Consider the following 572,339-nt stretch of genomic DNA (forward strand, 5'->3'; position numbering starts at 1 on the left):
GTCATAAAAGGCACTGGGACTTCCTTCTTGCTTGCTTTCTCGGATCACTCACTCTGGGGAAGCCAGCTGCCATGTTGTGAGGATGCTCAACCTTGGAAGTGGATTCTCCAGCCCCAGTAAAGCCTTCTGATGATGACAGCCCTGGTTGACATCTTGATTGCACCCCGTGAAAGATGCAGAGCTGGAACCACCAGAAGCTAAGCTGATCTCCTATTCCTGACCTACAGAAACTGTGAGATCATGTGTTTGTTGTTGGATCTACTAAACTTTGAGGTAATTTTTGATGCAGTTAATAGATAACTAATGCAGGAGGTTGGAAAAGGAGAGTCTTTTTTTTTTTTGACAGAGTTTTGCTCTTGTTGCCCAGGCTGGAGGGCAGTGGCGTGATCTTGGCTCACTGCAACCTCCACCTCCCGGGTTCAAGCAATTCTCCTGCCTCAGCCTCCTGAGTAGCTGGGATTACAGGCGCACATCACCACACCCACCTAATTTTTGTATTTTTAGTAGAGGCAGGGTTTCACCATTTTGGCCAGGCTGATCTCGAACTCCTGACCTCAGGTGATCCACCCGCCCGCCTCAGCCTCCCAAAGTGCTGGGATTAGAGGCGTGAGCCACCGCACCCAGCTGTAAAAGGAGAGTCTTAAACATGCTTGTGGATTGAAAAGAAGGAGCCAGTGGAGACCAAGAGTGAAGATCACACAAGGAGAGGGGAAATCATAGTTAGGCCAAATTCTGGAGGAAGTTTCTAGGGGGTAGGATCATCAGTAAAGGGTGAAGTTATTTTTGGAAAGGAAGAGTGAGGATCAGAAAAATTTTCAGATTGGAAAAATGGAAGGTGATATCAAGTTCTTGGTTCCTTCATCAAAAGAGGAGATCACGTCTTCTGCTGAGATAAAGGAACCTCTGGGATCAAGAGCTCCGAGAGAGCAGAAAAAATTGGAAGAGCTACTGTGTGATATCACATAGACAATCAGATAAAGCAAAGAACACAATTCTCTCCAGCTAGGCTTAGCACCCTGGGAGAGTAAGCTGAGAAAGCAGACAGTGGAGCTTACCCAGGGGTGGGGATTGATAAGGCAGATATGAAAGATCAAGTGGGCAGAGGATTCTGAGATGCTAATGTAATTAAAGTGGCTGGGCATGAAGTCTAGACAGGGCACAAGGGCACCTGAAATTATAAGGAGTAATGAACTGAGAATATAAAAGGGCGGAACTTCCACAGCAACTATAATCTGTATGACACATCTCACGCTTTATTCATAAGCTCCCTTAGTATCATGAACTTTTTTAGCATGTATGCTTAGTTGCCCCAGTGAGATAATAAACTCAGGGTAATGACCTGAGTTCATACATTTTGTACCCTCTCAGAAGCTAGCAGTTTGCTTCATAAGGATTCATTTATTTGTTGAATCAATGAATAAAATCATTCTAGCATTGTGTGTGTATGTTCTACTGTTTTTTTCTTCCTTCACAATAAGCATCTGATTGAAGATAAAGATCTGCTCCTGTTAGATAGATAGTCAAAGTATTCCATCCCTGCCTCTAAGAGCCAGGGTTTCTGGATGTTTTTAAGAAGTATTATATAATTATTTAAAAAGGAAAAATACCCGATTGGCTAAAGACAATAAGCCTAATTATGCCTATGTGAAGCGACCTTGAAATAAACCTTTGGTGATTTCTTTTCAATCTGACAAAAACCAGAATAAAAGTGAAAAGGTTTAGAGGGAAATAGGAGACCAGCATTCTCCTGGAAAATCAGGGGAAGTGGAGGCCTCTATTTAGAGGAATCTTGCAGAAGCTTAGATCCACAGTGGGGGCTCTGAGAGGAGTGTCTGGTTTTTGAAGATTACTAGTACAAATGGCTCCTTAGCCTGAGTGGGCATCGATGTATCCTTTACCTGGCACACATTTTCTGTCATTCTGTAAAAAGTAGACCTGTTAAAGTCTATTAAGAAAAAATTGAAAATAAGTTTTTAAACTACTAGATAGAGTCATTGACTGTAATGATATATAGGTAGTCCTTCCAATTTTACCACCTGCTCTTCTATGTATTACACATTCACACCCCAAGCCACTTTTCACTCAGTTCAGGTTTTTCTATATCAGCTGATGAATTGATATTTTGAACTACAGTATGGTGATACAGCCAAAAGTTTCAGTTCAATTTTGGCAGTCACTAGCTTTGGTGATCAGTTTGTTTATGCAGTTATTTGAATGTTCGATTGCATTTTGCTCCTATTTTATTCATAAAATGAAGGGAAGTCAGCAGGCACAATGGCTCATGCCTGTAATCCCAGCACTTTGGTAGGCCAAGGCAGGTGGATCACCAGAGATCAGGAGTTCTAGACAAGACTGGCCAACATGGTGAAAACCTATCTCTACTAAAAATGCAAAAATTAGCCAGGTGTGGTGGCGGGCACCTGTAATCCCAGCTACTCAGCAGGCTGAGACAGGAAAATCGCTTGAACCTGAGAGGCGGAGGTTGCAGTGAGCTGAGGTCACACCACTGCATACTCCAGCCTGGGTGACAGAGGGAGACTCTGTCTAAAAAAAAAAAAAAAGAAAAAGAAAAGAAAGAAAGTAAAAACGAAAAACCGAAGGGCTGATACCAATGATGGCAAGTTTAGTTTTCATACACTTAGTATGATTGAGATAGAAATCATTTTACTATTAAAAAGAAACAGAATTCAGCTACAATCAGATGCTGATTTTCCTCATTGAAAAGGAAAAAAAAAAATCATTAGAAGAACACATACAAAGTGCTGGGATTAAATTACCAAAACCTGTACCTGAAACTGAGGTGTAATGAGAAATTTTATGCTGGGCACAGTGACTCACACCTGTAATCCCAGCACTTCGGTAGGCTGAGTCAGGAAGACCGTGTGAGCTCAGGAGTTGGAGAGCAGCCTGGGCGACATGGTGAAAACCTGTCTCTACAAAAAAAATACAAAAACTAGCTGAGCATGGTGGCGTGAGCCTGTATTCCCAGCTGCTTGAGAGACTGAGTGGGAGGATGGCTTGAGCCCTTTCGGAGGTTGCAGTGAGCCAAGATCACGTCACTGCACTCCAGCCTGGGCGACAGAGTCTCAAAAACCCATCTTAAAAAAAAAGAAATTGAACCCTCAAGGCTACTTCCAAACACAATGCCTTAATCATATTCAAGAGAATAACGATTTTTGCATGTTGGCACAACAGAGATTTCCATAATGTAACTTTAGACAGCTGTTTTCTCTTAATTAGTTTAGTAGGCCAAATATAAAAGAGTTTGTTTATGCAAACATTTTACAAGAAGTTGTGAAATCATGACACTGTGTTGTTGTGTGATTGATAAGGTCTTTATGCATTTATTTTGAAGCACAAAAGACTACATAAGTGGATGTCACAATGGGCAACTTCTTTTCTTCAGTGCCTCCATCAAATGCATAGAAAAGAGGCATGTTCAGCAAACCTGGATATTTCCATAGAGATGTAGGGCAGAAAATGCCAGGATAAATTTTACAAATCAACTAAACTGATAGTGCCATAAATAAGAACGGAGAAATGAAAATTACATATTTCTCAAGTCTCATACCAAATGCAAATGATGCTTTTTAAGTGCTTTAAAGACATCCCACTGGAAAATAGATCATGGTTTTATTTGCCTTCTTCCAATTAGAAAGATTGCTGCTTCATTCTGTATGTTGGTCCCCAGAGAGCTTACAATGGTGAGAGCATGGAAGGCAAAAGAATAGTCATCATCTGGAAAGCAGCTCAAAGTAGATGTTGTACAATGGAGCTCAGGCAAGTTCACAGCATCGTAGGTAAAGGAACAGGCTTTACTGGGAAACTTATAAGCTGGGGGTCTGCAAGAGAAGGCATGGGTGATATGCTGGTACCAGGGCTGTTACAGTAGGTAGCTAGTGAGGTATGGGCAGGGCAGGAAAGGGCTGCCCTCACACACACACCAGGAGTGTCCACGGACCATCAGGTGATGGTCAGGCAATTGTTAACTGTCTTTCTAAAGTAATAATTGGTCACAGCCCCCGCCAGGGAAAGGCAGTCTCCTAATAACTAGAAAATGCTTGGCCGGGCCTGATGACTATAATCCCAGTTACTTGGGAGGTTGAGGCAGAAGAATCACTTGAACCCAGGAGGTGGAGGTTGCAGTGAGTTGAGATGGTGCCACTACACTCCAGCCTGGGCAGCAGAGCGAGATTCCGTCTCAAAAAAAAAAAAAAAAAAAAAGAAAGAAAGAAAGAAAGAAAAGAAAAGAAAATGCCTGAAGGCTGGGCCTGGTGGCTCACGCCTATAATCCCAGCACTTTGGGAGGCTGAGGTGGATGGATCACTTGAGCCCACGAGTTCAAGACCAGCCTGGGCAACATGCCGAAATCCCGTCTCTACAAAAAATACAAAAATTAGCCGGAAATGGTGATACACACCTATAATCCCAGCTACTTGGGAGGCTGAGGTGGGAGGATTGCTTGAGCCTGGGAGGCCAAGGTTACAGTGAGCCGAGATGGCACCACTGCACTCCAGGCTGGGTGACAGAGTGAGACCCTGCCAAAAAAAAAAAAAAAAGAAAGATAAGGAAAAGGAAAGGAAAGGAAAAGAAAGAAACTGGTGATCAGCAGCTTCTCGCTAAGATCTCAGGAGTGGGAAGAAATAACATAAGACCCTGGAAGCATGCCAACACATAAAACCCCAAGTCAAGAGTTTAAACAGGCCGGGCACAGTGGCTCACGCCTGTAATCCGAGCACTTTGGGAGGCCGAGGCGGGCGGATCACGAGGTCAGGAGATCGAGACCACCCTGGCTAACACAGTGAAACCCCATCTCTACTAAAAAAATACAAAAAAAAAAAAAATTAGCCAGGCGTGGTGGCAGGCACCTGTAGTCCCAGCTACTCAGGAGGCTGAGGCAGGAGAATAGCATGAACCACGGAGGCAGAGCTTGCAGTGAGCGGAGATCACGCCACTGTACTCCAGCCTGGGTGACAGAGGGAGACTCCGTCTCAAAAAGAAAAGAGTTTAAACAGTGCACTTGGTCTCTCAAGTCGCCTGCTTGGCCCTCTTCCAAGTGTACTTTCCTTCCTTTAGTTCCTGCTCTAAAGCTTAATAAACTTTCACTCCTGCTCTAAAACTTACAACAATCTCTCCTTCGGCCTTATGACCCTCATTAGAATTCTTTTCACCTGAGAAGGCAAGAATTTCTTCTGCAAAGACAAGCAGATGTTGTACAACGGAGCTCAGGCAAAGTCACAGCACTGTAGATGCAGACCTGCAGGGAACTACCACCACTAACAGAGTGTTCTGTTGGACAGGTCATAGTGAGCATTCCAATGAAGGCACATTCCTCCCTTTTTGTTCTCTCTTTTTCAAGACCAAAACTTGAACATTCTTATCCGTGGGGTCCACATAGACAATGTGGCATCAGGCTGTCTGGATGTAGATGCCAAGAGTCAGGAGTTATCTGAGAAGGCCAGTTGCCTCTTATCTGGAAGTCTTGGGTGCCCACTGGAAGTTGCAGCCCTTCCAGCGGGGAGGGAGAAAGTCATGGGAAGCTGAGTTTGAAAGAAACAGGAAGGCACTGGGTTACAGCTCTTTCCTCATCCTGGAAGCCCAGAGTCATCTTCAGACTCTACTGTTTCACCACTGGCACTGGTCAGTGGCATCATCTTTAATATAAAAAGCCATAAAGGGTCCCAGTGTGATGGCTGATGCCTGTAATCCCAGCACTTTGGGAGAGCGAAGCAGGAGAGAATCACTGGAGCTCAGGAGCCGGAGACCAGCCTGGGCACCATGGCGAGACCTCCATCTCTATAAAAAAAAAATAAATAAAAAGTTAGCTGGGGTGCTGGAGGGCGCCTGTAATCCCAGCTACTCGGAGATTATCTTACCACTGCACCCCAGCCTAGGCAACAGAGTGAGACCCTATCTCAAAAAAAAAAAAAAGTCATAAAATTTAGGATTCTATTTCTATGAGCATTTTAAGATGCCTTCTTCTTGTTCGCAGCTCCTAGCACCTTTTATTTTATTCTAGTTTAAGCAAAATTTAAATATTTTTAAGGTTGGCGGTTAAAATAACGAGGTCAGGAGTTCCAGACCAGCCTGGCCAATATGGTGAAACCCCGTCTCTACTAAAAATACAAAAATTAGCTGGGAGTGGTGGCGGGTGCCTGTAATCCCAGCTACTCGGGAGGCTGAGGCAGAAGAATCGCTTGAACCCGGGAGGCAGAGGTTGCAGTGAGCCGAGATCATGCCACTGCACTCCAGCCTGGGCGACAGAGAGAGACTTCGTCTAAGGAAAAAAAAAAAAATGTAAATATTTGTGCCTTCTGTCCTCTTTGGAGGCTGACACTAACTCATTGCCACCTGCTGGAGAAGAGAAGACGTGCAGCCAGACACCTGCCGCCTTGTCAGGCCTGTGTCGCCGCCTCCGCAGCCCGAAATCATCCTGCCCTCCAAGGCACCGCCCTGATGCTCCAGGTGAAGGCTGAAGAATGGTATGTGCGGTGGGCTCGGGCAGAGGCGGGTCCTCGCCCTTTCCATTCGTGTGAAGTGTGGTGTGTGTGACCTGCACCCATCCCTTTACTGTTGGGGGTGGGCACCCCGGCGAGCCGCAAAACAGCAGGCGGACTCCCCTACTGGAGAGAAGCCGGGGAAGTGCAATGGTAAGAGAAGCGGCGGCCACACCTGCTGCTGTGAGGATCTGAGCAGGGTTGGTTTTCTGTTTGTGCGCGCGCGCGCGCGTGTGTGTGTGTGTGTGTGTGTGTGTGTGTGTTTTAATTATACTTTAAGTTCTGGGATACATGTGCGGAACCTGCAGGTTTGTTACATAGGTATACATGTCCCATGGTGGTTTGCTGCACCCATCAACCAGTCATCTACATTAGGTATTTGTCCTGATGCTATCCCTCCCCTAGACCCCACCCCCGGACAGGCCCCGGTGTGTGATGTTCCCCTCCCTGTGTCCATGTGTTCTTATTGTTCAACTCCTGCATATGAGTGAGAACCTGTGGTGTTTGGTTTTCTGTTCTTGTGTTAGTTTGCTGAGAATGATTGTTTCCAGCTTCATCCATGTCCCTGCAAAGGACATGAATTCATCCTTTTTTACAGCTGCTGTTTTTTTGTTTCGTTTTGTTCTGTTTTGTTTTTTGAGATGGAGTCTCGCTCTGTCGCCCAGGCTGGAGTACAGTGATGCGATCTCAGCTCACTGCAACCTCCGCCTTCAGGGTGCAAGCGATTCTCCTACCTCAGCCTCCCAAGAAGCTGGGATTACAGGCTCCCGCCACCACGCCCAGCTAATTTTTTTTTTTTTTTTTGTAGAAGCAGGGTCTTACTTTGTTGCCGAGGCTGGTCTTGAACTCCTGGCGGGGGTACTCCGCCTGCCTCAGCCTCCCAAAGTGCTGGGATTACAGGCGTGAGCCACGGTGCCCAGCCTGGAGCAGCTTTGCTGTGTTTCTATAGCGTGTGAACAGGTGAAGTTTACTTATTTAGACTAATGTCATATGACCCTAGGAATAAAAATTAGAGAAAGCAATTTGCAAGCCTGCTCTTATAGGTATAAAATTAGGCCTATAAGCAAGAGATTTGAAAACTCGTTCACCACAGACCACTGACATTTTTCATGGCTCCAAGAAAGTATTTAGATGTATTAAATACCTAAGTTGTTTGTTTCAAGAATATCACTAGGGCTGCTGGCCGTGGTGGCTCACGCCTGTAATCCCAGCACTTTGGGAGGCTAAAGTGGGTGGTTCACTCGAGGTCAGGAGTTAAGAGGCCAGCCTGGCCAATATGGCAAAACCCTGTCTCTACTAAAAACACAAAAATTACGTGGTGGCTGCGCATCTGTAATCCCAGCTACTCGGGAGGCTGAAGCAGGAGAATCACTTGAACCTGGAGTTGGAGGTTGCAGTAGGGGAACCTGCTCAGGGAAATTGTTTTTCAAATCCATCCACTTCTTTTCTTCCCAACTGAGTCCTAGTTCAGGGAACCACACTCTCTCCCATGGATCTGCCTCTCCCTACCCTGAGGGGTCTCTGCTTCCAGGCTTGCCAGCATCTGAGCCATTTGACAGCAACTAGAATGATCATTATAAAATGCAGATCTGAGTATGTCTTTGCCCTGCTTGAAAATCCTTCAATGGCTTGGTGTGGTAGTGCACACCTGTAATCCCTACTATTTGGGAGGATGAGGTGGGAGGATGGCTTGAGCCCAGGAGTTGGAGGCTGCAGTGAGCTATGATTGCCACTGCACTCCAGCCTGGGTGACAGAGTGAGGACCTGTCTAAAAGAGAAAGAAAGAGACAGAGAGCGTGAAAGAGAGGTGGGAAGGGCAGGGAGAAGAAAGAAAGGGGGAGAGAGAGACAGAAAGATGAGAGAAAGAAACAAAGAGAGGGAGGGAGGGAGAGAGGGAGAGAGGGAGGGAGGGAGGGAGGAAGGGAGGAAAGAGGGAAGGAAGGAAGAAAGAGGAAGGGAAAGAAAAGGAATAGAAGGAAGGGATCCTGTCATTGTTATGGAGTCCAAACCCTCTAATAAGTTTATGGGGTCACTCTGGGGCTGGCCCAGCCTCTTCTTTTAACCTGGTGCTTGTGCCATGCGGCCTCCCTTTCTCAAGCACTATCACTTCTGGGCCTTCATACACACCCCCTTCCCTCATGCAGTCACTTTTGGAGGAAAAGGTTTTTTTTTCCTTTTTCAGGCCTCAGCTTCCTTTTGGAAGAGGCCCCTAGTCTCCCTGAGACTGGCTGGGTTCTGCTTCACTCTCACAGCCCAGCCCAGCGTAGCCCAGTCCCACGGACCATTCACAGCCCATGAGAAGTTGGGTCCTCTCTCCATCCCCTTACACTTCAGGCTCCCTGAGGGCAGGACCGGGTCTTGTTGACTTTTGTATCCCAGTGTCTAGTGGGCCTGGTCCATAATAGGTGTTTAGAAACTAGGAACCTGTGGCCGGGCGCGGTAGCTCACGCCTGTAATCCCAGTACTTTGGGAGGCCGAGGCGGGTGGATCACCTGAGGTCAGGAGTTCGAGACCAGCCTCAACATGGAGAAACCCCATCTCTACTAAAAAAAAAAATACAAAATTAGCCAGGTGTGGTGGTGCATGCCTGTAATCCCAGCTACTCGGGAGGCTGAGGCAGGAGAATTGCTTGAACCTGGGAGGTGGAGGTTGCGGTGAGCCAAGATTGCGCCATTGCATTCCAGCCTGGGCAACAAGAGCAAAAAACTCCGTCTCAAAAAAAAAAAAAAAAAAGAAAAAAAAGAAAAAGAAACTAGGAACCTGTTCATCAGTGAGAACACATGGACACAGGGAGGGGAACAACACACACTGGGGCGTGTGGGGGGCGCTGGGAGAGGGAGGGGCTTAATACCTAGGCGATGGGTTGATGGGTGCCGCAAACCACCATGGCACACATTTACCTATGTAACAAACCTGCATGTTCTGCACATGTATCCCAGAACCTAAAATTAAATTTAAAAAAAAATATAACCCATTCATGTTGCATGAATAAGTGAAGTGGCATATTTGAAACATTTTTAATTCCCAAGAAAAAATGTGTGTGCTATCAATTTTATGGACTAAATTAGAATCAAATTCTTTAAAAGTAGGTTTTCTGATAAAGCAGAAATTCCCAATTTACTGTCATGGTTTGATTTAAAAAAAAAAAACTGATGTGAGAAATGAAATTAAAATTTCGGCCAGGTGTGGTGGCTCATGCTTGTAATCCCAGCACTTTAGGAGGGCAAGGCAGGAGGATCACTTGAGCCCAGGAATTTGAGACCAGCCAGGGCAAAATAGCGAGATCTTGTCTCTACAAAAAATAAAAAATAAAATAAAATGTTCCCCCAAATCTGTTATAAATGAGATAAGACTCATGAGAATCATTCAACTCTTTCTTTTCTTAGACCTGACTTTCTCAATAGAATATATATTACTTAACAATGAGAGTTTTTACGAGACTAAAGTACTATTCTGAAAAATAGGCTGGGCGCGGTGGCTCACGCCTGTAATCCCAGCACTTTGCGAGGCCGACGCAGGGGGATCACGAAGTCACGAGATCGAGACCATCCTGGCTAACACGGTGAAACCCCGTCTCTACTAAAAATACAAAAAAAGTTAGCCAGGCATGGTGGCGGGCGCCTGCAGTCCCAGCTACTTGGGAGGCTGAGGCAGGAGAATGGCATGAACCCGGGAGGCGGAGCTTGCAGTGAGCCGAGATCGCGCCACTGCACTCCAGCCTGGGCGACAGAGCCAGACTCCGTCTCAAAAAAAAAGAAAGAAAGAAAGAAAGAAAAATAAGTGTGACTTTGCACTGATTAAATTTGGCCATAGTTAATTAATCCATAATATTTGATATGGTTTGGCTGTGTCCCCACCGAAATCTCATCTTGAATTGTAGTTCCCATAATCCCCACGTGTGATGGGAGGGACCCAGTGGGAGATAATTGAATCACGGGGGTGGTTAGTCCATGCTGCTGTTCTTGTGATAGTGAGTGAGTTCTCATGAGATCTGATGGTTTTATAAGGGGCTTTTCCCAATTTGCTCAGCACTGCTCTTTCCTGCTGCCATGTGAAGAAGGATGTATTTGCTTCCCCTTCCACCATGATGGTAAGTTTCCTGAGGCCTCCCCAGCCATGCGGAAGTGTGAGTCAATTAAACTTCTTTCCTTTTGTAATTACCCAGTCTTGGGCAGTCCCTTATAGCAGCATGAGAATGGACTAATACAATATTCTTTCCTATTAAGGAAAACTTTATTTGAATAAAGTTGTAGAACACTTTTTTTTTTTTTTTTTAAGGAGTCTAAAAGCAGGGCAAGTTTAAATTCTGGACCTCCAAACCAGATTTCAGAAAGACTTAATTGTGCCAAAATGATCTTATTGTTAACAGGGGTTGTTTGTCCCTTCATTCTAGGGGCTCTCAAACACATCAAAGCCTGCTAAGTCTCCAATTCTCCCTGTGAAGCAAGACACCCCTGTGTTCAGTGGCATTTGGCAAGGATCCTGAGGTCACAGCCTGGTTTTGTGATGTGGTGATAATGACTCTAAGTAGTGAACGCCAAAGATTTTATATTCTGCCTGCAAATCATGATGGGTTCTAATGACACAGCATATAAAAGTTCTCAAGTATTGCTTTGCCACCTCCACTGCTCATTAACTTAACTTGGTAGGAGTTTCTTGATGGAAGACAATCAAACATTTTTATGAATGAGTCACAAATACTATCACACTGATTCTTTGGCAAATATAATTCTTATTGTTTTATAAGAAAACAGTCATCACCTGCAATAGACTGATGTTTGTGCTCTCCTCACCCCCAACCAAATTTATATGTTGAAATGTTGAAATTCTAACCCCTAGTGTGTATCAGGAGATGGGACCTTTGGAAGGAATTAAGGTCATGAGGGTGGAGCCTTCATGAATGGGATTAATGTCCTTACAAAAGGGGACCCCAGAGAGCTCTCTGGCCCTCCTTCTGCTATGCAAGAATACAGCAAGAAGATGGCTGTGTCTGAACCAGGAAGTGGACCCTCAGACACCGACTTTGCTAGAGCCTTGCTCTTAGACTCCCCATCCTCCAGAACTATGAGAAATAAATCTGTTGTTGAAGCCACTCAGTCTATGGTATTTTTGTTACAGCATTCTGAACAAACTAAGACATCATCTTTCTTAGTTTTCCAGAAATAAACATGTTTTCCAAGGACAGAAAAGGACAAAAGAAGAAAGCAAAAGATACCTCCTGGTATTCTCCTGGTAGGAATTTTCCTCCAGCTACAAAAACATTAGTGTAGTGGGCTGAACAATGATCCCCTAAGATAGCAGGTCCTAATCCCTGATATCTTTGGAACCTGAAAATGTTACCTTATTTGGAAAAGGCTCTTTGAAGATGTGATTTTTTTTTTTTTTTTTTTTCAGATTTCTTTCTAGATGGGGAGATTATCCTGGATTATCCAGGTGGGTCCTAAATGCCATCACATGCATCTTTGTAAGAGATAGGCAGAGGGAGATTTGAGACAGACATGGAAGAGGTAATGTGAAAACAAAAGCGAATATTGGAGTGATACTTCCACAAGCCAAGGAATGCCAGCAGCCATCAGAAGCCAGAAGAGGCAAAAAGAATGAATTCTCAGCTGGGTGCGGTGGCTCATGCCTGCAACGTCAGCACTTTGGGAGGCCAAGGCAGGTAAATGGCTTGAGCCCAGGAATTCAAGACCAGCCTTGGGCAATATGATGTAACCCTGTCAGGAGGTCAGGAGTTCAAGACCAGCCTGGCCAATATGGTGAAACCTTGTCTCTACTAAAAATACAAACGTTAGCTGGGCGTGGTGGCACATGCCTGTAATCCCAGCTACTGGGGAGGCTGAGACCCGAGAATTGCTTGAACCTGGGAGGCAGAGGTTGCAGTGAGCCGAGATCATGCTACTGCGCTCCAGCCTGGGTGAGAGAGTGAAACTCTGTCTCGTAAAATAAAATAAAATAAAATAAAATCAACTGGACTTCAGGGAAACAGGTCTGTAGCAAACTGCTCAAATCCTAATGCAATGTTGTAACCAGAGCACTAACAAAAACAATCATAATGCTGATAAAAAGAAAAATATATATATATATATATATATATATATATATATATATATATATGAGCCCATTCTATCTGTGCTTGCACGTGCACCCACCTTCATTGTCAGTCAGCCTTTGCAGCATCAAACCGTTGGGCTCACACTGCCTCCTCTGAGATGTAGACACGTGAGGGAATTAGAGATCATCTTCACTGGGGAAAAAAAGGCTTCTGGAATTAAATGAATGATATGTACACGTAAATTCTCCAGCTGCACTTTTACCAGATAATTTCACTTTGGGGGAAAACTCGTGGTCCTTAAAGTCACTATTTTGCCACTACTTGCACAAAAGGAAAGTATTTCTTCAGGATTCATTTTTTTCCTTTAAGATCTTCATAAATTGCTTCAAAATATTAATGTGCAATGAAAAATAGCATAGAAACCAAAGTGACTTCCATTTTATGCTGTCCTTAGTGCCCTAGTTACCAATTTACATGTGACCTATTATTACAGAAACATATGTCATAGAAGAAAGAACCGTGTTCAGGAGGTTAGTCAGGAGAAGATTTTGTGTAGCAATGATCTTGTTACTTGGTTTTATTGGAGCTGTACAAAAGGCACAAAAATGGAAATACTGAATGTATCAGTCAGCATTGCGTCTGCATGCATGTAAACAGAGACCCAATTACCATGTCTTTACCAAACAGGGATTTGTTTTCCCACATGGTCAGGATTCAAAGGTGGGCAGGCCAGGCTGCTGCAGCTGCTCTAGGGACCCAGGTTCCTCCTAGCTCCCGGTACCGTCGTTAGATTGTTGCTTTCATCTTCATGGTGGCAAGACAGCTCCTTGACCATCAAGCATCGTGTCCATGAGTCAGGCAGGAGGAAGAAGGGAAGGACAATGGGCATGTTCCTGGAAGCACCAACAAGCCACTGTTTGAGAGCTGAGAGTTGGCCAGATCATGTCATAAAGTAACCCCAACTACAAGAGAGGCTGGGCATTCAATATTTTAAGTGGGTAGACTGTGCCCGAATAAAATTGGATTCTGTGAGTAAATACAATGGGAAAATGGCTATTGGCAAGCAGCTGGCAGTGTCTGCCACATTGGCATAAAATGTGTCTTAAAGATGCTCATTATAAATCTGATATTTATTTATTTTTTTGAAATGAAGTCTCACTCTGTCACCAGGATGGGAGTGCAGTGGCGCAATCTCAGCTCACTGCACACTGTATCTCCCTGGTTCAAGTGATTCTCCTGCCTCAGCCTCCCAAGTAGCTGGGATTACAAGCGTGCACCACCACACCCAGCTAATTTTTGTGGAGACGAGGTTTCACCATGTTGGCCAGGCTGGTCTTGAACTCCTGACCTCAAATGAACTGCCTGTCTCAGCCTCCCAAAGTGCTGGGATTACAGGTGTGAGCCACCGCACTCAGCCATAAATCTGCTATTTATTGAACTCAGAAATTTCTTAGGAGGCCTTAGGGTTGATGCTCACGGGAAACAATTTTCCTCTGCAGGGAAATCTTAAAGAACACCACTTTAAAAATTACTGGATTGGCCAGGCGCAGTGGTTCATGCCTGTAATCCCAGCACTTTGGGAGGCTGAGGCGGGCGGATCATGAGGTCAGGAGTCTGAGACCAGCCTGGCCAACATAGTGAAACCCGGTCTCTACTAAAAATGCAAAAAATTAGCTGGGTGTGGTAGCAGGCGCCTGTAATCCCAGCTACTTGGAAGGCTGAGGCAGTAGAATCACTTGAATCCAAGAGGCAGAGGTTGCAGTGAGCCAAAATCATGCCACTGTAGTCCAGCCTGAGCGACAGGGAGAGGCTCCGTCTCAAAAAAAAAAAAATAGAATTACTGGATTAAGTTCTGCAGATGCTTTTGAATAATGTTTTTTGGTTTTTTTGGTTTTTTTTTTTTTTTGAGATAGAGTTTCGCTCTTGTCACCCAGGCTGGAGTGCAATCGCACGATCTCGGCTCACTGCAACCTCTTGTGTTCAAGCGATTGTCCTGCCTTAGCCTCCTGAGCAGCTGGGATTATAGACACGTGCCACCACGCCTGGCTAATTTTTGTATTTTTAGTAGAGGTGGGGTTTCACCATGTTGGCCAGGCTGGTCTCAAACTCCTGACCTCAGGTGATCCGCCTGCCTCAGCCTCCCAAAGTGCTGGGATTACAGACGTGAGCCACCGTGCCCGGCTTGAATAATGTTAATAAGGGATTTGGATAATGCTGCTAGAAGAACTCTAGGAATGTAATACAACTTTAAAAAACAAAACAAACACAAACTTCTATAATTTGCATTCTCCCACATCTCTTCATTTGTAAAATGTATTACACTGAATCAAAACACATGAGATACATAAATCAGATTTAATTTTCAATTAGAATAAAATTCCTGATCTATTCTCTGGGTAAAACTTATTAATCCCTAAAAGTTCTCTTTAAAATGAACTGTTTGTTATAGCACATTCCCTAAAAACAAAAGTACTGCATTTGACTTCAGGAGAGCTAAGTGTGAGTGTCAATTCTTCCATTTATTAGTTGGTGACCGCAGGGGACATAAGACCTACCCAGGATGTGCTCCCACTTTGTTCCTTCTCTGGAGCACCCCAATCTTGCTCAAGTATCTCCCCATCCCATACCTAGGAGAAGCTGATCTCACCTCCAGCACCATAGGTAATCCGCCCTCCCTCCAGTGATTTGGGCAGAAATGGGTGTTAGTTATTATAAGTTGAGATTCTAATTAATAATACTAACGTTGAAAAAATTACTCATCTCTTCCACATCCCCACATTCTAATCTATTAAAACAGGGATGATGCTCTTGGCTCTATTTAACATAATCACCGTAAAGTGCTTTTTTATTTTGCAAAATGGAATATATTCAGAAGATGGTATTGTGTCAAAAAGAAATAGAAGTAAGTGGACTAGCTTGGGACATTTCCTATAAACTGTTATTGTTGTATTTGCAAATTATGGAAGCTATTTTCTTTTAAAAACTGTTTCAAATGTGTATATTCAAATGAGTGTCAGTTACTTTGAATTAGTCACGTTGTGAATTTCTGCATGTATTCATTCAGTCATCCTCCTATGCACCAGGCACTATAGTTGCTACGGGTACAGTAATTCGCAAGATGGTCGTAAGAGGTAGCAGGGACTCCTCTTAGGGGCCTGCCATGCACTTTCTCCAAAGCATGGAAATAAAGGAAAAGTTTTAGTTATTGCAGGGGAAATTCCAGGCACCTAGTTAGCCCTGAGAAGTAAACCAGCAACTTGATTAGCAAGAAGGTAATAGTAGCTTAAAACAATAGCCAAGAAAGTTCGAATTCTGGGATGTTTTGTTCTCTATAGAAACTAAAGATAACTCTTCTCCTCCCTGGCTGTCTGAGGGTAGGCCACCATCATGAACTATCCTAACACATAGGATAGGACACAGTAACTATCCTAACTAGAAAGTTCATGACTACTTCAGAGGAAACAGATGCTCATTGATGTCCTTCATCCCGGGAAGGCAACAGTGCCTAAGACAGAAATTCAGAAAAAACTAGCCAAAATGTATAAGACCACACTGGATGTCATCTTTGTATTTGCATTCAGAACTCATGCTGGTGGTGGCTTTGGCATGATTTATGATTCCTTGGATTATGTAAAGTAAAATGAACCCAAACATACCAAACATAGACTTGCAAGACATGGCCTGTATGAGAAGAAAAAGACCTCAAGAAAGCAACAAAAGGAATGCAAGAACAGAATGGAGAAAGTCAGGGGTACTGCAAAGGCCAGTGTTGGTGCTGGCAAAAAGCCGAAGGAGTAAAGATATTGCAAGGATGTTATCTGCGGCCATTGAGGATTTTTCACAATAAGATTAATAAGGCCGGGCGCAGTGGCTTACGCCTGTAATCCCAGCACTTTGGGAGGCCAAGGCAGGTGGATCACAAGGTCAGGAGTTCAAGATCAGCCTGGCCAACATGGTGAAACCCCACCTCTACTAAAAATATAAAAATTAGCTGGGCATGGTGACACTTGCCTGTAATTCCAACTTCTCAGGAAGCTGAGGCAGGAGAATGGTGTGAACTCGGGACATGGAGGTTGCAGTGAGCTGAGATCGCACCATTGTACTCCAGCCTGGGCACAGAGAAAGACTCTGTCTCGAAAAAATAAATAAATAAATAAAAAGAGGCTGGGCGTGGTGGCTCATGCCTGTAATCTCAATGTTACAGGAAAGGGGTTCCCATCCAGACCCCAAGAGAGTGTTCTTAGATCTTGCCCAAGAAAGAATTCAGGGCAAGTCTACAGTGCAAAGCAAAAGCAAGTTTATTAGGAAAGTAAAGGAATAAAAGAACGGCTACTCCATAGACAGAGGAGCTCCAACGGCTGCTGGTTGCCCATTTTAATGGTTATTTCTTGATAATATTCTAAACAAGGGGTGGATTATTCATGCCTCCCCATTTTAGACCATATAGGGTAACTTCCTGACGTTGCCATGGCATTTGTAAACTGTCATGGCACTGGTGGGAGTGTAGCAGTGAGGACGGCCAGAGGTTACTCTCGTGGCCATCTTGGTTTTGGTGGGTTTTAGCCGACTTCTTTACTGCAACCTGTTTTATCAGCAAGGTCTTTATGACCTGTGTATCTTGTGCTGACCTTGTATCTCATCCTGTGACTTAGAGAATGCCTTAACCGTCTGGGAATACAGCCCAGTAGGTCTCAGCCTAATTTCTCCCAGCTCCTTTTCAAGATGGAGTTGCTCTGGTTTCACACCCCTCTGACACCAGCATGTTGGGAGGTCACGGTGGGTGGATCACCTGAGGTCAGGAGTTTGAGACCAGCCTGGTCAACACGGTGAAACCCCGTCTCTACTAAAAATACAAAATTTAGCCGAGCGTGCTGGTGTGCACCTGTAATCCCAACTACATGGGAGGCTGAGGCAGGAGAATTGTCTGAACCTGGGAGGTGGAGATTGCAGTGAGCCAACATTGCAACACTGCACTCCAGCCTGGGCGAAAGAGTGAGACTCTGCTGAAAGAGAGAAGAAAGAGAGAGAGAGAGAAAGAGAAAGAAAGAAAGAAGGAAAGAAAGAAAGGAAAAGAAAGAAAGAAAAAGAAAGAGAAAGAAAGAAAGAAAGAAAGAAAGAAAGAAAGAAAGAAAGAAAGAAAGAGAAAGAGAAAGAAAGAAGGAAGCAAGGAAGAAGGGAGGGAGGGAGGGAGCGAGAGAAACTAAAGATAACCTCCTAACAGATCCCTGAGTTGTTTTTCAGAAACATGGATGCCCAGCAAATGAATCCACTGGCACCTAGACCTCAGGTTAGGGGGAACTGAGGACTCAACTCTGACTGCCATTTTTTTTTTCTGAAGTTCTTTCTGGGGGGCCTGGAGGAAGTCACGCCCATGAGCCAGAGATAACATTCTTTTCTCCTGACCCCAAATTTTTAGACAAACCTTTTCCATCTTAACCAATTGCAAATCAGAAAATCTTTGAATCTCTGACCTGTAACCTGCCCCATGCCCCACCACCCACTTTGAGATGTCCCGCCTTTTTAGGTCAAACCAGCATATAGCCTCCATGTATTGATTTATGACTTTGCCTGTAACCTCTGCCTCTGCCTTTAAAAACTCTTGCCAAGGTGGATGTATCACCTGAGGTCAGGAGTTCGAGACGAGCCTGGCCAACATGGCAAAACCCCGTGTCTACTAAAAATACAAAATTTAGCCGGGCTTGGTGGCGGGAGCCTGTAATCCCAGCTACTCGGGAGGCTGAGGAAGGAGAATTGCTTGAACCTGGGAGACGGAGATTGCAGTGAGCCAAGATCATGCCACTGCACTCCAGCCTGGGCAGCAGACCAAGACTCCATCTCAAAAACTAAATAAATATAAAAACCCTTACTTGCAAGCCATTGGGGAGGTCAGGTCTTAAGTATGAGGTGCCTGATTCTTCTTGCTTGGTGCCCTGCAAAGATAAATACCGTTCTTCCTCCTATTGCAAACTGCAGAGTGAATGTTTGGCTTTACCGAGCCAGGTGTGCAGACCCCAGTTCAGTCCTGTACCAGGCACAGGTCCCTGCCCTCATGGAGCTGCAACTGCCAATGATCTGTTGCAGTGCCCAAAACAGACTTACCCAGAGGCAGGTTCTGGGCAATGCAAAAACACCAATCTCATTCTTTTATTGCTAGGTTTTTTTTTTCCTAAGCCAATACTATTAGTTTGGTTACATATCTTATTCACTAGGCTTGTTATCAAATTACTTATGTTACTTTTTAAAAATTAACCTGTTCTCAGCCAGATGTGGTGGCTAACACCTGTAAATCCAGCACTTTGGGAAGCCAAGGCAGGATGATCATTTTAGCTCAGGAATTCAAGACCAGTCTGGGCAACATGGCAAAACTCCATCACTACTAAAAATACAAAAATTAGCCGGGTGTGGTGGCACATGCCTGTAATTCCAGCTATTCAGGAGGCTGAGGCAGGAGAATCGCTTGAATCTAGGAGGTGGAGGATGCAGTGAGCCGAGACTGCACTACTGCACTCAAGCCTGGGCGACAGAGCAAGATCCGTGATCCGTCTCAAAAAAAAAGAAAGAAAGAAATTGCAATCTGGAAGGATGGTTAGAACCATTCTTTTGAGGGCGCCATCGCTACTTAAAAACATGCATGTTGAAGTTCTGTTTAAAAACTCACATTATTTTTTAGTCCCAGGTTAAGAGTGTGGCATTACTTTACAATGAACCGCCTTCAGATGTGGCAGTGATTGCCCTTGCCCCCTATTATTCTGTCGTTGTCATTGTGAGATATTCATTTTAAACACCTAGAGAAGGGAAAATTAATCATGTTTTAAAATCAGATAAAGCATTAATGGTCATGAAATTTTAATACTGATTCTCAGTTTTTAGTTTTCACACAGATGAAACTTTCTTATTTAGAGATAAACCTAGGGAAAGATTTAATGAGTAATTGATATTAAAAAGTTGAAATCACATGTAAGCTCTAATTTTTTCACATGAAAGCAATTTTGCTTTCCACGTCTTTTTTTTTTTTTTTTTTTTTTTTTTTTTTGAGACAGAGTCTGGCTCTGTCGCCCAGGCTGGAGTGCAGTGGCGCCATCTCGGCTCACTGCAAGCTCCGCCTCCGGGGTTCACACCATTCTCCTGCCTCAGCCTCCCGAGTAGCTGGGACTACAGGCACCTGCCACCATGCCCAGCTAATTTTTTCTATTTTTAGTAGAGACGGGGTTTCACCGTGTTAGTCATGATGGTCTTGATCTCCTGACCTCATGATCCACCTGCCTCAGCCTCCCAAAGTGCTGGGATTACAGGCGTGAGCCACCACACCCAGCTCAACATCTTTTTATTTGAAAGAATTGAGCTCACATTTGTCAGATAAATTGCTGCCTAAATTATCTAAGATGATTTTCACATTCTTGTGTGGAAATCAAATTTTGCAAGGTTGTAGAATTAACTTAGAAGAGACAAAGGTGTGTTCTTTCTTTCAGGAGGGCTTGCTAATTGAAGTTGAAGCATCAGATGTCCTGAAAGCACTCAAACTCATCAGGTAACAAAAGCCCAGACAACGGAAATGAAGCAAAGCAAGTTAGTTCTTGAAATGAAACTCTGGAAATCCCAACTTGAGCAAATAAAGAGGCAGAAAAAAAAAAACCTAGAAAAAGAATAAATCACAAAATAAAAGGCACTTAGGAAGGGAATTTTTTGTTTAAGTATTTATTTAGTTTTTTCCATTATAAGCATTGCGTAGATTGTGCTATGCTTTTGAAATTGTAAAAATATGTCTGTTTGTTGTATGTCTCTTCTCTCACTACTTGAAAATGTAAAAAAGAACATTTTCTTGCCTGTATCTTACATGTGCAGGATTACAAGCTCAGATGCTTGCTGGGCCAATCCCAAAATAGGCTCTGCAAAGTGGGGGACTTTGCAGAGCCTATTTTGGGACCCTGAAAGGGTTAGCTGCCTCTGGACTCCAGATTTTTTTTTTTTTTTTTTTTTGTTGAGACAAGGTCTTGCCCTGTCACCCAGGCTGGAGTGCAGTGGCGTGAATCATGGCTCACTGCAACCTCCACCTCCAGGGCTCAAGCATTCCTCCCACCTCAGCCTCCTGAGTAGCTGGGACTACAGGCACACAGCACCACACCTGGCTAATTTTTGTATTTTTGGTAGAGACATGGTCTCACTATGTTGTCCAGGCTGGTCTCAAACTCCAGGCCTCAAATAAACCTCCTGCCTTGGCCTCCCAAAGTTTTGGGATTCCAGATGTGAGCCACTGTGTCCAGCCAGACTCCATTTTTTGCCACACAAAGTGTGGGCCCAGTGCTGCTAGACATTTGGGTATTCCAGAGAACAGTGTCCTGGTCTGGGGTCCCCCAAAAGCTGACCCTGAGACCAGGATTGGGTACAAGGATTTATTTGGGAGGTGATGGCAGGGAGCTCAGTGATGGCGTGAGGCAGTGACATGGCCACCTGCTGTCTGCCAATCTCTGAGGGGGCAGAGATAGGAAATTGCCTTATCTTTTCAAAAGAAGTATTTTGAGGTTTCAGTTATTAACAGGAAATATAGTTAAAGTTTCATAGTAACTGCTTACAGACAGTGGGAAAGATTATTATTATTATTTTTTTTTTTTTTTTGAGATGGAGTCTTGCTCTGTCGCCCAGTCTGGAGTGCAGTGGCACGATCTCAGCTCACTGCAACCTCTGCCTCCTGGGTTCAAGCAATTCCGCTGCATCTGCCTCCCAAGTAGCTGGGGCTACAGGCGCCTGCCACCATGCCTAGCTAATTCTTTGTATTTTTAGTAGAAACTGGGTTTCACCATGTTGGCCAGGATAGTCTCGATCTCCTGGCCTTGTGATCCACCCTCCTTGGCCTCCCAAAGTGCTGGGATTACAGGCATGAGCCACCGTGCCTGGCCGGAAAAATTCTTTAATTTTGAGCTGAATCCAGAGTTTTCAGTTGGCTCTTTTTCTTTTAGGCATAGAATACAGTATTCAGGAAATTATAGCATTACTACATTCTGGAATGCCTGACAAGAATAAGTTTAGGAAGGCTTGGAGGAGAAAAGGTAAATTGCTACTCTTTGGGGAAGGGGAGGAATCAAAGCATTCTGGGTAACATAAAATGAGGCACAAATAGCGAGGCAAGATTTGGGAGGGAGTGGGGAGTGGAGAAGACCAGAAAGACCCAATCACTAGTTAATTGTAAACAAACACTGTAATGTTGACTTTTTTTTTTGAGACAGAATCTCGCTCTGTCACCAGGCTGGAGTGCAGTGGTGTGATCTCGGCTCACTGCAACCTCCCCCTCCCAGGTTCAAGCGACTGTCCTGCCTCAGCCTCCAGAGTAGCTGGGATTGCAGGCACCTGCCACCACACACAACTAATTTTTGTATTTTTAGTAGAGACGAGGTTTTGCCATGTTGGCCAGGCTGGTCTCAAATTCCTGACCTCAGGTGATCCACCCACCTCAGCCTCCCAAAGTGCTGGGATTACAGGCATGAGCCACCGCGCCCCGCCTAGTGCTTTTCTTGGAACACTCTCTCCTTGGCCCCCGGACACCACTGCTGGTGTCCTTACCTGCTGCTTCTTCTCAGCCTCCTTTGCTGGCCCCTCTTGCTCTCCCTGGCCCGTCAACACTGCAGTGGCCTGGGGCTCAGCCTTCTGACCTCTTCTTTCTACACACATTCCTTATATGCTCTTGTCCAAACTAGGACTCTCTTTGTTTACATATATTTCAATGACTCCCAAATTGAGTATCTCCAGTCCAGACCTCCCTTCTGAATTCCAGACTCATAAATCCAACTGCCAGTTCAAAGTCTCCACTTGGGTTCCTCCAGGAAGCATCTCCGTTAGCATGTCTATGGAAGAGCTTTGATTCCTACCCACCCCAGCTTAGTTTGGATTCCCCCAAAGGCAGACTCTGAGACAAGGAGATCCGTAGGGAATTTGGGGGTTGGGGGAGATGGGTAGGTTGTTTGCAAAGATGGCCTTAGCATTCTTTCCTTCTTGTATGACATTTCCTTTGCAATGTGACTTTGACTTCCCTGCCACCAAGAAGTGGAATTTGTCTCTTCACCCTTTGAATCTGGCCTAGCACCTGAGCCCTGCTTTAATGAAAAGAATGCAGTAGGAGCAGCACTGTGGACCTCATGAAGCTTCGCAGCTTCCACTTTTGTCCCTTTGGAACACTGCCCAAGACTGCCATGTGAAGAATCCCAGTCTAGCCTGGTGGAGGAGGAAAGGGTATTGGGACTACATGAGCCAACCCATCTGAGGCCTTTTAAATCAGCCAGCTGACAGCTAGTGTCTACCATCTACCATTGGAGGGCATCTTAAACCTTCCAGCCCCAGTCAAGCCACCATATTATTGTAGCCACTGAGTAAGCCCAGGCAAGACCAGCAGAAAATTTGTCACCCAGTTGAGTCCAGCCCAAATTGTTGACCCACAGAATCATGAGCAAAAATAATGGCCATTGTAAACCACTATGTTTTGGGGGTGGCTTATTATGCAGCTGAAACTAAATTATACAGGAGGTTATCCCAGGAAGCACAAGTGAGGAAATAATAGAAGTAAGACAGAGAAAGGAGGAGAGTTAATAAGGGGTGCTCTAAGGAGCAGGTTATTACTGTGGGCAGTTAAAGCTAAATCCTGCTGGATACCCTCTGAAGAGTCCTGTAGAAGCCATCTCAGAACAGTCTCTCCACGGAAAGAGAAACCAGGTTACTCACCCAATAATTCCTTACCCTACACCTCACTGGCCAATGGTTCCCTGGGGGATTTAGGTCCCCAGCACTTCCTTTTTTTTTTTTTTTTTTTTTTGAGATGGAGTCTCACTCTTGTTATCCAGGCTGGAGTGCAATGGTGTGATCTCAGCTCACAGCAACCTCTGCCTTCTGGGTTCAAGCAATTCTCCTGCCTCAGCCTCCTGAGTAGCTGGGATTACAGGCATGCATCACCACACCCGGCTAATTTTTTGTATTTTTAGTAAAGAGGGGGTTTCTCCATGTTGGTCAGGCTTGTCTCGAACTCCCGACCTCAGGTGATCCACCTGCCTCAGCCTCCCAAAGTGCTGGGATTACAGGCATGAGCCACCACACCTGCCCTGGTCCCCAGCACTTCTGATCTGCTGTGCAGCCAAGCTGAACAAGGTCCCTGGCAATGGAGAGATCTTGCAGGCAGGGAAGTAGAGGAATGAGGGTGAACTTGAGGTGGAAGCCATCAGTATTTATGGGAACTATCCACCCTGGCTGCAAGTAAACTCAGAGGTAGGCCAGGAGGATGCAGGACAGGACATCACAGCATCTGCTAACTTCCCAAACCCATTTCTTCCCCAATTCAGTAAGTGGCAATACCATCCTCCAATTGCTCCCCACAGAAACTTCATCCTTGGATGCATTAATTTCTTCTACACTCCACATTCAAATCCTTTTAGTGTTACCTTTGAAACATATCCTGAATCCAATATTTCTACCTCCTCCACTACAACTCTGGTCCAAGCCACCAGCAACTCTCACTTGGATTATTGGATTATTGCAACCATCTATTTATTATTTTTTTATGAGACAGAGTCTTACCCTGTCACCCAGACAGGAGTGCAATGATGAGATCATGGTTCACTGTAGCCTCAACTTCCTAGGCTCAAGCAATCCTCCCACCTCAGCTTCCCAAGTAGCTGGGACTACAGGTATGCGCCGCCGCACCTGGCTAATTTTTTTATTTTATTTATTTATTTATTTAGATGGAGTCTCACTCTGTTGCCCAGGCTGGAGCACAGTGGTGCAATCTCAGCTCACTGCAACCTCTGTCTCCCACATTCAAGTGATTCTCCTGTCTCAGCCTCCCAGGTAGCTGCGATTACAGGCGTGATCCACCACGCCCTGCTAATTTTCGTATTTTTAGTAGAGACTAGTTTCTCCATTTTGGCCAGGTTGGTCTCGAACTCCTGACCTCAAGTGATCTGCCTACCTCGGCCTCCCAAAGTGCTGGGATTACAGGCATGAACCACTGCGCCTGGCCTAAATTTATTTTTTGTAGAAATGTGGTCTCACTATGTTGCCCAGGCTAGTCTTGAACTCTTGGGCTCAAGCAATCCTCCTGCCTCAACCTCCCAAAGTGCTGGGATTACAGGCGTGAGCCACTGTGCCTGGCCCAGAGTGACCATTTAAAACCCAAGTCCCTGCTCAGTTTTCAACCCTCCCAAAGCTCCCTATCTCACCCAGAATAAAATGCAAAATCTTTACTGTGTCCTAGAAGGCCCCATAGAATCTGCTATTTTTCTGACTTCACATTTTGCAACTCTCTCCACGTCTCACTGCTCTGGCCTCACTGGTTTCCCTGTAATTCAAAACCCCAGGCCCAGGGTACGTTCTGTTCCTCTATCTAAGATGCCTCCCCCAGTCATCCACAGAATACAGCCCTAACTTCCTTCTGGCCTTGACTCAAATGTCCGCTTATTAGAGAGGCCTTCTTGACTCTAACTAGGCAAACTCTCCCCCAGTCACTCTTCACCCCTTTACCTTGCTTTATTTTTCTTTATTAAACAACTGACATTACTTTTATACTGCTTATCTCCAATCCTCCCCCAACTGGAATGTAAGTTTTATGAGAATAGGGGCTCTCTTTTTTGTTTGCTGATGTATTCTCAGTACCTAGATTTTTTGTTAATTTAATGAATTAGTATGTATTGTGGGACAGTCTGATGATTTTATATGGATTATTTATAAGTTAGTGCTCTGGTTAAAATGAAATAATTAAAAGCCTCCAATAAAACATTCCATACTTTAGTCCAGGCGTGGTGGCTCACGCCTGTAATCCCAGCACTTTGGGAGGCCAAGGCGGGTGGATCACCTGAGGTCAGGAGTTCGAGACCAGCCTGGCCAATATGGTGAAATCCCGTCTACACTAAAAATACAAAAATTAGCCGGGCATGGTGGTGGGTGCCTGCAATCTCAGCTACTTGGGAGGCTGAGTCAGGAGAATCACTTGAACCTGGGAGGCAGAGGTTGCAGTGAGCCAAGATTGTGCCATTACACTCTACCCTGGGCAAAAAGAGCGAGGCTTTGTCTCAAAACAAAACAAAAACAAAAACAAAACAACAACAACAAACATTCCATACTTTAAAGAAGAATACTGGCCGGGCGCGGTGGCTCACACCTGTAATCCCAGCACTTTGGGAGGCTGAGGCAGGTGGATCACGAGGTCAGGAGATCAAGACCATGCTGGCTAATACGGTGAAACCCCATCTCTACTAAAAATACAAAAAATTAGCTGGGCGTGGTGGCAGGCGCCACCAGCTACTCAGGAGGCTGAGGCAGGAGAATGGCGTGAACCCAGGAGGCAGAGCTTGCAGTGAGCCGAGATCATGCCACTGCACTCCAGCCTGGGCAACAGAGCAAGACTCCGTCTCAAAAGAAAAAAAAAATGAATGCTTAAGTGTAAATTTGGTAGTGAATAGTCTTGTGTTATGTTCTTATGAAGATTAAAGTAACAATACCAGAAAAAAGTTATTCTAGGCCATGGCTCACGCCTGTAATCCCAGCATTTTGGGAGGCTGAAGATCACTTGAGCCCAGGAGTTCAAGACCAGCCTGGGCAACATAGAGAGACCTTATCTCTACTAGTAATTTTAAAAATTAGCCAGCTGTGGCTGGGCTGAGGTGGGCAGATCACAAGGTCAGGAGTTCAAGACCAGCCTGGCCAATATGGTGACACCTCGTCTCTACTAAAAAAAAAAAATACACTAATTAGCCAGGCATGGTGATGCACGTCTGTAGTACCAGCTACTTGGGATGCTGAGGCAGAATAATTGCTTGAATCCAGGAGGCAGAGGTTGCAGTGAGCTGAGATCATGACACTGCAATCCAGCCTGGGTGACACAGCAAGACTCCACCTCAAAAAAAAAAAAAAAAAAAAAAAGAGCCAGATGTGGTGGCATGCACCTGTGGTCTCAGCTATTTGGGAGGCTGAGGTGGAAGGATCACTTGAGACCAGGAGGGTGAGGCTGCAGTCAGCTGCAATTGTGCCACTGCATTCCAACCTGCGTGACAGAGCAAGACCCTGTCTCAAAAAAAAAAAAAAAAAGAAAAAAGAAAAGAAAAAAGTCGCTCTGATAGCTATATTGTTGAGCTGTTTGCTGAAACAGTGTGCTTGATTATTATGGATTTATGTATTGGTCGTTCACTCAAAAACATGGATTAAGCCCATCCTATATACTAGGCTCTGGGCCAGGCCTGGGGATAGAAAGTTGAAAGATAAAATCTGGCCTTCAGGGATACAACATCACAACAATTATGACCGAACCCTGAGGAGTTCTGAGCTAGCAGTGTGTATGAGGTGCCAGGCAGTCAGGGCTGCCACTCTCAGAGTGAGGTTAGAGATGCCAGAAAGATGCATCCTGGAGGCAGCAATGGGAGGGAACATGCAGAAGCCCCTCAGACTCAGTCAGGGGGCAAAGGGGAGCTCCACTGAGACAAGGAGCATGAGGTTTGTGGGTGGCTGGAGTGTCACCTACCAGTGAGAAAATTATTGCCTCAGAAATGGATTGGAATTCTGTATGTAAATTCTGTTCATCCAGAACTTATCCCCATTTTCTCTGAGTTCCTAGGTTCCTGACAGTTTGCTCTTTGAACTTTTTTGCTTCTTATTAGTTTTGTTAGATCTTTTAACTGCTTTCTGCTCACTCCTGAACTACAGAATGCCTTGATCAAAGATATTGTCATATCACTGAAATGCTTGCTGTAACATGAGTTGAAATGCAGTAGTGGAAATACTGTTAATACAGTTATGCTCAGACAACTGTTAGCACAATTGTAATCTGTATCTCTGCTTCTCTTCCTTTCCTCTGCTCGAGAGGAGTTTCAGACAAGCTAGGGCAACGTGACAAAACTCCGTCTCTACAAAAAATACAAAAATTAGCCAGACTTGATGATGTGCAGCTGTAATCCCAGCTACTTGGGAGGTTGAGGTGAGAGGATCGCTTGAGCCTAGGAGGTTGAGGCTGCAGTGAGCCATGATTGCACCACTGCACTCCAGCCTGGGCAGCAGGGCAAGACAGGAAGAAATAAATGCATGTTTGTTCAATATGCATGATCAGGACCCCCTTCATGAATATTCACAGCTCCTCCTACAACCTGTTGAGTGCGTATACTTGGCCAACTTCTGTATAAATCCCTTGCCAACCTCTTCTCCTTCAAAGAGTTTGCTTTTAGTTTTTCAGCCAGAGGCTAAATCCCCTTCTTAAGAAATACAGTTATCCTTTCCAGGGCTGCCACTCTCAGAGTGAGGTTAGAGATGCCGGAATTTCTCGTGATTTTTCAGCTGACAGTCTCTATCACTCTGAAGAGTGAGTGATCAGCTCCGTTTATCCAAATCAGTCACTATCTGTGGGTGTGCAGCTATTCCTTGATGCCTAGGGGTCCACAAAGAAGGAGTTGTTCCCATCAGATGACTAGGAGCAACCTTGGGTCAATTCTTTTATATAGACCTTAAGTCCACACAGCTTCCATACAATCAAGATTTTTCCTCCTCTAGGGATACTCATGGGATTAACAAATTACAGTTATAAATTACTGTTCTCTAGTAAGTCACACCATTATCTGGGAGGATCTTTCTCAGAGATATTCCATATAATTACAAAGTTAGGTAGAAAACCTTTGTCCAAATGCCATGCCAGTATGCTGTATGATGGCGTGCTTGGAGAGCAGGAAAGAACCTGTTCGTTGAATCCGCCTCAAGGGAGGGGACAACTCGTGACTAATGTCCTGATGGCCAACTGTGTTGCCCCAGGAAAGTGCGTACAAAGGGTCAGAAGCCTCTCCAACCTGAGCAAAGTGTCTGCTGTTTACTAGAAAAATCCTCTGTGTCCACCCTGAAAGATGTGTCTTTTTTTTTTTTTTTTTTTTTTTTTTTTTTTTTGAGATGGAGTCTCGTTCTGTCACCCAGGCTGGAGTGCAGTGGCGCGGTCTCAGCTCACTGCAACCTTCGCCTCCCAGGTTAAAGCGATTCTCCTGCCTCAGCTTCCCAAATAACTGGGATTACAGGCATGTGCTACCATGCCCAGATAGTTTTTGTATTTTTAGTAGAGACTGGGTTTCACCAGGTTGGCCAGGCTGGTCTTGAATTCCTGACCTCAAGTGATCCCCGCACCTCAGCCTCCCAAAGTGCTGGGATTACAGGCGTGAGCCACCACACCTGGCCTCTCTCCCTATGTTTTGTCCCTCCTTGTCCACTGTCTACCTCCTTTTACCCAAAGCAAACCAATCCTCCCAACAAAAATAATTGAAAGCCTATCCCTTTTTTCTGTGTCTTGCAAATTTTTCATCCTTAGGCTTCTATGGAAAATCAATGTCTTTTCTTGAGCCCTAAACCAGTTACTGCTGGCTCTGCAGAGAGGCTTCCTAAGCTCAAGTCTTGCTTGCTTTCCCCACAATCCCCACTCCCTGAGAGGAGGTAAGCTTGGATCTTTGGGTGGCAGTGAGACCTCCATTGACGTTGGCTTTCTCCCATAGCATAAACTCAAACACACCTCCATACTGAGGATGCATTTGTTCTGAAACTCCACATCTGAGCTATGCATAGAAGTCTTACTCCTGTGAACACACTTTTTTCACTTTATTTATTACCTTACATTCACCCTCCCACTGCCTGGGTCACATTAGCTCTCTGACCTTGACTGACAACAAAAGCATCCCTTCAACCCTTGCCCAAATCTACAAGTATCATCTTGACACTGGGGGAAATGGTGGTTTGGGGAGTTAGGATTTATTCTCTCTCTACCCTGCCCTACTGTAAACTGAGGGTTTTTTGTTTGTTTGTTTGTTTAATTGAGACAGGGTCTTGCTCTGTCGCCCAGGCTGGAGTGTGGTGGTGCAATCTCTGCCCACTGCAGCCTTGACCTCCTGGACTCAAGCAATCCTCCGCCTCAGTCTCCTGAGTAGCTGGGACCACAGACACACACCACTAGATGTGGCTAATTTTTGTATTTTTTGTAGAGACGGCGGGGCGGGGGGGTCTTGCTATGTTGCCCAGGCTGGTCTCGAACTCCTGGACATGATCTTCCCACTTCGGCCTCCCAAAGTGCTAGGATTACAGGTGTGAGCCACGGCCCTGGCCTGTGTGTACTTTAACTTGGAGCAAATGACCCTTCATTCTCTGCCCTACTTGCCTCGGCAATCACATTCCTGCAGTCACTCTTCACTCTAGCCACACTGGCTGCATCGGCCAGAGAGGAAGCAGGGAAAGCAGCTGGGAGTCAGTTGCAGGGGCCCCAAGCAGGCATTTTCCAAGTGGAGTCACACACCCGGAGTGGGAGGGGAGAAATATGCTCCATTTGCTGCAGAAAGAAACTGCAATTCGAAACTGAAATAGGTAGAACATTTATACTAACTTTATCTAAAAAAGAAATAAAGCTTTACCAAGATTTAATATGTGGTTTGTCACTGGCTGCTCACATGATCCATTCTCGGTCAGATGGCAGACGGTCAAGTGCCACGCGGGGACAGGGCCCTTCGCTTTCTTCGCATGGAATTTGGCCATGCCCCTCAGGTTGTGTGTGCCCTGTGAGTCGCTTCACAGATCATATTAGCAGCTTTCCAAAACCAGTCCTCACAAAACAGACAAGCGGCTTTAAAAGAAAATCCTGCAGAGAAACCTCAGACTGAAGATAATACTATTAACACAGCACAAGGAAACAAGAAAATGCAAGAATGCTTCTCTGTACCTGGTACAAGCTCTTAATCAGCCATATTAGGAGGAAAAACAATGGTGATCTAACCAATTCTTACTTTGGACTAAGCCAACAAATTCAAAATTATCAAGAAGATTATTGAAATAAGGATTTACATTCACTGTAATGAAAAACAAACCTCACCATATGTGAATACTGGATCCTGAGCACAGAGCCTGGTGGAGTCTCTTTTTCGCATGACAGACATTCAAGCCCAGCATTGAGATACACTCAGCTTAGGACAAATCCTTCAAGTTGCTTCATCACAAAGTGTTAAACCAACATTTTCAAAAACAAAGAAACATAGGCCAGGTGCGGTGGCTCATGCCTGTAATCCCAACACTTTGGGAGGCCAAGGCAGGAGGATGGTTTGAGTTCAGGAGACCAAGACCAGCCTGGGCAACATAGTGAGACCCTGTCTCTACAAAAAAATTAAAAATTAGCAGGTGCGGTGGCTTGCAGGAGTGGTCCCAGCTACTCAGAAGGCTGAGGTGGGAGGATCGCTTGAACCTAGGAGGTTGAGACTGCAGTGATTCTACACTGCACTCCAGCCTGGGTGACAAAGCAAGACCCTGTCTGGAACAAACAACAAAACCAAAACCAAACCAAAACAAGAAGCATATATGTTTCCCAGACCTAGAAACAATGACACCTAGTAACAATGAGTATACCTAACATTCAGATCCTTTTTTTTTTTTTTTTGAGTTGGAGTCTCTGTTGCCCAGGCTGGAGTGCAGTGGTGCAATCTTGGCTCATTGCCTCTGCCTCCTGGGTTCAAGCAATTCTCCTGCCTCAGCCTCCTGAGTAGCTGGGATTACAGGTGCCCACCACCACGCCCGGCTAATTTTTGTATTTTCAGTAGAGATGGGATCTCACCTTGTTGGCCAGGCTGGTCTCAAACTCCTGGCCTCAAGTGATCCACCCGCCTCGGTCTCCCAAAGTGTTGGGATTACAGGTGTGAGCCACCGTCCCTGGCTGGATCCTAATTTCTGAAGACCATTTTCCATTAAAAGGCTTCAGGGTCTGTCAAATAAATGGCCAATGCCAGGGCTGGGTCAGAGAAAGTACAAGATGATCCTTGGATTTCTTCTTGTTCCAGAAAGTAAGAAAGTGCACAAAGACTGAGGGAAAGATGTAAATAAAACACACAAACCAGCTTGTAGGGGCTCCCACTGGCCAAATTTAGGACAATTTGAGCATAATTTAAAAATTTTAATGATGGTAACACATTATAACACATTGAATAAATGAAGAATTTGTGCATCATGATGATACCTCACATAAAAGAGACTGGGAAGCTCTTCTTTACAGAGACTATCAGCTAATATAGAACACATAATAGAATTAGAAAATGACCATTTTGCAACCCCCAGCATAATAACTTATTCAGGTGAAGACCATCAAGGAATACTAAAACTGTTAGGTAAAATGTGTTGGGGAACAGGATGTTCACACCGTGTCAAGTATCCCCCTGACACTACCCGGTTACTTAAGCATCAAGGGATACAGTGCCTTTACAATGGAGAGAACTGATGGATAGCCCTTTAACCAAGTGATCAAATTTAGTGTCAATAATAATGCAACAAAGTGACATTCTGTGCCTCCCCACTTAATGTCATACAAAGTACACAAATTAGTTAGGTAGTATTCATGCCCACAATGTTTAACCAGAATCCAATTAAGCAAACAATTAGAGAAATCTAAATTACATGCCAGGCTACAGATGACTGGCCTGGACTCTTACAAAGTAACAATGAAATGAAAGACAAAAAAGGCAGAGAGCTGTCTAGACAAAAAGAGACTAAAGAGCTATCAAAACTAAATGCACCCACCAATTTGGGGAGCTGATCAAATGGGTGGATCACTTGATTCCTGGAGTTCAAGACCAGCCTGGGCAACATGGCAAAACCTGTCTCTGCAAAAAGTACAAAAATTAGCCGGGCATGGTGGTGGCGCATGCCTGTAGTCCCAGCTACTCAGGAGGCTGAGGAAGGAGGATCACTGAGCCCAGGAGGCAGAGGTTACAGTGAGCCATGATCCCGCTGCTACACTCCAGCCTGGGTGACAGAGTGAGACTCTGTCTCAAAACAAAAAAGCCAATACAACAAAATCTCATTCAAGTCTGGTAGAAAGAAAAGTCCTGAAAATGTGGTGATGAGCAAGGAATAACAAAAAACAATTAATTGTACATTAATGTCATTGACATTATCTTCAGTGGACTGTTCTATATTAGTGAACATTTTTTTTAACTGCACTGACTTTGTCAGGCTTCCTCCTGTCCTATTTTGATTCTTGTTTTTGTTTCCCATGAAGTGTTGCAGTTCCTCAACCACACACTCTTGGCATGGTTTTTAGGAACATAACTTTTAGGGTTAGCAAAAGGATGCTGTGGGTTTTTTCATCCATCTGAGCATTATTATAGTGCAACAAGATAACTTATTTTCATAATGAAGTATACCATCTTCTTTTTATTAGCATTCAAGATGAATGAATATTGTTATTTGCTTGAGAAAGGCTCATTTATGATTTTTTTCTATTATACAATGTTAATGTCTTATTTTGCATTTTTTCCTCATAGAGGATATTTTTTGTCTTGGAAAAAGCATTCTTCTAAGAGAAGTAAATGATGGACCTCACTGTACATCACAGACACATGTAGCTGGTGGAAATTCAGAAATGCTACTTTATACAGTATATTTAATGATGTGTTGGGTATACCTCTTAAATTAGGAATTGTGTTCTGCTGCATTTAATAGACACCCACCTTCTGTCCGTGGCCGCCACCAGGAAGCATCATTAAAATCTCTCTTCCCACTGCTGTCATGTCTAAGTCAGTCTCCTAAACAGCCAAGCAGCTGTGGCAGCTCTTCACTGGAGGATCGAGCTTTGAAACGACTGATGAGAGGCTGAGGAGCCATTCTGAGCAATGGGGAATGCTCACAGGCTGTGTGGTCATGAGAGATCCCAACACCAAGTGCTCCAGGGGCTTTGGGTTTGTCACCTATGCCACTGTGGAGGAGGTGGATGCAGCCATGAATGCAAGGCCACACAAGGTGGATGGGAGAGCTGTGGAACCAAAGAGGGCTGTCTCAAGAGAAGGTTCTCAAAGACCAGGTGCCCACCTAACTGTGAAAAAGGTATTTGTTGCTGGCATTAAAGAAGACACTGAAGAACATCACCTAAGAGACAGTAGGATAAATGTGAACACTGCTAGGTAACTGGTATTAAGGGGTTATTCTTTTTTGTATTATTCTTTTTGTATGTGTGATGATGGTATTAGAGCTGTGTAACAAGGGAAAGTTTTTATCATTTAAAGATCTATACTGAAATATTTATACATGAAATATGTCTGTGATTTGCTTCGAAACAACTAGGGGCTAGAGAGTGGGAATATAGAAGAAATAAACTTAATTGTGAGTTGATAATTCTTGACATTAGGTGATGGGCACATCTAGAAAATATAACTACAAAATACCTTCCTACAAAGCTAAAGCCTCATTTATATTTTTCTTTAACATATGTAAGTGTTGAAAAGGAAGAAACAAAAAGAATGAAGTCTCTCTTCCATCACCTACTCCCAGGCTCTTAGAGGCAGACTCTATTAACATTTATATTTTCTGGTATATCTTTTCAGAGTTAGATATAAGCATACATTTTATGCCTTGACTTTTTTTTTCTTTTTTTTTTTTTCTTAGACAAAGTCTTGCTCTGTTGCCCAGGCTGCAGTGCAGTGGCACAATCTCAGCTCACTGCAACCTCGGCCTCCCGGGTTCAAGCGATTCTCCTGCCTCAGCCTACAGAGTAGCTGGGACTACAGGCGCCTGCCACCATGCCTGGCTGATTTTTGTACTTTTAGTAGAGATGGGGTTTCACCATATTGGCCAGGCTGGTCTCAAACTCCTGACCTTGTGATCTGCCTGCCTCGGCCTCCCAAAGTGCTGGGATTACAGGCGTGAGCCACTGCGCCCAGCTATGCCTTGACTTTTAATAGTTATATACCAATTTTTTTCCTTCTCAATTTTTTATCTCCTTCTCTTATTGACATTTATAATTTGCCAAAGACCACAGTCTTAGTTGTTACAAAAATGAAAAAATAATTAGAGTAAGTAGATATCTAAATATTAGTATATCTGATTTCTTAACTAGAAAATTTTACAAGCCATAGTTTTATTTTTCATTTATTCAGTCTATATTAGTTGTAAAATAGAATCTGAATATCTTTTTTTCTTTTTGTTTTGAGACAGGATCTCACGCTGTTGCCCAGGCTGGTCTTGAACTCCTGGACTCAAGTGATTTTCCCACCTCAGCCTTCCAAAGTGCTGAGATTACAGGTGTAGGCCACTGCATCTGTCAGAAATCTGGTCAGAATATTGGATTTTATTTTATTTTATTTATTATTATTATTTTTTTAGACAGAGTCTTGCTCTGTTGCCCGGGCTGGAGTGCAGTGGCATGATCTCAGCTCACTGAAATCTCTGCCTCTCAGGTTCAAGCGATTCTCCTGCCTCAGCCTCCTGGGTAGCTGGGATTACAGATGCCCACCACCATACCCGGCTAATTTTTGTATTTTTGTAGAGACAGGGTTTTACCATGTTGGTCAGGCTGGTCTCAAACTCCTGACCTCAAGTAATCTGCCTGCCTCAGCCTCCCAAAGTGCTGGGATTACAAGTGTGAGCCACTGTGCCTGGCAGAATGTTGGAATCTGTGACCCTGATTATTACTTCCTCCCTTAAAAACAAACAAAGTTGCTATACTATAAAGGTTATTCCTGGCCAGGCACAGTGGCTCACACCTGTAATCCTAACACTTTGAGAAGCCAAGGCAGGAGGATCACTTGAGTCCAGGAGTTTGAGACCAGCCTGGGCAACATAGCGAGACGCTGTCTCTAAATTAAATTTAAATTTAAATTAAAAATTTTAAAAAGTTATTCCTATAACTTTTCTAACAATACAGGTAAGTTAGTAAACCACAGCCACATCAGGACTACATATAAGTGACAAGAAATGAGACTACCTAAAGAATTTAGGACAAAGTAATTACTTTGACACCATAATATTATAGTCTAAATATTGTCAAATTGACAAAAACTTCATTTCACAATAACTTGCTCCCTTCTAAACAACCACTAAAACACACATATACACATATGTGATAGTTGAGAAGGGCATACATTTTTCTTTGAAGCAATGAGGTAATTTTTATAAAGTTATTTTTTATTTTTTTTGAAACGGGGTTTTCACTCTTATTGCCTAGGCTAGAGTGCAGTGGCACAATCTCGGCTCACTGCAACCTCCACCTCCCAGGTTCAAGCAATTCTCCTGCCTCAGCCTCCCAAATGGCTGGGATTATAGGCATATGCTACCACACTTGGCTAATTCTTTTTGTATTTTAAGTAGAGACGGGGTTTCACCATGTTGGCCAGGCTGGTCTCAAACTCCTGACCTCAGGTGATCCGCCTGCCTCAGCCTCCCAAAGTGCTGGGATTACAGGCATGAGCCGCTGCACCCGGCCTGAAGTTAATGATTTTGTATTGCCTAGGTCCAAATGTTGAAATCTTTGCTATTCTCAAGTGACTAGAATTAACTTGAGAAATACTGTCTAAGAGAAAAATACCAGATATCCTTAAAGGCATGCTTATTTGTTTTATTATGTAGACTAACTCAACAGAGTAAAAGAATAATTGCGGTGGCTCATGCCTGTAATCCCAGCACTTTGGGAGGCCGAGGCAGATGGATGACGAGGTCAGGAGTTCAAGACCAGCCTGGCCAAGATGGTGAAATCCCATCTCTACTAAAACTATAAAAATTAGCCAGGCGTGGTGGCAGGCACCTGTAATCCCAGCTACTCGGGAGGTGGAGGCAGGAGAATCACTTGAACCTGGGTGGCAGGGGTTGCAGTGAGCCAAGATCGCACCACTGCACTCCAGACTGGGCGACAGAGTGAGATTCCATCTCAAAAAAAAAAAAAATGCTAAATTTTCCATCATATATATATATATATATATATATTGAGTCAGGGTCTCACTTTGTTACCTAGGTTGGAGTGGTGTGATCAGGGCTCACTGCAGCCTCAACCACCTGGGCTGAACCAATCCTCCCACCTTAGCTTCCCGAGTATCTGGGACTACTTGGTGCATGACACCCCGCCTGGCTAACTTTTGTATTTTTTGTAGAGACAGGGTTTCACCATGTTGCCCAGGCTGATCTTGAACTCCTGACCTCAAGTGAGCCGCCTTCCTCTGCCTCCGAAAGTGCTGAGATTACAGGCATGAGCCACCACATCCAGACTTCCATCATATTTATAGATACATATATACGTGTGTGTTTGTGTATGTGTAAAATAACTTAATCCTCCAATAAGTCCCCAGGCCATTTTCTCTGCGGAAATAAGTATGAAGTAATAGGGTACCCAGTAATATTATGAAAGAAAAAAAGAGCATAACCTTTTTCTTGATGTTAGGTTACTCTTGTATAAAGGAAAATCCCATAAGTAAAAAGAATTCTGGAGCCAATTCAGATGATACAAATGTAAAAAATTTTCAGTTACCTAACACCTGAAAACATGTTTGATTTAACCAGTTGACTTCTAACCATCACTGTGTAATGTGACCTGCTAAAGTAATCTTTCAGCTGTCAATTTGATGTCTTTTTTTTCTTTTTTTTTTTTGAGATGGAGTCTCACTCTGTCACCCAGGCTAGAGTGCAGTGGTGCCATCTCGGCTCACTGCAAGCTCTGCCTCCCAGGTTCAGGCCATTCTCCTGCCTCAGCCTCCCGAGTAGCTGGGACTACAGGCACCCACCACCACGCCTGGCTAATTTTTTTTTTTTTTTTTTGTATTTTTAGTAGAGACGGGGTTTCACCGTGTTAGCCAGGATGGTCTCGATCTCCTGACCTCATAATCCACCCATCTCGGCCTCCCAAAGTGAACAGTGATATGCACAGAATGATTTGAAACTGTCAGTGTCTCTCTCCCTCTTTTTTTAACTTTGGTTCTGTGTTAACCAGATCATGTCTAACAAAGTGCTTCAAAAGTTATTTCTAACCAAATAATATTTAAATCACAGTGTATCTCATTTAAGTACAAGTATTTTAAGTTAACAGTTTCCTCAGGAATATTCTGTCTTCTGACACCATCATTTGAATATCACAGTTTGCAAAGACCTTTCCATATATGATTTCATCCAGTCCTTCCTACAGCCACTCAAGATAGGTAATATTCCCATTTTTTTTTTAAAGGTAAGAAAACAAGATTGGTCCTGAAGCCAAGTGTTTCATGACCAAAGCCCACACTCTCCTCATGAAATTGAGAAGGGACAGGCTGTGGAGTGAATCCTTGAAAGCAAGTAATGTTTTAAGTACTATTACAATTTGTAGATTGTGTTTCACAGGCTCCCAATGAGCTAGGAGGGAAATGTTTTTAATCCCATGTGTACTCATTCTGAAGTAGCTGTAAGTATATAAAAACCATATTCATCTACACACTCATTCAAACCTTTATTAAGTACCTACCATATGTACAATACTGTTCCAAATATTAAGGGAATACAAAGATGAATTTTTAAATGGTGCCAAATCCCAAGGAGTTTACAATATAATAATAGTAAAAAGTAATTTAACACGAACTGTAGGAAGAAAATTACAAGTAAACATTTGCCCCTGATGGAGAAAAATGACCTTATTTTTAAATTTAAAGCATAAATTGCCAGTTTGGAAACACTGCTATTACATACACCTGTATTAGTTCATCCTTTTAAAATGATGCTGATTGTTTTTAGAAAAGAAAATGTCTTATGCTATATTATCTTTATGATTGGCTTCAAATTTTAAAACAAAAATTTGCTTAAAGAAAAAAATATAGATTTATAAAATCAGATTAACACTGTACACAGAGAGATAAAGTGTGTTGGCAATAATATGTAAAAAGTTGAACACAACTGGGTCTAGCAGTGAAGAGTTAAATCTGAATTACTTTGGAGACTTGCCCTAGCCAAGTTATTATGCACAATTTCATCATATAAAAAAAGGGATACTTGCCCCTAATTTAGATTATAACTCACACATGCCATAATTACTTCCATCTGTAATAATACATAGGGTTAAAAAAACTAGTATAAAAACTTTCCTAATAATTTACAAATCAAAAATAATTTGGACTAGAACTAAGGATAAAAAGAAAAAGGGATGATGGTGTAGACAATTTAACAGTAAACTCTCAGTGCAAAAATAAATGTAAATTTGCAAGTATCCATTTTTTTCTATACTTTTTTTTTTTTTTTGGAGACGGAGTCTCGCTCTGTTGCCCAAGCTGGAGTGCAGTGGCGCGATCTCGGCTCACTGCAAGCTCTGCCTCCTGGGTTCATGCCATTCTCCTGCCTCTGCCTCCCAAGTAGCTGGGACTACAGGCGCCCACCACCACGCCTGGCTAATTTTTTGTATTTTTAGTAGAGACGGGGTTTCATCGTGTTAGCCAGGATGGTCTCGATCTCCTGACCTCGTGATCCACCCGTCTCGGCCTCCCAAAATGCTGGGATTACAGGCATGAGCCACCATACCCGGCGTTTTTTCTATACTTTTAAAAATGGCTCAGAGCAGCAAAACAAGTTAGAGGATTTATTCTGTGAAATGCACTGCAGAGAAAAAGAATGGGCAAATAGTATAATTAAAAATAGTTATTGATTCACACTTTCCAAAATTTTTAAAAAGTAAACCACCAAAGACCAATACTTCTCTCTCCTTTCAATACTAAGCCATTTTTTCCAGTAAAATTAATGAAATAATGTATATTTTTATAACTAATCAGTTTGTGACAGCTGTGGTTCTCACTTTTTAAAAATACAAAATCATAGTTGCAAACAGATAATACACAATGATTTTTAAAACTGAATAGGCAAAGCCTTACTCTAACTGATCAAATGACCAATCAGCTGGATTCAGGCTTTTCAGGCTACAGATGACTTTGATCAACAGCCCTGCACATATCAGAAGCGTCCCCACAGATGTTCTAAACACAAATGCGGCTGCTGACACCCTGACGCTGCAAACAACAGCAAGGGCATAGAGAGGAGACCTTGATGATTCAGTGTGATTCTTCAACAGATTTCTCTTCTTCACTTTCCTCATTGGCTTCATCTTTTTCCTTGTAAGAATCCTGGCTGTTGGTATCAATAAAATAATTTTCTTCCCCATTCTCTCTTTCTTCTATTTTTTCTTCTTCATTAAAGCTAGGGGAAGAAATTTATCAATCTTTCAAAGGAAAAATGAGTTGGTTTAAAGGTAAACAAACCCTCTGCAAGTATGCCACCGTGTAGCCAGTCTTCCTCAAGTGTATGAATTCCAATTTGTTACCAAGACAACTCAAAAAAAAGAAGAAAACGCTATAAAAGTGCCCATTGAGAAATTTAATATTCCTGAAAACTAATTTATTTCAAAATTTGAGTGATTGTTTCTTTAAACTTCATTTGAAAGCATGCTATTATTTTTGTTACTTATGTCTTTAAGAAATCTGTTATTCTGCTTTAAAAATAAAATACTTCATGTGAACGTTAATGTGTCAAACATGTTAAAATATCAGTGTGTTTTACAACAGTTCATATGTCTTTTACTATTGGGTAAAAGATCTTTTTAAAACAATATAGAACAAAAAATATACATAGTATAAAATTGTGCTTTTCTGCAGGTAATAATTTTTTCAAAGGTAAGCCATTCAGACATCTTATATATGTTACCTTTCTTTGTCTTCAGTGACACTTTTCGTCTCTTGATTGTTGAAGTACTCAAGTACTTTTCCACTTTGGCCTTTCTTTGAAACAAACTCATCAGATATTCCTAGTGCTTTTAGGGTATTAGAATAATGCTTTTCTGCTGCCATTCTTGCATTTTTCTATAGGAAAGACAAACCTTTTTAGACGAGAACAGAAGACTTTAAATTTTCATCAAAAATGTATAGATTAGGCCAGGCGCGGTGGCTCACGCCTGTAATCCCAGTGCTTTGGGAGGCCGAGACGGGTGGATCACGAGGTCAGGAGATCAAGACCATCCTGGCTAACACGGTGAAACCCCGTCTCTACTAAAAATACAAAAAATTAGCCGGGCGTGGTGGTGGCCGCCTGTAGTCCCAGCTACTCGGGAGGCTGAGGCAGGAGAATGGCGTGAACCTGGGAGGCGGAGCTTGCAGTGAGCCGAGATCGCGCCACTGTACTCCAGCCTGGGTGACAGAACAAGACTCTGTCTCAAAAAAAAAAAAAAAAAAAATATGGATTAAAAGTACTGGTGATAATTAAGTTCAGCAGTCACAGTTGTTTGAAAATCTGCATACCCTATGACCAACAATTACACTCCTAGGAATATAACCAGAGAAGCTCCCACATATGAGTCCCAAGGGAGGACATGTTCAAGAATGTTCAGGATAGTACTGTCCTTCAATAACCCCAAATGGGAAATCACCCAAATATCTATTAGTAGCAGAATGGATAAATAAATTGTGGTCTATTCCTATAATGGAGTGAAACAAAGCAAGGAAAATGAATGAACTACAGTTACATGCCACAACATGGATAGATCTCACAAATATAATACTGAGCAAAAGAAGCAAAGCACTGACAAGTACATATTGTATGATCTATATAAAGTTCAGAAATGGGCAAAACAACTATATTGTTTGAGGATAGGTACACACACTGTAAAATTGCAAAGAAAAACAAGGAAGTACTTATCCTGAAAGTTAGAATGGTGGTTACCTCTTGGGGAGAGGTAGAGGGCTGTGATCTGCAATGGCACATAGGGTTTTTGGGGTGCTGGCAATGGTCTATTTGTTAACATGGGTGGTGGCCACATTAGATTGATCTATAATTATTTTTTATATTGTACCTAGGTTTTATATACTTTTATGACTGTATAAAGATATCTGAAAAAAAAAAAAAGATTTCATGCAATAATTGTTGTCAGAGGATTCTTTTTCCTTTTTTTTTTGAAAAAGGGTCTTGCTCTGTCACCCAGGCTGGAGTGCAGTGGTGCAAACACAACTCACTGCAGCCTCAACCTGCTGGGCTCAAGCGATCCTCCCACCTCAGCCTCTGGAGTAGCTGGGACCATAGGCGCGTGCCACCATGCCCAGCTAATTTTTGTATTTTTTGTAGGACGGGGCGTCACTATGTTGTCCAGGATGGCCTTGAATTCCTGGGTTTAAGTGATCCACCGGCCTTGGCCTCCCAAAGTGCTGGGATTACAGGCATGAGCCATGGCACCCAGCCAATTTCTTTTATTTTATGTATCTACTGTAATTTTTACTCTTTATAAGCCATATCCCCAATCCATTAAAGATGATAAAAGCACCAGTGTTGTAATCTTTACTCTGTGGAGGAAGCAAGGGATATAACAAAAAGAATATGAATTTAGAACTGGGTTCAAATCTGTAGAATGTCACTTCCCGGCTTTAAGATCTGTTGGAATTGTGATGACCCTCTCATCACAGCTCCAGAGATGGCAGGCTTTATGGAGCCACATAGTGACTGGGTTCACACTAGTGCCTCCACTTTAGCCCATTTTAGCTCCCATGAGTGGATCTGAACTGTTAGAGGGCCAAGAATTGCCCTCTGGACCTCCAACTAAAGCTAAGACCTCCAAGTAAAGCAAGCATTCCTAATACTAGGAATGGCCCAGTTCCAATGTACCAATGGCATTCATACTGGGAAGGGTGTGGAGGAGTACCCAGTCTAACCCCCATATTTAATAAAGAAACCAAGTCTCCCCCGGCCCCCGCCTCAAAGGTGAAATTGACTAAGGTCACAAGGCTAGTGAGTGGTAGAACCAAGTCTCTTGACCATTTCCTAGGTCTTTTATATTACATCATGCTACTTTCTCTAAGTGGTAGTGGTCGTCAAGAGTTTGAAGGTGACCTAAAGCCTGACTTGAGCAACGTAGTTGTCAGATATTTGCCAAATCTAGTATAATGAGGGGCCATGGAGTCTAGTGTTACACAGGAGAACCTGAAATAGCAAGGACTGATTACAATAGATAAAACTATCACCAGGGCATTTCCTGATACTCTGGAAAACTGAAAAAGAAACACTGCTGCTAAAACGCACTCACTGTGAATAACAATAATATTTTTTAGAAAAGTAAGTAAAAACCCATCCAGAGTCTGTGAATATCAAAAGACAAGTCTTGGGGAGCTGAAAGGAAGGGCAAAATGAGAAATAAGAACTATACCCTAAAGACTGCAGAGAAGAATAAAGAAACCCCAAACCTAGCTCTGAATGCATTACCAACAGTATATTCTGACTTCAGCAAATTAAATATATAAGACATTAAAAAGACATTAGTCAAAATTTGTGCCAGTAAGCCTTCATCTGACTTTGGTTTAAAATTCAATTTAACATCTTCTCAGTTAATTAATCCTGTGATTTCCAAGAAACAGGACAACATAGTTTATTCTGTAAAGAATCACAGGCATATTGTGTTAGGGAATCACTCAGCAGCAGCGAGACCACAATTAACTCCTATAAATGGGCAAAGCAAATAGCTGCAAGCAAATTTATTAAAAACCAGCTGTTAATTAGCAGCAATAGTTCCAGCAAAATAGACTGCAGCAAAAAATGTACTAAAAAAAAAAAGCAATGGCGATTCACTGCCATGGTAACTCTGTTTATACTTTTTGAGAAGTTAATGAGAAGACCCCTTGATATCATTCATTGAAAATGAGAATAAATGGAATTGGTGAGAATGGATGATTGTCCCTGTTATAAAGGCTTATTAATTGTCTACCCAGGGTTAACATTTTAGTAGGGGAATGAAAATGGTAAGGCGAAGGTATAATGAATGGTTCTGCAAAGAGCAAGGCAGAAAAATCAATCAAACTATTATGATTCAGATAGGAAATAAAGGTTCCACCTGGCATTTCACCACCAAGGATGGTGAAGGGCAGATCCAAAAATTATTTAGGAAGAAAATTTGACAGGTCTCTCAATGACCAGCTGAATGGGGAGGAACTGGGTACACACAGATATGAAGATGAGAACAGTAGGCCAGGCACGGTGGCTCACTCCTGTAATCCCAGTACTTTGGGAGGCCGAGGCAGGTGGATCACTTGAGGTCAGGAGTTCAGGACCAGCCCGGCCAACATGGTGAAATCCCGTCTCTACTAAAAATACAAAAAAAATTAGCCGGGCATGGTGGTGTGCACCTGTAATCCCAGCTACTCAGGAGACTGAGGCAGGAGAATCACTTGAACCCAGGAGGCAGAGGTTGCAGTGAGCCGAGATCACGCCACTGCACTCCAGCCTGGGTGACAGAGTAAGACCCTGTCTCAAAAAAAAAAAAAAAAAAAAATGAGAACAGTAGACACTGGTCTCAAACTCTTGGCCTCAAATGATCCTCCCCCCCTCAGTTTCCCAAAGTGTTGGGATTACAGGGTGAGTCACTGGCCTAATTTTTCTAATATAAAGATATTTCTGGCTGGATGTGGTGGTTCACATCTGTAATCCCGGAACTTTGAGAGGCTGAGGTGGGCAGATCACAAGGTCAGGAGTTCGAGACCAGCCTGACCAACATGATGAAACTTCGTCTTGACTAAAAATACAAAAAAAATTAGCCAGGCATGGTGGCACGCGCCTGTAATCACAGATACTCAGGAGGCTAAGGCAGGAGAATCACTTGAACCCGGGAGGCGGAGGTTCCAGTGAGCTGAGATCGAGCCACTGCACTCCAGCCTGGGTGACAGAGTGAGACGCCTTCTCAAAAAAAAAAAAAAAAAAAGATATTTCTTAGACAAACAGCACTATAATAAATCATTGCTGCATATGTGTTCAATATTGGTCTTCCCAAATAATACTTCATACTTTCTTTCTTGTATTATAGTATCACCCATAATGATTCCTTTAATTTAGCATTTATTTACTTTCCTTTTTTTTTTCTAGACCTGTTGGAACAAGCCTCGCATGTCACTAACACAAATATTAGTATTCCCAGGTTATGTACCTGCTCCCTGGAATTGAGGTTAACAGAAAAAAATAACATATCAATCTGACCATTCCCCCAACCTCCAAAACAATCATATTCACAATTTTGTCTCAACACACATCTGTAATTGCTGCAATTGTGTGTCTTGAATGACTACATTTGTCTGTCTTGTTTCTATCTGACTTTAAGGGTCTCAAGGGATTTTCTGATATTCAAAAAGCATTTGTTGAGAAGGGGGCAGGAAAACAATATGATAGATAAAAGAATCACATGAAGACAGTCAGATCTGGGTTTGAATCCTGGTTCCCCTTCTTCTGGTTGTATCATCTAAGCCTCAAGATGTCCCTCATCTGTGAAATAAGAACCTCACAGGAGCAGTGTAAAGGTCAGTTAAGACAATGCATATAAAGTGCTTAGTGGAGTGCTTGTCTTTCAGCAACCTCTCAAAAAACATTATAAACCAGCTTCCAAATAGCTTTGTGCAGTCTCCCTCTTAAATGCAAACAGACAACCAAAGATAATCTGAGGAAAGCTTCTAATATGATAGACAAGAGGCTAAAAAAGAGAAAAAGGAACTTGAAGGAAACAGAGACAATATCACCAGTATGCTCAGAGATATAAAAGACAGGCTGGGTGTGGTGGCTCACACTTGGAATCCCGACACTTTGGAAGGCCGAGAAAGGAGGATTTCTTGAGCCCAGGAGCTTAAGACCAGCATGGACAACACAGTAACACCCCTGTCTTTACAAAAAATACAAAAATTAGCCTGGCATGGTAGCTTGTGCCTGTAGTCCTAACTACTTGGGAGGCTGAGGTGGGAAGATTGCCTGAGCCCAAGGGGTTAAAGTTGCAGTGAGCCGAGATCATGCCACTGCACTCCAGCCTGGGACAGAGTAAGACCCTGTCACACACACACAAAAAAAAACCAACAACAACAACAACAAAAAACCAACAACAACAAAAAAAAACGTACTGCACCCATGAAAAATACCAAAGGAATATTTAATAAATGGGAAGCATTCTGGAAATTATGTCATTTTTCATTAGGTAAGCAAAAAATGCAGATTTGGAAGATAAATTTGAGGAAATCTTCCAGAACTAGAATAAAATAACAGTGATTTTAAAAGAAATACAAGAAATGTAGATAAATCCAGGTTAATATCTAACTACTCCCCAGTATAACAGTGAAAAAGTCCTAAGATGTCGTTTATGCCAGAGGCCTAGAGCAGGGGTCCCTACCACGAACTAGGTACGGGTCTGTGGCCTGTTAGGAACCAGGCTGCACAGCAGGAAGTGAGCAGTGGGAGGGCGAGCATTATGGCCTGAGCCCTGCCTCCTACAGCGTTAGATTTTCATAGGAGGGTGACCCCTATCGTGAAGTGCTCATGCCAGGGATCTAGGTTGCATGCTCCTTATGAGAATCTAACGCCTGATGATGTGAGGTGGAACAGTTTCATCCTGAAATGATCCATTTCCCGATCCATCCACCCCACCCCACGCAACCCTGGTCTGTGGAAAAATGGTCTTCCATAAAACCAGTCTCTAGCGCCAAAAAGGTTGAGGACTGCTGGCCTAGAGAGAAACCATTCCAAAGTGGAGCAGGACACTTGTGGGCTCCAGGGGAGGAAAGGAACTGATGAATTACGAATGTGTTTAACTGTTTGAGGGGGATTTTTGAGAGCTAACAGAAAAGCCTAAGAATAATAATGATACATACATTGGTGGGGAATGAGGGAAGGTGGGGGGAGGACCAAACAAAATTAGTAATTATTAACACAAGAAAAAATTTTTTTAAAGGAAATGTGATGGGCCAGGCATGGTGGTTCACGCCTGTAATCCCAGCACTTTGGGAGGCCAATGCAGACGGATCATCAGGTCAGGAGTTCGAGACCAGCCTGACCAACATGGTGAAACCTCGTCTCTACTAAAAAATACAAAAAAATTAGCTAGGCACGGTGGCGCGCACCTGTAATCCCAGCTACTCAGGAGGCTGAGGCAGGAGAATGGCTTGAACCCAGGAGGCAGAGGTTGCAGTGAGCTGAGATTGTGACACTGTACTCCAGCCTGGGTGACAGAGTGAGACTCTGTCTCAAAAAAAAAAAAAAAAAGGAAATGTGATGATAATAATATAGGGCTCAGCTGCTAACATTGTTTACTAAGTTATAACACTGAATTCCGATCTAACTGTGATAGAGCTGACTGGGAAACAGAAAGATGGAAAGACGTTGAAAGGGTAGGTAAGTGTGCTTCCGAGAGGACGTGTTAAAACAGCTAAATCCTCACCTACCATATCAATAAGCTAGTAGATAGAGTCTGTAATGAAAAAGATAAAAGAACAGTTGAAAGAATGTTACTGAATAATAAAATACCACTTTGTACCCACTAGGAAGACTATAACAAAAAGACAGACAAAAGCTAGGTGCAGTGGCTCATGCCTGTAATCCCATCAACTTGGGAGGTGGAGGTGGGAGGATCACTTGAGGCCAGGAGTTCACGACCAGCCTGGGCCATACAGCGAGACCCAGTCTCTACAAAAAATAAAATTAGCTGGGCATGATGGTGTGGGCCTTTGTCTCAGCTACTTGGGATGCTCATACTGGGGATCATCTGAGCCCAGGAGTTCAAGGTTCCAGTGAGCTATGATTGTACTACTGCACTGGCCTGGGCAACAGAGTGAAACCCTGTCTCTAAAAATATTTTTCTAAAAAAATCAGACAGACAATAACAAGTGCTGATGCTATTCACAACAGCAAAGACATGGTAACAACCCAGCCCATCAGCAGTGGATTGGATACAGAAAATATGTTACACATACACCATGGAATACTACACAGCCATAAAAAAGAATGAAATCATGTCCTTTGCAACAATATGGATACAGCTGGAAGCCATTATCCTAAGCAAACTAAAGCAGAAACGGAAAACCAAACATCATATGTTCTCACTTACAAGTGGGAACTAAACACTGGGTACACATGGAAATAAAGATGAGAACAACAGACACTGGAGAATATAAGAGGGAGAGTGGAGGGAGGAGGGCAAGGGTTGAAAACCTACCTATTGGGTACTATGCTCATTACCTGGGTGATGAGTTCAATCATACCCCAAACCCCAGCTCACACAATATACCCTTTTTTTTTTTTTTGAGATAGAATTTTGGTCTTGTTGCTCAGGCTGGAGTGCAATGACGCAATCTCAGCTCACTACAACCTCCGCCTCCCAAGTTCAAGCAATTCTCCTGCCTCAGCCTCCCAAGTAGTTGGGACTACAGGCACGCAAAACCATGCCCGGCTAATTTTTGTATTTTTAGTAGAGACAAGGTTTCACCATGTTGGCCAGGCTGGTCTCGAACCACTGACCTTAGGTGATCCACCTGCTTCGGCCTCCCAAAATGCTGGCTGGGATTACAGGTGTGAGCCACGGCGCCTGGCATACCCTTGTAACAAACCTGCGCATATACTCCTTGAATTTAAAATAAAAGTTGAAAAAATAAATAAATAAATAAATAAGAAAAACCCAGAAGCAGTGTAAAGAGCAAAAACAAAAAACTTGCAGTTCAGAGCTGGAGATAATGTCTTTGAGCCAAAAGCCAATCACTTTATGATTATAATGTAGAACAGCTTAAAATGATTTTTCCCCCTAAAGTTGAAATAAAGATGTTAAAAAAATCCATCACTTAAAATGAAAGGCATTATATAAAATTATATCTAGATCAGTGAGCAAAAAGATTACGTAACTTTGAGAGACTGTAATGTGCAGATTCACCCACAATACATGTCCACTGTCCTCAATGAGTCACTGGCAAGTACAGTTCTGTAACTATGCTCATCTGTTACAGGTAAATTCTCCAACTGTCTATTGTCCAATTATAACAGCTTCAAATTCACAATTTAGAACCTGTAACCTCCAGTGATTTTGTCAATTGTTAAGCCATGTCACCCATACAGATGCCTCCCCTATGGGACAAAGGAGAAGATGACCTAAAATTGACAAATTTCCCTTAAGGGAAAGGTTGTAAAACCGGGCATAAACTTAGTAAAATCAGGGTCCACTGTCCGTAAGACTAGTTTGTTTTTCGTATAGAAAGGAAGTTCTTTTAGTAATTGCAGAGAAGATTGAATTACAGACTCACTTAAAAAAAAAAACTAGCAGAAATAACTCTGATTCAATTAGCCATTTTGTTTCATTTTTTTAATTCTTCAAAGACCTCCAAGTGATATCATGAAGCCTCATCTTAATATCTAACCAAGTTTGTACTGAAAAAAGACCAGCCATTAGAAAACAGCTTGCAAAATTATTTTACGAACTACTGGATTGGCATGTTATTTATCAAACTTATGTGCTTCATCAAAAAGATTCAATGTTCAGATTATTTTTTTGAGATGAGGTCTTGCTACGTTGCACAGGTTGGACCAAAACTCTTGGGCTCAAGCAATCTGCCCACCTCAGCCTCCCAAGTAGCTGGGACTACAGGTGCACACCACCACACCTGGCTAAATGCTCGGATTTAAGCAAAATTACTCATTGGCTGATATGATGAAGCCAACACAAACAACAATAATGTATCTCAACAGTTATATAACACATAAGAAAAATGGACTGTAAATTTAGGAGCTAAAGCTGTAAAAAAAAAAAAAAAAACTGACGATAGCTCTTAAATTCCAATAAACACAACCTGAGCAACTCTTTCAAATAGCAGTGGCCTCTTTTTTAATTTTTCTTCTCTTTCTTCTAGTTCTCGTTGGTATTCTCTCATCCTTTCCTTTTCGCTCTTTCTAAAATTAAAGAAAAGCAATGGAATTTTAAAAGATCATCTAAGAAATAAGAACTTACATATGTAACATTTAACTTATCAACTTGTACAAAGTCAATGAAAAAAAAGAAATAACATTTAGCTTAGCTGACAAATCAGAAATTATAAGCACAGTTCACAGTTTACCTCGATTCCTCTTCTATACCGGTTAATTCTCATGGAATGCAGAATAAAATCCTAGGTTCTGAGATCACACATATTATGCTCTAGGAATAGTCTGGACACTTTAATTTCTGAAATCCTCAAGGCATAAATATTTTAAGGGACTTCAAACTGCCCTGAAAAGATGAATGAAAGTCCTCTTGTCTCATTTATAAGTGTATAAAACCAAGAAAATTTTGGAACAAATTAGCTATCTTCTCTGTAAGGAATTTCTCCTGAAAACAAGACTTTGCTCTTATTTTTTATTATTATTTTATTGTTGTTGTTATTTACTTTTGTTTTGAGATGGAGTCTCATTCTGTTGCTCAGGCTGGTGCGGTGGCACAATCTCAGCTCACTGCAACTTCTACCTCCTGGGTTCATGCAATTCTCGTGCCTCAGCTTCCCGAATAGCTGAGATTACAGGTGTGCACCACCATGCCTGGCTAATTTTCTGTATTTTTAGTAGAGATGAGGGTTTCACCATGTTGGCCAGGCTGGTCTTGAACTCCTGACCTCAGGTGATCTGCCTGTCTTGGCCTCTCAAAGTGCTGGGATTACAGGCATGAGCCATTGCGCCTGGCCTATTAATTTTGAGACAGGTTCTCACTTTGTTGTCCAGGCTGGAGTGCAGTGGTGCAATCATGGCTGACTGCAGCTTTGACTTCCTGGGCTCAAATGATCCTCCCACCTTAGCTCTCGAGTAGGTGGAACTACAGGGGCATGCCACCACACCTGGCTAATTTTTTTAAATTTTTTGTAGAGATGGGGGTCTCATTATGTTTACCAGGCTGGTCTCAAACTCCTGGGCTCAAGCAATCTTCCTGCCTTGTACTCCTGAGGTGTTGGGATTACAGATGTGAGCCATGGCATCCAGCCTTTGCTGTTATTTTTTTCCCCTAAATAAGATCTCCTACAGGTTAGTGGCAAAGTTAATTCAATGGGAGCAAGTCAAAGGAGAAGTAAAGAGCATGGGAATACAACATAAAGAGAAACAGGAACCAAAATATATAAATTTACCGTAAGTGTTCTCACTGTTTGAGCAAGATCCTATAATAAATTAAACTACACTATTTTCTCTATGTAAGATATAATTGCTACCAAGATAAATAAGATTAATGGATTGGGGAAAATAATTATACTTTTAAATGATAATTAGGCTTAATTATACACAAGTTGGTGTTATGAAAAAGCTATTGTCCAGGCACGGTGGCTCACGCCTGTAATCCCAGCACTTTGGGAGGCCAAGGTAGGCAGATCACCTGAGGTCAGGAGTTTGAGACCAGCTTGGCCAACATGGCAAAACCTCATCTCTACCAAAAATACAAAAATTAGCTAGGCGTGGTGGTGAGCACCTGTAATCCCAGCTACTCTGTAAGCTGAGGCAGGAGAATCGCTTGAACTCGGGATCCAGCCTAGGTGACAGAGCGAGACTCTGTCTCAAAAAAATAAATAAATAAAAAATAAAAAGCTATTAATAGTTTACTTCCTAAGGGTAAGTAATCTATTTCTAAGAAACATTATGCTCACGTTCATCAAATTAAGCTCCCTTTATCAATGGATTAAAGCTAAATTATAAAAGAATACTCATTGTAATTAAAAGCACATATGCATATTTAGAAATCAGATTAAAAAGTAATAAATCACATTACTTACCTGGCTTTGAGGGAGATAGTTTCCTACTTAAACATCAACATTTTTATGTGCAACATCTGGAACACTGGTTTTCAAACTTTGTACTGCAAAATTCTAGTGAAGGGGTTCTAAGAATTCCGTGAATATTTTTATATTGAAACTAACAAAATGCAACACATACTACTAAACATTAACATATGTGCTAATGAACACATCACATAACCGATGTTTAACGTGTTAATTTGTGCTATCAGATTTCATCCAAACCTTAGAACAAAGCTCTTTGATATATCTGTTTACTGCAATCAAAAATAATATAAAGAACAAGATCAGATATTGGTATAAGATTATAACCATTAACTAAGGCCACAATAGAAAATGTCTGTATTCATCAACATAGCTTCATGGTTCTCACCATAAAGGTGAGTTTATATGTTGGTTCTCACCATGAGGTGAGTGTGTGTGCACTGAACACAAGTAACTGATGACAATTTAAATCCATAAGCTAAAACACTAATGCTATTTTCAATCTGCTCATATTTTACTATCTACTGATTAAAAAAAAAAGAGTTTGAAAACCAGTGGTCTGGAGATTCAAGATTTTTTCATGATACCTGAGACATTTTACTCTGGATTTAGATATTTGAGCTAAACTTTGATGTGAGTCATAAGCCTTAGCCCGGGTTGTCAGGAGTTTCTGCAATTCTTTCATTCTTTGCTTCTGTTTAGTTAGGATCCGATTTCTCTCTTCTTCCAACATTTTCTTTTCCTCAAGTGATCTCCTGAGGGTAACAAACTAAGGCTTAATCCACTTTAAGCCAATCAGAATGTTGTTTAGCAAAGATTTAACATGGGATAATTTGAATTTTGATAATTCAAAATTTGAAAAAAGGTAACCTTTTGAAAAGGATCTGACCTGTAAAACTAGAAATATTTATTTATTTATTTATTTATTTATTTATTTATTTATTTTTTTTGAGATGGAGTCTCGCTCTGTCGCCCAGGCTGGAGTGCCATGGCGTGATCTCGGCTCACTGCAACCTCTGCCTCCTGGATTCAAGCGATTCTCCTGCCTCAGCCTCCTGAGTAGCTGGGATTACAGGCACCCGCCACCACGCCCAGCTAATTTTTTGTATTTTTAGTAGAGATGGGGGTTTCATTATCTCGGCCAGGGTGGTCTTGAACTCCTGACCTTGTGATCCACCTGCCTCGACCTCCCAAAGCACTGGGATTACAGGTGTAAGCCACTGTGCCCAGCCAGGTAAAACTAGAAATCTTAAGACTATTATTTTCTAATCCCCCAAAATTTATAAATGAAAAATATATTCATTTCTTAGAATACCCTCTGACAAAATATCATATATTATATAGTAAAATATCTTATAGATACAATAATAATTTCTAAGTATTTTCAAATTTACCAACATAAACTCCACAGAGCTGCATACACTCATCTGGCAACCATGAGTCAGTCAGTACTGCGTCCTACTTACTTACCTTACGGCTTGTTCTCGTCCTCTGGAAGATACCGTGGGCACGGGAGGGTTGCAGTTACAAGGCACAGGGTTTACACCTGCACATCTTACTGGTGACTTACGCCTTGGAGACAAATAAGGCCAACGTGTTTCTTTTAAATTTTCTTCATCTGCTTCGATGTCTGCCAAAATTTTTTCTCTTTTAATAGATGCATGTGGAGATGCATGAAGATCAAATGGTTTACACACTGTTAAGAGTTTTGGAGACTTGTGTTCTGAGAGGTGTTTCTGGTATCTCTCAGGAAGGTCCTCAAAATCAGGAGTTGGGCACCTAACCTTGTGTTTACACTTCAACTTTACAGCCTGTTCAGGACACCTGGGGTTCCTGCATCCACAAGCTGACCTACAAGGCAGAGGAGATGAGTTCTGTAAATGCTCCTGGGCTCTCAGCTGTGTCCTAAGGTTTCGATAGAGCTCTTCTTCTTTTAACTTGTCATTGGTAGTTGAACCATAAGTAGATCGAGGAATGGGTCTGGCTTTAAATCGATTTGTTTTCTTTTTATACTTAAGAAAGTCTCTCAGCTGCTTTTCCCGGGCTGCTCGCTTCTGTTCCTCCCTTGCTATAAATTTAAATGGCTTTTGTGAGGCCAAAAGAGCTTCTTTGCTTTTCTCCTTCAGAGACCTTCTCCGTTCTTCTTTTTGCTTGACTAAATCATGGTAAAGGGGGAGAAAGACAGATGCAGGAACTGGATTGGCTCGGAATTTCTTCTTATACTCTGGATCCTCTTCTTGTTTTTTGAGCGCTTTATGTACCATTTCGATATCTGATTTAGATTTCATGGACTCTTCTTTTTTCTTCTGTTCTCTTATCATCATTTGAAAAGGCTCCGGTACTGTAATTGTGGGCACCCATTCTTTTCGTTTCTTCCTTCTTTTTTCAGCTGCATGGAAGCCAGTATCTTTACAGCGAATATAATCCTCAACACAAAAGTCTGTCCACATATTGTTGATGAGCTCCTTAGCATAGGTCATCATTCTGTTTTTCCTAGGATACTCTTTTTCTAGGTTGGGTAACTCCTCTTCAGAGGAGGACACATACAAGGAGGAAGACTGGCCTAAATCAGGCTCTGAAAATGATGTCATTAATGAGACAGGGTGATAGGAGTTCTTTTCTGATACAGATCTAAATGAGAAGAATAACTATGTTATACTTTCAGTTGTATGTGACCAAATATAAAAATTAAGAGTTACATATTTTCTTTTTTTTTCTGAGACAGAGTCTCACTCTGTTGCCCAGGTTGGAGTGCAGTGGTGTGATATCGGCTCACTGCAACCTCCACCTCCCAGGTTCAAGCAATTCTCCTGTCTCAGCCTCCCGAGTAGCTGGGACTACAGGCTTGTGCCACCATGCTCAGCTAATTTTCTGCATTTTTAGTAGAGACAGGGTTTTACCAAGTTACCCAGGATGGTCTCAATCTCCTGACCTCGTGATCTGCCTGCCTCCGCCTCCCAAAGTGCTGAGATTACAGGCATGAGCCACTGTGCCCAGCCAAGAGTTACATATTTTCTAAGATCAGGGTATAATCAGAAGCGAGGAGCTGGACAGGGCTTGTAAGAATCATCACTTTTATTTGGAATAGAGCTGGGCAATGCCCATAAATTATCCACTTTGACTCCTTCATTTTACAGGGAAGGAACCTGAGATGGCAGAGGGTCCTTGTGTCTAACCTCTATTAAATTCTCCCCACTTTCCAGAGTCACTGTCCTGAAGCATAGATCTGATCATGTCATTCCCCTGCTTGAAACTTTTTGATAATTCCTCACTGCTACGAAGTCAAGCCTAGATTACAAGCCCTTCGAGACTGGCGCCTATCTTTTCAGTCTTACCCCTCACCACTGGCTACCCCAGTCTCCATTCTGCATTCATATCCAGTCCTGTGAAGTTCCTCACACACGATATGATTTCTCATGCCATCTTGCCTTTGCATACATGGTTTCTGCTGCCTAGAAGGCCAATACTTATTCCTCCTCCAAGACTGAACTCAGATGTGACACTTTAGTGGAAAATTCTGGCCTGCATCCCTCTGAAAGCTTGGCATGACCAACTGCTTCTTCCTCTGTAACACTCTGTTACATCATGCTGTAATGCAATTTTTGGTTCTCAGCTAGTCTCTAAGCTCCTTGAGGGCATCTTGTTTTTGACTCCTCAGCGCCCAGGCATAGTCTGGCACAAAGGAGACATGCAAGCATCGCTGACTGACTAGATGTGTAAGTCTCAGAGCAGGTGAGTTCACAGCAGAAATGGGTCTTGAAATTGCAGACTATTTTGAAAACATAAATCAGATTCATGTCTCCTAGTCCTGAACTCTTTGTACTAGATCTTTAATGAGCTCATGTTAATCCACATATTATAAAGAGCTTTTAAAATTAAACTTTTATATTTACCAGTTAAAATGGCACAGACTAAGTATTTTGATACATGCCCTCAGTTCTATGGGTGGGTCAGAAAGAAAAGACCAAATGGCCACCAAATGACCCTCAAGCAAACGGTCATCCAGTAAGCTGATAAGCCATTAAACATTTTGAATAAAATCCTACCTCTGTATATCGTTGGGAGTACAAAGGGCTATTTAAGAGAAAATATTATGAAGTAACTTTGTTCTGTCCTTTTAAGGATACATTTTATTTTATACTCCACAAATAACATTGAGTTACAAGCTTACCTGGAAGAGTCACTAAGAGAGTCTTCTCTGATGACCACTGGCTGAACTTCCTTTAAATGTAATTTATCCTGGTACATTTTCTCTAATTTTGCCATAGTTTCTATGTGGGCAGCCTTCAACTCTTCTACTTTCTTGAAATACTCCTCATTAGAGTGGTGAATATCAGGAAAGTTCACAAAGTCCTCATAGCTTATCGGTGCATGTTCATCCACCCCAGAAAAGCTGGTGTTCAAATCAGCCTGGTGGGGAGAAAACACTTGATATATAGTGACTGGAGCTGAAAGACAAATTAAGCTGACACTGATCCAAAATGCTGCTTCTTAAAGAGTCCACCTAGTTAGGTTATACATTAATTATGGGCTATGCATATAGAATGAGTTATAGGTTATTTGTGGGCTATGTACATTTTCCCCAGTGATATTTTAAGAACGAGAGGGAGCAAGACCAAACTGTCAGAAAATAAATGTTATTTAATCCATTTGATAAAGGATGGTTCAATTCCCAGATCAACCAACAAAAGGTATAATAGGATAGAACCCAACAACCCTTTACAAAGTATTTCTATAAGGAGCCTCCTGAGTTGTAAGTTTTAACTGAGATGAAGAGGAACACGGTTCTACCTGCTGTAAACCAGGCAACCACAGCCCAATGCTCTCCCTCCAGCTGCGCTCCTGCAGTGTGGCTCCAAGGACTGCCAGTGGAGAGAAGGCAGGGAAATAGAGGAAATGGGGGCAGGGACAAAGTTCTCAGTGGCTTATCAAGGAGCCAGGGAGAAGCCCTCCTCACAGTGGGGCAAGACTTTGGGAGGGAGTAAGAGGACATGGGAGGGGGTAGGAGGGACTTTCAGGGTAGCTGCTTCTGTGGGCACAAAAGCAGTAGCTCCCATGGGTGACCGGGACTTTAGGATGACAACAAAGCAAAGAAGAAAAAATGCTGTAATTATTCAACATACAGATCATGTTTAGAAGGGTCTGACTGGCCTTTCTCCCTCACTCCCTTTACATACCTTTCAGTTTTTTTGTTTGTTTGTTTGTTTTTACGAGACGGAGTCTCACTCTGTCACTCAGGCTGGAGTGCAGTGGCACCATCTCAGCTCACTGCAACCTCTGCCTTCTCCTGCCTCAGACTCCCAAGTAGCTGGGATTACAGGCGCACACCACCACACCCAGCTAATTTTTGTATTTTAGTAGAGACGGGGTTTCACCATGTTGGCCAGACTGGTCTTGAATTCTTGACCTCAGGTGATCTACTCGCCTCGGCCTCTCAAAGTGCTGGGATTATGGGCATGAGCCACCGTGCCCTACCCTTTCAGTTCTTTTAATTGAAGCAACTAAAGAGATAAAACCCCATTTTCTCCATAAATATAAAATTTTTATTATGTTCTCAGTTGAGAAACAGTTGAAATTATTTATGATACTATGCATAAAAGGCTGCCAACCACAGTTTTAAATTTAGCCTACTGTCTGGAACAGATGCAAAATGAAAAAATTTGCTACAGAAAATTATAGATCCAATCTGATAAGACTCTAGAAAATAATCTGTTTAGCTTCTCTCAAAATAAAAATTCAGAAGAGTCAATTATAAATAGTAGTTATAGATGTGGTATTTTTGTTTCCCACTGGAGGCTTCTCAGAAGATATGGTATTTTTTTTAATACGCTAAAATCAGCATACAAGAGGACAATGTTGTACTACTTGGGGTAACTTAAAGAAAACAACTTTTAAAAAATCAGTCTTCAGAGGCCGGGCACGGTGGCTCACGCCTATAATCCCAGCACTTTGGGAGGCCGAGGCAGGTGGATCACGAGGTCAGGAGATTGAGACAATCCTGGCTAACATGGCAAAACCCCATCTCTACTAAAAATACAAAAAATTAGCCAGGTGTGCTGGCGGGCACCTATATTCCCAGCTACTCGGGAGGCTGCAGCAGGAGAATGGCGTGAACCTGGGAGGCAGAGCTTGCAGTGAGCTGAGATCAGGCCACTGCACTCCAGCCTAGGCGACAGAGCGAGACTCTGTCTCCAAAAAAAAAAGCAGTCTTCAATAGAACTTACGTGCAGAAATTTGCTACCAACAACTCTATGAATCAGAGAACTGCTTTAACTATGTCAAACAATTCAATTAAGAGAATTCTCTGATATCTTCTGCTGTTTCTTTATGTGCTTCTCACCATAAACTTCTTATCTGCAGGATGACTACTTTGTGAATTTCCTCATTCATTAAATATTTGGGGGCCATCCTGCAATCAGCTAGCTGCTAAAATGTACGTCAGATTTTTTTTAAACTCTACCTTTGAGGCCAGGCACAGTGGCTCACACCTATAATCCCAGCACTTTGGGAGGCCGAGGCAGCCAGATCACTTGAGGTCAGGAGTTTGAGACCAGCCTGGCCAACATGGTGAAACCCCCTCTCTACTAAAAATACAAAAATTAGCCAGGCATGGTGGCAGGTACCTGTAGTCCCAGCTACTCGGGAGGCTGAAGCGGAAGAGTCACCTGAACCCAGGAGGTGGAGGTTGCAGTCAGCCAAGATCGTACCACAGCACTCCAGCTTGGGTGACAAAGCAAGACTCTGTCTCACTTAAAACAAACAAACAAACAAAAACTCTACCTTTGAGAAGTTTCCAGCTAGCTTAGGAAAGGACATGTATATAAATAATAGACAGCTGACTTAGAATGAGACAGAACACCTGATTCCTGCCCACAAGCTACTTCCAGCTAAGCGGAGAGACAGATGTATGTCACAATGTCAGACACTAAGAGACAGAGGCACAATTCACAGAGGTGAGCCAGACTGGAGACACATGGTTGGACGAGGACAAAGTTTGCCAGATCAGGGAGGCAGTGAAAAAGGAATAAATAAATCCGAGGCATAGTGCTAGAACATCCATCGCCAGGAAACATGTGGATAAATGTCTGGAGACCTGGTGAGAAGGCTGGGCTGGAGAGCAGATACAGGAGCCACCAATCCACACAGAAGTAGCAGGTGCAGCCTTGGTTATGGACGAGGCTGCCTGGAGGGAGTGTGAGCAACAAGACATGAGAGGACCTGAGAATGGAGATGTTGGAGAACACCAACATTTAAATAAGCAGCGGAAGGAGGACTAATAGGAGGTAGAGAGTGGCATGAGAGATACAAAGACCAACTGATACGGGTCTTTGGAGCCTCTGATTGAGTATTCTGACACCACATCTGTAATTTTTCTCCTAAACCATGAGAACACTCCAAACTAAAAGTTATTTAACTCTCACCCAATGCTTTCACCTTTATAGGGTCAAAAGGGGGCTGAAACCAGGTGACCAGTGACCAGGAGCCAGTGGTAGACAGGAAATGGAGGGAGCTTTTGTTTCGTTTGAGTTTGGAAGATAGGGGAAGACTTCCTGGAGGAGGTAATATTTGAGATGAGTCATAAAGAATGGAGGCCAGGTGTGGTAGCTCATGCCTGTAATCCCAGCACTTTGGGAGGCTGCAGTGGGAGGACTGCTTGAGGCCAGGAGTTCCAGACCAGCCTGGGCAACACGGCGAGACACCATCTCTACAAATTTTTTTTAAAAAATTAGCTGGATGTGGTGGCTGAGGTGGGAGGATCACTTGAGCCCAGGAGGTTGAGGCTGCAGTGAGCCGTGAGCGCGCCACTGCACTTGAGCCTGGGCGACAGAGTGAGACCTTGTATCAAGAAAAAAGAAGGCTGGGCGCGGTAGCTCACGCCTGTAATCCCAGCACTTTGGGAGGCTGAGGTGGGTGGATCACCTGAGCTCAGTAGTTCAAGACCAGCCTGGCCAACATGGTGAAACCCCTTCTCTACTAAAAATACAAAAATTAGCCAGGCATGGTGGCGTGTACCTGTAGTCCCAGCTACTCAGGGGACAGAGGCAGGAGAATCGCTTGAACCTGGGAGGCAGAGATTGCAGTAAGCTGAGATCGAGCCATTGCACTATAGCTTCGGCGATCAAGCAAGACTCTGTCTCAAAAAAAAAAAAAAAAAAAAAAAAGAATGGAGAAATCTATAGGATCACAGAGTGTTTATGGGAAAGAAGGGGAAAGTACCCTAGGCAAAGGAAATGGCGTTAGCAAATGCGCAGGCTGGGGTTGGGGAGGCTGTGCATAGCAGAGGGCAAGGTGCACATGGCTGCCGGATAAAAGGAGAGGAAAACCCATAAAGCAGTTTTGGGAAGTAAACCTAGAAAGGGAGGTTAGGGCAAGCAAGAAGGGGTTTCCATCTCCTGCCTACCACTGGCTCCTGATTACTGGTCACGTGGTTTCAGCCCCCTTATGACCCTTCAAAGATGAAAGGGTTGGGTGGGAGTTAAATAACTTTTAGTTTGGAGTGTTCTCACAGCTTAGGAGAAAGATTTCAGATGTGACGTCAGGATACTCATACAAGCCTGGGCTCCGCACTTAGCAATGTGATGTGGGCATGAACTTCTTGAACATCAGCTTTAAGATATGTAAAGTAGGTGTGCCAGGTGTTAAACTAGTGTCTCTCAGCTCCAATGCCACCCTTCTCGACTCTGCTTTGCAATGCCAGAGCTGGAACTCTGCAAACCACACTTCTGCTTTGCCAGTGCTCCTCATCAGACTCTGCTAAAAGTGGAGTTAGAGGGAGATACAAGGCTAGAGGAGAAAGATGGGACTTACTCCTTTCTGTTAGCCCTCTGACTGCTTCCTGTCGGCTTGTGTCAGTCTAGCAACGGTTATTCATCTGGGCAGCAGCAGTTCGTTTTAGTAGCAGTGTCTGAATCCAGTATGCAGTTTTCACTCGAAAAATCAACAGAATTGGCCAGGCACAGTGGTTCATGCCTGTAATCCCAGCACTTTGGGTCACTTGAGGTCAGGAATCCGAGACCAATCTGGCCAACATGGTGAAACCCCATCTCTACTAAAAACAAAACTTAGTCGGGTGTGGTGGTGCATGCCTATAATCCCAGCTACTCGGGAGGCTGAGGCAGGAGAATCGCTTGAATCCAGGAGGCAGAGGTTGCAGTGAACCAAGATCGCACCACTGCACTCTAGCCTGGGTGACAGAGTGAGGCTCCATCTCAAAAAAAAAGAAACAAAAATCCACAGAATTACTTCAAGGCCTTTGCACTTGCTGTTCCCTCTCCCTAGGATGCCTTTTCCTCCAGATATCCACATGACCCACTTGCTCACTCCTTCAGGTCTTTATGTAAATGTTGTCTTCTCAATAAGGTCTTCCCTGACTCTCCTATTTAAAATTACAACTTCTCCCAGGACTCACTGTCAGCCCCCTTGTCTGTCTTATTTTTCCCAGAAGTACTCATCACCATTGACGTCCTACATATCTGTACTTGATTGTGTATTATATGCCTGCCCCTACCAAAAAGTAAACATTACAAAGGTAAGAATTTGCCAGGCCTGATGGCTCAGGCCTGTAATCCCAGCACTTTGGGAGGCTGGGGCAGGTGGATTGCTTGAGCCCAGGAGTTTCAGACCAGCCTGGGTAACACGTCAAGGCCTCATCTCTACAAAAAATACAAAAAATTAGCTTGGTGAGGTAGTATGCACCTATAGTCCCAGCTAGTTGGGGGACTGAGGCGGAAGGATCACCTGAGCCCAGGAGGTTGGGGCTGCAGTGAGCTATGATGGAGGCACTGCACTCCAGCCTGGGTAACAGTGTGACCCTGTCTCAAAAAAACAAAACAAAACAAAAAGAAAGGCAAGGATTTGTCTGCTTTGTTTAATGTTGTGTCCCCAGTGTCTAGAAAAGTACCTGGCTAATGGCAGATGTTCAAGGAATATTTACTGAATGAATGAATGAATGTACAGAAAAAAAAAATTCCACCTTGGGAAGAGGGCAGTTACTCCCTCCCAAAAGAATGAACCATGCAAAGAAATGCTGGCTGCTCTAAAGAGCTATATTCCACCAAGTATTAAGAAAAAGGCCTATGTTCCAAAAACTATAATTAAAACAGGGAGGGTATTTCAAAGAACTGTTTTTAAGCAAAAGAATCTATGCGCTCTCATTCATTCTTTTAGAATATCTCTTAAAAATCATGTCTTATAGCAGTCATTTACACAAGAAGGATCAAATTTATTTGGACCTGGAAGAACCGTTTGAAAACCATATAGAAGAATGAGTAGCTTCTGAAAGATGCGGCAGGTCTGATAAATTATACTTATGTACTGATTTTGCACTGGATCCATTCTGTTTTCAGCTTAATACTGTTAACGCTAGCTGAAACTTTTCAGATAAACTGATCTCACAGTGTTTAACCTAAAACAGATGAATGGCTAGTAAATGACCTCCAATTCTAATTTAATCTTTAATTGTCTCCACTGAGAAAATATTTAGTATACAAAATAACCTAGGCCATAGACATTATTTTTCCAAGAGCCTAAAATAGCATCCTCTCCCTTTAATCGGCTTTTTGTGGAATGTTGTAAATGCAGCCACCAGATTAGAGGATAATCTTCCCTAGATTGGCTTGACCCATTTAGATAATGAATCCTTCCAGTACCTGTTGCTTTATTAGTAATCAGCACCTATGAAGAATTATTTGTGCTGCAGCCTATATAGTTTCATCTGCAACCTGTAATTTTTGAAAAAATTTTTTTCGCTGAATTTGTAAAGAATGAGAGAGATCTACATGTACTAACATGGGTAAACTCCCAATAAATAAGAAAAAAAAGCAAGTTGCAGAACTATCTCCCTCTCTCTGTCTATATATATATTTATATATATATATCTATATATATTTATATATATATTTATATATATATTTATATATATATTTATATATATATTTATATATATTTATATATATATTTATATATTTATATATATTTATATATATATATTTATATATATTTATATATATATTTATATATATATATATTTATATATTTATATATATTTATATATATATTTATATATTTATATATATTTATATATATATTTATATATTTATATATATTTATATATATATAAATATATATATTTATATATATATTTAAATATATATATTTATATATATATTTAAATATTTATATACTTATATATATTTATATATTTATTTATATATTTATATAGTATGTACTGTATATTAAAATATATGGAGGAGATAGAAAAACGGCCAGAGAATAGAATACATATCAATTTTGAAACAGTGGCTACCATTAGGGAGGGAGTAGGTATTCATATTTTCTCTTCTGGGGGAGAGTTGTTAAAAGGGCCTAAGCGTCATATGTAACATTTGATATTTTAAGAGAAGAATGTCACCTGGTATGGTGGCATATACTTCTAACCCGAGCACTATGGGAGGCCGAGGAGGGCGAATTGCTTGAGCCCAGGAGTTTGAGACCACCCTGGGCAACATAGTGAGACCTTTATTTTACAAAATAAAAATAAAAATAAAAAAATTAGGCCAGGATGGTGGCTCAGGCCTGTAATCACAGCACTTTGGGAGGTCAAGGCTGGCGAATCACTTGAGGTCAGGAGTTCAAGATCATCCTGGCCAACATGGTAAAACCCCGTCTCTACTAAAAATACAAAAATTAGCTAGGTGTGGTGGTGTGCACCTGTAGTCCTAGCTACTCAGGAGGCTGAGGCAGGAGAATCACTTGAACCCAGGAGGCACAGGTCTCATTGAGCCGAGATTGTGCCACTGTACTCTAGCCTGGTGACAGAGCGAGACTCCATCACAAAAAAAAAAAAAAAAAGAGAATGAAATCATGTCCTTCACAGCCACGTGGATGGAGCTGTAGGACATAATCTTAAACAAATTAACAGAAAACCAAATATCACATGTTCTCATAAGTGGCAGGTAAAATAATGAGTACACACGAACATAAACATGGAAACCACAGACACTGCGGGCTACCACCAGGTGGGGAGGGAGGGAGGGAGGGAGGGCGGCGTAGGTTGAAAAACTATCTATTGGGTACCATGCTCACTACCTGGATGCAATATACCCATGTAACAAACCTGCACATGCACCTCTGTATCTAAAATAACAGGTGAATTTAAAAATATAGGCCAGGCATGGTAGCTCATGCCTGTAATCCCAGTACTTTGGGAGGCTGAGGCGGGCGGATCACCTGAGGTCAGGAGTTGGAGACCAGCCTGACCAACATGGAGAAACCCCGTCTCTACTAAAAATACAAAATTAGCCGGGCGTGGTGGCACACGCCTGTAATCCCAGCTACTTGGGAGGCTGAGGCAGGAGAATCGCTTGAACCTGGGAGGTGGAGGTTGTGGTGAGCCAAGATCACGCCACTGCACTCCAGCCTGGGCAACAAGAGTAAAACTCCATCTCAAAAAAATATATGTGTGTGTGCGTTCGTGTGTATGTGTGTATATGTGTATGTATGTATGTATATCGACAGTGGAGCCAGGCACAGTGGCTCACGCCTATAATCCCAGCACTTTTGGGAGGCCAAGGCAGGTGGATCACTTGAGCCCAGGAGTTCGAGACCAGCCTGGGGAACATGGTGAAACTCTGTCTCTACAAAAAATATAAAAATTAGCTGGGCGTGGTGGCATGCACCTTTAGTTCCAGCTACTTGGGAGGCTGAGGTGAGGAGATTGATTGATCCTGGGAGGTTGAGACTGCAGTGACCTGTGACTGCACCAGTGCATTCCAGCCTGGACAAGAGAGTGAAACTCTGTCTCAAAAAATAATAAATAAAAAGTGGAGTCAGAAGAAAAACAATAGGTTCTCTCCTATTTATTTTTAATCATTATAGGCTGTTCATTTCTTTCCCAACATTTCCCATCTTATAGTTATGTGTCTGTTCATTTTTTGTTTTTTGAGATGGAGTTTCGCTCTTGTTGTCCAGGCTGGAATACAATGGCGTGATCTCGGCTCACTGCAACCTCCACCTCTCGGGTTCAAGCGATCCTCCTGCCTCAGCCTCCTGAGTAGCTGAGATTACAGGCATGTGCCACCACGCCCGGCTAATTTTGTATTTTTAGTAGAGATGGGGTTTCTCTATGTTGGTCACGCTGGTCTTGAACTCCCAACCTCAGGTGATCCACCCACCTCAGCCTCCCAAAGTGATGGGATTACAGATGTGAGCCACCGCGCCCGGCCCTGTTCATTTTTAATTGTCTGATTTCCCTCACCAGACTGAAAATTCTGTGAGGATGTGAGCTATATATACACTGAATAGTTAATGACTAGCACTTAATAAATGTTCAATATTTGTTGAAAAGATAAGGTTGCCCCATTAGGAGTGAGATTTTATTTTTTCTTTTTATTTATTTATTTTTTTGAGACATAGTCTCACTCTGTTGCCCAGGCTGGAGTGCAGTTTTTGCATCTCAGCTCACTGCAACCTCCGCCTCCCGGGTTCAGGCAATTCTGCCTCAGCGCCCCCTAGTAGCTGGGATTACAGGCGCGTGCCACCACGTCCGGCTACTTTTTGTATTTTTAGTAGAGACCGGGTTTTGCCATGTTGGCCAGGCTGGCCTCAAACTCCTGACCTCAAGTGATCTACCTGCCTCAGCCTCCCAAAGTGCTGGGAGGAGTGAGATTTTAATTGCGAATTACAGAATACTGCGTTACCTGTGTCATCATCAGTCATATAACAGGATATGTGGACCAACATCTCTGACTAAGGCTAGATTCAAGGAACAGGCATCAGTGCCCAATATGGGCACTGCAAGGGGGGTGCGTGTGTATGCCAGAGCTGGGAGGGTGTATAGGGATGGTGCAGGGGTTGGGGGGTTGGGGGGCAGTGTGGGGTGGGATGAGTGGTCTGGCTTTGGCAAAACCAAAGAGCTGAAAGAGGCCTATTGTGATGGGTGGTTCTCAAATCAATCTTGTGGGTTAGGTATAATATTTGACTTTACTACATTTTATAGATAATAAGGTTAAGGCAAATTAACCTTTAAAAATCAAGATGGAGACCCAAGCCAACCAGTGAAGAAAGCAGAGCCTATTTCCTGCACTCTTCCTGCCTTCTTAATGCCTCTTCCCCCAGCCTGTGCCCCCTGGCTATCAGGCCCACTGTGGCAGCTTACCCAGCTTTACTTTTGGATCCCTCATGTGTGGTGGTCTCAGAACAGTACCAAACTCTTAAGACTTGGCTTCCTTTTTTTTTTTGTAGGATCCTGTCCTTTCCAAACTAGATTATTGTATAAACTGATCCCTCCTAAGGTAATAACAGTTTCTAACACAAATTTGCAGTTTAACAGGGCACTGTGGAAGCATATCTGCAACTTAGAAGTGACTGACTCCTTTACCACAGCAAGCCAAAGTTGAGTTTAATCTTTGGGAAGGCACACAAATGACACTCCCACTGGCAACTCATTTACATAGATTGCTCTTTAGAGGAGACACACATTCTTTCATTTGGTTCTCATAGAGCTGAGATGGGAAAAAAGAGACAATTATTATAGTTATTTTACAGATAAGGAAACTGAGGTTTAAGGAAATTATGTCCTAACACCACCTAGGAAGTGGCAGGGAATGGATCCTAATACAGAACTCTTCAATCCTTTTTCTCCATCACGTTGCCTTGTTGCCTACTGAAAATTGTGTTGAGGGGTAGCTTCATCATGAACAAAATCGGTCCTAGCACTCTGATCCTGGTTCATGTTCAGGGTCTCAGTCTGCCTTACTCTGGATAACTTCAAGTTGTTTGTCTGTTGGTGAAAGATTGGTCACAAAAGGTGTTGCTAAAGATGTTCTCATTAACAATTTTACTGTAGATTAAAGAGATCAGAATTCCAAAATATCCAGTGATTTCAGTTAGTCCTCAATCATAAGTTTGGTGTCTGAGAAGCTTTGGACACATGGTATTAGGAAATTTTTTCTATCTGCAGATTGCTAGTTTAAATTCAAGATTCCCATCTTTTTTTTTTTTTTTTTTTTTTGAGACTGGGTCTGAGATCTCAGCTCACTGCAACCCTCACCTCCCAAGTTCAAGCGATTCTCCTGCCTCAGCCTTCCGAGTAACTAGGATTACAGGGGCGCACCACCACGCCCGGCTAAATTTTGTATTTTTAGTACAGACGGGGTTTCACCATGTTGGTCAGGCTGGTCTCGAACTCCTGACCTCGTAACCCGCCCACCTCGGCCTCCCAAAGTGCTGGGATTATAGGCACGAGCCACCGCGCCCGGCCAAGATTCCCATCTTTTAAGTGAATTGAGCAGATGGCAGACCCTGCCCTCTACCTGCTGGACTGGTGTCCACAACAGATTTAACAATGAAAACTGATCAGTGAAAAGGCCGTCTCGCTGTACCCTAAAGAGCTGTTTAGGAAACACTGAAACCTCAGTGATTTGCTTATCTGTATCCGTGTCTGATTTAGCCAGTGAACACGTGATGGTTTTAAACACACATCTTTAGAGCACTATGTTGAGATCCGCTTATAACCAAGATCTTAAGGTAATAACGAAACACACCTGACAGAACAGTTTTCCTCAAATTACTATATATAGCCAGATATATCTCTATATATCCATTCCCGAGATGCTGGAGAGTAGAGAGTAAAATTCTATACTTTGCACTTGCCAGAAGCAGAGTAACATAAATGTTGTCTAGGAAGCTTTTACAACAGACTGGTGAAAATTAAAACACTTTTCAACGCCTCGATTTAGAGTAATTTTCGTGAGCGTAGAGAAGGGGCTGGGCCAGGACCACCAAGTAGGGACTATGTGCACAGGGACCCGCGTTTACCAGCCTGCCCTCAGCTGGGCGGGGAACCGGACAGCCCTCAGCCTGCACCCAGCCCATGCGAGGTCCCAGCCCAAGTCCCGCCCCAGTATTACCGATGCCCCAGCGGGCTGAGCCACTTTCTCCTCCTCTTCGTCCTCCAAGATCGCCTCCGCTGCCGCCAGGGCCTTTAAGGGGTCTTCGCGTTCGTACTGGGCGACCCGCGCTCCAGTGATGGGATTTACCGGGGTCTGGAGACTGGAGGCCACCAGCTTCGCCACTCGGTGGGAGGTGGCCATCGCCCCGCCTCCGAGGCCTGAGCGCCTGCGCTGGCCCGGGACGGGAAAGCTGGTGCGGCCCCTGGCAACCCGGGGGCGCCTAGCTAGGGAGCCGGTTGCTATGGGCGCCGTAACTGGGGACGCTACAGGAGCCGCCAGGGACCAAAAGTCACGCAAAATCCACTCAGGCTGCCAGAGACCCGAGTCGGGTGCTTACTGGATCATGGCAGTCAGTACCGAGTCTGTTGGCTGGTTCCGAAGGTTGGCAGGCTGAACAGGGCACTTATTCCACTCCTTTGCGTCTAACCGCCTGAACGCAGACTTCTCACATTATACAATGAAACAACTGCTTTTGTGAAGAAAAGAACGCTTTTTTATTAACTGCAATAACATGTTAGAAGGAGACAGTTGATGGAGGAGACGGCGGCGGCGGAGGAAAGCAGGGCGTGTTACTGGGTGGCGGTCTCAGAAGAGTGACAAGGTTGGCGTCCCGCTACCTAACATGTCTCCCGCGGGGGCCAGAGTGGGAAGGAGGGCGGTACATTCTACTCTGATTGACTTGAGGGCTAGCAGGAATCCACCAATCAGAAGGAGGCTCCCAGTTGTCCCTCTCGCTTTTTTCTTGACATGACCAATAAAAGCCCAGAGTTGGGTGGCGCCTGACCCTCCCACTAATGAGTGATAGTGCAGGTATTGTAAACCTGGCGTTTGCTTTGGGTTCTTCAGCTTGAGAGTGACAGGATTGAACGGCACAAGTGCCCAAGAGTCACCACAGACACATCCATCTCCCTCATCCGTATCTTCTCTTCCCACTCGGGATTTGGACGCATCAAATGGCGCCTTCCCTCTGCACCACGTGGCAGTAAGAGAAGCCAAACCTCAAAATAGCGGACGTGGTGCAGTCTCAGACATCTGCTCCCTGAGCCCCTGCTTACTGAGGCCGAGGCTGCCGCCCCCTATCTACTCCCTATCTACCCCCTCTCTATCCTTTGCCCTCCTCCTGCTCCCCAGCCCTACGACCGGCCCCCTCCGGTCAGTATTTTCCTCGTTATGCGCTGCACATCGTCGAGAACCCGTCTCTAAGGTCTGAGCCCTTACCAAACCTTTGTTCTCCTGTCTGGGTGTGAGCACCTACAAAGTCTCCTACGTCCCCACTTCCTTCAGGCTGCTCTTGGTTTTAGCTGAACAGTTGCTTCCCATGCTGGAACAGATGCTGACTGGGTTCTAAGCAGAAGCCAGAGCCAGAACCATGAGATATGCACCGCCAGGTGTGGCCAAGTTTCCAGGGGAGCAATTTCCAGTCAGACACGGCAGCCAGTTTTGTGGCTACAAAACTGCCTCAGCCTCCGGAGTAGCTGGGATTACAGGCGCACTCCCGGGAGGCGGAGGTTGCAGTGAGCCGGGATGGCGCCACTGCACTCCAGCCTGGGCAATAAAGCAAGACTCCGTCTCACCACCACCACCACCAACAAAAGTATTGATAAGGAATTATAGCAGATGAATTATAAATAATGAAATATCCTATTCTCTTTACTGTAAATTCCTCATAGACAATTGCTTCTCTCAGAATGCTTTCGTTGGTTTATGCTGTACTCCTGTATTTGTGGCCAACTTATGGTTGCAATTGTTTAACAACCTAGTTCCAACATGAATGTTGGTTAATATTTTTGTTTTTATTTGTGATTAAGATGAGAGTGACATATCCAAGATCTATGTCAGAATTTCACTTGTCAATGTTATGAGCAACTTCTTTGCTGAAATAGATAATCATTTTCTAACACTGGAATAATTTTTCTTAATTTTTTCTGCAAGTCACAATGTAAAGGCTACAGATAACACAAACTTTTAAGTTTACTCTGCATTAATATTTTCCACATCCGTTTCTTAAGTTTAAATGTCCAATGTTTAGCTTTTGCTGATTTCCATGATGTCAATATTCCCATCATAGCCAATTTCAAGCCACCAATGTGACATCACTTAATAAGAATTTGAGAAAAGATGTCTAGTAGCACACCATTATATAGTATTTCCACCATACAGATACAGTAGATGCAAGGAACATAAAAGAAAGTGAAGAGTTTTAAGAAATTATCTTTGTTTTTGACATAATTTATTGTAATTAACAAAACAATTTTTTTTTTTTTAAGATGGAGTCTCCTTGTCACCCAGGCTGGAGTGCAGTGACGTGATCTCGGCTCACTGCAACTTCCGCCTCCCAGGTTCAAGCGATTCTCCTGCCTCAACCTCCCGAATAGCTGGGACTACAGGTGCCTGCCAACACGCCTAGCAAATGTTGTATTTTTAGTAGAGGGCAGGGTTTCACCATGTTGACCAGGCTGGTCTTAAAATCCTGACCTCAGGTGATCCGCCTGCTTTGGCCTCCCAAAGCACTGGGATTACAGATATGAGCCACCACGCCCAGCCAAGTTAGACATTATAAAAGAAAAATAACTAGAAAAGCCTTTTTAGTTGGGAAATTTAAAACTCTTCAAAAAACAATTTGTGCATTACAGAAAAAGTCATGGCAGAAATTATCTAGAGAGTCAAATAACAACAAAAATACAATGTGTCAAAATGTCTTAAATGTAAAATGGTGCAGCCACTTTTTAAAAGTTTAGGCCTTCTTTCTCCCACCGTCCCTCATGTTCTTCCTTTCCATCTTGGGCCTGGCAGAATGGCTCCTGCAAAGAAGGGTGGCAAGAAGATGAGCTGTTCTGCCATCAACAAGGTAGTGACCCAAGAACACACTTGGGTCACTAGCTCACATCCATGGAGTGGGCTTCAAGAAGCATGCTCTGTGGGCATTCAAAGAGATTCAGAAATTTGCCATGAAGATGGGCACTCCAGATGTGTGCATTGATACCAGGCTTAACAAGGCTATCAGGGCCAAAGGAATAAGGAATGTCCCACACCATGTACATGTGCGATTGTTCAGAAAACATAACAAGGATGAAAATTCACCAAACAAGCTCAATACTGTGGTTACCTGTATACCTGTTACCACTTTCAAAAATCTAGATAGTCAGTGTGGATGAGAACTAACTGCCAATTGTCATATATGTCAAATAAAGCTATAAACCCGCTAAAAATAATTGTGACGGCTCCTCTGAAAGTTGAATATACAATTACTATATGACTCACTCCTAGGTATATACCAAAGATAATTGAAAACATGTTCACACAAAAACTTGTGCAGTGTGGAAGAAAATGAAGTAACTAAGGTGAAGGCTTTCTAAAGTGGAGTCAGGAGATTGCTAGGGGATTGCATTCACACCTGCTAAAAAGTCAAACCACCGAATAGACCTGTAGAAACAACTGAAGTCAGTAAGTATCTGCCAGCCTTCATCATCTCTCAGCGTGAGTACCCTAATTAACCAACCAATCAGAATGGGTTTGAGATTTAAGAGTTCTACCCAGCCAATGAACTGCCTCTGAAAACTTCTTGTGGGAATCCCCTATTTAAAAAACCCTCTCCTGTGCTTGCCTTATGAGACACTATTCAGGGCTGCTCTGATTCACTGTACGTGAATTGCAATTCTTTGTTTCTCAAATAAATTAAATGCTATTTCCTTTGACCTCTGTGTCTCAATCTTTTTTCTTTTTTTTTTTTTTTTTTTTTTTTTGTCGCCCATGCTGGGATGCAGTGGCATGATCTCAGCCCACAGCAACGTCTGCCTCCCGGGCTTGAAAGATCCTCCCATCTCAGCCTCCAGAGTAGCTGGGACTGTAGGCGCGGGCCACTACACCCAGCTTATTATTATTATTATTATTTTGTAGGGTTTCACTTATGTTTTCACTTATGTTGCCCAGGCTGGTCTCGGGCTCAAGCAATCCGCCCTCCTCAGCCTCTCAAAGTGCTGGGATTACTGGCATGAGCCACCATGCCCAGCCTCGATCTTTGTTGTAGTTAACACAAATGTTCAAAGCAGCATTAATAGGAGCCAAAAGATGGAAACACTTCACATGTCCTTCAGCTGTTGAATGGATAAACAAAATGTGGTGTATGCATATAATGAAATGTTACTGAGCCACTCCCCCAACAAGTGGGCTTTCCCTCTGGTCCAGGAGGTCCAGTGCACTTTGGGTTAGGCAGCAATCTCAGAGCTCAGAAGCAAAATGACCTTCCAAGAAACAAGTGCAAGACAAGATCATTGGTTCAGCAACAAATAGATGCTACTGAAGGAGCTGAAATTTGCAGGATGCCTAGAAAAAAGGCAGACATAAGCAAAGTAAATTTGGAGGCTAATAAAGACTTAGATAACAATATGAATAATGGAAATCCTTGGGTTTGAAGAAGATGCCGTGATTGAGTTTATATTCAACCAGGTGGAAGTGGAGACCTGAACCAAAATGGAAGTTATTCCTTGCATCTCAAGTATAACATCATCATTGTATTAGGTCTCAGCAAAATGAACATCCCAATGTCACACTGCACTCCCTTATGTGTTTGGAAAATCCAGACTCCAAAATGATACAAAGCAATCTGACTGGGTTTTTGAATGAAATTACTAGAGAATTATGGGAGAACTGTAGTCCCTGCTGTTAAACGCACAAGAAGACATCACTGGAATCTCTTCTGCTTTCCTAGAACTGAAGAAAGAAGAAAAAAAAAAAAAACAGAGACAGACAGAACAAGAAAAAAAAAACCTGGTGTCTATGAAAAAGCAATATAAGGAGAAAAATAAGGATAAAGAAGAAAAAAGAAAGCAGAGAAAAAGGGGAGAGGTCTTAAAGCCCAAGAAAATGTAAATTCAGATCTCCTTCTCCTAAAAGAGGATCCTACCCTGTCAGGAGCAAGAGAATGCACAGTCATTTTCAATCTCCCCATCACAGAACCAAGAGGCAGAGACCTTCCCCAGCTGCAGAAAAGGAGAAAACTCCAGCGCTACCAGAACCTTTCAAGAAAGTGAAAGAACCTAGTACAAAAGGCCACTTCTACTAGTGCCATCTGAAAGTTCCCAAACCTGCACTTGTACCAGAGCAAGTAACGAACCTTCTCCAGAAACAAACAAATCTGAAAAGTTAAAGAAGATTCAACCAAGATCTCTGTCATTTTCCAAATCATTATCACAGATGCGTCTGGCTTTCCTTATCATACTTGCTTTAGATGGCGCCATTGATCCCATCAAGATGATATTCACCTACAAGAACAGCAGAGTCAATAAAGTGGCCATCTCCTTGAAGGATTCCACCAAGCCATAGCGGGAGCAGATCTCCAGTGAGATGAAAAAGGCACTCATCAGCATCGTGTGTAGGAGTAGCTCGTTGTCCTCTTGAGAAGCTTCCCAAGACGACATCCAGCGCCCCCTGAAAAACTAGTAAGTTCTTTCCTTCAGCAAATCCTTGAAGGTGAATGTGCACTGGCTGTTGCCTCCAGCAACTCCACTGCCAAAAATGCATCATTCCCCAATACCCCAGCAGCCAACTATATAAGAAAAAGTTGTGGTTTTGCAGCTCCACGAAGAACTTAGTAAAGTGACAAAATGTGAAGGTACTTAGAAAAAGAGTCCCCTTCATCAGCACCCAAAGCCTAGAAAAGTTGTTATCCGAATCAGAAGATAAAGGTAGCAAAATGGCTGCCACAGATTCTGTGCAGCAAAGATATCAATATAGATGACAAAATTAGCAGTCTTCATCTGACTCTGCTCCTCTCCTCAGATGATGGTGAGCGACTCAAGAAGTCCCGTGTGAAAAATAGGCAGGCAGGCAGCTCCCCAGAGTGCCTCTTCATCACCGTGAAAGCACCGGAAGACATCCTCTTATGCTAGACGGAGGAGAAGTCCCTCCCCAACACCCACCAGAAGGCACATTTTCCTTCTTTCACTCCTCCTCAGCTGCAGCGCAGGTCTCTTGATACCACCACCAGGAAGGGCTGCTTTTCCTTCCCACATCAACACTCACCTTCCTCAAGAAGATACTCTCCTCCAGAACAGAGGAGATACTCTTCTTCTCCACTTCACCTTCCAAAACAAAGGGCATCACTTTCTCCACCCACAAAGCACAGGATCTCCCATTCTTCACTTCCCAAACAAAGGATTCCCCAAGTCCCCAAGAGATGTTCTCTTTCATCATCATCAAAGCACAGGAAAGGGTCTACCTGGAAGGCACAGCTACCACAACCAAATGAAGCTCCTCAGACCTCCTCAAGTCCTATCCCGTCTGTCTCACGATCTCCTGAGCCAGAAGCTGAAAAAGAAAAAACAAAACACAAACAACCCAGAATCTCCATCCTCTGTCCAGTCTTAGTCATCCTCTACTCTACAAACTGGTCACCAGTGTGACTGCTCAAACATCAAGCCCACCACAAGCAAGGAATTCCTATGAAGAAGGAGTCAGAAAGACAAAGAATGGGACAAGCAACATAAAAAGTATAAAAAATACATGAAGCACAAAAAACATGAGAAGGAAAAGGCTGTGGTGGCAGCTAGCCTTAATGGCCTAATGGCTGTAATTCCTGAAGCCATTGCTGTTCCCACAACAACTCTGGTGCTGTTCAGCACAAGAAAAGATCTCAGATCTTCCCCTGAGATCAAATGGGGAAGGCTCAAATGCTCCCAAAGTCTTAGATGGAAATGTCTGTTATTGTGTAAATTTTATTTGGTTTGTATGCAATTAATTTCAAAATTGCAAAACTGTGTTTGAGCTTCAGACTATAACATTTGTTGTAATAATTGCTATGTTTGCTGGGTGCAGTGGCTCATGCCTGTAATCCCAGCACTTTGGGGAGCCGAGGCAGGTGGATCACCTGAGGTCAGTTTGAGACCAGCCTGGCCAACATGGTGAAACCCCGTCTCTACTAAAAATGCAAACAAATTATCCGGGCGTGGTGGCGGGTGGCTGTAACCCCAGCTACTCAGGAGGCTTAGGCAGGAGAATCGCTTGAACCCGAGAGGCGGAGGTTGCAGGGAGCTGAGAACGCGCCATTGTACTCTAGCCTGGGTGACAAGAGTGGAACTCTGTCTCAAAAAAAAAAAAAAAAAAAAAAAAAAGAAAAGAAAAGAAAAGAAAAAAGAAAAATTGCTATGTTGAAGTTCACCATGTTTAAAAAAAAAAAAAGATGCAGGGGTTTACATTGAAAAAAAAAAAAAAAAAAAAAAAAGGCATGAACTTCTGATACCTGCTCCAAGGTGGATGAACCTTAAAATACAATGCAAAGTAAAAGGTGCCAGACACAAAAGGCCACATATTATATGATTCCATTTATATGAAATGTTCAGGATAGGAAAGTTCATAAAGACGGAAAGTATTTAGTGGTTGCCAGCGGCTGCAGAGAAAGGAAATGAGGTGTGATTGTTAAGGAGAATGGAGCATCTGTGTGGGAGGATGAAAATGTTCTGGAATTAGATAGTGGTGATGGTAGTTGTACCACCCTGAACATACTAAAAACCACTAAATTGCATACAAAAACAAACAAACAAACAAAACCTTAAAAAAGTGTTTTGTTGGCCAGGTGCAGCGGCCCACACCTGTAATCCCAGAACTTTGGGAGGCTGAGGCAGGCAGATCACTTGAGGTCAGGAGTTTGAGACCAGCCTGGCCAACACGGCAAAACCATTTTAGTCTCTATCAAAAATACAAAAAAAGTTAGCCGGGCATGTTGGCGTGCACCTGTAATCTCAGTTACGGGGGAGGCTGAGACAGGAGAATTGCTTGAACCCAGGAGGCAGAGGTTGCAGTGAGCTGAAATTGTGCCACTGCACTCCAGCCTGGGTGAATGAGTGAGAGTCTGTCTAAAGAAAAAAGAAAAAGTGTTCTGTCTTTTGACAATTTGACTAGGAGGATCTAAATATGGATCTCTTTAAGTTTGTTGAGCTTCTTGGATGAGCAGATTCATATTTTTCATCAAATTCAGGGAGTTTAAAGTACTCATGGCTGGGCACGGTGGCTCACACCTGTAATCCCAGCATTACGCCTATAATGCAGTGGATTTGGGAGGCCGAGGCAGGTGTATCACCCGAGGTCAGGAGTTCAAGACCAGCCTGGCCAACATGAGGAGACCCTGTCTCTACTAAAAATACAAAAATTAGTTGGGCGTGGTGGCGGGCACTTATAATACCAGCTACTTGGGAGACAGAGGCAGGATAATCACTTGAACCCAGGAGGCAGAGGTTACGGTGAGCCAAGATCGTGCCATTGCACTCCAGCCTGGGCAACGAGAGCCAAACCGTCTCGAAACAACAACAAAACAAAACAAAACAACTCATTCTGCCCCTTTTTCTCTCTCATTTCTTCTGGGACTCCCATTATGAGTATGTTGGAACACCTGATGGTGGTGGGGGGGGTCCCACAGGTCTCTGAGGCTTTGATCATTTTTCTTCATTCTTTTTCTTCCTGTTCTTTCAAACCTGGTCATCTCAGTTGACCTACCTCCAAGTGTGCTGATTCTCTTCTGCAAGTTCAAATCTGCTGAGTGCCTTCAGTGGATTTTTCATGTCAGTTATTGTACTTTTCAACTTCAGAAGTTTTGTTTTTTAAATTATAATTTCTATCTATTGATATTCTCTTTTTGCAAGACATCATTCTCATGAATAATTTGGTTAGGTCTTTAACCCTGGTTTCCTTTAGTTCTTTGAATATATTTATAGTAGCAGATTTAAAATCTCTATTATATGCACAGCATCCGGGCTTCCTCAGGGACAGTTTATATTGACTGTTCTTTCCCCCCATATATGAGCCATACTTTCTTGTTTGTGTAGCTCAAAATTTTTGCTAAAAACTAGACATCTTGAACATGCCAGCCCCAGATGTTCCCAGTTAAATGCAGCCACATACGTGATCTCAGAAGAACTGCCCATCTGTGTCCAGGTGCCCCACAAAATCATATGAAATAATGTTTAAAGCCACTAAGTTTGAGGGAGGAGTTGGTTATATATGAATTGATCACTGATACACCATTCTACTACACAGACATTGAGTTGTTTACAGCTTTTCATTATTACAAAAACAAGTTTTTAAGCTACCCCTTGCATACTGATGGGACAGCTATATGTTGTCATCCATCCTCCGGAGATCCTTATGGGATCAGGCTTAGGCCAGATTCCAGAGGAAACCTTAAGATTGCTTCACTTCTTCCCCTATCTTGTGCTGCTTCTCTCCCTTCTAAAACTCCGTTTTAGATTTATCTTGATGCCACTTACTTAATACATTAAAGAGAAAAAGTTACATGGAAAATTTGAGAAAGTAATGGCTACTTTGAAAATAGAGATCTTAGTTACACTGGGATTATGGGTGCATTGGCTCATGCCTGTAATCCCAGCACCTGGGGGACAAAGCAGGAAGAAGTATAGCTTGAGCCCAGGGGTTCAAGACCAGCCTGGGCAACATAGTGAGACATCAGCTCAAAAAAAAAAAAAATGTGGCTATGGGCCCAAGCCCATACAATTCACTGGTCTTACCATGTTCCCCATCACTCTGATATAGCTTTTTGTTGTTTTTTTTGAGATGGAGCCTCGCTCTGTTGCCAGGCTGGAGTGCAGTGGTGCAATCTTGGCTCACTGCAACCTCCGCCTCCCAGGTTCAAGTGATTCTCCTGCTTCAGCCTCCTGAGTAGCTGGGACTACAGGCACGTGCCACCACACCAAGCTAATTTTTGTATTTTTAGTAAAGACGGGGTTTCACCATCTTGGCCAGGATGGTCTCTATCTCTTGATCTCGTGATCTACCTGCCTTGGCCTCCCAAAGTGCTGGGATTACAGGCATGAGATACGCCTGGTTTTAAAGAACAGTGGAATAGCTTTTTAAGACTCAATTACAGTGCCAGCTAGGTGGCAACACTTTGCAGGGCTGGGACATTCTCCAGAAGGCTGTATACTCTGAATTAGCACCCAATATACAGTGTTGTTCTCTCATAGCCATAATTCATGGGTCTAGGAATCAAGAGGTGAAAATGGGAGTGGTACCATTCACTACTACACCCAGTGACCCACTAACACAATTTGTGCTTCCTGTTCTTGTGACTTTGTGCTCTCCTGGTCTAGAGGTCTTAGTTCCAGAGGGAGGGATGCTTCCACCAGGAGACATAACAAAGATTCCACTGAAATGAAAAGTTAAGTTGGCCAGTTGGCCATGTTTGGCTCCTTATGCACCTTTGAATCAACATGCAGAGGGACCTACAGTGCTGGCTGGGGTGATTGATACTGACTACCAAGGGGAAACTGAACTACTTCTCCACAATAGAGGAAAGGAAGAGCATGTCTGGAATACAGAAGATCCCGTAGAGTGTCTCTTAGTATTACCATGCTCTGTGATTACGGCCAATGGAAAATAACAACCGCCCAAATAAGGTAGAACTACTAATAGCCCAGGCCCTTCAGAATGATTTGGATCACCCCACTGAGGAAAGGACCACAACCAGTTGAGGTGCTTGCTGAAGACAAAGGGAAAACAGAGCATGTAATAGAAGGTAGTTATCAATAGCAGCTACAACCAAAATCACATTACAGAAACGAGTGCTGTAATTGTCATGAGTAGTTCCTCACTTGTCATGAGTATGGATGTGGATATATATACATATACTGTCCTCTCATTATTTCCTTATCCTGTAATAATGTAAGGTGTATTTTTTGTATTACAGTATTTTGGTTATGGGGCATCAAGAAGAGTAAAACTTCACTCAGTGACTTTAACTCTTCTTCTGAGGAAGGGGTTAGTGTGTTTTTGGTCCTACACAGGATAGTTGTATCATGTCAGCTGGATTTATGACCATGTTATTACCTTATTTGACGGTTTAAGTATGGTTTAAGATGTATGGCCGGGCGCGGTGGCTCATGCCTGTAATCGCAGCACTTTGGAAGGCCGAGGCGGGTGGATCACGATGTCAGGAGATTTGAGACCATCCTGGCTAACATGGTGAAACCTCGTCTCTACCACAAATACAAAAAATTAGCTGGGCATGGTGGCGGGCACCTGTAGTCCCAGCTACTCGGGAGGCTGAGGCAGGAGAATGGAGTGAGCCCGGGAGGCGGAAATTGCAGTGAGTCGAGATCGCACCACCGGATCTCAACTGGGTGACAGATCGAGACTCCGTCTCAAAAAAAAAAAAAAAAAAAAAGATGTATATGATGGCCAAGTTGACAGTGGGTAGATTTATGATGCCTAATGTGTCAACCTGGCCAAGGGATATTTGGTTAAAACATTTCTGGGAGTGTCTGTGAAGGTGTTTCTGAAGGAGATTTAACATTTGAATTGGTGGACTGAATAAAGCAGATAGCCCTCCCCAGTGCTGGTCAGCATCATCCAATCTGTTGAGAGGCTGAGTAAGAAAAAGGTGGCTGGGTGTGGGCTCAGGCTGGGCATGGTGGCTCACACCTGTAATCCCAGTATTTTGGGAGGCTGAGGCAGGTGGATCAACTGTGGTCAGGAGTTCAAGACCAGCCTAGGCAACATGGTGACACCCCGTCTCTACTGAAAAAAAAAAAACAAAAAACCAAAAATGAGCTAGATGTGGTGGCACGTGCCTGTAATCCCAGCTACTAGGGAGGCCGAAGCACGAGAATGGCTTGAACCTGGGAGGCGGAAGTTGCAGTGAGCTGAGATCACACCATTGCACTCCAGCCTGGGCGACAAGAGCAAAACTCCATCTCAAAAAAATTAAAAAAAAAAAAAAGACACTCTAGAGCAAGCTTGTCTAACCTGCAGCCCACAAGCCACAAGCAGCCCAGGACAGCTTTGAATGTGACCCAACACAAATTCGTAAATTTTCTTAAAACATTTTATATATGTATTTTTTTTTTTTTTAGCTCATTAGCTATTGTTAGTATTAGTGTATTTTATGGTTTGGCCCAAGAGAATTCTTCTTCCAACGTGGCCCAGGGAAGCCAAAAGATTGGACACCCCTGCTCTAGAGATTGTCAGAAAAATCTGAACACGGATTGGGTGTTGGACATTACAGAACTGTTTTCTTACAATTGTTTTCTTTTTTCTTGAGATGGACGTATTAATACAGTACTTCATAACCATTTAACATGGGTAAAACTTATTAGGCTTCCTTTGTGCTAAAGTTTTTGGGTGTTGTCTCCATTTTGCATACTGCAATGACTTCTGTTACCTAACTATGTAACAAAAGGTCAATTAATAGCTAAATCTAAGTGGAGGGTAATACAATGTTCATACTACTCTTGAAACCTCCCCAGTAGCTGGGATTACAGGTGCCTGCCACTATGCCCGGCTTTTTTTTTTTTCCTACCTTTAGTAGAGACGGGGTTTCACCATGTTGGCCAGGCTGGTCTCAAACTCCTGACCTTGTGATCCACCCGCCTCGGCCTCCCAAAGTGCTGGGATTACAAGCGTGAGCAACCACGTCCGGCTGGAAGAATTCGAAGAATGCTGCTATACACACTATTTGTATTATTTAGGCATAACCTATGAACAAAAAGCTTTGTGCTGTTAGGCTGGGCATGGTGGCTCATGCCTGTAATCCTAGCACTTTGGGAAGCCAAGGTAAGGATAGCTTGAGCCCAGGAATTAAACGCCAGCCTGGGTAACACAGCGAGACCTCGTCTCTGTGAAAAAAAAATACAAAAATTAGCCAGGCATGGTGGTGTGCGCCTGTAGTCCCAGCTACTAGGGAGGCTGAGGTGGAAGGACTGCTTGAGCCTTGGAAAGTTGAGGCTGTAGTGAGCCATAGTTGTGCCAATGCATTCCAGCCTGGGCGACAGAGCAAGACCCTGTGTCAAAACACATAAAACAAAAACACTTGGCTGGGCATGGTGACTCATGCCTGTAATCCCAGCACTTTGGGAAGCCGAGATGTGCGGATCACGAGGTCAGGAGTTCAAGACCAGCCTGGCCAACACGGTAAAACCCCATCTCTACTAAAAATACAAAAACTGGCCGGGTGTGGCAGCGTGCACCTATAATCCCAGCTACTCGGAAGACTGAGGCAGAACTGCTTTAAACCTGGGAGGCGGAGGTTGTGGTAAGCCAAGATGGCACCATTGCACTCCAGCCTGGGTGAGAGCGAGACTCTGTCTCAAAAAAACAAACAAAAAAAACTTTCTGCTATCTGGGTGCAGTGGCACAGGCCTGTAGTGCTAGTTACTTGGGAGGCTGTGGCAAACTTGAGCCCAGGAGTTTGAAGTTATAGTGAGCTATGATCTTCACACATGAATAGCCACCACTCCTGCCGAAGCAACATGGCAAGGCACTGCCACTGAAAAAAAAAACATCTTGTGCTGAGTAACTGACAGATGTTTAAATATGGATTAGGTATTTTGACTTATGATTTTAGGATATACCTGATTCAACTGTTTTATGGCAGCTAGAATTAACATATTTCACGTTCTTATCAAAGTGAGGAATAAATTGAAGTACTAAATTCCAGATAATACAGAAATCTTTATCTAAAAATATTAGACACTTACCAAGTTAGTTAACTATTTCAGTTTCATGATGAACACAAAAGGAGCTTCAGACTGTTTGGCTGAAATCCTTTCTCCACAATGCTAGAGGGGCCTAGTTGCTTTCATGAAACTCCTTGTGAAATACTCAAGGAGATGGTAGCTGAAATACCAGATTGTTTAGGCCAAACTTTTGATCGACCTTAAAAGGTCTAGCCTTTACTCAAAGGTATGAAAGCTTTTACAAAAAGAGTGCTTGACTAAGTGCCTTTAATCCCAGGGCTTTAGAAGACCAAGGCAGGACTGTTTAAGGCCAGGAGTTCAAAACCAGCCTGGGCAACATAGTGGGATCCCATTTCTGAAAAAAAAAAAAAAAAATATATATATATATATATATACACACACATATATATATAGGGATGGTGGCACATACCTGTAGCTGTAGCTATTCTAAAGAATAAAGCAGGATTCTTTATTCTTAGCTCAAGTCCAGGAGTTCAAGGCTGCAGTGACCTATGATCACGCCACTGCACTCCAGCCTGGGTGATGAGCTTTTCTCTAAAAAAAAAAAAATCACTAGACTTCAATATGTGCGAAATAAATAGATTGGAAGGTGGCTAAAGGGAAGAGACTAGTTACAGATTTGACACTCTTCATGGTGAGATGACACTGATGCTTAGATCAGGACAGTGGCAATCAAGATGTTTAAAATCACTGGAACAAGACATTAGTTAAGAAACCCTTTTGTTTAAGTAAGATTTGCTACATATATGTATACACTTTTATTTGCAGAAGGAATCCAACACAGCAGTCATTATTACTGGGAAAAGGAATTAGGATGATAGGATAAAAGGAGGCTTTCATTTTTCATTCTCTTTCTGTACCATTAACTTATTTTTGTTTTAACTGGGCAGCCTCCCAAGCCAAAGTAGGTTCAGAGAGGTGCCACTTGGATCATTAACTTTTAAGACAGCATATATATTATATGTTGGTAGTTTTTAAGGCCAGGGAGCATTTATCAGTGATGAGCATATTGGGCCATTTTTTTCCTCAACATGTAAACTCACTTTTTACGCTTCTTTTATTAGTTTTTATTAGTTTTTCAAAAGTATCAGAAATAACAGAATGTTGGGAGAAGATAAATCTGCCTTTTGAAACCAAATATTTAATATTTTCATTAAATTGTTTCAATACAACTTCAGGCAAATGCCAACTGGAAGACCAAGCCCAGAAATTCAGAGGAAATAATCTTCCAAACAAGGAACACCAAGGTGATCTTCTTCCATTCCAGCCACAATACTGGTGATCATAATGGTGCTAGTCAGTTATCCAGATTATCGAGTGTTTACCTGATAAGAGAAAAACTTAGATTTCAAAACCTGTAATGACAGAATTTTAAAGCTGGAAAATGTTTAAGGCAATTAATAAAAGGAAAACCTGTATTAAGAACTGCTGTCACCTTGATGACTAGCAAATATTTATCAAAAGTAAAAACTTGGCCAGGCACGGTGGCTCATGCCTGTAATCCCAGCACTTTGGGAGGCTGAGGCAGGTGGATCACAAGGTAAGAAGTTCGAGACCAGCCTGACCAACATGGTGAAACCCCGTCTCTACTAAAAATACAAAAATTAGCTGGGTGTGGTGGCACATGCCTGTAATCCCAGCTACTTGGGAGGTGGGAGACTGAGGCAAGAGAATCGCTTGAACCCAGGAGGCGGAGGTTGCAATGAGCCGAGATCATGCCACTGCACTCCAGCCTGGGCAACAGAGCAAGACTTCGTCTCAGAAAAAAAAAAAAAAAAAAAAAAGTAAAAACTTTTAAAAAAACAATGGCCAGGTGTGGTGGCTCACACCTGTAATCCCAGCTACTCAGGAGGATGAGACAGGAGAATCACTTGAACCCCAGAGGCAGAGGTTGCAGTGAGCCGAGACTGTGCTACTGTGCTCCAGCCTGGGCAACAGAGCAAAACTTTGTCTCAAAAAAACCAACCAACCAACCAAACAACAACAACAACAAAAAACCTTTAAAAAATATATGCCTTTTTGACCTCCTAAGAAAATTTGCAACCTGGAAACACTTACCACATCATCTATTTTCAGAATGCTCCGAACAGTTTCAGTTGCAAGAGTCAGAGCACTGACTGATACCAACAGAGGCTGGACAACCAGTTCCTCCAAAATGTTGGAAATACCACCCTGCAAATCAAATCAGCACAAGTTGCTTTTAGTGTCTGTGATAATACACATCAGCAGCCACGTGGTTACCAGTGTACCTCAAGACCTAAATCTAGTTTTCTTTCTGTCTAAGAAGATTAGAATATGATACTCTACTAAGCTTTTCTCTACACTGTGGGATGTTATTTCAATTAAAATTTGGAAAAACTGAATTAATGCTGTAGTCACCCAATCCTAACTACAGGCGCCCACCACCATGCCCGGCTAATTTTTTGTATTTTTAGTAGAGACAGGGTTTCACCGTGTTAGCCAGGATGGTCTCATCTCCTGATCTCATGATCTGCCCGCCTTGGCCTCCCAAAGTGCTGGGATTACAGGCGTGAGCCATGGCGCCTGGCCACTTATTTTTAAATATTGGCAAAATTAGCAAAATGATCACAGTAGTTAAAAATTATGATATCTTGGCTAGGTGCGGTGGCTCACGCCTGTAATCCCAGCACTTTGGGAGGCCAAGGCAGGCAGATCACGAGGTCAGGAGATCGAGACCATCCTGGCTAACACGGTGAAACCCTGTCTCTACTAAAAATACAATAAATTAGCCAGGCGTGGTGGCATGCACCTGTAGTCCCAGCTACTCAGGAGGCTGAGGCAGAAGAATCGCTTGAACCCAGGAGGCGGAGTGCAGTGAGCCAAGATTGTGCCACTGCACTCCAGCCTGGGTAACAGAGTGAGACTCTGTCTCAAAAAAACAAAACAAAACAAAATATTATCTCTTTAATGTTTAAATCATCTCTGAATTTTAATTCTTAATTAGATCAACCCCAGTCTACTCTACAGTCTCATATTTGCCACCTTAAATTCTTCATTGCACCATCCTACTTCCCTTTATCCCGGGATTACTCCTGATGGCCTCTTACAGGCATCCTTGCTTCCAGTCTTCCCTTCTTAAAATATTCCTGTCCTTAGCCTCTTGCTTAAAAAAATCTCATCCTACTTCCCTTTATCCCGGGATTACTCCTGATGGCCTCTAACAGGCATCCTTACTTCCAGTCTTCCCTTCTTAAAATGTTCATGTCCTTAGCCTCTTGCTTAAAAAAATCTTTAGGCCCCGCACCGTGGCTCACGCCTATAATCCTAGCACTTTGGAAGGCTGAGGCAGGTGAATTGCCTGAGCTCAGGAGTGCAAAACCAGCCTCAGCAACACAGTGAAACACCATATCTACTAAAAAATACAAAAAAATTAGCCCGGCCTGGTGGTGGGCGCCTGTAGTCCCAGCTACTCAGGAGGCTGAGGCAGAATTGCTTGAACTTGGGAGGAGGAGGTTGCAGTGAGCTGACAGTGCTACTGCACTGCAGCCTGGGCAACAGAGCAAGATTCCGTCTCCAAAGAAAAAACAAACAAACAAACAAACAAAAAACACTTCAGTGGATCCCAACTACGGGAAGGAAAAAAAAAATGGCTGGCTCAATAATCAGGGGCCTCCTCATTCTATTAATAGTTTTTTTTTTTTTTTTTTGAGACGGAGTCTCGCCCTGTCGCCCAGGCTGGAGTGCAATGGTGTGATGTTGGCTCACTGCAACCTCTGCCTCCCCAGTTCAAGCGATTCTCCTCCCTCAGCCTCCCGTGTAGCTGGGATTACAGATATCCGCCACTTCGCCTGGCTAATTTTTTTTTTTGCATTTTTAGTAGAGACGGAATTTTGCCATGTTGGCCAGGCTAGTCTCAAACTCTTGCCCTCAGGTGATCTGCCCACCTCGGCCTCCCAAACAGCTGGGATTACAGGCGTGAGCCACCACGTCAGGCCTATTAATAATAGCTTTTATCTGATCTTTCCAACCTTAAAGCCCACTATACCACTAATATATAATCCCAGCTCTACACAGGTGAAGAACTGCTTGGTCCTTCTCACCTGTAAAACCACTGCTTACCCATCTGGAATTTCCTCATCCCCTACCAACCAAAAGTGCATCTTCATAAAGCCTTCCCTAAACAGATAGTTCCATCATTTGGCGTTCTGTACCATACAGACAATATAAAGTTGGACTGTCAGTTCTTTCCCATCATGTGTTTAATTTGTCTCCTCAACAAAACATTAATAAAAAGTGATATTATTACCATATGATTACCTTACACAACTACATTAGCTCATGCTAACTAGGGCAATGATTTTTTATACAGTCTTTAGTATATGCCAAGCATCTATCTAAGAGCTTGTTAACTAGAAATGCATTTAATTCTCACAACAGGCCTATGAGGGAACTATTAATCATCCCTGTTTTTACACCTGAGGAAACTGAGGAACAGACTAAGTAACTTGCTAAAAGCTAGTCAGTAAGTGGCAGATTTAATGAACAAATAATACTTCCCCCTAAGGTGTCACCATCTTCCTTCTCACTCAATGGCATAGATTAATTAACATGCAGCAGGCCTCATATTTAAATCCAAGATTATGCTTTTCATTACAGAGCTTTCCATTCAACAGATGACTACAAAGCTTTTAATATTTTAAATTAATCAATATTTTCTACATTAGAGATTAAATGATTACCTTTCGGACATTAATGCCTGCAGTTTTTTCTCCCTGGGCATGCCGGTTTCTTAGTTCTGTTACTGTAGAAATGGGATTCAGGCCGGCATTTTCAGCTAGTGTAGATGGAATGACCTCCATAGCATCTGCAAAAGCACGAACGCAGTAGGATTCCATACCACTCAGTGTTCGTGAATATTCAGTTAATCGTAGGGCCAACTCTATTTCTGGAGCACCACCTCCTGCAATAAGAGCCCTGAAATTCACAAATATATTTTTAGCTTATTTTATCCAAAAGAAAATTATTTTTAATAATTTGCTATTTATATCTTTAAAAAATAGAATATAATAGTTTTAATGTTCAAAATGTTACTTAATAATGTAACACTGACATTACCTCTTCTTCACTAAACAACGAATAACACATAGGGCATCATGAATGGAGCGCTCAGCTTCTTCAATCACCAGTTTGTTAGAACCACGAACAACAATTGTAACTGTTTTTCCAGGGCTGGCACAGCCTGTAATCTTCAGTAAACAAATTCCAAATTAAGTATTTGAAGGGTCAAAAAAACCCCACACCCAGGCCGGGCACGGCGGCTCACGCCTGTAAACCCAACACTTTGGGAGGATGAGGCGGGTGGCTAACGAGGTGAGGAGATCGAGACCATCCTGACTAACACAGTGAAACCCCGTCTCTACTAAAAATACAAAAAATTAGCAGGGCGTGGTGGCAGGCGCCTGTAGTCCCAGCTTCCCGGGAGGCTGAGGCAGGAGAATGGCATGAACCCGGGAGGCGGAGCTTGTAGTGAGCCAAGATCATGCCACTGCACTCCAACCTGGGCGACAGAGTGAGACTCCGTCTCAAAAAAAGAAAAAAAACAACCTAAAACCCCATACCCAAACCTAAGCAAATAAAAATTTAAGTGTAATACTGTTACCTTGAGCAGTTTGCCAGAACCATTTAAATTGACCTCCTCAGCTAACTCAGCAGAACCCAGCATGTCAGCAGTAAATTGGTCAATATGAGCAACTGGCTTGGTTCCAATTGTCTGGAAAAAACAGTCAAATCCACAAATTAAGACATTTATCTAATTATCAGACATTTTCCACAAATACAGATGTTAATGTTTTACCTTACAAATGAATTCAATGTCTTCTCTTTCAATATCCTTAATCACCATGATCTTCATTTTATTCAGAAAGTGTAATGCAAGATCACTAAGAGCATCTCTAAAATACAAAATCAGTGATTATGTCAATGCTAGATTAAAAAAATTTTGCTCTTCAAATGCCTTTAAGGTTTTAATTACTGTTTCTTAAATGGCCAATCATTATTTCTGAAGAAAAATGCTTTAGTTTACTAAGTTCGTAAGGTCAAAATTAAGATTTCCAATTCTATTGGAAATTTTAGTACAATTCCAGTATTAAAATGTACTCTGTCCCCAATGACACTATAAAACACACGAAATAACTAGGTCATTATTTTTTCCCCATTTATTTATTTATTTTTATTTTTTTGAGATGGAATTTCGCTCTTGTTGCCCAGGCTTGGAGTGCAATGGCACGATCTTGGCTCACTGCAACCTCAACCTCCTGGGTTCAAGCGATTCTCCTGCCTCAGCCTCCCAAGTGGCTGAGACTACACGCTCCCGCCACCACACCTGGCTAATTTTTGTATTTTTAGTAGAGACGGGGTTTCACCATGTTGGCCACGCTGGTCTCGAACTCCTGACTTCAGGTGATCCACCCGCCTTGGCTTCCTAAAGTGCTGGGATTACAGGCATGAGCCACTGCACCCGGCTCATTTATTTATTTTTAATAGAGACAGGGTCTCCCTATGTTGCCCAGGCCGGTCTTGAACTCAGGGCTCAAGTGATCCTCCCACCTCGGCCCCACAAAGTGCTGGGATTACAGGCATGAGCCACTGTGCCTGACCTCATTTTTCTTAACAAATGAGCACATCTTGGGAAGTGAAACCTTATTAATACTTCATGAATTTAGAAGTATTAATTCAGACTCCACAAATTTACACTTCCCCATGAACTGTGAATAACAACTCTGTGATACTAGAAAGGTAGATATTACTACTATCCCTATTATACGGATAAGCAAACTGAGTTTGGGGGGCAATTTACTCAAGGTCAGTAGCTATTATATGATTGGGATTAGAACCAAGTCTTCTGAGTCTTCAAAGACTATATAAAATGAACATCCACAGTACATTCTGGCACATTAATGGAGTAAATGGGAATGCGTCTATTAGGAAAAAATACTGGCCAGGCACGGTGGCTCACATCTGTAATCCCAGCACTTTGGGAGGCCAAGGGGGGGCAGACCACGAGGTCAGGAGTGCAAGACCAGCCTGACCAACATGATAAAACCTCATTTCTACAAAAATTAGCCAGGCGTGGTGGCACGTGACTGTAATCCCAACTATTTCAGGAGGCTGAGGAAGGAAAACTGCTTGAACCTGGGAGGCAGAGGTTGCAGTGAGCTGAGACTGCGCCATTGTACTCTAGCGTGGGTGACAGAGTGAGACTGTGTCTCCAAAAAAAAAAAAAGAAGGAAAAAAGTGATCTGTCAAACTTCAGAGAATTCTTTTCATCTATGGACTATGCAGAGCATTCCCCCAAAAAGTACCTCTAAATGACAAGGCAAGCAATTGCATAGACCTTTAAATAAATTCCACTTTTAACTAGGTAATTAATTCTGCAACATGGCTTTTAAAAGAACAAGGCTTGATGTTTAGGACCTTGGTCTAGGTAAGATTATATATCCTACATTTAAAAGGGAAGATAGGGCCGGGCGTGGTGGCTCATGCCTGTAACCCCAGCACTTTGGGAGGCCAAGGCTGGCGGATCACCTGAGGTTGGGAGTTCAGGACCAGCCTGACTAACAGAGAAACCCCGTCTCTACTAAAAACACAAAATTAGCTGGGTGTGGTGGCACATGCCTGTAATCCCAACTACTCGGGAGGCTGAGGCAGGAGACTTGCGTGAACCCAGGAGGCGGGGGTTGTGGTGAACCGAGATCGCACCATTGATTCCAGCCTGGGCAACAAGAGCGAAACTCCATTTCAAAAAAAAAAGGAAGATTACGCACTTTTTATCAAAACATAATAATGCTTTTCCAGCTTGTAACTGCAAGGAAAAATAATGATACTGCTAAAAAAAAAAATGCAGATTTCTGGTGGTTTACCCAACTCAAATGTTTCTATAAAAATTGCTCTTAGAGGCTGGGTGCGGTGGCTCATGCCTGTAATCCCAGCACTTTGGGAGGCTGAGGCGGGTGGATCATGAGGTCAGGAGATCGAGACCATCCTGGCTAACATGGTAAAACCCCATCTCTACTCAAAAAATACAAAAAATTAGCCAGGTGTGGTGGCACGTGCCTGCAGTCCCAGCTACTCGGGAGGCTGAGGCAGTAGAATCACTTGTTGAACCCAGGAGGCGGAGGTTGCAGTGAGCCGAGATTGCACCACTGCACTCCAGCCTGGATGACAGAGTGAGACTCTGTCTCAAAAAAAAAAAAAAAAAAATTAAAAAAAATTGCTATTAGAAGTGTGGTTTAGACTCTAAAAACTGCATGCTTTCTTGGCCCTGTTCCTTAAGGGCTCCACCCTGAAGCCAATAATCGAAGAAATAAGTTTTTTAAAAGGCCAAAACACAACATTCTGGCAGTTAGTTGGCTATTTTAAAAAACCTACTTTTTTTTGTAAAAGAAAATTACACCTTTATTGTTTTGAATTTACAAGTCATATATTTGTTTAAAATGCTTTTCCTAGACATCTTAACTGAACTTATACCATTTTTTCCCTTGGTCTGAGCAAATGATGGTACAATATTGAGGCCTAACATTTTACCTGTGCTTTTAAAATAAAAATTCTCCATTTCGTTTCACCTAAGAGTTGTCTGTTAAGAAATACGAACTTAGAGTAAGTGCTTAAATCATATATTTTATCAGAAAAAATAAACTGCTAGTGGAGATCCAAAATTATCATTAAGGGATGAACAAAATAAATAGCCCCACACCTTAGAATAGATTTCTGTATGAGAAGGACATTACATCCTGTTTTTTTAATTTGCTTCACTAAATTTAAAATATAGGCTCTCTCTTCTCGCAGCACTCGGTCCATCTGGGCATAGTCAGAAACCACTATTTGATTATCCATCTGTTCAGAAAAAGAACATCATAATTTGCATTGTAAGATATTTTAAGTTTAAAAGTAGAATTTTAAGCGAAAATACTATGTGTTGTATAAATTCAACCAAAACTATATCAAGTAATAAATTATATAGACATGCATAGAAAAGAGTCTGGATTAAGATACACATCCCAAACTTGAGTCTTTTATTTTCAACTAAGTACACTGGTATCTTACATTTTGCAAGTAAATTTTTTATAACCAAAAAATATAAAATGGTTACCCTAGTTGTTTTCAAAAGATAGGGTCCCTCTCTAATCTGTGTGAATTTGTAAATTAACAGCAACAGTGAAAAGATGGGGTCCCACTATGTTGCCCAGGCTGGAGTGGAGTGCAGGGACTATTCACAGGTCATGGAATAGCACCCTGCAACCTCAAACTCCTAGGTTCAAGCAATTTTTCTGCTTCAATTTCCCAAGGAGCTGGGACTACAGGCATCGTTGCAAATGGCTAGCTCTCAATTTCAATATCCCAACTGAGGATACAGACTTGTCACTTGTGGCACCAACAATTACTATTTTTGTCTCAATTCTAGTAAGTCTTTTGAGATCTGCTTTAAATCACTAGTAGTATTTTCTATTTTTAATAAAGAAATGCCTGAGTTATTAAAAAGTTAAACACAGAGAACCAATTTCATTTGGATTCTACTTACGTCTGTTTTGGGAGCAGATAAGCAAAACTGAATAAGCCCAATCTTGGCCTTTTCAACTCTGGTTATGCCAGAATTTGACACTTTTTGGGTGAGAACCAGCCCTTCCACCAACTCACAGTCATCAATTGTCCCACTAAGGATAAAAGAAAACAAAGAGGGGTAGTTAAGAGGGAGTGGACATCTGTACGTTTAATAGATGAACAGATTAAAAGTCATCAGTCCAATAAAATATGATTCAGCCTCACATTTATTATTGCCCCACTCCTGGATCTCTTTGATCCACTGCTGCCTTACTATCATAAGGTAACATAAACAAAATCTCCAGATGCCCATACTAATACAAATTCTCACGAAAACAAAACCAAAAAGAGAAAAGAGAGCTTTGTGACTTTCATCTAGGTGTTTTTATTTATTTTTGGCAATCTGATGCTCATTTTCAAATTTTTATTCAAGTTGTAATTAGAGATGCTTACCCAAGCTTCTTAACTATTTTAATATCTCTAAGATCTACACTGGTGGCTGTGGCTGGGTCAATCACTTTCATCACTGCATTTACACTCATTGGAGAAAGCAGACTTGAATACTGAGAAACCACCTAGAATTATTAAAAAAAAAAAAAAGTTACCTTCACAGTAGAAAAAAGTCCTAATTTTTCAATGACAAAGATACTTAAGAAAGACTCTTATAATTTTTGCAGTGGGGTGTGGGTATGAAGAGGGAAACACTCATGAGAAGACAGTCCATAAAGTGTCTTTTCCATTCAGGTTGTCACCAGGGGCACAAAATAAAAACATGTATGCTTGCTTTTTTCTTTTATTAATATAATAGCCGGGACTGTAGAATATCAAAGTTTTACAGGAAATCCAAAAAGCATAAATTTAATTTTACGTGAGTATTTTCTATCTAAAATGAATGTGTGATGAGGCATCAATGTTATGTATGTACATTCCTGATGAGGGGTTGATAAAAATTGCTAACATTTATCAATCACTTAACATATGCCAGGCAGTGGTCTTAGAACTTTACATATTAACTCATTCAATCTTCAGATGGAGAAACTGAAGCCAAGAGGTTAAGTCATTTGGCCAAACAGCGTAGTTAAGTGGTGAAGTCAGTACTGAACAAACACAAGCAGTCTAGACTCAATGCCTAGTGCTTGTAACCATTACGCTATACTATCTGTATTAGTTCTAAGGACATCCAACAGTATCACTTAGTGTCCCTAACACTACCTAACATTCAAACAAAATGAATGTATGGACTTAATACTGATTTTTAAAAGGAAAAAGGATTAGGGGAAGGAAGGGATAAACACAGGATATTACAGAAAACAAGTGACATGAGTTCCAAAGAAATTTAAAAGCACAACACCGCTTTAAGTTTGGTAAATAAGAAAAGCAGCATAAGTATTAGTTAAGGGATGGACCACGATGGGCAGCCTGTCCTGGGTTCAAATCTCAGCTGTTTCTGTTAGCGGTCCTTGGATAAGTTACTCCTCTAGATCTACTCTTTTCATCTATAAAATGGGGATATGACTATCTGAGGGCCTTGAAGAGGACAATAAATGTAAAAAACTTATCACAATGCCCACCATATTAAATATTCAATAAAAATTAGCTATACTGCCAGTAATCTATGGCAGTCTTTCTGATTTGGTGGAGGAAAAGGTTTCTTATAGGCAAATTAAAATATCTAGCTTTATCAAAACACTGTTACAATGCATTAAACAGAAAAGTGGAAATGGATATAGTATATATTAAATATCCTAACTCCTTTGTTAGCCTTATGGCTCATTTCCTCTCTTAATCTTAAACCAATTCAATTATACAGATTATAACAGTTACCTAGCCACTCTTGAGATTTAGTATTTATGTACCGTATAGCATCAAGAATCATAGAGTAACACACTTTTAACTAATTTGACAAGTATCCGTTAGTGTTTGTCTCACCTTTGAGTTCAGTGAAGTGGTTGCACTATTTAACAAAGTTTCTCTGTCACTCAGTTCCACAGGTCGAGACATGTCAGTCAAGATTTCAATGCCCTTTTCCAGGGCCTTCTGGAATGACTCAGAAATGATGGTTGGATGAATCCCTGTAATTTGTGAAAGTCTAGTTATTTAATTGTAACAGGTAAACTACACATTTGACATGGCTTAAAAATTTTCTACTCAATGTCAAAGCAAGCACAAATTTAACTATTCTTAATTACAAACTTATGCTTCAGTTGTAATATAGTGGCTTGAATAACCTGCTAACTATGGCTAATAATTTACTTCCATCCAACTTAAAACAGATTACACACTTATTAATGGTCTTGACTAAAACCAAATTTTATACTTTTTTTTTTTTTTTTTTTTTCTGAGACAGGGTCTTACTCTGTCACCCAGGCTAGAGTGCAGCGCCCTGATCTCAGCTCACTACAGCCTCAACCTCCCAGGCTCAAGTGATCCTCCCACCTCAGCCTCCTGAGTAGCTGGGACTACAGACACACGCCACCACACCCGGCTAATTTTTTTTGTATTTTTTTTTTTTTTTTTTGGTGGAGACAGGGTTTTGCCATGTTGCCCAGTCTGGTCTCAACTCCTTGGGCTCAATTGTTCTGCCAGCCTCAGCCTCCCAAAGTGCTGGGATTACAAGTATGAGTCACCGCACCTGGCCGATACTTCTCAAAATATCACAAATCTACATTATAAGTAAAATAAGTGATTGGATAGTCACTACTATAATTAAATACCATTTACTAAAGCAAAGACAATCCTGACTTTCTCTCCCAAATCTTCTTTCTTGTATAAGAGTCCAAGATTAGTAATATTTCTACCACTCATTTCTTTTTTTTTTTTTGAGATGGAGTTTGCTCTTGTTGCCCAGGCTGGACTGCAATGGCATGATCTTGGCTCACTGCAACCTCTACCTCCCGGGTTCAAGTGATTCTCCTGCCTTAGCTGGGATTACAGGCACGCGCCACCATGCCCGGCTAATTTTTTGTATTTAGTAAAGACTGTGTTTCACTGTTGGTCAGGCTGGTCTTGAACTCCTGACCTCAGGGGATCCACCCACCTTGGCCTCTCAAAGTGCTGGAATTACAGGCATGAGCCACCACGCCCGGCCTCTACCACTCATTTTTGAACAGCAAAATTCAATTGAGTTCCATTCAAAAAGGAGCCCAGCAAATATCAGAAGCCAAGGAAAATTTCTTCTAATCTCTATTATAAATATAGCAAAATCTAACTTTAAAAATTCTTGGTAAAAAGATTAGTTATTCCAAATTAAATCTTCAATCCCATATTACTTATGAATAACTTGGCTTTTCCTAAAGTTTGTTTTTTAAACTTTTCTTTATTCAGTAATAAAGTACATCCTACCCACCTTTCTGAAGAAGCTTGGTACAAGAATCTAAGAGGGAGCCAGCAATGATGACTACTGATGTGGTGCCATCTCCTGCTTCTATATCTTGAGCCTTAGACAGCTCCACCAGCTAAGTGAACAGAAAATGCCAAGTTGCTCAATGAGAAATGACAGAACCCAGTAACACCTAATTCAAATAATCGCACCAGTGTCACAAACAGAATTTGAAGATGCAACATGATTCCTGATTTCTTCTGATTTGTTGTCTACCTTGGGTTTCATTTAAAATTAAAGACTAGTAGATGATCTCCAGTTCAGATTGTGGGTTGTCATCTCCCCCTGCCCTGCTACTCAAAAGTTCTAATTAGAAAGCAAAAATATATCGTAAGTACTCTATAGAATTGGAAGCTAAGAAAAGGGGCATTCCAGATGAGACTAGAGTATCAAACTTTTTTTTTTGAGACAGGGTCTTACTCTGTCACCCAGACTGGAGTATAGCAGTGCAATCATGGCTCACTGCAGCCTCCACCTCCTGGGCTCAAGAGATCCTCCTGTCTCAGTCTCCCGAGTAGCTGGGGCTATAGGTGCACACTAACACATCTGGCTACTTTTTTTAAAAAGTCTTTTTTGTTCGTTTGTTTTTAGAGACGGGGCCCCATTATGTTCCCTAGAATGGTCTTGAACTCCTGGGCTCAAAGGATCCTCCTGCTTCAGCCTCCCACAGTGCTGAGATTACAGGCATGAACCACCATTCCCAGCCTCAGAGTATCAACTTAAGAGTCTTTTGCCAAGTTTATTTGAGTAGACCCCTTGTAAGTATAACCTGATTCATTAAAAAGCCATCTTTTCATAACTGGTGGATGGCACAACATATGAAGCCTCAGGACTATCCAAGAAAACAGCAAAACTTCACGTAGCAGTGAAGTTTTGTTTTATTTAGCAATGCTTTCTTATTTTATGTTCCAAATAAGATGCTTATTTTCCTATAATAATCATTTTTTTCAACATTTTAATAGCAATATTATATATAGAGACTTTTGTCACTTCTGGATAACAAAATTTTTTTGTTATCCTGTCGAACTCCTGACCTCAGGTGATCCACCCGCCTCAGCCTCCCAAAGTGCTGGGATTACAGGCACGAGCCACTGCGACCAGACTGATAGAAATTTCTTTCTAATGAATTTGTTTTTGCTCATATGACTTGACACCAGGTTTATGTTTTTAATCTCCTTATTCCTCAATAGTACCACATACTATTTGTAAAATAGTATGTGGTAATTATACAAAATTTGGAAAATACAGAAAGAAATTAAAATGTGTCAACTAAATATTTTTGAAGCAAAGACCATTAATATTTGTATACAGTATGTTGGTTTATTTCCAATCATTTTCTATTTTTTAAGTAAGCTCACAGTATATACGTAATTTTATCTTTTTTCATGTAATGTTTCATTAGTGTTTTTCCTCATAAAAATCTTCATAAACAATTTTTAATGGCTGTATGATTAACATGCTGTGGTATACTGTTTAAACATTTTCTTATCATTGGATATTTTGCCTATTCCAGGTTGTTTCCATTATAAATAAATTTGATCAGTATCTTTGTAAAAAAAAAAAATTTTTTAAAAGCCATCTTTACACAACTCAGAGGGATTTTTTTGATAGAAGTTCCTTTTTTTTTTTTTTGAGACGGAGTCTTACTCTGTCACCCCAAGCTGGAGTGAAGTGGGGCAATCTCGGCTCACTGCAACCTCTGCCTCCCCGGTTCAAGCAATTCTCCTGTCTCTGCCTCCGAGTAGCTGAAATTAAAGGCATGCACCACCACGCCCAGCTGATTTTTGTATTTTTAGTAGAGATGGGGTTTCACGATGTTGGCCAGGCTGGTGTCGAACTCCTGACCTCAGGTGATCCACCCGCCTCAGCCTCCCAAAGTGCTGGGATTACAGGCACGAGCCACTGCGACCAGACTGATAGAAATTTCTTTCTAATGAATTTGTTTTTGCTCATATGACTTGACACCAGGTTTATGTTTTTAATCTCCTTATTCCTCGAGTGTATGCCAAGTTTCCATGGACTAGTATAAGGTAAAAGAAGTAAAATAATTACTGTTTCCAGTAGATTATATTTTTAGACAATGAATTTTCTTCTGTGGACACATGAACTGCTATGCACCATACCCTAATAAGAACACAATAATCATATGAAAGGAAAAATAATCATTTCTGTGGACAAGTATAAGGTGACTTGTGTTTCTTTCTTTTTTTTTTTTGAGACAGGGTCTCGCTTTGTCACCCAGGCTGGAGTGCAGTGGCGCAATCACAGCTCACTACCTCCCCTGGACTCAAACAATTCTCCCACCTCAGCCTCCTGAGTAGCTGAGACCACAGGTGCGCACCACACACCCAACTATTATTTTTTGTATTTTCAGTAGAGACAAGGTCTCGCCATGTTGGCCAAGCTGGTCTCAAACTCCTGAGCTCAAGCAATCCTCCCACCTTGGCCTCCCAAAGTGCCGGGATTACAGGTGTGAGCCACTGTGCCCAGCTTTTTTTTTTTTTTCTGGGGTTTCACTCTGTCACTCAGAATGGAGTGTTGTGGTGTGATTATAGCTCTCTGCAGCCACAAACTCTTGGGCTCAAATAATCCTCCCATGTCAGCCTATGGAGTGGCTGGGACTAAAGGCATGCACCACTATGCCTGGCTTGATTTGTGTTTTATTATCACCTCACACCAAAAAGCACAATGTTAGGCACACAATGTATCCTAAAAATATGCCTGTTCAGCACGAAAAGTGTTCATCGTGCTTAAATATCATGTGATCAAATAAATTTAACTGTTTACCAAGTATCAAACACACTTAAAAAAGAAGACTCATCTGGCCGGGCGCAGTAGCTCATGTCTGTAATCCCAGCACTTTGGGAGGCCAACGTAGGTGGATCACAAGGTCAGGAGTTTGAGAACAGCCTGACCAACATGGTGAAACCCGTCTCTACTGAAAATACAAAAATCAACCAGGCATGGTGGCACGAGCCTGTAATCCCAGCTACTCAGGAGGCTGAGGCAGGAGAAATGAATCTGGGAGGCAGAGGTTGCAGTGAGCTGAGATTGTGCCACGGCACTCTAGCCTGGATGACAGAGCAAGACTCTGTCTCAAAAAAAAAAAAAAAAAAAGACTCACCTAAAATTACACTTACCATTCTGGCTGCTGGATGTAATACTTGCATTTGTTTCAGAATGGTAGCACCATCATTTGTAATGGTTACATCACCTTTTCCATCTTGAATCTAGAAAAAAAATTTTAAAGTTATATTTCAATGTCACACCTTAATAGTTTTATTAAACTTTTACATTTCAAAATAGAGAAGTTAATTTCTGTTTGCAAAGTACTTAATTTTAAATTCTCTTCCCTTACATTAGCATAATAGTTTAAGAATACGCAATAACAGTCCAACTTTACAAAAGAAAAAAGTGGCTTTGTTGCAGGGTAATCTAAAAGTGAAGAAATGTAGACACACACACACACACACACACACACACACACACACACACACAAAAGGAAAAATATTATAAAGAAGCACTTGCTATCTTTAATGATTTCTTATTAATCAGAAACACGATTTCCACCATGGATGCCCCTAAAGCAGTACCATGCCATGCGGTGAACACAATTCTTACAGTCAACACAGTAACTTTTTTCCTTTTTTGTCCTACAAAAAGGACAATGGCATTTTTGGGAAAGATAGATTTTTGAATATCCAGAGCGGAGAATAATCTATAGTATCATCCAGATGATCCTCCATATTGTTTTATCTCACAGAGACCCACATTAAGATACAAAGTTACATCCATAAGGAACACTAAACTGAAGTCCCAACACCTGGATTTATAATAGTTTCCACTTAACTACATAATAGATATCTATATTTGGGTGTGCATTCTCATTGTTTAAGAAGCATTAAACAAAATATGAATTATAGTTTAGTCCTGTTGACTCCAAAGTAACCTCTCCTTCCTCTGAATTCCAGGTACCCAACACTTTTTACTTTTTTTTTGGTTTGAGATGGAGTCTCGCTCCATTGCCCAGGCTGGAGTGCAGCTGCGCGATCTCGGCTCACTGCAACCTCTGCCTCCTGGGTTCAAGTGATTCTCCTGCCTCAGTCTCCCACCTCCTGAGTAACTGGGATTACAGGTGCCCGCCACCATGCCTGGCTAATTTTTGTATTTTTAGTAGAGACGGGGTTTCACCATATTGGCCAGGCTGGTCTTGAACTCTTGACCTTGTGATCCACCCGTCTCGGCCTCCCAAAGTGCTGGAATTACAGGTGCGAGCCACTGTGCCCCACCCACTTTCTACTATTTTTATTTTATTTATTTTTTTTTTGAGATAGAGTTTTGCTTTTATTGCCCAGGCTAGAGTGCAATGGCACAATCTCAGCTCACCGCAACCTCTGCCTCCCAGGTTCAAGCAATTCTCCTGCCACAGCCTCTCCAGGAGCTAGGATTACAGGCATGAGCCACCATGCCTGGCTAATTTTGTATTTTTAGTAGACATAGGGTTTCTCCATGTTGGTCAGGATGGTCTCCAACTCCTGACCTCAGGTGATCCTCCCCTCACCCTCCCAAAGTGCTGGGATTATAGGTGTGAGCCACCACGCCCAGCCCCACTTTTTAAACAGCACATCTAACCCTTCAACAAGATCTTGTAGTGTGAACAGCAGTGCTCAATTAGTAGTATTCAATGACTCAACTCTTTACCATTTTATCCATTCCTTTTGGTCCAAGGCTTGTTCTAATAGCATCAGCAACCGCTGCAGATGGGGGGGAAAAAAAAGAAAACAAATTAGAACTTTTTTTTTTTTAAGAGACAGGGTCTTACTATATTGTCCAGGATGGCCTCAAACTCCTGGGCTCAAGCAACCCTCCCACCTCAGCCTCCCAGAATAGCTGGGAGTATGGGAAATCAAGACTTCTTAAAGAATAGAGTTTTTTTCCCCTCAAATGATCATTGTGTTCTTATTAGGATATAGTGCATAACAAATCACCATGTCCACAGAAGAAAATTCATTGTCTAAAAATAATCTATTGGCAACAATTATTTTTCTTTTAAATGTATGATGCTTCACTTCTGTTAGTCAACGTACACAGTATTATTATTATTATTTTTTGAGACATGGTCTCACTCTGTCACAAGGCTAGAGTGCAGTGAGGCAATCTCGGCTCACTGCAACCTCCGCCTCCTGAGTTCAAGTGATTCTTCCGCCTCAGCCTCTGGAGTAGCTGGGACTACAGGCACGTGCCACCACACCCAGCTAATTTTTTTGTATTTTTTAGTAGAGATGGGGTTTCACCATGTCGGCCAGGATGGTCTCAATCTCTTGGCCTCAAGATCCGCCTGCCTCGGCCTCCCAAAATGCTGGGATTACAGGTGTGAGCCACCACGCCTGGCCTAGTATTTGTAATCAGCTTATGGCAGAATACATTTTGAGGATTCATCTCATCTTCCTTCAGATGTCAAAATGGTACAATCTAGTTAGGAGCTCTGAGAATTGCTATTTCCTCCATTCCTAAAACAGGACAAGCAGCAACAGAACTGTCTAGATCTAAAATACTGATGGAGGAGTATCCTTTTTCCAAAATGATTAGGACCAGAAGTGTTTTGAATTTTGGAGTATTTCAAATTAGGAATGCTCAATTTACAGATAATTCACTTATTTGTTTACTCTGTCTAGTATGTAATCTCTGAGAGCAAAGACTTTTGTTCACTAATGTGAACATGGTAGATAGGTGGCCCGCCAACACCGCCAAAAGGGCAAACCACAATGGAAATGCTACAGAGCAAGATACTCTTCTAAAAAATCCAACAAGGCTGGGCGTGATGGCTCACACTTGTAATACCAGCACTTTGAGAGGCTGAGGCGGGCAGACCACCTAAGGTCAGGAGTTCGAGACCAGCCTGGACAACATGGCGAAACCCTGCCTCTACTAATACAAAAATGAGCCGGGTGTGGCGGTGCGCATCTGTAGTCCCAGCTAGCTACTCGGGAGGCTGAGGCAGGAGAACCGCTTGAACCCAGGAGGCAGAAGTTGCAATGAGCAGAGATCACACCACTGCACTCCAGCCTGGGGGACAGAGCAAGACAGACTCCATCTCAACAAACAAACCAAACCTAACAAACCAAACAAAAACCAAAACTCTCAAATCATAGCTTTTGGTCATCATCAGTATGTTATAAAACATCTCTGGGGCCGGGTGCGGTGGCTCACGCCTGTAATCCCAGCGCTTTGCGAAGCCAAGGCAGGCCGTCACTTGAGGCCAGGAGTTTAAGACATAACGGGTCATCTTCACAGATAACTTAGGTGGCCTTTCCTTCCCACATGCACACCCTCCTCTGTTGTTTCAGTTCTTTGTCTGCTTTTGTTTCAAAGGTTGCTAAATTTCCCACTTATTTTGTTTGTTGAATATCAACCATATTATAAACTCTCTTGGCCCCCAAATTTATCTTTTTTTTTTTTTGAGACGGAGTTTCGCTCGTCACCCTGGCTGGAGTGCAATGGCGCGACGTCAGTTCACGGCAACCTCCGCCTCCCAGGTTCAAGCTATTCCCCTGCCTCAGCCTCCCGAGTAGCTGGGACTACAGGCCTACGCCAACACACCCACCTAATTTTGTATTTTTAGTAGAGACGGGGTTTCTCCATGTTGGTCAGGCTGGTCTTGAACTCCTGACCTCATGTGATCCGCCAGCCTCAGCCTCCCAAATTGCTGGGATTACAGACGTGAGCCACCCTGCCCGACCCAAAATTTATCTTTCAACATTCTGTTCCTAATCTAATAAATGTAAGCTTCAACTATGGTCCCTAGACAATTATCCTACAAACCTTCGTTTCCAGGTGTATTATCTCCTAAACTTACAAATGACTCCTAAATCTGGCCATTCTGACCTTTCCAACTCATTAGGACAAGTTAGAAACTATTACTTTTTCTTACATCCAGCGTTACCTATCTTAGCGCCATCACATTCCCAGTTACTTGGGCTGATGACTGCAAACACATGTAAGGTGTACTTTATATACGTGGGTCTTTATATGCTTTCTCACTGAATCCTCACAGCAAGCCTACACGATGGCTAAAAAGAAATGATCCCATAGCTGGGGGAGATTAAGCCAAATACTTTCCAGGACACCAGGCCTTTAACATCTGCCCCAACCTAGCTTTCTAATCTCACCTCTTCTGTAAACATACTACTATTCTCCAACCCAAAAGAACTACTATACTCAATATACACTCGGGCAAGATCTCTAAACCTCTGTCCTGACTTTTCCTTCCAGATTTTTCTATTTCAACTCGATTTCTCTTAATCTTAACTCTAAAAAGCAAACATTTTCCTCCAATTTTATAAGTGAATCTTTGGCACAGAGGTTACAGGTCACTAAGACATGAAGTAACGGAAGCAGAGAATGAAACTCTGGTCTTCCTGATTTCCAACGTGTGCCACACACTTCCACAAAAAAAACAAATAATTGTTTCTTGATTTGCCTATGTTTCACTGCACATGCGGAGACGACATCAACGTAACTTTTCCGCAACTATTTCAAACACGACACGTAAGTCGGTTCCCACATCCATCCCAGTACAATGGGCCCCGCCCCAATTTAGACTCGGAGAGTTCACCCAATTCGTCTCAACAGTTGTGCCAAGTGAAGTTTATTTAATAGTTCTTTAAATAAGAATAACAAAGCTGAAAGATACTGTGCATTCTACCAGTTCCAATAAGCAATAAGCGACAGCCCTCAAGCGTCAGATCCCTAGTGAAGACTGCATGCAATCCTCGGCATTTTGAACTGCTTTCGGCTCCAATATGAATGATGCACAGTGCAGGATGAAAAACTAAGGGAGATTAAGATGCAAAATGGGGCAAGTCCAAAGGCCTCCATACTCCGGGTTGGCGATCATCGGCAGAAAAACAGAAATAAGGATCCCTCCACTGGGCTGCTTCTATAGGGAGGACAAGAGAGGATCACCCGAAGAAATGGGAAATGAGCCAAACCCGCTCAAGCCCACGATGAGAGCGCAGAGCACAACCCCGCGGCGCCGCGGGTCAGGCCATGAGAGTGATACCTTTGGCGGCGGAAATGTTGCTGAAGCGGATCTGGGCTGGCTTGTCGCGGTCCTGATAGGCGCCTTTCCCGCGGCCGCCGGCAGCCCCGGCAGTCGCCCCGCTCCGGGGTGCCACATTCTCGGGCATGGCAAACTCCGCTGTGTCTGGGTTGGCTCGGGAAGGACGGATGGACCCGGATTCTGGCCGGCCGCAGTGTAATAACGGTAAGCCCTCACTGCCTTCACGAACCTTCCAGAAAGCGGCGCCGGCGTCGGGAGGAGGCGGAGGCGGAGAAGGGGGCCTTCCTTGCCGCGCGGCGCTGGCGTGACGTAGGAGGCTGTCCGCTGCGCGCCGGGCGAGGAGGATGCGTGCGGTGGGCTCCGGGCTGGCGAGATTGTACGCCCGGGGCGCTGTGGGTGAAGAGCGCCGGGGGAACCTTTACGCGAGGCAGCAATGACAACGCGCGATTTTAAAGGCGAGTGGTGAGGACATCCGCATTTCCTCACTCCACCTTGCACGGCTATGAGGTCCCCTCCTTTTTTTTTTTTTTTTTTTCTTTTTTTGGATACAGTCTCACTCTGTTGCCCAGGCTGGAGTGCAGTGGCGCAAAATCTCGGCTCACTGCAGCCTCCGCCTCCCAGGTTCAAGCGATCCTCCTCAGCCTCCCGAGTAGCTGGGATTACAGGCGTCCGCCACCATGCCCAGCTAATTTTTGTATTTTTAGTAGAGACAGGGTTTCACCATGTTGGCCAGGCCGGTCTCGAACTCCCGACCTCAGGTGATCCACCCGCCTCGGGCTCCCAAAGTGTTGGGATTACAGGCGTCAGCCACGAAGCCCGGCCTTTTTTTTTTTTTTTTTTTTTTTTGACAGAGTCTCGCTCTGTCGTCCAGGCGGGAGTGCAGTGGGGCGATCTTGGCTCACTGCAGCCTCGACCTCCGGGGCCCAAGCGATCCTCCCGCCACAGCCTCCCAACTAGCCAGGACGACAGGTGCCCGCCACCATGCCTAGCGAATTTTTGTATTCGAAACATAGCGAGACTGGGTTTCGCTGTGTTGCCCAGGCTGGTCTGACCTCCCCGGCTCAAAGCGGTCCACCCTCCTCAGCGTTTCAAAGTACTGGGATTACAGGCGTGAGCCACCGCGCCCACCCGGAGGTGCCCTCCTTTAACTCCGGCTGGATCTATCCGCGAGGTGGGGTGGGCGCCGGAATAACTCTCTAAGGGATATGACTGAGTCTGTTTTTGCCCGGCCACATAGACCTGCATTTTATGCAGTTTTGTTCATTTTGAAAGGGAGTCAGAAAAGGGAGATTTGGAATGAGGCGAGGTTAGTTATCTCGTATTGGTTGATACTGGGTGGTGGAGGTTTGACAGACTGCCAAATCAGGTCTGTCTAGTTACCACCGCCCGCTTGTTCTACACTAGTGTCTCCTGCATGACGTAGCCACTGACTCTTAGGGAACGTAAACATTATAATAAAGATCATTTATTTCCGTTATCTGCTAAGCACAGTGCTAAACCTTTACACGTTTTATATCTCGTTTAGTCCTCACAATAATCCTTTACTTAAAAGGTGAGAGAACTGGAGCCCAAAGAAGGAACTGAAGCCCAGGGTAAACGAGTCAGTAGATAGAAGCAGTATTCCAATACAAAGCAAGGACCAGAAGCCATGAGCTAAACTGCTGGTCTCCTATGACCACTATATTTCAGTAGGGAAGTTTATGAAATGAGGTTTGTTGAATGTTCGCTCACAATTATTAAGCACCTGCAAAGTGACAGTTGCGTGTGGTAGGTTCAGAAACAAATGTTCAAAGGTACTTAATCTTGTAATTATGAGGTGGTGGTGGTGTTGTTTGTTTGTTTGTTTTTGTTTGTTTTTGAGACGGAGTTTCACTCTTGTTGCCCAGGCTGGAGCAGTGGCACCATCTCGGCTCACCGCAACCTCCGCCTCCCGGGTTCAAGCGATTCTCCTGCCTCAGCCTCCCCAGTAGCTGGGATTACGGGCATGCACCACCATGCCCGGCTAATTTTGTATTTTTAGTAGAGACGGGGTTTCTCCATGTTGGACAGGGTGGTTTCGAACTCCCGAGCTCAGGTGATAGGCCCGCCTCGGCTTCCCAAAGTGCTAGGATTGCAGGCTTGGCGAGAGCCACCTCGCCAAGTTGTTCTTTAACACACATTTAGCATATTAGCACTAGGGGCCTGGCTCAGTAGCTCACGCCTGTAATCCCAGCACTTTGGGAGGCCGAGGTGGGTGGATCGCTTTAGGTCAGGAGTTTAAGACCAGCCTAGCCAACGTGGCGAAACCCCGTCTCTACTAAAAATCAAAACATTAACCGGGGGTGTAATCCCAGCTACTCGGGAGGCTGAGGCAGGAGAATCCCTTGAAGCCAGGAAGTGGAGGTTGCAGTGAGCCGAGATTGCGCCACTGCACTCCAGCCTGGGTGATAGAGCAAGACTTTGTCTCAAAAAAAAAAAAAAAAAAAAAAGAAGGATATTAGCACTAGGAAATGAAGATCCATAAACCTCTGAGGCCGACTTCTCTTCAGAGGACCAGAATACTCCCAAGTAGCACATAAATTCTATGGTTATTTGTTTAGACAACTGATGTAATATGTTGGAAACAAGTGGGTGATGAGGAAATGCATTAATTTTGGGATGTAAAATACTGGATTTGAGTTTATTAATAGCTCTGCTACTTATTAGCTATGTGACCTAAGGAAGGCCACTTAAATCCTTTGGGTCTCATTTTCCTCATCTGTAAAATAGGAGGGTTGAACTAGATGATCTCTAGGGGCTTACTAAACTACTAGTTCTACCAGTGTAAGGAGTCGATCTGTCAGCCATAAAGGACAGAGCAGAATTTGGAAGATGCCATTATTGGCTTCTTGGGAGAGTCTTAAAGTTTTGAGACATGCTTTAAGTATCTGAAATGTTTCAAGTTACAAACATTTCTTTTTCTGTGAAATTGGAATTATTTTTGTTCGTGGGATTAGGCAGTAAATAAATGTTAAACATCGGCTTTCATCAGAGTGTTAATGTACATTATTTCTCCATTAAAATGGGATTTCAACAAATATTAAAACCTAAACATGGCCGGGCGTGGTGGCTCACACTTGTAATCCCAGCACTTTGGGAGGCCAAGGTGGGTGGATCACAGGAGTTCAAGACCAGCCTGGCCAAGATGGTGAAATCCCATCTCTACTAAAAATACAAAAATTAGCCAGGCGTGGTGTCAGATGCCTGTAATCCCAGCTGTTCGGGAGGCTGAGGCAGGAGAATCACTTGAACTCGGGAGGCAGAGGTTGTAGTGAGCCGAGATCATGCCACTGCACTCCAGCCTGGGCGACAGAGTGAGACTCCATCTCAAAACAAAACAAAAACATAAACACTTGTGTAGAGTACTTTAAGCAAAGCACTGTTGCTAATGAAGGGTAAAAATGTTTTTAAAACTTTCTGATATTTATTTTTTATTTATTTATTTATTTTTGAGATGGAGTCTCGCTCTGTCACCCAGGCTGGAGTGCAGTGGCACAATCTCGGCTCACTGCAAGCTCCGCCTCCCGGGTTCACGCCATTCTCCTGTCTCAGCCTCCTGAGTAGCTGGGACTACAGGCGCCCACCACCAAGCCCGGCTAGTTTTTTGTATTTTTAGTAGAGAGGGGGTTTCACCGTGTTAGCCAGAATGGTCTCGATCTCCTGACCCGGTGATCCGCCTGCCTTGGCCTCCCAAAGTGCTGGGATAAAAGGCATGAGCCACCATGCCCGGCCAGCTTTCCTATATTTAAAAAATACTTTCCAAAACAAAACAAAACCAAACAAACAAAAATACTTTCCTGTCAGATCCAAGCAGACGTAAGGCATATGTGGGAATGTTGGCAATAACAATACAATTTCCTTAATAATTTATGAAATAGGTTTTACAAAACAATAATACTTTGTCAGCCATCCAAATGAAGGTTCTCTTTAGAATGAATAGCCCACGATGTCCTAGACCCTCAATAATAGGACTGAGCCAGGAACTGGTTAAGGTTAGAAAAGAAGAGAGGAGGGGCCAGGTGCGGTGGCTCATGCTGTAATCCCAGCACCTTGGGAGGCGGAGGAGGGTGGATCAGCTGAGGTCAGGGGATTGAGACCATCCTGGCTAACACGGTGAAACCCTGTCTCTACTAAAAATACAAAAAATTAGCCCGGTGTTGTGGCATGCACCTGTATTCCCAGCTACTGGGGAGGCTGAGGCAGGAGGATCGCTTGAACCTGGGAGGTGGAGGTTGCGGTGAGCCGAGATCGTGCCATTTCACTCCAGCCTGGGCAACAAGAGGGAAACTCTGTCTCAAAAAAAAAAAAAAGAAAAGAAAAGAAGAGAGGGCTGTATGTATCTTATCTCTCTTAGGTTTTACTCCAATTCAAAGACAGTGTTTGTTGTTATTTTGTATTTTTCTCTGCATTAGTTTATTATCGAGACCACCATTAAGCCCCGTTTTCCTAAGCCTTACTGTTTGCATCGTTCTTTTTTTTTCCCCCCTGAAACGGAGTCTCGCTCTGTCGCCCAGCCTGGAGTGCAGTGGCGCAATCTCAGCTCACTGCAACCTCTGCTCCACGGGTTCAAGTGATTCTCCTGCCTCAACCTCCCGAGTAGCTGGGACTATAGGCATGCGCCACCGTGGTCGGCTAATTTTGTATTTTTAGTAGAGACGGGGTTTCACCATGTTGGCCAGGCTGGTTTCGAACTCCCGACCACAGGTGATCTGCCCACCTTGGCCTTTCAAAGTACTGGGATTACAGGTGTGAGCCACCATGCCTGGCCTCATTCTATGTTTTTAAGTTTAGCTTGCAATAGTAACATGAAGCAGAGGCCTTGTTTCATTAAGTATATTTTGATTTTCCTAATTTTCCTAGAAAGGTTTCTAGTTAACATTTTTGTTACTTTCTAACCTTCCCAGTTAAAATATTTGTCTGAAAATGGGAAGAGGTTGATTGTTGGCAATAGTAAAAAATAAAAATTTAAAAGTTTAAGAAAAACAAATAAAAATGAAAATGGGAAGAGGAAAAGCCAAAGGAGGGTGCTGGCAAACTTAGAAGTTTTGTGATGTGTGAGTAAACAGCCAGGTTTTCTATCGAAAAACAGGAATGAACTAAACTTTCATTATTGTAGTACTAACAAGAGTTACAGGCCGGGCGCCTTGGCTCACGCCTGTAATCCCAGCACTTTGGGAGGCTGAGGCAGGCAGATAGCTTGAGGTCAGGAGTTCGAGACCAGCCTGGCCAACGTGGTGAAACCCTGTCTCTACTAAAAATACAAAAATTAGCTGGGCATGGTGGCACATGCCTATAATCTCAGCTACTCAGGAGGGTGAGGAAGGAGAATTGCTTGAACCTGGCAGGCGGAGGTTGCAGTGAGCTGAAATCACACCATTGCACTCCAGCTTGGGCAACAAGAACCTCCATCTCAAAAAAAAAAAAAAAATTGAGAAAAATTGCAAATTTGTGGGCAAAAGACATGAGTGTTGTTTTAGGGGTCCAGGATGTGGTGGGGCACAATACAAAAAGTAAGGCAAGCTGGGCACAGTGGTGTGTGCCTGTAGTCCCACTACTCACGAAGTTCAGGTAAGAGAACAGCTTGAGCCCAGGAGTTAAAGGATGCACTCTTATGATTGTGCCTGTGACTAGCCATTGAACTCTAGTCTGGGCAACATAGCAAAACCCCATCATTGTTTTTAAAAAGTAAGACAAGCTGACTTTATTTATTTATTTTTTTGAGATGGAGTCTTGCTCTGTCACACAGGCTGGAGTGCAGTAGCACGATCTTGGCTCACTGCAACCTCTGCCTTCCAGGTTAAATGGATTCTCCTGTCTCACTCAGCCTCCCAAATAGCTGGGACTACAGTATCGTGCAACTACAACTGGCTATTGAATTTTTTTAGTAGAGATGGGTTTTTGCCATGTTGGCCAGGCTGGTCTTGAACTCCTGGTCTCAAGTGATTCACCCGCCTTGGCCTCCCAAAGTGTTGGGATTACAGGCGTGAGTCACCATTCCCAGCCTAAAAAAGTGAGGCAAGCTGACTTTATACACATCCTGCTGGAAGAATGAAAAAAAAAAAATATTAATCAAGTTCCTAGATCCAACTACCAATGTATGGGTTTACAAGAAATACAAGGATTTCTTGTATTTGTTAATGTGAAATGTGACGTAAATGTGGACTAGAAACGTTTCAAGGAAAATTAAGAAAATCAAAATATACTTAATGAAACTAGGCCTCTGCTTCATGTTACTATTGCAAGCTAAATTAAAAAAAATAGAATGATGATATATATATATTTATATATTTTTTAATTAAAAAAAAAATTTTTTTTTTTTGAGATGGAGTCTCACTCTGTAGCCCAGGCTGGAGTGCAATGGTGCGATCTTGACTCACTGCAACCTCCACCTCCCAGGTTCAAGCAGTTCTCTGCCTCAGACTCCCAAGTAGCTGGGATTACAGGCATGCACCACCACGCCCAGCTAATTTTGTATTTTTAGTAGAGGCAGGGTTTCACCACGTTGGCCAGGCTGGTCTCAAACTCCTGACCTCAGGTGATCCACCTGCCTACCAAAGTGCTGGGATTACAGGTGTCAGCCACTACACCTGGTCTAGAAGAATATATTTTTAAAATAGTACCATGAGGATGCAATCAGTAAAATGTAGAATGTGAAAAACTCTTTAGGACAAATGACCTATAAATAAATTGCAAGAAAATTAACAATAGCAACAATGAAGATGAAAGGGTAACTTATGGAATAAGAGAGATTTAAGAAAGTGAGAGATTTAAGACAGCCAGGAGAGTGACATCAGCAAAATGGGAGACCAGGAGCTGCCTCACTTGTGTCTCCCCACAGCGACAATAGTTTTTAGCTTTTCAGCTGTCCACAGATAAAAGTACCTCTGTTGGGAACTAGGTAGGAGACTGTGAAACACTTGTGGAGCCCAAGATCCAGGAAGGCTGTTTTGAGACAGCAGAACCGCACCCAGGTAGCAGACTCGTTGATCGAGGTTGCAGCTCCAGACTTGGAAATGGTGCTACCTCCCTGTGGACCTGGCTACAGCCCTCTTTGGCCTTGGTCCTGCTACTAGACCATCTGCTTAGGGATCTGGAGGAGTCATAACTACTTGTGTCTCAGGTGGCAAGGCCCACCAACATCAGTTTCATAGCAGACCCTGCAACAGCTCTAAGTCTCAGCCCCAGCCCTCCTCTGAGAGCAATCCTGCCCGCAAAGAGACCCAGGGGTGATATGCTACCCATGCCCCAGGAAGCAGGCCTGCAGATTTCACTTTTGCCTGTGGACCCTGAAGCAGCCCAATGACTTGGTTCCAGCCCCTCTTAACTACCGTTAGGGCCAGTACTGCCTGCCCAAGGACTCACCCAGTGACCTAGCAGGAAGCTTACCAGGAAACAGGAGGAAGCCACACCAGTCTGTGCATCTGGTAATAGGCGCATTGTCTGCAGACCTCCATCCCAACACCAGCCCTACTGACCAAGGTCCTAGGGGCAGTCCAGTCCACCCATGGACCAGACAGGATCCACACCCATTAGAGCCCATGGTAACAAGCTTGCCAACTGTGAACTCCACTGTGGACCCAGCTCCAACCCCATTTGAGTGCCATCCCATCAATTCAGGGACCCAATAGGAGAAGGCCTTTTCCTGCTAAAACTAGTCTATAAAGACTGGAAGAGGTGTTTGTTGCTTTAAATACATAAACACCAATGCAAAGTTACATGGATAACAAAGACTCAGGTAAACATGACACCATCAAAGGAAACTGCTATGGTTTGAATATCTTTGTCCACTCCAAAATTCATGTGTTGGAAACTTAATCTCCAATGCAACAGCGTTGGGAAGTGGGGCCTCCTCCAGTTCCTTTGCCACACTGCTACCACAGAGGGATCTTTTAAGAACTCAAATCTGGCTGGGTGAGGTGGCTCATGCCTGTAATCCCAGCACTTTGGGAGGCTGAGGCAGGAGAATAGCTTGAGCCCAGGAATTTGAGATCAGCCTGGGCAACATAGTGAGATCCTGTCTCTAAAAAAAAAAATTAGCTGGGCACAGTGATCTGCACCTGTAGTCCTAGCTACTCGAGAGGCTGAGGCAGGAGGATCCTTTTGAGCCTAGAAGTTCGAGGTTGCAGTGAGATAGGATCACACCACTGCACTGGGTGGCAGAGTGAGACCCTATCTCAGAAAAAAACAAAACCCCAAATCTGATCTTGTTATTACTCCTCTGCTTACAACTCTTCAGGGACTCCTGAAGTAGTTGAGAACACACCACCCCAAATAAGCTACTCTGGTTCTTATTGATTATTTTGAGTTAAAAGCACCTAAAAAACAGCAGATGCATAAAGGGTACTCTGACTTGACTTTTTCTTCCTGAAAGCAGAAGCAGAAGATAAAACTCACATATGAAAGGTGTTCTTTTTCCTTTTCTTTTTTTTTTTTTTTTGTTTTTTTTAGACAGTCTTGCTCTGTCGCCCAGGCTGGAGTGCAGTGGCACCATCTTGATCTCGGCTCACTGCAACCTCCGCCTCCCAGGTTCAAGTGATTCTCATGGTTCAGCCTCCCGAGTAGCTGGGATTACAGGTGCCCGCCACCACATCTGGCTAATGTTTGTGTTTTTAGTAGAGATGGGGTTTCACCATATTGGCCAGGCTGGTCTCGAACTCCTGACCTCAAGCAATCCACCCACCTCAGCCTCCCAAAGTGTTGGGATTACAGGCGTGAGCCACTGTGCCCACCTAGAGGATATTCTTAACACCAGAAATAGGGAATCAAGGCCATAAAAAATCTGTATTAAAAAACCTTGTTAAATGAATTCTTATCTTCCTGGTCACTTCTCCATGATTAACTACCCTAGACCAAGTCCATATTTTCACAATTTACTACTCTTTGTCCCACTTAGCATATAATCATATGGCTCAAACTGCTTCTTTGGGTCATTTCCTTATGAAGGCTCCTGTGTCATGTAAAACTTATATTAAACAAATTTGTATGCTTTTCTCTTGTTAAGTTGTGTTTTGTTACAGAGCTCCAGCCAAGAACCCTAAGATGGGAAGGGGAAAGATTTTTCCTTCTCTACACTTCCCAATGGTTAAGTATAAAAATTGGCATTACTTGGGAGGCCGAGGTGGGTGGATCACCTGAGTTCAGGAGTTTGACACCAGCCTGGCCAACATGATGAAATCCCGTCTGTACTAAAAATACAAAAAATTAGCTGGGCGTGGTGGTGCATGCCTGTAATCCCAGTTACTCAGGAGGCTGAGGCAGGAGAATCGCGTGAACCCAGGAGGCGGAGGTTGCAGTGAACCAAGATTGCGCCACTAGACTCCAGCCTGGGCAACAAGAGCAAAACTCTGTCTTTAAAAAAAATATATATATATTGGCCATTACATGTAAACTCTTTATCCCTATGTCCTAGGCCCTGTCTGTTTTTTCAGATTTATTACCCTAGGCTCCTGGTTCCATTCTTGCTATACTATTTACAGAGGACTCAACACCTCACTCTGTTTCATGCCTCCATATATAGGGACGAGTTATTTCATCTGCAGCATATTCTGATATTCACCATTAAGCCTCTCCTGACCTACTCCAGCTGAATTAATGGAATCTTCTTCTACCAGCAAACCTGATAGCTACTTTTAGGTACTAAGTAATAACAACTCAGTCCATTGTATTTTAATAATTTATTTACATGTAATTTTCCCTTACCAGAATGTAAGATTTTAAGGCAGAGACAGTCATTCATTTCTGTATCTCCTGGAGCCAAGAAGAATGGATTGCAAATGCTCTCAACTAATACCTGTTGCTGGGGCATGGTGGCTTACACCTGTAATCACAGCAGTTTGGGAGGTCAAGGTGGGAGGATCACTTGACCTCAGGAGGTGGAGACCAGACTGGGCAACATGGTGGGACTCTGTCTCTAAAACAAGTTTAAAAATCAGCTAGACGGGCTGGCACACATCTGTAGTCCCATCTATGCGGGAGGTTGAGGCAGAAGGATAGCTTGAGCCAGGGAGGTTGGGTTTGCAGTAAGCTGGGATCACGCCACTGCACTGCAGCCTGGATGACAGAGTGAGACCCTGTCTCAAGAAAATAAAATCTGTTGAGTGGCCAGTTGAGCGAAGGGTGAATGTTAATAACAGCAGAATTGGAGAAAGTAGAATGGAGACAGAGGGCAGGTAGAGCTCATTGTAAAACTTTGGGGCCCTTGGGTTTGCACACATTTCAGTTCACGTTTTATATAATATTTTAATGTTTTCAGAGGTGGAAAACCTCATTAAAAAAACACCTATTACTTGCCTGGGACCAGTTGCTTAATGGAACTTAGGATGAAAACCTATTTGGCCACAATAGAAAGGAAACCTGTTTACAAGGAGGGCTTAGTTAGGTATTTATAATTTCCCTTTGCATCAAGGCTTCAGGGTCTTTTTCTTACCGTTTCCTTGCCTTAGACAATTCTTTTAATAGGCCTATACCCAGCTTTGTTATCTACAAAATAGGTTGTTTTGAGAGTTAATAAAATAAAACTTTGTACTTGGATCCTTTTGCTTGAAAGCCATTCTAAAAATGCAGCTGCTACCAAGTTTCAACAGTTACATTGGCAATAGCAGCCCCTGGTGGCACAGGAATTTATGTTATTGCTCACTCTGATATTTTGGAACGTGCTGTAGGCTCAGGCAGGCAGTAATATGTCCAGTGATATGTGGCAGAATATGCTATCCCAAAATATGCCACTTTGGCATAAGGATTATTTTGAGCTAAAGACACATTAAAAAAAATAGGTGCAAGAAGGGACTCTGATTCTTCCCCTTTTCTTCTTTAAAGCAGGAGATAAAACCCCCATATGGAAGATGTCCTCCCTTTACCAGAAGGAAGGCAACATTCTTATTGTCAAGGATGGGAAGTTGAGACTGAGAAAATTCTGTACAAACAGACCTTGTTAAAATAATTTTTATCTTCCTTTAGCCTCCCCACATAGTTTAGTTACTTTTCTGCCATTGCCTGTCTTTGTTCATCCTAATATAAAAGCATTTAAGTGTTCCCACTTTTGTGGGTCTTCATTTACTTATGAGGGCTTCCATGTCATACATTATATTAAATAATATAAACTTATATTAAATAAGTCTGTATGTCTTTCTCCTGTTAACCTGTCTTAATGTTAAGTTTAATTCTCGAGTCCAGCCAAAAAACCCTAAGAGGGCAGAGGTAAAATTTTGCCTCTTCTACACATACATTTGAGTAGGAGTTAAATAATGATAGCAATGTTTTTGGTTGTTCTTGTTGTTTTGTTTGTTTGTTTTTTTGAGGCAGAGTCTTGCTCTGTCGCCCAGGCTGGAGTACAGTGGCGTGATCCCAGCTCACTGCAACCTCAACCTCCCTGGCTCAAGCTATGCTGCCTCAGCCTCCTGCATAGTTGGGACTACAGACGTGTGCCACCCCACCCAGCTAATTTTTGTATTTTTAGTAGAGACAGGGTTTTACTGTGTTGGCTAGGCTGGTCTTGAACTTCTGATCTCAAGTGATCCGCCCACCTTGGTTTCCCAAAGTGCTGGGATCACAGGTGTGAGCCACCGCGCCCAGCCTGTATTTTCACTTGCTTCTAAAAGAGTAATGTATTTCTTGTGAAGGTTAATTAGAGCTGGGAGTACTCAGGAGTTCTTAGTCATGTTAAAAGAAAAACCAAACTCTGTAAAATTTTTTAGATATTTATTCAGGGCCAATGTGACTGATCACAGCCTGGGAAAGACACAAACCCAAGGAACTTTGAGTAAGTGGTCCTGAGGTGGTCAGATTACAATTTTATGCATTTCAGGGAGGCAGGAGTTACAGGCAAAGATGTAAGTCAACACATGGAAGGTGTACATTGGTTCGGTCCAAGAAGTCAGGATATGCTGAAGTGGGGACTTACAAGTTACAGGTGGATTCAGAGATTGTTTAATTTGCAATTGGTTAAAGTCATAAGGCTCTGTCTAAAACTTGGAGTCAGAAGAAAGAAATGTTGAAGATAAGGATGCTATGTCAGAGTTAGCCACAATATTTTGCGTCAAAATGACCTATTCAGCAAGACTGATGGCCTGCAGGCATGACTTAACTCTTGCCTTGCATGGCCTTAGGTCTTTCTATAATTTGGTATCTTATTGCCACAGAGTCTTATGATCCCTATTTTAACATTAATGCCAGTCAGTTGTGTCTAAACTCTAAAAGGGAGGAAGTAGAAGGATGAATGTCTGATCTCTTCCTGTTATGGGTGGAAACACAATTTTCAGGTTTCTCTGGGGTCCCCTTGGCCAAGAGGAGGTCTGTTCACTCAGTGGGAGGCTTAGGATTTTATTTTTAGTTTACAGTCAGGACCCATGGAAAACTAGGGGGTTTATAGAAAGACTTCTGAGGGATAAAGTAGCCAATAGATATTGTAGGCTACATTTGGTGGGTGTTTATATTTTGGGGAGAAAGTGTCTGAGGCTTTTATCAGATTCTGAAAGCATCTAGTAATATCAAAAAGTTTAAGATTCATATTCAGTGGACATGGAAAATAAAAATTTTAAATTAAAACACTTTTATTTTTATTTTTATTTTTGAGACAGTCTTACTCTGTCACCCAGGCTGGAGTGCAGTGGCGTGATCTCGGCTCACTGCAACCTCCACCTCCTGGGTTCAAGCAATTCTCTTGTCTCAGTCTCCTGAGTAGCTGGGATTACAGGCACCTGCCACCGCACCCAGCTAATTTTTGTATCTTTAGTAGAGACAGGGTTTCACCATGTTGGCCATGCTGGTCTTGAACTCCTGACCTCAGGTGATCTGCCTGCCTCGGCCTCCCAAAATGCTGGAATTACAGGTGTGAGCCACTGCGCACGACCAAAACACATTTTTTTAAAAAAAGCAAGGTTCATGGCTTTTCTCTGCAATGTAGAATACACATGTCCTTTAAAGCTTTCATTGAAAGATTTTTATTGCTGGGGGCAGTGGCTCATGCCTGTAATCCCAGCACTTTGGGAGGCCGAGGTGGGTGGATCACCTGAGGCCAGGAGTTCAAGACCAGCCTGGCCAAGATGGTGAAACCTTATCTCCACTAAAAATACAAAAATTAGGTCAGCGTGGTGGTGTGCATATGTAATCCCAGTTACTAGGGAGGCTGACACATGAAAATTGCTTGAATCCAGGAGGTGGAAGTTGCAGTGAGTAGAGATCCTGCCATTGTACTCCAGCCTGGGCAACAGAGTGACACTCTGTCCCCCCACAAAAAATAATTTTATTTTAGGACCTACTACTTATTTAATTTTTTCATTAAATAACTTTTTATTACAACAGTATTACATGTACACTGTAGATATTTAGAAAAATCAGATAAGCAGAAAGCCATCCTCAGTTACTAAGAGATGTACACTATAACTATGTTGGTGAATAAACTTCCAGACTTTTTCTACGTAGGTTGATAGATTTGACTCTATTTTATTTTATTTATTGAGACGGAATCTTGCTCTGTCACCAGGCTGGAGTACAGTGGCATGATTTTGGCTCACTGCAACCTCTGCCTCCTGGGTTCAAGCGATTCTCCTGCCTCAGCCTCCCAAGTAGCTGGACTACAGGCACGCGCCATCACGCCCAGCTAATTTTTGTATTTTTAGTAGAGATGAAGTTTCACCATGTTGGCCAGGATGGTCTCGATCTCTTGACCTCGTGATCCACCCACCTTGGCCTCCCAAAGTTCTGGGATTACAGGCGTGAGCCACCGCACCCGGCCTAGATTTGACTATATAAACATGGAGAAAATATTTGCATGTAGGTAACAAGCACTAATATTTCTATGCATAAAGAGCTCTTAGAAATCACTGAAGTGTCCGGGCACGGTGGCTCACGCCTGTAATCCCAGCACTTTGGGAGGCCGAGGCAGGTGGATCACGAGGTCGGGAGTTCGAGACCAGCGTGCCCAAGATGGTGAAACCTTGTCTCTACTAAAAATACAAAAATTAGCCAGGTGTGGTGGCGCACGCCTGTAGTCCCAGCTACTTGGGAGCCTGAGGCAGGAGAATCGTTTGAACCCGGGAGGCGGAGGTTGTGGTGAGCCGAGATCATGCCATTGCACTCCATCCAGCCTGGGCGACAAGAGCGAAACTCCACCTTAAAAAAAAAGAAAAGAAATCACTGAAGTGACAGAAACCCCTATAGAAAATGGACAAGGAAATAGGAAGAAATATAAGCAGCCAATAAATATAGTAAAAAAAATTTACTCTCAAAATTTAAGAAATGCGAATTAAAACAGTGAGATAATATTTTTCATGTATCATATGGCAAAGGTTATAAAGAATAATATAGCTGGGTACGGTAGTGTGTGCTCATATTCCCAGCTACTTAGCCTGAGATCGGAGGATAACTTGGGCCTGGGAGGTCGAGACTGCAGTGAGCCAACATCGTGCCACTGCACTCCAGCCTGGGCAACAGAGTGAGACTCTGTCTCAAAAATTAAATTAAATGAAATTAAAAGAATAATATCAGTCAGTGTTACTAAGGTTTCATAGAAATAGGTGCAGCCTTTCTGGTGGGTAATTTGTAAATTACGTGTTTAATAGTGCTTTTTCTGCTTGCCACCTTTTGATTTATGCTTTTTCTTTTTCACCAACCATTCTCTGCAACTTCTGTAAGTACATGTAAAACAATCTATAGTTTGTCACTAAGTTTGGTTTACTTGGAGCCATGGAAGCAACTCTGAATTTGCCTTTTATAAAATTATTTTAGGAAAAGAAATATATTTTTTCTATTGTAAAAAATGCCTCTGGCCAGGTACAGTGGCTCACACCTGTAATCCCAGCACTTTGGGAGGCTGAGGTGGGTGGATCACCTGAGGTCAGGAGTTTGAGACCAGCCTGGCCAACATGGTGAAACCCCTTCTCTACAAAAAATACAAAAATTAGCTGGGCGTGGTGGCGCATGCCTATAATCCCAGCTACTTGGGAGGCTGAGGCAGGAGAATCACTTGAACTTGGGAGGTGGATGTTGCAGTGAACCGAGATTGTGCCACTGCACTCCAGCCTGGGCAACAGAGTAAAACTTTGTCTCAAAAAAAAAAAAAAGAATACCTCTTTACTGGATAAACATTAATTAAAGTAGTCTAGATGAGTAGATTCTCAACAATGTGGCACTGCCTTGAAAGGGGCATTTCAGTTGTCACTTTTTTTTTTTTTTGAGATGAAGTTTTGCTCTTGTCCCCAAGGCTAGAGTGCAGTGGCACCATCTCTGCTCACTGCAGCCTCTGCTTCCTGAGTTCAAGCAATTCTCCTGCCTCAGCCTCCCGAGTAGCTGGGACTACAGACATGTGCTACCATGCCTGGCTAATTTTTGTATTTTCAGTTTCACCATGTTGGCCAGGCTGGTCTCGATCTCCTGACCTCAGGTGATCCACCCACCTCAGCCTCCCAAAGTGCTGGGGTTACAGGCGTGAGCCACCATGCCCGACCTCAGTTGTCACTTTGAAGGAAGGGTAGGAATGGAATAGGTGGGAGAGAGGTCAGATATATAAGACATCTTCCCATGCAGGGTACGTTCATAAAGGTGAAAAACCTGTTTGTTATTATCTAAGCCTAAAGTCAAACTCTATTTTATATAGAAACACAATGTATTATTATTATTATTTTATTTTTTTGAGACGGAGTCTCCCTCTTTCACCCAGGCGACAGAGTGCAGTGGCGTGATCTCGGCTCACTGCAAGCTCCACCTCCCAGGTTCATGCCATTCTCCTGCCCCAGCCTCCCGAGTAGCTGGGACTACAGGCGCCCGCCACTAGGCCCGGCTAATTTTTTTGTATTTTTAGTAGAGATGGGGTTTCACCGTGTTAGCCAGGATGGTCTTGATCTCCTGACCTCGTGATCCGTCTGCCTCGGCCTTCCAAAGTGCTGGGATTAGAGGCGTGAGCCACCGTGCCCGGCAACACAATGTATTTTTAGTTTAGCATTAATATATACAGAATATTCCAGCTTTGCAATGACTGTAGAGTGAGGAAAGAGTGTTTTTTGTTGTAAACTTTACCAACTGTTGTTCACATTTCAGAACATCAGTTCTTAACATTTCAGAACATCATGTTACCAGAAGCAACTGCCCTCCCTCTGGAGTCACCAATACCACACACCTGTATCAATTTGCATTTGTAGAAGTCACAGGTGGTTCTACATAAAGATGTAAAGATGCAGACATCTGGCTACTTTGTATGTCTTTTAGTCAACTAGTATAGGTGTACCCAAACACACATATTATATTATAAATTCCTTTTCATTTTATGATAAATTACAATTAGGTCATTAAATTGATTTTTCAATTGAGATATTCACATACTGTGAAACTAATCTTTTAAAGTGTACAATTCAGTGGGTTTTAGTATATTAACAAGGTTGTGCTTCCACTTCCGGAATGTTTTCATCATGCCCCAAAGAAACTCTGTACCTATAAACAGTCACTACCCATTCGTCCCCTTCTCCAGATTCTGCCAACTATTACATTACTTTCAGTCTCCATGGATTTGTCTATCCTGGACATTTCATATAAATGGATGTCCAATATTTGGCCTTTTATATCTGGCTTCTTTTACTAATCCTGTTTTTAAGTCTCATTCACGTTGTAGCATGTATCAGTACTTTATTCCATTTTATGGCTGAATAATATATTGATTTTAAAAAATTATATGGGTGGGAAGTTATATTAGCTATGCATTTCATTTCAGGATAGTAAATAAGGTGTTAAAATATTTGTCATATAAAAGAACATTGGATCAGAGCCACTGATCTAGCTGGAAAGACAAGTGTATATAAAAAGGCAATTAACAACCCAAAGAAAAACATTATGTAATCAGGAGATAGTTAAACTTCCTGAAAAAAAGGATGACAGGTAAGGATTAGGCAGAGATTAAATCTGAGTGATCGATCCTATTCAGTTAATGGGTTGGCAAGTCCTGGAATGAGATACAGCCATCTAAAAATTAAACTGCCAAACTTATAGGCTGCTACCCCATCTCCAGTAATCTCTGCGAGCAATCTTTCTTTCCAGTAGGCTCTGCAGTGATGAAGGGGATCAGGGGAAGCAAAGTGACCCTACTGGAACCAAACGGATATTTCCGTGGAGGTATCCTAAGGGGATGGGTGTTGCAGAGCAAAGCTGTAAGCTGCCAACTCTGACCCCTGGGGAAGCCTTGCCTCCAGGTTCCCCGAGGTTCCCCGTGGTGGTTTTGCACAGGCTATTTAGGCACATCTCGGCCGCCGTGGCGGGGCACGGCTCAGCTGTTGCGGGGCGGGGCCTTCGCAGAGCATGGCGGCGGGCGAGCTTGAGGGTGGCAAACCCCTGAGCGGGCTGCTGAATGCGCTGGCCCAGGACACTTTCCACGGGTACCCCGGCATCACAGAGGAGCTGCTACGGAGCCAGCTATATCCAGAGGTGCCACCCGAGGAGTTCCGCCCCTTTCTGGCAAAGATGAGGGGGATTCTTAAGGTACTGCTCTTTTCTGTAGTCTCCGGCTTGGAGCAGAACCCCTTGGCCGCTGGCTTCAGACTCTCCCCCCCTTGCCTTCCCCTGTCCTCACAAGCCGAAAGGCTTTTCCCTCTCAGACCTCCACTCCGTGGGCTCCACATCGGGCTCCTTCAGATTTGCTCGTTCTGTCGCCCCTTCTCTCTTTCCTAAGGGGGACTTTTTCTGCTGAAGTTCCCAGTCCCCCGGTAGACTGACACCCACAGGGGTTTTTCCTTCAAGACATTTCTGTCTCTTGGTAACAGTCGCGTTTCCTCAGCAGATCTGTGGGATCTGGTGTTTTTAAAATTAAGAGTTTTAGGTCGCTAGCTTTCCCCGGTTGTGGAAGTTGGGAGCGTTAAAATGAGCCAGTGTCTGCTGGATAAGGGGTGGCTTAGCCCGAGTGACATCTGTCAAGCAGTCCACTGCGTGGTTAAAAGAGCATAATTACCAGCTTGAAGTCAAAGTATAGACTAGATCGTCCAATAGAAATATGTGAGCCAAAAAGGTGAAATTAATATTTTAGTAATATATCTTATTTAATCCAGAATAGCCAAAGTATTATCACTTCACATGTAATCAATATACAGAATATTGACAAGATTTTTTGTTACTTTTTTCACTAAATCTTCGAAATCCAGTATTTTACACTTAAAGCACATATCTCGGACTTGCCAAATTTAAGTGCTCAGTAGTCACATATGGCTAATAACCATCATATTGGACAACTCTATTTAGACCGAGAACTAGTTATAGGAATGTAGTGTCAATGTACTCTAGAGACAAACTGTAAAAAAATTACTGACTTTTATAGGTCTCCTATGTGTTAGGAACGTACTGAGATGTTTTACATGTTGTTTCATTTGTTTCTTGAAAAAAAAACCTTATATAGTGGACACCCATGGTAAAGATTTAAGAAACAGGTCCAGGGAATCTAAACAGCCTAAAATTCATTTTGATTAAAGTCAGTGTTGAAATTTAATCCACTATCCTTTTGAATTTGCTATTTTTTCAAAGCTGTTTATTCTTTAAAAGGCACTTCTGTATTTTTTTAAACTGATTTTGCCTACAGGATTTGAATCCAGAAAAAAAGCAAATGAAAACAAATATTTCACACAGTAAATGGATTGTCTCATGGAAATGTAAGGAGTAATATCTCAGGTGTGATCCTAGACATTCTAAGTAATCTTAGTTGATATCAGTCATAAATCACTAGTGAATGCTTTCTATTTCTTTTGTTTTTTCTTTTTTTGAGACGAGTTTTGCTTTGTTGCCAGGCTGGAGTGCAGTGGCCCGATCTCGGCTCACTGCAATCTCCACCTCCTGGGGTTCGAGCCATTCTCCTGCCTCAGCCTCCCGAGTAGCTGGGGTTACAGGCATGCGCCACCACACCCAGCTAATTTTTGTATTTTTAGTAGAGACTGGGTTTCACTATGTTGGCCAGGATGGTTTTGATCTCCTGACTTCGTTATCCGCCTGCCTCGGCCTCCCGGAGTGCCAGGATTACAGGCGTGAGCCACCCGGCCCGGCCAAATGCTTCCTATTTCTATCAAATTTTACTCTTTGAGCAGTCCAAGAGAGTTTCCTAGAAAATTTGACATCTGGGTTTTTGAGGTGTTTGGTCTCCTATGGGGATGAGGCCTATATCTCTTCTGCAGGCTAAGAAGAGACAACAGCACATGTGTAGGTAATGCTTTAGAATCTCCAAACATTGGGGGCTACTTCTCCTCTCTAGGTGGACGACATTTTGATTCATTTGTTTTGTTAGGAGATAAAACAGCAGGATACCCAGGGAAGAGTTTGCCTGAAAACTCTCTTATTTTATTTTTATTTTGAGATGGAATTTTGCTTTTGTTGCCCAGGCTGGAGTGCAATGGTGTGATCTCCGCTCTCTACAACCTCCGCCTCCCGGGTTCAGGTGATTCTCCTGTCTCAGCCTCCTGTGTAGCTGAGATTACAGGTGTCCACCACCACGCCTGACTAATTTTTTTATTTTTAGTAGCGACAGGGTTTCACCATGTTGGCCAGGCTAGTCTTGAACTCCTGATAGCTGATCTGCCCACCTTGGCCTCCCAAAGTGCTGGGATTACAGGTGTGAGCCACTGCATCCGGCTTTACTTTATTTTAAATACATTGCTGAATAATAATATCCAGGATACTTGAAGTTTTCAAGTGGCTCTGTGTTGTGGAGTGGCATGGCTCTCTTGGTGTTGGGAGTAGGCAACAGAAGATTTGCAGGTGCCTGGCAGCACACTGATTAGTCTGAGGAACGAAGGGATATGCCTTTGATTGTTTTACATAGGGCTGAAACCGTGGGCTCAGGATGACATTCAGTTCCAATCTTTATTGAACTCTTTTTTTTTTTTTTTTTTGAGACGGAGTCTCGTTCTGTTGCCAGACTGGAGTGCAGTGGCGCCATCTCGGCTCACTACAACCTCCACCTCCCGGGTTTAAGTGATTCTCCTGCCTCAGCCTCCCGAGTAGCTGGGACTGCAGGCATGCACTGCAGCGCCCAGCTAATTTTTGTAATTTTTGGAGAGATGGGGTTTCACCATGTTGGCCGGGATGGTTTTGATCTCTTGACCTCATGATCTGCCTGCCTCAGCCTCCCAAAGTGCTGGGATTACAGGCGTGAGCCACTGCACCCAGCCTTTATTTAACTTAAAAGCAACACTGAGGGTTAAATTTCTCTAATTATTATTTTTTGAGACGAGTCTCGCTTTGTTGCCCAGGCCAGAGTGCAGTGGCGTGATCTCAGCTCACTGCAACCTCTGCCTCCCGGATTCAAACAATTCTCTGCCTCAGCCTCCCGAGTGGCTGGGATTACAGGCACCAGCCACCACGCCCGGCTAATTTTTTTGTTTTTTTGTTTTTCAGTAGAGACGGGGTTTCACCATCTTGGCCAGGCTGGTCTTGAACTCCTGACCTCGTGAGCCACCTGCCTCCACCTCCCAAAGTGCTGGGATTACAGGCGTGAGCCACTGAGCCCTGCCAAATTTCTCTAATTCTTATGGAAACATAAAAAACAAACATGATTTTAATTTATTTTTGTTTTAATATTATTTTTTGAGACGGAGTATCGCTCTTGTTGCCCAGGCTGGAGTGTAAGTAATGGTGCAATCTCGGCTCTCCGCAACCTCTGCCTCCCAGGTTCAAGCAATTGTCCTGCCTCAGCCTCCTGAGTAGCTGGGATTACAAGCATGCACCACCACACCAGGCTAATTTTGTATTTTTAGTAGCGATGGGGTTTCTCCACGTTGGTCAGGCTGGTCCCGAGCTCCCGACCTCAGATGATCTGCCCGCCTCGGCCTCCCAAAGTGCTGATTACAGGCATGAGCCACCGCGCCTGGCACAAACATGATTTTTACACTGAAAGGTTTTGCAGATAGAACCTCTATCTGCAGTAAGAGGGAACATACACAAATAAGCATGATGCAAGGATGTGATTGTATTTGTAAATAGAATTGTGAGTAAGCACCTGAAGATAGATTAAGAGATATCAGTTCTTTCTGGCAGGCTTCTTAGATATGCCATTTTTGCTGCCCTTGAAGAAAGTATAGCATATTTTAGACTGAGATGAAGGGTAGCCGTATACAGGATTCTGAGTTAAGAACATAGCATGGGTGGGGTAGGAAAAAAGCAGGTTCAGGAAATGGTGAATAGTCCAGTTTGATCACAATATGGGGGTAACCAATGTGGAGTATTGGTGGAGGAGGCAAGAAAAAAATGAAACAACCTTTTATTCTTATAATCTTGCTAACTTCTATTGCTGCTCTTAAGCAGGATGTACATTTTTCATATAAATGACAACAGAGTTCATACTTTCAGTTATCTATGTAATATCATGGTCTGTGAAGAAAGTGAAAATGAAGGGTGACAAGAGGGTAGAAGCAAAGGAAGGAAGGAGGGGACATGTACTTCCCAGCAGGGGATACAGCGGACACACGTGTTAACAGCCTCCTTATTGCCAACTGCCTGGAAATATATTTCACAGGCCATGTTTTCAGGTTCAGGTGCTCCCTGAGCTGTAGCCCTTCCCTCTGACTTTCATGTTGTGTGCCAAGGTGTTATGTAGTGATTCCTGGCTTTTGTACTGGTTCTGTTTTCTGTTTAGAATGGAGCCCTCCTATCCTACTTGACTGGGACATTGACCCTCTCTAGCTTTGCCTGTTAATCACAAAAGGACAAACCTTTCACCTGCTTGTAGATATGCGAAGCTGGCCATTCACTTGCTCTAGTTTTTATTTTTGGGTAGACCCTAAGGAACAATGAAGTCAATGAATTGGGAATGGTGTGTTTATTTAAGGAGATAACATCCTATAGATAAATACTCTTGTATTTATATATAAAATATATAAAAGGCAGTTGCTAAACACTGCCCCCCCCTTTTTTTTTAAGACGGAGTCTCACTCTCTTGCCCAGGCTGGAGTGCGGTGGCTCGATCTTGGCTCACTGCAACCTCTACCTCCTGGGTTCAAGCAATTCTGCCTCAACCTCCTGAGTAGCTGGGATTACAGACACCCGCCACCACACCCAGCTAATTTTTGTATTTTAGTAGAGATGGGGTTTCACCACGTTGGCCAAGCTGGTCCCGAACTCCTAACTTCAAGCAGTCCACCCTCCTTGGCGTCCCATAGTGTTGGGATTACAGGTGTGAGCCACTGCGTCCGGCCCAACACTGCTATTTTAATCTACTTTTTTTGCTCACATTATAATTCAACTTCTTATAGGTATGAGTTTGCGTGATCTTTATTGCTATTGCTGTTAACCTTGTGGATATGCTCAATTCCAGTAAATCCCAGTTTACTGAAAGAGCATAATCTAACTATGAAGATCAATCACCTTTTGTATACCTTAGTCTGTATTCACTACTGCCCTCTGGTGATGATTTTGTATTTCCTCATTGGAATTTTAAACAAAAAATTTTAGGCCGGGCGCCACGGCTCACGCCTGTCATCCCAGCACTTTGGGAGGCCGGGTCAGGTGGATCACCTGAAGTCCCTGGTTCAAGATCAGCCTGACCAACGTGGAGAAACCCCGTCTCTACTAAAAATACAAAATTAGCCAGACATGGTGGTTCATGCCTGCAATCCCAGCTACTCGAGAGGCTGGGGTGGGAGAATCACTTGAACCCGGGAGGCGGAGGTCGTGGTGAGCCGAGATCGCGCCATTGCACTCCAGCCTGGGCAACAAGAGCGAAACCCCATCTAAAAAAAAAAAAAATTTTTTTTTTTAATGAAAATTCTCCTTTTGTGTTGTCTATTACTAATTCATATACTCTAGTACTCATTTATATCAATCAAATGTTAATTTATCCAGGCTGGGCTCAGTGGCTCACGCCTGTAATCCCAGCACTTTGGGGAGGCCAGGGTGGGCGGATCACCTGAGGTCAGGAGTTTGAGACCAGCCTGGCCAACATGGTGAAACCCCGTCTCTATTAAAAATACAAAAAATTAGCTGGTTGTAGCAGCAGGTGCTTATAATCCCAGCTACTTGTGAGGCTGAGGCAGGAGAATGGCTTGAACCTGGGAGGTGGAGGTTGCAGTGAGCCGGGATGGCACCATTGCACTCCAGCCTGGGCAATGAGCAAAACTCTGTTATTTATTTATTTATTTAGAGACAGGGACTCACTCTGTCACGCAGGCTGGAGCGCAGTGGTGCAGTCATAATTCACTGTAGCCCTGAACTGACCACGAGTGATCCTCCTGCCTCAGTCTCCCAAAGTGCTGAGATTACAGGCATGAGCCATCCTGCCTAGATCCTATTTTAGAAGTCTAGAAATACTTGCAACAGCATATAGTGGCCTTCCTGTTCCACTCCTGCCCTCTACAGTCTGTCCTCTGCATAGGTACCAGTGATCCTTTAAAAAAGTGCGTTATACCTCTTTACTCTCCTGCTCTCAACTATTTCATGTTCCTGGCTTCACATCAAACTTAGAATAAAATTCAGTCCTTCTGCCCTAGGCCACAGGTCCTTACATGATCTTACCCTTACTCACTTCTCTGATCTCATTTTCTCATTTCCAGCACTCTAATCTTGTCCTTATTTAATCATGTGAAGTGTTTTTCCTGTAGATATTCATGTGGCTTGTTCATTTGTTTAATTCATTCTCTACCTGAACGTCATTTCCTATGAGCTCTTCCCTGACTTATATTATAAAGACCCTCATTCTTCCTTCCTCTTACTTTTTACCTGGCTTTACTTTTTCTTCATACTTAGTATTACCTGAAATTATATTATGTATTTATCAGCTTATTTATTTGTTAACTATTCTACTAGAATGTAAGCATTAGGAGGGCAGGACTTTATTATTATTATTGTTTCTTCTTTATTCCTTATACCTAATATTGTGTCTGGCATGTAGTAGGCACTTAGTAAAAGTTTGTAGAATAAGTGAATGAATTGAGAGTGTTTAAATGTGGAGATTGCTATTAAAAAGATTGGCATAGAGAGAAAACATATACCACTTACCATATGAGGAAAGCTAGGAAATGTAGTACTCTAAACCAGGGGTCAGCAAACTATGTCCTTTGGGACTAATCTGGCCTGTTGCCTGTCTTTAGAAATAAAGTTTTATTTTAGGCCAGGTGCGGTGGCTCATGCCTGTAATCCCAGCACTTTGGGAGGCCAAGGCGGGCAGATCACGAGATCAAGAGATGGAGACCATCCTAGCCAACATGGTGAAATTCCATCTCTACTAAAAATACAAAAATTAGCTGGGTGTGGTGGCATGTGCTTGTAGTCCCAGCTACTCAGGAGGCTGAGGCAGGAGAATTGCTTGAACCTGGGAGGTGGAGGTTGCAGTGAGCCGAGATCGTGCCACTGCACTCCAGCCTGGCGACAGAGCAAGACTCCATCTCAAAAAAAAAAAAAAAACAGTTTTATTGTAACATGACTACATGCTCATTTACTTATATCTTGTCTGTAGTAGCTTTAGCCACTCTAATAACAGAATTGAATGGCTGTGATAGAGGTCATGTGACCTTCAAAGCCAAAAATATTTACCATCTGAACGTTTACAGAAAAAGTTTGCTGACCTGCGTGGTGGCACAGGCCTGCAGTAGCAGCTACTCAGGAGGCTGGAGTGAGAAGATTGCTTGAGCCCAAGAACTCAAGGCTGTAGGGCAGCATGGTTTTGCTTGTGCATAGCCACTGCACTCCAGTCTAGGCAACAGAGGGAGACTCCATCTCTAAAAATTTAAAAGAAAAAAGTGGCCAGGTGCAGTGGCTCATGCCTGTAATCCCAGCACTTTGGTAGGCCAAGGTGGGTGGATTGTGAGGCCAGGAGTTCGAGGCCACCCTGGCCAACATAATAAAACCCCATCTCTACTAAAAATACAAAAATTAGCTGGGCATGGTGGTGTGCACCTGTAGTCCCAGCTACTCGGGAAGCTGAGGCAGGAGAATCCCTTGAACCTGGGAGGCGGAGGTTGTGGTGAGCCAAGATCGCACCACTGCACTCCAGCCTGGGCAACAGAGTGAGACTCCATCTCAAAAAAAAAAAAAAAAAAAAGAGAAAAGTGGCCGGGCATGGTGGCTCATGCCTGTAATCCCAGCACTTTGGGAGGCCGAGGCAGATGGATCATGAGGTCAGGAGATCGAGACCATCCTGGCTAAAATGGTGAAAATACAAAAAATTAGCTCTACTAAAAGTTGGCTCTACTAAATTAGCTCTACTAAAAAATTAGCTCTACTAAAAATTGGCTCTACTAAAAATTAGCTCTACTAAAAATTGGCTCTACTAAAAATTGGCTCTACTAAAAATACAAAAAATTAGCTGGGCATGGTGGCGGGCTTCTATAGTCCCAGCTACTCAGGAGGCTGGGGCAGGAGAATGGCATGAACCCGGGAGGCAGAGCGTACAGTGAGCCAAGATTGCACCACTGCACTCCAGCCTGGGCAACAGAGCGAGACTCCATCTCCAAAAAAAAAAAAAAAAAAAAAGAAAAGTGTGTTAACCTCTGTTCCAAACATCTGTTCTCAAACTCATAATGTTTATTATAATATTTGGAACCCCCCTGGGTGCGGTGGCTCACGCCTGTAATCCCAGCACTTTGGGAGGCTGAAGTGGGCGGATCATGAGGTCAGGAGATCAAGACCATCCTGGCCAACATGGGGAAACCCCGTCTGTACTAAAAATACAAAAAAATTAGCCACGTGTGGTGGTGGGAGCCTGTAGTCCCAGCTACTTGGGAGGCTGAGGCAGGAGACTGGCGTGAACCCAGGAGGCGGAGCTTGCAGTGAGCGGAGATTGCGCCACTGCACTCCAGCCTGGTCAACAGAGGGAGACTCCATCTCAAATAAATAAATAAATAAAATTGGAAACAATATAATATATAAATTATGTTTTGAAGTTGGTTACTTGATAAATATCTACAAATTGGAAATGGGGACTATTTGCTCTTTGAGGAATTTCACTAGCTTGTTCTTTAGACTCCTGAGATCTGTAGTAAATTAAAAATGACCTCTAGCCTGGCCAGCATAGTGAAACCTTGTCTCTACTAAAAATACAAAAATTAGCCATGAAACCTTGTCTCTACTAAAAATACAAAAATTAGGCATGGTGGCGTGTACCTGTAGTCCCAGCTATTTGGGAGGCTGAGGCAGGAGAATTGCTTGAACCCCAGAGGTGGAGGTTGCAGTGAGCCAAAATTGCACTACTGCACTCCAGCCTGGGCGACAGACGGGACTCTGTCTCAAAACAAAAAATAGTAATAAGATGTTAAGAATGATAATAGGAAAAGATTATAAGAAATAATTGTGGTTGGGCGAGGTGGCTCATGCCTGTATTTCAGCACTTTGATTTGTTTTCTGGGGTTTTTTGTTTTGTTTTTTGAAACAGAGTCTCACTCTGTTGCCCAGGCTGGAGTGCGGTGGTGCAAACTTGGCTCACTGCAACCTCCGCATCCTGGGTTCAAGCGATTCTCGTGTCTCAGCCACCCGAGTGGCTGGGATTACAGGTGTGTGCCACCACGCCTGGCTAAATTTTGTGCTTTTGTTGAGACAGGGTTTCACCATGTTGGTCAGGCTGGTCTCAAATTCCTGGCCTCAAGTGATCCACCCACCTGGGCCTCATGTTTGGGATTACAGGCATGAGCCACTGTACCTGGCCAAATTCCTTTCTTTTCTTTCCTTTTTTTTTTTTTTTGAGATGGACTTTTGCTCTTGTTGCCTATGCTGGAGTGCAATGGCATGATCTCGGCTCACTGCAACCTCTGCCCCACCAGGTTCAAGCAATTCTCTTACTTCATCCACCCAAGTAGCTGGGATTACAGGTGTGCACCACCATGTCTGGCTAATTTTTGTATTTTTAGTAGAGATGGGGTTTCGTCATGTTGGTCAGGTTGGTCTCCAACTCCTGAGCTCAAGTGAACCGCCTGCCTTGGCCCCACTAAGTGCTAGGATTACATGCGTGAGCCACTGCACCCAGCCCGGATTATTTTATCTCTTTTTTTCTATTCTCTTTCTTGCACTCTGATTTTTCAAATGTTAGACCTCCTAGACTGATTATTCTAATTTTCTCTTATTTTCTACCCCATTTTTCATGTGTTTTTTTCCCACTTTTTGATTGACTTCCTTAACTTTATCTTCTAGCCTTCAAACACATTTAAAAATTGATTAAAAATTTCTTAAGAGACATAGTCTCACTCTGTCACCCAGGCTGGAGTGCAGTGGCATGATCATGTCTCACTTGCAGCCTTGACCTCTTGGGCTCCAATGATCCTCCCACCTCAGCCTTTTGAGTAGCTGAAACTGTAAATGCTCACCACCATGCCTGCCTAATTTTTTTATTTTTATCTTTTTTTAGAGACAGAATCTCCCCATATCGTCCAGGGTGGTCTCAAATTCCTGGGCTTAAGCAACCCTCTCTCTTTAGCCTCCCAATTGCTGGGATTACAGGTATGAGCCACCACGCTTGGCCTTTTATAGCCTTTATTTAACTTATTTATTTTATTTAGTTTTTTTGATTATTAAAAATAAAATAGAGATGGGGTCTTATGTTGTCCAGGCTGGTTTTCAACTCCTGGGCTCAAGTGATCCTCCTGCCTCAGCCTCCTAAAGTGCTGGGATTACAGGCATGAGCCACTGCGCCCAGCCTATTTATTTATTTATTTGAGACAAGGTCTCACTATGTTGCCCAGGCTGGAGTGCAGTGGTGTGCACATGGTTTACTGCAGTCTTGACCTGTCGGGCTCAAGTGATTCTCCCACCTGAACCTCGATCTACAGGTGTGTGGCACCACTCCTGGCTAAATTTTTTGTATTTCTTTGTAGAGATGGGTTTCACCATGTTGCCCAGGCCGGTCTCAAACTCCTGGACTCAAGTGATCTTCCTGCCTTGGCATCCCAAAGTGCTGGGATTACAAGCCTGAACCACCACACCTGGTCTCTTCTGGCCTTTTAATTGAATTTTTCATTTAATCATGTTTTAAATTTCCAAGAGTTATCTTCTCTTAAGAACAATATACTACTATGTTTAGCCAACAGCCTTTTCTTTCTTTCAGACACAAGGTGGAGTATACTGTACATAACTTTCTGCATTTTGCTTTTTAAATTTTATTTATTAAAGATGAGGTCAAGCTCTGTTGACCAGGCTGGAGTGCAATGGCGTGATCATAGCTCACTGCAGCCTTGACTTCTGGGGCTCAAGCGATCTTCCTACTTCAGCCCCCTGAGTGGCTGGGACTACAGGTGTGTGCCAACATGCCCGGCTAATTTAAAAAAAAAATTTTTTTTAGCGACAGGGTCTCCCTATGTTGTCCAGGCTGGTTTTGAACTCCTGGGCTCAAGTGATCTATCCACCTCGGCCTCCCAAAGTGCTGGGATTACAGGCATAAGCCACCATGTCTGACCTGTATTTAGCTTTTTAAAAATTTAATCGTCTCAACTGTGATTTTAAAATGCAGTATTTGGAATGTAGTATTAGGAATTTAGTCCATTTGTACCCAGCACTCGAAGTTCTTTTTAGAGGATTTTGACAAACATTTTATTGCTAAGACATTTTGGGGTATGATGTAAATTGTGAAGAAGTTAAATGCCTTCATTTAACCTCTTTATATTTTAAATATTCCAGTAGTTTGGTGTTTTGCATATTGTAGTATTATTTTAAAAGCATAATTTGATCCTGCTTGCTAAATACCTGGGAAATTTTTATGGAAAGCAATTGCAGTAAAAACAGAAGCTTAGAAGTGCATTTGGGGCCGGACACAAAGGCTCATGCCTGTAATCCCAGCACTTTTGGAGGCCGAGGTGGGTGGATCACTTGAGGTCAGGAGTTTGAGACCAGCCTGGCCAACATGATGAAACCCCGTCTCTGCTAAGACTACAAAAAAAATTAGCCGGGTATGGTAGCGTGCACCTGTAATCCCAGTTACTGGGGAGGCTGAGGCAGGAGAATCGCTTGAACCCGGGAGGCGGAGGTTGCAGTGAGCCGAGATTGTGCCACTGTACTCCAGCCTGGGAGACAGAGCCAGACTCCAGTTTAAAAAAAAAAAAAAAGTGCATTTGGTATCAAGTTTACAAAATGGCTGAAGTTTACTATGCGTTAGTGATGAGTTTTTTAAAATCAAAGAATGGCATTATTAATGAATGGTATTAATATTATCATGTATTACCTTTTTGATATTTTAGAGTGAATTTAAGAAGAAACTTCGCTCATACTTTTTTTTTTTTGAGACGGAGTCTCGCTGTGTCTCCCAGGTTGGACTGCAGTGCCGTGATCTCGGCTCACTGCAAGCTCTGCCTCCCTGGTTCACGCTATTCTTCCGCCTCAGCCTCCGGAGTAGCTGGGACTACAGGCTCCCACCATCACGCCCGGCTAATTTTGTTTTTGCATTTTTAGTAGAGACGGGGTTTCACCGTGTTAGCCAGGATGGTCTTGATTTCCACTCCTCGTGATCCGCCCGCCTTGGCTTCCCAAAGTGCTGGGATTACAGGCGTGAGCCACTGCGCCCGGCCTCGCTTACACATTTTGGATAACATATGTTAATAAGAAGTTAACTTGAGTATAAAATAATGGATGTAGAATATATAGTCTTAAAGTGTTTATATTAGGAAACAGAAGAGACTGGTAACTTTTGACTTCTTAGGTCATACTTTTAGGTTTCATTTGTATTCTGTCTACATCCTTAACTATAAGCAGTAATTCTGTTTTTCTACTGTAGGTGGCAGTGGAATATTGGCTTGCCAATGCACTGATAAAGTATGCTAGAAGCAACATCATGTTGAAATGTTCTTTCTCTGGAATGTTTCTAGTTCAGAAAATGCTCAAAAGTTGGCTACTCAACAATAAAAATTTATTATCCAAAAAGATGTCTAAATATTTGACTTGATATTTTTAATTTAGAAATACCATTTTCTGGAAAATTTAAAGTTCTATAAATATATTCCTTTTAGTTCTCTAGTTTTTAAGCGACTAAGTTTTGCTAATTTCACTGAACATTTTTGAGACTTTAGATGGTAATACATGAGACATATTATTCATTCTCTGAAGAATAGACAAATGACTGATGTTACTTTTTTATAACACTGGACGTCATATGATAAAGCAGCAATTGCAGATTACCCACCTGGGATTTGTAGAGTATTTTAATAGACTCAGGTGACCTGTAATGAGGCCAAATGTCCTGTAAATCTTTTTTCTTAGTTTAGGGCAAAACCCATTCAATTAATCTATTTTTGGTTTTCCTTTTCTCAAAGCAGCTATTCTGGGCCTGGAAACTTGACTTGGGTTAAAGGAGTGGCTGGGTAAGGAGATTTTAAAGGAAATGTTTATCTTTGATTTACCTATTAAATACATACTAAACCCCTAATATGCTGAACCTTGCTCTATACACAAGGTAAATGTCACTGTCCCTATCTTATATATGATAAATGCCATGAGAAAGGTATAAATGATGCAGTCTGGTGGAGTGGATCCTTAAACTGCAGAAATATGAAAAAAAATCATGATTTTTTTGTCTTAATAAAACACCCACATTTTTAGCTCTATCTTAATGTAGAATGCAGTTTTTATAAATTTGGACTTCTGTTATGTGGTTCATCTTTGACAAAAATTTATGTTTCAAGTAAATGTTTAAAACAATAATTTTAGAAATTTGGAGATGGTTTCTGTTACCTGTGCTTTATTTGTAAGATTAACTTTTTTTTTTCTTTTGAGATGGAGTTTTGCTCTTGTTGCCCAGGCTGGAGTGCAATGGTGTGATCTCGGCTCACCGAAGACTCTGCCTCTCAGGTTTAAGCGATTCTCCTGCCTCAGCCTCCCGTGTAGCTGGGATTACAGGCATGCGCCACCATGCCCAGCTAATTTTGGATTTTTAGTAGAGACAGGGTTTCTCCATGTTGCTTCAGGCTGGTCTCGAACTCCCAAGCTCAGGTGATGTGCCCGCCTCGGCCTCCCAAAGTGCTGGGATTACAGGCGGGAGCCACCGTGCCTGGGCTCGGCCTCTTTTTTTTGTTTTTGAGGCAGCGTCTTGTTCAGTCTCCCAGACTGGAGTGCAGTGGTGCCATCGCAGCTCACTGCAGCCTCTGCCGCCCGGGCTCAAGCGATCCTCCCACCTCAGCCTCTCAAGTAGCTGAGACTACAGGCATGCACTACTACACCTAACTAATTTTTGTATTTTTTTTTTTTGTAGAGACAGGGTTTTGCCATGTCGATCAGGCTTCATCGCGTTTTTTTTTTTTTTTCATTGAGTAGAGAACCAGTTTTTATCTATTCACAGACAGGTTGATTTGACAAGTTTTATATAGTTTAATTTGGCTCAGCTTTGTCTTTACAAATAGATTGTGAGGTAGGAACTGGTGCCCTGAGTTTTGCTTCTTTTAAATGCCTTTATAACAGAGAATTGTTTTGCTTTAAAGCTGCATAGCACATAACTAAATAAATTTGAATATTTTCCTCCCTAAGTTGTATACCTCTACTATTGTCTCGTCTTTTACAGCTTCTCCAATAGTTCTTTAAAGGTCTAGTACAGACTGGGTGCAATGACGCATGCCTATAATCCCAGCACTTTGGGAGGCTGAGGTGGGAGGATTGCTTGAGGCCAGGAGTTCGAGACCAGCCTGGGCAACATAGGGAGCCCCTGTCTCTACAAAAAAATAAAAAAAATCAGCCAGGCATACTAGCCCATGTCTGTGGTCCCAGCTACTCAGGAGGCAGGAGGCCAAGGATCACTTGAGCCCCAGAGGTTGAGGATGTGCAGGAGGATCACTTGAAAAAGATCTAGTACAGCTAGTGCAGTATTTTTCTGTCTTTTCTCTTTTTCTTTATTATTATGTCATTTAAATTTCCACAGGCTCAGGAATATTCTCCTGTTTAGACCTATGAATTTCAGCTGGTAGTAGGGCTATGGTTATAAGAGATGACCTCTAAGCAATTCTGATTCTTGAGCAGTAATTTTTTTTTACACAAAAATGTTAATTTTTACAATGAAGTTGGATACTATGCTAATCAAGTACTCTTTCCCAGGAGAAGGTTCAATGGACCATCAACAGTACTGCAGAGAGAGTTCTAAAAATAAAGAGGGAAAGAAAGAACATACTTTTTTTTTTTTTTAAACTTTGTAATTGCTTCTGGAGACTCTCCCACACTTACATTTCTGAGTTGGCCAAAAGTGTTCCTCTAAAAAAGGCTAAATTCTTTCCCCATGAAGTTAAAGGCTGAGGTGTTGCTTGGAGTGTTTAATAGGAAGAAATATATGTGGTGCTTCATTATGGGTAATTTTTACCCCTTGTTGATGAAGAAAGGAGTCCTATTCAAAAATGACAACTGAGATGGTAAGTTAGTTACTGGGTAAAAGTAACCTGGCAGAATAAAAGCCAGTAACAATGAGCTTCTAGTACTAAAGGGTGTAATTTAGAAGCATCTTGAACATTTAGTGCTCTGCTTGTGTCATAAATAGCCACTTGACAGTGGATCCAAATCTGTTTTGATTTTCCAGTGAGTGCAGAAGGAATCCTAACCCTTAAAGATTTTTACTAGAGAAAATCCTGGAGGTATATATGTTTATATATATATATAAATGTGTGTGTGTGTATATATATGTATGTGTATATGTATACATATACGTGTGTTTGTGTATATATATATGTGTGTATATATATATATATATTTTTTTTTTTTTTGAGACAGAGCCTTACTCTGTCACTGAGGCTGGAGTACAGAGGTGGGATCTCGGCTCACTGCAACCTTCACCTCCCGGGTTCAAATGATTCTCCTGCCTCAGCTTCCTGAGTAGCTGGTTCTACAGGTGCGTGCCTGGCCAAGTTTTGTATTTTTAGTAGAGACAAGGTTTTACCATATTGGCCAGGCTAATCTCGAACTCCTGACCTCAAGAGATCCACCCACCTTGGCTTCCCAAAATGCTGGGATTGCAGGTGTGAGCTAACATGCCTGGCCTAAAAAATATATTTTTTATCTTCAATCATAATACAATAGAAGTAAACATTTGTAACCATTTAAAATGTGTTAAATTCTTGGCTTTAGTCATTTACAGAAATATTGAATATTGAATCTGAATATATACTGTTGGTCATTGTTTCTGAGAACTAGACCAACCCAGTATTATTTTGTTTTTGTTTTTGTTTTTTTGAGACAGAGTCTTGCTCTGTTTCCCAGGCTGGAGTGCAGTGGCACGATTTCTGCTCACTGCAAGCTCAGCCTCCCTGGTTCATCCCATTCTCCTGCCTCAGCCTCCCGAGTAGCTGGGACTATAGGGGCCTGCCACCACACCCAGCTAATTTTTTGTATTTTTAGTAGAGACGGGGTTTCACCGTGTTAGCCAGGATGGTCTCGACCTCCTAATCTTGTGATCCACCCGCCTTGGCCTCCCAAAGTGCTGGGATTACAGGCGTGAGCCACCGTGCCCAGCCCAACCCAGTATTATTTTGGGGGAATGGTGATTGATAGTTTGCTTTCACCTTTCTTTAACTGCCTGTTTGCATGATTCAACAAAAAACAACCTTGATCTCTAAGAAACAGCCATTGTGTTTCTTAGAGGTGCAAACTGGAAGATTGGTTTTTTAAACTATTATTTAACTTTACAGTTATTCTTGTTCTTTATTTAAATTTTTTTTCCAGGACCACTAGTAAGAAGACTGTTTTCCTGTCGATGTATTCTGTAGAATATTTTGGATTTGAATATATTTGTTACCATTTTATTATAGTAACAGACTATACAAGAAAAATTGTAGAAAATGATCAGTTTTATAGCCCTTTTAATACAGAAAATGAGTAGGTCTTCGTTTTATAATGTTTTGTGTTATGATATTAGAAAACTTGGTGATTTTTGGCATTTAACTGTGATGTGGAATTATGTTTTGGAGAAATCTGGGCCAATGCAGGGAAGATTCTAAAGATTTACGCTAAAAGCGGACTTTTACCTTGTTAATCTGGTTTTGAAGATTGTGCTTCCATCCTATTTTTATAGGATTGTGGCAGTTTTTTTGTTTGTTTGTTTGTTTTGAGATGGAGTTTCACTTTTGTTGCCCAGGCTGGAATGCAATGGCACGATATTGGCTCACTGCAACCTCTGCCTTCTGGGTTCAAGCAATTCTCCTGCCTCAGCCTCCCAAGTAGCTGGGATTATAGGCGTGAGCTACTATGCCTGGCTAATTTTGTATTTTTAGTAGAGATGGGTTTCACCATGTTGGCCAGGCTGGTCTCAAACTCCTGACCTCAGGTGATCCACCCGCCTCGGCCTCTTAAAGTGCTGGGATTACAGGTGTGAGCCACCATGCCCGGCCTAGGATTGTGGTAGTTTTATTATAAAAATTTGCGAGGTTTATTTCTTTCCCCTTATGTAACTTTATGCAACTTGAAATTGATTAAAACAGACAAATGTGAAGTAATTTCACAGATGCTATTAGTTGTAATTACTTTAAAAGACCCCATACAGGCTTCTGGCCAAAGATTGTATATCCAGTATTTAGGAGAAAGATAAGAAAGGGGGACACACATCTGTTTGGAGGAAGACAGTTAAGTTGATTATCCATAGAACCACCATTGACTTTGCTTTACATGGTTTCTGGGTTAGCATGTAAATTTGTTCTGGAGTGACTAAAATTGTAGATCTTTTTGTTGAATAACAGTGTAATTTAATATAATCCTGATGTAATATTCTGTAATTAGACTTGGGTAATGTGGAAGGCAGCAAATTGCTTTTCAAGATATCTAGCCTCAAGAGATTTTGCTGAAGCAGATACTAAGCTGTTCTTTCAGGCATTTGGAGTATGAAGATTTTGAAGCTTACTTGATTAGTGGACTCAAAAACAGAAACTGCTACTTTTTATGGGATATCTATCAAGATTTTTAAATTATTAAATTATAAACCTTCAATATTTCATTAGATTAGGTGTAGTCATTAATTTTCTTCTGTCTAGGTGGGTAAACTAAATGATGGATGATGCAGAATTGTAATCCTTTTAGTCAGGTGATAAATAGTGCTTAATTCATTCCTATATACATTAAACTATGTGCAAAGTATTGTGCTAAGTATTGAGGGGAATATACAGATGAGGAAAACACTGTGTATTTCTCAACATCTAGCTAAATGATGAGAATTGAAAGCAAAATAAAAGCCTAATGAATGAGTTGTAATAGGATATAACAGTTACTAGAATATAACAGCTTTTAAGTTAGGAGTAGGAAATATTTCCACAAGCAGAATAAGGGGTTCTATATAGGAAGAACAACATTAAGACATGTAAGTATAGAAATGTGTGTTGAGTCCAAGGATACCAAGGTCACTGTGAACCATGTGAGATAAGATGATAAAGGGGACCTGATAGTCAAGAATGCTGACACATATGGGCTTTATTTTGTGGTGAGCAGGGAGCCAGTGAAAAAGTTTTAATTGGGCAAGTGACATAAGCTCAGATTTATATTTAGAAAGAGTTTTTTTGTTTGTTTGTTTTTTGTTTTGAGGCAAGGTCTGGCTCTATTGCCCAGGCTGGAGTGCAGTGTGGTGTGATCTGGGCTCATTGCAACTTCCTCCTCCCAGGCTGAAGCCATCCTCCCACCTCAGCCTCCTGAGTAGTTGAGAATACAGATGTGCACCAGCACACCCAGTGAATTTTTGTATTTTTTGTAGAGATGGGGTTTCGCCATGTTGCCCAGGCTGATCTTGAACTCATGTGCTCAAGCCATCCACCCGCCATGGCCTTCCAAAGTGCTGGGATTACAGGTGTGAGCCACAACGCCCAGTCTAGAAAGAGAATTTCTTTAATAGTGTGAAGCATGAACTGTTTCAGTGTAGCTGCCAAACCATGTCACTCTGCAGTGTTTCAGGTGGGTTTACTTACAGGTGAGGAGACCATATGGAGCCACCCACTCTTACCTCTGGTAAGGTTTGATTAAATTTCTGATTTCCTTAGCCAACTATACAGAATCTCTCTCTGAGGGAGAAGTGGACAGGAGAAAAATAGGAGGAAGCAAGGGAGTGGGCTGCTGGGCGTGTTGGGCTTGAGAACGAGTAAGGGGTGGTGGTAGGGAGGACTCAGAGTCGGAGGGGGGATGGTTGGAGAGGGGGGAAGAGAGAGGTAGAGTGGAGCAGAGGCATATGGTGGGGGGTCATGCTGTTCGGTGGAGGATTAGGATGTTGTCGAGGAGGGGAGAAATCAGCCAGATCAAAGGAGGAGAAGTCGTCGGCTAGGGCTGTTGGGGTGAGGGAAGCAGGAGGTGAGTCTGGTTTGGAGCGGGTGAGGAGAATTTGGAAAGTAGAACCAGACTGACAGAGGGAAGGGCAGTTACAGTGAGTGAAGAAAGCCTGAACATAAGGAATCTCAGACCATTTCCTATTGCGATGGCAAAAGTTGTAAAGTCCCGTTTCAGGCTATTGGGAGCCATTGTCCAGTTGGTATTGGGGCCATGCAGTATTGCAGTGAAAGATAAGCCTCTTAAAACAGATCTCTGAACGGAGGCCGAGAGCATTGAGATCACGGAATGGAGGAGCAGTGGGTAGAGGAAGAAGAGACTGTCGGTGACGAAGACTACAGGAGAGGGCGTCCCCTTTCCCGTGGAACTTGTCTGGAATAGAGGAGGTAACTGCTGTATCAGGCGTCCCTGAAGCAGAGGAACCAGAGGCCTGGAGGCCGGAGGAAGCCCTTGGCCGAGTGCTGGGTCTTTCAGAAATGGAGAGACAGACGGTCAAGGGTTCCGGGGGCAAGGCAACAGTCTCTTCACTCACCCTGGTGGAGGCTTTGATGCATTGATGGTGGATGAAGTCGCCAGCAATGGGAGAGTCTAGGAGATTCTCTGGGTCTTTGGCAGGTTTGGGGAAAGGGAGATTGGCAGGGAGAGGGGTGTTAGGGGAGGGAGAGAGTGGGGGAGAGAGAGAGTGAGAGTGAGTCCCGGCCAGAGTCTGTCTGCTTCCTGGGTTTTGGCACCATAATGTAAGGTTAGCAGAGAGAAAGGACGAGAGGGAGACCTGAGGTCAGGCGAGGAAGTTTACTAACCTGCCGGCTGCTCCATCACAGACAGAGGAGGCAGCACCAAGCTTATGGAATGAGGGGTTTATATTGGGGAGGGGAGTTTGAGGGAGTTCTTTGGTATGGCTGCATCCCGGGGTTGTTTGCTGGTTAATTTTGCCACATATCACCTTGTGACGTTTATTACAGGAGGGTGTAGGTAAAGTTTGTTTATGCTTCCTACGACCTCCCCCTGTGGGGTCTGGATGGTTTGTAATTGGGGTTTGCTTATCGCAGCAAGGTCTGATAAGTGAAGTCTGCTGGCTTCACCGTGGAGCCTAGACAAGGGCTTAGAAATGTAAAGAGGTTTGGGGGAAGGGTGGGCAGCACCAAGAAGCTTTCTTGGGGCAGTTTGTCCTTAACAGTAGGACTTGCCTGCTGTCTCATTTTAATGTCTCTCTGGGCCTCATAATTTAAAAGGACTCACATTCCTCAAAGTTATTTTCTTTTCTCAGTATTACTATTTTAAAATCTTGCTGTGTGGTAAAGTGTTAGTTACATTATTCTTTCAGGAAAACTATTTACATTAGGGATGTGTATTTAGATCCACTGACAATATATTACAAGAGTCCTGGATAGCTTAAAGGCAATGCCAATTGCAGAGTTAGTGTTTTTTTTTTGTTTTTTGTTTTTTGTTTTTGTTTTTGTTTTTGAGACGGACTCTTGCTCTTTTGCCCAGGCTGGAGTGCTGTGGCATGATCTCAGCTCACTGCAACCTCTGCCTCCTGGGTTCACGCCATTCTCCTGCCTCAGCCTCCCGAGTAGCTGGGACTACAGGTCCCTACCACCACGCCTGGCTAATTTTTTGTATTTTTTAGTAGAGACGGGGTTTCACTGTGTTAGCCAGAATGGTCTCCATCTCCTGACCTTGTGATCTGCCTGCCTCGGCCTCCTGAATTGTTGGGATTACAGGTGTGAGCCACTGCGTCTGGCGAGTTAGTGTTTTTTAAATTAAACATATTAATTTGCGTAAATAGTGTACAAGTAAGATTGTCCCCTTTGTGAGGTTAGATTTTAGTTATTTGTCTTTGAGAGCCATATCCAGCTACAGTGGAATATACTTTCAGACATAGTGATGATAATCTGTCAAAAGACAAAATTACAACTAATTTGGTTTAAAGATCTTAAGAAAGAAAAATAGAATCCTGGAACCCCAAACTCACTGTGCAAAGGGGAAAGTTAAACTTGGGATCTGAGGCATCATACAGTTTTCCTTTTGTTGCCAAATCAATAGCTATAATATCATAACCCCATGTCATAGCCTCATTTCTTCGACTCTCTTTTCATGTTTACTTTATCTTACGTAAAATGTCGACTTACTGAGCTTGAGACAATACAAAGTTGGCTTTTTCCTTTACTTCCTCTTTTCTCATGTAAAATATAGATTTTTCTGAGGCTAATTGGAGCTTCACAAGAACGTAACCATCTGCCTCACTGCCTACCTGTTCTTCCTTTTATTCCCCCCTCCTGCTTGCTCTTTCCTCTTTAAATACCAAAGTTCACAAAACCTCCTTTGGAAGAAGTATAGGCCACAGGTGCCTCTGTGATTTGTTTTTCCCTTGGGCACATCCTCAACCTTGGCTAAATAAACCTCTAATCTATTGAGACGTGCCTCAGTCACTTTTGGCTTAACAATCTCAATTGTGTATTTGCAACTCTAAAATTGGGCAACACTTCATTCAATAAAATAGAATAAATGTTCCCATGAATTGAGCAGAGGTGGTTGGTTTTATAGGCAGAAAGGGCTGAATAAAGCAGAAACAAAGAATAAAATGCAGATTGGTCATTTCAAAAAGTTACTTTCCTTGTAAGGCAGCGATGGGGAGATAGAACAATAGAAAAATAACTGACTACTTAACATCAGGTTACTTCAGGCTACCTTTTTTGTGTAAGGATTGAAGCAAAGGAAACCTCATTCTCATGCTAATTGAAGACTGTAACTGGCCTTTTGGGAAAATTGGCTGTTATGGCTCTGTCCTCATTCTTTGGAAGGTCAGATAACAACTTAGTTTTAGTAGTGGTGATGTGAACTTTAGCATGGGTGACTCCATTTTTTGTTTGTTTGTTTGTTTTTTAGATGGAGTCTCACTGTGCAGCCCAGGCTGGAGTGCAGTGGCGCGATGTCAGCTCACTGCACACTCCACCTCCCGGGTTCATGCCATTCTCCTGCCTCAGCCTTGCGAGTAGCTGGGACTACAGATGCCCGCCCGCCACCATGCCCGGCTAATTTTTTTTGTATTTTTAGTAGAGGCGGGATTTCACCATGTTAGCCAGGATGGTCTCGATCTCCTGACCTCGTGATCCACCTGCCTCGGCCTCCCAAAGTGCTGGGATTACAGGCGTGAGCCACCGCGCCTGGCTGGGTGACTCCATTTTGATTTGTAGCGTTGTCTGTTGAGACCTAGTGGAGTAGCTTAGTCCAAAACAGTGGCCTTCTGAAGGTTTTGTTTTGTTTTGAGACTGAGTTTCACTCTTGTTGCCCAGGCTGGAGTGCAATGGCTCACTGCAACTTCTGCCTCCTGGGTTCAAGTGATTTACCTGTCTCCGCCTCTCGAGTAGCTGGGATTACAGGCGCATGCCACCACGCCTGGCTAATTTTTATTTTTTTAGTAGAGATGGGGTTTCATCATATTGGTCAGGCTGGTTTCAAACTCCTGACCTCAGGTGATCTGCCCTCCTCAGCCTCCTGAAGTGCTTGGATTACAGGTGTTAGCCACTGTGCCTGGCCAGTTTTTTTTTTCTTAAAGACCAGTGTGATAGTAACCTTTTGTAATTTTTAATTAACAAATTATATAAAAAGTAAGCAATATAAAGCAGGGAGCTATTTATTTATTTATTTATTTTGAGACAGAGTTTCCCTCTGTTGCCTAGCCTGGAGTGCAGTGGTACAATCTCGGCACATTACGACCTCCGCCTCCTAAGTTCACAATTCTCGTGCCTCAGCCATCTGAGTAACTGGGATTACAGGCATGTGCTACCATGCCTGGCTAATTTTTGTATTTTTAGTAGAGACAGGGTTTCACTTCATTGCCCAGGCTGTTCTCAAACTCCTGGACTCAAGTGATCCGCCCACCTTAGCCTCCTAAAGTGCTGGGATTACAGGTGTGAACCACCATGCCCGGCCCAGGGAGCTATTTAATATCTATTTTCAGTATCCTAAAGAGCTAAGCGTACATTTTTCAGTTTCGGAAAAGGAATTTGTCACATATTGACATTCTCAGGAATACAACCTTTATAGGACATGCTACCCCAAAATGTTGTACCTTGACATATTTTTTTTATTTTTAAGGGTGGTCAAGTGAAGCAGTGGGAATGGAGAAGGAACAAATAAATTTGTAACTGGTTGTGATAAGCTATAAACCAGCCTTGAATATTTTTTAGGCTAAAGGCATTTGAGAAAATAGCCAAAGCAGTAAGGTCTCTCACACCTTTTCCTGCCCTAGTCCCCTGAAACAGGTCATAAAAACCTTTCAAGGATTTTCTGACCTCTTGAAGCAGGTCCCAAGATCCTCATCTGAAATGTCAATCTTAAAAAAAGGATACTAGAGAAAACTATGTCTATACATGTTGTGTTTACTCAGGAATAGAAATAAGGATTATAACCTGGAATGCAAGGAATGGCAAGCCACCAGTGCATTCCATGAGGGAAGGGTAAGGGAAGCTTTTATTAGCAAAAGAGATTTACATAAGCTGCTTAGGAGCGGAGTTCATTGGTTCCAGAGGTTCAAAGCCAGAGTTATTATCAGTTCATTGGTGGAGATGCCCTTACTGGGCAAGTGTTCTTCTGAAAACATTTTATCTGAATTACATGTCCGAGATAACTGTTTCCAGTTCAATAATTATTTGAATTACTGCAGTCCTAAAGAATGTCTAGTGATAAACCTTATCAAAGCAGGAGATGTGTGAAGGACACAGAATGACTTTCAGAAAGTCCTTGGAAACTGTTCTTATCTCACAAGCATGGGCCTCCTCTTCTTTGGGCGTTCCCGGCTCTATTTTGTCGGGGTCTAGCAAAAGTTAATTTCATCTTGCTATCTGCAACTTTCACAGAGAGGTGCCCTTCTTATACCTAGAAGAAAGGAACATCTCTCACTCTGAAGACACATAGACACCAAGAAGAGTCTCAGCAAATGGGCCTTAATACATTTCCCCTAGTTTATTACCATTATATCATACTCTTTTGCCCTATCATATTTCTCCACGACTCTCCTCTCTCCATCAAACCTAGCATAACAATATTCAGGTTCAACTGTTTCTTCAGGTCTACACTTCCTTATGAAAGCTCTTGTGTCATATACAACTTAAATTTGTAAGGCCAGGTGCACTGGCTCACACCTGTAATCCCAGCACTTTGGGAGCCCAAGGCAGGAGGATCACTTGAGCCCAGGAGTTCAAGACCAGCCTAAACAACATAATGAGACCTGGTCTTTACAAAAAATTAGTTGGGTATGGTGGTGCATGTCTGTAGTCCCAGCTTTTCTGGAGGCTAAGGTGGGAGGATCACCTGAGCCTGGGAGGACAAGGCTGTAGTGAGCTAGTGAGCTGTGATTGTACCACTGGACTCCAGCCTGGGTGACAGAGCCAGACCCTGTCTCAAAAAAAAAAAAAGTATGCTTTTCTTTTGTTCACCTGTTTTTTATCATAAGGGACTCAGCCATAAACCTAAGATGGGGGGAGGGAAAGATATTTTTCCTCCCCTACAACCTTTTCTGTGTAATTATGCCCAGATTTATGAAAAGTCCAGGTGACTGCTATTGAGGTTCAGTAAAAGGAGAAATTCTCTGAGAGGGGGAAGCCAGCTGACTGCCAGGACAGTCAGTCTTTGGTTGGCAGAACTTGTAAAGTGATCAGGATTCTGCATTGATACTTTATAAACCTCTTTTGCTCTGGCATCCAGAACTGATTAGTCTCTAAGAGAGTGATCCAAAGAGACTTCTAAGGCCGGTCATGGTGGCTCATGCCTGTAATACCAGCACTTTGGGAGGCCGAGGCAGGCGGATCATGAGGTCAGGAGTTCAAGACCAGCCTGGCCAACATGGTGAAACCCCATCTCTACTAAAAATACAAAAATTAGCCAGGCGTGGTGGCACGTGCCTGTAATCTCAGCTACTCAGGTGGCTGAGGCAGTAGAATTTCTTGAACCTGTGAGGCGGAGGTTGCAGTGAGCCGAGATAATGCCATTGCACTCTATCCTGGGTGACAGAGCAAGACTCCGTCTCGGAAAGAAAATAATAAAAAATAATGAGACTTCTAAGAGACTATTGGATAAACCACAGGGTTTTGTGTGTGTGTGTGTGTGTGTGTGTGTGTGTGTGTGTGTGAGTGAGTGTTTGAGCTCACCTATCCACCAGAATTATTTGTATCCATCATTTAAGATACCTTTTTTAGATGTTATGTCACCTGGAATACTAAGATAATAGTTGGAAGGTTGCTTGATAGGCATGGAATTGAAGCTGAGGCAACTGAGGTAGTGTGTGTCTTTGGGGCTCTTGGTGGAAGAAACAAGTTTCAGATATGATAAGTGTTAGATTAATTAGGTTCACACTGCCTAGGTATGCTAACTCAGACTGAAGCTGTGAGGTTTCTCAGTGGCTCCATAGCCAATTATATATGCTCGAACTCATGGCTTATTGTGACTGTCAAATATGTAATTAACATTCAGCTTATACACAGGCAGTAATTAAAGAAGGATAGGCTGGGTATGGGGGCTCGTGCCTGTAATCCTCGCACTTTGGGAGGCTGATGCAGGAGGATCACTTGTGGTTAGGAGTTCGAGACCAGCCTGGCCAACTTGATGAAACCCCATCTCTACAAAAAATAGAAAAATTAGCCGGGTGTGGTGGTGCGTGCCTGTAGTCCTAGCTACTCAGGAGGCTGAAGTGAGAGGGTCACTTGAACCCAGGAGGTAGAGGTTGCAGTGAGCCAAGATCATGCCACTGCACTCCAACCTGGGTAACAGAGTGAGACCTTGTCTCAAAAAAATAAATAAAAATAAAATAAGGGAGGGTAATGGACCACAGAGATGGCTTGGGAAACCAATATGCTGATAGACAAGTTGAATGGGTCTGGAAGTCCTTTGGATGCTGATCACATAGTAGCGTTGCTGCTGCTTTTTGGCAAAGCCTTCAGTGGCAGCCGCCAAAGTTGGAAGAAGACCTCAAAGTTCTCATGGGCAGAGCCTCTAAAGGTGTCTTGGACTAGCCTTATTCTTGCTGCTTTTATGATCCTCCTCAGATTGGTCTATTCTTCATTATCTCAGCCTTGTTTCACTTTTTATGAGTTCATTTCAGGTGTTGGATGGTAATGGGCAACAGCAGGTGCTATATTATTACCTTAGTCCATTACCTATATGTTTATGGCTTTGAGGGGGTGAACAGCTTTACTGTGGGCTCACTGCTACTTGACATAAGTGACTTCATTTTGAGACATTAGAATCACAAATTATGGTATATCAGTAAGGATATTGGAGACTTGGTTGACAATTGGGTAAAATTCCAGAAGGCTTAGTGAAAAATGTTAGTTTCCGTTAGGAAAGACAGCTTTGAGGAATGAGAATTTTGAGAAGATACGTACCAAAGGAACTTTGCATTTGAGGATGGTAGTTGCAGGATTTCTATCCCAGTTGTGTGCCTCTGAGACTTTGAAAGACTCCATGGTCTTTGTTGTTGTTTTTTCTGAGACAGGGTCTTGCTCTCTCACCAAGGCTGGAGTGCAGTGGCGTGATCTCAGCTCACTGCAGCCTCGATCTGCTGTCCTCAATTGACACCCCTACATTGGCCTCCCAAAGTGCTGGGATTACAGGCCTGAGCCACCGCGTCTGGCCTTTTCTTCCCTCTCTGCTTACATTCTTAATTATTCTCTAACAGTAATGTCTAAATCTGCAAAGTTCTTTGGATAAAATGTATACAAAAGGCACAAGTGGATTTATAAATCCAGTACTTCCATTCATGGCATTTCCTTGCTGTTATTTCAGTTGTCTGAATTGCCAAGAGATTCAGATACCACTTATGTTTTACAGACCCCTTGATAGTAAAACAGGCAGCTATATTCTGTGCTTGGAGCTCAAATGAGATGTGTAAATAAAAGAACCATTGGCTTTATATTCTTTTTTTGTTTTTTGTTTCTTTCATTTCTTGGTTCACCATATACATAGGAGAGGTTGACACTATGTCTAAGGAGTGAAGAAAGAAGAAGTGAATAAGTGCTATGGTTTGAGTGTGTTCTCCAGATTTCATATGTTGGAAACTTAATCCCCAGATTTATGTGTTGATTGGTGGTGGGGTCTTTGGGAGGTAATTAGGATTAGAAAAGGTCATGGTAAGATGGGATAATTCCCTTGACCCCCTTGCTGGACTTGTGACAGGGGTGTGGCTTGTTTACTTGGCTGCCGTGTGCCCAAACCCCTTGCATGAGGGAGCACATGAGCGAGTGCAGGAACGAGAGCAAATGAATGCTGGAAGCAGCCCAGTTGATCCTCTCTGGCAGGAGTAGGTTCTGTGTGGACCCCGTAGCAGCATCCAAGCGTGTTACAACCAGTGCTCTTTCAGCTCTCCTGTCCAGGGATGACCAAGTGCCAACCAGCTCAGTGGAGGGTCAGAGTGGCAGCTCCTGCCCTCTCGGCACCTGGGTTCTTGTCTGGCATCTGGGAAGAATCAGGTCACACAAACAGATTGAAGGGTAGTATATGTGGAGGATTTTACTGGGCAATGGAAGTGGCTCTCAGTGGGATGGGGAGTTGGAAAGGGGATTGTGTGGGAAGAAGGTGATGTTTCCCTGAAGCCCAGCTGTCTCTGGCTGGGCCCCTCTCCAAAGCTGCACATCTGAAATTAGCCGCATTTATCCATCGTCTCTGATGCTCAGTTTCTTCTCTGCTTGCCACTCAGCTGCTTGTATCCACAATGCTCAGCCGCTTGTATCCACATTGCTCAGCTGCTTGTATCCCCATTGCTTAGCCGCTTGTATCCCTGATGCTTAGCTGCTGGTATCCCTAACACTCAGCTGCTTGTGTTGCTCTGCCAGCTGAAGTGTTTTTTTCAGGGTGGCAGGGGTGTGGGGGGTAAGGACGTGGCAGGCCAAAAAGTCAACATTTGGGCAGAAAACTGGGTCAGCTGTTTTCACTTAGTGCAGAGGTTCCAGGCTTAAGGGTGGGGTTTAGCCGGAGCCCAGCCCTTATGTATCAATGTAGGGGTGAGCCATGATGGGCCTGGTGGCTTTATAAGAAGAGAAAGAGAGACCTGAGCTGCCATGCTTTTCCCACACGTGATACCCTCTGCCATGATATGACATAGTAGTAAGAAGGCTCTCACCAGGTACAGCCCCTCAACCTTGGACTTTGCAGCTTCCAAAACTGTGAGCTAAATACCCAGTCTCAGGTATTCAGTTATAGTAAAAGAAAATGAACAAAGACAACAAGCAACTTTTGTTTTTCTTTTTTTCTTTTTTTTGAGATGGAGTTTCGCTCTTGTTGCCAAGGCTGGAGTGCAATGGTGTGATCTTGGCTCACTGCAACTTCCACCTCCCGGGTTCAAGTGATTCTCCTGCCTCAGCCTCCTGAGTAGCTGGGATTACAGGCATGTGCCACAATACCTGGCTAATTTTTTGTATTTTTAGTAGAGATGGGGTTTCTCCATGTTGGTCAGGCTGGTCTCAAACTCCCAACCTCAGTTGATCTGCCCACCTCAGCCTCTCAAAGTGCTGGGATTACAGGTATGAGCCACTACGCCCGGCCTTTCTTTTTTGGTGTAATCCAAAATACCTAAATCCAGTTTAAACATCCAGAACTATATATGTTTAAATACAAAATGAATTTGAGATAGGGGTGTGTGTCAGGGGATGGTGGGGGAATGTGAGAGGTAGTACAGAATGAAAAATAAGTTCCAGTTATTAGTATCTCTTGAGTGGGACAGTTGGGACAGCTGTCCTGGAAGGGCCATGGGGATGGTTTTTCATAAAGAATGAACCATGGGATGTCCACAGTAAATGAATTTTGCCTTAGGCTTGAGGGAAAACTCATTTAGAGCCTTGAATGCTCATCTAGAGTATCAAAATGAAGGAAGAAACTTGTAAGTAAAACTTATTTTTGTCTTTTAAAAGGCTTAATGAGTGGCCCTGTGTGATGGCTCATACCTGTGATCCCAGCGCTTGGGGAGGCAGAGGCGAGAAGATCACCTGATCCCAAGAGTTTGAGACCAGTCTGAGCAACACAGGGAGACCCTGCCTCAAAAAAAAATTTTTTTTATAAAGGCTTAACAAGTTCAAGTTATAGAATGAAAAAATTTCAATTAATTCAATGGTAGGCTGTCATGAAAACAAAACAGATTTCAATTAAGAAAGGGATGTGAAATTGAGAGGCAAACAAAAAGGAAAAGGGGCTAGTTAGTACAGCAGTCACTGATTTGTCTGTATAGAGAGGGAAAACTGTTTTTCTCTCAACCCTCATTGGTTCTTTTCTTTTTTATTTAAATTGAGACAGGGTCTTGCTATGTTGTCCAGGCTGGTCTCATACCCCTAGGCTCAAGCAGTCCTCCTGCCTTGGCTTCCCAAATTGCTGAGATTACAGGCATGAGCTGCTGTGCCTGGCCGCCTCATAAATTCTTAATTGGAATAGATTCCTGTAACAAAAGACAGATTGACAAGAGAAGAACAAGGTTATTTCCTGGAGCAGAGCATGGAAGATGTGGGTGTTCAGTGAACTTCCCGAGTGGCCATAATGGTTGTATTAATAAGTTATTTTAGTTTATATCAAGTCATCCAGCTTCAGCTTGTAGGGCTTTGGGACAGGAGAAGCTAGAGTCTCAATAAAGATCCAGGCAGTCAGATTTTAGTTCCTAGTGACTTCAAGTCAGGAGGATGGGAGAAAAATTGGAAACATTAATTACCGACAAGATATGCAAGACAGCAGGATCCAATTTACAGAGTAGTGAAAAATAACTCAGAGACAAATAACAGAACTACAGTCTGATAACCCAGGAAGGGTAGGTTGTAGTTTTCTATTGAAACGTAAAATTTCTGGCTGGACGTGGTGGCTAACGCCTGTAATCCCAGCACTTTGGGAGGCTGAGGCGGGTGGATCACTTGAGGTTAGGAGTTCAAGACCAGCCTGGCCAACATGGTGAAACCCCATCTCTACAAAAATACAAAAATTAGCTGGGCATGATGGCAGGTGCCTGTAATCCTAGCTACTTGGGAGGCTGAGGCAAGAGAATTGCTTGAACCTGGGAGGTGGATGTTGCAGTGAGCCGACCGAGATCACACTGCTACACTTCAGCCTGGGCGACAGAGCAAGACTCTGTTTCAAAAAAAAAAAGGTAAAATTTCTCTGTACAGTCATCCTCTGTTTTCACTTAGTGCCGTGGTTCCAGTTTGATCAAAGATAAAATGAAGACCACTCTTGTTTCCAAATCTAATCTTATTAAATTTGGTCTAATCATTTATATAAGTGCAGCAAGAATGATAATTGGACATATGCTTGATCTTAGGTTATCGATTTTTTTTTTTTGAGACAGAGTCTCACTCTGTTGCCAAGGCTGGAGTGCAGTGGAGCTATCTCAGCTCACTGCAACTTCCTCCTCCAGGGTTCAAGCGATTCTCCTGCCTCAGCCTCCTAAGTAGCTGGGATTACAGGTGCATGCCACCATACCTGGCTAATTTTTTGTATTTTAGTAGAGATAGGGTTTCACCATGTTGCCCAGGCTGGTCTCAAACTCCTGAGCTTAGGGGGATTCGCCGGCCTTGGCCTCCCAAAGTGCTGAGACACCATGCCCGGCCCAGCCCAGTTTTTTTTGTTTTTTAAATTTTAATTTTCATTCCTATTTTACAGATGAGGGTTATCAGTTTTGATGCACCTATTAGCGTCTCTGGTAGGGTTCTGGAAATTCCTACCCAGTCCAGTGGTATGATTTCAAAGTTATGTAAGCAATGTCATGAGAAATCTATACCCCAGAGTACCTTTATAATTCTTTCTATGGGTCTCTGAGGCAGTCACTTATGTTGAATATGAAGCATTCCAGCTTGTAGCTGATTGTGAGCCTTCAGGGAAGCATTCGAATATAAGAGTAATTATATGTGAATGACAAAAGACCTAAAATGGCCATGGTTAAAGATTTTATTAGAGTTCATTATCAAAATAATGGAGTTGACAAGGAAATTTGGTCATTTCTGTGCCAAACAACATTTTAAGATAATAACTGGAATTATGATTGATAACATTATATCAGAATATATTATGGACAGTGAGTGCATTGACAAATTTCTAGAAACTTCATATAGTTCTTTTAAAAAGGAGACAGGGTCTTGCCTTATTGCCCAGGATGGTCTTGAACTCCTGGGCTCAAGCGATCCTCCTGCCTTGGCTGCTGAAGTGCTGGGGTTATAGACATGAGCCACCACACCTGGCCTTCCATACAGTTTTTGGAGTATTTATATTAATAACATTTTCTCATACAGATATGAACCCAAAATATGAGACTGGGTCTAAGTCAATTTGGAAAGTTTATTTTGCCAAGGTTAAGGACCTGCCCATGACATAATCTCAGGAGGTCCTGATGACATGTGCCCAGGGTAGTCTGGGTGTAGCTTGCTTTTATACAATTTAGGGAGACCTAATATATCAGTCAATACGTGTGAGATTTACATTGGTTTGATATGGAAGGGTGGGACAACTCGAAGTGGGGGCTTCCAGGTCATACGTAGATTTAAAAATATTCAGATTGGTAATTGGTTGAAAGATTTATTGTTAAAGAAAGGAATGTCTGGGTTAAGATAAGGGGTTGTAGACAGCAAGGTTTTATCCTGCAGATAAAGCCTCCAGGTAGCAGACTTTATAGAAAATAGATTATAAATGTTTCTTATCAGACTTACAGTCTGCATTAATATTAGGGCTGGAGGGGTATGATGATTACCCCCACTTCACTTTCATGGCCTGAACCAGTCTTTCTGGTTAAATTTTAGAGTGCCCCGGCCAATGAGGAAGTGCATTCAAATGGTTGTGAGAGCCTTCGAATTTTCCCCCTTTTGTCCAAGATTTGCCAGAGGCAACATCAGTGGCCACCAGATTTTAATTTTGTCCCATAGTATTGTTGGGATGGCATGGCTGGCCTGCCCCTGGTCCATCCTGTCCTTCAGTGGGACTCCGTATGGCCAAGGGACTTAGAGTAAACAAGACTTATAGCCAATTAATTATCCTAAGCCAGATAGGAATAGACATGGACAGGCATTCATTACCCCTTATAATTATTATTTATTTTGTTTTTTAAGTAGAAGATGAACAAACAAAAAGCCAAAGGTGAGGTTACAAAACTGACTTATTTTTAACTTCTATGCTACGCATTGAGCCATAGCTCAATCTTGTTTTTAGTTTTAGTATGTAATCTTGGTTTTGGTTACAGACTTATGGCAATTAGCTATACAAAACATACCCGTTCTGAAAAAATTTAAAATATGTATCTGTACAACTCATAACTGGGAGTATTATACCCAGGAGGCTTTGTCACAAGGTATCATTATTCCTGTCAGTAATTATTTTCTTCTTTTACCAGTTGTTCAGGCATCTTTGTACCCATCCTTGATTTGGAGGGTCTGACCTTGACCTAATTATATCCTTCAAAACTCGCCCTTACACTCTCATGCGACAGTCCCTGGGCTTAGAGGGAGGATGCCTGTATAGTCTTAGTAGCAAGGCATTTGCAGTGAAAAACAGATTGGGCCCAGTGGGATTGTTACAGGTAATTAGGCATGAGCTGGGCAGGAGAGAGGGCTCTCCTCTACCAACTAGAATGTCGGGTGATGGTTCAGCAATTATTGCATTGCCTGTCTAAAAATGATAATTTGGCAGCACCAGGGAGAGGCCATTTCCTGATGGTCCACACCTGTTAACATCATCAAACTGTTAATTGACTGCAGGCCCCACGGAGGAGCAGCTTCCTGGGCATGCGTATTAAGAGACCAAAAAAAAAAAAAAATGGTGAGGTATGATCTTCTGGGGGCACGCTCCACTGGAAAAGGGAAGGAAGCCTCAGATGGGCATGTTTATAACTCCCTAAATACATTGCGTGTGTTCAGTTCCAAAGGATAAGGAAAGCCCTGGGCGTGTGGAAAGTCTGCCCTAAAGGAAGAAACATGGGAAAGAGGCGAGCTTATAAAATTCCTAGGATCACGGTTAAACAAGGCACTTGACCTTTTCCCTTTAACCTTCACGTGCCCACTTGGGTCTCTTCCAAGCACACGTTCCTTGCTTTCATGTTCTAAGGCCTTTTCAGATAAACTTCTATTCCTGCTCTGGAACTTGCCTTGGTCTCTTTTTCTGCTTTATGCCCCTCAGTCAGATTCTTTCTTGTGGAGAGGCAAGGACTGAAGTTGCTGTGGACTCCTACGGATTTGCTGCCAGTAACTTGGATCTCTTCCACTGGTTAACAGGATGCCAAATGAGAGAGGTTGGCATCTCTGGTTTTAAGAATACCATAATTTTGGTTTCCTTGTAAGTAATGAGAAATAAATAACATTAATATTTTGACAATCAAAAGAGTATTTGTATGTCAGAACAGAAAAAGGAACCTCTTCCATTAGGGCACCAACTAAAGATATGAAGAAAAATTATAATCTGGTACTCTCTAGAGGATTATTGTAGCCAAGAAATAATTCATAATTCAATCTATACTCAAAAAAACAAAAGTTAGTGTCAAGTGTTACACTTTTCCTTTGAAACAATTTCTCTCTCTAGACTTCCTTTTCTATTAAAGAGAAATTATAGTAAGATCAATTTGTATGCAAATTAAGTTTTAGGCTTATTATACTTTGCCTGATTATTCACATAAAGTGCAGCAAGAATTGATTGGCTTGGCCGGGCGCGGTGGCTCACACCTGTAATCCCAGCGCTTTGGGAGGCTGAGGCGGGTGGGTCACAAGGTCAGGAGATCAAGACCACCCTGGCTAACACGGTGAAACCCAGTCTCTACTAAAAATACAAAAAAAAAAAAAAAAAAATTAGCTGGGCATGGTGGCAGGTGCCTGTGGTCCCAGCTACTCGGGAGGCTGAGGCAAGAGAATGGTGTGAACCCAGGAGGTGGAGCTTGCAGTGAGCCGAGATTGCGCCACTGCACTCCAGCCTGGGCGACAGAGCAAGACTCCGTCTCAGAAAAAAAAGAAAAAAAAAAAAGAATTGATTGGCTATGTAGGCTCCTTTCAAGTTGGCTTTGCTGGAACTTTACCTAAAAATATGCTATTTTAGTCAAAGTCTTGGTAAAATAACCAGTGTCTCCAGTTGTTTTGTTCTAAAAGACTCTTACTGAACTTATGCAAATAACTATATTGTCATAAAATCACAATTTGAATTTTGGACAACTCAGAAAGGTAAATTTGCTTACAAAAACATAGTTCACCCAAATGCTCTAAACTATAAATAACTATAAAAAAAATTTTTTGGACCGTTCTTTAACCAGAGCAGCAGCCTTCCAAACAAGGTGTTTGTTCACCTCAGAACTGCCATTCACAAGCCAAACAGGTCATGAGAGCTATCAGGCACTGTAGAATCTAGCAGCTCCTCAGATAACTAGAATCAGTCCTAGGGACAAAAAGAGGGTCCTTGCTTATGAGTATTTCCTTCTTGTATTCCCAGGTAGCAAGAGCCTGTGTAAACCATTTTAATTTTATCATGGAACTCTTTTGAACACCTTTATTTCCATTAGCATAGGGGTAGCTCAAGCCAATATTCCATAACAAGGCAGTAAATGTCCCTCAAGTAGAAATTCTCTAGTCCAGCAGTTGTTATTGGGAAGTGCTCACAGTTTTTTGTCATAAGTCCCAATACTCCACAAAAGGCTACAAAGTGGAGGATTTGTCCCATCTAGTACTCCAGCTTCTCCCCTATATTTTGTGGGCTAAGGCAATCTTTCTAGTTCCCATTTAGTAAGTTCAGTTAATATTTGTCAAAGGGCAGATTTACCTGCCTTCAGTTTTATAGTACTAGATAGGGAAAACATCCCCCAGTCACATACAGTACCCATTTTCATAAGACATTTAGGTAAAAGGAGTCACAACTACCTTACATAAAGTCTGTGTAAACATCTCAGATTTCATAATTCTGTTAAACTGTATGGTTTTATGTTCTGGTCCCAGGAACTTTTCTACCCCCAGACCATTCTACCTTTTCTGGTAAAAAAGGGTTTGGGTTCCCAGCAGGGAGTTGAGCCAAGGGACTCAGGCCTTTTCGTCAAATTTATATCTTAATTTGCCTCAGCATTGCCCCAGAAAATGTCAGCTTTCTCATGATAACCTTTGCTGCCTTAAAAAACATTTTCCAGTCTAGGGCAAATAGTGAATAACCATCCAAAAATTTCTATCACTCTTCTGGGATGAATTCTTTTTTTTTTTTTTGAGGCAGAGTCTCTGTCACCCAGGCTGGAGTGCAGTGGCGCGAACTCCTCGGCTCACTGCAAGCTCCGCCTCCTGGGTTCAGGCCATTCTCCTGCCTCAGCCTCCCGAGTAGCTAGGACTACAGGCGCCTGCCACCATGCCCGGGTAATTTTTTTTTATATATTAGTAGAGATGGGGTTTCACCGTGTTAGCCAGGATGGTCTCGATCTCCTGACCTCGTGATCCGCCCGCCTCGGCCTCCCAAAGTGCTGAGATTACAGGCGTGAGCCACTGCGCCCGGCTGGGGTGAATTCTTTCGCTCCCTTTTTCCTTTCCCTTTTTTTTGTTAATAACCCCCCCTTTTTTTTTGGGATGGAGTCTCGCCCAGGCTGGAGTGCGGTGGCGCGATCTTGGCTCACTGCAACCTCCGACTCCCGGGTTCAAGCAATTCTCCTGCCTCAGCCTCTCAAGTAGCTGGGATTACAGGCACTTGCCACCATGTCTGGCTAATTTTTGTATTTTCAGTAGAGATGGGGTTTCACCACGTTGGCCAGGCTGGTCTTGAGTTCCTGACCTTAGGTGATCCACCCGCCTCAGCCTCCCAAAGTGCTGGGATTACAGGCATAAGCCACCTTGCCTGGCCTACTCCAGTGTTTTATTAAGCATGTGTAAGACCATGAGGGACAGCAAATTTGATAAGGCTTCTCAGGCAATTATATGATTCTGTGGGAGGGGTACCCATGTAAAAGGGGCCCCTTTAGCCTTCAGATTTACCATGAACTGCGTTATGGACATATTAGGTAGGAGAATATCCTGGTCATTATAAAGCTAGTTCCATATGGCTTGCATATGAAGCATATCAACTGTTTCATCTGCGGTGCTCTACTTGGTATTTTATAGGGAGAGCAGGAAGTCCCGTTCTCAGGGCAAACCTTACAGTGGCATTTATTTGGTCCACTAGGCTGGTTGTTGTCTCAGGAATAACTTTCTGTGCATTTAGATCACATACATTCATCAGTGATTGTTTAATAGTGAGCTTTGGGTCCTGCATTAACCCAAACAAGCTCTTTCATTCTGTAGCATTTAAAATTAAGAATTTTGTCCTTAAAATGGTCATTTTTACAGTCCCTTACTATAAAAGTTTCTCCAGAATCTGATGATACCAATCTATGAAACAGAACAGTTCCTTTACATTATATCCTCTGATTTTAATAGTTACTTGGTTGTGCCCTTCCCCAACATTGACTATCTTCTTGGTAACCACAGGCCTCAGAGGTAACTTTATTTGTCCTGGCTTACTTTTTCTTTTTATCCATTTAGTTTTATTTGTACAGTTTTTCCTTTATTTTAAAGTGATGCTTAAATAGTCTCTTAACTAGGAAAAAAATTTACATTTTCTTCAGCAAAAAACACATCCTCGTGTTTGTTTATTTATTTTTGAGACAGTCTTGCTCTGTCGCCCAGGCTGGAGTGCAGTGGCATGATCTTGGCTCACTGCAACCTCCGCCTCCTAGGTTCAAGCGATTCTCCTGCCTCAGCCTCCCGAGTAGCTGGGATTACAGGCATGCGCCACCACGGCCAGCTAATTTTTGTATTTTTAGTAGAGATGGGGTTGCACCATGTTGTGCAGGCTGGTCTCGAACTCCTGACCTCAGGTGATCCACCCACCTCGGCCTCCCAAAGTGCTGGGATTATAGGCATGAGCCACCACGCCTGGCTGTTTGTTTGTTGGTTTGTTTATTTTTGAGACAGAGTCTTTCTCTGTCACCCAGGCTGGAGTGCAGTGGCACTCATGATCTGCCTGCTTTGGCCTCCCAAAGTGCTGGGATTACAGGGGTGAGCCACTGTGCCTGGCCTTTTTTTTTTTTTTTTTTTTTTGATGTCTCACTCTGTTGCCCAGGCTGAAGGGCAGTGGTGTGATCTTGGCTCATTGCAGCCTCCATCTCCCAGGTTCAAGTGATTCTCATACCTCAGCCTCCCAAGTAGTTGGGATTACAGGCACACATCATCACGCTCAGCTAACTTGTATTTTTAGTAGAGGCGGGGTTTCACCATGTTGGCCAGGCTGGTCTTGAACTTCTGACCTCAAGTGATCTGCCCGCCTCAGCCTCCCAAAGTGCTGGGATTACGGGCAGGAGCCACTGTGTCCGGCTGTTAATTTATGAGTACTCTTTACCTGTAAGTCAATCTGGTACCTTGTGGCCAAAAACACATAACAGAATATGTGTACATATACCTAAACACATATATATATATATACACTCATACAAAGTTCCTGTAGTTTATGCTTCAGAACTCTAGCCATGAGATATTAACAGAGACTTACCAGTTTGCAAACAATAGTAAAAAGAAACGGTTGGATGCAAACAGTGGATTTTATCTCAGTAGAAAAGTAACAGCAGACTTAAAGCAGGCTGAAAAGAAAGCAGAGAGATAGAGAACTTAGGAACTTTATAGTTGCAGATTGACTTTCGAGCTCTGAATTTTTCTTGATGTAATTTGCCCATCAGTTTAAAATGTGCGCAAGAACAGACCTATAATGTGTAACCAGCTGCAGTATTGGAAAACCTGGCATGCCCTTCCATTACACAACCACTTTCAAGTAGAGGGGTCATGAAACCAAACAGGGTGCCTGAGAGGGACCACTCTCCTTGTGTTTTTTCATTCCTAAATTATTTGTTTCCCACATTTTTTCTTAAAAGGAGGAACTGAGCTGTGCCTTAAGGTTTAGTGGAGTGGGTCAAAGTGTGCTGGTTGTGGGTGGGACTCCATAGTGTGTCACCAGTGAGTCATTTCTGCCCTTTTATGTGTCTCAGTTTCTCTTTCTGGAGGTCCAGCACCATGAGGAGGGCTCAAAGTGAGGAATGAGGCTGGGTGCCTTGGGTCACGCCTGTAATCTCAACACTTTGGGAGGCTGAGGCAGGTGGATCACTTGAGGTCAGGAGTTCGAGACCAACCTGGCCAATATGGTGAAAACCCGTCTCTACTAAAAATACAAAAATCAGCCGGGTGTGGTGGCACGCACCTGTAATCCCAGCTACTCGGGAGGCTTGGACAGGAGAATTGCTTGAACTCGGGAGGCAGAGCTTGCAGTGGGCCGAGATCCCGCCATTGCACTCCAGCCTTGGCGTCTCAGTGAGACTCTGTCTCAAAAAAAACAAAACAAAACAAAACAAAAAATGACCAGCTCCTGTATGCATTTCCTGGACAATAATTTTTTAAACTAATTTTCTCGAGAGTTCCCTGTAGGGCTGCTACACGTTGTAGGGGGTCAACCCTGCAGGCACTTCCACTTGGCCCCCAGTCACCCAGGGACGCCTTTTGGTTGGAAAGAGCAAAATGCCCTTTCTTTTTGGAGCTGAGGAAACTCAGCCTGTCATCTATGAAAATGATAGTTCAGTTCCTCACACAAATGTGCACATGAGCCAATCGAGATTAATTGCAGGAGGAAAGGCAATGAGAAGACTCTTTAGAATGCACCTCTGGGCCAGGTGTGGTGGCTTATGCCTATAATCCTAGCACTTTGGGAGGCCAAGGCAGGTGGATCACTTGAGCTCAGGAGTTCAAGACCAGCCTGGCCAACATAGCAAGACCCTGTCTCTACAAAAAGTACAAAAATGAGCTGGGTATGGTGGCACACATCTGTAGTCCCAACTACTCTGGAGGCTGAAGAGGAGGATTTCTGGAGCCTGGGAAGTTGAGACTGCAGTGAGCCATGATGGTGTCAGAGGACTCCAGCCTGGGTAACATAGCAAGACTCTGTCTCAAAAAAAAAGAAAAAAATATAATAATAATAGTAAGAATGCACCTCCGAACTAGAATTAGGATCCTAGACAACAACTTCCTAGGAGCTTAGCTAAACCAGCTAAGACCACTTCCTGTAAACTGTCCTCAGCCACTCTTAACTTTGTAGCTCTCATCTGCCATTACACATGCCAAGGCCAAATCCTCTCATGGTACAAGGTAATTTCTGGCATCTCCAAAAGTCAGAGTCAGGTAGTGCAATACAGGAAAGCAGAACTGTAGACCTAAAAGAATCTGCCCATCACTCGTGAAAACTCCATAAAGAAAACAGGACATCCCAAACAGTGGCAAGTGGTGCCTTTGTTCTGAGTTCTTTAAGGGGTTCGGGTCATTAGAAGGCTTCTCTAGATTTTTTTTTGGCAGCAAAGATGGGGAAGGGGAAGGGGAAGTAGGAGTAAGGTGGAAGAAAAGACAAGGAAGCAAAGACAGAAACCACGTGCATGGTTTTGTTTTGTTTTTCCTTTTTGCTGCTGCAAGGAATTTTAGCCAATTCGGAGGCCTTGTTCCCCATAATTGGAATTCTCATTCAGATTTGGCCAAGTCGGTTAGAGTTGGAGCTCGTCAAACCTGATGGGAGAAAGACCAGAACAACAACAAAAACCCAACAATATGATTACTGAGTGCTCCAATGGTAAGGTGAAATTAAGACCAGCTGATTGTTAATTGTAACTTTAGCCGAATGAAAGCCCAGTTCAGCTACTTACCTAGGAATGGGTCTCAGGTTGAAGACTGCTCTCTACTATGCTACAAGCAGGAAAAAACTCAAACTCCAGAAAGGAGTTAGCTGCCTTCCATCATTATGGAAGCAGGAAAACTTGCCTTCCTTGTTGGAGCAAGTAAAACTTCAGAAAAAGGAGTTGTACAACAAAATAAACTTTAGATCTTGACCAAATTTTGGGAGATCAGGGATTCTCTGGTGTGGGGCCTCCCAGGCCTCAGCCAATTATCCTCTTGGTTTGAGAGTAAAGATAGATCAAGCTGGTACCAAGCACCAGTAGGCGATTTGTCAAAGGTCAGGGGCACTTGCACTCAGAAGACCTTTCAGGTTGCCAAATGTAAACCCAAAATATTTGAGATAGGTTTCAGTGAATTTAGAAAGTTTATTTTGCTGGGGTTAAGGATGCAGCCACGACATAGCCTCAGGACGTCCTGATGACATGTGCCCAGGGTGGTCAGGGTACAGCTTGCTTTTATACAATTTAGGGAGACATAATACATCAATCAATATATGTAAGATTTACATTGGTTTAATGTGGAAGGGTCAGACAACTCGAAGTGGGGGCTTCCAGGTCATAGGCAGATTTAAAGACATTCTCATTGGCAGTTGGTTGAAAGTCACTGTCGGTAGAAAGGAATGTCTGGGTTAAGACAAGGGATTGTGGAGACCAAGGTTTTATGCTGCAGATTAAACTTCCAGGTAGCGGGTTTTAGAGAAAATAGATTGTAAATGTTTCTTATCAGACTTAAAGTCTGCATTAATGTTGATGCTAGAGGGGTGTGATGAGGCATGTCCTACCTCCACTTCCCTTCATGGCCTGAACCAGTCTTCCTGGTTAAATTTTAGAATGCCCTGGCCAAGGAAGGAGTGTATTCAGATGGTTGTGGGAGCCTTTGAATTTTTATTTTTGTTTTACACAGATATAACTTAAGAGAAGGTTAAGCATCACTTCTACAATGTTTCCCATGCAATTTAACATGTCAAATAAACCTAATTAAAAAAAATTAATCAGAGAGAAGTTCAGGAAAACCTAGTTATTTTTAACATCTCTCTTTTTAAAAGTTGAAAAAACAAACCCTTTGAGACTTTCAAGGGGCCCTCTGGAAAAATCTCAGTTTGAGATCAAGATTTTATTTAGGATTTGATTTTGAGAAGGCAAAATGTCAAAAGGTTCGAATGTTTGATTAAATAGGGTCCCAGGTCACTTTTTTAAAAGAAGACTTGGTTCTCTTAAATAAGGATATGATAAAGCACTGGAAATTATTCCAATAAGACACAGAATCTTTGTTTCCTAGGCAGATTACTTAAAAAGTAAAGAAAAATCTTTTACACAGTCTCTCATGAAGAGCAGACTAGTAGTCCAAGAAATTTAGTCCCTTGAGAGAGAAAATTGAACTCTAGTTTTACTACACTATTACTATTTACTACACTATTACTAGTTTTACTACACTATACATCAGTACACTATTGATATTAAAGCTTATTTTAAAACCTCGTAAATAAACCCATTCAGTCTTAGCCAGCTCGACCATATAAAATACTAGTTTTTTTCTCTTGTTTTTTTCTTCCACATTTCCTTTACAACTTCATATATTCCTTCAGGTTTTTGTCCTTTTCTCTTTCTCATTCTGGAACAACCTTTCAACAACCTCTTAAACAACTACAAAAACATATTTTGCATTCCTTGGATACTTTTCATACAGAGTTGTCTCCCTTCATGCTTATTGCTTCTAGTAGTTTTGTTTACGTATATAAATTATTTTTAACAATTAATCTTTATTTTACAGGGAAATCTAGGAAGTAGACAGTCGTGAATTGTCTGTCACATACCAGCATTTTTTTAGCAGATTAGTAAATTTTATGAATATAGCATCTCACATGTTCTAGAAATATAAACTTCTTCATAATAAAACTTCTCAATGTTGTCAAAAGTAGATGTTTACTAAGAGACCCAAATATCTTTAGTTTCTCTATAAAAATAAGTACTAAAAGCATATATAATTTAAACTTATGTTTAGTAACTGTTTCAGTATTTTATTTTACTTAGAACAATCTATATATTTAATGAATACCTGTCACTTAGTATAACTTAAGGTTTCAAATTACCAAACAGATTTTGGAAATGACTTTTTTTTTATTTTTTAAACAGCCTTTGAGCAAATAATTTTTTCTTTTAAAAAAATTTGTACTTTTAGGCCAGGCGCGGTGGCTTATGCCTGTAATCCCAGCACTTTGGGAGGCTGAGGTGGGCGGATCGCCTGATGGTCAGGAGTTTGAGACCAGCCTGGCCAACATGGTGAAACCCTGTCTCTACTAAAAATAAAAAATTAGCCTGGTGTGGTGGCGGGCGCCTGTAATCCCAGCTACTCGGGAGGCTGAGGCAGGAGAATTGCTTAAACCCAAGAGGCAGAGGTTGCAATGAGCCAAGATCGCGCCACTGCACTCCAGCATGGGCGACAGAGCGAGATTTGTCTCAAAAAACAACAAACAAAAAAAATTTTTTTTTGTACTTTTTTTTTTTTTTTTTGGAGAAGTGGGGTACTGTATGTTGCCCAGGCTGTTCTCAAAATTCCACCCTCAGGCAATCCTCCCGCCTCAGCCTCCTGAGGTAGCTGGGCTTATAGGCATGCACCAGGGCCTGTCTTATTTCTACTTTTAAGACTTATGAAACACAATTGTTGAAATAGTTTGTCAGAACAGAGACTCAATTTGATTAAAATCACATCTGTAAATTTATGATCTTAAACATCTAATAAATATATTAGCTTATTTTATCAGTAAGCCCAATAAATAAAATATGTAAATATAAATACAAATAAAATATCAATAAAGTATACATATAAAATAAATGTCTGCATTATACTTAATTTGGAAAACTCTGAAGACATTGAAGACATATCTTTTAATAAATCAACAATATTATTTTTGTTGTGTTTTTGTCACCTAGGCTGGAGTACAGTGGTGCAATCACCGCTTACTGCAGCCTTGACCTCCTGGGCTCAAGCAACCCTCCCACCTTTGCCTCCCAAGTAGCTGGGACTACAAGTGTGCACCATAACCTAGCTAATAAATCAACAATATTAAACTATTTTTTTCTTTTTTCTATGTCCTGCAGGCATTAACTCCAAAAACACATACATTTAAAAAATATTTAAGTTAGTTTTCTATATTTTTGAGAGTTTCGGGACTACTTAATTTATGTAAGTGCTTATTTTCTCTAAGCCCATTATTTAGAATGGAGCTCTTTTATTAATTGGGTAATACCATCTGGAGGTAGGAAAATATCACATGTGCATAATATATATACACATATACAGACAAAAGCAGAGAATATTATGACTTTCACTCTAAAAATTTAGTCTTTAGTCAGGCATAAATACAGTGATACAGAATTCACTAGTTTAAATATAAGAGTCTGTTCTTGTCTTTGCCTCACTTTATTTTTTTATCTGAAATATTTTTCTAGTGGATAGAACAAATTGCTCAATATGAGGGCTAAAACTTTTTACCAATATTTGCAGAGGAGACTTTTAAGACTTTGTTTTGTCTTGTTGTATTTATGGAGGATGTAGACTAAATTCTGTTCCCATTTATCATTTTTAGCCCCAGGTGGTTGCTTTCAAGGTCCCTGAGTCCCCTTCAAGATCTCCCTAGGGAAGGAGCAGAATGCCTAAAATTCCAGTGACTACAGGGACTTGAGGAGGTGGAGTCTGAAGGGATGGGTCTCAGAGGAGCCAGCTTGGGAGATATTTAGGTTTTCTCACAGAAGCCATTGAAGTGCTGGGCACGGTGTCTTTGCACCTATAATTCCAGTTACTCAGGAGGTGGAGGCAGGAGGATCACTTGAGTCCAAACCCAGAAGTTCGAGACCAGCCTGGGCAGCATAGCAAGACCCTGTCTCTTAAAGCAAAAATTTAAAAATGAAGCCATTGAAGTTCTAAATTATGCTTAGTAAAGTTATGCCAATAAGAAAGGAAGGGAAAGAGCTAGTGCTGCCGTGGCAGAGCATATAGTCAGCAGGGTTTTGACAAGGAAGGGTTTCAGTTGACTGAGAAATTCCCATGAGAAGAGCAGGGTGAAGTGTAGAGAACCGAGAAGCCTTGAAACAAAGAGCCAGGGAGAACTTCTAGCCTAAGAGGAGTACAGAGAGGCTCAAAACCAAAACTGGGAAGAAGAGTTCCAGCCCAACGAGTTCCTTCCAAACAAAGAAGCCTTAGATTCTAACCCAGCTTCAGAGAGCACAGTCATTCAAAATGTGACTGAAATAATAAGCCTTTTTATTTATGGCTTACCCATGGATGCAATAGGTGTTCCCAAAAAGTGTGTAGAAGATGGAGCCTCTGTTCCAAAGTCACTCCCAAAGATATCCAAAGAGAGAAGAAATAAAAATCTTTTTTGCTGCAGGCAATGAGAATAGTGTTTGTCAATTCCAGATCAAGGCAGATTCAGTTAAAATAAAAAAAAGAATGATGTTTGTGAAAACTTGTGTCCGTGGCCTCCAACAAAAGTGAGATACTTTTGACACTGGGTAGGTGATGCTGAAATGGGATTCCTCAGTACTAGCAAGGCGGCAAGGAAAGAGATGACGCAGGCCCTTATGGACTGAGATCTTTTATTTAGACAGACTCCCTTGAGAGCTGGCATGGTCCTTAGGAAAGTATCTCAGGCCCCCAGGCCACTGGCTGCCTGCCTGCAGACATAGACCCACTGGCAGGTAGAAAACCAATAACGAGAATGCAGTCACTGGATTCAAGCCAAGGTCTCAGGACACAAAATGAAACAAACAGGACACTATGGCTATCCCTGAGAAGGAAAGGATCTATTATAAGAGTACTTGAACCAAGAGTGACAGTACCCGAAGAACTAGTTCCTAAAGTGTTTCCTCCTATAAATCTAGATTTTGGAAAATCCCTTTTAGAAAAGGAAAGCAGAAGCTCTTAACATGCTTACTCAGCTGGACCCCGAGATTTAGGGTCTGACAGGTAATATGTTTATTTTCACTGGCTGGGTCATAGGTCCTGGGATTTCAGTTGCAGTTTCCAGAACAAGCAGGAAATCCCAGCCATCCCAACCTCACTGACAAATCTGTTGGGAGGAAAACTTTCCCTCCTCCAACCTGGGTTTAGTTGTTGGGGACCTGCACATTATCCGATAATAGGCAGGTTGATAGGAGAAAAGACAGGGTTTATTTATGTGTGTCATGGGAGTGCTCAGTGATGAGTAATTCACTCAATAGTCAGAGATAAAAGGTTTATACAGTAGTTCCCCCTAATCCCCTATGGATTAATATGGGATTCCTCTATGTTCCAAGACCCCAGTGGATGATCAAAACCATTGATAGTACTGAACCCTGGCCAAGGAATGCTAAGGTCACTTTTTCGCTTAAAGGAAGCACTTTATGGCTTCTCTTTGGCATATCCAAGTTGCCAGCATCGCTATTTTTGTGCTTTGGGAACATAACTAAGTAAAACAAAGGTTACTTTAACACAGGCACTGTGACACTGAAATAATTGACCTGATAACTGAGAAGGCTACTAAGTGACCTTGGGCAGCATATACAGCGTGGATACCCAGAACAAAGGAAGGATTCATGTCCAGGTCAGGAAGGAGTGGGAGGGTGCAAGACTTCATCACACTACTCAGATTGGCGCACAAGTTAAAACTTGTGAATTCTTTCTGGAATTCTCCAATTAATATTTTCAGTTCTTCACTGACCATGGGAAACTGAAATCAGGGAAAGCCAAACTGCAGATAAGGAGGAACTATTGTTTACCAACTTAAAATGGAGGAGAGGGGTTTAGGGCTTCAATTGGAAGGTGTAGATGGTTCTGTTGGCCTTTTTGCTGCCAATGGCAATGGGCAGACTCTCTATGGCAGCTGAATTCCAGGAAACTCCCACGGAGAGAGGGTTAATGACAGCTGGGCTTTCCAGAGGGAAGTTGGATAAGGGAAGTTCAGGTAATATGTCTTTCTGCGGCTGGGCACAGTGGCTTATATCTGTAATCCCAGCACTTCGGGAGGTGGAGGCGGGTGGATAGGTTGAGGCCAGGAGTTCAAGACCAGCCTGGCAAATGTGGCGAAACTTTGTCTCTACTAAAAATACAAAAATTAGGCATGGTGGCGCGTGCCTGTAGTCCTAGCTACTTGGGAGGCTGAGGTACGAGAATCACTTGAACCTGGGAGATAGAGATTGCAGTGAGCCGACATCGTGCCACAGCACTCCAGCCTCGGTAACAGAACGAGACTCTGTCTCAAAAAAAAAAAAAAAAATCTTTCTGCATCTTCAGTTCAAATTACTTTTATTTTAAAATAATCTTTATTCCAACTCTGTGGATCTAAGTAGGTGCCCTAATATTGAAATCTTTCTAAAATATATTAAAACTCTTACCTGGGACTTTCATTATTTTAACAGCTTTATTGCTGTATAATGGGGATATAGTAAACTGCACATATTTAAAGCATATAATTTGATAAAGGGACATATGAATGTATCCACGAAACTATCAACATGATATTCAACATGATAGCGAACATATCTATCACTCCCAAAAATTTCTCCAGTGTCCCTTTAAAAATTTCGCCCTTGATTCTCCCCAAACCATCCCTGTCAGGAAACCAGTGATCTTTTTGTCACTGTAGATTTGTTTACATATTCTAGAGTTTTATATAAATGGAATCATACAATACTCTTTTTTTGTCTAGCTACCTTCACTCAGCATAATTATTCTTGAGATTCATTCATGTTTCTTGTATCAATAGTTCATTCCTTTTTATTGCTGAGCATTAGTCCATTGTATGATATAATAAGGCTGGTATGACCATTTGCATATGTTTGTGAAACTGCCATGGCAAAATTGTGACGGTAAAAGAAGTTTGACATGGCTGACTCTGTCTTGGTTCTAACCTCAAAGCTATCTTTGCTCATTCCTGGGTATAGGCCAAGCTCATGATGGGAAGAATTTAGTTTATAGTTTAACCTGAAAGCAAGGATAATATTCCTTTCCTAAAACTTAACCCCTTCCTTGTTCAGGGACCGAAAACCACTTTTGTCAGACTAATGAAAGGCCACAAGATTAGGATTATGTGAGGGGTCTGAATTCTGCTAAAATATAGGCATAGTTTTTATAATCCTTTCCTGCTCAGGAGTCCTGTGGCCAGAGGTGACAGGATTTGTGACTTTCCCAAGTGCTCCTGTAGATGACATCACTAATGTAGAACCTAAGATTGGTCTTTTGAGATTTTTTTCAAACTTTCTGGCAACCGACTGATCCCCACCCAGAACCATGACTCTTGACTCAGCTGGTCCTGTGGCCCCACCCAGAGGCAGACTCAGCCCATAAGGAATGTTTTCCATACATATATGATTTCATCCTTAACCAGTCAGCAGCACTCATTCTCCAGCCCCCTGCCCATCAAATTTTCCAGGAAAACTCTGCCTAGCTTCTGAGTTCTTGGAGAGACTGATTTAAGTGATAACTCCAGTTTCCCTGTGTTGCTGGCCATGTATTAATTAAATTCTTTCTTTACTGGACTGCTGCAATCTCAGTGAATTGATTTTGTCTGTGCAGTGGGCAGGAAGGACCCACTGGGCGATTATGTTTCTATGGATGTATGCTTTCAGTTTTCTTAGGTAAATACCTAGGAGTGAAATGGTTGAACATAATGGAAAGTGTATGTTCAACTTTTAAAGAAACTGATAAACTGCAGGAGTGATGGTGATAACTGCACCATTTTGTGCTCCTACTAACAGTTCATAATAGTTTCAGTTCTTTGACCTCCTTGCCAACACTTGAAAAATATTGAGGTTAGTTTCTTTTTTTTGAGACGGAGTCTTGTTGTGTTGCCTAGGCTGGAGTGCAGTGGCATGATCTCAGCTCACTGAAACCTCCACCTCCTGAGTTTAAGTGATTCTCCTGCCTCAGCCTCCTGAGTAGCTGGGATTACAGGGGTGTGCCACCATGCCTAGCTAAGTTTTGTATTTTTAGTGGTGACGGGGTTTCACCTTGTGGGCCAGGCTGATCTCGAACTCCTGACCTCAGGTAATCTGCCAGCCTCGGCCTCCCAACGTGCTGCTGGGATTACAGGTGTGAGCCACCATACCCAGCCTAGTTTTTATATTTCTGAGAGTTTTAGGATTATTTATGTAAGTATTTCTTTTTCTTTTCTTTTTTTTTTTTTTTGAGACTGAGTCTCATTCTGTTGCCCAGGCTGGAGTGCAGTGGCGCAATCTCAGCTCACTGCAACCTCCACCTCCTGGGTTCAAGCAATACTCCTGCCTCAGCCTCACGAGTAGCTGGGACTACAGATGCACGCCACCATGCCACCTAATTTCTTTTGTATTTTAGTAGAGACAGGGTTTCACCATGTTCCCCAGGCTGGTCTTGAACACCTGAGCTCAGTCAATCTGCCCACCTCGGCTTCCCAAAGTGCTAGGATTACAGGTGTGAGCCACTGTGCCTGGCTGCATTTATTTTTCTTTGAGCTATTTAGAATAGAGCTCTTATTAATTGGTTAATACCATTTGGAGGTAGGAAAATACCACATATACATACTCTCTATACATACAAACCATTCAATAATTCTAATAGATGTGTAGTAGTACCTCATAGTTTTAAAATAATTTTTAATTTTTAATTTTTGTGGGTTACGTAGTAGGTGTATCATTATAGTTTTAATTTGCATTTCTCTAGCAACCTGAAATAATCAAAATCCACTTTAAAGAGTCTATTCAGGCCGGGTGCGGTGGCTCATGCCTGTAATCCCAGCACTTTGGGAGGCTAAGGTGGGCGAATAACAGGGTCAGGAGTTCGAGACCAGCCTGGCCAACATCGTGAAACCCCATCTCTACTAAAAATAAAAAAATTAGCTGGCAGATACCTGTAATCTCAGCTACTTGGGAGGCTGAGGCAGGAGAATCACTTGAACCCGGGAGGCAGAGGTTGCAATGAGCCGAGATTGCGCCACTGTACTCCACCCTGGGCGACAGAGTGAGACTCTGTCTCAAAAAAAAGAGAGTTTATTTAAGTGAAAAACTGGGAATAGCCATCCAGGAGACTCCAGAGAAATGGAGTCATTGCTCTGAAATAAGTTTTTGCTTATATAGGCAGAAAAGAAAGAAGTTTGGTAGGAGTATAACATTTTGTATACAAGGCTGGTTTATGAGTTATAGCAGATCAATTAGTTACATTTTGCATTTTTCCCTCCCATGGCTTGTTTTGTTTTCTTTATAGCTGGTTTTCATTTTCTTTCCAATTTAAAAGAATGTATTTAACATTCTGTCTTATTGTGATAGTCATGAAGTCTTTGTGTGAGAAAGGTAAGAGGGAAGTTAATCTATAATGAAGATTAACAGTGAAGAGAGGAGTCTTCCCTGGCATCTTTTAGTCATTTGCAACATTTTATAAAACTGTAGGTAAAGATAAAGGATAGTATTACTCTAGAGGGCAGGCTAAACCATTATGCTTCACTCTCTCTCTCTCTCTTTTTTTTTTTTGAGACAAAGTCTCGCTCTCTTGCCCAGGCTAGAGTGCAATGGCACGATCTTGGCTCATTGCAGCCTCCACCTTCCAGGTTAAAGCAATTCTCCTACCTCAGCCTCCTAAGTAGCTGGGATTACAAGGGTGGGATTACAATAGTTTTTCTATTTTTAGTAGAGACGGGGTTTCACCGTGTTGCCCAGGCTGGTCTCAAACTCCTGACCTCAAGCGATCCACCCGCCTCGGCCTTCCAAAGTGCTGGGATTACAGGCGTGAGCCACCATGCCCAGCCTGATAAAGGATAGTATAATCAAAGAAATAGGTTTGCAGCTGCCTAGGTTATAGCTACTTGTCATGTGACTTAAGCCCTATAAATCACGAGTTTAAGGCTCAAAATAATTTGGCGTTCCAACAGCTAAGATTTTGAATTACTTATTTCCACATCTCTAATGACTGAGTTCTGTTTATGTGCTTATTAATCATTCCCATATTTCTTTGGTGAAATGTCTATTTAAATGTTTTGCTGCTGGGTGTGGTGGCTCATGTCTGTAATCCCAGCACTTCGGAAGGCTGAGGCAGGAGGATTGCTAGAGCTGAGGTTGAGGATTGCCAGAAGTTCCTCTCTCTCTTTCTCTCTCTCTCTCTCTCTCTCTCTGTCTCTCTCGATGGATCCTCCCACCCCAGCCTCCCTGGTACCTAGTAGCTGGTACTAGAGGCATGTGCCACTGTACCTAGCTTGTCTTTGCATTTTTTAACTTCTTTTCTTTTGAACTGCGTAAGTTTTCAGTTTTGATGAAGCTCAGTTTATTAGTTTGTCCTTTTATTGGTTGTGCTTTCGGTGTTGTATCTAATAATTCTTTGCTAACCAAAGCTTTCAAAGAGTTCTCTTCTGTTTGTTTTTTTCTATAAGCTTTACAATTTTAGCTTTTACTTTTTGTCTTTGATTCATTTTGAGTTTGTGTGTGTGTGAATTACAATTTTAATGCATTCTCAATAGGGACAAGAATTGATATTTTTTTTGAGATGGAGTTTTGCTCTTGTCACCTGGGCTGGAGTGTGACGGCACGACCTCGGCTCACTGCAACCTCCGCCTCCTGGGTTCAAGTGATTCTCCTGCCTCAGCCTCCCTAGTAGCTGGGATTACAGGCGCCCACCACCACGCCAGGCTAATTTTTTGTATTTTTAGTAAAGACGGGGTTTCACCGTGTTAGCCAGGCTGGTCTTGAACTCCTGACCTCAGGTGATCTGCCCGCCTTGGCCTCCCAAAGTGCTGGGATCACAGGCATGAGCCACCATGCCTGGCCTGATTCTTAGGGAATGAAAGAATATTACTGTTTTTACATATAAAGCACGGGTATATGTAGCACATAAACAGATACACAGTTTATCTGTGGTATTACCGTTTCATGAGGGAAGGCACAATTAGGTTGAAAATGTCTAGAAAGGTTCCTTAGGGGTGCAACAATGAAAAGTTGAGAAACAAGGTCTAATTTATACTCTGAATGTTGGTACACAATTGTCCCAGTCCCATTTGTCCAAGAGACTATCCTTTCTCCCATTGAATTGCCTTATCAGCTTTGTTGAAAATCAGTTGGTTGTTTATTTCTGGACTGTGAATTCTGTTCCACAGATCTGTATCAGACAACTTGGTTATAATATCACATATAGTAGATAGAATAATTGTTCAGATGCATTAAATGTTAGCACCTCAAAATTAATTCCTTGTAAAATTTTTTTTTTTTTTGGAGATGGAGTCTCGCTCTGTTGCCCAGGCTGGAGTGCAGTGGCGTGATCTTGACTCACTGCAACCTCTGCCTCCCAGGTTCAAGCAATTTTCCTGCCTCAGCCTTGAGAGTAGCTGGGATTACAGGTGCGCACCACCACGCCTGGCTAATTTTTTGTATTTTTGGTAGAGATGGGGTTTCACCATGTTGGCCAGGCTGGTCTCAAACTCCTGACCTCGTGATCCGTCCATCTTGGCCTCCCAAAGTGCTGGGATTACAGGCATGAGCCACTGTGTTCAGCCCCATGTAACTTTTACTTGAAAGAAAGCGCATAGTTTTTTTTGTTTGTTTGTTTTGTTTTTTGCGATGGGGTCTCGCTCTGTCGCCAGGCTGGTATGCAGTGGTGCGATATCAGCTCACTGCAACCTTTGCCTCCCGAGTTCAAGCAATTTCCCTGCCTCAGCCTCCCAAGTAGCTGGGACCACAGATGCATGCCACCATGCCCAGCTAACTTTTTGTGTTTTAGTAGAGATGGGGTTTCACCAGGTTGGCCAGGATGGTCTCGAACTCCTGACCTCAAGTGATCCACCCGCCTCGGCCTCCCAAAGTGCTGGGATTATAGGCGTGAGCCACCACGCCCGGCAAGAAGGTGCATAGTTTTAATTGAAGGAAGATGGATGCGTGTGTGTGTGTGTGTGTGTGTGTGTGTGTGTGTAAAATCTTTTTAAGAGATGTGGTCTCGCTTGTTGCCCAAGAATGCAGTGGGGTGTTTATAGCTCACTGCAGCCTTGAACTCCCACCTCAGCCTTCTGAGTAGCAGGGATTACAGGTGTAGGTTTATAACCTGCTTCATAGGAGATTTTGGGGGTGGTTTGTGAGAGTGGTCTTTCTGCTTCTGTTTTCTAAAATGCCTAGATGACATATTTTGGGGTAGCACTTCCTGTACCCCATCAATTCCATGAAACTATATAGCTTTATAACTGTAAAATATTGCCATCTAATTTGAATAAAGTCCTATCTTTTCCATATAAGGATAGAATTTTCAGTCTTTTTTGTGACTGTGGTTTTCTGTTTTTTGCCAAAGATGCTTAACTCAGTTTTTGGATTGACCCCATTGCTGGTTAAGTTGGAATCTGCAGAAATTAACGTTAGCCGTAAAGTCTTTGTCTCCTTTTTTTCATTACAAAAAAAATTATGTGGCAATAGTCTATAAAATCTTTGTCTTAAAGACAAATCAACAAGAGGAAACTTATAAAGAAAGGAAAAGGACATGCCACCCGCTGGTGTTTTACTGAGTTTCTTTGACGTAAAAACACAAGCAAACTATTCTTTTTATTTTAGGAATTTGAGTTTATTGTTAAATCCATTCTCTAATAAACCAAACTCTTTTCTTCATTCCTGTTAAGAGTTGTAAATAAAGATTTGCAAAGCATTATTTGCCCTTGGAAAAGCAGAGAACTACTCATGGAATAACCCTAAGTGAGGGAAAGAGGAAAAAAAAATGTTTCTTGAGTGCCTACAGTGTGCTTAGTACTATTGCATGCTTTAGAATATTTTCTTATTTGAATCTTGTGACTGTCATTTAAGATTAGTATTATTAGCTGCTTTTGAAAACGGATGAAATGAAGGCTCATTTTAAGTTCAGGGGTACATGTGCAGGTTTGTTATATAGGTAAACTTGTGTCATGGGGGTTTGTTATACAGATTATTTCATCACCCAGGTATTAAGCCTAGTACCTTTTAGTTATTTTTCCTGATCCTCTTTCTCCTCCCACTCTCTACCCTCTGACAGGCCCCAGCATGCGTTGTTCCTTTCTTTGTGTCCACAAACCCCGTTTTCTGTATTGTGGTTTCTTTCTTTCCTTTTTTTTTTTTTTGAGATGAAGTTTTGCTCTTGTTGCCCAGGCTGGAGTGCAGGGGCGCGATCTCAGCTCACCACAACCTCTGCCTCCTGGGTTCAAGCTATTCTCCTGCCTCAGCCTCCCGAGTAGCTGGGATTACAGGCATGTGCCATCACGTCTGGCTAATTTTTGAATTTTTAGTAGAGACAAAGTTTCACCGTATTGGCCAGGCTGCTCTTGAACTCCTGACCTCAAATGATCCACCCGCCTTGGCCTCCCAAAGTGCTGGGATTACAGATGTGAGGTACCTTGCCTGGCCACAAATGTTTATTTTTATTTAATACACAGTCATAATGTATGAATTATCTGATTTTTGTACTCACATGTAGACAATTCTACCATAGATTTTCTGGGAACAGACCTTATTTTCATTATCCTGCTGTCAGAATGTGTTAGATCATAAATGTTTGGTTTTATAAATTTATATATTTTTATGTTTCTATAGTTTTAGTAGTTTTTTTAGAGAAAACTTTTTTCATAGTATTTATTTATAATGACTTTAATATTGTATAGTCATACCATATTGTTTAGTAGACAGTTGGATTGTTTCTAGACTTTCTTGTTGATAGTACTTCAGTTCGTGCTTTTGTACAGTTTTTGCATCTGTTGAGTTATTTATTCGGGCCTTTTCTCAGAGGTGGGGTTATTAGATTAAAGGCCGCGAACACTGATTTTATTTTGTCATGTTGCTTTCCATGCAGATTTTTTACTTTATACTTAACTCATTGTACTAGTTTTACTGCTCTTAGTTAGCATTGTTTGTTTATTTTTGCTCATTTAGTTATAAATAGTGACTTAAGAGTGTTTACATCTCCTTTTGTTTTATTACTGTTTACGATGGTTTCACCATGTGCTTATTATTTGTACATTCTCTCATGTGAATTGTCTTTTCGTATCATTTGCGTATGTATGCATGGAAATCTTGATATGTTATATAAAAATAATGATATTAGCCTTTTTTCAGTAACTTGTAAAGATTATCAGGAAAGGAAATAATGCTAGGACAAGGAAAGGAAGGTCCATGTTCAATGGAAACCTTAATAGTATATATAGCTATGAATACTGGAGAAAGAAAATTTTTATTTTTAGGAAATAATACGTGAGTAACAGGAATAAAAGGGGAGGCACTTAATATTTATTGAAACCCTAGTTAGTTTTAAACCTTAGGGCAGGCATTTTATAAATGTAATTTTATTTAATTTTTATAAGACTACTAGCTAGATATTTCCCCATTTTACAGATAAGTAAACTGAGACAGAAAAATTAAGCAACTTTTCCAAAGACACACATCTTGTTCATAAAAGCTCTATTACTGAATTGGCTAATTGCTTCATGGCTGTGACATATTACCCATAATCCACATATTTTGAATCTGGAAACTCATGTCCTTTAATTATGTTGGGAATGAAGTTTTTGGTGTTGCAAAAAAAGAATTAACGCCGTGACAAATGATCTCTCAGCAAGGTGAGCTTTACTTTTTGCAGAAAGGGTGCTACTCAAAGCTGTCCAGCCACGAGAGCACACCAAACAAAGGAGCCAGTTATTTATAACCTGACACGTCTACCCTACTGCTGTGTCCAGTTTCCATTGGCTGGAATAGGACCTCACATTTTACACTTTACCCGATTGGCTGTTAGTTTAAAACTTTTTTAATTGGGTAAGGGGAACAGAACAAAGAAAAGGAAGTTGCCCAGGGATAGTTAAGGAAGCTTCTCCAAATAAGGAATGGCATGGACTATGGACTGGGGCTTGTCTAGTTTTGTCCAGGCGTGCCAGAGCAAGCTAGGACAGCTGATTTGGAATATATGTGTGTGTGTGTGTGTGTGTACACACACACTGTAATAGTGGATAGCAATCTTATAGTAAGAAATTGTGACTTTTTATAATCTTTGAAGAAGAACTTTCCCATTTCTCACAATCCCTTCTCTTTTTACTTTATACTTCTTCTTCAAATTTGTTTAGCATGTTTTGACTTTGTTGTTTGGCCTGATCCTCTGGAAGGAGCAGTCTTTCTGAATACAGTGGCGGGGGAGTTGGGGATAGATTAGTAAGGGTAGTACTGACGAGTTTCTGCACTAACCTTCGAGTACAAGGTATAATACACCAACAAGAAGGAGTATACTTAATACAGTAGCTAAGGAGGTGAGAACTGAAGCGATAGTTTCCTTTCATCTGCCAAACTAACTCTTTTACCAGTTTGAAATGGGGTTACTAATGTCAGAATTTTTAGCTAATTCATCTGATAGGGCAGTAAGTCCTTGTAGAGCTTGGGTTATGCTCCCATTGGGGGCAGTGTTATTTGGAATAAATGTACAGCACTGGGTTTTAATCATTACACAGACACCTCCCTTTTTAGCTAACATCATGTCTAGGGCTTTCCTATTTTCCCAAGCCATTTGACTGGTAGACCCTAATTGCTCTGCAATTCCTTTCTTTCCCCCTCGGGAGGTAACCTTCCTCCCGTGCCTTTCCCTTCTGGAGGTTCTTTGCACTCGTTCAGCCCCGCTGCCAGAAGTAGACCACCAAGGAAGTAGTTTGTCACCCTTTGCAACATTTCCTACCTTGGCCCTCGGGCGAGGTTACCTGGTTGAGGCCCCTGATATCTGCGGCTTGGTAAGCCACTCCTTCTTTTTGGCGTTACTGAGAGTCCAGATAGATTGCTCGCACCAGGTGTGTCCTGGCTCTCTTCTCCCGGGGGCTGCCGCAAAGGGCAGTGGGGCGCCTCCCCACGAGGGAGGGCAAGAGACTGCCCTAGAGGGGAAAGGGAGCCCCACGTTGGAGCACCAAATTGTTGGAAATGAAGTTTTTGGTGTTGCCTAAAAAAGGAATTAATGTGGGAACAAATGATCTCTCAGCAAGGTGAGCTTTACTTTCTGCAGAAAAGGTGCTACTCAGTAGCTGTCCAGCCACCAAACAAAGGAGACAGAGTTATTTATAACCTGACACATCTACCCTGCTGCTGTGTCCAGTTTCCATTGGCTGGAATAGGACCTCACATTTTACACTTTACCTGATTGGCTGTTAGTTTAAAACTTTTTAAATTGGGCAAGGGGAACACAACAAAGAAAGAAAAGGAAGATGCCCAGGGATAGTTAAGGAAACATCTCCAAATACGGAATGGCATGGACTGTGGGCTGGGGCTTGTCTAGCTCTGTCCAGGCGTGCCAGAGCAAGCTAGGACAGCTGATTTGGAATATATATATACTAATAGTGGATAGCAATCTTATGGTAAAAAATTGTGACTTTTTATAATCTTTGAAAAAGAAGTTTCCCATTTCTCACAATTCTGAGAAATCTTTTTGTATAATTTATTGGATAATTTCCTCTATACCATATTTTTCCCTCTTCTAATTTTGAAACTCCTGTTATTCATGGTTGGACCTTCTTGCTTGATTTCTTTAATTTTCTTCCTTTTTTTCTTTTCTTCAATTTTTATCTTTTTGCCTTTTTGGCTATCATTATAGAAATTTTCTCAACTACCCTGCTGTGTTAATTTTTCATTTCTGCTATTTTATTTCCAGATATTAATTTCTCATTTGTCTTTAATGTTCCTTTAAACAAGTAGGGAGTTGGTACTTGTTATGTAGGTGGTCTCTTGTTTATTTCTGATAATGATAATTATAGGTCATATTTTGAATTTTAAAAAACTCCCTGAATTGTTTGTTCCTGTAAATTTCTATTTTTTTCTATTTATTTTGTTCTCTTTCACATTGGAGTTTTCTTCAAATATTTAATGCTTCTTTACTGTTATTTATATTTAAGAGTGATACACGAAGAGGTTGATTAGAGGCCTTGTGAGTATGGGCATAGCTGAAGGCCTACTGAACTTAGTCATATGATGCTGGGGTATATACCTTACAGTCAGTATCTGTTAAGTTTATTTTCCTGGTCGGATTGCTCCTCAGAGAGGAATTTTCCACTACTTCTGCTTGGAAGTCCTGCTGCCAGTGTTCTTGGAGCCTGTTGTATAATAAAGAATGTGGTTGGCCTTTGCCCCTGGTTCCTAGGACAGAGGCTTTAAATCCTGGAATTTCTTCCGTGATAGGAGTGTCTTTATTTTTGACACTAGGCCCCTCAGATCATACTTTATAGTTTTTGCCAACCAGGTGACTGATAGTGAGCCCCTAGATAGTTTATGCTAATGAATGACACAGGATGGGGATTGGTAACTCCAGAAAGACTGTGATTAAGGAGTTGGGGCTTTCACCCATGCAGTATCACCCTGACCTCCGGGGAGGATAAGGTGGGGCTGGAGATTGAGTTAAATCATGTGACCAGTTATTCAATCATTCATACCTACGTAATGCAGCCCCAGTAAGATCTCTGGACACTGAAGTTTGGGTGAGTTTCCCTGGTGAACAGTACTCTGTGGGAACCCCTGAATCCCTGGTGAACAGTACTCTGTGTATATTGTTATTGCACCTGTGTGATAGGTGGGTGATTTGTCCTGACTCCACAAGGAAAGGCTGCAGAAGCTTCACATTTGGGCCCCTCCCAGACCTTACCCCAGGTGTCTCTTATTTTCACTGGTCTTGATTTATGTCCTTTTTGCTATAATCAAACTATAATTGGGCCGGGTGTGGTAGCTCATGCCTGTGATCCCAGCACTTTGGGAGGCCAAGGCAGGTGGATTACTTGAGGTCAGGAATTTAAGACCAGCCTGGCCAACATGGTGAAACCCCATCTCTACTAAAAATACAAAATTAGCTGGGTGTGGTGGCACGCACCTATAATCTCAGCTACTCGGGAGGCTGAGGCAGGAGAATCACTTGAACCCAGGAGGCGGAGGTTACAGTGAGCCGAGATCATGCCACTGTGCTCTAGCCTGGGTGACAGAGTGAGACCCTGTCTCAAAAAAAAAAATATATATATATATATTATATACACACACACACACACACACACACACACACATATATACATATATACACACACACACACACATATATATTTGTAAGTATAGGACTTTCCTGAGTTCTATGTGTTGTTCCACCAAATTATTGAACCTGAGGGGGTAGTGGGAACCCCTGAATTTATAGCCAGTTTTTTGTTTTGTTTTGTTTTTTTGAGATGGAGTCTCACTCTGTTGTCCAGGCTGGAGTGCAATGACACCATCTCGGCTCACTGCAACCTGGGCCACCCCGGTTCAAACAATTCTCCTGTCTCAGCCTCCTGAGTGGTGCACACCACCATGCTCGGCTAATTTTTGTATTTTTAGTAGAGATGGGGTTTCACCATGTTGGTCAGGCTGGTCTTGAACTCCTGACCTCAGGTGATCTGCCCGCCTCGGCCTCCCAAAGTGCTAGGATTACAGGCGTGAGCCACCATGCCCAGCCTGGCCAGTTGTTTAGAAGTGAAGGTGGCTTGGGAACCCTCAAGCTTGTGATTAGTGTCAGAAATGGTATCCTCTTTTAGAAGGATAGTACCCTTAACTTGTAAAGTTAGGCCTAAGTCTTGGTAGTTTGTATCAGAATTGCCTTGCAGAGTCAAAGGAGAAAAGAGGCCTGGGCACCGTGCCGTCAGCATGTAGAATTGCACTTTACCTACCAGTTTTCAGAATAAGTCTCTTTCTCTCAGTTGTGCCTGAGATCCTTGAGTCCAGACCCCTCTGCTTCACTCTCCAGAATGGAAAACTACAGTCTTCCACCAGGGTTGGTGATGGGATGGTGGCTGGGCCAAGTAAGCCGATTTTCAACCTCTTCTTCGGTTTCCAACCTGTTTTCCAAAATCCAACAGATTTTTGATCTGTTTCCCTACTTTCAGTCGGAAGTAGATAGTGTTTCCCATTTCTTATTTCTCTGGAGTTATCCAGTGGGAATTGCTTGCTTCTTAGCTGCCATAGCAATCATATCACTTAAATGTTGCAAGAATTTGTTACTCTTTTCTGTTCTTTCTCTCATCTCATTCCCTATATTTTCTTTTTTCTTTTTTGAGACAGGGTCTTGCTCTGTTGCCTAGGCTGGAGTGCAATGGTGTGATCATGGCTCACTGCAGTCTTGATCTCTTGGGCTCTAGCAGTCCTCCCATCTCATACTCTCTAGTAACTGGGACTACAGGCATGGAGCCACCATGCCTAGCTAATTTTTTATAGAGATGTGGTTTCACCATGTTGCCCAGGCTAGTCTCAAATGCCTGGGCTTAAGCAATCCGCCCCATTTGGCCTCCCAAAGTGCTGGGATTATAGGCGTGAGGCACTACACCCTGGTCTTATATTTTTCATTTTTGTGTTTGTAATAAAGAATTGAGGCTGGGCGTGGTGGCTAACGCCTGTAATCCCAGCACTTTGGGAGGCCGAGGTGGGCAGATCACGAGGTTAGGAGTTCAAGACCAGCCTGACCAACATGGTGAAACCCCGTCTCTACTAAAAATACACCCCGGTCTTATATTTTTCATTTTTGTGTTTGTGATAAAGAATTGAGGCTGGGCATGGTGGCTCAGGCCTGTAATCCCAGCTACTCAGGAGGCTGAGGCAGGAGAATCGCTTGAACCTGGGAGGTGAAGGTTGCAGTAAGCTGGGATCATGCCACTGCACTCTAGCCTGGCCAACATGGTGAAACCCTGTCTCTAGTAATACAAAAATTAGCCAGGCATGGTGCTGCATGCCTGTAGTCCCAGCTGCTTGGGAGACTGAGGCGGAAGAATCGCTTGGACCTGGGAGGCGGAGGTTGCAGTGAGCCGAGATCGTGCCACTGTACTCCAGCCTGGGCAACAGAGCAAGACTCCGTCTCAAAAAAAATTAAAAAAAAAGAATTGAGGGATTGAGCACTTTTTCTGTACCCTTTGTTACCTGACTTTTATGTTTTTAGCTAGTTGACTTTAGAGTGTTTAAGATCTACATAAATATTCTGTTGATATTTAGAATAGCAGGTGGCTGAGTGCTATTCATTTTGCTATAGATGAGTTATAATTAAAAATTTTGAAATTACTGTGATCAGGTTTTAATATGGAAGCATAAACATGGAAATAAAATTTTATGTAAAATTTTTCTGAAATATTTTTTAATTTTGTAATTTCAAGATGGCAATTTCTGATAAAATATGTTATTTATTGGAGGAGACTGTTTGGATTAACAGTGTGATCTGTCTGCTAGGCCCAGATACCAAATAGGACCTTCAGAAAAACCAGAGCTAAAACTACTTCAAAAGAGAAAGTCGTAGATGTCATCTGTAGGCCTCCCACTAGACTGTAAGCACAGTAAGAGTGGGTATCCTCAGCATGGTATAGGGCTTTTTGGACACTTAGTAAAAATTCGGTGATCACGACCAACTCTTTCTAATCTGTATGAAATCTTGTACATGACCCAGAAAAACCTTAAGCAGTTAGAGTTAGGGATAAAGGTTTACAAATGTACCAGAGTGGTTACTAAATGTGCAAAAATGGTTGCTGCCAGGGGTTGAGTTATCAAGGGCAAAATAAATCTCAGGAGCAGGATTTGGAGCCTTAAAGTCCAGCTACCCTTCTCACATGGAGATTCTCCCTCAGTTGCCTTGTTTTAAGTTAATATTTTGTTAGTTCTTCGCTTTTAAGGAAAAAACTTTTTAAAGGATTTTCAGACGTACACAAAAGTATTACTGATATTGAAGTATCAAGGCTTGGTTTCATTAATGATGCAAGTTGATTCTATAAAGCTGCCTTGAATATGCTGTGAAGTTGGCTAGGTTTATAGCTAAGCATACCTCCTAGTATGCATGATTCAAATTTATGTCTGAGCACAGTCATTTTCTATACATCAGAGCTGTTCCCAATTGCTTGAGACTGTTTTGAAATTGTGAATGTTCAATCTTCAGTTGTCATAGGTGTTCTGTTACATGCTATGGATGTATTTAACCAGAGTCCACACCAAATCTAATACACTGTGTACTCTTTTTTTTCCCATTTCCACCTATCGCCAGATTTGGGGCTTGGTTTACTGTTAAACTGCCTGCCCCTCATAGGCCATTACAGCATTCAGTAAACTGGAAATTTCCTTGCATGATGATTATTACATAGTAGGTGTACATGAAGTCATTGAGCTTTGGAAGCCATCCAGAGGTGTTCTGGGTGAGTCTGTCCTTGGCCAGATTTTACTTACGAAACCAAATAAATTTCTTTTTTTTAAAATATGTAAATTTGTTAAATTAGCATGCAGAATATGGCAGTAATACCCAATTGAAACACTAGTTGGTTGTATATTAAATCTAATAATAGGAAATATGAATTTGCCTTTAAAATGTATTTCATTTCACTTCTATTTTTAGCTGTGCCAAATGAAACAAAGTTGGACTTCATGTATAAAGGCTCTAGTAATGTCCTAGGTCATCAGATAAATAGAAGCCTTATTATTTTATCACAGGTGGCAAAAAGAGGACTAATTACACAGACTTGTGAGAAATGAAGTTGCCTATCTACTCCATAACTCTTCTTTTGGCTACAGTTTCCTTCTCTTGGTATTTTCAAATTGTTAAATTGAAAATTGTTAAATGTAAGTTGGGAAATTAAAAGATTTAATTGTTAAATGTAAGTTGGGAAATTAAAAGTCTGTGTAATTAGTCCTGTTTTTGCCACCTGTGATAAAATAATAAGGCTTCTATTTATCTAAGAAGACCCGGGCATACACAACAGTGGTTTTTAAAAATTTACCGTCAACTTGAAGTATTTTCCTTTCTCTTCCATGAAGAGCAGTAACATTTTTTCTCTTTTCTTATTTTTAGTAACTTTTATCTTCCTGACTTCCATAGCCAGCATCTTATTTTCTTCTTGGTGTCCTTTTTCCCTTATCAAATGTAACCAGGATCTTTATTATAGTGGAAATGGGGCCAGTTGATGAAGTCTAATATGAAACGAATATTTTAACTTTCAAATGCAGAAGAGCTAAGTTGCAAAGATAGCAGAACTGTCCAATCTGTCTACCTTCACAGCAGTGCTTCTTACATTTAAGAAGCAGTCTGTTGAGGACCAGTTTTGTTTTTTAAAAAAATGTTCAATTCCTCACCAAAAATACATAAAAACATACAATCCGATTATTTTATTAGGTTAATTGACATAAAAATAGTCATTTTTCCATGAAAGTTTCTAAATATTTACTTTCAGTTTGTATAATTACCTCATGGTGGACTGGTAGTGAAGTTTGTGGTCTGGCACTGATATGTAGACCATACTTTGGGTAGCATTGCTCTAGATTTTCTAGCAAATCAGGAAAGCCAAGGATGTTGAGCTCTTGTTTACATAACCAGATTGAAAGCTCTTCAAAAGCAGGTCCATATGCTGTTCATCTTATTTGAAGGATTGGGACAGGGCCTGATACATAGTAGGCAGGTGGTGAAAACTATAACTTAGGCCACAGACTATAAGCTGATAATAAGTGGGATCATAAAGCTGAATGGGCTAGTACAAATTCTGCGAGTATTCCAAAATATGAATTGTGAAATATTAATAGTAATTTAGGAGGGTTTCCATATCAGAGTATCATCTTTTTCTTTGCTTTAAAAAATGTCTGATAAAGTGTATTCAGTCCTGAATGTCAATTGAGAACTGGCTCTCATCACTGGCTTTCATAATAATGTTAAACATTTTGCTCTATTTTAAGAAAATAGGCTGGGTGTGGTGGCTCATGCCTATAATCCCAGCACTTTGGAAGGCCAAGGCTGGCAGATCATCTGAGGTCAGGAGTTCGAGACCAGCCTGGCCAACACAATGAAACCCTATCTCTACTAAAAATACAAAAATTAGCCGGGCGTGGTGGCGTGTGCCTGTAATCCCAGCTACTTGGGAGGCTGAGGCAGGAGAACTGCTTGAACCCAGGAGGCAGAGGTTGCAGTGAGCCAAGATTGTGCCACTGCACTCCTGCCTGGGTGACACAGTGAGACTCCCTCTCAGAAAAAAAAAAGAAAACAAAAGCCGCTTGGTGCCAAACATAGTCTATAGGGGAAAATAAAATTTAAGAGATTTAGTAAGGTTGAACCATTTGAAATTAGCATACTTGTGAGTCCAAAACAGTTGAATACTGTTGTATTTATATGGCTCAACCTACAGATATAGCAATATGGAATGTAATTACTTGGGGGCACATGCAGCTCATATAGCAAATTCTCTTTGCTTAATTTTAGGGAAATTGAAGCCCAGAGAATACATTTGAAACAGTAAAACCATACTATAATTAATTGTACAGTAAATCACATTTCACAAATTTACTGAAGGTGAAAAGAAAGGACAAAATCAGTTTGCTTTTCTTTTTGGACTATATCTACTTAGAGTTTTGGACCATTTTCCTTTTCTTGATGGAGGGGAGGGAGGGAGGGTATCACTCTGTTGCTGGGCTGGAGTCCCATGGTATAATTTTGGCTCACTGCAGCCTTGGCCTTCTGGGCTCAAGTGATCCTCCTACCTCAGCCTTTCCAGTAGTTGTCACCACAGGTGCATGCCACCATGCCTGGCTCATTTTTTGTATTTTTTATATAGTTGAGATTTCTCCATGTTGCCCAGGCTGGTTTCAAATTCCTGAGCTCAAGCAGTCCATTTGCCTCTGCTTCACAAAGTGCTGGGATTACAGGCATGAACCACCGTGCCTGGCCTCAGTTTTTACTTAAAATAATGGCATAAACAATTTGAGATTTGATTCTCAGTAACGAAACCAGTTTCAAGGGAAATCTTTATTTAGTCTTTTTTTTTTTTTTTTTTTAAAGACAGGATCTTGCTGTGTTGCCCAGGATAGAGTGCAATGGGTATTCATAGGCACAATCATGGCACACCGTGGCCTTGAACTCCTGGGCTCAAGTGATTCTCCTGCCTCAGCCTCCTGAGCAGCTGGGACTACAGGTGCACACCACCACATCTGGCTTTTATATGTAGGTTTTTTTTGTTTGTTTGTTTTCAAACAAGAAAATGTTTAAGAGCTTTATAAAATACTTATTTACCTAAACTCTTTTGGACAGTTTCACTTGCTTTAGATCATTATGTAATTTTTATTCTGCAGGCTATAGAAATACAAGTTTTTTTGACGTGGCATTTGATCTTTAATTATATAAATTTATATTTTTCGAGGAAGAAATTCTGATGGCATAAATCAGGATTAAAAAAACATTCTCTTTAAGACTCATTACTAACAATAGTCACCAGAGGCAAATTGCTTTTACTTTCTCAAGGTCTTAATTTAATTGTGCTTTCAACTTGGCAGTGTTGTATATTTTATAAGCTCCACTAAAGAACACATCTACACATTATGACATAGCACGTTCTTGGAAACTTGACAGAACTGTTGACAAGTACAGATTTGTTTTTGGTTACTGTGAGTATTTTTTGTGGTAATTGAACTGTTGTTAGTTCTTGGTAGCTTTATGTGCTTGTCAGTCTGTTTTCTTCATAAGTGATGATTAATTTAAATCTGTGTGATGTGTTCCAGTTCACTTACTTGATGGAAATTGGAGAAGTGCATAGCTTTCTGATATTCTTAATTACTGGTTCCCATTAAGTGACTGGAGAAGCAAATATTTATGTCTCAGGTATTGTAGTATTGAATTTCCAGTCATTCTTTCTTCCTGGCTATAACTTAGTCACTGAAGAAATAACTATCCTTTATTCAAACAACTTCCTTGGTACAATCCAGCAATATGTTTTTTTTCTTGCAATATTAAAAACCTCCGATGTAAGTGGAAAAAGAGTTATTTCCAAGCAGAATGAGAATAATCATAGCGCTGGGCACAGTGGCTCACACCTGTAATCCCAGCACTCTGGGAGGCCAAGGTAGGTGGATCACCTGAGGTCAGGAGTTCGAGACCAGCCTGGCCAATATGATGAAACCCCATCTCTAGTAAAAATACAAAAAATTAGCTGGGTGTGGTGGTGGGCGCGTGTAATCTTAGCTACTTGGGAGACTGAGGCAGGGGAATCGCTTGAACCTGGGAGGTGGAGGTCTCAGTGAGCTGAGATCACACCGCTGCATTCCATCCAGCCTGGGCAACAAGAGGGAAACTCCACCTCAAAAAAAAAAAAAAAGAATAATGATAAATATATTATTTGTGGATAAGAGTTTTCTGCATTTTAAAAAATTATTAAAAAGGATATACAGTTGTCCCTTGGTGTCCATGGGGAATTAGTTCTAGGATCTCGAAAATCCTCAGATGCTCAAGTCTCTGATATAAAATAGTGTGGTATTTGCATATAACCAAAATACACTCTCCCATATACTTTAAATAATCTCTAGATTACTTATAATACGTAAAACAACAAATGCTACATAAGTACTTGTTATACTGTATTGTTTAGGGAATAATGATAAAAAAAAGTTTGGTACATGTTTATTATAGACACAGATTTTTATTTTGAATATTTGGCCCTCAGATGGTTGAATTCCTAGATGTGGAATTCACAGATGCAGAGGGCCAACTGTATATGACTTACTAGAAATACCATGATAAAGAATATTTCCTATGATTAATTTTTTTTCTTTCTTGGAAAAATTGGATTACTTAAACTCCAGGTTGTCTTGTATTTGGATCAATAAGATATTCTAGAAGTTATTTCCTTGACAATATTTTATCTAGTTTGTTAAAAAAGAGTTGCAAGTTATTAGGCTGCATTAATTTATCTGTTATATTTGGTCATAGAATTCATGTCCCCAGTATTTGTTTTTTTTGTTTGTCTGTTTCTGACAGGGTCCCTGTTGCCCAGGCTTCAGTACAGTGGTGCGATCACTGCTCACTGTGGCCCCCTGTCTCCTGGGCTCAAGCAATCCTTCCACCTCAGCCTCCGGAGTAGCTGGGACTACAAGCATGTGCCGCCATGCCCGGCTAATTTTTGCATTTTTTGTAAAGACAGAGTTTTGCTATATTGTTGTTAGGGATAGCGCTCAAAATCCTAAGGAAATTGAACACTCGAACAAAGGATTTTTAGCAAAACAATTTTACTTCTGCGCAGAGGGGTGCCTCCTTGGCTGGTTGCCGTGAGAGCACACCTGAATAAAGGGGCGTGAGAGCCTTTATTCCTGATGCAAGTCCTGCCCCTGCACCCTTTCCTCATTTGCTACGGTTGGGTTGTACAATCTAAACTAATCCCGGTTGGCTAAACGTTTGATTTTTTAAGATAAGATGGGCACGTAAAAGAAAGTGGAGAGGAATGGGAAGGGTGTCTGTAATGAGCTAGAAAGTTAGTCCTCTTTCCAAATAAGGAAAGGAATGTGAGCTGGTACTGATAATGCCTGGTACTGTGGCGTGCCTGGGCATCTAACAAAGGCAAAAAGGAAAAAAGAGAAAAAGGAGAAAAAAGGTGTGTGTGTGGGGTACTATGAATTAAAGAATAAAAGATTAATCAGATTATTTGAAGAGAAGCCTCATGATATCCCACAGTTGTCCAGGCTAGTCTTGAACTCCTGGGCTCAAGTGATCCTTTTGCCTTGGCCTCCCAAAGTGCTGGGATTACAGGCATGTGTCACTGTGCTCAGCTCCCTGCATTTATTCTTGATCTTAAGAATCAAGGTTTTTCAAAATAAGCTAAATTTATTATATTAGATTAGCAAGTTTTCTTTACTTTTTTGACATGGAGTAAAATTGGAGAGAGAGGCCAGGAGCGGTGGCTCATGCCTGTAATCCCAGCACTTTGGTTGGCCAAGCAGGGAGGATTGCTTGAGTCCAGGAGTTCGAGACCAGCCTTGGCAATATAGTGAGACTTCATCTCTACAGAAAATTTTAAAAATTTAGCCAAGTGTGGTGGCACATGTCTTTAGTTCCAGCTGCTCAGGAGGCTAAGGTAAGAAGATTGCTTGAGCCCGGGAGGCAGAGGTGGTGAACAGAGATTGTGCCACTGCACGCCAGCCTGGGTGACAGAACAAGACTCTGTTTAAAAAAACAAACAAAAAAACTGGTGAGATAAATAATTCTAAGGTTATAATAACTGTAGACATAGTTTAAACAAATCTCATTATCTAAGTAGAAAATTCTCATTAAAGAAAATTTGGGGAATGATGAAAAATGAAGAAAATAAAAATGATCTCTAATTATACTGCTGCTATTATTTTTCTTTCCCTTTTTGTGTGGAGGTGGGAAACAAGACTCAGATCACTTTTGCTTGTTTTAATATATTATAGACCTGTACAAAATAATTTCAAATAATTTATGTAGATACTTTGCCTCCAAGGAGGTGTCGCATAACTCTCTATTCTTATGGGTGAGTTGTGTGTAATGACTTCCTTCTAAGAAGTAGGGTATGGAAAGGGGAAAAAAGCAATTTTACAGCAGAGAAACCTGACAGGCACTACCTCAGCCAGGTGATCAAGATTAACATTAACAACCACAAGCCATGTTGATAGCACATACCCTTGATATGGTGGGATGAGAATGGCACTTTATCTCTGCGTTCTTTCTCCCCAAAACACATAACCTTTGTCTAACCAGGAGGCAAACATCAGGCAAATCTCAACTGAGGGACCTTCTACAAAATACCTGGTCAGCACTCCTCAAAACTGTCATGAATTAGGTGCTTATCAATCTCATGCATAATGTCACATATTTGTTATGTATGTGTTTTTAGTATTTTTCATCTTATAAAATTTCTGTTTTGTTTGTTTGTTTTTTAGTAGAGACTGGGTTTCAGCAAGTTGGCCAGGCTGGTCCCAAACTCCTAACCTCAAGTGATCCGCCCGCTTCGGCCACCCAAAGTGTTGGGATTACAGGTGTGAGCCTCCGCACCTGGCCCTTATAAAATTTCATATAAGTAGTATACTTATATGAAATACTACTTTATATATTTGTCTGCAATTTGCTTTTTTTGTTATTATTGTTCAATTTTGGTGTTTGTGCTTTATCCATGCTGATAGATACAGTTCTGATTTGTTTACCATATTCTAGTCCATTGTTTGGCTGTCACTATTCACTTTTTTATTTCAGACATTTGGGTTAATTCTAATTTGTTGCTGTTATCAACATTGCTGCAATAACCATTTTTGTACAGGAACTCCTAGTCCCTAGGTACAAGGGTTCCTGTAAGGTTTTTACGTTGCAGAGGAGTTGCTTTGGTCTAAAATACATAAATCTTAAATTTTTATAGATAATGCCAAAATTTCATAGATAATCTCCAAAATGTTACATTTCCAACAACAGTATTTGAGAGATGCTGGTGAGGATGTGGAGAAACTGTATTCACTATCGTGGGGCATTTTATTTTTGCCAGTATAATGGAAGGGAAATGGTATTAATTGTCATTGTCTTGATTATTAGGTTGAACTAATAAATATTTTCGCTTATTTATCATTTGGGTTTCCTCCTCTGTGAATTGTCTGTTCATATTTTTGGTCAGGTTTTTATGTTGTTTTTCAGTTTGAAGGAGTCGTTATATATTTTTCATACTGCTATTTTGTTAGTAGTATGCTTTGCATGTCAGTAGTATGTCAGTATGTAATAGTACGTAGTATGTCAGTAGTATTTTGCTTTTCAAAATCTCAGTCTTTGATCTGAATTTAAAGAATAGTATTTTTTTGTGTAAGAGGTTATTTTTATCTTTTGCTATTTAAAAAATCAAGTGCCATTTGTATATGATAGTACTTAAGTCTTCAGTTTGAATTCTAAAAATGTGTATACCTATATAATCCACACACCTGTCATCCCATCATCCTATCAACACCCCTGAAAATTCCCTTGTGCCTCTTCCTAGTCAACCCCACCACTGCCTCAAGTAAGTACTCTTCTGATTTCTGTTCTCATAGATTAGTTTCACTTGCTCTAGAACATCATATAATGGGGCTGGGCGCGATGGCTCACGCCAGTAATCCCAGCACTTGGGAGGCTGAGGTGGGCAGATCACTTGAGGTCAGGAGTTTGAGACCAGCCTGGCAAACATGGTGAAACCCTGTCTCTACTAAAAATGCAAAAATTAACCTGGTGTGGTGGCATGCCTTTGTAATCCCAGCTACTCAGGAGTCCAAGGCACGAGAATCGCTTGAACCTGGGAGACAGAGGTTGCACTGAGCTGCTGCACTCCAGCCTGGGCAACAGAGTGAGACTGTCTAAGAAAAAAGAAGTTTATATGATGGAATTATACAGTAAATAATCTGTATCTATTTTCATTTAGCATTGTATCTATGAAATTCATGCATGTTTTATCTATTAATATTTTTTTTGGCCGGGCTCGGTGGCTCACGCCTGTAATCCCAGCACTTTTGGAGGCTGAGGCAGGTGGATCACTAGGTCAGGAGTTCAAGACCAGCCTAGGCAAAGATGGTGAAACCCCATCTCTACTAAAAATACAAAAATTAGCTGGGCATGGTGGCAGGCGCCTGTAATCCCAGCTACTCAGGAGGCTGAGGCAGAGAATTGCTTGAACCTGGGAGGCAGAGGTTGCAGCAAGCTGAGATCGTGCCACTGCACTCCAGCCTGGGCGACAGAGCGAGACTCCATCTCAAAAAAAAAAAAAAAAAAAAGTTTGTTTTAAATAGGATATTTTTTAGAGCAATTTTAGGTTTATAGAAAAAACTGAAGGGAAAATACAGAGAGCTCCCATAAACCCTCTCACCTTCCTCCCCCTTGCAGTTTCCCCTATTAATATCTTGCATTGATGTGGTAGATTAATTGCAATTGATGACCCAATATTGATGTTATTATTAATTAAAGTCCATTGTTTACATTAGCGTTCACTCTGCTTCAGCTATTTATCTTTCTCTCCCTCCTCCTTCCTGAACCCCTGGCAATCACTGATCTCTTTACCGTCTTCACAGTTTTACCTTTTTTAGATTGTCATCTAGGTGGAATCATACAATATATAGCCTTTTTAGAATGGCTTCTTTCACTGAATTATATGTATTTAAGATTCTTTCCTGGCCTTTCATGGCTCGATAGCTCATTTCTTTCTTTTTTTTTTTTTTTTTTTTTTGTATTTTAATTATTTGACTCTAATTTTCCTCTTTGGGAACTCTTAGATAAGCTCATTTCTTTTTAGTACTAAATAATATTTCTTTGTCTAGATATACTCCGGTTTTATTTATCTGTTCACCTACTGAAGGACATTTTGGTTGCTTCTAACTTTTGGCAATTATGAATAAAACTGCTATAAAAAACCACATACGTGTTTTTGTGTGGATGTAATTTTTCAATTCATTTGGGGAGGTATCAAGGAGAGTGATTGCTGGATTTTATGCATATGGCAAGAGTATGTTTAGTTTCTTAAGAAACTGCCAAAGTTTTATCCAAAGTGGCTATTCCATTTTCCACTCCCACCAGCAGTGGATGAGAGTTCCAGTTGTTCCACATTTTTGTCAACATTTGGTGTTGCTTTTTCTGCATCTATTGATAGAATTATATGATTTTTTTATATGATCTTTCTGTAAATTTCTTTATAAGCACTGCTTTTGATGCATTTTACAATTTAGGTTGTATTTTCATTAAAATATTTCATTAAAACATTTAAATTATTTCACTAAAATATTTAAAAATTTCTCTAGACTTCTTCTTTGACCTTTATATTATTTTAAAATGTGTTGTTTAATCTCCAAGTATTGTGGGGTTTTTCAGCCATCTTTCTGTTTTTGATTTCTAGTTTAATTTCATTGAGGTCTAAGAGCATACTTCGTATAATTTCTATTCTTTTACAATTGTTAAGTTGTGTTTTATGGCCCAGAATGTGGTCTGTCTTGGTCGTTGTTCCATGTGAGTTTGAGAAGAATGCATCTTCTGCTACTGTTGGATGAAGTATTTTGTAAATATGAATTAGATCCAGGTGATTAGTAGTGGTGTTCATTTCAGCTGTGTTCTGCCTACTGGATCTGTCAGTTACTGATAGAAGGGTATTGAATTCTCCAACTATAAAAGTGGATTTGTCAATTTTACTTTGCAGTTCTATCGGTTTTTGCGTCTCATATGTTTTATACCAGTTAAAATGCATACTAGGGTAGCTTTAAAAAAAAGGAAAATCAGTCAGTTAATAGAGTAACTAAAAAAAAAAAAAGAAAAAAATACATACTGTCAGAGTGAATCAAAAGACAAATACCCAACTAACTATATGTTGTCTATAAAAAACCCATTTTAAATACAAAGAACATAAATATAAAAAAGATAAAGATACACCATGCTGACACTAACCAAGTGAAAGTGGGAGTAGCTACATTAATTTCAGACTGAACAGACTTCAGAGCAAGAAAAGTTATTAGGGATCAAAGAAGAGTATTACACAATGATAAAGAGGTCAGTTCTCCAAAAAAACATGTCTTTAATGTGTATATTCTTAACAATAAGCATCAAAATATCTGAGGAAAAAACTGATAGAACTGCAAGGAGAAATAGATGAATCCACTATTTATAGTTGAAGTCTTCAGCACTCCTATCAGTAATGGACAAATGTAGCAGGCAAAAAATCACCAAGGATATAGCTGAAGTGAACAGGATCATTAATCAACTAAATCTAAGTAACATTTATGTACTACTACAGTGGGAGAAAAAGGGAGAGATGAAGAGGTGGAACACAGAATTTTTAGTAGTAAACCATAATATAAACTATAGACTTTGGTAGATAATGATATGTCATTATTGGTTCATGCATTGTAACAAATGTACCACAGTGATGTGGGATTTTTTTTTTTTTTTGAGACGGAGTCTCACTCTGTTGTCCAGGCTGGGGTACAGTGGTGTGGTCTCGGCTCACTGGAACCTCTGCCTCCTAGGTTGAAGCAATTCTTCTGCCTCAGCCTCCGGAGTAGCTGGGATTACAGGTGCGTACCACCACCAGCTAATTTTTTGTATTTGTAGAGATGGGGTTTCACCATGTTGGCCAGGCTGGTCTCGAACTCCTGACCTCGTGATCTGCCCACCTCGGCCTCCCAAAGTGCTGGGATTACAGGCATGAGCCACCATGCCTGGCCATGATGTGGGATATTAATGGTGGGGTAAGCTTTGTTTGTGTGGGAGGGTCTTCTGGAACTCTGTAGTTTTAAGCTCAATTTTGTTATGAATCTAAAACTGCTGTAAAAAATAAAGTTTGCTTTTTTTTTTTTTTTTTTTTTTGAGACAGTTTCACTCTTGTTGCCCAGGCTGGAGTGCAGTGGCACGATCTCGGCTCACTGCAACCTCCGCCTCCTGGGTTCAAGCAATTCTCCTGCCTCAGCCTCCTGAGTAGCTGGGATTACAGGCATGTGCCACAGCACCTGGCTAATTTTGTATTTTTAGCATAGATGGGGTTTCTTCATGTTGGTTAGGCTGGTCTCGAACTCCCAACCTCAGGTGATGTGCCCGCCTCGGCCTCCCAAAGTGCTGGGATTACAGGCATGAGCTGCCGCGCCTGGCCAGTCTGCTAATTTTTAAAAATGCATTTGGAACCCAATTGTTTCTAAAGGTATTCTATGGTTTCTTTTTTGTAGAAGTATTTCCATTAGATCTGTATTATTGATGTATTACTACTAGGTAAAAATATAGAATTGTTTTGCTCTGATATTAAAGTTGACATTGGGCCCAGTGTGGTGGCTCATGCCTGTAATCCCAGCACTTTGGGAGGCCGAGACAGGCCGATCACTTGAGGCCCACAGTTTGAGACCAGCCTGGCCCATGTGGTGAAACCCCATCTCTACTAAAAATACAAAAATTAGCCCAGGGGGTGGTGGTGTGTGCCTGTAATCCCGGCTACTAAGGAGGCTGAGGCTCAAGAGTTGCTTGAACCTGGGAGGCAGAGGTTGCAGTGAGCCGAGATAGTGCTGCTGCACTCCAGTCTGGGCAACACAGGGAGATTCTGTCTGAAAAAAAAAAAAAAGTTGACATTGAGCCAGGCATGGTGGATCATTCCATATAGTCCCAGAGCTTTGAGAGGCTGACGCAGGAGGATCACTTGAGGCCAGGAGTTTGAGACCAGCCTGTGAAACATAGTGAAACCCCACCTCTAAAAAAATAAAGTTGACATTATTTGAAAGTATATTTATTGCTAGATGCCATTTATCCACGTTTGTTTGTTGTAATCACCAAGCCTTGTTTTGAAATACTACTCTAATAAACTAAAAGCTTAGTGGAAAAAGCTATGTTTTACCTACCAAAGAGTATCAGGAACTGACTTTCTGTGGTTTATTTTTAGTGCCAACTTTAAATACTCTTCAAGCAGCAAGAATAAATTAATGGTTGTACAAATGTGAAATTTTAGGGGACTTATTTGGGACTAAAAGACAGGCTTTGGGGTTGATTAATATCAAGGTTTTTTCCTTCAAATATTGAGCTCCCAATTTCAGTTACTTAATTAGCAATTTACTAAAAAATGGTATCATTATCTTGAGGTTCATTCTATTTATTTATTTTAAAATAACAGTCATTTTGCTCTTGAATCTGAACTGTAGGCAGTGCTAAGAGGAAAAGTTCCTCTCCTTAAGGTGTTTGCTTGACTAGGGGCTGAAGGATCTACTTCTAACATGTCTCATTCATCTGACTGGCAGTTTAATGCTTGCTATTGACTGGGAGCTCAGCCAAGACTGAGGGGTGAAGGACAGAGTTCTTTTGACATGGTTCTTCATAAGCTGTTTTTAGCACAGTGCCTAGGTTCTAAGAGAGACAAAGGGGAAGTTGTCAGTTTCCTAAGACTTGAGCCAGAAAATTGGCATAGCATCACTTCTGCTATAATTTTTTAAAATGTGGATGGATATTTTGATATAGGCATTCAATGTCTAATAATCATATCAGGGGAAATGGGATATCCATCACCTCAAGTATTTATCCTTTGTGTTAGAAACAATCAATTACACTCTTTTAGTTACTGTAAAATATACAATTAAATTATTACTGACTATAGCCACCCTGTCATGCTATCAAGTACTACGTCTTATTTATTCTTTCTATATTTTTGTACCCATTAGTGATCCCCACTTCCACTGCCCCCACCTCCCACTATCCTTCCCAGCCTCTGGTAACCATCTGTCTACCCTCTTTCTCCCTGAGTTCAATTGTTTTAATTTCTAGCTCCCACAAGTAAGTGAGAATAGGCCAGAATGTAATCCCAGCACTTTGGGAGGCTGAGGCGGGTGGATCACGAGGTCAGGGGTTCGAGATCAGCCTGTCCAACATGGTGAAACCCCGTCTCTACTAAAAATACAAAAATTAGCCAGGCATGGTGGCAGGTACCTGTAACCCCAGCTACTCAGGAGGCTGAGGCAGGAGAATCACTTGAACCTGGGAGGCAGAGATTGCAGTGAGCCGAGATCACGCCACTGCACTCTAGCCTGGGCAACAGAGCAAGACTCCATCTCAAAAAAACAAACTAAAAATAGAGCTAGCATATAATTCAGCAATCCCACTGCTAGGTATATTCCCAAAAGAAACAAAATCAGGATATCGAAGAGATATCTGCACTCCCATGTGAGCCACCGCGCCCGGCCTATTTTTAGTTTTTTGAGGAACTCCAAACTGTTTTCCATAGTGGTTGTACTAATTTACCTTCCCACCAACAGTGTACAAGGGTTCCCTTTTCTCTGTATCCTCACCAGAATTTGTTATTGCCTGTCTTTTGGATATAAGTCATTTTTTTTTTTTTATTATACTCTAAGTTTTAGGGTACATGTGCACATTGTGCAGGTTAGTTACATATGTATACATGTGCCATGCTGGTGCGCTGCACCCACTAATGTGTCATCTAGCATTAGGTATATCTCCCAATGCTATCCCTCCCCCCTCCCCCGACCCCACCACAGTCCCCAGAGTGTGATATTCCCCTTCCTGTGTCCATGTGATCTCATTGTTCAATTCCCACCTATGAGTGAGAATATGCGGTGTTTGGTTTTTTGTTCTTGCGATAGTTTACTGAGAATGATGGTTTCCAATTTCATCCATGTCCCTACAAAGGATATGAACTCATCATTTTTTATGGCTGCATAGTATTCCATGGTGTATATGTGCCACATTTTCTTAATCCAGTCTATCATTGTTGGACATTTGGGTTGGTTCCAAGTCTTTGCTATTGTGAATAGTGCCGCAATAAACATACGTGTGCATGTGTCTTTATAGCAGCATGATTTATACTCATTTGGGTATATACCCAGTAATGGGATGGCTGGGTCAAATGGTATTTCTAGTTCTAGATCCCTGAGGAATCGCCACACTGACTTCCACAATGGTTGAACTAGTTTACAGTCCCACCAACAGTGTAAAAGTGTTCCTATTTCTCCACATCCTCTCCAGCACCTGTTGTTTCCTGACTTTTTAATGATTGCCATTCTAACTGGTGTGAGATGATATCTCATAGTGGTTTTGATTTGCATTTCTCTGATGGCCAGTGATGATGAGCATTTCTTCATGTGTTTTTTAGCTGCATAAATGTCTTCTTTTGAGAAGTGTCTGTTCATGTCCTTCGCCCACTTTTTGATGGGGTTGTTTGTTTTTTTGTTGTAAATTTGTTTGAGTTCATTGTAGATTCTGGATATTAGCCCTTTGTCAGATGAGTAGGTTGCGAAAATTTTCTCCCATGTTGTAGGTTGCCTGTTCACTCTGATGGTAGTTTCTTTTGCTGTGCAGAAGCTCTTTAGTTTAATTAGATCCCATTTGTCAATTTTGTCTTCTGTTGCCATTGCTTTTGGTGTTTTGGACATGAAGTCCTTGCCCACGCCTATGGATATAAGTCATTTTAACTGGGGTAGGATGATGTCTCACTATAGTTTTGATTTGCATTTCTTTGATGATCAATGATGTTGAGCATCTTTTCATGTATGTTTGCCTTTTTTATTTCTTTTTTTGAGAAATGTCTGTTCAGCTTTTTTTGCCCATTTTAAAATTGGGTTATTAGATTTGTCCTGTAGAGTTGTTTGAGCCCCTTTTATCCTGGTTATTAATCTCTTGTCAGATGGATAGTTTACAAATATTTTCTCCCATTCTGTGGATTGTCTCTTCCCTTTGTTGATGGCTTCCTTTGCTGTGCAGAAGCCTTTTAACTTAATGTGATCCCATTTGTCCACTTTTGCTTTGGTTACCTGTACTTGTGGGGTATTTACTCAAGGAATCTTTGCCCAGTCCAATGGCCTGAAGAGTTTCCCCAATGTTTTCTTGTAGTTTCATAGTTTGAGGTCCTAGATTTAAGTCTCTCATCCATTTTGATTTGATTTTTGTACATGGCGAGAGATAGGGGTCTAGTTTCAGATCTTCTGCATGTTGATATCCAGTTTGCCTAGCACCACTTATTGAAGAGACTGTCTTTTCTCTGTTTTGGCACTTTTGTCGAAAATGAGTTCACTGTACATGGATGGATTTGTTTCTGGGTTCTCTATTCTGTTCCACTGGTCTGTGTGTCTGTTTTTATGCCAGTACCATGTTGTTTTGGTTACTGTATTAGTCCATTTTCACACTGCTGATAAAGACATACCCGAGACTGGAAAGAGAAAGAGGTTTTAATGAACTTACAGTTCCACGTGGCTGGGGAGGCCTCACAGTCATGGCGGAAGGTGAAAGGCACATCTCACATGAAGGTAGACAAGAGAAGAATGAGAGCTTGTGCAGGGAAACTCCTTTATAAAACCATCAGATCTTATGAGATGTATTCACTATTACGAGAACAGCATGGGAAAGACTTGCCCCCATGATTCAATTACCTGCCACTGGGTCCCTCCCACAACCCATGGGAATTCAAGATGAGATTTGGATGGGGACACAGCCAAACCATATCAGTTACTATAGCTCTGTAGTATAATTTGAAGTCAGGTAATGTGATTCCACCAGTTTTGTTCTTTTTGCTCAGGATAGCTTTGGCGATTCTGGGTCTTTTATGGTTCATTATACATTTTAGGATTGTTTTTCTGTTTCTGTGAAGAATGTCATTGGTATTTTGATAGGGATTGCATTGAATCTGTAGATTGCTTTGCATAGTATAGACATTTCAACAATATTGATTCTTCCAATCCATGAACATGGAATATCTTTTCATTTTTTTTGGTGTTACCTTCAATTTCTTTCACTATTGTTTTAAAATAGTTTTCATTATAGAGCGCTTTCACTTCTTTGGTTAAGATAATTCCTAGGTATTTAATTTTATTTGTAGCTGTTGTAAATGGGATTACTTTCTTGATTTCTTTTTCAGATTGTTCACCCTTGGCATATAGAAATACTGCTGATTTTCGTATGTTAATTTTGTATCATGCAACTTTACTGAATGTATCAGTTGTAATGGTTTTTTTGGTAGAGTAGGTTTTTCCAAATACAAGATTATATCATCTGCAAAAAAGAACAGTTTGACTTCTTCCTTTCCAATTTGGATGCCCTTTATTTCTCTCTTGTTTGATTGCTTTAGCTAAGACTTTCAGTATTATGTTGAATAATTGTGGTGTAAGTGGGCATACTTGTGGTGTTCCAGATATTAGAGGAAAGTCTTTTAGTTTTCCTCTATTCAGTACGATACTAGCTATGGATCTGTCATATATGGCTTTTATTATAGTGAGGTATGTTCTTTCTATCCTGTTTGTTTGTGTGTTTTTTCAGTTAGCACTAGCCATCTCATCCCCGGTTTTTTTTGACAGTTTTCATCATGAAGGGATGTTGAATTTTATCAAATGTCTTTTCACCATCAATTGAAATGATCGTATGGTTTTTATCTGTTGATGTGATGTTTCACATTGATTGATTTGTGTATTTTGAACCATCCTAGCATTCCTGGGATAAATCCTACTTGGTCATGATGAATGATCTTAACATATTATTGAATTCGGTTTACTGGTATTTTGTTGAGGATTTTTGCATTAATGTTCATCAGAGATATTGGCATGTAGGTTTCCTTTTTAAAAATTTTTAATGTATCTTTGGTTTTGGTGTCAGGGCAATACTGGCCTTGTAGAATAAATTTGGAAGTATTTTCACCTCCTCAATTTTTTGGAATAGTTTGAGTAGGATTGGTATTAATTCTTCTTTAAATGTTTGATAAAAGTCAGCAGCAAAGCCCTGAGGTCCTGGGCTCTTCTTTGATGGGAGACTTTTTATCATGGCATTTTTTTTTTTTTTTTTTGAGATGGAGTCTCCCTCTGTCGCCCAGGTTGGAGTGCAGTGGCGCAATCTTGGCTTACTGCAACCTCCGCATCCTGGGTTCAAGTGATTCTCCTGCCTCAGCCTCCTGAGTAGTTAGGACTACAGGCACGTGCCACCACGCCTGGCTAATTTTTTTGTATTATTAGTAGAGATGGGGTTTACCGTGTTAGCCAGGATGGTGTCAATCTCCTTGACCTCGTGATCCGACCGCCTCGGCCTCCCAAAGTGCTAGGATTACAAGCATGAGCCACTGCTCCCGGCCTATAATGGCTTTTAATGCATGTTCATCTTGTTACTTGTTATTGGTCTGTTCAGGTTTTGGATTTCTTCATTGTTCAATCTTGGTTGGTTGTATGTGTCTAGGAATTTATCCATTTCTTCTAGATTGTCCAGTTTGTTGGCATATAGTTGTTCATGGTAGCCTCTAATCCTTCAGTTTCTGCGGTATCAGTTGTAATGTTTTCTTTTTTTATCTCTAATTTTATTTATTTGAATCTTGTATTTTCTTAGTTTGGCTAAAGGCTTGTCAATTTTGTTTATCTTTTCAAAAAACCAACTGCATTTTGTTGATCTTTGGTATAGTTTTCTACATTTCAACTTCATTATTTTTGCTCTGATCTTTATTATTTCTTTGCTTCTACTGACTTTGGGTTTGGTTTGCTCTTGTTTTTCTAATTCTTTAAGATGCATCATTATGTTGTTTATTTGAAGTTTTTCCTCTTTTTGACATGGGGACTTATAGCTATAAACTTCTTCCTTAGTACTGCTTTCACTGTAGCCAGTAGGTTTTGGTTTGTTGTTGTTGCTGTTGTTTGAGACAGAGTCTCGCTCTGTCACCCAGGCTGGAGTACAGCGGCATGATCTCGGCTCAACTGCAACCTCTGCCTCCCAGGTTCAAGCGATTCTCCCACCTCAGCCTCCTGAGTGGCTGGGATTACAGGCGTGTGCCACCACACCCAGCTAATTTTTTGTGTTTTTAGTAGAGATGGGGTTTCTCAGTGTTGGCCAGGTTGGTCTCGAACTCCTGACCTCAGGTGATCCACCTGCCTTGGCATCCCAAAGTGTTGGGATTACAGGCATGAGCCACCGCGCTCAACCTGTTGTTTTTCCATTATTGTTTCAATAAATTTTTTAATTTCCTTCTTAATCTCTTTATTGACCATTCAGTAATGGTCATTACAGTACCGTATTGGTCATTCAGCAGCATATTGTTTAATTTCCATATGTTTGCATAGTTTCCAAAATTCTTCTTGTTGCCGATTTCTAGTTGTATTCCATTGTGTTTAAAGAAGATACTTAATATTATTTCAATTTTTTGAATATTTTTTAGACTTGGCTTGTAGCCTAACATATGATCTGTCCTGGAGACTGATTCATGTGCTAAGGAAAAGAGTATGTATTCTGTAGCCATTGGAGGAAATGTTCTGTAAAGTCTATTAGGTCCATTTGGTCTATAGTGCAGATGAAGTTAAATGTTTCTTTGTTGAATTTTGTCTAGATGATCTGTCTAATACTGAAAATGGGATGTTGAAGTCTCCAGCTATTATTGTATTGGGGTCTGTCTCTTTAGCTCTAATAATATTTGCTTTATATATCTGGGTGCTCTAGTGTCAGTGCATATATATTTAAAATTGTTTTATTGTTTTGCTGAATTGGCTCTTTTATCATATAATGACTTTTTTTTTTGGTCTCTTTTGTAGTTTTTATCTTGAAATCCATTTTATCTGATATAAGTATAGCTACTCCTGCTCCTTTTGGTTTCTATTTGCCTGGAATATCTTTTCCTATTCCTTTATTTTTAGTCTATGTGTGTCTTTTTTTTTTTTTTTTTAATTTTTTTTGAGACGGAGTCTCGCTCTGTCGCCCAGGCTGGAGTGCGGTGGCACGATCTCGGCTCACTGCAAGCTCCGCCTCCCAGGTTAATGCCATTCTCCTGCCTCAGCCTCCCGAGTAGCTGGGACTACAGGCGCCCACCACCACGCCTGGCTAATTTTTTGTATTTTTAGTAGAGACGGGGTTTCACCGTGTTAGCCAGGATGGTCTCGATCTCCTGACCTGGTGATCCGCCCGCCTTGGCCTCCCAAAGTGCTGGGATTACAGGCATGAGCCACCGCACCCGGCCCTATGTGTGTCTTTATAGGTGAAGTGTGTTTCTTTTAGGCTACAGATCATTGGATCTTGTTTTTTTATCCATTCAGCCACTCTGTGTCTTTTGATTGGAGAGTTTGGTTCATTTACATTCAATGTTATTATTGATAAGTAAGGACTTACTCCTGCCACTTTGTTATTTGTTTTCTGGTTGTTTTGTGGTCTTCTCTCCCTTCTTTTCTTCCTCCTTGTCTTCTTTTTAGTGCATGTGATTTTATTTGGTGGTATGTTTTAATATCTTTTTATTTTTTCTGTATCCTTTATATCACAGTTTTTAGATTTGAGGTTACCATGAGCTTGCAAATAATATATCCCATTATTTTAAACTGATGACAACTTAACATTGGTAGCATACATAAACAAACAAGCAAAAAGAAAACTAGTAAAAACTCTAACTTTGTCTCCCTGCTTTTTAACTGTTTTTTGTTTCTATTTTATATTTTATTGTACTATGTCTTGAAATGTCATTGTAGTTATTGTTTTTGATCAGTTCATCTTTTAGTCTTTCTACTCACAATATGAGTAGTTCACACACCCCAATACAGTATTAGAATATTCTGTGTTTTTTCATATATCTACTATTACCAGTGAATTTTTTACCTTCAGATGATTTCTTATTGCTCATTAACATCCTTTCCTCTCAGACTGAAGAATTCCCTTTAGCATTTCTTGTAGGACAGGTCTGGTGTTGATGAAATCCCACAGCTTTTGATTGGGAAAATCTATTTCCTCTTCATGTTTGATGGATATTTTCTCCAGATTACTATTCTGGTATAAAGTTTTTTTTTTTTTCCTTCAGCACTTTAAATATGTCATGCCAATCTCACCTGGCATGAGATTATAAGGGTTCCACTGAAAAGCCTGCTGCCAGATGAATTGGAGCTCCATTGCATGTTATTTGTTTCTTTTCTCTTGCTACTTTTAGGATCCTTTCTTTATTCTTGACTTTCAGGAGTGTAATTATTAAATGCCTTGAGACAGTCTTCTTTGCATTAAATCTGTTTGATGTTCTGTAACCTTCTTGTTCTTGAATAATGATGTCTTTCTCTAGGTTGGGGATGTTCTGTGCTGTTATCCCTTTGAATAAACTTTCTACACCTGTGTCTCTGTTTACCTTATCTTTAAGGCCAATAACTCTTAGAGAAGCCCTTTTGAGGCTGTTTTCTAAATAATCTCGTAGGCATCATTCTTTTTTTTTTTTTTTTTTTTTGGAGTCAGAGTCTTGCTCTGCTGCCCAGGCTGGAGTGCAGTGGCATGATCTCAGCTTGCTGCAACCTCTGCCTCCTGGGTTCAAGGAATTCTCATGCTTCAGCCTCCCAAATAGCTGGGACTGCAGGCAAGCGCCACCATGCCTGGCTAATTTTTGTATTTTTATTAGAGACCAGGTTTTGCCATGTTGCCCAGGCTGGTCTTGAACTCCAGAGCTCAGGCAATCTGCCTGCCTTGGCCTCCCAAAGTGCTAGGATTACAGGTATGAGCCCCTGTGCCCAGCCTCTTTTTCTTTTTTGTTTCCTTTGACTGTGTGTTTTCAAATAGCCTGTCTTCAAGCTCACTAATTCTTTCTTTTGCTTGATCAAGTCTGCTTTTAAGATACTCTGATCCATTCTTCATTATGTCAATTGCATTTTTCAGCTCCAGAATTTCCTTTTGCTTCTTCTTAATTATTTCCATTTTGTTGTTAAATTCATCTGAAAGATTCTGAATTCCTTCTCTATGTTCTCTTGAATTTCTTCAAGTTTTCCCAAAACAGCTATTTTGAATTTTCTGTCTGAAGGATCACATATCTCTGCCTTTCTTTGATTGTTCCCCGGAGCTTTATTTAGTTCATTTTGGGAGCTCACGTTTTCCTGGATGGTCTCGATGCTTGTGGATTCTCGTTAGTGTCTAGGCATTAAAGAATTAGATGCTTATTATAGTCTTCACCATCTAGTACATCTTGTTTTTACTCATCCTCTTTGGGAAGGCTTTCCAGGTATTTGAAAGGATGGGGGTGTTGTGATCTAAGTTGTATCTGCATTAAAGGGCACCCCAAGTCCAACATCATTGAAGTTCTTGCAGACTTGTAGAGGTACCACCTTGGTGGTCTTGGATAAGATCTGGAAGAATTCTTTCTATTGCCAGGCAGAGACTCTTGTTCTCTTCCCTTTTTCCCAAATAAACAGAGTCACTTTCTCTGTGCTGGACTACCTGGAGCTGAGGGACGGGTGACACAAGGACCCCTGTGGCCACTACCACTGGCACTGTGCTGGATCAGACCTGAAGTCAGCATGGTACTGGGTCTTGCCCAAGGCCCACTGTAACCACTACCTGGCTACCGCTCAAGGCCTAGGACTCTACAATCAGCAGATGGTGAAGCCAGTCAGGCTTGTGACCTTCCATTCAGGGGATTGAGTTCTCCTGAGCCCTAGTAGTTTTAGAGATGCTGTCTGGGAGCCAGGGCCTGGTTTGTAAACCTTAGGAATCTACCTGGTCCTCTGTTCTGCTGTAGCTAAGCTGGCACCGAAACCACAAGACAAAGTCTTTCCCACTCTTTCCTCCCCTTCTCCCAGGCAGGAGAGCCTCTGCCTGTATCTGCCACCATCAAAGGCCCATAGGAAGTATTGCCAATGTTCACTTAAGTCCTAAGGGCTTTTCAGTCAGCTTGTGGTGAATGCTTCCAAATCTGCAACTCACCCTTCCTGGCATTGGGCTCCTTTCTGGGCCAGGATAGGTCCAAAAATGTCATCTAAGAGCCAAGGCCTGAAATTGAGGCTCCAGAGTCTGTTTGGTGCTCTTCCCCACTGTGGTAGAGCTGGTACCTAAGCTGGAAGATAAAGTCCCCTTTATTTTTCCTTCTACTTTTTTCAAGCAGGAGTCTCTCCCCATAACCACATAGGTAGGAATGTGGTAGGTCACACCTGAAGCCAGCATGTTTCATAGTCTCACTCAAGGCCCACAGCATGTTCTACCTGGTTACCACTGCTGATTATTCAGGGCTGAAAGGCCCTTTAGTCAGGAGGTGATGAATCCCGCCAGCAGTGGATCCTTCCCTTCATAGCAACTGGTTCCCATCTGGCCCAGGGTTTGTCTAGAAATGTTGTCCAGGAGCTAGGGCCTGGAATGGGGGCCTCATGACTCTCCTTGGTGCACTGTCTTACTTTGGCTGAGCTGGTGTCCAAGTTGCATAACAAAGTCTTCTCTACTGTTTTCTCTCCTCTCAAGTTGAAGGAAGGAGTCTCTTTTGGAGCTGTGAGCTGTGCTGCCTGGGGTTGGTGGAGGGGTGATGCAGGCACTCCCTTAGCTACCCCAGCTGGTGACTCACTATGTCATGTGTCCCCTGAGTCCGCTGGCTCTGATCCTAGCACAGCTTTTAGACTTTCCTGTAAGTTTCAGTCCTTGTGGCCTAGAGTGCCTTTTGTTTATTGAGGACCCCACAGCTCTTTAGCTTTCTGTGGTGAGGCTTGCCGAACTCAAGTTCTGGCTTCTGAGATGAGCAATCCCACTTTGGCTAGAGCTGATCTAAATGTTCCCTCTGTGGACATTGGCTGAGTTCTGCCTGGTGTTGGCAGCACCAAGTTCCAATGTAAAGTCCCACAATTGCTGCACTCTCCCTCTCCCAAACACACAGATTCTCTCTACTTGGCTGCTGCTAGCGGATGGGGGAAGGGTGGTGTCGGAAATTAAAGGGCCTTTCCTACCCACTTCAGTTTGTTTTTCTGCAGTATGAAGTTAAAACCAGGTATTGTGATCACTCACCTGATTTTTGGTTCTTGTGAAAGTGCTTTTTTATGTAGGTGTCATATTTGGTGTTCTGACAGGGAGGAAGATTGGTAGAGGCTTCTGTTTGGCCATCTTGCTCTGCCTCCCAGGGCCTAGATGGTAATTTGTTAAACAATGGATGAACCAAAATTGGCACATGATTACTATCCAAAGTCTGTAATTTATCTTAGGGTTCACGCTTGATATTGTAACTTCTATGGGTTTTGACGTGTATAATGACATGCATCTGGCATATAGTATCATGCAGATTGGTTTCAATGTCCAAAAATCTCTGGGATCCACCTATTAATCCCTCCATTCCCTCGCCCCCAAACCCTGGCAAATATTGATTTTTTTTTTTTTTTTTGAGACAGAGTTTCACTCGGTCGCCCAGGCTGGAGTGCAGTTGCACAATCTGGGCTCACTGCAACCTCCACCTCCTGGGTTCAAGCAATTCTGCCTCAGCCTCCCAAGTAGCTGGGATTACAGGCATGTGCCACCATGCCTGGCTAATTTTTTGTGTGTTTTTTTAATAGAGTTGGGTTTCACCATGTTGGCCAGCAGGTCTCGAAACTCCCAACCTCAAGTGATCCGCCCACGTCGGCCTCCCAAAGTGCTGGGATTACAGGAGTGAGCCACCACACCCAGGCAACTATTGATCTTTTCACTGTATTCCATAGTTTTGCTTTCCCTTCAACATGTGTTTGTAGAGCGCCTACTGTGTTCCAGTTTTGCAGACCTTGGGGATTAAATATTAAGTAAGAAGCAGTGGCCTTTGGAGCAAGATATAGGCCTGGCAGTTACCCTGCATTTTAATAAATACCACTAGTTTACTAGGCAGTCTAGAAAGACCCCCGTCCCAGATTTGGGAGTTAAGGAAAGACTTCATGGAAAAAGTTAGATCTACATCGAAGCCTGAAGAAAGAGGTGGTATCAACAAGGTAAGGCGATAAAGGAATAGCAACTAAGATTTTCTAGGCAGAGAGAATAGCCTAGGCAAAAGCCAAGAGGATAGAGATAGAATATACACTTAAGAGCTAAAAGGAGCTCAAAAGCAATGGTAGGAAGAACAAATGATTGGAAGATTGTAAGAGGTAGGGGGATATGAAGAGAAATGAAGCTAGAGAAGGGGAGAAGTTTCCTGACTGTGATTTGCCTTGTAAGCCATATTGAAGACTTAGAATTTAAATCTAGAGGTCAGAGAAGTTCTTATAGATTTTTTTCTTTAATTAAGCTTTGTATTTAGAGATAATTATAGTTTGACATAGAGTTGCAAGAAATAATTCAGAGAGACTGGGCACACTGCCTGACACCTGTAATCCCAGCATTTTGGGAGGCTGAGGCGGAAGGACTGCTTTGAGTCCAGGAGTTCAAGACCAGCCTGGGCAACATAGTGAGCCCCTATGGATTAGTCAATTTTCATGCTGCTGATAAAGACATAGCCGAGACTGGGCAATTTACAAAAGAAAGAGGTTTATTTGACTTACAGTTCCATGTGGCCGGAGAGGCCTCACAATCATGGTGGAAGGTGAAAGTCATGTCTCACATGGTGGCAGACAAGAGAAGAGTTTGTGCAGGGAAACTCCCATTTTTAAAACCATCAAATCTTGTGAGACTTATTCACTATCGTGGCATGGGAAAGACCCGCCCCCATGAATCAGTTATCTCCTGGTGGGTCCCTCTCACAACATATGGGAATTATGGGAGCTACAAGATGAGATTTAGGTGGGGACACAAAGCCAAACCATATCACTCTGTCTTTACAAAAAAAAAAAAAAATATATATATATACACACACACACACACACACACACACACACACACACATAATGCCAGGCATGGTGGTGCATGCTTGTAGTCCCAGCTACTCAGAAGACTGAGGTGGAAGGATTGCTTGAGCCCAGGAGGACAAGGCTGTAGTGAGCCGTGATTGTGCCACTGCACTCCAGCTGGGTGAGAGAGGAAGATCCTGTCTCAAAAGAAAAAAAAAAGTGATGAATTACATTTTCATTTTTCATTCAAATTCTTTTTTTTCTTTAGTATCGTAGCCTAATTTTTAAATTTGTTTTGGCTCTGAGCCCCTTGCTAATTTGCTAGGCTAGATTAGGCAAACAGAAATCAGCACCCTGAATTATTTTCTACTCTTATCTTAAAGAAGTTTATGGTTTGTGAATGTGTGTGAGAGAATTTTATAAAGCAAGAAGTTGGTAGCTTTAAAGAATTCTGGACTTAATGTTGATCTGCAACATTTAGAATTTTTTATTTGAAATGTTATTGATACAGTATGAATGCTTGTTGGAATATGAATTCTACTTCAAGGTGTTAGATGATGTATTTGCAGAGATACATAGACCCTGCTCTCAAAGTTTAGACTCTGTTGGGTCAAATAGACTTTTTGACATAATTTCATTTCATTGAGGTAAGTGCAGGGATAGAGATATTAGGGCATTTTTGGAAGAGAAAGGGGCACTTACCTTACTAGGAGAGGAGGAGTATTGGGGAAGCCATACTTGAACTGAGTCTTGAATGGTGAATAGAAATTAATCTGTTGAAGGTGATGATAAGACATTTCAGAACATTTAGAATAGCACGAACAGAGACACATAGAAGAAGCATCATATTGGGATTGCTAGTTGGGGAATTACAAACAGGTTAGTGCTGTTTGAGTGTCAAGTGCGGGAGGCAGGAAGTTGTAAGACACTAAAAGATAAGCAGGGCCTGTTGTGTTGAGTTTGAACTTCATGCTCAGTGATTCTCAAACATATCCAGCCCAGTGTTTCTTTTTTTGTAGTAAATATTTTCTAATGCTCCTTTATGATCCTTAAAAGGAATTCTTATAATTCACATATAATAAAATTAAAACATAATTTCTAATATGATGTCATAAATGTAGTACAAAGGAAAAGTATAAGAAATCTAAACATGATTTGAAATATATATTTTAAAATATAAATGCTTAAGCATTATATCATTAGAACACATAATGAATTAATCAGATGCTTGTACCTATACATGGTATTACTGTGAATGCACAGCAACAAATGCAGGTATATAAAATGTGTTGTATTGGTAGGTAAGATATTTTAAATGGTATTGTCACTGGTAATGAGATTTTTCAAAATACTTAACATCCTATTTGTAAAGTTCTGACCAAGTCAAAGTACAAGTTGTATTAATTGCATTCCTGGAAAACTTGGTGTTTATTAAAACCGTGAAAAAATACTTTTTTATGTAAAACAAAATACTTAATTTTTAGGCTGAAGTAATTATAAACAGGTTTTTCCACACAATGTCAGATGGGACATTGCAAAGTCATGTGAGACACAGGTCTTTTTGTCCTGTGGGATGTTCTTGGTCAGGGGTCTGCAAACATCAGCCCACAGGTGGTCACACTGCCTGTATTTATATAGCCCATGAGCTAAAAATGGTTTTTACATTTTTAAAGAGTTGTACGAAAAAGGGAAGAATATGCAGCAGAGGGTTACAACTTTTACAGAAAACTTGCCAACTCCCGTTTCTTGGGTATTGAAGGATGCCGAACATCCCTAGCTCATGCTCACTTAATGCGAACAGCACTCCCTCCAATCACTGTGAAACCAAATGTAGCCTCCACCATTTCTCAGGTGCCTTTGGGAGGGCAATACTACCTGGTTGAGAACCACTGTTTTGGTTTATCAGTTTTCAAATTTTTATTCCTCTGCGACACATTTAACAGATAGTAATACATGCATAATATAGTTCTATGCAGAGTTCCTGTGTTTTTAATTTTCTTTTTTTCTTCCATTCAAGTAAACAATTAAAATGAGGGAGGTAATTGTTTAATATAAGGATACTTTGAAAACCCTCTGATTTATACTTATAAAAATCTTTACAAACATTAATACTTGTACTACTACTACTGCTAACTATATTATGTACAACTTACCTTATACCTCATAGGAGAGTGCTTCACACCATCCTGCCTGACCACCACTGAAGCAAGTAATAGTCAGCCATGGGATAACTTTAAACAAGCAAGTGCCAGCATCCTATATTTATATTATAGATAGATCACTTTGATAGTGGTATAGAAGATAGACTTGAGGGAGTCCACACTTAGTTTAGGTTCAAGATAGTGAGGGCTTCTACCAGCTAGTAGGGACAGATCAGAGGGGACATATTATTAGAGAATTATTTCAGATGTAACAATCAGTAGAACTTGACAACTGAAAGTTACAGGCATTTGTTTTTCTTTTTCTTTTCGAACTCATTTTACTGCCAGAGGCATTTGTTTTTAACACTTTGTTGCCTGCCAGAATCACTTTGGAAGCTTTTTAACAATACCAGTGCCTAGGCTTTACTCCATAATTCCTGGAAATCAGAATTTCTGGGATAATAGCTGGGCGCTGATATTTTAAAATTGTACTTCAGGATTCTAATGTGCAGCCAGTGTTGAAAACCACTGATTCAAGATGTGGAAGAGAGAGAAGAATAAAGGATGAGTACCAGGCTGTCAGCCTAGGCTGCCAGTAGATGGAAGTAGTGTGCTGTGAACAGTATCTGTTTTATGGTAGCTATTCAAATATTTCTTAAGTGAAAATTGATGACTTTGAACCTAAACCAAAATCAATTTCTCATTTAATTTTTGATTGTTCTAAATTTGGATGAATTGACCCTAGTTCAAGATATTATTGACTGGAACCCAACCAAAATAACTTTTGTCACAGATGAAATTATATCAGAATGGATATCTCTTGATATTATTTGAGAAGAAGAATGATACAAATTACCTGAGTTGTGACATAATATTGTGAAGCAAGGTGTCAGTGGAAATAATTTGACTTAATTATAGTATATTATACAAAATAATTCCTTCCTTCCTTCCTTCCTTCTTTCCTTCTTTCTTTCTTTCTTGGCGGAGTCTCGCTCTGTCACCCAGGCTGAAGTGCAGTGGCGCAATCTTGGCTCACTGCAACCTTCGCCTCCCGGGTTCAAGCGATTCTCCTGCATCGGCCTCTCGAGTAGGTGGGATTACAGGCACCTGCCACCACCCCCGGCTAATTTTTGTATTGTTAGTGGAGATGGGATTTCTCCATGTTGGTCAGTCTGGTCATGAACTCCTGACCTCAGATGACCTGCCCACCTCAGCCTCCCAAAGTGCTGGATTACAGGTGTGAGCCACCACGCCCAGCCTGTATTTGTATTGATTGGCATAGCCAGAGGTTTGGGGTCCTGCTATCTGGTAAATAGGCAGATATTCAGTAAATGTTTATTGAATTGTAATGTGAAATATCTTTAATGTACCAGAAAGTTGTAATATTTACCATATAATTTTTTATATTAATGAAGAAATGAAAGACAGCTTGTTTTTCTTTCAGCTCCAGTCTCACTTGCTCTGCCTGTGTTCTACTTGGTGTTGTTACCTTTACATTCTTCTGTTCCCACTGCCACCACCCTCTTTTAGTCAAGACTCTTGGTTCCAAATGATAGGAATACAGCTTAAATTGAATAGTTGATGGAATTTTGGGTTGTCTGTAGGAAGGATGCTGAGATAGCATTATAGAATTGCAGGAAGGCCTGCAGGAACTAGGGTCTTGGGAACTATAAAACAGGGATATCACCCCATTAAAATCCACTCTCACTTCATTCTATTTTCTTGCAGACATGCTTTTGCCAAAAGGTCCAAGAAAATGCTGTCTGTAACTCCAGCCTCATGTCCTTCTTATACTATGACCCAAAAAGACAAGATCATTTCTCCTGCCCTAAATTGGGACCAGTCAGTGCGCCCAGAGAAAGGAGGATATTGTGATCTGTCTGGTTTGGAGCTTATGCCAGTCCCCATGGCCACTAGCAGATAGGGGCATAGCAAAGAAGAGGCAAGGGGAGGCTTACCCTGGGGACTAAGTTATTAACTGCTGCTGTCCTCTCCTAGGCTCCATTGCCCTAGCCCTCTGAAAATTTTTCACTTCAGTCCAACTACTTACTGTTATCAGATTCAGCTTAAAATTTTTTTTTCATTAAAAACATTTTTAAAAGAGAGACAGGGTTTTGCTGTGTTTTCCAGGCTGGTCATTGTCAACCTCCAGGGCTTGAACAATACTCCTGCCTCAGCCTCTGGAGTAGCTGGGACTGCAGGCGTGTGACACCACACTGGCCAGATTCAGCGTTCTAAACCACACGTTGCATCATGATTTCCCAGTTACCTAGCCTTTAGTGGCCCCTCATTACGTATATATAACAATGTCTAAACTTGATGTACTTTAATCTGGCTCCAGACTGCCTTCTCAATCTTATCTCTCAGTTTTTCTATTCACTGTTAAACTGAGCTAGTTGGCCTTCTAAGTTCTGAGAACACTTACATATTCCTCACTCAGTCATCTAAACTTTAAGTAAAAAATTTGTGGTAATACTCTTCAAATCATTGTTTGATGTCTCAGGATCTCTGAAGGCCAGCAACTGAAGCATTGTAGCTACTCATTAGGGACTGGCATCTCTGTATCATTGTTGACAGAATGTACCAGTTTACATTTTTTTCAGTGGTAGTGATACCGAGTCTACTTCTCTGTGTAGTCACTTGTGACAGCTAATCAGAGGGAAACCTGGCTTAACTGTTGAGGCTTTGGCCCTGCACTTATCTCATGGTGCTTTCAGAAAAATCAGTTGACTGCTTGAAGCTTCAGTTTCCTTTTCTGTAAGTTGAGAGTGAAGAGCACTATAATACTATCATCTACCTCATTGCCTTTGAAAATTGATTATGAGGGTCAAGTGCAGTAATACAGACATACCTCGGAAATACCTTGGGTTTGGTTCCAGGTGGCCACAATAAAGTGAATAATGCAATTAAGCGAGTCACATGAATTTTTTTGTTTCCTAGTGCATTAAAGTTGTGTTTATACTATACCATACCATATCATACTACACTATATTAAGTGTGTAAGAACACTGTGTCTTTAAAAGCAGTATACATACTTTAATTAAGGGATACTTTATTACTATTCAAGAGGCTGAAGTCAGAGGATTACTTGAGCCCAGGAGTTTGAGGCTGCAGTGAGCTATGGTTGTGCTCCTGCACTCCAGCCTGAGTAACAGAGACCCCATCTCCCAAAAAAAACCTAAAAACTTTATTGCTAAAAAATGCTAATGATTACCTGAGCCTTCATCTAGTCATATTCTTTTTGCTGGTGGAGGGTCTTGCCTTGATGTCTTGTTTTTGTTTTCTAAATGTGTGTGTGTGTGTGTGTGTGTGTGTGTGTGTGTGTGTGTGTCAGAAGTGGGATTTGAATTGCCTTGATGTCAGTGGCTGCTTACTGATCAGAGTGGTGATTGCTGAAAGTTGGGGTGGCTGTGGCAATTTCTTAAATAACACAACAATGAGATTGTTGCATCCGTGGACTCTCCCTTTCATGAAAGATTTCTCTGTAGCATGTGATGCTGTTTGATAGCATTTTACCCACAGTAGAACCTCTTTCCAAATTGGAGTCAGTTCTCTCCAACCCTGCTGCTGCTTTATCAACTAAGTTTCTGTAATGTTCTAAGTCCTTTGTTGTCACTTCAACAATGTTCACAACATCTTTACTAGGACTAGATACCAAGAAACCACTTTGTTTACTCCTCCATAAGGAGTAACTTCTTATCCATTCAAGTTTGATCATAAGATTGCAGCAATTCAATCACATCTTCAGATTTCACTTCTAATTCTTGTTCTCTTGCTGTTTTCACCACATATGCAGTTACTTCCTCCACTGAAATCTTGGACTCCTCGAAGTCATCCATGAGGGATGGAATCAACTTCTTCCAAACTCCCTTTAATGTGGATATTTTGACATTCTTCTATGAATCGTGAATGTTCTTAATGGCACTTAGAATGGTGAATCCTTTCCTGAAGGTTTTCAGTTTATTCTGCCTGGATCCATTAGAGTAATCACTGTCTATGGCAGCTATAGCCTTACAAAATGTATTTCTTTCTTTTTTTTTTTTTTTCTTTTTAGACAGGGTCTTGCTGTGTCACCCAGGCAGGAGTGCAATGGTGCCATCTTGGCTTATGCAGCCTTGACCCCCTGTGTTCACAGTGATCCTCCCACCTCAGCCTTCTAAGTAGCTGGGACCACAGATGCGTACTACCCCGCTTGGCTAGTTTTTTTGTATTTTTTGTAAAAACGTGGTCTTGCCATGTTGCCCAGAATGGTCTTGAACTCCCAGGCTCAAGCAATCTGCCCACCTCGGCCTCCCAAGTGCTGAGATTATAGGCTTGAGCCACTATGCCTGGTCACAAAATGTATTTCTTAAAAAAAAAAAAGACTTTACGGTCAAAATTACTTCTTGATCCGTGGTCTGCAGAATGAATGCTGTGTTAGCAGTCATGAAAATAACATCTCCTTGTACGTCTCCATCAGAGCTCTTGAGTGACTACGTGCATTGTTAGTGAGTAGTAATATTCTGAAAGGAATCTTTTTTCTGAGCAGTAGTTTTACGTAAAATATTAAGCGCACTGTGAATATTTTAAATTCAGCTGAGTATTTTAAATTCAGCAGGCCATGCTGTAAACAGATATGCTGTTTAGGCTTTGTTGTTCCATTTATAGAGCACGGGCAGAGTAGATTTAACATCATTCTTAAGGGCCCTAGAGTTTTCTGAATGGTAAATGAGCATTGGCTTCAACTTCAAGTCACCAGCTGCGTTAGCCCCTAACAAGAGAGTCAGCCTGTCCTTTGAAGCTAGGCATTGACTTCTCTCTAGCTGTGAAAGTCCTATTTTATGAGAACTCACAAACAAAAAATAAAGTCCTAGATGGTATCTTTTTCCGATATATGGCTATTTCATCTATATTGAAAACCTTTTGTTTAGTGTAACCACGTTCATCAAATAGCTAGATTTTCTGGATAACTTGCTGCAGCTCATACGTCAGCACTTGCTGCTTCATCTTGTGCTTTTGTGTTAATGGAGACAACTTCTTTCTTTAAACCTCATGAACCAACCTTGCTTCAAACTTTTCTTCTGTAAACTTTCTCACCTCTCTCAACCTACATATAATTAAAGAAAGTTAGGGCCTTGCCCTCGATTAGGTTTTGGCTTATGGGAATGTGGTGGCTGGTTTGATCTTTTGTCCAGACCACCAAAACCTTCTCCATATCAGCAATAAGGCTGTTGTGCTTTCTTTTTTTTTTTTTTTTTTTTGTTTGAGAGAGAGTCTCACTCTGTCCTCCAGGCTGAGGCTGGAAGTGCAGTCGTACTATCTTGGCTCACTGCAACCTCTGCCTCCTGGATTCATGCATTTCTCCTGCCTCAGCCTCCTGAGTAGTTGGGATTACAGGCGTGCGCCACTACGCCCAGCTAATTTTTGTATTTTTAGTAGAGACAGGGTTTCACCATGTTGTCCAGGCTGGTCTCGAACTCCGGACCTCAAGTGATCTGCCCAATTCGGCCTCCCAAAGTGCTGGGATTACAGGCGTGAACCACTGCGCCCGGCTGTGTTTTGCTTTCTTGTCATTTGTGTGTGCACTGGAGTAGCACTTTTAATTTCTTTGAAGAACTTCTCCTTGGCGTTCACAACTTGGCTAGCTGTCTGGCACAGGAGGCCTAGCTTTCAGCCTATCTTGGCTTCCTCTCTAAGCTTAAACATTTCTAGCTTTTGATTTAAAATCAGATATGTGTGACTTTTTCACTTGAATACTTAGAGGCCATCGTAGGGTTATTAGTTGGCCTAATTTCAATATTGTGTGTCTCAGGTCATAGGGAGGCCTGCAGAGAGGGAAAGAGAAGGAATGGCCAGTGGTTGGAGCAGTCAGAACACAAGACATTTATCAATTAGTTAGTTTATCTGTCTTCTATGGGCATGTTTCATGGCGCCCTGAAAGAATTCCACTAGTAACATTGAAGATCTCTGATCACAGATCACCATAACAGATATAAATAATAGTGAAAAAGTTTGAAATATGAGAATTTTCAAAATGTGACACAGAGACACAAGGTGAGCATATGCTATTTGAAAAATGGCACCAATAGACTTGCTTAATATAGGGTTGCCACAGACCTTCAATTTGTAAAAAATGCAGTATCTGTGAATTATAATAAAGTGAAGTGCAATAAAGTGATGCACAATAAAATGAAGTATGCCTGTAGATGTGAAAATGCTATGGTATGCTAAAGATTACTGTGCAAATTTAAGGCATGTTACTATGCTTGAGCTTATATTTAGTTACTGTGTCTTCTTGGATGCTGGAATAGAGAACCCAGATTCAATGGCAATTAACTTTTGAAAATTTATGGGAAAGTATAAAGTAGTATATAATTTCACAGTAGTATTATTGTGAATGAGCTGTTTGGCTGAAGATGGGCTTCAAAGCTAAGATAAATACATTCACTTAACAATAATTTACTTAGTGCATCACATGGATAAGGCATTATACAGTTGAAGTATATCAAACCAAGCCTGGCTATAAGGCATTGTGAAATTATGTAAGATTTTATCAAACAACCAATTAATTTTATTCTTTTGTTTTATTGTTATTATTATTATTTTAGAGACAGGGTCTTGCTGTGTTGCCCAGGCTGGACTCGAACTCCTGGGCTCCAGCTGTCCTCCTGCCTCAGCTTCCCAAGTAGCTGGGACTACAGGCACACACCACCACACCTGGCTTGTTTTATTACTTCAAAAAAAATTTCATTTTATCTCCCCGCCATAGAACTGGATATTTAAAAATTATATTCTAGTTATTGATACCGAATTGAGTGACATGGAATTTTTAACAGTAGCTTTTCTGATATTTGATGTTTCCAAAGGGAGTATTTTTGTTATAAAGAGCTTATTCTCATTACTGTCTGCCCCCTCCCCCACCCACTTTTTTTTTTTTGAGTGCAGTCTTGCTCTGTCGCTCAGGCTGGAGTATAGTGGTGTGATCTGAGCTACTGCTACCTCTGCCTCCCGGGTTCAAGCGATTCTCCTGCCTCAGCCTCCCGAGTAGCTGGGACTACAGGTGTGCGCAACTACACCCGGCCAATTTTGTATTTTTAGTGGAAAAACAGGGTTTCACCATTTTGGCCAGGTTGGTCTCAAATTTCTGACCTCAAGCAATCTGCCCACCTCAGCTTTGCAAAGTGCTGGGATTACAGGTGTGAGCCACTGTACCTGGCCTCTTTACTGTCCCTTGATGACCTTTTATTAAAATTTATTTCAGTGAATTTTTTTTTTTTTTTTTTTTGAGACAGGGTCTCTCTCTGTCACCCAGGCTGGAGTGCAGTGGCGCAATTTTGGCTCACTGCAGTCCCTGCCTCCCGGTTGAAGCGATTCTTGTGTCTCAGCCTCCTGAGTAGCTGAGATTACTGAGATTGCTGTTATTGCATATATACCACGCACAACCATGCCTGGCTAATTTTTGTAGTTTTAGTAGAGACAGGGTTTCACCATGTTGGCCAGTTTGGTCTCTAACTCCTAACCTCAAGTGATCTCACCTCTGCCTCCCAAAGTGCTGAGATTACAGGTGTGAGCCATTGTGTCTGGGCTATTTCAGTGATTTAAGAGTCACTCAAAATATAATCTGTAGTTAAGAAGCTATCTTTTTCTAATTACCTATTTAATTCAAATTTTTTGCTTTTTCTGTCATCTTTATAGTCTATTGCGTCTGCAGACATGGATTTCAACCAGCTGGAGGCATTCTTGACTGCTCAAACCAAAAAGCAAGGTGGGATCACATCTGACCAAGCTGCTGTCATTTCCAAATTCTGGAAGAGCCACAAGACAAAAATCCGTGAGAGCCTCATGAACCAGAGCCGCTGGAATAGCGGGCTTCGGGGCCTGAGCTGGAGAGTTGATGGCAAGTCTCAGTCAAGGCACTCAGCTCAAATACACACACCTGTTGCCATTATAGAGCTGGAATTAGGCAAATATGGACAGGTGAGTTAAACTTAAGTCAATTTTCCTTTGTAAACTGTATTTTTCACTACATGTTAGCTTGTCTATTCAGCTTGATTTTATGCAATAACAGCAACAGGAAAAGACACTGTTTCCTAGAATCCTTTTTCAGAGGTAGAATCATCTGAAAATTTGGATACTCTCACTTGTGGACAGAGTCTGGAAACTAGCCTCAGGGTCCTGGCAGCTGTCTCAGAAGAACAGAATGGGCCAATAATGTGATTGCTCAGAAGCTGACCACTACTGCATTTGGTTAGATCTCAAAATCCTTGGCATTTGTTCAGAATTTCCAAGGCAATGATAGAGATAATAAATAAAGACCAAGAATTTGGATTAAACAACACAATCTCATCCAGTCATCTTTAATAATCAGTCAGGTATAGGAGGCAGTGTATCTTAATTTACATTAATACATTGTTCGTAAAGACCCCTAAATGTGCTATCTCTGTCCTTGAGGTCACAAATAATTCTCAGTTTAATCTTATGTACAGTGCTTCTTTTCCCAACAGTTACAGCAGTCATTATAGCAGATAATTTTAATGTCTATATGGTTTTTCTTGAAGTCATTCACTTTGTGTTCCAGATGACTGCCAGCTCAGACTTTTAATGATCTGGCTTATGTCTTTGGGGAAAAAAAAAGAAACTGGTAATTAGGAAGAGAAAACCCAGGTCAATGAATTAGCTAATCACATTTATTTTCAGATAAATAATCAAATAAGTGCTTCTATTATATCCTACAATAGAAATTTATTTCTTACTTGATGAGCTGTCAGATTTTCTTACATATTTTCTTTTATAGTTTCTTTAGATTTTTCAGTGTTTGCAGTTCTGTACTGACTTTAATTTTAATTTAAAAGATAATTCAGGGCCTGGCACAGTGGCTCATGCCTGTAATCCCAGTTTATGCCTGTAACCCCAGCACTTTGGGAGGCTGAGGTGGGCGGATCACCTGAGGTCAGGAGTTCGAGGCCAACCTGACCAACAGAGACCAGAAACCCCGCCTCTGCTAAAAATACAAAATTAGCTGGGCATGGTGGCACATGCCTGTAATCCTAGCTACTTGGGAGGCTGAGGCACGAGAATCGCTTGAACCTGGGAGGTGGAGGTTGCAGTGAGCCGAGATCATGCCATTGCACTCCAGCCTGGGCAATAAGAGCGAAACTCTGTCTCAAGAAAAAAATTTTTTTTAAATAATAAAAGATAATTCAGCCTGAGCACAGTGGCTCACACCTGTAATCCCAACACTTTGGGAGGCCAGGGTGGGTGGATCACCTGAGGTCAGGACTTTGAGACCAGCCTGGCCAACATGGTGAAACCTTGTCTCTACTAAAAACACAAAAATTAGTCAGGCATGGTGGCAGGCGCCTATAATCCCAGCTACTTGGGAGGCTGAGGCAGGAGAATCGCTTGAATCCGGGAGGTGGAGGTTGCAGTGAGCCGAGATTGAGCCACTGCACTCCAGCCTGGGTGACAAGAGCGAGATTCCACCAGAAAAAAAAAAAAAAAAAAAAAAAAAAAAAAAAAGATAATTCATTAAAAATTTTTGGCCAGGCGCAGTGGCTCATCTCTGTAATCCCAGCACTTTGGAAGGCCAAGGCAGGTGGATCACTTGAGGTCAGGAGTTCAAGACCAACCTGGCCAACATGGTAAAGCCCCATCTCTTCTACTAAAAATACAAAAACAAAACAAAACAACAACAACAACAAATTGCCGGGCATGGTGGCGGGCACCTGTAATCCCAGTTACTCAGGAGGCTGAGGCAGGAGAATTGCTTCATCCTGGGAGGTGGAGGTTGCAGTGAGCAGGGATCACATCACTGTACTCCAGGCTGGGTGGGAGACCCTGTTGCAAAAAAAAAATTTAAATATGGAATACCTTTTATTCAGTTATTATAAAGTAGTGCTACTTGTACTTGTTGACTAGTTTGTCTGATCCTAAAGTCAGTTCTCTTGCTGGGCACAGTGGCTCACGCCTGTAATCCCAGCACTTTGGGAGGCTGAGGCAGGTGTATCATCTGAGGTCAGGAGATCAAGACCAGCCTGGCCAACATGGGGAAACCCCATCTCTACTAAAAATACAAAAATTAGCTGGGCATGGTGGCAGGCACCTGTAATCCTAGCTACTTGGGAGGCTGAGGCAGGAGAATCACTTGAACCTGGGAGGCAGAGGTTGCTGTCAGCCGAGATGGTGCCACTGCACTCCAGTCTGGGCAACAGTGAGGCGCTGTCTCAAAAAAAAAAAACAAAACAAAACAAAACAGGCCGGGTGTGGTGGCTCATGCCTGTAATCTCAACACTTTGGGAGGCCAAGGCAGGTGGATCACGAGATCAGGAGATCGAGACCATCCTGGCTAACACAGTGAAACCCGTCTCTACTAAAAACACAAAAAAATTAGCCGGGCGTGGTGGCGGGCGCCTGTAATCCCAGCTACTGGGGAGTCTGAGGCAGGAGAATGGTGTGAACCCAGGAGGTGGAGCTTGCAGTGAGCCGAGATTGTGCCACCGCACTCCAGCCTGGGCGACAGAGTGAGACTCCGTCTCAAAAAAAAAAAACAAAAAAAACTTGTCTGTTCTCTTAACCATTACGTTATGTGACAGATATTTTTACACACACACACACACACACACACACACACACACACCCAACAGATTAGAAAAGTTTAATAAGTACACTTGGATATCTAAGTTTTACCAGCTATTTATATCGGCTATTTAGTTTTCATCCTGCCAGCAGTGCTTATTTCATTTTGTCTATATTTAACATTTGGTCAGGAATATGAAAACATAATCTGTTTTAAGACTCCTAGAAAGCTATGATATTATTTCGTTAATACTATCATAGGTTTCTAGGTTACAGGTTGCTCGCTTCTGTAATCTCAGTACTTTGGGAAGCTGAGGCAGGCAGATCACTTGAGGTCAGGAGTTTGAGACCAGCCTGGCCAACATGGTGAAACCCTGTCTCTACTAAAAATACAAAAATTAGCCGTGTGTGGTGGTGTGTGTCTGTAGTTCCAGCTACTCAGGAGGCTGAGGCACAAAAATCACTTGAGCCCGGAAGGCGGAGGTTGCAGCAAGCCAAGATCGGATCACTTCACTTTAGCCTTGGTGACAGAGTGAGACTGTGTCTCAGAAAAAAAGAAAAAGAAAAAGAAAAAAAGTGTGACAATGATTGTATACATATGTCAAAACTTATAAAATTGTACACTTTATTATTTACAGTTTATTGTACATCACATACTTCAAAGTAGTAAAGAAATAGTCACAATGAAAATGATTGATATTGCACTTTAGCCCATAAAATCCTTTTTATTTGTTTTTTGAGATGGAGTCTCACTCTGTCACCCAGGCTGGAGTGCAGTGGCACAATCTCGGCTCACTGCAGCCTCCACCCTCCGAGTTCAAGTGGTTCTCTTGCCTCAGCCTCCCCGAGTAGCTGGGATTACAGGTGCCTGCCACTGTGCCTGGCTTATTTTTTGTATTTTTAGTAGAGATGGGGGTTTCACCATCTTGGCCAGGCTGGTCTTGAACTCCTGACCTCGTGATCCACCCACCTCGGCCTCCCAAAGTGCTGGGATTACAGGCTTGAGCCACCGCGCCCGGCCTATAAAATCCTTTTTAATACAAATATATGAAGTCAAGAAAAGTTGTAAAGAATAAAGTAAACAATAATAGAACCTAGACTGGCAGTAAAATATATAGCCCACATCCTACAGGAAATGTTTTTGTGAGAACTGGATCCTTGGTTAGTACTTATGCCAGCTTCTAGGTTAGTGTTATTTATGAAATACTCTACTAAATCAAGTACCCAATTTTTAGAACACCTATAGGCACCCACATCAAAGTTGTTTTCACACTGCTGACATTGGATGAGCTTGTGAGAGAATTAACGATCCTAGGATATCAAGAAGTTGCTTCCAAGAAGGGTGACCAGGTTTTTGTTGAACTCTGGTGTGTGTGTTTATGTCTATCTGTGTACCCCAGGGCAACTAAAGTACTGTCTTCAGTTTATATCATTTTAAAGCAGTAGTTCTCAACCATGGTCACACATAAGAATCACATTCAGAGCTTTAAACATGTTGATGCTCAGACCTTACCCCCAGCCAATTACATAAGAATCTGTGGGGATGGAACATAGGTATCGTTATTCTTTAAAGCTGCCCAGATGATTTCAGTATCCAGGGTTGAGAACCACTGTGTTAAAGGTAGCCAAAATAATTGGATTTGATGTGTTAATAGAACTTGGTATCATATTTTTACAACAAGAATTCAATATATGTTGGCATATTGCTTGTACTTGATGTAATTTGTAGAGTGCTTGAGATTGTTTATTCAGGAACTAGTGAAGGTGGGTTTCTTTCATTTCCCTCACTCCCTATTTAAATTTCTCTCTCCTGTTCAGTTTGTCTGTATTACTTTTCTTTGGTCTAAAAAGTAACATTTGAAAATTGGAAGCCAAAGGGCTAATATCCAGAATCTACAATGAACTCAAACAAATTTACAAGAAAAAAACAACCCCATCAAAAAGTGGGCAAAGGATATGAACAGACACTTCTCAAAAGAAGACATTTATGTAGCCAAAAGACACATGAAAAAATGCTCATCATCACTGGCCATCCAGAGAAATGCAAATCAAAACCACAATGAGATACCATCTCACACCAGTTAGAATGGCAATCATTAAAAAGTCAGGAAACAACAGGTGCTGGAGAGGATGTGGAGAAATAGGAACACTTTTACACCGTTGGTGGGACTGTAAACTAGTTCAACCATTGTGGAAGTCAGTGTGGCGATTCCTCAGGGATCTAGAACTAGAAATACCATTTGACCCAGCCATCCCATTACTGGGTATATACCCAAAGGACTATAAATCATGCTGCTATAAAGACACATGCACACGTATGTTTACTGCGGCACTATTCACAATAGCAAAGACTTGGAACCAACCCAAATGTCCAACAATGATAGACTGGATTAAGAAAATGTGGCACATACACACCACGGAATACTATGCAGCCATAAAAAATGATGAGTTCATGTCCTTTGTAGGGACATGGATGAAATTGGAAATCATCATTCTCAGTAAACTATCGCAAGGACAAAAAACCAAACACCGCATGTTCTCACTCATAGGTGGGAATTGAACAATGAGAACACATGGACACAGGAAGGGGAACATCATACTCTGGGGACTGTTGTGGGGTGGGGGGAGGGGGGGAGGGATAGCATTAGGAGATATACCTAATGCTAAATGACAAGATAATGGGTGCAGCACACCAGCATGGCACGTGTATATATATGTAACTAACCTACACATTGTGCACATGTACCCTAAAACTTAAAGTATAATAATAATTAAAAAAAAAAAGAAAATTGGAAGCCAAGTACATACATAACCTTGTTTTCTAAATCACAGTATATATTGCGATATCCTTTGAGATATGAGGAAGCCAGAGTAATAGAAGGCATTATACCTTAATGGAAATCTGCAAAGCTAGAGAAAATGAGTAGGAACTACTGACCCAATTACTTTGCTTGTAGTGAATGTTTTTTCCAACAGAAGTAAAAATTTTGCAAAAATAAAACATGATTCAATTGTAAAAACATGCAGAAAGCTTTAAGGTGAATATTTTATATCCAAAAGATGAACATCAAGTGCTTTGCTTATGAGACTGAAATCCTGTCATATTTGGCCATAAATCACTGTGAGATCTGAGCCATGAGGACTGTAGGAATCTGGCATATGTCTTTAGAAATGTTTTATATTTATTCACCTAACACCTTTGTTGTGTTTTCCTTTCCTGGAACTTCAGTAGAGATTATGATAGAAGTGTTTTCTTTTTTTAAACACTAACTGGGGAGAAGGGATGGTAATTTATACCTTCAGTGGAGTCTCATTTATGGTTATTTCTTCTTTTTAGGCTTGAATTTGGGTATTTTATAAAGATGTATTAGGTTTTCTTTTATGACTTCTTGTCCTTCAAGGCCAAAAGGACATTTTGTGAGGAAACATTTAGACTTAGTCTCAGTACTGAACCATTTAGTACTGAATTGTTCTTGCACATAGATTTTAAGATGCCCTGCATGTAGAGATCCCAAAATATAAAACTCTTTTCTTTGTTGTTTTTTAATTTATTTATTAATGGCTAATGTTATTGCCTTTTCTCAAGTAAGTTTTAGTTTAAGCACTTGTCTAGTTTTGGGTTGAGTTTTTAGCAGACCTATAGAGGAAGACAGATTTTTATATTTTCTGATCTAGTTGTTTTTTTAACCAACTCATATGCTCACTCCTGTCATTTATAAGCAATTAGATGAGGGGGATATTCACTGACCATACATTACAGAATCAAAATAGGTTGGGTTCTGTATTAAAAACTCAGCAATTTTGTCTGAAACATAGATAAACCTCTAATCTCGAGGGAAAGTATTCATTTATTTTTAATTTCTAAATTTCTTTTGAAATAAACTAAATACAATCATGCTCTGCATAATGACATTTCAGTCACTGATGGATCACATATACGATAGTTGTCCCATAAGATGATAATACTGTATTTTAAAGGTAACTTTTCTATATTTAGATATGTTTAGTTACACAAATATAATACTTATCATTGTGTTGCAGTTGCCTACAGTATTCAGTACAGTAATGCCCTGTACAGGTTTATAGCCTAGAAGCAATAGGCTATACCATATAACCTAGGTGTATAGCAGGCTACACCATCTAGGTTTGTGTAAGTACACTCTATCATGTTCACACAATGAATCACCTAATGGCACATTTCTCAGAAGGTATCCTCATCGTTAAGCTATGCATAACTATACACTGATCTGCTTTTGTAATTCTAGCTAGTAAATAAGGAGTAAGAATCTGCTAAAACATATAATTAATAATCCGTTTATGTCTGGGCGCAGTGGCTCACACCTGTAATACCAGCACTTTGAGAGGTTGAGGGAGGCAGATTACTTGAGCCCAGGTGTTTGAGACCAGCTTGATCAACATGGCGAGACCCCATCTCTACAAAAAATATGAAAATTAGCCAGATGTGATACTGCATGTCTGTAATCCAAGCTACTCGATAGAGTGAGGATCCCTTGTGCCCAGGAGGTCGAGGCTGCAGTGAGCTGTGATTGCGCCACTACCCTCCAGCCTGGGTGACAGAGTGAAAGTGAGACCTTGTCTCTAAATAAATAAATAAGTAAATAAATAAAATCAGTTTATACTGAGCTTGGTCATGTACCACTGTAGCTTCACAAGCCTGAGGAATAGTCACCACAGCTATCTGCTTTGTGTCATAGGGGAAGCAGCAAAGTTGCGTGCACATGCACACAGACCCACAATCTTTCATACACACACACAGACAGACACACACACACACACACACACACACACATATATATTTGTTTATACCTGTGTATGTGTGTAAATACATAGAGGGATTTGTAAGGATAGGATATAGGGATTAAATAAAATGCCATTTTATTTTATCAACGTTCAGTCACCATTTTGAGATTATGTTGTCTTACTCCAAATAGCTACCGAGGGGAACAGATAACGTGCTTGGTTATATAAGCTGTAATGCAAGCAATACAAATTTGTTTCTGATAATTCTTGTATTTAAGGTTGATTTTTACTTTCAATAATCTACTAAAGGAAAGCCTCCAAAGAATTAGTGAAACTAGTTTTCTGATAAGATATTCAACTATCATTTGTCAGTAGGGATTGATAAAATTTAACAGCTTGAAGATACTTAAATCATTTTAGAATACATTATTTATTTGTTTGTTTATTTATTTACTTACTTACAGAGTCTCCCTCTGTTGCCCAGGCAGGAGTGCAGTGGCATGCTCTTGGCTCACTGCAACCTCTGCCTCCCGTGCTCAAGTGGTGATTCTTCTGCCTCAGTCTCCCAAGTAGCTGGCACTACAGGCATGCACCACCACTCCTGGCTAATTTTTGCATTTTTAGTAGAGACAGCATTTTACCATGTTGGCCAGGCTGGTCTTGAACTCCTGACCTCAAGTGATACGCCCACCTCGGCCTCCCAAAGTGTTGGGATTACAGGTGTGAGCCACCGGGCCCGGTCTAGAATACTTTAAAAAAAAACAGATAAAGGAATTTTCCATTTCGTATTTTATATCAGATTTAGAACATGGAATTTACTTAAACTTTAATTCTGAATGAGTCAACTCTTTTTGTAGCTCTAAGAAGTGTTCCATAATAGTTTGTGTTCTAAAGTTATGGTCTTCAACTTACAGTTGAATTTAAAGGTATAATTTATAGAAGGCAATGCTTAAAGTTTATAAGAGAAAAAAGAAAGAATAAGACTGGGCATGGTGGCTCATGCCTGTAATCCCAGCACTTTGGGCGACTGAGGCGGGCGGATCACCTGAGGTCAGGAGTTCGAGATCAGCCTGGGCAACTTGGTAAAACCCAGTCTCTACTGAAAATACAAAAGTTTGCCAGGCATAGTGGCACATGCCTGTAGTCCCAACTACTTGGGAGGCTGAGGTAGGAGAATCGCTTGAACTGGGAGGCAGAGGTTGCAGTGAGGCAAGATCACACCACTGTACTCCAGCCTGGGCAACAGAGTGAGACTGTCTCAAAAAAAAAAAAAAAAAGAAAGAATAAGAAATTTTGTTTCCTTAGAAAGTTGTTATAATTTTTGCTTTCACACACTTGTTAAAAAAATCTATGAAAATCTAAAACTTATTATTGAAATTCAAGCTAACTCTGAATTAGCTATTTGTAAACATACTTTGTGGAGAAGGGAATGTTTTAACAAAGTAAAATAAAATAAAAAATAAAAAAGCTAAGAAAAACCCCTTTTAAAAGCATTACTAGTTATAATGAATAGTGAAAGGACTATTCTTGTGAATTCTAGTGAATGGCTAGTGAAATACTTGTAGTAACTAGTGAAATAAAAATGTAAGTTTAATGCTTTTTAGTTTTGAAAACATTAAAATCAGAAGTATTCAGTTATTCATAACTTACCAGTTGAAAAGTAGAAATTTTTGGGAATGTTTTACATAAGGATTATAATAAGTGATATTTAATATTTTTGATGTATTGTAGATTAGACTGCTGTACTGTTAATACAGTACTTCTTTTTCTTAGCTAAGTCTTTCCTTTAAAATTTATATAATGTTTTTGCATTTATTCTCGTTTTAAATAATAGTCTTGAGATTTTAGTTACTGGATCCATAATCAACATTTGACATACTTGAATTACCTTGTCTTTGAAATATTTGTCTTCCAGAATACCGCATTTGCCTGATTTTCCTGCTAGCCTTCTAGCTCTTTTTTTTTTCTTTTAAAATCTCTTTTGCAGCTTCCTTCTAATCCTCACAACATCTAAATGTTGGTGTACCCTTGAACTCTGTCCTCGATCTTCTTTTCTTCCTTTTTACAACTCACTTCCTAGTTGATCTCATGTAATTCCTTGCATTTAAATACCATCTATATGGTAATGACTCCCAAATGTATATCTCCAAACTGGATTTCTCCCCTAAATTTCAGATACATATTTATGACATACTGGAGATCCTGACTTAAATGTGTAAAAGGTATCAAAAATTGAATATGCCCAAAACTAAGTTCCTCATATATCTCCAAAACCTGTTCCCCCTGCATTTTTTCTCATCTCAGTTAGTGGCACCTCCATTCTTCCAGTTCATATCTTTTTGTTTTCTCCTACCCACATCCATTCCACCATCAAATCTTGCTGGGTCTGTTTTTAAAATATATCTAAAATTTGAACACTTCTCACCACCCCCAACTACTCTGTTTAGATCACCATCACCTCTCTCCTAGATTATAACATCCTCCTAACCGATGTCTCTGTTTCTGCTTTTCAGTCTGTTTTCAACACACAGCATCCAGAATGACTGTTAATGCATAACTCAGAAAATATATTCATGGCTTTCCAGTTCACTCCAGTGGCTTTCTGTGTCAGTCAGATTAATAGTTCTCTCCCTTACTTCGTCTACTCTAGCTAGACCCACTGGCCTTGTTGCTAATTTCTGAAACATTCCAGGGATCTTCAGGACCTGTATACTTGCTCTTGCCTCTTTCTCAATTCGTCTTACTCCAGATATGGCTAGCCTTTTCACTTCCTTAAAGTCTTTTGTTTTTTTTAATCACCTTCTCATTAGGCCTTCACCAGCTACCTCTCTAAAAGAATTCTCCATGTCCTGCTTTATGTTTTATATTTACAATTGACAATGTATAATACAATAAACTATTTATTTAAAGTGTACAATTTGGTTAATTTTGGCTGGTGTACATGTCTGTGAAAACACCAGTACAGTCAAGAACCAGAACACGTTCCTCAGCCCCTAAATGGGGACTGTGTCCCTTTACAGTCATCCACAATTTGTGGACAACTGCTGGTCTGCCTTTTGTTACTTTAGTTGTTTTTCTTCTTGTTACTTATTACTACCTAGCATGCTATTTTACTTATTAATCTTGTCAGTGCTCCAGATTAGCATTTAAGAGGACAAAGATTTTTTTTTTTTAATTGCTGCATCCTCACAGTCTTGGATGCCTCCCGGCACATGGTGTTCAGTTAATATTTCTTGAGTGGATAAATCACGTAACTCACTATAAAGCATCTCCTATGTGTCAGACACTACATAGGAGTTGAGGATGTATCAGTGAACAATACAGACAAGTTTATTATCTTATGGAGCTCACAGTGAAAGAAAGTTGTTAATAATTAGTGTAAGAAATTTTATCAGAGATGGAAGAGCCTTACCAAAGCTCAAAAGATGGAATGGCTATCTTTACCCAGGAAGTTGAAGAAGGCAGTTCTTAAGAGGTGACATTTACATATGATTTTTCCAACATCGTAAACTCTGTGATCCAGAGCTGAGAATCATGAAATAAGAACAACAAAAAAGTTGATACAGGCAAGATGGATTCTCTAGAGTTTATGAACATATCTTTGCATTTAATGCATAGATGTATGACTGGGCGCAGTGACTCGTGCCTGTAATCCTGGCACTGTGGGAGGCTGAGGTAGGTGGATCATTTGAGGTCAGGAGTTTGAGACCAGCCTGGCCAACCTGGTGAAACTCCGTCTCTACTAAAAAATACAAAAAAATTAGCTGGGGCTGGGTGTGGTGGCATGCACCTGTAATCTCAGCTGCTTGGGAGGCTGAGGAACGAGAATCACTTGAACCCAGGAGGCGGAGGTTGCAGTGAGCCAAGATCACGCCATTCCACTCCAGCCTGGGTGACAGAGTGAGACCTTGTCTCAAACACACACACATACACACACACACACACACACACACACACACACACACACACGTGACCTTTGGCAGTGATTTTTTTTTTTTTTTTTGAGATGGAGTCTTACTCTTGTTGCCCAGGCTGGAGTGCAGTGGCTCTCACCGCAATCTCTGCCTCCCAGGTTCAAGCAATTCCCCTGCCTCAGCCTCCTGAGTAGCTGGGATTACAGGCATGCACCACCACGCCCAGCTAATTTTGTGTTTTTAGTAGAGACGGGGTTTCTCCATGTTGGTGAGGCTGGTCTTGAACTCCCGACCTCAGTTGATCCACCCGCCTGGGCCTCCCAAAGTGCTGGGATTACAGGAGTGAGCCACCGCACCCGGCCCCTTTGGCAGTGATTTAGTACAAGTCCCTAGTGATTGCCATTTCTTTCTCACCACCTCCCACAATGTTGATTTTCCATTTTTTCAGCCCGCTGTCAGTAAGAAGTAGCAAGAAGTAAATTGGCAGAAAAGCTATTATAAGCAAAAGGAAGATTCACTTAGCTAGTGATTCAAAGCATCACTATATGTCAGACTCATCTGAGGAGCTTAAAAAGAAATTAAGATGCCCAGACCCCATCTCAAAGTAAGTGGCTTTACTTTAATTTGAGTGAAGGAAGATTTCTTCTCTGAGGTGAGCTGAGCTTTGAATGACAAGAAGGAGGCAGCCCCAGGAAGATCTGGGGGCACAAAATACAGGCAGAGGGAGCAACCAAGGCAAGAAATTAGCCTTGTTAAGAATTTTAAGTGTAATGGGAAGCCATTAGAGGGTTTTAAACAAGGAAAGATGTGATGTGACTTATATTCTAATAGGATTGCCTTGATTCACCTATGGAGAATGGATTTCTGGGATCTCAGTACTGGGATACTGAGATCCCAGGGGGAAAATATCACTAAGGTTGGAATTGCTTTTCTGCACATTAAAAGCAATTCTCTTTTTCCTTGAAACCTCCATGTGATGTTAATTAGGTAAATGGGATTTCAAGGAAAAAAAAAATACAAAACAACAAAAAGAAAAACTGTTATCCTTCATTCTCTTAATAAGATGAGGTATTCAGAAATGAATGGAGCCAATATTAATATTCCACTCCAAAAAATAGTAGAAATGAGTTTACATGGACTTCTCACAATCTCCATTCCACATTTCCATCTCTGTTTCTCATTTATGACAGGTCCCTTCCTTTAAAAACTTTTTTTATTATAATATGTTCCAAAACTTGTTTGTCAAACCTAGGGATAACTAATAAAAATCAGTATTGTAGGGGGAAAAAAGTGAAAGCAGGAGGCCACTTACTGGGCTCTCACAGTGGTCCAGGTGAGATAACGGCATGGAAATAGAGGTAATTTTAAGGAAGTGAAGTGAGCAGGTAGAGTGTAGGTTTTGAATATGGGTGAGTTGCTTTGAGTTGACTTGGAAGGGATGTAGAGAATGAGAGAAAGTGAGGAATTGGGGGTAACACCTTGTTTTTTCTTGTAAGACTATGTTAGCATAATTTGGTAATTCTAGTCATTGTTAAAACAGTCTTATTGCAGTGTTGACTGTCTAACATACAACTTGAGTTTTCTGGTAGCTATAATTACCCCTTCCACTTGGGGAAAAATATGAAAGAAATCATTTAACATTTGGCAGTTAAGAAGATGTTGTTTGTGCTGAAGTAATTTTATTTTTAAAACTCTCAACTTACAGAGAGATGCACTTGAGATTACTGAACATAAATTTTTTATAGACTTTAAAAGAAAATCATTGTTTCTTATGATGTGCCCTTTCTTATGTATACTATACCCAATAAAATGATTTAAAGAGGAGGAGAGAAAAAGATGAGTGTCTTTGCAGATTCATTGACCCTGTGAGAATAGGGCTTTGGCACTGCTGAAGTCCTCAGCCTCTGACTAGTAGCTTGCCAGCACGCAGCCCCTGGTGTTGGACTTCGTTCAGCTGTTCAGGCTGTCTGTTTCTATTCTTGCAGACAGATGGGGTGCTTGAGAGGAAGCCAGGAAGCCAAGCCTTAAGAGGACTTGGAAGCAATTTTTGGATATAAATCCCTTGTCCTAAACTCAGGGCAACAGTGTATCCTGCCCAGCAGTGTTGAACTGCCTGTGTTTGTCTAGTATGTGTGTACTGGCTGGTTGGCTCTGGGCTTCATTCCATGTATGCCACTGCTCTATTGCCAAGATAAATGTAGAAGGCCTCTGGCCCAAGCCCTTCTTTAGTACTTAAAAAAAAAAAATTGTGGTAAAATACACATAACAAAATTTTACCATTTTAACCTTTTTTTTTTTTTTTTTTTTTTTTTTTTTTTTTTTTTGAGACAGAGTCTTGCTCTGTCACCCAGGCTGGAATGCAGTGGTGCAATCTTGGCTCACTGCAACCTCTACCTCCTGGGTTCAGGCGATTCTTCTGTCTCAGCCTCCCGAGTAGCTGGGACTACAGGTGTGCACCACCACGCCAGGCTAATTTTTGTATTTTTAGTAGAGATGGGGTGTCACCATATTGGCTTGGCCAGTATGGTCTTGAACTCCTGACCTCATGATCCACCCCCCTCAGCCTCCCAAAGTGCTGGGATTACAGGTGTGAGCCACTGCGCCCGGCCATTTCAGCAGTTTTTAAGTGTACAGTCCAGTGGTATTAAGTACAGCCCAGTGGTATTAAGTACAGATGGTTTTCTTTTTTAAGAGATGGCAGTCTTGCCACCCAGGCTGGAGTACAGTGGCATGATCATAGCTTACTGTAGCCTCAAGTCCTGGGCTCAAGCAGTCCTCCTGCCTCCACCTCCCAAAGCACTCGGATTACAGATGAGCCACTGCATCCAACCCATTCATGATGTTGTATAACCATCACCACTATTTGCAGATCTTTCTTTTTTAAATCCCAAACAGAAATTCAGTACACATTAAACAATAATTCCCAATTTCCATCTCTTCAGCCCCTGGTAACCTCTTTTCTACTTTTTTCTCTGTGTATTTGCCTATTCTAGGTACCTCATATAAATAGAACCACACAATATTTGTCCTTTTGTGTCTGGTTTATTTTACACATAGTGTCTTCAACTTTTATCGTTGTTGTAGTACATATCAGGATTTCATTCCTTTTAAAGGCTGAATAATATTCCATTGTGTACATATACCACATTTTGTTTATCCATTTATCTGTTGATGGATATTTGAGTTGTTTCCACCTTTTGGCTCTTGTGACTAATCTGCTGTGAACATGGGTATACAAATATCTATTTTAGTCTCTGTTTTTAATTCTTTTGGGTATATACTAGGAGTGGACTTGTTGGATCATACGGTAATTCTATGTTTTAACTTTTTAAGGAACTGACAAACTATTTTCTACAGCAGTTGCTCAATTTTACGGTTTTTTGCAGTACATGAAGTTTCCAGTTTCTGTACATCCTCACTAACACTTGTTAGTTTCTGGGTTTTTTTTTTTTTTCTTTTTTTTTTTTGATAGTTGTCATCCGAATGTATATAAAGTGGTATCTCATTTAGTTTTGAGTTGAAGTCCTTAATGATTAGAGATGTTGAACATCTTTTTATGTGCTTATTGGGTTTGCCCTTTTTGTTTGTTTTTTTGAGACAAGAGTCTTGCTCCATCTCCCAGGCCGGAGTGCAGTGGTGCAATCTTGGCTCACTGAAACCTCCGCCTCCCAAGTTCAAGTCATTCTCTTGCTCAGCATCCTGAGTAGCTGGGATTACAGGCACACACCACCACACCTGGCTAATTTTTGTATTTTTAGTAGAGACAGGGTTTCACCACTTTTGGCCAGGCTGGTCTTGAACGCCTGACCTCAGGCAATCTACCTGCCTTGGCCTCCCAAAGTGCTGGGATTACATGCGTGAGCCACGATGCCCGGCCAGGTTTGCCCATTTTCAAAAATCTTTTTTATTTTTCTTTCTTTTCTTTTTGTCTCTCTTTTTTCTTTTCTTTTCTTTTTTTTTTTTTTTTTTTCGAGACAGGGTCTTGCTCTATCGCCCAAGCTGGAGTGCAGTGGCACAATCTCGGCTCACTGCAACCTCTGCCTCCCAAGCTCCAGTGTTCCTCCCACCTCAGCCACCTGAGTAGCTGGGACTACAGGTGCAAGCTACCATGCCTGGTTAATTTTTTATATTTTTTGTAGAGACGGGGTTTTGCCATGTTGCCCAGGCTGGTCTTGAACTCCTGGGCTGAAGCAAGCCACTGCCTCGGCCTTGCAAAGTGCTGGGATTATAAGCATGAGCCACTGAACCCAGCCTCTTTTTTTTTTTTTTTCCTACACCAAACACCTGAACTCATTTTATGCACTTTTATTGTTTTTTTTGTTGTTGAGTTGTAGGAGTTTTTTTAAATGTATTCAGGATATCAATCACATATTAGATATATGGATTTGCAAATATTTTCTCCCGGTCTGGGTTTTCACTCCCCTCCAGATCATATCCTTTGATGCATAAAAGTTTTAAATTTTGATGTGGTCCAGTTTATTTTTACTTTTGTTGCCTGTGCTTTTGGTATCCTATCCAAGAAGTCATTGCCAAATCCAATGTCATGAAACTTTTCCTCTCTGTTTTCTACTAAGGGTTCTATAGTTTTCACTCTTAGGCTTAGGTCTTTGATCCACTCGAGTTAATTTTTTCATATGATATGAGGCCATTCTTAACATTTTGTATGGATTTTTAAAAAATGATTTATGCTACTAGGGAAACAGAAAAAAGGACTTCTGAACTTGAAGCTGATAAGTTGTAAATTTATCATGTTTCTGAATTTTCTAGATAACTCTGTATAATTAATTAAACAGAGCTCTTATCACCCAAGACATTAATGAGTGGTAGTCTCTAGGAACCAGCTCAGATTAACTGCCAAATAAGCTAAACTTCCTTTTTATTGCCAGAGTTATTAACCTAAGTGGATTATAAGTCAATAACAGAGGAAATATATCTGAATTTTAATGAGCCATTTTATAGTCTTGTGGATACAGTACAAAAGCCTGAACTGAATTATGATAAACCTAGTGAATGTAACAGTGTTGATCACAAAATTAGTTTGATCTTTGATCCTGTGATACTGGCCTCCGTCCACACACACACTTCTTAGTCTAAAGAAAACAGCCTAGTCTTCTTAGAATATCATTTAAAGGCTGGGTGCAATGGCTCATGCCTCTTATGCTAACACTTTGAGAGGCCAAGGCAGGCAGATCACTTGAGCCCAGGAGTTCAAGACCAGCCTGGGCAACATGGTGAAACCCTATCTCTACAAAAAATTAAAAAAAATTAGCAGGGCATGGTGGTGCACACCTGTAGTCCCAGCTGCTTGGTAGACTGAAGTGGGAGGATTGCCTGGGCCCAGGAGTTTGAGGCTGCAGTGAGCTGTGATCATGCCACTGCACTCCAGCCTGGGTGACAAGAGTGAGACCCTGTCTCCAAAAAAAGAAAAAAAAAAGAAAAATGAAGGTATCTTTTGGCTGTGTGGCTCTGTTCATGTAATTCTTTAAAAACGCTGACTTCAGGCTGGGCATGGTGGCTCACGCCTATAATACCAGCACTTTGGGAGGCCAAGGCAGAACGATTGTTTGAGTTGAGAACAGGAGGTCAAGATCAGCCTGGGCAACACAGGAAGACCCCATCTCTACAAAAAATTTTTAAAATTACCTGAGCATGGTGGCATGCACCTGTAGTCTCAGCTACTTGGGAGGCTGAGATAGGAGGATCACTGGAGCCTGGGAGGGGAGATTGAGGCTGCAGTGAGCCATGATTGTACCTCTGCACTCCAGCCTGGGCGTCAGAGCATGACCTATCTCAAAAAAAAAAAAAAGTCTGACTTTATGTGGAGGTAAGATCATGGGTAGCAGGCCCATACGCATCTTTTCAGGTACTTCCGTCTTCCCAACACATGTATATTGATGAAAGGTGGATTCTTATTTTCCCTGCTTAGGTCACATGGCACATGGCTACCCAGGGGGAAGTCACTGTTCATTGGAATTAGGGTAATTTAGGGAAGGTATAAATTGACAGCTGATACCACAGGGAATAAGTGAGGAGCAGTTCACCAAAGGAATTAGGCATGCTGGACAAACAAAACCAATATGATACAAAGGTACTTTTGTCAAAATAAAAAACTAAAAGTAGTACTTTGTTACTAACTAAACTCCAGATTTTATTTCTATTTCAGCAGTTTTTCCATTAATATTCCCTTTCTGTTCCAGGATTAAATCCAAGCTACCACTAAATTGCTAACAAGCTAAATTGCACTTACTTATCATGTCTCCCAATCATGTCAGATCACTGTTTCAGTTTTTAATGAGCATTATGGTTATTTTCCGGCTTTATTGGGATATAGTTGGCAAATTCAAATGGCATATATTTAAGGCGTAAAAAAACTCGATGTTTTGATATATATGTACATTATGAAATGACCTTGACAGTCTTGAAGAATACTAGCCAAGTATCCTATAGTGTGTCCTCTAATCTGTGCTTGTCTGTTGTTTTTCTCATGGTTAGATTGGTTTATAGGTGTCTTAGTGTGTTTTGTGCTGCCATAACAGAATACCTGAGCCTGGATAATTTATTGAGAACAGAAATTTAATTTCTCATAGTTCTGTAGGCTGGGAGTCCAAGATTGAGGTGCTAGTAGGTTTTGTGTTTGGTGAAGGCCTGGTCTCTGCTGCCAAGAGGGTGCCTTGAATACTGCATCCTCCAGAGAGCAGGAGCACTGTGTCCTCACATGGTAGAAGAATAGAAGAGAGCAAACCCACTCCTACAACCAACCAACCAACTTCCCTCCCTCCCTCCCTCCCTCCTTCCTTCCTTTCTTTCTCTCTCTCTTTCTCTCTCTCTTTCTTTCTCTCTCTCTCTTCCCTCCCTCCCTCCCTCCCTCCCTCCCTCCCTTCCTTCCTTCCTTCCTTCCTTCTCTTTCCTCCTTTCTCTTTTCTTTCATTTTCTTTTTGATGGAGTTTCACTCTTGTTGCCCAGGCTGGAGTGCAATGGCGCGATCTCAGCTCACTACAACCTCTGCCTCCTGGGTTCAAGCAATTCTTCTGCCTCAGTCTCCCAAGTACCTGGGATTACAGGCACCCACCGCCACACCCAGCTAATTTTTTGTATTTTTAGTAGAGATGGGGTTTCACCATGTTGGCCAGGCTGGTCCCAAACTCCTGACCTCAAGAGATTCACCTGCCTTGGCCTCCCAAAGTGCTGGGATTATAGGTGTGAGCCACTGCACCCGGCCCTAAAAGCTCTTTTCATAATGGCATTAATCCATTCATGAGAGTGGAGCCCTCATGATATAAACATCTCCCAAAAGGCCCTACCTCCCAACACTGCTGCACTGGGGTTTAAGTTTCTAACACATGAATTTTGGGGGACGCATTCAGACCATAGTAGTGGATTTTGGGAAAGAGCACAACAGAGGTGAAGTAGCTTTCTTGTCACACCATGTTAGGCGATAGATGCAATCCACATGTCATCACTGTTGATGTTAACCTTTACCACTTGGTTAAGGTAGTGTTTATCAGATGTATCCACTGAAAAGTTACTATTTTTCTCTCTCCCAACTCAGTTCTTCAGAATTTGCTTTTTTATTATTGTAGAAACAAGTCACTCCAGCCCGCACTCAAGAGGAGGGAAGATTGGCTCTACATTTTGAAGGAGGTGTCAGAGAATTTGTGAACATATTCTAAATCTCTACAATACACTCTTCAGCCACAGATTATTTACATTCATCCCACGTGCAGAATACACTCACCCCCTCCTATTATTCTGCAGAATTCTCATTTATAGCATCAGCTTACAGTCCAGGATATTGTCATCTAAATTAGGTCCAGTTTTGGATGAGGCTCCTCAGATGTATGTAGTTTCTTCAGCTCCTTGAGTACATTACTTCTCTATGTGAAGACCTGTGAAACTAAAGAGGCAAATTGTTTGCCCCACACATAACCAAGATGCAATGATTGGTCAGGTGTATGATAACTAGTGTAGACATTCTTGTTCAAACAGAGGGAAAATGTTGGTACAAAGGTGTCGTTACGTCACACCATTTTTGAAATTCAGCTGGGCACAGGTTGGTAATTCCTTGATTAAAATACAGGTCTGGAAATAATTCATTATGGCTCTTAGCTCGTCCTTCTGGGCTTTTGTTTCCACACTCTGAGTTTTCTTTTCTGTGAAAAGTAGGAAAGTAGGCTTTTTTTTGCAGCTGTGTAGATTCCTCTATCCACTTCCAACCTGTAGATGTTTGGGAGTCCAAGGCCCTCTTTTCATTTTGTACTATTTCTGTCTCTTTCAGTCGAAATGGGCAGTGTTTCTGCCAATATAACTTTCTTCAAAACCTTATGGGTCTCCTGTTAATATTTGGGCTCACTTCCTTAAACAAAAGTCACACCTAAAAATCTCTTTGAGATAAGCCATTCTCGTTCTTGAAATTCCGCTGAGAGGCAATAGCTTTTAGCTTCTTAGAAACTCTCCTCTTTGATGGTTGGGCGTGGTGGCTCACGCTTGTAATCCCAGCACTTTGGGAGGCTGAGGTGGGCAGATCACCTGAGGTCAGGAGTTCGAGACCAGCCTGACCAACATGGAGAAACCCCATCTCTACTAAAAATACAAAAAAAATTAGCCAGGCGTCATGGCGCATGCCTGTAATCCCAGCTACTCAGGAGGCTGAGGCGGGAGAATTGCTTGAACCTGGGAGGCAGAGGTTGCGGTGAGCCGAGATTGCGCCATTGCACTCCAGCCTGTGCAACAAGAGCAAAAGTCCGTCTCAAAAAAAAAAAAAAACTCTACTCTTTGATTAAAATAATCTGTAAGTCACACCTTTAAAATCTTTAGGAGGCCTTTTGTCTAATTGAATAGTACTCAGAGGCATGATCTGGGATCTCACCAAGGTTGAATTTTATAGCTGTGTCCTCAACCACATCTTTTAGATCGTTTTCTTGACAGTACTTGGGATTTGAATTTTGCTGGGAAGCCATTTTTTGTTTTAGTATTTTTTGCGTGTGAGAGACTGGGAATCTTCAAAACCAGCAAGTTCTGGCTCCTTTTTGTTCAACTGCTCTTGAGATATTTATTAGGAGTTTGGAAATTTGAGTCTTTGTTACAGTGGTGTAGACTTGGCAAAATGAGAGGTCTGGGAGTCTTCAGCATTTGTTCAGTGGAATTGAAGAGATTGAGGAGCAGAAGGAAAGCTAAGGGTGGAGCTTTGAGAAATGTGTATCTTTAATAAGCAAATGAAAAAAGACTGAGAGAGACAAAGTTGGAGGGGGTCAAAGACAGATTGGAGAAATGGAAAGTACAGGATCAGAGAAGTATTGACAGTGGCCTGGCCTCCTCACTTTCTTAACATGGTTGGTTTGGTGGAAAGTTTTCCAGTTTCTCTTCATAATAAACTCTTTGAGTCAAGCAGATTAATACCTTTTATATCTTAATGTTTATATCATTAGCTTTTGTATTAAGCTGAAGAATGGAAACACCACTCCAGAGGCAAAGTTGGAGGGCAAGTCTATATAACTTTGCCCTGTATAACCATAAAGAATACCATGGAAAAGAATATTACATGCTTAAAGTCATACATGCTTTCAAAAATTGGCTTGTCTTTTTGTTGTTGAAGTTTCACAGTGTTTTAATCACTGTGTTTTTAACATCAGGGTTAAACTCTCTAACAGATACTTGATTTGTGTTTTCTTCTGTAGAATGTCTTTTCACTTTCTCGATAATGCTCTTTGATGTACAAAGGTTTTTAATTTTTATAAACTCCTATTTTTTTTTGTTTGTGCTTTGGCATCAAATCTAAGAATCCATTGCCAAATCTGATTCATGAAGATTTACCCCTATGTAGATCTTATATTTAGATTGTTGATCTACTTGGAATCAGTTTTTATATAGGGAGTAAGGTAGGGGTTGAATGAATTTTCTTGTTTCATTTTATTTTAGAGTGTGGGAATCCCAACTGGTGAATATATGTCTGTTCTTATACATTGAGGGCAGATAGTATACAATCGTATACAATACAGGTTTTAGGAGATTTTCTATAATGTAGTTTTTAACTCCTCTGTCAGACTCTTAAGAAAATTGCTTGACCCTAGTTCCTGGAATTTGGTTTTGCTCCTTTTTTTTTTTCTTTTGAATTTTGATTATAAAGAAGGATAGTTCTAGAAACTATAAGTTAGATATTTTAGCATGAGTCTTCTAATATTATTTACCGGCGCTTCTTTTTTTTTTTTTTTTTTTTTTACATGAAGCCGAGGCCAGTGTATGTTGAGGCACTTGGTAAACAAACAAATCATAAGGGTAAAGTATTTTTAACAATGTTTGGATGTTGTCTTTGGAATGTGTTTTAATTCTAGTTTCACCATTTTTTTTTTTTTGGCCAAATCAATAGCTGCATATCACTTTTTTTTTAAAACAATTAATTGGAAATACTTCTGAATAAAATGATTTTTGTAAATTCATACTTTGCACCCCCTCTACTTTAGTAGAAATGATAGATAAATGTAGAAATTGAAAAGACTTAGCCACATTAAGGAAAGATCAACATGTCTGTGAACCTGAAATGGAATCAAAAGAGTGAGGTGATGAGTGAGGCTTAAAGCCAGGGATCGTTTAGAGTCCAATGTAAGTGCTAGTCGCTGAGTTTCATTCCTAAGTAGTAAGGGAAGTAAATGTACTTCATGGACACCATTTATATAAAGCTTTTCAGAATATCCAGTTCACTTTAAAAATCTCACACCTGTAATCCCAGCACTTTGGGAGGCCGAGGTGGGCAGATCACCTGAGGTCAGGAGTTCGAGACCAGCCTGACCAACATGGTGAAACCTCGACTCTACTAAAAATATAAAATTAGCTGGGCATGGTGGCACATGCCTGTAATCCCAGCTATTTAGGAGGCTGAGACAGGAGAATCGCTTGAACCTGGAAGGTGGAGGTTGCAATGAGCTGAGATCGTGCCATTGTACTCCAGCCTGGGCAACAAGAGCAAAACTCTGTCTCAAAAAAAAAAAAAAGCATGAGAATGCAAACACAAAATTTAGAATAGTAGGTACCCCTGAGGAGTGGAAAATGGAAAATGGAATAAGGGAAGACATAGTAGCCTTTAACACTGTATGTAAACATTTGTTAAACTTAAATCCAAAACAAAGAGAAAAACTGAATGTGTGTATTGTGAGGAAGAAGAGGTACCCACAGGAATTTAGCCTAAAGAAACAACCCAAGATTCTACAAATATTTATATATGCAAATATTTACTGTGGATTTTTTTTTTTTTAATACAGAATTTCTCTCTTGTCACCCAGGCTGGAGTGCAGTGGAGCAATCTTGGTTCACTGCAAGCTTCACCTCCTGGGTTCAAGCGATTCTCCTGCCTCAGCATCCTGAGTAGCTGGGAGTACAGGTGCACGCCACCACGCTTGGCTAATTTTTTGTATTTTTAGTAGAGACGGGGTTTCACCATGTTGGCCAGGCTGGTATCAAACTCTTGACCTTGGGTGTTCCGCCCGCCTTGGCCTCCCAAAGTGCTGGGATTACAGGCATGAGCCACGGCGCTTGGCCTATTGTGGAATTTATGTGGTAGAAAATTAGAAACAACTGAATGTCCAATAATAGGGAATGAATGGGAGGAAAGGGAAGAACAGGAGAATACAATGGTTATATCTACTCTATGGAATACTCTACAGTCATTTAAAAAAAATCAGTGTTGTTACAGACCAATATTGGAAAATGTTTATGAAATAATGTTCAGTGGAAGTAAAAGCAAGATACAGAATTGCATACATAGTATAATCTAAATTTTAAAAAAATGTTAATTGTGGTAAACTACATATAATACCATTAAAAACATTTTGGTATATTCACAATGTTGTTCAACCATCATAATCCAAATTTAATAAATAAATATTTTGCATAGGAAAAAGTACCAAAAGAAAATACATGAAAAGTGTTCACGGTGATGAAAGGTGTTCACGGTGATGATTTTTTTGTTTTTTGTTTTTGTTTTTTGTGGAGACAGGGTCTCCCTCTGTAACTCATGCTGGAGTGCAGTGGTGCTATCTCAGCTCACTGTAACCTCTGCCTCCCGGGTTCAAGCAATTCTCCCACCTCAGCCTACTGAGTAGCTGGGACTACAGGCGCGCACCACCATGCTGGCTAATTGTGTGTGTGTGTTAATTGCAAGCCTAGTAAATTCCATTATAATATATGTGATTATACTCTGTAGAGTAGTATACTATATATACATCCTTTGCTATTGATAGTTACATTCCAACAAAGTTAAACTGGAATTTTGTATTGAATCTTTCAGGAGGAACTTTGAAGTTGTTTATGAATATCTCCAAATATCTTTTTTGGGGCTTATATAAATTAAAAGTTACACAAGACCTTTTCGACCTAGTTAGTCTCTTAAGAGTGTTCTTTGTTTATAGGCTTCTGTAAATATGTAATGTAATGTTACCTTATGTAATTAATGTAAGCTACCTTATTTTGAAAATTCAGAATATTTGCCTTATAAGATTTTTTTTCTATACAAATTTATCTGATGCCATCGGACCTGTAATTTCTTTTTCTCTCCACTCAGGTTTAAAAATTCAAAATAATTGGTACATATAGGTAGTTTACAAGAAGCAGTCATTAATGCTATTATAAGTTCTGTTCTTTATTTCTTAGTGAACTAGAATTTTCCTGTTTCCTGTGCAATCTTGATGCTTAAAAGAAAAGGCCAGGCGAGGTGGCTCACGCCTGTAATACTAGCACTTTAGGAGGCTGAGGCGGGCAGATCACCTGAGGTCAGGAGTTCAAGACCAGCCTGGCCAAGAACCCTGTCTCTGCCAAAAATGCAAAAATTAGCCAGGCATGGTGGTGCACACCTGTAATGCCAGCTACTTGGGTGGCTGAGGCAAGAGAATCGCTTCAACCCGGGAGGTGGAGGTTGCAATGAGCCAAGATTGCACCACTGCACTCCAGCCTGGGGGACAGAGCGAGACTCTGCCTCAAAAAACAAACAAACAAATAAAAAAAAACCAGGCTGGGTACGGTGGTTCACACCCCAGTGCTTTGGGAGGTTGAGGCAGGAGGATCATGTTAGGCCAGGAGTTCAAGACCAGCCTGGGCAACATAGCAACACCCCATCTCTACAAAAAAATTCTTAAAAGGTTAGCTGAACATGGTGGTGCACACCTGTAGTCCCAGCTACTTGGAAGGCTGAAGTGAGGGCATTGCTTAAGCCCAGGAGTTAGAGGCTGCAGTGAGCTCTGATTGTGCCACTGCATTCCAGCCTGGGGAACAGAGCAAGGCCCTGTCTCTTTAAAAAAAACAAACAAAATCAAACAAACTCAACCCCAAAGGCAGAAAGTAGAGAACGGATGCTAAGTCAATAATAAAAAAATACTAATGTCATTTGCTTTCTGACAGGTAAGTAAAAGATGACTGGGGATACACTGTTTTTTTGTGTGTCTGTGTTTTAAATTATTTTGTTTTTGGAGTCAGAGTGTCGCTCTGTCACCCAGGCTGGAATACAGTGGCATGATCTTGGCTCACTGCAACCTCCACCTCCAGGGTTCAAGCCATTCTTCCACCTCAGCCTTCTGAGTAGCTGGGATTACAGACATGTGCTACCATGCCCGGCTAATTTTTTTTTTATAGTTTTGATAGAGGTGGGGTTTCGCCATGTTGGCCAGCCTGGTCTCAAACTCCTGGCCTCAAGTGATCTGCCTGCCTTGGCCTCCCAAAGTGGTGGGATTACGGGTGTGAGCTACTGTGCCTGGCCAGGATACACTGTTCTTCTACCTACTTTGCACTTAGGGAAACGGGCATGGAGAGGTGAATTATCATACAACTAGTAGAAGGTAGAGCCAGAATTCAGACACAGGCCTCTCTGATTCCAGTCAGACTTTATATAAAACTCAGCAACCCATCCAGCTACCTGTTGCTGTATGTATTAGGCCGTTCTTTCTTTGCTATAAAGAAATACCTGAGACTGGGTACTTTATAAAGAAAAGCAGTTTAATTGGCCTACAGTTCTGCAGGCTGTACAGGAAGCATGGTGCTAGCATTTGCTTGGCTTCTAGGGAGGCTTCAGGGAGTTTTTACTCATGGTGGAAGGCAGAGGAAGAGCAGGCACTTCACATGGCGATAGCAAGAACTAAAGAAAAGGGTGGGTGGTGCCACACACTTTTAAATGACCAGATCTCTTGAGAATTCACTCACTATGGTGAGGACTGCACCAAGCCATAAAGGATCTGCCCCCTCGACCCAAACACCTCCCACCATGCCCCACCTCCAACATTGGAGATTACATGTTAACATGAGATTTGGGTGGGGACAAATACCCAAACTATATCACTGTGTGATTAGTAATCTCTCTCACTTTTAGCTGTTCCTCTCTTGGAACTATATCTTACCCCTTGATACCAAAGCCACTGTATTCTTTAGGGAGATGACATTGTCACAAAAGGTATAGGACAAAGATGGTGGATTCTGGATCCTGACATTGCTAGACTTAAATCCCACTTCTGATAGTAATCAGCCATGTCTCCCCACCATTATGATCCTCAGATTTCTCATTCCTAAGGCAGTGTAGTAACATATACTGTTAAAGATTGTTCTGAAAATTAAAGATAATATATATTATGTGTATAAACATATGTATATGTGTATTCAGTCTTTCCAAAGCTTATCTAATATCATTGTAACTTATGATTCCTTTTAATTTTAATCATGATTCTTTTTTGGGTTTCTAATTTCATATTTTCTCTTTTGCTACTTATTTTGATACCACCTGGTTTTGTATATACTTGAATCCTTTTTGTATTTATTTAGTGATAACCATTGTCTTAGTACTATTGAGATATCATGTGAAATTTTTATTCACTTTTGTCAAAAAATCACTAGCCTAAAAGTGTAAATCCCAATCATTGATGTGGGATAGTGTAGCAGTTTCTTTCTTAATATTGCTTATTATATCTTGCCTAAGTTCTGAATTATGTGGACTGTATAGGTGTAGCATTCTATATTATGAGCTTGTGTTTCTCTTCTGGCTAATACAAAAATCAAGAGCTGTAAGAGTTTATAAAATCATGGTTCTAATATTTACCATCTCTGTGGTAATTTGATCTAATGAGTTGACTCTGTTATTACTAATGTTTATTACAGCATAGGTAATTATTCTACCAAGAAAAATTGCTTTTAGTAACATGCCCTACATAGGGCTGTTTTCATTCATAATTTTTTTGTCACACTTTCAAGTAGGTAAAAGTTACTGGCAACACTGGAACACCTCTTTTAGAACTGTATTGAATATGGGCATTACTCTGCATATTTTGGAGACATTTAAATCTTCAGTATAATTTTGTGACAGAAAAGGACAGCAATGCCTGCAAGTCCCTATGCCTTAATTTATGTTATGTTATGTTATGTTATGTTATGTTATGTTGTGTTATGTTATGTTATGTTATGTTATTTTTTTGAGACAAGGTCTCGCTCTGTCACCCAGGCTGGAGTACAGTGGTACTATCTCGGCTCACTGCAGCCTCCACCTGCCTGGCTCAAGCGATCCTCCCACCTCAGTCTCATGAGTAGCTGGGACTAAGCACACTTGGCTAATTTTTGTTATTTTTTTGAAGAGACAATTTCTTGCTATGTTGCTCAAACTCTTAGGCTCAAGTGATCTGCCCACCTTGACCTCCCAAAGTGCTGGAATTACAGCCATAAGCCACCGTGCCTGGCCTTCTATGCCTTATTTTAAAAATGGGTAATAATAGCAACTAAATTTAGTTCCTGATTTTTATAGTCCATGTTAGCCTGTTCAGTGCATTAAAGAAAACAGTGGAGTAGAAAGTCCTCTTCACATTAGAATTGAAACTCAGTGACTACTGTATTTAGGAAGAATAGAGTAGCAACTAACTGCCACCATGGAGATTTCTGCTACCCAGCTGACTTCAGTAATTGTGGCTTTTTTTAAGAATCTTTGCAGAGGACAGGTTGTCAGCATGATTACTCTGTCTTTAAGCTTCTGCATAGGTTTGCAGTAAGGTCTTCTTTTTTCAATATAAAAGGAAAGTGTGTTGTTTTCTGAGAGAAGATAGATGATAGCTTTCTCTGAACTATCACTGGGTAGGGGTAAGTCTTGATACACTTTAATATTTTGTAATAATTTAGCAAAACATTATTTTTTAAAAAAATAGTTTTTAATGCTTTATCCAAACTGTAACTATGTCTTTTGTAATTCAAAAGCAGTACTATTTTCCTTCTAACTGAAGATTTTGACAAAAACTTGAGTCTGGGAGGTCATGAGCCATGACTGTGTCACTGCACTCCAGCCTAGGCGACAGAGTGAGAGCCTTTCTCCAAAAAAAAGGAAAATAAAAAGGATTAAAATAATGATGCCAATAAAACTATTGGATAGGTTTTTTTTCCCCAAAAGGGTGTTATATTCTACTACATTGGATGGATTATAAAATTTAATATTACAGTTGTCTTTAGTGACTCTTCTTTGAATACATTTCATTAATGAGATATAGTCAAATTATTTTATTATAGTCACTTAAAATATTTCCTGATTTTGTTCTAAATGTATGAACACTTGCTTGATGAATACTTCATTTCAGTTATTTAAGTTCATTTTTATTGTGAGAGTACTGATGTCCTAAAAACTGCCAGTTTTTGTCCCTAGGCTGCTTTTATCTAAATGGTCTTTCTTACTAGTAGCATTCTGGTTGCCAGAAAATAAAGGAAATTGGCTTCACCATCAATTTATGAGATAGGTAGGAAGATATGGTTGACTCTCCAAAGGGATGCTAGAATTCTATTTAGCTACCATATGATTATTTTGTAATGATTCTTAATGGTTATAGATAGAAGATTCATATATATGAGATACTGCTAGATATCCACTGTACCTAAGAATAGAAATGCTAATAATGTTATGAGATGTACATACTGTTTTTTAAATTCATATTGTTTTTTTAAATTAGATATCCAAATCTAATTGTTATACTCTTTGGGCACAGTTACCAATTGGTATCAAATTACAAGCCCAAGAATACAACAGGATATGTGTATGCATAAAGTTCACAAATTTAGATAAATCTAATTTCACTTTATTAGATTCCAATTTTGTCTTGATATATGGAGTCTTTTTTTACCCCCTTTAAAATTTTTTATTATGGAAACTTAAAACAGAAAAAATATATATAATGTATCCATTATATGGGCATAAATAAAATAATATAATGTACCTATATTCCTATTACCCAGCTTCAATGGTTATTAACCCATATCCCTTCTTGTTTTCATCTATATTTCTTTGCCCATTGGATTATTTTGAAGCAAATTCCAAAAATTATTTATTTAATCATTTAAAGAGAAACTTTGTTTCTTTACATATATAACCATGATATAGTAATCATTATCACATTTGAAAAGAAAATTAGAGTTTCCTGTGTTCTGGATTTTGCTGATTGCATCCCCATGAAGTTCTGTAGCATGTTTCTCTGACACCTGTATTTCCTGTTAGACCTAGAAAAGGTTCTCTCAACTTCTCACTGTTGGAATTTTGTACTGGATAATTTTTTTGTTGTAGAAGACTGTCCTGTGCCTTGCAGAATGTGTGGGAGCCAAGCCCTTCGGCCCCAGTGGTTTGCTGAAAAATTACCGACAAGAAGCAGATTGATTAATAGGAAAAAAGGCATACACATTTGTTTAACGTGTATACACGAGAGCCTTCAGAACAAAGATCCAAAGATATAGGGAAATTGTTCATTTTCATGCTTAGGTCCAGCAAAGTATGGACAGCCATGTAGAAACATGATTGGACAAAAAGAGTATGATCTAATGCTAATAGACTTAATGGGGAAACCCAGCAAAGCCTGTCTGTTGAGATTCTTCTTGCCCTCTCAGAGCATGCATTTCGTCCTTCTGGGTGTGGGCAGGGCTCTCTCTGGGATGGGGGTCTTATGGCCCACAGTGAAACAAGGTAGGTCATTTCATTTCTTTATGGCCAGTTTTTACACAGGGTATTGTTAGGCTTTCTGGTTGGTTTTTGAGGAAAGGGGTTCTGATTTCTATGACCCACCTTGGGGAAGGGGGATTCTAGTTTCTGTGGCTGACCTCGGGGGAGAATGGGACTAAGAGACAGGAGAGCAGAAGTCAGAAAAAAACTTAGCTTCTGCGGCTGCTTCTGAAGCCTACAGTTTGGGGATTGTTTTCTGAGCTCCAGTAGATGTTTAGCAGCATCGCAGGTCTCTAGCCACTAGTCAACAGCACCCCCTCCACCAATTGTGACAACCAAAAGTGTTCCAGACATTGCCAAGTGTCTCCTGGGGGCAAAAATTGCCCCTATTGGGAACTCTGCTAATCTAGAGGCTGATGAGATTCAGGTTCATTTTCTTGGAAAGAATTCTTCATATGTTGTTGTGGTATTTTCTACCTTTTCTAAACATCACTTTTTATCTCTTTTGTCATATACGGTCTCTTAATAGACTATATACTTAAAATATTTGCTGAAGCTTTAGAAGCCTCAGTTTTAACATTTATTTGAGTATTTATATGATAATATCCAAAATGTATTAGTTATTTTACCATTTATTTTGAATTTTAGAAAAAAACAATATATTTTACAATTTGGTAAAAATACAGTACTCTAGGTGACTGTGTAACCTCTTAAATTTTTTTCATTTACACCCCCCAGGTTTGGATTTAGGTTTACAGTTTATAGATACAGGTGCTTCTTGTTTTAGTATTAGTTTGATAAAGTACCAATTATTTTTAAAAGGGATGATACTTAGTATCATTAAATAGAATTCCAAATGACTAATAAGAGAGAGAATGCAGGCAAAGTAAACCTTTGAGATTTTGTGAAACATCCTCTGAATTCTCTATATTCTGGCCATACTGATCATTGCCTCACTACTCTTTTATCTGTGTTGGCAATTGACCTTATTCTCTAGCCCCTTAACCAACTATTCCTTAAGTCCTCACATTAGTTAGACACAACCAGCCCCAATACTAGTGAGCTAGGCCTCTGTATAACAGAAGACAAAATATAATTAAATCCTAAATAAATGATACTATGTTTATTGAGTACTTTTTCTTTTTAAATTAGGTTTACTTAGGAATTCAAATGCATTCAGTAGTTACTGTTTTGTGTTTGATCTTTTAAGCACCCAACTCTGTTGCTACAGAGCATAGATACTTTTTCTATCCCATTAATTGGCTTGATTGAAGCTGTTAAGAAGCATAATACTCATTGGTAGGATACTGACTAAAAATACTGCTTGTTTCTAACTGTGCTTCACCAGTGAAAGTTGTTGGTAATTAAAATGGATTAACTCATATCTGGTTTTTTGTTTCACATTAAACTGAGGAGCCAGGGTATCTGTCATCTTACATTGGGCTCGTCTTTTCTCTGGGGGCCTGTTGTTTATGTTAAAGTAAATTTTGTTTGATTACTTGTTTTCATGATGCTAGATTTGCATGAATTTCATTTTGAAGACCTTTGTGGTTATCAGTGGCTTTTAAAATAAAAATAGCTCCACATTCTCAGGAGGAGTTGGAATTTGATCTCTAACGAATTATACAGGGAAAGGCTTGTGTGGTGGGATTCCAGTGATCTTTACTCAGATTATCTCTGTCTGACATCTCAGAAACTGGGTTATTTTAGCTCCCTTTAAATTTGCTTTTGAGAACATCCACTATCACATTAACAATACTTAGTTGATTGTTGCTTCTGTGAAATGCTCTTTTCTGCTACATTGGTCTACCTTGTCTTTATATGCCTTTAACACTTTAGTATGTATAACACAATCTAACACTTCATACAATTTATTATTTCCCTAGTTAAATTTTTGAAAAGTTTTGAGTATAAAATTGTGTGTTATATATCTTGTACTGAACATGTAGAAAAGACTCAGAATATGCTTGTGATTGATTGTCAGGTTATTAAGAACTATCCAGCATGTATGAATTTTGTAAATATGCTCACAGGAAGAGTTACTTCAAATCTGACTGTGCCAGAAACCACTGACTCATGACCAGGTGTGGTGGCTCACACCTGTAACCCCAGCACTCTGGGAAGCTGAGGCAGGAGCATCACGTGAGCCCAGGTGGCCGAGATCTCCCTGGGCAATGAAGCAAGACCTTGTTTCTACAAAAAATGTAAAAATTAGCCAAGCGTGGTGGCATGCGCCTGTAATCCTAGCTACAGAGGAGGCTCGGGTGGGAGGATCACTTGAGCCCCAGAGTTCCTGGCTGCAGTGAGCTATGATCATGCCACCGCACTCCAGCATGGATGACAGAGCGAGACCCTGTCTCTAAAACAAAATAAAATTAAGGAAAAAACCTACAAACCATTGACTCATGGAAATAAAAAATCATATCTGCTGTTCAAAGCTTCAGGCATGTTCTTTGAAATTAATAATTGTTTACTTTGGTGGAACCTCATACATCCCTATAGATTTCCCCCTTGCTGCTCTTTTTCTGTTGGTTTAGCTTCTTTCTCTCCTTCTCTCCTCTCTCTCTTTCTCTCTTTCACTCCTTCCTTCCTTCATTCATTCATTATTTTTTTGAGACACAGTCTCACTCTGTTGTCTAGGCTGGAGTGCAATGGCGTGATCTTGGCTCACTGCATCCTCCACCCTCCAGGTTCAAGCGATTCTCCTGCCTCAGCCTCCTGAGTAGCTGGGATTATAGGCATGTGCCACCATGCCCAGCTAATTTTTGTATTTTTGTAGAGATGAGGTTTCTCCATGTTGGTGAGGCTGGTCTTGAACTCCTGACCTCAGGTGATCTGCCCACCTTGGCCTCCCAAAGTGCTGGGATTACAGGCGTGAGCCATGTTGCCTGGCCAGTTTAGCTTCTTTAAAACAGACATAAATAAATGTACCTTAACTTACATCTTAGGTTTAGATTTTTGAACGATTTATGACTTAGCTGTATTTGGTTACTATTTTGTACTAGCTTAAAAAAAAAGAAATTAATTTTACCAGACCTGATTTACTTCTTTTTTCTTTGGAAACAGGAATATCTGGTATAAAGGGTAATATCCTACTAGAGATGAATGAGGAAACCATAGTTTTAAGATGACTTCTGCTGATACAGGATATGCTTTCATTATGCTTTTACTTACCTTTCTCCTCAGTTAATGAACAAAGGCAAGTCTGAAATATTTTTTGGAATGAAAATGTTGAATTAGGATAGCCTTGGGAGAGAACAGAAAAATATCTTTTTTAAAAGTTACTTTTTGGACACAGTGGTTCACGCCTGTAATCCTAGCACTTCAGGAGGCTGAGGCAGGTAGACTGCTTGAGCCCAGGAGTACAAGACCAGGCTGGGCAACACAGCAAGACCCCCATCTGTAAAATTAAAAAAAAAATGTTAAGCTACTTCTTAAAAAGAAGTACCTTAGATATAAATACTTCAAATATTTGTTTGATTTGCCCTGCTCTCAAGCTACTACATTTAGTTGTTAAATTTGAACTCCAGGTTTCAGCTAGTGGTTATATTAGATAGCACATTAGAGAGGGTGAAACTCATCAAATGGTGTGACTGCCCACCTTGTCCTCTACATTTATGATGAAAACTGAAGTTAAAAATATATCAAAAGAGGCTGGACACAGTGGCTTGTGCCTGTGATTTCAGCCCTTTGGGAGACCGAGGCAGGAGGACTGCTTGAGGCCAGGAGTTCAATACCAGCCTGGCCAACATAGGGAGACCCCATTTCTACAAAAATGTAAAAAAAATAGCCAGGCTGGTGGTGTGCACCTGTAGTGCCAACTACTTGGGAGGCTGAGGTGGTAGGATCGCTGGAGCCTAGGAAGTCAAGGCTGCAGTGAGCCAGCCTCAGCAACAGAGCAAGACCCTGTCTCAAAAAAAAAAAAAAAAAAAAAAAGAAATGTATTAAAAGAGGTTACGGATTTGAAATTCAGCCTGTTGGGGTGGAAATGTTAGGTAGGAGACTGTTTTAGTTTGGTTCTTTGTTTCCATTAATAGTCACACTTGGCCGGGCATGGTGGCTCACACCTGTAATCCAGCACTTTGGGAGGCCGAGGTGGGTGGATCACCTGAGGTCAGACGTTCGAGATCAGCCTGGCCAAGTTGGAAATCCCGTCTCTATTAAAAATACAAAAATTAGCCAGGCGTGGTGGCAGGCACCTGTAATCCCAGCTACTCGGGAAGCTGAGGCATTGCTTGAACCCGGGAGGCAGAGGTTGCAGTGAGCCAAGATCGTGCCACTGCCCTCCAGCCTGGGCGATAGAGTGAGACTCAGTCTCAAAAAAGAAAAGAAAAGAAAAATACAGTGAAGACTGGTGTACCTACCACTAATTTCATTACTTGCTAAAATTTTGTCATTTTTGCTTCAACTATTCATGAACATCTAAATGTTTTCAGATGTTTAAGGCTCAACTCATCATTTTGTAATTGGGCCATATCTACCTTGACCAGGAAGTTGTTATAGTATAAAATACACAGTATAGTTGCCAGTCACTATGTGTATGGATGACTGGTAAGGTTTTCTCAATGTACAAAATACCTGACTTGCCTTTGCCCTTTGATTTCTAAGGAGAAACAGTTTTAAAAAAAAAAGTCTCATCCTATGTTTCTGAATACTAGACTGTGAGAGCTTCAGTTTAGACAGACATTAAAGAGAACCAAGCAATAAGTGAAGCTGTTAGCAGCATGAGGCTCAAATTACTTGCTTCATCATCATCTTTGCTCTCATGACAGCCAAAAACTGTTATCCAATGACTATTCTGTGTAAGATAATCATTTCACATGTTTAATTCTTATGTTTCCTTCTGTGAAGCATGTAGGAAGTTTGGGATATGATTTCAGTATTTGATTTAGATAAAAATTTGTGCAGGTCTAAGCTTGAAGATCCACACTACTACAGCACAGACCTCTGCAGCACAGGGCCTTGGATAGAGTGGAGTAGGCATTCATGATAAGTTTAACTGAATAGTATTATTTTGTATACTGATACTTAAAGAAAAGAAATGGCACCTCTCATTTAATGGTTTCTCTAGAAGTTTTCACAATATACTTATTTTCCCTTTATTCCAATACATATTTATTAGGCTAGAATTCAAAGCTCAACTGAAAACTGCTCAGGCAATTGAAATAAGTTTTTATTGATAGTGACCTCTGATTGGTGAGGATTCCCAGTTCTATGTTTGTGTGTTGAGAGAGAGCCAGAGTATGTGTATAAGCTGTAGCAATCAAGGTAGAATGGTTTTTTGGCCAGACGTGGTGGCTCATGCCTATAATCCCAGCACTTTGGGAGACCTAGGCAAGTGGATCACTTGAGCCCAGGAGTTCAAGACCAGCCTGGCCAACATGGTGTAACACTCTCTACAAAAAATACAAAAATTAGCTGGGCATGGTGGTGCATGCCTGCAGCCCCAACTACTTGGGAGGCTTGGGTGGGAGGATCTCTTGAGCCCAGGAGGTTGTGGCTGCAGTGAGATGTGATCATGCCAACTGCACTCCAGCCTGTGCAACAGAGTGAGACTCTGTCTCAATTAAAAAAAAAAAAAAAAAAAAAAGCAGGGCTGGCATGGTGGCTCATGCCTGTAATTCCAGCACTTTGGGGGGCTGAGGTGGGCAGACCACCTGAGCCTCAGGGGTTCAAGACCAGCCTGGGCAACATGCTAAAACCCTGTCTCTAAAAAAAAATACAAAAAATTAGCCGTGTGTTGTGGCATGTGCCTGTAGTCCCAGCTACCCAGGAGGCTGAGGTGGGAGGATGTCTGGATCCTGGGAGGCGGAGGCTGCATTGAGTCAAGATTACTCCATTGTACTCCAGCCTGGGTGATAGAGTGAGACCCTGTCTCTCACACACACACACACACACACACACACACACACACAAAGTTAGGATGGTTTCTTAGAAAAAAGGTGTAGGGATTTTTTTCTTCTTGAGACAACAATGCTAAATTAATATGGAATCTTTTCAAGTTTAGTAAACAAAGATAAACCTTCTATTTGCTATGATTGGTTGGTAAAATGAGTATCTTTCACACTGACAAGTTACATAATAATACTTTAAATAGTGTTTTATGGACATTGTTTTATCATATCCTTACAATGATACTGTGAAATAAGTAGGGCAGCTGTTAAAATCCTTTTTAACAAATGAAAAGGCTTGAGAAAAAAATTACTTGCTTTTTAGCTCACATGAGTAATTTGTAACATAGGCAAGGAGAAAACAAACTTACATTCCAGTTTGCTGTTCTTTTTGAAGACCACATAGTCTTCGTAGTCTTTAAATTATTGTGTATTACAACTGCAGGATATGGTATTAGGTATAACAGCTAATGTATTGGATGGTATGTCTTTGGAAGTTAGAAAGAAGTGCAGCTGATAGTGGCTCCTCTGGAGCTGATGTAAGGGGCTTTGTTTTGTTTTGTTTGTTGTTGTTGTTTCCTGACCTTATATGATTTAAACTTTGACATCAGTTCTAATGTTCGTGATGCTTTGTAGACATAGCCTGTCATTGGTGGTTGTATACATAGACCATCCATCACTTCCACCTTGGTTTTATTCTGAATTTAAGATTTATTTTCAAAGATAAACTAAAATTTACTTTCTGTTTGGCCCCTAGGATTAGTAAACTTAACCTGCTTTTTGATTACTGCTCATACTCTTGTGGTAGGACTTTTTAAAATAATACTTTCTTCTTGTTGTTTTACGAGCCATTTGTAGATGAGTGATATATAGTGGTTTATTGGGGTGATTGGGGACAATGAGTTTTTGTTGTACCTTGCATTCAAGTATATTTACTTATGCCTATAAATCAGGTATTATCACCTCTCCTTTTTCAGATGTCAGTCCATCAACAGTGTATGCTCTTTACCATTTGCATTTCAAGAACCACTTGGAAACTTGGAAATAATCCTTTATTTTTGCTAGTCATGCCTCTGTCGTAATGTTCCAAGAGGCCTGGGCTGCTTTGGAGAGGCTTGTCTGGCTTTGCCTGCCCCCTGCCTCATTTAACTACAATAGAATAGCTCATAAGATGCTCTCTGCATAAGATTTTATTTGAAGGAAGGTATCTATATTTAACTTGGGAAACAAATAGCTTAGGTAGAATTATAAACGAGATGGTAATATTGCCAAATAAATGGGATACACCCTGCCCAGCTCCTTCCCATTCTGTCACACAGTGCATAGGAGCAGTTTTGTAATTAGTAAACTCTATGTGGCCATGATCTTTGGAATGGTATGTATGGGATATAACTTTTATTTCCATTAATATATATTTATGATTATGAAAGTCTTAGATATGGTAGCTGCGAGAGGTATCATTTTACTGGTTATTAGTCTTATTCATATTTGGATTAGAACTTTATGGATTTCCTTGGGCAATTAGGGAGATAACTTTTAATGGTTTACATTTTGCTCCTTGGAGTTATGATGTTACCCAGAAGTCTCAAAGCCCATCATGGGGGAGGGAGAAGCCAACTGAAATATACATGGCTCTGGCCCTAATAGCCATTTTAGTTGGAGGAGCTCCAGTTTTATCTGTTAAATTAGTGGGATTCTACAAAAAATTAGTTTGAAAGAAGATTCTGGGGGTAAAATAAAATTTGAAACCACTGGATTAGTAGAAAGATCTAGGAGTTAGAAGACTTATGTTCCAGTTTTGGCTGTCACATTAACTAGTTTTGTACTGTTAGATAAGTCACTTAACATATTTTTCTCAGTTTTTCACATATAAAACAGAACTAATTCGGTCTGCCTCACAGAGTTGTCCTTGGATAGTGGTCTTAAAAACTGGTGAATCAGTCTGGGCATGGTGGCTCACTCCTGTAATCCCAGCACTTTGAGAGGCCGAGATGGGAGGATCACCTGAGGTTAGGAGTTCAAGACCAGCCTGGCCAACATGGTGAAACCCCATCTCTACTAAAAATACAAAACTAGTCGGGCGTGGTGGCATGCACCTGTAATCCCAGCTACTTGGGAGGCTAAGGCAGGAGAATTGCTTGAATCCAGGAGGCGGAGGTTGCAGTCAGCCGAGATGGCGCCATTGCACTCCAGCCTGGGTGACGGAGTGAGACTCTGTCTCAAACAGCAACAGCAACAAACAACAACAACAACAAAAATAACCAAAAAACGATGAATCAAAATGTATTAAGTAATGAAGATATTGTTAATAATAGCAGCAATACTCCAATAACTGAGAAATTGAAAATGGCTTTGAATTTTGTTGTAGAATTTATCACAATAACGTATGGCTTTCTTTTTTCCAATTTTCTGTTATCTAGGCATGATTGTTTCTTTTTTAAATGTTTTATTTTTTGATATTTTATTTTTTATCATTTATTTATTTATTTATTTATTTTTGAGACGGAGTCTTGCTCTGTTGCCCAGGCTGGAGTACAGTGGCACGATCTTGGCTTATTGCAACCTCAGCCTCCTGGATTCAAGCAAATTCTCATGCCTCAGCTTCCCAAGTAGCTGGACTTACAGGCATACATCACCACGCCTGGCTAATTTTTGTATTGTTAGTAGAGCCGGGGTTTCACCATGTTGCCCAGGCTGATCTTGAACTCCTGACCTCAAGTGATTTGCCTGCCTTGGCTTCCCAAAGTGCTAAGATTACAGGTGTGAGGCATCACTCCTAGCCTGTTTCCTTATTTTTTTAATGTTAGATTTGTTGGCCACCTTCCTTAAAATTTCATTTCTAATGAAAGACAGTTTATGTATACTCATATACACAGCATATATAGTTGTGTGTATGTATTTTGAAAAACTTATATTGATTTTCTTTTACAGTTTCTAAGAACGTAAGTAGATAAATGAAGCTTAATTTGGAGAAAACTTTAACTTTCTCTGCCATTCCCAAGAGAAATCAAGCTCAGAATGCTTGCATTTATTTCCAGCCTTTGAAGGGCCAGAAAATTGTGCCTGAAAATTGGGTTAGCACATTTTCTGAATCTGACTGCTGTTAAGTTACTCTGTAGTTGGGTTGGATGCTATTTCCTGTCTTCTTTCCTTCAAGCAGAGAATATGCACTTCACATTTTTTAAGGAAACCATTCCTAGCTTGTATATTCATTTACATTCTACATCTTATGATTGCAAGGATACACATAAAGAGTAGGTCTTATTCAGAAAAGTCCTGGCAGTTGTCCCAGCCTTAAAGAGAACAAGCCTGTGCTCTTCCCTTTTACCTGATGGAATATCACTATGGCCTTTCTTTGAGGAGTTGATTAGCAAACTTGACTCAGAGAGGAAGTGAGAATAGCACATTGTGGTTAGGTGGTGCTGGCTGATTTTCTAGCTCTTGCACAGCATATGCCTCTTAAATATCAGGGGGAGTAAGCTGCTCTTGCATCATACCACCATGGTTGGATAGCCCAAGTTGCAATTTCAAGTATTGCTGGCCAGTTTCTGGTACGTAGTTATGGAAATATAGGAAAGCACAATTCTGTCTGACGAAGGAACATATATATCTGCTTGTGGAGTATTAAGTGTGAGATATGCCAGGTAGTATTTTCTATCTTTTGGAAGTTAAGAAAATTAAATACCTGAAAAGAAGTGTTCTTTTTTCTTATTTAAAGCTCTTTCTACTAAACACAAATATCCTTAGAACCAAGAATTCCATAGGAACTATGAAACCTAACTGGTCAAGTATTTTCTGGCATAGTAACATGTAGTTTTATTGCCCAAAGGCCCTCCTGGGAAAAATTTATATAGCTAGCAATCCCTTTGATAATCATACCAATAGCCATTTGTTAAGAGTACCGCTTAGCTGGGCACGGTGGCTTATGCCTGTAATCCCAGCACTTTGGGAGGCCAAGACTTGGGGGATTGCGTGAGGCCAGGAATTTGAGATTAGCCTAGTCAACATAGAGACCCTGTCTACAAAAATTACAATAATTAGCTGGGCATGGTGGCATGTACCTGTAGTCCCAGCTACTTGGGAGGCTGAGGTGGGAGGATTACTTGAGCCTAGGGAGTTGAGGCTGTAGTTGGCCATGATTGCATCACTGGCACTCCAGCCTACGTGACAGAGTGAGACTCTGTCTCAAAAAATAAAAATAGAAAAAGTACCTATTATATGCCAGTTCTTAAAAAATGTATTTTAAGGTAAATAAATGAAGACAAAGGTCATACAAGTTAGTAGCAGGGCCAGAGGGTTGAGTACAATTCTCCCTGGTGTAAAACTCATTTTCTTTCCCTATGTTCTCAGTGAAAAATCATTTATAAAATATATCTTTTACTTTTCAGAGTATAGTTTCTCTTGAAAACAATTTATGTGAAGTGAAACCTACTTGTATTTTTCATGGTGAAATTAGACATAATATCCCTAAAAATGAAAACCCAAAAGACAAAATATTTCAGGAAGAAAATTAAGGTTGGAGTTCTTGGAATTATATATCACCAAGATCAATTTGCCTTGCTTGAGGATTTTAGTATACACCTGTCAGTTTACTTTTTGGTTGTGTCATAGTCTTTAGTACAGGAATTTTTCTTTGCCCCCTTCCCCCCTCCCTTTTATTTTTGGAGACAGTCTTGCTCTGTCACCCAAGCTAGAGTGCAGTGGCGCGATCTCGACTCACTGCAACTTCTGCCTCCTGGGTTCAAGCAGTTCTCGTGCTTCAGCCTCTTGAGTAGCTGGGATTATAGGTGTGCACCACCACACCTGGCTAGTTTTTGTACTTTTAGTAGAGATGGGGTTTTGCCATGTTGGCCAGGCTGGTCTCAAACTCCTGGCCTCAAGTGGCCTGCCCACCTTGCCTCCCAAAGTGCTGGGATTACAGACATGAGCCACTGTGCCTGGCCTTTTTCTTGCCCATTGGTCACTGTTTTCCTCTTCACACTGCTGTACTCTACCCCCAGAACATTACGAGGATCTTATCAGTCCATGCCACCAGAAACTTTGCTCTTCCTCTAGATATTCATGACTTATACAGGAATGCAATATTACATTTAGTCAGTAGATGCCATCATCTAACATATAATATGTTTCAGACTGGAACTTCTTTAATTCGTGGCTTTAGTTTATTTTAAATTAATCCATTTCTACTCTCTAGATTAAAAATCATGAATCTCTTGATTTGTTAATAATGAAAACTACTTGTGGTTTTTTTTTCGCTCAATAAATTACATTTGTAAAGTTGATGTGTGTTTTCTTTTGCCAGTTTTATTAATAGAAAAGTAATCATTGAGCTGTTTTTATGCATTTTGTTAGTATTTTGAGATAGGGTCTCACTCTGTCACCACGTTGGAGTACAGTGGTGCTATCATAGCTCACTGCAGCCTTGACCTTCCAGGCCCAAGCAATCCTCCTACCTTAGCCTCCCAAGTAGCTGGGCAAACTTGGCCAATTCTTTCTGTGTTTTGTGTGGAGATGAGGTTTCACCATGTTGCCCAAGCTGGTCTTGAGCTCCTGAGCTCAAGCCATCTGCCTCCCTGTCCTCCCAAAGTGCTAGTGTGTCCGGAATTGGTGGGTTCTTGGTCTCGCTGACTTCAAGAATGAAGCCGCGGACCCTCACGGGTGAGTGTTACAGTTCTTAAAGATGGTGTGTCTGGAGTTCGTTCCTTCAGATGTTCAGATGTGTCCGGAGTTTCTTCCTTCCGGTGGGTTCGTGGTCTCGCTGGCTTCAGGAGTCAAGCTGCAGACTTTTGCTGTGAGTGTTGCAGCTCATAAAGGCGATGCAGACCCAAAGAGTGAGCAGCAGCAAGATTTATTGTGAAGAGTGAAAGAACTAAGCTTCCACACTGTGGAAGAGGACCTCAGCGGCTTGCCGCTGCTGGCTCTGGTGGCCTGCTTTTTATTCCCTTATCTGGCCCCACCCACATCCTACTGATTGGCCCATTTTACAGAGAGCTGATTGGTCCATTTTACAGAGCACCGATTGGTCCATTTTACAGAGAGCTGATTGGTCTGTTTGACAGAGCGCTGATTGGTGCATTTGCAAACCTTTAGCTAGACACACAGCGCTGATTGGTGCACTTACAATCCCTTAGCTAGACACAAAAGTTCTCCAAGTCCCCTACCCGATTAGCTAGACACAGAGTGCTGATTGGTGCATTTACAAACCTTTAGCTAGACACAGAGTGCTGATTGGTGCGTTTGCAAACCTTTTGCTAGACACTGAGTACTGATTGGTGCATTTACAATTCTTTAGCTAGACAGAAAAGTTCTCCAAGTCCCTACCCAACCCAGAAGCCCAGCCGGCTTTACCTCTCAATGGCACTCTCCGGGGGACTTTGTGGCACCTAGCCTGGGCACTCCGGCAACCCAGAAGGAGCTTGTGCCCCGATCAAGCCCAGCAGGTGCTGGCGGGCCGTGCCGAGTGCAGGGCCCACTGAGCCCGTGCCCACCCGGAACCCGCGAGCGCCGAGCGCAGCCCCGGCTCCCGCCCGTGCCTCTCCCTCCACACCTCCCCGCGAGCAGGGGGAGCCGGCTCTGGCCTCAGCCAGCCCCGGCGACGGGCTGAAGGGCTCCTCGAGCGCAGCCAGAGCGGATGCCGAGGCTGAGGAGGTGCCGAGAGCGAATGAGGGCTGCTAGCAAGTTGTCAACTCTCACTAGGACTACAAGCATAAGCCACCACACACCCGGCCTCTTTTGTGCATTTTGTATGCTGCCATTGAGGTAATGGTGCCACTAGTAAAAGCAACCCTTTGATGTAGATGAGATAGTAGGTCAGTTACAGCCTTTGTCTCTGAAGGTATTTACAAGAAATTGAAATAACGTCTTTTATTTTTAAGGCCAAACAATACTTCAAACCTATTTTTTCTGTGACGTTTTAAACAGTTGAGAAGATTGTCTAGTATCCACTAACTTTGGACTAAGGAACTCTGAGTCTACAGTCTTTCACCCGCTAAATACACATTGTTTTATTCAAAGATGCCAAGTCCTATCATCATCTTGAGATTTGTCCATGAGTCAGACTTTGGAAATACCAGCTAAGCCAGTGACACTGGATATAGCTTCAGGCAAAGGGAATAGCTTGTACCTTGGCCAGGTGGAGATTAAACAAGAACAGCAGTTACTATTCACTGAAGATACTTCTACTTAACTAATGGCTAGGGAGTCTAGGGGTGTCTCTTTAAAATATCAGACTTGAGTTCATTGCTATTTCATATTTCTTTGTTAGCTGCCCTTCCTTCAGTTCTTTACATTTTTATTTTTTAGGACTAAACCTTGTTGGGAGTCATTTTTCAGTCTCATAAGGAAGAAGGAAAAGTCTTTAAATTTTTGTTGTTGTTGTTACAGGTATGAGCCACCAAGCCCAGCCAGGTCTTATTCCTTTTTGCATCACAGGTGCTTATGACAGTATTAGGCTTAGTGGTGCCATACATAAACTTGTCGCATTAATGGACAAACTGAGGATCAGGTGTTAGGAGAGGCAACTAATTCTGGGTAAGGATTTGCCTAACTGATTCTCTCCAGAATATTAGTTCCCTAAACTAATAACTCTCCTCTAAAATCTTGCTAACTACCTTGACTAAGTACAGATTGAAAGAAGAATATTAATGATGAATATGAAGAAAGTTAGCTGTTCTGAGAGAGGATCTTGTATAAATTTACAAGATCAGTGGTAATTTGCTTTTTGGTAACCATGAGAACATTAAGCCATTTGTTTCTGAATTTATCGTGCTGGTGTTTTTGGTATGTGTATTTCATTCTTTCTGGTTAGGCTCTATATCTGTTTTTTCCTGATGCTATGTCAGTTTATAATAGTCCTGTATCACTCACTGTGGCATTGAGGAATATCTGTCATAGGATTTTTGTTATATTTTTGTTTTTTAGTGAGGTGGGGGAGAGGGGGAATCCAAACATTTTCCACACAAAAATCATGATCCTCATGTAGTAAAGTTTTATACTTTGCTGTTTTCATGGCCTTCTTGCTGCTAATCTCCAGGTGGTGTTTTTGCCTTTTGGCTTCCCTCTTGTTTATGTTAAATATGTCAGTAATTGAATTCCAAAACCCTTGCAAACTTTGGCAGCCAATTTATAATCAATTTGTTTATTCTTTTTCTTCATTATGATTAACCAAGACTAGATTTTACTTTGCAGATTTACTTAAATTTGTGGCTGTTTAACAACTCTTCATTCTGCTCAGTTAGTCTTCGTAACATTAGGTTAGAAGAGAGATGTCATTTTCAAGGAGAGATCTTTATGTTATGTCTGATAACCTAATCTGCCTCCTGGTTTATCTCTTGCATTTGCTGTTTGTGTATTCTGTGTTCTGCCTTGATCCTTTTACTGATTTCTGTGTTGACCTCTGTTTTTTAAGCTACCAATTTAAGCTGGAAGTTAGGCACAGAATTTAGAATGGTTGAAAATAGTTCTTTAATATATTTTGCTTTTATAGTGCCTTTCCTCCAAAAAAGCTTCCTGCTTTTATAAGTAGCTTATTTGTCTTCCTGGCATCTTTGCAGAATAGATTTAAGGATTGGGATTAGTGTTTCTTTTTTTACATTTGTTTTCTGAAAAGGTGAACCTAACATTGTGGGCTAGCAGCCAGTGTCAAAGAAAATTGAAAAGTTACATTAATGGGATGCATTCCATTCCTTCTCCCTTCACCTACCAAAGAAACAGGTGAGAATGAGATTCTGATCATTTGTATGTAGAATCTTCAAGGAGCAAGCTCCTAACTTAAAAAAAAAAAAAAAAAAAGACCTGTTTTCTTCCTGAATAAACTATCAAAGAGCTTCTATCATCATAGTTTTATTAATTTGATCTGTGTTACAGACATTGGGGAACTAAGATTGTAATTGCCCGATGGGTTCTTCCCTGCCTGCTGCACAGACAAAAATCAATTCACTGAGATCATGGCATTGCAGTAGGGAAAGGGTTTAATTGACATGAGGCTGGCCATGTGGGAAAACCAGAGTTATCACTCAAGTCAGTCTCCCCAAAGGCCTGCAGGTTAGGGTTTTTATGGACAGTTTGGTGGATGGGGGCTAGGGAATGGGTGCTGCTGATTGGTTAGGGATGAAATCACAGGGGTGTGGAAAAACTGTCCTTACGTGCTGAGTCTGTCTCTGGTGGAGCCACAGGACCAGTTGAGCCATGAATCACAGGTCTGGGTGGGGTAGATCTGAAAAACATCTTTAAAAAATTAATCTTAGATTGTATAGTAGTGATGTTATCTGTAGGAGCACTTGGGGAAGTTGTAAATCTTGTGACCTCCAGCCACATGGCTGCTGAGCAGTAAAGATTTATAGAAACTATACCTATATCTTAGCAGAGTTCAGGCCCCTCCCATAATCCTATTCTTGTGGCCTTTGATTAGTCTTACAAAGGCGGTTTTTGGTCCCTGAGCAAGGTGGGGATTCGTTTTAGAGAGGGACTATTATCATGCTTACTTTCCTTCTTCTTTTTTTTTTTTTTGTATTTTTAGTAGAGACAGGGTTTCACTATGTTGGCCAGGCTGGTCTCAAACTCCCGACCTCAAGGGATCTGCCTGCCTCAGCCTCCCAAAGTGCTGGCATTGCAGGTGTGAGCCACCAAATCTGGCCTCCTATTATCATCTTTACTTTCAAGTTAATTTTTTTTTTTTTTTTTTTTTTTTTGAGACAGAGTCTTGCTCTGTCTCCCAGGCTGGAGTGCAGTGGCGCCATCTCGGCCCACTGCAACCTCTGCCTCCTGGTTCAAGCAATTCTCCTGCCTCAGCCTCCCGAGTAGCTGGGATTACCAGTGACCACCACCATGCCTGGCTAATTTTTGTATTTTCAGTAGAGACGGGGTTTCACCATGTTGGCCAGGCTGGTCTCAAACTCCTCATCTCAGGTGATCTGCCTGTCTTGGCCTCCCAAAGTGCTGGGATTCCAGGCATGAGCCACTGCTCCTGGCCTCAGGTTAAATTATAAATTCCTCCCAATGTCAGCTTGGCCTATGTCCAGGAATGACCAAGGACAGCTTGGAGGTCAGAAGCAAGATGGAGTCAACTCTGTCAGATTTCCCTTACTGTCATAATTTTGCAAAGGTGGTTTCAAGATTATTAGTATAGTTTTTACAGATAAAGAAATCGAGTCCTGGTTAAGTCATATAACTTTATTCTAACTATCCTTCAGCAAGTGCTAAAAATAGTTCTATGCTATAAAGGTACAGAAAAGTAAAGAATTTGGTCTGGCTATGGATAAGACAGGTGTTTGTATGTGTAATTCTGACCAATAAAATTTTATGATAGTGTGAACAAAAGTGCTAAGTAACTAAAAGTCAAGGTAAATGTGACTAGTCAAACAAAAGAGTTCATGAAATCATGACTTGAGATGGGTAGAATTTATCCAGAGCCCTATGACTTGTAAGAGAATTGGGATTTGTGTACATCATGGTGTTCATTATATACTACTATTTTCTGCCTGAAAATTAAAATTAGAGTAGAACGTACGATGAAGCATTCATTGAAGAAGTAAAGAGAAGACCTTATGAATCCTTATGCCTACTATATTGTCTTGATCTTCTGAACACAGTTTATTTTCCTTCAATGAATTTTGACAAGATGATTCAGAGAATTTAGCAGATGGCAGTTTTGAGGAAAGAACAGATGCATTTCTTTTTTCTCTCTCCAGTTTGTGATTTATAAAGCAGTCACATTATTCAGTTGTTTCACTCTCTGCAATAGCTACAGCATTGGAGTAGGTGAACTAATACATGATTTACAAAGATAAGACTAAGCAAATGAAGTTCTTGTGAAGCAAATAAAATGTTTGGTTTCTCTCCGGTATCTTTGGATGCAAAGTAGTGGTGGTTATTCCTACCACCACCCCAAACTGCAGACACGAGCCAGAGTTCCTTGCTTGAGGAAGAAGACATTAAGAAACATTTATTTGTTTTGCCAGATACCAAAAAGTATTCAGGAGAGTTACGTGGTCCCTACCCCCGAGTCCCTTACAATCTGGTTGGGAAGACAGAAATGAAGAACATACCTTAAGTCTGCATATTGCTAGTACTTTACAATTTATGAGCACTTTTCTCATACACAGTCATGTATCCCATAATGATCTTTTAGTCAATGACAGACTGCATATATGATGCTGGTCCCATAAGACTGTAATGGAGTTGAAAAATTCTCACTGCCTAGTGACATTGTAGCTGTTGTAATGTCATAGTACAATTACTTTATTTAGTGTAGTCTAAGTGTAGAATATTTATAAATTCTACAGTAGTATACAGTAATGTCCTAGGCCTTCACGTTCACGGACCACTGACAGACTCACCTGAGCATCCTCCAGTCCTGCAAGCTCCATTTATGGTAACTGCCCTTTCTTTTCTTTCTTTCTTCCTTTCTTTTTTTTTTTGAGACGGAGTCTTTAGGCTGGAGTACAATGGTGAGGTCTTGGCTCACTGCAACCTCCGCCTCCTGGGTTCAAATGATTTTCCTGCCTCAGCCTCCTGAGTAGCTGGGACTACAGCTGTGTGCCACCACACTGGGCTAATTTTTGTATTTTTAGGAGAGATGGGGTTTCACTGTGTTGGCCAGGCTGGTCTCGAACTCCTGACCTCGTGATCCACTTGCCTCGGCCTCCCAAGGTGCTGGGATTACAGGTGTGAGCCACTTCGCCTGGCCGGTAAATGCCCTTTTACCATTTCAAAATCTTTTTATACTGTATTTTTACACTGTATATTTTTTGTATTTTTATACTGTATTATACCTTTTCTATGTTTAGATACATAAAATACTTACCATTGTGCTATAGTTGCTCAAAGTGTTCAGTACAGTAACATGCTGTACAGGTTTATACCCTAGGAGCAATAGGCCATACCATGTAGCTTAGGTGTATAGTAGGCTATACCATCTAGGTTTGTGTAAATACACTCTATGATGTTAACATAACAATAAAATTGCTTAACAAATGATTTCTCAGAATGTGTACCTGCAAGTGACACATGACTGTATTCTGTTTCAAGAGAGTCTTGGAGTCACCATCCAAGCTGCCCAGTTGACAGACTAGAAGCCACATGATTTTTAAGTTGATGTGAATGAGGAACTAAATTTCTTTTTTTTTTTTTTTTTTGAGATGGAGTCTCGCTCTGTCGCCCAGGCTGGAGTGCAGTGGCGCGATCTCGGCTCACTGCAACCTCCGCCTCCTGGGTTCACGCCATTCTCCTGCCTCAGCCTTCAGAGTAGCTGGGACTATAGGCGCCCGCCACCACACCCGGCTAATATTTTTTTGTATTTTTTTTAGTAGAGACGGGGTTTCACTGTGTTTGTCAGGATAGTCTTGATCTCCTGACCTCGTGATCCGCCCGCCTCGCCCTCCCAAAGTGCTGGGATTACAGGCATGAGCCACCGTGCTGGCCAGGAACTAAATTTCAGTACTTGAATTGCTAAATGTTATGCTATGGACTATGGACAGTAAAATATTAATGGTCATGCAAGAATGAGGTGACCATTGTTCATTGAGAGATTTTAGGGGGTTTACAAACTCCCTCAAATTGTATGGTAAAGTTTATACGTGTGTGTTTCTAGAACGTTCATAGTTTTCAGCAGATTTTTTTCTCGTTTTTTTTTTTAATTGATGTATAATTGGCATTCATATCATCAGATTTTGAAAGTAAGTCCCTGGCCTTGGAAAAAGGTTTTAAAACTACTTGTCTTGAGTATTTGGAAAACATTTCTTAGAGCATGAGGCCTTGGGGTGAGTTCTGAAAAATAAGCAAAGAGAGAGCAACCTGGACATATACAGGTGACAGCACCTCTACTTTTCATAAAGTATCCCTTCTTCCCTTTACTGTGCCTCCTGTTACAAGAGTCCTAATTGATTTGGATATAGTGGTTACTGGTCACATCATAGTCTTAATAATTTTTAGATGTTATTGAACTAGTAGAGTATTTTTCTAGTTAAAATGGGTGAGGGAAATACATTTAAGAAATCACATTACATGCAATAGAAATGCAAGTTTAACCAGAAAATTGAATAATAATTAATTGCCCAATACTAAGGATATGGTATCTACATATTTTAACCCAGAAGCTTATCATGGACCAGAAATTTCTGAGAATATAATTACCAGGAAAAAAAAAAAAAAGACCTAGCCCTTGCTCTCCTGGAGCTTTCAAAAGGAATCCCACAAATGTGTGTATAATTTTAAAAACTCAGCTATGCTCTTAGATGTCTCTTTTTGGGAAAATCCCAAATAAGATTATTGACATATATTGGCAGGCCCCCTTTCAGATAGTTGTTCTTTTATTAGATGAGTGGATTATCCTGGGGGTTTGGGAGGAGGGATTGTCCCCCAGGGGACATTTGGCAATGTCTGGAGACATCTTTGGTTGTTTCACCTCGGGGCATGCTACTGATATCTAGTGGATAGAGGACAGGGATGCTGCTAAACCTCCCCTAATGCACAGGACAGCCCCACAACAAAGAATTTTCCAGCTCAAAATGTCAGTCTTACCATGGTTGAGAAACTCTGCCCTAGGTGAACATTTCAAAGTAACTGAAAAGTTAATATTGCTGAACAGGCCTTTATAAGGTAGAGGCAGCACTTACTCAGGTATTCCAGTACTGCAATATCGTACCATCTTATGGTTCTAGTGTTTCCTCATTAGTAGGTTTCAGACTTTATTAAAAGTTCCTCTGGTATACTGAATTTATATTCTGCTTTTGGTCCATTTCAATGGAGTGATTAATGTAGTAGGGGATAATGGCTAAGGTTGGAAGTTGGAACTCTGCTTTTAAAAGAAAAAATGCCCTAAATTTAGTGATATGATTAATATATTGTTATTATTATCTGTTGTCAGTTTTACTGTAATTGCATGAATATATCTGACAGATAAATCAAAAAAACATGATCAGTTTGGACTGACATACAGGAAGGACTTAGAAAGTAATCAAGATAGGTATTTCTGGATGAATCTCTATAACAGCGCTTCACTGGCTTTAACATGCAGATGAAACACCTGGGAATCTTAATTAAAATATAAGCTACTGATTCCATACGTCTGAGGGGAGGTCTGAGAGTATGCCTTTTTATGAAGCTTCTGGGTGGCAAGTCCAGATGAAGCATTAGATCATTGCAAAAATAAGTATGCTTTAAGTATCACTTTAACCAAAAAGAAGACAATAATTTTTAAAAGACTTTCTGGCTTTTTATTTATTTGTAATTTCATTTTTTAATTATAAAAGTGACATAACTAATGTTGGAGAAAATTTGAAAAACAGAATAGAAATCTCTAGTACTAATAATGTCTGCCATCTCAATGAAGTTGCTAGTATTTTGTGTATCTTTCAGTTATTTTATCCTAAGCGCCAATTAAAAATGTTCTTAAAACACTGTATGCATTATACAACTTTTCATTTGCTTTTGTTAGGGAAAAAGGGAAGAAAAACATTCTCCTTTATAGTTTTCTCACTTGTCTTCTCTGCTACTATGTTTTGTTATTCAGCCTTGAATAATTCTTTTCAGGAAAGAATTTTTTACTCCTTTAAGGAAGAGGCTTGCTGAGAGAGATCAAGGATCACATGCCTTGCTGTAGAAACTTCATTTTGTAAGCTGACTTATGTCATGTGGTAGTTAAAAATATATTTCTCATCACTGGGAAAACTAAAATGAGAAAAGTCTGTCCCTTTAAATTTGATTTTGTTTCTCCTTGAAGATGCGTGACTGATGTTCTGAAACTTGACCTAGTCGAAGAACATGAACTTTTTTTTTCTTAAAGAAATACCTTTTCAGAAGATCAGGACTTGTGAATCAAAAACAAAAACAGAAACAAACAGAACCCCTTTTCTTCCTTAAAATTGGCAGCTTTTTGACAAATATGTGGTTAAAGTACAAGTTTACCTTGATATGTACAGGTACTTAAAATCTGTAGGTGAAATTGTTATTATGAATCTTATTTTCCATTTACTTGTATTAGTTCAGAAATGCCCTCTAATGAGAAGACTATAAAGAAGTTTACAGATTGTTAGAGAAAATTACCCTTTGCTCTATGCTTTTAATGCAGCTTATTTACCTATATTTTATTTAATTATATTTTATTTATTTACCTGCTCACCTTAGATAGGCTCAGTATATTTCATGATAGGCTTCTAGACTGACAAGAAATTAACTTACACTCTGGAGGGGTTACTATTATTATTTTAAAACTCCATGTAACTTATAAGCCATCTGAGATCTCTGAGGGTTCAGTAAACCATACATAGTTCTTTAATCTCAACTCATAATTTGTAGAAAGCATCGTGTTTAAAGAAAAATTGTAGAGTCATTTTATAAAGTTGTAAGAAATGTTATTGCTGTTCTGAAAACTAATATTTTTTCATATATGCATCTTAATTGTCAATCTGAAAGGTCAGTGACTGATGACAAACTTTCTTCTCCTCATCTTTGGTCTTTGTCTTCTGATACTACTCTTTCAAGCCTCTTGATAGTTTCTTTAATTTGACAAATTTCTGAGGTAGATTACATAATGTATCCCATTGGTTAGTTAGCCCTGTTGCACTGCTGAGTGATTGTTTTCTGGATTTTCTTAGGTCTGACTCTTTCAGGAATGAATTTTTAAGTTTCCTATAGTTATATCATAATCGGTTCCATTGGGACCTCCTGGAATTGATTGAAAGCAACACTGTAAATAGTCCAAAGGTTTTAAAAGCTGTATGTTCAGTAAAGCATGTTAATGGTTTAGTAAGCTCATGTATTCTGTACAGTTACCAATGTGATTAGGCTTTATAGCAACTATTAGCATTCGGTGACTATGCCAAGGACTTAGCTCATTTACTAAGCTGAGTTCACTCTTTATACAAATGGCTCTTCAGACATGCCACATTATATTGGAAGAATAGTAATAAAAAGTTCCTCATCTCCTTTCTCAGAGAATTACCATCCACTCTTTCAGTCTTCTTCAATGAGATGACTCTACAGCTCACTCAAAAGGAATCTCTTAACCATCCTGTTGCTCCTTACCTATTGTATCAGTTGGGATTAAGTTCAGCTGCAAATAATAGAGAGCCAAATTAACACAGGCTTTAAAAAGATAGAAATTGGCCCAGCACGGTGGCTCATGCCTGTAATCCCAGCACTTTGGGAAGCTGACACTGGTGGATTGCTTGACCCCAGGAGTTCGAGACCAGCCTTGGCAACATGGTGAAACCCTGTTTCTACCAAAAATACAAAAATTAGCCAGTCTTATAACCTGGTATTTAAATAAATAAATAAATAGATTAAAATTAAAAGAAAAATAGAGGAAGTTTATTTCTCTTTTATGTAAAAGTCCGGAGATAGGCTCTGTCCCACGTATCTTCAGGGTCCTAGACTTTTCCATCAGATTATTCCATTGTTGCTTGGGTATGATCCTTGTCCTTGTAGCCCAAGACACCATTATATCCACATCACACATCAGGTAATAGGATGCAGGAAGGTTCAAAGAAGAAAAGGTAAAGGTACATATCTCCTGACATGAGCTATTTGTTAACATATTCACATAATCTCTCTTCTCTTTTTGAATTTCCATATACCACTACAGAGTTTATTTTTTCACTAATCACTGCAGTTTTTTATCATTTGGGCCAAAGGGACAGCTAACTAGTGGTCATGTTTATGGAAAATTCTTCCAGTCTTCAGAGTCCTAAGTATAAAACCCACGCTGATCAAAAAAATATCATTCTTGGCCTGGATGTGGTGGCTCACGCCTATAATCCCATCACTTTGGGAGGTTAAGGTGGGTGAATCTCTTGAGCCCTAGAGACCAGCCTGGGCAACATGACAAAACTCCGTCTCTACCAAAAGTACAAAAGTTAACTGGGTGTGGTGGCATGCACCTGTAGTCCCAGCTACTCGGGAGGCTGAAGTGGGAAGATCACTTCAGCCTTCACTGAGCCCAGGAGGTTGAGGCTGCAGTGAGCTGTGATCACACCACTGCACTCCAGCCTAGGTGACAGAGAGATCCTGTCTCAAAAACAGAAAACAAAAAGTATCATTCTCATACTTTTTGTAATTCTGATGCCTATCTCACCCTTTGAATACATCAGAGTATTAAAATGTGAGTCACAAAATAATGAGAGGAAGATGAGTGTAGGAGCAGGATACTATCCATAGAAACAGAACTTGGAACTTTAAGAAATTGGGGTCTCTGGAAAATAAATGAAGACCAAGACCAACTAATAGGAAATAATTTGCTCATATATTTTTGGAGGTACTCGTCGTATTTATTTGTGGGGTTTTTTTAGTGTCAAATTTTTATTAATAGGGTTTTGTGCAATGAAAAAAAAATAGGGCAATACTTCCACCTTGCTTTCTTAGTGGATAGAAGAAACAATATTACTTCTCAACTTTGACTGATCTACATATGTTTTTGAGGCTAATGAGCTGAGGTCTAAGGTTAGAACTGTAAGAAAAAAGAATGAAGAGAGCCAGTTCCTTCTTCTGAGGTGTTCAGATGAGCTCAAAATTAGGGCTGACTTACCTCAGCAGTGAGATTTTAGGGATGACTGTAATGATTGAATTGACGATAATCATCCAGCAGAACATCTGGAAACACATTTGGCCAAATTCTAAGGATCAGTGGCCATAGAATACCACATTGATGTCACACCAGTTACCCCAGAGAAGAAGGGCTTTTGTGCATGATGTATTACAGTTGGTATAGGTACATGGAGTATTTACATATGGCTGAATGTTTCATTTTGTTTTTGTCAATTTAAAATGAGGCCTGGAAACAGCCCCAAAAATAGACAAATGGAACTTAAACTTTCTGCACAGCGAAAGAAATAACCCACAGAGTAAAGAGACAACCTGTTGAATGGAAGAAAATATTTGCAAAGTATTCATCCAATAGGGGTCTAACATCAAAAATACACAAAGAACTTAAACAGCTCAACAACAAGATCCAAATAATCCTACTAAAAAGTGGGCAAAGGACATGAATAGACATTTTTCAAAAGAAGACATATAAATGGCCAACAGGTATATGAAAAAAATGCTGAACATTACTAATTATCAGAGAAATGCAAATCGAAACCACAATGAGATATCATCTTACCCCAGTCAGAGTGCCTATTACTACAAAGACAAAAAATAGCAGATGTTGGCAAGGGACTCTTGAGCACTGTTGGTAAGAATGTAAATTAGCACATCCTTGGAGATAATGCCAAGATAGTATGAAGTTATCTCAAAGAACTAAAAATGGAACTACCATTTGACCCAGCAGTGCCACTACTGGGTATCTAACCGCCAGAAAAGAAGTCAGCATATAAAAAAAGTACCTCTACTCGTATGTTTATCACAGCACCATTCATAATAGCAAGGATATGGAATCAATCTAAGTGTGCACCAATAGATAAATGGATAAAGAAAATGTAGTACATATATACAATTGGATACTATTTAAGCCAGAAAGAAGAATGAAATCATGTCAGGGACAGCTGACTAATGGTCATTTGCAGCAAGAACTGGAGGTCATTAAGTGAAACAAGCCAGGCACAGAAAGACAAGTAGCACATGTTCTCACTCATAAATAGGTGCTGAAAAAAATGTGTTCAGGTGAATGTAGAGAGGTGGATAGATAATGGAGACCTGGAAGGGAAAGGAAGTCGCAGTGGAGGAGGGGAGGATGATCTGAAATTGGTTAGTGGGTACAATTTACCTTATTTGGGTGATGGATACCCTAAAAGCCGTGACTTGACCTCTATGCAATCTATGTATATAACAAAATTGCACATGTACTTCATAAATTGGTACAAATAAAAAGGAAAAAAATAGCTCATAGGAGCACAAACCCTATTGTGAACTGTGCATGCAAGGGATCTAGGTTGCACACTCCTTAGGAGAACCTAATGCCTGATGATCTGAGGTGGAGCTGAGATGGTGATGCTACTAGCACTGGGGAGCGGCTACAAATACAGATTAACATTGGCAGAGAAGTTTGCACAGAGACCATAATCAGTTGCTTGCATACTCATATCAAAACCCTATCAGTGAGTGGCAAGTGACAATTAAGCTGCATCTGGTGGCAGGCTTTATAGTGGCAAGTGAGCTGCATCTGGTGGGAAGCTTTAAGTCGGGCTTTATTTTAGCCTGCGCATGGCCTGCCCACTATTTACCACTTCCATCTGGGCCTCTTTTCCTGCACTGTGCACTTGTCTCACTGACAGTTTTGTTAGCCCACAAGCTAACCCTAGCCAAAATAAGTAAAAAGGAAGAGTTTATTTGAAAAGGGGGAAAGACCCAATGATGAGACAGCAGAAGACTCTAAGACTGCCAGCAAAAAAGAAAGCTGCATTGAAAAGAAAATACCAAGAGTTCTACTTAAATTACAGGTTCATTGCAACCAGTGATTCACATTCTCCAAGCCCACTTTGTATATGTGGCGACCGGCTATCCATTGAAGCCATGAAACCTTCAAAACTGCTTTGCCACATGGAGACCAAGCACCCTGCATTAAAAGACAAGCCTTTGGAGTTTTTCAAAAGAAGAAAATGTGAATACAAAGAACAGAAGCAATTATTGAAGGCCACCACTTCAAATGTGTCTGCATTGAGAGCATCATTCTTAGTAGCTAACCACATTGCTAAAGCTAAGAAGCCCTTTACTATTGGTAAGAGTTGATCCTAAGGACATTTGTTTTGAACCTTCAGGAGAGGACACAGTTCAGAAGGTGGAACGTGTTCCTCTCAGCTAGCACCATAAGTAGTTGAATTGATTGAATAGAGGATATTGAGGCACAATTGATAGAGAGCATTAATGAGTCACTGTGGCACGCAGTCCAGGTTGATGAGTCTACTGGTGTTGACAAGGCAACAATGCTTGTTTTTGTGCACTGTATTTTTCAGGAGGATGTGCATGAGGATGTGTTATGTGCACTTTTGTTGCCAACCAACACCATAGCTGCAGAACTATTCAAGTCTTTGAATGATTACATATCAGGAAAACGGAATTGGTCATTTTGTGTCAGTATATGCACAGACAGAGTGGCTGCCATGACTGGACAGCTTTCTGATTTCACTACTTGGGTCAAAGAGTTTGCTTCTGAATGTGAGTCTATGTACTGTGTCATCCATAGAGAAAGGCTAGCTAGCTGAAAAATGTCACCTGAACTTAACATTTTGCAGGATGTGATTAAAATTAGCATCCACATTTAAGTACATGCTTTTACATGTTCACACAGCTCTGTGAGGAGATAGATGCAGAGCACACACATCTTCTCTTATGCACAGAAGTGAAGTGGCTTTCTAAAGGTCCATTGCTGGCCAGAGTTTTTGAGTTATGAGAGCCACTCCAGAGATTTCTTTTAGAAAAACAGTCACCACTGGCAGCACATTTCAGTGACACAGAATGGGTGGCAAAACTTGCTTGTGTGACATATTCAACCTGTTCAGCGAACTCAATCTGTCACTTCAGAGGAGAATGACGACTGTGTTTAAGTCGGCAGATAAAGTGGCTGCGTTCAAAGCCAAACTGGAATTATGGGGGCGATGAGTGAACATTAGGATTTCTGACATGTTTCAAACATTTGCAGAGATTTTGAGAGGGATTGAGCCAAGGCCTTCTTTCTCCCAGCTGGTGCATGATCACCAATCTCAGCTTTCAAAAGAGTTTGAGCATTACTTTCCAACCACAAAAGACCCATGAGTTGGGAAGGAATGGATCTACCACCCATTTGTGAATAAGCCAGTGGAATCGACTTTGTCCATGCTAGAAGAGGATTAACTGCTTGACATCACAAATGACGGAGGCCTTGAAAGTATGTTTGAGGCAACTTCAAATCTCCATACATTCTGGGTTAAAGTCAAGGTGGAATATTCTGAGATTGCCACAAATGCACTCAAAAGCCTTCCGTTTCCAACATTCTTTGTGAAGCAGCGTTTTCTGCAGTGACAGCAACCAAAACAAGATTGTTACAGAGTAGACTGGACATAAGCAACACACTTCGAGTATCACTGTCTCCCACCACCCCCAATCCTGCAACTAAATGGGACCATCTAGTTGCAGGAAAACAAGTTCAGGGCTCCCACTGATTATGCATTATGGTGAGTTGTGTAATTATTTCATTATATATTACAGTGTGATAATAATAGAAATAAAGTACACAATAAATGTAATGCACTTGAATCATCCTGAAACCAGTCCCTGGTGCCAAAAAGGTTGGGGACCACTGACCTGGATTATGTATATAATCTCATAGCCAAAAACGATAATGTAATATCCATATATATGTGCATATATCTGTGTGTGTGTGATGTTATAATATTAAACTACCTTGCATTCCTGGGATAAACCCTATTAGCTCAAGATTTATAATCTTTTTGATATATTAATGGATTTGATTTGCTAATGTTCTATTAAGATTGTGTGTTTATGAAGAATTTTGTTTAAAGCTTTTCTCTTTGAGTACTGTTTTAAAATTTAGCACAAAAATTTTGATGTGTTGCATTTCGTCATTCAGTTCAAAATATTTTATTTATTTTTATTTATATTTAAGTTTTTTTAGAGATAGAGTCTTACTCTGTTGCCCAGGCTAGAGTGCAGTGGCCTCAACTCCTGGGTTTGAGCTATCCTCCTGCTTCAGCCTCCCGAGTAGCTGGGATTACAGGCATGCACCACCATACCTGGCTAATTTTTTTTTTTTCTCTGTAGAGGCACATTCTCCCTATGTTGCCCAGACTGGTCTCAAACTCCTGGGCTCAGGCGATCCTCCCACCTTGGTCTCCCAAAGTGCTGGGATTACAGGTTTGAGCCACCCCACTCAGTCCAAAATATTTTCTAATTAATTTCATGGTTTCTTCTTGACCCATGGTTTATTTTGTTTTTATTTTTATTTTTTTTCCAAACCCTGCATGTGGCATTTGAGCATGGTTTATTTTAAAATATTACGTTAAATTTCCAAATACTTGGGGCTCTTCTAGGTATCTTACTGATGGTTTCTGATTTAATTTCATTATGCTCAGAGAACATACTCTATATAAGTTTACAATAAATCTTTTGAGATTTATTGAGACTTACCTTCTGATTTAGCATTTGATCTGTATTGGTGAATAGACCATGCACACTTGAAAAGAATATATTTTGTGAAGTTGTTAGTGTAGTATTTACAAATGTCAATTAGATTAAGTTGGTTAATAGTGCTGTTCACATGATCTATGTCCATACTGATTCTTTTTTCATCTATTTATTATTTCAGTTACTGTGAGAAGGATGTTAGTTCACAATCATAGTTAGAGATTTTTAAAAAATCTGTTTCTCCCTTTAATTCTCTCAAATTTTCTTCGTTTTGTTTTGTTTTGAGACAAGGGTCTCACTGTGTTGCCTAGGCTAGTCTCAAACTCCTGCACTCACACAGTCCTCTCACTTCAGCCTTCAAATTTTCTTCTTAAGACCAGGCATGGTGGCTTATACCTGTAATTGCAGCACTGGGAGGCTGAGGTGGGAGGATTGCTTGAGCCCAGGAGTTTGAGACCAGCCTGGGCAACATAGCCAGGCATGATGGTGCACTCGTGTGGTCCCAGCTACTTGAGAGGCTGAGGTAAGAGGATTGCTTGGGCCTGGAAGGTCAAGGCTGCAGTGAGCCATTATCGTGCTACTACACTCAGCCTAGGTGAGAGAGCAAAACCCTGTCTCAAAAAAAAAAGGTGGGAGGTATTAAATAACAACACATTTTCTTTCTTTCTGTTTTTTTTTGAGATGGAGTTTTGCTCTTTTTGTCCAGGCTGGAGTGCAATGGCGCAATCTCAGTTCACCTCAACCTCTGCCTCCCGGATTCAAGCGATTCTCCTGCCTCAGCCTCCCGAGTAGCTGGGATTACAGGCATGTGCTGCCATGCCCAGCTAATTTTGTATTTTTAGTAGAGACGGGGTTTCTCCATGTTAGTCAGGCCGGTCTCGAACTCCTGACCTCGTGATCCACCCACCTTATCCTCCCAAAGTGTTGGGATTGCAGGCGTGAGCCACCGCACCTGGCCACAAATTTTCTTCTTAAGGTTGAAGCTTTATATCAGACATATATACATTTCTGATTATGTTTTTCTGATAAGTTATCTGTTTTATTATTTTTTTTTGGAGACAAGGTCTTGCTTTGTCACCTAACAGGAGTGCAGTAGTGTGATCACAGCTCACTGCAGCCTCTACCTCCTGGGCTAAGTGATCCTCCCACCTCAGCCTCCCTAGTAGCTGGGACCACAAGTGCAAGCCATGGCACCTGGCTAATTTAAAAAAAAATTTTTTTGTTTTTTGTCTCACTATGTTGCCCAGGCTGGTCTCCAACTTCTGGACTCAAGCGATCCTCCCACCTTGGCCTCCCAAGGTGCTGGGTTTACAGTCATGAGCCACTATGCCTGTCCTGTTGTATCATTATGAAATGTCAGTCTTTATTTCTGGTAATACTCTATCTTGGAGTCTATAACTGAAAATAATATAGCCTCTCCCCATTTTTTCCCCCTTAAACATTACGCCATAAGAAGCTTTTCAAAAGGAGCTAAGTTGCCTGGCTGGAGTGCAGTGGCTATTCACAGGTGTGATTATAACCCACTACAGCCTTGAACTCCTGGGCTCAAGAGAGCTTCCTGCCTCAGCCACCCCAGTAGCTAGGACTATAGACACAAGCTAGCCTTTTTATACTTACTGTTTTCATCAAATGTCTTTTTCCAACTAGTTTCCAACCTGTCTTTGTATTTGAAGTGCATCTATTGTAGATAGTTCAGTGTTGCTTTTAAAGTGCTTACTCCATTTGTGTTTAGTATGTTGACATGGTTGGATTTAGATCTACTATTTTGCTTTCTGTTTTTATTCCTGTTTATCCTTTTTTACTTCTTACAGCTTAATGAATTTTGGGGGGGGAATTCCATTTTAATTTCTCTCTTGGGTTTTTAGCTACATCTTTCTTTAGGATTGCACTAGAGATTACAATATACATTCTTAACGTCTCACCCTTTTGCCTGGGGCGGTGGCTCATGCCTGTAATCCCAGCACTTTGGGAGGCTGAGGTGGGTGGATTGCCTGAGCTCAGGAGTTCCAGACCGGCTTAGGCAACATGGTGAAACCCTGTCTCTATGAAAAATACAGAAACATTAGCTGGTTGTGGTGGCACACACCTGTAGTCCCAGCTACTTGGGAGGCTGAGGTGGGAGGATCCCTTGAGCCTGGGAGGTTGAGGCTGCAGTGAGCTGAGATCATACCACTGCATTCTAGCCTGGGTGACAGAGTGAGATGCTGTCTCCAAAAATAAATAAATAAATAAAACAATACCATTTCATTTAAATTTCAGGAATTATACAACCACAGAATTCTGTTTATGACTCTTCTTTTATGCAGTAGTTGTCATGGTTTTTTCTTAATGTGGTAACCCGTATTTCAATATTATAACTTTTGCTTTAAGTAGTCCTATGTATTTCCAGTAGATGAGGAGATAATAAAACTTAGTCTTATATATTTAACCATATATTTGTCCGTTCCACTGATCTTCATTTCTTTCTGAAGATCTGTTCTGCCATCTAGTTTTGTTTCCTATTAGTTTGAAGAATTTCCTTTAGCATTTCTTGTTGTGCAGGTATGTTGGGCAGGGAGTTGGCTTAGTTTTCACTTATCTGAAAATCTTGTTATTTCATCTTTATTCTTGATGGATATTTTTGATGAATATGGAGTTTCAGCCAAACAACAGTTTTGTTGTTTGTCTTCAGCAAAAGACAGTTTTTGCTCTTCCCCTTTTTCTTATGAGAATCCAATTATGCAGATGTTAATTTTTTTAATACTGCATCCCATATGTTTCTCAGGCTCTGTTTTTTTCCCCCAATCTTTTTTTCTCTCTTTTCAAACTGGATAATTTCTTTCCATTTATCTTTTAGTTCACTGATCCTTCCGTCATCTCCAATCTGCTGTTTTGACCTTTTAGGGAATTTTTTCTTTTTTACCTCAGATATATTTTTTAGTTTTAGAATATCAATTTGGTTAGTTTATAGTTTATTTCTCTTTTGAGATTTCCTATCTGTGTGTTAATTTTCAAATATCCTTTTTATTTACATCCTTAATCATAGTTATCACTGTAGCTTTCTCTTCTAATTCCGACACCTAGGTAATTTCAAGTTTGGTCTCCAACTGTTTCTTTTGAGTGTGTCATATTTTCCTGTTTATTCATATAGCTAATAATTTTGTTTTGTATACTGGACATTGGGAATGCTGCATTGTAGATATATGGATTCTGTTATGATTCTCTGAGAAATGTTGATTTTTTTGTGTTCGGAGGCAGTTAACTTGACTGAGTCTAACACCAGCCCCTCTCTTGCCTTCAGTGGGTACCTGCTGAAACTTCTGTTCACATATTTTAGCTTTATCTGGGCTTCTTAGAATCTGTCCTGTACATTCAGAGTTTACTTGTCAGCCAGAAATCTCAGTAGAGTTTATATGCAGAGTGTGGGTTTATGTGTGGCTGTCTTTCTTTCTTTTCTTTTTTTTTTTTTTTTTTTGAGACGGAATCTAGCTCTGTTGCCCAGGCTGGAGTGCAGTGGCACGATCTCAGCTCACTGCAAGCTCTGCCTCCCAGGTTCAAGCGATTCTCCTGCCTCAGCCTCCTGAGTAGCCGGGACTACAGGCGCCCACCACCATGCCCGGCTAATTTTTTGTATTTTCAGTAGACACAGGGTTTCACTGTGTTAGCCAGGATAGGATGGTCTCGATCTCCTGACCTCGTGATCCACCTGCTTTGGCCTCCCAAATGTTGTGTCTTTTTAAAGTATCTACAGTAACCTTGTATCAACTTAGTTTGTCAGTCTATTAATACTAAATTTAGCTCCTTCAAAGCAGTTGGAACTATGTGCTACATAAATTTCAGTTTCACCCAAGGGAAGAAGTGAAATTAGTGAATAGACAGTTACAGCAAAAAAAAAAAAAAAACAGAAACAAAAAAACCATAAAAATTAAATAGCTGGCTCTAGTGAAATGAGCAAGGACTGTGGAGTCAAACTGACCTGGATTTGAATCCTGATCCTACTGTTTGTAGCTGTATGATCTGGACAAATGACATTAACTCTTTCTAACCTTGATTTTCTCATCTGTAAGACGCCAATTGTAACTCCTAAGGATACTGAGGTGGTTGTTTTTGTTTTTCGGTTTTTTTTTGTTTTTTTGTTTTTTTTTGAGATGGAGTTTCGCTCTTGTTGCCCAGGCTGGAGTGCAGTGGCATGATCTCAGCTCACTGCAACCTGCCACTCCCAGGTTCAAGCGATTCTCCTGCCTCAGCCTCCCGAGTAGCTGGGATTACAGGTGCACGCCACCATGCCTGGCTAATTTTTTGTATTTTTAATAGAGACGGGGTTTCACCATGTTGGCCAGGCTGGTCGCCAACTCCTTTCCTCAGGTGATCCACTCAGCTCGGCCTCCCAAAGTGCTGGGATTACAGGTGTGAGCCACCATGCCCGGCCTAGATACTGAGGATTTTTTAAAATGCATATACAGTTCCTGACCAGTGGTTTTTGCCTAATAAATAACTTATTACAAATTGTTACCCAGTAAAAACCCTGAGACGAGTGAAAAAATAAAGCTAATTAATCCATTACTTGCTAGTAAGAAAATAAAAAAAAAATCTCTGTTCATTTATGTCTTAAGATTTATCAGTATCTCCATATAGCTTTGCATAGTATTACTATTATAGGAGGTGCTTTTTATAAAATGTCAGATGTTAGGCCAGACACAGTGGCTCACACCTGTAATCTTACCACTTTCGGAGGCCAAGGCAGGAGGACTGCTTGAGCCCAGGAGTTCGTGACCAGCCTGGGCAACGTAGGGACACCCTGTCTCTACCAAAAAAAAAACTTTAAATATTAGTAGGCTGGCCAGGCATGGTGGCTCATGCCTGTAATCCTAGCACTTTGGGAGGCCGAGGCGGGTGGATAATGAGGTCAGGAGATCGAGACCAGCCTGGCTAACATGGTGAAACCCCATCTCTACTAAAAATACAAAAATTAGCTGGGTGTGGTGGCAGGTGCCTGTAATCCCAGCTACTCAGGAGGCTGAAGCAGGAGAATCGCTTGAACCCAGGAGGCGGAGATTGCAGTGAGCCGAGATCGCACCACTGCACTCCAGCCTGGTGACACAGCAGGACTCCGTCTCAAAAATAAAAATAAAATAAAATAAAAGAAAATATTAGCAGGTTGTGGTGGTGCACGCCTGTAGTCTCAGCTACTAGGGAGCCTGAGGTGGGAGGATCACTTGAGTCCAGGAAGTTGAGGCATGTGCCACCACGCCCGGCTAATTTTTTGTATTTTTAGTAGAGACAGGGTTTCACCCTGTTAGCCAGGATGGTCTTAATCTCCTGACCTCATGATCCGCCCGCCTCAGCCTCCCAAAGTGCTGGGATTACAGGCGTGAGCCACCGCACCTGGCTTAATATTTCTTAAATGAGTGAATGAGTGAACAAGACAGATTTTCTTATAGTGTAATCAAAATACAAATTCCAGAGCATGGGACTGTATTTCTTAGAGTAGCGTTGCTACATTAACTACTGTAATTACTTTTCGGTAAAAAATTACTTTTGGGTACTTTTGACCTGCATGTTTCTATAATGTTCTATGCAGAAATTAAACTCTTTTGTATAAACAAAAACAGTGTGGGCCTTTTTAGCATTTTTCTTTGAGATTGGAGACTTCAATATAGTGATTATATTTTCATTTCAAGAAATTCTATTTCGCTTTTTTTTCATATCTGGTCATTTAAAGTAATATATTCTTCCAGACTGGACAACATAGTGACACTGTCTCTACAAAATATATATATATATATATATATATATATATTAGCCAGGCATGGTGGCATATGTCTGTAATCCTAGCTACTCAGGAGGCTGAGGTAGGACAATCATTTGAACCTGGGAGGTTGAGGCTGAAGTGAGTGGTGATCACACCACTGTATGCCAGCTTGAGTGACAGAGTGAGACCCTGTCTCAAAAAATAGAACAAAATAATTTTTATTCTGTATCTGATTATTCCATTTTGTAAAGTTCTTACAGGTCTAAATGCTGTTATTTGTTTCTGCTGATTATCACACATAGTAGATTTTTTATTCTTATTTTTTAACTTTTTATTTATTTTGAGACAGAGTTTCACTCTGTCGCCAGGCTGTAGTGCAGTGGCGTGATCTCAGCTCACTGCAACCTCCACCTCCTGGGTTCAAGTGATTCTCCTGCTTCAGCTTCCCAAGTAGCAGGGATTACAGGTATGTGCCACAACGCCTGGCTAATTTTTGTATTTTTAGTAGAGATGGGTTTGCACCATTTTGGCCAGGCTGGTCTCGAATGCCTGACCTCGAGGGATCCACCCACCTTGGCCTCCCAAAGTGCTGGGATTATAGGCATGTGCCACCATGCCGGGTCCATAGTAGCTTTTTTATTCCTGTGTTTTATAATTTTTGATTGAGAGCTCATGTGATCTCTTTGTTATCTTCTAAGTAGATTTTTGACTTGTTCATTCTTTTGCTGAGGAGAAAGCTCTCTGAAGGTTACAGTTTCATACAGAAGTCTCAATTCCCTCTCTGGCTTGTATAGCCCTCAGGTATTGTCTTCTGTCTTGTGTAATCAGTAAAATCCATTGATTTTCAACTCCCTCTTTGTTCTTGGCCCTCTTGCTTTTTTTGTGAGTTTAGCCATTTATTTCAAAAGAGGTATTTATTTATCTAACCTTTCTAAATTTTTAAAAGTTTTTTAAAAAGAATATTTGTGTACCATGTTCTTAGAAACCATTTAGCCTTTTTGTATCAATATTTGGCATCATAAAAATCTATGCTGTGCCAGGTGCAGTAGCTCATGCCTGTAATTCCAGCATTTTTGGAGGCCGAGGCAGATAGATTGCTTGAATCCAGGAGTTCCAGACCAGCCTGGGCAACATGGCGAAACCCCATCTCTACTAAAAAATACAAAAATTAGCTGGGCATGGCGGCAAGCACCTGTAATCCCAGCTACTTGTGGGATTACAGGTGCTGAGGCAGGAGAATGGCTTGAGCCCAGGAGGTTGAGGCTGTGGTGAGCCAAGATTGTGCCACTGCACTCCAGCCTGGGTGTCAGAGCAAGACCCTGTCTCTCAAAAATATGTATATGATATATTTTCCTGGGTAAGTAGGCGATGAAGCTTGAAATTCTATCAATAGCCTGCAGAGATTCAGAACATATGAACAAAACTAATTATAACTCCAGGTCACCATGACTCAGTAAAGTACAATAGTGACATTTTATATGTACTTACTTTTTTTTTTTTTTTTTTTTTTTTTTAGATAGGGTCTTGCTCTGTTACCCAGGCTAAAGTGCAGTGGTGTGACCTCCTGGGCTCAAGCAAGTCTCCCATCTCAGCCTCCTGAGTGGCTGGAACAACAGCCATGCACCACCACACCTGACTACTTTTTTTATGTGTGTGTAGAGACACAGTCTCATATGTTGCCCAGCATTGTCTCTCCTGGGCTCAAGCCATCCCCCTGCCTCAGCCTCCCAAACTGATGGGATTACAGGCATGAGCCACCACACCTGGCCCTTATATATACTTACTTTAAAGGTAACTGGAAATTTAATTGTTGCTTTCATTTCAAATGCTTTACCAGAAATAGTACCATTTAGATCATGAAGGTATGATGTTTATTATAATCGTTCATTTGTTTTTAGTAAAAGTCTTCAGGGTGAAACTTTTGATAGATTATACCTCAAAGCAAAAATTAATGTAGATGTTTCTGTGTAATTTAGGAGGAACCATTTAATTGGAAACCTCTGTGATGATTTGAATTGTTATGCAGTTTAATTGTTAAATTAGAATCTTGAAAGCTATGAAAGAAAAATAAGAGAAAAAGAGAGAAATAAGAGTGGGAAATAGCTAGTCACAATGGAAGGAGTGTGAGACAGACTCAGGTGTAGAAATTGGGTCTTTCCACTTAGCACCCTAGAGGTATATTAGAATTTCCCACTCAATCTGGCTGATTTTACGCAGTGAAACTGGCATTACTGGGGTTTAATTTGAATTGACTAAGGGTACTTGTCCTTATTTCTTCTGAAAGATAAAATTGGAGAGAGGACAACTGGATTCTTGAATTATTTGTCATTTCTAATCTTACCGTTATTTCCTAAAATGACCCACAGATACTCCCTACCCCACTTTTTTTTTCCCCCACTACTGTGCTCTAGCCCTTAAAATGATCTTTGTTTAGCATTCAGATACCTATACTTAGGTTGAGGGAGGAGAAGAGGGCAAAGTGATAATGAAAATGCCTAAACTCCCAGGGAAAAATGAGGGGAAATTTTGACTACAGCCGCTTCACTTCTGTAATGACTGATCAGGGATGCAAAGCAAGATCAAATCTTTTTTTTTTTTTTTTTGAGATGGAGTCTCGCTCTGTCACCCAGGCTGGAGTGCAGTGGTGCGATCTCGGCTCACGGCAAGCTCTGCCTCCCAGGTTCATGACTACAGGTGGCTGCCACCATGCCTGGCTAATTTTTTGTATTTTTAGTAGAGACAGGGTTTCACCATGTTAGCCAGGATGGTCTCCATCTCCTGACCTCGTGATCTGCCCGCCTTGGCCTCCCAAAGTGCTGGGATTACAGGTGTGAGCCACCGCGCCTGGCCTAAAGCAAGATCAAATGTATATAGATTTTTTTTTTTGGTTTTTGAGACACAGTCTTGCTCTGTCACCCAGGCTGGAGTGCAGAGGTGGGATTGCGGCTCACTGCAACCTCCACCTCCTGGGTTCTAGCAGTTCTTGTGCCTCAGCCTCCCGAGTAGTTGGGATTACAGATGTGCACCACCATGCCTGGCTAAGTTTTGTATTTTTAGTAGAGACAGGGTTTCACCATGTTGGCCAGGCTGATCACAAACTCCTGGTCTCATGTGATCTGCCCGCCTTGGCCTCCCAAAATGCTGGGATTACAGGCTTGAGCCACCGTGCCCAGCCCAAATCTATATAGATTGATGGGCTATTTGTTATTGTTAAAATCCTAGGTTCCGGCCGGGCATGGTGGCTCATGCCTGTAATCCCAGCTACTAAAGAGGCTGAGGCAGGAGAATCGCTTGAACCCGGAAGGCGGAGGTTGCGGTGAGCAGAGATGGTGCCACTGCATTCCACCCTGGGTGGCAAGAGCGAAACTCCATCTCAAAAAAAAAAAGGAAAAAAAAAATCCTAGGTTCAAGTTTCAATGTTAGATGTGGAAAAAAGTACGGAACTTGGTCCTTATAAGTACTTAAAATTAGTTTTCTAAATGAAAAATCGGAACAAATCTTCTATTTGTATAGTTCATTCTAGGTATTTTCCTGTTTGCTTACTTGATCTTTAACACTCTTTTGTTGTTAGACATTATTTTCCCCAAGCCCCATAGAGTTGTATGACTTCAAGTTAAAGGGGAGAAAAAAGTTTATGGCTGATGCTTCATAACAAGACAGAGTAACAAGAGAAAAGCTTGCAAATTTATTTAATATTAGTTTTACATGACATGGAAGCCTTCAAAAATGAAGACACAGAGACCCAGGGAAAACTATTTTTTATGCCTAGTTTTGATGAAGAATGGACAGTTATTTAGAAGTATGATTGGACAAAAGTAGGGATATGATCCTATGGTAATAAACTGAGGGTAACTAAGCAAGGCCTGTTTGCTCGGATTCTTCTTGGCCTTTCTCTGTAAGATTCCTTTCCTTTGCATATAGGGCAGGACACCTGTCACTTTGAGGATCTTCTAGAGAGAGATCAGAGACCTTTCTGCTTCTAAGCTTTTCACAGTTTCTTTCAGCTTAAAATACTCAGTATGCCAAGGTGCCGTATTTTGAGGTACAGTGTTCTGTGCCCTGACAAGGTCATTGTTGATGGGACTTTTACTAGAATTGATTTTTATTAATTGTTAATCCCATTTTCTATTTATAGAATGCTGATTACCCTATCAAATTCCCACTAATGAAGAAACACACTGATCACAGTGTAGCCACCAGATAAAGCCATTCAGTTCGTGGTCCCAGTTAACTGAGAAAGGATAAATACCTAGGTCACTATAATACTATATAGAGTCCAGAGCTAGACCTACAGATATTTGGTCAATTGATTCTCAACCAAGATGATTCCACGAGGAAAGGATATATTTCTTTCAAGAAATAGAGTTGGGACAATTAGACATCTGTATGTGTTGAGGGGAGCAGGAGACCTTGAACCACATACGAACATTGACTCAAAATGGATCATAAAACTATAAAACCTCTCCCAGATATTTTCTCCCAGTGTCTGGCTTTTCATTCTTTTAACAGTGTGCTTTGCAGAACAAAATAAGAAAGCAGAAAATGTTTGTGATTTGGAGTTAGGCAAAGAATTCTTAGATATAACACCAAAAACATGATCCATAAAAGAAAAGTAATAAATTAGACTTCATCAAAATTAAAAACTTCTGCTGGAGTTCAAAATGACTGCTGAAAGTTACTACAAGGATAGTAGTTACCTCTAAGGATAAGATTGGAGAATGCAATTGGGAAGGAAGGTGCAGGGGCTTCAAAGATAGTAGTAGTATAATCTTTTTTTTTTTTTTTTTTTTTTTTGACCGAGTCTCACTCTGTCTCCCAAGCTGGAGTGCAGTGGCGCGATCTCGGCTCACTGTAACCTCCGTCTCCTGGGTTCAAGTGATTCTCCTGTCTCGCCTTCCTGAGTAACTGGTACTATAGGTGCATGCCAGCACACCCGGCTGATTTTTTATTTTATTTTATTTTTTATTTTTTTTAGTAGAGATGGGTTTCACCATGTTAGCCAGAATGGTCTCGATCTCCTGACCTCGTGATTCACCCGCCTCGGCCTCCCAAAGTCCTGGGATTACAGGCGTGAGCCACCAGGCCTAGCAGTGGTATTATAATCTTAAGATAGGTGAAAAGATACTAAAGACCTTTTTGGAGAATGAGAATACCACTGTCAATCAATAAATCCAACTATATTAAATAGTTTTGTCTAGAGCTATAATATAGAGGATTTACGAAAACTTTGCTTTGTATAACAAAGGCAGATATTTTATATTCTGGTTCTATTTTTACTTTTTCTGATATTAACTTCAGATTTTTTATTTTGGCTTTTTTTTTGTTTTGTAGAGACAAGGTCTCACTGTGTTTCCCAGGCTGGTCTCAAACTCCTGGGCTCAAGCTATCCTCCTGCCTTGGCCTCTCAAAGTGTTGGGATTACAGGCTTGAGCCACCATGCCTGGTCAACATCAAGTTTTAACATGATGTTAATTCTATGTGTTTTAGGACTTTGTAGAATAAGGAAAGAGGCAAATATGGGAGATTTGAAGATTTTCAGTGAGACAGGCAAAGTAAGTTAACAATCTGATAGGAAATAATGTGACAGAAGGAGAAGTTTTCATTGATTAGGGCCAGGCACTTTATTTGACTTAAAATAATTAGAGCTCAGATAGTATTAGGAGTAGCAACTCAGGTAGGATATTAATTGAAGGGGACAGAATTGATGTGGGTGGTGGGTAGGGCAAGGACTTAAAATTGACCAAAAATACGTAACAATACGTATTTCTGGGGCCTGAAGGACAAACCCTCACTGGTTGTATTTCTTGGCTGGCAGGCTTATAACAAGAAGTTTTCAAGGGAGACTACATGTTAGTTTTTTATTTTGCTTGAAGAGAGAGATCATTTCCAAGTTGACTTTTGTCTTCTCAGTGTAACATTTGGCACTTCTTTTCCTAAAATTATCACTTGTGGCTGAGATACAAGCTGTTGAATTCAGACTATAAGCTAAATTGTTGGCTCTCGATTATTCTTGAGATTGAAAATCTTTCTGGCATCAACAATTTAGATCTATCAAAATGTGTTAATAGCAGTAAATCTTCAACTTAGAGACTTAGAATATACTGCAATATTTCAATTCTGATGCTAACCACTCAAAAGTTAGCATAGACCCCACAAGTTAGAGGCACAGTTCCCAAAAAGACTGCCCTCACTTCAGATGCCTGTTGCAAGTTGGGGTTGGGGGTCCCAGGCCATCTTCATTTCTGACCAACTGGCTATAAATTGGAGGGATCCCTTAAGCCTCCTTCAGGCTCTATAATTAGAACAACTCACAGAACTCAGGAAAGTACTATACATTTGACCCTTGAACAACACGGGTTTGAACTGCACAGGTCCACTTACTAGTGATTTTTTCCCAACAAAAAGTAAATCAGAAATATAGTTGGCTGGGTGCAGTTGCTCACGCTTGTAATCTCAGTACTTTGAGAGGCCGAGGAAAGAGGATCGCTTGAGGTCAGGAGTTTGAGGCCAGCTTGCACAACATAGCGAGACCCTGTCACCAAAAAAAATATTTAAAAATTAGCCAGGCATGGTGATGCTTTCCTGTAATCCCAGTTACTGTGGAGGCTGATCACTTGAGCTCAGGAGTTTGAGGCTTCAGTGAGCTATGATCATGCCACTGCAACCTAGCCTGAATGACAGAGCAAGACCCTGTCTCTAAAAAAAAAAAAAAAACAACTAAAAGATAAAAGAAAAGGAAACAAAGTATTTGCAGGATGTGAAACCCATGTATATGTGTTACCAGAAAGGGCTCCTGATCCAGACCCCAAAAGGGTTCTTGGATCCCACGCAAGAAAGAATTCAGGATGAGTCCATAGAATAAAGTGAAAACAGGTTTATTAAGAAAGTAAAGAAATAGGCCAGGTGCAGTGGCTCACGCCTATAATCCCAGCACTTTGGGAGGCCAAGGCGTGCAGATCAGTTGAGGTCAGGAGTTAAAGACCAGCCTGGCTAACTTGGTGAAACCCTGTCTCTACCAAAAATACAAAAAATTAGCTGGGTGTGGTGGTGCATGCCTGTAGTCCCACCTGCTTGGGAGGCTGAGGCAGGAGAATCACTTGAACCTGGGACATGGAGGTTGCAGTGAGCTGAGATTGTGCCATTGCACTCCAGCCTGGATGATAGAGCAAGACTCCATCTCAAAAAAAGAGAAAGTAAAGGAATAAAAAATGGCGACTACATAGGCAGAGCAGAGGCATGGGCTGCTTATTCTTATTGTTACTTCTTGATTATATGCTAAACAAGGAGTGGATTATTCGTGAGTTTTCCGGGAAAGGGGTGGGCAATTCCTGGAACTGAGGGTTCCTCCCCCTTTTATACCATAGATGGTAATTTCCTGACGTTGCCATGGGATTTGTAAGCTGTAGTGTTGCTGGTGAGAGTGTCTTTTAGTATGCTAATACATTATAATTAGCACATAATAAGCAGTGAGGATGACCAGAGGTCACTTTTATCACCATCTTGGACTTGGAGGGATTTGTCTGGCTTTTTCACCACATGCTGTTTTGTCAGCAAGGTCTTTACGACCTGTATGTCCTGCCAACTTTTTATTTCATCTCTATTTCATCTCGTGACTAACAATGCCTTAACTTCCTAGGAATGCAGCCTGGTAGGTCTCAGCCTTATTTTACCCAGGCCGTATTCAAGATGGAGTCACTCTGGTTCAAATGCCTCTGACATATGGAGGGGCCAGTTCTACTTATGATTACAGTTTAAACTACTGTGTTCCATTCACTGGAAGAAAACTTTTTAAAAAAGAAAAAATAATTATAAAAATAAACTATTATAAATCAAAAATAAAATCCTAAGCCTCCCTCACCCCATGATCGACTGAGCAGACCCTCTTTTGGCCATGGGAACCCCAGAGCCACCTGAAAAACTAAATTCCCAGCCATGATAGGAAGGAAGGTTGAACACACCTCATTATACCCCCTCCCTTTTGGAGTTTAGGCACAACTGATTAGCATTAAGTTTAAAATGGAGATCATAAGACTGACCAAACAGACTCTTTATGGCAGTAAGATACCAAATTATAAATAAGACCTAAGCCCATGCAAGGCAAGTGTTAAGTCACACCCTCAAACTGTAAAAATCTTGTTAAATTGTTTTTTTTTTTAATTAACCCAGTATAATGTGGCTTATTTTCCAGCCTCACTCTAGTATAGTATCACATGACAGGTAGTAGACCCTGAAGAAAATAAAAATATTTTACTACACTATATATATTTATATGTATATATTCTTTTATGAGCCACCTCCCCATGCTGCTGATAGTGACAGGAGGTAGACAAATTCCTAGGCAGACAGGGGCGGGTCCCTGGTGAAACCCAACCTTCAAACCAAAGACAAATTAAAGCCTGAAAACCAAGCTGCCAGTTCTGGGTAAAGTCCCTGACCAGAGTGAGAACTTCCTCGATGCCTTTTAACCAATCAAATGGTGCTGTTCTAGGCCCACCCATGGACCAATCAGCACTCACTCCCCCATTCTGAGCCCATAAAAACCCTGGACTCAGCCACACATTGGGACTACCTGCCTTCAGGTAGGGGTTACCCACTTAAAGTCCCTCTCTGCTGAGAGCTGTTCTGTCACTCAGTAAAACTCTTCTCCACCTTGCTAACCCTCCGGTTGTCCACATAACCTGATTCTTCTTGGACACGGGACAAGAACCTGGGACGTGCCGAAGGGTGGGTATGAAAAGCGCTGTAACATGTTCCTGGCCAGCTCACCAAGCTGCAGGCAGTGACACACTCTTGTCTGCCAGACCACAGGAGTGAAGACTGGCAATGCTTCTGCTCCCTTGGGGCTCCATGTTTGCTGGCATCTCTGAGTTTTCGGGCACCACCGCATTCCCCACATCTAGATGCTGGTGCCCAAGGCAGAAGCTGCTTGAGGCACACCTGGTCCAGCCACACCCTTGTACGGGGCTCATGCCTGTGCCAGAGTCTGGAGCTGTCTGCCCTGCCACAGCAGCCGGTGTGCCTGGCTGTGCACCATGGATGGACCCTGTGCTTACTTGCTCACACACCCCTTGCCACTCCATGTCTGGCTTACTTGTGGTGGGCATGGGATCCAGGCTGATAGTGCTAGCTGAGTGCAGTCCGCCAGGCCGAGTGGGGAAAGCAAGCCCAGTGGTAAGCCCAGCTGGCAAAGTGGCACTGAAAGAATTCTGTGTCACTGCCCTGTGTGGACCGCCACATGGGTTCCCACCCAGCAGCACAGACAGGAAACAGCCCCACAGTATATTTCTTTGACGTATTTTCAGATGGCTGCCACAGTGCTAACCTATTGAAATGGCCCTGCAAAGCCATCTTTTGTGGGGGAAATTTGCATTTGTAGAGAATCTCTGTTAATGCAACTGGGCCTTCCCTTTCTAGGCCTTTCCTGCATCTAGGAGAGATTAATTGAGAGTCTGATGACTTTAAGTTCTAAAAAGAGACATTTACCATCATTCTCTCTGAGGCCTGCTACCCATGAGGCTTTATGTATATAACAAGAACCTTGACCTCCACCATCCTCTAATCTTCACCTAAGCATTCCTTTCTACCAACCTCGTCTTTAGACAGTAGTTTTACTCTTTCAACTAATTGGCAACTAAAGAATTCCTAAAACATACCCATGACTTGTAAGCCCTTACTTCAAGATGTCCTGCCTTTTTGGGCTGAACCAATGTATACCTTACCTGTAATTTCTATTTCCCTAAAATGCTTAAAACCAAACTGTAACCTGACTGCCTTGGGCATACTTTCTCAGGATCTCTTGAGACTGTACCCTGAGCCATGGTCACTCAAATCGGCCCAGAATAAACCTATTTATTTATTTATTTATGAGACAAAATTTCACTTTTGTTGCCCAGGCTGGAGTGCAGTGGTGCGATCTCGGCTCACTGCAACCTCTGCTTCCTGGGTTCAAGTGATTCTCCTGCCTCAGCCTCCGAAGTAGCTGGCATCACAGGTGCCGCCACCATGCTTGGCTAATTTTTGTATTTTTAGTAGAGTCAGGATTTCACCTTGTTGGCCAGGCTGGTCTTTAACCCTGACCTCAGGTGATCCACCCGCCTTGGCCTCCTAAAGTGTTAGGATTAAAGGCATGAGCCACCGTGCTAAGCTAGAATAAACATCTTCAAAATACTTTACAGTTTATTTTTTCTCTTAACACTATACAAACCAGGGCCAGCCAAATGAGGAAACAGGTAGGGTGAAGTCTAGAAGGATTCCACAGAGCTTCCATGCACTCTTCCTTTGGAATCAGGGCACATCACCCTCCCATCACATCAATGTGTTAATTAACCAGGAAGCTCCATTGAGACTCTCATGTCCAAAGATTTTTATTGAGATTTCATTACATAGGCATGATTGATTGAAGGTTGGCCACATGATTGAACTCAGTCTTCAGCTCTCCTCTGTCCCGAGGTTGGGCTAATATTAACTGGCTCAAAGCCCCATCCCTGTAATCACATGGTTGGTCTTTCTGGCTTGGCCCACCCCTCATCCTGAGTTATCTCATTAGCATGAGCTCCCTGGGGGCCCACAATGAATTGCCTCATTAGTTTAAACTACCAGGGCCCACCATGAATAACAAACACACTCGTGGTCACTTGGGAAATTCCAAGGTTTAGATGCCTTCTACCAGGAACTTGGGACAAACCAGTCAAATTCTGTATTATACAACACTCTGAACCCAGGAGGCTAAACAGTATGCAGGGTTTCTGCTTTCTGTGTTTGGGATGGTCTCTGAACAGCAGTGTCTAGTTTGTCTTCTCTATCTTGTCTATTATCATTTTCACAGCACAGGAAAAACAAAAACTAAGTGGTAAAATCATAACTAGGCATTAACTTCCACTCTAACCAAGTCTTTGGAGCTTCTAGCAGGGGAACTATTAATATATTTGCCATTTCTCCTTTCCCTCTTAGCCATTAAGGCATAGATTGCAAGCTGATGGCTTACAAATTTAGGCTGACAGATGTTTCATTTGGTGCACATTTTGTTTGTGTGGTTTTTTTTTTTTTTTTTTTTTTTGAGGCAAAGTCTCGCTCTTGTTGTCCAGGCTGGAGTGCAATGGCGCAATCTCGGCTCACTTCAACTACTGCCTCCCGGGTTCAAGCGATTCTCCTGCCTCAGCCTCCCTAGTAGCTGGAACTACAGGTGCACGCCACCACACCCAGCTAATTTTGTATTTTTAGTAGAGACAGGGTTTCGCCATGTAGACCAGGCTGGTCTCAAACCCCTGACCTCAGGTGATCCACCCACCTCGGCCTCCCAAAGTGCCAGGATTACAGGCATAAGCCACCATGCCTGGCCTGGTGCACATGTTTTTTAAAAATTTCAATTACATGTCAGTGTTCAAAAAAACAGAATTCATATTAATGTGAACTTTCTGACTTCTCTTTAAAAAAAATAAAAACATCACTGGGCCTGTGTTCCTCTATAGCAGTAATTGGCTAAGGTGGAATAGTGGCTCTTCCCTTTTAAAGGCAATTTAGAATGTCTCCAGTTTATCACAGTCGCTACCCCCACTTCCTCACTCCCATCCTGCAACTTGATCTTTAAGGAATCTCTGAGTTTAAGAGTAAAATTTTAAAAGCCCATCTATAATGTATCACCCTCTGGCTAGAGCCTCTTATTTATGCTGTCTCAATTATCTCTGGATATAATCATATGAGGTAAGCATTGTAACTCCTCTTTTGTAGTTGAACAGAATGAAACTGGATTCATGAGTTTCCCAAATGAATTTCCCAAGGCTTCATAATTCATGAGGAACTAGAACTCAAATCCCATTCATAGTTCCGCTACCCTGGCCCTAGACCTCTGGCTCCCACCCCGTTCTGAGAGCTACAACTCACAATTCAGACACTAACAACACATGTTTTAAGTGTGTGGCACAACTTCTTGCTCAGTATAGCAGCTCAATAAATGCTAACTGACATAAAAATTAAGCACATTTCTTGACATCTGATTTGTATGAACCATATGTTGTCACATGGCAATATAATGGTTTGGAAGTCTTAGAGAAAGAGGTTTTCCAGCAGAATTGCAAGAATATCTCAGTCTGAGACCACTCTGTTGTAAGTTCCTAGACCTTTTTCTCTGAATTCTGTAGGGGGAGAACATAATAAAGGGAATGGAAAAGACCTTGCTGTTGCAATATTCCTTTCCCAGTGTCTTAGCCACCCTGGCTGCATTTGGGAGCTTTGCAAAAGGACTCAGCTTCTCTCATTTTCTCTGACTCTGCCTGACTGTGGTACAAAGTCTCATCCTTTCATCCCTTAACAGATCAGTAATTTGTTGAATGCTTACTATGTTCAAAACACTGTGTAGATGCAATAATGAATCAGATTCCTGTTGGAGGAAAAGAGCTGTGATGTACATAATGTTGTCTTTGTTAGGAAAGGATGATTGTCAGACGAGTGGACAGATAAAGTGCTGAGAGGGACCAAGATGAGGCAAGAGGTGGTGAGGTTGGCATCTGAGAGGGATGCATAAAAGAGGATGTCTTTGGCCTAAGCCTTGAAGAATAGGTAGATAGGAGACAACAGAGATGGGAAAGAGGTCAAGTTGAAAGAACAGTAAAAACAGCGGCCGTCTGCAGTGGCTTACGCCTGTAATCCCAACACTTTAGGAGGCCAAAGCGGCTGGATCGCTTGAGCCCTGGAGTTCGAGACCAGCCTTGGCAACATGGTGAAACCCCGTCGCTACTAAAAACACAAAAACTAGCCGGGCATGGTGGTGGGCACCTGTAATCCTAGCTACTCAGGAGGCTGAGGCATGAGAATCATTTGAACCCCGGAGGCGGAGGTTGCAGTGAGCCGAGATCACACCACTGCACTCCAGTCTGGGCAAAAGAGCAAGACTCCATCTCAAAAATAAAGAAAGAGTAGTAAAAACAAAGGAAAGGAAGGAGAAAGCAGGGGCATATACCAAGACAAACAAGTGGCTTGTTGAGTATTTATTAAGAGTATTTAGGTCAGGCACAGTGGCTCCTGCCTGTAATCCCAGCACTTTGGGAGGCCAAGGCGGGAGGATCATTTGAGCCCAAGAGTTTGAGACTAGCCTGAGCAACATGGCGAGACCCTGTCTCCATAAAAAATAAAAAATTAGCCTGGCATCGTGGCTCATGCCTGTGGCCCCAGCTACTTGGGAGGCTGAGGTGGCAAGATCGTTTGAGCCTGGGAGGTTGAGGCTGCAGTGTGCTATGATTGCACCACTGCCCTCCAGCCTGGGTGACCGAGTGAGACCCTGTCTGAAAAAAAATAATTATTAGAAGAGATTGATGTAACTTGGCAGAGTCAAATGGAAAGTGTTCAGTTACTTACTGTAAACAGACTTGCTCTGTTAAATTTGGTTTAAGAGAAGGAAGAAATAGTATTTATTGTTCCAATTTATAATAAAATTACACATTTATTTTGTTAGGTATACTTGTTAGAATTAATATTATAAAAGGAACAAATAGTGAATTTTAAACACAGGGTTAACCACATTAGTTGCCTCCTTCTATTTTGAGAAGTGACTGATGGAAGGGAAAAACACGTCATTTGAAGGTATTTTTATCTCTCAAATTGGGATTTTCTTTTTCTAGAGTCTGCCAACCAAACAGCGTTGACATTGTTACGCATGTCATAGGCAACTTGTATAGCCTCCCACACATCCCTATTATCATACTTTACTTCACATTGTGGACAGGATCTATTTATATTTCTCTCTCTTCTATGGGATTGCAAATTTCAGGACAGGGACCTAATCTTTGTAACAAAAAGAGCCAAACTCTGTAAAATATTTTAAGAGATTTATAAATAAATAAATAAATATATTTATTCTGAGCCAAATGAGAGTGGTCATGGCCCGTGACACAGCTCTCAGAAGGTCCTGAGAACCCAAGGTGGTCGGGGTGCAGCTTGGTTTTATACATTTTAGGGAGACATGAAGCTTCAAGGAAATACATTTCAGAAATACATTGGTTTGGTACAGAAAGATGGGACAACTTGAAGTGGGGTGGGGCTTCCAGCTTATAGGTAGATTTAAAATTCTTCTGTTTGACAATTGGTTGAGTTTATATAAAGACCTGGGATCAACAGAAAGGAATATCTGGGTTAAGATAAAGAATTGTGGGACTGGGCATAGTGGCTCAGGCCTATAATCACAGAACTTTGGGAGGCCGAAGCAGGCGGATCACGAGGTCAGGAGATCGAGACTATCCTGACTAACACGGTGAAACCCTGTCTGTACTAAAAATACAAAAAATTAGCTGGGCGTGGTGGCAGGCACCTGTAGTCCCTGCTACTCGGGAGGCTGAGGCAGGAGAATGGCGTGAACCCAGGAAGCGGAGCTTGCAGTGAGCGGAGATCACACCAATGCAAAAAAAAAAAAAAAAAAAAAAAAAAAGGTGGAGCCGGGCACGGTAGCTCATGCCTGTAATCCCAGCACTTTGGGAGGCCGAGGTGGGTAGATCATGAGGTCAAGAGTTCGAGACCAGCCTGGCCAGCATGGTGAAACTCTGTCTCTATTAAAAATAAAAAAAATTAGCCGGGCATGGTGGCACATGCCTGTAATCCCAGCCACTCGGGAGGCTGAGGCAGGAGAATGGCGTGAACCCAGGAGGTGGAGCTTGCAGTGAGCTGAAATCGCGCCACTGCACTCTAGCCTGGGCTACAGAGCGAGACTCCGTCTCAAAAAAAAAAAAAAAAGAAAAGAAAAAATGGTGGGGCCAGGCACGGTGGCTCATGCTTGTAATCCGAGCACTTTGGGAGGCCGAGGTGGGTGGATCACAAGGTCAGGAGTTTGAGACCAGCGTGGCCAGCATGGTGAAACTCTATCTCTATTAAAAATTAAAAAATAAAATAAAAGTAGCCGGGCATGGTGGCACATGCCTGTAATCCCAGCCACTCGGTAGGCTGAGGCAGGAGAATGGCGTGAACCCGGGAGGCGGAGGTTGCAGTGAGCCAAGATTGCGCCACTGCACTCCAGCCTGGGCAACAGAGTGAGACTCCATCTCAGAAAAAAAAAAAAAAAAGAATTGTGGTGACCAAAGTTTTTATTTGCAGAGGAAGCCTTCAGGTGGTAGGCTTTAGAGAGAATAGGTTGTAAAATGTTTCTTTTCAGGCTTAAAGTCTGTGTTGATGTTAATATCAGAGAGGTATAATGAGGCATGTCTGACCCCCACCTCCCATCATGTCCTAAACCAGTCTTTCACGTTAAATTTTAAAAGTGCCCTTGTTACAGGAAAGGGGTCCCGAACCAGACCCCAAGAGAGGGTTCTCAGATCTTGTGCAAGAAAGAATTCAGGGTGAGTCCACAGCGCAAAGTAAAAGCAGGTTTATTAAGAAAGCAAAGTAGTGAAAGTACAGCTACTCCATAGACACAGTAGGGCGTTCCTGAAAGAGAAGGAAAGCATCCACCCTGGGTACAGTGCTTGTTTATATACAGGATAAAAAGATCATGGGGGGATGTGCTCTGCTACAAGCATTCGTTCTTAATTACTGTATTTTGCAAGAATCAATATTATTATCTTTAAAGCAAAATTAGGAATGCCTTTGCTCTCCATATATTGGGATATTAGGACAGTCCCAAGTCTGGGTCTGTTTAGTAAATATTATCAATCTGTTCCCTTCACCGGAAACATCTAGAGGCTAGATGCTGGGAAGGCAGCCCAGCAAGTCCCAGCCTCATTTTCCTTGCCCTCACTCAAGATGGAGTTGCTCTGGTTTGAACACCTCTGACACCCTGGCTGAGAAGGAAGTCCATTCAGATGGTTGGAGAGGTGTTAGAAGTTTATTTTGGGTTTACATTTTTTGTGTTTTTTTGGGTAGCATAGTTAATGGACATAGTACGTACTTAGAAACAAACCATTTTTCCTTCAGACTTTATTCCTGGAGACATCACTTTAAACAACATCTTTCCAAGCTCAAGGCAAAATTCTCTCTGCTGGTGTCTGTCAGATGTCAACAGAAAAAAAATGGATTGAACTGGAAATTCACTAAGAATTGGTATAATAAGGCTTTTATGTAGCATTTAAATAAATAGGGAGAGGTGGACTGTGAAGCACTGGAAAGTATTATCTCTGAATATAATCTTTCCAAAAGGTCTGGATATAATCTTTCCAAAAGTTAGCACCCAAAGAATTATACTTCCTGGAAAATGTAAATAGTTTTGCACCTCAGATTTCCTCCTGTAGTAATGACTGGCATTCTGTGTGACTTGCTCTTGTACCTACCTATGGTAAGAATCATATAAACAATATGCTTCCGAAGAATGTCCACAAAGAAAACCAGAATGAAGATGAAGACTTGGGCCAGGAGTAGTGGCTCATGCCTGTAATCCCAGTACTTTGGGAGGCTAAGGCAGGAGAATGATTTGAGCCCAAGAGGTTGAGACCAGCTTGGACAACATAGGGAGACCCTGTCTCTACAAAAATAAAAAATAAAAAAAGAGATGAATACTGGCAATGTGCCTGCCTTATTCACTGCCCTGTTCCTAGTACCCAGTAGAGTTGGCTGAAAATAAGTATACTTTGAGTAAGTGGATAACATTATCTGTTCTGTATACTTGGTGTTTGTTCGTTGGTGCCTGAGATGTACATTTGGGCCATGTTGTGGTCAGGGGAGAAATCACTGGGGGAGTTGTTGAATGTAATTGACTTCCAGCAGAGAAACAGGAGTTCATAGTCCCAATTCTCTTTAAACAGTCACTAAATGGGATAAAGAACTCTCAAGTAAATTTTATTTGTCAAGCTCCTTTTCAAAAATTACAAAAGACTGCTACTGATAAAACTACTGAAAAATACAAAAATATACAAAACTTAAATAAGAGATCCCCATTTCTACCAATATTAGTATTCTTTGACATCATTTCTCCTGCAAATACAAACATAATCATACTTATGGAGTTCTGGATGATAGTTGGAATTTTTTTTTTTTTTTTTACCAAAATTGGCTATATTATATATATTACTCAGGCAAGTTGCTTTACTGAATAGATCATGGCCAACTCTCTGGCTCAACAGATACAAATATAACATTGTTTCTTTTTTAATAGCTGCATAATACTTATTCCATATTCTGGGGAAGGTTCTGTTAATGACATTTAAGATGTTTCTACTTTGTTGTTTTTATTGGTGTTTTTGCTACTACAAACCAGAAAAAAAAAATTCTATATGTATATATACCCTTAGATACTGGTGCTTTTGTTTTTTGATTTTAGGATTAGGATTTCTGTTGCAAAAGGTATACATGCATTAATTTTAATAGCTACTGCTGGATCACTTTTCAGAAGGTTGTAATAGTTCACACTTCTGCCAGCAACATATCAGATTTTTCCTTTGTCTACATCTCTACCATCCCTGAATGTTACCCTCTAGTTTTTCTCAATCTAGATTTTTTTTTTTTTTTTGAGACAGAGTCTCACTGTGTTGCCCAGGCTGGAGTGCAATGGCGTGATCTCGGCTCACTGCAACCTCCGCCTCCCGGGTTCAAGCAATTCTCCTGCCTCAGCCTCCCAAATAGCTAGGATTACAGGAATGTGCCACCACACCCGGCTAATTTTGTATTTTTAGTAGAGACGGGGTTTCTCCATGTTGTCAGGTTGGTCTTGAACTCCCGACCTCAGGTGATCTGCCTGCCTCAGCCTCCCAAAGTGCTGGGATTACAGGTGTGAGCCACCGTGCCTGGCCCAATCTAGATTTTTTTTTTAAATGATATCCCTTGTTGCTTTACTCTACATTTCCTTGTCCACCAGTGAGGTTGAGTCTGTTGTCATGTCTACTAGCTATCTAGATTTCCTCTTAGTAATTGCCTGTGCACATCCTGTACCTCCTTTTTCTCTCGGATGATTTATGATTTCCTTATCGATTTATAAAAGCTTTTTGAATTACAGGAATTTAAAATCTATTATGTATTGTAGTTGATTGCTTTTTTTACTTTGTTAATGATTTTTTTCTTCAGAAAAAATTTCAATTTGTATATATTCAAATATGTCAATCTTATGCTTTTATTTGAGGTTTCCTGCTTTTTTTAGATCTCTAAAACCATTCTGTTTTGGGTTTTTATGTTTGTTTTGGCATTAACATTAAATTTGTAACCTACTAGGAATTTGTACAGAGTGTAAGTCGGGAATCTAATTTCCCTTTTTTGGTAGTTAGAAAATGTCATTGAAATATATATACTACATTTATCGTTGGACCACAGAATTAACCTTGTATCCATTAGTTTGACATTTATCACTGGATGGAGGGTTAGGAATTAGATATAGGACCTCTCTCACCTGAAAAGTGACCAAATTACAAAAGCTTGTATACATTTCTGATTTGTGATGCTGAATTTTTTATGTCTCTGTGATGCTGAACAACAGAACATAGACTTTTTCCAGTTCTAAATGCATACATACTTTGCTGATACCTGAACCAGAATCTCGTAAATGTTCTCATACTGCATTATTTCTGTATCCTTTTAATCTCTGTTAATTTGAAGCAGGGAGACCTTAGAACACTCAAGTGGTAATCCTGGCACTAGCAGGAAGTAGGAGCTGCTGGAGGACCTGGAGCCAGGTTGTCCCCCACACCTCTGTCTTTCCCTTAGATGACGCACCCCATGGTCTGTGGGCAGTGACTAGCTCTCCCAGCGACGTTGGAAGCTTTCATTTCTTCACTTTCTATTCCTGTCCAGCTTTGTAACCAAAACAGTTTTAAAATTTTAGGCTGTCTTGGCCGGGTGCGGTGGCTCACACCTGTAATCCCAGCACTTTGGGAGGCCGAGGCAGGCGGATCACAAGGTCAGGAGTTCAAGACCAGCCTGACCAACATGGTGAAACATCGTCTCTACTAAAAATACAAAAATTAGCTGAGCGTGGTGGCACGTGCCTGTAGTCCCAGCTACTCAGGAGGCTGAGGCAGAAGAATTTTTTTGTTTTGATTTTGAACATAGATTGGTTGGTTTTAAGCTTTAGCTTTTTAAATAGGTAACATATATGCACATGTAAAAAAATCAACAATTAGAAAACCATATACAGTAAAAAAACAAGTTTCCTTCCCTTCCTTGATATCAGCTATCCAATTCCCCTTTTTAGCATCTCTCATTTTTAGGAGACATCTTTGTTAAATTTGGCCAGGCACAGTGGCTCACACCTGTTATTCCAGCACTTTGAGAGGCTGAGGCAGGAAAATGGCTTGAGCCCAGGAGTTTGAGACCAGCCTGGGCAACATACTGAGACCCCATCTCTACAAAAAATTTAAAAATTAGCTAGGTGTGCTGGCACATGCCAGTAGTCCCATCTACTCGACATAATGCCTAACGTGGGAGGTTTGCTTGAGCCTAGGAGGTTGAGTTTGCAGTGAGCCATGATTGTGCCACTGTGCTGCAGCCTGGGTGACAGAATAAGACCCTGTCTCAATTGAGAAAAAAAAAAAAGTCCTGGATAATAAATATTTCAGGCTTTGTGTGCCACATTGCCTCTGCCACAGCTATGCAACTTTGCCATTGTAGCCTGAAAGCAGCCACAGATTACGTGAAAATGAATGAGCCTCTCTATATTCTGATAAAGCTTTAATGAAGAAGAAGATAGGAGCAAGCCAGACTTGCCCATGGGCTGAAGTTTGCCACGCACTTCTGATCTAGAATAGTCCTGCTCATTTACAGTAGTCTTTTCTCTCTGTCTCTCTCTTTCTCTCTCTCTGTCTCTCTCGAAGTGTCTAAGTCAGTGTTCTTATAGAATGCCTTACTTCCTACTTATTCATTTTGTCATTCAACTTTTTTTGTTCCTCTGTTTCCTGTAAGATGAAAGGTAAGTCTAGAGATCTCATTAGATTCACATTAAACATTTTTGGCAAGAATTGTTTGTAGGTGAATTTTTTAACAAGTTTTGCCCAAGGGGCAGAAGGAGAGATTTTTAGAGGATAGAGATTTATGGATGATACTCAAGTGTATAGTATAAGGGATCCAACATCTGAGAAAGGTGTGACCAAAACAAAGGGAGTGACAGAAAATATTCTTAGTTCCTAGAGACTAGAAGAATTTTAGTTTTCATGGAGCAGTGCCTGTCTGTTGACCACTCATCAATGAACACATTGCACTCAGAGTACTCAGTCTGATTGGCTACTGAAATTCTGGCTTCTAAAAAATTTAACTAAACATCTTTCTGTTTTCTCCTAAATAAAGCAATTCTTAAAACTCTGGTTCCTGGGTTGTTTTTGTATTGTTTTGTTTTTCTTCATAGGGTCAGCTCTAAACACAACTTCCATTGATAAGTCAGGGGAGCACATGGCTTACACAATGACTTCTCAATTCATTATTAAATACAGTTGACCTTTGAGCAACAAAGGGGTTAAGGGACACCAACTCCCCCACGCCCAGCATAGTCAAAAATCTACATATAATTTTGACTTCTCAAAAACTTAACTACTAATAGCCAGAAGTAGTTAAGTTCTAACCAGAAGCCTTACATAACAGTTGATTAACACATATCTTTTATGTATTATGTATTATATACTATATTATAATAAAGTGAGTTAAAGAAAATGTTATTAAGAAGATCATAAGGAAGATAAAATATATTTACTATTCATTAACTAGAAGTAGATCCTCATAAAGCTCTTCATCCTTATCCTTTACACTGAGGAGGAAGAAGCGTTGATCTTGCTGTTGTAGGGGTGGCAGAGGGGGAAGAAAATTTGCGTGTAAATGGACCCATGCAGTTCACACTCATATTGTTCAAGGGTCAACTGTATTCTGTTTTATGATTTCTGAAAAAGGCTCATTTGGTCTTTTTTTGTAATGAGGTAAAAATATGTCACCATCAGTTGCTTTCTGAATGGTTTTTTGTTCTCTACATGGGGACTATTATTTTTATAACATGTCTAGTCTTAGTAGTATTCTTTTAAATGCTCTACATAGGCTCCATCACTGTTATAACTGGCCTACATCTAGATTAAACAAGCTGAGACTTACATTTAAAGGGTTGTTTTTTTGGTATCCTTTTCCAAGCACAGACTTTAGGGAAACCTAAGTAGGAAAAATGACATCAGAATAATTCCACTAGTCACCTGCCAGAACACAAAAGAAAAAGGAATAAGTCTACTGGTCATTGGTAATTAGGGCCTTTCATCTGTGCAGTTAAAAGAGCTATAAAAACATTATCTCATAATTCTCACATGGCCCTCTGAAGTGAGCAGGCAAATAACTATAACCCTAATTATAGAAGTAGTTTGTGGTCTTTAAAGAGGTTAGAATCTCTTTCACATAGAGTTAAAATCAAAGGTGGGGACGAATTTTAAAAACTGTTTCTGAATCTTTCTAACTCTCTTAAGTCCACAGTTGCTGTTTTAGAACTATAAGGATTGTTACAGTTTGAATTTTTTTTTTTTTTGAGACGGAGCCTTGCTCTGTCACCCAGGCTGGAGTGCAGTGGCGCGATCTCTGCTCACTGTAAGCTCCACCTCCTGGGTTCACACCATTCCTCTGCCTCAGCCTCCCCAGCAGCTGGAACTACAGGCGCCCACCGCCACACCCGGCTAATTTTTTGTATTTTTAGTAGAGACGGGGTTTCACCATATTAGCCAGAATGGTCTCAATCTCCTGACCTCGTGATCCACTTGCCTCGGCCTCTGAAAGTGCTAGGATTACAGGCGTGAGCCACCATGCCTGGCTTATAGTTTGAAACTTTTTCTAGACGAAAGATAAAAACATGGCTGGGCATGGTGGCTCATGCCTATAATGCCAAAACTTTGGGAGGCCAAGGTGAGAGGATCATTTGAGCCTAGGAGTTTGAGACCAGCCTGGGCAATAGAGTGAGACCCCATGTCTCTATAAAAAATTTTTAAGAAAATGAGGCTGGGCGTGGTGGCTCACGCCTGTAATCCCAGCACTTTGGGAGGCCGAGGCGGGCAGATCACGAGGTCAGGAGATCGAGACCATCCTGGCTAACATGGTGAAACCCCGTCTCTACTAAAAAAATACAAAAAATTAGCGGGGCATGGTGGCGGGCGCCTGTCCCAGCTACTCAGGACGCTGAGGCAGGAGAATGGCGTGAACCCGGGAGGCGGAGCTTGCAGTGAGCCCAGATCGTGCCACTGCACTCCAGCCTGGGCGACAGAGCAAGACTCTGTCTCAAAACAAAACAAAACAAAAACAAAAAAATTTTTAAGAAAATGAGCCAGGCGTGGTGGCACACACCTAGTCGCATCTACTGGGGAGGGAAAAGGTGTGTGGGGGTTGAGGTGGGAGGAGCGCTTGAGCCCAGGAGGTGGAGGCTGCAGTGAGCCATGATCACACTGCTGCACTCCAGCCTGGGATACAGAGCAAGATTCTGTCTCAGAAAACAAAAAAGATAAAAACATGAAATTAAAATTTCTCTTCTGTGGCCGGGCGCGGTGGCTCAAGCCTGTAAACCCAGCACTTTGGGAGGCCGAGGCGGGCGGATCACGAGGTCAGGAGATGGAGACAATCCTGGCTAACACGGTGAAACCCTGTCTCTACTAAAAATACAAAAAAAATTAGCCAGGCCTGGCGGCGTGCGCCTGTAGTCCCAGCTGCTGGGAAGGCTGAGGCAGGAGAATCGCGTGAACCCGGGAGGCGGAGCTTGCAGTGAGCAGAGATCGCGCCACTGCACTCCAGCCTGTATGACTGAGCAAGACTCCGTCTCAAAAAAAAAAAAAAAAATTGTCTTCTGTTTCTGTTAGTGCCTTTCATGTTCGACTAAGCATTTCTGGTAGGTGCTTAATAAATACTTAATGATAATGGCCCCTCTCATCAAAAATATTTAAGACTTTACAAAAAACAATGGACACACTACCATTTATTATTTATAACCTAAATGTCCTCAATGTGAATAGTGCTTTGTTCTTAAATGTTCCCCAGAACTAGACAGTGAACCTAGGATCCAGAACTTATTTTGGGTGCAGTTTACTTATACTGTTAACTCTTTAATAAAGACAATTTCTATATGCAAAACAGCAATATAATATTGGAAGAATTTCTTTTTTGTTTTTGTTTTTTTTTTTAATTTGAGATGGAGTCTCCCTCTGTTGCCCAGGCTGGAGTGCGGTAGTGCGATCTCAGCTCACTGCAGCCTCTGCCTCTCAAGTAGCTGGGATTACAAGCATGTGCCACCATGCCTGGCTAATTTTTGTATTTTTAGTAGAGACAGGGTTTCACCATGTAGGCCAGGCTGGTCTCAAACTCCTGACCTCAAATGACCTGCCTGCCTTCGCCTCCCAAAGTGCTGAATTACAGGTGTGAGTCACTGCACCTGGCTGATATTGGAAGAATTTCTGAATAATGTTCTCCAAACAGCAAAATGTGTTTTTAAAGCTTCAACAAAATTATTGAATGATAATAGATTTCAGTTTTTCTGAAATTCTTCATAATTTTTGTTCATATACCCTAAAGTCTTAATGATTTGGAGGTAGAGTCCGTGAGGGTCACATGGCTGCTTCAGGATTTATCAAAGAAAGACCTGAATGCAACTGGAGGGTAGATAACAAATCCTCATATTAGAAAACTCTACTTGGCATACTTTTAGAAAAACAGGACACAATGTTATTTTCAAACAGTCTTCTGAGATAAAGGTATTTTCCTCATTAAAAACCTTGATAAGTGGGGGCATGGTGGCTCATGCCTATAATCCCAGCACTTTGGGAGGCTAAGGCAGGTGGATCACCTGAGGTCAGGAGTTTGAGACCAGCCTGGCCAACATGACGAAACCCCGTCTCTACTAAAAGTACAAAAATTAGTCAGGCATGGGTGGCAGGAGCCTGTAATCCCAGCTACCTGGGAGGCTGAGTCAAAAGAATTGCTTGAACCAGGGAGACGGAAATTGGATTGAGCTGAGATCATGCCATTGCACTCCAGCCTGGGCAACAAGAGTGAAACTCCCTCTCAAACAACAACAAAAACCTTGATAAATTTCATAAAAATGCCTTCTGATGCATCCACCATGTGTTAGTCCATATGTTAGTAGGGAGATAATATCCATGTTTTCTAATAAGAAATTGGAGACGCTTTGCCTTACCCTCAAAATTCATTAAAATGTAGTCTATACTCACTGTCTCTACTTTTTCACTTCCATTTACTCCTGAGTCTCAGGGGTAACCATCTTCTTCCTCACACTGTTTTTCTTGAACTGTTCTGGCAAAAGTCATGAATAACATTTTAACTACCAGAGTCCGCATCCTCTTTTATTTCTCATCCAATTCACTTACATTTGAAACTTTGACCTCTCCTTCCTACTTTGACTTTGATACTACTCTCTCCTGTTTCCTCTTCCTTTCTTTTTTTCTGTCTCCTTCATTGATGTCTTCCTCAGTACTTCATTACTTGTCTTATAAATATACTTCCAGCCTTAGCTTTCTTCTTTTTTCTCTGGACTTTCACTTGAAAATCGTATCCATCCTCCATCCCCCACTATCTTTGCTTTCAGTTCCTTGTGAGCTGCTTCCAGATTCATGTCTTTAGCTCTCCCTTTTTCTCAAAAACTCAGATCTACATGTTTTAACTGCATCGTAAGCACTGATGAATAAATGTACTGTGGGCACTTTCAGCTCAATATGACATTTTTACTTCAAATATGTTTTTCCCCATTTCTTGTTTCAGTTAATGGCATTGCGATCAAACTTATAATCCAGGCTGGAAATATAAATGGTCTTCATTACTTCTCTCTCCCTTATCTACAGTCCATTTGATTACCTAGTCCTATATGTCTACAGTATTTTGTGTACCTACCCATTTACTCCCATGGCTACTACCCTAGATCAAGTCCTCTTTTCCTGGTTTCTAATCATTTACCTCTAGTCCTTCACATTGCTTTCTGAAATATATACCTGACCATTTGACAACTCTTTAATGATGTCCACGAAAAGAGCCAAACTCTGTAAAATATTTGAAGAGATTTATTCTGAGCTAAATATGAGTGATCATGGCCCCTGACACAGCCTTCAGGAGGTCCTGAGAACATGTGCCCAAGGTCGTGGGGGTACAGCTTGGATTTATGTATTTTAGGGAGGCATGAGACTTAATCAAATACATTTAAGAAATACATTGGTCTGGTTCAGAAAGGCGGGACAACTCAAAGAGGGGGAGAAGGGGGTTGCAGGCTATAGGTAAATCTAAACATTTTCTGGTTGACAATTGGTTAAGTTTATCTAAGGATCTAGGATCCCTAATAAGGAAATGTTCAGGTTAAGATAAAAGATTGTGGAGACCAAGGTTCCTTTGAAGTCTTATAGTGGCTGCTCTTAGAGACAATAGATGACAAATGTTTCCAAAAGGTACTAGACTTTTAGCTAATCTCTTCAGGATTGGGAGGGCTTGGAAGAAAAAGATCTAGCTATGTTAATAGAGATTCTTTACAGATGCAGATTTTCCCCTACAAGGATGACTTTGCAGGGCCATTTTCTCTTTCTTTTCTTTCTTTCTTTTTTTTTTTTTTTTCTTTTTTTCAGTCGAGTCTCACTCTGTTGCCCAGGCTGGAGTGCAGTGGCGTGATCTTGGCTCGTTGCAACCTAAGCCCCCCGGGTTCAAGTGATTCTCCTGCCTCAGCCTCCCGAGTAGCTGGGATTACAAGCGCGCTACCACATCCGGCTAATTTTTGTATTTTTAGTAAAGATGGGATCTTGCCATGTTGGCCAGGCTGGTCTCGAACTTCTGACCTTAAGTGATCACCTGCCTCGGCCTCTCAAAGTGCTGGGATTACAGGCATGAGCCACTGCACCTGGCCTGCAGGGCTGTTTTCAAGATATGGCAGGGAAACATGTCTTGGGGTTAAATATTTTTTAGGTTTTTCCTTGTCTCATAATGTTATGCCAGAGTCAGATTGGAATTTAAGTCACAATATATAGGGTTAAATAAAACCCATCTGATGAGAATTCATGGTTTGTAGGGCGTGACTCCCAAGACTCCTTTGAAAGGAATTTGGGCAAGATAAAAAAATGAGAGCTTTGTCCTCGGTCTCCCCTCTTGGCCAAAAAGCATTCCTCAGAATGCATATGCAGGCCAACTAACAGCAGCAGGTCCCACAGCGCTAAGAAGGCTCATTCCTAGAGTTGTCTGATTTGGTCATTTGGCAAGGTCCCACAGCACTAGGAAGGCTCATTCCTAGAGTAGTCTGGTTGGTAGCAGTAGTTTTAAATACCTGTGATTTGGATCACTGGGAGAGGACACAGTCTAACCTGATGTAATAGCCAATAGTTTAAGGGGTGAGATGGAGTCAGGCCTAGGGTTTAGTCTAAAAAAAAAATCCCAGGTCATATTTATTTTGTGAGCTACCATGATCCAGTTCTTTAATTGTGCCTTTTCCTTTTGCTATATCTGGCATAACATTTACAAGAGATATATAATCCTAATACAGTGACAAACACCATAAAGATAGCAAAGATTAGGCATCCAAGGTTATAGGTAGAGTCAGAGGGCAGTAAACAACCTGACCAGCCAAAAAAACCACTGCATGCTTTATCATATTCTTTGATTAGACTCACAATGTGATTAGCCTCCTTATCAAGGGTCATTTGAACCCTATGATAGATCTTATTTGAGGATTGTAGGACTGACACTAAATCAGAATCCAATACATTTAATGTCTCTTCTGGCCAATTTGTCTCCATAGATATAACATCCTGAGGAGGGTATAAATCAAATGCAAGGAACGCCTGGTCCTCAATGTCTAAATTGTCACAGGACTTGTTAACAGTGGACAAATCTATTTTTCCAACCACTTTTGTATTGCACCATATACTGGTATTTGGAAGAGAAAAGGAAGTTTTGTTACAGGAGAAGTCATATAATTCTACAATGTTGTTTTTTTGTCCCTCCCAACAGAAGCGGCCCTTCCCCGTATACCAGATGTTATGTCCCGTTGGATATTAGAGGCCAAGTTTGAGAAGAATCAGGGTTCCAGGTAGTTTGAGGGCATAGCCATTCTCCTTTTCTGTTTTCACAATCTGAAAGGGAGATGGGATGCCATGTGTTATTATCGGCTAAAATAGCCCACCTATTTCCCAGGGGGAGTATTCTTGTATTGTTTATAATAGTCCCAATGCCTGCCAGTTGGACAACGGAGTACCTTTGAGCCTCATTTAACTTCGGTGCCTGTGCTCTGAGAATACAATGTTTAAGGTCACATTTACCGTCCAAAAATCTCCATAAGCGTGGTGGACCATATGTTTTCCACAGGTGTTTGGATTGTGCCTCAGAACTGAGGATTGTAGGCCATTGCTTCATAGCCACCTCAGATTCCATTTGTAGTACAATAGACATGAGCCCGTGTTGGGTAAGAGTACATGTTTGTTCCCATCTTTGGGTTTGGAAGTATGTTTTCATGGTTTGTCTGGTTTCTTCTATCCATTTGATGAGTGCTGTATTATCTTTTAAAGCAGCTTCCCATCCTTTTCCCTCTTCCTGGAATAGCATTCCTTCAATGTGGCCTATTTTTGATAGGGAATTTTTTTCTAAAGAATGTCTCTCCTCATTAGTCATGAACTCGGCTTGCCCCAATATGCCTAACCCAGCTCCAACTCCTCCAGTGAGGTCACACTTTAGTTTTTTGGGTGGCCAATTTTGGTGTATCCACCAGGAATGCTGTTGCCATTGTATACTGATGGCATTTGTACAATTTGGATAAATGGAGTCAATCCAGAACTGCTGGGTATCCCAGACAATTGTTAGGTGAGTGGAGGGTACATCTAAGTATGCCCATGTCTGGGTATTCCATAATGCTTCCCAGAGGCGCCCTGGTCTTAGGGTGGAATTTGTGCTGTCAGGGACCTCTGTCCACCACTTGACCATAAATAGTTCTTTAAGGGCAGTGTCAGTGTGGTTGGTGCTGGATAGGAGGATCCAGCCACAAGCACGGGGCTGGTGGTTATTTGGGCAGGCCATGCTATGGCAGTTTATACAGGAGGCAGCTAGATTTTTCCCATTGTAACCAGGCAGTTGTCTCAACTGATAATCCCCAATATCTATTGTTATGCAGTGTTCTACCTGGTTAGACCCCCTCAGTGATCATTTGGGAGGCATTGTTAGGCAAGTATTCCTGCAGGGCATCATATTTGGTTGCAGCCCTATAATAGAGGTACCCTAAAAACTGGACACCTCGGGGAATGTTTAGAATGGTGCTGTTCCATATAACACTCTTCATTACATCCTGATCTGTATCATACCAAATGATATGGGCTTTGCCTGCAGGAAGATTGCTGAGGTTTGCAGGGGACCAGGAGAAATTTTGAGGTCTGAAGAGAGAAGGAGTGTGGGGTAGGCAGACAGAAGAGATTGTGGAAATGAGAATGAACAAGTAAAACAGTTTCCTGGCTTTAGCAAGGGAATGTATAGCTGCACCCATTTAGAAAGTTATACCAAGGAAGAGAGTGCATCGATCCCAAACAGCTTCTTAGGGGTCTCAGTTAAAACATTCAGGGTTTTAGCAATATTCTATAGCAAGGAAAGTAAGAATGGGAGTTATTTGAGGGTTCATGAGGACTGGGCCTGGTCCAGCGTCTCTGGAAGTATGTCTGCTTTCATTGTAGCTCTAGAGACTGGCTGAGCCTCCAGTGTTCTCTTGATTTGCAGGCAGGTGTCAGAGACTGGTTCAGAAGTCCAGGGGCGGTCAGGAAAGTGGTCAAGTGCTTGTTTTAGGAGTGAAATGTGAATCCAAGAAGTGACTCCCTTTAACTTTGCAGTACGAGAGTTGATTGAAAGCCCCTGATAAGGTCCTTTCCAGTGGGGTTGTAGGGAATCCTTCAGTTGAAGTCTTTTCCAATATACAAAGTCACCTGGCTGTAATCCGTGGTCTTTGGGGTCGTCAGCCCCCGGGAGCTCACTATGGAAAGATTGTGTTAACAGCTTTGTTTTATTTGTTAAGGTTTTGAGGAGCCCTTGACAATAATGCAGTATTTCCCCTTTGAGTAAGGCCAGTTTGTATAAGCCCTTAGCCAACCTCATAGGTCTCCCTGTTACGATTTCACAGGGCGATAAATAATGTTTTTGAAAAGGAGCGGATCTAAGACTAAGCAAGACCAGTGGGAGGGGTTTTGGCCAAGGGAGGTTAAAAGCCTCTGTCAACTTAGCTAATTGAGTTTTTATTGTGCTATTTGTCCGTTCCACCAACCCAGAGGATTGGGGATGGTAGGCACAATGGAAATGTTGTATTATAGGCCAGATTTTGCAAATGGATTGAACAACTTGTCCAGTAAAATGAGTCCCATGGTCACTGTGCATTTCAGAAGGAATTCCCCAAACTGGAATGATTCTAACAAAATTTTCCCAACTGTTAAGGTGGTAGCCCTCCAACAAGGAAATCTTTCTACTCAATGAGAAAACATACAAACTAAGACCAGCATGTATTTGAAATTTTGTGATGGCGGCATCTGGATAAACTCCAACTGCCATACTTTAAAAGGTCCTATTGGCAAAGGAAAATGACCTTGGGAGCCATGTAAGGGCTTGCTAGGGTTAGGTTTTGGGCATATAGTACATCAAGCGTATACCTTTTGGGCTACCATGGGGGATGGTTTCCAAAAGTATTGTTTTCCCATGATACTATTTTTTCAGGGGCCCAATGAGTCATTTTGTGAATAAACTGAAGGAAAGGCAATTGTGCACCTATGGGAACTATGGGTTTTTTGTTAGACCCTATCCATAATTACTTACTTGGGTCAAACATAACTCCCTTCTGTTTCTCTTGAGGGGTAGATGCTTACTGATATTGTAAAAAAATGTTAGTGAGGGTATTTGTAGGACGAAAGGTACATTGCCGTACAGGACAGGCCATCTTTCCTAGGGCAGCATTCTTTGCTGCAGCATCAGCTAGATTATTTCATTTTGCTTCTCGAGTGTTATCCTTTGAGTGCCCAGAAACTTTTATGATTGCAAGTTGATTTGGCATCTGAATTGCTTCTAGTAACTCCGAGACTTGGTGCCCATTTCATATGGGTTATTCAGATGAGGTAAGAAATCCTCTCTGTTTCCATAGCATGCCAAAATCATGGGCTACTCCAAAAGCATATTGGCTCTCAGTAAATATATTTGCCACTTTTCCTTTAGCTAATTTACAAGCTCTAGTTAATGCTATTAATTCAGCCATCTGGGCTGGTTTGATTCCTTGGAGTTGGACACTTTTGATTATGTCTGTTATGGAAGTGATGGTGTATCCTGCCCAGTAATGCCCCTGGTTGTCCCTTAAATAAGAACCATCCGTGAACCAAATTAACTCAGCATTCTCTATGGGAGTTTCCTGTAATTTTTCCCTAGGGGAGAGTAAGATATTAGTTAGTAGATTGCAGTCATATTCGTCTTCCTCTTGTTGTTCACCTGGAAGGGGGAGCCGGGTAGCAGGGTCAAGAGTGTTACAGTGCTTTAAAATGATGTTGGGGGCAGAAAGCAGGAGTACCTCATAAGAGGCAAAGCAGCTAACAGAATAGTGTTGAGTGTAGTGAGAGCTTAGAAGAGATTTCACAGAGTTGGGGGCATAGACGGTCAGAGGGGACCCTAGGACAAATTCTTTGATGTTTTTGCATAAGGTGGCTGCAGCCAGTATAGCCCTCAGTCAAGGAGGGTGCCCCCCTTGCAACTGGATCTAACCGTTGACTGAAATAACCAGTTGGTCTGTGATTGTCACCATATTTTGTTGTCGTTGTTGTTTTACAAAAGGAAATTTATTTCAAAAGCATGAGGGGACATTTACATTTAAACAAGGTGATAAACAGGTGTGTTGCAAAAGAAAAAAAATCCACAGCATTAGGTTTTTTATTCAAATTCGGAAGCAAAAATAACCTAAATTGTGCACTATTACCTTAGGAAAGGGAAGGGGAAGAGTGAGGGGTAAGGGAACAGTCAATCAACTGAGTATCAAACTTGAGAGAATAAAGTCACTTCTGCTCAGCTTTGAGTTTACAAATATGCTTATAAAAAGGAAAAGTGGAAAAATGATACTTAATGTTCAAATTTATTTGGCTGTAGTCTCAATACAATTTCTGTACTTGAAATGGCTTTGGGCCACTGGCTGATCTATCTCTGAGGTCCAGATTAGCTGGTCAGTTTTCAAATGGCAATTTTATATTTCTTTTCTGTTCAGATTCCAAGGGAGTTTAGGTTCAGCTCATAGTCTTTTGGATTGTTTAGAGATTATTGCCACCACTCCATAGTCAAGCTGACCAACTTCTTTTGCTCACTTGTATCATTCTAGCCTTTCGGAACTAATTTCCCCATACACATGTGCAATAATTCTCACAAAGGAGTTTTGCTTCTTCTGCAGTGTAGAGGAAATGGTAATGAAGACACCTGCATTGGAATCACAAACTTTTCCTCAAAAAATACATCAAACTACTAGAAATGTCTTTCAGGCATTTGATTTGAATAGCAAACTTGGGAGGGAAGATTAACTGTGAAACAAAAATATGCGAAACATTCAAATGCAGAACAAAGGGTCTATGCTACTAAAAATGCCCATGACATTAAACACTCCACAAACCTCCCATCTGTTGTTTTAACCTAAAAATTCTATTGGCTAACTTATACAATAATTTTGATTAATAACCTGAGAAGTCAAAATCTTGAAAGTAGCAAATGCAAACCGAGAGAGCATCCCGTACTTATTGGTACCATGTTATCAAGTCACTTTTTCTGGGTAGCCCTGGTTATTAAATCTCCAAATTCTAAATTACACTATCCCTGCCTGTAGCAACCTATATGTACATCAGATTCAGTATTTTGGCTGTATGTCATCAATAGCAATCTCCAATTTATCTTTGAAAATGCAGCCTTTATTTTTAGTTTTAAATGACAATAATCGTATAAGTGCAACTGACTCAGAATCCCTTGCTACTGTTAGTGAAAACCTAAATAACAAGATAATAATGGATTCAGCCTCAAAAGGATAATCACCAGATCAGACTACCCATTCCTGGAATTAAAAAAAATGGTTTATGTTGTGTAGTCAAGTTTCACAGCATGCATATATATATATATGCATATCAGGGTTATATATACACACAGGTATATATAACCCTGTGTGTATATATACACATACACACAGGTATATATAATCCTGTGTGTATATATACATATATATATATATGTATACATATATGTGTGTGTATATAAAAATCTGGGTTATATATACACACACATGCTCGTGTATGTATGTATATTATACATGCACATTTCTATTCAAATAGTAAGATTCCATATTCAAAAGTTTGTATCACAATATATGGAAAAGAGTTAAGTAAGTAGTGCAAAGCAACTAACTTTCTCCTAAAAATGTAATGTCATTCCTACATTTTAAGAAAGCTATGTAAGTATTTTGCTTTTATGACATTAGGTAGGAATGCTGCACCGCTGCCTAGCAGCTTTATTAAAAAACAATGAAAACAAAATGTTAAGATTGACTGTTACTCTTCTCCATATATTGGGCAAAAAACTAAGAGGGAAGAGAAAAATCAGTAACCTTTCAAAACTGATGATCTTTATCAGCAGAACTAGACTGAATTTCACTACATTTTAGAATGAACAGCTTTCACCAACAAGTCACCATGTTTTTGAGTTAATATTCCTAGAGCATTCTCATTTATTTCATGTACAAAGAGGGTAAAAGGAAGACTATGATTGGGATGGCCTAGAACAGGTGCTTGGGTGAGAGCCTGTTTTAGATCTTCTGTGTGTTGTTTTTTTCCCCCCTCTTCCCAGTGGATTGGGTCCAGCTGGGTCTGTTTTAGATTTTTATATAGGGGTTGGGCATTAAGGAGTAGTTTGGAATCCAACTCCTGCCTGTCAACTCTAAGAATCCTATTAATTGTTTTTTAGTTTTGGGCAGGGGAAAGGTCGTAATAGCAGAGATTCTCTCAGAGTTTATTAATAGCCCCCTTGGGGAAATCATATGTCCCAAATACTTAACTTGGGGAGGCAAAATTGTAATTTATCTTTTGACACTTTGTGTCCCCTAAAACGAAGCCATTGTAATAGGTGGACAGTGTCTTCTCTGCATTTTGGTAGGGAGGATAAGCACAACAATAAATCACATACTGAATTAGAGTAGATTCATTTGGAAATTCAATGTCATCTAAATCTGGCTTTAGTATTTGAGAAAAATAAGTAGGACTTTCTGAGTAGCCCTGGGGTAAGACTGTCCACATGTATTGGTGATTTGCCCAAGTGAAAGCAAAAAGATACTGGCTATTTTGCTCCACAGGTATACTGAAGAATGCACTACATAAATCAGTAACAGAGAAGTGGCTGGCAGTGATAGGAATATTGGACAGTAAGGTGTGGGGGTTAGGAACAACAGGGTGTCTAGGAATTATTATTTTATTTATAGCTCTTAGGTCTTGAACAAGTCTCCAGCTTGTCCCATTTGGCTTTTTAACTGGGATAATTGGTGTATTCCAAGGGCTGGTGCAGGGTATTATAAGTCCTTTGTCTAAATCGTCCTGAATGACTGATTTGATTCCTAGTAAGGCTTCAGGTCTTCGGGGCTATTGCCTTACGTTTGGCAGGGGTTTGGATTTACTTAGGGTTGGCTCTATAGGGACTGCTGACTGAATTCTACCAGTATCTGTGGAAGAGTTTGCCCATAGGGAGTCTGGTACCTTAGGTAAGAAAGGCTCTAATTCTTCCTGTCCAGAATCTTGATTAACTTTCACAAGCATAATGTACATGTGGGCTTTTGTAAGTCTGCATCTCCCAAGTTGAGAATCATTTCTCCCTTCTGTGAAAATGAGATGTGAGCATTATGGGTCTCTAGGAAATCCTGTTGTAGTAGGTGTATGGGGGTACTATCTACTATAAGAAAAAGGTGATGCCTCACTAGTCCTCCTAATTAAAATTGAAAGGGATTTGATTTAAAGGCTATAATAAGAGAGTTTGAAACCCCTACCATTTGGACTTTTTCTTTACTCCAAGGGAGAGGGTTTTTAATCTAGGTAGGGATGAGGACCGACAGTATAGCGCTGGTGTCGACAAAGGCTCTGGTATTTTCCCCATTTATGGCTATTTCTACTTCTCCTAAAGCATTAGTTAGAAGTAGGGGGGAAACCCTCTCTGTTCCCTCAGAGCATCCCTATTCTGGTTTTTGAGTTGTTCTGGTGCCTTCCTCTGGGGCCCTTTGCCCCCTTTGTGCAAGCACCCGTTTAAGTTTTTTGCATTCTTTTTTTAAAATATTCTTTCTTTTTGCAATAGTGGCAAATTGCTTCCTCTTGGGGTCGCTTAGATCTCTGGGGACCATGGGACCCTTGCAAACTCCCAACTTGGTTTCTAAGTTGTTTTAGTTGTAAACTCATAATTTTAGAGACTGTTTCCTTTCCTTTCTTTCTTTTTTTTTTTTTTTTTTGAGACAGAGTCTCTTGCCTAGGCTGGAGTGCAATGGCGCGATCTTGGCTCACTGCAACTTCTGCCTTCTGGGTTCAAGCAAGATTCTCCTGCCTCAGCCTCCCGAGTAGCTGGGATTACAGGCATGCGCCACCACACCCAGCTAATTTTTTATTTTTAGTAGAGACAGGGTTTCACCATATTGGCCTCCCAAAATGCTGGGATTACAGGTGTGAGCCACCGTGCCTGGCCTCCTTTTCTTTCTTAATGATTGTGACAGCTAGGTCAGCTAGGGTTGATGTCAGCTAGGGTTGACTAAGTGACTGGTGGGCAAGGAAGCCCAAGCCACATTATTCCTCTTTATTAGGGTTGCTAACTCCTTATCTAAACCTTGCATAAACCCAGAATTTAGTAAGATGTCACTTACTTTCCCCAAGGGTATTCCTGAAAACTGTTTGAATGTCTTTTCAAACCTGATATAAAAGTCAGGCACAATTTTGTTTGGGCGTATTTTACATTGTTTCACCTTTGCCCAATCTGTAACCGTGGAGAATATCTGTGGTACAGTTTCACAGAGGCGATTGCAGAGCTCTCCATTTCTGTCTTCCAGCTGCATCTATTTTGTCAAAATCTTCTAAAGGCTGTTTCCAATCTGCTACTCTAAATCATTCTTCAGCTTTGTTCTGGGGACCAGTAACTCAATCAGCTGACACATGTCAGAGAACCCTGGATCATAAGTCTTAAGTGTTAATTGGAATTCCTTAGCAAACTTAAAGGGATCTTCAGTCGGACTGGGGAATCCAGGTACCAGGGCCTTTAACTCTGATTTGGTCCAGGGGCTATACATTATGTTAGGATCCCCTCTGCCTGTAGGTTTTACCCTAAAAGGAGCAACTACTCTATTATTTTATCCAGCTATTTCTGGTCCCCCTGTGGCTTGAGGCAAGGGAGTAGGGGAGGGAGAAGGAAAAATGAAATTGTCTGGACAAGGAAGTTCAGAGAGAGCAGAGGGTCAGGAGGAGCAGAAGGGGAGACAGTTTCTGGAGCCTTCCTGATTTTAGAAGTGGCGAGACAGTTTCAAAATTTTTTTTAACTTCCTAAAGAGAGGCAAGCTTATCGTTTCCTCTTTTTGATGATTCTAGATGCCACCTAAGTACGATTCCCATTCATTTTCTTTGATTCGGGAGCCTCAGTTTTCTAATCTAGCACACAAGAAAACCAATTTAGGGACATCAAAAGTTCCCCATTTTGGAAACCTTAGACCTAGGTCATCTTTAGTAAGATCTTCCTATTTACATAAATACTCGCAAGTCAAGGCACCATAATTATTAAACATAAACCCAGCTGTGGTGCCCACTGGGGACCGCTCTCCTTGCCTTTCCTCTCTTTTGGAGGGTTTATTTGCTATCTCTCTCTTTTTTTTTTTTTTAAGAGCAATTGACCTGTGGCCTAAGGCTTTTGTGTGGTGGATCAATATGTGCTGCTTGTGGGCAGCACTTTACAGTGTTTCAACACTGAGTCGTTTCTACCCTCTTACGTGTCTCAGTTTCTCTCTTCAGAGGTCTGTCACCTCTGAGAGGGCTCAAAACACCAGGCGACCAGCCCTTATATGCGTTTCCTGGACAAGCCTTCTTAATATTTGTTGGGGAGTTTCCTGTAGGGCCGCTGCATGTTGCGGAGAGTCAACCTCCCAGACACTCCCACGAGGCCCCTGGTCACCCAGGGGCGCCTTCCAGCTGGGAGGAGCAAAATGCCCTTTCTCTTCAAAGCTGAGGAACTCACTCTCTCATTTGCTTATGAAAAATAATAGTTCAGTTCCTCACGCAAAGTGCACACAGACAAGCCAATTGAGATTAATTTTGAGAGAAAAGGCAATGGAGAATGACTGTTTTGAATACACCTCTGAAACCAAAATTAAGATTTTAACCAACTTCCTAGGAGAAAAGAGAGAGAGAGAAAAAAAAAACAGCTCAGAATAAATCAAGGACCATCAACCAAAATGGGAGGTCCAGGACTCAGGAGGACTTACCAGTTTCACCAGAGGAGAAGCTAGAACTTGGTGAGGTTTCACTGGGCCCCTGCTAGTACCTTAGCTAGGGTTTTAGGCAACTCCTTCAGGGTCCTGAGTCTTCTCTGTGGCCCCACGTGTTTGGGCACCAGATTATTGTTGAAGAGTCAAACACTGTAAAATATTTGAAGAGATTTATTCTGAGCCAAATATGAGTGACCGTGGCCCGTGGCACAGCCCTCGGGAGGTCCTGAGAACATGTGCCCAAGGTGATCAGGGCACAGCTTGGTTTTATACATTTTAGGGAGGTATGAGACTTCGATCAAATACATTTAAGAAATACATTGGTTTGGTTCAGAAAGGCAGGACAACTCAAAGGCAGGAGGCGGGGAAGGGGACAGTAGGGGCAGGGAGGTACTTCCAGGCTATAGGTAAATTTAAACATTTTCTGGTGACAATTGGTTGAGTTTATCTAAGGACCTAGGATCCACAGAAAGGAAATGTCCAGGTTAAGGTAAAAGATTGTGGAGACCAAGGTTCTTTTGAAGTCTTATAGTAGCTGCCCTCAGAGACAATAGATGAAAAATATTTCCTATTCGGATCTTTAAAAGGTACTAGACTTTAGCTAATCTCTTCAGGATTGGGAGGACCTGGAAGAAAAAGATCTAGCTATGTTAATAGAGATTCTTTACAGATGCAGGTTTTCACCCTACAAAGGATGGCTTTGCAGGGACATTTTCAAGATATGGCAGAGAAACATGTTTTGGGATTAAATATTTTGATTTTTTTGCCTGTCTTATAATGTTATGCCAGAGTCTGATTGGAAAGTAAGTCATGACATATAGGGTTAAATAAAACCCATCTGATGAGAATTTATGGTTTGTAGGACATGACTCCCCAGATCTCTTAGATAGGAATTTGGGCAAGATTTAAAAAAAAAAAAAATGAGAGCTTAGTCCTCAATGGCTTTTCTGGGCTTTTATTCACAACACCTCTGACACCAAAAGTATAGGTTTTTTCTCCCCTGCATGCCAACCAATTCTCTGATTCTCTGAATACCAACTGGATGTTCTACAATTAAATTCTGATACTACCCAGAGTTAGTGGAGACCCCACAGGTCTTAACCCCATTTTGGATGCCAGTCAAAAGTATTGAGTCCCTGCCAGGCATGGTGGCTCACACCTGTAATCCTAGCACTTTGGAAGGCCGAGATGGGAGGATCACTTCAGCCCAAAAGTCAAGACCAGCCTGGGCAACATAGCAAGACCCCATCTCTACAAAAAATTTAAAAAATTAGCTGGGCATAGTGGCAGACACCTGTAGTTCTAGCTATTCAGGAGGCTGAGACAGGAGAATCACTTGAGCTCAGAATGTCTAGGCTGCAGTGATCCCTGATTGCACCACTGCACTCCACCCTGGGTGACAGAACAAGACCCTGTCTCTCTCTCTCTCTATATATATATATATGGTCCCCAGGTTACCCACACTTATATCTAGCTACAAATTGGGTAGTCTCATGATCCCTACCCCCCAGTTCAATAATATGCTAGAATGGCTCATGAAGTAAAGTTCTTTACTTACCAAGGTATGGAGGAGGAACTCCAAAAGCTTCCATGCCCTCTCCAGGTACACCACCCTTTCAGCACCTCAGTGTGCTCGTCACCTTGGTAGCTCTCTAAACACTGTTGTTTGGGGTTTTTATGGTGTCTGTCTCATGTAGGCACCATTGATTAAATCATTGGCCATTGGTGATTAACTTAATCTCCATCTCCTCTCCTCTCCCTGAAGGTCAGCCTATAGTACTGAAATTTCTAACACTCAAATCATGCTTTGGTCTTTCTGACTACCAGCCCCATCTTGAAGCTATCTAGGGGCCCCCAGCCACCACTCATCTCATTAGCGTACAAAAGACACTCTTATCATGAGATTCCAAGGATTTTAGGAGCTGTGTGTGAGAAACCATAAACAAAGACCATACATATTTCCTATTGTATCACAGCTTCCCATCACCTGAAGTATGAAGTCCTAATGCCTTATGACATCTCACGTTGACTATAAATCACCTGGACTCCTCTTCCATGAGACTAGACTTAAATTTATATAAACACCCTCTGTACTATTTTTGTACTTTTGATATTCCCTCTGCTTCAAAATATTCCTATATTTCTTATGAAAATCCTAGTACAGATGCCATTTCCTTCATGAAACTCTTAATTCCTCCTGTCAGACTTAATACGCACTCAAATACCTGAACTAAACATTTTCTCTTTTTTCTGTGTCACTTGGACTGTCTGAATTAAACCTTTTCTATTATATCTTTGACCTTTTACTTCAAATTGTAGTTCATTGTGTATTGCTGGGTCTCAGAAAACAATACCCCAAAATGAAAGCTTCAAAAGCAGAAGTTTTTCTGACCTTCTGCCCCCTGCTCTCCTGTCTCTCAGTCTCATTCTCCCCTAAGGCTAACCATAGCAACTAGAATCCCTCTTCCCCAAGGCAGGTCATAGAAACCAGAACTCCTTGTCCCCAAAGCCAGGCATAAAACCTAAGAGTATTACTCTAACATTCCCTCTGCCTTTGTGTGTAAAAACTGGCCATAAAGAAATTATCTGACCTCCCTTATTTGACTGTAGGCCATAACACCCTGGTTCCACAGAGGGTCCTGTCCCACACCCAGAAGGAAGGAATGCATGCTCAGAGAGGCCAAGAAGAGTTTAGACAGACAGGCCTTGCTGGGTTTCTCCACTTAGTCTATTAGCTTTAGATTCTTTGGTGTTAGACCCTTTTTATCCAATCATATTTCTTTTTCTTTCTTTTTTTTTTTTTTTTGAGACGGAGGCTCGCTCTGTTGCCCAGGCTGGAGTGCAGTGGCGCGATCTCCGCTCACTGCAAGCTGCGCCTCCTGGGTTCAGGCCATTCTCCTGCCTCAGCCTCCAGAGAAGCTGGGACTACAGGTGCCTGCAACCACGCCTGGCTAATTTTTTGTATTTTTAGTAGAGACGGAGTTTCACCATGTTAGCCAGAACGATCTCGATCTCCTGACCTCGTGATCCGCCTGCCGGCCTCCCAAAGTGCTGGGATTACAGGCATGAGCCACTGCGCCCGGCCTCCAATCGTATTTCTATACCTCTTCCATAGTTTGTTGAACCTACACACAAAAATGGAAAATTTCCCCTGTATCTTTGGTTCTCCATTGTAAAGGCTTCTGTGAATACAGGTTAAATAGATTTGTCTGCCTTTTCTTCTATTAATCTGCCCCATGTCAGTGATTTTTTTCAGTGAACTTTCAGAGGGCCCTTGGCCCCTACAGTATGTGGCCCCTACAGTATGTACATCTCTTCCACACTATCATGAGTTTATTTTAGGTGTAGACCGTATATAGAACACAGGCACAATTTTATAACTTAGCATGTAGTCATCTTTGCTTTCAACTTTTAGTTAAATTTTATAATTCACTGGGCAGACCAATTGAGCATTTTCAAAAATTGCTCAGTTCATCTTTATACTACCCCTAAAAAATGACTAGAATAATTTTGCTTCACAGATCATAAAAGCACAGGAAAAAGTTGCTTCTTTATACATGTTTCCTGAAATCAGCAATGTAAACAGAAATGGAACCTTATATCATCTATAGTAAATTATTCTCAATAATTAGAACTGTAATGTGTGCCGTCAGTATTTTTTTTTTTCCAAGACAGGGTCTGGCTCTCTCACCCACGCTGGAGTGCAGTGGCATGATCTCGGCTTACTGCGACCTCTGCCTCCCAGGTTTAAGTGATTCTCCCACCTCAGCCTCCCAAGTAGCTGGGACTGCACACACATGCCACCACACTCGGCTAATATTTGTATTTTTTGTATAGTCAGGGTCTCACTTTGTTGCCCAGGCTGGTCTTGTACTCCTAAGCTCGAGGGATCCACTCGCTTCAGCCTCCCAAAGTGCTAAGATTACAGGCATGAGCCACTGCCCAGCCCATTAGAATTCTTTTTGATGAAGCTTGTTATAGGATAGTAATATGGGTTAGCAATATTCACTGCATCCCTTAGGCTGGGCACAGTGGCTTACGCTTATAATCCCAACACTTTGGGAGACCAAGGCAGAGGATCACTTGAGGCCAGGAGCTCACAGTGAGCCTGGGCAACATAGTGAGACCCCATCTCTACAAAAAGTTTAGAAGAAAACAACAGGCCAGGCGCAGTGGCTCACGCCTGTAATCCCAGCACTTTGGGAGGCGGAGGTGGGCAGATCACCTGAGGTCAGGAGTTCAAGACCAGCCTGACCAACATGGTAAAACCCCATCTCTAATAAAAATGCAAAAATTAGCTGGGCGTGGTGATGGGCACCTGTAATCCCAGCTACTCGGGAAGCTGAGGCAGGAGAATCACTTGAAGCCAGGAGGCAGAGGCAGCAGTGAGTCGAGATCGCGCCACTGTACTCCAGCCTGGGCAACAGAGTGAGACTCCGTCTCAAAAAAAAAAAAAAAAAAAAACAATAACAACAACAAACACATCCCTTACTTTGTTCCATTCTTATGTTCTTCCCACCAGCCAGTAAGTCATCATTTAGAAGTGCCTGTTATGTGCCAGGCACAATGCTAGGTGCTAGAGATAAAACTATAAACAAAACAGAATCTGTCTTCTAGGTTCAAGAAACAGCCATGTAAAGAAAGCAAATTTATGACTGGGCGCAGTAGCTCATGCCTGTAGTCCCAGCACTTTGGGAGGCCGAGGTGGGTGGATCACCCGAGGTCAGGAGTTTGAGACCAGCCTGGCCAACATGGAGAAACCCCATCTCTACTGAAAATACAAAATTAGCCAGGCATGATGGCACCTGCCTGTAATCCCAGCTACTCGGGAGGTTGAGGCAGGAGAATCGCTTGAACCTGGGAGGTGGAGGTTGCGGTAAGCTGAGATCGCACCATTGCACTCCAGCCTGGGCAACAAGAGCAAAACTCTGTCTCAAAAAAAAAAAAAGAAAAAGAAAAAAAAGAAAATTTTATATAACATAATAGTAGATTGAATTATAAACAAATGCTAAGAAAACAGAAAAATCTCTTATTATGGTTGTCAGAATCTGGGCTTAATTGCTTGCTATGAGTTTTAATTTCTATTGAAATCCTTGCTTGTCTGTCACCTTCCTTGCCTATACTAATTTTGTTTGGGGTTCATATTTTGGGTTTCAGATTATTTAGCGATAATATAATTATTAGAAGTAAATAGCATTTATTAAACTTAAATATGATTTATTAAAATATGTTATTAATGCTACATAATATGTAAGTTCTTAGAAAATCATAAGAACATCAGATCTCTGAAACTTCAATTTTTGAGAGTGAGAGGGAGGGGGAGGGATTGCCACTTTTAAATGACCAGATTGGGCTGGGTGCGGTGGCTCACGCCTATAATCCCAGCACTTTGGGAGGCCAAGGCGAGTGGATCACCTGAGGTCAGAAGTTCGAGACAAGCCTGACCAACATGGCAAACCCCCGTGTCTACTAAAAATATGAAAATTAGCTGGGGTGGTGGCAGGCGCTTGTAATCCCAGCTACTTGGGAAGCTGAGGCAGGAGAATCACTTGAACCTGGGAGGCAGAGGTTGCATTGAGTCAAGATTGTGCCACTGCATTCCAGCTTGGGTGACAAGAGTGAAACTCTGTCTCAAAATAAAATAATAAACGACCAGATCTCTCAAGAACTCATTTACTGCCGCAAAGACAGCACCAACCCTCCAACATTGGGGATTACAATTCAACATGAGATTTGGACAGGGACAAATATCCAAACTATGTCAGGGATTATATTTAAAAGACCTGTGAAATCCTTTAGAGAATGAACTTTTTTTTTTCTTCTGAGACAGGGTCTGGCTCTGTCACCCAGGCTGGAGTGCAGTGGTGTGAACATAGCTCACGTCCAGCCTCAAAATCCTGTACTCAAGTGATGCTGTTAACCTCAGACTTCCAATGTGCTGATATTACAGGCATAAGCCATTGTGCCTGGCAGAAAATGAACAATTTTCACTTGGGTGAAACTAATTCTTTATATATGGCACTTTGCTTGGACCAAGGGGCACATGTACATCATTTTTAATCAAATAATCAATTTGTTTATATCAGTACCATTTAATCTTATATGTGTTTGCTAATCTTAAATGGCCATCACTTCTAACATTCTTGGTTTTTAACATTCTCTGTGTTCTACTCAGGGTAGCTTTATTTTCTGCTCTTTCTGAACTACAGCAAAAGATATGTATCTTTGTTTGTCCTACCCTGTCATCTTACCTAAAGGAAGCTACTTTCCCTGTACCCTTGCTGTGTGAATAGTAGAGCATGCCAGCTTTTCAACCCTACCACTGGCCTCAGCTAATTAGATCAGAGGAGACCCTGAATGGGGGTTGACCTATCCACACTCTAAACAAGTATTTTATGGTTTGGTGTGATGAGCTTCACTCAGACAGAGATAATAGTTTTTGAGACGTAGAGTCGTCTCAGGATTTTCAACGTATAGACGTAGGGAAGCTGCCAGGTGGTGATGAGCACCAAAACAGAGGTCGCATAGAATTTGAGTTAGGGTAGTAATTATTGGCCATCTGTATACTGCAGAAGTTTTCTGGAAAGGAGAAAAGAAAAAAATTGGTAAGCAGAAGCAGAGACTGTGTGGAAAGTGCACATCCGTGTGTGTGAGAGACTGTAAATCAAGAAACAAAGGAAGGGTGGAGAAAAATATTAATCTACATGCTTGCAAGAGTAGCAACAGTTCCTGGTGGGTCCCTAGGCCCTATGAGGCCCAGACTTGCCTTCTCACTATTCTGCAGGTCTACCATGCTCATTCATTCCCAGCTCTACATTTGCTTACCTTGGTCTTCCTGCTTCTGATCTTTCTCACCACTTCAAGCCATACTGAGTATTACCACCAGGTTAGTGTTCCTTAAAATCCTTAAAATTTTAAGGATCATGTTATTTACCTAGGCAAAATTCATTAATGGTTCCCTCATTGCCTTATAGGAAAGTTTAAGTTATTTAGCAATCTGTATATTGCTTTTTCAACTCTGTCTTCTAGGATGTTTTCTTTAAAAGAACAAAGTTCATTTAATTTGGTATTTTAGTATTGCAGGTAATGGTGAGGGTCACTAGCTCTATTCTCCTGGCCATTTGTCTCTAGGAATTTTTCCTGAGAGTATCAACTGGACTGGTAGCCCCAGAATCATTTGTTGCAGAAGAAACAAAAATGACTCTGAGGTTGAAACATGAGCTGGTGGAGGCATATCTCCACTTGGTGAATATGGATGGCAGTGCATTCTGGGGCTGTTGTACCTGGTTGAAGACTTTTATGAGGCCAGCCTTCTCCATCCAGCTTCTTGCCAGCTTTCAGGCAGATTGAAGAGAGCTCTGCCTGATGATGAACCTGACAAAATGCCAAACTGTCCAGTAGCCTTTTCTTTGGGGTTTACATTCTAAATGTTTTTATTGATTAGAAAGAAATAGCCTCTTAGAGATCATTTAATTTTTGCTTTGAAAGCCTTGACCACCACATTGCCAACAGAATTTACTTATAATGTGGTTAGTTAAACCGGCATTCATTTGGGAATTTTTTAGAACTCTAAGTTTTATGTGTCAACATTCAGCTTTATCTTCTATTTTTGAAAAAATGGAAAGAACAGTAACATATAACCCTTGACAAGATATGAAATGTAGTGATCCCTTCCTCATAATAGCTCTCCATTATCTACAGACTTTTTCCTTTAAAGGTTATAAAAAACTCTAGAATTCAATGTCTTTCACATTTTTTCCCACCTATGCCCTATTCCTTCTCAAAAGGAATCCTATCTTTCAGCAAAATGAGTCTGTTTATCCCCCAGCATGCCAGCCCATAATTCTACCTCAGTATTTTTGCATATCATGTTTGCCCAGCCTGAACTGTCTTCTCTCCCATCTCTAGCTTGCAAGGCCCTGCTTAATATTTACTTCCCTATATCAGAATGATAAAGTATACATTGGCATCACATATATTGGCATCACAATGCCTAAAAGTATTTTAGGCAAATACTTTTTAAATACATAACTCATCCTTTCACAGGCAGAGAATTCTGCACTATGTTTGTAGGAGAGGAGAAAACTTTTCCCTCTGCCCTCTAGTTTCAGTGTCTGGGGCCCTGTCAATTAAACTGACAGAAGACAGATTAACAGGAGAAACAGTTTATTACATGTGCATATGGAGGACTTCATAGAAAAAAAAATGAAGACCTAAAGTGGTTAGGCCTGAGATCTTATATACCATTTTTAACAAAAAGTGGTAAATTGTAGAGATGTACAAGACAAAAAAGGGGTTTGAGCTTTCTAGGGGTGGTAAATTGTGGGAAGGTAAATATAGGGGTTGTTTTAGGGAGGTTTTTAAGGCAGATTTCTCTCTTGCCATCTATGGGCTAATAATAATAAGACTCTAGAATCATCTCAGGTGATTAAGAGTCATTTTGCCCTTCCTGTATAAAAGGTAGGGACACTTCCACAAAGGAGATTTATGTTCTGCTTTTAGGCAAAGCATTTCTCCTGTTTATCAATTGCCTTCAGTTAAAAAAAATCATTCTGCGAAGGTGGCATATTTTGGGGTGGTGTGCTCTGATATCCTTCCATTTATAGTAGACCTAGATAACTGTAAGCATTGTGCAAATAAAATAAAATTGGGTGTGTGTCACAAAATGTAGTTTCTGTAGTCTTTTGAAATAGCAAAGATCTGGCAACACTGGGCCCACTTTTCTATAAATAACAGGCTAGAGCTGAGAAGTTATTATCCCTTTAGATGATACTGTACTCAGCACTTCAGTCCTACCACTCCTTACTCTCCCCATATTGCCCCAGCAAGCTGTAACTGTCTACTTGGCCTGTCTGCCCCAGAGGCAATTGAATTTAAGATAGAGATACCCAAAAGGGCAGTATTCCAAGAAGAACAGAGATTATCAAGGTGCTTGATAATGACTTAATTGCTGAGAGAAGTGACTTCATACTTATTTCCTATCTCTTAATTGAAAGAATTAGCATACCAAGAAATGAAAACCTTTCAGAAAGTAATTTTCTGATCTGGCTTGGTGAGGTTGAGGGCAATCACTAAAAAGCATTCTGTAAACCCTGATATCGTTTTTTGGGATCCATTTCCTCCAAAGCTCTTGGGGACAATAGAATGGAAGCTAAGGTTTTAAAACAGCTAATATACAGGAGCAGGAACTCATTTTGGTCTTAAATGTAGCTACGCCCATCTCTTCTCTTTTGAGTCTTCTTATAAACATTTTGATTAGGCAGTTATAGTTAGCGTTTGTCCAATGCTTTAAATATTTTCAGGTGCTTTTATTATATCGTCTTCTTAAAACTTTCTAAAAACCCTATGAAGTGGGATAGAATAGATGAAGAAAGTCAGGCTCCAAGAGTTTTAAGTGAATTACGTGAATTCCCATGAGGTGATAGAATTGGAAGTAGATCCTATAACTTCAGTCTTCTGATTTGTGGTCTTGTGCTTTGTAATTTTATACGTCTGGGTCTTCATGATCTCCCTGTAAATGATGTCATCCTGTTGTTGTATGTTATCAAAGGACAGAGGTGACTCCACTAACCCTAACAACTAGATAAGAATGTGAGAATTGAATTTGGAACTGGGTCAGCCTCTATCTGTAATTTATTCAGTTGTCTTTATCCCCTTGAATAAACTACCTGGGAGGTGGCTAATAGTTGTCTCATGACATGAAAAGTATTAATCTACCTTATCTTGATCTTTTTTTTTTTTTTTTTTTTTTTTTGGTAGAGATGTGGTCTTGCTATGTTACCTAGGCTGGTCTTAAACTCCTGACCTCAAGTGATCCTCCTGCCTCCCAAGGTGTTGCGATTATAGGTGTGAGCCACCACATCTAGCCCTACATAATCTACTGAAATTGCCCTTTTCTGGCGGGGGTGGGAGACAGGGTCTCTTGCCCAGGCTGAGTGCAGTGGCACAATCACAGCTCACTGCAGCCTTGACCTCCTGGGGTTAGTCTCCCACCTCAGCCTCCTGAGTATGTGGGACTACAGGGGTGCACCAACATGCCTGGCTAATTTTTGATTTTTTTTATAGGAATGGTGTCTCACTATATTGCCCAGGCTGGTCATCTACTTCTAGGCTCAAGCGATCTTCCTGCCTCAGCCTCCAAAGTGTTGGGATTACAGGCATGAGCCACCACACCCAGCTGAAGGGCAGACACTATTATTTAAAGCTGAATCCCCATTGTCTACAACTATGCCTGGCAGGTATAAGACACTGAATTAGTTTTTTATGCCTAATTCACTGACTTACAGTTCTGTGATTCTTACATTGACAACTGACTGCCCCAAGTCAAACGTTAGCTGCTTTTCTGACATCCCGTTTCTCCTTGAGTTCTGACAGAAGTGAAGAGTGATCAGCTCTGTGAGGCAGTGTGGACACTGACCCTGAGCTACATGAAGTTGAGACAATTATGTTTATGTGATTAAAGTCTCTGTGTTAGATGGCAAATAGGTTTATCTTTGTATACCTTTCTCTCAATTCTGCTTGTACTTTAACCTTTTGTAGTATGAGGGAGGAAAAATAATTTTCTCCTCCACCATTCACAAGTTCTTATCTGGGACACCGTTCAAAAAATACAGATTAACAAGAGAAAAACAGATGGAAATGTAATAAGATACCTCTTGTATATATGAGAAATAACCCAGAGAGATGAGTAAATCTTTAGGGTAGATCTCAAAGGGGTAAACATCAGGCTTAAATACTGTCATTCTCTGAAACAAAAAAAGAGTGGGGAAAGGCCCAGCTAAGATGGCCACGAAAAGCACCATAAAACAAAGGTAAGGTTTATTAATGCAGATTTAAGTTTGTGTATTCCCTATTGATTGAGTCTCTAGTGATTTAGTCATCTTTCTTTACCTGGTGCAGAGAGGGAGATATCTTTACGAATGGAGATTTTCTTTATAGATGTGCATTTCACTTACAAGTTTCTCACAATAATCCTTATGCTAATGAGGCACATTTTGGGGTGGCATGTCCTGAGCCTTGTAAAGGTGGAAAAAGTATAATACCTTTTCTCACCCATCATAAGGGTCACATCTGACACGCCAACAAGGACAGGTTAACAAGAGAAAAGCATAATAAATTTATTTCATCCAAGTTTTATATGACAGGGAAGGCTTCAGAATGAAGATCCCAAGACATAGGGAAAACTGTCTGTTTTTATGCTTAGGTTTGATAAAGAATGGACAGTTGCGTAGAAGTGTACATGGGGTGTATTCTAATGGTAATAGACTGAGGGGGGAAGCCCAGCAAGGCCTTTCGGTTCAGATTCTTATTGGCCTGTCTGTATAGCATTCCTTCCTCCCAGATATGGGGCAGGACCCTCTGGAATAAGGGTTTAGAAGGGAGAGAGTGACCTTTCTAGGTTTTATGGCTTGCTTTGAGGGAGAGGGGTTCTAGTTTCTGTGACCCACCCTGGGGAAGAAGAATTCTGGTTTCTATGACTTGAAACGGGAAAGAGGGGAGGGAGACAGGAAGGCAGGAGAAAGTCAGAGGCTTGGCTTCTGAGGGTACTTCTGGGGCCATCCAGTCTTTTAGTTCAAAGTACTCACCATGCCAAAGTGCCATGCTTTGGGATATTGTTTTTTGAGCCCCAACAGTCCCATTAGTAGTCATCAATACTTTCAAGTCCCTTTAGTTCAGAGCTTTCCAAGAGGTGCCATTTTTCAAGGTCTGTCTGTACCATGAAGTGAGAGAGGTTGGGAAGCACTGCCTTATTAAATTGTAGTCATAGTCTGAGATTCAGGACTTCAGTAAGAAGTCTACGTGGTAAGTTCTTTGGTAATGTAGGTGAGGAAAATACACAGATGTGTTTGAACCAGTACATCAACAAGTCTGCTATTTTCAAGAAAAGCAAGCACAGAAATCCAGATTTTAAAAGGTTAAGAAGGGCTTACTGTTTAGTCCTGAGACTTTGCCAGTTTCTTCATGGTCGAACCTGGCCTTTTCTGATTCCAAATATTTGAGTGCAGTGGGTGGTCATGTTGAATAAAGACCTCTCTTAAGGGAAAAGAGGGCAAACAGTGTGCCTGATCCTTACAGGGAGAAAAAGACTCTTGGAAGAGCACAAAGCTCTCAGGATGTTAAGTAACACTGTAAAAACATGCAGGAAGAGATTTATGTTTTGGGGCTTGTCATAGCCTGAAGCAGTTGGTACTGTTCCCTAACATGAGAACTTTTTTGTTTCTCCGGAACAATGTCAGGCCCCAGGAGTCTTTCACATGACTGTTTGTCACTATTAAGAGCCAAGTGCCTGTTTTGAAGAAAACAGAGCTGGTAGTTAAAATGTTTAGAACTCCTTATAAAGTGTCAAGGGACGGGGTATGTGTAACAAGGTAGGAAGAAGGACTAAACAAACATTTATTGAGAGTCTGTTTCATACCTGACACAATGTTGGGTGCTTGTACATATGCCATCTTATTTAGTCTTTTTAACAGTCCTACAAGATAGGTATTATTTTTCCATTTTTTAGATTTGGAAGCCAAGACTCAAAAAATTAATTTTTTTCCCCAAGGTCACACAGCTAATAGTAGTGGGGACATATCTAAACCTGTATAGTCAGACTCTTAAATCAATGATTTTTTCTCTCTTAATACTGCTTTGGGTTCCATGGGTAATGATGGAGAAGGCTCACTTCCTGATTTTTTTTTTAAGTAAAGAGAAAGGGAAACAGTATAAAATAACAGCATTTACATGCAAAGACTCTTTTCTAACCCTAATCTTCAAAATGTTCTAAATATACTGAACTTTTAAGCATTATATTAAGATCTCATGAGTGATGCGGTGGAGTGAACTGAGAAGAGATTTTTCTCCTTGAATTAAAGATGTCTACAAAAGCATATATGGACTGGGTGGCCCATGCCTGTAGTCCCCCTACTTTGGGAGGCAGAGGTGGGAGGTCGCATGAGTCTGGGAGTTCAAGACTAGCCTGGGCAACATAGCAAGACTCCATCACTACAAAAAAATTAAAAAAAAAAAATTAGCTGGATGTCGTGGTGAGTGCCTGTAGTACTAGCTACTCAGGAGGCTGAGGCAGGAGGATTACTTGAGCCCAGGAGATCGAGGTTATGATGAGCTATGATTGTGCCACTGCACTCCAGCCTGGGCAGCAGAGCAAGACACCGTCTCAAAAAAATATATATATATGTATATGATTTTCTGGAAATTTCTGATAGAGCCATTATGGTTTTTATTTTTATTTTTGAGACAGAGTCTCGCTCTGTCACCCAGGCTCACTGCAACCTCCACCTCCCAGGTTCAAGCGATTCCCCTGCCCCAGCCTCCTGAGTAGCTGGGATCACAGGCACCCACCACCACACCCAGCTAATTTTTGTATTTTTAGTAGAGACGGGGTTTCACCATGTTGGCCAGGCTGGTCTCCAACTCCTGACCTCAGGTCATCCACCTGCCTTGGCCTCCCAAAGTGCTGGGATTACAGGCATGAGCCACTGTGCTGCCTGGCCTGAGCCATTATATTCTAAGAAATAGATGCTAACATACCTTCAGGATATAGTATGTCCATTGTCATCACATTGATTTAGCCTGCAGTTGTTTAATAAGTATTTCTCAGAGGCAGACTAAAACTTAGGGCCTTTGCTCTATAAATGGCAGAATTATTGGAAGTTTCATTTTATATTTGTGTTACAGTATTTTTACTCTTCATTGATGAAGAGAAATATAAAGGCTTTGCTTTAGAATTTTCTTTTCTCTTTTCAGATGGCAAATGTAAATACTCATCACAGCCCATTTATGAGGATACAATTTTCCGTTAGCTTTGCAGGAGGCCTGTCCTCTCAGTTTGAAATGAGGGATTCAGGGATTTTTCTGGTTTGTTTCATTTTATATTTTTATCCATAGGTAGCATTTTACTTTCATTTGAAGTTCTAATTGACAGAAGGAAAAACAGAAAAATGATAGAATATTTGAGTAGTAACATAGAAAACCCCAAATTATATTTGATCCCAAATCTCGAGGTGGGTTTGTACTTCTGTACTTTGAAGAATTGATGCAGCTGCTGTATTTCTTGTTTTGTTTTGTTCTAATCTCTTACACAGAGGATTGACTGGATATAAGTAGAATAATTTTATTGGTATTTTCTCAGAGGTGGAGAGGATGAGATTATTATACTAAAACAATAGATTGGAAATGTTCTGCATACTACCTCCCTTGCTCTTATCAAGAGGGCAAGGGAATTATGGAAATGAAGTATGAATGGCATCTTAACTGTGGACTTCCTGATTTTTCAGTGTTATTTTTGAATATTAAAATTATCTCCCAATTTGATTATAAGAAAATTGCTTGATTTGAGTACTCTCCTCTTCTTTCTTAGGATTGCCAGTGATGGGCAGACAGGAAAGAGAGTTCGCACCTGAGCTCTGGACCCTGCTTTTAGTCAGTGCTCATTAGCAGTCCCCTAAGCAGGCTCATGTTCTTGGCTGCTCCAGACTGGAGTCTTGTTTGTGTTTGGTGCCCTGTCATACTCTTCCACTCTGCTGCACTGGCCAGTGTCACGCCCAGAGCTTGGAGGGAAGGAACACACTTGACTCTGGTGCCTCTGGTATTCTTCCACTAGCCGATGCATGTGTACAAGGCAGCAGCAGGATATCAGGAGGTAGCCATTAGGAAGATCGAGGAAGCAGGATACTGCTGCAGATTTCAGGCTGGCAGCGAGGTTCCTTGGTCAGACTAGATTGCTAGGGGTGCAGTGAGTTACTGTCAGAGTGAAGCACTTTTTTTTCCCTTTGGGAAAGTAAATAGAGATAGTGCTTAACTGGCCAACATTTTTTAATATTGTTGAGTATGAGATATTATGGTAAAAAATCAGAGGTGTAAGACACAGTTTTACCACCAAAAAACTGTGAAGTTGCTTTAAATGCATTATCATTAAATTCTCACAACTACCTTATTTGTTAAATCGGTTAAAACGACTATTTTGCAGATTAGGAAACTAAAACCTAGCCAACCACACAGCTAGAAGGTGGTGGAGTCTTTATTTAGATTTCTGTTTATGTCTGTATGATTTCAAAGCCCATGTTCACTAATCACTGGGGAGAGGAACTAGTCAATAGATTAGGCACACGCACACATAGTGTGCAATATTTCTCACATTTTTAAGATCATTAAATTTTCCACTGATTCAGAGGAGGGAGAGGCCTGTTTGGCTGGAATATCAGGAAAATCTTCATTAAGAAAATGGAACTTAATCTAGGCCTTGAAAGATACATGAGATTTAGAAGTAGTGAGAACATTCAATGTGGGAATAATAGTGTGAGTAAAAGATAAAAGAGTTATGACATCTAAATCCAGTGTGTGATTATAGATTTGATTCTGGGAAAAAGTCTAGTTAGGGTATTACTGGGGCATTTGATAAAATTTGAATATAGACTGTATTAGATAGTATTTATCAATATTATATAACTGTGGCTATGTGAGTTAGGAAATATACACTAAGCTAAATAGAGATAAAGGGGTATGACATCCTGTACTTACAAGTGGTTGTGTGTGAGAGAACGATTGACAAAGCAAATATAGTAAAATGTAAACAATGGAACAATTGGTGAATCTGGGTAGAATATAGATAGGAAAGTCATAATTTTGGTGGGTTTTTTTTTTCTTTCTTTCTTTCTTTCTTTCTTTCTTTTTTTTTTTTTTTTTTGAGATAGGGTCTTGCTGTCACCTAGACAGGAGTGCATGATCTTGGCTCACTGCAACTTCTGCTTCCTGGGCTCAATTGATTCTCTCACCTCAGCCTCCCAAGTAGCTACAGGCATGAGGCACCACGCCCAGCTAATTTTTGTATTTTTTTGTAGAGATGGGGTTTGCCGTGTTGCCCAGGCTGGTTTTGAACTCCTGGGCTCAAGCAGTCCATCTGCCTTGGCCTTCCACAGTGCTGGGATTACAGGCGTGAGCCACTGCACCCGGCCCTGTTGTATTTTTTATGTGCTTGAAATTATATAACAACAGTATTTCAGATGTCTTATGTTTTATAAGTGTGGCTAAAATTCTTCAGAAACCAGCAAAACCCAACTAAGGCATCTCAGCCAGGACCATATTCTGTTCTTGCTTCCTCCATTGGTAAAAAAGTTGCCAAACCAAGTTGATGAGATAAACAGAGACTGTAATTTTACAGAGAAACTATGTTAAGTTGTAGTTAAGATGTTTTTCTTGGCCGGTTGTGGTGGCTTATGCTTGTAATCCCAACACTTTGGGAGGCCGAGGCAGGCGGATCACCTGAGGTCAGGAGTTCAAGACCAGCCTGGCCAACATGGCGAAACCCCGTCTCTACTAAAAATACCCGAATTAGTCGGGCGTGGAGGCATGCGCCTATAGTCCCAGCTACTTGGGAGGCTGAGGCAGGAGAATCACTTAAACCCAGGAGGCGGAGGTTGCAGTGAGCAAAGATAGCACCACTGCACTCCAGCCTGGGCGACAGAGCGAGACTCTGTCTCATTACAAAAAAAAAAAAAAAAAAAAAAAAAAAGGCCGGGCGTGGTGGCTCATGCCTGTAAATCCCAGCACTTTGGGAAGCTGAGGCAGGCAGATTACCTGAAGTCGGGAGTTCCAGACCAGCCTGACCAACCTGACCAACATGGAGAAACCCCATCTCTACTAAAAATACAAAACTAGCCGAGCATGGTGGCACATGCCTGTAATCCCAGCTACTCAGAAGGCTGAGGCAAGAGAATCACTTGAACCCAGGAGGCGGAGGTTGTGGTGAGCCGAGATCGCACCATTGCATTCTAGCCTGGGCAACAAGAGCGAAAACTTCGTCTCAAAAAAAAAAAAAAAAAAATGACAAAGATGAACCTTGCCTACAGTTCTGCTGCTGATGGTAATAAGTAGCTATATACTGGATCCTCCCTGCCTCCCTCTTTGCCCCCACACATACCCACAGAAAGATAGAAGGAATAAGAGACCACCTTGCCTCATAAGAGGAACTGAGTCTCTTTTTAACATGCTTCTCTGCCTGGGTCACATGCACATATTAACTCAGCCGGGCTGCTGCCCCATCACACTACTACATTCATGCTAGAAATCTACCAAAATGTATGTACTCGTTGCCTGTACATAAAGTGGTTTTCATAGGCTACTTAAGGTTGACTCTGAGTGTTAGACTGGCAACACCCTGCTTTCCTTTGAGTCTTTCTTAAAGTTAACTGAATCTTAGAATAACATTTACATGTGGGTAATTAGTGCCTATTAATGATGGCGTTTATGTTCTATATGAATGTGAGTCAGGATTGTGAAACAGTTAAGTGCTCAGGTCCTGAAGCCAGATAGATCTGGGTTTAAAACCAGCTCTGCTACTTACTACTTGTGTGGCTTTGAACAAATTACTCCTTATCTTTCCTCACTTTCCTCATCTGTAAAATGGGATAAAATTATTCTCACCAACTGAAATAACACATGTACAGCACTTCACATAATGCTTGGCATTTTGTATGTGTGGAATAAATGTTAGCCATTGTTGGTTATCATTATCATTATTTTTTGTTATTTTGTGTGATTTCTGGCTCCCCCTGAATTTGCTAAAGTGTTCCGATTTGTCAGACTTTTCCCACAATCTCTCCTACTTCTGTCTTCCATGCTGATTTTTCTTTAGTGGCTTTTCATTTTTTAGGCATTTCGTTTTTCCCAAGGGTCCAGAAATGATCCCTGCACCCTGCCCCGCACTCCCCGCCCCCAACTTTTCTATTCTCTCCACTGCTTTCAAAGAATGAGTGATGTCCAAGTAAGAAAGTCTGTTTCTTCCCTAGTTAGGACCTGACTCCTACTCTGCGTTTTGTAAAGGACGGAACTTTTAAACCAAGTTTATAGAATTGTGTGCGATTTTAAGTAAATGAGGTCTTACTTTCTTTTCCTCCCTAACTTAGATTAGAAGTATATCAAAGCCCTTAAAATCCATTGCATTTTCTGATAAAATCTTTCTGCCAAATATGACTGGAAGGATGTGCTTTGGGTTAGATGGGCAAATTCTGTCATTTTTACAGTTATTCAAAATGCCTTACCTTCTGGCTTGATCTCTTCCTGTTTAACAGTTCTGTTCTAAGGATCAGATGAGATCATGCATGTGAAAGGGCTTTCTAAACTGGGAAACACATTGTTAATGTGAGGGATGATTATTGCATTTGAACAAAGGCCCCAGCAACCCAAGTGATGTCAGAATTCAACTTTAGATAATAAAGCAACCTCCTATCTTCCTGTCTGTCTAACACCACCTCCAGAAGTTTGCATGAAGCTATTTGAGTTAGAGAGATTTGGTGACTAACTTCATGCAGTGACTGCAATCCTTTCTCCTAATCCCTCATCCCCATATTATTCTCTCTCAGGATGGTGTGCCAGATCCTGAGTTAGTCTTCAGGGCTAGACTTTGGGATATAGCATGGCAGGCAAGACACTTAATAGGATCTAGTTGTGGGGTAGGAGAGATTTCTTTTGTGCCATTTTCTAATCCCCTTCCTCACAGGTTTTATCCTGGCAGTCCCCGTAAATTAAATTACATTTCAAAATCAAGTTCAATGAGGGTGAGGCCAGATATGGCTTCTGCCAAAATGGGCTGGCAGACCTGGGCAATTAAGCAGATAGCTTTGGTCTGTTGTGTTTTTCTTATTTATGGACTAAATACCAGAAATTATTATTTGTACCATGTGGGCAGCAAATCAGGAAATAGGTGTGAGATCATCACCATCAACCACAAACACTTACCAGATGCTTGATAAGCACAGGACCCTCTAAGCACTGGGGAGTATTTTGTTGCATCCTCCCAAAATTCATATGTTGAAATTCCAACTCCCAGTACCTCAGAATGTAACTGCATTTGGAGATAAACACATAAAGAGGCAGTTAAGTTACAATGAGACTGTGGGGCAGGGGGAGAGGGGCTCAAATCCAGAATGACTTGTGTCCTTACATACACACACACAGAAAAGACACCAGCTGTACCTGCACACAAAGAAAAGGCCGTGAGAGAAGATAGCTGTCTACAAGCCAAGGAGAGGCCTCAGGAGAAACCACACCTGCTGACACCTTCATCTTGGACTTCTAGCCTCCAGATCTATGAGAAATAAAATTTCTGTTGCATGAGCCACCCAGTCTGTGATACTTTGCTGTGGCAACCCTAGCAAACTAATACAGAGAATAAGAGGCTACCTTGCCTCATATATAAACAGAGATATAAACAGATAGGAAGAGCTTTTGCAGTGGGAAACCCAATAAAATTAATCCTCACAACCCATACAACTCCACCCCAGCCAAAAAAACAAAATCCAAAACTTTTTTTCCCCAAATCAGCATTTTCTGAAATTGAAAGTCCTCTTATCCTTGGTCATTTCAACATTTGCCCTCCTTACATAGCTTTATTTGCTTTCTCTAGAGAAGGGTCAAGAGAAAGACTGCTTTCTAACTATGCCTATTTCTCCCTAATGGTGCTGTCATGAGTTAACTTAGAGAAACCACATTGAGAAGGCTGGGAATAGATAGATGGCAGAGTAAGTTGGTGATCCCTTTTGTTGGAGAAGAACTGCAATCCCAGAATTGGTTTGATTAGTACCACTTCTGCTTTCCTCCTCTGCCAAGGAGTTTCAAATTCATTGCTGATGCTGTGTTCCTGTTTTTGTATTAGATGTATTATGATATTTCCCCATCTTAATCTGTAGATTATCATCCTTAGAAAGCAAGTACTATTGCATATTTTGTTCAGCCTGTAGTGATGTGCAGATGTTCAGGCAACTCTGGATGACTTTGTTTATTTATTTTTTTTATTATTATTCTTTTTCTTTTTTTATTTCATTTCGAGACAGGGTCTCACTCTGTTGGCCAAACTGGAGTACAGTGACCCGATCACAGCTCACTACAGCCTTGACCTCTGGGCTCAAGCAGTCTTCCTGCCTCACTCAGCCTCCTGAAGAGCTAGGATTACAGGTGTGCGCCAGCACACTGGCTAATTTTTGTATTTTTAGTAGAGAATGGGTTTCACCATGTTGCCCAGGCTAGTCTTGAACTCCCCAGACTGAAGTGATACACCTACCTTGGCCTCCCAAAGTGCTGGGATTACAGACATGAGCCACTGCACCCAGCTGTGGGTTTTTTTTTTTTTCTTCAATTCCTCTCTGTTTCTTTCATGTAAATATATTGTAGTTTGTTTATCAAATTTGTTTGCAAATGAGTTGTTGCAAATGGAATGAACCTCATCAGGAATGATGAGGGGCCCTAATCTGAACTTCAAACTAAAATCAACAACACTCTTTTTTTAATGTGCTAAGAGTTTTGTCATTTTGGTTTCTTTGAGATTTAAGTGAAATTTATTTCTCCTTCAGTGTGATCTGCCTTTCAGCTTTTCAGTGGTTTTCTTCAGGTATGCTGTCCATTGTCATATGGGAACTAGTTCTACTTAGCCAAAAATAAGATGATTTCCCACACATCAAGCCAGAACACCTAAAAATAATTTTTTAACCAAATTTCTTTCAGTCAAAGTTTTTCAAAATACAGAAAATTCTTTTTTCTTTTCTTTCTTTTTTTTTAGAGATGGAGTCTTGCCCTGTCACCCAGGCTGGAGTGCAGTGGCGCAAACACAGCTCACTGCAGTCTTGACCTGTGCTCAAGCAGCCCTCCTGCCTCAGCCTCCCAAGTAGCTAGGACTACAGGCATGTGCCACCATATCCAGCTAATTTTTGTTTTTGTTTTTGTTTTTCTTTTTGTTTTTTTAGAGACAGGGTTTTTTCATGTTGCCCAGGCTGGTTGTGAACTCCTGAGCTCGGGCAATCTACACACCTTGGCCTCCCAAAGTGCTGAGATTACAGATATGAGCCACCACGCCCAGCAAAATACAGAAAATCTTAACAGGTAACCATTAAATCCTCCCTAAAGGCCAGGCACAGTGGCTCACGCCTGTAATTCCAGCACTTTGGGAGGCCGAGGCAGGCAGATCACTTGAGTTCAGGAGTTCGAGACCAGCCTGGCCAACATGGTGAAACCCCATCTCTACTAAAAATACAAAAATTAACTGGGCGTGGTGGCATTTGCCTGTAATCCCAGCCACTTGGGAGGCTGAGGCAGGAGAATCACCTGAACCTGGGAGGTGGAGGTTGTAGTCAGCCAAGATCATGCCACTACACTCCAACCTGGGCAACAGAGTGAGAGACTCTTTCTCAAAAAAAAAAAAAAAAAAAAAAAAAATTCCTGCCTAAAATGAAAAGTTGTAAAATGAACTAGGGTGTGATGTTTTGAGAAAACAGGACTGGGCGTGTTGCCTCATACCTGTAATCCCAACACTTTGGAGGCCAAGGTGGGTGGATCACTTGAGGTCAGGAGTTCGAGACCAGCCTGGACAACATGGTGAAACCCCATCTCTACTAAAAATACAAAAATTAGCCAGGCGTGTTGGTGTGCACCTGTAATCCCAGCTACTTGGGAGGCTGAGGTAGGAGAATTGCTGGAACCGGGGAGGTGGAGGTTGTAGTGAGCTGAGATTGAGCCACTGCACTCCAGCCTGGGCAACAGGAGCGAGACTCCGTCTCAAAAAAAAAAAAAAAGAGAGAGAGAAAGAGAAAAAACATAGAAATTAGCCATTTGTTTATTTATTTATTTTGAGACAGGATCTCACTCTGTCACCCAGGTTGGAGTGCAGTGGCACAATCACAGCTCACTGCAGCCTCTATCTCCCGGGCTCAGGTGATCCTCCCACCTCAGCCTCTTAACTAGCTAGGACTACAGGTACCCACCACCGTGCCCAGCTAATTTTTTGTATTTTTTGTAGAGACGGGGTTGCCATGTTGCCCAGGCTGGTCTCAAACTCCTGGGCTCAAGTGATCCGCCTACATAGGCCTCCCAAAGTGCTAGGAAATATAGGCGTGAGCCACCGCACCTGGCCATATTTATTTATTTTGTACAGCCCTTTAATGCATGAGAAATTAGCCAGTTATTTAATTGCATTTAACTTTGAGTGTTTATATAACTTGGCTACATTTTATTTTATTTTGTTGGATGTTTCTAAAATCCCTTTGTAAATGCTTAAGTGCTGGCGCTTACGTAAATCAATACGGAATCAGGTATTTCTAATTAGTTCCCATTCTACCCTGTTCAATGTTTACCAGTTGGGTTTGAAAGTATCAAAACTCGGGAGTCAGATGTGAGTCAGGGGTTAGCCAGTGATAGGTTGAATCAAAGAGCTGGGAATTATGGACTTCACATAATGAAGGAAAATCTCTAAGTTTCTTTCTTTTCTTTTTTTTTTTTTTTGTCTAGTAGTGAAACAAAGATTGGTGGTACCTCTACCTTTTATTATCCACTGGCCTATAACAGGGAACAGAGTGTATGTCAGACTGCTTTGAAATCTCTAGGAAAAAAAGAATAGTGATTACTCTTGGTTTAGCTGTACATAATTCATCCAACCAAAGAACCACTCATTCTTGCAAGATCAAAACTGTTTTCTTCCTTTCAGAAACAAGGCAGGGTGGCCTGGGCCAAAATACATGTTCCTTTTGACCACATATTGGCAGGACAGGAATATCTATCTAGCTAAATTATGGCTCTAGCTTTTTTCTAACCAAGAAATCTCAAACCAAAAGAAGAACCTCTGGGTCCTATTCTTGGCACATTCCCACTTTCTCTCTTCTTGGAAAGTTAAACAACTTTGAGTGGATAGTGTTTTTAGAATCTCATTGCCTTGTTAACGCACAGGCCCTGAGCCTGCAGATAAAAATGGAACCACAGCAGTAGGAGGGTATGTGTGTGTATGTGTAAATTCAGACTTTGGTTTTTATTGAGATTATCTTGCTAATGCCCCCTTTGTAAGGTTCCCTAGGTTTTCTTGATGTCTAGCAGCCTTGGTAACTGAGTGATTAGAAAGGCATGGAAGCCAGGTGTGTTGGCATGCACCTATAATCCCAGCTACTTGGGAGGCCAAGCCAGGGGGATTGCTTGACCCAAAGAATTCAAGACCAGCCTGGGCAACATACCAAGACCCCATCAGAAAAAAAATACTTTTTAAAAAGAAAGGCATGGGCCAGGCACGGTGGCTCACACCTGTAATCCCAGCACTTTGGGAGGCTGAGGCAGGCAGATCATGAGGTCAGGAGTTCAAGACCAGCCTGGCCAATATGGTGAAACCCCTTCTCTACTAAAAAATACAATAACTAGCTGGGTGTGGTGGCGCGCACCTGTAGTACCAGCTACTTGGGAGGCTGAGGCAGGAGAATTGCTGGAACCCGGGAGGCGGAGGGTGTAGTGAGCCAAGATTGCACCACTGCACTCCAGCCTGGGCAACAAAGCAAGACATGTGAAAAAAAAATTAAAAAAAAAGAAAAAAAAAAACAGGAAGGAAGGAAGGAAGGAAAGAAGGAAGGAAGGAGAAAGGAAGGAAGGCATGGAGGGTATGGATCAGCAAATCTGAATAACTGAAAATATTTTACCTATGGATCTGTGTGTGTATCTTATAGGAATTATAGAGTAAGGAGAAGGATTTGCCTTTGTTACTTTTCTGATTCTTTTATATCTTGTGCTTTGCAGGGTTTGGTCCTACACCCACTAGCCCCAGTCCCTCTTAATGCTTTAAGGCAGACTACATGGTTCATTCTTCCTGGGAGAAAATAAATCTCTTGATTTTTAAGTAATAGAAAGGTGTTAATGACCTCTCCTGGGAGTATTTATGTGTTTAAAACATAACCTAGGCTGAGGGCAGTAGTCCTGGTCATCAAAGGAAGGGAAATATTTGGGAATAAAAATATTTTTCTGCCTTAATTGCACCATAGGGTATGATTTTCCAAAGTAGTGTGAAGTCACAGTTAAAGTTCCTCCCAGCCAGGCACGGTGGCTCACACCTGTAATCCCAGCACTTTGGGAGGCCAAGGTGGGCAGATCACAAGGTCAGGAGTTTGAGACCAGCCTGGCCAACATGGTGAAACCCTGTCTCTATTAAAAATACAAAATGAGCTGGGTATGGTGGCACACACACCTGTAGTCCCAGCTACTTGGGAGGCTGAGGCAGGAGAATTGCTTGTACCTGGGAGGCGGAGGTTGCAGTGAGCTGAGATCGTGCCACTGCACTCCAGCCTGAGCAATGGAGCAAGACTCCATCTCAGTAAATAAATAAATAAATAAATAAAGTTCCTGCCAATAGTCCTAATCTCCTTTTCCAGAAAATGTTTTGCAGAGCTGCTGTGATATGGTCACATTAACCAGTTTAAGTTCACTTTATTTTTCCATCTTGTGGAAATATCTAAAAGATGGAGCAACACAGGTGGCAGAAGAGAAGCAGCAGAGGACCTGGATAATCTCTGAATAATTAAGATCTGATGTTATTTTATTTTAAAAATGCCTTTTGTTTGTTTGTTTGTTTGTTTGTTTTTGAGACAGAGTCTCACTCTGTCGCCCAGCCTGGAGTGTAGTGGTACCATCTCAGCTCACTGCAACCTCCGCCTCCTGGGTTCAAGTGATTCTTGTGCTTCAGCCACATGAGTAGCTGGGGTTACAGGTTTGTGCCACCAAGCCCGGCTAATTTTTGTATTTTTAGTGGAGATGGGGTTTTACTATGTGAGCCAGGCTGGTCTCAAACTCCTGGCCTCAAGCAATCCACCTGCCTTGGCCTCCCAATTTTGCCATTTTATATTAAACCTGTGTGTGTCCCTTGGAAAGTTGATCACTTAGATTTGTTTAGCAGTCACTTACATCAGTGGTAGATCTGAAATTTCCTAGATACCAAATGTCTCTTTCTTCCTTGAGTTTCTAGTAAGCCATTTGAAAGTTCATGTTTCCCGTAAAGTTTATTTTTGAATACAAGAATTTATGGGAATGCAGGCTTTTTAATTTTTAAGCATTCTAACACTGTCATCAGGTTGTCGTCACAAAAATCCTTTGAAATGCCTGAATGACATCTCCAGGAAAATCACTAATTGTCCAGTGATGATTAATGTTTTTGTATTACACTAATACTGTAATACTTAGTCCTTTTCTAGGAGATTGTGAGAATATGGATAAACACTTCCTCTAGAAGATTCTGTGACTCTGAAAGCACCTGGTAGGTGCTGAGGCACTGCTCTGTTCATTTATTAGAGTAAATTCTGTTACTTCCTGCAGACTCTATCTTAGTCCCACATAGCTCTCATCACGATATGGGTATCTATTGAGTTTGGGGGTGAGTCATTTTAATTTAATTGCTCAGTAATTAAGTTGCAGTCCTAGACTGACTGATGTCAGTCCTTTTTCAGCCTCAGTAGGATGACTTGCGTTGTGATTTGCAGTATGATTTTTTTTCTGTTTTGTTAGCATGCTCTCTGAACATAGTAGATGTGGGACTTATTGGCTATTGTGTTTGAAATGAGGCTATGTCTAGATAAAAATGGTCTGAATAAGGACCATTGGTAGTAATAGTTATTGTTTAAAAAAAAACTTTGTCAAAGGCTAAAGAAAAAATATTATGTCACAAATTTTCTTTTTGTAAAGTATTGTTTTAAGATACAGCATAAACTATCCATTGTATAAGAACAGGTTATAGCAACAAGGCCATGTTTCAGTTGTCCAGGACTTTTGATGCAAATTCTCTCTTTTTTTTAATTTTTATTTTAAGTTCTGGGGTACATGTGCAGTATGTGCAGGTTTGTTACATAGGTAAATGTGTGCCATGGTGGTTTGCTACCTATCAAACCATCACCTACATATTAAGCCCAGCATGCATTAGCTATTTTTCCTAATGCTCTCCTTCCCCCCACTTCACCCCCGACAGGCCCCAGTGAATGTTGTTCCCTCCCTGTGTCCATGTGTTCTCATTGTTCAGCTCCCACTTATAAGTGAGAACATGTGGTGTTTGGTTTTCTGTTCCTGCATTAGTTTGCTGAAGATAATGGCTTTGAGCTCCATCTGTGTACCCTGCAAAGGACATGATCTTATTCCTTTTTATGACTGCATAGTATTCCATGGTGTGTATGTACCACATTTTCTTTATCCAGCCTATCATTGATGGGCATTTGGGTTGATTCCATGTCTTTGCTGTTGTGAATAGTGCTGCAGTGAACATATATGTGCATGTATCTTTTTAATAGAATGATTTATATTCCTTTGGGTATATACCCAGTAAGGGGATTGCTGGGTCAAATGGTATTTCTGGTTCTAGATCTTTGATGAATCGCCACACCGTCTTCCACAATGGTTGGACTAATTTTACATTCCCACCAACAGTGTAAAAGCATTCCTATTTCTCCACAACCTTACTAGCATCTGTTGTTTCTTGACTTCTTAATAATTGCCATTCTGACTGGCATGAGATGTTATCTCATTGTGGTTTTGATTTGCATTTCTCTAATGATCAGTGACATTGGGCTTTTTCACATTTGTTGGCTGCATGAATGTCTTCTTTTGAGAAGTGTCTGTTCATGTCCTTTGCCCACTTTTTAATGGGTTTTTTATTGTAAATTTAAGTTCCTTGTAGATTCTAGATATTAGACCTTTGTCAGATGGATAGATGGCAAAAATTTTCTCCAACTCTGTAGGTTGCCTGTTTGCTGTGATGATAGTTTCTTTTATGAGAGCCATTCATGACAAACCCACAGCCAATATCATACTGAATGGGCAAAAGCTGGAAGCATTCCCCTTGAAAACCGGCATAAGACAGGGATGACCTCTCCCACCATTCCTATTCAACATAGTATTGAAAGTTCTGGCCAGGGCAAGCAGGCAAGAGAAAGAAATAAAGGTATTCAAATAGGAAGAGAGGAAGTCAAATTGTCTTTGTTTGCAGATGACATGATCCTATATCTAGAAAACCCTATCATCTCAGCCCAAAAGCTTCTTAAGCTGAAGCAACTTCAGCAAAGTCTCAGGATACAAAATCAGTGTGCAAAAGTCACAAGCATTCCTGTACACCAACAACAGGCAAGCAGAAAGCCAAGTCATGAATGAACTCCCATTCACAATTGCTACAAAGAGAATAAAATACCTAAGAGTACAGCTAACAAGGGAAATGAAGGACCTCTTCAAAGAGAACTACAGACCACTGCTCAAGGAAATCAGAGAGGACACAAACAAATGGAAAAACATTCCATGCTCATGGATAGGAAGAATCAATATTGCGAAAATGGCCATACTGCCCAAAGTAATTTATAGATTCAGTGCTATTGCTGTTAAACTACTATTGACATTCTTCATGGAATTAGAAGAAAGTATTTTAAAATTCATATGGAACCAAAAAAGAGTTTGCATAACCAAGACAATCCTAAGCAAAAAGAACAAAGCCGAAGATATCATGCTACCAGACTTCAAACTATACTACAAGGCCACAATAACCAAAACAGCATGGTACTGACACAAGAACAGACTCATAGATGAATGGAACAGAATAGAGAACCCAGAAATAAGACTGCACATCTACAACCATCTGATCCTCAACAAACCTGACAAAAAAAGCAATGGGGAAAGGATTCCCTATTTAATAAATGGTGCTGGGAGAACTGGCTAGCCATATGCAGAAAATTGAAACTGAACCCATTCCTCACGCCTTATATAAAAATTAACTCAAGATGAGGCCAGGGGGCCGGGCGTAGTGGCTCATGTCTGTAATCCCAACACTTTGGGAGGCTGAGGCAGACAGATCATTTGAGGTCAAGAGTTTGAGACCAGCCTGACCAACATGGTGAAACCCCATCACTACTAAAAATACAAAAAAATTAGGCATGGTGGCACATGCCTGTAGTCCCAGCTACTCAGGAGGCTGAGGCAGGAGAATTGCTTGAACCCAGGAGACAGAGGTTGCAGTGAGCCAAGATTGTGCCACTGCACTTCAGCCTGGGAGACAGAGCGAGACTCTATCTCAAAAAAAAAAAAAAAAAAGGATGAGGTTGGGCATGGTGGCTCATGCCTGTAATCCCAGCACTTTGGGAGGCTGAGGCAGGTGGATCATTTGAGATCAGAAATTCAAGACTAGCCTGGCCAAAATGGTGAAACCCTATCTCTACTAGAAATGCAAAAATTAGCCAGGCATGTTGGCATGCGCCTGTAGTCCCAGCTACTTGGGAGGCTAAGGCATGAGAATTGCTTGAACACAGCAGGCAGAGGTTGCTGTGAGCTGAGATGGCACTTCTTCACTCCAGCCTGGGCGACAGTGTGAGACTCTGTCTAAAAAAAAGAAAAAAAAAAAACAAAAAAACTCAAGATGAATTAAAGACTTAAATGTAAAACCCAAAACTGTAAAAACCCTAGAAGAAAATCTAGGCAGTACCATTCAGGGCATGGTCATGGGCAAAGATTTCATGACGAAATCACCAAAAGCAATTGAAACGAAAGCAAAAATTGACAAACGGGATCTAATTAAAGAGCAAATTCTTAATGAAATCTCATCTTAGTTGTTGATGTTGTTGTTCTTCCTCCTCCTTCTCCTACTCTTCTGCCTACCTCCCTCCCTCCCTCCTTCCCTTCCTTGCATTCTTAAGATATCAAAGTGCTACCATATAAGATATTTCAAGACCAGGCACGGTGGCTCACGCCCGTAATCCCAGCACTTTGGGAGGCCGAGGCAGGTGGATCACGAAGTCAGGAGATTGAGACCATCCTGGCTAACATAGTGAAACCCCATCTTTACTAAAAATACAAAAAATTAGCTGGGCATGGTGGCACACGCCTGTAGTCCCAGCTACTTGGGAGGCTGAGGCAGGTGAATTGCTTGAACCTGGGAGGCAGAGGATGCAGTGAGCCGAGATCACGCCACTGCACTCCAGCCTGGGCAACAGAGCGAAACTCCATCTAAAAAAAAAAAAAAAAAAATCAGTATCAAATGGTAATAGAAAATATCAAATATTGGTTCTAGCTTATCCTATTATTTAATACTTGGAGGGCAACCTTCTTACCAACCTAGGCATGATGACAGGCCTTGCTCTGCTCAACCTTGGAGTTTGTATTTGGTGATTCTATGCTTCGGCAGTCTGAAGAGACTTAGCTTTATGTGTGTACTGTTGGCTTTGTGAACCAGAAGAAATAGTGATTGAGACCAGTAAATAAAATAGGAAATGAAGAAACGATACCCTACATAGAAAATATTGGAAATATCAGAAGAATTAATATAATAACCTCTCTCTCCTCTTGCCTGAACCCAACTGTAAGGAGTGACACAATTTTTTGAGAACAGCCCCACAGGACATGGAATAAGACAGAGAAGGGAAGATAATGAATAGGAAAGGACAAATGGAAAATAATCAGCACAGTTTTCAGGAAAATATAAAATTTTAATTGGGGCCAGTGGTTCCTTAGGAAGGAAGTTGGGTGATCTTTTGCTACAGAGAAGCTATTTCTGGGATTCCAGGTCTCTTGAAGTAAAGGAGCAGTATCAATGATAATTGTAAGAAAGCCACAGAAAGTGTGGGAATGAGTGGTGAACACAGGTTTACTTATGAAGATGTTTTGAACTTCTCTGGCAGGCAATGTTCAGTGCTACTGGGTTTCTTATTTATTATTTAATTGCCCTTCAAGGAGCCATTGCCAATTTTAATGTCTGCCATATGTGTTCATTCTTGAGTGCTTGCTCTCCCTCTTCCTCTTTCTCTCTTTCTCTCCCCTCCTTCCGCTGTGGTTAAACACAGAAGACAGTTGCAGAGTTGTGGGTCAAAGGGTTATTTTAAGCATATGAAAGGACAGCCCAAACAGAGGATAGGCTTTATGGCCAAAGTTTGTGCTCAATAAAGAGTCCCTTTGAGCCGGGCGCCGTGGCTTACGCCTGTAATCCCAGCACTTTGGGAGGCCGAGGCGGGTGGATCACGAGGTCAGGAGATCGAGATCATCCTGGCTAACACGGTGAAACCCCTTCTCTACTAAAAATATAAAAAATTAGCCGGGCGTGGTGGTGGGTGCCTGTAGTCCCAGCTATTCAGGAGGCTGAGGCAGGAGAACGGCGTGAACCCGGGAGGCGGAGCTTGCAATGAGCCGAGATCGCGCCAGTGAGCGAGACTCTGTCTCAAAAAAAAAAAAAAACAAACAAAAAAACAAACAAGAGTCCCTTTGTGTCAACAAATGAAATTAAAAGAAAAATCTGGGGTAATAAGCTTTATGAAACATAGCCAGCTTTATGTGACTTTTTTTTTTTTTTTCTTTTTTGAGATGGAGTCTCAATCTGTCGCCCAGGCTGGAGTGCAGTGGCGCAGTCTTGGCTCACTGCAACCTCCCTCTCCCAGGTTCAAGTGATTCTCCTGCGTCAGCCTCCCAAGTAGCTGCGATTACAGGTGCACACCTATGTGGCCTTTTTGAATCAGTATTGGTTAGTGAAATTCTAAGGCATCCTTTCCCACTCTCACCCTCCATCCCCCAAATTTATCATTTTTAAAAGAAAACACAAGACATTAGAGCCAACATTGCCAATGTTGTATTATAATCCTAAATATGATCCATAAATTAGAGGATAAAGCGTTGTGAAAATTTTGCATGGGAAGTAGTATTACTGTAGAAAATATAGGACTGTTGTTTTATTTTATGTTGAATTTGTTCTAAATGGTTCTATTCAAGTATTTAATATGTGATAAGTCTTTTATTTTCTAGTTTAAGCATTTTGTCACTGTAGTATTGTTTTGCAGAAGAATTGCTCAGAACCTAGTTAAGGAGGTTTTTAAAATGGACAATAATACTCAAAGAGGTTATTTAGTGTGTAGATGGATAAAACCAAACATTTGCTTACTAACAGCCTTCAGTTATTCTGTAAACTAATAATCAATTATGCTCTCTAACCTTGCTAGGAAGTGAGTTAAAGCTAAAGCATTAAAGATTTAGGCTTGACCAGTAAGTTTCCTGAGGAGTGTTGAGTGGTTACCAGGGAAGGAGTTCATTAGGAATATGTGAGATGGCCTTGTCAGGAGGTGTTAGAGCTGGCTCGGTTTTTTTGTTGGTTTGGAGAGGGAATCCTCTCACGGATTTTGTCATAGGATTTTGTGGCTTTTTAACATTTGCACTTGGAGAGACAAAAATTTGAATATTTTGCCTTTGCTTTCCATTGTAATTTGGAATGGCTATTTAAACCGTTGAGTTTAATACACTGCTGTACTCCCCAGGATCACAAAGTACATGTTCTTGACAATGATGTGCTTGCTTATCTGCTAGCCACATTCTGACTCTACTCCATACTGCATCCTTTACTGAAAAGAAGCTAGTTTGATTCTTGACTCAGATACTTAAATACAGGAATTTTAGTCTTGTCATCTCTTATTTTTATCACCAGTTAAGCCCAAGATGACCATGAAAACAGTAACAAGTGTTTCAGATTGCTCTTGTACCTTCTGCCTCTGGCTTGATAAGCATCACATCTGCCTGCCTGCCTTCCTTTCTTTTCTTTTCTTTTTCCTTTTCCTTTCCCTTTCCCTTTCCCTTCTTTTCTTGAGACAGGGTCTTACTCTATTGCCAAGGCTAGAGTCCAGTGGCATGATCTTGGCTCACTGCAACCTTGACCTCCCAGGCTCAAGCAATCCTTCCGCCTCAGCCTCCTAAGTAGCTGGGACTACAGGCACATGCCACCATGCCCAGCTTATTTTTATACTTTTTTTAGAGATGGGGTTTCGCCATGTTGCCCAGGCTGGTCTGAAACTCCTGGGCTCAAGCAATTCACCTGCCTCAGCCTCCCAAAGTGCTGGGATTACAGGCATGAGCCACCACCCCTAGCCCACATCTGCATTTCTAAATACACACACACACACACAAACACACACACACACACATTTTTTTTTTTTTAGACAGTCTCGCTCTGTTGCCCAGGCTGGAGTGCAATAGCGTGATCTTGGCTCACTGCAACCTCTGCCTCCTGGGTTCAAGCAATTCTCCTGCCTCAGCCTCCTGAGTAGCTGGGATTACAGGTGCCCACCACCAAGCCTGGCTAATTTTTGTATTTTTAATAAAGATGGGGTTTCACCATGTTGGTCAGGCTAGTCTCGAACTCCTGACCTCCTGATCTGCCCGCCTTGGCTTCCCAAAGTGCTGGGATTACAGGCATGAGCCACCACACCCGGCCTGGACTTCTTTATTTAGCCTACTCTTTCTCTAGTATTTGGCATCCCTCAAAAATAAACTGAGCTTCATTCATACATAGAGATCCAATCACAAATGAGTCCTGAAACCTACAACAAACTAATGATCCCTTAGAAAAGATCCTGGCTATTTTTAAACATGCCTTACTCAGTTGCTCCTATCTCTATGAATATTGTTCCTGGTAATTTCTTTGCCTACATAGAAAACCAGGTTATTTATTACTGTAACTTACTTTCACTGAGGTGAAATATAGGCTACATCATCTTTTTTATCAATGTCCTTAATATATATGTTAGTTACTGGTAATCACTAATTTCTAGACCATTGTGTCCAAGGCCAGATGTTTTAAAAATTGTTTTAGGTCAGACACAGTGGCTCACGCCTGTAATCCCAGCTCTTTGAAGGCCAAGGCAGGCAGATCACTTGAGGTCAGGAGTTCGAGACCAGCCTGGCCAACATGACGACACCCTGTCTCTATTGAAAAAAAATACAAAAATTAGCCAGGCGTGGTAGTGCACACCTGTAATCCCAGCCACTCAGGAGGCTGAGGCAGGAGGATTGCCTGAACCTGGGAGGCAAAGGTTGCAGATTGGGCCACTGTACTCCAACCTGGGCGACAGAGCGAGACTCTTGTCTCAAAAAAAAAAAAAATTGTTTTAAAGTCAAACTAAAGCCCTCAATAAAACTGAATGAAGAACAGGCTTTCACATCTGAGACCTCTTCTGAATTTTGCCAACTGAACTGCCTAATTTGTCATAAATCTGCTTTTCTTTCCAAAAGGAGATAACCCCTCCTAGAGCTTGAACACTTAATTAGTATTCTTTCTTTGTTTAAACTTGGTTTTTGCTTTGGACTAAATGAAAACTTGGCAAAGTTTCTAAGCTCACATATGAGACTGCACTTCTCTCCTATCCAAATACATGTTTGAGGACAGGACTCCTGTAGGCAAGGAAAGCTGCCTTCCCTGTCTGTGGAAGCCTTTCATCCAAGAGGCCCCTTCTTTCCCTTTGTACTTATTTCTCCTTGGGAGATGTTCACTGTCATCAGTGTAGACTCAGCTTAGCAGCTTAGCAACAGCAAAACCAACTCCTGAATGTTCTTTTGGCTGATGGCAAAGTGACACCCTCCTTCTGAAGAAGCTTGTTGGCCTGCCTTTAACTACCACTTTGGAGATGGGGGTAGGAAATGCCATAGTATCGTAGGGGACGAAAAAGTTTTTCTCTGCCTTCTTAGGTTCATGTATAAGGCCTGCAAATTAAACTGACAAAAGATTCACAGGAGAAAAAAAATTATAAATTTTGCTGATGGTAAGTATTTTTAATTTTATATGCACACAAGCTTAACAGAAAAAAAAAAAAAAGAAAATCCAAAGAGGCAGTTAGACTTGAAAGCTTGCATACCATTTTAACAAAGGATGATAAATTGTGGAGAGAAGTGACTAGACATAGGAAGAAGGGTTTGGTCTTCTAAAGGTGGTAAATTATGGGAATTAAGTATATGGTGAATCTAATAGTAGATAAGAGTTATTTTACTAAGGTTTGGGCAGACTCATCATGGTGTCAGCTTTCCATCTTTTTCATGCCCATAAAACTTCCCCAGAGAGGGATTTATGGCAGTTCTCACCCTCTCTTTTTTTTTGAGACAAGGTCTCACCAAGGTTGCTAGGCTCACTCCACCTCTTGGGTTCAAGCAATCCTCCCACCTCAGCCTTCCAAGTAGCTAGGACTACAGGTGCGCACCACCATGTCTGGCTTTTTTAAATTTTTTATTTTTTATTTTTAGAGATAGAGTTTCATTATTATTGCCCAGGCTGGTATTGAACTCCTGGCTTCAAGTGATCCTCCTGCGTCAGCCTCCCAAAATGCTGGGGTTACAGGCATGAGCCACCATGCCTGGCCTGGCAGTTCTCATTTTTTAGAAGTTTCTGCTCTTGGCCAGATAAGGGAAACTCCAAGACTTATTTTTCCATCTGTTGAGTCTCAATTGCCTTCAGCACAAAGTAACCTATAGGCCAAAGTGGCAAAGTTGGGGCTGGTATATTCTGATACTTTTCAGTAGTTAGGAAAATACAGAGAAAAGAACATTGACTTAGTGACTGTCATCAACAGAGGGACATTAATTAGCCACATCATTTAACATGCCTGGGGCTTAATTTAATTATCTAGAAAACAAGGCAATTGGATTATATGCTCTGTAAGGATTCATACTGCTCTAAATTACTTGATTATTGTTCTGAAGGATTTTGAATGTAGTTGCTCCTAGATACATAAAATTTATCCTTGTCTCTCAAGATAATGCAGATGTAGAATTTGTCTAGTGTGCATGAAATTCCTGCTGCCATAACTCAGAGATCTTATGACTGGGCAACATACTGATCCTCCCCCTACCCCCATCTCTACAAAAAAAAAAAAAAATTTTTTTTTTTAGTTAACTGGGCATGGTTGCATACCTGTAGTCCTAGCTACTCAGGAGGCTGAGGTGGGAGGATCACTTTAGCCCAGGAGTTTGAGGCTACAGTGAGCTATGATCATGCCACTGCACTCCAGCCTGGAAACAGAGGGGGAAAAAAATCTTATTTTTTGATATCTACCATCTACCTAACCTAGGATTGATTGACCAATCCTAACAGTGATTGAAGGGAACGTATTTAAGGGAGCTGTGAGGAGGGTTGGCTTGCAGCAAGTGGAGGGACCCCAGAAATGTTTGTTGTTATTTCAAGATCTGGTTATCTTTCAGTTATCTGGCTCATGTTTCCCAAGCAACTTGTCACAATTTCTGGCATAACCACTAAATCCAAGTTAGCTCACTTCCCAGACTAACTCAGAGTCCATCAGAGTCAGTCAAAATTCTCCTTTCATTTTTGTAATCCAAGGTGCTGTGGAGACAGTATGGACTTCGGCGTCATCCAGAGCTGAGAGTTCCCACAGTCTGATTCTGCCTTTATATGGTATTTATTTTTGATACAGGTTAACCTCTTTGTGCCTCAGGGTCCTCATTTTTAAAACAGCACTACTCAAGTTCTTACCTTAAAAATTATTAGAGGATCCAATGAGATGACAAAGAGGAAGAGCTTCTCATATGCCTCCTAGTGAGAACATCTGACATTTGTACGCCTCTTATTTATCAATATGAAACACCATCATAAAAGCACTTTTTTTTTTTTTTGAGATGGACTCTCACTCTCTCCCCCAGGCTGGAGTGCAGTGGCCCGATCTCGGCTCACTGCAAGCTCCGACTTTCGGGTTCACGCCATTCTCCTGCCTCAGCCTCCTGAGTAGCTGGGACTCACAGGTGCCCGCAACTGCGCCTGGCTAATTTTTTATATTTTTAGTAGAGACGGGGTTTCACCGTGTTAGCCAGGATGGTCTCGATCTCCTGACCTTGTGATCTGCCCGCCTCGGCCTCCCAAAGTGCTGGGATTACAGGTGTGAGCCACTGCGCCTGGCATAAAAGCACTTTTATTTAGGGCATTATGTGGATATGCTTTGCTGGGTAAAATATCACTTCGATATTAAGGTCTGAGCTGGGCTTGCTGGATTGGGACCCTGGGTATTTTGAGTTTGGTCATGCCAGATGGCCTTGGCTATCTTGTGGTTTCCCTCTAAAATATCCTTTTATGTTTTCCAGGAATCTGAATTTCTGTGTTTGGAATTTGATGAGGTCAAAGTCAACCAAATTCTGAAGACGCTGTCAGAGGTAGAAGAAAGTATCAGCACACTGATCAGCCAGCCTAACTGAAGATGATGTATGAAGGAGTTGGAGTTGTTGAAACCAAGGTGTCCATGATCCCTCCCCACTGACCTTTTCTAAGAAAATTCTTGTGCCCGCATTGGTATTAAATCCTCGCATTCAGTCTTCCTGCCTCTACTTGCTCAGATTTCTTTTTTTCTAGCTTTCATTTAGTCTTACATTTGTTCCAGTGCAGAGGTTCTCACCCTTCAGTGTGCATAAATGTTATAAGGGGTACTTGTAAAAGCATTCACTTTTTTGTTGTTATTATTAAATTCGGAGTGTTGCTCTGTTGCCCAGGCTGGAGTGCAGTGGTGCAGTCATGGCTCACTGCAGCCTCAAGCTCCTGGACTCAAGCGAGCCTCCCACCTCAGCCTCTCAAGTAGCTGGGACTACAGGTGCATGCCACCACACTCAGGTAATTTTTGTATTTTTTGTAGAGATGGGGTTTCACCATGTTGCCCAGGCTGGTCTGGAAATCCTGGGCTCAAGTGATCCTCCCACCCTGGCTTCCCAAAGCCCAAAGTGCTGGGATTACAGGCGTGAGAAAAGCATTTACATTTAAAAAAAAAAAAAAAAAAAAAAAGTAGGCTTCCAGGGCTCTATCCCCAGAGACTTGGATTCAATAGGATTAGGGTGAGAGAGATCAGCAATGGAAATCCTTGATATAGTGGTTTGTCCTGGGTGGGGTTTTAAGAATTTATACATGATAAATCATGTAGGAATTATTTTTAAAGTAGAAAAAAAAGCTTTTATCATGCAAATATAGGGCTGACCAAAGTGCTATGTACTTAGCTGAGGCATAGGAGCACCTACCTAACCTAGAAAAGATGTACCTGACCCTAGTTAAAACCTGAGCTCTTTCTGAAACTGATTTGGGCATTTGGATTAGTTCTGCTTAAATCTGGGGCATCTGGTTTGATCTGAACTACTGAGAGACTCAGGCTTTTCTGGAACCTAGAACTAAATTGGCCTCACAACAAAGGGACTCCCTTCACTTGCCTCAAGTCAGGATCATGGGAAGGGGCAGATGTCTGCTGAGACTGATGTGAGGTCTTTTACCTCAGAAAATTTTACCTGAGTCATTAAAATAAAACCCCTTTCAAAAAATTTCTTTAAGAAAAACTAGTGTAATAAAAAGTAGGTCCTATTAGAGAACTTACCAAACACCAAGAACATTCTAACGGCGGAGGCTGTCAACTAGCATATTGAGGCTATGGTCCTTGTTGAACAGGTTTTGTCATCTGATACTGATAATATTTAGAAATCTAAGATGCCTTTGGAGTATAATATGTTCAAAAAATGTGGTTATCTTGGTCTGTGATTACAGCATATGTCCATGCTAAGGAGTTTGTTTCAGGACAGGAATAAGTCCTCTTCTGTTAAGCAGTTTCTCCTAAATCAGTTTGGAGACATTTCAGGAGCTTTTCTAACACCCAAGCTGAAATTATTGGCTTCTTCTCTGATTAAAACCATCCCAGCAGTTAGCAAACAATAACCAGAAGGTTTTCAATGTAGCCCCTGTGCACCCTTCAGAAAACATCTTGAAACAGTACTGTAAATAGATTCAAGAAAGGAATGTGGTTTGGAAAAAAAAAAAACTATTTTAAACTTGCCTTCTGTTCCCAGGGCTGCTGTCATGTAATCTAGGAGAATTTTGATAAGGTCTCCTGCTGTAAAATGGAGCAATAGAATATCTCATCAGATAATCGGATTCCAGATGTCCTTGGAAGGAATAACTAGAGCTATCACCTTAGTATTGACTCATATATCCCATGGAAGTCTGTGGAAGTGTGAAGGAACAGCACATGGGCCACAAGGAGAGGAAATCATTGTCATAGTCTGAAACTCTGTTTAGGTCATCCCATGAAAGTAATAGCTACAAGAGTGGCCATGGGCTTTTAAAATTGTATTCCCAAACCCTAGGTCATTGGAAGAACTACAGTTAATGTATACTGAGTTTTCAAGAATTAAAAAGAAAACCAAAAACTGGTTGTTGCAGGTGGTCCCCACATTTAACACTAAGCACTTCTGAATGCAAGTTGTTTCTAACAGGGTATATTTTATATTTACTGATGATTTTTAATTTTTTATTATCAAAGGTATATATGTTTATTATAGTCTATTATGAAAATACAGAAACATACTAAGAACAGTTAATGACCCATCAATCTAATGTACAGAAAGAAGGCTAGAACTAGGAAAAGAGTTGACTTTCCTTGAATAAATTCCCAGAAGTGGAGTACACAGTTTTATTTATTTATTTAGAGACAGAGTTTCACTCTGTCACCCATGCTGGAATGCAGTGGCGCAATCTCAGCTCACTGCAACCTCCGCCTCCCGGGTTCAAGTGATTCTCCTGTCTCAGCCTCCTGAGTAGCTGGGACTACAGGCACCTGCCACCACGTCCGGCTAATTTTTTTTTGTATTTTTAGTAGAGACAGGGTTTCACTATGTTGGCCAGGCTGGTCTCGAACTCCTGACCTCCAGTGATTGACCCGCCTCAGCCTCCCAAAGTGCTGGGATTACAGGCGTGAGCCACTGCACCCGGCCTAGTACACAGTTTTTAACTTTGATAAACATTGCCAAATTCCTCTCCAGGAAGGCTGTATTAATTTGTATTCCCTCTGAGAAAGTATAAGACTAAATTACCCCCTCTCTTGCCTAATTGGCTATCATCATTTTTTGTATTTTCTGGGAGTAAGTTCTTAGAAAGTTTTGTAAGGGACACTTACATTAAACCAGGACATCTCCCTGGTAACAATAAAAGCATGGAGAAAGGACCAGGGAAGGAGAAAACAGGTATAAAGTTCCCAGAGACCCCACTAGGTTTTCTACCTGTGCGATCCTAGATTAAAACCACTTGTTTTGATTTCAGGAAATTAGGGACAAAATAAAAATCTCAGCCTGAACTGGACCTTGTAGAAATTATCCCTGCTTGAGCAATAAGCACTCTAAATTCAGTCTGTTTAGAAAGATTCCTGCCCGTTAGCCAGGTGTGGTAGCACAGGCCTCAAGTCCAAGCTGCTCAGGAGGCTGAGGAAGGAGGATGCCTTGAGCCCAGGAGTTTGGGGCTTCAGGCAACAACAGCAAGAGCCCATCTCTAAAAAAGAAAGAAAAGGAGAGAGAGAGAGAGAGAGAGAGAGATGAGAGAGAGAGAAAGATGAGAGAAGAAAAGAAAAAAACAGTCCAGCCAAGCTAAAAGTTAGCTTTCAGAATAAAGTCAGAAAATAACTCCAGATTTTGGTAGCGTTGTGTTGATACGAAGCAAAAGATTTGGCCTTATTCTTAGGTCAGGCTTTCCTTGGAAGCTCTAGTTCTTCTCAGCTGTAACAGCAAAAGCCTAAATTCCATTATAGACTCTTTATTTCCTTTATATAACCTCTCTTCCCCCAGTCTTATTTTAATAATGATTCAAAAAGAGTTCCAGCATTAAAAAAAAGTAGTTTAACTCTTCACCCCCAAATGCAAGAAGGTGGTGAAAAGCAGAGGATGATGTTGAGTATCTTAAATAGCTGACATCATGTCAAACTATTAATTGTTGAAGTTATTTTTTTACACCTGAGTGAACATTTAGAAAATAATATAAATAGAAATTAAAGGGAAATAAATGCTAAACCGATGTTAGAAAATACTGTTTTCTGAAGTGTACAGTAAGTATCTTTTTGTATGTTTTTTTTTCTTTTTAATTTATTTATTGAAATGGAGTCTCACTCTGTCACCCAGGCTGGAGTGCAGTGGCGCGATCTTGGCTCACTGCAACCTCCGCCCTTTGAGTTCAAGCGATTCTCCTGCCTCAGCCTCCTGAGTACCTGGGATCACAGGCACCTGCCACCGCACCCAGCTAATTTTTTTTTTACTTTTAGTAGAGACGGAGTTTCACCATCTTGGCCAGGCTAGTCTTGAACTCCTGACCTCATGATCCATCCGCCTCGGCCTCCCAAAGTGCTGGGATTACAGGTGTGAGCCACCATGCCCAGCCTTTTATTTATTTATTTATTTTTGAGAAGGAGTCTCACTCTGTCGCCCAGGGTGGAGTGCAGTGGTGCAATCTCTGCTCACTGCAACCTCTGCCTCCCAGGTTCAAGCGATTCTCCTGTGTCAGCCTCCCGAGTAGCTGGGATTACAGGCATGCGCCACCGCACCCAGCTAATTTTTATATTTTTAGTAGAGACGTGGTTTCACCATGTTGGCCAGGCTGGTCTCAAACTCCTGACCTTCGGTGATCCACCCACCTCGGCCTCCCAAAGTGCTGGGATGACAGGCATGAGCCGCTGCACCCAGCCTCAAAGTGTATAGTAAATATCTAAACAAATGAAAGGGACAAGATATAGAAGGAATCTTAGGATCAGCTGAGAGATAATTGAATACTTTCCTAAAAGAACACAATACTGGAAGGGATGGGGCTTTGTGGGACAATTGCTATTTTGAATTCTTAGGTGTCCAACTTTACAACCAAGGTTTACAAATATTTTAAATGGTGATTTAGTCAGCAGAAGGGAAGACTCAAATAGAACATAATTAGCTTAAGCTTACCTCTAGTTGTAGAGTATACAGGTTTTGACCTCAAAATTTGAAAAATCGCAATTTTTATCTAAGTGCAATCAAGTTTTCCTTATTTGGGGATGGCCATAATTGTCTCTCATGGCAACTCAACTGTATGCAACATTGAACCATCCTTTGTTGCAAAGGAACCTGCCTGGGCCTGCTTCCTGTTAGATAAATGGTCCCAACTGGCATAACTTACAAGTTTGGTACATAAACTATCTGATTACAATACTAACGCTATACGTGAGCAGGTAGTAAAATATGGGCATTTACATCATTTATTCACCAAGAACTGTAATTAGGCATTTTCTTTCTCTTTTATTATATTTTAAAATTTAATATAGAGACAGGGTCTCACGCTGTCCCCCAAGCTAGAGTGCAATGGTGCAACCATTATTCACTGCAGCCTGAACTCCTGGGCTCAAGTGATCTTCCCACCTCAGCACCACCACGCCTGTCTTGTTTCTGTTTTACATGCTCTTGGCTAGTTTCTGTTTCCCACTGGTGTTAGGGTTTTAACTTCTGTTGATTCACAGGATGCAGGTGGGGGAGAGATGGCAAGGGGGAAAATATGAATTTGATTACTCAAGTGGAACAAGGTGAAACCATTAGTTTAAAATAATTTTAGGCTGAAAAATTAAAATCATTAAATTATTTCCTTCATGCTGTTATTACACTGTTTTTGTATTAAAGAAGTAAGCATAAATATGAGGATTGTATATTATTTCTATTCTGGCTATTTTTAGAATCATGGCTAAGAATTGGCATGGATCTCAGAATGACTGATTTGGAGGCTTTAGCATCTGGTCAAAAATGAGGAAACATCTGGACAGACAGGGCAGAAGATTTGTACAAGGCCGTGGTCAGGAAGGAATTTCAGGTCTACTGTCTTCCATCTCTACATTCTACCTTTTAGACCCTTCAAAAGAATAAGTGCTTATTTCAAAAATCTGTGTCCTTGCTCATGTGTTTAAATAATGACAGTTCCTGTAGTGAGGATTTTTGTATGCAGATGTGACCTAAGACTAGGTCCAACGTCACTTACATCCTGCATCCATGTTAGACCTGTCTCTGTGCTTCAGGTTGCTGTCACTCTTTGTAGAGCCTGATGCTGTTTGTGATGACCTTGGCCTCACTTTCCACTCAGTGCCACCCTTCTCTGGGTGCAGTGTGCAAAATGAGTAAGTTGGCTGCCACATGGGGCTTCCAGGCTGTCCACAGTACCCAGATAGCCAGCACATTATTCTCATCCTAGCTGGACAACCATTGACCCAAGCTTGGGTCTCGGGTTCTTGGTGACAAGTTGTTATAAATGGAGAACCGATACCGGGGCACGGTGGCTCACGCCTATAATCCAAGCACTTTGGGAGGCTGAGGCGGGCGGATTGCTTGAACTCAGGAGTTCAAGGCCAGCCTGGGCAACATAGGGAGACCCTGTCTCTACTACTAATAAAAAAATTAGCCAGGCATGGTGGTGCATGCCTGTGATCCCAACTACTCAGGAGGCTGAACTTGGAGGTCGAGTCTGCAGTGAGGCTGTGTTTGTGCCACTGCACTCCATCCTAGGTGACAGAGCAAGACCCCCTCTCAGAAATTAAATAAATAAATAAAAATTTTTGAAATGGAGAACTGAGAAAAGGAACACTAATGCAGTTGTGTTCCCATGGAAGATAGTCAAACAAAGCTAAACATAGCTGGAGTAAGAGAACCAGTGGCTGCTAACAGACGTGGAACTGTGCAACTGAACTAACCCCAAGGCTTACTCCCTCCCTGGGGAGTTGAGGCCAGAAACATTTTCTGTAGCATCTGTGGCAGAGCTGTGGGGCCTTTCTGGCTCAACTGGGAAGGAAGGTGACGGCTGTTGTTCTTCAAGGAATCGCTTTCCTGCCTCCTGAAGGGAATCACCAGGGCCTAGATTCTGGAAAGGGAAGGGAAAGTGGAGAACACAAAAAGGAAACGTTTTCTTGTTCTCCCATGAGATTCATGTGCATGTCCCCAAGCAGATTGCCAGAGGAAATGAAGGTTCTTTAAAAATAATAAATAAATAAATTCTGGCCCAGCACAGTGGCTCACACTTGTAACCCAGCACTTTGGGAGGCTGAAGCAGGAGGACCACTTGAGCCCCGGAGTTAGAAACCAGCCTGGGCAACATAGCAAGACCCTGTCTCTACAAAAATGTTGAACAATTAGCTGGGTGTGGTGCACACAGCTGTAGTTCCAGCTACTCAGGAGGCTGAGATGGGAGGATTACTTGAGCCCAGGAGTTCAAGACCATCCTGGGCATGATGGTGAGACCTCATCTCAATTTAAAGAAAAAAAAAATCCCTCCCATGCCTGTAATTCCAGCACTTTGGGAGGCTGAAGTGGGTGAATTGTTTGAGCTCAGGAGTTCAAGACCAGTCTGGACAACATGGCAAAATCCTGTCTCTACAAAAAATTAGCGAGGCGTGATGGTGCACGCCTGTAGTCCCAGCTACTTGGGGAGCTGAGGTGGGAAGATCAATCGAGCCCAGGAGGTCAAGGCTGCAGTGAGCCGAGATCATGCCACTGCACTCCAGCCTGGGTGACCTTGTCTCAAAAAAAAAAACCCACCAAAATCCCTCCCTTAAAACAGAGTTCAGTGACGGTTGTCACTCTGTGCAAAAATGAACTTGCCCAGTGGGTTTATATTTACTATCAACCAATATCAGCCTATGAATAGCAGAAAAAGGCAAGTAAGGCCATGTAACATTTCATTTTTTCCTGGAGCCCCAGGCTGACCCTGGTTTGGCTGGCCAGGGTGGGACTAAAGGTGAGGCTCCAAATCATCTGGGTACAGGCGGACCACATAGACCAAGAAAGTGCCTTTCAAACTGCCACATTTGTAATCCTAGCTACTCAGGAGGCTGAGGCAGGAGGATCCTTGAGCCCAGGAGTTCAAGACCATCCTGGGCAACATATTGAGACCCCATCTTGAATGAATGAATGGTGCCTTTCCCCAGACTTCCTTTGAATTGAAAGAAAACAAGTCACTTCATAAGTTACTTTATGAACCATTAAAACTGGATACAGCCATTTGCTGGGTGGCGTACCACCGCTTCAAATATCACTTATAGGGAATTTAGGGAAAAATCTTTTCCCCTAATATCAGGAAGTTTAAAAATAAGTAACCAGATAATCTGGGGCCAGGAGCATGTAGTGGGAGAGTTATCAGGCCCACCCAGTTCCCTGAGACAGGTGGAAAAAACTGACCCTTCTCTTCATCAGTTCTTATAGATGTAATTTCAACAAATGGGAAAGGATAATGCAAAACCCTTCCTTGTCCCTGTACACATGGGGAAGAGTTGAACAAAATGCTAGGGGAATTTGGCTCTGAAGGTCCCTGAATAGCTTGAGAGCTCTCACTGGGGACCCATCCCTGGGAGAATCAACTTGCATCACCTTTGGGCAACCACCCCTGGAACCATAACAGAAGGGGCAAGACCAAGCAAGTCCCTATTGCCTTGAGTGAGTCCTGGAAGAAAGTGGTTACTGGGGTAACCACAGCCTGTGCCATTCTTTACAGCCCAAATGCCATCCCTAGTTTTGCACCTAGAAGTTTAGCCATTAATTGTGTTCATAGATTTAGGGGTCCATGTGCATGTTTGATACTTTAGGTATATTGTGTGATGCTGACATTTGGCATATGAATGATTCTGTCACCCGGGTAGTGAACATAGTACCCAGTAGTTAGTCTTTCAACCCCAGTAGTCCCTAGTAGCTATTATTGCCGTCTTTATGTCTATAAGAATCCACAGTTTAGCTCCCACTTGTAACATGTGGTATTTGGTTTTCTGTTCTTGCATTAATTTGCTTAGGATAATGGCCTCCAGCTGCATCCATGTCGCTGCAAAGGATACGATTTTATTCTCTTTTATGGCTGTGTGATTTTTTCCCCCCCAGCTATTCTGGGAGCTACTCTCTTTAGGGTACCTTCGCATATGTAGTACGTTTTTCTCCTGTTAATCTGTGTATTGTCAGTTGATTCACAGGCCACCGACCAATTGGACCTAAATTGGTAGAGAAGTTTTTTCTCCCAACAGTTTATATAAATTTAGTTTATTAATTTTAACTGCTGCATAGTGTTCCATTTAGAATAGGCTGGAGGTTTTTGTTTTTGAGTTTCCTATTATAAACCAAAAACAAAATTCTAATCTCCCCAACCAACTGAATGTACCCCCTCAGCCAAGGGGATCCCAAAAAAAACCTGAAAAAGTTCAGGCCATGACAGGAAGAGGGGTGGTTAGAAGTTCAGGCCATGACAGGAAGAGAGGGGGAAGGTCTCATTATATACCCTTCTCTTTTTGGAGTTTAGACCCAACTGACCAGCATTAACATTAAAACAGAGATTTTAAGACCGACAAAACAGACTCTTTGTAGCAATAAGATCAAATTCCAACCTGACTCTGATGTAACATCTCATGACAGACAGCAGGCCCGGAAGGAGATCAGAATATTTTACCCCAAAATATATTTCTTCGACATACTTTGAATGGCCCTGCAAAGCTGTCCCTTGTGGGGGAAATTTGCATTTTTTTAGAGAATCTCCTTCCTCTACTAGGTTTTTCCACAGAGTTTGACACCTTTTAGGTCAGATAAGAGACTGTCACATCTATTATCTCTGAAGCTTGTTCTTTGGAGGTTTCACCTACATGACAAAAACCTTGGCTTCCAAAACATTCCCCCCTTACCATAACTCAAGCTGACTTCAACTCTTCACTCAGAGCTTAACTCTTTGAACCAACTGCCAGTCAGGAAATCTCTCAATCCACCTGTGACCTAGAAACAGCCCCCAACTCCCACTTTGAGATGTCCCCCTATTCCAGGCCAAAACCAATGTATACCTTCCATGTATTGATTTATGTCTTTGCCCATAACTTCTGTCTCCCTAAAACCAAGCCGCAATCCCACCATCTTGGGCACATGTTCTCAGGACCTCCTGAGGCTGCAGCATGGGCCACGGTCCTTAACCTTGGCAAAGTAAACGTCTTAATCAATTGAGACCTGTCTCAGATGCTTTTTGGTTTACACTATCAATGAGTGGGTTTTTAGGTTGTCTTCAATTTTCCATTGCAAATAATGCTGCTGTGAACATCCTTGAACATGCATCCCTGTTTACATGTACAAATATATCTTAGAAAACAGGAATACTGTATCATGGGTTATGTGCTTTTTCTTTCTTTCTTTCTTTTTTTTATTGTAGACACTGTCAAATAGACTTTAGAGTACTAATAAATGTTTAACAACCAGTCTTCCAAAAAGAGGAAGTGGGGCTGATTTGTAGCATTTGCCAATTTCCATGGTGTGAATTCTTCCACCATGGCCGATTTCAAACTACTAATGAGACATGAATGCACAATCAGCTCTGTTAGCTGGTATGAAGTGGCTCCAGCATAGTTCTCAGAATCTCTCAAACTCAGAATGCATATAAATATTGGCAAATAGCCCTCTAAAGTAGCCCAACCAATGTATACTTTCACAAGCAGTGTATGAGAATATCTACAGTCATGCTCCGCGTAACGATGTTTCAGTCAATGACAGATGACATGTGTGACAATGGTCCCATAAGATTATAATGGAGCTGAAAAATTCCCATCACTAGTGTCATAGCACATTATTTATGTGTTTGTGGTGATGCTGGTATAAATAAACTACTGCACTGCCAGTCATATAAAAATATAACACAATTATGTGCAATACATAATACTTGATAATAAGTGTGTTACTGGTTTATGTACTTACTATACTGTGCTTTTTATCTTTTAAGTATACTCTCTACTTATTAAAAAAAAAAAAAAGTCCTTTCCACGCTACCTGCAGAGGGGTCCATACGGCGTTGTTCTGGATTCCCATCGTAACTTAAAGGGAAACTTTCACAATGTCCGGAGCCCTTGATGTCCTGCAAATGAAGGAGGAGGATGTCCTTAAGTTCCTTGCAGCAGGAACTCACTTAGGTGGCACCAATCTTGACTTCCAGATGGAACAGTACATCTATAAAAGGAAAAGTGATGGCATCTATATCATAAATCTGAAGAGGACCTGGGAGAAGCTTCTGCTGGCAGCTCGTGCTATTGTTGCCATTGAAAACCCTGCTGATGTCAGTGTTATATCCTCCAGGAATACTGGCCAGAGGGCCGTGCTAAAGTTTGCTGCTGCCACTGGAGCCACTCCAATTGCTGGCCGCTTCACTCCTGGAACCTTCGCTAACCAGATCCAGGCAGCCTTCCGGGAGCCACGGCTTCTTGTGGTTACTGACCCCAGGGCTGACCACCAGCCTCTCATGGAGGCATCTTATGTTAACCTACCTACCATTGCGCTGTGTAACACAGATTCTCCTCTGCACTATGTGGACATTGCCATCCCATGCAACAACAAGGGAGCTCACTCAGTGGGTTTGATGTGGTGGATGCTGGCTCGGGAAGTTCTGCGCATGCGTGGCACCATTTCCTGTGAACACCCATGGGAGGTCATGCCTGATCTGTACTTCTACAGAGATCCTGAAGAGATTGAAAGAGAAGAGCAGGCTGCTGCTGAAAAGGCAGTGACCAAGGAGGAATTTCAGGGTGAATGGACTGCTCCAGCTCCTGAGTTCACTGTTACTCAGCCTGAGGTTGCAGACTGGTCTGAAGGTGTACAGGTGCCCTCTGTGCCTATTCCCTACTGAAGACGGGAGCGCTCAGCCTGCCACGGAAGACTGGTCTGCAGCTCCCACTGCTCAGGCCACTGAATGGGTAGGAGCAACCACTGACTGGTCTTAAGCTGTTCTTGCATAGGCTCTTAAGCAACATGGAAAAATGGTTGATGGAAAATAAACATCAGTTTCTAAAAAAAAAAAAAGTTAACTGTAAAACAACCTCAGGCAGGTCCTTCAGGAGGGATTCCAGAAGAAGGCAGTGTTATCATAGGAGATGACAGCTCTATGCGCGTATTGCCCCTGGAGACCGTCCAGTGGGACAAGATGTAGAGGTGGAAGACAGTGATATTGATGATCCCGACCCTGTGTACACCTAGGCTAATGTGTATTTGTGTCCTGGTTTTTGACAAGAAAAAATTAAAAAGTAAATAAATTTTTAAAAATTTTAATAGGAAAAAAGCTTACAGAATGAGACTATAAAGAAAATATTTTTATACAGCTGTACAGTGTGTTTGTGTTTTCAGATAAGTGTTATTAAAAGAGAGCCAAAAAGTTAATTACAGTGAACTAAGGTTAAATTTATTGAAGAAAAATTTTTTAATTTAGTGTAGCATAAGTGTATAGTGTAAAGTCTACAGTAGGGTACAGTAATGTCCTAGGCCTTCACATTCACTGACATCTCACACACTGACTCACCTAGAGAAACTTCCAGTCTTGCAAGCTCCATTCAGATAAATACCCTAGACAGGTATACCATTTTTTATCTTTTACACCGTATTTTTACTGTATCTTTTCTGTGTTTAGACAGACAAATACCATTGTGTTACAGTTGTCTACAGTATTCAGTACAGCAACATGCTGTACAGGTTTGTAGCCCATAAACTCTACCATGTAAGTAGGCTGTACTGTCTAGGTTTGTGTAAGTACTCTGTGATGTTCACACAATGATGAAATTGCCTAATGATGCACTGCTCAGGATGTATCCCCGTCATTAAGCAACGATGACTGTATTTCCCATTATCCTTGTCAGTGCTTGGTAATACCATAATTTTTGCCAGTATGATGAGTCAAAACTCATTTTTGCATTTTTCCCAATCATTGGTGAGATTGAGCGTTTTTGTTTTTCTTTTATGTCTTTGCTACTTTTATTTCCCTTTCCATGAAATGGTCTTTTGCCTTTTGCCTGGTTTTCTTTTCTTTCTTTCTTTTGAGACAGGGTCTCGCTCTATCGCCCAGGCTGGAGGGCAGTGGCATGCGATGACAGCTCACTGCAGCCTCAACCTCAGGTGATTCTCCTATCCCAAGCCTCGCAAGTAGCTGGGGCTACAGGTGTGCGCCACCATGCCCAGCTAATTTTTTGTTACTTTTATAGAGACGGGGTTTCACTCTGTTGCCCAGGCTGGAGTACAGTGGCGCCATCCCGTCTCACTGCAACCTCCACCTCCCAGGTTCAAGCGATTCTTCTGCCTCAGCCTCCCTAGTAGCTGGAATTACAGGCATGTACCACCACACCCGGCTAATTTTTTGTATTTTTAGTAGAGACAGGGTTTCACCATCTTTACTAGGCTAAGCTGGTCTCGAACTCCTGACCTCAGGTGATCTGCCTGCCCTGGCCTCCCAAAGTGCTGGGATTATAGGTGTGAGCTACCACGCCTGGCCCTGTTTTTCTTTTGGTATTTTTCTGTTGATTTGTTGCAGCCCTTGATGTAGCCTGGAAACAATTGTCCATCAAGAAGTTTTCAATCTATTTTAGAGAGTGAAGTGGGAGGAATATTCTCAAATGTTATTGAGCACTTGCTATATGAAAATACCTTTCAAGGACTGGGACTGAGAGAAAAGAGTATACATTGTGTACATCAAACCCTATTACCGATTTAACACTGTGGTAGTGTCAGTTGAACACACACACACACACACACACACACACACACCAGTGATATAAATAAAAACTAATTACTAGGAGTAGTGAAGAAAATAAATTGCATTTTGGCTCAGTCTGCCTATTTGTGATTTTTTTCACAAGCATCCTATTGGTCCTCATCTCCTTTGGGACACTGAGGTCACTGGATTATTTTTCTGGAGGGAATTCATCAGCACTTCTTATTCTCACTGAGGTTTCTATGGAGTCTTCCTGTGAGGCTTATCCCTCATCTCCCTACCTGTCACATTGGCCCTGATCTCAAAAGGTGGAGTGGTTTCTCTTCCCAGGCTGTTTCTTCTGAAAATGACTGGCTGCCCCACCAGCGGGCTATCCTCTGGGATAAGTTAAGGATGCACCATTTTTCTGGGGTGTGGACAATTCCCAGAATCCCTCAAATGCAGATGCAGGAGGTGGCCAGTTTTTACAAAGGCAGGGCTGTGTAGGAGGAAACATAGGTGTTATCTTAGATGGGAGTGATTATTTGCTAAATGCAATTTTGACTGCTTCTAATTTGCTGCTCAGAGATTCCGTCCTTGAACCAAACACCAAAATTTTTAAGTTGAAAAGATTGAAATAGCATCAGGTAGTAATGCAGATGTTATAGAGGACAACTCTTGCATCTTTCAATTCCTTGGTAGTTTTGCCACCCCCATCCCTCATCCTTTACTGGTTTTAGTGAATTCTGAAAGGGGACTTTGATTCTCTGAATGGCACCAAGATAGAAAATGGCTTTGGTAACATCTTAGAGCAGTGAGTAGTTCTTAACCAGGGATGGACATCAGAATCCCCCAGGGAGTATCTACTAAACACCAGGCCTGCTGAATCAGAGTCTGGGTGAAAGGCAGGCACATGTAGTTAGGAAAAGCTCTGGATATGATTCAGCTGTGCCTTCATGACTAAGAGCCACTGCTCTGTTCTACTGCCATTCTGTGATAAGATCAGTACAAACCTTCAGGGTAAGTGTTCAGAAACATTTACAGCAAATTCACAGAGTATGTCTATTAAATGTAATAAGTTTGAGCTTGTATTTTGCATGTATTTTACTTTGTTTTATATTTTACAAAATTACCAGTCTGTGATGAATTGGAAATGTTAAAAATCAACCTTACTCACAGTTTGAGAAGCACTGTTCTTGGCTTGTTTAGTTGTATCCAAGTCAGACAGGCACAATTAAAAATTACCTGGTAATAAAGTAAATAATTAAGGCCGGGCACAGTGGATCACGCCTGTAATCCCAGCACTTTGGGAGGCTGAGGCACACCGATCACTTGAGCTCAGGAGTTTGAGACCAGCCTGGCCAACATGACAAAACCCCATCTCCACTACAAATAAAAAAATTAGCTGGGCATGGTGGTGGGCGCCTGTAATCCCAGCTACTCGGGAGGTTGAGGCAGGCAAATTGCTGGAGCCCGAGAGGCGGAGGTGCAGTGAGCCGAGATCACGCCACTGCACTCCAGCCTGGGTGACAGAGCAAAACTCGATCTCAAAAATAAATAAATAATAAATAAATAAATGAGAGGCCATTAGACTCAGACTTCTCTAGTGCCTTAGGTTCCTTTCTAAGCAAATCAAAACCCAACTCAAAGTGGCCTAGGAAAACAAAACTTAAGCATAACCAGTCAAAACCTGCTAACCTCTAACTAGAAACTACCAATCAGAAACCACCAACTAGCCTCTAACTAGGGACTTCCACTTCAACGAATCAAATTGTGGTTTGGCAATGTCCAATTCATGAATCGCGGTCTCAAACCTTTTTAAAATTTTAATGTGTCTAAGTTTATCTAACACTGGTTTGGTAGCCTTGTGATCCTGGTGAGTAACTCTCTAGGTATCAGTGACCTCCTCTGGTGGGTCTTTGAGAGAATTAGAGATAATGAATGTATCCAAAGCACCCAGCACCATGCCTGACATTCACAAAAGTTATAGAAGCCCATCGTAAAACAGTTCCTAACAAAACTGTCTTCCAATTAGTTGTTGAAGAACACACAGAATCCTAGAGGTTGGTGACTGCTGCATCATATTGTAACCAACCCAGAGTGCACAGGATAACAGATTTGTGCAGCCTCTCTAAACAGTTTAACTTGGAGTTCAGCCATGGGGAAGGGAGCTTAGTGGCCATGGCACTATAGTACAAACCTCTGGTTAGCAGACCTCTCCCCAGTCGCTCCTTCCTGGCTCCTCTCTCACATTCCCCTTTCCCTTCTCTTTCGTACCCTACTGGGCCTTCCCCCAAGGTCTCAACTGTTTTTATTTCTTCCCTCTAGCACAATCATTTTCTGTTCCTGATGGAACAATGAGAAGGGTGGGGGATGAAAATTTCTGGCCACCGTGCTCTGGCCTCCTGTTCAAGCATCTAAAAATAAGCAGATCATTCACGCTGGGCCAAATGACCTCCGCTGGCATACTCCTGTGCCCTTGTTGTGCTAAAAGAGAATCTATCTCTTCCTTTGACTTTCATTACAAAAAGCCTCTTTCTCTAACCTTTGTTTTATGTAGGTGCCATTATTATTACTGGGAGCAGTGTTGTGTGATAAATACAGGTGCTTTGGAAACAGCAACTTTGGATTGGATTCCGACTCTGCCTCTTACTTGTGTGGCTTAGGGAATTTTTTATTTTTTAGAGACAGGGTCACACTCTGTCGCCCAGGCTGGAGTGCAGTGGCATGATCATAGCTTAAGTGATCCTTCTACCTTGGCCTCCTGAGTAGCTGGGACCCGCAGGCACGTGCCACCAGGCCCAGCTAATTTTTTTTAAGCGTTTTGTAAAGATGAGATCTTACTATATTGCCCAGGCTGGTCTTGAGCTCCTGGGTGTAAATGATCCTCCTGCCTCAGCCTCCCAAAGTGCTGGGATTACAGAGATGAGTCACCATGCCTGGCCTTAGTTAAGAGTTTTTAATTCAAATCAGTATTGAATCCCCAGTATTTCCTGTAAACCAGAAGTTAGATCTAGAGTCTTTATTCATATTAAAATTTTTGGCAAGAATACATCATAGTTTTCTTGAACCTAAGTTCCTACACAGATTTAACTCTAGCAACAGGCTGCTTTGCTTCTCCATCTTCCCTCTGCTCACCTCCACGGACTGAGTCATCCTTCAGGCCTTCCTTTGGACGTCACTTTCTCAGGGAAGCTGCCCTGACCGCCCATGTTTAGCATGTAGGTTCATTCCTGCCATGGCATCACCACAGGGGATTGTAATTGCCTGCCTGCCATTTGGAGAACTTCTTGTAGCTCACCTCCCTTGCCCTGCCTTCCACTAATCCTTCCCTCTCACCACACACATCCCCCTGCTTTTCTATGAGAGGTATGCTGCCCATCCTTCAGTCCTCACCTCACATGGCACACCCCTAGGTCAGGTTTCCCATGATACTGAGCCATACTCTCCTGTGCTTTTTTTTTTTTTCCCATAGCATTTATCACAAGTTATTTCTGGATTTTCTTTGTTACGAATATTTGCCTTGTACTTTAGACTGTAAACTTGTTGGTCTTTGCTTAATGCTGTATCCCCAGCACCTAGCATGGTGCCTGGCTCCTCATGGCAGTTACTACATATTTATTGGATGATAAAGGGTGCTATTGCATTCTTTTATCTCCTTTAGGACAGAAACTACCTTATTGATGTTTGTGGCCTTGGTGTCTAGCTGGTACACCAGGCCCACCACAAGATATGGTTGCCCAGGTACACAAGTCCTTCATTGTATGAGAGAGAAATGTAGAAATGTAGAAAAATAGGCCAGTAGGGAGGCCAGTAAGAAGGAAAAATAAGTCTCTATCAGCTGTGAACTATTCTTGCCAAAAGCATTTAACCAGAATCTAATCAAGCCTTTAGACCTAATTTCTAGTTTACAAGAAATGCAGGGATAGAAGAACATATTTGGTAACACCATGAAGAAGTGATCAACCACATCCAGAATGTCAGACATTCTGCAGTACGATGTGTTTGAACAAAGGTCATAACAAGAAAAAAGAAGCTAGCCAGGTATAGTGGCTCACACCTGTAATCCCAGCACTTCGGGAAGCCAAGGCAGGAGGATCACTTGAGGCTAGGAGTTTGAGACCAGCCTGGGTAAGATAGCAAGACCTTGTCGCTACAAAAAAATTAAAAGTAAATAAATAACTTTAAAAATTAAAAGATTCAAAGATGGCCGGGTGCGGTGGCTTACGCCTGTAATCCCGGCACTTTGAGAGGCAGATCACCTGCGGTCAAGAGTTCGAGACCAGCCTGGCCAACATAGCGAAACACCATCTCTACTAAAAATACAAGCTGGGCATTGTGGCAGCCGCCTGTAATCCCAGCTACTCAGGAGGCTGAGGCAGGAGAATCGCTTGAACCTGGAAGGAGGAGGTTGCAGTGAGCCGAGATGGAGCCACTGCACTCCAGCCTAGGTAACAGAGGAAGATTCCATCTCCAAAATAAATAAATAAATAAAAGATGCAAAGATTATTCTAGATTAAGAGATTGTAGAGACACACCATCCAAATACATAATATTATCCTTGACTGGATATAGTTAGAAAAAGACAATTACAAAAGACATTTTGAATACACTGGAGAAGTTGAAATATGGACCGTAAATTAGATGATATAATAATTAGAGTTATTGTTACTTTTCTTGGATATGTAGAAAATTGACCTTATTCTTAGAAGATGTATAATGAGGGGCTGGATGCGGTGGCTCGTGCCTGTAATCCCAGCACTTTGGGAGGCTGAGGCGGGTAGATCCCCTGAGATCGGGAGTTTGAGACCAGCCTGACCAACATGGAGAAAACCCGTCTCTACTAAAAATACAAAATTAGCAGGGTGTGGTGGCACATGCGTGTAATCCCAGCTGAGGCAGGAGAATCACTTGAACTCAGGAGGCGGATGTTGTGGTGAGCTGAGATTGCGCCATTGCACTCCAGCCTGGGCAACAAGAGCAAAACTCCGTCTCAAAAAAAAAAAAGTGTATAATGAAATATTTAGGTATAAAATGTCCTGATGTCTGCAACTTATTTTCAAATGATTCAGGAAAAATCACATTCATATATAAAGCAAATGGTCAAATATTAGCAGCTGTTGAATCTGGGTGGAAGATATGCAAAGTTTTTTGACTGTTGGTTTTGGGTTTTTGGAAATTATTTTTGGTCAGATTAATTAGGTATAATTTACAAAGTAAAATGTACCCATTTAATTGTAAAGTTTTATGAATTTTGACAAACACATGCAATTGTATAACTACCATCATAATCAACACATAGAACAGTTTATCATCCCTAGAATTCTCCCTTGCCCCTTTGTAGTCATCTCCTCACCCTACCCCCTACCCCTTGTACCACTGATCTATGCAACATTTCTATAGTTTTGCCTTTCCCAGAATGTCATACAAATGGAAGCACATAGTATGTTGCCTTTTAAGTCTGGCTTCTTTCACTTATACATTAGTTTGCTAGGGCTGCTGTAACAAAACAACACAAACTGGGTGACTTCAAACTATAGACATGTATTGTCAGCCAGGCGCGGGTGGCTCATGCCTGTAATCCCAGCACTTTGGGAGGCCAAGGCGGGCAGATTACCTGAGGTCAGGAGTTTGAGACCAGCCTGGCCAACATGACAAAACCCCGTCTCTACTAAAAACACAAAAATTAGCGGGGCATGGTGGTATGTACCTGTAATCCTAGCTACTCGGGAGGCTGAGACAGGAGAATCACTTGAACCCAGGAGGCGGAGGTTGCAATGAGCCGAGATGATGCCACTGCACTCCAGCCTGGAAGACAGAGCGAGACTGTATCAAAAAAAAAAAAAAAAAGAAAAAGAAAAGATAAAAGAAAGTATTGTCTCATTCTGGATGCTGGAAGTCCAAAATTATATTGTCGGAAGGACCATGCTTTCCCAAAGGCTCCAGGAAGAATCTGTTCCATTCCTTTCTCTTAGCTTCTGGTGTCACCAGCAATCTTGGCATTTTTTTACCTTGTGCCTGCGTAACTCCAATCTCCACCTCTCATTGCATGGCATTTTTCCTGTGTGTCTCTTTATAAGGACATCAGTCATATGGGACTAAGGGCCCACCTTATTTGAGTATGACCTCATCTTAAGACATTATATCTGCAGTGACCCTATTTCCAAATAAGATCACATTCTGAAGTGTTAGAGAGTTAGGACTTACTATTTTTGGGAGGACACAATTCAACCTTTGACACTTAGCTTAAGACGTTTGAGATTAATCCATGTTTTTGCATGTGTCAGTTTATTCCCTTTTTATTGCTGTGTAGTATTCCACTGTTTGGATGTATTGCTCTTTGTTTATCCACGTATCAGCTGAAAGACATGTAGGTTGTTTTCAGTATTAGGCAATTATGAATAAAGCCACTATAAACATTTGCCTGTGGATTTTTGTGTAAACACAAATTTTCACTTCTCTTGGGTAAATATTGAGGAGTGAGATTATGTTTAACTGTTTAAGAAACTGCTAAACAGTTTTCCAGGATATTTTCAGTTCCCAGTAGCGATATATGAGAGTTCTAGTTCTTCATGTTTTCACCAACACTTGGTATTGCTGACTTTTCTAATGATAGCCATTTTAATGAGTATGTAGTGGTATCATGTAATGGTTTTGATTTGCATTTCCCTAGTGACTTATGATGTTCAGCATCTTTTCATGTGCTTATATGCCATTTGTATGTCTTCTTTTTTTTTTTTTTTTTTTTTGAGACAGAGTCTCACTCCGTTGCCGAGGCTGGAGTGCAGTGGCGCAAACTCGGCTCACTACAAGCTCTGCCTTCCGGGTTCACGCCATTCTCCTACCTCAGCCTCCTGAGTAGCTGGGACTACAGGCCCGTGCCACCACGCCCGGCTAATTTAAAACACTGTTTTTAGTAGAGATGGGGTCACCACGTTAGCCAGGATGCTCTCAATCTCCTGACCTTGTTATCTGCCCACCTCGGCTTCCCAAAGTGCTGGGATTACAGGCGTGAGCCACCGCGCCTGGCCTGTATGTCTTCTTTAGTGAAGTGTCTGTTCGGATCTTTTGCCCATTTTTATTAGGTTATCTATGTTCTTATTGAGTTTTGTGAATATTAAAAATATTCTCCATATAAGTCCTTTATCAGATATGTATTTTAGTTTTATTTATTTATTTATTTTTTTGAAATGGAGTCTCGCTCTGTCGCTCAGGCTGGAGTGGAATGGCGCCATCTCCGCTCACTGCACACTCCGTCTCCTGGTTCAAGCGATTCTTCTGCCTCAGCCTCCCGAGTAGCTGGGATTACAGGCGCCCGCCACCACGCCCTGCTAAGTTTTGTATTTTTAGTAGAGACGGAGTTTCACCATGTTGGCCAGGCTGGTCTTGAACTCCTGGCCTCAGGTGATCCGCCCGCCTTGGACTCCCAAAGTGCTGGGATTATAGGCGTGAGCCAGTGTGCCCAGCCAGATATGTATTTTAAAAATATTTTCTTCCAGTCCATGGTTTGTCTTTTCCTTAACAATGTCTTTCAAGGAGCAGAAGCTTTTAATTTTGATGACATTCAATTTATCTTTATGGATAGTTTTTTTGATGTCATTTCATTGTATGTGTTTTTCAACTTTTCTCTGGGTTTGAAATCTTTTATAATAAAAAGTTGAGAGAAAAAGGCAGAAATAGCTATTTTGTTTTTTTTTTAAAGCAAACAATTACTAAAAGGCAAACAATAACATCCTCTTTATTTACCCTCCAATTCTGCTCCTTTCACAGAGGCAATCACTTTTAAACCCTTTAACTGTTTCTTCTTCAGCTCCTTATTTAATCAGTCTTTGAGGGTCAGGGAAGACACCTCCAGGACATACCAGGGTTCATGACAGGGAGCTTTGGATCTGCCCTGGGAGTGCCCTGAGGCTAGAGTGGGCAGTGACCCAGACTCCTCAGCAAGTGGGTTGATTCTGGCTGTGAAATGAGCACCCAGCTCTTGTTAAAAGCAAACTCTGAGACTGCAGAAGGTCCCCTGTTGTCCTTGGCGTCTGACTTGGTGTTCCCTCAGCCATTAACCACACTCCGAACCTCAGACAGTTGCCAGGCCTCCCTTCTTCAGCCAGACTTGGGCGGGAAGCCTGCTGAAACTGCAGAATGTGTGGCCAGAGAGGAGCCCTCAGCAAGGCAGGTAACTGTGTCATCTTGTTGGATGTCAAACTCATTCAAAAACAGATGAACAATGGGAATTCCAGCCTCCAAACTGGCTTCCTCTCTGCCTGCTTCCCAGCGGTGCTGCCATACACACCTCTCCTCTCTCCTGGGCAAGGATTTGCCTATCACTCACCACCTCTGCAGTCTTTGAAGTTGTTTTAAAGGACAATGAGAGAATAGGACGGCTCCCTGCAGGACGTTTTCCAGGTGGTAGCCTAGGTAGAGGAAGGCTTAAGACATCTTTTTGACTCCTTGCCCATTCCCTCTGGCTTCTCTTACTGCTACCTCACTCATTCTGCCTGAAAAGGAAAAGTTGGAAACAGATGCTAACTCAATCTGGGTCCTCGTTTCCTGGCTGAGCCTGTGTCAGATCTCCTGGGTTGGCCCTGTCATAAATTAGGCTCTGCATGGGCTTTGGAACAGGCCCTTCTAGATGGTCTTCAGAAGACCCCAACTCTGTTTTGAGTTCAACCCAACATTATCACTGGTCCAATAGTGGGCCTCTTCCTGGGAGAAGGTGCCTCTCTTTATCAGCTAGCCTTGAACCCTGCTGCATTTCTTCAGTACATGGGCAACAGACAGATGGAAAGTTTCTCCCACCAGCTCCAGGGTAGTTTTTGTGCATCACTGGCTTCCCACAGTTCTTTCCTTGCTAGCCTATCAGACCCTGTTTTATGCTGACTTTAACCATATTAGTTTCCCTGTGGCCTGTGTTCTCTCTCCTCAGTCAGCTTCAGGTACTTCCCCAGGACTAATTCCTGATTCTGGAGAACCTACTGAATACAGCCGATCTCCATCTCACTATTGCTACATGGTGGCTGCTCCCATGAAAACAACAGCTGGCAGTGGCACACTACTTTTCTATTTAGAAAGCACCATTTAATAGGATTTCATTTAATGTGCACCCTAACCTTGTGAAGTAGGTGCTGTTACTCCCTTTTTTCAGATGAAGACCCACCCAGCTAGTAAGGATTGATCTAACTCAGGCTTTCTGGGGAAAATAAGAAACATGTTTTTTATAGAGCATATCTCTGGAAGGATACAGAATAACTGAATTTCATGGGTGGCCTATCAGTAGAGGAGGACTGAGTGGCAGGGGACAGGAGTGGCAGGAAGACTTCCTATCATATGCTATTAGGTAAACTACGTTACTGTATTATCCATTTAAAACAAACAAAAATACCTGTGCCTGCCCTATTTCTTTAGTCTGATCTACTGACTCCTCTGTCCGGGACCAGCTTAATGAGCCACTCAGCTGAGTGCACCAAGAAAACATGACTCTGGAACGGGCAGTATTTTTGGTGTAAAATTAAAATACTAGCTCCAGTCTTCCATCACGAGTCCACTTTACGTTATAGACATATCCAATCCCCTTTAGGAGAAAAAAGAAGTTCTATTTTTATTTTCAAGGCAGGCCAGCGCCCAAGTTGTCTGGGCATGGTACTTCAGCCAGCCCAGTAGGCAGCCAGGACTGTGGGGTCATGAGAACTTCCACTCTCAGCCCCGGGAGGACCTGGGCCAATTATACTGCTAGAGGACTTTACAATTTTTTGGCAGGATGGGGCATTTTTCCCTCTATCAGATTCTTGGTCACATAAAGAATCAAGCTTGAGGGGTTGGGACTTCCAGAAGGACAGAGTCAGGAGCTCAGCTGACCCTCTCCGCAGCAAACAACAATTTGATGAAAATTATAAAAAAAAAAAAAAACTAAAAATTTCTGAGAATTGTCCCAAGGGGACACAGCAAACAAAGAGACATTCATTCAAGGAAATCTACTAAATCTTAGCAAGAACAAGGAGAGTCTATGGCATGTGAGACAGGAACAACCTTCTTTACCCCTTGCCCCAGCTTCATGTTCTGGAAGTTCTACCTCAGGAATGATAACGCCATGCAAGTAACAGACAAGGAGACCGGGGCCCCCTCTCCTGGAGCGCCCAGTCTGGTCTCCCAGTTTAACCCCAGGAGGGGAGGCTGCCAGTGTTTCTCTCTCCCTCCCCAGCCCTTGTTGCAGAGGCTCTGTGACAGACAAGTGCGTCAGAGGGGACCAGGTGTCCCTTCCCCTGCTCAGCCTTCATAGGGCAGAAGATCTACTCTGGTGCAGCAAAGAAACTGGATCACTCATCCATTGCTGGAGGGAATGTAAAATGGCACAACCATGCTGGAAATCAGTTTGGCAATTTTCTAAAAAAATTAAATATACGACTACCATACAACTCAGCAATTTCAACCCCAGGCATTTAACCCAGATAAATGAGGACATATATTCAAACCAAAACCTGTACACATATGTTTATAGCAGCTTTTCTTGTAATAGGTCAGAACTGGAAACAGCCCAGATGTCCTTCCACAGGTAAATGGTCAAACAAACTGGCCCATCCCAAGGTGCTCAGCAATAAAAAGCAACACTAGCACTTAACAACCTGGATGAATCTCCAGAGAATTTTGCTGAGTGAAAACAAGAACAATCCCAGAAGGTTATATACTCTATTGTTTCATGTGTATCACATTCTTGAAATGATACAATTTTAGAAATGAAGAAGAGATTAGGGGCTGCCAGGGGTGAGAAGGGGTAAGGGCAGGAGGGAAGTGGGTGTGGTTTTAAAAGGGAAACATGAGGGATCCTAGTGGTGATGGAAATGTTCTGTATCTTGACTGTATCAGTGGCAATATATTGATTGTCACATTGTACTAGTTTTGAAGGATGTTACCATGGGGAAAACTGGGTAAAAAATACACAGGATCTCTCTGTATTATTTCTTAGAACTGCATGTGAATTTATAATTACCTCAAAATAACAAGCTTATTTTAAAAAAATAGAAAAGGTTTGGAATAGACATTTGTCCAAAGAAGATATACAGATGGCCTATAAGTACATGAGAACATGCTTACATTGAGTCATTAGGAATATGCAAGTCAAAGCCACAGTGAGATAGGAGAACTATAATTAAAAGCCAGACAATAACAAGTATTAGGGAGGATGCAGAGAAATTGGAACCCTTATACATTGCTGGTGGGAATTTAAAATGCTGCAGCTAACATCAAGCAACAATATGGTATTTCCTCAAAATCACAAATATAGAGTTACCTTATGACTCAGTAACTCTACTCCCACATAGATATCCCCCAAAATGAAAATGAACATTCACCAAAACTGTTTTTCAGCAATAAAAAGGAATGAAGTACCAATACATGCCACAACGTGGATGACCCTTGAAAACATTATTCTTGGTGAAGGAAGCCAGTGACAAAATATTGAATTATTATATTTATATGAAATGCTCAGAATAGGCAAATCTGTAGAGACAAAGTAAATTAGTGGTTGCCTGGGGTCAATCTGTGTGACTGCTAATGGATATGGATTTCTTTTAGGGGGAATGGATGTTTAAAATTAGATTGTAGCTGGGCCCGGTGGCTCACGCCTGTAATCCCAGCACTTTGGGAGGCTGAGGCAGGCGGGATCACCTGAGGTCAGGAGTTTGAGACCAGCCTGACCAACATGGTGAAACCCCGTCTCTACTAAAAATACAAAAATTATCCATGCGTGGTGGCAGGCACCTGTAGTCCCAGCTACACGGGAGGCTGAGGCAGGAGAATTGCTTGAACCTGGGAGGCGGAGGTTGCAGTGAGCCGAGATCACGCCAATGCACTCCAGCCTGGCGACAGAGCGAGACTCCGTCTCAAAATAAATAAATAAATAAATAAATAAATAAATAAATAAATAAATAAAATAAAATTAGATTGTGGTAGTGGTTGCACAACTCTGAACTTACTAAAAAAATATTGACTTTAAATGGAATGCTAAAATGGACTTAAAGTAAGAACATTGAGTTTAAATTAAATTTACCCCTTAAATGGGTGAATAGTTAGGTATGTGAATTGTATCTCAATAAACATATTTTTTTAAAGGAACAACTTTGAATCCAAGCTATGTCTTTCTCTCTTCTCTCTCTCTCGTCTTCTTTTTTTTTTTTTTTTTTTTTTTCAAGAGATGATGGGGTCTTGTTCTGTTGCCCAGGCTAGAGTGCAGTGGCATGATCATGGCTCACTGCAGCCTCAACCTCCTGGGCCCAAGTGATCCTCTTGCCTCACCCTCCCGAGGAGCTGGGACTATAGGCATGGACCACCACGCCCCACTAATTTCAGTATTTTTTGTAGAGATAGGATTTCACCGTGTTGTCCAGGCTGGTCTCAAACTCCTGGGCTTAAGTGAGCCTCCTGCCTTGGCCTCCCAAAATGCTGGAATTACAGTGGTGAGCTACCCCACCTGGCCTCTCTCTTTTTAGAACTTTTTATTTCGAAACAGTTTCAAGGTCACAGAAAGTTGCAAGCTTCACCTCTTACTGACATTTTGCCTCTTTTTTAAGGACAAATTCCATCAGCTTTGGGCTGATGCATTCACTGGCTTTTTTGTAGTCATGTATTTCAGATTGTGTTGCTTACTCTACCCCAGTGGTTCCCAAACAGGACATCTGGCAATGTTGGGAGATATTTTTGGGTGGGAGTGGCACCTCCCTGCACCTAGTGAGTAGGAGCCAGAGATGTTGCTAAACACCCTACAATATGGAGGACAGCACTCTCAGCACAAAATTATCTGGACCAAAATGCTAATAGTGCTAAGTCTCAGAAACCTGCTCTATGCACTATATTTATCAAAAAGAGAAGTATTGCCAGTCGTGGTGGCATGCACCTGTAGTCCCAGCTACGTGGGAGGCTGAGGCAGGGGATCCCTGGGATCTAGACAAGGCTTTTCAGAGCTGGAGTTTGAGGCAACATAGCAAGACCCCGTCTCTAAAAAAAAATAAATTAGAGAAGTATAGTCTAATTAAACAGATTGGGGATTTTACTCAAAGATTAGGGTTTTGGAACATGTGGAGTGTTATCTGCTGTGATTTATTTATTAGTTTGTCTTTCAGTCAGCTCTCCTACCCTGAACATTGCCTCTTCCCTGAGGGGCTGGGCTTAAAGCGCTACAGCATCTGAGTACTAATGGGCACTTAAGCATTAGGAAAAGATGATAGGGCAGCAGCTAGGAAGTCAGGCAGCAGCATTAACATGGCCCAGGAAGTCAGTGGCTTGGGAGATCTGGTCCCGGTTTGAGGCAGCCCTGTCACAGCACTGGAATAAACCACAATCACAGAAGTTAAAGAACTCAAAGGGACATTTCACATGTGACGTTTTGTTACTGTGTTTCCCTCAAAAATGGTAGTAGTATGGCCATTTCCAGAGGCTGAACAGCTGAAGGGATGACTGCATGCTAGAATATCTCTACCTGCAACTAGCCAAGGCTTTTCAGAGCTGCATCGCCACCTTACCTGGTGAATATGCCTCTCCCAACTCTGCATAGTGGGCCTATGCAGGGTTTCTGTGGCCTCCAAGGAGATGGTAACCACAGAGGGAATCTTGGCTCTTCCAAAAGGCCTTCGCATAGGAAGTCGAAGCTTTCACCCACCATTAGATAGATGTATGTGTCATGACAGGCCTTGGGTGGGTAGAGGGGGGCACTGGTCAGGAACCCCTGAATCCTTTATTTCTGCAAATTTCCAGAAGGTCTAAGAATAGTATCCTGCTCAGAGAAGGCACTCAACAATTTTCAGCAAATATTTGAGTCTCTACTATGTTCCAGGAATTGTATGAGGACACAGTAGTAGACAAGAGAGACAAGGCCCCTACCCTCAGATAGCATATATTAACAGGAGTACCTCAATATATATTTATTCATCAGTTGATTTAGCTGTCTCAGCTCTTAGTGGCTTAAACTGCATTTATTTATTTATTTATTTATTTTAGTTCTGGAGTCTGGGAAATCCAAGATCAAGGTGCCAGCTGATTTAATTCCTGGTGAAGGCTCTCTTTCTGGTTTGCAGACAGTGGCTTTCTCACTGTGTCCTCACATGGCAGAGAGGGAGAGGGAAAGAGAGAGATCTGACTTCTCTTCTTCTTCTTATAAGGACACTAATCCCATTAGGAGGGCTTCACCCTCATGACCTCATCTAAATCTAATTACCTCCCAAGGTGCTGCCTCCAAATACCAGCACATTGGGGGTTGGGGCTTCAACATATGAATTTAGGGGGAGGGACACAATTTAGCCATAGCACTGGCTTTATCACATCTTTGCAAGTTGTCTTCAGAATGTTTTTGAGATGAATAATGTTTGTGTGTGGGAGTAACAGAAGAGCCATCTGTATTGTTTTCTAGAAGGGGTGATAGCTATCAACTGGAGTCTTAAGACTACTGGAAAATCCTTCTTAAGATGTTTAAGTGGATAAGCCACTAAGAGCTTAGTAATTGAGAAGCAAGGAAACAGTGAAATGGAAAATACGGGAGTATAAATTGAACTTTGAAGACATCATATTAGAGAAGTCAGAAGACGGCTTTCTAAAAGAGTGTTGTTGCATTTGAGTAATAGAAGCTAAGAGCCAGGCATGGTGGTGCACCCTGTAGTCCCAGGAGACTGGGCTTAAGGGATCTCCCAGGGGGCTGCAGTGAGCTATGATCATGCCACTACTCCCCAGCCTGAGTGACACAGCAAGACCCTCTCTCTCTTGCTCTCTTTTCTTTTATTTTTAATAAGAAAGCTAAGCATATTCTTTAAAGTACGATCATTGCAGATGATAAATGCACATTTGGCCATGTCTATTTTTCTGCTCCTTTTAACTAGTTTTAGTTTTGTTTTCCTTTTTCTTGTCCTGTTTTATAGAGGAAAATATTTCAATTTTTAAATGTCTTCAAAGCTTTTTTGGAGTAGGGTAGGGTATAAAAAAATACTTAAAAACAATCAGACTAGTATGTGAACAATAGATGTCCCCTGGGGTGAAAGGCAGGAACAGCTAGGGTGGAGAAAGGTATGCTGGGAAGGACAGAAAGTCTCCTGATAGCATTATTCCTCTACGTGGTTCTGAGCACAGTGTTCTGTGTCATTCCAGACAAAACTGACCTTTAACTAAAGAGTTCTTTTTTAAAAACCAAGTACTTTTGATACATCAAGGCCCTCTGCTCCTTAGATAACGGAGATCCCTTAATTGGACAGTAATATGGTTTAATCCATATTCACAACTTTCAGGAAAAGGAACGTATTGTCTTAGGCTTGATACAATAGATCAAAGTGGAAGAAAATGAGATAGACTTGGGCGACAAACTAGAAATCTCCTTGAACACAATCCACTGGGGAGGGGTAGGGTGCTGTTCTCTCAGGTTGAAAATCAGTTCCATTTTGCCACAGGTGGGCAAGGGCCTTTGTTAGCTTTGCCCTGCTTCTTTACAAAACACAGGCAGAATCTGAACCCCTTTTTGGAGACCCAGAGAGTAAATACCCTTCCTTTCACCTGAAGCTTCAAACGGCTGACTTTGAGCCTCTGCTGGATCCAGACAGTAATTTCCTTCTTTAATGCTTCCATAAAGTTGGTTTTTCCCTCTGAGCTAGGTGGTCCACAGAGAAGCTTTCCCTGACACAGCTTCCTGTTAGGGGTGACCGGGGTCATCATCCAAAACGCATCCTGACTGCTGAGCCTGCAGGCTCTTAGGGCTGGAGAAATGGGCTCCCTCTCATGCTCTAGTCCTGCCTCTCCAGTCCCTCACATACAAGAGCTGGGTGTCCTCCATGCTCAGAAAGCCTTTCTTGGAGCCAGGCACACAGGAAATGTTAGCTAGTTAGCATTGGCTCTAATACTTTAATGTGTATATAGCTTTCCAAAAGAAAGTATGAACACAGCTATCAGAATGGCTGAAACAAAATTAGTGATAATTCCAAATGCCAGCAAGAGTGCAGAGAAACAGAATCACTCATGTATCACCGATGAGAATGTAAAATGCTACAGGTGCTCTGGAAAAACAATCTGGCAGTTTCTTACAAATTTAAACGTGCACTTACCATATGACCTAGCAACTGCACTCCTGAGAAATAAAAACCTATGCTCACACAATAACCTGTATATGAATGTTTATAGCAGCTTTGTTCATAATAGCCCAAAGTGCAAAAAAGCCAGATATCCTTTCACAGGTGAATGACTAAACAAACTTTGGTACATCTATAACATAGAATACTACACAACAATAAAAAGGAATGAACTATTGGCCAGGCACGGTGGCTCACACCTGTAATCCCAGCACTTTGGGACACCGAGGCAGGTGGATCGCCTGAGGTCAGGAGTTCAAGACCAGCCTGGCCAATATGGCAAAACCCTGTCTCTACTAAAAATACAAAAAATTAGCCGGGCATGGTGGCAGACGCCTGTAATCCCAGCTACTCAGGAGGCTCAGGCAGGAGAATCACTTGAACCCGGGGAGCAGAGGTTACAGTGAGCTGAGATCGCGCCATTTCACTCCAGCCTGGGCAAAAGAGTGAGATTCCATCTCAAAAAAAAAAAAAAAAAAAAAGGAATGAATTATTGATATATAGAACAACTTGGATGGAGCACAAGGAAATTATGCTGAGTCCAAAAAAAAAAAAAAAAAAAAGAAAAGCCCATCCAAAAATCATACAGGTAAATACTGTATGATCCAATTTATATAACATTTTTTAAATAACAAAATTATTTATTATACTATAATAGTGAATACAAGAATACCAGACATTAAGCATCTTTCAAAACCCATAGAGCTTCACATTTTAAGGAGTAAATCTTTTTTTTTTTTTTTTTTTTTTTTTTAAGACAGAGTCTTGCTCTGTCATCCAGGCTGGAGTGTGCAGTGGTGTGATCTTGGCTGACTGCAACCTCCGCCTCCTGGGTTCACGTGATTCTCCTGCCTCAGCCTCCCAAGTAGCTGGGATTACAGGCATGCACCACTATGCCCAGCTAATTTTTGTATTTTTAGTAGAGATGGGGTTTCACCATGTTGGCCAGGCTGGTCTTAAACTCCTCACCTCAGGTGATCCACCCACCTTGGCCTCCTGAAGTGCTGAGATTACAGGCATGAGCCACCGCGTCTGGCCAGGGGTAAATCTTAAAATGCACATTTAAAAAATAATTTAGGAGGTCAGTAAATCCCAGGATAAAATGCAGAATATGACCAAAGTATACAAATGTAATCCAAAAATAAGAAACAACCTCACTGGCTGTGTGTACTGGCTCATGCCTATGATACTAGCTACTTGGGAGGCCAAGGCAGTGGGGGATTGCTTCAGCCCAGGAGTTGGAGTCTGCAGTGAGCTATGATCATGCCACTGCACTCCAGCCTGGACAACAGAGTGAGACCCCACTCTAAAAAAAAAAAAAAGAAAAAGAAAAAAAGAAAGAAAGAAAAGAAACAATAAAAGAGTGCAGGAATAAGGTGCTGACCTAAGTAACTTTGGAAGTGAAAGGGGTCTATACAACTAAAAGCAAATGGAATTGCATAAAAGTCCCGTACTCTAGTTGATAAAGTTGTTTTCTATGGAGGTATGGATTCAGAATTAGCAATTCTGAAAACCACTATACACGTTTACTGGAATTAAGCAATCAAGTAAATGAATAATGGATGATGAGAGTGATTGTTGGAGTGGGAGGTTACAGACAAGAAGGGAAAGAAGCTGGAATAATCCGTGTGGCAATGGATTCACGTTGGAGATGTGAGTGTGAACTCATATTTAGCTTAATATAGGCACACATGGTTACATCTAGAAATATTTACAGATACGTGTGTATCTAGATGGGTTAGCATACACACCTCTAATTATTTGTCAGCCGAGAGGGTCTATAAGAAATGACAGCCTAGCAGAAATTAACACACCTAGAGCCTATTCTCCAATTAAAGGAATCAAGACTTCTTAGAGGAAAAGCCTGATTCTAAGAATGGGCATGAAACACACAATTTGAGCCTAGAGGATCTTATAGTGCCAGGAGGTAAAAACGTGCTCAAAAGAGAAAACACAAAAACCCCTTATATCAAAAGGATACAGGAATCAACTCAAAGAACTCCTAATGGCCAAAAGTGGAACGATTTGAGCAAGAAAATGAGTAAAGTAGTATGGGATTATAACCCTAAGTATAAAATAAATATTCATGACTCTGCTGATACAAATAAATGATTGAATAAAAAAGTAAATTGGGGAGATTAGACATATCTCTATACTTAACGAGGATCATTTGCAGAAAAATAAAAAATAAAAACGAATAGAAAGACATATCTCCAGGCAGAATTCCAAATAATTGATGTTGATATTCTGCCCTTAAGAAGTTAGAACATAATTCCCTACTTCTTAAATATGAGTTGCACACAGTGACTTTCTTCCCAAGAGTACAGTATGAAATAGGATTTAAAAAAAAAAAAAGAGTAACTTTACAGTGGTGAAACCTGACAAACACTATCTCAAGACAGGTGGTCAAGGTCAACATCAACAGTGATGTTGGCCAGGCACGGTGGCTCATGCCTGTAATCCCAGCACTTTGGGAGGCCGAGGCGGGCGGATCATTTGAGGTCAGCAGTTTGAAAGCCTGAGCAACATGGTGAAACCCTGTCTCTACTAAAATACAAAAAAAAAATAAATAAATAAAAATTAGCTGAGCATGGTGGTGGGCACCTGTAATCCCAACTACTCTGGATGAGGCAGGAGACTCACTTGAGCCTGGGAGGCGGAGGTTGCAGTGAGCAGAGATCGAGCCATTGCACTCCAGCCTGGGCAACGGAGCGAGACTCCGTCTCCAAACAACAACAACAATAAAACCAGTGATGTCGATGTGATGACAATGGCACTTTACCTCTCTAGTCTTCCTCCTAAAACACATTACCCCAATCTGATCATAAGGAAATCATTAAATAAGTCACAATTGAAGGACATTCTATAAAATACGTAATCTGTATTCCTCAAAACTCTCACCAGGCATGGTGGCTCACGCCTGTAATCCCAGCACTTTGGGAGGCTGAGGCGGGCGGATCACGAGGTCAGGAGTTTGAGACCAGCCTGGCCATGATAGTGAAACCCTGTCTCTACTAAAAACTACAAAAATTAGCCGGGCATGATGGCGCGAGCCTGTAATCCCAGCACTTTGGGAGGCTGAGGCGGGCGGATCACGAGGTCAGGAGTTTGAGACCAGCCTGGCCATGATAGTGAAACCCTGTCTCTACTAAAAACTACAAAAATTAGCCGGGCATGATGGCGCAAGCCTGTAATCCCAGCTACTCGGGAGGCTGAGGCAGGAGAATCGCTTGAAGCCAGAAGTCGGAGGTTGCTGTGAGCTGAGATCACGCCATTGCACCCCAGCCTGGGCGAAAGAGCGAAACTCTGTCTCAAAAACAAAACAAAACAAAAAAACTCTTAAAGTCATCAAAGACAAGGAAAGTCAGAGAAAGTGTCACAGCCAAGAGGAGCCTAAGGAGATAAAACTGCCAAACAAAATATGGTATTCTGGGTGGCATCCTGATACAGAAAAGGGACATTAGGAAAACACTGAGGAAATCTCAAATATGGACTTCAGTTAATAATAATATATCAAGATTGGTCCATTCATGGTGATGTATGTGCCCCAATAATGTTAGATGTTACTAAGAGGGAAAACTGGGTGTGGAGTATACGAGAACTGTACTATCTTAACAGTCTAAACTGTTCTAAAATTAAAATTTTATATTAAAATAAAAGGAATGAGTGAGGGTTGTGGTTTGCCTGGGCCAGGGTGGGGATGATGCCATTGCACTTTCTCCTTTTCTTCACTGCATCTCCCTGAAACCCCTGGTGCAGCAGCTGCTTGGAAGATCCTCTGCTGAGATGGTCTAAAGACCTGGGGACACGGTGGAAAATTCACTATCATCACTTCTTTCCAGAAGGAGTGATTTGTACCTCTCTTCCTAAGTTCCCAATTTGGTTTCCCATTCTAGCTCATGCAGGCTTTTATTTATTTATTTGTTTTTAATTTATTTTTCAACTGTTATTTCAGGTTCAGGGGTACATGTGCAGGTTTGTTACATGGATAAATTGCATGTCACTGGAGTTTGGGGTACAAATAATCTCATCCCCCAGATAGTGAGCATGGTACTAGACAGGTGCTTTTTCTTTTTCTTTTTTGACATGGAGTCTCACTCTGTTGCCCAGGCTGGAGTGCAGTGGAGCGATCTCGGCTCACTGCAAGCTCCGCCTCCCAGGTTCAAGCGATTCTCCTGCCTCAGCCTTTGGAGTGGCTGGGATTACAGGCATGTGCCACCATGCCTGGCTAATTTTGTATTTTTAGTAGAAACGGGTTTTCTCCATGTTGGCCAGGCTGGTCTCGAACTCCCAACCTCAGGTGATCTGCCTGCCTCAGCCTCCCAAAGTGCTGCTATTACAGGCATGGGTCACCGCGCCCGGAGACAGGTGCTTTTTCAACCCTCCCCCTCCTTTCACCCTCCACCCTCAAGTAGACCCAGTGTCTGTCATTCCCCTCTTTGTGTCCACATGCACTCAATGTTTAGCTCCGCCTTTAAGTGAGAACATGTGGTATTTGGTTTTCTATTCCTGTTGTTAGATATGAGTTCTAAATTTCTTTTCAAAACATTAATATGTCAATGTGTTCAATTCTTTGCCTTCTACTTTTAAAATTCCTCCTAAAGCAACCTTTTTCAATTACCTACTCCACCGTAACTCATCCCGATTACCTACTCCACCCTGACTCTTTCTAATCACCTACTCCACCCTAACTCATTCCAATCACCTGCTCCACGCTAACTCATTCTGATCACCTGCTCCACCCTAACTCATTCTGATCACCTGCTCCATCCTGACTCACTCTGATCATCTGCTTCACCCTAACTCATTCCAATTACCTGCTACCTGCTGTGCCCTGACTCTGGCCAAAACACTAACCCCGTCGTTCTCTTTAAATTAGCCAATCAAAATAAGTTTAGCCTGTACAGTCTAACCCTAGCCAATAAAAAAAGACACAACAACAAAAGCCATGTGCATCAAAAATAACCCCTTCCCCTCCGTTATCCAAGTTTGCACTCACCGTTGTTCCATCTATAAAGACGCACCCTTCTGTATAAAAATACCTTGCCTTGGCCAGGCGCAGTGGCTCATTCCTGTAATCCCAGCACTTTGGGAGGCCGAGATGGGCAGATCGCCTGAGGTTGGGAGTTCGAGACCAGCCTGACCAACATGGAGAAACCCTGTCTCTACTAAAAATACAAAATTAGCTGGGCGTGGTGGTTCATGCTTGTAATCCCAGCTACTCAGGAGGCTGAGGCAGGATAATTGCTTGAACCTGGGAGGCAGAGGTTGCGGTGAGCTGAGATCGCGCCATTGCACTCCAGCCTGGGCAACAAGAGTGAAACTCTGTCTCAAAAAAATAAATAAATAAGTAAATAATACCTTGCCTTACTAAAAAAAAATTTATATTCGAGTGCTGTTTCTTTTGCAGCACTGAAACTTTATATATAACACTGTGTTAATTTGCTTAGGCTATTCGCGTCTGGCTGCATCTATATTGTTGCTAAGGACGTAGTTTTTTATTTTTTATGTTGTGTGGGGTTTTATACCTCATTTTTTTTTTTTTTTTTTGGAGACAGTCTCCAAAGGCGGGAGTGCAGTGGCACGATTATACGATTGCTCACTGCAACCTTGACCTCCTGGGCTCAACTGATCCTCCCACCTCAGCCTCCCAAGTACCTGGGACTACAGGCATGTGCCACAAGGCCTAATTTTTATACTTTTGTAGAGATGGGGTCTCACCACGTTGCCCAAGCTGGTCTTGAACTCCTGGGCTCAAGCGATCCTCCCACCTTGGCCTTCCAAAGTGCTGGGATTACAGGTGTGAGCCACCATGCCAAGCCATACCTAATTCTTGACTCAACTCCCTGGGCTCAACCAATTGGCCTAACATATATTGGGCAGTTGCATTACCTGTCTCCCTCCTTATTACTGCAGTAATCAGCTATGCACACTTATTTGAAATTAGCATGATTAATAGCCCTCCACTTGACTCCATTCATACAATCACAGATAGCTGTGGTAAAAATCAGCAGCAGAAAAATACCAAGGAGAGGCTCTCTCAACATTAAGAGATATTCCTATTAGTGAAGTAAACTAAATATATTTTTCTTGTAGCCAAAGTACGTTATACCAAAAACTGAATTTGATGTAGACTTTTCTTTTTTTTGAGACAGAGTCTCACTCTTCTGCCCAGGCTGGAGTGCAGTGGCATGATCTCGGCTCACTGCAACCTCTGCCTCCCAGGTTCAAGTGATTCTTGTGCCTCATCCTCCCTAGTAGCTGGGATTACAGGCATGTTTCACCACCCCTGGCTAATTTGTTTATTTTTAGTAGAGATGGGGTCTCGCTTTGTCGCCCAGACTGGTCTCAAATTCCTGAGCTCTAACGATCCACCCGCCTCAGCCTCACAAAGTGCTGGGATTACAGGCGTGCATCACCACACCCAGCCAAGACATAACAATTTATATTAAAATTTTGAAATAACAAAATTACAGAGATGGAGAACAGATTCATGGTTGCCAGGGATTAGGGATGTAGAACAGGAAGGGTGTGAGTACAAACAGGTACCATAAAGGATCCTTTGATAATGGGACTGTTATGTATCTTGACTGTCGTTGTTACAGTCATCTACACGTGATAAAACTGTATAGAGCTACATACACACATAAGCAGATACAAATGGCAAAATCTGAATAAGCTTTGTGGACTGTACCAATGTCATTCATTTTCCTAGTTGTGATATGGTACCACAGTTATGCAAAATGTTACCACTGGGATAGTCTAAATACAAGGTAAGTGGAATCTTTCATATATTTTTAAAGGCATTAGTTGTTATTTTTATTCATTCTTTTAAAATTGACATATAATTCAAATACCATAATATTCGCCCTTTTAAGTGTACAATTCGGTGGGGTTTTTTTTTTTAGCATATTCACAGTTGTGCATCCAGCATAACTATCTAATTCCAGAACAATGTCATCATCCCCAAAAGAAACCCCATACCCATTAGTAGGCACTTACCATTCTCCTGTCCTCCCATTCTCTAAAAACTATTAATCCACTTCTTGTCTCTGTGGATTTACTTATTCTTGATATTTCATAAAAGTGGAATCATACAATATATGTTCTTTTGTTTCTGGTGAACATTTTCAGGATTCATCCACATTGTAGCATGTGTCAGTACTTCATTCCTTTCTGTGGTTAAGTAATATTCTATTACACAGATAGGCCATATTTGGTTTATTGATTGATTTGGTTTACTGATTGGCATCTAGGTTGTTTCCACTTTTTGACTATTATGAATAATGTTGCTATGAACACTTATGTACACATTTTTGTGAACATATGTTTTCAATTCTCTTGAGTATATATAAGAGGAATTTTTGGGTCATATTTTAACTCAATATTTAATTTTTTGAAGGACTGACACAGTTTTTCAAGATGTACCATTTTACATTCCCATCATCAATGCACAACAGTTCCAATTTCCTCACATCCTCAATAACACTTGTTATTATCTGTGTTTTAGATTATAGGCATCCAAGCTGGTATTCAGTGGTATCTCATTGTGGGTTTGATTTTCTATTTTTCTTGGCTCTGTTTCACTAGCTTTTGTCATTCTAGGAAGTTGTCTGTTTTATCTAGGTTATCCAATTTGTTGATATATACTTAATCCTTTATGATCCCCTCTATTACTGTAAAATTGGTAGTACTGCCCACTTTTTCATTTCTGATTTTAGTAATTTGAATCTTCTTTTTTCTTCATCAATCTAACTAAACATTTGTCAATATTGTTGATCTTTTTAAGGAACCAACTTTTGGTTTTACTGATTTTCTTTATTTTTTTATTCTCTTTTTTTTTCTTTCTTCTTCTTCTTTTTTATTTTTATTTTTGGAAGAGACAAGGTTTTGCTGTGTCTCCCAGGCTGCTCTTGAACTCCTGGGCTCAAGTGATACTCCCACCTCAGCCTCCCAAAGTGCAGAGATTACAGGAATGAGCCACTGTGCCCAGACGGTTTCTCTATCCTTTCTTTCATTTATTCCTTTCTAATATTTTTTCTTCTTCCTGCCACTTGCTTTGAATGTAGTTTGCTCTTCTTCTTCTAGTTTCTTTTTTTTTTTTTTGAGATAGAGTCTTGCTCTGTCACCCAGGCTGGAGTGCAGTGGCACGATCTCGGCTCACTGCAACCTCCGCCTCCCGGGTTCAAGCAATTCTCTGCCTCAGCCTCCCGAGTAGGTGGGATTACAAGCACCCACCACCACACATAGCTAATTTTTGTATTTTTAGTAGAGAAGGGGTTTCGCCATCTTGGCCAGGCTGGTCTTGAACTCCTGACCTCGCGATCCACCCGCCTCGGCCTCCCATAGTGCTGGGATTACAGGCGTGAGCCACTGCGCCCAGCTCTTCTACTTTAGGTGAAAAATTAGGCTACTGATTTAATTTTTTTCCTTCTTTTTAAATATAGGCACTTATAACTTCTGTATATTTATTCCAATTTCATGTGAATCTATAATTATTTCAAAGTAAAACCTTATGAAGAAAGTATGTATTAGGGGAGCCATGTATGGTGATGACTCAACTGTTATACTTACCCTCAAGTAGCTTAATTTAGTGGAGAAAGATATAAACAGAGTGATGCAGAAGATGGGACGAAGAGATGGCTGGCTGCTGCAAAGATGAGAGAAAACACTAAGCGATATCCAGGAAAGCCACGAAGGCACAATCAAGGGCTTATTTGAATTGAAGAGTGATGCTTTTTATCTCCTTTTTTTCTTTCTTCCTGATATCTCCTTCTAGATGAAAAGTGATGCTTTTATCATGAGAGTTCCATACTCAGAGGCCCAGCCTCTAGGGAGGCTGTCACTTATTTCTCCTCAGATCTTTAGAGACCACAGCTGAAGCCGTTTGAGACAGGGATGGACCTACATTCTGATTAAGGCCAATGTTCCTAGCTGAGGGCTTTTCTCTGTAGCTCAAAATATTCAAAGTCACCCCATCTCGTACCAAGTCACTTACGTGTTCTAAATGTACAGACTGACTTCCTTCACAAAAGAGAGCAAGAATGGTATTTAAACAGCAAGGGAAAACTGTAGAAAATTTGTTTGGGACTGGGAGCAGTGGCTCACACCTGTAATCCCAGCACTTTGGGAGGCGGGTGGATCACTTGAGGCCAAGGGTTTGAGACCAGCCTGGCCAGCATAGCGAAACCCCATCTGTACTAAACATACAACAAATTAGCTGCGTGTGGTGGTGCACGCCTGTGGTCCCAGTTACTCAGGAGGCTGAGGCATGAGAATCACTTGAACCCAGGAGGTGGAGGTTATAGTGAGCTGAGATCGCGCCACTGCACTCCAGCCTGGCGACAGAGCGAGACATTGTCTCAAAAAAAAAAAAAAGAAAAAGAAAAAGAAAAGAAAAAGAAAATTTGTTTGGGTTGTTAATGCTGAAAACATTTATTTTAACTTTTAATTTTGAAATAATTCTAGACTCACCGAAAAAAAGTTGCAAAAATAGTACAAAGAACTCCTTTGTACCCTTTATTCAACTTTTCCAATTCTCCCAAACAGTAACAACTTGAATTGGGTTGCTAACACTTTTTTGACGCTTATTTTTAATTTGCTTTTTTTTTTCACTAGGTTTTTGCTTTTAGTTTATAAAGCAAAACAATATAAAGATATATACAAGTGATAAATCTTGTTCTTGCCCCTACCCTTTATACCCCATCACTCTCACCCCTCACAAACACAGGTGACCATCTGTCTTTTTCTTTATGCAAACATAAACAAAAAAATATGTTTTTCACTACCCCTGTCTGTGTACACATACAAAAGCTAGCATCTATGGATACTGTTCTGGATCTTGCATTTATTGTTTAACAATATAGCTTAGAAATATTTCCCAAATTGCTAGGTGTGGTGGCTCATGCCTGTAATCTCAGCAGTTTGGGAGGCCGAGGCAGGTGGATCACCAGAGGTCAGGAGTTTGAGATCAGCCTGGCCGACATGGTGAAATCCTGTCTCTACTAAAAATATAAAAATTAGATGTGGTGGCAGGTGCCTGTAATCCCAACTACTAGGGAGGCTAAGGCAGGAGAATTGCTTGAACCTGGGAGGCGGAGGTTGCAGTGAGCCAAGATCGTGCCATTGCACTCCAGCCTGGGTGACAATAGCAAAACAACATTTCAAAAAAAAAAAAAATCCCAAATGAGAATGTAGCAATGCTTTTTAATTTTTTTTATTTTTAAAGAACTTTAGGGCCGGGTGCGGTGGCTTACGCCTGTAATCCCAGCACTTTGGGAGGCCGAGGCGGGCAGATCACCTGAGGTCAGGAGTTCGAGACCAGCCTGGCCAACATGGTGAAACCCCATCTCTACAAAAATACAAAAATTAGCCGGGCATGATGGCGATGCCTGTAATCCTAGCTGCTCGGGAGGCTGAGGCAGAAGAATCGCTTGAACCCGGCAAGCGGAGGTTGCAGTGAGCCAAGATCGTGCCATTGCACTCCAGCCTGGGTGACAAGAGCGACAAGAGCAAAACTCTGTCTCAAAAAAAAAAAAAAAAAAAAGAACTTTAGTATTTACTCCATCTACCCCCTAGCAACATCTCAGACATTGCTTATGGCTCCCTCTTTTCTGTCTAACCTGGATTGTTCAGATCTCAAATTCTCCAAGCATATTTCATTTTCTGCACTTTGTAGGCTCAGGGCTTACACAGACCTCAGGCAGTATGACTGGAGCAAAGCCATCAATCCCTTGTGCCATCAGGACTACAGGGACACATTCAGAAACAACACCAACAGGGTGATGATTGCTTAGCCTGAGCGACACCCCAAAGAGATCACTCTGGGCCAAAGAGACGAGATGGTCTGGAACAAGGCCTTGTTGCCAAGCAACCCCAGAGGGGATGAAATTAACGCAGTCTGTTTTTCATGTAACTGCATCTCAAATGAAAGCTGAGGCCAGAGTTGATCCTATGCAAAATTAATAATTACCATATGATTCTTTCTTTTAAATGGCTGTTGCCAAAAGACCGAGGACTAAAGAAACCAGTATATCCTTTATTTAAAAGGGATAAGGGAAAAGGAAAAAAAAAAGAACAAATATATTCAGATCCTGTGTTTTTCCATTTGCGTCTTAGGTAGGAAATCAGACATTGCTATCTTAGACTGCTGTTGAATCTGCCTGGTGGGAAACCTGCTTTGAAAGCAGATCCCAAGCAGACAAGATAATATGTACCAAAGGGCTGAGAAAAGATATTTTTTAGGGAAAGGAAAAAGCTTAGGATCATTTGAGACCCTTTAAATGTCCTTTCTAGAAGATCTAAAATGTACTTTTCCCCATTAGTACATTTAGAGAGGGCAAATTGTTGTAAAAATAAAAATAACCCTACTGCTTCCACTCCACTCTCCCTAACCTCATACTTAAAGGCTGAAAAGGCACAGGTTGAGATACCAAGTAACCCTTGCTTCTTGAGAGCTTATTAATATTTCTAAAAATGCAAAAGTGAGATAGAAAAGAAGATTCTACTCCCACCCGCTTTTGCTGCGTTGATTTGGGTAAATTAACTGTGTGGTCAGAGCAGAGCGATGGCCTTTCTCACCAAGAGAAAATTTTTGATTATTATTTTGTGGTTGTGCAATAAAACATAATTCAAAACAAAGCATTTTTTAGCCAAAGAAACTATTTTTTTCTGAAAAGGAAAACTTTCTTGCCTAATGGAAGGTTGGATCCAGACTTTGTTCTGGGGAAAGTGGCCACCAAGTTCAGTGACTTCCTCTTAACATTTATGCAATGAAATTATTGGCATTGAGGGATGACTCCCTTCCCTCCCTCCTGCCACCTCACCACCCTCACCTCATACTGGGCCATCAGACTGGCAAATATCCTCCCAGCCAGCTTTCCCCTGTGAAGCTGTATTTGCTGATAGGGTTGAGCAGAGCATACCAGTACATAGAGAAAACCAGAGAGCAAAAGGAGCATGCTTGATTTGGGGGACCTCTTATCATTCAAAGTCTCAGCAAGAAACAGATGGTACAGTCAAATTGGGTGGGGAAAGGGTGTTATGATGGGCTGGTAACATGGGTTGGGAGTCATTACCATGTCTAGGCCTGAAAAAATGAGAGAATTGGGAGGCAGAGGGGTTGTATGGAGAGGGCTGCCTCACAACAATGTCAGGCTCAGGGGGAACGAATATCCCAGTGTCACTTGCCTTCTTCCCTCTGATGTCTGGCTAGGACTCCTCATTTGGCTGAACCCCACCAGAAGTCAGAGGACAGGGAAGCCCTTTAAGGTAGTACCCCCAGAGCAGCCTCCCAGGGCAGGGAACAGCAGGGAGATGGTGACACACAGAAGATGGCCAACACTGAACCTTAAATAATCTTTTTGGTTCCCAGTCTATTCAATCACTCAGCCAGCACTTATTGATCACCAAGCTATTTGATCAACCAGTACTATTGATCACCAAGCTATTGATCAGCCAATACTTATGGATCACCAACCTATTGATCAGCCAGCACTTACTGATCACCAAGCTATTTGATCAGCCAGCACTTATTGATCACCAAGCTATTGATCAGCCAGGACTTATTGATCACCAAGCTATTGATCACCCAGCACTTACTGATCACCAGACAGGCACTGAACTAGGAGATACAGTGGTAAAAATGCAGCCCTCATGGCTCACAATTCTTGTGGCTGCGTCAGGCCCCAGCAAGCTTCAAACCATATCCAGACTGAAGGTGTAAGATCACAGCTCTCCAGCTTGTACTGTAGTTATCGCATGACTTCTCTTATCTTCTTTCTGCCTGTCAGGAAGGACTATGGTCTCTGGTTACACTTATTAGTGGTGATAATGGTGACATGTACTTGTTGGCGTACGTTAAGGTGTGAATATTGAAAGGGTGCATATACAGAAGAACCCAGAAAAAGAAAAACACTGGGTCTCAGGAAAGGCAGGAATGGTGGTAAAGCCAGGTCACAGGAGTTTCTCTCCAGCACTTGGCCCTTCATGTGACCCAGCTGCTACCCATGCATCTGACCCTCTGCCTCCTCCACATACACCCAGCTTCCGGCTGCAATTTCCATAAATGTGGCCCAGCTCATCTATCCATGCCAGCCTCATTTGAGCTCACTACCTAGTCTATGTGGGGTGGTCCTTGAGCTGGCCCCCTTGGTCCTGGCCCAATCAGTGGCCATTCCTGGGCGTAGAATAGTTTGGTGCTATCTCTGAGCAGGGGGCTATAGATGGGGTAGTTTCCCCCCTCTGTAGGAGATACTGGGCATGGCAGAGCCCAAAGCTGACATGCTCAGAGCCCCCTACTAGGAGATGATAAGCTCCTGGAGGCCAGGGACCTAGGACTTACACTGGTTTTCCAGTAGCATATGGCATCATTTCATGGAATTCAGCCACTCAGTTGACATTAAATTAGACTGGGCAAAATAACCCCAAAGCTAAAAATTGGATACCTCAATCACATCTGTCATAGGAATCTTTTAAAGCACCAAGACACTTGACATTTGTTGAGAAGGACATTGTTGATCCATAGGCAGAGAAGCCAACCTGTGTTTGGGATGACAAGGAGACAGGCTGGCAAGGTGCACATCCTGCTGGGGACAATGGCTCCTTTCTCCTGAAATGCCTCCCAGCTCTGTGTGGCCAAGCCAAGGTGAGGCAAAGCTGAATTTCTTGCCCTAAGAAACAGCAGCAGGAGAGTAAGGGAGGTGCTGCCTTTGTACTATGGTGACCTGCTTATTCTGTTTCAGTGACACAAGCTCATTGACATTGCATGGAGAGAATGATGTCATCGATTCTTCCCAGAGCCAAGCTGGCCTTTCTGGTGGTGCACATGGTACTCCAGTACTGTGTACCACAGAGATGTTTTCCTCCTGGCTGGATGTGGGGAATTGAATTCCTTTGGCTGAAAATGAGCTATGAACCATAGTAAAAGCTGCTAGTAGGAAGGCCTTTGGACTTTTCTGGCTTAGAATTTCTGAGGAGTTCCATGGCAGTTTTCCAAATCAAATTCTTAAGTCCAGAGACTTAGCTGGAGAGCATCTTGAAGGTTCTCCATGAACGGTAGGCGCTGACCCCTGGGGGAGGGGAAGGTTTTAATTAACTTTGTCGGAGAAAGTTGCCAAGCACTCTTCAGCTGTTTTGGAATGTTGTATTCCAAGTTGTAGAGGTTATGACTTTCTCTTTCTGGAACCCAAAAGCGACTTGTGGAAGCAAAATGAGAACAGCTTTTGGCCTCCGACACCACAATGCATCAGCCAGACCTGGATGTTGCCACTAAACTGAGGAAAAACTGTCTCTGGTGTCTCCTTATGGCCAGAATGGCATGTTCGACTTTAGACTTGAAGACTTGGCAGTTTCGGAGCACCTTGTTGACCCTCTGCTAGGGTCTGGGTCTTCTCCCAGCGCCTGGGAATTTGAGAGACAGCCAGCTAATGGAATGGCCAACTGTGCAGTGCTGGGTACCAGGAGAGGGGAAATGGTGGCTCTTTGGTACTGTGAGGCCTGACATCTTGGAACAGACGGCACCTGTTGGGACTAATGTATCTAAGAATGTCAAGGAAAAGCATGTGAGAACTTTTCTCAATTGAAAGGATGTGCTGAATCTTTTCAAGAATGGGCATCCCATTCTCCCATTCAGGAAAGACTGAGCCCCTTTTGTCCAGCAGGCACCATGGTGGGTGTTAGAAGCTAGAGCAGTGAATCAGTCACACATTTTAAGGACAAGGACCACGTTCCATTCTTCTCTGTCTTGCTCGTAACAGGTACTCAGACAACACTGCACTGAAATGGTTCTTTTTTTTTTTTTTTTTTTTTTTTTTGAGATGGAGTCTCACTCTGTCACCCAGGCTGGAGTACAGTGGCACGATCTTGGCTCACTGCAACCCCCGCCTCCCAGGTTCAAGCGATTCTCCTGCCTCAGCCTCCCAAGTAGCTGGGACTACAGGCATCTGCCACCATGCCTGGTTAATTTTTGTATTTTTAGTAGAGACAGGGTTTCGCCATATTGGCCGGGCTGGTCTTGAACTCCTGACCTTGTGATCCACCTGCCTTGGCCTCCCAAAGTGCTGGGATTACAGGCGTGAGCCACCGTGCCCAGCTACAAATGGTTCTTTCAAAGTCCCCTGGCTTCACCCCATCCTTCAGTGTCCATTTTTCATCTCCTTCCCCACTTTGGTCTCCTATCTCACCAGATTAAGGAAAATGCAATGTCTTCCCTATGCAATTGCTGCTTTGCACGGAAAATCACCTTTAAGCCAAACCAATAATCTACAAACCAAAAGAAAACAAGAGGGGAAGGGACGAATAACTGATTTCCCTGCGAGCCCTACCTAGTTTTCATCTGGCACATTCTGCTTCTAAGTGGTTGCTGGTCACACTGGCAGATAGCCTGTTTCTCCTTAACTCTTCCTCCTCAACCACCTACTCTCTCATTAAAGAAAAAATTAAGAAAGTTTCCTGATTATAAAAATGATAAATACATTTGGAAAAGAGAACACATTGTCCCACCCCCGCTACATTTTTGGTTTTCTTTTGTTTTGTTTTTTAGAGACATGGTCTCACTCTGTTGCCCAGGGTGGAGTGCAGTGGCATGATCATGGCTCACTGCAGACTCAACTCCTGGGCTCCCTACGACGATTAAAAAATGACTTTCAGGCCAGGGATGGTGCTTGTGCCTGAAAAATCAAAATTTTCAGTGCTTTTGGAGGCTAAGGCAGGAAAATTGCTTGAGCCCAGGAGTTTGAGACCAGCCTAGGCAACTTAGCAAGACTCTGTCTTTACAAAAAAATTAAAGAATTAAGTGGGCATCTTGGCATGTGCCTGTAGTCCTAGCTACTTAGGAGGCTGAGGCGGGAGGATGATTTGAGCGCAGGAGTTTGAGACTGCAGTGAGCCACGATCATGCCACTGTACTCCAGCCTGGGTGACAAAACAAGAGTCTGTCTCTAAAAAAAAAAAAAAAAAAAAATGTAGGGTGGCTTTCTGAAGCCATGCTTGGCCCTTCCCTCTCAGGGGTTTCCAGAGGAGGCAGATGAGCAACGTTGATCTCTGACCCTCAACTCCATTGTTCACCTGCTGCCATGCAAAGTGCCTCAACCGCAGGGTTTGTAACTTCGTGCAGATTATCACAGCTGCCCAGATGTTCATTTTAACTGAATTTCACTCATATAAAAGTGAAGGAAATGGGCAGGAAATGAGGAGAGGGGCCCAGTAGTGAGATTGTATTTTTATAATGGAAATAGCACCAGCCTGGGGGCCGAGCTGTCAATTTGAGTTCAACCTTTACCAATGACTAGCTGTTCCTTACACAAGTCCCCAGCCTCTATAAGTGTTTACTTTATCATTTGTGAAATAATACAATTGATTTTATTATCTCTAAGGTTCTTTAAGTTGCTCTGTCATAGAGTTTAAGAATAAAATGTGAGAGCTAGGCTGGGCTTGGTGGCTCATGCCTGTAATCCTGGCACTTTGGGAGGCTAAGAAAGAAAGAAGAAGAAGAAGAAGAAGAAGAAGAAGGAGAAAAATAATAAAATGTTTATTTGACTAATCTACTTTCTCCCCCACCATGTTTTTCCTCTTTTCACCTCAAAGACCTATCAGTTTTCACTGTTTCTTGTTACCCAGCTTTGCCGCTGTTCTTTTTGGTAAGGAGTGAAATATTTTTTCCAACTGTTCATGCAGCAGGCAAACTTGTCTTACTTCTCAGTCATTTTTTGCTTTTCTCCGTGCCCTCTCTGTTGTCTTCCTAGCCTTTTATCCCAAACTAGGCCTCACACAAGCAGGTTTGCCTCTCTGATCTGTGGCTTTAATTAACATAACGAATGAGCAAACAAGTCTTTATTGGGCATTTACAATGAACAGTGCACAGCTTGGTGCTGTTGAAGATAAAATAGGTTTAAGACATGTTCTCAGCCTTCAAGGAGACAAGACCTCTGGGGCTTCAAATCCCTTAGCTGCCTTATGTTCTACCACTAACATCTGGGTGCCAACAGTGCTACCCATCCCCCCACACCCACCCAACGCTACTGTGCTCTGAAACCAGCTCTTCGGTGGGATGCTGTGTCTCCACACTCTGGTTTTTTTCCTTCTCTCACTTCTTCCTGGCTTCCTTTTGCTGGATTCTCCCTCTGGGTCCATCCATTAATTGGATCTTCAGAGGCTCTATCCTAGGCCCTCTGCTTCTCTCAGTCTCTTTTCATTCCCTGGATGAGTTCAACCATACTCATGACTTCAGTTACCATCTATATGCAGATAATTCCCTTGTGTGTGTGTGTGTGTGTGTGTGTATTCCTGGTTGCTATGGTTTATCTCCACCAAAACTCAGGTTGAGGCTTAGTCCCCAGTGTAATGATATTGAGACATGGTGAGACCTTTAAGAGGCATTTGGGTCATGAGGGATCTGCCCTCACGAAGGGATTAATGCAGTTTCTTGAGCGTGTGAGAGCAGGTTGTTATAAAGTGAGGCTGCCTCTCATGTTTGCTCTTCTCGCATGTGCCCGCCTCCCCTTTTGCTTCTCTGCAATGTTATAACACAGCATGAGGCCCTTACCGGCAGCTGGCCAGATGGGCCACCCAGTCTTTCATCTCCTGGCCTCCAGAATTGTGAGCTAAATCAACTTCTTTCCTTAATAAATTATTCAGCTTCAGGTATTTTGTTATAGCAACAGAATATGGATGAAGACACTGGTCTTTCTTTGGGTTCCAGACCTGTATATCCAGTTGCCTCATGGGCAGCTCCACTTCGACATCACATAGACACCTCATACTCCCCATGGTCACCACCGAGTGTATCACCTTTCCCACCACCCTGCTCCTTTTCCCTTCCCAGTGTTCTCAAACTCAGTAGATGGCACTGCTATTGTCTATCCAGCTGTTCAATCCAGCAACCTAGGACTCCTCATTTCCACAATCTTCCTGTCCCTGCCCCCAAATCCAATCAAATTGCCTTATAAATATCTTGAGATAAGCCAGGCATGGTGGCTCATACCTATAATCCCAGCACTTTGGGAGGCCAAGGTGAGAGGATCAGGCCAGGAGTTTGAGACCAGCTTGGACCAAGCTTGGCGGTTTGGATTAATATACATATATACATGTATGGACTAGTATACATATGTATATATGTGCGCACATATATATGTGTGTATATATGTGCGCACATATATACATATGTATGCTAGTTCAAACCTCCAAACTTCCAAACATTATCTCAGCCAGAATATATAAAGAATGCCTACAAATGAATAAGAAAAAGACAACCCAATTTAAAATGGACAAAAGACTTAAACAGGCACTTTACAAAAGAGGGCATCCAAACAACCAGTATGCATAGGAAAGGGCATTTACTGTCATGATCAAGTTAAATGCAAGTTAAAACTGCAACGGGGTACCAGTACATCTCCACTGAAACAGCTAACCTTTTAAAAAACCTGATGATACCAAGTTTTGGTGAGGTGTTGGAGCAGCTGGAATCTTCATACTGACGGAAGTGTAAACTGGCACAACACTGTTGGAAACATGTTTGCCTGGAATTAGTAAAAGTAAACATATGCATCCCTTGTAACCCAGCAGTTCAATGCCTGGGTACAAAGCCAACAATAATGGGTGCTTCTGTCCACCGAAAGATGTGACCTGGGTTCATGATTTTGTTGCTTTTCCAACATGGATGTGAAGGAGCTGGATGTGAAGGGGCTCCCTCACATCCTCATCACCCCTCACTGTGCCCAGAAGTGGCAGCACGCACTGCTTCCCTGCCAACATGAGCCCTTCAGCTAAACCTTGGTCACCAGTCCAGATGACCCAGTATTCTGTCCTGCATACTGACCTCAACTGGGATTAACTCCATCCATCAGATTCTAGTGCAGGCCCACAATCCTTATTCAGGAGTTAGAATTTTCCAGATTTTGGGAAGTAATGGTATATACATATCATAGTCTATCTAACACCCCATGTTTCACTGCAGATATATGAATGTGTTCGGAGCAGCTCCATGATCAAACACCTTAACATATTTGTAGTGAAACATAGGATAAATAAAAACTATGCCCTCCCATAAGGTCCAGTCAGATTTTGCTGCCATGTTAGTTTTAGTGCCACCTTCTGAAAAAACTCATTTTCCAGCCCTTTATGGATTTCAGAATTGCAGACAAGATTGTGGGCCTGTGGGAGGAGGGGTGGCCTTTGTCAGCGCAGGGAGGGAAAAAAAGAAATCAAAACTGTTCATTTCCATTTCCCCAAGACAACCAACAGCCCCTGGCCTTATATCTACATAACCAAAGGACCCTCCAGTGGTTTTTTTCCAAGGGGAGTCGGTGTATCTACTGCTAGAATGAGGAGTGACGAGAAACTTGTAAATAGTTTTTCTTGTTAAAAAAAAAAATTTCTACCACATCTGGCTCCACACTACAGTAGGTGCAGCCCGAAGTATAAGATTCAAGTTCCTTGCTCTTACTCACTTAGCTGAAATGCTTGAGGTTTCTATAACACATATTCCCTGTGCTTCCTTAATAGACACAAAAACACCCATGTGTATGGCTTTAATTTTGAGGCATTTAACTAGATATATAACAATGCACAAAGTAATTTCCCCAGCTCCTTTCCATGACAACTATTTACATACCCTAGCATAACACTTCCTATGAGTTGGCCCTACAGCCAGAGTAGGAATACAGCCAGGGATGGGGTGGAGGAGGCAGGGCAGCATGGAGAGGCTGGATAAAATGATATTTCAGTATTTTTAGTGAGACAGAAAAAAATTCATGCAAACAGCTCTATTCCCTCCCCCTCTTTTTGTTTTGTAAAATCTTTCTTTCTCCAAAGCTCAGTTTTGAATTAGACCCTTGTTGACCATGTCTGCTTAAGTCTTAGATAAAGACTTATTTATTTGACCTGCATATCCATAGTTGCTAGAACTGCTCATTTCAATTTTCCTATTGTGTACACTGTGTTGGGAAGCTTGGCAGGAAGCACACTATGGAAATGTGGAACCGAACAGTTGAATGTGTGTGATTTGGGAAGTTCAGCAGATGCCAGGGCTTAGCAGGCTCCCGGCTTGTTCAAGACTAATCCTGTGGATTTTCATTCTTGTGGGCCTCATGCCCCTTAAGTCTGAGGGCTGGGTCCCGCTGGGTCCCACCCAGACTCAGTCCACACAGCTATCTCTCAGCTGTCCTACTAGTAACGACCAAGGTAGTGCTGTGCTGACTCTTGGATGCTCTCCTCTTCCCTCTCCCCAAGGAAGTGGAGGGTTCCAGAAATGGCCCTGGTCAAGGCTGCCGTGTTTTCTCTGGACATGAGTGTAGACTCCAGGTTGGATTCTAGGAGACCTGAGGGACTGACAATGCAAACTCATCTTCCCTATAGCAGATGACATGTGTCACCCAGATCCCCCCTCCAAGACTGAAGCACTCATGCCCCCATCTACTGGGAGTGCTGACGGCGGCAACTGTCCGCTGAGTTCCTCTCTGACACTTGTCCTCTGCTGCAGAGAGAGTCACCTTGCCTAAGATGAAGCTCACATTGACCACGGGCAGCCCACATCTAATGACTGGCGGACGCAGGAGTAAAAAGGGTTCGTCCTTTCACCCCAATTTGTAATAACTCTGGGCCATCCCACCACCAGAGCTCCCTGAAAGATCAGCTGAGGTCTTTACCATGATTGCACTGCAGTTCAACTTCTCTCTTTGTCCATTCCTACCCACCTCACTTCCCCTCAGGCGTTGATGCTGTACCTACCCTTCAATAAACTTCCTGCTTGCCAACCTCTGTTTCCGAGCTTGGAAACCTTACCTACAGCACCCCCTTTATCGGGCAGGTAGAGCCCTGTGTCTGGGGGACCATGCCTTCTTCATGCAATTCATGCTGCCCTCCCCCTCCACCCTATCCTGCCATCCTTTGAAAACTCAAATTGGTCTAAACGATTCAGGATGGCGCTATACACTCTCGCCAGTGATTGGCTTAGGAAGGGTCATGTGACTGTGTTCTAGCCAATGAGACGAGAAGGGAACTTGGGTAGAGAACTGTAGGAAAGGTTTTCTGGGTCATAACAAGAGACAAGGGAAGAAAGAGTCCCTTTTCTGTCGGATGTTGGCTCTGACTGAGATGCCTGAAATAGCTGTAGAAAGCAATAGATGTGAGAAGAAGATGGAGCCAAGAGAACAGCAGAGAAGTCAGACTGAAGCAGAGCCACGACGTGCTGGGTTGGAGCCTACTCTGCCTGTGATTTTCTTGTCATGTGTGATACATCCCCTTTGACAGCACAGAAGGGATTTGTCACACAAGTACTTAATGATGAAGTTGCATCAAATTTGCAATTTTAGTTCTAGTTCCAACTGCCCATTTCATTTTCCCACCCTTTGGGGGCCTTTGTGTTTTGAAATCCTTGGTTGTCAGGATTCTTTTCTTCTTGGAAGTTTTCTAGTGATCCAAACTCTCTTTTTTTCCTGATTTTTGATGGCCATAAACATGTCTGATTGATCAACTAAACTGCTTCCTTTTTCCATGGCCTTATGGGTGTAAAATTTATACGGCCAATGTTATGCAATGTGTATGCAGTGCTGGGGATGGAGGGCTGCTGACTCTGAAAAACCCTTTCCTGGGATGACCTTAGATGAGAAAAGAAGGAAATGGTGATGAAAAGCTTTCAAAATGTAAGGGAATGTGGCTTGGACCTAAATGGTTAGCACAGACTAGGATATTCTTAGAAAATGCCTCCCGCCTCTCTGTAGTTGATTTTGAAATGTCAGTTCATAACTGCCATACAGTTTGGCACAGGGAAAATTGCCTAACACAGCAGTGGGATTGATGGGTGGAGAAGCCCTTTCTTTTTTCCCACTTGCCCATACTCTTCTCTGCCTAAAGACTGCTGCTTCCTTTTTTTTTTTTTTAAAGTGGATGTACAATTTACAAACAATAAAATGCACATATTTCAAGCAGTTAACTAATAAAAAAATTATTTTTTTCCAGAAAAGAAAAGCACAAATATGAAGTTTACCGTGTAAAGAGTTGTGACAATGGTATGCTCCCATGTAACCAACATTCCAATTAAGTGGTAGAATCTTTCTCTTATCCCAGAAAATTCCCTCATGCTTTTTTTTCCAGTTAATTCTCTCTTTATCCCAGAAGCAACTCGAGTTCTGATTTCTGCCACCATAGATAAGTTCTTGCCTGTTCTTAAACTTCACTTGTACTTGCGTATGACTTCTTTCTCTCAGCGTAATGTTGGAAGATTCATCTGTGCTGTCGCATGGATCCTGCTTCCCTTTCAGACTATTTATGGGATCTGTTGCTCTCTGATTTCCCTGACTGCCGACTGTCGTGTTTGAGGAGGAGGCCCTGCCCTTCCTGGCAATGGTTTTGCTGTAAGACGATTTTGCCAAGTGAGTTTCGTAAGTCACTGGATCCTAAAGATCAAGCAGGTGGCTCCTTCCAGGGACAGCCAATTGATTTTTCCATTCTACATGATTATATTGATGATGATGGCGTCAGAACCCTTTGGAATGAGGACAGAATGGCAGTTCCTCCAGTGGAGGGCCCAGGACAAATGTTGAGAATGCGAAGCATTCTATGCCAAGATACCACTCATACTTTATCCTGATGGGGACTTGGTTCCATGGCCAAGACTGAGGAGGGAAACAAACATTTATTAAGCCCCAAATGTTTGCAGGTACTTGGCCATAAATGACCTAATTTCCTCTTCCTGAGAACTCTTTAGATGTTACTGTTCCCATGTGGACCACACTTGGCTTCTTCCCAAGGTGGGAGTTGAACCTGGAATTGGGGATTTCCATACCATGGTTTTTCACTAGCAGCAGCCAAGACCTAGGCCACTGTATCCATCTGAGTTGTTGCATGCATATCTCCATGTGGTGGTTAAACCTCACAATCATGTCCACAACTGGATTGCCACAAAGCAAGACTTGGAGCGAGATACACTCCCTTTCTTCCTTTCTCAATAAGAGCCACCTAGAGTTGGGAGATTGGTCTTCATTTTCTAAAAATATTCTCTTTCTCCATAGCCAGGCAGCTTTGATCTTTGGTAAAGGTGGGCAGATCTTTGTTATGCCCCCTGGAAATCACTGTTTTGTAACAGTTATGTTTACAACTGAGATGGTTTCTAAACCCTGAGAAGCATAACAAAGGGCGATGCCAGCAAAAAGGCATTAAGTTCTCTAATAGGCTTATGTCCTGATAATCATATTAATGGCACTGTCTCATGCTTGATGCTGCCATTATGGGCCTCTCGTCTTGAATATAATTTTTCAGTTTGATGATAATTAAGACTATGATTTTGCATTTCTCCTTACTGAGAATTCTATTCCCAAAACAATATGATGACCGTAATAGAGACAGCTGTTCATGCCCCTCCAAATTGTTGACCATAGGTACCACCACAATGTCCTATACACGCTGGACTTTACTAACCTGGGAATTTTAAGTTCTTTCAGCATCAGGACTCTGGAATATGGAGCAAGTCCCCTGGGAATCATTACATTTGTTTCTATATCTGCATCTGATAATGAGGCTGTTTTTCAACTGTTACAAAGTCCAAAGTCATAGTAACCTTCGGAGCAAAGGACCTGCTTTAAGAGCCAGGTGATTTTTAACCTGTGATTTAATTGTCCAACGTTCAAGATATTATCTCTGGTATTAGGTATTTGGCTTCCAGAAAGCTACTTTTGGGGCCTCATTTGCCAGTTCCAAGGGATTGGAGTAGAATTCTAAGAATTCCAGTGCCAAGCTTCCACACTTTCCATCAATAATTAATATTTTAGCCATTGAGAGAGGTGGTTGTTGTTTTCATAATTCCACTTGGGACTGATTAACAGACTAGGAAACATTGCCATCCTTCTGTGACAACCTAAGTTGGAGGATATACAAAGTTTGGGGATTTCTGCTGCTGATGCTATCTGTGTGTGCCTGGCCCTTAGACAGGCTGGGAACTTTTCTAGATCTGTGCTGAAAGGAGGAGGGAGATACAGGGCTCAGGCACCCATCTGGCCATGGGGTTTGCCACCGAGGAAGAAGGCTTTCATTCTGAACCATGTCCAAAGGGCTGCAGGAGTTGGTTCCAACAGAACCAAGAAGGTGGAAGCCAGCTCTGGGCTTATAGATGTTTGAGTTCCAGGGTGGCATCTCCATGGGGTCTGTACCTGAATGGCAGGTTGTTGGGGTGCTCCTGGTTAGTGAGGCAGAGGCAGTAAAGAACAAAGGAGGTGGGTGTAGACCAGGGCTGTGGCTCTGTGGGCATGAAGGTGTCCTAGGCTGGCCAGGTGAAGTGAGGCAAACCGCAGACCTTGAAGGCTGAGAAGGAGGGGCATTCAGGTCTGCTTGCTCAAAAGCTTGCAGTCTGGCTGGGCAAAAATACCAGGTGGATGCTGGCACCAAAGGGGACACAGGAAACTTGCTGAAGATCAGCCCGTTTCCTCACCAGAAAAATGGGTGACAAGGCCGGATGCTGTGGCTCGTGCCTGTAATCCCAGCACTTTGGGAGGCCAAGGCAGGTGGATCACTTGAGATCAGGATTTCGAGACCAGTGTGGCCATCAAGGTGAAATGCCATCTCTACTAAAAATACAAAAATTAGCTGGGCGTGGTGGTGCATGCTTGTAATCCCAGCTACTTGGGAGGCTGAGGTGGGAGGATCACTTAACCCTGGGAGGCAGAGGTTGTAGTGAGTTGAGATTGTACCACTGTACTCCAGCCTGGGGAAAAAAAAAAAAAGAAGAAGAAAGAGAGAGAGAGAGAAAGAGAAAAAGAAAGAATGAAAGAAAGAAAAAAAGAAAAGAAGAAGGAGTGACATGGAAAAGCCAGACATGAGAGGCCCAGGGCAAAGCACACAGGATTCACTGTGTAGTCTGGGCTGCCTGTCCACCTCGGAGGAGCACATGAGTGTGACTGAGAGGTGGCAGGGCTACAGGAGTGACAACACGCTGGGAAGCAGGAGTGCCAAGGGAGAAATCTATGACCTAGAAACTTTTTATAGACCCTCTTCAGACTGTCAGATCAACAGTCTTCACAGCCACAAAGAAATGGGCACATTCACAAATGTTCTCAGGATAAATGAGCAGTCTGGATGCCTTCCACTCCACCTTCTCCAGGAAGCCTCCCAGACTTTCCCAACCCTGACTAATTGTTCCCCTACCTGATCACTTCTCCTCCACGTCCCATAAATGCTGTTGTTCCTTTGGGGAGACTGTTGCCCAGCCATAGTGCCTGTCCCTTGCCTGGTGCTTTTTATCTTCTGCTCTCCTGGTCATTCCCTCTTGCCCACTCTCTTAAAACTTTAGCTCCTGGCTCCATGGCCTTCACACCATAACTGCCATTCCTCCTCACATCCTGGATGGCTTTCCTGTTCACACAGAGGACCTATCCAGTGCCCTCTTAATCTCTTGACCTCATATTCTCCAATGACTTTCTCCTCTATGCCTCCCCATCATGTCCTGGCATTGTCATGGCCCTAAACTTCTCCACCTCCTGAACTCCTTACTTCAGATCCAGATCTCTGACCCAATTCCTCTCCTTCTGGTGTGACTTGGTCTTGACTCCTTGACTTTTCCAGTCCTTTGGCTCCTGTCCTTTCTCTCTGATCATTCACCGTGCCACCTCACCTTTGCCAAAGCTCTCAATTCCTTTGCTCCTCTGCCCTGGTAATTTCCTCATTTGAGCTGGCACCACAGTGGGCAGCTGAGCTGTTGGAAGAAACCACACAGGAGGGCCAAAGCGCACCTTAAAAGTTCACAGGCACCAGCCTCAAGTGGACTGCCATGCTGCCTTGCTATCTGGCTGTTTCTCTGGTCATCACGACCCTCCCAAACTCCTGCAGTGACTGTCATACCTTCTCCACTCTCTTCAAATCTGTCATCTCTCCTTGCCCTATTGCTAGCCTCCTTTATGTCACAGAGTTAAGAGGAAATCATCAGGTGGAAAGATTCAACTATCTCTGTGATGGCAGCCTGGCTCAGTCCTCCTCCAGCCTCCTTCCTCCTGTTATAATACAGAAGGTGGCCCCTGCCTCAGATCAGCCTTTCCACCCACACTCTGGTCCATCCCTCCCATGGGCACAGGAGCCTTTGTGCTCCATTGTCCTTTCTCTACTGTACCTTCATCTTCCTCTTCTCTGTGGGATCCTCCTTATTTGCATTTAAATATACTGAAGTAATTCCATCCTAAAAATAATTAAAATACATAAACCAAAATAAACCCACTGCTGACATAACATTCCCCTCCAGCTATTTCTCTGACTTTTCACAGTTAAACCTTTCAAGAATTGTCTGCACCTTGTGCCTTTCATTTCTTCACCTGTTGCTCATGCCTCCATCCACTCCAGTCTATTGCCCATCCCCTTCATTCCACCAGCCGCTGCTCTGTAAAAGTCCCAACGACATCAAGGTCACTAACTCCAGTGGATGTTATTCAACTTTCACTTCACTTGGGTCACTTAGCCTTTTTTTTTTTTTTTTTTTTTTTTTTTTTTGAGATGGAGTCTTGTTCTGTTGCCCAGGCTGGAGTGCAGTGGCCTGATCTCAGTTCACTGCAAGCCCCGCCTCCCGGGTTCATGCCATTCTTCTGCCTCAGCCTCCCGAGTAGCTGGGACTACAGGCACCCACCGCCACACCGGCTAATTTTTTGTATTTTTAGTAGAGATGGGGTTTCACCGTGTTAGCCAGGATGGTCTTGATCTCCTGACCTCGTGATCTACCCACCTCAGCTTCCCAAAGTGCTGGGATTACAGGTGTGAACCACTGCTCCTGGCCAGCCATTTTTAAAAAAAGACATGGGGGTCTCGCTATGTTGCCCAGGCTGGCCTCAAATTGGGCTCAAGCTATCCTCCCACCTCAGTCTCCTGAGTAGCTGACACTACAGGTGTGTGCCACTAGACACATCTTTTGTCACCCATTTTGAGTGCTGTTGACTACTGCCTCCTGCTTAGAGTGCTTTTGTCCCTGGACTCTGTGACCCCCACCTCCCCAAACTCCTAGTTTTTTCTTTTTTTTTTTTTTTTTGAGACAGAGTCTCACTCTGTCGCCCAGGCTGGAGTGCATGGTGTGAACTCGGCTCACTTTAACCTCCACCTCCTGGGTTCAAGCGATTCTCTTGTCTCAACCTCCCAAGTAGCTGGGATTACAGGCGCCTGCCACCACGCCCAGCTAATTTTTAGTAAATATGGGGTTTCACCATGTTGTCCAGGCTGGTCTCAAACTCCTGACCTCAGGTGATCCACCTGCCTCGGCCTCCCAAAGTGCTGGGATTACAGGCGTGAGCCACTGCACCTGGCCAAGCTCCTGGTTTTCCTCCTGCCTCTCTGGCTGCTCTTCCACCTCCTCTGCCAGAGGTTTGCCTCTGTCTGGCCCTTAGATAAGAGTTCCTCAAGGCTCAGTGGTAGGTCCTCTTCTGATCTAATTGTACACTCTCATAGGAGCCCACAAGCCTCTGGTGACTTCATTACCACTGCCACACCAGCTATTCCAGCCCCAGCCTCTCCTCAGAGCCCCAGACCCTGCAGCCAACCACCTGTTCAACATCTCCACCCGGACATCTCACAGGCACCTCAAACCTACTTTGACCAAATTTGAACCTTGAGAGGGTTCTCCAACTCAGAAAATGGCACCACCATCCATCTGGTTAAAGAAGCAGAGATCTGGGAGTTTTCCTTGATTCATCCCCCCTAAGCAATTACCAAGTCTCGTTGGTGTCTACCTCTCTACATTTGCTCTACTGCTTAAACAAATGGCCCCTCTCACATTATAGCAACAGCCTCCTAACTGTCCCTCCATTCCATTCTTCCCCTTTCCCTATTCCTTCTTCACACTGCAGTCAGAGTGATCTACTTCAAAATGCAAAATTGAGTGTATGACTCTTGTTTCAAATGTCTCAGGATAAAGTCCAAACTCTGTAATGTGGTGTACTGGCCCTGCGTGATCTAACCCCTGCCTGCCTCTCTAACTTCCTCCTCAACCACTTCTTCCTTTATAGTCTGAACCAGCCAGGAACTCCTCATGGACTCCCCAGATGATCTCACCACCTTGCACTCCCTGTGGCCCATATCACAATTGTAATTAATTAATAGTGCATTTAATTGTTAAGCCCCTCTCTCCAGCTAGACTGTGAGCTCCAAGCAGGGAGTGTGTTTGCCATGTTCACCACTCCAGCGCCTAGTCCTGTGCTGCATCTAGAGGATGGCCAGTACATTTTTGTTGAATAAGTGAATAACACATCTCTGCCTACTGATGATGGACCTGGGTCCCAACCTAACAGTAGGGACTATAGCCAAGCGATGTGGAATCTAGCATTGAGTTACTCCCCAAAAGACACAAGGTAACTATTGTAGATATACTCCCAACTGTGTTAAAGCCACCATGGAGAAAATGCCCTTATTTATTTGAGACGGAGTCTTGCTCTGTCGCCCAGGCTGGAGTGCAGTGGCACGATCTCGGCTCAGTGCAACCTCCACCTCCCGAGTTCAAGCAATTCTCCTGCCTCAGCCTGCCAAGTAGCTGGGACTACAGGTGTCCACCACCACACCTGGCTAATTTTTTTGTATTTTTTGTAGAGACGGGGTTTTACCATGTTGGCCAGGGTGGTCTTGAACTCCTGACCTCAAGTGATCCGCCCACCTTGGCCTCCCAAGGTACTGGGATTACAGGCATGAGCCACCGTGCCTGGCCTAAGAATACCCTTATTTTTAAATTTCATGGCCTGGGCAGCCTTGGGCAGCGAGGGACACAAGCTTAATTTCCTAGTTGGTTGCCAGCTGACATTGTAGCAGCTCCTTTACTATAAACTCCTTGGCTGGCCGTTCTTGCAAGCATGTCTGTGGCTACAGGGAGTGCATTTAAAGGGAAGACACATATGCATGGAAACAATATACCAATCTGATGGCACAGAAAATCTTCCTTAGATGTCCGCTTTGTCTCAACACTGCATTTAAATATCAGACAGCAGCCTAGAGATATCTTTATTTAAACCCAGGAACATGGACTCAATATTATTTTGATACAGAATGAAGACATAGACTTCATTTATTAATTTATACTCCCTAGAGTTCTTTTTTTTTTTTTGAGACAGAGTCTCACTCTGTCACCCAGGCTGGAGTACAGTGGCACGATTTCGGCTTACTGCAACCTCCGCCTCCCTGAGTTCGGCGATTGTCCTGCCTCAGCCTCCCAAGTGGCTGGGATTACAGGTACATGTCACCATTAATTTTTGTATTTTTAGTAGAAACAGGGTTTCACCATGTTGGCCAGACAGGTCTCGAACTCCTGACCTTGTGATCCACCCGCCTCGGCCTCCCAAAGTGCTGGGATTACAGGCGTGAGCCACCGCGCCCGGCCTCTACTTCCTAGAGTTCTTAGAGAATTTCTAGCTTCTGTTTCTTTAAACATGTTTTATTAGCTTTCTAAATTATGAAAGTAAATACAACTGGAAAAATACAAAATCCAAAGTCAAGGGAGTAAAAAAATGTAACTCCCTTGTTTCCCCTCCCCGCGTAACCGTGGTTAACAGTCGGTGTGCACCCTTACAGATGTTTTTTCTATGAAAATACAAACATTCGACTTGTTTCTTGGACTTTACCTCGCAGTCCGAGGAGAATCATGTGAACAGCATGAAAGCAGCATGGTCCGAAGACTGCAAACCATAACATTTCCATATCTACTGACTCTGAATTCCTGTTTCTAGAGGACCCGCACCCACGTGGCTCTGTGCATCCGCAGCAACTTGGTCTTTCTTCCTTTGCTGAGTTTGGTTAAGGGAAAGGGCCGATTATTGAGTGGGCTCAGTTCACAGGTGCCTGAAATTCCTACTTAGCAATGTTCCTTTCCAGCTGATTCCGCCTCCGAGAGCCTTAGGAAAAAATGCTAACAGTTAGGAGCGAAGCGTCCTTAATTGCTCAGTCCAATTATCTAGATGGGTCCAGGTTCGGTTTCGATTCAGAGATAAGGACCAGGGGGCGGGGACGCTTCCAGGTGAGCCCCTGGTTAGGCTTGCCTCCCCGCGGAGCGCACGCGGGTCTCGCTGGCTGGACTGGGCCTTTCAAGACCAGGTAACTTCTCCATCCGGTATCGCCAGGCTTACCTGGGGGCCTCAGAATTGTGTCAGCTGCGTCTCTGAGTCACCTTGGAACCCCTCGAAGGAGCGCGGGGCTAGGAGGGCGCATCGGTGGGCCCGGGGACCCCGCTGCTAGGTGTGGTTGGCGCCAAGGCCGCCTCTGGCCGGCGGAGCCCTGCAGTGTCCGGAGGGTGCGGTCAGAGTCCGGCCCTTTAGGCCTTGCCTCGGTATCCGCCTTGCCCCTTGGGCCGCGGCACGGGTTCGGGCCGAGCGCCCGGCATCTTGCGTTTCTGGCTTCCTGAGACGGGCGTGGGACCTCGAGGAAACCACTCTGCATGACCCCACGAAGAGAACTAAGGACCACCCCCCACCCTTCCTGTCCTGGACGGCTTCATAAGCCAGAGGATCCAGTGGCAGTACCAAGCAGGGCACCACTCTGGGTCGTGAGCACCTAAGAGGTGGAGCAAAGGTCAGACCCCAGGGTGGCCCAGGCCTCCCTCCCCCGCCTCCCCGGCGGGGCCATTCCTCACCCGCCCCAGCACTGGAGGGGGCGGCCGGGGTCGGTCTAGTTCCGGTTACAAACTGGACAGAAAAGGCCACTGGAGTCTCGCTAGGCGATGCGCCTAGTCCCCTAGCCTCAGACGAACCGCAAGAGGGGCCACCCACAACTGGAGGGGCGGAGGCTGGAGCTGAGTTTCATTAGTGTTTTTGGAGCTGCCAGGCATTTCCAGGGGGGTCGCCTTCCTAGAGGCCCCCTTTCCCCAGCTTAACCCTCGGCTTTGCAGGAGGGTGCGTGGGGGCTGGAGGGTCCCTGGAAGCCGCAGGGAGCGCGGGCCCGGGTGGGTCCTGGTACCGGGTGGGGAGAGCGGAACCCTCCCAAAACTTGGGGCGCGGGGCGGGGCCGTCGGGCGGTGACGTGAGGGGCGGGGCCGGGCCCCATTGGCGGGCGGGCAGGGGAGGGGCGGGGCCGGGCGCCCGCGGCGGCTGCTGCGCCTGGAACCGGAGCCTGGAGTGAGGCGCAGCGGCAGCGGCAGCAGCGGCAACAAGTGCCGGAGGCTAGCAGAGCCAAGCCGGAGCAGTCCCTGCCGCCGACACCGCCGGGCCGCCCGTCCGGGGCGCCGCGCATGGAGCGTGAGCTGCGGCGGTCGCCGGGCTGAGCCGCGCGGAGCGGCCGGGACGTGGATGTGGCCGCGATCTCCCGCCCTTGCCCCCGCCCCGCCGAGCTGGAGCTGCTCCCGGACAAGGTAGGGCCCGGGCGCCGAGCACCCCCGCCGGCTCCCTCCCCGCTGCCCTCTCACCGCCAGGCCCCTCTACCAGTCCCCTTCCGCCTCCCTGCTTCCCGGCCCCACCTTCCGGACACCCTGCTACCCCCGCCCGGTTCCTCGCCGGTTCCGGCTTCGTACCCGCGCCCCGGTGGAGGAAGCCGTCCCTAGGTGGCTCCTGCCGCATTTAAGCCTCCCTTACCTTCCCGCCGTCCCAGCCACCCAACCTCAGCCCAGAGGGAGAGGAGAGGGACACCGCCCGCTGCGGGGCTTTGGAACCTCCCAACCCATTCCGTGCCCACCTCGCCCTGGAGCCCGGGGACCTTCCCCCTCCTCGCTGCACCCCAACTTCCGGGGGATCCGGCGCCGGGGCGATGCGGGCTTTGGCAAGGGGCATCTGGGGCCGGGCCTCCTCATCCGGGGCGCGCGGGCATTTCGGGGAGGGGGGCGCGCGTGATTCCTCGCTCGCACCCCCGCACCCCACCCTCGCACTGCGCCGGCCTCCCGTGCCGCATGGGGAGATCAGGTGTTTTGTGAGCCAAAGAGCCGCCGGCAGCCGCTCCCCACCCCCCACCCCCAACCTCTGCCACTTCTGTCTCCGGCTCCCCCAAAACTGGTTTCTGCCAAACTTAGGGAAAACCTTTCGCTTTGACCTTTTAAAAAAAATATTCCACACTGTTTGCGTTGAATGATTAACCAGGCTGCTAGCCCGAGTCGTGGGGGTGGGGTGGGGCGGGGTGGGGTGGGTGCTGCCAGGCCAGGGAGCGCCTGAAGCCGGACTCTACGAGACACCCCTCGTGGGAAGGTGGGCGTGGGGGGCCCTGCCGGGGCTGCGGGCGCGGGACTGGCGGCTACTCCAGCACGGCAGGCGGACCCTTCTGGAGGCAATAAACCGAGTCACCCGGTTAATTTCCAGGCCACGGTATTTGAAACTCGGGGCTGGGGAGCCGCAGAACTCCCTGTACCCCCATCAAGTAGAGGAGCCGTCGGGAGACTCCCCACAAGTGTCACAGCGTCAAAGCTCATCTTTAAAAATATGTACATTTATAACCTGGGTTGGCGAGGCGGCGCTCTTCTGCCCAAAACGTAGGGGTGGTTAGTTTGTAGAGTGGGCTTAGCTCACAGGTGCCTGAGCTGTATCCCCGTGGCCGCCTCAGCCACCCCAACTTCTCAGAAAGATTGTTTAGAACAATTAAACTATATTCTTTTGCCCTTCTCTTGTTGGAACCCTACCGTAATATCCGATAGCGAAGCCAGTTGGTGAATATAGAATTCTACTTGTTAAAACAAATTCTTCCGGTATAATTATTTGTGCCTCTGGAGGTGGTAAACGAGGTGGCCGACAGGGCCGGGACTGGGAGTGAAAAGGCGGGGACCCTGGCCGAGCCAGTCCCGGGGCTCCGGTGCCGGCTTATAGTCGCACCCATGCGGATCTGACAGCTGACCCGGAGGGAGGACCGGCAGGGCAGGGCAGGGCGGTCACTTCCCATTGTCCTAACTCCTGCTCCTGGTTCTTTTGAGTAGAGGGTGGTTAAGCCTGGAGGAATTTGGGAGAGTTTTACTCGGAGCCCATGCGCTCTTAAACCAGATTAGATTTTAAGAACACAGAAGTGAAGGAGCCCCATAGGGCTGTACTTGAGTAATTTGAGTAATCCTTTTCCTCCCTGCTCAGACTTTACAAATGTGTTTATCATTAGATCTTCTGTTTGAAACTACTTTTTTAGTTCGGAATATTGCTTTTTCTCCCTACAGCAAGGGTTCACTGTTTCTCATTTAGTTTTTGTGCAGGCGGCATTTGTATGATGAAGGCCTAATTCTCTGTGAAACTGACCAGTTCTCACCCTTGCCATTCATTAGACTTGATTCTGCCACATTTAATTCAGTGATCTTGGGCAAGTTATTCTTCACCTGAGCCTCATTTTACACATCTGGTTTTGGGGATGGTGGTGTTTGCTCTGCAAGATTATTTCTGAGGACAAATAGGATGTTTGCCAAACTCCTAGCACTGCACCAGGAGAGCTAAGAAGTGCTTAATAAATGGTGGTCATTGCTGTAATCAATAGAGAAGTTCCTCCTGGCATCGACTTCCCCTTACCAAAAACAGTAACCCTGTGGTAGCCTTTTAGATTTCCCTGTCTGAGACTGAAATCAGCCACATTTGGCAGATGCACATCAGAAGGTTCTTAAAACCTAAGTAGTATTTTGAGGAAAATAAGCATGATTTGCTTGTTGTTCAAAAATTATGAATTTTTTTCTGGGCTTCTGGTGAAGGGCTGAATATATGAAGGTTTGTAGTTTTGAAAATTTTCTTGTTTTAAAGAAAAGTCATGTTTTAGGTTTCTGATAAACTAAAGTTGTGCTAAAAATAGGAAAGTAGAACTGATAATTCATAGTTGATTTTGACTATACTGTTCAGATATGTGGTTTTTTTTAAAAAAAATAGTTGCATTAGTGAGGCATCGTTGGTATGTTCTGAAGAGAAATATGCAGGGCTTTTTCAGCTGATGCAGGGATAAAAGAAAAGGTGAATCTTCTGTTTCTCAAACTTTGAAACTTAGCTTTAAATGTTTTTTTCTTTTTTTTTTGAAATGGAGTCTCACTCTCCCGCCCAGGCTGGAGTGCAGTGGTGCAATCTCAGCTCACTGCAACCGCTGCCTCTTGGATTCAAGTGATTCTCCTGCCTCAGCCTCCCCAGTAGCTGGGATTACAGGCATCCACCACCACGCCTGGCTAATTTTTGTGTCTTTAGTAGAGACAGGGTTTCACTGTGTTGGCCAGGCTGGTCTCGAACTCCTGACCTGGTGATCCACCCGCCTAGGCCTCCCAAAGTGCTGGGATTACAGACGTAAGCCACCGCGCCTGGCCTTAGCTTTAAATGTTTTCTAGCAATGCTAGGGTTTCATGAAAATCCTAATTTAGGGATGCTGATCCACAGCTGTTAATACTCTTGACATACTGGGTCAGTGCTTTTCATTCTTTCTGACTTGGTTAATGGATGTAGTATTTGACTGTATTTTTCTGTATTTTTTTGATGGTTTTATTGGAAAGTCTGTTAGAGACTTTAAAAATTAATAACTGCCTATGGTTACTTTTATAAACATTGAGACCTTGAGATCTTGCAACTAGGATAATACTTGGTGATGTGTAATCTATTGCAACATCCCTGATGGTGGTACATACATCACCAATACTGAAAGATTCTCATAAAGGCCTTTTGGTCTCTTATGTAAGTGCCCAGGGGAAACTAAAGTCATTTGGTTGCTTGGTATTTTTGGTGTGTACAGAAGGTTAAAACATGAATTAAACTAGACTCTGAAGTGGTAAATGTTTCCTGGCTGCATCCAGTAAAGAAAACAGCACAAACACCCAAAAGGTGTGGACCCAGCTGTCTTTTTCTCCACTCTCTAAGGTGGGATTGCTGTTCCTACGTACTTGCCAAATATGTCTGCAAATTACAGAATGAATACATTCCTCTCTCTGGAGAGGCAATTACTGTTTGAATAAGAGGTGTATGTATGTGTGGGGTAAGGTTTTGGGAGAATTGATGTAATGATTTCATCATCACTCACTGGTAAGGAGACTTTGCCAGGCTGGAACCTGTTACTTGATGGAGAATTTATTATTAGGGCTTATGTGGCACAATTACTTTGCTGCTGGAAAAAGTTATTTGTACTGAGTTTTCTATTTGTTACAAATTTTAAGAGTTGAGATTTTTGCCCTCTGTGTGTTGCCCTGTGAGTATTAACAACCTCTGCCCACCAGCTTTGTCTTTTTGCCTTGTCTTAATTTTTGTAACAAAAATTCAGATGTCTTTTGAGAGTCATAACATGTATCTTGTGCAATTTTAGCTTTAGGTATTTTCATATATAACTTTAAGAATGTTACACATTATTTTCTGTGCATCTATAACTTAAAAAAAACAAAAACCATTTTCTGATGTGGCTACAGAGGGGGAAATTCCCAGTAGCCAGGAAATTGATACTTTCTACTTTTCATTCTGTGGCATTTTAAAACAGAGGGTTCAGGTGTCTTCATTCTGATATGAGTAGGATGTACGTAGCTTACCAGAATGTTTGAAAAAAATGATAATCCAAGGTAATCAATTCTGGCATGTGGCTAGATTCTGTCCGAGTGCCATGTGGTGGTTTAGTGGTTAAGAGCATAAACTTGGAGTCCATAAGATGAGGATTTTTTTAACTTCATGTATAACATGCAGTAAAGTGTGAGAAGTGTTAATATTAAGCATGAGCTCATGTATGTAAGCTCTCAGATTAAGAAATAAACATTTTCAGTACTGCAGAAGGTTCCTGCGCCCATGTCTTGTCCGTGTTCCCACCCCCTCACCCTGAAGGAACTGTTATTCTTTCTTACATCATCATAGATGTGACTTCTGTCATCATAGATGGGTTTTACCTGTTGAACTTCATGTAAGTGGAATCAGTCATACAGTGTGGCATGTAGTCTTTTGTGAAATAGGCTTGAATTCTATTTTTACCACTTATTGTGTGACTACGGACAAGTTATTTAATCTGAGTCTCAGTTACGTATGGGAATGCCTAAAGTTAAAATTACACGAACTATTTCAGGATAAATTTTCTCACTTGTAAAATGGGGAAGATAAAGCCCTATGTTAGATTTACTGGGGAAAGTAATATAAAGCTACACCTAGAATACCTAGCACTGTGCCTGACTGCAGTTTCCTCTTCCCCTTTTTATTTCTTTAACAGGGTGATAACTAAAGCAACTAGATCTTTTGTGTTTAAATGAGCTATTTCATTAAAAGTTCTGTAGGTCTTTTATTGAAAATTAGAAGACAAATCTTTATTTAATACTTTGTTGATATAGCTTTAGCTTTAAGATGTATTATTTGTTAGTTGCCTGTTTTTGACATTTCCTCTCTAAAGACAGTCATTGAAATGTCCCATTCAGAGTTGTTTGGCCACCTGTGTAACATGAGCTAGGATGCAGTGATGAGAACTGGTTTATGGTCAATTATGGAGCTTGTGGAAGAGTTTAGTTTGGGTAAGAGTCATCAATAAGTGCCCAAGATGCTCACAACATCTGCTTTATGTTTAGTGAAATAATTATTTCAGAGGTGAAAGCACAGGACCAATTATTTTAATTGCTTGCTTCAGACAAGCCACTTAAAACATTTTCAGCTCTTGTAATCTTACCGTGTAAGCGGTATTACATAATTCCATGGCCTCATGTCTCCTTATTTGTTTGGTACTTTTCATTTTTGGACTCATTCTGCAAATGTAACTTGGGTAGTACTTGGCATTCTTTCTAAATGACTTTCATTAAATGTTTATTTAGAAAAAGTATTCAAGATAAAGTAAAGGAAAATAAAACTAATTCCACCCTCTCTCACCACTATAACTACATTAACTTGATGTGGGTCCTTCTAAGTGCTCATTTCTTCTTTTGTACACTTCTAGAATGACCTTAGGAAAAACATACTTCCAATACTTTATGGAAATTTAAAACAAAATATGGGCCTGCTTAGAGATGTCTAGCAGAGAAGGCAAGAGTCTTCGTAGGCCTAAGTTCAAATCTGTCCACACTGTGGTCCCTACTTGTACCTTTGTTAGTGCTGAGCAGACAGTCCCCAGAGACTCCATCAGAGGGTCCCCTGGTCTCCAGATTACAGTAGCCAACACGGAAAACCTGCCCTGGAATACTTCTCCATTAAGACCTCAAGATGTTTGGTGAAGTGAGCAGTTTGTTCTCCGACCAAACACGCATTGATTGAGCACTTGGTGTGTGCCTAGCACTGTGCTTGGCTGTGCGTGATTGCTGCCTTCAGTGGGCAGTGTGGTGGAGACAGCCAGGAACTGGTAAGATTGCCTTGGTAGAGGTGTAAGCCAATTATGTGTTGGAGGCAGCCAAGAAAGGCTTCTTAAGGAAGTGGCCTTTGGGCTTGGTCTTGAAGGATGTGAATAACATTTCAGAGGCAGAGAAAGGAAGGTAGAAGTGCTCAAGGGATTGTAGGCTGAGAAAACAGGACACAACAGAAAGGCTCATAGAGGTCTTTTGGGGAAACAGCAGGTGATCCATTGGGTTTGGAGTGCATGGTGCTTAGAAAGGTGTAATAGGCCATGATGCAATCTCGGGGATCATGCAGAGATGTGGCAGTTAATAGTTATGGAGGTAGTGAGGAACCAGTGAAAGTTCTTGTGGTCAGGGGAGAGAGAGAGAGGGTGTGGGTGCTGACAAGTTATGGCCAGGCTTGCATTGAGGAAGATGGGCCTGAGCGTGAATGAGGCGAGCCTGACCCCGGGCAGGTCATTGCAGTCCCTGCGTTCTCTGCTTCCCATTTGCCCCCTACCAGTTTCTCTCAGAAAGAAGCTGGAGGGATCCTTTAAAAACTGAAATGACTTGAGGTTACTTTTCTACTCAGAATCCTCCAGTCAGAATCCCTGTCTTCTTCAGAGGAAAGCCAGAGTTCAAATGTCACCTACCAGGACTGGTGATCTGCCCTCCTCCTCCTACCTCCCTTCTCCCCCTCATTTCACTCCAGGCACAAGGCCCCCAGCTTTCCTGCCTCTGGCCTTTGTGGTGACTGCTCCCCCTGCCTGGAACTATCCTCACCTCTTCTCTGAGAGGAGGTTTTCTCTGATCACCCGGCATAAAGCAGCCTTTCCTTATCCCCTGTGCAGTGCTTCATATTTCATCTAAGTGTTTATCAACCTTACAGCAATCAACTCTGACTTGGTTCTTTGCTGCCTGTTTTCAACACTGCTTGGTTTAAGTAGGCGTTTGACATTTGTTGAGTTAGGCCACTTCATTAAAGTTAGTCTTAGTAGAGGGGAAACTGAGGGCTCAAACCAGGGCAGGGATAGTACAAGATTGAAATATGTATGTGTGTTGTTTGGAAGAGGTGGGTGAGAGAAAGACTCCTGGTGGGTGTAAAGGAATTTGGAAACCAACTAAGGGAGGTTAGGAGAAGGGCCATGACACAGGTATATTGGGGCATTTTTTAGCATACGGGATATGGGAGTCTGTAGTGATGTCTAGGGGACAAGAATAGGGGGTAAGGGAAGACCCAGCAATAGACTTGGGCCCAGAACTGTGGAGCAAGTCCATTTTGTGGGATGGGGCCAAGGAGCAAAGGCTGCCAACATGCAAGAGAACCCTGGGGGTTCCTGAGCTTGGGGTGGGGTAGACATGGTGGCCAGCAGTATTGGGTGCCCTAGAAAGTCAGGAGGGTGCAAGGACTGCGAAGATTCTAGAAGGTGAGGGGGATTGGGAGGGTCAAGGCAGGACAAATGGGCATGACAAGGAGCATGTGCCTGGTGCCTTTGGAGAGGGAGAGGCTGAAGATGGGGGAAACAGTGGAGATTGCTATTGGTGCAAGACCCCAGAAGCAGCAAGAGCTGTCACAGGGAGTGGAGATCCTGGGAGTTGGGGGTCAGGGACTGGCTGATGTAGAGAACTTGAAGTAGGTTTTGGTCCCAGAGCTGACATCAAATGTCTTTGTAGCTATGGCAACCCACTTAGCTCCTGTTTCCCACCTCCCTGCAGAATCGCATGAAACCTGCACAGCCAATTTCACATGTTTATTATTGGAATCCATTGAACTCATGAATATGAAAGTGTTAATGCTCTGGGAAGATATTTCTATGGACCATAAACTTGCTGCAGTTTATTTGTGCTTCAGAATTTTTTTTGAGACAGAATTTCCCTCTTGTTGCCCAGGCCGGAGCGCAATGGCATGACCTTGGCTCACTGCAACCTCTTTCTCCTGGGTTCAAGCAATTCTCCTGCCTCAGTCTCCTGAGTAGCTGGGATTACAGGCATGCACCACCATGCCTGGCTAATTTTGTATTTCTAGTAGAGACAGGGTTTCTCCGTGCTGGTCAGGCTGGTCTCGAACTCCCAACCTTAGGTGATCCACCTGCCTTGGCCTCCCAAAGTGCCTGGTAGAAATTTTTCTAATTGTTTATTTTCTTTGAGAAGCACTTAACATCCAACTGGTTCTCCAAAGTACTTCTTTTTTGAGTCTTGATCAGGGAATAACACAATTGTGGTGAGTTTTATGTGCATGTGTGTTTTTAACCCTCCAGGTCTGGCTCTAGATTGTTCACTGGGAAGCCGAATGATATTTTCAGATTCAAATATATTTGTCTAATAATGAAAGGGTCGAAGTGTTACAAATGCTATCCTTTCTAAATAGTCAACATTTGGAACTAGTGAGATATATTTTTACCTTTATTATTTTATGGTTGTCTTTGAAGCTTGTTTATAAGGAACTTTTATGTAACTTTATTCTTGAGATGCAGCCATTATATTTTTGTTCTTTTCCTTTACCACATAAGGAATTATTTCCTTCAAATGAACTTAAAATATCTCTCATGAATACTCCTATTTTTAACTGAATGTTTCTCTTTTTTAAAAAACTTTTATTCTTCAAAGTTCTGATGGATCGTCTTTTTTTAACTCTTTATAATGGAAATTTTCAAACAAGTGCAGATACAGAGAATGGTATCATGAAGCTTCAGGTAGCCACCAGCGGCTTCAGGGTGATGATTCTTTATTTTCATCTCTACCCCACTCACGACTAGGGGCCCATGGGCACCATCTAGAGAGGGAGAGAGAAGAAGGTCACAATGGACCACAGAGTGGGCAGCCATCAATTTAGAGATAGCGGAGGCTGGGGGAGAAGATTGGACGCCCCCAGGGAGAGTGACAGGCAGACCGGCGAGATTGGAAGCCCGTGGCACTGGGATTGCTGTGGTCCCTCGTCCCTCCACATATGTGATCACCTATGGTATATGAAGGGAACGTGCAGAGACTCGTTTAAAACTGAGGTGACTCAAATTGCTTGGTAAAAGAGGCCCAGTTTTTAAGCAGTTCAATAGTGCCCACATATTGAGCAAACATGTTCTCTTTTTACTGTGGCGACAAAAACTTTTCTTGGCGGGTGGCCGGAGAAAGCTATGTTACTATTGCACTTCTTTAAATACGGAAGCAAGTCTTGGTCGAAGGCCTGAATGATGCCTCCCCTTTTATAGAACATTTGGATAAAAGGCCAAAGTGTTACTTTTTTTTGAGGATACGTATTTTAAAATGTATATGGTTTATTTTGATACTTAAAAAGCAACAACTTGAAAACAACAGTCCTGAAACACTTGTCAGTAAGGTGTTAGGATTTAACCAGCCTTTGAGAAAGGGAGAAGAGGCGGGACAGGAATCCGAGATGGAGCAGGGAGCTGGTTTGCTTCTTTGCCGCCTTGCTCTGAAGTTGCCACCCAGGGTCACACATCACTAGAAGTGTTTTCCTCTGGGAGGAGGATGATGTCTGACTGTGGAGAAGAGGCAGCATCCCAGAGGGAGCCCAATTTAACTGGATGCTCAGTGTGAGAGGAGGAGCGCTGGCATTTAGTGGCTGTGTGCCGTGGGCGGGGCCTGCCAGCCCTTGGCTGTCATTTGCCACCTGAGGGACAGGCTGCTTAGTTCCAGCCTCCTGGCTCACCTGGAACCATTTCTCCTGGGAAGCATGGTAGCCAGGAGAGTGGATTCCAGGTGGTGAGGGCTTGGTACTCCTTTTGGGGGATCCTGAGTGCCAGGAGAAGAGGATGAAATCGATGGACTGGGGGAATCAAGGCTGTCCTCATGGAAGAGGAGACAGGATTTGAACCTGGGCCTTCAAGGATGGGGGTAAGGATGGAGAGAAGCAAGATAAGGGATGTTTTAAGCCAGGAGAAACCAGGCTGAGAAGAGGTATGGGTGGGGAGGATAGTAGTTGTTGTTAAGGGGTGCTGGTGTCTAGAGGCCTCCGGGATGGGGTTTTAGGGGTGGCCTGCCTGGATCAAGGATCAGCTTGGACGTGCTCAGCGAGGATGGGGATGCCCATTTCCCTCCATGCAGCTCTGGGCTGGGGGCGGCCCATCTGGGTTCTCAGTTCCTGCCCTCTCCCTCTACTTTTTCTGGGAACATCAGACAACTTTCTGATCCTGTGAACCAGTTTACTTCTCTGTGAAATGAAGACACCTCAGTCACCACTTGACTGTGTATCCAATTGCGCCCATGGCATATGGACAAGCCCTCACTCAGCTAATGGGTGGGCACTAGGTGTGCAGTGGTTAATTTGTTTTATTATAAGGAGTGTCCTTGATACCTTTATCTCATTTCTCTATTTTTTTTCCCTTCCCCAAAGTGTTAGACCATGCACTTTAATCCAACATTATTTTTATATGTTTTTTATTCTTGTAGAGACAGGATCTCTCTCTGTTGCCCAGGCTGGCCTCGAGTGATCCTCTCACTTCCACCTCCCAAAGCACTGGGATTACAGGTGTAAGCCACTGTGCCTGGCCTAGTACAACATTATTTAAAAATCTCTACACATGTCTACTCTGCAGAACTTTCTGCACTCTTTGTGCCTGCTTTTGGAAGAGCGAGTCAGGCAGTTCTCTCCAAGCTGCTACCCTACAAGACTCCAAATGGATAAGCCAAGGAGTCCTGCAGTCTGAGGTTGTAGTACCTCACTTTCTGGTGTCCCCTTCGCTGTAACCAAGAGCATATTCTCTTTTAAGAAAATGTGTCACTGGAAACCTTCATCCTAACTACCAAGAAATTGAGACTTCCCAAAGCAATTTATTAAATTACTTAAAATACAATGTCATTTGTATAATTGTGAACACTTATTGAAGTTACAGAAGGTTATTTTTAATATGCTATATGTAATCTCAAGTTGCAGCATGTTCAATGCTTTTTTGATTTTGAGGTTACATTTTTATTTTGGAAGGAAGACAAATGTAAACGTTTATCTTGCAGGGAAATGTTGGGGATGCTCTCAAACTCTACAGTTTTGTTTTTTTTTTTAAGACAGGGTCTCACTCTGTCGCTCAGGTTGGAGTGCCGTGGCACGATCTGGGTACACCGCAACCTCTGCTTCCTGGGTTCAAGCGATTCTTCTGTCTCAGCCTCACGAGTAGTTGGGACAACACACATGCTACAGGCCACCATGCCCAGCTAATTTTTGTATTTTTTGCAGAGACGGGGTTTCATCATTTGGTTAGACTTACGGTTCTTGAGGGACAAGAATTGCCAAGTATAATTTAATAGAATTGGAAAGGCAGTGGTTGTTTTGAAAGAGTTTGTCTGTAGAGTACCTGATGGAAGTGAGGTACATCCGTGGTCCCCAGCCTTTTTAGCACTGGGGACTGGTTTTGTGAAAGACAGTTTTCCACGGACTCCAGGGTGGGAGGATATGCGAGATGGTTTCGGGATGAAACTGTCTCACCCTAGATCATCAGGCGTCAGATTCTCGTAAGGAGCATGCAACCTAGATCCTTGCATGCGCAGTTCACAAAGGGTTCGCCCTCCTGTGAGAATCTAATGTCAAGCTGATCTGACAGGAGGCAGAGCTCAGGCAGTAATGCTTGCAGGCCTGCCCACCACTGCTCACCACCAGCTGTGTGGCCCCGTTCCTAACAGACCATGGACCGCTAGGGGTCCATGGCCTGGGGTTTGGGGACCCCTGCCATAGATTATTCTTGCCTGGGAAAATAATGGATTGAATTTGATTGCCTGAGTGCTTAATATTAAAGTGCTTGTTTTAAAATTTGAAATTTCTGCTTCTCTGTGTGTGGCCAGTTATCACACCAGTGGAACTAAGTGGTGGGGAATGGTGTACTTTTGAAAGTCGATCTTATGAGTTTGAGAGGGGTCATCTTTAAATTTTGTAAATTGGTCATTAGTTGAATTCTTGTACATTTTACTATGTAAAATGACAGTAATCACTTTTTCGTACCTATGTGAAAATAGTCTCCTTGTTTGTATGTGTCTGTAGACATGAGGAGCCCACATAACAGACAACAGATTCCTCCTTCCTTCCCCCCTTCCTTTCCCCCTTCCTTCCCCCCCAATCTCTACACCAAGACTGCCAAGACTGGGCTGATGGCCTACTTATTTCCAGAAGCACTTGTACAAGGTCACTTGGATAACAGTTTATATAATGGGATTCTGTTTCTAGTCCAGTAAATGTAATTTATGCTTGTGCGTTTCTATTAATTTTTAATTGCCTTCTTTCTCACCTCCCCCATCCCTGAGGCCTGTGTTTGTTTATAGATTTATTTAATTGTATTTGTTTCCTGAGTCATGTTTTTAGGTGATGTACTGCCTTGAGATGACACCACGTAATTGTGTCTTGAGGAGTGAGGCCTAGAGGGGAAAGCTCGGGAATTGGTAGATGCTTAGGATACTTATGGAGAAGAGGGCCAGGACTGGCACAGAGCCAGGGACCAGAGGGAGGGATGCTGGGGAGGGGGGTGTGTGTGAAATTATCCAAGAATGGTTTGCTAGAACAGTGTTTAAAATGTTTGATCAAAATGGTCAAAGAATACAAAATGTCCTTAGATTAGGTCCTGGTTCCTTTACTGTCCCTCCCCTTCTTGTTCTCATATTGATTGTGTGTTGAGTGGTAGGCACTAGAGATGCAGAAGTGAATATGGCCCATTCTGCCCAGGAGTCCTTGGTGTGTCAGACCTGTTATCACACCGTGTGCTAAGTCAGATAAATGTGGGTGAGGTGGTGGTAACAGCAAGGGGGAAGAAATACAAGCAGCCCAACCTGGGTGGGGGCAGTGGGGTGGGAGGAAGAGGTGACACATTGGCGCTTTTTTGGTTGTTGTTGTTGCAGTCTCACTCTTGCCCAGGCTGGGTCGGAGTGCAGTGGTACATTTCAGCTCACTGCAGCCTCTGCCTCCCGGGTTCAAGCGCCTCAGCCTTCCTAGTAGCTGGGATTACAGACATGAGCCACCATACCCGGCTAATTTCGGGCCATTGGCTCTTCTGTTTTTATGTTGATAGCCCAGAATGGAAGCTATAGACTGTGAGAAAAAGACTTTGTTACTAATGATAATTTTGACTACTGGACTGGACTCCCCAGTCCCCTGGGACACGTGGTAGTAATCCTGGTTCTCTTCCCCAGGGCAGCCTTGGGCAAGGCTCTGTCTCCCTGTGCCTTGGTCTCCTCTGCTGTAAAAGAGATATTAGAGTGGATGGTCTGTAAGGCCCTGGGAAAGAAATTCTTGGAGCTTCTTTCTGGTAATGAAATTGGGTCACAATCTATGTATGAATTCATGTGCATGTTGTTGAAAAACAAGTAAAAGAATGAGGTAAGCCAGGCGTGGTGGCACACTTGTAGTCCCAGCTACAAGCTGGTGGCTGAGGTGAGAGGATCACTTGAGCCCAGGAATTCAAGACCAGATGGGGCAACACAGAACACAGGCCAGACCCTTTACCCGCCCCCACGCCGTCACCCCCCACACACACCAAGAGTGAGATGGTACAGTTGGTGGGTAACGCTGGTTCTTTGATCCCTTTCCTTCACAGGAGAGCTGGGGTCTGGACCAGCCCTGTGCCACTGTCCCAACCCTGTGGCAGGTTGTAAAGTTGTGCTGATCTCCCTTCACTGCAGGCTGTGATGTTGGAGGGAAGGAAAAGCAGATTTTCTCCACCTGTAGCCAGCTCTGACAGGTGTTTAAGACGAGGCTAGTTTAAGCCCCAGCAGTCTCTCATCCTTTCGTATGAATAATCAAAACTGAGTCATCACAAAACATATCTGCAGGGGATTCTGCCTATGGTGCGGAAGTGTTACCAGACCAGGACCCCTGGATACGTTAAACCATTGGGTGATTCCCGACTGGCCATTTTGTTGTCTACATTATTACTTTCTCATATCAATTTGGAAAGAAAAAAAAATTCGATTCCCCCTGCCTTTCCTTGGAATGGTTTACATCTTCCTGGATGGGTATCCACAAATGCAATAATTTTGGTACCTTAATTTTTTAGAACTACAACTTTATTTGGGGATTCTCAATCCTCCTCGAGCAACGGTATTGTGTGGTAGAAAGTATAAGAGCTTAGACCCAAGGTTGGGACCAGAGTCCAAACACTGACTCCACTGGGATTAGCTCTGTGACCTCAAACTAATTGCCTCACATTTTTTAGTTTGTTGTGGAGATTAAATGAGATGAGAACATCCCAACATTAAAAATGGGCAAAGGGCATGGGGGAGTAGGAAGACCAGGAAGGAAGCATATGAAAAGATGGCATCAATTAAAACAGGGAGATGTTCTTTTTTGGTAAAGATTAAAAAGGAGGACAGTGGCCGGGTGCGGTGGCTCAGACCTGTAATCCCAGCACTTTGGGAGGCTGAAGTGGGCAGATCACTTGAGGTCAGGAGTTCGAGACCATCCTGGCTAATATAGCGAAACCCCATCTCTACTAAATAATACAAAAATTAGCTGGGTGTGGTGGTGGGCGCCTACAGTCCCAGCTACTTGGGAGGCAGAGGTAGGAGAATCACTTGAACCCGGGAGGCAGGGGTTGCAGTGAGCCGAGATCGCACCACTGACTCCAGCCTGGATGACAGAGCAAGACTCCATCTCAAAAAAAATAATAATAATAATAGGAGTACAGTATTCACTGTCAGTGTGGATGACTTCATGCTCTTGGGTATACAACGAGAGGATAAATCAGTGTGACCTTTCTTTTTGGTGGGAGGTTAAGGGTGAGAGTGAGGGGAATAGCTTGATTCTATGCTAACTGACTTTAAAAGGTTGGGTTCCCTTCGTAATATGTTTCCTCCGGAAGTAACCAGATGATGATGTGTCTAGGAGGGTGTTTATGTGTTTTCAGTTATAGGAAAAATCAGAAACAACTCATAAGCTCATTGATTAGCAATTGATAAAGCAGTTGGGTGGGGTGGCTCGTGCCTGTAATCCCAGCACTTTGGGAGGCTGAGGCAGGTGGATCATTTGAGGCCAGGAGTTTGAGACCAGCCTAGGCGACATGGCAAAACCCTGTCTCCACAAAAAATACCAAAATTAGCCAGGTGTGGTGACATGCCTGTAGTCCCAGCTACTCAGGATGCTGAAGTGTGGGGGCATCGATTGAACCCAGGAGGTTGAGGCTGCAGTGAGCTGTGATTGCGCCACTGCACTTCAACCTGGGTGACAGAGTAAGACCCTGTCCCCCCCGTCCCCCCCAAAAAAATTTGATAAGGCAGACCACATTTACCTATATTCTGGCAGGGGAGTTAGAGATCCGACAGAAGACAAACCACTCTTCCCCTGTGAACTGAATCTGCTTTAGAGAAATTAAGTCTTCGGGACAACAAAACCAACTAAAGTTGTAATCAATGGGCATCCAACTTGGAGTTCTTCGTTTTTTCCCTTATTTCATGTTCCTATGTGATGTGGTCAGTTTTCTGTTTTAAGTAGAGGGGACAGGAAAGAAAACACATTCCTCCAGTCCATCCAGCAGCAGCATTTGTGAAGCAGCCACAGCTTCACATACTTTCTTCCTAGCAGCCCTGGGCCCCACCAGCTCCTCCCTGCCCTTCTAGTGTGGCCTCAGAAGCTGTCTGTCCATGAACTGGCTGTGTCCATCTCTGCCTGCAGACGCTCTGTGCCGTACCCCATGTCTTGCCTGCCCTGCTTCTCTCTACATTTCTGAAATTTGCCCTGTTGGAAGCCCCACTAAGGTCCTGCCTTGACCCCTGCTGTTGACTAAAGGGCTGTCACGTATTTATTATCTCTGCCAATTCAGTGTATAGGACCCATGTTTTATACCCGCTTTTCCCCAAACCCCAGACTTAAATAAAAATGTTCGTTGTTAGAAATGACTCTGGGTTGGTGATGTAGAGATCTATAACTTGTGCCAGTTTTTAAGTATTGCCTTCCTGCTCCAAATTCACCCTCAGTTGCCTGATCTCTGAAAATGGGTCTGGGCCCTTTAAATGTTTTTTCTTTGCCTTTTGTAAGTAGAGGGCTCTGAAGGGGACCTTGTAGGAGGAAGGGATTTTTCTTCCTGATTTCATATGTGTGCATGCGCATGCTTTTCCTGCACTCCTATATTCCTGCAGGGCACACCTTTCTCCAGCATCTGTTGCTCTGTTTTCTGCAGCTCTGGCATCGGTGGTACCAGGAGCCTAAGACTGGGTGGTCCTTATCCAACCCAGATCATTGCTTCCTACAGCCTCTCAGCCCCCATGTGTGTACCCCAAGCCCCCCTGGTGCTGGCCATCTGGTGAGCTAGCCACCTGATCTTTGTCCTCAGCACAACCCTAAGCTGCTCTGGCCTAGGGTATACATTGACGTGGTAAGCTCCTATGGAGGGAGGCCTCTTCACTCTGGTCCAGCAGCACCTGATGACTCCCTGTGTGTGCCCCTCCTTCCTTCTGTCTGCTTGACTGTCTACACCCAGACTTGCTTGCCTGTACCCTAGAGGGTTGCCCCTGCTGCTTGGTGACTGTGGGGGATCTCTGGCCTAGGTACCCAGGAGTTTTTCTGCCATCTATACTTTCTTCAACAAACTCAGAAAAAACCCCTGCCCTACCAAATTTTGGGAGATATTTTTCATCTGTTCCAGGGCATCCTTTAGATTGTTATTTCATCTTTATAGTTTACTCAAGTGTCATATTTATTGTATTAAACTTCCCTTTCTTAGATTACTGTTTGGTTTCTACCTGCTGGTTGAACCCAGACTGAAAAACATTCTATGCAGCTCACCTAAGCAGGCAGAAGGATGAATCAGAGAGAAGTCTTTAGAGATTTCTGAGGGCTCACTGAGAGGCTGCCAGAGTACACTTGCTTGTACACAGGTCCTAGAGGTTGGAGTGGAAGCATTTACCAAGCCACGTACAAGCTCTTAACCAAGGGCTTCCAATATGCATTAAGCTCCCCAAAAAGGGACTGCTTGCATTCCGGTGTTTTTTTTCTAAAATGACTGTCAGCTGGGGCAACATGAGGAGACCTCGTCTCTACAAAAAAATTTAAAAAATTAGTTGGGTGTGGTGGCACATCCCAGCTGCTCGAGAGGCTGAGGTGGAAGGATCGCTTGGGCCTGGGAGGTTGAGGCTGCAGTGATCAGGCAACTGTAGTCTAGCCTGGGCGACAGCGGAGACCCTGTCTCAAAAACAAAAAATGATTGTCCCACCTTAGGTAAGTAGATGCCCCCAGGTTGCAAATCTGTACTAAGGATCTTCCTCTAGATATGCTTCCCATGACTGTCATGGCCTTGTAGGTTACAATTGCTGGAGGTCCATCCCTCTCCAGAAAGGAGGTAGAGATGCCCCATTTTGGGATAAGGGTGCAGGAGGGATAATGGGTCTGCTGCGGAAGAAGATGGCACCCTCACCTGGAAGCACTGCTCAATCCCACACACCTGCACACCCATGAGTCTGCTGCCTTTGGTGGTCTGGGGCTGACTGTGGGAAATGAGGGGGCGGCTGTACTTCTCACCCCAGTTTACCTCTTCAGATCTTGCCCCCACCCTCACGTCTAACATGGAGTCAGCACTGCTGAAATTCTTATCTCCCCTAAGTCTAGCAAGTTATTTAAATTTTTCTGTTACCCTTTAGTTCTTAATAAGTGAGACAGTTTTCTATAAACATGTCTGTAATTCAGCACACATGTGATTTTTCCATTGTCATCTCTTAGGAGAAAGGGTGTATATATATATATAATCTGGTTTCTACTGAACACTGTGTTCAGTAAACTTGTCCAGATGACCAAAGTATCTGTTCCTTTAGCAAATGCTGGGTAAGTCTCAGGTACCACGTGCTGGAGTGTAATGGTGGTGCAGTGTGAAGACCTTGACTGCGGAGGGTTCCCAGGCAGAGGCATCCTGATCAGGAGCAGATACCCTGACTCCTGGGCAATGAGGCTGGTGTTTAGGCTGGGGCATACCCTTGGGCAGGAAATCTCTAAGAGAAAGAAGTGATGAAACCCTGAGTTCAACCTCTGGGAATGGAGAAGAAAGGAGTTCTAGAAAACAACAGACACATAGCTAGAGTTAGGCTCTGAGGGAACAGTAGCATATTGGTGGTGGTCTGGGGGAACTGTGGGAACAGCATGAGCAGGGAGGGTGTGTCCAGGGGACTGAAGACTTGGGAAATAAGACATATTTGGGAACATAGTGGGAAAGGAGGCTGTAGGCTATTGCAGGCTCTGGAATAGAGGAGAGATGAGGAGGGAGCTACCAGTGGCGTAATAGAAGCACCTGGCTCCTGGCTGAATGCGCAGAGCAGGAAGCAACTCAAGGTAATGTGGGGTTTTCACCAGGTGCCTGAGAACTTGATCCATTGCACACAGAGGCCCGAGGAAGAGGGACTCTGCAAGGCATGTGGAAGCTAATATCTGGAGTTAGTTTGTTGACCCATGAACCCTCCTTTTGGAGGTGATGCTCATGGCATTGAATGGAGGAGTTTGTAGAGAGAAGACTACTAAAGAGGCAGTGAAGGACGGAACTTTGAGAAATGTGCTTCGTTTAGGGTTTGGTGGAAAAGGCAGACCCCTGAAGAGCTATTGGAGGTTGTATCATCCCATTTTACAAAGGAGGAAAGTGAGGCTTAGAGAGGTCGGGTAACTTGCCTAAGGTCACACAGCCAGTAGGTAGCATAACCAGAATTTAATCCTGGTCCTGTCACTCCAGATGCCAAACTGGTTTTCCAGTCTGAAAATGGATCTGGGACATCTCCATCCTCAAACGTCTGCTACCCTTATTTTTAAATTGCATAATCTTTCCACCTAGACCTAAAACCCTCTTTAGTTTACTAAAGGCAGGGCAGAATGGCCTCTGGGAGGGTTAATTCCCTTCTCCTCTTTTCCTCAAAGGTTCTGTATGTGTTTATTTGAAGAATACTTCTAGTGGCTAATTTGATTTGAAATGATGAATATCATTTGAGAAAATCGGCCACACTGGGCTTTCGGGGGGTTGTAATCAGTGGGGGCCAGAATATGTCCTGCCAGATGCTTTGATCTATAATGTTGCCTGTGGGACTGTGTAGGTGAGTAGATTCATTATAAATACGTTTCCCTTTTAATTTGAACATGAAGGCTAAAAGTAATGGCTGGGAACCAAATTCCTTAAATCTAGCTGACAATAGTTCTGTGACTTACAGACTGGAGAGCAGAGGTAGACCATCATCTTAGCTGAGTGCCAGCCTCTTGGTGAGGGAGTCCAGGGAGTCCTGAGGCTCCCTTGCCCCGGTGAAAACCCAGGCCAGGCCTCTTTCCGCAATCAAGGAACAAGCTGTAGGTGTGGCCCAGCTCTTCTGGTCCCACTGAGCTGCTCCACTCACACCCTTATCACTCCACCATCTGCCAGCAGTGCTGGGAGCTATTCTCTCCCCTAGAGCCATTTAGCTGCAAACTGTCTCTGTCTCTGTTTATCCGAGCAGAACCTGGAAGGGGCTGGCAAGGACTAGGCAACAGATGGGACAGCCAGAGAGGTGAGGACTTAGGTAAACCACTCTTGCCAGACTCCCGGAGGTGGTGGGGAGGGAAAGGGCAGAGTGAACGTGCTCCTCTGGCCTCGTGATATGGCAGGGGGCTTGGGCTCTTTCTGAGGATTTGTGTGTCCTGTTGGAGCAGGAAAGTGAACAGGAACCAGGATGCCCTCTAGAGATGGAGGCTGCTAGCTCTGACACTCCTGGGGTTTAGTCAGAAGCTTGGATTTCCAGCCCCTTTCTCTCAGCCTGAGTGGGTGGGGGTGACTGGTCATTTTATTTCACGGTTACAAGGAGGCCTTGCTTTTCTTTCATCCTTAATCTTGGTAGTAGGAGAAAGTGCAGGGCAGCCTTGGCACAGGTCTTGGGTCTGGCTTGTACGTATTGCTCGTTCTGTCCCTGGCTAGTTACTGTCGGGCATCTTTTTAGCTTGCCTGAGCCCATGGCGGGGGAGTCAGACCCTGCCTGAGTTCTGGGAGAGAGTCCTCATGGCTGTTGGTGGCCACATTCAAATGTTTTCTGGCCAGCAGTTTTGCTTCAGTGCTACAGGGCTCTCAGAATTGAAGGGAACCTTTTTAGGGTCATTGGGTTCAGGGATTCCCAGTCTAGTGTCCATGAGTGAAACGTTGGAATTGTTTCAGTATTTGAGTCCTAAGGAAAACAGCCTGTGTGGGCTAAGTAGGTATTGAAGACCTTTGCTTTGGTCAGAGTGAAACCAGCTGAAGGTCATCTCATGTGGATGGGTGGGAGGGAGGCCTGGGGGAGGAGGGATCATAGCTTCTGATTTTTCTTTTTTTTTGTTTTTTTTAAAGAGATAGGGTCTCACTCTGTCACTCAGCCTGGAGTACGGTGGTACAATCTCAGCTCACTGCTGCCTGGATCTTCTGGGTTCAAGCAGCCCTCCCACCTCAGCCTCCTGAGTGGCTGGGACCACAGGTGCATGCCACTACACCCAGCTAATTTTTTTTTAATGTAGACATGGGGTCTCGCTATGTTGCCCAGGTTGGTCTCGAACTCCTGGGCTCAAGCAATCCTCTCACCCTGGCTTCCTAAAGTGTTGGGGTTACAGGCGTGAGCCATGGCACCCAGCCCATAGCTTCCGATTAATAGAACGGTGGGACAGTAGGAAAATGGGCGCCCTTGAAAACCATGGTTTTGCATGGGAGAAAAAAAAATTAAAAACAGCCTCTTAGCTAAGAAACTAAGGTCTTGAGAAATTGGCTTCCCCGGGGTCATAAAGTCCACGTGAGTCACTGTCTGTTTTCACAGCTTGGTAATCTTTCCCATGTTCCAGTACAATGTGTAGAAGAAACTAGAACTAGAAGGCCTGGGCGCAAGCCCTGACTCCATCACTTGCTGGCTGGGAACCTGGGACTCTCAAAGCCTCATTTTTTCTCATTTTCTTTTAGGGGAGAGATGAGTGGGGGCTGCATTTTGCCCAGAGCCTAGCCTGTAGAGTCACTAATGTTACTTAAGATAGTACACTGCCTCCCATATCTGATGGTTGACTCGTAGTTTTGTGGGTGAAAATGTATAAATACAGAGCTTTTAAAAAGTTACTTTAAGAAGATTAACCATGGAAAATTAGACACAAATCCCTTCAGTTCCTGCGGTCATAACCATACGCAGCAGCGTTTGCTTCCGTGATTGTGTGATGGTTGAAAACTCGCACTCTGGAGCTATCATTGCCTGGGTTTGAGTCCTGGCTCTACCATTTACCAGCTGTGTGACATTGGACAAGTTCAGTCACTTGTCCACCCACCCCGTGCCCCCTACCCTGTGCCTCAGCGAAATAAGCAGTGGGAATTTAGAGTATCTGCCTCAAAGGATTGCTGGTGCTTGGTACATATTTGTTAAGGCAGGTGTGTTCATGTTTCACTATTACATGTAGGAGCCCTTAGGACGTGGCACAGGCACAAGGGAAGGTGTGCAGGTAATAGGGATGGGTGTTGTGACAGCCTCTATGCAGCACTGTAGGGGTCGAATACGGCGATGCTGACACAGGCTGGGGGTGGGCTGTGGAACAGGGAACCCCGCATGGGGCTGTGTGCTGTATCCCGGTCCCCAGCGTGCGGCGGAAGAGGCTGCTTACAGGGCAGACCTTTGGGCAGCGTTAAAGGATGTGAAAACACCCTCTCATCCCACCACCCTGAATAAACCCACTTTGTTTTTGTGTAGTATTTTATCTAGATTGTCACATAGTTTCAGCATCATGTCTACTGTTTTGTAAGCCATTTTTCAGCTAAGGTTTTCTCTGTTATACTGTCTTTCTAAATATTTTCATTTCATTAAACAAAACCAACTGAAGTTTCAAAACTGTTCTGTCCCTGTTGGGGACAAGGTAAAAAGCTAAGGTTGCTTTGTGTTTGTATATGGGGTTTTCTCTTATTTCTGTTACAACAGAAAGTCTGTGTTTCACAGCGAGAGTTTATAACATCTTCCCCCAGCTTTGGGGTGAGTTTTCTTAAATTCTTCTTACGCAATGTAACTTCCTGCTGAAGAAAGGACATTGGAATTGGGTTTTCTGTCTGCGATGGGAATGTTTAGTCAGATATTTAGAGAGCTTTTTCCCACAGATATTTTTATGGGGGTCACTGCTTTATCCTCCTTTCCATGAACTTGGCTTTGTTCTAAGAGCCTACTAGAAGCCGAGTTCTCATGCAAGACACTGTGCCCAGGTCACAAGTGCACGATGACATTTAACCTTGATGGAAATGTGCAGTTGAGAATCTTGTTTTCTCCACCTTCCTCTTCAGATTGGCTTGAAAGAAATACCCTTTAGCAAGTAATGGGAAGAGTTGCCTCAAATTGAGCCTTTGGGAATCTGAAGTCTTTTACAAGAAAGGCTGATCTGTTTCCTGAGGTGGGGCTGGGAGCTTGTAGGTGCCCCCATTTCTCTTTCTTTGGAGCCTCTTTAACTATCAATGTACCATGATCCCGTGCCATAATCAGCCTGTGGGACTTCACTGTTGACCTGGTCCAGGTAACTAGAATGTGGTTGAGCCTCATAGAAAAAAGAGATCCAGAGAGTCCTGGATTGGGAGCCAGAAGGTGGTCTTGTCTAAGCCTTGTCACGTAACTCTTCCATAATATTCAGGCAAATCATCAGTCCCCTCTGAGCTTCCATTTTCTCCTGGTAAAGTGGCATCCCGTGCAATGAGAAATGAGCAGGAAAATGCCCTGCGGGCTGGAGGCCTTGAGCACTTAAATGAAAGTTGAGGGTGGTGTTCCCGGGAAGGCCATTCATTAGTCCCTGTGTCTTGAGCCAAGGTGATGTGAGAACTGTACCTTGACGTGGCCTTGATTGAGGAAATAAAAGGCTGAATTGTAGCAGATGAAGTTGGAAATCTTGCCAGGGGTCAGCAAGCTTATTCCTCAAAGCATCCTCAAAAGAAGGATTGGTGTTTTCCGTGATAGAGGCTTCAAGTGGTTATGGCTGGATTCCAGTTATTCATGGCCTCTCCCATAATCTAGATGTATAAACTTGTTAAATTATCTGGAGTCATTTTTACATGTTATTCACTCTGTATCTTTCCTAGGAGAATTAGCTCTGGAAGTTCACAGCCTCCTATGTAAAGTACTGTGCTTCCCTTTTTTCTTCCCTAAGCTGTCCTCTTTTACTCCAGAAATTTTGGTAAAGGTCTATTAATGTTTAAATCCCTTTACTGAGTTAAATTTTTGCCGGGTATTAAGCTGTTCATAGTATGTGCTGTTTTTTCCTGAGTAGTTTTGCTCTGTCACCCAGGCTGGAGTGCAGTGGCACGATCTCAGCTCACTGCAACCTCAGCCTCCCAAGTAGCTTGGACTACAGGAGTGCACCACCATGCCTTTTTTGTATTTTTAGTAGAGGCAGGGTTTTGCTGTGTTGGCCAGGCTGGTCTCAAACTCCTGGCCTCAAGTGATCTGCCCACCTCGGCCTACCAAAGCAAAGTGCTGGGTTTACAGGCGTGAGTCACTCTGCCTGGCCCCTTTGCAAATCTTTTTCTTCATTGTAGTTTTTCACCATCACACATTTCCTGTTGCCCTTCCTTCCAGACTAGGAAGGGCCTGAGACCTAGAGACAGCAGTACTGGGTCAAGGGCTCACTTTAGCATTAGGAGAATTGTCCCAAGTTAGAGAGAACCTTTTCTTTTTGAGAAGTATTTGAGAAATAACTGGAGTTATCACGGAAGTCTCCAAAGGTATGAGGTTAGGTTTTTCAAGAGTAGTTTTGTGGGCAGGGGACCAGGGAGTGGGTGCTGCTGATTGGCTGTGGATGCAATCAAAGCCATGTGCTGAGTCTGCAGGGGTTGGGGGGAGTCATGAGTCTCTAGTCTGGGTGGGGTAAGTCTGAGAAACATTCAGAAGACCAATCTTAGTTTCTATAATAGTGGTGTTAACTACAGGAGCACTTGGGGAAGTCAAAGATCTTGTGGCCTCTGGCCACATGACTTCTGAGCAATACGGGATTATAAAAACTGTGCTTACATTTTAGCAGAATTCAGGCCCCTCTCAATCCTAATCTTGTGACCTTTCATTAGCCTCAGCCCCCTGAACAAGGAAGGGATCAGTTTTATGGAGGGACTGTTACCATCTTTGCTTCGAAGTTAAACTGTAAACTAAATTTCTCCCGTGGTTAGCTTGGCCTATGCCCAGGAATGAGTGGAGACAGCTAGCCTGTGAGGGTAGACGCAAGATGGAGTCAGCCATGCTAGATTTCTTACTGTCCATAATCTTTGCAAAGGTGGTTTCAGCAGTAGTAAATACAAGCAACCAGATAAAGGTCTACTAGGCAGATCTTTACAGACACACAATAGCTTGTGAATTCCTGTTGATCTCATCTGGGCTCTCTAATATGTAATAGTTTTACAGCATTCTCAGCATGACAAATATTTTTCTACTTTACCGTTTGTTAGAATCCAGTGAACTTAAAAATCCTCTCCTTTCAAAAAGCAAATACTAGATTAAAATAGTTGCAAAGCTTTCTTTTAGGGATTGGAGAAGTGTAGCTACCTTTTGGCATGGTACAGACTTGGAATCTGTTTGCCTTGGCTGGTATTCCAGTCTGCCCTTCTTTAAATGTGTACCTCCTCAGGTATAAAATGGGAATGAGTAATAGTACCTAAGGATAAATTCCCAGTTGAATTAACCTGATAAGAAAATCTTCAGCTCTTTATAGAACATTGCCATCCCACTTTTTTGGGCTATCTTTTAATGTCACCTTGGTTTAAATGTTCATTCTTGTATAGGTCATCCATGTCAATAGTGTTAGAACCTTGGATATCCCCAGCAAACCATCTCATTACTCATTCTTTATTCTTCCATTGCCCACAGCCTGAAATCTTTTGATATTTCACTAAAATATCATTTGTATTTCCCTTTTTGCTACAAACAATAGAGATCTTAAATATACACTTCAGGTTTGACATATGCATACATCCGTGGAGCCTTCATCAGGATCAAGACCTACATGGTACATTTCTGTACCCCAGGAAGTTCCTTCCTATCCTTCTCTAAGCCCACCACCTCCATCACTTTCAGATTTCTAGAACCTAAATTCATTTTGCCTGTTCTTGAAGTTAATATAAATGAAAATTTGGGTCTGGCCTTCATTCACAATGTAATGTTGTAATGTTTCATCCACAATAGTTTCCCTTTCTATTGCCGAGGGGATATACCATTGTATGCAGATGCCACAGTTTGATCATCTGTTCTGTTGATATTGGGCTGTTGCCAGTTCTTGGCTATTGGGATAAAGCTGTCCTGAGTCTGCTTTCATTTTCTCTGTCTGAGATGCTCTGTGGTTCCTGTCTCCTGCTTCCTAGCCCTGCAACCTTGGGCAAGTGTCTTAATCTCTCTGCTTTGGTTTCCTTATCTGTAAAATGGTAGGTTGGAAAATAACTCAGGGTTGGGACTAACATTAAAAAAAAGAGAGAGAGATAGGGTCAGACATGCCTATAATCCCAGCACTTTGGGAGGCTGAGGTGGGAGGATCACCTTAGGTTGGGAGTTTGAGCCCAGCCTGAGCAACGTAACCAGTCCCTGTTTCTACATTTTAAAATCTCAAAGTTTTTCAAATGAAATAGAAGAGAACTTGAGAGTGAATGACATGGAACTGCACACAATGCGTCACACATGTAAATAGAGTTTTGTGTATGTATGTGTATACTAAACACAGTATAAAAATGTATTTGTTATAATTTAGGCAAATCGGTTTGCCAAGCACTGTATGTGCCATTGTAAGCAAGGAAGTTGAACTCTCCTGAGGTTATTTAGTAATAGGTATTTCTAGCTTCAGCATGTCTCAAACAGTCACTTACATAGTGCTTGCTGTGAGCCACGCGCTATTTTAAAAGCTTTCCATATAACATCATATACTCACAACCATCCTTTGAAGTGGGCTTGATTCCCATTTTATATATGGAGAAGTTGAGACAGGGACTATCCCACTTGCCCATGATCACAAAGCTAGAAAGGAAGGGCCAAGATTTGAACCTAGGCAGTGCAAGTGTAGAGTCTTTGCTGTAAACCACTATTCCTGGGGAGACAGGTAAAATAAATTGTATGTGCAAATGCAAATTGATAAGTAATTGATACAATACTCCACCCCTTTATTCCAGATATGAGAAATGAGTGTTGGACGTCGAAGAATAAAGTTGTTGGGTATCCTGATGATGGCAAATGTCTTCATTTATTTTATTATGGAAGTCTCCAAAAGCAGTAGCCAAGAAAAAAATGGAAAAGGGGAAGTAATAATACCCAAAGAGAAGTTCTGGAAGATATCTACCCCTCCCGAGGCATACTGGAACCGAGAGCAAGAGAAGCTGAACCGGCAGTACAACCCCATCCTGAGCATGCTGACCAACCAGACGGGGGAGGCGGGCAGGCTCTCCAATATAAGCCATCTGAACTACTGCGAACCTGACCTGAGGGTCACGTCGGTGGTTACGGGTTTTAACAACTTGCCGGACAGATTTAAAGACTTTCTGCTGTATTTGAGATGCCGCAATTATTCACTGCTTATAGATCAGCCGGATAAGTGTGCAAAGAAACCTTTCTTGTTGCTGGCGATTAAGTCCCTCACTCCACATTTTGCCAGAAGGCAAGCAATCCGGGAATCCTGGGGCCAAGAAAGCAACGCAGGGAACCAAACGGTGGTGCGAGTCTTCCTGCTGGGCCAGACACCCCCAGAGGACAACCACCCCGACCTTTCAGATATGCTGAAATTTGAGAGTGAGAAGCACCAAGACATTCTTATGTGGAACTACAGAGACACTTTCTTCAACTTGTCTCTGAAGGAAGTGCTGTTTCTCAGGTGGGTAAGTACTTCCTGCCCAGACACTGAGTTTGTTTTCAAGGGCGATGACGATGTTTTTGTGAACACCCATCACATCCTGAATTACTTGAATAGTTTATCCAAGACCAAAGCCAAAGATCTCTTCATAGGTGATGTGATCCACAATGCTGGACCTCATCGGGATAAGAAGCTGAAGTACTACATCCCAGAAGTTGTTTACTCTGGCCTCTACCCACCCTATGCAGGGGGAGGGGGGTTCCTCTACTCCGGCCACCTGGCCCTGAGGCTGTACCATATCACTGACCAGGTCCATCTCTACCCCATTGATGACGTTTATACTGGAATGTGCCTTCAGAAACTCGGCCTCGTTCCAGAGAAACACAAAGGCTTCAGGACATTTGATATCGAGGAGAAAAACAAAAATAACATCTGCTCCTATGTAGATCTGATGTTAGTACATAGTAGAAAACCTCAAGAGATGATTGATATTTGGTCTCAGTTGCAGAGTGCTCATTTAAAATGCTAAAATAGATACAAACTCAATTTTGCATAGAAAGGTGTATTTTGAATAGTTCCCATGTTGTGTTCTCACATTAGAGTAATTTCTATATTAAACCATGAAAATTGCCTTTATGAGTGATACCCATTTGAGGGCCTCTAAACCCTTCAATTTGGTACTCACGTGAAGAGGGAAAGCGGAAGATGGTAATTTTTTTTTATGGATGATATGGCAGGATGATTGGTTCTGATCTTACCGGCTAGTGGTCATTTTTAAAAAACTTGTACCCTCTTATCTGAAATCCTGTTTCTGGAATTTGGCCATTTTAAGTGATTTTGTTTGCCCTCTTCTATAATATTCCTACTTCCCATAATAATGACTGATTTATTTGTAATTCAGGTATTTATAAACCTATTGGCTACAAAGACTTTGTTAAACATTATCCAGTGGTTTTCGTGAAATGGAATTATGTTTATTTTTATGGGATTTGGGTAAATTTTAAATTGTCTAGAAAACTGAAATTTCAGTTGTCAGTTGTGGAATTCAGTTTTTCAATTGTGGAAATTTCCTGCCACCCCAACAGTATTTTTGTGTGTTAATTAATTTTGCAAAATGAGAATCATGGTGTGACACTCATCTAATTTATCTTGTTGTGATGTTATGGTCATAATAAGGAGAAAGAGGGTTTAATTTTTCTTGTATTTGGTTTCCTGGTGGTATCATAGTGTAATTTTAGTATTTGAAAATCAGTGTGATTCCTTAATGGCCAACTGAAGATTGAATTGCCGCTAACAACCATATCGTGTTAGTGAATTTTCAATATGGACCAGGAAGGCATATGTATTTTGAACTTGAGTGAAAAGGTTGAAGTTACAGACTTTTGCATAGATGGTTTGTCAATTTAAAATTCCAGAATTTATTATTGCCATATTTTCACATGCTGCTTATACAAGATTATTATTGAGTAGTAACTGCTTCCCTGTCTATGTAGAAGTGCCTGTGTTTTTATTTATTGTTCAGATCAAAGACCAAAACATTTTCTTAAATATATTTTATGTAATATTTTATTTGTATACAGTGTTGTTGATGAAATATTTAACTAGAGCATGATATTTTAAATGTTAAGGTGTAACATATGTTAAATAAAACTGTTATTTTTGAATTTTAAAATTTGTTTTTTGGGGGTATGAACTACTAGAGTTTAAAATTCTGCCAAACTATTACTTATATGTACTATTGTGTAACATACTTTCTTGAAATATTTTTGTTTATAGAATTGAAGGTTCTTATCAGATGGGATACTGGGGACTATAAACAATGGAAATAAAGCCACTGTATTTTTAATTTTTTGTGTAATGTGTAATCTATAATCCTTTTGTTTCCCATATTTGAGAACATTTTTCCCTGAAAGAGGCCAGTTTCCTCCCCAGAAACCATTACAGTAGTGTTGAACTATCACTGTCTCTCAGTGCGTCATCCATCTTTGCATTTAAAATCCCCAAAGTGCTTTCCCATTTAAAGTCTTTAAAGAAAAGTGAGAATATTTATTTATGCTTCCATTTTCAGTGAGTATAAATAATTTAATTAGGGAGTGGTGTGGCATTGTAAAGATTGTGTTATCCTAAGCCATTTCTATTTTGGAGTTTGTAGCCACAAAGATGAAATATAGAATCAGCCTTGACTACTCAATTTCCTTTCATAGACCCATGTTGAGAAGACACTACTAACGTCCAGTGGGAAACAAGTAGACAATTGATGAAGCTCAAAAAACAGAAGGGTTAGTGTTGTAAGAGCAAACAGTCTAATCCTGTTTGGAATGTGGAAGCCATTTCTGAGCAAGTATGAGGACACAGGTGCTTGATTTGAGATTGAAGACTGTTTTCAGCCTGGTCTTCCTGAAGGTTTCCTGGGGCCTGCATCTGCCTTCTACTCCCATGGCTGCTAGCACACACCTCCCAGAGGGCCATATTGCCACATTATGGCTAGAGAAGAGTAAAGAAGAAAAGAAGCTCTGAGAACATTCACAGGTAATTGGATCACATTTGCATTTGTCCAAAAAACCTGACCACGCATTCTCAGGTAATAGGTTTCTCCTCTCAGAGGAATTTCAATTTTTTTTCTTGTTAGAGATTCCCCTTCTCTGAGGTTTCAAGTCTCTTGTAGAGAAAGAAGAGATGGAGCAGGTTTTGAATGAGGTGTGGAGGGCCACTGGGGGGCCTTTTGTGAGCCTTCAGTCCACATGTGTGCTGTTGTTTGAACATGAGTTCTTGGTGCTGATGACATTTGGATGAGATGATCTCTGGCCCTTCTTCATTTGGCAGAAGTTCTTGTGCAATGGCTGCCCAAGCCCACCACACTGGTCATTGCTGCCCTGTGAGATGGACCTCATGGGCTTTTTAGCAGAGCACGTTAGGTTTTAGAGCTTTACGCATGCTTGGGCTCTGTTATGGCGCAAACCCTTAAATCCAGGAAGGCCTCTCTTGGTGCCCACAATATGGGTTCTCACCTGATCCCCCATCTCACGGATGGAACTGCTGTAAGTCTAACTTATTCTTTGAGAACTGTTTAACAATTAGGCCTCAAGGGAAACTGGTATTTTGGGCCCTTTTCTTGGCTATTCCCAAGTCATGTTGATTTTGAGTTTGAAGGTCAAAAAGGCTGAAAGCATTGCCAGGGTTTGGACTATTCAAAAACCCAAGCAGGTCTTAAAAAAAGGATGCAAGAGACAAGAATGGCTCATTCCCCTTCCTGATCCTGGTTATACCCATGTCCTTTCTTGAGATGGTCAAGAGAGGCTGGAAAGAAGAACAGGAAATTGGGGGAGTGCTTTGTTACACTTGGAAATTGAGTCAAGAATTAAAGACACCCAAAGTGGGCCATCTCCTACTTGTCCACACCTGATTGGTGGTGATGCGGAATATTTGATGTCCCGGGTCATCTTGACTTTCTCAGATGCAAAAAGGGAGGGTGACTTTACTAATGGAAAGGATGGGAAGCTGAAATGAATGAAGCCTTCAGTTGGGCCAAAGTTTAACTTCCCCGTGATTTGCCTTCTGATGAAAAATGCCAGATGAAGTGAAAATTCTTGTTTCTTGCCTAGAACAGGAAAATACATACTTTACATGCTGGGCTATTGAGGCTATGAAATTAGGTTTTCCTTAATGTAAATCCAATTGCTAGAAACATTTGCCAAATAAGATTTTTTGAACTGAACTTTGTTTGCATTAATCTGAAAAACTGAAGTATTCTGACTCATGAAGTTCTCAAAGTAATACACTAAAAAAGTTTTGCCCTTAATACCATTATATCTTGTAGAGGCCAAGAATGAGGGACTTCTGTCTTTAAAGAGCCCTAAAAATCTCGTTTGCTCACATGATATGAATTACCGTATTTGTTGTAAATGCGCAACTTTGTATACACTAAAAGCACTGCCAATATGATTTTTTATCAGTTGTGCCTCAGTTAGAGATATTAAAATGTGACATCTTAAATATTACATATTAGAATAATTGAAATACAGCATGAGTCTTTATATATTTTTTTAAACCCTTAAATTGAAAGATGGAGTCCTAGGCCGGGTGCGGTGGCTTACGCCTGTAATCCCAGCACTTTGGGAGGCCGAGGCAGGCGGATCATGAGGTCAGGAGTTCGAGACCAGCCTGGCCAACATGGTGAAACTGCATCTCTACTAAAATTACAAAAAATTAGCCGGGCGTGGTGGCGGCACCTGTAATTCCAGCTACTCGGGAGGCTGAGGCAGGAGAATGGTTTGAACCCAGGAGGCGGAGGTTGCAGTGAGCTGAGATCACACCACTGCACTCCAGCCTGGGCGACAGAGCGAGACTCCATCTCAAAAAAGAAAAAAAAAAGAGTCCTGTTCAGGTGCATTTCCTGCTTCTGTCACTTTGACCTGTGTTTATGAATTCTCATCCCAACCAACCCTGGTGGCTTTTGAGCTTTGTCAGTTGCTTTCTTCTTGGCTGTTGTGCATGGTGAAAGGGGATGTGTTAACTGCACTGAAGCAGCGAGAGTAGTTTTAATTTGATTGTAATCCAAGGGCTTATTTCTAAGTCAGGGGCCTGGCAGTTGAACAAAGTGTTTGCAGCTTCCTGACAGCTGACCCACACGGGATTGGAGGGTGGGCCTTTGATGCTCCTCAAGCAATAAGCCACATGGAGAACTTGCATCGTAAGTGTTAGCAAGGGCTCACCTCACTGCCTTGGAAACCTACCATCCTGTGACTCGCCCTTTCCCAGCCTGTCTTCAACTCACATCCTCTCTTCCTGCTCATCACCCCAGGCCTTCCTGAAGTTGGCTTTCCTAGCTATTCTACTGGGCACCAACTTCCACCACCTCTTTAAAAAGTATCTCAAGTACAAAATAAACATTATCCTATCCTTGGTTTGGGTTTTTCCAGAAAACAGACTTTAAGACAGGGATTCTAGCTCAGGTAGGCTTTGGTGGAAGTGCAGGCACAAAGTTCAGCAGGAAGTGGCCCTTGGAAGGCAGCAGATGAGGAGTGTGAAGCCACTGCCACTGTGGGATTGGAGCTCAACCCCACAGGGAATCTGGAAAACAGTGCAGAATGCATGCCTCAGAACGCACCTGTCTGAGGCTTGAAGGAGCTGAACTTTTTTTTTTTTTTTTGAGATGGAGTCTAGCTCTGTTGCCCAGGATGAAGTGGGCGCAATTAGTGGCGTGATCTTGGCTCACTGCAACCTCCATCTCCCAGGATGAAGCAATTCCCCGCCTCAGCCTCCCGAATAGCTGGGATTACAGGCGCCCATCACTGTGCCCAGCTAGTTTTTGTATTTTCAATAGAGACAGGGTTTTGCCATGTTGGCCAGGCTGGTCTTGAACTCCTGACCTCAGGTGATCCACCCACCTCGGCCTCAGCAAAGTGCTGGGATTACAGGCGTGAGTCACCGCGCCCGGCCTGAACTACTTTTTATTTCTATTTTTTAAGACGGAGTCTCTCTCTGTTGCCCAGGCTAGAGTGTAATGGTGCAATCCCAGCTCACTGCAACCTCTGCCTCCTGGGTTTAAGCAATTCTCCTGGCTCAGCCTCCCAAGTAGCTGAGATTACAGGCATGTGCCACCCGTCCAGCTAATTTTTGTATTTTTAGTAGAGATGGAGTTTCACCATGTTGGTCAGGCTGGTCTTGAACTCCTGCCCTCTAGTCATCTGCCCGCCTTGGCCTCCCAAAGTGCTAGGATTACAGGCAAGAGCCACCATGTCTGGCCTTAGTAGATTGTAGAATTCTGCCGGAACCATCACTCCACTACAAAGCCAATTTGGTTTTAAGTCATGATGATTCTACCCGCCCTCTAGAAATTTTTTATTTTGGCCCTCTTTTTTTCTTTAAAAAATTTCTGAAACAGTTTGTTCTCTGATTGCTCCTCTTTCCATAGGAGCCTGTTCTTCATGGATGTAAGGACTGTGTATAAGAAAATGAATTAGAGTTTTTTTTTTTTTTTTTTACAATTCTTATCTCAGGGATTAGGTGAGTTGTTCACCCTAATTCTTATGGAGAAGAACAAATACTAAGTGATGCTTGGTCCTTTAATGCAGGACTGAACTGATTTGTAGAAGTTCCTAGGAGGTGTTTCTTTTTCTGGGCTGTTTACCCACAAGGCCACTTCCTACACTGGAAGGCTGGGTGAGGGTCACTGTATGGACGTATGTCCTGGCTTCCTTTCAGGGACTGAGCAGGTTGGGGGCAGGTAGACTTGACCCCAGATCTTGGAGCTGCCTTTCTTCCCTTTGCTCTGGGTCTGTTTCGCGGTATTCTACTCAGCTGCTTCAACCTGAACCCTCTACCTCCCCTTCAGTTTAGGGAGCATTCCTTAGCAGGTAAGCATCTGAGCTCACGTGCACTTAACCTGTGTGTTTGCGTGTGCGCATGTGCGTGTGCATTTGAGTCTTGAAGAGTTGGTGAAGCCAGCCCCCCAGTTAGTCACCCCTTCTGCCTCCTCCAAGCTGGGAGCCTTTCCAGAGAAGTCTTCCTGTAACCCACATCCCGTGCAGCCTTCTCCCCATCGTGTGCTGGGCTGTGGTTTCCTCTTCCAGTTTGTCCATTAATACAGTGCCGGATGTTTCCCGTCTTTCACAAAATGAATTATTTCTCTTGGTGGTATTGTCTTCACTGCCAGTGCGGCCTTGGGCTTCTTCATTATATCTTTTGTTATTTAGATAGGGAAGGAGGCAAACACTTCTGACCATCCACTATTCTGACCTGGGAGCCCCCAGCATTTTAAGTGTATTAATTTAATTTTTTGAGATGGTCTCACTCTGTTGCCCAGGCTGGTGTGCAGTGGTGTGATCTAGGCTTACTGCAATGTCTGCCTCCTGGGTTCAAGTGATCCTCGTGCCTCAGCCTCCCAAGTAGCTGGGACCACAGGTGTGTGCCACCACACCTGGCTAATTTTTTTTTTTTTTTTTTTTGTATTTTTAGTAGAGATGGGGTTTTGCTATGTTGGCCAGGCTGGTCTCGAACTCCTGGCCTCCAGTGATTCACTTGCCTTGGCTTTCCAAAGTGCTGGGATTACAGATGTGAGCCACTGTGCCCGGCCTATTTATAATTTTTTTTTTTTTTTTTTTTTTTTTTTTTTTTTTGAGACGGAGTGTCGCTCTGTCGCCCAGGTCGGACTGCGGACTGCAGTGGCGCAATCTCGGCTCACTGCAAGCTCCGCTTCCCGGGTTCACGCCATTCTCCTGCCTCAGCCTCCCGAGTGGCTGGGACTACAGGCGCCCGCCACCGCGCCCGGCTAATTTTTTGTATTTTTAGTAGAGACGGGGTTTCACCTTGTTAGCCAGGATGGTCTCGATCTCCTGACCTCATGATCCACCCGCCTCGGCCTCCCAAAGTGCTGGGATTACAGGCGTGAGCCACCGCGCCCGGCCTATAATTTTTAAAGACAGGGTCTCTGTCCCCCAGGCTGGAGTGCAGTGATGCAATCATAGCTCACTGCAGCCTCAACCTCCTGAGCTCAAGTGACCCTCCCGTCTCAGTCTCCTGAGTAGCTGGGACTCCAGGTGTGCGCCCCCATGCTTGGCTCCCCAGCATTTTTTCTTGTCTTTCCTGACCTGAGGCCTTCACCACATTGACCTCCACACCTGGAAATTCTCCTTCCTGCCGTGGTTACGGCATCTGTTGCCCGGGTTCTTGAATCTCTGCCTGAAAGCTTTCTTTGGCTGCTAAGTGCTGGGCCTGATCCTCCCACACTGCACCCACAGCCTCTTCCTGGGTCTCTTCCTTGGCCTCCCTGCGCAGTCCTCAGAGTTATCTCTGTGGGCGCCCTCCCCGAAATATTTCCACCTCTCGTTCCTTTCTGAGTCAAGCCCACTCTTGAGTCCACCTCCGTGAAGGGGCTGTTGGCCCTTCATACCAGGAGAACCCTTCTAGGTTTACTCCTAGCCCACCCATTCCCAGCGTCAGCGCCCTCGCCCTTCTCTTTCACTGGAGTCCAATCAACCCTCCATTTCAAACAGTTCTGTCTCTCCAGCCCTCAGTCTCTCCCTGAATGTGCAAGTCAGCCTGTCCTTGAAGCCAGCACGACTCTCGGGGTCCCCTTTGCCCATCTGTGTACACTTCTCAGCTTCAAACCCAGCAAGTCTCCTGCCCCATCCCCTTCCTGGGGAAATGGGTCTCTTTCGGAGGCCCCAGGCCTGAGGGAGGTCCATTTTGTAGAAATGGAAGGGGTTCCATTTTATGGTTTCTAAGGTGTATTTTCCACAAATTTAAAAGGATTGTCAGCTGGATTTGGTGGCTTATGCCTGTGATCCCGGCACTTCGGGAGGCTGAGGCAGGAGGATTGCTTTAAGGCCAGGAGTTTGAGGCCAGTCTTGGTGACTTAGTGACAACGTGCCTCTATTGCAAAAAAAAAAAAGTAAAAGGACTGTCCCTTGGCTCCTGATCCTTTTAAGTGCTCTTAGCTCTGGGGCAGGCCCTCAGTTCCCTTCCAGGTTGCTCTGGGTTGCCCAGGAATGTGACGGAGGTGAGAATGCCCCTCATATCAAGGCAAGAACGTGAATATCTAAGGTCGGCACCTCCATCGTCATTAGGATCAGAGTGCATTCTACTTTGCTTGTCCTAGTGGATATCTGCCCTGTGCTCAGAGTCAGCTCCCCCACATTCCCCCACTCAAATGTAGGAGCTTCCCCTCCTCTGACTGCCTTTGGGTGAGGCCCCTGCCCCTTGTCTACCGGAACTGGGTGGAAAGGACCTGAGACAGAGCTGTCTCCCTCTGCCTTATCCTCCTCCTCTGCCCCTTCTGTAGAGCTCAGTAGTGGGAAAGTGGCCTTGGGAAGGGGCCTCTGGGGCTCGTCCACAGACACCTGACCATGCCCAGGCGGCATCCCTTCAGCTGTCAGAATTCCTGGGGTGGGTGGGTAGGAAGCAGCCAGGCCCTTCCAGCCTCAGTCTGGCTCTATCCAAGACCTCCCTGGACACTAGAGAAAGCCCCAGCTCTCACCTCCTTTTGACTCACGACCCTCTGGGGCTCTTCCTCCTCTCATTCAAGGGTTCAAGGCAACTGGGGTTTGCCTTTTCTACTTTTCCTACTCTTTCTACCTTTTCTACTTTTCCAATCTCACTGCAAAATGTGGCATAGTAATGAGCTGTTAACTCATCACTGGATAATTTATTTATAGTCTGGCGTGGAGAGAGGGGAGTGAAAATGTAGACTTTTGTTGACACAACATGAAGACTGCAGTGGGAAAGGCTTGCAGGAAACCGAACTGGGCGGAGATTCGGCAATCAGGCAACAGGTGCCAAGGCGCTGCGCAGGGACCTGGCCGGGTCCTGCCTTGTCGTTTCAGCTATTGGAACCTTTGAGGACAGACCTACCTGCTTCCGAGCTGCAGTCAACCAGGAGGCCAGAGCTGTGGCTACCTTGGCAGCAGCTGTGAAGCTGCTGTTTTTCTGGCTGGGGAGGTGGGAGAACCCAGGGAAAACCTCAGAAAAATAAAGAAAATCTGAATATGGACAAGCTCAGATGTCTTAAATAGCAACAATATCACATTAATCTTTCCTCTTGTGGGATATGAGAAATGAGTGGTAGACACTGAAGATAAAGTTGTTGGGCTTAAAGTTGGTGGGAAATGCCTTTATTTATTTAATTGCAAAAGTCTCTAAAAGTGAGTCGCCACGGAAGGAATGAAGAAGGAGGGGTTGTGATGGACTGTCAAGAAAGCTGGGGAACTTTCCCACTCACTGTCTTGAAGAACAAGACAAAGAGAAGATGCAAAACCACCCCACTGAGGCTGGTGCTGGAGGCCTGGGGAGAGCATTTCATTGTTGGGGGTGGCCTGTCTCACTGGTCCCTCCTCCAGAAGTTGGAGAGATGCTACCTAGCTGAGTGTTGAGCACTTGTCCCTGCAACTGAGTACCTGCTCGACAAATAGGGGCTGCCATGGCAATAAAAAACCCAGCTGTGGCAGATGTTTATTATTGCAGACAATTAGAAATATTCTCTGCATTATCCCAGGTCTTGGCATAGTTCATTGTTGGTAGACCAACCCAATAAATTACTTTTCTGAGATAACATTGATGTGTTGGGTGAACCTTTCACTTAGAAAGCTATTTTATTTTATTTTAATTTTTGAAACAGAGTCTTACTCTGCCATCCCAGCTGGGGGAGTACAGTGGCACGATCTCGGCTCACTGCAACCTCTGCCTACCAGGTTCAAGCGATTCTGCTGCCTCAGCTTCCCAAGTAGCTGGGATTACAGGCGCCCGCCACCACGCCCAGCTAATTTTTTGTATTGTTAGTAGAGACAGGGTTTCTCCATATTGGCCAGGCTGGTCTTGAACTCCTGACCTCAAGTGATCTGCCTGCCTCGGCCTCCCAAAGTGTTGGGATTACAGGCGTGAGCCACCGTGCCCAGCCTCACTTAGAAAGCTTTAAATTGAAAAGTAAACATTTTCAGTTTTGAATTAATTTTGACTTACTGAGAAGTTATAAAAATAGTATGCAGAAGCCAGCCGCGGTGGCTCACGCCTATAATCCCAGCACTTTGGGAGGCTGAGGTGGGCGAATCATGAGTTCAGGGGTTGAAGACCATCCTGGCCAACATGGTGAAACCCTGTGTCTACTAAAAATACAAATATTAGCCGGGCATGGTGGCGGGTGCCTGTAATCCCAGCTACCCGGGAGGCTGAGGCAGGAGAATCGCTCGAACCTGGGAGGTGGAGGTTGCAGTGAGCTGAGATCGTGCCATTGCACTCCAGCCTGGGGGACAAGAGCGAGACGAAGTCTCAAAAAAAAAAAATAGTATGCAGAGAACCCATATGCCTCTACCCACGTATTCCCAATGTTAACATCTTACATAATCGTATCATAATTATCAAAATCAACATTGGACCAACTAAGAACAGCAATGAAATTAACATTGCTATTATTCTATTAACTGCACTGCAAACCTGACTTGAATTTTACCAATGTTTTTCACTAATGTCCATTTTCTTTTTTGTTCTTTTTTTAATTTGACACAGGGCCTCACTCTGTCACCCAGGGTGAGTGCAGTGGTGTGATCATGGCTCACTGCACCCTTGACTTCCTGGGCTTGTGTGATCCTACAGGTGTATACCACCACGCCCAGCAAAGATGTCCACTTTCTGTTCCCAGATGCTATTTAAGGCCCCACATGGCATTTGGTTATTTTTCCTTGGTTTTCTCCCATCTGTTTCTCAATCTTTCCTTGTCTTTCATGACTTTAACACTTCTGATGAGTACTGGTTATTTGTAGAATGTCCTTCCATTTGGGCTTGTATGGTGTTTTGCGTGATTAGAATGAGGTTATATATTTTTGGCAAGAATACCACAGACGTGATGTTTTGTCCATCTCGAGGCCTCACATTGGGAGCTCTTGATGTCACTGTGTCCTATTCCTGGTTATATTAACCTTGTGCACTGGGTTCCTCCACAGTAAGGTATTGTCTTTCTCTTTGTAGTTAAAAAGTATCTTGGGGGATATTAATATATGTAAAATGTGCAAATAATTCAGTGAGTCAATGCATGTAAGGTGCTTGGAGCCTGGCATGTAGTAAGTGCTCGATGAATGAGTAGCTGCTGCTTTTGTTGTCATTATTAGTGCTGCTTCTGTGCCAGTTCTCTTCCAGCCTCCCTCCTCTGCTGTTCAGTCCTTTGACTCTCTGTTCATTGTCCTCTGCCTCTTGGGCTGATCCTCCTCCGGCTGGTTGCTTCCTTACATGAGGATTGACTGTCTTGCTCAAAATGTCTGTGTCCTTAAGCAGGGCCAAGAAGAGCTCCGTTCTTCTCATCAGCGTATGGGGTTGGGTGGAGGAGGAGCCTACTATTACTCAAAGGTAAGAGACAAAGCTGTGCTAACAGAACAGATGCCTCTGTCTTTGCAAGTTGTGCCTACTTCTGAGGTGACCTTGGGGGGACCCCACCTGGTCCACATCCCTGGACCAGAACGCGTCCTGGAGGGACAGGTCAGAGGAGCAGCCCACCTGGCTGAGGCCTGGAGGCAGGAATGAGCCAGAGGTGAAACTCCTCCTGGGGGAGGTGGTGGAGTTTTCTCCAAGGAGCGGCTGGGTTGCTGCGCTGAGCAACCTCCAGGGGCAGGAGAGCCAGGGCGGGGGTGGAGGGAGCATCAGGCCTGCTGGGGGAGGCCTCCCCTGCCCGCGACGGGCAAGGCAGTGCCAGTTAAAGCAAGCTTAGTTCCCTCTGTAGATGAGAGCAGGGGTTCCCTCCTTCCTCAGTCGGGGTTAGGAGATGCCAGCATGCTCCAGTTGCTTTCTGGGGCTCCCATACCCTGGTCTAGCACACAGAACTCTATCTGCAGAATGGCTGTTCTTGGCAGCAATCTCAGCCTTCCAGACTCCGCTCCAACTTTGGAGCATTTGAGCTCTATTTTTATGCAGAGAGGAGAAGTTTCCCATGTTTGAAAATAGCTGCCATGCAGAGGACTGTGGTAGCTCCTGTTGTTGGTTGTCCTTCTGTCCTCCTTTTTCTGGAGATGGACTGTGCCCCGGGGCTGTGGGGTGATAAACGGGCCTATTGGAACCCTCCTGGGGACTGGGAGAGGGAAGCTCTTCTTCCACTGGTGTTGCTAAATGGGCATGGTGGAGTTGCCTGGCCCTCTCCCTAACAAGTCAGAATGAGGGCAACACTTGTGGAAGGAAGAGGGGCTGGGAGTGGTGCCAGCGTCCGTGAGCCCCTTGCACCTGCCTCCATCCTGGCCTTCCCAGCCACGTGAGCCTTTTTCTTTTTTGCTTAAGCTGACTGGAGTCGGTCCTGACTGATACCATGAAGGCCTGCTTCCTTCCCTGAGTTCTAAGGTGAGCCCAGCTGCAGGTGCCTCCAGATTCCCACCCTGAAACACCCAATTTTAAGACTGTGATAGTTGCTTCCAGTAGGCAGCTGGGGAAGAAACTTGATGTACCTGCGTTAGGCCAAAAATCTAAGTGGAAAGACTTAGGAAGCAGGGAACACCTTTCTTCAGCTGTTCAATGTTCAGTGTTCAGTGTCGGTCCGAAGACCCCTGGGTGAGAGATAACAGTTTCTCTTTCAGCGTCAAGTTTATACATTTAGTTTATAGATGTTTGCTTTGGTGACAAGTGAAGAGCTGAAAAAAGAAGGAGTGTGCATGCAAACCCAGTTCCTTGGGAGAGGAAGATGCTGGTGGGCTGGGAAGAGATTTCAAGGGGGAGAGAGGTGCTTGGCTGCCTGTATAGTCATTGTGGGGTGTGGGCCAGATGTGTCAGGTCTTATGGCCTAGGAGGGAGAGCTGGGTTTAGACCCTCACTCTTCCATAGCACAGTAACAAACAGCCTGGCCCGCCCAGAGGGGAAGGTGGATGCTCATTAGAAATTTCTGTGCTCCAAGCTGCCCTGGGTTCTCCTGGGCCAGAGCAAGCTGGGGTCTGGTCTTGCCCCTCTGCTGAGGCTGGAACAGCTGACCGACAGCCCCCTGCTGTCACATTCCTGGAAATATGCAGGGACCCCTGTGCCCCACCTGGGGGAGAATTGGGGTCTGGCTATGTGGCAAGCACTCGGGAAGCAGGGAGGGAAGCGTAGTATGCCTGTGTGCTGTGGCCCACTCATCCCAGTCCCGGCCCCTTCCTCATGTAACAGATGAGCAAAATGAAGCCAACCCAAGTTTAAACAACTAGCAAGTATTTTATACTTGGGGCCAGGATTTATACCTGCAGTCTCTGATTCCATTGCCCGTGGACTTTACCCCGCTATGGGACCGTCTCCCTGAGCCTTCCAAAGGAGGACATGTGCCACCAAAGGGCTACCAGCACTGCAAAGTCTGTCAGCTCCCTACCCATGAACTTGTATTTGCCTTTTGCCCTTTGACCCCACTGTCCAGAGATTTTTGTCTCCATCAACTGCCTCACTCAGGCGTCGTCAGCCCAGAGTCTGACCCGAGTCCCACTTTTGCCTCACTGTGCAAAGCTTGGGTTCCTACTCACAGACCTACAGTGTTTGTCAGTAAAGAGGTGGGCCACCCCAGAGTAGACATGTGTTATTAGATTAGATGAGAAAACTAAGCCTCAGAGGATGTGATTTTTTTTTTTTTTTTTTAGACGGAGTCTCGCTCTGTCGCCCAGGCTGGAGTGCAGTGGCACTATCTCTGCTCACTGCAAGCTATGCCTCCTGGGTTCATGCCATTCTCCTGCCTCAGCCTCCCAAGTAGCTGGGATTACAGGTGCACGCCACCACACCCAGCTAATTTTTGTATTTTTAGTAGAGATGAGGTTTTGCCATGTTGGCCAGGGTGGTCTTGAATTCCGGACCTCACGTGATCCGCCTGCCTCAGCCCCTCAGCCTCCCAAAGTGCTGGGATTACAGGCTGAGCCACCATACCTGGCTGAATTTTTATGTTTAAAAAGACAGCCTCGCTCTGTTGCCCAGGCTGCAGTGCAGTGGCACTATCATGGCTCACTGCAGCCTCAAATCCTGGACTCAAGCAAGAGCCAGCTTGTGTGTATATGCATGTGTGTGTATATATATATGTGTGTATATATATACATATATATATACATATATACATATATATACATATATATATACGTATATATATATGTATATATATACGTGTATATATATATGGTTTTTTTTTTTTTTTTGGTAGAAACTGGGTCTATGTTGCCCAGGCCTGTCTCAAACTCCTGGCCTCAAGCAATCCTCCCCTCTCAGCCTCCCAAAGTGCTGGGGTTACAAGGATGAGCCACTGTGCCAGGAAGAGGATTTAACCTTTTAATTTCAAATAGGCAGTAAAAGGTAAGGCAGGTTGGGGTTGCCTAGGTTTTGAAGTTGCTGTAGGGAAATGGGGAGTGACTACTATGGGATGTAGGGTTTCTTTTCGGTATGATGAAAATATTCTAAAATTCACTGTGGCAATGGTCGAACAACCCTGTGGATATACCAAACCCCATTGAATGATACACTTAAAATAGGTGAATTATGTGGATGTAAACTATATCTCAATAAAGTTGTATTAAAAAATAAAATTCCAGCCAGGTGCAGTGGCTCACACCTGTAATCCCAGCACTTTGGGAGGCTGAGGTGGGTGGATCATCTGAGGTCAGGAGTTCGAGACCAGCCTGGCCAACATGGTGAAACCCTGTCTATACTAAACATACAAAAATTAGCCAGGCGTGGTGGTGGGTGCCTGTAATCCCAGCTACTCGGGAGTCTGAGGCAGGAGAATCACTTGAACCCGGGAGGTGGAGGTTGCAGTGAGCTGAGATCGCACCACTGCACTCCAGCCTGGGCGACAGAGTGAGACTCCGTCTCAAAAAAAAAAAAAATTTCACTGAATCTAAAAAAAAAAGTTCAGGCAGGGCCTCAATTCCAAATCTTGTAATAACCAGAACAAATCGATCAATTCAGACTGCCCCTCCAATACCAGTAACAGACAGGACCTTCATGTGATGCGCTAATAGGCTTACTGCCCACCAGAAGTCTCCTTTTAATGTCCTCCTCTCCCCCACCCCCGCCCAGGGTTGGGGCGGACCGTCCCTGAGGTGTCCTTCACAGTTCTGATGACGAATAAAAGCCTAGGGACTCTGCGGAGACTGAAATTTTATCACTGATTCATGATGCCATGAGCCCCCTCCTGCTTGTGAGCTGGTTGCTTGGAATCCGGGGTGCAGTCTGGGGTGAAGGGCTGTAATTTACTGGGCATAGTCACTCCCCTTCCTCGCTTGTCATACCATTGGATTAGGTGCTCACACAGGGTAGAGACCTGTCTACTCATTCCGGAGTCCCAGTGCCTCCTGTCCTGCTACTGCACTCAAAGGGTGTATTACTTTGTTTGTACATTGTCTCCCACTCACTAAAATAAAAGTTCTGCAAGGCAGGGGCGTTGTCTCTCACGTCCACCTCTGTGCCTTGCCCAGTTGTAAGCTGGGCACAGTGGCTTTTGCCTGTAGTCCCAGCTACTCGGGAGGCTGAATGAGGTGGAAAAATGGCTTTTTTTTTTTTTTTTTGAGATGGAGTCTCGCTTGTTGCCCAGGCTGGAGTGCAGTGGCGCGATCTCTGCTCACTGCAAGCTCCGCCTCTGGGGTTCAAGTGATTCTTGTGCCTCAGCCTCCCAAGTAGCTGGGATTACAGATGTGCACCACCACTCTTGGCTAATGTTTTTTGTTTTCTGTTTTTGTTTGTTTTTTTTTTTTTGAGACAGAGTTTCGCTTTTGTTGCCCAGGCTGGAGTGCAATGGTGCAATCTCGGCTCACTGCAACCTCTGCCTCCCGAGTTCAAGCGATTCTCCTGCCTCAGCCTCCCGAGTAGCTGGAAATACAGGCATGCAACACCATGCCCGGCTAATTTTTTGTATTTTTAGTAGAGACTGGGTTTCACCGTGTTAGCCAGCATGGTCTCGATCTCCTGACCTTGTGATCCACCCACCTCGGCCTCCCAAAGTGCTGGATTACAGGCGTAAGCCACCGCACCTGGCTATTTTTTTTTTCTTTTTTGTATTTTAAGTAGAGAAGGATTTTTACCATGTTGGTGAGGCTGGTCTTGAACTCCTGACCTCAGGTGATCCACCTGCCTCGGCCTCCCAAAGTGCTGGGATTAGAGACATAAGCAACCACACCCTGCCTGAAAGATGGCTTGAGACCTGGAGTTTGAGGCTGCAATGAGCTCTGATGGCACTACTGCACTCCAGCCTGCAGCCTGGGCGACTGAGTGAGACCCCATGTCTTAAAAATAAGTAGTTGTAGAATACAGTTGTTGAAGAAGTATGTGAGTGAATAGATAATAGTTTCAGATTCCCACGGTGTTTCTGATAACATTTTGTACTCATCAAATCGACTGACAATATAAACGTAATCTTCGTTCTCTTCCAGTGTTTATGTGACAGTAAGTGATAAGTTCTGCAAGGGTAAGGCTGTTCCCTGTGGCGTTCACTTCCACACCTTGTCCGTAATAAGTGTCCAATAGATAGTTGTTGAATGAATGGATAAATGAACCCAATAACATTTGTTGTAGGAAGAAAAATCACAGTGACAATCAGAAGGTCTCCAGAGAAGGGAGGCAGGAAGAGCAGGGAAGTGTTGTTCCATACAGTTGCTAACTCTTTATTACATCCTTTATGTCTGTCCCATCCTGGCTCCTCGCCTGGGCCCACACTGCCCATGCAGGGATAACCTGGGATAACCAGCCGTGGGTGCTCACTTACCTCGAGGAAGTTGACTCTTGTACAGTCTTCCAACTCCCATTTGCCCCTGCCGTTACATTTCCCCCAAATTTGCAAAACTCCTAACAATATACATGGCATTACCAATAATGCATTGTGAAGCTGAAATAGACTTTTCTAAACTGTCAATGAAAGGCAAATTTTGATCAAACGTGCTAGAGGAAAGACTGAATTATCCCTTCTGTTCTCTCTAGAGAAAATCATATCATAAGATTGTTATATGAAGTCGCAATCAGTGTGCAGACCCTACTCTCTGGTCTGAAAAAATATTATAGAGGTGTGTCAGGCAGTTTATGAAAATATTTTATAGGCCGGCCATGGTGGCTCATGCCTGTAATCTCAGCGCTTTGGGAGGCTGAGGTGGCAGGTCACAATGTTGGGAGTTCAAGACCAGCCTGACCAATGTGATGAAACCCCATCTCTACTAAAAATACAAAAATTAGCCAGGTGTGGTGGTACAGGCCTGTAATCCCAGCCACCGGGAGGCTGAGGCAGGAGAAACACTTGAACCTGGGAGGCGGAGGTTGCAGTGAGCGGAGAGTGCCATTGCACTCCAGCCTGTGCAACAAGAGCGAGACTCCATCTAAATAAATAAATAAGCAACAAAATTGCATAAGCTTTAGGGTCCACACAGCCTGGATCTATTCCAGTCCCCTCTGAGTAACAGTGGGGAAATTCCCTGGTGCAGGAGTCACAGTTCCTTCTTTCTGCTTTTCCACGTCTCATTCCAGCCGTGTCTTACGTCCTTAGGAGAGCTCACTGGGTTTTTGTTTTTTGTTTTTTGTTTTCTGAATTTAATTGACTTTGAGGAGAGAGGCAGAGGGGACACATGACCCAAGGTGTCCTTCGTCAGAAAGGCGGCCAGGTTGGGAGGAAGTAGGGGAGTCCTGTGTGAATTCAGAAGATGTCAGAGCCGGAATTGTGGTGGAAGTCACATTCACAGAGACTTCAGTTAATTGAGAGAAACACCTTTCTCATAGTTGACCTTCTGCTGGCAACGCTGCCTGGGCAGGCAGGTGGATTCCATGGTATCTGAAGTCTCCCCTTTCAGCACCTAGATGCTGAGGGGAGCAGTTAAGGCCTCACAGGAGGGACTGGTACTTGGAGGTTGGACTTGACACGGGGGCAGGGCGGAGCCTGGTCTCACAAACCCTGTGCCTTCGATGTTCTGCTAATATTAACAGGAATATATCATAAGTTCTTAGATGATATGTGAAATTATATAATACCATTTGAAAGTTGACTCTGATAAGTTGGATGTATACTATAAACCCTAAAGCAACCATTAAAGAAACAAAGAATTATAGCTAATAAGCCAATAAAGAAGATAAAATAGAATCATCAAATATGCTCCATTAATCTATAAGTAGGCTGAAAAAGAAGAAAAGAGAAACAGAAAACATGTAGGACCAATAGAAAACAAATTTCAAGATGATAGACTTAATCCTAATTGTATCAGTAATCACATTAAATAAAAATGGTCTAACACTCCCAATTAAAGGCAGATAATATCAGATTGGATATCAAAGCAAGACCCAACCATGCTGACTTCATGAGGTGCGCTTAAATATAAGAACACATAAGGTAGGCCAGGTGCGGTGGCTCATGCCTGTGATCCCAGCTCTTTGGGAGGCCGAGGCGGGCGGCTCACCTGAGGTCAGGAGTTCAAGACCAGCCTGGCCAAATGGTGAAACTCTGTCTCTACAAAAATACAAAAATTAGCCGGGCATGATGGTGGGCGCCTGTAACCTCAGCTACTCAGGAGGCTGTGGCAGAAGAATCGCTTAAATCTGGGAGGGGGAGGTTGCAGTGGGTAAAGATCGTGCCATTGCACTCAAACCTGGGTGACAGAGTGAGACTACGTCTCAAAAAAAAAAGGGTCAGGCGCGGTGGGTCATGCCTGTAATCCCAGCACTTTGGGAGGCCGAGACGGGTGGATCACGAGATCAGGAGATCGAGACCATTCTGGCTAACATGGTGAAACCCCGTCTCCACTACAAATACAAAAAAAAAAAAAATTAGCCAGGCGTGGTGGTGGGCGCTTGCAGTCCCAGCTACTCAGGAGGCTGAGGCAGGAGAATGGCATGAACCTGGGAGGCGGAGCTTGCAGAGGGCAGAGATCATGCCACTGCACTCCAGCCTGGGCGATACAGCGAGACTGTCTCAAAAAAAAAAAAAAAAAAAAAGAACACGTAAGGTAGGTCAGGAGTTCGAGACCAGCCTGGCCAACATGGTGAAACCCCATCTCTACTAAAAATACAAAAAAAAAAAAAAAAAATTAGCTGGGCATGGTCGTGGGTGCCTGTAATCCCAGCTAGTCAGGAGGCTGAGGCAGGAGAAGTGCTTGAACCCACGAGGCGGAGGTTGCAGTTGCAGTGAGCCAAGACCACACCATTGCACTCCAGCCTGGGCAACAAGACTGAAGCTCCATCTCAAAAAAAGAAAGAAAAAAAAGGTAAAAGTAAAAAAGATGGAAAAAGTTAGACATACAAACACTAGTCAAAAGAAAGCTGGAGTGGCTAGATTAATGTTAGACCAAGTTGATTGCACAGGGATAGTGCATTTCATAATGACAAAGGGGTCAATTCACCCAGAAGACATAAAAATCCTAAATGTTTATGCACATAGATCTTCAAAACACATGAAGCAAAAACTGATAGAATGGTAAGGAGAAATAAAGAAACTTCCAATTATGGCTGGAGATTTCAATACCTCTGTTTCAATAATTGGTAGAGCACGAAAATAGAAAAATAATTAAGGATATAGAAGATTTCAACATTATCAACAGACATGGCCTGAAAGAGTCCACCCAAGAACAGAACACACTATTCAAGTGCATGCCCATGGAAGATTTACCAAGGTAGATCATATTCTAGGTTATAAACCAAGTTTCAATAAATTTTACAAGATTAGAATCATGTTAAGTATCTTCTCTGGCCACAATGAAATTAAATTGGAAATCAATAATAGACTTCTGGGAAATCCTCAAATGCTTATAAACTTGATAACACACTTCTAAAGAAGCCATGGGTCAAGAAGAAATCAAAGGGACATTACAAAGTCTTCTTTGGATTGAATGAAAATGAAAACACAACATATCAGAATGTTGGAGGTATCGTTAAAACAGCCGTTAGGGGAGAATTTATAGCACTAAGTGTCCAAATGAGAAAAAAATAGAGGTCTCAAATCAATGTCCTCAGCTTACACATTAAGAAACTAGAAAAAAGAGACCAAATTAAACCAAACTAAGCAAAAGAAAGGAAATAATGAAGATCAAAGCAGAAATCAGTGGAACAGAAAACAGAAAAATAATAGAGAAAATGAATGAAACTGAAAGCTGGTTATTTGAGAAGATCAATAAAATTGATAAACTTACTACCAGATTGTTTAAAAAAAAAGACTCAAATTATCAATCAGGAATGAAAGAGGTGACTTCCTTAGATATTCTGAAAATATTAACAGGAACATAAGGAATATTTTTGTGGTGTTATGATGTATATTGGTTTTCATCCACAGTTTCTGGCACATAACTCCCATAGCCCTTGTTACAGTCTTTTGTTGGGTGTATTAGGCCTCAGGGGCAGGCCTCTGACCTGCCCTCTTCACTTGCTCCAAGGCAGGACTCTAATGTTCCCCTGCCTCTCTCATTGTGGGTCTTAAGACCCTCCTATGTGAACTCCCACCCTGTGCTCTGGGGGAAGGAATCCTTCCATTAAAAAACGAGAGGACAGGGTTCAGGGAGCTTCCAGATAGCTGAACATGTGGAGGTTCCTGCACAGTGGCACCCAGGAAGGGCATGGAAGCTCCGCACCCCTTTCCCCATACCTCACCCTACGCATTTCTTCATCTGTATCCTGTGCCTTATCCTTTATAATAAACTGGTAAACTAAGTAAGTGTTTCCCTGAGTTCTGTGAGCCACTCTAGCAAATTAGTCAAACCCAAAGAGGGGGTCACTGGAACCCTGACTTGAAGCCAGTCAGAAGTTCCAGAGGCCTGGATTTATGACTGGTGTCTCAGAGTGTGGGACCGAACCCCCAACCTGTGGGATCTGACACTAGCTCCAGGTAGATGGTGTCAGAACTAGATTAGAGGACACCCGGCTGGTGTCTGCTGCTTGGTATGTGGAGGAAAGTCCCCACACATTTGGTCACCGAAGGCTTCTGTGTTGATGACTGTCATGGTGTGAGAGCAGAAGAAAGCACGAATAGTTTCCCCTACACAATTGTGAACAACGTTATGCCAATAAGTTTGACAACCCAGACAAAATGCACAAATTCCTTGAAAGACCCAAACTAGCAGAGTTCTCTCGAGAAGTAGGTTACCCGAATAGTTCTATATGTGTTAAAGAAATTGAATGCGTAGTTAAAAATCTTCCCAATAAGACAGATCTAGCGAATTCTACCAAACATTGAAAGAAGAAATAATAGCAATTCCACACAAATTATTCAAGAAAATTGAAGAGAAGGATACATTTTCCAACCCACTTTATGAGACCAGCATTACTTTAATATTAAAGTCAGATAAAAGACATTATAACAAAACTACGGGCCAATACTCATAATGACGAAAAAATTTAAACAAAATTTTAGCAAAGTGAATTCAACAGTATATAAAGGGGGGATTTATTCCAGGATTGCCACGTTGGTTCAATATTCAGAAATGAATCAATCTTCCAGAAATTTTTCCAGATTAAAAAAAAAAAATCAAGCTAGGTGTGGTGGCATGCACCTCTAGTCCTAGCTACTTGGGAGGCTGAGGCGGAAGGAGGGCTTGAGACCAGGAGTTTTCCGGCTGCAGTGCACTGTAACCATGCCTTAGAATAGCCGCTGCGCTCCAACCTGGGCAACACAGCAAGGCCTCATGTCTGAAAAAAATAAAAATAAATGAATCAATATAGTCATTTTAACAAATTAAAACAGAAAACCTAGATGATAACCTCAATCGATACGGAAAACACATTGACAAAAATCCAACATCCACTCCTGATCAAAAACTTTTGGCAAAGAATAATTAGAAGGGAACATCCTCAACCTGATTGGTGAAGGACGTGTATGAAAAACCTGCAGCCAAAATTATACTTAAAGTGATAGACTGATGATTTCCTCCCATGCTTGGGAATAAGACAAGGATGTGAGATCTCACCTCTTCTAGGCAACATTGTATTGAGGTTTCTAGCTAGTGGGGTTAGGCAAGAAAAAGAAACAGAAGATAGCCATGCGATAAAAGAAAAAGTAGGCTGGGTGTGGTAGCTTATTCCTGTAATCCCAGCACTTTGGGAGGCCAAGGCAGGAGGATCAATGGAGCCCAGGAGTTTGAGACCAGCCTAGGCAACATGGTGAGAACTTGTCTTTACAAAAAATTAAAAAGTTAGCCAGGCTGGTGTTGTGCGCCTGTGGTCCAAGCTACTCAGGAGGCTGAGGCAAGAGTATCACTTGAGCCCCGGAGGTTGAGGCTACAGTGAACTGTGTTCACGCTACTGCATTCCAGCCTGGGTGACAGAGCAAGACCTTGTCTCAGAAAAACAATAAAAGAAACAAAAAAGTAAAAGTAAAATTGTCTTTATTTGCAGACAACCTGATCATCTATACAGAAAGCTGACACAATCTATTAAAAGGTACTAGAACTGGGCCAGGCGCAGTGGCTTACGCCTCTAATCCCAGCACTTTGGAAGGCCGAGGTGGGCGGATCACAAGGTCAGGAGTTCGAGATCAGCCTGGCCAATATGGTGAAACCACTTGTCTACTAAAAATACAAAAATTAGCTGGGTGTGGTGGCACACACCTGTAGTCCCAGCTACTGGGGAGGCTGAGGCAGGAGAATTGCTTGAACCTGGGAGGCAGAGGTTGCAGTGAGCTGAGATCGTGCCACTGCACTGCAGCCTGGGTGACAGAGTGAGACTTCATCTCAAAAACAAAACAAAACACTGCTAGAACTAATGAATGAGTTTAGCAAGATTACAAGATACAAGACTAATATATTAAAATAAACTGGCTGGGCACAGTGGTTCACGCCTGTAATCCTGGCACTTTGGGAGGCCGAGGCAGGTGGATTGCCTGAGCTCAAGAGTTCAAGACCAGCCTGGGCAATGTGGTGAAACCTCATCTCTACTAAAATACAAAACAACAACAACAACAACAACAACAACAACAAAAAAAAAACCACTAGCCAGGCATGGCAGTGTGTGCCTGTGGTCCCAGCTACTCGGGAGGCTGAGGCAGAAGAATTGCTTGAACCCGGGAGGCGGAGGTTGCAGTGAGCTGAGATGGTGCCACTGCACTCCAGTCTGGTGACAGAGCGAGACTCCTTCTCAAAAAATAAAAATAAAATAAAAATAAATTGCTTTTCTGGGTATGAACAATGAGCCATAGGAAATAAACAAAAATTTTAAAATATGCCACTAATAGCAACATCAAAAAAATAAAATACTTATGGATACATTTATCAAAAGATGTAAGAAGACCTGTACATTGAAAACTACAGAACACTGATGAGCAAAATTTTATTTTATTTTATTTTTTATTTTTATTTTTTGGAGAGAGAGTCTTACTGTCATCCAGGCTGCAGTGCAGTGGCATGATCTTGGCTCACTGCAACCTCCGCCTCCCAAGTTCGAGTGCTTCTCCTGCCTCAGCCTCCTGAGTAGCTGGGATTACAGGCACCTGCCACCACACCTGGCTAATTTTTGTATTTTTAGTAGAGATGTGGTTTTACCATATTGGCCAGGCTGGTCTCAAACTCCTGACCTCAAGTGATCTGCCTGCCTTGGCCTCCCAAAGTGCTGGGATTACAGGAAAGAGCCACCACGCCCGACCTGATGAGCAAAATTTTAAATGACCTAAATTAATGGAAAGATCAAATTGATCCATAGATTCAGTGCAATTACAAATACAATCCCAAGAGGCTTTTCTGCAGAAAATTACAAACTGAATCTAAAATTTACATGGAAATTCAAATGACCTAGAATACTAAGAACCATTTTAGAAGAGAAGATCAAAGTTGAAGGACTAACATTACCCAATTTCAAGACTTATTTTTAAAAATTTTGGTATGTAATAATAAAAAGTAAAAAAAAGAATGACATGAAAAGATATGATCCTTGAAAAGATAAAATAAAAATTCTAAATATGTATTTTTTAAAATTGATATATTATAGTTGTACGTATTTGGGGGGTACACGTGATATTTTGTTACATGCATACAATGTGTAGTGATCAGATGGGGCAATTGAGATATCCATCACCTCAAACATTTATCTTTTCTTTATGTTGAGAATATTCATTATTCTAGCTATCTTGAAATATACATTATTGTTAACTATAATCACCCTAGGGAACTACTGAACACTAGATCTTATTCCTTCTATCTAACTGTATTTTCGTACCCATCAATCAATCTCTCTTCATCCCTCTCTTCCCATCCTCTCAGCCTCTGGTCACCACCAATCTGCTGTCTCCATGAGATCCACTTTTTTAGCTTCCACATATGAGTGAGAACATTCGATATTTGCCTTACTGTGCTTGGCTTATGTCACTTAGCATAATGATCTCCAGTTCCATCCATGTTGCCGCAAATGTTGGGATTTCATTCTTTGTTATGGCTGAATGCTGTTTTCAGTTTTGACTTCTTATGCAACTACAATAATCAAGACAGTGTGATACTGATGTGAAGAAAGAAAATGGATCAATGGAATAGAACAGAGAGACTGGAAATGGATTTTCAATGAAGATACAAAGGCAGTTCAGTAGAGAAAGGATCATCTTTTCAACAAATGGTGCTGGAAAATTGAATATTCATAAGGCAGAAAAAATTAACTTCAACCCATACATTGCACCATATATAAAAATTAACTCAAAATAAATCATAGACGTCAATGTAAAACCCAAGATTATGAATCAACTTCTAGAAGAAAGCATAGGAGAAAACCTTTTTGACCTCGAGTTAGACAAAGATTTCTTAGAAACGGTAACAAAAGTACAATCTATAAAAAGGTAAATTGATAAATTGAATTTCATCTGTTGGGGCTCAGAAAACAATACCCCAAAGTGAAGACCTCAGCAGCAGCCTCAGAAGCAAAAGTTTTTCTCTGTCCTTCTTCTTCCCTCTTATCTCTCAGTCCCATTCTGTCCCGAGGCTAGCCGTAGAAACTAGAAATCTCTCTTCCCTAAAGTGGGTCATGGAAACCAGAACCTCTTCTCCCCAAAGCTACTTATAAAACCTAAAAATATACTCTAATTTTCCATCCACCTTTCTGCATAAAAGCTGATCATAAAGAAACTATCTGACCTATCCTGTTTATACCTGTCATAAGACCCCCCGCTCCATCCCAGAGAGGAAGGAATGCATGCTCAGAGAGGCCAAGAAGAATGTAGACACACAGGCCATACTGGGTTTCCTTAACTCAGTCTATTAGCATTAGATCATATTCTTTTTGTCCAATCATACTTCCTCACAGCTGTCTGTACTTTGTTGAACCGAAACATCAAAATGGACAATTTCTCCTGTATCTTTGGGTCTTCATTCTGAAGGCTCCTGTGTATACATGCTAAATACATTCGTGTGCCTTTTCTCCTATTTATCAATCTGCTTCATGTCAGTAATTTTCAACGAACCTCAGAAAACAATCAAAAGGAAACACTTTGGCTCTTTGACACGCTGTTAAAAGAACAAAGGCAGGCTACAGACTGAGAGACAATCTTTGCAAACCATATTTCTTTTTTTTTTTTGAGATGGAGTTTTGCTCTTGTCGCCCAGGCTGGAACGTGATCTCGGCTCACCGCAACCTCCATCTCTTGAACCCAAGAGGTTGAGGCTGCAGTGAACTGTGATGGCGTCATTGCACTCCAGCCTGGGGGACAGAGTGAGACACTGTCCTAAAATAAATAAATAAAAAGCCTGAAAGGAGATATGTCCTGAGTAGCTGGGATTACAGGCATGTGCCACCACGCCCGGCTAATTTTGTATTTTAGTGGAGTTGGGGTTTCTCCATGTTGGTCAGGCTGGTCTCGAACTCCCGACCTCAGGTGATCCACCCGCCTCAGCCTCCCAAGGTGCTGGGATTACAGACATGAACCACCATGCCCAGCCTGCAAACCATATTTCTAAAAAAGGACTTGTATCTAGAATACATAATGAACTCTCAAAGCTCAACAGTAAGAAAATAAAATACCCAAACTTAAAATGGGAAAAATTTAGGCTGGGCGTGGTGGCTCACACCTGTAATCCCAGCACTTTGGGAGGCCGAGGCAGGTGGATCACCTGAGGTCAGGAGTTCAAGACCAGCCTGGCCAACATGGTGAAACCTTGTCTCTACTAAAAATACAAAAGTTAGCTGGGCATGGTCGTGCTCACCTGTAGTCCCAGCTACTCGGGAGGCTGAGGCAGGAGAATCTCTTGAACCTGGGAGGTGGAGGTTGCAGTGAGCCAAGATCACACCACTGCACTCCAGCCTGGGCGAGAGAGTGAGACTCCATCTTATAAATAAATAAATAAATAAATAAATGGAAAAATCTGAATAGACCCCTCACCAAACAGGATATATGGATGGTACATAAGCACAAGAAGAGATGCTCAATATTATTTGTCATTTGGGTCACTATTGAGGCAACAAGCAGTATGAAGAAGTCAGTTCCAAGGAGAATAACTGAAGTCTATATAGTCAGTGAAGGTATACGCATGTTATTTAGGAATGTAGAATAAATACAAACGTTTGAGTGGTTGCCTCTGAGAATGAGGTTGGTTGGTAGATAGTGGTAGGGCAGGTCCTGCTGTTTTTTGTTGGAGGTCTTATAGTATTATTACTATACTTAAAGCAAAACTGTGTATATATATTACTTTCATAAGAATAAAATTTTAATAAAAGAGAAAAACATAGCAGGTGAATGTGAAAGTATAGCAATATTACTATCAGATAAGTAATCTCAAGGCAAAAACTTATAATTAACAAAGAGGGATGTTGCATAGTGGTAAAAAATACTATGCATGAAGACGATAACAAATTTCCATAAACACTTAACGTTTCTAACAACATATCTTCAAGACATATAAAGCAAAATGATAGAAATATATATTCACAAACTTACACTATGGGGAAATCAACATACAAACAAACAGGCCTGGGGAGGAATCACCGCCTGTAATCCCAGCTCTCTGGGAGGCTGAGGCAGGAGGATTGCTTGAGGCTAAGAGTTTCAGACTAGCCTGGGCAACAAAAAAGAGATCTCTACCCTGCCCTGCCCTTCCTGTCTCTACAAAAAATTGAAAAATTAGCCAGTCGTGGTGGCAAGTACCTGTTGTTCCAGCTGTTTGGGAGTCTGAAGCAGAGGGATCGCTTGAGTCCAGGAGTTCCAGCCTGCAGTGAGCCGTGATTGCAGCACTGTACTCTGTCCTGGGCAGCAGAGCGAGACCAATAGATTTCACAGTAACAGTGTACAAAATATTCATTGTTAGGTTTCAGATTCCATATTGCAAATAACTTTTAAGAAACTACCACTTGCACTTAGAAGTTTAGTATCAAAGAAGAATATATACAATTATTGGAAAAGGCTTTTTTTGGTTTGCTTTTTTTTTTTTTTTTGAGACAGAGTCTCGCTCTGTCGCCCAGGCTGGAGTGCAGTGGCGGGATCTCGGCTCACTGCAAGCTCCGCCTCCCGGGTTCACGCCATTCTCCTGCCTCGGCCTCCCAAGTAGCTGGGACTACAGGCGCCCGCCACTACGCCCGGCCAATTTTTTGTATTTTTAGTAGAGACGGGGTTTCACCGTTTTAGCCGGGATGGTCTCGATCTCCTGACCTCGTGATCCGCCCGCCTCGGCCTCCCAAAGTGCTGGGATTACAGGCTGGTTTGCTTTTTAGAGATGAGGTGTCTTGCTACATTGCATAGGCTGGACTTGAACTCCTAGGCTCAAGTGATCCTCCCACCTCAGCTTCCCCAGTAGCTGGGACTACAGGTGTGCACCACCAAGCCTGGCTTAAAATGCTATTTTTTTTTTTTTTTTGAGACAGAGTCTCACTGTTGTCACCCAGGGTGGAATGCAGTGGCAGGATCTCGGCTCACTACAACCTCCGCCTCCCAGGTTCAAGCGATTCTCCCGCCTCAGCCTCACAAGTAGCTGGGATTACAGGTGCCTGCCACCACACCCAGCTAATTGTATTTTTAGTAGAAATGGGGTTTCACCATATTGGCCAGGCTGGTCTTGAACTCCTGACCTCAAGTGATCTGCCCGTCTCGGCCTCCCAAAGTGCTGGGATTACAGGTGTGAGCCACCACGTCTGGCCAAAAGGCTATTTTTAAAATTCTCCATTTTCCACCTACATATATGTGTAGTATCCATTTTTTTCATATACTTCAGCCAAAGCAATATAACAACAGACTGACTGCAAACAGATATGAGAATCCAGCTGTCTTTTATTAAGTCAGATATTACAGAGATTTGCAAAGATGCAAAACAAGTCTACTCTTCTCACTGTTTTATTTTATTTTGGGAAAATATTATTTTCATAAAAATATTTTATTTCTATTAGTATGTAATATGCTCATTATTGTGATATATAGTTATATTTAATGTTATATATATTTTTTTATATTATATTAATGTCTATAATTATTTACATATTTAAAAAATAAAGTTGTTAAGAATGTAAATGGGGCCAGGCATGGTGGGTCATGCCTGTAATCCCATCACTTTGGGAAGCCAAGGTGGGTGGATCACTTGAGGTCAGCAGTTTGAGACCAGCCTGGCCAACATGGCAAAACCCTGTCTCTACTAAAAATACAAAGTTAGCCAGGCATGGTGGCGCGTGCCTGTAGTCCTAGCTACTCGAGAGGCTGAGGTATGAGAATTGCTTGAACCCAGGAAGCGGAGGTTGCAGTGAGCCAAGATCGTGCCACTACACTCCAGCCTGGGGGACAGAATGAGACCCTGTCTCAAAATCAAAAAACAAAAAAAGAATGTAAATAGATCCCGAGACCAAAAAGCTTAAGCACTAGAATAACACAATTAATAAGCTTGATTTAACATATTATATATTATAATTATACACAATTATAATATGCTGTTATTATTATATATTTTGTAACAAATAGAGAATACTTTTTATTTTCAAACATTCAAGGAACATTCCTGATAATTGACCATGTATCATCAAGAAATGTGAATTGCTTGATTGTATCATCAAGCAATCAAAAAAATTGAAACAAATTACAAAAACAAATTACAGGGACTCCATTACACCATGATACAATAAAGCTAAAAGAGAACAATCAGTAGAATAGCCAAAAAACAAACAAACAACAAGCAAACAAAAAAACCCACGCCTACTCTCTTAGAAAACTAAAAACACCCTTTAAATAACTCTTGGGTTAAATAGATAATCAAAACTAAAGTTACAAATTACTTAGAAAATTAATGACAATGAGAACACTTTATATCAGAATTGGTGGGAGGCAATTAAAGACCAATTGAAAGACAATTAGTCGTTTCAAAAGCTTTTCACAAAAGGGCAAGAATTGGAAACAACTGTACAAAATAACTGCACAAAACAACTGAAGATGGAGAAAAAGACGACTCTTAGAGATGTCAGAAAAAGTCGTCTCTAAAAAGTTATTTTGATCTCACTCTCTCCAAAATCAAACAAAAAAATGTTAAGGAAAATATGTAGAAAACCCAGTCTTCTACAAAACTAGAAAATGTGCACAACCTCAAACCTCAATCATGAAGAATGCTTGGCATCTACGATGAAATCAGGATCAATCTGAAGGCTCAGCACTCAGTGATTATTTGGCTATTTGGAGAAGTAAACATTTGTGGGTGGAGTTAATGGGGAGGAGGTGGGGCTTAAGATTTTGAGGTCTTAGGCCCTGTGCATTTTATTCCCCCCTGAGACAGGGACTCACTCTGTCACCCAGGCTGGAGTCCAGTGGCAAAATTATGGCTCACTGCTGCCTCAAATTCCTGGACTCAAGCTAACCTCCCACCTCAGCCTCCTGAGTAGCTGGGACTATAGGCATGTGACAACATGCCTTGCTAATTTTCTTATTTTTGTAACGATGGGATGCTCCTATGTTGTCTAGGCTAGTCTTGAACTGCTGGGCTCAAGCAATCCATCCACCTCTGCCTCCCAAAGCATTGGGAATATAGGTGTGAGCCACCTTGGCAGACCAGGCCCTGTGCTTTAATCACACCTGCCCACTCTCCACTCTCCACTCTCCACGGAGAATCTGTCTCAGTGCGACTCAAGACTGCAAAAAGGGCGCATCCTCGGGCTGCATTGCCCCTGGTGACTTGGCAAGGGGCTTATGGTTAGTTTGAGATAAGTGGGGCCGGGCATGGTGGCTCACGCCTGTAATCCCAGCACTTTGGGAGGCTAAGACCAGGTGCATCACGAGATCGGGAGATCGAAACCATCCTGGCCAAAATGGTGAAACCCTGTCTCTACTAAAAATACAAAAATTATCTGGGCATGGTGTTGCACGCCTGTAGTCCCAGCTACTCAGGAGACTGAGGCAGGAGAATTGCTTGAACCAGGGAGGCAGGGGTTGTAGTGAGCCGAGATTGAGCCATTGCACTCCAGCCTGAGCGACAGAGCGAGACTCCATCTAAAAATAATAATAATAAGTGGAGAATGGTGGACTGTTCCCAAACTTTATTGCCAAGAGGTTTACAGTATTTAGGAATTTAAGGAATCAAGAAACTTTGGATAATGTGTTCATCCCAGTGAAGAGATCCACTTCAGTGTGGCCAAATTCTGACCCATGAATAATGGATCCAGGTCAGCAGGTGACAGAACTTGCACTGTTCCATTTTTAATGACACTGCTTACATAGCCACCTTCCAGGCCTGGCCAAAGAAGAGTCTTAGCCTGTTTAAAATTGGAAAGGATCTGGTCTCAACATATCCCCTCTCGTTCTCTCTCAAAGCTGCCAGGAAATGAGGGGTGCCCCTCTTTCTATGTCTTTTACCACTGTGTGCAGACTGTCAACACTCACACTGCTTTCTCAGAGCAGAGCTTTATGCAGGCATATTGGTGTAACAACACTTTGTGTGCTACATCCAACTGGTATCACAATGAGGTCACATTTTACTTTTGTAGCCAGCTAAGATGGCCTTAAGCCACCACTTGGGATGTCCCTTCAGGGGTTCTGGGAATGCCCAGGGTTTGGACTCAGATAGCTCAGGAACCAGTCTGCTTGGATTCTTCCACTTAGTTTGAAAAAGCTTCCAGGTATGGTGCCCCTGTGATACCAGCGAGATTATGTACAGGCACCCCTGCTGCCCATCTCTACCGGAACTAGCGCGAGTTTTCAAGCACAGAGAATTTTCAAACCATATTTAGGCAACACGCGCCGCCATACCCACAACCCGCACCCCCAACACCCACACACACCCAAAACAAAAATCACTGCCTAAGGAAACAAATTCTGAAGAGATTTGACTCTGCAAAGCATAGACACCCTATTACATTATTACAGAAAGCAATTTAGCTCAAACATTTCCTGCTTAATATTTGCATAAAATTAATGAACCAGGCAGGTGTTTTTCCAAGAACAAAGGGAGATTGAGTCTTTGGTTTATTGCAAAACAGAAAACTGCTCCCAGCTTTGAAATGACAGCTTTTTAAATTTTTGTTTTTCTGGCTTCTACCAAGCTGTGGGTAGCCTCCCCCAGCAATCTCTAAAAGGAGGCAGCTCCTTCCAAGCACTTAGAGTGTGTCTGGGAACTTAGCCTGAGGCATTGGCAGGAGAAGCTGTGTTAGCCCTCAGCACCTGCCCCAGGGATCTCTCCTGCCTTCTCTCAGGCCTGCAGGGTCTCCATTTCTCCAGAATAATTCATTAGAGGAAGTGTCTTGGTGAGATTTGGGTGCTTGTGCTCAATCATAGTTTGCCAAGGTAGAACTCATTCATCTACTGGGTATGGCCTCTGCTGGGAACTGAGGGCTACAAAAATGAACAATGCAGGACAGGATATTTGCATGGTGCCAACATGTTACTCTATGAGTTATTTATTAATTGCAAGGGAGATATCTGGTGATCAGAACTTTAACCATGCAATCAAATGTAGGTCACTAAGAGTGGGACACCTGACATGACATGGTATGCCCTAGGAAGTATAAAGCATCACCTATGAAATCATTTTACCAAAATGGCTTAACCTGAATCATCCAACCTTTATTTATTTACTTTATTTATTCATTACTGTCTTTTTCAGACGAGGTCTCACTCTGTTGCCCAGGCTGGAGTGCAGTGGCACAATCATGGCATAAGTGATCTTCCCAGACTCAAGTGATCCTCCCCACCTCAGCCTCCCAAGTAGCTGGGACTACAGGCATGAGCCACTGTGCCCAGCCCCAACCTCAATTTAATAGGAAGCATAGGTGATAAAGGAACCAAGTAAATTGCACCACACACACACGCTGAATCAAGCTTGCTTGGGTTGGAATCTTGGCTCTCCATATATTAGCTGTGAGCCCAGAGGGAAGTAGCTCAGCTTCTCTGAGACTCGGTTTTCTCTTCAGTAAAATGTGTGTACTCAGATATAACAGAGCCTTTTTAGGCAGCTCAGATCTGGACTTAATGATTAATGATGCGTTAAGAAACAAAACAAGCCGGGTGCTCTGGCTCACGCCTGTAATCCCAGCACTTCGCTGAGGCCGAGGAGGGTGGATCACCTGAGGTCAGGAGTTCAAGACTAGCCTGGCCAACATGGTGAAACCCCATCTCTACTAAAAATACAAAAATTAGCCTGGTGTGTTGGTGCATGCCTGTAATCCCAGCTACTAGGGAGGCTGGGGCAGGGGAATCACTTGAACCTGGGAGGCGGAGGTTGCAGTGAGCCGAGATTGTGCCACTGCACTCCAGCCTGTGTGACAGAGCGAGACTCTGTCCAAAACAAAACAAAACAAAACAAAAAGGCATAAACACACACACAGACACACACAGAGACAATGTGACATTTTAAAAGACAAATGGCTTGAATTCTTCAAAAAGTCAACATCATAAATTATAAAAATAGTTTAGGGATTGTTCTTGTAGGGGCCAAGGCAAAACTTATCCTTCAGCCTCTGAAGATTCACAGAAAATCAGCTGACAAAAAGCAGATTAATAGGAGAAAGGGCATATTAGAATTTTTTTAACATGCATAGCACCAAGGAATCACAGGAGAGAATGATTACCCAATAACCCAGTAGGGTACAGAAGCTTGTGTACCCTTCTTCATAAGGGAGTGGGGGGACAATTCTTTTGAGGGGCAGTAAATGATTTTCAGGGAAAATGAATGAGTCCAAAGACCAGTGGCCTGGGAACAAGTTTCCCTGGGCTCTGGGGGAGGTGACAGCACAGGTTATGGAGGAGGATGTCAAGCAAAAGCTGTCTTATTATGCAGATGGAAATATCTCAGGTCGTCTCTGATATGGTTTAGCTCTGTGTCCGTACCCAAATCTCATCTCGAATGGTTATCTCCATAATTCCCACATGTCGAGGGAGGAACCAGGTGGGAGGTGATGGGATCATGGGGGCATTTTCCCTTATGCTGTTCTCATGACAGTGAGTGAGTTCTCATGAGATCTGATGGTTTTATAAGGCACTTTTCCCTGCTCTTGCTCGGTCTCTCTTTCCTGCCACCATGTGAAGAAGATCTTTGCTTCTCCTTCACCTTCTGCCGTGATTGTAAGTTTCCTGAGGCCTCCCCAGACATGTGGAACTGTGAGTCAATTAAACCTCTTTTCTTTATAAACCACCCAGTCTTGTGCATTTCTTTATAACAGTATGAAAATGGACTAAACAGTCTCGGAGCTGCCCTCAAAAAGGATAGATGGTAGCCTGTGATTGACATAACCTTTTCTAGATCTGGAAAAAGGATGAGTGGAGGCACTCAGAGGAAGCATGACTGTTCATTTCACTAACCTAGATTTTTCTGTATAAATGCAAATCTCTCCTACAAAAGGCAGCTTTTCAGGGCTATTCCTTTCTGCAGGTCCTCTGAATAGCTGTCTCAGAATATGTCAAAGAAGTATATTTTGGGGCCAGGCGTGGTGGCTCATGCCTGTAATCCCAGCACTTTGGGAGGCCGAGGCAGGCAGATCACAAGGTCAGGAGTCACCAGCCCGGCCAACATGGTGAAACCCCGTCTCTACTAAAGATACAAAAAATTAATCAGGCGTGGTGGTGCATGCCTGTAATCCCAGCTACTTGGGAAGCTGAGGCAGGAGAATCACTCAAACCTGAGAGGTGGAGGTTGCAGTGAGCCGAGATCGCACCATTGCACTCTAGCCTGGGCCACAAGGCGAGACTCCGTCTTAAAAAAAAAGTATATTTTGGGGTGAAATATGGAAATATGGAAATATGTTTGGTTTCTTTTCGTCTCCCATTTGAAACTTTATTTTCAGGAAGTTTTACCTATTAAAATAGGATTGATAGTTATGGAGAGAGAAATCAGGTTAGTAATTGAGTGGCAAGAAATTTGCAAAGGGAGAAAATAACACAGATTAGGATGAGAATAAGCACATAGAAAAGAACAAACCTAAGCACTTTCCCCCACGCCCAATTAAACCAGTCTCACATTTCAGGGAATAGGCCAGTCCAATTAAGCAGTGGTATATCATTCTAGAAGACGGCGTTGCAGATGGGTTGTCAAAGCTATGCCTCTATATGTGATGTGGGCAGTCTTTAATAAGAGGCGTTTCTGTGGAAACAGAAGAACAAAGGTTAATGTCTGGAGTAGTCTTATAAGCTAGTTTTTCTAGAGTTTGGAGGGCAGTCCATTGCAAAGATTAGTGGCAATCTGACAGATTTTTCTGGTTTGCAGTTTGCATGTACAACATTTGTCCAAATACAAGTTGTTGTGGTGATTTTTCTTCAAAGCCAAGCTGACTAGCTTCAGCTTGTAGGCCATTAGGGAAAAGACGGTTTTAATTTCTAGTGATTCCAAGTCAGAAGGATGGGAGAACAATTGGAAACATTAGTCTGGAGAGCTGCAGCCAGATATTGGAGAAAACTGAAATTCTGGATTCGGCCCGGATAACAACAGCAACAACAACAAACCCCTCAAAAACAAACGGACAGGGCTAGAATCTAACGCACTATAGTTTTCTTCTGAAAGATAAGCTTTCTCTCGCCATTTTCTCATTTTTACCAGAGATATTTATAGCAAGACTAATTTACCTGTAAAATAAGTTTAGTTTCATTAACTTGGCCTGGTTATTTGCATAAAATGCAATAACGATAGTGACTCATCATACAGACTCTTGTTAAGTTGGCTTTGCTGAAACTTCATAAAGAAATGTCAAATTAGTCGTTTAAAAGCCACTTGAGGCTTAGGAGTTAAGCCAAAGACTGTAAGACCAATACAAATTGAGTGAATTTCTCTCTTCCTGAGGTCCCCCAAATAACTTGAGGTTCCTGGGCCTGTCAGAAAGTGACATTCTTTACTTACTTCAAGGTTAGGAACCTTATTAGAGTACTGTGTAGACAAGGTACCAGGCCAGTCTTTCCAAAGGGCTTTTTATTGGCTCCATACAAGTCAACCTCAGTCCCTCAAAGCAGTCTAATCATATTTCAAAATATGACATTCTAGTTAAAGCCTTGGTAAAATAACCAGTTTTTCCAATTGTGTTTTGTGGCAGATGAAAACAATCTTACTGAACTTACGCAAATGACAATATTGTCATAAAATAAGAATACTCACAAATAGTTTCCAAATTCTAGAGAGATTAGGTAGAGAGAGAGGTAAATGTTTTAAGTCTGTTATGAAAGTACACTTTACTCAATTGCTGTAAGCTATAAATAGCCTTAAATAAGAAGAAAAAAGTTTTCTTAATTCTGGAAAACAAAACATAAAAATCAGCAATATGTTAAACAAAAAAAAGTCATAAAAAATCATTTCAGTCTTCTACCAGTTCAGTCCCATCTAATTAGTTCTTGTTCTGCTTGATGTTAGGTGGGCGATTTTACGAGTCCAGCTTTTCTAGTTTTGTTTTGTTTGTTTTTTAGTGTTCTGAAGTTTTTTTGCCTAGTCCAATGGTGTGATCTCAATGTTGTCAGAAACATGTATTTGTCAGAGTTCTTTCCATCCTTTCCACAAACCTCCTTGAAGACACAACATTTAGGATTTGCAAAGAGCTTTCAGGAAAAAAAGTATCAAAATAAACAATTAACTGTGGACAACAGGACTTAAAATGGCCATACTTAAATAAATAATTGATTTTTAAAACTTGGTTATTTTCTGTGGTCTGCAACAATTTTACATAATCGCCATAATTATGAGTTGATAAGATGTCAGATTTTTAGGATTTGCATGCAATTTTTGAACACATTAATGACATGTTCATACAAATATAACTCAAAAAAAGGCTGAGCATCATTTTTTATTTGACAGTGCTTCCCATATAATTTAACGTACCAATAGGCCTGCTTATGAGCTCTCTTTTGGATGCTTCAGGGGCCCCTTTGAACATCTCAAAGTTAGTTTGAGGTTGAAAACACTTAATTTTAAAAATAAAGTTTGATTTGGGGAAGCCTGTGAAATATGTAAAAGCTTGAAAACACTTCATCAAAATAGGAAAGGTTTAAAAGGTTTAAAACACTTTATCACAATAGGATCACAGGTCACTGTAAAACAATAGTCATTTAGCCAAAGTTGTAATTTATTTATAAAAGATTTTAAAAAGCAAAAATCTTTACTTTTTGATAGAGAGGAGACAAATATTCAAATAATTAAAAGATCTAATAAAGTACACAGAATCTGTTTCTGTCCTTCCTTTTTTTTTTTTTTTTTGAGACGGAGTCTTACTCTGTTGCCCAGACTGGAGTGCAGTGGTGCAATCTCGGCTCACTGCAACCTCTGACTCCTAGGCTCAAGCGATTCTCCTGCCTCAGCCTCCCAAGTAGCTGGGATTATAGGTGCCTGCCACTGCACCCAACTCATTTTTGCATTTTTAGTAGAGATAGGGTTTTTGTTGGCCAGGCTGGTCTTGAACTCCTGACCTCAGGTGATCCACCTGCCTTGGCCTCCTAAAGTGCAGGGATCACAGGTGTGAGACACTGTGCCCGGCTTACTATCTTTTATTAGTAGTACACAAAAATTTTGTTCAAAGAGAAAACCAAAATTTACCCATGTTTCAGTGTATTGATACTAAAGCTAAATTTAATACAACTTTATAAGCTCATCTTTATGAACTTTATAAGTTCATCTATTCTTAATTAGCTTTGACCACACAAGATTTCCATAAGCCTTTTATAACCTAACCTGGTACGAAATTTTTTCTATTCTCTTTCTTTTCCCAACTTTCTATATTCACTCAATTTTATGTATATCATTAAAATTTTGAAATAAGGCCGGGCGCGGTGGCTTACGCCTATAATCCCAGCACTTTGGGAAGCCAAGGCAGGAGGATCACTGGAGCCCAGGAGTTCAAGATCAGCCTGGGCAACATGGTGAAACCCTGTCTCTACAAAAAATACAAAAATTAGCCAGGTGTGGTGATGTGTGCCTGTAGTCCCAGCTACTTGGGAGGCTGAGGTGGGAGGATCACTTGAGGTGGAGAGGCAGAGATTGCAGTGAGCTGAGAATGTGTCATTGGACTCCAGCCTGGGTGACAGAGTTAAGACCCTGTCTCAAAAAAAAGGAAAAAAAGAGAGAGAGAGAAAAAAAGAAACAACTTTTAACTGCAAAACTAGACAAAAGTATTTTTTAAAAACAAAAACACATGTCCTTATGCCTTTTTATAACTCTTTTCTCACCAAAAACATCTTGGGTTTTTTGTATACTTACTATACAGGATTGTTTTCCCTTATTTCTAGTAGTTTCAATTTCATATACTTAAACCAATATTATTTTTATTCACCAAAGATTACTAAAAAGTCATATGAACTTGAAAAGCACTTTGGTTTTATTTACTTAATTTATGAGCATTCATTTACTTACAAGTCAATTTGGTACCATGTAGACAATATAGAAACACAGATACATACACATGTATACATAAAAACACAAACGTAAAGCCTTTATAGTTTGATTTTTTTTTTTTTTTTTTTGGTGTGAGAAGGAGTTTGTGAGATGGAGTTTGTGAGACAGAGTCTTCCTCTGTCGCCCAGGCTGGAGTGCAGTGGCATGATCTTGGCTCTCTGCAACCTCCACCTCCCAGGTTCAAGTGATTCTTGTGCGTCAGCCTACCAAGTAGCTGGGACTGTAGGTGCCCGCTACCATGCCCAGCTAATTTTTGTATTTTTAGTAGAGATGGGGTTTCACCATGTTGGCCAGGCTGGTCTCGAACTCCTGACCTCAATTGATCCAACCCCCTTGGCCTCCCAAAATGCCTGGATTACAGGTGTGAGCCACCACACCAGCCCTATAGCTTTGATTTTTAAAACTAGCCATGAGACACATAACATTCACTAGTTTAAAAGGATAGTTGGATTCAAACTATGTCTTGTAAATAGAACAAATTAAAGCTTATCTGTCCCACATAAAGGGAGGCTTTATTGAGTTTTAGAGGAAACAGGATAGCAAATTTACATCTCAAAGCCCAGAGAGAGAATTTAAGCTTTTTCAAGGAGTTTGGATGTGTTAGAGGAAGATTAAAAATGGATGCCAATGCCAGGCTGAACACTTGGGGAGACCGAGGTGGGCGGATCACTTGAAGCCAGGAGTTCAGGACCAGCCCGGGCAACATGGTGAAACCCCGTCTCTACAAAAAATACAAAAAATTAGCAGGGCATGGTTGCGTGTGCCTGTGGTCCCAGCTACTGGAGAGGCTGAGGTGAGAGGATGGCTTGAACCTGGGAGGCGGAGGTTGCAGCACACTGCACTTTAGCCTGCATGACAGAGCGAGACCCCGTCTCAAAAATAAAATACAATAAAATAAAAGATGCCAAAGGTAACACAAAATCACAGGAATTTGCCATAGGATTTAATAAGGATACCAATTTTAGTTAGATAGGTAGCTTCCTATTGTCTTTTTCAGCTGGATGACTGAGCTCAGGGTGGAGGCCGCTGAGGAGCGAAACCAAGCATTTGCAGCCTCTGGGGCCCAACACTCACACATGGAAAAGGCAGGTGCAGCTTGCCTTTTTCTCCTTTGTAAAACGGGTGTAACTGAAGTATAACAGACCCTTCCTGGGCAGCTCAGATCTGGCCTTGCCAGATAATGACACATTAAAAAACAAAACAAAAAGATATAAATCTGACTGTGAAAGGATTAAAGTATAATATATTGTATTTCTTTGAAATTGGGACACATTTTGAACTGATGGGCGCTTGTAATTGGTGATTCTCTTCCTTCATACCTTTCTTCCTTCCTAAAATATGATGTGTCTTTTTTTTTTTTTTTAAAGAGATGAGTTTTCCAGGCTGGGGTGCGTGTTTATTCATAGGCATCATCCCACTACTGATTAGCATGGGAATTTTTACCTGCTCTGTTTCCAACCTGGGTTCACCTCTCCTTAGACACCCTGGTGGTCCTCTGCTCCTGAGAGGTGACCACATTGATGCCAGACTTAATGCAGACATCCAATCAGCATAGCACACTATATCCCAGAACTCCTGGGCTTTGTGAGATCATCCTCTCTCGGCCTCCCGAGTAATGGCACTACAGGTATGTACTACCATGCCCAAAAATGATGTATCTTGCCATCGATTCTATCTTACAGTCATTCACATCTTGGATTAGATAAAATATGGCAGATTCAATGCTGAGATTTTCCTGGAGATATGGAAGAAAGAGTAAGTGATACTTCACGTACCAGAACTTTGAAAAATCCTCTCCAAATGTCCCACTATTTCCACACAAATCCGCCTCCCCTCTGTTGTGGCCATGACACCTTCCCCTCCTCTTGAGCCTGCCAGCCCTTGCCAGGTTCCTCCCAGCTCCTCATCTTTGCCTTCACTTTCTCCTTACTCTCCTCTTCCACCCCTTAATCTGCCCCCCTCCCGCAGCCCTTCCGGGCCTTCATCTCTTTATTCTAATTTAGGCTTCTCTCTCTCCCTTCACTTTTCCACGTCCTGTCCCCAGCAGCACCCCATCAAGTAAAATAAAGAACCCTCCAAGGAATCTACCTTCTTAGAAATTGAAGAGCAGGGAGACAATTATACGTACTTAACATTTAATATTTTTTGTGTTTCATGGATAATAATATCTACCTCATGAGGCTTTCGGGAGGATTAAAAGAGAGAGGGAATGTACACTTGGCAAGTGGCTGGCACATGTTAAGAATTCCCCAAATGTTTGCTGACATTATTTACTATTGTTCTGTAAATGATTGTACAATCAACACTGTAACAACACAGGGAAGAGGAAAGAAGAAAAAGACCAAAGGAATAAGAATCACCTAGAGAATCAACACCATATATTTTTCTAGTAGTAATCGTAAACATGCCACAGTGAATTTGATTTTTGTGCTTTTCCAGTGACAGAGCATTCTTATGAATCATAGCTCATAAATGAAAATATCAAAAGGTGGAAAGAAAGTCGTGTATTTTTAATGTATTTTAACATGTAGCATTTTGTGATGTTTTTAGATCGTGACAAAGAGGAAATTACTGTCATCTTCGTCCTTTATCTAGTATGAAGCTCTTTTTTTTTTTTTCTCTTTTTTTGAGACTGAGTTTTTGTTCCTGTTGCCCAGGCTGGAGTGCAATGGCACTACCTTGGCTCACTGCAACCTCTCCGTCCTGGGTTCAAGCGATTCTCCTGCCTCAGCCTCCTGAGTAGCTGGGATTACGGGCACCCGCCACCGTATCTGGCTCATTTTTTTTTTTTGAGATGGAGTCTTGCACTGTCGCCCGGGCTGGAGTGCAGTGGCACAATCTCGACTCACTGCAACCTCTGCCTCCCGAGTTCAAGCAATTCTCCTGCCTCAGCCTCCTGAGTAGCTGGGATTATGGGCGCCCGCCACCATGCCTGGCTAATTTTTTGTATTTTTAGTAGAGATGGAGTTTCACTATGATGGCCAGGCTGGTCTCAAACTCCTGACCTCATGATCTGCCTGCCTTAGCCTCCTAAAGTGCTGGGATTACAGGAGTGAGCCACCGCACCTGGCCCACCTGCTAATTTTTTTTTTGTATTTTCAGTAGAGATGGGGTTTCACCATATTGGCCAGGCTGGTCTCGAACTCCTGACCTCAGGTGATCTGCCCGCCTTGGTCTCCCAAAGTGCTGGGATTACAGGCATGAGCCACTGCGCCTGGCCTGAAGCTCTTTTTCTTTAGAAGACCATGCTGCAGAAACTTCAAAATACAAAAGAATGCTGCTATCTACTATCTGGTGAAGTATTTTAAGAGGACTGCAAAAAACTAGGGTAATAGTTTTTAAAATGCTTCCTTGTTTCTAGTAATGGAATGTAAGAGGGAAACTTTGTGGAGTTTAAGTCATAACTTGTGGTCTTGGTTGTCAATTCACATCATGTGATTGGAAATTGAAGATACTGCCCCAAAGGCTGAGACTGGGAAACAGACCCTATGCTGTGGACTGAATTATACCCCCCCCACCCCAAATTCACATGTTGAAGCTCTAACCCCCAATACGGTAGTATTTTCTTTTGGAGATAGAGTTAGATGAGCTCATGAGGGTGGGGCCTTCATAATGAGATTGGGGTCTTTATAAGAAGAGGCACCAGAGAGTTTGCTCTCCTACCACAAAGAGGTCATGTGAGCCCACAGCAAGATGATGGCTGCCTGTGAGCCAAGAGAAGAGGCTTCAGAATGAAACCTACTTGCTGGCACCTTGATCTTAGACTTCCAGCCTCCAGAACTATGAGAAGTAAATTCCTGTTTAAACACTCAGCCTATAGTATTTTGTTACAACAGCCCAAATTGACTAATTACAGTCTGGTGGCCCCCAGTATCAAAGTCAGCAACAAAGTTAACATAGAGCTTTCTTAGGCCAGCTTTTCCACACAGAGGGCAATCTCCTAAAAGTAGTGTGAACACTGGGACAATGTGATCCTTCTGTAGTTCATAAGCATCATGCCTGGGTTTTCGCGTTCCCATGTGAGCTGTGCCTCCCTCAAACCTTGTTATGGCATCGGCACATTATCCATCTGATGTGAAAAAGAAAAAAAAAAAGGAAGAAAATATAATTAAAAGGAGAATCAATGTGAGAGGGAAGGACATAAGCATAATACTGTAAAACCAATGGAAGGCTTGATGAAACTTAAAACTAGGAAGTTCTATTTTAAGAAATTGCAACATGCAGTTTAACTGTTTCTGGATTTCTTTGCCGGCTGAAAAGTGGGGATGATGAATTGACACCCACTGCAGGGGCATTTTGTTGCCTCAGCAAGTTTCATGCAGCTGCTTCAGTACTGACTACTGCGGTAGCTGCTGACAGCGTCTCCCGAGGGTCCCCAGCTAAGAGCCCTTAGACTACATGAGTGGACTAGGACACAAATTACCTGTGCCAAAAAGGTTTGCCTTGCCTTTGGGAAAACCTCATCTTCCCTAGAGGGAAATTCTTTTTTTTTTTCCTGAGACAGAGCCTCAGTCTGTCACCCAGGCTGGAGTGCAGTGGTGCGATCTTGGCTTACTGCAACCTCCACCTCCTGGGTTCAAGCAATTCCCATGCCTCAGCCTCCCGAGTAGCTGGGATTACAGGTGCACACCACCACGCCCAGCTAATTTTTGTATTTTTAGTAGAGAGGGGGTTTCACCATGTTGGCCAGGCTGGTCTTAAACTCCTGACCTCACGTGATCCTCTTGCCTTGGCCTTCCAAAGTGCTGGGGTTATAGGTGCGAGCCACAGTGCCTCGCCGTGGGAAATTCTTAATCCAGGTCTTTCTGGGGCTCTGAGAGAGAGTATAAATATGGTGAATTAAAGGCAGTTTCCCAGGGAGCTACGTGACACTAAAAAAAAAAAAAATTCTTCTTCTCTTCCTCCATTTTGCCATATATTTGTATTGTTCTTTCACGTGTAGTGGGAGAACATTTTACTTCTTACTAAGAGAAATGTCTTACGTTGAGGGGAAATGGTTCTTAGTTTAGAAAATTACCTTGCTGGCCCCTAGGGTTGCTGACGGTGAGACTCAGCTTCGGGGCAGAATGGGCTGCACAAAGAGGGTATTTGGATGTGAGACCTTTGGGAGATAATTTTGAATTGTCCTGCCCAGTAAGGTAGGATGAATATTGAATTCCTGGAGATGGTTCTGGAAAGAGGGTCAGGGAAGAGAAGGGAGGGACTGTGGAAAGGTTTGCAGGGGTGTCCAATCTTTTGGCTTCTCTGGGCCACATTAGAAGAAGAATTGCCTTGGGCCACATATAAAATACACTAACACTAATGATGCTGATGAACTTAAAAAGAAACTCAAAAAAAAAAAAAACCACATAATGTTTTAAGAAATTTTATGAACATTTTCACTGCTGTTCGGTTCTTGAAGGAAAAAAAAAAAAAAGAAAGTTTACGAATTTGTGTTGGGCCACATTCAAAGCCATCCTGGGCCACGGGTTTGACAAGCTTGGTTTAGAGGAAGGAAAGTGGAGGGGCTGACTTAATGTGCAGGTAGCCCAGTGTGAGGCCTGAGAAGGGAGAGCCAGCAAAACATCCAAAATGGCAGGGATGCTTCTGGATTCTAGCAGTCAATGTGAAAATGGTGGCTGTGCAGTGTTGGGAGGAACGTCTCTCCAAAGCTGTATAGAGATCTGCTGCACACAGCTGCTTTGGGCAAGTTACGGCTCCAAGAAATCAAGAGGGATCTAGGGTCCAGTGGTAGGACCAAGAGAAGGGAACAGCCACAGTGCAAAGCACAGGAATTCAGTGGGAATAGGAAATGGGAATGGGAGCTGGCCACCAGAACAAAACCCCAGGAATGCATAGCTTGAGCTATTTAGATGCAAAGGTTAACAGAAAGGGCAACTTGCTGAGGCTGAGGATTTCCCAGCTGTCAGATCTGAGTCACGTTAAGGAGTAAGGGTGCGGTTGTACTCTTGGGCACTGGAAGAGATCAAGTCCCATCCAAGTAGGGGACGGGGGTGGGGGGTTGGGGGGGCAGTAGGGGGATCCAGAAGAGGGAGGACATGCCCACAGCTATCCTCGACAGTCCTGCCCATCCTCTGGTGGAAAAGTCAAACCCCAGATTTCAAAATGGCTTCAGAGCAAATTCTGATCTGCTTCATGGTCTAACTTTAGAGATGTCTGAGGGTGTGAGTGGGCAGCTGGATGGATGAGATGGTTTTTTTATACTTTTAAAATTTCTTCTGTTTATTCCCATTCTTTCATATTTAGCAAAGTCATTTTGAAAGCCTGCTACAACTGTGTTAAGGATGTCAAATATAATTTTCAAATAGTGAAGAATATAACATAAGTGAGCCCTTGTCAAAGATGTGTTTAGCTCACTGATTATGACAGCAGCAAGATGGCAACACCAGTTCAAAGGTTATATGTAGTTGGTGAAAAGAAGAATGCAGAAAGACGGCAGAGTCAGATACAAAAAAGGTCCTGACAGAGCAATAACTGTAACCTTTGGGCTTATCTTTTCTACCAGAGAGAAATCATTTACCTCTCCACCAGAAAAAAAAAAAAAAAAAAACTTTGCAAAATGTATTAATATTTTATAGATTAAATCTAGCTTTTCAGAACCTAGCCTGATCAACTGTAAATAGTAAGTCAAGATGCCAGGCACAGTGGCTCACGCCTGTAATCCCAACACTTTGGGAGGCCAAGGTGGGAGGATCACTTGAGCCCAGGGGTCCAAGGCTGCAGTGAGCTATGATTTTGCCACTGCACTTCAGCTTGGATAACAAAGCAAGACCTTGTCTCTATTTAAAAAAATAATAAGTAGGTCAAATGAAGTTATATCCCTTAGAAAATCAGATGAGTGTTACGAAGGTTGTTACACAATAGTCAGTCATGTGGCTTTGAGAGGGCATGCGGCAATCTTTGTGCTGAATTTCCAATTTTTGGATGATTTTTCTTAAGGGTAAGCAGGGGACTAGATTATTGTCCTCACTTAACTCACAGAGCTAAAGGGGAGCAACAGAGTCTTGGAGCCACCATGATAGGGTAGAAGTAATAAAGGGAAAGAGGGATAGTTGAAACTCAAGAAATAAAAAGAAGACTGCCTTCTCATCCCTCCCCTCCTGGGGAGTCTTCTTTTACTTCTAAAACCAGATTTTTCTGCTACTGATCTAATAAAGGGACTGCTGGTCTCTTATATCCATCAATACCTTCTTGGGGACCCTTGGCTTCTTGGGGACCTTGGGGACTTCTTGGCTACCACTTGGGGACCCTTGAGTTTGCACTGGAGTCAAAACATTATAGGGAACCCAGGCACTGCCCTATCCACTAGGGGTGAGAGAGTTAAATGTTAAAATCTCTTTGGGACATTTTTGCAATATCTAGCAACATTATTTTTTTAATTGTGGTAAATTTATACATAACTTAAAATTTACCATTTTAACCATTTTAAGCATATGGTTCAATAATATTATGCACATTGATATTGTTGTGCTATTATTACCATCATCCATCTCTAGAACTTTTTCATCTTCCCAATTTCTTCCCCCCACAACCATTGGCAGTCACTATTCTACTTTTCGTCTGTATGAATTTAACTATTCTACTCATGTAAATGGAAATGTACAATATTTGTCCTTTTGTATCTGGCTTATTTCACTTGGTATAATATCTTCAGTCTGTCCATGTTGTTGCATGTGTCTGAATTTCATTTCTTTTTAAGGCTGAATATTCCCTTTTATGTATATACCACATTTTGTTTATCCATTTGATATGGTTTTGCTGTGTCCCCACCCAAATCTCATCTTGAATTGTAGCTCCCATAATCCCCACATGTCGTGGGAGGGACCCAGTAGAAGGTAATTGAATCACCGGGGTGGGTTTTCCCCATGCTGTCCTTGTGATAGTGAATTAGTCTCACAAGATCTGATGATTTTATAAAGGGCAGTTCCCCTGCACATGTTCTCTTGCCTGCCACCATGTAAGACGTGCTTTTGCTCCTCCTTCACCTTCTGCCACGTTTGTGAGGCCTCCCCAGCCATGTGTGAGTCCATTAAACCTCTTTTTTGTTTTGTTTTGTTTTGAGACAGAGTTTCACTCTTGTTGCCCAGGCTGGAGTGCAATGGCTCTATCTCAGCTCATCACAACTTTTGCCTCCCAAGTTCAAGGGATTCTCCTGCCTCAGCCTCCCGAGTAGCTGGGATTACAGGCATGCACCACCACACCTGGCTAATTTTGTATTTTTAGTAGAGATAGGGTTTCTCCATGTTGGTCAGGCTGGTCTCCAACTCCCAACCTTAGGTGATCTGCCCACCTTGGCCTCCCAAAGGGCTGGGATTACAGGCGTGAGCCACTGTGCCCGGCCAAACCTATCTTTCTTTATAAATTACCCAGTCCAAGTTATTTCTTCATTGCAGGATGAAAATGAATGAATACACCACTCATCCACTGATGCCCATCAACATTTAAAATGAACATACTCTTTTGATCCAGCAAGTCTATTTCAAGGACTTTGTCCTATGCATATACTTGCGTATATACACAAAGATGGTATTTGTAGAAGACCCTCTTGGTTGCTACCCAATAGACATTTCATCCTTTCTTCTTGCCAAGGACCTTGAGTTTCTTCAGGTATCAGGATGTTCGGTGATCAGGAAAAGCATGTTCTTCCATAGCTCCAGGGATTAATCTTAACTGGTATAAGCCAATAAGAGTAATTATTTCCCTCTTTAACAGTGATTGGTTTATGGATGGGTATGTTCTAGCTAATGATTTGTGAAGGGAAGTCTGTGGCAGGGCTTCTGGGAAAAGTTTTCCTCCCTGAGAAAAAGAGATGTGCGAGGAGGAATTGATTTCTTGTCTTTGAACGGAACTGAATCATGATGGGATGACTGGGACAGTACATGCTATCTTACTTCCAAACCCAGGGCAAAAAATCAAACACTCTGAAGATGGCACGAGAAATATGGAAAACACTTGGTCCCTTAATGACATTGTTGGACCACTAAATTAACTCATCCTGGGACCACCTAGCTGTAGATCTCTTGTTATGTAAGATAATAAATCCTTATGGTTTACTTATAGTTGGGTGTTCTGTTATTTTCATTCTAAAACACTAATTGATACAGTGTTTATCGCAGCATTGTTTGTAATAGTGAACACCCTAAATGTTAATCAATAGAGGACTCATTAAATAAATTATGTTACATCCATACAATAAAATACTATGCAGTTGTAAATAAAAAGAAGTGGATTTATATGCAGATATGGACTAAGATCTAAGACATAGTGAATAGGAGTCGGGCGCGGTGGCTCAGGCCTGTAATCCCTCTGCCTTGGGATGCCGAGGCAGGCGGATCACGAGGTCAGGAGATAGAGACCATCCCGGCTAACACGGTGAAACCCCGTGTCTTCTAAAAAGTACAAAAAATTAGCCGGGCGTGGTCACAAGCACCTATAGTCCCAGCTACTGTGGAGGCTGAGGCAGGAGAATGGTGCGAACTCGGGAGGCGGAGCTTGCAGTGAGCCGAGATCGCGCCACCGCACTCCAGCCTGAGCGACAGAGCGAGACTCCGTCTCAAAAAAAAAAAGAAAAGAAATAGTGAATAGGAATAGCAAAGTACATAAACATTTCTAAGTAGGCTCCTGTGTGTGTGTTGAAAAATATACGCATATATACGTTTGTGTAAATACAGAAAATTTATGCAAGTGTATGCAACAAATTTTTAATAAGGTACCTCTGGGGAATGAGGCTGGGAGTACCAGGACGGAAGGGAGACTTACTTTTTATTTTATGCTTCTCTTTAAAGTTTGTATTTTTATACCAAGATCATGTATTACTCTTTCAATTTAAAAAGAAAGTTCAAAACCACTACCACCATAGCAAAAACATTAATATCAGTTCACAGTGTAAACTGCCAACTTCCAGGCGCTGTCTTTGGCAGTGAGCCAGCCACGGATCTGCTTAAAGCTGTTAGAGGCTTGGCTTCAGAAGGTAGAAGCAGGACTTTCAAAAGAGGCACATTGTAGGTGGAATCTGGTCCAAGAAAATTTATCCCCAAACATAGGGTTAATTGACCCCCCTGTTTTGTCTTTTGTAACTACCCTAAGGCTGATATTCAGCTAGGATACATTGGCATGGGCATATCATTTATAACTGGGGTCCATTCTGACTGGGCTGGTCCCCTTTCAGAGTATTTTGTGCCCATGAGGGACCAGCTGTTAAATATCTTGAATATCATGTCTAACCTGTTCCACTCAGTATGCCTACCTCTTCTTGTGCCTTCAACCATCTGAATATGTCCTTAACTCTTGGTTAGTAACCTTGTCTCCTGATAGTGAACATTTTTGGGGACGTATTTGGCCACAGGTAATATAATATCAACCAAAATAGCTTCAACAATATACAGTTATTGGGCTGGGCATGGTGGCTCATGCCTGTAATCCCAGCACCTTGGGAGGCTGAGGCAGGAGGATTGCTTGAGTCCAGGAGTTCGAGACCGGCCTGGGCAACAAAGTGAGACCTTATCTCTATAAAAAATAAAAAAACTTAGCCATGCATGGTGGCATGTGCCCGTGGTCCCAGCTACTCAGGAGCTTGAGGCAGGAGGATCGCTTGAGCCTGGGAGGTTGAGGCTGCAGTGAGCTGTGATCACACCACAGCTTGGGCAACAGAGTGAGACCATGTCTCAAAACAAACAAACAAACAAACAATACAGTTATTTTGTATAACAAGTCTGGTTAGTAGTGGGCAGTTTTGGGGTTAATTAGGTGGCTCAATAGTGTCGTTGGAGACCAGAAGCCTTCTCACTTTTTTTTCTGCCATCTTGGCATGTTGACAAATCTCCTTGGCGGTCATCAGATGGCTGCTGTAGCACTGAGTATTGTCTTCACATGACAACACCTTAACAAGATGGTTAAGGAGGAGGATATAGTGGACCTTTTCCTCTTGTGATTCTTTCTCTTTCTTATTTTTAACGAATGAGTAAAATCTTCCCTAACAGCCATGAGTAGGTGTCCACTTGTGTGTGTGTGTGTGTGTGTGTGTGTGTGTGTGTGTGTGTGTGTTTTGAGACAGAGTCTCGCTCTGTGGCCCAGGCTGGAGTGCAGTGGTATGATCTTGGCTCACTGCAACCTCTACCTCCCAGGTTCAAGCAACTCTTCTGCCTCAGCCTCCTGAGTAGCTGGGACTACAGGTGCACGCCACCATGCCTGGTATTTTTTGTATTTTAATAGAGATGGGGTTTCACTGTGTTGCCCAGGCTGGTCTCAAACTCCTGAGCTCAGGCAATCTGCCTACCTCGGCCTCCCAAAGTGCTAGGATTACAGGTGTGAGCCACCGTGCCCGGCCCCACTTGTGTTTTACTAGCCAGAACTAAGTCATGTGACTACCCTTAGACCAACCAATTACTGACAATGAGGATGAGCTTTGGACTAATTATGATTAATCTTTTTCAGTTGTGCATACTGACCCTGAATCAAATCAGGTTTCTGCCTACAAGAAGGAAGAAGAAATGGCAGCTAGGTAAGTAATCAGCTATGACTGGCACTCATACCTCTTTAGTTTATGTTCTCTTTAACTTGGAATTCCATCAATAGTCTGTTGCTTGGCTGGGTACGGTGGCTCACGCCTGTAATCCCAGCACTTTGGGAGGCCGAGGCAGGTGGATAGCTTGAGCCTGGGAGCTTGAGACCAGCCTGGCCAACATGGCGAAACCCTGTCTCTACAAAAATTAGCCAGGTGTGGTAGCTTGTGTCTGTAGTCCCAGCTACTCTGGAGGCAGAGTTTGCAGCAATTAGAGATGGTGCCATTGCACTCCAGCCTATGTGACAGAGTGAGACCTTGTCTTTAAAAAAAAAAAAAAAAAGAGTAGTCTGTTGCTTCTTTCTTTCCATTTTGAAATAATGTTCATGTTTCTTATTATAAAAGTAATGTATGCTCATTGCTAATTAAAGGGAATATAGAATACACAGAGAAAATAAATCAACACGTATGTGTGTGTATGTGTGTGTGTGTGTGAGTGTGTGTATGTATTAGTCAGGGTTCACCAAAGAAACAGAAACTATATGATATATATGTTAATTAATTAATTTATTTTTGAGATAGAGTCTTGCTCTGTCGCCCAGGCTGGAGTGCGGTGGCATGATCTCGGTTCACTGCAGCCTCCGCCTCCCAGGTTCAAGCAATTCTCCTGCCTCAGCCTCCTGAGTAGCTGGGATCACAAGTGCTCACCATCATGCCCGGCTAATTTTTTATTTTTAGTAGAGACGGAGTTTCAACATGTTGGCCATGCTGGTCTTGAATTCCTGACCTTAAGTGATGTGCCCGTCTCGGCCTCTCAAAGTGCTGGGACTACAGGCGTGAGCCGCCACGCCCGGTCTGAACCAATATGATATATATGGATATATAGTAAGATATATATTGTGACGGATTGGTTCGCATGATTGTGGAGGCTGAGAAGTCCCATAATCTGCCATATGTAAGCTGTAGATTGTGACATTGTGGTAAAATAAGAAATACATATTTGTTCTCTCTGCCTGGTTCCTGGCACAGAGCCCCCAATCCCTTGGAATTCCTGGGTGATAGGAGGATCTTTTGTTCTAATGAGGTGACTCTTGGTAGGCTTCTGGATGGGAGTTGGTCACCAGAAAGACCAAGCCATGATTAGAAGCTTGGAACTTTCAGCTTCAACCCCCATCCTCTGGGAAGGAGAGAAGGACTGGAGACTGAGTCGATAATCAATCATGCCTATGTGATAAAGCTGCCATAAAAATCCCTGAGCTATGGGATTCAGAGAGCTTCCCCGTTGCTGAACACATGGAGGTACCAGAGGGTTGCGTGCTGACAAGGGCACAGAAGCTCCATGCCCCTTCCTGCATATCTCACCCTATGCATCTCTTCTCTTTGGTTGTTCTTCTGTGTTCTTTTTAAGGTCCTTTATATTAAATGGGTAAACATAAATAGTTTCCCTGAGTTTTGTAAGCCATGCTAACAAATTAATTGAACCTGAGGAGGGATTCATGGAAACTCCCAATTTATGGCCAGTTGGTCAGATATACAGTCACAACCTGGAGAACTTGTGACTGGCATCTAAAGTGGGGGCACTCTCCTGGGACTTCTTGTGGGACTGAGCCCTTAACCTGTGGTGTCTGATGCTAACTCCAGGTAGATAATGTCAGAATTGAGTTAAATTGTATATACCCAGTTGGCACCTGATGGAGAATTGGCTGATGACACACATTTTGGTGACTAGAGGTGAAGTATTGTATTGAGTGGTGAGTGTGTGAGGGTAGGAAAAGCGATTTGGTTTTTCCTATCTCAGACACCAGGAGAGTTGGTGATGTAGTTCCAGTCCAAGCCCAAAGGCCTGAGAACCAGGGAAGTCAATGGTATAAGTCCCAGTTCTAATCCAAAGACCTAAGAACAGGGTAGAGGGTGGGGTGTGGCAGATGGCATGTATCCTGGTCAGAGTCTGAAGGCCTAAGAAGTGGGAGGCTGATGGTTCAAGTCCCAGTCTAAGTCCGAAGGCCTAAGAACTGGAAGCACTGATGTCTGAGGGCCTGAGAAGATGGATATCCAAACTTTAGCTGAGAGAATGAATTCGCCCTTCCTCCGCCTTTTCATTCTATTTGGGTTCTCAACAGATTGGATCATGCCCACCCACATTGGTGAGGGTATCTTCTTTACTCAGTCTGCTGATCCCGATGCTAATCTCTTCCAGAAACATCCTCACAGACACACCCAGAGAGAATGTTTTACCAGTTAGCTATACATTCTTAAGCCCAGTCAAACTGAGACATAAAATTAACCATCACAGAATGTATGTGTATGTGCATATATATATATATGTGTGTGTGTGTGTGTGTGTGTGTGTGTGTATGATGATCTAGTTTAATATCTCTGTGCGTGTCTGTGATCTAGTTTAATATCCTACCTATTTTCACTTAACATTTCATGATGAACTTGCTGTTTCCCCTCTTGGTCCCAGCCCCCTCTTCACACATGTCCAAAATAAGGAAAAGAAGCACAGAATACATCATAAGTCTCAGTGAAGTGATTAATTAGATCAAAGTCACATTTGATTTGGAAATGTCCTTGTTTCGTCGCTCGTGACTGGTCTCCACATGGGCATGCCATCTTAACACTGTCCACTGAAAAGCACCCTTGTGGGTTCTGAGGACATTTCAACACCTGGGTGCAATGTGAGAATGAGGGAACATACTCCTCTCCAGGCTGTCTAGAGCTTGACATTGGGACTGACCACACCTTCATGGAGAATCTTGGCCTCATCCTTGCAGGCCTGACATAGTTTAGTTGTGTCGTACCTAAATCTCAGCTTGAATGGTAACTCCTACAATCTCTATGTGTTGTAGGAGGGACCCAGTGGGAGGTAATTGAATCATGGGGGCGGTTCTTTCTCATGCTGTTCTCGTGATAGTGAATAAGTCTCATGAGATCTGATGGTTTTATAAAGAGGAGTTTCCCTGCACAGGTTCTCTCTCTTTGCCTGCCGCCATCTACGTAAGATGTGACTTGCTCCTCCTTGCCTTCTGCCATGATTGTGAGGCCTCCCCAGCCATGTGCAACTGTAAGTACATTAAACCTCTTTCTTTCGTAAATTGCCCAGTCTTGAGTATATCTTTATTAGCAGCATGAAAATTCTGCTAATAAACACCTGTATCTCCAAACAAGCTGATAGCTTCAACTGTTATATAAAGTATACACATGCTCAGTGTTGGTGAGAGGGGTTAATCTTTGTCTTCACGAAACATTGCTCATTCCTTCAGTGTGTCCTTATGTTGGATTATAGGGAGCTGTGCACAGGAGTCTCTCTTGCTAAGCTGGACCTTTGGGAGCCACAGATGGGAAGCCGTTTGCCCCTCGCATAAGTTCCCTGATTATTCAATATGTCCCCAGTATACTGTCACTTCAGGAGGCCCTACTTTAGAAGAAACATGGTCTATGATGGTGCTGTGGATTATCTGTTTTTGTTGTTGTTTATTTGTTTTTTGAGACTGAGTCTCACTCTGTTGTCCAGGCTGTAGTGCAGGGGTGCAATCTCGGCTCATTTAAACCTCTGCCTGCCAGGTTCAAGTGATTCTTCTGCCTCAGCCTCCAAAGTAGCTGGGATTACAGGCACCCACCACCATGCCTAGCTAATTTTTGTATTTTTAGTACAGATGGGGTTTCACCATGTTGGCCAGGCTGGTCTTGAACTTCTGACCTCAAGTGATCTGCCCACCTTGGCTTCCCAAAGTGCTGGGATTACAGGCTGTTTTTCTTAATGTATAGTTAATTTTGGTTACAGAGCTGGCAGAGACAAATGCCTATTGGCAATAGGATTTAGACCTATTATCTGAGGACGGTTCCTCAAAGCTCAAAGTGAAGGAAAAAAGAGATAAAAGCAGATCTTTTTTTGCAATTCTGTTCCTTCAGGCCATGAAACTTAAATGTCATCTTTTAGGTAATGGAGAGCCATGAAAGTCTTTAACCTTAACTCTATGAGGACCTCCTTGGCAACATGTGGCAGATTATATTTTCCAAAGATGGCCATAATGTCTCCCATCCCCCATGCTTTTCTGCAATGTGACCTTGTCATTCCCTCATCAAGAGGTGGATTGAATTCTCCCACTGAATCTGGCTGGCCTTAGTGATTCCCATGTGAGGTTATCAGATTTGGTAAATGAAAATGCAAGATGCCCAGTTGAATTTGAATTTCAGATGAACAACAAATGGCATTTGTTCTATATAAGTATGTCTCATTAATATAGTTCGGATGTTTGTCCCCACCCAAATCTCTTGTTGAATTGTAATCTGCAATGCTGGAGGTGGGGCCTGGTGGGAGGTATTTGGGTCGTGGGGGCAGATCCCTCATTTCTTGGTGATGTCTTTGTGATAGTGAGTGAGTTCTCAAGAGATGTGGTCATTTAAAAGGGTGTGGCACCTCCCTCCAACTTTCTCTTGCTCTTACTTTTACCATGTGAAGTGCCTGCTCCTGCTTCATCTTGTGCCATGAATGAAGGTTCCAGAGGCCTCCCCAGAAGCAGATGCCAGAACTATGTTTCCTGTAAAATCTCAGAACCCTGAGCCAATCAAACCGTTTTTCCTTATAAGTGACCCAGCCTTAGGTATTTCTTTATAGTAATGCAAGAATGGCTTAATACAGACAATTGGTACTGGGAGTGGTGCATTGCTATAAAGATACCTGAAAATGTGAAAGCAGCTTTGTAGCTGGGTACCAGGCAGAGGTTGGAAGAATTTAGAGGGCTTAGAAAAAGACAGGAAGATAAGGATAAGTTTGGGACTTCTTAGAGACTGGTTAAATGGTTGTGACCAAAATGCTGATAGTGATATGGACAGAGAAATCCAGGCTGACAAGGTCTTAGATGGAAATGAGGAACTTATTGGGAATTGAAGCAAAGGTTGTGCCTGTTATGCCTTAGCAAAGAGCTTGGCTGCATTCTGTTCATGCCCTAGGAATGTGTGGAAGTTTGAATTAAAGAGAGATGATTTAGGGTATGTGGCAGAGGAAATTTCTAAGGAGCAAAGCATTCAAGAGGTAGCCTGGTGGCTTCTAACAGCCTATGCTACACTCAAATGTAGGAGCAAGTAAATGACTTAAAGTTGGAACCTATATTTAAAAGGGAGACAGAGCATAGAGAAAATTTGCAGCCTGATCATGTGGCAGAGAAAGAAAATGCTTTTTCCGGAGGGGAATTCAAGCAGGCTGTGGAGCAACCACTTGCTAGAGAGATTTGCATGACTGAAAAAGAGCCAAGTGTTAATAGCCAAGACAATGGGAAAAAGGCCTTGAAGGCATTTCAGAGACCTTCAGGCAGCCCCTCCCATCACAGGCTCTGAGGCCTAGGAGGACTAAATGGTTCTGAGGGCCAGGCCCAGGGTCCTGCTGTTCTGTGCAGCCTTGGGACACTCCTCTCCACATCCTGGCTGCTCTAGCTCCAGCCTTGGCTCAAAGGGCCCCAGATACTTCTCATGCTGTCACTTTGGAGAATACAAGTCTCTATAAGCCTTGGTGGCTTCCACATGGTGTTAAGCCTGTGGGTGCACAGAGTGCAAGAGTGAATGAGGCTTGGCACCCTCTACCTAGATTTCAGAGGATGTATAGAAAAGCCCAGGTGCCCAGTCAGAAGACTACTGCAGGGGCAGAGCCCCACAGAGAACATCTACTAGGGCAGTGTGGAGGGGAAATGTGGGGTTGGAGCCCCCACACAGTCTACACTGGGGCACTGCCTAGTGGAGTTGTGAGAAGGGTGCCAATGCCCTCCAGATCCAAGAATGATAGATCCACCAGCAGCTTGCGCATTGTACCTGGAAAAGCTGCAGGCTCTCAACAACCTGTTACAGCAGCTTCAGGGGCTGGACCCTGTAAAGCCACAGAGGTGGAGCTGCCCAAGGCCTTGAGAGCCCAGCCCTTGCACCAGTGTGCCTTGGATGTGGGACTTGGAGTCAAAGGAGATTATTTTGGAGCCTTAAGATTTAATGACTGCCCTGCTAGGTTTTGGACTTGCATGGGCCCTGTAGTCCCTTTCTTTTGGCTGATTTCTCCCTTTTGGAATGGGAGTATTTACACAATGCCTATGCCCCCATTGTATCTTGGAAGTAAATAACTTGTTTTTAATTTTACAGGTTCACAGATGGAAGGGACTTGCCTTTTCTCAGATGAGAATTTGGACTTTGGACTTTTGAGTTAGTGCTAGAATGAGTTAAGACTTAGGGGAACTATTGGGAAGGCATGATTGTATTTCACAATGTGAGGACACAAGATTTGGGAGGGGCTGGGGTAGAATGATATATTTTGGATGTCTGTCCCTGCTCAAATCTCATGATGAATTGTAGTCTGCAGTGCTGGAGGTGGGGCCTGATGGGAGGTATCTGGGTCATGGGGATGGATCCCTCATGACTTGGTGCTGTTTTCAAGATAGTGAGTGAGTTCTTGACACATCTGGTCATTTAAAAGTGTGTGGCACCTCACCTCCCACTCTCTCTTGCTCCCGCTTTTACCATGAAGTGTCTGCTCCTGCTTCATCTTCTACCATGAGTAAAAGCTTCCTGAGGCCTCCTCAGATGCTGAGCAGATGCTGGCACCATGTTTCCTATAAAGCTTGCAGAACCATAAGCCAGTTAAACCTCTTTTCTTTGTATTTCTTTGTAGGAATGCAAGTACAGCCTAATGCACCCATGCAATATTTGTATTTTATCTGGCAACCCTACTGGCATGTAACCAATAGAATGTGGCAGAAGTGATGCACATGACTCAAGGATAGATTACAAGAAGCCTTGAGCTTCCGCTTTGATCTGTTAGAACTCTCACTCTCCTGATGCTTCTCTTAGGACACTCTCTCTAGCAGCCATTGTATGAGAAGCCAAAACCAGTCAAAGATCTCAGCTGAGTCCAGCCTTCAAGTTATGCCAGCCCAGGCACCAGGCATTTGAGTGAGGAAGCCTCCAGAGCAGCCTTTCCAAAAGAACTTTTTACAGTGATGGAAATGTTTAATATCTGTACTGTCCAATATGGTAGACACTAGCCACATGTGACTAGCAAGACTTAAAATGTGATCAGTGCCACCTAGTAACTAAATTTTAAATTGCATTTAATTTTAATTCACATTTAAATAGCCACATGTGACTAGTGGCTACTGTACTGGACAGTGCAGTTCTCGATGATTTCAGCACCCAGCCTTTGGAGTCACCCCCTACCTGTTTGCATCTTCCTAGCTGAGGCCCCAGGCACTATGGTGCAGAGAAAAGACACCCAAGAGTGCCCTGTTCAAATGCTCAACTCGCAGAATCTGGGAGCATAATAAAATGATTGTTTTATGTTGCTAAGCTTGGGGTGGTTTATTCTGCAGCAACAGATAATCAGAACAAGGTGAAATGTGCTAAGAAGAGACTAAGTAGAAGAGTGTTCCAAAATTAAAGGCCCCGGGGCCAGGAAGTGAGTTAATGAAGAGAACAGGCCTGGGGACTATAGCCAAGGCCCAGGTTGGTGGAAGATCTGAGATCTGGGCTCTACCTCTTACTATCAGGGAGATCTCAAGCTAGTTTTTTGTTTGTTTGTTTGTTTGTTTTGTTTTTTTGTGAGACGGAATCATGCTCTGTCGCCCAGGCTGGAGTGCAGTGGCGTGATCTCGGCTCACTGCAAGCTCTGCCTCCCGGGTTCACGTCATTCTCCTGTCTCAGCCTCCCGAGTAGCTGGGACTACAGGTGCCCGCCACCATGCCTGGCTAATTTTTTGTATTTTTAGTAGAGATGGGGTTTCACCATGTTAACCAGGATGGTCTTGATCTCTTGACCTCGTGATCTGCCCGCCTTGGCCTCCCAAAGTGCTGGGAATTCAGGCGTGGGCCACCATGCCCAGCCTTCAAACTATTTTTAACCAGGCTCTACTTGTTACCAGCAGGGAGATCTCAAGCTACTTTTAACTCTCAATTTCTTTCTTTCTTTTCTTTTCTTTTTTTTTTTTTGAGACAGAGGAGTTTCACTCGTGTTGCCCAGATTGGAGTGCAATGGTGTGATCTTGGCTCAATGCAACCTCTGCCTCCTAGGCTCAAGCGATTCTCCTGCCTCAGCCTCCATAGTGGCTGGGACTACAGGAGCACACCACTATGACTGGCTAATTTTTTATTTTTAGTAGAGTTGGGATTTCATCATGTTGGCCAGGCTGGTCTCGACCTCTTGACCTCAGGTGATCCGCCGCCTTGGCCTCCCAGAGTGCTGGGATTACAGACATGAGCCACCACGCCCGGCCTAATCCTTAATTTCTTAACCTACAAAGAGGGACTAAAATACCTACACAGGTTGGCTTAACATGTTGTTGGAAGATCAAGTGAGCCTGTGATAGGAGAACACATTGTTTGTTCATCACATCAGAATCTACCTCTCTTATACCTGCTCAGTCCTCTACCCTGCAATAGCTTTGAAAACCGGCCATCAAGGCTCTCATTTCACTTGCAAGAACTCTAGTCTTAGGAGCCAAATTCTTACTACACACACATTGATCTTGAATTGAGTTGCTCTGGAAAATTTTCAACTGCATCAGAAAAATCAACATTTTTGGGGCACAATTTAGATGAAAACTCACTGTTAAAAGAAATTCCATTGTTTTTCTGTGGATTCTGTGTGCTCAGTTTCTGTGACACCTTCAACTCTGTGTACTTGGCTAAAGCTGGTTTCCAATAACAGTCATCCAGGTGGTCTTGGGAGGCAAAGCCCACTTGTCTGGATGGACTTGCTTCAGGGACTGGGCATCTGTGTTTTGGGTCTCAATGCCCTCTTAGATTTTGGGAGCATCAAGGGAATTGTTGCTTGAAACTGAATTCTGGCTGAGAAAGAGGAGTGAGCTCATGCGTAATATCTAGGGAAAAACATGTGAAATGTGTATAGTCAATACACACTAGACATTAGGAAGAATGATTTCAAAAAAGGTCAGGAGAAAGATAAATAGCCAAAGGCATGATCCCATGTTTGAACGGAAAGAGTGGAGACTTTAGAATGAGGCAGCCTTGGGTTTGAACTCTGGTTCTGCCACTTATAGCTTCAGTGATCTCTGAGACAGTTTTCTTATCTGTACAAGGGGTATCATACCTACCTCATAGGGTATTGTGAAGAGTAAATTAGGACACAACAATACAGATATTTAATCATTTAAAATAAATATAAAAATATTCAATATACAATAAAATAAATCAAACAGATATTCAATAAATACATAGATATTTGGTAAATACAGATCTCCCTCCAAAGAGAAGGTGGCTCAGGAAGGCTGGGGGCTCTTGAAGATAAAGTGGGACAACACGGCAGCCAATCATCTTGGTGAGGAAGGAAAAGGCAGGCAGCCAAAGCTGTCAGAAATCAAACAGGAATGTGGTTTCACTTTTCCACCTACAAAGAAGCAAAGATGAAAACAAGTAAAAATGTCTAGTGTTGAAGATGATTTAGGGGCTTGTGTTCCCTCACCCTTCTGAGTGGGAAGGTAAATCCCACATACTTCTGGAGGCCAATTTGACAATTTCTTAATATCTTAAAAATCCACCAGTCCTCTTTCTTGAAATGAATCTTAAGGGAATAATTAGAAAAGTTAACCAAAAAGAATATTCAAGGGTGCTGTTGATTAATACCAGAAAACTAGAAACAGCCTAAATAAATAACAATGATAAATTGGCTAAATAATTGCTTTAACTATATAAGAGAATAATGTAGCCATAAGTGTAGACGATGTAGATCTGTATTTATCGACACAGATTGATATTCAAAAAATGTAATGTGACAATGCAGGCTAACAAATAATATGAATAATATATATCTAAAAGTACCTATTTGTTTAATGTGGACCTGGAAATATGCCTGCTATGGTTTGAATGTATCCCCCAAAGTTCATGTGTTAGAAACTTAATCCCTAATGTAGAGGTGTTGAGGGGTGGGATCTTCAAAAGGTGTTTAGGTCATGAAGGTTCTGTCCTCATGAATGGATTTATGCTATTACCACAGGAGTGGGTTCGTTATTGTTGGAGTGGGTTCCCTATAGAAGGATGAGTTCAATCCCTTTTTGTCTCTTTCTAACTCTCTCACCTTCCACTATGGGATGATGCAGCAAGAAAACTCTCACCAGATGCCAGCCCTTCAATTTTGTATTTCCCACCCTCCAGAACTGTGAGCCAATAAATTTCTGTTCATTATAAATTACCCAGTCTGTCGTATTCTGTTATAGCAATATAAAATGGATGAAGACAATGTCTATCTTCATATTAATTGCTTATGATTGGTCGGTGGATAGGATGTGCTTTTAATTGATATACAATTCACATACCATAAACTTCACCGCTTTCATGTATACAATTCAGTGTTTTTTAGTATATTCATGGAGTTGTGCAATGATCATCACTGTCTCATTCCATTTTCATCCTGAAAGAACATTTTCACAACCTGATAAAGAAACCCCATATCCATTCGTAGTCACTTCTCTCTCAAGTCCTTGGAAACCACTAACCTACATGCTGTCTCTATAGATTTGCCTATTCTGGACACTTCATGTAAATGGAAGCATACAATATGTGACCTTTCATGTCTGAGTTCTTTTAACATAATGTCTTCAAGGCACGTCCACATTGTAGCATGTCAGTACTTTATTCCTTTCTATTGCCAAATAATATTACATTGCCATATTTTGTTTAGTCATTCATCAGATGATGGACATTTGAGTTGTGTGTACTTTTTGGCTATCATGAATAATGCTCCTATAAACACTTGAATACAACTTTTGTGTGAACATATATTTCAATTCTTTTGGGTTTATACTTAGGAGTGGAATTGCAGGATCATATAGTAATTCTATGTTTAATTTTTTGACTAATCCTCAAACTGTTCTCCATAGTAGTTGTACCATTTTACATTCCCATCAGCAACATATGAGATTTCCAATTTCTCCACATCCTTGCCAACACTTGCCATTTTCTGTTTTTTTGTTTTTTTTGTTTTTTTGAGATGGAGTCTCATTCTGTCACCCAGGTTGGAGTGCAATGGCGCCATCTCCACTCACTGCAAGCTCTGCCTCCCAGGTTCACGCCATTCTCCTGCCCCAGCCTCCTGAGTAGCTGGGACTACAGGTGCCTGCCACCACACCTGGCTAATTTTTTTTGTATTTTTAGTAGAGACGGGGCTTCACTGTGTTAGCGAGGATAGTCTCGATCTCCTGACCTCATGATCTGCCTGCCTTGGCCTCCCAAAGTGCTGGGATTACAGGCGTGAACCACCGTGCTTGGCCCATTTTCTGTATTTTTATAATAGCAACCCTGTTAATGGATGATGTAACATGACATCTCACTGTCATTTTGATTTGCATTTCCCTCATGACTGACAATGAGCATCTTTTCATATCCTTATTGGTCATTTATCTTCTTTGGAGAAATGTCACAATCCTTTGCCAGTTGGTAGGATTTTGATTGTTTTCCTTTTGCTTTTCTGCATTTCTTATTTGGATGCAACAGCAAGAGTTGCTTGTGTAAGAACAAATAAAAGAACCAGGATAGAGCCAGGTGTGGTGGTACATGCCTATAGTCCCAGCTACTTGGGATGCTGAGTTGGGAGGATTGCTTGAGCCCAGGAGTTCAAGTTCAGCCTCAGCAATGTAATGAGACCTTGTTTCATTTAAATGTGTGTGTATATATGTATGTATGTGCACAAAAGATTTGACCAGACTTCACAAAAGAAAATATATGAATACCTAAGGCTGGGTGTGGTGGCTGATGCCTGTGATCCTAGCACTTTGGAAGGCTGAGATGGCCGGATCACCTGAGGTCAGGAGTTTGAGACCAGCCTGCCCAGCATGGTGAAAGTCTGTCTCTACTAAAAATACAAAAAATTAGCTGGGCCTGGTGGCTCATGCCTGTAATTCCAGCTACTCGGGAGGCTGAGGCAAGAGAATCGCTTGAGCCTTGGAGGCAGAGGTTGCAGTGAGCCGAGATTGTGCAACTGCACTCCAGCCTGGGTAACAAGAGTGAAACTCCATCTCAAAAAAAAAAAAAAAAAGAAAATATATCAATAAACATACTAAAAGGTACTCAACATCATTATTTATCAGAGGAAAGCACATTAAAACCACAATACAATACCACTACCTAACCACTAGAATGACTAGGATTAAAAGATTGACAGAACCAACTGTCAATCTTGCTGGCAAGGATGTGGAACAACTGGAATTCTCATACATTGCTGGTAGAAATGTAAAATGTATAACCACTTTGGAAAATAGTTTGGCAGTTTCTCAGAAAGTTAAGTTAAATATATACTTACAATGGAACCTAGCACTTCTAGGTATTTATCCAAGAGAAATGAAACATACGCCCATGAAAAGACTTACGCATGAATGTTCATGGCATTATTTATAGTGGCCCCAATCTGAAAATGACCCAAATGTCTATCAACAGAGGAATGAATAAACAAACTATGGTATAGTCATACTGTAATTGCCTGACAGGTTCTTCCTGCCCACTGCACAGACAAAACCAAATCACTGAGACCGTTGTATTGTAGTGGAGAAAGGATTTAATTAATACAAGGCCACCTAGTGGAAGGACTGGTGTTATCTCTCAAATCAGTCTCCCCAAGGGCTTGGAAGTTAGGGTTTTTAAAGAATAGTTTGGTGGGTGAGGGACTAGGGAACGAGTGCTGCTGATTGGGTTGAGGATGCAATCATAGGAGTATGGAAAACAGTCCTTGTGCACAGAGTCTGCCTCTGGGTCGGGGGCCACGGACCAGTTGAGTCATGAGTCACAAGTCCAGGTGGGGTCAGTTGGGTTCCAGAATGGAAAAGTCTGAAAAACATCTCAAAAGACCAATCTTAGGTTCTACAATAGTGATGTTATCTGTTGGAGCAATTGGAGAAATCACAAATCTTGTGACTTCTGGCCATGTGACTCCTGAGCAGTAAGGAGTTATAGAGACTATACCTACAGCTGGGCATAATAGCTCATGCCTGTAGTCCCAGCACTCTGGGAGGCTGAGGTGGGAGGATTGCTTGAGCACAGGAGTTTAAGACCAACCTCGGCAACATGATGGGATGCCATCTCTACAAAAAATACAAAAATTAGCTGGGTGTGGTAGTGCACACCTGTAGTCCCAGCTACTCAGGAGGCTGAGGTAGGGGGATCACTTGAGTCTGGGAGGTTGAGGCTGCAGTGAGTTGTGATGGCACCACTGCACTGCAGCCTGGGGGACAGAGTGACACCTGGTTTCAAAAAAGAAAGGAAAAGAAAGGAAGGAAAGGGGAGTGGAAGGGAGAGGTGGAGGCGGGGAAGAGGAAGGGGAAGGGGAGGGAAGGGATTACACCTATATTTTAGCAGAGTTCATGTCTCCTCTCATAATCCTAATCTTATGGCCTTTCATTAGTTTTGGTCCCTGAGCAAGGGGGCAGAGGTTAGTTTTAGGGAGGGACTATTATCGTCTTTGTTTCCAAGTTAAACTGTAAGCTAAATTCCTCCCATGGTTAGCTTGGCCTGTGCATAGGAATGAGCAAAGATGCCAGCCTGCGAGGCTAAAAGCAAGATGGAGTCAGCTGTGTTATATTTCTCTCACTATCATAGTCTTTGCAAAGGCAGTTTCAACACAAGGGCTACTACTCAATAATAAAATGAACAAACCGCTGATGCATGCAAGAACATAGATACTTCTCAAAAACATCATGCTAAGCAAAGAAAGCCATACACAGAAGAGTATATGCTGTGTGAGTCTATTGACATGAAATTGCCAGAGGCTGGGGGTGGGAGAAGGAATTAACTGCGAGGAGGCAGTCAAGGGAAATCAGGGGGTGATGGAAATGTTCTCCAACTTGACTGTGATGGAGTGAGCATCTAAAAACTAATAGAACTGCACAGTAAAAAGGTACATTCAATTGTATGCAAATTATACCTGAGAAAGTTAATTTAAAAAGCAGTAGAAGTAGAGGAGGAAGAGGAGTAGGGATAGAAATAGCAAGAAGATGAACGGTAGAAGAGGAGGAGGAGAATCAGGAGAAGAAAATTACCATGTAGAAATGATAATACGCTCCCAGTCAATCCATCGCCCACGATGTGCCTGTCACTGTTAAGTGCCAGGGAGGGGTATTCTGTAAAAAGTGAAAGACCTGTCCCCTGTCACTAGGAGTTTACAGTCTATTGGAGAGGTGAAATATTCTTCAGAATCCCAAAGTGTGAGAAATGACAAATCAAATTCATATGCTCCCCCCACTAGGGTTAGTGGGAAATCAGTCTCTGTCATTGTTTAGGATTTCCTCCCTCCTCCCCCACTTCATCCACCCAGCCCAAGGTGTGCATGTGACGCCCAGGCTTACACTGTCTTAGGGAAGAGGGAAGAGGCCCCGTCTTCGGTCCAGCATTGGCTGCTTCTCCTCGTGCAATTTGTCCACAGCCCTTCTGATCTCATCCATGCTCATGACTCCTCCTCTTTCTTTTTATTTTTTATTTTTTTTGAGATGGAGTCTCGCTCTGTCGCCCAGGCTGGAGGTCAGGGGCGCGATCTCAGCTCACTGCAAGCTCCGCCTCCGGGTTCACGCCATTCTCCCGCCTCAGCCTCCCGAGTAGCTGGGACTACAGGCGCCCGCCATCATGCCCAGCTAATTTTTTTGTATTTTTAGTAGAGACGGGGTTTCACCGTGTTAGCCAGGATGGTCTCGATCTCCTGACCTCGTGATCCGCCCACCTTGGCCTCCCAAAGTGCTGGGATTACAGGCGTGAGCCACCGCGCCCGGCTGACTCCTCCTCCTTCAAACCAAGCTAGGACACTTCTTTGCAGAGGTTCTCAGGCCTCTGCCTCTGGTGCCACAGTCGCTGACCTTCAGGACGTGTCATTCCCAGGGTGCAGATCCCCCAGTCATGAGGCCTGCAGAAGGCCGATGGCTCACGCACCTCATCCTTCCCTCCACTTTGGCTGCTTCCTTCTCTAGCCTCCTTCCAAGCCATCCCACCAGCTCTTTACTCACTTCCTAAAAATAAAGCCTTCACCTCTCTGGGTAGGGGAAACCCATGCCCCAGGACTTGAGGCCTGGCTATCCAATAGGAGGAGAGGTATAGTTCATTTTTTTCATTATGCGCCTACAGCCCAGAAAACAAGGGGCAGTTACTTTTTCTTTTTTTTGTTGGGCCTCACTTTATCCCCCAGGCAGTGGTGCAATCTCAGCTCACTGCACCCTCAACTTCTGGGGCTCAAGCGGTCCTCCTACCTCAGTCCCCCAAGTAGCTGGGACTACAGGACATACTACCATGCCCAGCTTTGCCATGTTGACCAGGCTGGTCTTGAACTCCTGAGCTCAAGCAATCTGCCCACCTCAGCCTCCCAAAAGTGCTGGGATTACAGGTGTGAGCGACCGTACCCAGCCTGGGGCAATTAGTTTCTTAGCCTGGTTGTTCTATTAGACTGCTGCAGGGGTCTGGTTCTAAAAAGATAGAGGGTGTTGGATGTCCATTGTGGGTGAGATGGCTCAGAGGGTGATTAGTGCCTGTCAGTTGAGTGTGGTGACCTCGTGAGGGGTGGGGCTGGTGGCAGGGAGCCAGGAGCTCCTGAAACAGAGGATGCCTCAGTGTCCTGGCACTGTGCCCAGTCTGTCTGGGGCCAGTCTCTCACCAGCTGAAATGTATGTGGTTACAGGAGAAAGGGCACCACACTGGGTGACAGAGCAGCTAGTTTCAGGAGGTGTGAGCCCAAAGAAATCCTGGCTTTGGGGAATTTGAGGGAGGTGGCAGTTTCAGAGAATCTGAAAGTCAGCCCATAATCCAAAACCAAGGAGAGAAGGCACCAAGCTCCACCCAGCCTCTGGCCACTGGCTAACTCTGAATGGGAAATGGGCCTACTATTTGCTGTGCATAACCTGCCCATCCCCCAGGATTTCTAAGAAGTGCTTGGCCTGTGTTTCTTGGTTCTCCTGAGAGCCAGATGTTTAATAATTTGAGTACATTTGAACTTGAAAATGCAAAAACATCCTTCTAGCTGCATCCTCCTTTTCCTTCCAGGGCCAGAATGATGTAGTGGGAGAACTTGATTCTGAAATCAAATGGAAAGTGCTTTTGTTTCTGGAGGTTAGAAAAAAAAAATTGTCAAAGAGCCAGGGCCTCATCTCTAAAAAGAAAACGTGAAATGGGCCATGAGTCCTGCTTAATAATTCAGAGATCAAACAGAGCCAACAAGAAGCTGGAGTGAACGATCAGATATACTCACACCCTTCTCTTTTTATCAGCTTGCAAATATTCTCGTTGGCAGCTGGTTAGAGAGAAGCAGTCCATCACAAATAAGCTAAACCATGCGTTCATTCACTTATTCAACAAAATCTTCATGACCGCCTCTTATAGCAGACGTCGCTAGTGCTGGGGATGCAATCCAGAACCAGCATGTGTCCCTCTGCTTCAGGGACCTCAGGATCTATATCATGATTCTCAAACTTTCATGTCCATCAGACTCCCCTGGATGGCTTGTTAAAACACAGATTCCTGGGTCCTACCTGTGGAGTTTCCAATTCAATAGGTCTGGGATGGCCTGAGCATTTGTATTCCTGAAGAGTTCCCAAGTGATGCTGATATTGCTGGTCCTGGGACCACCCTTTGAAAACCACTGGGCAAAGCAACCATGTCAGCCAACCATTTTCACCTCTCAGCATTACATGGCTCACTGTAGGAAATTCGAAGCCCTGGATAGGTTGCTAGAGGCCTGAGCTTACCAGCCCAAGAGCTGTGGCCATCCCAGGCCCACATAGCAAAGGGCACAAATATCTTAAGGCACACTTATGTCTAGGGAGACTGTCCAGGGGCCCTGGAACCCTCCCGAGAGAGGAGGAGGTACAGCTTTGAGAGATCTTCTATTGACTTCTCAATGGAAATGGAGACCTCACAGCACCACCATTTCACCACCAGCCCAGTGAGAGCCTAGAGCTCTGGGAGCCTGAGTCTGGGCTGTGGTGCAACGTGTGGTGCAAGGCTTCCACGTTTTCATCCTGCCTCCACCTAGAGCCTCTGCTGATCCCTTCCTGTCACATTCTTGACAACCCAAATAGCTCATTTCCCTTCCATGCTCACAGCTGGAGTAGGCAGGTGAGATCCCAAATGGGCCTCGGAGGCCTTTTCCAACTGAGTGGACACAGAGACATCATATATATCCACATGTAATATAGCAAATGGCAGATCATCTTGTGGGTCAAAATCTGCAAAAATCATTGGTTTTTCTTCTAACAGCTTTATTGACATATAATTTACAATTCACCCATCTAAAGTACACAATTCAGTGTTTTTTAGTACAGTCACAAAGGTTGCCTGTTCATCTTCATAATCAATTTTAGAACATTTTCATCACTTCAAAAAGAAACCCTGTACCCTTTAGTCACCCATCCCTCAACCACCCCCCAGCTATAGGCAACAACTCACCTACTTTTTGTCTCTATCGATTTGCCTATTTTGGACATTTCATACACATGGAATCATGCTATATGTGGCCTTTTGTGATTGGCTTCAAAATTACTTTTAACAGGGACATGGGATGACCTACATGTGAGTCCAAAAGATCATTGGCAGAAAGACAAGGTGGAGACAAATGGTTTAGGTTTACTTAATCTTGGAGTTCCAGTTGTCCCAGGGTGCTAATTCCCACCTCAGGAGGCTGTGGTGGGGAGTATGAAGGACCAGCGCAGACCTGGTTCCCAGATGCTCAGGGTGGAGGAGACTTGCTAGTGAAGAGAAGAGGCCTAGTATAATATTGTAAAATATATATTTGGGCCGGGCGTGGTGGCTCATGCCTGTAATCCCAGGACTTTGGGAGGCTGAGGCAGGTGGATCACTTGAGGCCAGGAGTTTGAGACCAGCCTGGCCAACATGGTGAACCCCCCCATCTCTACTAAAAATACAAAAATTAGCCAGGCATGGTGGTGGGTGCCTGTAGTCCCAGCTACTTGGGAGGCTGAGGCAGGAGAATCGCTTGAACCCGGGAGGCGGAGGTTGCAGTGAGCTGAGATTGTGCCACTGCACTCCAGCCTGGGTGACAGAGCAAGACTCCATCTAAAAAAAATTATATATATATACACACACACACACACACACACACACACACACACACACACATATATATATATATATATATATATAGAGAGAGAGAGAGAGAGAGAGAGAGAGTCTTATTCCGGTCTCCTAGCATACTCCTAAAATCCTTGGGAACTCCAAAGTCTTTTTGTTTGCTAATGAGTTGATCCATGGCTGGCAGCCCCTACCTAACTTCAGGATGTGAGCTGGTCACCAAAAAGACCAAGGCAGGATTAGAGGGATGGAACTTTCAGCTCTCCCTGCAATTCCTTATCTTATGCATCTCTTCATTTGGAGGAGAGGGGGCTAAAGTTTGGGTTAAGCACCAAAGGCCAATGGCTTAATCATGCCTGCCTCCATAATAACCCGAAAAGTTCTGGTTCAGAGAGCTTCTGGACAGCTGAGCATGAGGAGGTTCTGGGAGGGTGGCAAATACTGAGAGGGCACGGAAGCTCCAGACTCCATACCTCAACTTATGTATCTCTTCATTTCCTTTGTAATAAGCTTTATAAAAAAAAAAACGGTAAATGTGTTTCCTTGAGTTCTGTGAGCCACTCTAGCAAATTAATTGAACCCAAGGAGGGGGGCATGGGAACCTGGATCAATAGCCAGTTGGCAAGAAGCACAGACAAAATAATGAAACCACCTTTGCAAAGATGGTGATAATGAGAGAAATCTAACATGGCTGACTCCATCTTGCTTCTGGCCTCACAGGCTGGCTGTCTTCACTCATTCCTGGGCACAGGCTGAGCTAACCATGGGAGGAAGTTAGTTTATAGTTGAATTTGGAAGCAAAGATGATAACAGTCCCTTCCTAAAACATATCCCCTCCCTGTTTGGGGACTAAAACTGCCTTTGCAAGACTAATTAGGATTGTGGGAAAGGACTGAATTCTGCTAAAATATAGGCATAGTTTCTACAATTCTTTGCTGCTCAGGAGTCATGTGGCCAGAGGTCAGAAGGTTTGCAACTTCCTCAGTTGCTCCTATAGTAGAACCTAAGATTTGTCTTTTGAGATCTTTTTCAGACTTTTGTATTCTGGAAACCAACTGACCCCACTGAGACTTATAACTCATGACTTAACTAGTCCTGCGGTCCCTGACCCAGGAGCCGACTGAGGGCACGAGAACTGTTTTCCACGCCCCTATGATTGCATCCCCAAACAATCAGCAGCACCCATTCTCTAGTTCTCTGGCCACCAAACTATCCTTGACAAACCCTAGCCTCCAAGCCCTCAGGGAGACTGATTAGAGTGATAACACCAGTTGTTTCATGTGTCTGGCCTTGCATTAATTAAACTATTTCTTTACTGCAGTACCACGGTCTTAGTGAATTGGTTTTGTCTGTGCAGTGGGTGGGACGAACCTGTCAGGTGATTAAAATAATGGGGCTTGTGATTGACATTGGAAGTTGGGGGGCAGTCTTGTGAGGATGAACCCTCAACCTGTGGGATCTGACACTATCTCCAGGTAAATCGTGATTGAACAGCTGGCATCTGCTGTGGAATTGCTTGCTTGCCTGCTTATTGGTAGAGAGAAATCCCCACACATCTGATCACCCAGGTTTTCTGGGCTGATGGTTGTGGTGTGAGAGCAGAGGAAAAACAGTGTGTTTTTCATTCATCCCTAGTGAAAAGAAGACTAGCTCTGGAGCACTCTCAGATCAAAGCGATCTCGTTATGTATCAGTGGCATGCCCTGGCTTTCGAAAAGTTGAGGTTATGTAAGAGGTATTTTCCCTGCCTCTTATCCAGGAGGTTCTGTCTGAGTGCCAAAGTCAGCAAAGCAGTCCTCTAGGCTCTTCCCACTGAAGAGGTAGAGAAACTTTCTGTCACTTTGAAACTGAAAGTTGCCTAATCTGGGGTCCTTTAAGGACTGCTGTCTCCTCTATATTCCCAGATTTCTCCTGGCTGTTGTCCAGGGCTCTCCTCATTTCTCTGAAGGCCCTGAGCTGCCTGCCACCTGCCAGAGTCCCTGCTACCTGGCGATTACATTTGTCAAGGCAGAAGGCTTCTTGCCTCCTCCGTGTGAGCCCCACCACAGCAGCAGCCCCGTAAGAAGCTAGCTGGTCTGCATCCTAGCAGGACATCAGTGGTTTTGAAAAATATAGGCATTCATAGAAAAGATAGCAGGAAAGAAAACCAGACAGGGCTGTCTGGATCCACAGACCACCCAGATCATCCTCAGACCCACCAGATTCATTCTTGCCCCAGGGTTCCAGACCCATGGCAGGTGGCACAGCCTGGGACCTGGCCTCTCCCTCTAGGTTTCATGGGCACTATTCCCACCGCCATGACTTCGGGTGAGTCCCTCGGCCTTTCTTTTTCTTTCTTTTTTTTTTTTTTTGAGATAGAGTATTGCTCTGTCGCCCAGGCTGGAGTGTAGCGGCATGATCTCGGCTCACCACAATCTCCCCCTCCCGGGTTCAGCTCCCCGTGAGAAGTTCCAGCTCCCCGTGAGAAGTTCCACCATCAGGGACCCTCTCTTGTTTTGTTCAGACTCTGCTTTTCCGCAGCTGGTGTACTGGGGGAAGCCCACAACCCAGGGACGGCAGGTTGCTGAACTGACCCTCTGCCCTAGCCAGTGTCTGAGGTGGAGGCTCTTTCAATGGTCACTTTTTCTGGCTCAAGCCCGTGACGGGAATGCCAGGAACCCACCCAGGGGGAATGAGGTCTCCCAGGATGCTTCTCTGCCCTGCCCAGACACTCAGGCCACAGAGCTGTCACCCCGGTTCCTACCCATACCATCACGTCAGTGGTCTGGGGCTTTCTTGACAATTGTGAACAGAGTTAGGGGTCTGGAGAAAGGGGAGCAGTTGTATTCCTGCCCTCTGCCGTGCTGGTCCCCCACATACCAGTGAGTCCGGGTCTGGGAGTAGAGGCACCTGGGGCACAGGATTGGGAGTGAAGCATGAGAAGGGCATGGAGGAGGGAGGGCAATGAGAGCTTCCCTTCCTTGAAGTGTGCCCGGTGAGGTGTGAATCCAGCAACCCAGGGCAGGGATTGGACGGCTGCCAGAGAACAGTAACCAGAGGAGCTGCACGATACCTGCCCTCCCTGTGGGCGTGGGAAGCAGGCTGGGGCAGGCTGAAGGTCAGGCAGGATGCCCCCACTGGTGGGTGGCTGAGGAGGGTCTTCTGGTTGGCAGCACTGTCGGCCTAGCACTGTGGGGAGGCAGCCAGGGAAACAGAAACCACAGTTCACAGCCCTGACGCAGGCCCTGGGCCCACTGGCTGGAGAGGCCTGAATTATTAACCTCGGGAGAGGCCAGCTGGCACGAAGGCCAAGGGGACTGAATTGACTCCTCCCAGCTCCGTTCAGTCACCTAGGAGGTGAAGAATTCAGCAAGCCCTGGTTCTGGTTGCCCCAGTGTGACCAGCACTGTAAACAGGGCGCCTGGCTGGTCTGGCACAGGCTGCAGCCAGGGCCGTTCGCGCCCCGCCTCCTACCAGCTCCTCCTGGATTTCTCAGGGCTGTGGCCTTTTGTTTACAGGCTCCCGCCTCACCTTCCTCTCCCAGCCCGGAGCCTCTCTGCTGAGCACATGTTTAGCATTCCCTCAGGGCGGCTTTGCTTTTCCCCTTCCCACAAAAGAAGACCCTGCAGCTGCAGACATGCTGTGGTTTCCGGAGCCTTGGCTGTCATGGGGCCAGTCACCAGGGTCCACCTGCACTCAGATGCTGTCCTGGGGGAACTGGCTGGCAAGACCCCTTCCACCCAGCTGGAGGGGTCCGGAGGAGGCCGAATCCACTCCCACATCTGCTCTGGGCTCGCTTTGGAGTTCCCCTCTGAGCAGATAGGGCTAACGTGTCCCATTTCCAATGTCTGAAAAAGAAAGGTCGAGGGGCTGGGCACAGTGGCTGATGCCTGTAATCCCAGCACTTTGGGAGACTGAGGCAGGTGAATCACCTGAGGTCAGGAGTTCAAGACCTGCCTGGCCAACATGGCAAAACCCCATCTCTACTAAAAATACAAACATCAGCCCGGTGTGGTGGTGTGCGCCTGTAATCCCAGCTACTCAGGAGGCTGAGGCAGGAGACTCTCTTGAACCCGGGAGGGGGAGGTTGTGGTGAGCCAAGATCATGCCACTACACTCCAGCTTGGGCGACAGAGCAATACTCTATCTCCAAAAAAAAAAAAAAGAAAAAAAAAAAGAAAAGAAAAAGAAAGGCTGAGGGACTCACCCGAAGTCATGGCAGTTGGAACAGTGCTCATGAAACCTAGAGGGAGAGGCCAGGTCCCAGGCTGTGCCACCTGCCATGGGTCTGGAACCCTGGGGCAAGAATGATTCTGGTGGGTCTGAGGATGATCTGGGTGGTCTGTGGATCCAGACAGCCCTGTCTGGTTTTCTTTCCTGCTATCTTTTCTATGAATGCCTATATTTTTCAAAACCACTGATGTCCTGCTGGGATGCAGACCAGCTAGCTTCCTTAGGACCACAGGACATCCCTGGGCCTCTCCCTTCTTTGATAGCTCAGTTCACTATTTCCTCCCTGGGCACAGCTGTGGGCCTCACATTCCTGTTTCCTTTCCCCTGGGAAATAGGAACAGGAAAATTGTTAGGGAAAATTGTCCAAGACTTGAAAATGGAGCAGAGATTCCTGCAGGTCCTTTGAGTCATGTCAGCCTTGGGCATTGTCTGGCAGGCCTGTTCAAGGAATTACCTGACTTTCTAGGGGTGTAGACCTTTGTCTAACTTGCTATTTACTACTCATTAGGTTATTTTACAACTTTATGACAAAGGCATAGGAAACTGATAGGGTGCAGACTTGTTTTATAGTGACACAAATAAAAGCATTTTAGTGAAAAGGCCAGGGAGGACACTCATTCTATTTTATGGGATGAAATATTGCCCCATAAAAAATTGTAAAAAAAAAAGAAAAGGGGAAAAAAGGCTAAGTCCGGGCACAGTGGCTCACGCCTGTAATCCCAGCACTTTGGGAGGCCGAGGTGGGCAGATCACCTGAGGTCAGGAGTTTGAGACCAGCCTGGCCAACATGGTGAAACCCCCACATCTCTACTAACAATACAAAAATTAGCCGGGCATGGTGGTGGGCATCTGTAATCCCAGCTACTCAGGAGGCTGAGGTGGGAGAATCGCTTGAACCTGGGAGGCAGTGGTTGCAGTGAGGGGAGATCACGCCATTGCACTCCAGCCTGGGCAACAGAGCAAGACTCCATCTTAAAAAAAAAAAAAGAAGAGAAAGAAAGTCTAAGGTTTTATATAAAGTGATTTAGCAATATTACTTTAATATTCTTTCCTTCAGTAATTGTAACTATTTTGATGTCTCCTACATTTTTTTTTAAACCAGCTCTTCCATCCTGCTGGTTCTCTCACTGATTAAATACTTTTTAGATACATGTTCATTCTATATTTGTGTGAAAGCCATGTTTTAAAATTTAATTTTGAAAAATTAACATCTGGCAAAGTTGAGGGTTTTCTTCATTTACAGTTCTATGAATTCTAGCCCATATATAGTTGCGTACCTGCTACCACAATTAGGATACAAAACAGGTCCATCATCCCCCTGAAAAACTCCCTTGGGCCATCCCTTACAACCATGTTTTTGACTTCTTGAAAATGACTCTTTCACAGGATGCAGAGGGTTGTCAGTGACTCGGGAGTTGTGGGTGTGCCCGTCTTATCAATCCCCACAGCCTTGCCTGTGGAGATGCCCTATCTGTCCCCACTCTGTCAAGCCCAGGGAAAGGCGTGGGGTCAGAGGATTTGGCTCTGTCACACCATTCACTGCCTGCCCTTCTTCCCAGCGCTTCCAAGATCTGGTTGTATTAAACACGAGAATGAAGAGAGGAAAACACCTTCGCCCACGGTGTGCTCTGGGGACATCTCCAGGTGTGGGTGGTGGCGTCAGCCACAGGACAGGTAAATAACCAAAGGGAACATGGGTACCCAAGTCAGATGTCCTCTTCGCTCCTTCCCTCAGGAGAACCTGCCTTTTCCTCACCAGGGAGCTGGCAACACCCAGGCTTCCCTGCAAGGGCGGGAGGGACATCGAGGTGCCGGATAGCCAAGGGAGCAGAGGAGGAAGGGGCTCTTCGAGTAAACTTGTTGGGAATTAAGATGTGCTGCTCTCATCGCCTGGGTGTTACTTCAGTTGGAGAAAAAAGAGGCTTCACCATTTGTCTTTGTGCAGTGTTATCCTCAGCAAAGAGGACTGGAAACGTGGTACATGGGAGGAGGGAGCCAGGGATGCGAGTGGCCAGCCACGCCCAGGGAGGGGGAGCGAGGCACAGGGATGTCTCCAGACAAAACCCCTAAATCACATGGAATCAGATACACATATTCTCTCTCTCTCTCTTTTTCACATTCTCTCTCTCTCTCTGTCACTGAGCTATTTTTCACTCAGCATTCAGAGCCTGTGGTATGTGTGGATACGAAGTAGGGCTTCAGGTCTTCATAGGTCTAAAGTCCATAATGCTGTCTCTAGTGCCCTCCCTTTAAAATGTATTTTATAGCCTTTTATTTGTCTTTACCAACGAATGGAAAAGCAATGAAGTCAGACTTTTTTGGGATTTGCTGCATCTAACCGGTGCCCTTGCCCTCTCCAGAGGCCTCCCTTTCCCTGGTGCGAGAGGCATGTGCAGGGCCTGGTAAGAAAAGGAGCCTTAGACACTGACTCCAGGGGTCCCTAGCCAGCCTCATGGGCTTTGTGACAATCCTAACACTTAATGGTGTGTTCTACTCTGACTTCCAAGTTCTCTTTTCTTAAATATGTGTCTTATCTAGGGTGACCGTGTGACTTTTAGCCTCCAAACCATGACATTCTTAAGAGTGAAAGGAGGTGGGAATAATAATTACTCTGGGACAATGTGTGTAAACTGGGACCGTGGCAGGCAAGCAGCGAAGTATAGTCACTCTTATCTTTCAGAGTAAATTGGGAACTTTTTCCATGAAGGGGCCCAGTCTGTCTATCTGTGATAAGATATACTTGGGCTTTGTCCCCAAGAGATGAGTGTCTTTTGTGTGCCAATGAGATGTCCGGTGGCTGGGGGTCCCTAGTTAGCTTCAGGATGGGGGCTGCTCTCCAGAAAGACCAAGGCAGGAGTAGAGGATTGGAACTTTCAGCCCTATCCTGGACCTCCTGGGAAGAGAGAGGGGCTGGAGATAGAGTCAATCACCAATGGCTAATGATTTAATCAATCATGTCTAGGTAATGGGATCTCCATTAAAAACTGAACAGTGAGGTTCAGAGAGCTTCTGAGTTGCTGAATACGTTGAGGTCCTGGGAGGGTGGCATTCCAGAGAGAGCGTGGAAGCTCCACACCGCCCCCTAGTACCTTGTCCTTTACATCTCTTCCATTTGCCTGTTTCTAACTTGTATCCATTCCAATAAACCAGTAATAGTAAGTAAAATACTTTCCTGAGTTCTGTGAGTCCTTCTAGCAAATTATCCAACCTGAGGAGGGGGTTGTGGAAACTCTTGGTTTATAGCTGATTGATCAGAAGTACTGGGGACAACCTGTGACTTTCGACTGGCATCCAAAGTGGAGCAGTCTCATGGGACTAAACCCTAAACCTGTGGTGTCTGCACTGACTTCAGGTCCAATCCAACATATTAATTAATCCTACATATTAATCAGGATGGAATGGAATTGTAGGATGCAATTCCTATGGAGAGTTGGAGACCACCTTGGAGTCCTCTTCCGCATCTAAGAGCTTTGTTAGGAGATGCTTAGTTAACACTGACTGATGGCTGCTTCTTTAAGGGGCTCTCTTCCTAAGAAATTTAACCCAATTGAAGTTTAGAGGGAGAAACTTCTTGGTTTAGTTCAAACACCTTATTATATGTTGGGCTGGCTTTGGTTGTTAAATATCAACTGTTGTGAATGAACACTAAGAGACCACAGGTGACTTGTGATGGAAGGAGACTCTTTCAGAGAAGCCAGCCAAGTTCAGGCAGCTGCAGGCCATGTTTGTCTAATAAGTCACAATTGTGTGGCAGAGACTCCTGTGACCCCAGTTGTGCTGGAGGCAAGAGCTAAGCGTTGGCATGCCCAGATGGGATTTCAGGTATCCACTCTGTGTGAAAACCCACTAGGACTCCTTGAAGAAATGAAGATAATTTTAAGGACTGACTACAGGATTCTAGGAGAGCAGGTTTACATGTCTAGGGGAAAAAAAATAAAGACAAAGGTGACTTTGACCCCTGAAGAATATGCTTGGATGGGCAAAAAAATCACTCCATGGTAGAATCACTGCGGGGAGTCTCTTGCACGTATCCCTGGGTGGTTGATGGTGGTTGATGGTTGATGACTTCTGACCCAGCCCTGGTGGAGGAATCTAGGAGGCCCTAAGAAAATGAAAAGAGCAGGAGTGGTCCTTTTGGAGCCTTATAAACAAGCCATGAAAACTGATCAGGAGAGACATCTCTTCCACTTCAAAGAGTTAGAAACTGGCCAGGCTGTGCCCTACCACATCCCAAGAAGCCCATACACATAATGGACACCAAAGAGAAATCTTTCCAGCAAATGGCAGCCAAGTGTTGCATCCTAAAGTCAGAATATCATGATGGTTTTCTGTTAGAGGAAGTCCAATGTCTTAAGGAAGGGCACTCTTTGGTCTAATTGGCACAGGGGCAATGGGGTAGTGTCAGCCCCAACATGGGGTAGTGGCAACCACGGTCAGAGTACACGGTGATGTCCTCACTGGGGAGTGACAGTGACTACACTGTATTGCTAGTGGCCAACACTAGCAGTGATGTATGGAGTTGGCAACATCACTGCTTGCCTTGATGATGGCCAGGCTGGTGCTCATGCAAAACCTGCTGCCGATCCCACTGAAGCACAGTGGAGAATAGCCCAGAGAGAAGTCCAGGAAGGCTTTATCAGCGGAGGCAGTGTTGATGAGATACTTGGGCCCTGCCAGGAGGAGGAGGAGGAGGGGACCATGGGGTAGGGGCCTAGGGTAAAAAATATTTCTATTCACACTGCAGTTGTGACTCAGTCCCTTAGGATGCTGTGACTGGGAAACTCACATTACACTGTGTATACACATACATTACACTGTAACCTCCACTTCCTGGGTTCAAGTGATTCTCTTGCCTCAGTCTCCTGAGTAGCTGGGCTTACAGGTGTACACCACGACGCCTGGCTAATTTTTTTGTATTATTTTTAGTAGAGACGGGGTTTTGCCTTGTTGGCCAGGCTGGTCTCGAACTCCTGACCTCAAGTGGTCCCCCTGCCTCTGCCTCCCAAAGTGCTGGGATTACAGGCATGAGCCACTGCGCCCAGCCCTGTATGATTTTTTTATGTGCAGCTCACATTCAAAATTACTGCTTGGCTTCTTTGGCGCAGAACCTCCCTTCTCCACCAGGGCCTCTCACTGGGTCTCAGTGGTAGACACTCTGGAGGATGCCTGCCTCACTCTTTGAAGTGAATTATTTTGGGTATCACCTTGATCCTAAATAAGGTCAGACAATCCCAATATGCTCTAAACATTTGTTCAAATCTTATTCAACTATTTTCATGTAGTATAATAAAATTTTATTAATATCTCTTGGTTTAATTCATGATCATTTTACATGTGGTGATATTGACTGAGTCCAAGCACTACCAACTCTGCCTTCGCTTTTTTTTTCAATTTTTAATTTTGAGGGTACATAGTAGGTATACATCCTTCATCATTGTGAAATTAAAATGTGTCTTTAGGCTGAGCACAGTGGCTCACACTTGTAATCCCAGCACTTTGAGAGGGTGAGGCGAGAGGATTGCTTGAGCCCAGGAGTTTGAGGCCAGCTTGGGCAATATAGAGAGACCTTGTCCCTACAAAAATATAAAAGTTAAAAATTAAAAAACAAATATGTCTCTTAGTGATTTTTTTCTTTTCTTAATTACATATTCACTGTAACAAAAAAGTTTGAAGTTACAGGTAGGCAAAAAGAAGAAAATTAAAACACCCCTAGTCCTATTCTCAGAGTTAGCTATTACTTACCACTTGATGTATTTCCCTCCAATCTTTTTCTGTATATGTACATGTGAATGTTTGTGTATAAAAAACTCACACACCTATAAAACATAAATAAGACATCCAGCTACCTCAATAACTGCATTATTCGTTTCTAATATGTATACTTTTTCACGTATTTGCCTATTTTTATTTCATAACCATCTGTTCTTATTTGTGATGGCTATTCTTTCATTTAGTTCCCTGAAGTTTTATGTATACATTTTAAAACCCCCTTCAAGATTGTCTATTATCTCTAGTTCCTTAAGTATAAATTTTCTTCTTTGGGGGGGTCTGAAAACTGCCTTTAGTGTTGTTGATCTTCCTTATAGGGTGTGTAATTCTTGCCTATGAGCTTGTCTTTCATGGGAGCCATCTTTCTTGGGACTTCTCCACTGTGTGGTCTGGGTTTTAGAAGAAGGATTCCGGTGAGGAGGTTTCAGTGTTGTCCTATGGAATAGAGCACTGACTTCAAACCAAGTCTATGGCTAGTGGACCAGGACTGTTGACTGTTTCCACTGATAGCTGGGCAGATGGCTTGTGTTCAGCCACAACCTTGGGCAGCCCTCTTCCTGAAGGGGTGGCATGGTCCTGCCTCCTGGACTCATGGCTTCCTGCTGCATGTGGGGCTCATGACGCATTGAAATTGCAACCACAGCTCATCCAGTCTGAGTCCCCTGTGGGTCTTCCGGCTTTAGCTCCCATTTACAGGCATGTTTTATTTTATTATACTTTGCTTTATTGCACTTTGCAGATATTGCATTTTTTACAAATTGAAGGTTTGTGGCAACCCTGCGTGGAGCAAGTCTATCAGTGCTATTTTTCCAACAGCACGTGCTCACTTCATTAGCATTTTTTAGCAATATTATCTTTTAATTAAGGTATGTACATTGTTTAGACATATGCTATTGCACACTTAATAAACCACAGTATAGGGTAAACATACTTTTATATGCACTGGGAAACCAAAAAATTTTTGTGACTTGCTTTATCATGATATTTACTGCGTGGTGGTCTGGAACTAAACTGGCACTATGCCTGAGGGATGCCTGTATGACTTTGTTCCTACTCTGTCCCTGGAGATTTCCCTTTCTTGCATGGAGCTTGGACATATCAATCTAAAATATATTTTTATATTTTATTAAGTTTTTCTATGCATTTGCAATAGGAGATGACAGCAGTAGGGGGAGTTCACCCTGTGCTCAACATGTTGACCTGAAATTCAATAGTAATTATCCTTACGTTGATTTGTGTTTGTCCTCCATACATCCAACATCTTCTTAACTACTTTAATTGCTTTGTCATTTTCTTCCATGTTCACTAGAATTATCTCAAGATTTTCCTGAGCTGGGAAAATTTCAAGCTTCCTTGATGTTTCTAATTTATCTAATAGCTCTATAAAGCTCTTGTTTTCATCCTGAATTTTTTTCCTTAGCTCTGAATTTCCTTTGCATTTCACTTGGTAGACTTATCAAGTCATCTTTGGGTTCTCGTTTTACTAAATTTCAAAAGCATATTAAATATTTTAAAATTAATTATATACCAAGTTAATACAAATTATTAATTGTTAAATTAATATAATTAACTATTAAATTAAAATGATTAATTAAGTATTATATATTCTTATTTGTTCTACAATGTGAAGCATTCTCAGGAGTTTTCTTCTGTACTTGGGAGAGAGATTTCTCCCAATCTAGATATCTGGATATGTTTATCTTTTTCATGTTGTGTTTCTTGCTTTTTTTGTTCGTTTTTGAGACAGAGTCTCACTCTGTCACCCAGGCTGGAGTTCAGGGGTGCAATTATGGCTCATTGCAGCCTCCACCTCCTGTGCTCAATTGATCCTCCTGCCTTATCCTCCAGAGTAGCTGGGACTACAGGCGTGCGCCACTACACCCTGGTCATTTTTTCTATTTTTCATAGAGACAGGGTCTCACTATGTTGCCCAGCCTGGTCTCGAACTACTGGGCTCAAGTGATCCTCCTGCCTTACCCTCCCAAAGTGCTGGGATTACAGGCATGAGCTGCCGCACTCAGCCTGTTTCTTGCTTATTTTCCTTCTCTTCTTTCTCCTACTCTGCCTTCTCCTTCTTGGTGTTCTTCTTTTTTAAAATCTAGTATGTTGGCTTAGCCTTCATGCTGTCTCTTTTAATTTTGCACAGGTAAGTCTGATCAGACTATCTAACGCTCTGAGAGTGTGAGGACGAATTCTTTTTGACACCTTTTCTAGCTACCTGTCATTTCCTCAATACTAGAGTTTGGGGACTGGGTGGTACTTCCTTCCTGCTTCCTGAGCTCTGAGGGTCACATGGACAGGTGAAGGACAGAGCTGGGCCTGGCTCCCTCCTGACGTGGGCTAGCATCCCACACCTGGGTCTGCTCCACTTGGCAGGCACATGTCCCCTCCTGGGACTTCAGCTCATTCCCTTGGACAGCACAGAGTTCTGAACAGCAGCAAGTCCAGCCAGCCACTCCTCCAGCCGCTGCTGGCTTCTGTGATGGTGCCCAGGGGCTCCTCCTCTCTGGAGCTTCTCCTGGACTCCCCAGGCTGCCTTTAGCATCTTGGCCCTCTTTGTGCCGAACTGAGAGGTGCTGGTGACCCTTCTTGGGATCCTGTTCTCTTACCTTCCCTCATTTGGCTTCAGCTATGTGTGTGGGAGAGAGACAGCTAACATTCCATTCTGAGACCCTCTATTTCTTCCCTCTTGACACCTTTTCAGTCTTATGTCATAAGGTTGTACTATTTTCCATGTGTGGTTGCCTCTGGTTAGCTTTTGACTTTTTTGTTTTTGTTTTGTTTTGAGATGGAGTTTCACTCTTGTCACCCGGGCTGGAATGCAATGGCACAATCTTGGCTCACTGCAACCTCTGCCTCCCAGGTTCAAGCAATTCTCCTGCCTCAGCCTCCCAAGTAGCTGGGACTACAGGCACCCGTCACCACGCCCGGCTAATTTTTGTATTTTTAGTAGAGCCTATTGTCCAGGCTGGCCTCAAACTCCTGACCTCAGGTGATCTGCCCGCCTCAGCCTCCCAAAGTGCTGGGATTACAGAGATGAGCGACTGCACCCTGCCAGCTTTTGACTTTTTTCAAAAAAATTATTCTTTGATCACCTTATGATGTGCCAGGGAGAAGGAGGGGTGCTTCTGGCCTCGCTTGTGCCACCCTTACCCAAAATCCAGGCACATGTGCTGTCGAGGCTCCACGCAAGACCCCAGGAACTCCTGGGTCTTTGCTACCGCCAGAGGGTTGCACCTGCTTCTCAGACAGAAGACCCCCGTCTCATGGTTTCTCTTTCTCAGGCCTCCAAACCCCTGGTTATTTCATCTTTGAAATGAGTGTTTCATATGCAATTAACCTATGTTGAAACTTTACCAACTCTAAAGTGAAATTATACTTCCTTCCTACATCTAACTCTACCTAACCATAGAGTTCCCCTCCCGAGTATTTCTGAAAGTTTCCCAGGGACAGCTTTGCACAGCTCCAGAAAGTATCTCTCACTCTCACTCTACCCTTTTCTTCTTGCTGCCATGATTCTGCCTCTGTAGCTTATGGGACTGGCGACTTAGTGACTCTGCCAGGCCTTGGGAAGGAGACATTGCCCTCCCCAACCCCCCACAGCTCATCTGACCACAGGTTCCACTGAGTTGGGGCATAAAGAAAGCAGCCTTAGAAATTTCCATCTGCCTCCAGAGGAGAAGTGTCTTGTACCCAAAGGCCTCCATTTGGCAGGGGCCACTTTAGCTCCCACCAACAGCAATATACAGGCCCCCTTTCTCCACAGAGAGAGGAAGAAATCCCTCCCTTTCCAGCCCACAACACTCTTCCTTGCCTGCCTTGGGATGACAGACCATGAGGACACCCCTTTCTGTTAGGGGCAATCTCCCTCCTCCCTCCACACCTGAAGGTGTGGTCTGACCCTTTCCCCTCTGAGAAAATAAACCACCATCTTAGTGTCCAGTCTGAGTGTTTTGTTGTCAGAGCCTCAGGCCCGTCTAGGCAGCATTGTTCCCTCCCAGCGCATCGTTACAGCCTTTCCTCCAGCCTGAGGTGAGGAGAGGGTCAGGTCTTCCAACCTCTGGTAACCCCATCTCCCAGGAACAAATGTTGGACAACAAAGCACTCATGTCACCCAGGAGCCAAAGGGCAACCTCAACCAAGATTTTAAAAAATGGACACCTTAGAACATGTGTCTAATTTGTTTGGGGGCGGTTCTACCCATAAACACAATTAATGTTTCCTAACAGGACCCATAATGACTTTGCTCAGAATCACCCCACGTGGGCTTCCTCCAGAACAGCGGAGGCTTCTTGCCTCACAACAGGCGGCCTGCGAATGCTGCCCAACATGGTTAAAATGTGAGCACGCTGGCGGCTGACTCACAGGAAATGGTTCCCAAGGCTATGCCTGAGATAAGGCTGGCTTCTGGAGGCCTCTTTGCAGAGGAACCAATCCCACCCCAACTCCCTGATTGGATAATAAGACTCAGAAGCTCCAGTTCTCCCCTTCCTATGTGGCTTTGCAGGTTCTGTGTCTGACTGGACTGCCACTTTTCTCACGTACCTGTGGTCTGTGCTACAGAACATCCTAGCCACACAAGAAAGGTGGGAGCAGTGGGTGGCTTGAGGCCAACTGAGGTTTCAATCCAGTTCCTCTCCCCTGCCACCTGCCTTACCTGGTGCTACCTCTGCAAACACCACCTGCTGGGACAGTGTGGGTGGGAGGGGCTGGTGAGGAGGATTATTTCCTGTTACTGCCTTGGGGAAGCTGCTGAGGGCATTGCTCACGCCTTTGATCTGGGCATAGAAGGAAGCCACCTGCCCTAGCCAAGGTTTTAGTGCAATGACCAGATGAGAGGCTTCAGGTTACCTCGGGGCCCTGAGTCTGGAATCCAGAGTCACAGAGAATGAGGGAAAGTTGTGGAATCATTGGTGGAGACAGGATTGGAAACCTCTTGCAGCCAGAAAAATCACCATCACAGAGGGAGACTAGAAACCATCTCTGGGCCTGAACCTATCTTTGCTCCCGCCTTTCTTGTGCGGTCAGGTGGTTCTGGGACAGTAACCTCAGGCAGGTGAGAAAAGTGGCAGTGCAGTCAGACAATTCACAGAGGCCAGACGGGACAGGGAGAACTGGAGCTTCTGAGTCTTATTATCCAACCAGCCAGGCAGTGGGGGTGGGCTTCGCTCTTCTCTGCAGAGAGGCCTCCAGAAGCAACCTTATCTCAGGCACAGCTTATGAAGCTCTTTCCTGTGAGCCAGCCACCAGTGTGCTCAAATCTTAACAAACAGCATGACCTTTACTTAATAAAGGCCTGGGGGAAAGCCAGGGCAAGCGTTCCCACTTTAAAGTGCTTCATAAACGACGTGGCACCTGCAGTCACAAGGATGACATGATTAGCCTGCTGTCACCTGAGTCATTTTTTCCAGATGTGGTGAGGGGCAAGGCAGCCAGCTGGTGTCATGGAAAAAGCTCTGGATTCGAGTCTCGGTCAGATGTTGGCTACCCACTCAAACTGCTGCCGTGGCAGCCCTGCCTCCTTGCACGGCCGTTTCACATCTCTGATGTGGGAGATGAAGAGGGGTATGATCCATGCCTGGTATTTTGCAAACAGAATGCATGCATTCATAGATATGAGAGCACTGAAAAAACCCAAGCTCTTGATTCGGCAGCCAGACTGTGTAGGGGGATGTTCACTAGACTTGGTGTTTAAAGACTCAGGTAGGATCCAAGCTAATTCTATTTTTTTTTTTTTTTTTTTTTTTTTGAGACAGAGTCTCCCTCTGTCACCCAGGCTGGAGTGCAGTGGTGCGATTTCGGCTCACCGCAACCTCCACCTCCCGGGTTCAAGCAATTCTCCTTCCTCAGCCTCCCAAGTAGCTGGGATTACAGGCATAAGCCCCCAGCCTGGCTAGTTTTTTGTCTGTTTGGTTGGTTGTTTTTGTTTTTGTTTTTGTATTTTCAGTAGAGATGGCATTTCACCATGTTGTCCAGGCTGGTCTCGGACTCCTGACCTCAAGTGATCCGCCCACTTCAGCCTCCCAAAGTGCTGGGATTATAGGTGTGAGCCACCATGCCCAGATGGATCCAAACTAATTCTTAGTCATGTAAATCTAAGCAAGTGACTTAGTGTCTCCGGATCTCAGTTTTCTCCACTGTGGAATGGAATGGTTATAATCACCCTGCACCCGGCTCTCCTGAGAGGTAGATGAAATCAGATGGGGATGCATGGGAAGTGCTGTGGGGGCGGCGTACTCCGATGTTATTTGATGCTGTCTAAGGTTAAGCCTTCTTATTTGGGCTACTAGGGCAGAGCCCATCTGGGCCTCCCAAGTCCATTCTCTTTCAAGAGAAGAGAGCAGCTGCCAGTTGCCCTGGTAACCCAGACCAGCAGCAGGCTTCCTGCAGGGACTTTCCTGCCCTGGCACAGTTGTCAGTTTCCCTTCTCAACCTTAGCTGAGGCCGAAAGTGTGGTGGAGACACAGGTTTCTCAAGCAGGGCCCTCAGCAGAGCACACCGTGCCCACTGGCATTATTGCCACAACTTCTCCTTGCTTTGTGGAAGAGAATCTGGTTACACATCTTACTGGTTTTTCTGCTTTCTTTCTGTGACTCATCATGTTTGTGAATATTTCAGGTAAACACTTGGAGGGGGCAGCCTTCTTGGCTCAGTTTTCTGCTCTCTGTGTTCTCTGTGCCAGGCTGGTGACCCTCCTCTCTGTGTCCAGCCCCCTGTCCCCTGGAAATAGGTAAGGCATCTGAGATTGCTGGCTGCCTCGTCTGTCTTCAGCCAGGACCTGAGGGGTTTGTCTCTGTAGCAGTGGAGTTCATTCACTGCTATCCTTTGTGAAGAGTGGAAGCTGCCCATTTCTCCCCTGCCCTTCCTGACAGGAAACTAGCACTGGCTGAAATTTCTCCAGGGCTGACCTGCCTCTCGGTGTCCTGGTCCCATGTTCAATATAAAAGTCCTATGAATCGCCACAGTCTTCAGGAGTAACACTTCCTATTCCCAGAAAGTCAGGACCAGCCTGGGAGGACTTCGCACCTTCCTGGGATTTGCTCTTTTGACCATCCCCTATCTGTTTTCCTGTAATTATCTGCTGTGAAACTTACAAAACTAAAATGCCATGAGTGCTTATCTACGGGGCAACCAAAAAAGAGAAGGCCTTGAACCTGAGTCCCTCTGTACATGTGGGTTTCTATGAGGGGTGGGTAGGCACTGCCTGATGAGGGGGCAAGAAAGCCTAGAGCTGACAGGGCACCAGGGAGGGGCCGAGGAGCCTGCCTAGCAAGGAGACCTGTGGGCGAGTCCCTGATCTGTGCCAGCCAGGAAGTTGTAGAAGGCAGGGAGCAGTTGCCATGCTTATGTGATTCTTGTAGGAGTGGTCCCTGAGATTAGTTGGAAAGGCCCTTTATCAAGGATCGGAGCGCTATCCAAACTCTTGGTTCACAGGAATAATAAGTGTAAAAGCATGTAACATCCCTCGTAGCTGTCCTTTATCGACGTTTCCTCTGTGCCCTGCCTTATCTCATGCTCATGTTAAACCTGGGAGGTGGTAGTTTTATCATCACCATTTTACAGAAAAGGAAAACCAAAGAGCAACCACGTGGGCTAGGAATGTCGCATCCGAGTGGCTTTTACAGAAGCGTGCTAGATGCCAGGTGCCCTGCAAGGTGCTTTCCCAAGTACCATCTGGAATCCTCAGAAGAGGTCTGTGGGGTAGGCTCTATTATCCCTGCTTTATAGGTGAGGCCCATAAGGTCTGCAGAAGGTGATGTGCCCAGGGTGTGAGTGCAAGTCTGTCTGTCAACCCCGCTGCAGCTTTCTGCAGCACAGAAAGCTGGTCCAGCTCTTCAACTGGTTAGAAGGCTGGTTAGAAATCAGCCACAGGTCCCTGTCACATCCCAGACCATCACAGACCTCCGTGCTGCTGGAGGATGGCAACCTGCTCTTGACTGGCTCTCCCACCCTCTAATCCCTAAGCAGGCCTGAGAGAGAGGAAGGAAAAGGGAACACCTGGCCCAACAAGGGGCTTGGACCCGGGTCACCTGTACCTACCATGTTTACTTGCACAGTCTCCTCACCTTCTGTACTTATTCTGAGGGTGCATGAGCTTGGCCATTATAAACCAAGGAGACAAACTTATTTATTAGCTGCTGTGAGTCCTACTCTGTGCCTTTCCTGCTCACAAAATCTCTGTGAGGCAGAGAGCAATCCCCATTCCACAGAAGCAGGAATTGAGATAGAGGGGTCACGAATGAACCTCCCGGGTTCAAGCAATTCTCCTGCCTTGGCCTCCCGAGCAGCTGAGATTACAGGCATGCACCACAATGCCTGGCTAATTTTTTGTATTTTTAGTGGAGATGGGGTTTCACCATGTTGGCCAGGCTGGTCTCGAACTCCTGATCTCAAGTGATCTGCCCAACTTGGCCTCCCCAAAGTGCTGGGATTACAGGCGTGAGCCACTGCACCCAGCCGAGGTTCATTCTTACACTTAATAAAAATACACATATCAGACAGTCTGCTTGATGATTTATATTTTTTGTAGCTAAGGTCTTGTCAGATCTGAGTAGAGCATCATGTTTTTCAATAATCACAAGAGCTAGCTTTTATTAAGGGCTTACTGTGTCCAGTGCTGTTCTAAGCATGTCACATACTGTATTAATTCACTTAATCCTCACAACTGCCCTCTGAGGTGGCAACTATTATTATCCCCATTTTGCAGATGAGGAAACAGAGGCCCAGGGAGGTCAGATAACATGCCCATATAGCTAGAGAGTGGCAGAGCTGGGGGGAACCCTGTCGGTCTGGCTCCAGAGCCCATTGTATAGCAGCCACCTCTGCCCACCCTGGCCTGGCTAGGCCTCAATGCCAGAAACACACCATTCTCTATCTCCTGGAGGGTAACAGAGCTGCCATTATCCCAGGAGGCAAGGCTGTCCCAAGAGCATAGACCAGTAGTAGGGTTGGTTGCCAGCTTCTAGGTGTCGCCTCAAGGCTCCTTGCTGCTTCAATTATTATTCTAATAGTTCTGAGCTAGGCATGAGGTAATCTGAGCTTTTAGACCTTGGCTATTTCACTGAGGTTTGCTGTGAGGCTTCAGTTTTGTCATCTAAAACAGCACTGTCCTTCTAGAGTTGCTGTGAGGACAGGAGAGGAGTCTGCCAAGCACTTAGCAGGGGCCTGGAGGGCAGAAAGCATTCAGTGATGGGGAGGAGAGGAAAGCTCACAGAGCCTCGGTCCACGTGGCTCAGCTCTGTGCTGGAGCTGCGATGCGGTCAAAAGACCATGAAACAAAACGTGATTTCAAAATAACTCAAGTCTTTCACGTGTGTTTCTCACACCGATAAGTGAACGTAGTCCTTCGTTAGACTGCACTCGATTCTCACGGTGGCCATGTGAGAGGCACAGTTCTTCTTGCACGTCCCCCTCCGTCTTCTCCCACACATGGCTCTCACTTGCTGCAGGGGCTCCCGGTCTGGCTCTCAGTTTCCGTTTCCTCTGATTTTTATCTCACAAATGGCTGGCAGGGCGGGGCTCCTTCCTTGGAGGGTGGGCTCCAGGAGGAACTGAGGAGAGTGTAACCAGGACCCTCATTAGGGGCCATGGGGGTGGGAAAGGTTGGGAACTCGCCAGTCATTTTTATCCCATCACATGAATTATTATTTTTGGCAGAGGAGAAGGTGTCTGTGTTAGTACCACAAACTGTGGCTTAAAATGACAGAAATCTATTCTCTTACAATTCTGGAGGTTAGAAGTCAGAAATCAAGGTGGTGGCAGGGCCATGCTCTCTCTAGAGTCTCTAGGAGAGGGGCCTTCTGAAAAAAGAAAAACTTCAGCTGAATTACATTTAAGAGTTTAATTGAGTTTAATTAAATGAACAATTTGTGAATCGGACAGCCCCCAAATCAAGCGTATTCACAGAGACTCCGGCGCAGCTACATGGTGGAAGAAGATTTATAGACAAAGGGAAATGATGTACAGAAATTGGAAGTGAGGTACAGAATGACCGGATTGGTTACAGCTCAGTGTTTGCCTTATTTGAACGTAGTTTGAACACTCAGCAGAGTATGAATGGTTGAAGTATAGCCTCTGGGATTGGCCAAGACTTAGTTATTGTTACAGGCGCATACTCCTAAATTAGGTTTTCAATTTTGTCTGACTATTAAGCTAGGTTACAGTTCATCCACAAGGACTCAAATATAGAAGTACAGAGTCCTTCTCAGGACATATATAGTTTGCTTTAACACTTCCTTGCCTCTTCTAGCTTCTTATCGTTCCTGGCATTCCTTGGCGTTTCTTGCCTTGTAGACCCATCATATTCATTTCTACCTCCATCTTTATGAGGTCTTTTCCCTGTGTATTTGTGTCCAAACTTTCCTCTTCTTATAGGGACACCAGTCATTGGATTAGGGACCACTCTAGTTGAGTATGACTTTATCCTAACTTGATTGCATCTGCAAAGACTATTCCCAAATAAGGCCACATTCACAGGTTTGGGGGCCAGCATATATCCTTTGGGGGAACATAATTCAACCCAGCCTGTAACAATGTCATATCATTCAGATTGATTCTGAGCTAGCCCATTCCCAGTCTAACATCTCCAAACCTGGTTCCCCTAGACCCTTGAGCTTGTCTGCGACTCTTGTCCAAATGAAGCTGTGAGGCGAGCTGCCCTGCTGACCAATGGCAGGGCCTCCCTTCTGGCTCCAGGCTCTGCACTGAAGTGCAATGGGCCAACCAGGTACTTGCCCAATGCCATGGGTGAAGCCAAGGAGGGCATAGCCAGTAGGAAATATATTCTACAGAAGTGATCACTTTTCAGTTTAAAAAAAAAAAAAAAAAAGGCCGGGCGCGGTGGCTCACGCCTGTAATCCCAGAACTTTGGGAGGCCGAGGCGGGTGGATCACGAGGTCAGGAGATCGAGACCATCCTGGCTAATACGGTGAAACCCCGTCTCTACTTAAAAAAAAAAAAAAAATTAGCCGGGCGTGGTGGCGGGCGTCTGTAGTCCCAGCTACTTGGGAGGCTGAGGCAGCACAATGGCGTGAACCCGAGAGGCGGAGCTTGCAGTGAGCGGAGACCGCACCACTGCACTCCAGACTGGGAGACAGAGCGAGACTCCGTCTCAAAAAAAAAAAAAAAAGTAATTAATTGATATGTTTTAAAGGTATATGTCAACATAATGTTTTATTAAGATTATGAGTGAAATTTTTTCTTCTATGAAGAATCAATGTGAAGTTATGGTTAAAATATCAATCGCTATATCATATTAGGAGATAAAAGAGGAACTATTCAATAACTGAAGCTAGGAAAACATCCATATGGAGAAAAATGAAACTGGGCAATGTCAAAGCATGTCTTCATTGTTTATCTTGGTAGAAAAGATAGAGGACTGTCTTTCTTGGACTAAAGAAGGGAAGAGGCCAGGCACGGTGGCTCACACCTGTAATTCTAACATTCTTGGAGGCCAAGGTAGAGGGATCACTTGAGGCCAGGATTTTGAGACTAGTCTGGGCAACAAAGCAGACCCTGTCTCTATAAAAAAATGTTTTAAATTGTCTGGGTGTGGTGGCATGTGCCTGTAGTCCCAGCTACTCAGGAGACTGAGGTAGGAGGATTGCTTGAGCCCAGGAGTTCCAGGCTGCAGTGAGCTACGATTGAGCCACTGCACTGAAGCCTGAGTAAGAGAACAAGACCTGTCGCTAAAAAATATTTAAAAAGAGGGGAAGAATTCTTAAATTAGGTACAAAAAAGTACCAACCAAAAAGAGAACAGATTGATACATTTTATTATTATTATTGACTATTATTGACTATATTAACTATATTATAAAATTGAATATTCACATTCTCTATGACCCAATGTGTGCATCAAGATATATCTATTAGAATACCCTTAGGAGCTCTGTAGATATCAGCAAAAACAAACAAAATCAAACCAGAAACATCCCAAATGTCCACTGACAGGTAAATGAATAAGCAAATTGAAATATTCACACTGTAGAATATTACACAATTAAAGCAATGAACTATAACTACATGCTACACTGTTCTTACAATATAATTATATATAGACTACCTATAACATAATACCTTTCTATCAAGTGTTCTTCATTTATTTATTTTTTGAGACAGGGTCTAACTCTGTCACCCAGGCTGGAGTGAAGTGGTACAACCTCGGCTCACTGCAACCTCCACTTCCCAGGCTCAAGTGATCCTCCCGCCTCAGCCTTCTGAGCAGCTGGGACAGCAGGCACATGCCACCATGCCCAGCTAATTTTTGTATTTTTTTGTAAAGATGGGTTCTTGCCATGTTGCCCAGGCTAGTCTCTAACTCCTGGGCTCAAGCGATCCTCCCACCTTGGCCCCCAAAAGTGCTGGGATTATAGGTGTGAGCCTCTGTGGCTGGCCCTCTAACAAGTTTAAAAACAACTAAAACTAAACATTTATTAAGCATTACGTTAATCAAATATAATTTAACATTAATTAAACATTAATTAAGGATAACACTAATTTAACTATTTTTTAAAGGAAGAAAATTATTAGGACAAAATGGAAGTAAAGGGGTAAAGGGAAGCACACAGGTAAATGTAAGTTATTGTTGATATTTTAGGCCAGGTGCAGTGGCTCATGCCTGTAATCCCAGCATTTGGGAGGCCAAGGCTGGTAGATCACTTGAGCCCAGGAGTTTGAGACCAGCCTGGGCAACACAGGGAGACCTCGTCTCTACAAAAATAATAAAAATTTAAAAAATTAGTTGAGCTTGGTGCACCTGTTACAGGTGCACCTATAGTCCCAGCTATAGCTACTTGAGGTGGGAGGATCACCTGAACCTGAAGAGGTCAAGGTTGCAGTGAGCCGTGATTGTGCCACTCCCCTTGGTACCAGTGAAACCCTGTCTCAAAAAAAAAAAAATTAGATCTTGGGTTGACAGATGTGTTCACAGGTGTTCAGATACATATAATTTTGAAATAAATTAATAAAATAAAAGAAAGCCATGCTAGGAAAAAAGGAAATATCAATGGTCAAGTTGCTAGGCTGTATGCCATGAAGAGCAGTTAGTCAAAGAGAATCACCTTTTCAGATGTGCCCTATCGCCCACCAGCCAGTAGTGGACAGCTCCCTGTCATGGGATAACCTGGCTGTGCTTCTCCTGGAACTTGGGCCTTACCATCTGGGAGTCCCCATTTAGTTGAGAAGCTGCAGAGGGAGTTTATTTCTGTGGCCTTGTAATGGGGCACACCTTCTGTTTGGGGGGGAAGTTCCCTCCTGTTCCAGGGAGATCATGAAGCAGCAGCTGCGTTGGCAAGGGCAGAGAAGATGTCCTAGTGATGGCTATTAAGGGGTCCCTCCCTTGCAGAAAAGGATTAGTGTCCAGCTAGCAGAGAAACACTTGCCAGGTACTTAATAGGTTCTATTTGATGGTAGTAGAAGCTCTCCCCAACACACATGCCCACTCAGCCAGGGAGAAGGTAGCAGGAAGGAAGGAGGCCCCCTGAGTATTGTGACCACAGAGATAGCCTGCCCCTGCAACCACACCCACACACTGAGGTTTCACCAGGGTGTAGGGGAGTGGTGGTTAAAAGACAAGAGAAGAGTCAGATACTATTATCTCCAAGTTTTGCTCCAAAATATGAGCTCTGAAAGTGAACGTGAGGACCCATTTCCATCTGTCCCCTACCCCATTCTACTCCCAGGTATAAGTTGCTTACCAAGATGAATAATGAGGGTTCTTTACAGCTTGTAAAATACTTTTTTAAAACATCATCACATTTGGTCCTCCTTAAAAAAAACCCAGTGGGGGTGGTTATCGTGCTTACCTTTATTTTTTAGATGAAAAAAAAAACTGAGGCTTGGAGAGGATCAGCGACTTGTCTAAGGTGATAGACTTGGAGGCAGAGATGAGAGGAAGGCTTCTGACTCCCTCTTATGCCATGTTCCCAGAGGGAGTGCCCAAAAACATGCTGTCTCAGCAGGAAGCAGCCACTACCCAAAAGCAGAATGGGAGGAAAGGAACAGGGGCCACATTTGGTCCTTACTAGCCAGTGCAGAAATGATGGTACTGGAAGGAGATATTTAGAGAGTGGCCCTTCTGTCACCTGATCCAAAGGCCAGGAATTGAAGGAGCTATGTCCTAGAGCAGCAGAGTTCTGTTAATTTGTTGTCTGTGCCTTCTGTATAATATCACTTTGTGCCCCTGGATATGCTGTTTTCTCCAGTGAGTCTAGGGAAGGAACTCTGAGGGATCATTTCACTGTCACTAAAAAACAAAACAAAACAAAACAAAAAAAAGTTTAAAAGGGATGCTTCAAAGTTTGATGCTCTAGTTGTTTTTAATCAAGCAGGGATTGCTCATTGTAAAAGTAATTTGGGATAATATAATCAAATAAAAAGTAGAAAAAAGAGTCACACCACCCAGGGATAATCACTTGTCCATCACCAACTTATCCCTGGCAGGGAATCTGCAGACAACATAGCACTGTTACCTCCCTTTGAGGCCTCAAATAATTTCTAACAGAAAGAGGCTGTTTTTGCTTAGGATGCAGATGAATAAAGAACAGAACTCCTCAGGCCGGGTGCAGTGGCTCACGCCTGTAATCCCAGCACTTTGGGAGGCCGAGGCAGGTGGATCACAAGGTCAGGAGATCGAGACCATCCCGGCTAACACGGTGAAACCCCGTCTCTACTAAAAATATAAAAAATTAGCTGGGCATGGTGGCGGGCGCCTGTAGTCCAAGCTACTTGGGAGGCTGAGGCAGGAGAATGGCATGAACCCGGGAGGCGGAGCTTGCAGTGAGCTGAGATCGTGCCACTGCACTCCAGCCTGGGTGACAGAGCAAGACTCCACCTCAAAAAAAAAAAAAAAAAAAAAAAAAGAACAGAACTCCCATCCAAACGGTGAGAAAAAGACGTATAATCTACAAATCATACCTTTTCTTGAACTCGTCAGAGAGCTGAGGTCGCAAGGCAATGAAATGAACTGAATTCCAAAGAGTAACTATCCCCCGTGAGAAGAAATAGGGAACAGGGGCTATTTTACCTTTGCCCAGGACTGGCTACATCATTTACAGATTTATAGGACCCAGTGAAAAATATGGGGAACTTCTGAGCACAGGGCACTGTGTGACTGCACAGCTTGGATACCATGAGGGGGGTCCTGTCTTTGGCAGAGAACAGAAGGAAGTGGCCACCACCGGTGTTGGTAAAAAGGAAGGAACTCAAATGTCTTGGATTCCCGAAGACTAAGTATGGATTAGCATTCAGTTTATTTATTAATTTATTTTTGAGACAGAGTCTTGCTCTGTCACCCAGGCTGGAATGCAGTGGTGCAATCTTGGCTCACTGCAACCTCCTCCTCCCAGGTTCTAGTCATTCTCATGCCTCAGCCTCCCAAGTAGCTGGGATTACAGGCCTGCACCACCATGCCTGGCTAATTTTTGTATTTTTAGTAGAAACAGGGTTTCACCATGTTGGCCAGGCTGGTCTCAAGACTCCTGACCTCAAGTGATCTGCCTGCCTCAGCCTCCCAAGGTGCTGGGATTACAGGCGTGAGACACTGCACCCGGCGCGTATCAGTTTAGAATGACTGGGAGCCCCAGAGAGAAGGGGAGTTTGTCACTACAAGCCCTTTTCCATGGGCCTCCACTAGGTGCTCATGAGAAAAAATGGGGATAGGGCAAGAGCCCCATGCTTGATGGTGCAGGCATTCAAGATGATGCAGGCAACCCTACGCCAGGGTGTAGCCAAGAAGTGGGTGGGGACTCACTTCCAAAGACTCCTCTTTCATCAAGTAAAAGCATCAAGCAGCTAGAAGAATGGCAGCAAACAGTTTCCACCCCAGAGCCACAGGTGTAGAAGCAGAGTCTGGCTGCCTTTGGGAAACAGTAGGAAACTCTCATTCTACACTGGCAAGGGCAAAGATCCACTGCTTCTGGGATAAGAGTCAAAGCAAAAGCTGACTTCTCCTGGGAAAACAGGGGTAGGAAAACCTTCTGGGCCTAGGATTCTGCACCAATATACAGTGGAGACGTGTGAGTCTGGAGGAGGGACTCTTGCTATGTTGCTCAGGCTGGTCTTGAACTCCTGGCCTCAAGCAATCCTCACACCTCAGCCTCCCAAAGTGCTGGAATTATAGGCATAAACCACTATGACTGGCCGGAGGGGCTCTTTTACACCCAAGACCCAGCACAGATTCCAGGACAGAGTTTGGTTGCCATGGGGATGGGAAAGGAGCAGAAACTCTGAGAAGGCCTCAACCACAGGGCTCAGGCTCACAGCCTCTGCCTAAGACTGAGGCTGGACCAGGAGAAGCAAGAATGCCCTTAGACCCTACCATGAGCCTAACATCAAGTAACAAAATAACAGCAATCTATATTAATCAAAACTTAACTGGGCGTGGTGGTGCGCACCTGTAATCCCAGCTACTGGGGAGGCTGAGGCACGAGAATCACTTGAACCCGGGAGGCAGAGGTTGCAGTGAGCCGAGATCATGCCACTGCACTCCAGCCTGGGCGACAGAGTGAAATTCTGTCTCAAAAAACAAACAAACAAACATATTGGCTGTATTAGTAAGCTTTTGCTAGATTGTGCTATGGAAACAACCAACCCCAGAAGCTCCGCGGCTTATGAAAACAAAGGTTTGCTTCTTTGTCATATCACATGGCCTTCATGAGTGGGTTTGGCCCTGCCTCATATCTTGTTCATTTTAGGATTCAAGTTCAAGGAACAGCACCCTCCTATCTGAAAGACAGAAAAAGGGACATCAGAACCACATGAAGACTCTTTTTTTTTTTTTTTTTTTGAGACAGTCTCATTCTGTTGCCCAGGCTGGAGTGCAATGGCGCGATCTCGGCTCGCTGCAACCTCCGCCTCCCTGGTTCAAGAGATTTTCCTGCCTCAGCTTCCCAAGTAGCTGGGATTACAGGTGCCTGCCACCATCCCCGGCTAATTTTTGTATTTTTTAAAGTAGAGATGGGGTTTCATCATGCTGGCCAGGCTGGTCTCAAACTCCCGACCTCAGGCAATCCACCCACCTCAGCCTCCCAAAGTGCTGAGATTACAGGCGTGAGCCACCGTGCCCGGCCCACATGAAGACTCTTAAAGCTTCTCAGAAATGGCCTGTGTTGCTTCTGCTCACATTTCATTGGCTAAAGCAAGTCACTCGCCAAGCCCGATGTTAGCAGGGTAGAAAAGTGTAAGCATCTTGCAGAGAGGAGCAGTAAATAACTGAGGATAATGATACAGTCTACCTCCTGAGCATTTAAGAAGCCTTAAATATAGCATCAAAACATTTTTCCTGGAACTAAAAACGTGATTTTCTGATTAAAAACTCAGTAGATGTATTCAAAGAGCTCATGGGCAAAGTGGTGATAAAAGAAAAACTTCAGCCAAATTAAATTTAAAGGAGTTTAATTGAGCAGGGAACAATTTGTAATTCAGGCAGCCCCCAGAATCACAGCAGATTCACAGAGACTCTCGGGGTGCCTCGTGGTCAGGACAAATTTTTAGACAAAAAAGGGTAAAGTGAAGCGGCCGGGCACGGTGGCTCACGCCTGTAATCCCAGCACTTTGGGAGGCCGAGGTGGCCGGATCATGAGGTCAGGAGCTCGAGACCATCCTGGCTAACAAGGTGAAACCCGTGTCTACTAAAAATACAAAAAATTAGCTGGGCGTGGTGGCGGGCGCCTGTAGTCCCAGCTACTCGGGAGGCTGAGGCAGGAGAATGGCTGAACCCGGGAGGCGGAGCTTGCAGTGAGCCGAGATTGTGCCACTGCACTCCAGCCTGGGCGACAGAGCAAGACTCTGTTTCAAAAAAAAAAAAAAAAAAGGTAAAGTGACGTACAGGAATCAGAAGTGAGGTACAGAAACAGTGAGATTGGTTACAGCTCTGCGTTTGCCTTATTTGTGCGTAGTTTGAACATTCAGCAGTCTATGAGTGGTTGAAGTATGACCACTGGGATTGTCCAACACTCAGTTATTGTTACAGGTACATACTATTAAGTTAGGTTTTCAATTTTGTCTGACTATTAAGCTAGGTTACAGTTCATCCACAAGGACTCAAATATAGGAGTACAGAGTCCTTCTCAGGCCATATTTAGTTTGCTTTAACAGTAGAAATATTAATCAGTAGCCTGGAAGATCAAATGGAAGAAAATCTCAAATCATAGCACAGAACTTCAAAAAGATGAGGGAATATAATCACTATATTATTATCAAAACTTACATACATTAATATACTTAATTTATACTAACACCTATGAGTTAGCTATTATTACTCACCAACCCATGTCACAGCTGAGGAAACTGAGGCTCAGAGGGGTAAGGAACAATCCCAGGGTTGCACAGCTGGTGTTCAGACCCAGGTAGTTGCGCTTCTGTCACTGTGCTGTGAAGTGCTGGTTTGTTGTTGTTGTTGTTGTTGTTTTAAATTTAACTTAATTTTATTTTAAGTTCCAGGATACATGTGAAGGATGTGTAGGTTTGTTACATAGGTAAACATGTGCCGTGGTGGTTTGCTGTGCTGTTGTTAATCACATGTTTTTGCTTCTTAATGCCCATGCAATTTTGCCATGATAAAAGGCTTAGAGGATTGATCCAGGAGACCTAATTTAAGAAACAGAAATTCAAGAAGGAGAAAAGGAATTGTTGGAGGAAGTACAGGGATTAAATAAATGATGAAGTTGAGGTGGGAGGAACACTTGAGTCGGAGGTCAAGGCTGCAGTGAGCTGTGATCATGCCACTGCACTCCAGCTTGGGCAACAGAGTGAGACTCTGTCAAAACAAAGAAAGAGAGAGAGAGAAAGAGAAAGAGAAAATGCTTCTGTGATTAAAAAAGACTTGTTATTTAAAAGGGCTCATTGAATTCCAGCCTGGATTGAGAAAAAAAGGCACACATCTAGAAATATCCTGTAAAAAGCCCTCAACTTCCAGGATAAAGAGAAATTTCTGTAAGTTTCCAGGCAAAAAGAACAAATGACTTATAAAGGAGTATCAGACCTTCCTCAGGCTTTTCATCTACAACAATGGAAGCTAGAAGATTGCAGAATAAAATCTAATGACAATGAGAGTAAAAAGACCTTGAAAAATTAGCCAGGCATGGTGGCTGGCGCCTGTAGTCCCAGGTACTCGGGAGGCTGAGGCAGGAGGATCGCTTGAACCCGGCAGGTGGAGGTTGCAGTGAGATCACGCCACTGCGCTCCAGCCTGGTAACAGAGCAAGACTCCGTCTCAAAAAAAAAAAAAAAAAAAAAAAAAAAAAAGACCTTGGCCTAAGGATCTGACACCCAGGCTGACTGACAGGCCTCACTTATCAGGGTGAGAGAATGTTTTCTGTGGATATGATATGGGTCAGAGAGTACTGCACCCACACACTCTACTTGGGGAATTTATTCAAGAAAAGCCTCCATCCAAGCAACATGTGAATCAATCCCAAAGGTGGTATGTGCTTAAAAAATAATAAATAAAGGCCAGGCACAGTGGCAGTGGCTCACACCCGTAATCCTATCACTTTGGGAGGCTGAGGCGGGTGGATTGCCTGAGTTCAGGAGTTCGAGACCAGCCTGAGCAACACAATGAACTGTCTCTACTAAACTACAAAAAAATGAGCTGGGTGTGGTGGTGTCCGCCTGTAATCCCAGCTACTTGGGAGGTTGAGGCAGAAGAATCACTTGAACCTGGGTGGTGCAGGTTGCAGTGAGCCAAGATTGTGCCATTACACTCCAGCCTGGGTGACAGAGCAAGACTCCATCTCAAAAATAAATAAAAATAAATAAATAAATAAATAAATAAATAAATAAACCAAATGAATCAAAGCAAAAATCTCAGCGTAGTGGAATATGATAAAAAGAGGAAACAATAATAGTGAGACATAAGCCTAATACATATCTATTTATCTAAATTTAAATGAATACTGATAGAGCTACTAGGAAATTATTCTATAAATTTGGTTTTATGATTGTGGTGGGAGATTTAAAAACTCTCCTTTTAATCAAATCTAAACAGGCCAAAAAATAGTGAAATCATAAAGAAATGAAATATTTCATTAAAGGCCCAATTATAGTAAGTGTTAACTCAATTATAGTAAATGTAAATGTTAATGTTTACAATGATAATAAAGGTTACAATGGTAGGAAATGTACTCTATGTGTGGCAGAGGCACCTGGCAGCCTTAACTTACGCATACGCTGAGAATGACTACGGTCCAAGAAGAAACTGTTTTTGGAGTTACAACCTAAGGAATCCCGGAGTGGCCAACCTGGAGATTCACTCCCTGTGGTTTGAAGGACATCAGAGCTTCTGGCCCATCCTGTGGAATGCAGGCCACACAGGGGATCTAGGCATTTTGTTTTGGGTTAAATGGAGGCTGCTAGGTGCTTGCTTTTCACAAAGGGTAGCAGTCTTTCTGTTCAGCCCACTGCCACTGGACTGTCCCTATTTTTAAATGCCCCCAGTAAACCCTTTGTCTCGTTCACTCTCTCTGGATCTCTTTTTGTCCCCTCAGACACAGTGCCATTCCTACTGGAGTCAACTGGGGTCTGGCACAACAGCCTATGAATAGAGAGAGTGAGAATAAGGCTGCTTTCCTGCGTAGAGACCCCACCATCTCAGGGACACTAAATGCTCCTCTCAGGGAACATTCTTCTGCTCACTGACCTTTAAATCAAGATGAGAAATGACTCCTTTGGTTTGAGGTTTTGTTCTCTGTTCAGAGATCTCCCAGGGAAGTCTTTATTTTAATCTATGGCCATCACCTTCCCTTCAACAGAAATCTGCTTGTTAAATTCTATCCTGAGAAGAGATTTAATAAGGGATAAATGGGGAGAGTATAAATTCAAGGGAAGGGTATCTAAGGGAGTGAGACAGGTGGGGAAAAGACCCTGAAGCTATTAAAAAGGGTAGTTCTGACCCACCTCAAGCCCACCTTGCCTGTCTCCCAGGCTGGGATACATACTCCCGGCCCTTCTCTCTCTGCTCCCATCTCTTCCTGTTCTTCCCTATCATCTCTCCGTGCCTACATTTCAATTGTTAAATTAATGGGGGATGGGACAAAACATTTCTCGTTCCTTCAACCTAATTCCTGAGAGAAGCAGCTGCTACTTAAGGAATTTCTCAAGCTCAGAGCATAATTAAGTGTGACTTTTAGCCCTGAAAAAAAAAAAAAATCTGAATTTCAATTTGGGAGCTCCTGAGCGAGCAGTCTCCTTGACATTTGAAAGCTTAAACCTTATCTGGAGCAGCCCTTTGGAGGCTGACAGACCTTGCTGAACTTGAGCCATTTCAGAACCCACCATAGGGTTATTTTTCATTCCTGTTTTTCAATTACACAGCAGCAGAAGATTCAATTAGACTGTGAGGGCTTTTCTTCATTAATCCATAGAAGCTTAAGTGACCATATTTTACAGAGAATACCATAAAATAAATATTGCACTGGATTTCTTTCTTATGTTAGTTTCCTCTTGCTATTATTAAAATGCGAGGAACATCAAAACCCAGAAGCCTCAGGGTTCACTCAGGTGTCAAAACCTCCACAAGCATCTCTTCCCACTGCTCCTCTGCTCTGCCGTGACCTTTGAGAGCCTCGGTTTTTACTCAGCTGTATCTGTTTCTAGCCTCTTCCCCTAGCACATTTGTATATGTATTACAAGAATAATCTCACTGTGGATGTCAGTATTTTTCCATTATAACAATTGCTCCACTTGGGTGCGTTTACACAGACATACCATTTTTAAAGTACAAAAGCATTGTGTCAGATATCTTATACACGTTTTTCTCTATCCTCACGCAACCATGTAAGCTTGGTATTATTATTCCCATTTCTCAGATGATGTTCTGGTTATCCATTGTATCTGTATGTACCATGTTTTGTTTATCCATTCATCTGTTGATAGATATTTGGGTTTGAGAAAGAAAACAACATTTTTTGCTGGGCGTGGTGGCTCACACCTGTAATCCCGGCACTTTGGGAAGCTGAGGCAGGCAGACCACCTGAGGTCAGGTGTCCAAGACCAGCCTGGCCAACATGGTGAAACCCCGTCTCTAGTAAAAATACAAAAATTAGCCAGGCGTGGTGGTGCATGCCTGTAATCTCAGCTGCTTGGGAGGCTGAGGCAGGAGAATTGCTTGAACCTGGGAGGCAGAAGTTGCTGTGAGCCGAGATCACACCACTGCACTCTAGCCTGGGCAACAGAGCGAGGCTCTGTCTCAAAAAAAAAAAAAAGGAAAATATTTTTATATGGGGAATGGGAGCCCCCTTTAACTACCAGGCCCAGAGAGCACTGAAATGTGACAGTGTGTGACAGCAATCATTCTCACTCCCCCCGTAAGCCAAATAATTACCTCTTGAAGCCACTTACTATGCAGGCTCTAGACTAACTAATGCCAAGTAGCCATAAAATGCCCCATGCTAAACACCATAACTCATACTCTACATTTCAACTACGCACAGGCAATTGCTAATCAATGTTGTTTCTGCAAACCAGTGAGAATTCCTGTCAAACAATTTTGTATCAGCCCATTTCTTGTTCTCTTTTGCCTTTAAAAACCTGCTTGTAACCTATGCTGAATGGACCACTCCCCAAACCAACTTGGAAGCCAGTTGCCCTCAACCTTGGCCCAAATAAACTGTCTACATTCATTTTGCCTCAGATTCTTCAGGTCAACGTTTTGTTTCCATCTCTTGGCTATTGCAAATAATTCTGCTGTGAACATGGATGTACGTATATCTGTTCAAGTCCCTGCTTTTAATTCTTTCGGATATATACCTAATAGTAGAATTGCTGGATCCTAACAGTAATTCTGTCTAATTTTTTGAGGACCACCATGCTGTTTTCCACGGTAGCTGGACCATTTGACATTCCCACCAACGATGCTCAAGGATTCCAACTTCTATGCATCCTTGCTATCCTAGTGGGTATGATGTGGTATCATCTGCCACTTTTGAATGGTAAATGCCTAAGAGAAAAAGCAGCCCCCAATGTGAGTCTCACCTCCCTGGGCTTCCCTTCTCCCTGGGATCTTGGCCCATCAAGTCCTCACTGCCTTTGGTAGTTCTCTAGTACATTCACACCTATTTCAAGAACATTTTGTCCAGCTTAGAGTTGTACTCACTAGGAGGTTGGTTGAAACAAGCCATTGCTGCCCCTTCCACACTTCTGGAAAAAAAAAAGATTACTCTCTAACTCCTTGCATTATGGGGTTGTAGGAAAACCTATAAGGTCATTTTCTTGTGTGTGGGTTTTTTTATTGTTGTTGCTGCTTATTGTTTGTTTTACATAGAGATGGGTTCGATTCCCAGGCTGGTCTCAAACTCCTGGGCTCCAGTGATCCTCCTGCCTTGGTCTCCCAAAGTGCTGGGATTATAGGCATGAGCCACCATGCCTGGCCCTATACGGTCATTTATATGTGGTAATCATCAATGCTTTTGCCAAATATCCATTTTAGTTTTATCCCCTTCTGGGCATATGTCAGGATTGCATTTCTTGGTGTCTTTGTGATACGGTAGAGCCACATAGCCAGCCCTGGCTGGTGATTTTCTTTGGCGGATGATGTTGGAGCAGCAGTGTAACTGAAACACGTACCAGTCACTTGCCACCTGCAGGGTCCAATTCACAAAAGTGAGGTCTGGTCTAAAGAAAGTGACTTTATTCCAATGTTTAGCTTAGGGGAAGTACAGGCTCTTGCCTTTAAGGGTATTGCTTCACTTTTGGGGCAGAAAGCAGGGAATTTTAAAGGGGATTTGGCATGAATGGCATGCATGGGAGGGAATGAGCAGGTGCAAGGTCTAAGTGACTGACTTTGGTGCCGTATCTACCAAGTGGTCAAGCTGATGCCATTGCAAGTCGTAAAGTGGCCATTGCCTCAAGATCCCCTCCGGGTGGGAGACAGTTCTCTCGCGGGCGTACTTTAGGTTGTAAATTGACTGTTGTCTCTCAGGTGATCTCTTGATGGAAGAGAGCTCCCGCTCTGGAGCTTCTAAGTCAGCACATAGATAAGCTTGCTGTGCAGGGAGTGTCTTAAGGTCTGTGTCCTTCTGCACACTCAGGGAAATCCATTTACCTTTTGCAGCTCCTGGAGGCCGCCACATTCCCTGGCTCATAGCCCCTTCCTTCTTCAAAGCCAGCCACGGCTGGCTGAGCCTTCCTCAGATCACATCACTCTGACACCCACTCTTGTTAACAAAAGACCATGAGGTACACAGAGAAAGGAAAGGAGAAGACTTTATTTTCAGAGGGAGAAGCAATCGTGGATTGAGGAACATAGCTTCCAGGGACAACCGAAAGTACACGCCCTACAGAAGGAAGGGGGAGCTGGTATATGTGTCTTATAGGGCAAGACTTACATGCGTATTGAGCAGGGTTGGGGACATTCTATGAATATTCATGAGGGATGGCTGGCACGTGCACAGTGGGTAAATGTCTATAACATACATTCCATTCACTTTGGGATGGGGTTTCAGGAATTAAAATGAGGTAGAATTTGGCTCTTGATCTCAAAAGGTAAACAGACACTTTGTGCACAGTCTCTATAAGCTAAATGGCTGTGACTGGCTTGAGGTCTGCAGCCATTTATCAGTAAAGAAAGTTTATAAGACCAGTCCTCTGTCCAATCAGAGTTGTGGTGGGGAGGGAGGGGAGATTGGAGACTGGGTATGCAGGAGGCAAGAGGGGGGCGTTGGGTCGGCTAGAATCTTGGGGTCATTTGGGAAATTTTCCAGCTATAGTTGTTTGGGCAATGCTTTTCAGGAAGTGGTTTCTGCTTAATTACAGGAAATAAACCTTATGGCCATTAACGACACTGGGATTCGTGACTAATCCTCCATCCTGCTGGCCATGAGATTCTGTTTTCGGTGTGTCTCATTTTAGCCACAAGGAGTCCACTTTGTTTGTTGGGGGTATATTTTAACACTCTTTTGCCTCCCTCTTCCACATTTAAGGATCTGTTAGGAATGCAAAATGCTTGTTCCCTGGTGCCATAAAGAAATAGCACTTGAACATAAATTTAATTCTCTCAACAAGGCAATTTTTACTTTCTGCAGAAAGGGTACACTCGCCAGCCATCTTGCCACGAGAGTATACTGAACAAAGGAAAAGCAGACATATTTATCTCTTACGCATTTGGGTCGTTCTTACTGCTGTGTCCTGCATCCACTAGCTGGAGCCAAACCTCATAGTCTAAACTGATACCCGATTTGCTAACAAGCTAAAACTTTCTTAAATAGGTGAAGGCAAGGGAGAACAAAGGAAAGGAGGAAGTTGCTTACAAAAGATTTAAAGAAGCAATAACATTTCCAAATAAGGAAGGGGCATAGGCTGTGAGCTGGAACGTGCCTGTGAGCATGTCCAACAGCTATATGGGATAGGGCTTAACAAAGAGTTATTAGCACAGATCAAAGAGGTTTGAAGAAAGTCTTTAAAAGAAACTATTATTTCTAACACTTATGATTTATTTTTTAACAAGAAGGGAAACTTTGAAGAGGAAACTTTTTACTTTCTATAGATCTATATGATTACATTGGGCCTACCTGCATAATCTAGGGTGCCCTTTCTATTTTAAGGTCAAGGGATTGGCAACCTTAATTCCCCTTTGCTATGTACTGTAACATATTTTCAGGTTTTGAGGATTAGGACTTGGGCGTCTTTGGGGGGCCATTATTCTGCCTACCAGGGTCACTCAGCTTTGCCCTGTGGTAGGAGATGGTGGTAATAACCATGATGGTAGTGGTGGTGAGGCTCATAGTCCTGATGAGTCTTGCTTGAAGCTATAGGTTAGTACCTTCCTGATTTTTACGTAGTGGGTGTCCTACATTTTCCAACCTTCCAGAATTACCCTTTACTTAAATAATCAAAGAAAAGAACATGCTCTGCAGCCAGAGGAATTCTAACCCCTTTCCAAATTGCCAAGAATTCCTGGAAGTACATCCACCCTCACAGTCACTGGTCTCCTGCCACTCTGCTGCTTCCAGCTTCTCCTGGATCTCTCTGGCTCCTCCATCACAGGCTCTGCATACCTTCCACTTCCTCTGAGGTTTTTCCTCCCAAACAGGGACCTTCCCGTCATTCTGGAGACAGGGCTACCTGGAGAGATCAAGGTTAGAAGGTTTTATTAACTCCACCGAAGGCCTGAAGATCCTTGTAAGGACTTTAAAGTACGGGAGGGGAGAACTTCATTTAGTACTTAGTACAGAGAAGTTCCTGAGTCCTTTGGTTACACCAGTGTCAAGGGAGGCCTTTACTTAAAGTCTCCCTCCTTGAGCCAAGCTTAAATTCTCTTCCCTGAAGCCCCAGGCCTCAAATTGCTCCTTCTAGGACCACCAAAGGAAACAGAAACCCTTAAATATTGACTTTATTATGCAGAGCATTATAGCTCCTTTGGTCTGCAAGAGCTTACTTCAGCCTGATCTCAGGGCCTTACCTTTGCATAACCACAGGGCCCATTAAGACGTTTTTCCCAAACAAAAGATACATTCTTTCCCAAGATGAATTCTTCTCCCACTCTTGGAATGCACAAATGCTGCAGTTGAAAAGTACAGCAAAGCAAAAACAGCTCCATTTATTTTTACTTCCATTATTTACCACAGAAACAAGTAGTGTTAGTATGTGTGCTGTGGTGGAAAAGACTTAGATTTTATATCACAACACGCATATCAATTGTATTAGTCCATTTTCACGCTGCTGATAGAGACATACCTGAGACTGGGCAATTTACAAAAGAAAGAGGTTTGATAGATGCACAGTTCCACTTGGCTGGGGAGGGGTCACAATCATGGTGGAAGGCAAGGTGAAGCAAGTCACATCTTCCATGGATGGCAGCAGGCCAAGAGAGAGAGCTTGTGCAGGGAAATTCCTCTTTATTAAGCCAACAGATCTTGTGAGACTTATTCACCATCACGAAAATAGCATGGGAAAGACCTGCCCCCATGATTCAATTACCTCCCATGGGGTCCCTCCCATGACACGTGGAAATTCAAGATGAGATTTGGGTGGGGACACAGCCAAACCATATCACCCATGCACACACATGACTTAAATAAAAGAAAAAATACCTATTCCTACTATTTGGGATACACACCTTGATATTTTCCATTCTGTTCAAATTTTAAAATGCTAAACATGATTTATGGAGGAGAACAAAATATGCCACCCTAAAATATGACCGTATGAAACCAGATTATGCCACTGTAGGGGAGTGAAAATGATTTCCTTCCACCCTTCTAGGTCCCTTGGCTGGGCTATGAATTAAATTGGCATAAGACAGATTAACAGGAGAAAAATCATATTTAATTATGATCATACGCACAGAGACCCACAAAATATGACTCAAAGAAAGACTGATGATTGGAGCTTATATGGCATCCTGAGCTACAGAAGGGAACAGGGGCTTGCAGCTTCTGCGGGTGTGGTGGCCACACAAGTTATGAGAGAATGAGGGGAGGAAATGTATGGTGAACAAAGGTCTTCCTGTTATGCAGGTAAAAGTCTCCCAGGTTGACTGGTTGGTGGCTCACTCCTGTAATCCCAGCACTTTGGGATGCCAAGGTGGGCAGATCACCTGAGGTCACGAGTTTGAGACAAGCCTGGCCAACGTGGTGAAACCCTGTCTCTACTAAAAATAAAAAATTAGCCAGGTGTGGTGGCATGTGCCTGTAGTCCCAGCTACTTGGGAGGCTGAGGCAGGAGAATCTCCTGAACCCTGGGGGCAGAGGTTGCAGTGAGCCGAGATCACACCACTCCACTCCAGCCTGGGTGACAGGGTGAAACTCCGTCTCAAAAAAAAAAAAGTCTCCCGGGTAACAAAAGTTGGCTGGAGCAGCCCTTAGGAGAATAAGTGGTTTCTGTCTGGATGTGACACCCAGGCTCTCTTGTGTGATCCCAGTTAATCTTCCCTGGTGGATGAGATTCCTGGGGAAGGGAATTCCTGGGATTCAGGACCATTGAGTTCCCTTTGGAGGATGGTCTTTAGGTAAGGGGAACTCAGAGAAAGCCTCTGCCTGATTTTCTGTTCCTCTATTCACCATGTACCCTCAGTTCAATGTAATCAGCACACCAAGGCATCATATTCTGGGGGTGGCAGTCCCTGAATTCCCTCACCTCCCCCAATAAATATGCCATTTTGGCATAAGGATTATTTGAGCTTGAGCCTTTTTTGTTTTTTTTCTTGAAAGGGTCTTGCTCTGTCACCCAAGCTGGAGTGCAGTGATGCGATCATAGCTCACTGCAGCGTCAAATTCCTGGGCTCAAGTGATCCTCCTGCCTCAGCCTTCTGAGTAGCTGGGACTACAAGTGCATGCTACTGCACATTTCTTCTATTTTTCTGTAGAGATGAGTCCTTGTTATGTTGCCCAGGTTGATCTCACACTCTTGGACTCAAGCGATCTTCTTGCCTTGGCCTCCCAAAGTGCTGGAATTACAGGTGTCAGCCACCGTGCCTAGCCCTAAGCTGATTATTTTGAGGAATAGCAGACACAGGAGAGGCTCCAAAACCAGTATAAGTTTCCCTTTGGTTAGGGAAATTTACATTTCTAAAGTAACTCCCCATTTGTAAGGATGTCTCCCTCTCTGCACCAGGAAGAAAAAGAAGACTCTAAATCACAAGACTTTTATCAGTGGAGAAAGCACTGACTTAAATCTGCACAGCAAATCTTACCCTTGTTTACTGTACTTTTCCTGGTCACCTTCCCATAACTTTCCTTGCCCACATCCTTCTGCCTTTGTTAGCTAAAGAGTGTATTTTAGCTCAAGTTTTAGCCACTACTCTTCCCTGAGTTTCTCCCATTTGTATATAAGATCTACATATTAATAAACTTCTGTTTGCCCTTCTCTTGCTAGTTATCTTTTGTAACAGGAGCTTGAGCTGAGAACATAGAAGAATAGAAGGAAATATTTTATTCTTCCCTTACACTCACTAAATATTTTTCATGACCTGCTGATAGCTCATAACCTGCACATTTAAAAGCATTGCACTAAGCAGAATACCCTTTTATCTCCCCTCCCAGGGCTAAATATTTGTGTAATGCTTTAGTGTCTACAAAGCATGTTTTAAAGCGTACATTATCCCATTTAATCCTTGCACAATCCCAAAATGGGAATAATAACTTTCCTTTTATAAATGGGGGGAAATGAGGTCTAAAATGTTGGAGCAGCTTGCCAAAGTCATGCACCCAGAAATGCAGAGTTTGGATATTAATCTCTGAATCTAAATCCAGGGCTCTTTCACCAAAACCAGACGCCTAGTCCCACTTTATCAATACCTTCAACTCTTATGGTTTAGGTTAAACTAGACAAAGTAAACTCTTTTTGCGTAAACTGGATTCTTAGCGCTCACAAAACCTCAGAATTCTTTGTGAGCCTGGAGTTTGCATACCTGTCCTGCCTTCCCTTTCCTTAGCCCGGGTGGTCTGGCAGAGCTGGGAAGGTCGTTGCAGAGTATAAGGTGTACCACTTTCCCCCCAGGGCAAGAGGCCTCTACACCCACCTGGGGCTTCACTGTGGCTGGCCTTGGGTTTGAGCCCTGCCTTTGAACACAGCAGGGGGACACAGTCCCTGCCCTGGGCTGGAAGTAGTTGATTCACGCTGCTGTAACAAAATACCATACACTGGGCAGCTTATAAACAACAGAAATGTATTTCTCATAGTTGTAGAGGCTGGGAAATCCCAAGATGAAAGTTCTGGCAGATTCAGTGTCTGTTGAAGGTCTGCTTCCTGGTTCATAGATGGCGCCGTCTCAATGTGTCCTCACTTGGTAGAAGGAGTGTCGATGAAAAGAGTCCAACTCTGTAAAATATTTGAAGAGATTTATTCCGAGCTAAATATGAGTGACCCATGGCCCATGACACAGCCCTCAGGAGGGCCTGAGAACATGCGCCCAAGGTGGTCAGGGCACAGTTTGGTTTTATACATTTTAGGAAAACATTAGTGTATTAGTCCTTTTTCATACTGCTATAAAGAATGGCTTGAGACCAGGTAATTTATAAAGAAAAGAGGTTTAATTGACTCACAGTTCAGCATGGCTGGGGAGGCCTCAGGAAACTTATAATCATGGCAGAAGGTGAAGCAAGGCACCTTCTTCACAAGGCAGCAGGAAGGAGAAGTGTTGAGCGGAGGGGGAAGAGTCCCTTATAAAACCATCAGATCTCATGAGAACTCACTCACTATCACAAGAACAGCATGGAGGGAACTATCCCTTGATTCAATTACCTCCACCTGGTTTCTCCCTTGACATGTGGGGATTATGGGGATTACTCTTCTAGATGAGATTTAGGTGGGGACACAGAACCTAACCATATCAATGAGACATCAATCTAATACACATAAATGTACATTGGTTTGGTCCAGAAAGGTAGGACAACAGGAAGGAGTGGGGGACTTCCAGGTCATAGGTAGATTCAAAAATTTTTCTGATTGGCAATTGGTTGAAAGAGTTAAGTTATTGTCTAAAGACTTAGGAATGCCTGGGATAAGATAAGGGGTTGTAGAGGCAAGGTTTTCTCATGCAGGTAAAGCCTCTAGGTAGTGGGCTTCAGAGAGAATAGATTGTAAATGTTTCTTATCAGACTTAAAGAGTCTGTTCTATCAGTAATTCCAAAAAGGAGGAGGGTATAGGGAGGCAGTCTGACCCCTCCTTTCCATCATGGCCTGAACTAGTTTTTCAGGTTAGCTTTGGAATGCCCTTGCCAAGAGGAGGGGTCTGTGCAGATGGTGCGGGGCTTAGAATTTTATTTTTGGTTTACAGGAGCAAGGCAGCTCCCTGGGCTTTTTCTACAAAGGCTCTAATCCCACTCATGAGGGCACAGCCCTCACAACCTAATCACCCCCAAAGGCCCCCCCAACCCACCTCCTAACACCATTACCTTGGGGGTTAGGATTTTAACCAGAGAGGAGGAATTTTGGGGGAACACAAACATTCAGACCTTGGCACTCAGGAAGCTGGGAAATGATACCAGGTATTGGAGAGGAAAAATGGCTTTCCTCTATCCTTCTGGTTCATTGGCTAGGCTACTAATTACATTGACATTAGACAGATTAACAGGGGGAAAAACATGTTTAATTCCATGCATACACATGGGAGACCCACAGAAACAGGAGAGTCACAGAAGGGCCAAATGATTGGAGGTTATATAGCATCCTGAGCTACAGAAAGGAACAGGGGCTTGGGGCTTCTGGGGGGTTACCTTACACAGATGAAAAGTCTCTCAGGTAATAAAGCTTGTCTAAGCAGCCTTCTTCCTAATACAGATACTTTTACTAAGGTAAACTTCCTTTATAGATGTGTTTTTTTTTTTTTATAAAAAGAAAGCTTTTCAGAGCTACCCCTGTCTGCAGTTTCTCAGAATAACCAGCTCAAAATATACCAATGAAGTGTATTTTGGGGTGGCATATTTGGGTCTCCTACAGTAATATTTTTGGGTGGTGTGTCCTGAGCCCCAACACAGAAAGACAAACGATGGGGTCTGAGGACAGGTGAGCCAGCCTGAGGGTGAGTGGCTTTGGGTGGGGGACTGGGGAAAGGTCAACTGAATGAGCTGAGGATAGGGATGGGGTATCACATATTCAGGAAATGCTGAACACCCTGGGGGAGGGAAAGAAAACCTGGGGGTTAGAAAGCATGTCTACCAGGTGGGGCATGGTGGCTCAAGCACTTTGGGAGGCCGAGGCAGGTGGATCACCTGAGGCCAGGAGTTTGAGACCAGCCTGGCCAACATGGTGAAACCCCATCTCCACTAAAAATACAAAAAAGTTAGCCAGGGGTATTGGTGTGCACCTGTAATCCTAGCTACTTAGGAGGCTGAAGCAGGAGAATCTCTTGAACTCGAAAGGCAGAGGGTTGCTGTGAGCTGAGATCACGCCACTGCACTCCAGCCTGGGCGACAGAGCAAGACTCCGTCTCAAAAAAAAAAAAAAAAAAAAAAAAAAAAAAAAAAAAAAGCATGTCTACCAGTTTTCAAGTTGAAACACTGCCTCTCCTTCTTATTCTCCTACAATTCTGCTTCCATGGGTTTTCTACATGTGGCAGTGGTTAGGAGGAGTTTTGCAACATTTCAAACAAATGAGCTTTGTGTTTGTAGGGAAGGAAGGCTATCTAAACACTGATATGTCTAGAGAGACTGGTGAAGAACTTTTCCAAATGGGCTGCCAGGCTCTGCAAGCCAGTGAGCTCAGAGAAAAGCTCATCAGGGCCAAGAGAGAACTCTTTCTATATCCTCAGGATCCAGCCCTAGGTACCCGGGACAGCATTCTCTTCCCACCCAGAGAAGCCAGGGTTCCACAGAACTGAGCCTCCTTCCAGCACTAGCGGCTGGTGGGGGTTGAGGATTACCCGTATTTCATCCAACTGGAGACACCATCCACTGTAAGCTGCACTGTTATTTTATGTACCATTATGCAAGAAAAAAAAAAGCCAAATATGGAGACACCACTTAAAAGCTGGGATGCTGTAAGAAAATAAGTCTTCCCACAGGAGTGGCAGGCTGGAAATGCGCACGTCTCAATCCTGACACTGTGGAGGGAGGAACAACAATTCTCTCCTGACAATTTGAACCACGAGCCTGTGCTCATGCAGATTTGAGGTCTGAATTCATGCTGTCAGTGTGGTCTGAAAAAGTCAAGCTGAAAATTAATTTAATGTGGTCTCAGGTTGGTGGTGACCTAGAAGTGACTGGCAGCTGTGCATCATTTCCAGGAGAACTCAGCTTCGCATTGCAGGACGCCACTCATTTTAAAACACATCCTGGTTTCAGTGATGTTAAATATGAAGAAATGTGTTGCTTAAAATTAATGATGAAGGGGGCCAGGTGCGGTGGCTCACGCCTGTAATCCCAGCACTTTGGGAGGCTGAGGTGGGTGGATCATGAGGTCAAGAGATTGAGACTATCCTGGCCAACACGGTGAAACCCCATCTCTACTAAAAATACAAAAATTAGCTGGGCATGGTGGCGCGTGCCTGTAGTCCCAGCTACTCGGGAGGCTGAGGCAGGAGAATCACTTGAATCCGGGAGGCAGAGGCTGCAGTGAGCCAAGATTCCACCACTGCACTCCAGCCTGGCAACACAGCGAGACTCCATCTCAAAAAAAAAAAAAAAATTAATGATGTATGGGCATGAAACGGATGTGACGTTGGCTGAACTTATTACTAACTTTTCCAGGTTTGTCTGGAACGTTCCTGGTTTTAGCTCTAAAAGCCATGCTCCCTATGAAATCCCTCAGTCCCAGATGAACCACAAAGGTTGATCACTCCACCCATCTGGTTGTCTTTTGGAGTTATCTCCTCTGGCCTAGGGGGCCTTGTTTTTACAGGGGTGGGATGATTGTACCGCAGCACGGACACCTGACCTGGGGGGAGAATAGGGGAATATGGAAATTTAAACTCAGGAATCTGAAGAAATGAGAACACTTTCGGAGAACACTAGGCCTGGCCTAGTTATTCAGTTTCTCTTGGGTTCCTGTGCATTGAAATAATTTCAATAAATTCTCCCTTTTATTTACGTGCTCTTTGAGGGGTGGGGTAATTTCAGTATATCTCTGGCCTTTATAGCTAATGGGGCCCTGACTGAGGTAGGGAGGCAGCCCTGAAAGGCTTTTTAGAGGCTCCAAGACTAGCCTAGGCGCCAGGCTTGCCACTTGGAAAGCTTCCAAGAGAAACCAGCGATGCCTGTCAGCGGGTCTGTGTATGTAGGGGATGGGCTCTCCTTAGGCAGATTTGTCTAAATGAAGCAGAAGTACCATGAGCTCCATCCAACACTGTTGTTATTCTCACAACCCTGTAATTAGAATGATGTGAATTATTCCCTAAACAAAGGCCTAGAGAATAGTTTAACCATCTCTGTTTTATTTGTGTACTAAATAACTGTACTTGGAGTCATGTTTGTTTCCAAGCTCCTTATCACGTGTTTTCCTTTTTCTCTTCCCTGCCTCCTATACCAGTAAACTTCTTGAGGGAAGAGTAAGGTTCTCCTGCTCATACCTGCCTCTCCCAGGGCCCAGCATAGCTGCTTGTTTTCCTGTAAGCTCCTCGAGGACAGGGAGTGGGCCTCTGTGTGTTCCTAACGCCGAGCACCATCGTGACACCTAATAAGTTCTCAGTGAGTGAGTGCTGAACTGAGCTGCCACTTGTAGACTCACCAATAAATACCTGAGCCAAGGATGACGGATTTCCTCATCCAGTCATTCACTGAGTAGTTAATGAATTTGTATTATACGCCTCCATGCAGCTTACATTCTACTGAAAGGCAGACCAAAACCTAGTAAACAGACAAATAAAGTCAGAATAAGGTATGGTAAATGCTGTGGGAAACAAAAAGGAGAAAGAGGCCTAGTTGAGATAGAATAGCCAGGGAAAAACCCCTCTGAGGAGGTGACAGCTGTGAGAAAGGAAACACTTTCTCCCCACTCTCTTAGGTTCAGTGTTGGAGGCCTGTGAATTAAACTGACAAAAGACAGATTGGCAAAACAAAAACAGAATTTTACTCACATACATACATGGGAATTCACAGAAAAATGTGGCTCAAAGAGGTGATTAGGATTGGGGGCTTATATATCTTTTTCACAGGCTCTCAGATGAAAGACCTTTGTCTTTTGGCGGTAGCTCTGACATTTTATGACACAATATACACCCTTAATAGGAGAAGGGGATGGAGAGAAAGGAGACTGGAAAACCAGCGACTTCTAGAAAAGATAAATGGGCCCTAAGGCAAATAGATATGAGGGAGATATGATAGTTTTGTGACCATGTCTATTTAGGAGAGTTTTTATAGCCTTGTGGCTTCCCCTCTGGTGAAGGGAGTCACTCTTCCATGGTTGGGAAACCTCTGGGAAGGGGATCTATGATGGTTGCATTCTTTTGGGAGGCTCTGCTTTTAGGCAGAAAGGGGAGTTTAGGAAAGAAACTCTCTTCACCATGGTATGTTCTGGATCCTTTTGCTAGAAAGTTGGTTTCTTTTTTTTTTTTTTCTTGAAACAGAGTCTTGCTCTGTCACCCAGGCTGGAGTGCAATGGCTTGTGGATGTCCTTCTGCAGCTTTCTCTGTATTCATTGTTATGGACTGAATTGTGTCCCTCCAGATTCATACGGCGAAGCCCTAAACCCCTAATTCGACTGTATTTGGAGGCAGGGCCTACAAGGAGCTAATTAAGATTTAGTGAGGTCACAAGGGTGCAGCCTAAAGCCAAAAGGACCGCTGTCCTTATAAGAAGGGAAAGAGACACGAGAGAGCTCCCACTTCTCTCCTAAGCAAGCACAAAGAAGGGGCCATATGAGGACATAGGAGAAGGCAGCTGTCTACAGGACAGGAAGAAAGGCCTCACCAGAAAGCAGCCCTGACAGCATTTTGATCTTGGACTTCCGGCCTCCAGAACTGAGAAAATAAATCTCTGTTGCTGAAGCCACCCAGTCTGTGGTATTTTGTGATGGCAGCCCTAGCCAACTAATAGACTCGGATTAGTATACACAAAGATCCGTGCACAGGGAGTGTGTCTTATTTGATGTTTATTTGAGCAAAAATGGGATTGGGCTATACTCTCTTTCCTCTGAAACTAGCCTTAGTCATTAACACTATTAAATGGCCGTCTGGCTTCTTGCTGACACCCCACATCCAGTTCCATCAGGACGTCCTGCAGGCTCCACCTTCAAAATCCATCTGGAATCAGACTGCATCCCCCCACCTCGTGGCTTCCACTTGGTGCAAGCCCAATCCTGTCTCTCTCACTTAGCTACAGCAGCCTCTACACCCCTCTCTGCTTCCACCCTTGTCCCTTCAGTCCATTCCCCTCACAGCAGCCAGAGGAACCCTTTGAAATCTGTCAGATCACGTTGCTCCTCAGCTTAGAAATCTTAACTGGTTTCCATTCTACTCAGAGTAAAAACCTATCTTAGCCAGGTGGGGGGAGTGCATTCATTGTCTGTTACTCGGGAGGCTGAGGCAGGAGGATTGCTTGAGTCCAGGAGTTCAAATGCAGCCTGAGCAACACAGTGAGACCCCATCAGTAAAAAACCAAAAAAACCAAAACCAAAGTCTTCACCAGGAGCTGCCAGGCCCTACGTGGTCTACAACATGCATATACATCCCCCGCCCCCCAACATCCCTGCTCTGCTCTCTGACCTTCCCTCCCATCCCCATCTCCTGCTACCCTGGCCTCCTTGATGCTACTAGATCACACTAAGCACATTCCCAAATCAGGGCCTTGGCACTCAGTCTGGAATGCCCGTCCTCCTGATGGCCACAATGTTCCTTCCCTCACTTCCTCCCGGGCTCCATCCCCCAACCCACCACCATTATTCTTCATAGCATTTCTCACCAGCTGATACTATATACTTATTTATTTGTTTATGGCCTGTCTTCCTCCACTAAGATGTGAAATGCATGAGCAAAAAACCTTGTCTTATTCCCTGCTATATCCCTAGCATTTAAACAGTACTAGGTTCATAGATGATGCTCAGTAAATATTCAATAAAGAAATCTCTCCAAGTCACTAAACATAAATATAACAACCTTTTCAATGGTTTTATAACATGTGCTAATATGAATAGATCACAATTCACGAAACCATCTCCCGTTAATGATGTATATGTTGTTTTTCACTTTTTGCTACATTAAGCGATGCTTGTGACAGACATTTTTACGTACCCTTCTCTATTAGTCCTTTTGTTTCTATAGGATATCTTCTCTAAAGCTGGATTGGTGTGTCAAGAGATAGGCATCGGCTGGGTGTGGTGTCTCACACCTGTAATCCCAGCACTTTGGGAGGCCGAGGTGGGCAGATCATGAAGTCAGGAGTTCGAGACCAGCCTGACTAACATGGTGAAACCCCATCTCTACTAAAAATACAAAAATTAGCCGGGCATGGTGGCGTGTGCCTGTAATCCCAGCTACTCAGGAGGGTGAGGTAGGAGAATCTCTTAAACCTGGGAGGCAGAGGTTGTGGTGAGCCAAGATCACGCCACTGGACTCCAGCTTGGTCATGACAGAGTGAGACTGCATCTCAAAAAAAGAAAAAAAAAATGAGAGAGATAGACATCAAGTTTGAATAGCCATTAGTGCTTTTCCTTAGTCACTGTTCATAGACAAATCCCCAAGCAAGGCCTCCATCATTTCCTGGAATCTGGGGCCAGTGCAATATTGCCCTTAGACCAGGCAAGAGGCCCTCTACCCTTTGGAGGGCCTTGCATGTCACAAACACAAAAATTAAATTTATTGAAGACCACATGGGAGCTTTTGTCACCTGGGATGCTGGACATATCACTGGCACAGTGTGACCCGTAATCGTGAGCACCGATGAGTGAGATGAACACCCTTAGTCTCCACATTTCCCTCCTATGTTCTCAAAACAAAAGGCTGCTGAGCCCAAACACTGCGAAGGTCTACAGGTTGTGCCCCTGCTGACACTGGAGACAGACACTGCTTTGGAGGGAGAAGGAATGTAATTGCCTCATATGTGTGTCCCTTCTCTCAGAGAGCATGAATTCAAGAGGTCCTGGCATAACCAAATATTATTTCTCAATAGTGCCAAGGGCCTATTTTTTTCTTAATTTGTCCTAATCCGTGATTCTGGAGGCATTCACAAATTAGCTTAGTGTTTACAGGAGTCGCACGTGGTGGCTGTGTCAGTTATCTATTCCTGCGTAACAAACCACACCGAAACTGGGTGGCTTAAAACGACAAAAATTTATTTGCTCATAATTCTAGGTTGGGCTCAGCTGGGCAATTTTTCTGCTGATCTCCTTTGGGGTCACTTATACAGCTGCAGTCAGCCAGCAGCTCAGCTGGCACTGGATGTTCCCAGATGGCTTTGTTTATGTGCTTGATATTTACGCTGGCTATTGGCTGGGGTGCCCTAGTTCTCCTTCAAATAGCCTTTCCTCCTTTAGGAAAGAACTGGGCATTTTCACATAATGGCAGAAATGTGTAATGTAATTAAGGCCTAGCTGTGGGAGTTGCAACATGTTACTTCTGTCTCAGTCTATGGAGCAAATGAAGCCTTAAGGGATGCCCAGATCCAGGGGTTGGAAGGATATAGACTCTATGTCTCCATGAGAAACATGGCAGAAATTATATTGCAAAGGGGCTGGATGCAGGGAGGTAAGACGTGTTGGGGACCATTATGTAACAATATACCACAGTGCCTGAGGAACATTTTGCCAGGCTGAAGAATTGATATTTTTTGGCGAGGCACAGTGGCTCACATGTGTAATTCTAGCACTTTGGGAGGCCAAGGTGGGTGAATCGCTTGAGCTCAGGAGTTCAAGACCAGCCTGGGCAACATGGTGAAACCCTGTCTCTACCAAAAATACAAAAAATTAGCCAGGTGTGATGGTGTGCACCTGTGGTCCCAGCTACTTGGGAACCTGAGGTGGGAGAATCGCTTGAGCCTGGGAGGTGGAGAGCCATGATCGCACCACTGTACTCCAGCCTGAGTGACAGAGTTAGATCCTGTCTTAAAAAAAGGAAAAAAAAAAGAATTCATATTTGTCTTACATTTATATACATGTAGTTGTAAGATATTTGAAGCATGATACAGATTCTTTGCTTTGCTTATTAAGCAGACATTAAAACCCAGAATTGTGAAGTTTTATTTATTAATTTTGAGATGGAGTCTCGCTCTGTTGCCAGGCTGGAGTGCAGTGGCACGATCTTGGCTCACTGCAACAACCTCTGCTTCCCTGGTTCAAGTGATTCTCCTGCCTCAGCCTCCCGAGTAGCTAGAACTACAGGTACGCACCACCACACCCAGCTAATTTTTGTATTTTTAGTACAGATGGGGTTTCACCATGTTGGCCAGGATGGTCTCAATCTCTTGACCTCATGATCTACCAGCCTTGGCCTCCCAAAGTTTTGGGATTACAGGCGTGAGCCACTGTGCCTGGCTGAAGTTTTATTTTTATAATAATATTGAATAAGATTTAATTATCAAGTATAAAAAAATTTAGCCTTACTTAAATAACTTTATTTTTTAAATTTACTAAATTTTTGTATTTTGCTTTGTAATATTAATAATTTGGACAGGCGTGGTGGCTCATGCCTGTAATCCCAGCACCTTGGGAGGCTAAGGTGAGAGGATCACTTGAGCCCAGGAGTTTGAGACCAGCCTGGGCAACATAGTGAGACCCCTGGTGGAGCTGGGGAAAGAGCCACAGAGAGAGCTCAAAAAATTAGCTGGGCATGGTAGTGAGCACCTGTAGTCCCAGCTACTTGGAAGGCTTAGGTGGGAAGATTGCTTAAGTTTGGGAGGTCGAGGCTACTGTTGCCCAGGATGGAGTGCAGTGAACTGTGATCATACCACTGCACTCCAGCCTGGGCAACAGAGCAAGACACTGTCTCAAAAAAAAAAAAAAAAGTTGAATGTTTTAGAAGAAAAACAACTTTATTTTGTAAACTCTTAGATCACTAGGAATGAATACAAGTTGAGTTGGGATCAATTTAGAAAATATGACAGTGGAGCTCAAAAAAAAAAAAAAGCCAAAAAAGGAAAAGTATTCAGAAGCGCATCAGCTTAAATTTTTTAAAACTGGCAACACTGAAAATGAACAGTTTTCTGTTGAGGTCTCTCATAAAATTTGTAAGCAAGAGAACTTCACAAACTCTTTTTCTTTTCCCTTCCCTCCTTCCCTCCCTCCCTCCCTCCCTGCCTCCCTCCCTCCCTTCCTTCCTTCCATTTTTGAGCCAGGGTCTTGCTCTATTGCCCAGGCTAGAGTACCGTGGCATTATCATAGCTCACTGCAGCCTGGAACTCCTGGGCTCAAGCATATCTCCTGCCTCAGCCTCCCAAGCTAAGACTACAAATGCATACACCTCACATGGCTAATTTTTTATCTTTTGTAGAGATGAGGTCCAGCTATGTTGCCCAGTCTGGTCTTCAGCTCCTGGCCTCAAGTGATTCTGCTGCTGCCCAGGCTGGAGTGCAGTGAGCTGTCATCACAGCCTCCTAAAGTGTTGGGATTACAGGTGCGAGTCACAATGCCCAGCCACAGATTCTTTTTTAATGAGATTTTAATGCTGATGAAACTGTAAAAATAAGCAAGAAAATTATTCTCATTAAATTCATAACTTGAAGAGGTTGAATGCAATTCCTGCAACTTCTTTTTTTTTTTTTTTTTGAGACAGAGTCTCGCTGGAGTGCAGTGGTGCGATCTCGGCTCACTGCAACCTCCCCTCCTGGGTTCAAGCAATTCTCCTGCCTCAGCCTCCCAAGTAGCTGGGATTACAGGCGCCCGCCACCATGCCACCTAATTTTTGTATTTTTAGTAGAGACGAGGGTTTCTCCATGTTGGTCAGGCTGGTCTCGAACTCCTGACCTCAGGTGATCCACCCACCTCAGCCTCCAAAAGTGTTAGGCCTGGCCGCAACTTCATATTTTTTTTTTTACCAAATGAGGATCTGATTACAGATCCAAAGAATAAGAAGGTATGTGGCCTCTGTTTGCACTTGCAAGTGTTGGGGGCAATGAAACTGTGTCAATCAGCTTCCTTCTCCCCAGAGTCTGTTTTCAGGTTAGGCAGGAGAACAGGGCAGAGTCATTCCCAGAAGCCTGGGCCTTGTCAGATTCTTCAGAAGAGACGGCCTCCTGGGACACTCTGGATCCCTGGCAGAGAGCTCAACCCTGACAGCCTCCCTGAGTCATACCAGAGCAGTCACTGGGTCCTGATGTCCCTGTTTCAGATGCTCTGCTCCCTGCCCCCGCATCTCTGGAGTCATCGGGCTGCTGCATGCCCATCAACCTGAGTAGTTGCAGGCTATTGGTGTCATTTCTGGAAAAGAAGGCAGCTGCTTCTCTGTTTGTTTTTCTCTTCCAACACAGTGCCGTATTTACCTACAGAACCACCACAAAGTGACAGCCCTGGCAGATCTGCTACCATTCAGCAGCTGCCTCAAGTCACCCAACATAGTGTTTGAGTCTCCAGTGAGAGGGAGGGAGACAAAGGCTGCATTCCACAGACCTGGTGATGGAGGCCCAGAGGAGAGAAGTGATTTCCTCAAGGTCACCCTGCTTCTCGGTAGCAGACCCAGGATTCTCAATCTTTAGTTCAGATGTTTCCCATTGTATGAATTAGGAATACTGAACTGTCTTCACTTTTTGTTTGTTTGTTTGTCTTTGAGACAGGGTCTCACTCCCCTTGCCCAGGCTAGATTGCAGTGGTGCAATCACAGCTCACTGCAGCCTCAACTTTCTGGGCTTAGGTGATTTTCCCTTCTCAGCCTCCTGGGTATCTGGGACTACAGGTGTGTGCCACCATGCCTGGCTCATTTTTTGTATTTTAGTAGAGATGGGGTTTCGCTATGTTGCTCAGGCTGGTCTTGAACTCCTGGGCTCAAGTGATCCACCTGCCTTGGTCTCCCAAAGTGCTGGGATTACAGGCGTGAGCCACATCTTGGTTAGAAGTTTGTTCTTTTGTTTTTTTGCCCTCCTTTGTAAGACAGCCCTATCCTGATAAATTATCAGGATACAGGCTTAGGGATTGGGTGAGTTTACCAATGAGATTGCAAGAATGCTAATTAAATTATCCCTTTCCCAGGAGCCTCTGCTTCCTGAGGCTGCCCCACTCCCAGCCAGCAAATGCAAATGGACTTAACTGCAGTAAACTTTTGTTTACTTGGGGATGTTGGTTACATTTTCAACTGCAAAGATTTATAACCAAAGTTAAGGGGTTATAAAAAGACCTCAGTGTCCTATTTATTATAACGTGAAAAGTAAATATCCAGACTACTTTATTTGCAATAGCAAAAGTTTGGAAATAACTAACTTGCCCATTAAAATAGGATTGATGAAATGACTTCTAGTACATCCACAGGACAGCATACTATGGAGATATGAAAAAGGAATGATACAGAAGCTTTCCTTTTTACTTTTAAGTTATATTTTTTGCATAATAATCTACAAATAGAATACTGTATAATGAAAAGCCTCCCTTCTATTCTGTCTCCCAGCCACCAAGTTCACCTTCTGACAGGCAACCAGCATGACCTATTTCTTCTGTAACCTTTTAAAGACATTTCATTCACATAGAAGCATTTATAAGGATAGTCAGCCCAGTATTTTGAGGCTGGGCTCAAATGCCTCTGGCTTTTTTCATTTACTGTTTTCATTTGTTCAGGAAACACTTACCGAGCACCTACTATGTGTCAAGCACTCTTTTAGGCATTTGGAATTTGGTAGTGAACAAAACAAATACATTTCTTGCCCTCCTGGAGCTTACATTTAAAAAAATTTTTTTTTTTTCCAAGACAAGGTCTTGCTCTGTCACCCAGGCTGGAGTGCAGTGATGTGAACACTGCTTGCTTCAGCCTCGGCCTCCTGGGCTCAAGTGATCCTTCTGCCTCAGCCTTCCAAGTAGGTGGGACTACAGGCACCCACCACTACCCCCAGCCAGTTTTTAAATTTTCTGTAGAGACGGGGTCTCACCATGTTGCCCAGGCTGGTCTCAAACTCCTGGGCTCAAGCAATCCTCCCTTCTTGCCCTCCCAAAGTGCTAGCATTACAAGTGAGCCACTGAGCTGGCCACACTTACATTTTTGTGGGATATAAATAAACAAGTGATATATAGTGATAAGTGGTAAGTGCTATGGAGCAAAACAGGGTAAGGGGATAGATGTGTGTGCATGTATGCATGTGTGTGTGGCGAGGGTGGTGGTGAATGGGATGTGGATATTTTATGATAGGGTGGTGTGGAAGACCAGAATATGCCACCCCAAAATATGAAGGATTTTTGAGCTAAAGACAATTAAGAAGAAGCAGATACAGGAAAGCTCTCTGCCCTCCTTCTATTTGCCTAAAAGCAGGACATAGATTTACAAAGGCAAAAGATATCCTACCCTGCTACCCTTCTTCCAGGGAAAACAAAGATTAGCACTGAAGGTCTAACTTTGGACCCTTATCAGCCTGGAGATGTCACCAGAGGAAGCCACATGAACAGGCCTTACTAGCCAGGCTGTTTCTGCCATTTATTGGCTTTCTCACAAGTTGCTGCCCCTAGAGACTCAAAATCCTTTTCCTTTGCCTTGTCACTTCTCTAAATATTCATTGTTCTTTGTTGACAATGCCACATAAGCTAGAATTCAAAGCCACCTTTTTGAGAACTACTCATTCTCTGGGTGTGTTCCATGTATACATTAAATATACATGTTAAACTTCAGTTTGTTTTTATCTCATCTTTTGCTACAAGGGTCTTTTCCAATCAAAAACCTATGAGGGTTGAAGAAAAAATTATTTTTATTCTCCTATAGTGGTCAGTGAAAGATTTGCCAAGGCCTGAAGAAAGTGAGAGAGTGAGCCAGGTTTCTTCTGCTTTGAATCCAGATATCTGGATTTGAACCTTCAAAGCCTTCAAACCCTCCACGTGGAGCGGAAGGAACTTGCTCTGAGGAACAAAGCAGTTATGGTTGAAACTGAGTGAATATATCTTGGAGATCTTCTGTATCATGAGAACTTGCTCATTCTTTTTACACCTGCATCTTATTCCATTGTATGTGTGCACCACGGCTGAATTAAGCAGGCTGTTACTAATGGAGATTTCTAAGACATCTGTTCTTTTGTGATTGCAAACAATATTGCAGTGAGTAACCTTATCAGGTGGTTCTTTGCAATATGCAAATTTCTGTGGAATTAATTCCCAGAAGTGGAATTGCTAGGTCAAAGGTATGTGTGCCTGTATTTTCATATAGATTTTGCCAAACTGTAACTAACAAAGAAGGTGAACTATTTTTGGTCTGCTGCCAACTATATATTGATTTTTTTTTTTTTTATTTGAGACAGAGTTTTGCTCTTGTTGCCCAGGCTGGAGTGCAATGGCGCAAACTTGGCTCACTGCAACCTCCGCCTTCTGGGTTCAAGCAATTCTCCTGCCTCAGCCTCTCGAGTAGGTGGGATTACAGGCCCCCGCCACCATGCCCGGCTAATTTTTTGTATTTCTAGTAGAGATGGGGTTTCACCATGTTGGCCAGGCTGGTCTCGAACTCCTGGCCTCAAGTGATCTGCCCGTCTCAGTCTCCCAAAGTGCTGGGATTACAAACATGAGCCACCGCACCTGGCCAATTCATTATTCTTTAAGTAAATACGTATTGAGCACCTACCATGAACCAGGTACTAGTCTAAATGCTGACAGTTGAGAATTGGAACAGAAACCACAACTTGCCAAGCATATCCTGACTCACAGAACAGATTGACTGTGCCAGACCAGTCATGCCAGAAGCTATGACGTGCTTCATACACTATCAAAACTCAATACTCAACACCGATTTGTTCAGACCCATGATCCCAAGGTGAGACCACTGACAATTCCATTAATTATCTAGTTTTCAAAATCTAACCAATCCTTGCAAAGAGCACCCTCTAAATAACATCTGGGACAAAATATACCCATTAGTGAAGACCATTTGACTTTGGGTAGTGCAATAGGAAGAACATTCATTAATGAGAAAGGTCTCAAAAAAGAGGAAACAAACTTGCATTTTTTTTTTTTTTTTTGAGATGGAATCTCGCTCTTTCACCCAGGCTGGAGTGTAGTGGTGCCATCTTGGCTCACTGCAACCTCTGCCTCCTGGGTTCAACTGATTCTCTTGCCTCAGTCTCCCGAGTAGCTGGGACTACAGGCGCCCACCAGCATGCCCAGCTGATTTTCGTATTTTTAGTAGGGATGGGGTTTCAGCATGTTGGCCAGGCTGGTCTCAAACTCCTGACCTGAGGTGATCCACCCACCCGGACTTCCCAAAATGGTGGGATTACAGGCATGAGCCACTGTGCCCAGCCCAAACTTGCATTTTGATAAAACAAGGGTGTCATTGAGGAAGAGTGGAGGCAAGTCTCATCTTGGACATGTCAGGTGAGGTGGTCCTTTGTAGTTAGCCTTTTCTCTGAACATAAGGGTGGTGGGATTTCCTAACCATTAAAAAGGTGCTATCTCGGCCGGGCATGGTGGCTCATGCCTGTAATCCCAGCACTTTGGGAGGCCTAGGCAGGCAGATCACGAGGTCAGGAGTTCGAGACCAGCCTGGCCAACATGCTGAAACCTTGTCTCTACTAAAAACACAAAAAAAATTAGTCGAGTATGGTGGTACGCTCCTGTAGTTCCAGCTACTCGGGAGGCTGAGGCAGGAGAATCGCTTGAACCTGGGAGGGGGAGGTTGCAGTGAGCCTAGATCGCACTACTGCACTCCGGCCTGGCAACAGAGCAAGATTCTGCCTCAAAAAAAAAAAAAAAAAAAGGTGCTATATAGCTTTGGGCTTTGGAGTTTTTTTTTTTTTAATGACAGCTTGACATATGATTCACATATTATACAATTAACTCATTTAGAGTGTACAATTCAATGGTTTTTGGTATATTCTTGGTAAATTTATGCGACCATCACTAGGATTAATTGTAGAACTTTTTTCTTTTGTGTCTTTCTTTCTTTTTTTTTTTTTTTTTTTTAGACAGAGTCTGCAACATGTGCCTCCCGAGTTCATGCCATTCTCCTGCCTCAGTCTCCGGAGTAGCTGGGATTACAGGTGCCCGCCACCACGCCTGGCTGATTTTTGTATTTTTAGTAGAGACAGGGTTTCACCATGTTGGCCAGGCTGGTCTCAAACTGCTGACCTCATGATCTGCCTGCCTTGGCCTCCCAAAGTGCTGGGAATACAGATGTGAGCCACTGCGCCCGGCCAATTGTAGAACATTTTCATTACCCTCAAAAGAAACCTCATACCAATTAACTGTCATTTTCCATTTTCCCATTGCCTATTCCTAGGCAATTGCTAATCTGTTCTTGCCTCTATAGATTTGCCTCTTCTGGACATTTCATATAAATTGAATTATTCATTATGTGATCATCTTTTGTGACTGATTTCTTTCACTTTGCATAATGTTGTCAAGGTCTATCCATTCTAGCATGCATCAATACTTCATTTCTTTTTATTGCTGAATTATACTCCATTGTATACCATATTTTGTTTATCCATTCATCAGTTGGTGGACATTTGGGTTGTTTCTACTTTTTCGTTATAATGAATAATATTGCTAATAAACATTCAGGTAAAAATTTTTGTGTGAACATATGTTTTCAATTCTTTTGGCCATGGACCTAGGAGTGGAATTGATAGATCCAATAGTAACTCTATGTTTAATCTTTTGAGGAACTGCCGAACTATTTTCCAAAGCAGCTGCACCATTTTACATTTCCACCAGCAATATGAGGGTTGCAATTTCTCCATATTTTTTGCCAACACTTGGGTTTTTAAACATTTTTTATTACAGTGTAGGGGCAGAAAGGTGTGATACTTTTCCTCACCCATCATAAGGCACATGGCCAACACTCTGATAACAAAAGACAGGTTAACAAGAGAAAAGCATAACAAATTTATTTAATCAAAGTTTTATGTGACACAGGAGCCTTCAGAAATGAAGGCCCAACAACTTAGGGAAAACCGTTTATTTTTTGCTTAGGTTTGATTAAGAAGGGACTGCCTTATAGAAATGTGATTGGACAAAGAGGTACAAGTGAATAGGAATAGACTGAGGGGGAAAACCCAGCAAGGCCTGTCCAGATTCATCTTGGCCTCTCTGTGGAGCATCACTCTACCCTTCCCAGGTGCGGGACAAGACTCCCCTGAAATAAGGGCCTTCACGGGAGAAGGGAGAGAGTGACCTTTCTAGGTTTTATGGCTTGCTTTTGGAGAGAGGGTCTCTGGTTTCTATGACTCACCTTAGAAGAATTCTTATTTCTATGAGGAGAAAGAAGGGTGGGAGACAGGAGGACGGGAGAAGGTCAGAGAGATCTTGCTTCTGAGATCCTTCCAAGCTCTTTTAGTTCAAAGTACTTGCCATGCTGTTGAGACTCAGAAAACAATACCCCAAGAAGAAGACCTTAGCAGTGAAGGGGCATTGTTGTCTGGGGTAAATACCTAGGGTCTGTCGTCTGGCGTCAAGAAGATAAAGGACACAGACACACACGAAGAGTGAGTTTAGGAGCAGAGGTTTAACAGGCAAAAGAAAGAGAAGGGAGAGCAGCTCTTTCTCTTGTGAGGAAGAGGGGACATCCGAAAGGGAAAAGTCGGCCCATGGGGGACTAAGCCAGATTTTATAGGCAGGCTTGAGGAGGTGGTGTCTGATTTACGTAGGGCCCACAGATTGGTTGGACCAGGTGTGACGTTTGCATAGCTTGAGGGGAAGGCTGGTCACCCCACCCTTATTTTATTATGCAAATGAAGTCTTTCCCTGGCTGGTGCCATATTGTCTTTTCCTTACTGTACACATGGTTTGGCAAAGAGAAGCCGCCATTTTGAACATGGCTAGTCCCAGGTAGCCTTTTCCTATTAGCACGACTGCTAGCATTCACCTGTACAAGCTTCCAGCTTGTCTATGTCTGCAGCTCGATTTTACAGGTTGCTCTTCGTTAGAAAAGAGAATGATTTGGGGGCTGCTTTTCATTAAAAGGAAAACCTTACTGTGGTCTCCTGTACCCTCACTATCTACCTAAGTAATTTCTTCTTAACTCCTGTATCAGCAGCAGCCTCAGAAACAAAAAGTTTCCTCTGACCTTCTCATGCTCTCCTGTCTCTCAGTCCCATTCTCCCCAGAGGCCAGCCATAGAAACTAGAATCTCTCTTCCCCAAGGCAGGTCATCGAAACCAGAACCCTTTTTCCCCAGAGCTAGTCATAAAACCTAAAAATATTACTCTAATTTACTCCAATTATCACCAAAATAATTAGATAATATGTAAATTATCTAAATATTACTCTAATTTCCTCCACCTTTCCATGTAAAAACTGGACATAAAGAAATTATCTGGGCCAGGTGTGGTGGCTAACACCTATAATCCAAGCAGTTTAGGAGGCTGAGGTAGGAGGATTCCTTGAGGCCAGGAGTTCAAGACCAGCCTGGGCAACATAACAAGACCCCATCTCTATTTTAAAAATTAAAATAAAATAAGAAATTACCCTGACCTACCTTGTTTGACTGTAGGTCATAAGAGTCCCTTTCCAGACAGGACTCTGTCTCATACTCAGAAGGAAGGAATAAGTGGTCAGAGGCCAAGAAAAATCTAGACAGAGAGGCCTTGATGGGTTTTCCCACTTATTTAGATCATACCTTCTTGTCCAATCATATTTCTATACAGCTGTCCATACTTTTTTAAATCTAAGCATAAAAATTATAATTGTCCTTGTATCTTTGGGTCTTCATGCTAACAGCTCCCATGTAGACATGTTAAATAAATGTGCATGCCTTTTCTCCTATTAATCTGCCTCATATCAGTGATTTTTTGGTGAATCTTCAGAGGGCCAAGGGAAACCTTCAAAGGGCCAATGGGTTCCCCTTGGCCCCTACAATGCTAAAGCACCATAATTGGAGATATTGTGTTCTGAGCCCCAATAATAGCTATTCTAGTGGGCACGAAATGAGATCTCATTGTGGTTTTTCTGGGTTTTGTTATTTAAGGTAAAATGTCACATGAAGTCTTATACTATCTATCCTCCACCATAACCACCACACAGATTGTCTCTCATGGTAGCCTTTAATCTCCCTCTGGGAAACACACCTTTCTTCTTTTTGGCTTTGCTTTTCTTGCTTCTGTTTTTCACTGCAAGTCATCAATTTCTGATGAAATACACTCATCCCAAACTGAGGCTTGAAAAAACTGGTGTAATATAGTTACTTTTCATACTGTGTAATTTTTGTCTTTAGTAACTTTCCAAACTCTGAAGTTATCTCTTAAAGAGGTTCGTAGCTATCTATTTCATAAACTGTGTTATTAACACCAAAGGTTTATTTTGCTAATTCGAGATCTGACTTCTTCTGTGATTTCTTTAGTTGCGATTTATCTGCTGTTTTTTCTGGTGTTAGCACTTTAGGTTTTTCACGTTCTTCTAACTTCTTCTTGATTTCTTATTATCTTTTCTTCTGTTGCCGTTCTTTGTCTTTTATTGAAGCCATCCTTACAGGGTTAACAAGAATTTTGGCCAGAAATATAGTTATAATTAAGCATTATCGGGTGTGGTGGTTCATGTCTGTAATCCCAGCACTTTGGTGAAGCTAAGGCAAGTGGATCACCTGAGGTCAGGAGTTCGAGACCAGCCTGGCCAACATAGTGAAACCCTGTCTGCACTAAAAAAATACAAAAATTAGCCGGGTGCGATGGCGGGCACCTGTAATCCCAGCTGCTTGGGAGGATGAGACAGGAGAATCATTTGAACCTGGGAGGTGGAGGTTGCAGTGAGCCGAGACTGTACCATTGCACTCTAGCCTGGGCAACAAGATTGAAACTCAGTCTCAAAAAAAAAAAAAAATTAAGCATTAATCAGGCTGTGCTTTGACTCACTTCTTTGTAACCTTAAGTCACTTATGTAGCACTAGACGCTTACCATTTACATCCCCAATGTTCCTTTTCAGAGGTTAAGACTTTTGTTTAAAAACTGCTTTAGCAGATTCTGAATTCCAGCAAAACAATGATGCCAACCAATTTAAAGACCCCCACGGAGGAACTGAATCAGCACAATAATACACTCTCCTTACCTCCGTGTCTCATCACTTCACCCTGCATTCAGCCAAACAATCTCCACACTTGGGCCCACTCCAAAATCCTTAAAAACCCTAGCCCCAAACTCCTCAGGGAGATTTGAGATCCCATTTGGCTGTCCTATGATTAAACCTCTTCCTCTGCTGCAACCTGGTGTGTCGGCATACTGACTTGCCATGCGCACTGGGCGATGACTTTATTAAGGTTAGAGTATCTTCTCTGTCATTTTTTTCTTTTCTGAAAATTTTACTTCTTTTTTTTTTGAGACAGGGTCTTACTCTGTCGCCCAGGCCAGAGTGCAGTGGCACCATCTCGGCTCACTGCAGCCTTGACCTCCTAGGCTCAAGTGATCCTCCTGGGCTCAAGTGATCAATCCTTCCATCTCAGCCTCCCGAGTAGCTGGGACCATAGGTGTGCACCACCACACCCGGCTAATATTTGTATTTTTGTAGAGACAGGATTTTGCCATGTTGTCTAGGATGGTCTTGAACTCCTGGGCTCAAGCAATCCTCCCGCCTTGGCCTCCCAACGTGCTAGGATTACAGGCACGAGCTACCATGCCTGGCCTGAAATTTTTACTTCTGGTTTTGCTTCTGCTTCCTTCCTTCCCTGCCCGACACATCATCATCATCCCAGTTATCCTTGATGTCTCCATCTTCTCCTTCCCAGTGGTCCCCTACCTTGTAGTGCCAGTGCCCTCCACACTCCACAGAGAATGAGTCCATGTCCCAAGAGTCCAAGTCCTCCCACCTATCATCACTGCTGCCATCTGAAGCCAGGTATGGCTGGGCCTGAAGGGAAGAGTTAGCGCAGCAGAGGTGAGAGGTAAGATGCTGGATTTGCTCTCGTTGGCTGGCAAGGGCCCTCAATGGTTGTGACTGGCATTTCCCTGATGGCTAGTGATGTTCGGCGGCTTTTCATATGCTTGTTTATTATTTTTTAAGTTGCATTGTCTCTTTTGATGAATAAGGTTATGCATCCTTGTATATGTTTAAGAGCCCTCTGTATGTTATTTTCTATGAATTGTTTATATCTTTTATTTGGTTTTCTTTTGGGATGTTGTTTCTTTTTCTTGTTTTCTTTCTTCCTTTCTTGGCCTTTTTGAAGAACTAACTCATAGATTTATTTATTAGTGCTAATTTTTATGTTTTGTAATTCATTTGTTTATCCTTTATTAATTTCTTCCTCTTGCTTTCCTTAGGAACGATTTTCTTCCCTTCCCCCTATAACTTTCTTGAGTTTTTTTGTTAAATGAATTTTATTATTTTGATTAAAATTATTTTTAACAGCCGGGTGTGGCAGCTCATGCCTGTAATCCCAGCACCTTGGGAGGCTGAGGTGGGCGAATCATGAGGTCAGGAGATCAAGACCATCCTGGCTAACATGGTGAAACCCCATCTCTACTAAAAATACAAAAAAATTAGCAGGGTGTGGTGGCACATGCCTGTAGTCCCAGCTACTTGGGAGGCTGAGGAAGGAGAATCACTTAAACCCAGGAGGCAGAGGTTGCAGTGAGCTGAGATCATGCCACTGCACTCCAGCCTGGGCGACAGAGTGAGACTCCATCTCAAAGAAAAAAACGTATTTTTAACATAGTTTTTCTTCTCTACGAACTGTTTTAGCTATAGTCTATGGGCTCTGATATATACGGTTTTTACTAACATTATTGTCTACTTAGGGGAGAAAAAAGCTTTTCCTCAGTTTTAGTACCTGGCAACCTGTCAAGAGTCACATTCACAGGAGAAAAAGCACACAACCATTTTTTTTTTTTTTTTTTGAGATGGAGTCTCGCTCAGTCACCCAGGCTGGAGTGCGGTGGCACGATCTCGGCTCACTGCAAGCTCCACCTCCCGGGTTCACGCCATTCTCCTGTCTCAGCCTCCCGAGTAGCTGGGACTACAGGCACCTGCCACTACGCCCGGCTAATTTTTTTGTATTTTTAGTAGAGACAGGGTTTCACTGTGTCAGCCAGGATGGTCTCGATCTCCTGACCTTGTGATCCACCCGCCTCAGCCTCCCAAAGTGCTAGGATTACAGGTGTGAGCAACTGCGCCCAGCCAAGGCATACAACTTTATCATGTTAATAATTGTACATGCACCAGGCTTCACAGAAAACAAGTGAAAAATCCAAAGAGATGATTGGATTTGAAGGCATATATACCATTTTAACATAAAGTGATAAACTATGGAGAAATGACTAGAAAAGAAAAAGAAGCCTTGGGCTTCTAAGGGGTTAAATTGTAGGAAGGTGATGAGAAAAATTCTGGGGGAAACTAATGGCAGATAAGGGTTGTTTATGCAGACTCATTTAGTGCTATCTCTAGAGATAACATTAATTTTCCATTCTCCTCTTCCTGGTATGGGTGGGGGGACCTTTACAAATGGGAATTTTCTTTGCAGAAAGGAAATGTATGTCCTGCTTGTAGTCAGATAGGAGGAAGGCAGAGGGCTCTTCCTGTGTCTGCTGCTTCAGCTCAAAAATAATCCTTATACCAAAGTTATATATTTTGAGGTACCATATCTGATCTCCTTCACTGAGATATTTTATACTTTCTTCTTTTTCTCTTCCTCCTTCTTTTTCCTTTTTGGACCTAGTGTTAAGTCAGGGAGAGTTATAAAAGTCCAAGTGGTAGGCCAGGCACTGTGGCTTACACCTGTAATCCTAGCACTTTGGGAGACTGAGGCGGGCGGATCACGAGGACAGGAGATTGAGACCATCCTGGCTAACATGGTGAAACCCTGTCTCTACTAAAAATACAAAAAATTAGCCAGGTGTGGTGGCAGGCGCGTGTAATCCCAGCTACTCAGGAGGCTTGAGATAGGAGAATCGCTTGAACCTGGGAGGTGGAGGTTGCAGTGAGCCGAGGTCCCGCCATTGCACTCCAGCCTGGGTGACAGAGCGAGACTCTGTCTCAAAAAGGAAAAAAAAAAAAGTCTAAGTGGTAAAGTTTGTTTGTTTTCTGGTTCTGTAATAATTTTTGTTTTATTACATCATGATTAGAGAATGGTGTCTCAGGCCAGGCATGATGGCTCATGCCTGTAATCCCAGTACTTTGGGAGGCCAAGGCAGGGGGATCACTCAAGCTCAGGAGTTTGAGACCAGCCTAGGCAACACAGTTAGACCTCACCTTTACTAAAAATAAAAAAATTATCGAGGTGCGTATGCCGGCACACACCTGTAGTCTCGGCTACTGAAGAGGCTGAGGTGGGAGGATCACTTCAGCCTGGGACTTTGAGGTTGTAGTGAGCTATCATCACCAATGCACTCCAGCCTGGGTGAAAGAGTAAGACCCTAGAGAAAAAGAGAGAGACAGAGAGTAGGGAGAGGGAGAGAGAGGTGTCTTTATTCCTTTTGCAATGTAACTACTTTTGGGATTTATTGAAGTTTTTGTGACATAATTACTGTGCAGTCAATTAATTTTGAAAACGTTCCATAGATACCTCACAATAAAATAAGTTTTTAGTCTTTAGATTATAAATTTGATATATAAAAAGGAGCTCTATTGAAAAAATATGTTATTTGGGTCTACCTTATGACCATGGCCTAAAAGAGAGGTAAATTAAACTCCCTAACTGGTATGTTTCTATAAAAAGCAGTACAAAATTGCTTTGTATAGTCTTAATATTAATTAGATAATTATTAATTAGTGGTAATGTAACCACAAAACAGATTCACCTTGCCTGCTGCCAAGTATTATTTGTTACTTAGATACTAATAAGAATTAATAAAAATATCAATTGTGTGAATTTCCCAACCTTATTATTAAAGAACTATTGTCTCATTTAATGATTTTTCTTTTTTAACAGAATTCACCCAAGTCTAGTATTAAGATCAGAATCTCTGCTAAACTTTTTCTTTTTTTTGAGATGGAGTCTCACTCTGTCACGCAGGCTGGAGTGCAGTGGCGTGATCTTGGCTCACTGCAACCCCTGCCTCCCAGGTTCAAGCGATTCTCCTTCCTCAGCCTCCCAAGTAGCTGGGACTACAGGTGCGTGCCACCATGCCAGGCTAAGTTTTTTTTGTATTTTTAGTAGAGATGGGGTTTCACTGTGTTAGCCAGAATGATCTCAATCTCCTGACCTCGTGATCAGCCTACCTCGACCTCCCAAAGTGCTGGGATTACAGGCGTGAGCCACTGTGCTCCGCCTAATCGCCGCTAACCTTTTACGCTTGCTTGGTAAGAACACATTTTTCTCAGCCTTTTGTATTCAAACTTTCTTTTTTTCTTTTTCTTTCTTTTTTTTTTTTTTTTTGGAGACAGGGTCTCACTCTGTCACCCAGGCTGGAGTACAGCGGTGCCAGTTTGGCTCACTGCAACCTCCACCTCCCAGGTTCAAGCTATTCTCCTGCTTCAGCCTCTTGAGTAGCTGGGATTACAAGTGTGCGCCACTACACCTGGCTAATTTTTGTATTTTTAGTAGAGACGGGTTTTGCCTTGTTGGCTAGGGTGGTCTTGAACTCCTGGCCTCAGATGATCCACCTGCCTCGGCCTCCCAAAGTGCTGGGATTACAGGGGTGAGCCACTGCACCTGGCCACAACCTTTCTTAATCATTTTGTTTTATCATTAGGTTTTACTTTGTGATTAAATATGAGAATGTCTTTCAGCAGGTGATTGTCATATCAACAAGCAAGTCATCTTACTTGTTGATATGACAATTATGTGTTGGTCTATTATCTTTGCTTTATTATTGTTTGTGTTTTTAGTGATAATTTGAAAGGTGTGTATTATTTTTGTTCTAGTAGCTACCTTTATCACTTTTTTAAGAAATAATTTTTAGAAAACGATAAAGACATAACCCTCATGTAGATACAAGAATGAACATGTGTTGAAGATTTTATTTTTCTCCTTAATTAGCAAGGGAACCAGTCAGGAATGATAACTCTTTCAAAGGAAAAAGTCAAAGGAACACAAATTTAAATGGACAAAGAGATTGAATTACAAATGGAGGCAAACTGGTTTTTCCACAAGGGAAAGAACTCAAAGGAAACTCTCCTAGGTAATACAGTTTGCATATCTATCAGTCACCTACGATTTACAAAGAGATGCAAAATAGCTCAAAGACAATGAACAGGACCAAAAAATGCAGTTTTTCATTGAAGTACAAAATTGCTTCTTATAGTCTTAATATTAATTAGATAATTACTAATTAGTGATAATGTAACCGCCCAACAGGTTCACCTTGCCCGCTGCCTAGATGGAGCTGATGTATCAAGACAGGGGCACTGCAAAAGAGAAAGAGTTTAATTCATGCAGAGCCAGCTGTACGGGAGACTGGAATTTTATTATTATTCAAATCAGTCTCCCTGAAATTCGAGGATGGCGGATTTTAGGATAATGTGATAGGCAGGGGCCAGTGAATCAGGAGTACTGATTGGTTGGGTCGGAGATGAAATCATAAGGAGTCAAAGCTGTCCTCTTGTGCTGAGTCAGTTCCTGGGTGGGGGCCACAAGACCAGATGAGCCAGTTTTTTGATCTGGGTGATGCCAGCTGATCCATCAAGTGCAAAATATCTCAAGCGCTGATCTTAGGTTTTACAATAGTGATATCATCCCCAGGAGGGCCAAAATCTTTCAGCCTCCATCTGCGTGACTCCTAAACCATAATTTCTAATCTTGTGGTTAATTTGTTAGTCCTGCAAAGGCAGTCTAGTCCCCAGGTCAGAAGGGGAAGGGCATTGTCCTTGTTTGGGAAGGGACATCATCCTTGTTTCAAAGTTAAACTATAAACTAAGTTACTCCCAAAGTTAGTTTGGCTTATGCCAAGGAATGAACAAGGACAGTTTGGAGGTTAGAACCAAGATGGAGTTGGTTAAGTCAGATCTCTTTTACTGTAATAATTTTCTCAGTTATAATTTTGCAACTACAGTTTCAGTAATACTCTTAATCTTCTGTTTCTTTAGACATATCTATCAATTTTGTTTATAGGATGAGCAGCTAATTCCAGTTTCCCTGGGAATTTCCTGGCTTCCACACTGAAAGTCTCTCATCGTGGGAAACCCCTCAATCGATGGAAAACCAGGACCGTTGGTCACTGAAATTTTCTACTATAAGAAATGATAGAATTATTGTAGTTCTACTTTGTTCCATTTTTTTTTTTTTTTTTTGAGATGGAGTCTTGCTCTGTTGCCCAGGCTGGAGTGTAATGGTATGATCTCGGCTCACTGCAACCTCTGCCTCCCGGTTTCAAGCGATTCTCCTGCCTCAGCCTGCTGAGTAGCTTGGATTACAGGTGCCCACCACCACGCCCAGCAAATTTTTGTATTTTTAGTAGAGACGGGGTTTCATCATGTTGGTCAGGCTGGTCTTGAACTCTTGACCTCAAGTGATCCACCCGCCTTGACCTCCCAAAGTGCTGGGATTACAGGCGTGAGCCATCATGCCTGGCTCCACTTTTTTCCTGAGGAAGTTTTTATTATTTATTTATTTTAAAGATAGGGTGTTGCTCTGTCACCCAGGATGGAGTGGAGTGGTGCAATCACGACTCACTGCAGCCTTGACCTCCCGGGCTCAAGTGATCCTCCTGCCTCAGCCTCCCAAGTAGCTGGGACTACAGGTGCATACCACTAAGCTCAGATAAATTTTTTATTTTTTGTAGAGATGAGATCTCCCTAAGTTACCCAGGCTGGTCTTGAACTCCAGGGCTCAAGTGGTCCTCCCACCTCAGCCTCCCAATGTGCTGGGGTTATAGGAGTGAGTCACTGTGTCTGGCCATGCCCAGCTAATTAAAAAAAATTCTTTTACAGAAGGTGTCTCACTGTGTTGCCTAGGCTGATCCAGAACTCCTGGCCTTAAGTGATCGTCTCTCAGCATCAGAAGCTTTTTTTTAGATAATAGTGGTACAAAACCTTGACTATACCTGAATAAGTTTTTTAAAATTCGGATGCTTGGGGCCCAACCCCAGAAATTCTAATTTAATTGGTCTAGGATATGGCTTGGCCATCTAGGATTTTAAAAGTCTACTCAGGTAGCTCTAATGTTCAGGCAAGGTTGTGAATTGCCAATATGTAAAGATATGGAGCCATCTGCAAGATGTATTGAATGCAGAGTAGTGTATACAGACGGCCTCTGACATACAGTGGCTTGACTTATTATGATTTCTGACTTTATAATGGTATCCATACAACCATTCTGTTTTTCACTTTCAGTACTGCATTCAATAAATTACATAAGATATTCAACCCTTTATTATAAAATAAGCATTGTGTTAGATGATTTTACCCAACTGTGCACTAAGTGTTTTGAGCGCATTTAAGGTAGGCTGGGCTAAGCTATGGTGTTTGGTAGGCTCAGTGTATTAAATGAATTTTTGATTTACGACATTTTAAACTTACAATGAGTTTATCAGGACGTAGCTTAATTGTAAGTCGAGAAGTATCTGTATAGCATGTCACCACTATGTAGAAAATGGAAAAGAAAAAGAAAATATTTATATATTTCCGTATATGTACATAAACCATCTCTGCAAGGACGTAGAGGGAACTGGTAACGTTGGTTGCTGCCAGGTATGTGAACTTAGGGAGTAGGAGGGAGATTTTTCACTGTGTACTTTTTGGACCTTGTGAATCTATTATTAATGTTTTAAAGTTATTTTAGGCTGGGCGGGGTGGGGTGGCTCACGCCTGTAATCCCAGCACTTTGGGAGGCCGAGGCAGGCGGATCACTTGAGGTCAGGAGTTTGAGACCAGCCTGGCCAACATGGCGAAACCCCGTAAAAATACAAAAATTAGCTGGGTGCTGTGGCGAGCGCCTGTAGTCCCAGCTACTAGGGAGGCTGAGGCAGGAGAATCACTTGAACCTGGGAGGCTGAGGCTGCAGTGAGCTGAGATCACACTATTGCACTCCAGCCTGGGCTACAGAGTGAGACCCTGTCTCCAAAAAAAAAAAAAAAAAGTTATTTTAAAATTCTACCTCTTTAATCTAAAAAAAAAATTTTAGTTTTCTGAAAAAGTAGGTATATAACTAGACAATATGAGCTCTTCTTTTTTTTATTTTTTAAATTTTTTAATATAATTTTTTTTTTTTTTTGAGACAGAGTTTCTCTCTGTCACCCAGGCTGGAGTGCAGTGGCGCTATCTTGGCTCACTGCACGCTCTGCCTCCCGGGTTCACGCCATTCTCCTGCCTCAGACTCCTGAGTAGCTGGGATTACAGGTGCGTGCCACCACGCCCAGCTAATTTTTGTATTTTTAGTAGAGACGGAGTTTTGCCACGTTGGCCAGGCTAGTCTCGAACTCCTGACCTCAGGTGACCTGCCTGCTTCGGCCTCCCAAAGTGCTGGGATTACAGGCATGAGCCACCGCGCCTGGCAATCTCTTCTATTTTTTTAAACCCTCCAAACCACAGAAATTTTAAAAAGAAAAAAGAGCTTTGCATAGAAAACATTTTTTAGGTAAGGAAATTAAAACACACAACATGCACACACATGCACAACAAAGGGACTTTAGGCAGTAAAACTATGTCTCTTTTATTTCTTATTTTCTTTTGAAAAATATAACCATATTCATTATTTTTATAATTTTTAAATATTTTATAATTCAATATTTTTATAATAAAAAATAGAAACCTAACAATCCTGTTTTTTTGTTTTTTTGTTTTTTTTTTCTTGAGACGTAGTCTCGCTCTGTTGCCCAGGCTGGAGTGCAGTGGCGTGATCTGGGCTCACTGCAAGCTCCGCCTCCTGGGTTCACGCCATTCTCCTGCCTCAGCCTCCCCAGTAGCTGGGACTACGGGCGCCCACCCCCACGCCCGGCTAATTTTTTGTGTGTTTTTAGTAGAGATGGGGTTTCATCGTGTTAGCCAGGATGGTCTTGATCTCCTGACCTCGTGATCCGCTCACCTCAGCCTCCCAAAGTGCTGGGATTACAGGCTTGAGCCACCGCACCCGGCCAATCCTGTTTTTATGTAGAGACAAACTTTCCCTCTACTGGAGTGAGTAGGCTTTGTCCTGCTAGTGTGGTGGCCTTTGTGCCTCTCCCTTCCTGGGCCACTTGGTATCTTCTCTTCTTGCTCAGAAGGAAGCCCGACCACTGAGCCTTCAACATCAGCCCCGCTGCCTCATGGGAGAGGGTTTGGGGGCTGCTACCATTGGAGCTGGGCAGCTGCCAGTGGATGCCCAGGCAAACTCTACTGATTGTCTCTCACATGAGGGACACTGTAGGGGAGAATAAAACTTTTCCTCTATCCCCTGAATGTTCCATAATTGAGTCTATGAAATAAACTGACAGTGGACAGATTAACAGGAAAAAAGATATACAAATTTATTATGTGGACCAGGTATCACATGAAAGAAAAGTGAATACCTCCCAAACCCAGTGAGATCTAGAAGCTTATTTACTTGCTCGCTCTCTCTGTTTTTTTTGTTTGTTTGTTTTGTTTTGTTTGCAGGGACTCAATCACTTATTTAATTATTTATTTTATTATTTTTGAGACAGGGTCTCACTCTGTAGCCCTGGCTGGAGTGCAGTGGTGC

The 572,339-nt window shown here is 42.7% G+C and overlaps 4 protein-coding genes, 5 long non-coding RNA genes, 2 other non-coding genes and 6 pseudogenes across 25 annotated transcripts, besides 50 other annotated features; 12 read left to right on the plus strand and 5 right to left on the minus strand.

Annotated features, from left to right (window-relative positions):
* Positions 1–6,367: 6,367 nt before the first annotated feature.
* LOC105374760 (uncharacterized) lies at positions 6,368–11,589 on the plus strand. Its single transcript, XR_940139.2, has 2 exons — positions 6,368–6,482; positions 10,891–11,589. It is a non-coding gene; the product is annotated as an uncharacterized LOC105374760 (long non-coding RNA).
* Positions 6,469–6,568: an enhancer, noted in NCBI's record as "active region_15837". NCBI's record gives its function as "activates an Ori minimal core promoter by ATAC-STARR-seq in GM12878 lymphoblastoid cells {active_cell/tissue: GM12878}" and the evidence as "EXISTENCE:reporter gene assay evidence [ECO:0000049][PMID:35858748]".
* Positions 6,469–6,705: a biological region, named in NCBI's record as "ReSE screen-validated silencer GRCh37_chr2:62020762-62020965".
* Positions 6,502–6,705: a silencer, noted in NCBI's record as "fragment chr2:62020762-62020965 (GRCh37/hg19 assembly coordinates)". NCBI's record gives its function as "represses an EF-1alpha promoter that drives an FKBP-Casp9 reporter gene in an ReSE screen in K562 erythroleukemia cells {active_cell/tissue: K562}" and the evidence as "EXISTENCE:reporter gene assay evidence [ECO:0000049][PMID:32094911]".
* On the minus strand, positions 13,115–66,935 carry FAM161A (FAM161 centrosomal protein A). 7 transcript variants are annotated; one of them, XR_001738972.3, is made up of 9 exons: positions 66,734–66,935; positions 54,997–55,235; positions 52,296–53,456; positions 51,413–51,580; positions 48,885–48,984; positions 39,979–40,133; positions 33,018–33,319; positions 29,943–30,166; positions 13,115–13,445 (listed from the first exon to the last, which is right to left on the minus strand). XR_001738972.3 is itself a non-coding variant. In NM_001201543.2 (7 exons), exons 1-7 carry the CDS (start codon positions 66,914–66,916, stop codon positions 39,330–39,332), a joined length of 2,151 nt encoding a protein of 716 aa, NP_001188472.1. In that variant the 5' UTR covers positions 66,917–66,935; the 3' UTR covers positions 37,723–39,329. The 7 variants fall into 7 exon arrangements, 3 of the variants coding, with proteins under 3 accessions (XP_047301918.1, NP_001188472.1, NP_115556.2); XR_007082540.1 differs by lacking the exons at positions 13,115–13,445; positions 33,018–33,319 and adding an exon at positions 29,753–29,860; NM_001201543.2 differs by lacking the exons at positions 13,115–13,445; positions 29,943–30,166; positions 33,018–33,319 and adding an exon at positions 37,723–39,474.
* Positions 15,901–16,408, plus strand: RPS24P7 (ribosomal protein S24 pseudogene 7; annotated as a pseudogene).
* Positions 66,419–66,548: an enhancer, noted in NCBI's record as "active region_15838". NCBI's record gives its function as "activates an Ori minimal core promoter by ATAC-STARR-seq in GM12878 lymphoblastoid cells {active_cell/tissue: GM12878}" and the evidence as "EXISTENCE:reporter gene assay evidence [ECO:0000049][PMID:35858748]".
* Positions 66,709–66,868: an enhancer, noted in NCBI's record as "active region_15839". NCBI's record gives its function as "activates an Ori minimal core promoter by ATAC-STARR-seq in GM12878 lymphoblastoid cells {active_cell/tissue: GM12878}" and the evidence as "EXISTENCE:reporter gene assay evidence [ECO:0000049][PMID:35858748]".
* Positions 67,109–67,338: an enhancer, noted in NCBI's record as "active region_15840". NCBI's record gives its function as "activates an Ori minimal core promoter by ATAC-STARR-seq in GM12878 lymphoblastoid cells {active_cell/tissue: GM12878}" and the evidence as "EXISTENCE:reporter gene assay evidence [ECO:0000049][PMID:35858748]".
* Positions 68,079–68,128: an enhancer, noted in NCBI's record as "active region_15841". NCBI's record gives its function as "activates an Ori minimal core promoter by ATAC-STARR-seq in GM12878 lymphoblastoid cells {active_cell/tissue: GM12878}" and the evidence as "EXISTENCE:reporter gene assay evidence [ECO:0000049][PMID:35858748]".
* Positions 69,570–69,937, plus strand: RPL31P30 (ribosomal protein L31 pseudogene 30; annotated as a pseudogene).
* Positions 70,238–70,287: a silencer, noted in NCBI's record as "silent region_11532". NCBI's record gives its function as "represses an Ori minimal core promoter by ATAC-STARR-seq in GM12878 lymphoblastoid cells {active_cell/tissue: GM12878}" and the evidence as "EXISTENCE:reporter gene assay evidence [ECO:0000049][PMID:35858748]".
* On the plus strand, positions 70,987–73,023 carry LOC100533678 (serine and arginine repetitive matrix 1 pseudogene; annotated as a pseudogene).
* Positions 80,960–101,546, minus strand: CCT4 (chaperonin containing TCP1 subunit 4). Of its 2 annotated transcripts, NM_006430.4 has the most exons (14): positions 101,256–101,531; positions 97,895–97,947; positions 96,334–96,423; positions 93,161–93,269; positions 91,744–91,886; positions 90,268–90,389; positions 89,795–89,927; positions 88,970–89,109; positions 86,072–86,168; positions 85,877–85,987; positions 85,333–85,463; positions 84,957–85,191; positions 82,315–82,428; positions 80,960–81,581 (listed from the first exon to the last, which is right to left on the minus strand). In NM_006430.4, exons 1-14 carry the CDS (start codon positions 101,380–101,382, stop codon positions 81,567–81,569), a joined length of 1,620 nt encoding a protein of 539 aa, NP_006421.2. In that variant the 5' UTR covers positions 101,383–101,531; the 3' UTR covers positions 80,960–81,566. The 2 variants fall into 2 exon arrangements, with proteins under 2 accessions (NP_006421.2, NP_001243650.1); NM_001256721.1 differs by lacking the exon at positions 96,334–96,423 and having other exon boundaries at positions 81,002–81,581; positions 101,256–101,546.
* On the plus strand, positions 91,842–93,451 carry LOC124907773 (uncharacterized). Its single transcript, XR_007086334.1, has 2 exons — positions 91,842–91,924; positions 93,139–93,451. It is a non-coding gene; the product is annotated as an uncharacterized LOC124907773 (long non-coding RNA).
* Positions 100,559–101,120: an enhancer, noted in NCBI's record as "H3K27ac hESC enhancer chr2:62114819-62115380 (GRCh37/hg19 assembly coordinates)". NCBI's record gives its function as "activates a minimal SCP1, AML or CMV promoter by ChIP-STARR-seq in primed H9 embryonic stem cells {active_cell/tissue: H9 hESC(primed)}" and the evidence as "EXISTENCE:reporter gene assay evidence [ECO:0000049][PMID:30033119]".
* Positions 101,121–101,680: an enhancer, noted in NCBI's record as "H3K27ac hESC enhancer chr2:62115381-62115940 (GRCh37/hg19 assembly coordinates)". NCBI's record gives its function as "activates a minimal SCP1, AML or CMV promoter by ChIP-STARR-seq in primed H9 embryonic stem cells {active_cell/tissue: H9 hESC(primed)}" and the evidence as "EXISTENCE:reporter gene assay evidence [ECO:0000049][PMID:30033119]".
* Positions 101,222–101,301: an enhancer, noted in NCBI's record as "active region_15842". NCBI's record gives its function as "activates an Ori minimal core promoter by ATAC-STARR-seq in GM12878 lymphoblastoid cells {active_cell/tissue: GM12878}" and the evidence as "EXISTENCE:reporter gene assay evidence [ECO:0000049][PMID:35858748]".
* On the plus strand, positions 101,266–348,933 carry COMMD1 (copper metabolism domain containing 1). Of its 7 annotated transcripts, none has more exons than NM_001371765.2 (3): positions 101,266–101,459; positions 213,576–213,857; positions 348,706–348,933. In NM_001371765.2, the coding sequence occupies exons 2-3, from the start codon at positions 213,594–213,596 to the stop codon at positions 348,814–348,816; spliced, it is 375 nt and encodes a 124-aa protein (NP_001358694.1). In that variant the 5' UTR covers positions 101,266–101,459; positions 213,576–213,593; the 3' UTR covers positions 348,817–348,933. The 7 variants fall into 7 exon arrangements, with proteins under 7 accessions (NP_001358694.1, NP_001308710.1, NP_001308711.1 ...); NM_001321781.3 differs by lacking the exon at positions 101,266–101,459 and adding an exon at positions 101,600–101,717; NM_001321782.3 differs by lacking the exon at positions 101,266–101,459 and adding an exon at positions 101,600–101,710.
* Positions 102,241–102,800: an enhancer, noted in NCBI's record as "H3K27ac-H3K4me1 hESC enhancer chr2:62116501-62117060 (GRCh37/hg19 assembly coordinates)". NCBI's record gives its function as "activates a minimal SCP1, AML or CMV promoter by ChIP-STARR-seq in naive H9 embryonic stem cells {active_cell/tissue: H9 hESC(naive)}" and the evidence as "EXISTENCE:reporter gene assay evidence [ECO:0000049][PMID:30033119]".
* Positions 118,611–118,800: an enhancer, noted in NCBI's record as "active region_15843". NCBI's record gives its function as "activates an Ori minimal core promoter by ATAC-STARR-seq in GM12878 lymphoblastoid cells {active_cell/tissue: GM12878}" and the evidence as "EXISTENCE:reporter gene assay evidence [ECO:0000049][PMID:35858748]".
* Positions 130,028–130,528: an enhancer, noted in NCBI's record as "H3K4me1 hESC enhancer chr2:62144288-62144788 (GRCh37/hg19 assembly coordinates)". NCBI's record gives its function as "activates a minimal SCP1, AML or CMV promoter by ChIP-STARR-seq in naive H9 embryonic stem cells {active_cell/tissue: H9 hESC(naive)}" and the evidence as "EXISTENCE:reporter gene assay evidence [ECO:0000049][PMID:30033119]".
* On the minus strand, positions 147,752–162,668 carry LOC124906012 (uncharacterized). Its single transcript, XR_007086335.1, has 3 exons — positions 162,374–162,668; positions 155,886–155,973; positions 147,752–147,822 (listed from the first exon to the last, which is right to left on the minus strand). It is a non-coding gene; the product is annotated as an uncharacterized LOC124906012 (long non-coding RNA).
* Positions 223,818–224,017: an enhancer, noted in NCBI's record as "active region_15844". NCBI's record gives its function as "activates an Ori minimal core promoter by ATAC-STARR-seq in GM12878 lymphoblastoid cells {active_cell/tissue: GM12878}" and the evidence as "EXISTENCE:reporter gene assay evidence [ECO:0000049][PMID:35858748]".
* Positions 278,883–279,102: an enhancer, noted in NCBI's record as "active region_15845". NCBI's record gives its function as "activates an Ori minimal core promoter by ATAC-STARR-seq in GM12878 lymphoblastoid cells {active_cell/tissue: GM12878}" and the evidence as "EXISTENCE:reporter gene assay evidence [ECO:0000049][PMID:35858748]".
* Positions 312,336–312,625: an enhancer, noted in NCBI's record as "active region_15846". NCBI's record gives its function as "activates an Ori minimal core promoter by ATAC-STARR-seq in GM12878 lymphoblastoid cells {active_cell/tissue: GM12878}" and the evidence as "EXISTENCE:reporter gene assay evidence [ECO:0000049][PMID:35858748]".
* Positions 342,475–342,675: a silencer, noted in NCBI's record as "peak3724 fragment used in MPRA reporter construct". NCBI's record gives its function as "represses an SCP1 promoter by STARR-seq MPRAs in K562 erythroleukemia cells {active_cell/tissue: K562}" and the evidence as "EXISTENCE:reporter gene assay evidence [ECO:0000049][PMID:32103011]".
* Positions 342,526–342,575: an enhancer, noted in NCBI's record as "active region_15847". NCBI's record gives its function as "activates an Ori minimal core promoter by ATAC-STARR-seq in GM12878 lymphoblastoid cells {active_cell/tissue: GM12878}" and the evidence as "EXISTENCE:reporter gene assay evidence [ECO:0000049][PMID:35858748]".
* Positions 354,941–355,030: an enhancer, noted in NCBI's record as "active region_15848". NCBI's record gives its function as "activates an Ori minimal core promoter by ATAC-STARR-seq in GM12878 lymphoblastoid cells {active_cell/tissue: GM12878}" and the evidence as "EXISTENCE:reporter gene assay evidence [ECO:0000049][PMID:35858748]".
* RPSAP26 (ribosomal protein SA pseudogene 26) lies at positions 359,176–360,201 on the plus strand (annotated as a pseudogene).
* Positions 363,426–363,505: an enhancer, noted in NCBI's record as "active region_15849". NCBI's record gives its function as "activates an Ori minimal core promoter by ATAC-STARR-seq in GM12878 lymphoblastoid cells {active_cell/tissue: GM12878}" and the evidence as "EXISTENCE:reporter gene assay evidence [ECO:0000049][PMID:35858748]".
* PIGPP1 (phosphatidylinositol glycan anchor biosynthesis class P pseudogene 1) lies at positions 383,775–384,071 on the plus strand (annotated as a pseudogene).
* LOC124906013 (uncharacterized) lies at positions 406,864–408,888 on the minus strand. Its single transcript, XR_007086336.1, has 2 exons — positions 408,014–408,888; positions 406,864–407,782 (listed from the first exon to the last, which is right to left on the minus strand). It is a non-coding gene; the product is annotated as an uncharacterized LOC124906013 (long non-coding RNA).
* Positions 407,475–408,082: an enhancer, noted in NCBI's record as "H3K27ac-H3K4me1 hESC enhancer chr2:62421735-62422342 (GRCh37/hg19 assembly coordinates)". NCBI's record gives its function as "activates a minimal SCP1, AML or CMV promoter by ChIP-STARR-seq in primed H9 embryonic stem cells {active_cell/tissue: H9 hESC(primed)}" and the evidence as "EXISTENCE:reporter gene assay evidence [ECO:0000049][PMID:30033119]".
* Positions 408,376–408,605: a silencer, noted in NCBI's record as "silent region_11533". NCBI's record gives its function as "represses an Ori minimal core promoter by ATAC-STARR-seq in GM12878 lymphoblastoid cells {active_cell/tissue: GM12878}" and the evidence as "EXISTENCE:reporter gene assay evidence [ECO:0000049][PMID:35858748]".
* Positions 408,689–409,295: an enhancer, noted in NCBI's record as "H3K27ac-H3K4me1 hESC enhancer chr2:62422949-62423555 (GRCh37/hg19 assembly coordinates)". NCBI's record gives its function as "activates a minimal SCP1, AML or CMV promoter by ChIP-STARR-seq in naive H9 embryonic stem cells {active_cell/tissue: H9 hESC(naive)}" and the evidence as "EXISTENCE:reporter gene assay evidence [ECO:0000049][PMID:30033119]".
* Positions 408,689–409,335: a biological region, named in NCBI's record as "H3K27ac-H3K4me1 hESC enhancer GRCh37_chr2:62422949-62423555".
* Positions 408,896–409,335: a silencer, noted in NCBI's record as "silent region_11534". NCBI's record gives its function as "represses an Ori minimal core promoter by ATAC-STARR-seq in GM12878 lymphoblastoid cells {active_cell/tissue: GM12878}" and the evidence as "EXISTENCE:reporter gene assay evidence [ECO:0000049][PMID:35858748]".
* On the plus strand, positions 408,990–437,606 carry B3GNT2 (UDP-GlcNAc:betaGal beta-1,3-N-acetylglucosaminyltransferase 2). 2 transcript variants are annotated; one of them, NM_006577.6, is made up of 2 exons: positions 408,990–409,230; positions 435,087–437,606. In NM_006577.6, the coding sequence occupies exon 2, from the start codon at positions 435,096–435,098 to the stop codon at positions 436,287–436,289; it is 1,194 nt and encodes a 397-aa protein (NP_006568.2). In that variant the 5' UTR covers positions 408,990–409,230; positions 435,087–435,095; the 3' UTR covers positions 436,290–437,606. The 2 variants fall into 2 exon arrangements, with proteins under 2 accessions (NP_006568.2, NP_001306004.1); NM_001319075.2 differs by lacking the exon at positions 408,990–409,230 and adding an exon at positions 428,393–428,490.
* Positions 409,516–409,865: a silencer, noted in NCBI's record as "silent region_11535". NCBI's record gives its function as "represses an Ori minimal core promoter by ATAC-STARR-seq in GM12878 lymphoblastoid cells {active_cell/tissue: GM12878}" and the evidence as "EXISTENCE:reporter gene assay evidence [ECO:0000049][PMID:35858748]".
* Positions 410,276–410,385: an enhancer, noted in NCBI's record as "active region_15850". NCBI's record gives its function as "activates an Ori minimal core promoter by ATAC-STARR-seq in GM12878 lymphoblastoid cells {active_cell/tissue: GM12878}" and the evidence as "EXISTENCE:reporter gene assay evidence [ECO:0000049][PMID:35858748]".
* Positions 414,990–415,490: an enhancer, noted in NCBI's record as "NANOG-H3K27ac hESC enhancer chr2:62429250-62429750 (GRCh37/hg19 assembly coordinates)". NCBI's record gives its function as "activates a minimal SCP1, AML or CMV promoter by ChIP-STARR-seq in naive and primed H9 embryonic stem cells {active_cell/tissue: H9 hESC(naive and primed)}" and the evidence as "EXISTENCE:reporter gene assay evidence [ECO:0000049][PMID:30033119]".
* Positions 415,491–415,991: an enhancer, noted in NCBI's record as "NANOG-H3K27ac hESC enhancer chr2:62429751-62430251 (GRCh37/hg19 assembly coordinates)". NCBI's record gives its function as "activates a minimal SCP1, AML or CMV promoter by ChIP-STARR-seq in naive and primed H9 embryonic stem cells {active_cell/tissue: H9 hESC(naive and primed)}" and the evidence as "EXISTENCE:reporter gene assay evidence [ECO:0000049][PMID:30033119]".
* MIR5192 (microRNA 5192) lies at positions 418,701–418,792 on the plus strand. The gene has a single exon (NR_049824.1). It is a non-coding gene; the product is annotated as a microRNA 5192 (primary transcript).
* Positions 428,369–428,868: an enhancer, noted in NCBI's record as "H3K27ac hESC enhancer chr2:62442629-62443128 (GRCh37/hg19 assembly coordinates)". NCBI's record gives its function as "activates a minimal SCP1, AML or CMV promoter by ChIP-STARR-seq in primed H9 embryonic stem cells {active_cell/tissue: H9 hESC(primed)}" and the evidence as "EXISTENCE:reporter gene assay evidence [ECO:0000049][PMID:30033119]".
* Positions 430,519–431,018: an enhancer, noted in NCBI's record as "H3K4me1 hESC enhancer chr2:62444779-62445278 (GRCh37/hg19 assembly coordinates)". NCBI's record gives its function as "activates a minimal SCP1, AML or CMV promoter by ChIP-STARR-seq in primed H9 embryonic stem cells {active_cell/tissue: H9 hESC(primed)}" and the evidence as "EXISTENCE:reporter gene assay evidence [ECO:0000049][PMID:30033119]".
* Positions 446,740–446,859: a silencer, noted in NCBI's record as "silent region_11536". NCBI's record gives its function as "represses an Ori minimal core promoter by ATAC-STARR-seq in GM12878 lymphoblastoid cells {active_cell/tissue: GM12878}" and the evidence as "EXISTENCE:reporter gene assay evidence [ECO:0000049][PMID:35858748]".
* Positions 475,262–475,546, minus strand: RN7SL51P (RNA, 7SL, cytoplasmic 51, pseudogene; annotated as a pseudogene).
* LOC105374761 (uncharacterized) lies at positions 477,100–489,721 on the plus strand. Its single transcript, XR_940140.3, has 3 exons — positions 477,100–477,226; positions 485,332–485,398; positions 488,367–489,721. It is a non-coding gene; the product is annotated as an uncharacterized LOC105374761 (long non-coding RNA).
* LOC124906156 (small nucleolar RNA U13) lies at positions 477,870–477,973 on the plus strand. The gene has a single exon (XR_007088745.1). It is a non-coding gene; the product is annotated as a small nucleolar RNA U13 (small nucleolar RNA).
* Positions 500,749–501,043: a silencer, noted in NCBI's record as "tiled region #11227; HepG2 Repressive DNase matched - State 9:DNaseU". NCBI's record gives its function as "represses a minimal TATA promoter and a strong SV40 promoter by Sharpr-MPRA in HepG2 cells {active_cell/tissue: HepG2}" and the evidence as "EXISTENCE:reporter gene assay evidence [ECO:0000049][PMID:27701403]".
* Positions 509,459–509,958: an enhancer, noted in NCBI's record as "H3K4me1 hESC enhancer chr2:62523719-62524218 (GRCh37/hg19 assembly coordinates)". NCBI's record gives its function as "activates a minimal SCP1, AML or CMV promoter by ChIP-STARR-seq in naive H9 embryonic stem cells {active_cell/tissue: H9 hESC(naive)}" and the evidence as "EXISTENCE:reporter gene assay evidence [ECO:0000049][PMID:30033119]".
* Positions 515,928–516,007: an enhancer, noted in NCBI's record as "active region_15851". NCBI's record gives its function as "activates an Ori minimal core promoter by ATAC-STARR-seq in GM12878 lymphoblastoid cells {active_cell/tissue: GM12878}" and the evidence as "EXISTENCE:reporter gene assay evidence [ECO:0000049][PMID:35858748]".
* Positions 516,078–516,147: an enhancer, noted in NCBI's record as "active region_15852". NCBI's record gives its function as "activates an Ori minimal core promoter by ATAC-STARR-seq in GM12878 lymphoblastoid cells {active_cell/tissue: GM12878}" and the evidence as "EXISTENCE:reporter gene assay evidence [ECO:0000049][PMID:35858748]".
* Positions 518,159–518,686: an enhancer, noted in NCBI's record as "H3K27ac-H3K4me1 hESC enhancer chr2:62532419-62532946 (GRCh37/hg19 assembly coordinates)". NCBI's record gives its function as "activates a minimal SCP1, AML or CMV promoter by ChIP-STARR-seq in primed H9 embryonic stem cells {active_cell/tissue: H9 hESC(primed)}" and the evidence as "EXISTENCE:reporter gene assay evidence [ECO:0000049][PMID:30033119]".
* Positions 518,687–519,212: an enhancer, noted in NCBI's record as "H3K27ac hESC enhancer chr2:62532947-62533472 (GRCh37/hg19 assembly coordinates)". NCBI's record gives its function as "activates a minimal SCP1, AML or CMV promoter by ChIP-STARR-seq in primed H9 embryonic stem cells {active_cell/tissue: H9 hESC(primed)}" and the evidence as "EXISTENCE:reporter gene assay evidence [ECO:0000049][PMID:30033119]".
* Positions 518,778–518,847: an enhancer, noted in NCBI's record as "active region_15853". NCBI's record gives its function as "activates an Ori minimal core promoter by ATAC-STARR-seq in GM12878 lymphoblastoid cells {active_cell/tissue: GM12878}" and the evidence as "EXISTENCE:reporter gene assay evidence [ECO:0000049][PMID:35858748]".
* Positions 518,888–518,957: an enhancer, noted in NCBI's record as "active region_15854". NCBI's record gives its function as "activates an Ori minimal core promoter by ATAC-STARR-seq in GM12878 lymphoblastoid cells {active_cell/tissue: GM12878}" and the evidence as "EXISTENCE:reporter gene assay evidence [ECO:0000049][PMID:35858748]".
* Positions 519,678–519,967: an enhancer, noted in NCBI's record as "active region_15855". NCBI's record gives its function as "activates an Ori minimal core promoter by ATAC-STARR-seq in GM12878 lymphoblastoid cells {active_cell/tissue: GM12878}" and the evidence as "EXISTENCE:reporter gene assay evidence [ECO:0000049][PMID:35858748]".
* Positions 522,773–523,142: an enhancer, noted in NCBI's record as "active region_15856". NCBI's record gives its function as "activates an Ori minimal core promoter by ATAC-STARR-seq in GM12878 lymphoblastoid cells {active_cell/tissue: GM12878}" and the evidence as "EXISTENCE:reporter gene assay evidence [ECO:0000049][PMID:35858748]".
* Positions 526,579–526,628: an enhancer, noted in NCBI's record as "active region_15857". NCBI's record gives its function as "activates an Ori minimal core promoter by ATAC-STARR-seq in GM12878 lymphoblastoid cells {active_cell/tissue: GM12878}" and the evidence as "EXISTENCE:reporter gene assay evidence [ECO:0000049][PMID:35858748]".
* Positions 526,689–526,788: an enhancer, noted in NCBI's record as "active region_15858". NCBI's record gives its function as "activates an Ori minimal core promoter by ATAC-STARR-seq in GM12878 lymphoblastoid cells {active_cell/tissue: GM12878}" and the evidence as "EXISTENCE:reporter gene assay evidence [ECO:0000049][PMID:35858748]".
* Positions 533,815–533,864: an enhancer, noted in NCBI's record as "active region_15859". NCBI's record gives its function as "activates an Ori minimal core promoter by ATAC-STARR-seq in GM12878 lymphoblastoid cells {active_cell/tissue: GM12878}" and the evidence as "EXISTENCE:reporter gene assay evidence [ECO:0000049][PMID:35858748]".
* Positions 538,575–539,774: an enhancer, noted in NCBI's record as "BRD4-independent group 4 enhancer chr2:62552835-62554034 (GRCh37/hg19 assembly coordinates)". NCBI's record gives its function as "activates an origin of replication core promoter dependent on BRD2, P300/CBP, MED14 and CDK7 cofactors, and independent of BRD4, by STARR-seq in HCT116 cells {active_cell/tissue: HCT116}" and the evidence as "EXISTENCE:reporter gene assay evidence [ECO:0000049][PMID:35650434]".
* Positions 538,575–540,257: a biological region, named in NCBI's record as "BRD4-independent group 4 enhancer GRCh37_chr2:62552835-62554034".
* Positions 539,468–540,257: an enhancer, noted in NCBI's record as "OCT4-NANOG hESC enhancer chr2:62553728-62554517 (GRCh37/hg19 assembly coordinates)". NCBI's record gives its function as "activates a minimal SCP1, AML or CMV promoter by ChIP-STARR-seq in naive H9 embryonic stem cells {active_cell/tissue: H9 hESC(naive)}" and the evidence as "EXISTENCE:reporter gene assay evidence [ECO:0000049][PMID:30033119]".
* Positions 546,879–547,108: an enhancer, noted in NCBI's record as "active region_15860". NCBI's record gives its function as "activates an Ori minimal core promoter by ATAC-STARR-seq in GM12878 lymphoblastoid cells {active_cell/tissue: GM12878}" and the evidence as "EXISTENCE:reporter gene assay evidence [ECO:0000049][PMID:35858748]".

This window comes from Homo sapiens, chromosome 2 (assembly GCF_000001405.40).
Source record: "Homo sapiens chromosome 2, GRCh38.p14 Primary Assembly".
Lineage (NCBI taxonomy): Eukaryota > Metazoa > Chordata > Mammalia > Primates > Hominidae > Homo > Homo sapiens.

Bases quoted from the DNA above. Each gene is read 5' to 3' on its own strand.
- FAM161A (NM_001201543.2), bottom strand. From the start codon at position 66,916: ATGGCCACCTCCCACCGAGTGGCGAAGCTGGTGGCCTCCAGTCTCCAG. The intron at 48,985-51,412 runs GTATCATGAAAA...CTTTAATTTTAG, and splicing joins TCCAGAGTAAAATGTCTCAG to AAAGAGCGAAAAGGAAAGGA. The intron at 40,134-48,884 runs GTTGTGTTTATT...TCTTTCCTATAG, and splicing joins TATTTGAAAGAGTTGCTCAG to AAAAATGCAAGAATGGCAGC.
- CCT4 (NM_006430.4), bottom strand. From the start codon at position 101,382: ATGCCCGAGAATGTGGCACCCCGGAGCGGGGCGACTGCCGGGGCTGCC. The intron at 96,424-97,894 runs GTAAAGAGTTGA...TTTTTTTTCTAG, and splicing joins CAAAAGGAATGGATAAAATG to ATTCAAGATGGAAAAGGTGA. The intron at 90,390-91,743 runs GTGAGACAAACA...TAATAATTCTAG, and splicing joins CCACTTCACTGAACTCAAAG to GTGGTTTCTCAGTATTCAAG.
- COMMD1 (NM_152516.4), top strand. From the start codon at position 118,554: ATGGCGGCGGGCGAGCTTGAGGGTGGCAAACCCCTGAGCGGGCTGCTG. The intron at 118,734-213,575 runs GTACTGCTCTTT...TCATCTTTATAG, and splicing joins AGATGAGGGGGATTCTTAAG to TCTATTGCGTCTGCAGACAT. The intron at 213,858-348,705 runs GTGAGTTAAACT...TATGTTTTCCAG, and splicing joins AATTAGGCAAATATGGACAG to GAATCTGAATTTCTGTGTTT.
- B3GNT2 (NM_006577.6), top strand. From the start codon at position 435,096: ATGAGTGTTGGACGTCGAAGAATAAAGTTGTTGGGTATCCTGATGATG.